Source organism: Colossoma macropomum, unplaced genomic scaffold, assembly GCF_904425465.1.
Source record: "Colossoma macropomum unplaced genomic scaffold, Colossoma_macropomum, whole genome shotgun sequence".
Lineage (NCBI taxonomy): Eukaryota > Metazoa > Chordata > Actinopteri > Characiformes > Serrasalmidae > Colossoma > Colossoma macropomum.
The window spans coordinates 24,390,871-24,967,586 of NW_023494810.1; the positions used below are offsets into that span (position 1 = coordinate 24,390,871).

The 576,716-nt window shown below is 39.2% G+C and overlaps 6 protein-coding genes, 2 long non-coding RNA genes and 4 other non-coding genes across 12 annotated transcripts in view; 7 read left to right on the plus strand and 5 right to left on the minus strand.

Annotated features, from left to right (window-relative positions):
- Nucleotides 1-118,667: 118,667 nt before the first annotated feature.
- On the plus strand, nucleotides 118,668-445,713 carry cdh4 (cadherin 4, type 1, R-cadherin (retinal)). The gene is made up of 17 exons (XM_036559624.1): nucleotides 118,668-118,932; nucleotides 121,345-121,453; nucleotides 235,955-235,978; nucleotides 315,155-315,381; nucleotides 334,116-334,310; nucleotides 366,214-366,369; nucleotides 376,948-377,092; nucleotides 388,174-388,346; nucleotides 404,768-404,905; nucleotides 424,662-424,847; nucleotides 426,319-426,572; nucleotides 435,525-435,667; nucleotides 439,471-439,707; nucleotides 440,569-440,802; nucleotides 441,025-441,164; nucleotides 442,223-442,387; nucleotides 443,769-445,713. The coding sequence occupies exons 1-17, from the start codon at nucleotides 118,876-118,878 to the stop codon at nucleotides 443,973-443,975; spliced, it is 2,790 nt and encodes a 929-aa protein (XP_036415517.1). The 5' UTR covers nucleotides 118,668-118,875; the 3' UTR covers nucleotides 443,976-445,713.
- A 24,059-nt stretch (nucleotides 445,714-469,772) lies between these two features.
- taf4a (TAF4A RNA polymerase II, TATA box binding protein (TBP)-associated factor) lies at nucleotides 469,773-488,202 on the minus strand. Its single transcript, XM_036559517.1, has 15 exons — nucleotides 486,849-488,202; nucleotides 485,066-485,205; nucleotides 484,005-484,115; nucleotides 483,328-483,420; nucleotides 482,715-482,837; nucleotides 480,991-481,080; nucleotides 479,585-479,899; nucleotides 479,164-479,308; nucleotides 476,903-477,011; nucleotides 476,245-476,414; nucleotides 475,674-475,804; nucleotides 473,635-473,760; nucleotides 472,583-472,639; nucleotides 472,334-472,453; nucleotides 469,773-470,754 (listed from the first exon to the last, which is right to left on the minus strand). The coding sequence occupies exons 1-15, from the start codon at nucleotides 487,588-487,590 to the stop codon at nucleotides 470,587-470,589; spliced, it is 2,640 nt and encodes an 879-aa protein (XP_036415410.1). The 5' UTR covers nucleotides 487,591-488,202; the 3' UTR covers nucleotides 469,773-470,586.
- An 8,382-nt stretch (nucleotides 488,203-496,584) lies between these two features.
- Nucleotides 496,585-523,516, minus strand: si:ch211-253b8.5 (dysbindin). The gene is made up of 4 exons (XM_036560116.1): nucleotides 523,166-523,516; nucleotides 499,470-499,619; nucleotides 498,603-498,746; nucleotides 496,585-497,385 (listed from the first exon to the last, which is right to left on the minus strand). Exons 1-4 carry the CDS (start codon nucleotides 523,206-523,208, stop codon nucleotides 497,120-497,122), a joined length of 603 nt encoding a protein of 200 aa, XP_036416009.1. The 5' UTR covers nucleotides 523,209-523,516; the 3' UTR covers nucleotides 496,585-497,119.
- Nucleotides 523,517-531,875: 8,359 nt separating this feature from the next.
- LOC118800029 lies at nucleotides 531,876-535,432 on the plus strand. Its single transcript, XM_036560177.1, has 2 exons — nucleotides 531,876-532,712; nucleotides 535,109-535,432. The coding sequence occupies exons 1-2, from the start codon at nucleotides 531,876-531,878 to the stop codon at nucleotides 535,430-535,432; spliced, it is 1,161 nt and encodes a 386-aa protein (XP_036416070.1).
- Nucleotides 535,433-537,072: 1,640 nt separating this feature from the next.
- LOC118799932 (bone morphogenetic protein 7-like) lies at nucleotides 537,073-560,147 on the minus strand. The gene is made up of 7 exons (XM_036560054.1): nucleotides 559,690-560,147; nucleotides 546,331-546,517; nucleotides 541,047-541,195; nucleotides 540,658-540,873; nucleotides 539,974-540,050; nucleotides 539,707-539,817; nucleotides 537,073-539,405 (listed from the first exon to the last, which is right to left on the minus strand). The coding sequence occupies exons 1-7, from the start codon at nucleotides 560,009-560,011 to the stop codon at nucleotides 539,256-539,258; spliced, it is 1,212 nt and encodes a 403-aa protein (XP_036415947.1). The 5' UTR covers nucleotides 560,012-560,147; the 3' UTR covers nucleotides 537,073-539,255.
- A 5,545-nt stretch (nucleotides 560,148-565,692) lies between these two features.
- Nucleotides 565,693-569,221, plus strand: LOC118799584. Its single transcript, XR_005006121.1, has 8 exons — nucleotides 565,693-565,732; nucleotides 566,369-566,445; nucleotides 566,690-566,750; nucleotides 567,043-567,113; nucleotides 568,035-568,111; nucleotides 568,377-568,437; nucleotides 568,731-568,801; nucleotides 568,892-569,221. It is a non-coding gene; the product is annotated as an uncharacterized LOC118799584 (long non-coding RNA).
- LOC118800077 lies at nucleotides 566,535-566,624 on the plus strand. The gene has a single exon (XR_005006163.1). It is a non-coding gene; the product is annotated as a small nucleolar SNORD12/SNORD106 (small nucleolar RNA).
- On the plus strand, nucleotides 566,885-566,976 carry LOC118800078. The gene has a single exon (XR_005006164.1). It is a non-coding gene; the product is annotated as a small nucleolar SNORD12/SNORD106 (small nucleolar RNA).
- LOC118800083 lies at nucleotides 568,223-568,310 on the plus strand. Its single transcript, XR_005006169.1, has one exon. It is a non-coding gene; the product is annotated as a small nucleolar SNORD12/SNORD106 (small nucleolar RNA).
- On the plus strand, nucleotides 568,576-568,667 carry LOC118800082. Its single transcript, XR_005006168.1, has one exon. It is a non-coding gene; the product is annotated as a small nucleolar SNORD12/SNORD106 (small nucleolar RNA).
- A 252-nt stretch (nucleotides 569,222-569,473) lies between the features above and the next one.
- LOC118799585 lies at nucleotides 569,474-570,781 on the minus strand. Its single transcript, XR_005006122.1, has 3 exons — nucleotides 570,713-570,781; nucleotides 570,181-570,531; nucleotides 569,474-570,062 (listed from the first exon to the last, which is right to left on the minus strand). It is a non-coding gene; the product is annotated as an uncharacterized LOC118799585 (long non-coding RNA).
- Nucleotides 570,782-574,810: 4,029 nt separating this feature from the next.
- Nucleotides 574,811-576,716, minus strand: part of LOC118799583 — an 8,828-nt gene continuing 6,922 nt past the window's right edge. Inside the window, exon 5 of the mRNA XM_036559537.1 lies at nucleotides 574,811-575,191. Within this exon, the coding sequence (XP_036415430.1) occupies nucleotides 575,031-575,191 (161 nt within the window). The 3' untranslated portion in view covers nucleotides 574,811-575,030. The remainder of the gene's footprint in view (nucleotides 575,192-576,716) is intronic.

Sequence of the window (576,716 nt, forward strand, 5' to 3'; positions counted from 1 at the left end):
GAGTTTCATCTTTCTCCTGCTACGTTAAACATAGCACTCTTGCTATTACACCTCTAAAAAAGCCGCTCTCACTCTTCAGATTGCAGCTGAGTCTAAACGGTGCAGGGCTCCCCCGCTTTGAAAGGTCAGAGGGAAGCCGTGGATCAATCGGCAGCTTATTGGAGAGTAACCGAGTCAGAGAGAGTGGTTCATTTGGCTCAAGGGGGGGACGGGTTAATGCATCTTCTAATGAGATTCTGCCTCGTGCTCCTTATCTCCAGCTAGCACCGGCATGCCAGAAACATACGTCCTCAGGTTAGAGTCTGCGAGTGGATTTGAGTTGATTTCCTGCCTCGCTTCCATTCGTACTTTTCTTCAGATGGTAAATACGAAGAGACGAGGATGGTGTGTTGTGACTTCCCACAGTTTGTTTTTTTAACACGTTGAGGAACGGAGCTGGAGTGTAAGACTAGGGTGTGTGTGTGTGTGTGTGTAATTAACACTTCCCGCTGAGAACTTCTTGGATTGGTGAAGAGTGGCGGGGGGGGGCAGATGGCAGGGTGTGAGTGGAGAGAGACAGAAAAGAGAGAAGTTTGCCAGGAAACATTAGTTACACTCATTTCTTGGTGACCCGTTCTGCTTGGCACTAGGGGTGCAGCAGACGTCTTCATACTGGGGTGGTTCATTAACAAATGGGCCTGGAAAAGGATGATGCTGGGGGGTGGGGTGAATGAAAAAGAGGGAGTTCAGTAATTGAGGCCTAATGCCACTCAAATGGGGATGGTTATTCAAACGTAACTCATAACTCATGATAGTATCTGTTTACGCAAGCAGATATTCAAATAAGGCATTAGTAGTTGGAATCTAAATTATGTTTTATTTCCAGTGTTGGGGTGGTTACTCAAAAAAATTTAAACCATTACAGACACGTTACACATCATTTAATGGAAAAAGCAATCACACTATTCCTTACTTGTTGATCTCTAAAACCTAAACATATCTGTACCAACTGAACAGTGCCAGCTCTACCTAATGAGCGACATAAGCAGGTGCTTAGGGCCACACGGCTACCACGGCGTCCCCAAACAACTTTTTGGTTGCTACACCATTATGTTGTCTAAGATGCTCAAATAAAGGGGAAAAAACAACTGGTTAATCATGTCTAAAAAAAAAGGATGCATAGGGAGTCAAAAAAAAAAGAAAATGAGATTCTTAAGATAAAGGTGTGCTTTTTTGTGATGTTAATGTTTCTGTTTGCTTTGGCTTGTAGATAAACAACAAGTTGTAGTCTTGTTTGTGGGTCCATTAGGTCTTAAATTTAACCTGCTCCGTTAAACAGATCCCATATCCCCAAAAAAATCCTGCCTAGGGCCCCCAAAAGGCTAGGGTCGGCCCTGCAACTGAGCAAGAGAAAACCCAATAGTCATTTACAGTAATTTATTCAGAAAGACATAGCCAGTCACAGTAAATATAATTTAAAAGACATGGCAGTAAATGTCATGTCTTTGAACAAGACATTCAGACATCTTTTATTCAAATTAAAGATGGCTGATGCTGTTTGAAAACATAGAAACTAGTTGAAATGGGTCAAGAACAGCTGCCTCAAAGTAATGTAAAGTTTATAGAGTTGTTGCTGAATTAAAATCAAGTCTGGTCTGTATAGTTTGGGGATTTCATTTTATCACGGGGATCTTCACCCAAAGTATCCTGTTATCATGATTAGACGCTTTGATGTACATAATTAATATTGCCTGGTTAGATACACCTGAGTAATGCACGTAACAGAATTCTTATTAAGTCTGTAACTGTAATGTGAGCTACACTACCTCATTACAGGAAAAAGTCATAACATTACTTTGTACCACATTACCCCAATACTGATTATCTCATAATCGTCGTAATAGAGACCTAACACTGCCGGAATGCAGTCAAAACTGGGGTTGGAAATGATATTGCAAGCTGATACAGTCTCACATTAGGCAAAATTACAACTACATCTACATCTATGCTGAGATATATACGGTCATACAAAGGGTAGGTCAAACTGCATGTTTTGTTGACTTAAATAAGTAAGTTAACACATCCTCAACAGAGAACACACTTCTGCACATTGTAATGAACAGTTATTGTTATTTTATATTTTCCAATATGATAAACACAGCAAATAAAAAATGCTCTAAAATCTGCAGAAAAATGTCATATTCAGGTTTGTTCCCTGCAGATGATGTGCTTGTTGTCGCTCAGAAAATCAACAAATTATGTAATTTGACAGGGGGTTGCAAACTTTTATATGAATATATTGGATAATAATAATAATAATAATAATAATAATAAAAATAATAATTTTAATGGAAAAGTGTTGTTAATCCCTTAAAATCCCTGGCTTATTACATACTAAGGCTTATTATTTAGTAACTACACAGACTTCAAAATAAACTGTCTGAGCTATTCTTAGGTTATAGAAGTAAGAAATAAAACTTTGGGCTCACCTTGTTAACCTGATCGTTTTGAAGTGTGACCATTTCTATACCATTTTTACTCACTATATGTTCAAAAATATCAAAACAGTCCTTCTAATTAGTGGAATCAGCTACTTTAAGGTGCACCAACTGACACAGAAATTCAGTTGTGCACACACAGCTTGTTTAATTTATAATATAAAAAAGCATCGATAATAGAATGGGAATGCTGGAGCAGCTACACTTGAGCCTTGAGTCACCGTGTTCAGCTGAGGGGTGTAAAGCCCCCCCGCACTGGGCTGTGGAGCAGTGGAACTGTGTTCTCTGTAGTGGTGGAACTCCATCCAATACCTTTAGGATGAGGTGGAGTGGTGTTTGTGATTCAGAGCTATAAACTAATCATATAGTAACTATAGTATCCACCTAGATATAGCAATGTTTTCATAATTAAAACAGTTTAAATGCCAATTGAAACCTTTTCTAAAACCACATGTCCAAACCAAGAACCATTTTACAAGCCTTAATTTTCAAGAGTGGAACTGTTTTTTGTTTTTTTTTTCCTCTCCAGTCTTTTTTTCCCTCCACAATCCTTTCACTTCTCCATTTTAATCTGTGGACAGCTCGTGTTTAAAGATCTTATCTACTCAACAGGCTCTACTTTAGAGGGCTCCACTTTTAATTTCCCCTTTAAGAAGCTGGTTAATGAAATCACAAACAGGCCGGCGCGCTGGGACAGCGGAACGAGTTCAGGAGATGGAAAGGGGAAAAAAAAACTTGAGGCCTAATTGGCAGCGGCCCGTGTTTCCAGTGTAATTGCGCATTATCTGGCGAGTCACCTTCCAGGGTCATTAAGACCAGAGGAGATTAATTGAGCACAGCTCGCTAGTTCAGGAGGAAAAGCTCTGGAGAGAGGTGAAGATATTTGTCCCATTACTCAAGTGGCAAAAAAAACTTCCCCATCACGCACTCCCTCTCTCTCTTACTCTTTCTCAGCCTGTCTGTCTCTCTCAAGCTTTGGCAGGCGCTGTAATTGTGACTGTGGGTGTCTGGCCTGTTTCTAAATCTGCTCCTCCACTCCAGCCTGGTTTTTGCCATTATTAGAACGCTCCTGACCTTATTTGTGAAGTGCTGAGCTCGAGTTGAGGTGTTTTTGGGTCCCCGTCAAGGGAGACAGGCAGAGTTCAGCAATTACAGCCTCAAAGCAATTAGGAACATTAATGACTGAGCAGCAAAACAGAAGAACAAGGAGCTTGTCTAAAACAGGACTCAATGATGTTGCATACTCTTCCCTCTTTTGCAGATCATTATATGCCTTTTTCCGGAATGCTAATTTGTTAGCAGCATTCTGCATGTTTCTTTACAAGCTGTATTTTAAAGTGAGTTGGGCCAGTAATTAAATTTGGACAGTTTTTCTCGTTATCCCTAATCTAGTTGATCAGCCAAGACGTGTTTAGTGTCTGAATTTGCTTCTTTAGTTTTTCTAATGTAGCTAATGAACACCTACAGTCACCAGTTAGCATTATGCAAGCTGAAAGCCTAAATCATTTTAAACTTGCTGCACATTGTATCAAGTCATCTGAAATAGACTTGCTTATGTAGTTTCTGACACTGTGTGACAAACTGTTGGCAAATTGGACAAAAGTACAAACCCAATTCCAAAAAATTTGGTCCAGTAGGTAAAATGGACATTGAAAGACACAGCAGTGATTTGCAATTTCACTTTAATCTTAATTTAAATGAAAACATCATAAAGACAAAATATTTAATGTTTTACTTTTTGAACATAATTATTTTTTGTAAATACATGCTCATTCTGGGTGAGTGAGCAAATCGCCTATATACAGGCGTACCTCCATGTATGTGTTTACAGGCTCACAGGCCTGTAACAAGTTCCAAGAAACTTGAGACGGGCAATTTAGGAATGGAAATGTTGTGAAATCTTCCAAAAACATCTTAAAAAGGTGATGCGATCATGCTTGGGTATAAAAGGACCATCCAGGAAAGGCCTGGTCCTTTATGAGCAAGGATGGATCGAGGCTCGCCACTTTGCCAAAACATGGGACAAGACACTGCACAATATCATCCAAAAATTCAGGGAATCCAGGAGAATCTGTGCATAAAGGGCAAGGATGAAAAACATTACTGAATGCCTGTGACCTTCGTTCCCTCAAATAGCACTGCATTAAAACTGGCATTCTTCTGTAATGAAAATAAGCAGTCAATCAAATTAAACAGTTTCAGGCTGAGTGAAGGTGGTTTAAGACTAAAAGTTTAAAATGTTCGTGTGACACCAGCGAGCAAAGCTTTAGAGTGTCCTGTAATGAATTCCAGCTCGCTGGTGCACTGTAGCTAAAAGCAGATTTTCCCAGTTCAGTAAAAGCTCTCGGCACCTGAAAGGTGATCCAATCAGTGGAATGAGTCTGATAAAGTGCATTATTTACACAGAGCATTTTTGTGATGTGTGATGGCATGTGGCCAGTAAGCGCTTTATAGATAAAAAGAAGACAGTGTGTCTCCTGACACACAGCCAGAGATGATCAGACAACCTTTTCATGCAGTATACAGTGACAGGTATTGTAGGAGTCACCAGTAATGAATCTTAAAGCAAAGTGGTATACAAACTATAAAGAATTGAGAGTAGTTGCAGGTGCATATCTGTAAGTCCCTTCACCATAATCCAGAATAGACGATGGCGTTGCTTCAACAATCTTTTCCTCATGTTTACTGGGGAAAAAAATTTGTTTCTATGGAGGAAGCCAAGTTTTTGCTTCAGTTTACATGCAAGCTTGTTAACATGGCATTTAAAAGGGCGTCTAGCCATATGCAGAGGTATTTCTATTCAACTCTTTCAATGTCAGATCCCTGAAAGTTGTGATTTTAAAAGTATTAAAATCAAGGTTAGAAGGTTTGGCATACAAACTTAGTTTTCTCCACATTTAAGGCTGGTTTATGATTGTAAAAAGCTGACTGTTGGGTATTAAAAGTATAATGCAGTTTTTCCATTGAACCACCATGGCATAAAAATGTGCTTTGCAATTGACAATGTAGGTAGCAGCACCATTAATATAGATATTAAATAATGCTGGTCCCAGGATCAAACCTTGAGGGACCCCCTTAGTTTAGCAGCAGTAGCTCTAATTTACTTTGTCCCAAGGCTACACATTGCTGTCTTTTGGAGAGATAATTTCTAATCCAGTTGGTAGCTCTATGGTCAAAAACTAATATTTTATAGACTTTTTTTTAAAAGTAGAGAAGGACCAACTGTATCAAAGGTCTTAGAGAGATCAATGAAAATGCCTGCACAATGTTTCTTTCTATCGATAGCACTGAGAAGACTGTCTAAGATGAGTGTAGCAGCAGAGATTTCCTCTGTTTTTCTCTAAAACCAGACATAGTCTGACAAAACAGAATTTCCATGGAGAAATGTTTGTGTTCCTTATTCACTAAGGATTCTAAGATTTTGACAATTTTAAGCATGACAATTTTGAGATGGGACTGTAGTAATTCAGATCTGAGGTATCACCTCCTTTGTGGAGTGGAATTACATGTGCTGTTTTCCAGATACTGGTAATTCTGCTCGATAAAATAGCTGGATTAAATATATATATGTAATGTGTTCTAAAATAATGGGGGTCATCGGCTTCAGAATAAAGGGGTCTAAACTTTCCTCTTCTGTACTTTTTTAGCGTTGATGGTGTTGTGGGCTTTAGCTACCATGTAAAGAGAGAAAGGGTGAATTGTAAAGAGACCATGTCTTACAGCAGAGGGTGTATCTGTTTCATTGAGAGGCGCTTCTATATTAGTATTATCAAATAAATGTCCAGGATCTGCAAAGTGAGTATTAAATGTTTGGCAGAGCTCTCTGATCTGAAGTCTGATGATCATTAGTTAAGATGTGATTTGGAATAGGTACCAATTTGTTTTTGAACAAATGGACTGTCTACCAGGATTTAAAGGAGTTTGAAGCTGAATTTGTAAATGACTGAAGGTAAAAGTCTGCTTTAGCTTTTCTGATGTCAGAAGCTCCCTTTAGCCACTGGTGGCTTTTAGGGAATCTCTATATTTCTTGCATTGAGCAAGGAAGATATTTCAGTGTTGAACCAGGGATTAGATCTAGCTCAGATTCCAACATTTTTACAAGGGGCATGCTTTTTTACCACCAGGAATGTTTTGCTAAAATAGGGTAATGCTAAATTGATATCTGGGCTTTCAGGAGTATAGTGTGTTCCAGATTGTTTAAAAAGATTTGGTCATTAAAATGTTTAAAGTTTCTTTTAACTACCATCCGAAAGCCTAAGTTTTTATGCTAGTGCTTCTAATAGGGCAGATAAAAATGACCTAGGATCAACATTTCTAAGTTGACGTATGGATTTAGCTAAATCATCGGCAGCATGAGAGGGCACGGAAGGAGGTCTGTAGATCCCAGCCACCCTAAAACTGTTATTGCATTCTGTGCACTCATTTTTGGCTAAAAATTCAAAATATTTTTCTTTGGATAATGCATTGAGTTTATGTAGATCGTAGATTTAATGTACATAGCCACACCACCATCTGTCTTGCTTTCCTATCAACTCTATATAGATTATAATCAGTTATCTATATAGAGAGTTCTTTCTGAGTTACTCACAGATTGTTTTAACCAAAATTCACATTTTCGCTTTATTCTCATGTCTGAGTGGCTGGTTGTAGGTCGATTGTAGGGATAGCTAAGTACTCATTTCTAGTTTCAGGTAGCCGTTTAAGGTTAAGAATAGAGTAAAAAATAATGCTTATTTCAGCCTGACAACATCAAGCCACTTTCTGAATGTTACAGTAGCATGGCTGTGTAATCAGACTGGTCTGCTGTGTGGCACGCTGTGAAGTGCAAAATACGACAGCCAAGGCCATGTATCGTTGCACAGCTGAAGACTCGTATGTATAACTGAAGAATGGCAAATATTTCAGCTATCAGAACTGGATCAATCAGTGTCTTAAGTCCCTGAAAGTGTATTAAGTGCTGTTAAAAGGTGATGTAACAGTGTGAACTAATCACTGCTTCTGTCACTGTTTTTAGTGGCATTTCACATACTATCCCAACTGTTTTGGAATTAGGTTTGTAGGACATTCAATTTAGGCACGTTGTATTGCATCAAGGCACATTTTGCTCTGTGCCTGAGCTGTGTGTGTGAGTGTGTACATCTGGCCCAGAGTATATAGAAATGCCCTAAAAAGCCAGAAGAATAGCAGTAAAGCTGGAAGTGATGACCCACACTCGTCAATGAAATGGTTCACTCAGTTATTTCCTCTTTTCACATCTCTAATGCTTCTCACATGAAGGTTCTGCAGTATCATAATTTTGAGATTGATGCCGATCATTTTTGCACCACACAAGTTATTCCACTGCACAGAACGCTGCTGACCAGAGAGAACGGTGTACAACCGTTCTGTGCAGTTTTCTCCTACAGCTTCTTCTCTTCCAAGATCTTTTTGCCTGTCTTTGACTCTGCTTGCCATCCTTTTCTCCCTGCCTACCTTTGTCATATGAGTTTTTATTTATTTGTTTGCTTGTTTTATTTATTTATTTGGCAGCAACAATAGACAGTACATCATTAGTTCCAGACCTTGCTGTGAGCTAAATTTCATCTGCTGTCTCTGGACAGGTGCTGTGGTTCCATCCTTCAAATTAACAGCGAGACAGAATAAATCTTATGTCCACTATAAAACAAAAGTAGCACAAGCAAGTGGTCACAGCTAAATTAAGTGAAAGTTCTGGACAGTCAGGTTCCAGAGGAATCCTAAGGCAGTAGGGTTGTACATCATGTCCTATAGAGTCATAACACAACAGCAGTTACACAACAGAAGACAGTAGTGAAAAAAAAACAAAAATTAAACATTGCCTTTGTGAGAACAGACAAAAACGTACAACACTGAAACTTTAAACTTTAGAAGTTGTAGTCATTACTAATAACAAAAGCATGGTATCATTTGATATTAATTATTTCTGACTCACTGATCATTGAAACAAGTGGAGAAATTGTGTCAAAATTGTGGGCTCCAAACTTTTGATTGATAATATTTGTGCTTGTAAGTAGAATATAGAATATTTTATTATTATTTAAATGTGATAAGTTATAGTTAGTTTGTACAGTTTTGTTTTGTCAGATGTGGAGGCATGAACATGTCAAGGGTTGTAAATGTGATTTCATTATGGAACTAGTGTAATTATGAGGTCTCTTGAATGACGCAGCCGTCTAGGCGTCTTATTGTTGGCAATAGCCAATATAACAAAAACAGTTAATACTGACAAAAAAAGGCACAAGATTGACGCAAGGCTAACGCTGAAAAAAGTTGACACTGTGCAAAACTTTATTGCATATTACTGTAGTTATGCCTTGCGTTTAGCCTGGCAACATACTAAGTATTTCACTCAGCTATTAGTAGGTGCACCAAATAAAACAGACAGTGAGTGCATGTACAAGGTACCTAATAAACTAGCAACTCATTGGTGTCTTACCAATATATATATATATTTTTATATGTTAATTTGTTAATTTGAGACATGGCATGCCAGACATGAAGTCTGAAGTAGTGCAGCTAGCCCAACCATGATAGCTGAAGATAGAAAAGGCAGTTCTCTGTTCTCAGCGTTATATTGACAAGTCAGCATGTTTGCATATCCTCCACTGAGCAGAAAATAATTTACCTTTTGTAGAAAATGACTACAGAGCCCTGCTGGTGACATCACATATAAACAAAAATAGTGCATGGTCACGACTTAGTAAGGTGTGAGAATGAGATAATTAAGTAAGCATTAGGATCTTGTTCCCACACTTTAATACAGCGTGGCCACGCATTATTTTTATTTATACTGGATATCACCAACAGGGCTCCATAGATGACAACTTCCTCTCATGTAAAGTTAAACTGTTAACTCTAGCATTAGCTCATGTGCTGATTTAGCCTACATTGGCCAACAGAATTCCCTTCACTTTTGAATGACTGAGGCACACAATTTTCCTATGTGCTTCTTATTTAGATAGATAGCTGACAAAGTCATTACAAAGTAATGTAATTTTGGTTCCATGTTTAGGTAGCTAATTTTATCCATAGAGTGAAGTCATCCTCCTCAGCCTAGGTAAATACAATATATTTGGCTGCACCAATACAGTCAAGCAGCAACTTTATTTTGCCAGATTAGTCGTATGCATTAATGCAGTAACTTTTGAGAGTGTCAGCTATATTTTTTGGGGTGCCAGAGGTAAAGACCCACCTAGGGCCCCAGTGAGCCAAGGGCCCCAAAACAGTACACATTAGATATACTGTATTGGTTGATGTTAAATAACTTATTCCAAAATATAGGTACATTTTAAAAATAGCTGTTATTTCATTTTTAGTAATGATTGTTTTTTTAGTAATTTCAGCACAGCCCCACCCCTCAGTCATGGTTATAATGTACAATTCCATGTTACATAAAGATATTGGCTGGCATTAACAAGACAATTAAACAAAGTTTCTCATTACTTTCTCAAAGCTAACTTTGTTTTTACAGTCAGAACAGAGTGCTGCACAGGCTCAGCAGACTGTACAGAATATTAATGTTAATATAGATAGTTCCAGTGTTGGGGTAATTACTTCAAAAATAGAATCCATTACAAGGTACTTCTCTCAGAATGTGATGGCATTATGTTACTTCTTACTTCCTGGAAAAGTGATCAGTAATATTGGCACACAGTTTCGCTTGTTTCAAGCATATTTCTTAAAATAAGTCAAATTATTCATCAGCATAGTGAGAATTTTCTCTTAATATATTTAGTTAAGAAAAAATGTCCAGAAATAAGTTAAATAATCTGATTATATTCTTGCAGCCATGTCAAAATGTGAAATATTGGATATATTGACTAGATTTAAGATGATTTCACATGCCAAAATGTTTTTGCAGTGTAGGTGAGACTTGAGAGCCTAGTCTCAGTTAGTTGCATCCAGGGGGTCCCATTCTCATCTTTTGCCTAGAGCCCTGGAATCACTAAATCAGTTCCTGGCGATAGTCCAGAACAGCATAATTGGCCTCACTCTTTCTTGGTAGCGTGGTCATCCCATATCAGAATTAGCAGTTATCATTCTCCTCCAAGCATGTTGAGCTGTCAAATGATGTTGCGTTAGTGGTAGTTTGAAAAAATTTGGTGGCTAGCTTCACAAGACTCTGCTGAGGAGGCACATCCTAGCTTGGTTGCATCATGTGATAAGGGGAGGTCTAGTATAGTGGGTATAACTGGACATGACAGTGGACAATAATAGCTATAGACAACAAATAAACATATACAACACAACACCACTAACCAAATTGTAACACTTCTAAACACACTGCGTTTCATGCAATAGAATTGCTCCAGGCCACTAGGGGCAATGCTTTTCAGCAGTAAGTACAGTGCTGTAAATTTCTGAAAAGATTTTTCCACAAATGCATTTTTGTGTTGGAATTGTCCCTTAGTGTAGGTGTCTTTGCTTTGCAGTTGCTGTTGTGTTATGACTCTGTGGGCTGCTGTAGTGTTGCGCTAGTGTGCTAAAGAGCGCTAGAACGCTGAGAGAAGCAAACGGCACATCCACTCGGCAAATGTCAACATGATAAATCCAGCCTTTACAAGCAGCTCTGCTGGGAGCCAGCCCGTGTCTCTGGATTAATAATCACATCTATCAAATTGTTTTTGGAATAATTAATGTCGACTGGGCTGTCGTATATATCCCCACGCGAGAGTCTATAAATCCACTCCTTAAAAACGAGTTATAGAAATTTATTGCTGCCTGTGTTTGTAAATCCTTGGCTGGTTAACTCCTTATTGTCTGGTGTTTTGCTGGATATGCCAGAAGAAGGGGCAGTGTAACGAAGTTTCACTCATGGAATTTGGCTGCAATGTAAAGGTGCCAGAAGAGTTCTTTGCCATACAAGAACACTAATGGTGAGTTTACGTTATGACAATAGACAGGCGACGGCAAACTGGATCTTCCACCTCTTTCAATATTGTAGCAACTGAAAATTCTCCCAGCACCAGCAGCAGCATAGTGGAAGTGTACAACTAAACCTGAACTTTGATGAAAACACACCCTTATCTGCATTAAGAAACTGAATAACCACTCATAAAATAATGTTGCTGGAATAGCAGGAAAAAAAAGAGCCTATGCAAAAGAAATGCAGTGTAATGTATATGGTCAAAACGGTCACTATGGGCTTTCCAGGTACAAACATTCAGATAAAGCAAATAGGTACTGAATAACCGCTGCTAAAAACAAACAACCAAGCTAGAATACTGGGAAACAGGAGCTGGCTCAAAAAGATGAAATGAAGTCTAATGTATGTGTCAATGACCACTGATGACCTTACAAGATATAAATGCTCAGAACATCAGAATAATGTTTTCTATTATCAATCTCATAACAATGTCTGATTAAAATATGCTTTAGTTTAATAAAAGTCAGAAATAGAATATATGGGGTATTTATTTTTATCTTTAAAATGTAAAATGGTCAAAATGATCATGTTGGCCTTTCTAGTGTTAAGATCCCTCCTATTAATGGTTCTTTGAAGGAATACTCCTGTGTTTTTTACCTAATGTCTATCTAGTGCATCAGTAGAAAATAGCTTGTACTGTTCTTAGAAAAGAACAGAATCCCGTTCATTCAAAATGCACTTCTATTATGAATGCGATTTGGGCTGCCAAGTGGCACAACCATGTAAGTGTTTGTCCTATCATTAGGAAATCGCAAGCTTGATCCCTGTCGATGCCACAGCCATCTGTCTCTAGGAGTCCAAGAGAGCATAATTGGCGCCACTCTCTCGGTGAGTAGGATGGCCCTACCTCCCCCATTACTCAGCACAATGCTAGTCAAGGTGGGCATCTGCTAGCTGATGCAACAAAATTAGTAGTTAGCGTTCTGCTCCAAGCGTGATGAGCTGTCCAATGATGTTGCGTTAGCAGCAGTTTGAAAAGAAGCGATGACTGGTTTCATGTGTCTTGGAAAAAGCTTGCACTAACCTTCATCCTCCCTGCTTGGTAGCAGTATGTGATTGCAAAATTGAAAAAAAAAATTATTAAATATTCCTGTTCTATTCTTTTACTAAGTGTTGTGCCCCACAGAACAGATTAGGTTCATGACATTGATGTACTCCTTTAAACAACGAGGCATTGAAAGGTTCGAAGGTGGTTCTTCTGTGGCATTGCTCAAAGAACCATTTTGGCATCTTTTAAAAGTGTTCTTACTGCATATTGTATGCAGCTATGTGGTTTTTGCTTATGTGTGAATCCACCAAAACCCCAACACGTTCAAATACATATTTGATACACTTAGGCTGTTTTCCCGTGAATTGACTGTGCGACTTCACACAGATGCGGTTTACATCCTGATGGTGCCAAAGCGAAACCCGCTGTGTAGGTTGATGCGGGCAAACAGCAGTTGACAGTTTTCATTACCGCTGACTCCCTGTCTGTGTGCGACGGGCAGATTGATGGCTCAGATAAAGGTAATCTTATTACACGCTCATTAATAAAACATATACTTCATTAAGTGTCCTATTAAGACTTCAATGAGGGCTGTTATCTGCTATATAACTGTCACCTCACCCTATTTAGTTACACTGTGTTTGTGCATCGTTTGCTGACTGTTTGAACGTTCTTGTCTACACATGATAAATGTGAATTTTCTGTAAGTTGAGCAGGTATTTTTAGACAAACGATTGTATAAAGTGCTGAAATTTGACATTCAGAGGAGTTCTTAAAAAAACAGTTCCAGAAGGCCTCATTTTGTTTCCAGCTTCAGTCTCAGCATCACTAATCAAAATCTCTGCTTTGGACAGTGTGAAGTCAAGAATTGGTCATTTTTATGTGGAAACTAATGTGCCATATAGGGTTGGTGCTCATGTACTAGCTTGCCATATTGCACAACGCTTCAGCCTATTGGTGACTCCACACTTTGGCCCATTAAACAAGTCACTACCTATTTCTGATATTAGCTAGACAATGAAAAATAGTCCTGTCTTAAAAATAAATGTACAGAGCCCTGGTGGTGACATCTTGAATAAATAAAAACATTGCGTGGCCACAACTTAGTAAGGCGTGGGAATGAGATCCTCATGCGTGGCTACGACTTAGTAAGGCATAGGAATGAGATGATTAAGCCTTGACCACAGTCTAATAAAGCACAATCTTGTTTCCATGCTAAGTCATGGCCACAAATTGATTATGTCATTCCCACACCTTACTAAGATGTGGCCACACATTAGGATCTCGTTCCCACATGTTGATATGCCATTGTTTTAATTTACACGGGATGTCGTCAGCAGGGCTCCGGATAAAGGTGCAAAAAAAACTTTTTGTGCAATGCCATAGAAGAACTACTTTTGGCTCCCTAAAGAACTTTTCAATGGACGGTTCTTTGTACAATGTAAAGAACCACCTCCACATAATATAAGTATTCTATAATAAGTACAGATTTTCCCTGATCTGTAAATCTGAGCCAGGAACCTTTATTCTTAATAGTATAGAGCCAAACTGAGCTAATGCTATGTGTTCTCATTAAACATGTAGCTGTTGTCAAGTTCAAGTTTGAGTTCAAGAGGCCTTATTGTCATTTCAGCTTTATAGAAGTACACAGTGAAACAAAACAACATTTCTCCAGGGCCATGATGCGAAACAGGAACACAAGTGCAAAACAGTACCATATACATAGTGCAGACAATGCAGTACAATAAATACAAAACAGAAGTACAGACAGTACATGGTACTCAAAACATGTAGACTGTGCAAAGCAGGATGTAACATACTATGACAGATAGCCTATCGTATATGAGCATAGCAGTCCCTGAGGTAGCAACCAGAACAACAGCAATGGAATACAGTATTTAGTTGATACAGTATTCTAGCAGCCGATATTATTAAAGAAACAAAATGTGCAAAAATGCAAGTTAGATATGAATTATATTAAGTGAAGTATTTCAGTGTGAAATGCAATAATTATATTTAAGTGCAGTGTCAAAGTCATAATCTGGAATTTCTGAGTAAGATGATGTCATATTGTTATGTATAAGTGTGTGTGTGTCTGTGTGGGTGTCTGTCAATTCAGTCCGTGGGAGTTGAGGAATCTGATGGCTTGTGGAAAGAAACTGTTGCACAGTCTGGCTGTCAAAGGTTCCTCTTATCTTTTATTTCATTCTTCAGTCTCCTTCTGCTTAACAGGGAGGCTCTGGTCCTTCCAAACATCAAACCACCTTTCAGCAGCACAAGAAAACACAAACCAGAAACAAACAAATGGACTAATAAGAATGATGCAGAGAAAGTTCTCATAACATCTTATTACACATCAATTTATATGTACATGGCATAAGCATAGGCGTATCTATACATATTACAAAGATGACTCATCCACACAACAACAATTTCAAGGTCTGAAGTTTCAAAGACAGCTGCCTCTCAAATTCCATGTGTTCTTTCTAAGTAGGTTAATCTTGTTTTTGGGGCAGACAGTATACAATGCACAAAGTACGCCCTGTGAATAACTTTACCATGTCCGCTAATTGGCTGATGTATTTTGCCATAATTTTCCTCTTTTTTCTTGAAGTGCTAATCTTGAGTGCTGCTTACTTAAACAGTACTCTGACCAATAACAAGTCTGATGTGGTTTGTCCTGCCCCCGCAGCAAGCATAACGGAGCCAGCACAGTAGCTCATCTGTCTGTCTTTCTGCCTCTGTTCAGCTGTCAGTCAAGCACACTCACTAGAATATTAGGTCATGCCCAGGCAGATCTCAGATAGGGCTAATCAAAGGTTTTAAAGCCATGTTTTATTATGTTTCTATGTTGTTGTTTTTTTTTTCATTCAAACTTGCTGCTGAATGTTTAATAGAATTTTTTGTATCATACAGACAATTTAAATATTCTATATTGTGATCCCCAGGACTTAATATTGCTGCTATAGAAACAGTATTCTGATGTGTTGTGGTAAAAATAATTAACTAGGCTGTCATTTTTAGATCAGAGGGCCTCATTTGCAAACCGTTCTTAAGTAGAAATTTCTTCTTAAAACCCACTTATGCGGTTTTCATGAAGATTCTGACATTCACCATTGTTTTCTTATTTGGGATTTGTCCTTAGGTAAGAACAGAATCTACACACACTCAAGAACACAAAGGCGTGAACAGTTCTGCAGTTTAAGAACACGTCATGAATCTGATGTAGGCTTTTTCTTTCAAATCAAATCAAGAAGAACTAAACCCCTTTTACCAAAACAGGTACCAACCCTGAACTCATCATAGGGCGATGTTACTGATTTCATCTCCTTGTTAAATTAACACAAACATAGGAAGTAAAGTAGGAATAAAGGCAGGAAATTAATGAGTTCTCTACATGCTTTTTGGATCTTTGTATCTTAATCCTGGGCCACCCAGTCCAGTGCTTAGGTTGTTGTACCCAGATGAACCCTCCTCTCCAGCTCCCCTGCCTCCCCAAACCAGTGTTTCTTCGAAAAGAGCTTTGTATTAAGAATAAACTATTCAGATCTACTTCATTGTTCACAAGCTCAAATAGCAGCGCAGTGTGGGTGAAGATGAGCTGATGTGAGAGGTTAGATGAGGAAGGCCTAGATACAAGTTCTGCTTTTCTCAACTTTCAAATAAGCTCATTCAGCTTTTTTAACCGCAGTAATGGGTGATTCATGTTTTTGTCTGACCGTATGAATATTTTAACATGCTTAAAAACTCAACAAAAAAGTGAATAACTGAAGTTCCGGTTGCCAGTCTAATTCTGGAAGATCCGGCTCTGACCCTCGCTCTTCTTCAACATGAAACAGTAGCTATCAGAAAGTGGTTAATTGCTCCATCTAAGATAATGCACTCAGTTGCTCTGGGAGAACAGGATTATTATCAAAGCGAAGTTGAGTTTTTTTTCCACCCGTCATACTATCGATCTTTCGAGGGTTATTTCCAGGGAAGAGGGAGCAAACTTTCTTTCACTTGTAGTTTAAAAACACCACAAGTTGAATTTGTTTTAACTGATCATTTGAATATTTCAATATCTTCACCTACCACTGGGAATGTTCCATTCTCAGAACTTCCCACAACATTACGTTTTTGCCAGAGGTTCTGACTTAATGTTCTTCTGAGCCATTTTTAAATGAGAGTTAGACTACATTGAGGTAGGTGCAGTTTTTAAAAGGAGAAGCTTCCTAGATGGTTCTTGGCTTGGGTGTACAGTTCTAGGAAAAGCGTTTAATTCATATGGAACCTTTGCAATTTATGGAGGTCTTTTGAACTTCTAAAAAGGTTCTTTATTTACGAAAGTGTAAGAATTATGTTAAAGAGCTATGTTAAAGTTAGTGTCATGTGCAAAAGTTTAGTGCTTTTCAGTACTATAGCATGGTAAATATTTGTATATGCATGTGTATGTATATATATAATATGTAAACATTGCTAAAGGTTCAAAACTCACTCTCCAGTCCATACAGTACATTTATTGAAAGTAAGCTGCAGAAACGGCTCATTTTGAATTCATTATTTTAGCAATGTCACAAAAACCAACACTGTCACATATCCCTCCGGCTCCGACTCACACATGAACTCCATTTCCCAGAATCCCGTGGGAGATCACATGAATGTTGAACTTCCTCAATCCTCCAACCACCATTTACAATCACCAGAATACTGATGTTTTCCACCTGCTCTATGTGCCATATGACAGTCTAGTTTAGTTTAAAAGCCCAGGCTTTAGATGAGGTTTGTTGCGAGGTATTGCTTCTCATAGAGCTACTGAGTGTTTCCTGTTTGCCATTGTTTGCCATTTTCGTTTATTTGACCCTGTTTCTGGATTTTCTGACTTTGCCTTTTTGTCTTTGCCCTATCGTGTGTGTATGTGTGTGTGTGTGTGTGTATGTATAAATCTATAAATATATATATGTGTGTGTGTGTATATATATATATATATATATATATATATATATATATATATATATATATATACTAAGGTAGATTGGAGAAAGGTTGTAGCTCATTTAATCATTTAACGGTTTATCATGCTAGTTCACTAGACAAGCTATGTGTAAAGAGGTTTCCAAGATGAAGGGATGGTTTTTCTTTCACTTTCAACTGTGTAAACTATAAAACACAAAGTGAGTTGTATGTTAAGCTGATTAACCAGTTGTATGCAGTTAGCTAGCTAATATGTATAATAAAACTGTAACAGGACAAGCTGCTGAAAGTTCACAAGCTTGCAGGCTTGCATGTTTACAAGCTTGACATTGTAACAATAGCAGAATCTATTTTGGTGCTATATAGAACCCTTTTTAAAAAGGTTCTATATAGAACCATCTAGAGCACATTCTCCATCAATCTGAAAAATCATTTCACCATGCAAAGAACCCTTTAATCATGCAGGTTCTTTGGGTGTTGTTTGAGTGTTCATGGTTCTATATAGAACCATTGTCTTTACTAAAGAATCCTTGAAGAACCATTTTTTTAAGAGTGTATTTAAACACACCCGCTAAACCTGGCAGTTAACAAAACAAAGGTAATTGGGTGTTTTTGAGCAGGTAAATTATCAAACTGTGTTGGACAGTGGCCGTGTACGACTGGAGCTGTGCACCCCTGCTCTAGATTCTGATTTGAAGGATCCAGTACATTTACTCAGCTGTCACATTAGTTCTATGAGGCTATGCCATGTAAGCAGTATACTGACTCATTCTTGTTTTCTTTGTCTCAACCCATGAACCATGCTGTGCTTATTCTTAAGACTAATACACATGGCATATTCGTTTATCATGGGCCCACAGAGCTGTGAAAAATACAGAAATTAAAGATGGTTATCACCTCCATTAAATTAGGTGTCAAGCAAAAAAGAAAAAAAAACGGTGCCCCTCATTTGACATTAGTATGTAAATTGGCTTATTGTGAACTCATCGTACTCTTAATATAACTCCCAGGCCTGTGCGATTTTAATATATTCACATAACCGAGCTACAAAACATTAATTTCTGTGGCGAGTTTTGACCCAATGTGGCATCGTGGCTGCGGTGTTGATGTTGCAGTTTGAACTTGGAGAGGGAGAGCTAATGAAGTGGGAGAATAATCTACATTTTTTCGTGCAAAACACCCACCAGAGTTCTCGGGACTTCTGAGGTCATGCTGCTTGAAACATACAGTATGGTGGGGGGTGGGGGGTTGCAAAGAACATGACAATTTTCATAATGGCTCCTCAATCCTGAATCCGTAATGGAGTTCAAGCAGACCCTGGAACAGTTTGTGCCAAATAACGAGAGTTCTTCAGCGCCCACACTTTGTCCTTTCCCCATTCCGACCATTTGGTTGCAAGGCTGCAGCACAGTGAGATCCATTTGGATCCATTAGTTGCACTAGGGTCTGCATAACCTGAAAGCTAAACCCAGTACCCCATTACCTCTCTCTCATCATTAGCTACAGAACTTCTCCCCACCCTACACTAGCGAAATGGAAGGGTAAAGATAGAAAGGAGAAAGGGCAGAGAAGAGATTGAGAGAGGTAGAGATGAAGAGGTGGAAGGGGAGGGGAACAACTAGAGTGTTGAGAGACATGGATAGATGAGCTAAGGCTGATTTCACCACTATCTGGTTAATGGAATCAGTGAAAGCTTCTGCTTTTGTTGGTGGGAGCCATAGGATACTGGGTGTGTCCACCCTGTGACAGACATGAGAACAATGAGTTACAATGAGCTTTCAAGAATTATAGTGTTTCACCCATATGCATTCTTTCATAGCTAACTGTTGGAAGGCTGCACAAGCTTTACAGAACTCCTGTTCAATCCCACAAGGAACTTTACTGGACAGTTTTTGTGTTTAAAGTGTGCTAAAACCTAATTTTCTCGCAAGCTTTAGTCATGTCCAGTTCCACCTGCCAGCTAGGTGTCCTCCATATCACACAGTGCTACCAAGCTGGGAGGGTAAAGACTAGCATGTGTTTCCTCCAAAATACATAAAGCACCACCTCATCTTTTTAAACCACTGCCAATGCAACGTCTTTGGACAGCTCAACAAGCTTGAAGGAGAATGCTAACTGATGATTCACACCAACAGACACCTACGTTGGCTAGCATTGCGCTGGGTGATAGACCGTGCTAACCTCCCCGAGAAAGTGAGGCCAATTATGTTTTCTTGGACTCTGGGTGGTTGTGGCGTTGACTCGAGCTCACAATCTTCCAGCAGATCAGTATTTTTTTCTTTTTCTTTCCTTTTTTTCTGTAACTGAGTTAGCATTAGCAGAGCAAGGATAAGTACCATTACATGCTTGTGTATTTTACAGTGTGTTCAAACGTTGTATCTCTGCCATTTAGATTTGAGAGCCGGATCTGTTTTATAAGAACAGTTTCTGCTTCTGGAATTTAATGAAATTGGAATCGGCCTCTAGTTGTCTTTCTGACACACCTCCTATTGACAGAGGTGGAAAGTAATGAATTACATTTACTCTTGTTATAGGATTTAAGCACATTTTCCGCTGAAGAGATGCATTTTTTTACTCTTTTACTGTTACACCTTTAATTATCTACTTTAATTTTAAATAACTGTTACAGAGTACAGTAAACATGCATTTCAGCTCGAAAGCTTGGTTACATTTAAAACATTCAGTTCTGAGAGCCAATCAAAACAGCTGCTGCCAAAAACACTTCACTTTAGCCCTGGTGAATTCAGGGACGTTAAGTTTAGTAGACACTGAAAGAGAGACAACTAAAGAAAAAGGGCATCATTGTCATCTGCTAAAGCTGCCGCTTTTCACAACTCAACTTCTACCTGGAATGAAGCATTCTCGCAGTCAGCTGACTGGCTAACTAATCCAAGCTAAACTGTGACTATTTTCTTCCTACTTCATTGTTTTAGATTAAGTATTTATGACACAAAAGCTGTAGCATATGTTTTATTGCCAGTGCCTGTTAGCAAGCTAAGCTAACGTTCAAGAAGCCAACAGGCAGTAGGACTGTCATTAAAAATGATATTAATTGAATAATCTACTAGTTATTTTGACTTAATCAAGTGATCTGCTTTGGTGAAATCAAGAATATAGACTTAATTAAGCAGTAACAAACTATGCAGAACCTTTCAGGGATTCTAAACTACTTCCTTGGAAATGGACAAACTATACACTCTTAAAAAAAGATGGTTTTTCAAGGGTTCTTTAGTAAAGAAAAAGGTTCTGTGTAGAACCATGAACACTCGAAGAACCCTTGGCATGATTAAAGGGTTCTTTTCATCATGAAAGGGTTCTTCAGACTGATGGAGAATGCGGGTTTTTCTGTTTTTACAAGCTTAACACCGTAACATTAGAAGAACCCTTTTGGGTGCTATATAGAACTATTTTCAGAAAGGTTCTATGTCGAACCATCTACAGCACATTCTCCATCAGTCTGAAGAACGCTTTCATGACGCGAAGAACCCTTTAATCATGCAAAGGATTCTTTGAATGTTCATGGTTCTATAAAGAACCATTTTCTTTACTAAAGAAGCATTGAAGAACCATCTTTTTTATGAGTGTACTTATTTGCTCTTATTGGAGTAATTGTATTTTTTAATGTGTTTATTACTTGTACTCAAGTATATTAGCACTACAGTATCAGTACTCACACTTTGGGAGTGGGGATTTTCAGCTATACCCTGGTTACTGGGCAAGTCTTCAGTGTACAGCATGAGGCAGACAGGAGGTCAGTTGCAGTGAATTTCAAAGAATTACAATACTTATAGTACTATTTATGAGCAATTTTATGACATTTGATTACCCCTTATAAAAATCTGATAATCTGTATTGCAGCACCACTAAAGAGATACAGAAGTTACACCAAAAAATGGTTGTGATGTTACTGATTTTGGCTCCGTGTTTTGAATTGATTTCCTTTTCTTGACACAAGAATATTCTGCATCGCCTCATAGGCCTACTAAGCCAAGATCAATCACGGTAGATACAGGCACATGCAAAAAAAAATAATAATAATAAAAGTATGATTAATCCGTAAGCTTAGATAAGAGAGATGAAAACTGTCCATCAAAAGCTGCCTTCATTGCCTCCGTCTGTGTTTCTCTTAATGTCACTGAGAATCAGACGGAGAATCAGACTGCAGAAGCGCAGCCCCAGCTGGCGCCACATCTTTCATGAACTATAAAAGGTAATTTGCACTGTCAGCCATCTTCCTGCCTGCACATTTCCTCAACATTAACTGCGCGATTAAAAACTCATTGGCGCTCTTAATTCCACACTTAAACACATTCTCCCTTCTCCTTCTCCGGCCGTGGGAAATTCTCTTAATCTGCGCCCGCTGACGTATGTGTCCACTTCGGCTAATCGCTCCGACTGCTGCCCACAATGGTTTAATTAAAGAAATGAATGGGGAGAGGAAAAGATCAGCGTGAGTTATGGAGCCTCTGTATCTGGAGTCTTCGTGCAGGTTGATGCTGATATTTGTTTGTGCAAATGATTCCATATATTAAATATTAATTAGGCTAGCTCAGTCATGCACATCAGTTTTATATTGGAGTACAGTTCTCTGTTGTAATTTGAGCTGGGAAATTCACACACACACAATCACATAGTCTTGTAAAACTCTCTTTGTGGGGTATTTCCATTGGCTTTCCATTGTGTAGCTAAATAATTCTGTGCCTAGTAACCTCATTTTAAAGAGATTTACACAATATTTACATATTTCCTGCTGACCCCAGTCAAGGGGATATATTTGGTGTCCAAATTTTAGTTCCTTAGTTTAGAGTTGGAGCTACAAGGCTAATGTTGCTAACAAACCCTAGAAGCAAGTAGTCACCCAAATCTTTTCCATAAATACATGCCCAAAACTTAGCTCAACCGGCTCAGACCACATCTAGGTCTTCATTAAGGTTGTGCAGACTTGTTAATGTGGTTTAGGACACAGTATGAGTGGCGGTATAAAAATGAACATAGCTGCACTGTGTAGCTAAATAGTACAGTCAGCCAGACTTTGCCAAATGTAATTGTTTTAGTTGTGACAATTCTTAATATTCAACACTGATTTTCAGACTTCGGGACACATTTACTTCAAAACAGTGGATCTAAGTGTGCGCCATGAGGCCATGAGGGACAGGGATGCAGTCTCACATTCTGCTCTAAAATGCAGGGGTGTGGCCAAAACAAGGCACCCATGGACTAAAACTCCTAGTGTTTAGGTAGTGACATGAAAATGTGCGACAGCATTTCTTGAACAAAGTTTGTTGATTAATCTAATTCTTTCAACTTTGCTTAAAAAATAAATCAAATAGACCATAAAAACATTGAAATAGGAAAAACAAATAAAAATAAAATTTGCGTTGAAATTTAGGGGTTAGCGTTTGGGACAGGGACCTATTAATAGAATGTACTCTATAAAAAATAATTTTGTATGTATTTAGTGTATTGCTATCTCAGTTAATGTATTGGATTTAAATATATCATAACATAATCATTTGGCCCACACTAGCAGCCATTTAGCAGCCCCGCTAAGAGCCACACCCACTTGGTCCCTACTAAGAACTAAATACACACACAAATGCACACAGAATAAAGTGGACCTCACTGTGGTCCCAAGTCCACTGTTGCTAAGCTCCTTCATCTTAAGCAGCACTAAAGCCTAAGTGAAGGTCAGAGATGTTGGATATCTCGCATGGCTGGGGAGTCCTCGTGCACCTCTCCTTTAATCATCGGCTTTAGCCAGACTGATGAGTGAGAGAGAGCCTTTCCCTTTAATTGCCCCTGACGGGGTTCATTTAAGTCTGTGGAACAGGGCCGGGAATTTCTCTTCTTTTGGGGCGAGCGGGCCCGTTTGCACAGCTGAGGACAGTCATTAATGAAGCGTACCTCGGCGCCCAATGACTCGGAAATCAAATATTAATGAAAATTGGTCTGCGCTTTCCACGCCGTTCTTGAAAACACTTTGCTTTGGAACAGACTGGCACCCCATTTTCTGGGGCTGTTTTATAATGCATAGGCTCTGGGCATAGGGCACTCGTAAAGTAACGAGGTGGACGGCGTAAGCAGAAAAAAAAACTTGCGGTCCTTCTGAAAGGGGGAAACGAAAGAGAAATATGAGCTTGCGGAGGCTGCCCACCAATCACATGTTGCCACAAGGTCTCAGGGGATCGACCTATCAAGGGTTGACTTCCCTTTCATTTGATGTGTTTATGATAAGGCTGAGGGTCAGCTGGAGCCAGGGACGTGTGTGTGTGTGTCTCTCTCTCTCTCTCTCTCTGATCATTTGTCTCTCTCTCGCTTTCCACACTGGACTGGATGAAGGGTTTGGTATCATGAGTGGCCATGAGGATGACCTTGAGTCTGCTTTGTATCATGTTTCTCCCACCCCCTGTTGAATTCAGAGCTTACTAGAGACAAATGCAGTATTGTGTGTGTGTGTGTTTGGGTTTGTTTTTGTACATTTTCAGGACAAAAATGTCTTGACTTTGTAGGACAGTCATGGTTGAGAAGGTCTGGTAAGCTCCAATGTGAGATCCACTAATTTTTTAAACAAAAAGGGCAAGACCCTTTTTTTAGTTACTGATGTTAATATTAGGTTTAGGATTGGGATTAGGCTTAGAGCATTCGTATTAGGTACAGAAAGCATTGCCAGCAGCAGGGGCAGTTACGGTAGATGGAAAACAAAGAATCTGTGCTGTTTTCCACATATGCAAATATGTTTTTCTATTATGGCAAAAAAAAAAAATGACATAGTTGCTAATAGGGCTGGGCAATATGAGAATATATATATATATCGTTATCATGATAAACTTATGTCACAACACAATACAGTATGCTTTTCTGAACATATGCATATCGTCAGTACTTGCAGAATGCTGATCAACTGCATGTTTCATTATAAAGAGAGTAAAATGAGTCCCATTTAACTGGATTTAGTGCAACACAGTATGCTAAATACTGAATCAAAACCATTGTATTTACAGTTGAAACAGTTTTTTTAAGAGTAGCACTGTTCTTTTTTCTCAGTTCCAAACAAAGTATCGTGGCACTGTGAAATTTCTTAAAGTATCACATTTTATTTTTGCCATCTCGCCCGTCTCTAGTTGCTAAAACATTCAGTTCAAGCAAGATAATGTTAAGTTTCTATTTTGTGTTGGATTAAAAATTTATTTACAGTATATAACAAACTTTCTTCATTTATTTCTTCATTGAAATTTGAAGTGTAAAGCACTCTTAAAAAATATTTAACTATCCTGCCCCCCAAAATGGTTGAGATGAGGCATTTGCATATACTGAACCTAATTTTTATTTATCTTGTGGAAGAAGTTCCACGCAGGACTCGTGAAGGCTACTGCACACGGGACGCATCAGGGGAATCCAAAACTTCCAAACCACTGTTTTTTATGAAACTGCCACCAACATTCTCTGTCTGACACACAGTGGCCTTCAGCACTATTTGTGAATACTATTAATAAAAAATGTATTAGATAGGTAAATTTTATGACAATCTGTTTTGTTGTTGTTTTACCTGCTTTGCATAACAGCCTGCCCAACAACACCCATTAACCATGGTAAATTTACTGTCATGTACAGCCTCCAGTCCCTTATTGATTACATATACAGTTACATATATATAATACTTATGGGACCTTACTTCCTAACATTGTAATAAAACAAACATGTATGTGTAAGTTTAGTGGTTTGTCCGGTAACAAGTTTTCAAATGACCTGAGTTGTGGGCAGAATTGAACATTGCCTCTTCATTCTTTTAATGTCCAGGAAATTTACGGCACGCAGGGGGGTTGGGAGGCATATCGATCCAGTGCTAGGACAAGCTTTCGCAGCCAGACGCCCATCTTTCAGCTCCGATGAATCACAGTGGTTAGTGGGAAATGGACAGTGGAAGTGTCACTTGTATCCTGTTGTCTGAGGTTCTTTTCTTCTTCTCTGGAGTGGCCCAAAGAAAAGGAGGTAATAGGCCAGTTGACCTAAAGATTATTGGGTGGGAAAAGCGGAAGTGTAAGCAACTGATGCTTCAGTAGAAAGCTTGCAGACTGCAATACGTAATGGGTTTAAATACATTTTGAATTCATGTAGCATATGCTAAATGCAGTATCCAACCACCTCAAAATCAGACAAGAAACTGCTGAAGTGTTCACTAGAAGAAATGGTGATTATTGGCTACTGAACATGCAGATGACTGAAAGTCTAAAAGCAGAAACTTATTACGATAGAAGGCTTGCAGAGAAAGCTGTGGTCAACTTCCAAACAAAAATAATATGGAAAAAAGTTTTCAGTGCATTACATAATTAACATAAATACGTTTATAATACGTTTTCAGTAATTTCCATTATCATCTTTGGAAATACTGTCCTGAAATGTAGCTATTGTCCTACTGCAAGAAGCCTTGTAGCGCTATTTTGTGATCAGTCATATATACCAAATGTCTTTAACCTACTGATATTCAGGTTCAGTTTCAGAAACTGAAAATATTGAGTATATATTTAAATATTGTGTATATATTTAAAAAATGTAATATTAAATATATTTATTTGCTCCAGAGCAGAACTAAGTATATCTATATGAAATAGAAATTTTCACAAAAATATACCAAATAATATCAAGTGGTTTGACAAATGATTACAGCTGATCAATGTTTCAACACATCTTACCACCAGAATTCACATATTTCATAATGAGGCTGCTGAAGTGAGCTCAAGCTTCAAGGGGAAACTCAGAGTGATGTACTGAGAAAATCATTACTGTAGTCATACTGTAAAATGTGTTAACCAGATTTAAATGAAGTTTTCATTTTAGATCAGTTGAATGTGAAAAAGGGAACAAGTTAACAAGGCTGAAGTTGGCTTATTCACCAGTTTCTTGTTTGAAATTTCAGTTCCACCTTAAATGATACAGCAGTTACTTTAAATGACATAAGGGCAAGAATGTAACTGCAGCATTGACTCCATGCACTTTGACTCTGAGTCATTAGCCAAGAGTCGACCGACTGCTAGACATGCTGTAGTCAAAGAATCGACTCTTTTGGAATCGACTCCCCCATCACTAGCTTTCATTCCAACACCAGTCACTCGACATTGCACTCTCAGAAATCCTCTAAATGGGTGCCATTTGGAACCAAGACTTTGCTGTAAAGCGTGTCATGTTTGGCCTGCTAACTCAGCTATCATTAGCTTAGCCAAAATGCTACAGTCCCAAACACCACAGAACACATTTGATCTGGGCTTCCTGTCGCTCTAACACCAGTCACTCCGCTTTGTGCTCTCAGACATTCGCTTTTATTATCTACACTTGTTTCAGAGGAGCACCAGTTAGTTAGAGTCAAACCTGTGCTGTGGTGTGCGGCACTGTTTGGATCTGTAGCCTATTTGCTAAGCTAGCATTATGTTAGCTGATCAGGCTACAGATCCAAACACCACAGGACAGGTTTAGTTTTGTTAGTTTAGTTTTCAGTTGCTGGACTTCACTCCGTCAGATTTGAATCTTTAACGTCTAAACTTGTGTTGATGCTTTAGTTAGCCAGAATCGAACATTAGTATGCTCGCTAAGCTAACGCTAACCAGCCCCTCTCTCTCCTTGTTAGCAGCACAGTTAATCAATTGTTAGATAGATGGTTTGAAATTTATTGAACGATGCCTTGTAAATAGTGCACTGCGTTCACGTATTTGGTGACAATATGAACCACATAACTTTTTTTGGAAATAATGCAGGACAAGATGGCCAAAAAAGCATCACGAATGCTTTTAGGTCACTTAGTGGGTTGTTGTCTCCTTCTGTGCAGTATTGTCCCAGTGGCAACAATTCCTCATTTGACCTTTAAGCAACATGGCATAATGTCATTTAAGTGATAGATGTGCTGTTTACTTTGTTCATCAAGGTCTCCATCAAGCTAATCAAGATAGGTATGTGAATGCAGCTCTAATTAAATACTTGAATATGATCAGGCTAATAAAACATAAGATAACAGCCTTTCAGCTAAACACAATCCAGTGCTGCTTGATGAAAGATGAAAAAGAGGAAGTATAGTCACCTTGCTGGTGTACAGTGTACAGTTAGAGACTCAGATCTCATTTTGTGATGCACAGTTTCTCAGTCATCCTCTAGTCCTTTGTCAGTAGCCAGTTTCTGACCAAAGAGCTGCTCTTGGCTGGATATTTTAGGGCGTTTGACCACGCTTAACCCAGCAATGACTCTGACTTGTGTCAAAATTCTGAGCAGAGAATGATCCACCAAGCAAAACAGTGCCTATTTAGCAGCAGTCCTGTGGTCAGAAAGTGACCAGTGATGAATGGGGTAGAGACTGGCTTACAAATTATGCATGACAACAGATGGGCTACAGTCTGTAAGTGCATAAAAACACAAAAATATTGGCACTCCTGGTACAAATGAACAAGAAGGGCTAAGAAGAAATGTCTGTTTTTATTTGCTTGATCTTAAACTCAAAATATAAGAGAAATTGAATCTTAGGCAAGATTATTTAACATGCTTAAAAATAAAAATGCCAAATGGTTTCTTTGGAAAGATACCATAGACAAACCACTTTTGGATTCTATCAGTAGATGATTATTTGAATTCAAGTTGGCAAGTTGGTTTTTCTACACTGAAAATCTCACATCAGACCAGTCTGGTTGATTTGTTAACATCTAAACAGTTGAATTATGTGGAAATTCAGCTTCAGGAATGAAATGAAACAAAAGCGCCATTTAGATAATCAGGATAGCGCGTGTCAAGCATTTTAGCGAAACCTTTTCTCAATTTTTTATAACCTAGATACTCTGATTCATTTACTGCCATTGCTGTTCTCACTGCAGGTTTGTTGTGGGGAGTTCTGTATGAGTTTCCTTTTTGCTTGACAGAGAATGTAGCATTTAGAGACAATTATGATGGACTGAGAGGCGTGTTAATCATACTTTTGCAAAGTGTTTCCTGGTTAAAAATTTAGGTAATAGACCAAGGAATTCTGAAGATTATTCGATGGAAAGAGAATGCAAGCTTCAGTAGACAAGCTTGTAGTATGCAGCATTGGTCAACTGTCCGTACAAAGTAGAATGGCAGTGAAGTGCATGAAAATAAGAAAATTAATCTCAATGCCATACATCCAAGCCAAGAACCATTTAGAAACCTTTATTTTTGAAGAGTGAGAGAATGTTTTAATTGGTACCTGTGCATTTATAACTCCTTCTGTTTGCCAAGATAACAGCACCAAGTCTACTCTTATAGTGCTAGATGAGGTGGTACATCATCAGGGCCATATTTGAGGGGGGTTCTCTATAGAGGGTGTGTTAACCTATGTTCTCTTAGAAAATCAAGAAAACATGTAACTTGACTGTGGTGTTAAAACCTTTGCCACAGCTGTAGGTGGACCTCATAAAGTGGCCAGTGAGTAAAAATACAGTGTAGGTGTTGGTGTACTGTACAGTGTAGCCCTCCAGCAGAGAAGCTGCAGACTCGAGGGAAAAACAATGGACTATAAGCAGCAGCCTGAGCAAAATTATTCTCCATAGGCCTGTGAAGAGACATGGAGATAAAATGCAAGGTGGGGATAAATAACTGACGAAGTAAATAAATAAATAACAGCCAGCAGATAAAGCTAATCAGAACGAGGAGAATAAATGAGCTTCTCTCTCCCAGCCTTTCTGCCACTCAGCTGAGTTATTAGTTATTAAAAACGCTTCTCTATCTCTATCCTCACCCCTTCTCTCTCTCTCTCTCTCTCTCTCTCTCTCTCGCTCTCTCTCTTTCTCTCTCTCTCTCCCCCTCTCCCTCTCTCTCTCTCTCTTGCGACTGTCAGCAACTTTCAAACGTTTCCTTCTATCTCCACAGAGCTTTGGTACAAACACCCTGCTTAATCTCTCTGTGATGTGCAAATTATTTGATTTTGTTTTTGATTTCTTCTGCTGTACTGTTTTTTTTTGGGGGGGGGGTGCAGGGGGACTTACATTTGGGGAGACTGATCAAAATGCAAACTTAAAAAAAGTTTATGATATCAAACTGTTTTGAAAGCCGCTTTACTTCTGTATTTTTTCTCTCTCGTCTGCCATAAGGGACGAGCTAGTACCTGTGAGATTTGCTGTTTTTTTAAACTGGAACATTTAAGAGCAGAAGAGGAAGAGAGGACAGCCCTAACCTATTGGAAATGAGAATTTGGCGCAGAACTCCTCTCTTTGATGTTGGAGGACGCTCCTTCTAGCTTGGCTCGTTTGCTGCAGGACGGCTCTTTTTGATCTGCGGAAACTTTTACAGGTTCTTCCGCTTCGTCAATTTAGCAGACAGCTGGAGATCATTTTGTTTTTAATGAAAAACAACGATCAGAGGCTGTGAAACAGTCCTATTGGGAAGTGAGTTATTAAAAGAAGTGGAACATAAACCTTGTTCAGTTAGTTCTGCTGGTGTGGCAGCACTGGTCAAGATGACGCTGCCCATGAAAAGTTTGGAAATACCCTGCTTTGTTTTGAAATTTGGACCTGTTAATTTTGAGGCCAATATACATACAATGTACAATGACCCTTATTATAACCTTGCTCTAAAATCAGATTGGCTGAGCCACGTACGAACGTGTTATGAAATTCTTGATGTACACACAACAGGCCTCAGAAATCAGCTAAATTCTGTATAAAGGTGTCAAGTTGTTCAGATGGAATGATCATTACAGTCATAGGCAAAAGTTTCAAATGACCTGTTTTATTGATTTTCTGCATGAAAATGAGTGAACACATCTTCTATAGAAAAAATACTTATGCACATTTTAATACCTGATTACTGTTTATTTGCTGAATTGAACGTATTTGGGAAAAAAATAAAACAAAAGTTGCAAAAGTTACGGCACATTTTTATAATTTTTCCTGAATGTCTACCTTATAAATAATAAATCATGCACTGAAATTTTCAGAAAAGTCATACTTAAGTGTGTTTCCTGTAGAGAATGTGTTAAAATCAACAAAGCATATAATTTAAAAGAAAGGTTTCAAGTTCTAAAACATTCTCTGTAGAGGACAAACTTATATGTAGCATTTTTCTGCATAGTACACAATTTCTAGTTATTTGCTGAGTTTAACATAAACAAAAAATGTAAACATAAAATAGAAAATGTGCCTTAACTTTTATATTTTGCCAAGGTCATATTTTATATTTTTCTCCCCAGCATTTTAAATTCAGCAAATGAACAGTAATTGTGCATTAAAATGTGCAGAAGTACGTTCACTTATTTTCATGTCAACAAAACATATCACGTGACCAGGGGTGCCCAAACTTTTGCATACAACTGTATATGACTGCAAAATAAACCTGGATTGACTTTAATACATTATCTTTTTGCAAACTGCCAAAGAAAACATGCTCACTTATTAAATGTGTTTAGAGAAGCTGTAATTTTTGATGGATGTTAGAATTTCAGCCTCCTTTAGTGTTGCAGTAGTTCGAACAATAGATCATTTGTCAGAGGCATGTTACATTTGTTTATCCTCTGCGATTTTGTGATTCGTGATTTGGGCATCAAAGCAACTGTATGAAACTGTTGAACAGTCTATGAAATGTCACACCTATGCTCACCTATTTTTACTAAACATCGTAATGTCTTGGCCCACGTGTCTACTTCAGTTTAAGCCCTGAATGATCATTTTGCTATTTGTACAACTTAAGATAATTAGTGTTATAGTGTAGTAGTACAGATCGTTTGAAAATGAGCTAAAACTTGGATCTGCATAAAGGGGTTAAATAACGGTCATGAATCATAGAATTCATGTTTTGATGTTTTTGTTCCTTTTTTTTTTTTCGATTCATTTTGTTGTCGTAGTTCATTGTATTTTGATGCGTGCTTAACGCTTCTTTTCTAAAAGTCGGACCACTTCTATTCCAGGTCTGGGATGGTCTGTTGCTCCTTTTGCACAGATGGTGTGAACGCTCTAACCCAGTGGTTCCCAAACTTTTATAATCTTGTACCCCTTTTCCCCTTCTTATACAAGCATGTGTATATATTGCCACGATGCATAAGACATTTAGCCTTTTTAGTCTCCTTAAAATACCAAACAAATTTATGATGCAGTGACACTTCACACCAGATGTATTGAATAATACTGAATAAATAATGTTATTTACAAGTGCATATTCATCTATGAGAGGGCACGATGCATGTGTAAGACAGTCTGCAGATAACAAATTATATTCATTAGCATGTGCCACAGATCACATTCAGCACAGTAACATCTGTTTAGTTTGAAAACCAGCTCTGCAAATTACAGCAGCTACAAGCTAACACCTCACTACAACTGTGAACTGAACCATGTCCGACAAAGTGAACTTGCATAACTAACAAGGATCATACAGGCCTTAACACCAGCTAGTAAATGATACTTCATTCGTGGCAACAACAGTGCAAGATAACCTAATGACTGGACTGTTAGTCAGTTAGTTTCTCTAGAATGCACAATGCAGAAGAGCAACACCTTCTTCTCCAGTGCAGCCTTTTGTACAAATATAAAATACTGATTATACCTATGACATCTATATTTAATAGTCTCTACATAAGTGGCCACTCTAGCAGTCAGGATTTTCTTTTATTACCAAAGGAGGAATCCCCGATGGTTGTGTGATGTTTCTGTGTAATGCATGCTGGCCATTGTAGTGAGAGAGCATTGCTGGGTGAAAGCACAAAAAGAATACAAAGCCATAAATTGTGTGAAACTGATGAGGCTAAGAGATGCAATGTTGCACCACGGAATATTACATAACATGGCAAATAATAATGAATAACTAGTTCATACCAAAATTTCCCTTTAAACCTTCCCGTTCGCCTGACTTTCCTGTAGTACAGATTAACACGATCAATTAATCAGATGAACTTTCCTGTACACAAAAATCCTGGTATAGTTTTAGAGTGGAGAGGTCTTTCTACAGTTGCGCCCTTTGATAATTCAGGCATTAGAGAAATTAAGGCTATTTAGACTGCTTAAATGATCAAAGAAGCTACAATCTGACTTCTCTTGCATACATTCTTGCAAAAGAGATTTGAAAAAAAAGGCTCTGAAGTGCTTTGAGTTACTAATTAAGAGCTGTTTTGGAACTTCTCTTTCTCCAAAGGATCTCTTCTGTGAGTTCAGTGCGGGTTCAGTGGTAATACAACCTGCTAAATTTCATAGTTAGAGGTAGTGTCGAGCAGGATGCAGAGGGAATTGAGTTTTGAGAGAGAGAGAGTGAGAGTAGAACAGTTTAAGCCACTTTTACACCTTGCCCTAAAAACCTGCTGTTCTCCCTGTAATTAAAAGGAGACGGAGGTGTGAGGATGCCTAAGCTGGCAGAAAGAACTGCAGTGGAAGAGAAAGAAAATGAACGTTTTGCCTCCCACTTTATTAACAGTTTTAATGCCTACACGAGAAAGCGGATTTTTTTGGCTTACTTTTCATCTCCTCTCATTGTGTGATGTCTCAGTGTGATGTCACATTTGTATATTCATTTTAATAGGTCTGCTGGCTCAAGGTGGCAGTTCATGACACTGCTGCTTTGAGCAAGCAGACCTATTAAAATTAATGTTGTTCACACTTCAGTTGCCTTTTACTGTTACTCTAACAAAAATGTGTTTCCATAATGATGTGAATAATGTTCTGTGTGTGAGCAAACTCACATAGGAACTCTCAGTGCATCCCCAAGTAAACGCAGCATGTACTTCTTTTATACAGTGATAGGAAACACGTCAGCACACAGAACGCTCCAATTCCACATCCTTAAATCTCATTTTGCTAACAATTTGGTCATTCAGTCATTTTGATACAGTTTTTCCATCCAGTTGTTGAGCATATTACCATCCACATCCCTCAGTCCCATTAAAACTCTCATTGATCTATTCTTGCTAGTTTATTTTGTAACACTTTACTGTAGGTCATGTTCATAAGGCTGCATGATAATTGCATAAGGCATATAAGGGCTTATTCCAATCAATGGCAGTTGTCATAAAGGCTGCTTATATCAGCTTCAGTGTCAAGTTGATGTAACACCTTTGTCAAGTGATGGGTTGTATCCAAACACTTTCTGGAGTGAAATGACCTAGCAGGTAAGAACAACTGACTTTCTAGTGGCATTGTGAGAATTGAATATTGTGTGCTGGAAAGCAATTTCTTGCTTCCCCACCACCAAGACAGAAAGGAAATGTGACTGCATTAAGCAAATGTGTCAGAACGATTGTACAAACTGTACATGACTTTCTTTTATGACATCTCATTCTAAATCCATGGGCATTAATATGGAGTTGCCCCCCCCCCTTTGCAGCTATAACAGCTTCCACTCTTCTGGGAAGCTCTCTTTAAGATTTTGGAGTGTGTTGGGAATTTTTGCCCATTAATCCAGAAGAGCATTTGTGAGATCAGACGCTAATGTTGGACGAGAGGGCCTGGCTCACAATCTCAATTCTAGTTCATCACAAAGGTGTTCAATGGGGTTGAGGTCAGGGGCTCTGTGTGGGCCAGTCAAGTTCTTCCACACCAAACTCACCCAACCATTCGGTTATGGACCTTGCTTTGTGCACTGGGGCTCAGTCATGTTGGAACAGAAAAGGGCCCCAAACTGTTCCCAATTTGGAAACATTCAGTTGTCCAAAATGTCTTGTTGTGCTGAAGCGTTTAGATTTCCCCTCACTGAGGAGCTGAGGCCAACCCCTGGAAAACAACCCCATATCATTATCCCTCCTCCACCAAACTTTACAGTTGGCACAACGCAATCAGGCAGGTAACGTTCTTCTGACATTGGCCAAACCCAGACTCGTCCATTATACTGCCAGATAGAGAAGTGTGATTCATCACTCCACAGAACACGATTCCACTGCTCCAGTCCAGTGGTGGTGTGCTTTATGCCACTCCATCCGACACTTGGCATTGTACTTGGTGATGCAAGGCTTGCATGCAGCTGCTCAGCCATAGAAACCCATTCCATGAAGCTCTCAGCACACAGTTTCTGTGCTAATGTTAATGCCAGAAGAGGTTTAGAACTCTGCAGTTACTGAGTCAGCAGAGGGTTGGTGACTTTTCTGCACTATGCACTTCGGCACTTGGTGACCCCGCTCTGTAACTTTACGTGGTCTGACACTTCATGGCTGAGTCACTGTGGTTCCTAAACGCTTCCACTTTTCAATAATACCACTTGCAGTTGATCAAGGAATATGTAGGCGGGAAGAAATTTGGCTGATTTACTGTTATGGTGGCAACCTTTTACAGTGCCACACTCAAATTCAGTGAGCTCTTTAGCTCTTTAGAATGACCTGTTCTTTCACAAATGTTTGTCAAGGCAGACTGCATGGCTAGGCGCTTGATGTTGTACACCTGTGGCAGTGGGACTGAATGAAACCCCGGAATTCAATGGTTAAGAGGTGTGTCCTAATACTTTTGTCCATATAGTGTAACTCTGTCATCACAGTGTCATGGCATTGCCATAGGGCTTCATAAAAATCTTATAAACATAAATATGGTACTCACTTAAGGACCAGAGAAAATGTAGCCTGTATCAGCACTAAAACCTTCACAATAAATTACAATGCAATAGATTTTCACTCCAGTGTTATCACAAATTGTCAAAGCATCTTTTTAGAAGTCCTCACCTTTGGTTTTGCTGCCAGCCTCACTTGTCATGTTGTGTAACATAATAATTGTGTTTGACATACCAAAAATACACTGAGCTACAAAGTCAGTTGTCATAATGTGGTATGTCATTTCACCCCTGAAAGTGTTATGACGCAACTTAATGTCAGCAAAAACCTGTCTTTGACATGGGATTTGACAGAAACTTCCTTAATGACAACTGCTGCCTTTTTAATAAACCTTTATAAGTGTTTATGTAGCATTATGTCAGCTGTCATGAAAAGTAATGTAGTTTTCATGTAAACCTATGAACATAATTCATTATTTGACTGTACTTTAAGTGATTTATTTTTGTGTAATTGTTGTGTAATTTTCTGTAATTCTTTGTTGTAACGTAGTAACATAAACCCCAGCCTTCTACATCTCTACTCCCGCTGCCATCAAGCAGCCAATTTATTTGGCAACATCAGTTAATTATCAGCTATCGAACACGTTCCAAGAATATTCACCTGCAGTAACGCGGTGTGAAGTTTGTAAATTCTTTAGCTTGAACTCATTTGTGGTTTGGGTTTGTTTGTGTCTGTGTTTTATCAGGTGCTCTCACAGAAACATCTGATTATCACCTCTAATTTAAGGACTATTATGAATAATAATTTCAACCCATTTCCCTGTACTCAGAAAAGAACTGTAAGCCTGTTGACTCGAAACTCACTTATAATAGAAGCCAATATGCAGTTGCTGAATTCTGTAATTAATATTTTTTAAATTTGTGCCTATATAATGAAAATTCAGTGATACAACTGTTGCTCGCTAAATGTACAGTTCTTAGGGTGAGACAGACATGAATTAATGTCTTAAAAAAGCTATTCGTATAAAGTTATGAAGTTGTGTTTTCTGTAAGGTTTCTGGAAGTCATGTGCGATCAGTCGGAGCCTATGGAAACGTCGCCCACACCAGTACGCCGGTGCCTATTCATGTGTTTTAGAGAGTGAATTATACAAAATTGCAGCTTTACAAGTACTTTTTATTGACGAATTTGAGTGTTCTTCAAAAATGTGTTAATAACTCAGTGAAGAGCAGATTGTAGCTAGTTTCAGGATGTGAGGAAAGGGATGCAAAAGGATGTGGAAGTACATACAGTTTGTCTTTATTCAGATGCACAGGAACCAGTTATGTGGATTAGGTGAGAAGGTGACTGTTTAAGGTAGAAAAGGGGAGAGGATAGACAGGGTGGATGGTTGTTTGTGGTTAATGCATCCAAATCTTGAACAACTACTACCATATAGCCACGTGGAGGTAAAGAAAATGGATTCTCTGGCCTTTTAACTCTAAATCTCTGCCTACTTCCCAAAACATTGAGAGTTTCACTCATACTATGGGAATTTTCAACAATGTGTTTTAAGTGTTTAATGATGGAATTTAGTAACTTATGTTACTTATGCATTTATTAAATTTAGTAACGTATGCTTGTGATATAGGCATGTTTTGACTTTAGGTTTTTATTTTTTCTAAATACAGGGAAATGTGTTGAAATGATTGGGAGGCACATTGTCCATTTGCCACAGATACAGCAGATAAAGATTAGGTTGAAAAATACTAAAGTATGTCTTCAAACTTTACAATTTAGAGAAAAGGCTGATGCCGTTTGTGAATATACACAAGAACGAAGGGGTTTTAAGATGAAACTTCAAACAGAAGAAAAGCAAAAGAGATTACAGAGCCATTGCACTTCTCAGGACACAGCCACAGGAGCATTGGATACAGCCAAGTCTTCACACACAGTGCCTGGGAGTCACATTGGAGATGGCATACACACGGCTAGGTGACAACACGTCCAGACGCTATTCAGCAAAAGTGGCAGTGTGGGGTGTAATTTGACCTCGCCGTGCTGTCCCATCGTTTACATCTCTCTCAACAGGCAAGTGTACTGCCAGGGTCAGCTAAACACTCAGTGGGGAGATGGGCCTGCTTACACTGCCCTTTGAAATTAAACATTGTCCCACACCCACACACTTGGTTTATCCCACATACCCTTTGGTGTTCCCTTTATTGTGCAAGGGCACGCACGTAATGGAGTGAACATTAAGGTGAGTGCACTTAAAAAGAATAGCAGCTTCCTGAATAACCTTTTTTGTGTAAGGGGAGGTCATACGTGCTGCTATTTGATAATAATGTATATAATGATAATAACACTGTCTTCACATAATCTTTTATTCACATTTTTGGCTTTAGCGTTGTGTGAACATGACTCATTGTCCATTGGAAATAGTCCAAAATTACTTCATATTTCGTTACGTTCATGGACATTGAAGATAAGAATATTTGTATAATTGATAACAGTAAAGACAGTGGGGTTAGTTGGCTCAGTTGTCTGTGGAGTTAGTTTTGTGCCAAAGGTTTCAAATAAACTAATAAAATCCACAAGTAAAATATTCAACTGTTCAAATTATGCTGCAAGTGCAAATACACGCACACACACACGTTTTCTAAGCCGCTTGTCCTTCTGGGTCGCGGAGGGAGCTGGAGCCTATCCCAGTGGTCAATAGGCAGAAACACCCTGGATAGGTCGCCAGCCCATCGCAGGGCAGACAGACATACACACACATTCACACACACACCTAGGGGCAGTTTAGCATGTCCAGTTGGCCTGACTGCATATCTTTGGACTGTGGGAGGAAACCGGAGTGCAAGTACAAATAATGAGAATTAAATGAAACTTAACTTTTCAAAAAGATTACTACTCACTTTCATTCATTCTGATATAAATGTATTGATCATTTTGCCCGTTTTTGCTTTGTTTTTTCTATTTGCTGATTTTGCTGATACATTTTTTTTGCTTCTAGAATCTCTCTTTTGTTTCTGAAATGTTTCTTTTGCCTCTGACTTTTGGCACTTTTTAACAGAGGGCAGGTCTTAGAAGAGCGTGTTCACCTGCACGCTCTTTTGCTCAACTGATTTGGAGTGACAAGTCTTCTGAACACGGAATGGAATTAAATTGCTTAAATATCTAAAGTTAGTTCACTGTATTAACGTGAAGACAGATGATTTGGAGCAGCAGCATTCTGTAAACTGGCATCATCCCCATCATCGTCTAAATCGCACCAAAAGGGTCTCATATGTTTGTGCTGTGTTTGTGCTGGTTTGTGCCGTTGAAAGAAACATTCGTGCTGTTTTAATTCTCCAGTTATAAAGCCATAAAGGTTGGAGGAGTGATGTCACGCAGCCCCCCATCAACATCCGAATCGCACCAAAGGGGTCTCATTCGTTTGTGCTGCGTTTGTGCTGGTGTGTGTTGTTTAAACATACATTTGTGCTCTTTTAATTATCAAGTTATAGGCTAAAAATGATTGTTAAATAACTGACGTTACTCAGCCCCACATCAACATCCAAATAGCGCCAAAATGCAAATAAATACAACAGTACAAACATTTCTTTAACGGCACAAATCTGCGCAAACAAATGAGACCATTTTGGTGCGATTTAGCTGCTTATGGGGGGCTGAGCGACGTCACACATCAAATCTTATTGCTTAATAACTTGAAAATTAAAATAAATGTTTATTTTAGCAGCACAAACCAGCACAAACATAGCACAAACAAATGAGACTGTTTTGGTAGGATTTGGACGTTGAAGAGGGGCTGAGTGACGTCACTTCTTAAAAAATTATTTGTAGCCTATAACTTGATAATTAAAACAGCACAAATGTTTCTTTTAATGGCACAAACCAGCACAAACAAATGAAACCCTTTTGGTGCAATTTGGACGTTGATGGGGGAGCTGAGTGACGTTACAGGCAATAAGATGTAATATTTAATTTCACAGGCAATAAGATGTAATATTTAATTTCTTAAAAACGGTGCCAGCACAAATGATGATTTCTACGGCACAAACCAACACAAATGCAGCACGAATGAATAGTAGCATTTTTATTATTTCTGACCACATGGCGGGCCAGCTTCACGGAGGTGCCTAGTTGACCCTTTAGCGGACACTGCTACACTAGAAAGCGCTAGCAGACAAATGCTACAAACAGCTAAGTTTACCTAATATACTTCAATTTCCAGTTTTACGCAGCTCAACACAGGACCTGAGCGTGTGCTACATTAACAAACATGACAAACATTTCTTATAAGGGCGGACATGTTAGCACAGTTCTCTTTGGCAATACGGCCATGTTTGAGGCAGAACATGGCTCTCAGGGTGGGCGCGGCTACGTGTTCAAAAGACGTCACTCCAAATCAGTTGACCCATAAAGTGTGCATGTGAACGCCCTCTTCTAAGACCCGCCCCCTGGTAAAAAGTGCAAAAAGTCAGAACCAATAGAAAAATTTCAGAAGCAAAAAAATGATTCCAGAAGCAAAAAGTATTAAAAAAAATGGCAAAATGAGTAATATATTCATATCAGAATGAGTGAATATGAGTAGTAATCTTTTTGAAAAGTTAAGTTTGTTTGAACTCTCATTATTTGTATTTGCAACATTTTTTGGACATTCTGATACTTAATATTTTGCTTGTGGATTTTGTTATTTTATTTGAAACTTTTGGCACAAAATTAACTCTGTGTTGTCACTCTCTTTCATATATTAGATTAGATTAGATTAAATTAGATTATTGCCCTCCAAAGAGGAAATTTGTTTTGCTATTCGTACACTGTGTTGGGACATACAGGAATTAGACATTACATACATTCATATAGACAGAAACTAAATCTAAGTACAGGCACCCCATCCATAAAGCACTAGCATAAAGCCTATGTGTCAGTTACCTCCTTTAAAAGCAGGCATTGTAGAACATCCATTTCACTGGATACCTTTTTAAGGCCTGATATAGCTGAAAATACAAAACGTTCTGCAGAATGGGCTTTTTTACATGCTGATGTCCTGTATCTCAGGGGTGGATGATCAGGGTCTTGTACGAAAAAAGAGCCCTTCTTAAAATAGTTGTTACTTACTGTTTAGGTTTAACAAGTTGTATGTGGAGAGGCCTGTGATGTTTGAGGCAGTATGTGTAAAGGGTGACAGTTTGTTAGTATTTGACACCTTTAACAGTGTGAAGAAACAAGTTGAACAGCATGATAGGCTCAATTGTGCTTCTGTTGAGGAGTAAGAGTAATAAAGGTGCTACATGTAGTGCCTTTAAATTTCTAATGACAGAAAATCTCTGCTGACATCTCTTGTAAAGGCCCATTACATGCTGGTCAAAGCTGATTTTACTGTCTAGATTGAGTTCAAGGTACTTCAAACAGTCTATCACCCCTACATCTTCCTCCCCGAAGGTAACTAGACTTTGAACAGTGCAGTGGGAGTTTGGCGAGCCGGTGATCATTTCCTTTGTCTTTCAGACAAGATATCCCAGCCACATAATGCATTAGCCTAACTCAATTAGCAGGAAAGGAAAGCTAAACATCTTAGATACTGTGGCATCCAGCATATCCTCCGAGTGTCAAGAGGAGCTCAGGAGGCGTGGTATGCAAAGCTGTGCCATGCATGTCCCCCTTCTCTGACGTTAAGGATGGTTATTGTTGTTTATCAGTTAGAGAGATGTGTTTGTGATAGTGTGTTGTTGTGACGGGCTGCAGTTTAGCTAGTATGGGTTGGGTGGTCACCACGGAGTAGAAGTAAAGGACACATGGTGTCCTCCCCCTGTTGGGTTAGCTGATGTATGTGTCTTTTCTGCTGGTGTAAATAAAAGAGGTACTTCTCATGGCAGAAAGAATGGCCTCTCCTGCATCTTGCTGTACACTGATGCCAAAATACCTTCAATGGTAGAAAATATTTCTTGGAATTAGTGCATTAATGGCTAAATTCTTGTTGTGCTCTTGTGCCATCCAGTCCCAACATGGGATTTTGGGGATGGTTGGCACATTGTTAATAGGCCATAGCGCCAAAGAATAAAGCAAGAAATCTGAAAAAATCAGAGCTTTTAATTAAAACCGCAAATGTAAACATTCAGTGGCAACCAAATAATGTTTCTGAATCAATTTAACATAAAAATGTTCTACAAAAATATGTTTTGCACTAATGTTTATAGATAGATTTTAGTATGTGTCCAATGGCTTCTGGCAAGTGTCTGTTGGCAAATTTTGAGTATATTTGCAGTTTCAATTAAAAGTTCAGATTTTTTCAGATATTTTCAGATTGCACAGATTGCACAACGTTAAAAGGCAGTAGTTTCACAGAATCAGAGCTTTTAATTTAAACCAAACCACATGTAAGCAACCAAATAACACATTTGAATCTCTCTCTCTCTCTCTCTCTCTCTCTCTCTCTCTCCCTCATATATATATATATATATATATATATATATATATATATATATATATATATATATATATATATATATGTATATAATGTGTGTGTGTGTGTGTGTACATATATATATATATATATATATATATACACACTATATTCCTAAAAGTATTCACTCACCCATCCAAATCATTGAACTCAGGTGTTCCAATCACTTCCATGGCCACAGGTATATAAAACCAAGCACCTAGGCATGCAGACTGCTTCTACAAAAATTTGTGAAAGAATGGGTCGCTCAGTGAATTCCAGCGGGGTACCGTGATAGGATGCCACCTGTGCAACAAGTCCAGTCGTGAAATTTCCTTGCTACTAAATATTGCACAGTCAACTGTCAGTGGTATTATAACAAACTGGGAACGACAGCAACTCAGCCACCAAGTGGTAGGCCATGTAAAATGACAGAGCGGGGTCATGCTGAGGCGCATAGTGCACAGAGGTTGCCAACTTTCTGCAGGGTCAGTCGCTACAGACCTCCAAACTTCATGTGGCCTTCAGATTAGCTCAAGAACAGTGCCTAGAGAGCTTCATGGAATGGGTTTCCATGGCCGAGCAGCTGCATCCAAGCCTTACATCACCAAGCGCACCGCAAAGCATTGAATGCAGTGATGTAAAGCGCCGCCACTGGACTCTAGAGCAGTGATGAATCACGCTTATCTGTCTGGCAATCCAATGGACGAGTCTGGGTTTGGCAGTTGCCAGGAGAATGGTACTTGTCTGACTGCACTGTGCCAAGTGTAAAGTTTGGTGGAGGGGGGATTATGGTGTGGGGTTGTTTTTCAGGAGTTGGGCTCGGCCCCTTAGTTCCAGTGAAAGGAACTCTTAATGCTTCAGCAGACCAAGAGATTTCGGACAATTTCATGCTCCCGACTTTGTGGGAACAGTTTGGGGATGGCCCCTTCCTGTTCCAACATGACTGCGTACCAGTGCACAAAGCAAGGTCCATAAAGACGTGGATGAGCAAAGAACTTGACTGGCCTGCACAGAGTCCTGACCTCAACCCAACAGTGAATTAGCGGAGACTGCGAGCCAGGCCTTCTCGTCCAACATCAGTGTCTGACCTCAAAAATGCGCTTCTGGAAGAATGGTCAAAAATTCCCATAAACACACTCCTAAACCTTGTGGAAAACCTTCCCAGAAGAGTTGAAGCTGTTATAGCTGCAAAGGGTGGGCCAACATCATATTAAACCCTATGGATTAAGAATGTGATGTCACTCAAGTTCATATACGTGTGAAGGCAGATGAGTGAATACCTTTGGCAATATAGTGTATATACAACCCCATTTCCAAAAAAGTTGGGACGCTGTGCAAAATGTAAATAAAAACTAAATGCAATTATGTGCAAATCACTTAAACCCTATATTTCATTAAAAATAGTACAAAGACAACATATCAAATGTTGAAACTGAGAAGTAAAGATGGGGAGGGGTTCACCACACTGTGAAAGACTGCACGATCAAATTGTGCAACAATTTAAGAATAACGTTTCTCAACATAAAATAGCAAAGAACTTTTGCTTTTCGTCATCTAAAGTACGTGATGACATTAAAAGCTTTAGAGAATCTGGAGAAATCTCTGTGTTCAAGGGACACAGCCAAAAACCAGTATCTGCTGGCCATGATCTTTTGGCCCTCACACGGCACTGCATTAAAAAAAAAAAAACAGACATGAATCTGTAGAGAAAATCACTGCATGGGCTCAGGAAAACTTCTGAAAACCACTGTCTGTGAAAACAGTTCATCGCTGCATACACAAATGCAAGTTAAAACTCTAAAATGCAAAGAAGAAACCATATATAAACAGGATCCAGAAATGCTTTCACCTTCTCTGGGCATGAGCTCATTTAAAATGGACTGAGGACATGTGGAAAAGTGTTCACTCAGCTTGTTATCAATGCACAGGTCAAAAGCCAGAATTAATGATGGTATAGGGGTGCATTAGTGTGCATGGCATGGGTTACGTGCACATCTGTGAAGGCACCATTAATGCTGAACGATATATACATGTTTTGGCAAAATATGCTGCCATCCAGACAACGTCTTTTTCAGGGAAGGTCTTGCTTATTTCAGCAAGACAATGCCAAACCACATTCTGCTTGTCTTACAACAGCATTGCTCTGTATTAAAAGAGTTTGGGCGCTAAACTGACCTGCCTGCAGTCCAGACCTGCCACCCACTGAAAGCTTTTGGAGGGTTATGAAATGAAAATTACGACAAAGGAGACCCAGAACTGATGAGCAGTTTAAATCCTATATCAAACAAGAATGGGAAAACATTTCACTTTCAAAACTACAGCAATTGGTCTCGTCAGTTCCCAAACGCGTACAGAGAGTTTGTTAAAAGAAGAGGTGATGAAACACAGTGGTAAGCATCCCCCCATCCCAACTTTTTTGGAACGTGTTGTATGCATCAAATTCAAAATGGGTATATATTTCTCCAAAAACAATAACATTTCTTGCATTCTATTTTTATTTGCATTCTGGACAGCGTCCCAACTTTTTTAGAAATGGGGTTTTGTGTGTGTGTGTGTGTGTGTGTGTGTGTGTGTGTGTGTGTGTGTGTGTGTGTACACATATATATGTATATATACACATATTTATACATATATAGACACATGCCAACCAACACCACTCACATCCATGCGGCATACACAATAAAACAACTAAAGAAAACACGGCCAAAAAATCTTTAATAGATCCAGAAGAGCCATGCATACAGGAAAGAATCAATAGAAAAGCCATATTTACAGCAAATTACCAATGGTTTGCCCATTTAGGCAATCTGCTAATTTATCTTCCTACAACATGCAGTACATCATATGACTGCAGCCAGTACAAAGTAATGAAAACTCTCCTGTGTTAAACGATGTAGCTTTTTACTCCGGGCACATGCTGCATGTCAACTTTAGTTTCACTTCAGTTGTTTTTTGCCACCTGCCACTATAGAAGCATGTACAAAAAGTAGAGGGTTTAGTGGAGCATGATGATTGTTTGGCGGGGCATTGCCACACTAAATGACCCCATGACGCTGGACCTAACTTGATTACGTAACAAAAAATTACACCCAGTCTATTATAAGAGTGTGACCTCTCACAAACATGCTGATTAATGTCATTTGAAATTAATACCAGACTCTAAATGCAGGTGTTTTGATTAAAAAAATGAATTATGTGCTACAATTTCTCATTACGTTGAATGAGACTTTTGCCAGCATTATGTAAAGCTTAAATTGCATGTTCTCTATATCGCTGTTTGAATAACAAACTAGTGCAGAAATACAATTATGAGTTACATTCCTCTAATAAAGCACAGTGCTGTTAGGCCATAGTATACTTTATGAGAAGGGCTGCACTGGATCATGTGTAGTATTTTAGTGAGAGCAATGTAACTGCAGCTAAGCTATGATATAACATGCAAGCCAGTTTTCAGTCACTGTAGTTGCACACTTGTGTTCATTGATTGGGAAAAGTAGCCACAGAGAGAAGCTGAAGGATTAGCCTATGCTGCGGGCCAACTCCTCCATTACCCAAGATTTTCCCCTGAAATCAATTAGAGGATGCTGGGGCAGCACATCTAACCATATAGCAAGATAAATGTCCACTAAATGTTCTACAGTCACTTAAAACAGTGTGGGACCTTTAATAATAATGATAATAATAATAATAATGATAATAATAGTAATAATAATAATAGGCCACAAAAGATAGATCATAAAACAAAAAAACGCTGGTTATGAATATAGTATTTGATAAAAATATGTTATAATATAAAAATAAGAGGCATTTTGCCACCAAGGAGGGTGGTGCTGTATTCATATCTCTAGTATAATTGCATAGTCTTGCCCTATTCATGCTGTGACACTGAAGTTCCACTCTTCTGTAGCACCCCTGCTGTTTTTTTCCTGCGATCATCCACAGCCTAGCTAAAGAAATGAATGTTCCTCAAATCATAAACGTAATTCTTTGCATAACTGTTATTAATGCAGCTTCCTCCATTCTAATGAGCACACAAAAGCAACGTAAGTGCTAATAGCACCCCTTATGGAGAGCTTTTAGCCTGCTAAGTGTAAGAGTGTGAGTGACAAGCCATGAGGTGCCTCACATGTAAAACTAAAGCACCAAATTTATTTATATGCACATGGATTTATAGATGTTATGCATTTAAAGTAATGGGCAATGTAGCAGACAGAATGGAGCACACTACAAAAACATGCAAAAACAGCAGGACAGCACAAATGACCAGCATCAAGCACCTCACCCTAGAGAAAAACAACACAAAACTGTTTGAACCCTATCGAGTCTGTTGAAAAACACGAACAGTGATTTTTTAATTTTTTTTTTTATTTTACATATTTAGTGATGCTCAACAAGTATCACTACATATGTAAAATCACCAAAATGAGACAATGGAAGACTAGACATACAACAGTTGTAAACCAGACTGGTAAGATCAAATAAGAGAGTTCTACACACTTGAAGGAGAATGCTAACTGTCAATTCTGTTACCTCATCTGATAGATGGAGGGCTATCCATCATGCCCACCCAAAGAGAGCAAGACAGTTTGGACTCCCTGCTACGGATGGCTGTTGCATCACCAGGAATTGAATCTCCCAACAATAGGACTAATGCATAGACCATTGCACCATAGGAAAGTTTGTTAAAGTATGTCTTTAGATGCATTGTGAAGTTTTGCTCTTTGCCTTTTTAATCCTCATTTGTAAATCATTCTATTTTTTGGTTTATACAAACAAAAAAGCTTTATTGACTGTTGGTACATTATGCAAGCCTGCAGTGCTGCATTGTACAGAACGACTTGGGGCATATAGAGACAGATAATGATGTATGATCGTGCTCGTGCTAATGCATTTAGTGCTTTAAAACCAATAACAGTGCTTTAAAATCCATCCTGAAGGAGACCTTTTAGGGATGCTTAAGCGCTGGCCCCCAGTTCCCACCCATGGAGGAATGACAGCGCTCTGTCTTTGGATTAACGGAGTTAAGGAACGGGCGGTCTAAAGGGATGAATAACACGCATCCATTACAACTCGGCAAGGAGGCCAAAGTGAAAGAGCCTCTCTCGCCTTTTTAATGCACTCCTTATAGCTAGACTTTATTCTGCTGGGTCTGAACCCTGTAATTAATATTTGGACGACTGCTTCAGGAAAATAATAACCCGAGATCTATCGCCGCTGTTGGATCCAAGCCCCTAATGGTGGACTGTTCCAGAATATTAATTAAAGAGGTAATAAAGTTTGCACTAGTACTTATTCTTTACTAAGGAGGCTGTAGAATACAATGAGGCCTTTTGCCAAAAACAAACTGCAAAATAAACATCCATGCTCTGCCCTTAAATGCAGTGTTCGTAGTAACTGCTGCCAGGTTGGACAAGCTTTATGGAACTTTGGCAAAAAAATATGTCGAACCTTATTAGAAATTGTAGCACACCTTTTTTAGAGTGAACACTTTGTGTAGAATTGACATAACATTGAGTGCCTGGTTTAAAAATGCTACACTACCAAAATGGATGCTACCAAACCAGATGTGGACTCCTGAAAAGATTAGTAGATTCACTACATAACATTGAGTCACCAGCAGAGTTCAAAATAAGGGGGCACTGGGGGGTCCCAAACAGCCCATGAGTGCAAAGGGACCTCCTATAAGAGAGACAATAATGAACTTGAGAGGTTTCCTATCAACACAAGATTCTTCCCCTTGGATAATGTGTTTTTTTGCGCAGCAGCCAAATAAATGACCAGCATTTTAACCATTTGTCTGGCAAACTGAAATCAATGAAAAGTGAAAGAATAATTAATATTCATACAGATATGAAGTTAAATAAATCCTGCCTAGTGATACTTATGAAAAACCTACAAGGGTAAACATTACAAAAATATATAGTGAAAATGTTATTCATCAATGTACAAGACACCTCATAGTCAGACCTTCTACCAATGCACTTACTACTTTACAATGCTACACTAATAAGCTGGACTGTATTGTTGTAGCTAATCAGAATTAGGTTGGAAAAAATAATGTTTAATTTGCCATCACGCTACCCTTAGCCTTATTACACAACAAAGAAAGCGTAAAAACACTTTTTAACATTATTACATTTTATTTAAAAATAAAGGACAGATTTCACCTTTATTTGTAGCTCATACTCATACCAAAAAAGGGTTCTTTGACTTGTAATAATAGAGAAACCCTTTTGGTGCTATCCAGAACCATTTCAAGGGTGTATTGTGGTAGTAGAAAGTGGCTGTCGCAATTTAGTAAATAGCCGCAATGGCCTTTAAGTGGCCATAATAAGATCAAAGGGGTGGTCACTGCCCATTTGCCTTCTGTTGCCACCTATTCTGATTTACCAAATCTGATAGTAAATACTGACTATGCACTATTTAATGCTTGTGAAAATCTTGTCTTGTTTTGAATAATAACTCTTATTTTTTGACTTAGTAAGTCAAAACCTTGAAAAAGTAACTAATTATTTCCACCTAACAATTCACAATGTGAAGCAGAAAGATAAACTGTTTTTCTTCGCATCTAGTGGAAACGGAAAGCAAGTGAGCCGACCATGTGGTTATGTTTATGTTGTATGCTAGTCATATGTTAATTATGAAATTGCACCAGTTTTAATTTGCATTGAAGTTCTTAGTACATAACGCGCTAAAACTGCCACCCCTACTGGTGCAAAGTACTGCTAGACTGTCGGTAATTAGCACCTCTTTTAGTAAATCTGTCCCAGAAAGTGTCTTAGTAAGGTGCTGGGCCACCACAAGCCGCCAACATCTTCAGTATGTCTCTGAAACTGCACTGGAAGGATGAAACACCTTTCTTCCAAAAGAGATTCCCTCAGTTGGTTGTTTTGATGATGGTGGTGGAGGGTGTTGTCTAAGACATCAGTCCTAAATAATCCAAAATCTTTTGAGATCTGGTGAGTATGAAGGACATGGCATAGCATGATTACATCATTTTCATACTCCCTGCCCTTTGCCCTGTGGATGGGGGTGATTGTTATCATGGAAGAGACCAATCCCATGAGCAAAGAAATGTCATCATAGGATAAAAGGCAGCAATCAGAATAACTTTGTATTGATTTTGTAGTGACCCTTCCCAACTAGGGGACAAGTGAACCCAAATCATACCTGCAAAATTACCCCCACAGCATAACAGAGCTACCGGAACCCCCCTTAATAATGGGACCAAGCACTGAGGCCTGTACTGTTCTCTTGGTGTACGTCATACATGCACTTACCCACTTGTGAAGAATAGTCACATGTTTTGTTGATTTTCTAACATAACAAAGTGTGGCCTGTGCAAAAGTTTGGTCTTTTTTTACATTTGATTGAGGCACAGTACAGGGCAGCCATACAGAACAAAGATCATTTACTTGTATGTCTTAAAATTACAGTTACAAAAACAGCCTGTTTAATTGTAAGAATCTTGTAAAAATTAATTACTACTGTTTTTGGTACCTGAATACACACAAATGTAACACGTGAACCTCAGGGGAAAAGATTTTGCATTCTTCTCTCATTTAATTTTAGTTTAATTTTCATCATAGCAATCTGATTGACAAATAGAATCTTTGGAATTTTAACGTGAATATTAAAATTTATATTAAAATTATAATTCTATTGGAAATAGAATAGCCTTTACACCAGCAGTGACATTTCGCCTCTTCTCGTCCAAACTGCTGGTTGCTCACCTCAACTTGAACTCAACTTGACCGTGGGTTGCCGTGGTTTCACTGATGCCGAGCGCAAATCAGATGCATTCCCGCTAAAAATAAAAATCCTGGAGAGAAATAGCTTGTCTATAAATGCTAATCTCGGCATAGTGCATCACTGTCTGTGCAGTCAGCGTGTGAAGAAAACAGTGTTTGGTGTTTGCGATGGCTGCTGTCTATTTGGGGTGAAAGCACCACCGCTGTTCCTCCATGTGTAGAAACAAATGTCTAGGAACTAAAAAAGTACCATTTACAATGGTGGAGATAAAACATGTACCACCCTGCTCAGTTCCATTGGTAATTACTGTGTCGCTTCGCTCCTAATTTGCGCAAAGTTAAACTTTGCTCAACTTGTCACTTTGCCAATGTTCGTGCTGCCTCCTGTCACTGGAAATCACTAGCTCTCATTGAAAATGAGTGAATTCTGGCCCCTTTGTCTTGTCGCGTCACGTCACTGCCAGTGTGAACGCAGGATAACTGATCAAATCTACCTGATGGTTGTCTGAACACCTGCTTTGGTATGTATTACTGTTGTTTATTTGCAGGATTAAATTAATAGATTTTCAAAGTGATCTCACACTTTTGGGCCCCTCTGTCTGTGTGTGTGTGTATATATATGTGTGTGTGTGTGTATATGTGTGCATGTGTGTGTGTGTGTGTATGTGTATAAATATATATATATATATATAGTGTTTTTATATAACATCATTAACTCTGCCCTTTTCGACTTCTGTAATAGTGCAGCAGGTGAAAGCAGTCAGGTGCTACATACATCTCACATTATCATAGCGCTATTAATGGTGCAATAGTCCAGAGTTGCACTCAGTGTGACAGCTGCTGCAAGACTAACCCTCACCTACACACCCTGTCTGTGGCCCGCACATATGACTCACATTGCCATGTCACATCAGAAAAGTATACATGTGCATTGAATTTAATGGAGAGAGCTGATAATGAAGTGAAAACAGGGCAGCCACATTCTCATCCTGTCTGGAAAAGAAATTATCACCTCTGGCTGTCTGCTATTCTGCTGTTTCTCTCACTTTCTCACACACTGTCTCTCCCTCAGCCTCACACACAGATTGTTAGCGGAGAGGTTGTTAGCGGAGGGGTCATTAGAGAGGGCTATCTGTTCCATGGCTATGGACTCTCTGAGACACGGCAGCTCTTTTGGAACACAATGCTCGACAGCACACAATTAAAGAAAGTCGCAGCGGAGGCCGCTTCACTTCGCTTCAGCTCTGGGCACCATGCCTCACCAGATGTGCTTATAATGATTCTGATCATCGCCACATATCTGAGCAAAATCCTTTCATGTGAGTGCATATGCCGCTGCAGCGCGCGACAGGGTGACCTCAAGGAGACTGACATTTGTTTATCAAATAGAACCCCTGTTTTCTGATGCAAACAGCATATGGTAATGGCATTCGGAAAAAAGTGAGATAGCTGCCCCTGCCTTCAAATCACAGTAACAGTAAATACAATAAGAGAAGCTTGCTCACTCACATCAGCATTGAATTTGCACATTCTGTAAAAGGCTCCTATCATAAAAAAGCACATTTTCCTCAAACATTGAAGGTTTTTGTTCATTCATCGGTCCCATTTTCTCTTTTAATCTTTTAATCATTTTTTTTTAAACTACAGTTTTTTCACCTATTTTTCTTTGACTTTCCCCTTCCTTATGCATGTGGATTGTTATGTCCCCCTCCTCAGAATATTACCTTATGCAAGTGGATTATCTTAGATTCTCTGCCTTTAACCTCAGAAATATCTCCAGTATAAAAACTAATGATTAATTACTAATTAAAACTGTAATTAATTGCAGTTTTGACTGGAAATGAATAATAAAATAAATAAAAACAACAAAAATCATAACAAAAACAACAGCGTTCCAGCACTAGGTGCTTGGACCCCTAACAGCCCGTAACTGTAGTCTAACGCAATGAGTCATTTTAGAAACACAGTGAATTTGGTAAATCTTAACACCCTTGTGAGATTCAACACACTGCATCGACCTGTCGCTCCAGCAGCTGTTTTGCACTCTTCTCTTCAAATCCTCAGCAGTTGGCATAGTAAATTGCTCCCAAATCCTTTCTCTCCATCATCCTTTTCTTTTTCTTTCTCGCTTAATTCCACCTTTAAAGCACTCCCCCCAAAGTGTGCAGTCCTGCACAGCAACATCTGCAGTTGATTTAACACCTACTGTGGGCATGTAAATCCAGTTGGACACAAATAAACACAGTTAGAATTCAATCAGCACTGGCCATTTTGCTGTGCAATTGGTTTTGTGTGGAAATTAAATTTTGCCTGATTATAAAAAGAAATAAATAAAAGATTACCTCCCAAAAAAAAAAATAAACGCCACAAGCCCAGCCATCCCTCATCCTCGCATCCAGAGTGGTGTGTGTAATAAAAGTTCTTGTGCCTGACCAACTGCTCATAAATTAACACGCACTGCTCTGTCGCTTACGGCGGCACAGGACGCTCCGCTGAGGCAGGTGGGGTGGTGGATAGTTGCCGTGGAAACGGTAAACGGTCCATGCAGCGCTGGGGAGCTCGAGAATAAAACCCTGTAGCTGAGGCAAACAGCTTGGAAATAGCTCCCAGAATCAAGAGCCTCACAGGAGAAAAACAAAGAGTGCGAGGCTTATAATGAATGGAACAACATACAGCACATTTCTTAAAGCCATAGCACGGAAGAAAGATATTTTCCTTGCTTTTATGAAATATATGAGTAGTAAAATAAAGTAAAGTTTCTAATCATCCATGCAGTCTGCATTGTCTGTATATTGAAACAAAGCTACAAAAACCATTTATAATTCATCATGGTTGTGCTGTAACAACCATAAATACATTTAAATATGACCACCCATTCAGCTTACAGCAGTTTAACCCCACATAGCAAGTCTGATATGACCCAAACCTGGGCCATACAGGGCATTTACTTGTGGCCAAACATACCACATGGAACGATGACACAGGAGAGGGCCGGATGCAGTTGCTAGAACCCAGTCGCTTCCGCTGTTTACTGTCATTAGAGGGCCACATCTCAACTGCTTATAAACCACCACTGCCAGAACTGAACCACCACTCAAAACCAGTAGTATGAAAAACAAGCTGTTACAGCTTCCCTGTTGCACATCTAGAATGCATTTCGCCAGATGCTGTGGCATTGATGGGATTTGAACTCCTGATGTCATGATGATGCAGTAACTGTTTAGCCCATTGCGCTCCTCAGGTACTCCTCATTGTAAACCAAAATAAGCCAACATGTCCAAAAATGTTTACCACACTGGTCACGTTTACATGCAGCCTGATCACCCGTTAATAATCCGACTCATAGCTCGATCGGAAAAGAATACGTCTAATACTAGTCCAATAGACGTCTTCCTCTCGCCCTTCTTTAATAAGTACATGCGAAGTGCGTTTTCCTGAGTCTGTCATCATTTTAAAGTAATTACAAACACAAGCACTGCTTACTGCTGCTCATCTCACTCTGACTGGACTCACATGATGCTCGTTGTCATGGCAATGTGGTTCTCTACGCAGGCGCGTAATTTTAGATTGGATTACTTGTAGTGTGCATGTAAACAGAGATTTTTCCATCAGATTGTTGAGTAGAGTGAGCATATAAACATCTCAGTCTTAATCTATAATCGGAATTGGCAAAAATCTTTGCTTGTAAACCCAGCCACTGTGAAAAAGATTTGTTGTCATTTAAAGTTACATGGCTGACATAAAAGTTTACGTTAATTGAACATCAGGTAAGTTTTATTGTTCTGTTAACTTACTGTTTGATGTTTAATGAACACAACATTTTAAGCAGCCACAAATCATCTTAAACCTAATCTGAATTAAACTGCAAACTGGGATGTGTAGTAGTGTTCCTAGTACTTAGGCAGGTTGTGTTGGACCAACTAAAATTAACATTTTAACCCAACATTATACTTCGTTCAAATAATAAACAAAGTATCACATAGGCCAAAACATTTGAAGTTGGGTTTTTTCAGTGTTACATGCCATATATGGCTGAGATCTGAATTTAAACAGTGCAGTCCTGTTAATCCCTGTTTAAAACATAAATAGTTGACACACAGCTCATGTCAGCGCTGGCAGTCTTTGCCAGAAGTGGCCCAGATCTATGTTTAGACGTGGGCCAAATAAGCATTTTTAATAAGTGGGCCAGTTTTGGCTCACATGCAGTTTGCCAGTGTCAGTGGTAGGCAGCACTGCCATATTTCCATCAGAATTGGCCCAGATCTTTTTTGGCACAAGTGGGCCAAATAAGCTTTTTAAATGTGGGCTGCTTTTGGCTCACATGCAGTTTGCCAGGGCCAACCATGGGCCAGCAGTGTCATATCTTTACCAGAAGTGGCCCACATGCTATCTGGGGTTGCTCATTCACACTGAAGTAATGCGGAGTGTTGTTCCTGCAGACAGTCTGGAGCAAAGATATTGTAGTGGACAATATGTGGTCACAAACGTTGTGTGGTTCCTGGCTGTTGAGAAGCAAATATAGCAAAGGATCTACACATCTGATAGGAATCCCTGAAGTATGTTGTTTTTAAGGACACTGAAGATTTTTTAACAGTTTGTTCCATAAATATCATCCTGGATTGTTTTTTGAATAAGTCACAATACAAGGCAAGCAATCAGAACAGAGATTCCTTACATATAGCAGTCTTAAAGGCCACCACACACCAGACGTGCAGTATAGCCTTGTGCAGCACCCAAAAAAATATTTTTGTAGAGCACTGTTCAATTTCTGAGCGGACCACTTATTAGTTTCCCATTACAGCATTGAATTAAAGCCATATTGAGACCATAGGAAGCCCCAGTAGATGACATGAACATTTAAACCTGAAATTTATGCAGAGAAAGGCAGTCAGTCTTTTAAACAGACAAATGCTAATGGTATGATTGCTAAGCTAACGTTACTAACCTATTCTTTTGTTAAGTACAGCGTGTTGGGAAGACACAGTAAACTGATGCCGAGCCTGATAAATTATGTTGAAATTTGTATTTCATTAAATTTGTACGAGTAGAGTGTAAAAATGAACTTTGCATTTATCACACTTTCATTGTGACACATTCCATAGCAGTGCTTTGTACTGTGTCTCCTACATGATCCTACACAACATTAGGCGAGATTGTAAAAGGTACAAAAATAAATGATGACTGTTTTTGATACATAAAACCAACTGAATGTCAAAAGTGGACATCAGGGGAAAAAGATAATATGCAAGAAAAATGTTGACTATAAATATGTTAGGACAATGATGCTTTATGATTGCATTTCCAAAATGGTAACCTTACAGGAGAAGGAAAAAACGTTCTAAATTTGTAAGGGAAGTCAGCGTAACAAGTAGTTTTGGATAATTTCCATCAGTTCATTCATTATATGAAATTTTAACACTATGCAAAGGTGAGCTGGAGTTTTCAAAAAAAAAAGCTGCAATCGAAGCTGTTATTTTGATCACCACCATGTGTTTTGAATGTTGATATGACCATGCTGGGTGACCAGCATAAACCAGCTTACATCTGCATGGAATTCACACTGGCCTATTTTGTTTGTTTCAGCAGGGAAGTCATGGGAGACCGTGCAGAGCTTTTGTACTGGGCCCCCTTAATCCAAGACCCAATGACCAGGTGAGTCCAGGAAGACCTGATATACTAGCATAATATACTATATATACTAGGCATATTGATAGAAAACATGGGTGTATTTCCGTTATATATAAGTGGAGGTTTCAGATTTAACATGAGCTATGCAAGTAAGCAGATAACTCACATCCAACACAACCTCACCTTGCTCACCATAGGGCCGAGAGCATTTTTAAAACTGAATAACTGCACATCAGGGGAAAAGAATCTTCAAACAAATGGCCCAATAACTCAAAACCAATTACATTTAATGAGAAGTTTAATTCAATTTAGTTCAGTTTCTTTTTTGTTCATTTCAATTAATCAAATATCTGATGAATTCACATGTCAAGTCATCATCTACTCTAGAGATTTAGCTAGATTGAGTCTAAGCTATTTTAGTGGGAGCCCGCCCATTTTCTGTTAATCCTAATATCCCAAAAGCATAACTGCAAAGGCTATTAACACAACCACAACAGTGCCAATATGACATACAGTATAAATGGCCTAAACCCTAATATAGTGCAAACTTTACAGAAACAATGAACGAAATGACTCATCTGTAATCAAACATAGATGTTTGGTTAAGGTGTGTGTATGTTTAGTTGATAGTGGTTTACCTCAAAGGCAAATGCAAAGCTGACCTCCTTTTTAGTATTTGTACTTTGCTTTGGAAATAGGTAGCAAACAACATCCTCTGCTCCCTCAAGGTTTTGGGTGTCTTCTTTAAGTCTCCCCATACACATCTTTTTGAAATATGTGACTTTAAATTCAGAATATTTTCACAGGAAAGGCTAAAATTTAATGTCAGATAGTGACTAAGTTAACCAATTGCTAAGTTAACTAATTGCAGGGCTCAGGAAATGAGGTGAGGCTTGGAATTTATTACTTATCCCTTGATAGAAGTGATTATGTATTAATTACACAAGAAGCACAGGCCCCCCAAAACACAGGCTCATGCCATGTGACACAACATAACATTTCTCATACAAAAGCAGGACTTGATTTGAAACAGTTATATCTTTAAAGACAGTGTCCAGCTGTGCTTGCCTGGAGACATCTTTTACAATGGAACAGATTTTTTTTTTCGATTTGATGTCTGAAACGGCCTTTGTCTGTCGTTAGGGAGATTCAAAATACTGGTTTCACTGCAGGCTGCAAACATCTGTTGGGGTGTTATGAGCTAATGACTACACTTTAGGTTCATCAGCCAATTTGTGCTTTAGTGCAGTTACTGGTAGTTGGACGTATTGGAGTGAATCCAATCAAATTAGCTAGGAAATGATGGCCTAGCATATTGTGGGTTTGTCTTGCTTGTGATTTTCCTGACACACTTCTTCCTGTGGCGACTGCTCCTGGTCTCCTCTACATTTCTGATCTCTTTAAAAAAAAATATTCTGTCTCTCAAGGTTTCCATTTCATTCCATATGTATAAATTCCATTGACCGGCCATGAAAAGTCTAGAAACGTAGTCTGACCGTGCATGAATCTGCAGCGGGTTCATTTGGCCTTGGATACATATGAAATATATTGCAAGTAAATAGGAGGGTTTGATTCTGCAGCTTACAAGCAAACATAATGTACATGAAATGAGGGCGTCTAGTAAAGATTAAATAACATAATGCTAAGAAGGCCTTAGCACTAGAAGATGCTACTAGAACTAGCAGTATGTGAAAAAGTCCATACAGCCCATGCATAGAAACTGAGCTGCCTGTTTTGGTTCCGCATACAGCAGTTTAGCCCCGCCCATTATTGCAGAAGTTATAACGTGTATTTCAACTTGGACAGCTTTTTGACCAAAGTGCAATACATGGTAGACTATCAGATTAAAGCTCATTTAAATATAGTATGGTGCAAAAGTCAGAGCCCACCTATTTGTTTATTTCATTACCAGTTAAAACAGCCATTAAGTCCAAGTTCATCATTTTTCAGCATCAGGAAACTGAGCAGAAAATATATATGTAACAGAAAATTACACAGAGGCATCCAATACTAAGTATATTGCCAAATCTATCAGTATTTCATTTGTCCACTCTTTGTTTTTGTGCACCTACTGTCACTTTAACTCTTCCATCCTTCCAGCCTTAAAACCAACCTCCCAACTACAGCTGTTCCCAAATCTCTCACTGACATTAGTGTACTTCAAATAGACACTTACATTCATACAAGCAACTACCCAAAGTCACCTTAGCTGCCTTAAATATTTCTTTCTCATGTGCTTCTAAAATGGCTAAAGGAGATATTTCTGAGAAGATTAGCTACAAGACAATTGACCTGCCTAAAGAAGGGGAAAGTCAAATGAAAATAAGTGAAAAAAGGTTCCAAAACTGAAAAGTCCAAAAATATATGGAGGAAATGAGAGTCTAACAACTGTGCAAGACCTGTTAGACCACCAAAAGTGTCCCTATCAGATAAAAAGCACTTTCATCGTCAGTGTAGCTGCCAAGAAGCTGTTACTGAGAAAAGAAAATAGATGAAAATGTGCTCTAGAACACCAACACTGGCCATCTCAGAGTAAGGTTTTATGGGCTGATCAGTCTACATTTGTAATTGATTACTTGGTAGATTACTTGGAATGTAAGAAGAAGAAAATGCAACCAACTTCTAAGACTGAACTTTGGAGGTGTAAAAAATACCCCTGGAGATTTCTTTGAAAAACTGTAGGCAAAACCTCAGAAAAGAATGGAAGCTCAAATAAAGACAAAGAGTGGACATGTATTTAATGGCCATTGTAAACAAAAAATGTTTAAAAGTTGTTCTTTGACTTCTGCAAAGTACTGTCGAGCCTTGAAGGCAAAAAAGCAAAAACAGCCTGTTATAAAGAGAGGTTGGAAAATGGCCATAGAAAAATGAATTATGACTGTTTTTTGATATGTAAAACCACACAAACAACATAAGATAACAAAGAAATGAAAAGAGAGGCCATCAATTGAAAATTTCTGTGGGTTCCTCAGGGAGCCGAAACCTTTGCCAACTTTATTTTTAAGAGTATAGTTTAGCTGTGTAGTCTGTCAGACCAGTCAAGGCCATATAATTGCAGATGAATATGTATTTATGTGCGTGTACGTGTGTAATTGTGTGTGCACTCATGCATATGTGCATTCCATTAGAATTTATAATTAATCTAATTACAGCAATTAAAACAGAGTTTGATTAGCTGTCCTGTAGATTGATTTAGCTGTCCCACAGACACAAAAGCCTACAGCATGTGTGTATTTATGTGCACGCTCATGCATAACATGCATTCCCATTAAACTGCAGTCTAGGCTGTAATTGTGCAGTTAAACTGTTGTGCTTTCGCACCAGCCCAAGGTCACCACTTGACCCCGTTTGCTCCTGTTCTCACGCAGAAGCAGCAGCGGCCAGAGCTTGGCCCGAGGGATCCCCGATTGTGCTCGTTATAACAGTTTATTTCAGTAGCCTCTGTTCCTCTGGCTTTTCCCTCTCTGTCTGTCCATCCATCTGTGCACATGCCCGGTAGAGATGGTCATTAAGGACAGGTCAGCGTCCAGCTCATAGATGGCTGCTGTCTCAAGACAGCGTGCCGGTAGGCCCCTCAATCTGCCAGAGGCGAAAGGCAGCTTGTCTTGTTTTCTAATGAGGTTTGAGCATGACTGTTTGGGCCAACTTTGATTATTCATGCAGCAGTGCTTCATAAACTTGTTGGACGGTGAGCTTCTGCGTGCCATCATTTATGAATTAAGGGCTTTGCTTTTTCGATGCATACTTGTGGTTCTGTAGAACTTCACTTCGAAGTCCCTTCATGGTCTACCAACAAAAAATTTGCAAGAGAACTCTACATTTCTACTCTCTTTCTTCTTTCATTGCACTCTATTATAGAATTAAGCAAGTTGTGTTGAAAAGATCTTCCTCTTGTTTTAATGCCAGTTTTAACAAGCAGTCTTCCACTTGGACTTGTCAATTCTCCGCATGAGAATCCCGAGCACCATCTTAGGGCTGTTCCATTACTTTATTAGCCGAAGCGAAGGGTGTTAGATGAGGGGGCTTGAACGAGCCAGTGTCGACTTCAGCAGCAGAACTTGCCCAGAAATCTTCGCAACCTGACGCATTTCCCTTTTCAAACCCCAAAACGGCAGACAAAGCAGTTTATAAGCCACAGCAATAAACGTCTTTAAAATACCGAATGTTTTAAAATCATAATATTCGATTTGCTGAACTTCGATTTGCTCTCCCCTTTTCCACTTGTGAGTTGGACGGTAAAGGCCAGTTGCACCACGATGAAGTCAACTAGAGCACAGCACAGCTACATCCTTCAACATGCAAACAAAACTCTCCTCTGCCCCTCTGCCCCCTAATCTCTCATGCAGTTGGTCTATTTCAAGCACATACGCATAATAACCAGTATTAGATCAGAGAGGTGTAGTTGAACTATCTGGTGAGCTAGCTTAGCCAGTCAGCTTCGCATGAAGAATAAAAAAAGAGCTGAGAAGAAAAGAGTGAGTCATTTATCTGGGCAGCAAGTGTTTATTTTTCCATAATCACTAACATTAGAATAAATACAAATGAACAATCCATGTATGATGTGTGTTTAACCATTGCCCAAAGCTCTCCTTGAGGATTTCCAGTATTTAGTTACTAACCAGTACCTATTCTATCTAATTAGTCCTTCATTAAATTAATACAGTTGATCCGCTGATGGAATTGAACCAATTCCTGCGATGACTGGAGTGTAGCGAGAAGTCAGGTACCAAACCTCTGTTTTTCTAACTGCATTCTTTTAAACTACATAATTATTAGCTTTACAGACAAATAATATTCAGCAATCCAGGTAGGTAGTCTAACAAATGTAGCATTAGGATAAACAGAATAAACATACAAATTACATTGTTTTTTTTTTTTATTAATTAAGAGTTCATATGGAGGGGCATGCATTTTTTTTGCACTGGGGACCATAAGATCTTAGTTATGCCACTTAAAGGGACCAATTAATTTATCCATGCTCCACACACAAATACATTGTTTCATGGCTACTGTTGCCACTTTGAGAAATTGTGAATTTCACAGTTTTGTTTTTTGATAATTGAAAGATTTCTACTGCTATTTGTCTCTTGGGCTTTTTCAATTCTAGTTCCAGGTGAAGGAAATTGATGAGTTGATTCCAAAGGTTGATTCCTCACAACGATTTTCTGAAAATCATAACAAAAGCCGCTTGAAACTTGGTGAAAAATTTACCCAGTCTTCACTTACTTCAAATATACCCGATTACCCAAAACGTGTCCAAATTTTGCTTCTTTAGTTTAGAACTGAAGCTAATGGGTTAATGTTGCTAACAAACACTAGAACTGAGTAGACACCCAAATAGCCCAAACTGTTACTTTACCAATAAATCAGTTCTAAAATAAAGAAGCAAAATTTTAACCACAAACATGTCTCACCTAATCAGCTACATCTGGGGTAAGTGGAAAAATGCATAAAGTACAGTTCCTGCAAAATTACTGAAAGGGATTATACAGCCAGAAGCCGATACATGCCCCTTGAGCAGACATGGCTGCTGCTGCGCAAATGCAGTTCAGCTTTACTAGCAAAACAGAATGTATCTGTCAGGCTTCTGTTTTTTACCTCTGATATACAAACATCCCAGCTAGCAGGGAACGTTCCCATATCTTTGGCTAATGTTACCTACAAGTTCCAATAATGTTTAAAGAAAACCTTTTAATCTAATGTTCAAAGAACATTTTAAGGATGTTTAGCATTTCAAATAAGGTTATAAGGTTATATGTTAACTAAGACATAACATTTCAACTGCAACATTCTGACGATGTTTTAATTGTGCTTTCAGGGCCACAGATTATGTTACATGATATTTTTAGGGAAAATCGTGTAATATTCACAGAACATTTTCAAACAAAACATTTCTAGCTGGGATATTGATTGTAAGACACTTTTTGTGGCATATTTTCAGTTTTACTTAGTTTTCCGTTACTAGTAAACTACAGCCAGTCTATTGAAGTTTGTGTTGTAGAACGATGCATTTTTCAGACAGGCTGTCCAGACAGTGACAGCAGAATATCTATGTGGAACTGAGTCCAAAGACTTGGAGTTCCCAAATGCCTGGAATCAGAGAATCAGATCGTTTTTGGATCGGCTCCCAGCCCTGTTTGTTTCTCTCCTTCACAAATCATTTACAGTGATTTCAGCCAGTGGGGTAGGGTACAACATTCAGTGAGCCAGATGGCAGTGTAAAAAAAAGTGAAGCAGGTGAACTTACTGCTGAGATATTTATCCTTAACGAACAAATTAACTGCACCCAAACTAGTGATTTTCACATGCATAGAAAACAGAAATTGGAGTAAGATGTGCACTACAATCTCTCATTAGCTTGAATGGGTTTTTTGCAAACATTCTGTAAAGTTTGTCCAACAGTAGCTGCAAAAGAAAGCATTTGTGAGCAGATGAATTGAAGAAATGATTGTGCTCAGAGCTGAAAGTGAAAGACCTGCATGCACAAGCTCAAGACTGAAGCTGTAGCTAGTATGTTCTGCCTTCAGAATAAAAAAGAAAAAGCTTCGTCTTCTCCCATTATACACCTGCTATAAATCTGTGTTATGTGTGTGTGTGTGTGTGGTTGTCTAAGAGAGAGAGCGAGAAAAAACAGCAGACAGCTGGGGTGATAATTTCTTTTTCAGACAGAATGTTTTCGCTTCATCATTATCAGCTCTCACTGTTAATTTCATTCCACATATATTTTTTTTCTGCATGCAACTCGAAAGGGAAAAGGCAATGTCATATTAAGAAGATTTGCTTCTGAAAAAATACTGTAAGCAATATAAGTTATCATTTCAGCCTACAGAAAACTCAGGTATTGCAACAAAACCATGTTATGATTTATGCTTCTTTCTAAACCTGTGGATATAGCATCATTTATCCTTGATCAGAGAGAGAGGTCCAGTCAAGATCTCAGCTGTACAAAACATAAAAGTTGCTTTTTCTTTCAAGGGTAAAGCACTTGGTAACCTGAGTCTTGAAATAGTGTTTTGAACAAATGTTAACCAGTCTAATTAATGACAGTTTCAGTAAATGGGAAATATGGTAAGTGTCATCTTTTGTAAATAGTGCCCATATCCCCCGTAAAGAAATATCTTCAACTTAACAGTGACAAATAGGAATATCAAAGGGGTGAGCTCTCTTGAGGAAAATGAGATTGATTTTCAAAGGGATGCATATATCAGTGCTTTAAAATCTGTTGACCAGGCCAGACATTACCTTTCATCTCAAGAGCTTCCCCTGGGAAGAACGAATGAGGAATACTTAGTTTCTAAATGCTTCAAAGCACTATGCAACATCACGATAAGAATATTAATACTCTCGCTCTTGGGATCCTGAAAAGCAGCAGTTACTTTTTAAGCTAGTGGACAACATCTTTGGCAACATTGACTGCATCTGTTTTTTGGGGGTACTGGCACTGGCAAACATTGACTTATATTTTTAAAGTTTAAGACTTTAAGTTTATTGATTTCCTCATGTTCATATCTTTTTCACAAAGCTGTTTAATCCAGCTCCCAGTGAATTCTGATCACTGCACTGTCAGAAAAACAGTACTGTCCAGCTAAATTTTAGTCCCCCAAGGTACAAACAATGGACATATTCGCAAAGCTACAAGATAGTCCTTAAAGGTGGGCTCCACTAATTTTTCAAAAAATTTGACAAAATTCTCTCCTTGAGATGTAACCAGTAATTCAGGGTAGTTTGATGTGAAGAGGTTCATTATAGTGAAACTTTCTGAAATTTCTTTACAAAGGTGATGATACGAACCATAGGCCACAACTGTAGCCATTTTATTTACTATCTAGAACCCATATGTCAAACACAAGGCCCGCGGGCCAGATCAGGCCTGTGAAATAATCCTATGCGGCCAGTAAAATTTTAATTTTCTATTAATATTAGCATGTTTCTCGACCCCGTGCACTACAATCCCCAGCATGCACTGCAGTGATATGTGCACACCTAATCCCCCTCCCAACAACTTACGGGACAGCAGTTACATCTCAATTCTACCACACCAGTCATATCACCAAACACACTAGCTGAGTTTTAAGCAGTTCAACCCATTTACACACTCAGCAGCTCAGAGGTTGATCCCAAGAAGGAAGGAACTTGCAGCAAAGAAAAGATACCAGGTGCCAAGTTTTTTCATGTAATATTTCATGGTCTACTATAAATGCCTATATTTTAAAGGTGATATCATTTAACAAGTGACGCCTAAAATAAATAAATGTAATTGAAATAAACAAATGCAATTTCCTTTTGTGGATATACATATCACTTCTTCAAATGTGTCAAATTGAGATCAGGTGCACCTGATCAGATGCTAATGATTAAAACACTGTTAGAGAATAACTTGGAGGAATATCTGGTTTGGTTTGCTCTTTGCTACTGGAATGTGTGGTATCATCATGCTTAGATCATAAGAGCTCTCTGAGGCCTTCAGAAAGCAGGTTGAAGATGTCTGTGAGTCTGGGAAGGGCTTTGAGAAGAGTTTCCAAAATATTAAAAATCAATCCTTCTACTTTCCAGAAGATCATCTACAAGTAGAGAAGATTTAAAACCACTGCAAACATGTCCAGACCAGGCTGCCTCAGCACATTTACCCCAAGAGCAGATCGTAAGATGCTACGAGAAGAACCCCGTAATTTCATCAAAAGATGTCAAGATGCATTCGCCTACTATTAGAACTAGATGGCACAAATTTGACCTGCATGAGAGGTGCACCAGGAGGAAGCATTTGCTGTCTAAAAAGAGCATGGACAGCGGACAGACGAGTCAAAGATAAAGCAGTTTGGCCACAGTACCAGAAGTCTGTATTTGCCTCATACCATCTGGAATGCATGGTGATGGAAATGTTACGGGTTTGGGGCTGCTTTGCTACATCAGAGCTTGGCCGACTTGCAAACATAGAATCGGCTATGAATTCTCTTTCACACCAGAGAGTGCTTGAGGAGAACGTGAGGCCATTTGCCAGAAAGTTGAAACTGATGAAGTGGACCTTCCAACAGGATAAAGATCCCAAACATACAGGTAGATCCACCAAGGAATGGCCTGTTCAAAGCCCAAACTTACTTGCAGAGTCAGAATTGTTTCCAGTGGTGTGGTTAGTAAACAGACATCAGTTTTTAAAGTCTCTAAAAGCTTGAGAAAGTTATGAATATGCTGTCCGATGCCTGAGATGATAGTTTTGAGATCAGATTTTGGCTTTAAACATACCTTTTTTGTAAATCAGTTCATTTTAGAGGGTACGTGCAGGCCATTGTGAGGCAGAATAGTCCCAAAAGAAAACCTGTTTTTTTTTCAGATTTACCACTATTTTAACATTTTTGGCATATAATTACAGAGGACATGTAGTTTCACTGGTCTAATTGGATCTTAAAGTGGAATATCACTGATTTTCAAAAAAATCTGTGTGCTTCAGTTGTTGAGATGTAAAATCATTCAGAGAGGTTTGATGTGAAATGGTTAATCGTAAGAAAATTATTTGCAGTCTTGGCTTTCTTTACTGTGACGGTGATGTGAACCAGGGCCCATGATAAAAGGCAAATATAGCCATTTGATTTACTATCCAAAACCACCAGTGAACATGCACGTTTTATGAGTTTTTCTATATATTATATTGATAGCGGCAAAATAATTTTCTTCACATTTATGAAAAAAAAAACAAAAACAAAAAAAGTGGTTCTACTGTGGCAGTTGGGTCACGAGGACGTTTGATTTGGCTTACCAGAAAGTTACCGTAACCCTACCCCCTCAGTCTCTGAGAGAATAAACATATTTTTATACATAAACATATTTTATACTGTTATGTATAACTCATTCCATGTTGGATCACACAGCTGTGTAAAGGAGAAGGTTTCAAGACTAGAGTACAGTTCCTGGTCTTGGGCTTTAGAATTGAGAGTGTAATTATTGTCAAAGAAGCAAACTATACTCACTTGAAGACTATTTGGAGCAAATCTTGGCCCAGAACAGATTGTTGTCTACGTTGTGAGAAAATCAGCCAACGCCCCGAGAAACCGCATCAGGGAACCAAATTTCATATGTCAAAACACCATATGGCTCCATGCATTGTGCATTGAGTTACCAAGCAACCTACATGTCTGACCTGCCCTGAGAGGACAGCTCAAGGACCACCTCAAGGCTTGTGTGAACCTCAGTGTGCTGTTTTGTCTACATCACAAAAGCATGTGTTGTATTATTCAACAGTCTGAAAACCTGTAGGAAACCTGCAAGTCCACCCTGACTTGTCTATGCTGTGATGTTATCCTTCACTGTGGAATAAAGAATGCTTTAGCTTTCTTCAAATTACCCAGGAGAGCAAGATACTTTGTAATAATGGAATGTAAAAGTGCAATAAGCATTTTTTAGATACTATTTTCTATCCTGCCCAAAGCTATTCTGTTCTTTGCTCCTTCTGTTATGAAGGAGTTTGGAGCAGCGTATTGTTCTGGCATGTAGCCTGAATAGGCCACAGCAACAATAATGATGAAAATGGAAATGATTGGAATTCCTTTTATGAATGGAAACTTGAATATGTTGAGTCAGAGCTCACAGAAGTGCTTTACCATTCCAGAAGCTCAAGGCTGAATCTTCCACTAGCCAAACAATTGCTAGATTCAATGGTTGATGTCAGAGAAAAAAATAGAAAATTTGCATAAAATACAAAAGCTCAGAATGTTCATTATGTGTTCTTAAAACACAAAAGGTACATTTTAACCCCCTCCCCTTTCTAAATTAATGGTAGAGGGGCTCTTCTAAAACCTTTCTCTGTCTCTCTCTCATTCCCTCACTTACTCTCTCTGTTTCTCACACATAACACACACATTCTCTCACTCTCTGTAAAGTGCTAAAACGAATAGTAGAGGGGCTCAGTTCTCTCTCTCTCTCTCTCTCTCTCTCTCTCTCTCTCTCTCTCTCTCTCTCTCTCTCTCTCTTTCGTTCTTTCTTTCCTCACTCTCTCTGTTCTCTCTCTAAAGTAAATAGTACAGGGGCTCTTCTTTAACCTTTCTCACTTACTCTCTCTCTCTCTCACTCACTTTACCTCTCTCTCTCTCACTTTGCCTCTCTAAAGTGAATGGTTGAGAAACTCTTAAACGTGTCTGTCTCTCACTGATTATCTCTCTCTCTCTCTCTCTCTCTCTTTCTTTCTCTTACAAGTTCATTCACTCTTTCTCTAATGTGCTAAATGAATGGTAGAGATGACTCAAACACATCTTTCTCTTGTTCTCTTTTCTATTTTTCTCTTTTACTCTTTCACTCTTTCCGTCTATCGCTCTCTTTCTCACTCTCTATCTCTCTAAAGTGAAAAAAGGGGGACTCTTAGACGTGTCTCTCTTTGTCTCTCACTCTCCCTTGTTTATTATCTCTTTCTCTGTCAATAATGTGTGAAAAACTAATGAATCTCTTGGACCTCCTGAATGTCTCAAAATCAAAATTCTGGGGGTTCCCTGAAAATAAACTTTTTATGACGTTATGCTGTCTGTTACGGAAGAATAGACACTCAAATATAAATTCAGGGAAAGTCATTGTTTAGCTGCTTCACCCACAATCAGCAAACCTCTGTCTTTGGTATTCTTAACTAAAGCTGCAGCACTGGTCTGCCTCAGGGTGGTGCTGTAGCAGATTGATTCACCCAGTTGGTCCTTCATAGCCTAGCATCTGTAACTATGTCTGGAAACTTTACAATAAGCCATAGCATATTTGTAAATCTAAAAACTTGCCCAATTTCCGTAGAGATTAATGGAAAGAGTGAATTTTTACTGATTTCTCAAACTGAAGACAAAAGAGGAGATGTGTAAGATCTCCACATCCACAGAAGGCTACATTACCAAACTAGAAAAGAGCATTTCCAAAACCAAACATTTTGTTGCCATTGAAGCATCAGCACCTCTATGGTTGAGTGAGTTAGCAGCCAGCTAGTGCTGGAGAAGCCAACCAATGTGCGACCCTCCACAAACCATGGGGTATTTCACACACTGGCTGTCACTGTTCACTTTAGAGGGAGCGGGAGAGAGGTTTAAAAAGAGTATGTTCACCATTTACTCTTGAGAGGAATGTTTGAGTCCCTTTACCATTGAGTTTAGAGAGAGACAGACAGAAAGACAGCAAGAATGGTAGAAGTACTCTTCTCTTCTTACTGCTTCCTACCATGTTTTTTGCCTTTTTCAGCCTAAGAGTATTTGCACCATACCTCCAGCCTCCCTCATCTATTAAACAGCCTCAAAATGAGAGATGATTGCAAAGGCCAGAATCATCCTGCTCTGGCCCCGCAGCAGTCCTCCAGCAAAAGGCCCTGAAGCAAGGTACCAGCAGATAAAGCTGTATCAACAGAAACTTCACAGACACCCCTTTGGCTCGACGAGGGTTGAGCTGAGTTTTCAAGCAGTAATCTTCTGCTCCAGAAATACAGTTAGACACATTAGTGATCATATTTTAATGTTTACAGTCCGAGATGTTTCTTTCAGTGTTTTAATCAAGCTTACATGACGGGCAGGGAAGGCATCGTTTGTATAGGCAGTGCCTGCTAGCAGTTGGATCTGTAAGCTGCCAACTACAGTCTGCTGCTCGATCCATCAGCCAGCCTTATAGGCCGGGGCCATTTTCACAACCGCTTGATAGATGCGAGGGACTGAAAGGAAATAAGTTAAAGTGGTCAAGCACACTTCCCGCTGTAAATGGAATTTCCTGTGCTGGCGAGTAAGAGGATCCTGTCTTCGTATTGGCTGGGTCAGGCATGAGCAAGTATCAGTTCAGTAATGTAAACCAATCAGAAAATGGAATATTGACACCATTAGCACATATTGAAGGTAGTGATGTATAAGTAACAACATTTACATGCACATCAGTGGTCAAGGTTTTTAGTCTGTTTAAGACCACTAATCTGACTGAGTTATGATCATGCCTTATCTAAGCTTAGTCCAGGCTGATATTGGCTGTACAAGATACTGGTTTTTACGTGTTGGCAGTAATAAAAGCAATTTTCTGTGACAGTACGTGACTGACTGCGGCATGCAGCCAGGTGAACATTGCCATATTACAGCAGCATTATGCAAGAATTGGTAGTATTGCTCTTGGGCTCCCCCTACAGTTGCAGAGTGCATTTCACTTTTACACCATTGGCATCGTGCTGTAAGCCCCCCTCACGTACACAATCATTTGTTGACAAACTGACGGATACAGAATCCGACTCCCCTTCGCTTTCACACAGGCATATGGATGCTACAGGTTATACTCACGATTTCGGTTGTTTCAAAGTGTAAATAACTGAAATGATGAGTGTAATCTGTGGCATCCATATGCCTGCATGATGGAATTCAGCATAACACCTGCAAAGACAACATCAGAAGAGAAAGAACCATGTCGATTTACAAGGCAGAGTAATATTGCGGGATTTTATTACAGGAGGTTGCAAACTTTCAAGGCGTATTTGGCTTGAGACTGACAAAGACTGAGTTTTTTGCCGTGAGATGAGTTTATTTCTTTGCATGCTAGCTTGAAATGAGACTGAGGTTAGATGACTTTTGGCATCTGGAAAAACTACAAAACTCCATGAAACAGAGATGACACAGATAAGGGATAAGGTTACAGCCTACGTCGCTATCTTTCATAAATAATATTGACAGGGATGAACACAGGGATTTTCGTTGTTTTCCCGTTAGCTGTGAGACTGTCTTGCATTTTTTTTTTGTATTTTTCAGCTCTCGTCAAAGAACAAAGTCCGAGATTTACTCTTGGCTAGTCTCTTGCTTTGTCCCTCTCTCTTTCTCTTCCTTGCTTCCTCTGACAACATCTTCTTCAGTCTCTTCACAGCCTCTGCCATGATGTCCATGCTGGGAATACTGAGCTACTTTTTATAGCTAGCTGAGGACGCTTAGCTGTTGTGTGACGTGGTGCTGTAAAGCGTTATGCAGTTCTCGTGAGAGGTTTCGTGCCTGCTCCTCCAAAGTTACATAGAGCTATAGCAGGTGTTCTAGGCCCGGAGTGGCAATGACAGAGACACCATTCTCCCTATAATATTTCAGTGTACTGTCATAATGATTTTGAAGCTGATATTTTGAGGTAAAAATGTTACATAATGTTGCTTTAATAGGATTAATGGAATAACAGTGGATGTTCCTGCTCAAGCATGGAGCGATTAAATCACTATTTTAACCAATGTTTTATCCAAAAAAGTGTTTTGAACACATACTGATATTTCTGGTGGTGTCTCCTCATTGAATTTTGGTTCTGTTATGCCTGGACCAGGATTTCCATTAGCGAGTAAAAGACTGGCAAATTAAAAACCCACTGGACACAGGTCCGGTAAAAAAAATAATCACAGTACAGTCAAAGTATATTTATTTAATTTTTTTTAATTATGCGATTTTAGGGAAAACATCCCAACAACTCTCCCCCCTAAAAGGCTACCGTCATGAACTGTGGAAAGCCCAATTTTAAGGAGTTTAAAGCTTCTGTTTGGTTTATTTTACTTTTAGCACTTCATCAGCGCTACATTAGCACAACTATAAAGGTACCTGAGTGCAGGACTATGTACTAATAGAATTAATGTTGTTGTTTAAATGTGAGTGTTTATTTATAGCCAACAGCTAGGCTAGCAGTGTAAGTTAACTGTCTGGGGTCCTTGAATGTGCCCACACATTAATATCAATGTTTCTATATATGTGAAACAGCACAGAAATATGGTTCAAACCTTTGCTGAATCTGTAGAGTCGCCCTTCCAAGTACATCTTATATACATGTCATTTGCCTCTCACCGTGTGTAATTGGTGGATTCGTGTCTCAGTCTACATTTTTTGTGAAGCTGACCAATGGACACAACATCAGAGAAATATGTGAAATGGCGTGCAGAGAGTTTACAGCGGCTGAAGTTGCTGCAGCAGTTTTGGAAAGTAGCAACAACAATAACAGAGCATTTTAATATGAAACATATGGGTATCATGTTATATGCAAGTGACTTTAAAGGCAAATTTAAGAAGATATGCAAAAATTGAGAAAATGCCTTCAGACCCCAGAGGGGTAAAAGTCACAGGAGGTTAGCCTGTATTCCCTCATTCAAAGAGGTAACAGATGAGCTCAGATTACTATATAAACATTATATTATAATTTATGAGTAACTCATGTTTATATCTATCTGATGGCCAATAAAGACCCTCTCCTTTGTGTGGTGGTAAATGTCCAGTCTTGACTGCAAATGGATGGACTCGGTTTTCGTCTTGTCTCGCCTCTAGCATCATTTGGACTTAGCCTTGTCCTGGTCTCGGGGTAAGGTGGACTCGGAAATTGTTTTCAGGACTAGCTGAGTGCAGTGCCTCTGTCTAAGGTCACTGGAAACTGAACTTTTTTTTGTCATTATTGAATATCAACAACACCTTCAATCAGAATAATACAGTCCTTTTTCTGCATGTTTAAATAAAATCTGTTCACTGCTGGTTGAGGATCTCATTGATCTCTTCATGGTGGCTTAACTTGGTATTATTTGTTTGTTGTTGTTCATTACTGTGTTTTCATTTAATAGTAAAAATGGCTGTATGTTGTTTGGTTTATATTCAGTTGACTTTGGGTGATGATTCTGAATAGGGTTTAGAGAGTGTAGAGACAGATAATAACCTCACCATCATTGGCCTCCAAAACATACAATGCAAAGTTGGACTAAGACAGTAATATAATTAATATTTTTAGCCTAAACATTTTTTAATATTTCAATTTTATTTTGCAAAATATATTATGGAATACTACAGTAATTATTAATATATGCAGTATATAATGTATGATAATGATTTTTTTTTCTAAGATTTTTATATTCTGAAAAAAATCTTGTCGCGGTCTCAGCCTCTCTTGGCCTCTTTCTTGACTCAGATTTGACTGCTACAAGGTCTTGACTCAGACTTGTTAAGTCCAGGTCTCAGTCTTGACTCAGACTCAGCTCTAATGGTCCTGACTACATCCTTATTTTTCTGATAAAGCACAGAAATGTAGACCAATAAATTCTCTCACTTTCGCAGTCCAAGGTGCTGTGCTCTGGTTTAAAACCATCTTTAGGGGTGCTAGAAGACAAACGGAGTCATTTTTGAGGTTAAAACTTGAGGTCATGTCAAAAAGCTGTGAAACCTTAGATACGTTTGACTGATAAGTGATAACACAGTGTAGGTAGAGTGTACAGCAAACTAAATTATTACTGGACACCATGTCCGGCACTAAATTTTTTCTAGCAGAAACTCTGACCTGGATATCACCTATGAGTGTTCAATGTCCATGTTTCCAAAAGAAGCAGCATCAGCCACTGGCAAAAACTGACCATGGTGTGCACTCTATTACATTTTGTGGTGGCAAAGTTTTCCTTCAGTGCTGTTCAAAAACACGGAATGTCTGCTTCACATGAAATTGTAAGACAGTCTGTACAAGAGCATCTACCAAATGCATGAATGCATTTACATTATGACCTTTTGTCAAAATGTAAACACAGCATCTGATCACCCCTTTGTCTCTTAGTGTTTATGACATTTAGCATAACTTTCTGCAATGCTAAAAGTGGGACAGCAACAAATTTGTTAAGTCAGACTTTTCTGATGTGCATTTAAACAGCACTATAAATGGGCTAGTCTTTTAGTCTCGGTTCGGTCCAGTTTCTATCTAGCTTAGAGTTTAGAGGATAGCGCTTCTTTGTCGGAATGTGCTTTCATCTTTCACACTGACTCGCACTAGTTTTTAGTAGATGAACCCATCTGCTTGTTTACTGAAATCCTAAATCGATACTGACTTTCATACTTGGCTTCATTGCTTTTGATGGTGAGCATTGGCGCTGTTCCGTTAGAGATGGAGTATGAGTCTAATGCACTTTGAATATAAGCTGTTAATGTTGGAATTAGGTCTCCTCTCCTCAGCTTGATTTCGTTTGAACTGGCTAAGACTAAACATTAATATCAATTCATGCCTTATTGATTTCTTTTCCTGCGAGCTCTGCGCTGGCCTTGGATATCCTGGGCGAGTGGCAGTGAGCTTTGATTGCAGGTTTGATCTAATCTCTGTTCCTCTCGCTGGCACGGCCTCAGAGGCTGATTCTGCCAAAGCCCGAGATCGATCTGCTTCCTCATCCGTGCGTCTCCTCCAGAGTTCTGTCTTTCCTCAGAAGACAGAGAGATGCCTCTGTGCTGCTGACCTCAGGGCGGGGCGGACAGGTTCACTCTGACCGCCTACAGCAATGCTTCTCCGTCATAGTCCTGGGGACATAACACACTGAACATATTTCTGCTTTCTGTTCTAATATGCCTGATTGAACTAATTACACGATTGTCAAGACCCTTATGAGCTGAATAAGATAAAGCAGGAACGGCACAAAAAGTGCAATAAGAAGATTCTCAAAGCTGTGACGGAGAACAACTTGAACACAGCATGGGAAATGGGAAGCTGATACCACAGAGGAATGTTTGTAGTATACATTTATTTTAGATTATTTATATTTTTAAATATATTTTATTTAAACCTGAATGTTGTCAGAAAACCTTGTCACATGAAAACAACCCAAAACAAACCAGAGTACCAAATTTTGCCTGACAAAATGTTGTCCCAACCAGACTGTAGCCCAATGCCATCCTGTCTAAATCCAGCTGTAGCCCAACAAAAAAGTCTTTACAATGCCCAACTGTGGCCCAACAGAATTCTGTTTGAACCTGACTACAGCCCAACAAAATTCTGATCTTGACTGTAGCCCAAAAAATTTCATCTGATCCTTACTGTAGCCCAAAAAATTCTGAACCTGACTGTAACCCAACAAAATTCTGAACCTGACTGTAGCCTAACAAAATTCTGAACCTGATTGTAGCCCAAAAAATTCTGAACCTGACTGTAGACCAAAAAACTCTGAACCTGACTGTAACCCAACAAAATTCTGAACCTGACTGTAGCCCAACAAAATTCTGTACCTGACTGTAGCCTAACAAAATTCTGAAGCTGATTGTAGCCCAAAAAATTCTGTCTAAACCTGACTACAGCCCAACAAAATTCTGAACCTGACTGTAACCTAACAAAATTCTGAACCTGACTGTAGCCCAAAAAATTCTGTCTGAACCTGACTACAGCCCAAGAGAATTCTGAACCTGACTGTAACCCAACAAAATTCTGAACCTGACTACAGCCCAAAAAATTCTGTCTGAACCTGACACAGCCCAACAAAATTTCATCTGAACCTGAATGTAGCCAAAAAATTCTGTCTGAACCTGACTACAGCCCAACAAAATTCTCAACCTGACTGTAGCCCAACAAAATTCTGATCCAGACTGTAGCCCAACAAAATTCTGAACCCAACTGTAGCCCAACAAAATTCAGTCTGACCAGACTATAGCCCAACAAATTTCTGAACCAGACTATAGCCCAACAAAATTCTGTAGGAACCTGACTGTAGCCAGACAATATTCTCTCTGAATTCAACTAGTCAGACAAAATTCTGTCTGAACCTGACTGTAGCTCAACAACATTCTGTCTGAACCCAACTATAGCCCAACAAAATTCAATCTGAACTCTGTAGCCTAATAAAACTATCTGAACATGACTGTAGCCTCACCCCCACCAACTACTCCTATTGTTGATGTCTTAGCCACAGCTGTCATCAGATCATCATTAAACAAAATGAAAAAAATGAATTTTCTAAATGCCACATACCAGCTGTATAAAACTTATATAAGTTTAAATTAAAAAATGATGAATGTATTCATCAATCAGTGCCTCCTAACAGCATTCCAAAACGTTAGTCTGGATAATCTTTAGTTTGGATACATCTTACTGGATAAACTTTAATACTGCCCTTGTGGATTTAGATGACCTAGTGCTGAGTTACTCTAGTGTGCCAGAAAAAAATGTAAGGTCATAAAAAATAGGGAGACAGCGTAAGTTAGGAGAGACAGTAGGTGTAAATGCAGGCCAAAATTTTAACATACTATGATAAAACATGAAGTAAAACTGAAACCTGAGCCAAAAATATCCCTAAAGATCTGAGAAATAATTTTTATCCTTAATGATGGCCTTTTTGTTTAGTAGGAGAGCTCTTACTGAAAAGCAGTGCTGCTGGTGTAGATGGTTGAAAATGAATATTTCTAGGCCCTGCAGCTTTCACTGAGTACAAGGAGTCTGACCCCTTTCCCTGACCACAGTCTCAACCACAAGTATGCACTCAGGATGTTGCTGGACATTAGCCCTCTTCTCTAGGTCACTGTAGCAGTTTAGTCACTATCACTTCCGACAGTGGTTTTCAGTCTTTAATGGCCTTGTTAAGTTTTTAACTTTGTCAATGCAATATTGTATTTCTGAAGCCAGATCCTTGCAGTTCAATATCCACCCAAACCTCTTCTAATAAACCCTACTTATAGCCTAATCACTACACCAAGTCGTATTCAATATGATTATTCAGTGTTAATCACACATTAGCGTAATTACATACTCAGGGGCTGCAGTTTCACAGCACTGCAATAAGATGTGCAGAGGCCTAATGGCACCTTTACTGTGGGCCCATGCACACTAAGTTAGTCCATTGAAGTGCCTGGACACGCAAAAGATAACAAAAAGATAACTGCACAGGTGTTTACTCTGCATAAGTCAATAATGGCAAAAATCTTCAATTACACCCCTTTGGGAACAAGCATGGAGCGCTCGTCTCAGACAATTGGCAGAATATTGAATTGATTACCTGATTATGAAGAGACAAGTTATTATTGCCATAACTCACTCCCCATTAGAGCTCCCCTGCTCGACAGACAGACCATAAACATCTTTATGGCTCGGCAATGCGGATGCAGGTTTGTTTACCACCTGCTCCGGCAATAATGGTCTGATTCAGATGCGGAATCTGCCATAATCACCTCGCTTCGTCATTGAGATGATTACGCCTTGTTTGCGAATGTTCTCTGTAGTGGTTTGAATTCGTGGTGGGGTTTGGACAGGGTGGACTGTGTTTAGTCAAACTTTTGTCCTAATATTAATATAAATAAACTAATATAAATTTTCAGAGGCTAAATTGTCATTATTTGCTCATTGTTTACTCTTAAGAGCCACCAGCTTCTTCAGGAAATGAAAACAATGTCAGCCACAGCCTTTGGCCAAAATTGCATTTCATATAAATGCCTTAATCAGATGAGTCATGTTTAACATACTTAAAATTGACAAAAGTATATTGTATCTCTAAAACTTTAATAGCGCTATCTTGATTTCTAAATTTTGTCTAAAATTTAGTGCATTAATGTGTGATGCTAAAACGTGCCCATAAGTTTTCATTACTTGTTAGCTTCTTAGCTCCAGTGCGAAAATAAAGAGGCAAACTTTGGACCCCAAACATGTCTGGCTGACGGACTATATTTGGACTAAGTTGGAAAATTGTGTTAATTTGATGTTTGGCTGAACCATCACTTACAGTGCAACCTTGAAGCTCACGTTCCTCAACATTAATATTATACCTACATGCATATTCCTTGGCCTGTGTTTCTTTCTCATTGCCCGTTTGTGTAGTTCAGGCTGTCAGGAGCGGTTTTCTGGCGTGGTTTACAGGCCTGAAAAGTGAGGAAGGAGGGCGGACGGCCCAGCTGTCAGCTGGAGGTTATGCGCTTCACACTGACAGCTCCTGCTTCTTTATCGCACTCTGTCTCGGGGTGTGGGCCTTGGACGAGCGATGATGGTAGGGTGTGTGAGGATAGAGGGAGGGAGGGCTGAATAGAAAGATGATGGGCGAAAGGAGAGGATGTAAAACCTAAAACGAGTCATATCATATCTTTTTTATATTTAATGTGACATCACAACTAACAAAATCCAAGTGAAAAACAACACATCTCAGTAAGTGCTAGGGTTCACGATAAAGCCACTTCTCAAGAACAAAAACAAAAAAGTGTTATGGTCTGATGAGCCCAACATTATAATCAAATACACAAACTAAATTATCAGAATGAGGAGAATGGCTTTGTTCACTGAGGCTAATAATTTAATTTAATTCAATTAATTTAATAATGTGAAAATGGTTGGTTGTTTACTGATGAGTACATGAAAGTAGAAGCGAATCCACTGACATTCACTGACCTAAAAGTCACAGAGCTCAGACCGCGTTCTATAAATAATTAATTATTGCACTTCATACGGATCTGAAAGCAAGGGAATCTGTGCAGATCGCTTTTAGGTTCAGTTGTTGTAAAAGTTCACTGATTAGAGCAAAAACACTGGCAAAATAAGAGCTCATTTCAGTATTCACATAAATTCATATCCACTTCACTTTTACACAGTGAACAAGATAATTTTTTTAATTTAATTAGCAGGTTAATTCTCTTCTCCTACCAGTCAGCAGGACAATCAAACCCCCGGACTTGACAACTAATAGCAAAACACTCTGTGTTGTACCCTATCGTTTGAAGCTATAGTCCACCCACTTGGAGTTTCGCCCCTCCCAGTAATACCCTACTCACATAGTCTGACTGGTTTAAAAGTGTTCTATCTGTGTTGTTATATCTGATAACAGCACGGTTTTGTCACCATAACTGTAACCCTGCTGATCTTTGCTTTCAAGTAACAAAAATGCTATATTTACATGTTGACATGGAAAAAAAACTGCATTTTTCAGCAGAATTGGTGTAATCAGTGATGATACATGGCCGATGACAGCATGCAGGCAAGTTGCTATGGTGATAACATTACTGGAATAGCAGTGGCATTGTTGCCCATATGTTGAGCGATGGTGTTAGCCACTGTTTTATCCTGAAAATGTTAACACATTTTTAACACATGCTAAAGTTTCTTATTGTGTTTCAAAAAGAAAACTTCTCTTTTAAAGAGAACTTGTCTTTTCAGATTTACAACTATTTCACCATTATCATTACATATAAAAACTTTAGTTTGTAGGTTGAGTGGCTGTTTAGGACAGTGGCTATATTTATGTAGTGTAACGGCTATATTTGTGTTGTAGACATTGCGACCCCTGGTTCCTATCAGCACCACTGTAAAGAAATCAGAGTCGATATGTTTTTATAAAATGCTCCAGTTCACAACAAACCACCTTGAATGGTTTTGTTTACATCTCAAAGATTAAATTGTGCAGAGGTTTTAAAAAATCAATGGAACTCCCCTTTAAGACTTATTATTTAGTAACTACTATAAATCATTTCATAACTCTATATCATTTGGTAAAACTAATGTTTAAGTATTAATGTTATGAGAGTAGGGAATGGTTAAGTCTCAGTGTTGTGGTCTGTGGGGACACATCTACAGTCAATTGAAGTAAACAATAAAAAGGCAACAATTAGGGTATAATTGAACATTTCTCCAAACCCAAAGGATAACAGCAAGCTAAAAAAGATATAACAAGCCCTCGGTAGGTCAGCAGAAAATGATCCAAACTGAAAAAGGTAGGATGTAGCTCTATGTGAAAGGTTTACATTACACAGCATTGACTGAGGCCTGTAAAGCTCATTGCTAGGTAATCCACATCATTCTCCTAAATGCTGCTGGAAGGGTAGGCCACCTTGCAGGACAAAATAGCATCCCAAAGCTGAAAGGCACAACATTCCAGGCCCTCAGCTTTTGCCTTTTCAAAGCACCCCACCGGAAGTGAGCTACTTAGGCACGAGAGGACCATTTGAGAGAAGTTCTCCATTCACTTTTATTCATTTCAGGCTGATTTCAGTCCAGAAATAAAGCCACACCTGAGCTGTTGTAGATCGCCTTGTGCTCCTGTCCTCTTCTAGACTGCGCTGTAATATTTGAAATAGAAGCTGCTAAATAATACAAAGCACAGAGCGGGTTCACTTATTACTGCTACTACAATAATGTTATAATACAGTATAAGAGTTACAAGAATGCATATCATGTTAAATTATTATTATTTATTTATTTGCTGGTTAATTTATAATGAGCAGTATTGTAATACATGTTTAGCTGAGGTTGTTTGTTTCCACATGTCTTTCCCTTGCTCTGCTGTTCTTATCTCTAGTCTACAGTATATTTTACACAAAAAGCTAATGATGGAGGAAATCATAACTAAAAAATAACTTTTAGTTTCATTATGTGTTGAAAGTAGACTCTTGTGCTCAGTGGTTGTGATGATTTATGTTCCATTAAACAAGTTCACAAAAATTTACTGGGCGGCTTCTATAAACGGTGTGCGTTCCCACTATCCACCACACAAGAAGCCAATCAGGAAGTGACATGATTGACCTCACCTGGTCCCCATCGAAAACAGTGGGATAACTTGGTCCTATTTATATATATATACTGTCAAAGCAATATTCCAATTGAGAGGACAGGAAGATAGGAAGAAAGAAGGAGAGAGGGGGAGAAAGAGAGAGAGGTGCCTTTCTTGTCAGGTTGTGGTTGTGTCACACTGTTGACCTTCTGCTTTCTGACAGGCTGCCCCCTGATTTACCTCCATTCCACAGACCCTCTGCTCCACTCCTCCTTATCTGACAGGAGATGTGTGTGTGTGTGTGTGTGTGTGTGTGTGTGTGTGTGTGTGTGTGTGTGTGTATTTTCAGGCCAAAAAATGACCGACTGAATATCCATTGTACTCTTCCAGACATACAGTCAACCACAATATATAATGTACAGTACTGTGCAAAAGTCACCCTTCATTTATTTAATTTCCACTCAAAGCCACCACTAAGTACAAGATATTCATTTTTCAGTGTCAGGAAAAAAAAACCCAGAAAACATGTTTTCTCAACAACTGTAATATCAAACTTTCACCATTTATCTTCATTTCAGCCTCTGTTCTTTTCAAGAGGCTTGCTTTCAATTTTTAAAAAAATCTGCAGGCATGTTTTTCCACAATTCCAAGTTCAGTCTTAGAAGTTGGTTGGATTTTCTGCTTCTAATGACCCAACTAATCCCAAACACGTGCAGTAGTGTTGAGGTCTGGACTCCCCATTGTTCAGAGAACACCAGGAGCTTACTCGTTTATTTTGCAGACTTTTTTTTTTGTTTGTTTATGTCTTTACTTCTTGACAGCTACACAGCGTTTCAGACAGTTTTGAGTTATCTTCTCACAGTGGAAGGATGGGCAGAAACACCTGTATATTTTTTCAGATCTGAAGTAAGAGTGGAGCTTGATTTTTCTCCTCTCTCTCAAAGGTGAAAGCTTTACTTGCTGTTTATCTGATGGTGGCAGTTTTGGTGGTCTGCTAGGTTTTACATGGTTGTTAGAAATCTCTTTTTCTTTATATCTTTTAATAGCTTTTGAACTCCAGTTCAAAACAGGTGGAAGCACCTGTTTTCTCGCTTCTTTTTCCTTATGCAAGTGGATTATCTTATATCTGATCTCTTCAGAAATATCTCCTGAAAAATGAATGTCCATTTAGACATTTCACTGGGAAATTAAATAAATGAAAGGTGGTCTCTAGTGGATATATAATACCCACAATGCCATTATGTCACCTGCAGTTGCTCTGTGAAGGCTCGCAAGACGACTCTCATAGTGCTACAACAACAGCGTATGTGTTTGTGATAGAATGTGGCTACTGTTGTAGTGTTGAGTAAACCTGTGTGATTTATATTAGCATACAGAATTCTCTTTTCTATAGGGGTTTTCCATACAGTGCTCCTGATTTTCCAGAGTAGGGAATAGTGATTAGGAGACCATTTTGAACACAGCCATTGTGATCACCATTGACATCATCTCCCATAATTCCATGTTATGTATTATAGCTATGCATGGGAGTGGCCAATCATTGTCTCTCCCTCTCTCTCTCTGCCTCTCTCTCTCGCCCTGCATCTCTCTGCCTGTCGAAGTAATTGGGTCTAGAGTAAATGGAGATTTGTGTGGAGATCAGCGCTTATTGAGAGGAGATGAGAGGGAGGAAATGTGCCATTCGCACCTTAACACACTCCAACACACACACATATACACCCGCACACAGACACAATGGCCAGCCATTAGAGATTAGCCTGTTGCCAGGGAAGGCTTTTAATGAGGGGTCGAGATAACAGAGCGGCGCGCGAGACAAAAATCTGCCGCTCCGACACACAGTCCGAGCAGCGGCCGCTCTGCCTTTTGTATGTCGGGGCCCGCGATTGTCCTGCTATCTGATTTAATTTGACTTTTTGATCAGTTTCACCCTGCAGTCCTGCCCCTTCCCAACCTGAGCTCTTTATTCTTCAGAGAATGATTAACTCCCCCACTCGACCCTGCTGATTCTTACTGGGGTGTGAAATATTATTTGCACTGCCTTCTGCAGGTCTTAGTACACACATTCATTAGTACACACATTTACTACCCTAAATTTAGTTTTTCTATTTTACTCAAATTATTTTGGATTACTTACTCTTTATGTATTTATTTTACTCATTTTAATTTAGATTAATTCTTTTATTCTCTTATCTTTTCATTTCCTATATGTCTTTCATGCTTATTTTATTATCTGTCAATTTCACTTTTACAATGATGCACAAATGTGCTATACAAATAAACTTCACTTCCCCTTCCTTTCTCTTTCTTCTTACCTGCAGGGTTTTACCTGTATAGAAGAGCCATATATATAATATGGATACTTCTACTGAATTGGTTTAAGTCAGAGTTCAAAATACATTTCGAATATTTAACTGACTGAGACTTTATACTAAAATCTTTATGCTTTGAGTGACCCCTTACCTCATTTATGTTTATTTTATTAAAATAAGTAATTGAATTTTGTACTTACCACTACCAAAACAAACACCCAAGCATTACTAAATAATTCAGTAGTGACAATTTTAGCTAATTTTAAGCTGAACTCCAAAACGCTAGTACATAAGTGGAAGAACCCATATTTGTACAGTTGTACAACAGTTGTACAAATAAAATGAAAATATTTTTGATTAAAACACAAAAAAGGTTCCACACTGATCTTCAGACTTTGAGACATATGTACTTTAAAACAGTGGGATCTAACTGCTTACAGTGAGGCACTGAGGGACAGGGATGCAGTCTCACTTGCTGTAAAATACAGGGGTGTGGCTAAAATAAGGCTCTGCCGATGGACTAAAACTTTGTGTTTTGATAGTGACGTGAAAACGTGGGACAGCATTTTTTGAAATAATTTTTTTTTAATCTTTCAGCTTCACTTTTATCATGCTATCCAACCACTACAAAGTAGAAAAAACATTTTATATTGAAACTGTCCTATTAAATTAAAGAACACATTTTGCTATAGCTTGCTATAGACTTGTTGTTGTTTGCAGGGCTGTTAGCCATCCACTGCTCCTGACTTCTCAACCAATCAGAGGCTGTGTTCCTGACTCCTCGACCAATCAGAGGCTATGTTCCTGACGCTTCAGTGGAACAATACTACCCTTCTGGGCAAAATTTAATTTGGTCTCGAGCATGCAGTGTACACAGAATATTTTAGCTGTTATCTACAACATCCTTTGATGTTGCACACAACATTGTCAACCTGAGAGGGTTCAGGTCCACTTATGCTGTTTGTGCTTTCACGTACCAAAAACAGCCATAATTGATTTGTTTTTTGCATGACTATTTCCCAACCACCTGTCCAGGGTGTTTCCTGCCTTCCATCTGATGACCGCAGGGATAGGCTCCAACTCCCCCGCGTTCCAGAAGGATAAGCGGCTTAGAAAATATGTGAGTGTGTATTTCCCAACCTTTCTTTAGCTATCAGAATTAAACAGGCTGGTTTTGTTTCTATGCCTTGAAGACTGATATATGTTAATGAACTCCTTATAACTTCATTGTGAATGGGCAGGGCTGAAGTGCTGTTAAATGAATAGGTGAATTTATAAATGTATTGGTTTTTGTGACTATTCAGCACAGGCAGTTTAGTTTCCATACATGGCCTGTATGGTCTGGAAAGTGGACAATGTTTACATAGTACATAAAACTCTTTTATTATAGAATAGCAAGAAAAATACAGTTTTCTATGACAAGGATCCTTTAATGAGGGATGAAGCTGTTGAGATGTTTTTTTGAGACCCCGGTTTTGGGGTCTTTGCCAGAGACCGAAATAAAGAGAAGAACGCTGAAGGGGTTAAAATTAGGAAACCCTCATGGCCTCTCTGTGCGCTTTGTAGCATTAAATTGTCTAATGTTAATTATGAGAGAAAGGAAGCGGCGCATTGCGGCTCATGGTGACGGACTCCGAGGATTAAATTGGACTCCAGGGACTTGGGGGCTTTAACGTTGTCTAATAAATAGCAGCAGAACGTTTCACATAGTGCTTCATTGTTAGAATCTATCACCCCTTTTCCATAATGATCATTACTTTCTCTGGGTAAACGGAGATGCTACTGTTTGCTCTCTCCAAACCCCTCCCCATTACCCCCCACTAAAGGGTCATTCTTCTTCATTATCCCTTGAGAAGCCCAACCATTATGGCATAAACCAATTTGCTGTATCATTTTCTACAAATCGCTGCACGTTCCTTCAGCTATAGCAGGAGCTTTCACCAGAGAATGCATTTCCCTCTTCCGTAGCTTAATACCTACCTGAGATGACATACATCCTTCTTGCCTGGCTTATTATTATCCATTTAAGTGCATGATAATGTAACATCATTATGCCTCTCTTCTTCTACTCTTTGTTTTAGACTGAGAAATGTTACTATTATTTTTTTGCTTCTAGAAAAGTAGCATTTTATTGTTAAAGCCTGGTTTTAATTGCCATGCTAAATCAAGACTCCAGGGATAGAGCTTGGCCTTGCTAATGGAGCCGCACATCAGTGCAGGTAAAGCAATTAGCCTTATTAAAGCAAGCTCGCAGCCAGAGGGTGACCTGTGGTGTCTCCACGGCACTTGCTGACCGAACGGGTCGTTAGTGCTGAGAGGCACAGATTGTTTTTCAGTGCACCTGGTTTGTCCTCAGATGCTGCTGGAATGGTCTTGTTGGTCGTAGATCACTAACCACACACAAGGAGGGAAACAGTCATCGTAGTTTCAGTTTTCAGATTTGTAAATCTGTTTCTCTCATGCTTAGATTTATTTTATTGCCAAGCCAATATCAATGAGGTACTTTACAAAACTACATTTCTGAATTAGCTTGAGTAATGCCTGCTAGAAAAACCAGCATAGATCAGCATGCCTAGTCGCAAGTAGAACCAGCATATGTTGTGTTTTGGAAGTTATCAAGACATCACCATCAAAACCATCATATACTGTGTTTTGGATGCTGGTATGCAGGTCAACCAGTATGACCATGCTGGGTGACTAGCTAAACCAGCACCAAAGCAGCACTAGACTAGCACAAACTTTTTAGTGGGTACATAAGCCAAAAGTTAAGAGATGTCCAATAAGAGCATCCCTTACTTGTCGATGTTTTGAATTGGAATTTAGGCTTATATGGATAGGCAAAAAATAAATGAACATTAAATAGTCTTTCTCTTAGGCCTAGATGGTTGGAGTCCAAAGTATCCTTCTTTAGTTTTGCATTAGAGCTATGCAGTTGATGTAGATAAGAAGTAGTGGAAGCTAATGCTACAGCAGTTAGCATTAATTATCACACACTTGCCTGAAACCATGTAAAGGCATTAAAAACAGACATGATTCTTTAGTGGAAATCACAGGATCACAGGAAGGGCTCAAGAACACCTCAAAAAAACAGTGTCTGTGAGCGCAGTTTTTTGCTTCATCCACAAATGCAAATTAAAAGTCTACCACGCAAAGAAGAACATATATATATGAGAGAGGGACCATTCGGCTTGTTATCAGTCACAGTTCAAAAGCCAGCATCCATGATGATATAAGGGTGCATTAGTGCACATGGCATGGGTGATGTGCACATCTGTGAAGACACCATTAATGCTGAACGATATATACAGGTTTAAGAGCAACAAATGCTGCCATCCAGACGTCTTTTTCAGGGAAGGTCTTGCTTGTTTCAGCAAAACAGTGTCAAACCACATTCTGCATATTACACATATTACAACAGCATGACCCTGTAGTAAAAGAGTCCAGGTACTAAACTGGCCTGCCTGCAGTCCAGACCTGTCACCCATTGAAAACATTTGGCACATTGTGAAATGAAAAATATGACAAAGAAGACCCTGAACTGTTTGAGCAGCTGAAATCCTACATCAAGCAAGAATGAGAGAACATTTCACTTTCTAAACTACAGCAATTGGTCTCCTCAGTCCCAACTTTTTTGAAACATGTTGCTGGTATCAAATTTAAAATGGGCGTATATTTTTTAAAAAACAATAAGTTCATATTATCTTTGTACTGTTTACAGCTAACATGGGGTTTAAATTGCACATCATTGCATTCTGTTTTTTTTTACATTTTGTATAGCATCCCAACATTTTTGGAAATGGGGCTGTATGTAAATGATACAAAATCAGAGAAATCCTGTCTGGTGAAAGGGTCAAAATGCTCAACAAAAAGGGTGTACATTGTTCACTTCATTCCTGCCATCCCTTTCACTCTCTCTTTCTATCTCTATCTCTCTCTCTTGTTCTTTGGCCGTGTTTAACCTTGGCGGTGAATGTGAGGCAGATGGCGGACCCTTATGTGTGTCCAGTGGAGCGGGCGTCTAATGAAGTGATGTCTCCATAAGCAGCAGACAGCGTGCGGCCCGGTGAGCTGCTGTGGGCCTGGAGAGGAGCAGCTCCTGCTGGGCCGGACACGTCTCCGGAGGGCCGCGTAATGAGCTGCTCTCTGCTTCCCACTAGCCTTCTTCCGCCAACACACCGTCCCAGGGGAGATGACCAAGATAGACTAAACTCTCACGAACCTATACACACAGCGACAGGCTCGAATAAATACATGTATAGGTGGACATTTAAAGGGACAGCACCAGCACTGTGAATTATCTATCCACCCTCACTGTCTAAATCTCACATGTACAATTGTGCTTCTTTAGCGGAATACATGTCATTTTTCTACCTCTCATACTTCATATCCTTCTTGCCTAGATTATTGTGATGTGATAATGTGATATTATTGCACCTATCAGAAGTGCAAAAGCAGCGTGGAAGACGTTTTCCACAAAAGGAACCCAAATTTTTCTCTCTGATGTTCAAACAGTATAACCTTTTTGTTCCTTAATTGTCTAGTGTCATCTCTCTCTCGCAGTCTTGACTACGTTAAAGGAAATTTCACTTGCAGTCGTGGTTGTGATTTCAGTAAAATCAGTTTCCTGTTTTAAGATGTACGCTCTGAGATTAAGGACTAGTTTTAAGTTAAATGTGGGTTTAAGTAAAACTTGGTTTAAATAACAGCATAATCATACTCCTCTAGTATTATGTCATTTCCACTTAAATTAGTGATTTGCTTTCTTGTTCCTTGGCCTTCGTTTTTTCAGTGTGCTAAAATTAAAAATGCAAAAAAAAAAAAAAAAATTAAGAATTATTTGCTCATATCTAGTGTATTTCACCTATTACTGTGTTGTAGCAAGTCTGATCTCAAATAATTTGATCTGCAAAACAACATTTTATGCTTTCAAACCTTTGAACACTTATCAGATTCTACTTATTTCTAGACTGGAACCAACTTGTTTCTTCTCAAATTTAGCGTTTGTGTCTTGTATTTTAGCAAACCTTTTTGCAGTGTAAATGATTGTGAATATACTGTCTGCATTGTTTTTTGATATTTTTGACTTCGGCCTAAAGCTTATTTTCTAAATTCATTCGTGGTGGAGGGATACATACAGGGCGTCATAAGGCAAAATAATCCTTAAGGATTTTTTTTTCTTTTTGAATTTCCACCAAGTTACCATAAATCAACATTACATATAAAAACTCAGAGGACACGTGAGTCACTGGGGGTTTCGGAAAGTACATAACGTGGCTTTTTTTGTTATTGGTGTTGTAGACATTGCAACCCCTATTACCACCACTGTAAAGAAATTCAGTAGGTTTCCCTAAAACTGAGCATTTCACATTAAACCACTCTGATTGATTCCAACATCTCAACAACTTAATTATGCCGAAATGGTGAAAAATGCTAATTTCAATTAAAGGGCCCATGTCATGGAAAACGGAATTTTCATCACTTTTTAGCATAAAATGTATAGAAAGATATAGAATGTAAATATTGTTTACCTGAGCTAATGTAATATTAGCTCCACCCACTTACATTGAAGTTTTAAGAAGTGTTTCAGCCCAGACTACTGTTTGTGCAGTAACAAAAACTAGCATAAAGAGAGGTTGAGAAGTGGTCATGTAAAATGAATTATGGCAGTTTCTCCCATATAAACGTACACAAACATCATAAGTGCACCTCAGGAAAAAAAATAAAATACAAGAAAAATGCAGGATATGGCCACTTAAATAATGTAATTATGAAAATTGCCTTGCCCTCTACACAACTGCAGGCATGCATGACGGATAAATAATTATGTTCTTCTGCAGCATCATTTACACTGTCCTGCACAGCTTGCCCCACTTTTTCAGTGTATGATCACTATACTGTGCATCATTGTTTTTTTTCCCACCCTCAATATCAGGCTTACAACTGTGGCCTGCTCTCTCCAGCAAGGCCATGGCCGATAAGCCTCCATGACTAATCATCAAGAGAGCGGCCTGGGATCTGAAGGACTGGCCATTAACAGTTACGAATGGACACCTAATGAAGAGGTTTGTTTAGGCGTGCTGCTCCATTTAAGCAAATGATGAAGTCTGGGCTGGAACAGTGTGCGGTTTGCTTGGTTTGCAAAGTGTTGGACGTAGTGCTCGGATGGACTGAAGGGCCCTTCACTAGGTAGCTAGTGCATTTTTGCCGCTCTTGTGCTGCTCTTGAGGCGTCCACTGGAGATAAAGCTTAATTTCTGGTAATGCTATGCTTATGGTACTTCAGGGCGAACATCTTAAAGCACGATGTGGAGACAATGCTCTGGGATATGTGAGTGCTGCTTTATTTAAGCCTTGGTTTTTGTTTGGATTACGAAATGGGTTTCCAGTTCCAGTTTGCTTTTGTTTGCTGTGCCTAGGGCCCAGTAGATACACTATATGGCCAAAAGTATGTGTGCACCCCTCCTAATTATTGAGTTCAGGTGTTTCAGCCACAGCCATTGCTGAGAGGTTTATAAAATCAAGCACCGTGTAATCTCCAGAGATAAACATTGGCAACAGAATGGGTCATACTGAAGAGCTCAGTGACTTTAAATGTGGCACTGCCATAGGTGGCCATCTTTGCCACAAGTCAGTTTGTGAAACTTCTGCCCTGCTAGATCTGCCCCGTTAACTGTAAGTGCTTTGTGAAATGGAAGCATCTAGGAGCAACAACAGCTCACAAAGCGGTTGAACAGGCAAACTCACACAGCAGGGCTTCTGGGTTCTGAGGTTCATAGCCCAGAAAAATCACCTATCCTCAGTTGTAGCACTCACTACAGCTGCCTCTGGAAGCAACCTCAGCACAAGAACTGTGCATCGGGAGCTTCATGAAATGGGTTTTAATGGCCGAGCAGCTGCATGTAAACCTAAACCCACGTGCAGTGCCAACTGGCAGTCTGATGGATGAATCTGAGTTTGTCGATTGCCAGGAAAATGCTGCCTACCAGAATGTGTAGTGCCATCAGTAAAGTTTGGTGGAGTAGGGATAATGGTCTGGGGCTGTTTTTCAGAGTTTGGACTCAGCACCTTATTTCCACTGAAGGGTAATGTTAATCCTACAGCATTCTAAGACATTTTAGACAATTATATGTTTTCAACTTTGTGGCAACAGTTTGGGGAAGACCCTTTCCTGTCCCAACATGAAGCAAGGTCATGATTTGACTAGTTGGTGTGGAGGAACTCATCTTCAGAATCAGTGCCTGACCTCAAAACTGCTCCTTTGACAAAATGGGCGCAAATTCACACTAAACAACGGGGTGGCCAACTCCATATTAATGCCAATACAGTAACTGTAATAGTCAGGTGTCTACATACTTTTGTATTGTTTTGTAGATGTTACAGTTCCATGGATTTGTCAGCATTGGCAAAAATATTTCTGATGAAGCACTGATCATTTCTCTGTAAATTTTATATAAGAAAATGATTGTGTTGGTGTTTTGAACAGCAAAACATACTTTGAGTCACTGACAGAACTCTTTAGATAGTTTAACAATGTGAGAATTCATGTACTTTACCTGTAAGCTTCAAGGTGGATTGTTTTATATTTATATCAGTTATTTAAGACTTTAAGACTTTGAGTTTGTGCTGTTATTTGAATTTAAGAAATTTCATAACTGGGAACTGACAGTTTTATTGGAGAGCTGACAATCTTATCAGTCACTTCAATCAAAATTATTGGAGTCAGTATTTCCCCAATTTTTTCTCCATATGAAATGATATTGGGTTATGTTATCGGTTATCAAAAATTTAAATTTGTATTTTGTATTGTAATAGTCACAAAAATGACAAAAGTTAGGCACTTGTTATGTGGGATGAAAAGCCATTGTCTTGAGAAAAGGAATCATCACTGCAAAGCCAAAGCAGCTTGTTTGAATAAATGATTAAATGGTTGAATAAATGAAGTGGGCGAATAATGACCAAATAACTGAAAACACATGAAGTGAATACGTTATGGATGAATGAGTTAGGGGGGGGGGTGATCAGTGGAAGTATGACTGTATGAGTGTGTGAACAAGTACTGAATGAGTGAATACTGACTAAATAAGTAAATGCATGAGTAGATGAGCTAGTGAAGGTGTGCAGAATGAATGAGTTGAAGTGAGATGGTAAAAGATGGACCTGCATGACTAATGAATGGGTGAGCGAATTAATTAATAGTGAATGAATGCATAATAATGAATGCAAGAATGAGTGAATAATGAATAAATAACTGAACATGAACTGAGTGAGTGAGTGACTGAGTGCATGAACAAGTGAAAGCATAATGTAAGAATGAGCTAGTGAGAAGGTGAACACTGAAAGCATGAATGAATTAATGTACGAGGAAATGAATGAATGCAAGATCAAGTGAATAATGACTGGATAATTGAATGCATCTGTGAACAAGTGAATGGATGAATGGATGAATAACAGTGATGGGGTGATTGAACAGTTGAAGTACGAATGAATGAATGAGTGAATATTGGATGAATGTAAGTGTGAATGAGTGAAAAATGTCTAGATAAGTGGTCACATGAGTAAGATTTACAACGTGAGCGAACAAGTGAATGCATAATGGGTGAATGAGTTAATTATGGGGTTAATGATCGCCCAGTGGAAGCATGAATGAAGGAATATATGAGTAAACGAATGAATGTTGAATGAATGTATGATAAATGAATGAATGCAAGAATGAGTAAATAATAGAATACATGATGGCATGACCCCCTGAGTGAACAAGTGAATGCATAATGGATTAATGAGTTAATGATGGAGTGAATGATCGCCCAGTAGAAACATGAATGAATGCATGAATGCATGAGTGAAAGAATGGATGTTTAATGAGTGCATTATAAATAAATGAATGCAAGAATGAGTGAATAACTGAATACATGATTGCATGACCACCTGAGTGAAAACGTGAATGCATAATAGATGAGCTGTGAATTATGTGTGAATGAATGAATATTGAATGAATGTATGTGTAAATAAGTGAATAATAACTAGAGAAGTGAACACATCAGTAAGTAAAGTGAATTCATACTGGATGATTTGGTGAATGATTGAGCAGTGGAAGCTCAAATGAATGAATGCATGAGTAAATGAATGAATATTAAATGAATAAATGTATGTTTAAGTGAATAATCACTGAATAAGTGAACGGATGAGTGATAACTAGGTAATAACTAGATATGCATGAGTAAGTGAGCAAATAAGTGAATGCATAATGAATGAGAGATCGATCAGCGAAAGCATGAATGAATGAGTGAAAGAATGAATGTTGAATAAGTCAATGGGTGGATGATGAGCGAATGAATGAATTGTTGCATGAATAAGTGAAGGCATCATAGATGAATGATCAACAGTGGAAGCATTTTGAATGGATTAGTGCATGATGAATGCTAAATGGTTTCATTGGTTTGTACGTTATCATTATCTTTCTCATCACGCCCTGTGGGCTAGTCTTCACCAGCCCGAGGAATGCATGCTGTTCTTTGGCAAGAGAGAGATATTTTTAACGAAGGCTCTTCAACTCTCAACACTCTTCATTCTCATGGGAGCAGATCTAATATAGGCCAGCAAATACACAGTGGTTTTTTTCTGTCTGGTACTAGTGATGAGTCAGCTATGGGTCAGGCCCACTGCTTCCTGTTTGTCCGTCTCCGTTTGCTTCATTTTCACCACATAAACGGTCGGTTTCACCACACACACATAGTCATGACCTATTCACAGATCCGTTGTGCCACCGCAGCACCGTGACACTATTTATTTCCCCTTGCCTCATTCACAGAAACCTTGATTCTCCCTCTTTTCTCACAGGCCTCAGATCCCTCTCCGATTCTACGCTGTTCTTTCATTCAACTTGCACTTTTGCTCTCCACGGCTTGGCTCAGAGTTTACCTCCCCCCTTCTCCTTCTCCTTCCCCCCATCCCTCTGCTGTGTTAGCACTTTGATAATGCTGGAGCTGTAGCTTTAGGGTGATCCACATTCTCAGAGGAGAGCAGTCAACATTTCATATTTATACCTGGAAGGAGGCACGGAGGGCGGATGCAATCCAAATAGGCTGAGATGTACGACACAGATGCTACAGACAGAGATTTAACTGTCTTGCCAACTCTCAAGCAGGAGGTTAAGGTCAAAAGCATAAGAGGCTCACCTGTCTACTTAGGCTGGTTTTGCAAGAACAGCTGCTGCGTGCACCATGGCACCTGCTCCCTTCGAATAAATACATTCTAAACAATCATTTGATAGAAAAGCAAGGTTGTCCTTAGGATTGCACGTATATGTATATATAAATACACTCAAGGGTGCTCCCGAGCAACTGGTGTACTGGCAGCACAGGAAGAGGGGACACCGTGCCAGTCAATACCATGAACCCAATCAGTGGGGAAACAGAAGCCAGCCATGAAGATTGGCTGCCGGCGTGAATTTTGGATCAACTGCAGCAAAGACGGAAAACGCCTAACTTCCATATCGTTGAAACTGGCTTGTCATTGTCACTGCTATGTACAAGCATTCTCCCTCGCCCTGAGAGTGCCATACTCGTCCATAGCCAGCAGCCGAGTCGACATGAGAGAGACGAGGTGGCTCTCAGGCATGGAGTGGGGCTTGAGCCGAGTGCAAGAGTTCTTGTGAATTGGTTTGGACTTACTCTTTGGCGGGCCAGGAAACGCTGGGCTTGGAGACAGAACAAGTGAAGATGGTCGCAGTGGCTCGAGGCAATGATGGGGCTCCCTGGCAGAGTGGCCTTCATTCCCCATGGGGGAAACCGGTGGCTTGTGAGAAGCTGAATACGTAGCATCAGAGCTGGTTGGATCTCCGGAGATGGGGCACGCTGTCAGGTCAAGGTCACCATGGCTTTTCACGGGTGCAGCCGCCAATGCTGGAGGAGCTGAACACTCTCTGGCAGCGCCAGGGGATGGATCCCAGAGGGCCGTGGGCAGCGGATACAAGCAACACCCTCTCCAGCGCCCCAGAGCGCCACAATCTTGGCATACAAAGAGACTGTTATTGTTGTTGTTTATGCTGTTGCTGGTGTTGGTGTGTAGTTGCGTTCATTAGAGTAATTGTGTCGAGGGGGGTGGGCAGTGGTTAGAATTGTCTATCTTCCTTGTATGTTGTGTCCTCCTGTGTTATCCCCTCCGTGTTTCATTTTGGAGGAGTGCAGGTTTGGGCATTTCGTGTTGCCTGTTGAAGTGCCTGTTCAATAAAAGAGAATTTGCCCCTATATGCTACAGTATATTGATATGCAGTCATGTTTATTACATATATCCACAGCTTGCTACATGCTAGAGATGTAAGAGGTGGAATTATGAAGCTATTATTAAGAGAACGATTATGAACATTTTGGCATTTTTAATGTTGCATCAGGTTCTGCTAAGGCAAATGAGGTAAGGGGCCTATGCATGAACTGATCATGGGGTCCAAAATGATCAGTTTTCAATATTTCCATGGCTGTTCAGAATTAGGTTTCTGTGTTAACACTATGTGTCAAAATTTCATGCACAATGGTAATTGGAGCCAAATGTGTACCATTGTGCATTTGTTTGTGGGTATATGCAAATCCTGGTGGTTTCCTAATAGATATGGCATATATCTACATATCATGTAGCCTATAGTACGCCTCTGTCTGTAACCGGAGTCTCAGAAATCTGAACATGACGTGTTTTGTTCTGCAACGCTATAGCCAAGGCCCCGAGAGACACAAGGTACTGCCTTCGTTTCTGTCAGCTTTTACCGGTGTCCCGTGCATGGGCGAGATTAAGGCTTTCCTATTGAATTCCGGTGCCCACAGAAGAGGCTGCAATCAGTTCACATTTCTCATGCTCTCCGCCTCTCCGCACTGCGCTCGCGCACTGCCTTTGAAAAGCGCTCGGCCTCCAAGATGAAGAGCAAGCGTGTGTTGGAGCTGAAAGCAGGGGCCGATGACTTAGAGAGATCCATTTTCGTCCCATAAATTGGAATGTGGTTTCGCATGCTGCCGAAGTTGTTAACAATGTCGCAGCTCCACTCCTGCCACAAAGTGCCGTACGTTATTTCTATGGTAATGCAGTTATTACTCTCATAAGTCATCGCTACTTTCGCCGTCATGCAGAAGCGGGAGTGGAAAGGAAACGCACTGCAAGCAGGCAGAACTTAGAACCCATATGCTGACCTATTCTAATGTCCACTGTGGGGTTGACCGAGCAAGTTGGGTATGGGTATGTTTTAGTAGTAGAAAATAAGCCCACTGTAGCCATAGTACACTGCTTTACACACACACACACACACACACACACATATATATATATATATATATATATAAAATTCACTAATTTATCACTAATTAATATATTCACTAATGTATATTTATCACTAATAATTTTAACAGTTGTCACACTAAGCAACAAACTTCATTATTTTGTTTAGGTCTTGAATGTACACTCCTGTGCAAAAAAAGTGGGCCACGCCCAAAATAATAATGGTTTTTACTGATGGTCAGAGTCCAGATTTAAACCTATAGAGAATATTTTGTCTCACACTGGACATGAACCAGCTTGGAAATGTTTTTCAACTGTTTGTAGCCATCAATGCTGAGTGGAACAATATTGACTCTTCTTTCGATAAAAGGCTGTCTGCGAGTTTATCCACAAGAATTTTAAAGATATCAAAGGGAAAAGCTCTTCTATACTCTATTTGTTTAATCCTTGCTAATATACCGACTAATAATTTGTTGCTAGGACCATTAAAAGCTTAATGTTATGCCATTTTCAGCTTGCCCCCCCTTTCCTTTGCATGGGAGTGTATGTCATATACCTGTATGTACAGTTGTATGCAAAAGTTTGGCCACCCCTGGTTAAATGACATTTTGTGGATTTTCTAAGTAAAAATAAGTTAACATATTCATACCACAGCACAAATGTAACAGAGCAGAAGTGTTTTCTTACAAATATACTCATGTAAGAGCATAAAATATCTTTTGTTAAAACAGAAATTAATGAAACAGGGTAAACATAGCATGTTCCACTACTGGATGGACCTACTTCAGTCACTTATTATGCTGAACTGGTGGCGTTTAGCCATATACTTTATGTTTCATCTCTTTGTAATACATAATGGCTTAAAATAACTAATATCCCATAAATCTAATTCATATTAAATGTCAACAGCCTCTGGGATCTGTGAACATTTGGTGGCATTTTGTTTGCTTATGTTATGTTTGGCTAGAGTGTGAATGAGGATGTGAGGGTGGTATTTTTATTCTTTCTTTTTATTGCTGTCATAATTAAACTTTTTTTTTATTGTTTAACACCATTTGAAAATGTCATGTGGTTTTTACATTGTGCAAACTTTTTATGATGAACGAACCAATACAAATCTGCTTAAGCTGGGTGTACACTACACACTCTTAGCACACATTCAAGCTCAATTTGCCCCCCCCCTCCAAAAACAAGTCAATCTTCAGCCTTCCAATTGAGCTCTGAGTGATCTGAGGCCTTCCAAAATTTTAATTTTAAAAAAGTTTAATTTTAATGACTATAAAACATTAACAAGTCCTGCAGTGTGATGTAACTGAACAAGTGATCAGATGGAAAAACAGCAATAAGGAGTATATGGGCATCTTTAGAAGAGCTGCTCATTGAATACTGGAAAATGTGTGAGTGCTGCTATAACTTCAGTGACTTTATAGTAACCAGTAAACTTCAAAATGCTCCTTTTACAGGGCTCTATCATCAGGAGAATCCTGGTGATGCCACAGCCATCCATGGCTGGGAGACCAAGAAAGCATAATTGGTCCTCCCTCTCTTCCCTTAACTCAGCTCAGTGCTGGCCAACGTGGGCGCCTGTTAACTGACGTAACATGGTAGTTAGCATTCCCCTCTAAGTGTGTGGAGCTGTCCAGTAATGTTGTGTTGAGAAGCATGTGCTAGGCTTCACCCTCCAAGCCTGGTAGCATCATGTGATGGAGAAACCTAACTTGCGGGTGGCAATGACTAAACTGGGGAGGAAAATGTTTTTTTTTTAAAAAAGGTAGTGAAGTGCAGTAGTCCTGTTATTGATGAAAAACAGAATAATGTGAGTGTTTATCAACCACATATTCATCTTCAGTTAGCATTTTTCTGTGATTCTTATATGAGCCTAAAAACCCAAACAAGTCTCCAGTTTAGCTTTGTTTGTGTCACTTTCAAGTAAAGGTGAGTGCACACTACATGACTTACAAAATCCAAACAGATGGCAAAAAGGGAGAGAACCTCTCTGTCAGTCTTAATGTCAGTATTTTAGAAAGTTGCCCACAAGACCGGGGGTTCCCAATTTTTTTCATGCCTGGACCCACATGTAGAGGTGGTGTTTGCCCAGCAACCCACCAGATAGTCTGTGAAGTGAAATAAGACATAAGTAAAAGTAACATTTGGAATTTTTTTTCATAAAAAATTTTTTTTTTTCTTTTTCATAGCCCAAGCTTGTAGTATGTGTGATACACATATGATTACTGCCTGATTGTCCAGTGCAATGATTTTTAAACCGTGGGTTGAGTTGCAGTGTGGGCTCAAAGCTTCTAATGGCAAAAATGTACAAAATTCTCTAAATACAATACACTTTGCTACCATCCTGCATCCAAAACAAGTTTGTTTTAGTCTAAATAATCAACATAGATCATAACCTAAATAATCAGAGATGCGAGAGGATTCTTATTTTATTTTTCTATCCCACAATCTCACCAGTTTATTCTTTTATCAGTGTTAATGCTGTTGCATTTGTTGATTGAAAGAACAGAATGAGTAAAAGTGGGCTGAAAGCTCAGCACATCTTTGGTGTGTACATCTTATTTTACAGACTGTTTGGTGGGTTGCAGGGCAAACACTACCCCTACATGTGGGTCCTGGCATGTAAAAATTTGGAAATCTTTGGTCTTCTGTGCGTGCTCACACGAGAAAAACAGGCAACTTTGTAAAAGACTGACGTTAAGACTGTTTTTGCCATCTGTTTGGGTTCTGTAAGTCATGTGGTGTACCCTTACCTTTACATTAAGGTTAGGAGTGCTTTATCCATACCCCATAAAGCTACCATTTCAAAGGTTTTCATATGATAGCATTTTTTTGTTTTACAGGTGGTCTGCTCCCTTAATAAGCTCTCCCTTTTGTTTATCATTTTTGCCTTGTTAGAGGTGAAAAAATACAGTGATAAGACTGTTATGCGACAGGTACTCTCAATAGAGCTTGAAAATCTATATGCAAATCAGGCTGTGGCTGGAACCATTCTGCTAGACCCTTTGCTTTCTAGCAGCGAGGCGTCAAGCGTGCACTTACAGTAAATCAAAACAGAACGGCCCCTTGACACTAGCACTGCTCCGCAGAGACACATTCAGAGTGGCTGCAAGCCTGCAGGACAGAATAGGTTGTACGGGCCGAGCTCCATTTGATCAGCATGTTAACCTCCTGTTGGCTTCGGTGCCAGACTTTGCCATTTGGGCACTGAATCGGCTCATTCCACTTGCCTGCGTTTGTTTGTTTAATGCCAAGCTTGGCTTTCGCGGCCGCATAATTAAATCAGCCTTAATCCACTATTTATGCATTCAGCCTTTGCATTATTCACACAACATTTTTATGCGTTATTGCATTTTTGTTGAGACAGTAAGAACTTGCGAGCTTGCCATTACTGAACAGCATTGCCCCCCCTTCCCCCTCCGATCACATCTATTATTAATACATTCCCCCACCTCACACACACTGAAAGGCAAGTTGTACACAATGCATTTCTGTAGAATGCTGCATTTGCATTTTGCTTAAAACGAGTCAATACATTTTTAATGTTTGAACATTGCATGTGAAATAACTCATTTGGCAAAAACTGCTGTGTACATTATTGGAGGGTGATGTATTCTACGGTTGTAGTAATAAACTGGCCACCTACTGATCTTTTCTTTGGATTCTGTGATAAACAAAACTCTTGCATCCATGCAACTTGCATTTTTACTGGCCACCTTATTAGAAACACTTTCAGTATGTTGCTGGTACACCAAGTATCCAGTTCGAGACTAGCTAAGCTTTGTATGCACAATTTGTGTTAGGTATCCTAGCCCAGTGTTCACCACCCCTGGTCCTGACGATCTACCTTAACCCCTTAAATGGCCAGGGCCCGTTGATGGGCCTGAAGTTTTTTACACACTTCTATAACCTAAGTATAGTTCAGTTTGCATTGAAGTCCCTGTATAGTCACTAAATAATAAGCCTTGGTATGTAATAGGCCTTGGACCCCTTGGAAGGGTTTAATGCAAAGTCTAGTTACAACCACAGTCTGCCACACTAATTCTTCTTCAGACATCCTTGACTGACTGGATCAGATGCATTAGGTAAATGGAGGGTAGCATGTTAGATATAGGCTTGAAATGAACTTTGCAAGAAAGTAGATCTCCAGAACAAGGATTGATGATCACTGCTGCAACCCTTTATCACAGGCCTACTGTTGGTTGGATATTTTTGATTGGTTGACTGGTCTCCAACCATTGGTGGGAGATCACAAGTTCAATTCTTCGTGATGCAACGGTCATCCGTGGCCAGGAGTCCAAGACAAAATAATTGGCCTCGCTCTCTCTGGGTGGGTAGGATGGCCCTCTCCCTCGTCCATCATAGCCAACACAGGCATCTGTTAACTGATGTAATAGAATTAACAGTTAGCGTTCTTCTATAGGCACATTGAGTTATCCAATAAAGTTGCATCAGTGACCCGGCTTCACCAGGCTTGGTGCCAGAACCTAGCCATGAATAGAGCGTCCAAAAACTGGGGGTACACAGTAGATACATATTGCTGTTGTCGGAAGAAAACCTCGTATCTCCACAATTGTAACTTTACAGGAAAAGGAAAAAAAACTACTTTACTTTTAATGTAAGTCAGTTGAACCAGATAATTAACCAAATAATTTTGGGCCATTTCTTTTGGTCTATTCATCATGAAATTTACACACAATGTAAAGGACAACAGGTATTTTCAAATTATGTCAAAAACTGAAAAATGACAAAAATTGATACACAAGGTTTTCTTCTGACAGCAGCGATATGGAACTACAAAATACAGCCAAGAAAAATATGGGGAGATAAATGTTCATAGGAGATGTAGATGTAGGTCTTTCCATAAAGAGAATCAACAGGAAAGCCACAAATACAGGAAATCAGCGAAGTTATATCCATTTAGGAAAGGTGCTAATTTATCTTCCCATAACATACAGCACGTCTCTAAAGTGGAGCCAATACAATGGAATGCATGCAAACGCTCCTATATTAATTGATGTAGTTTGTTTTTGTTCCCTTCCACTACAGAAGCCTGTGGAAAAAAATAGTAGGTTTAGTAGGGCATGAAGATTAGAAGGTTGCCCTCTGTGTGGGCCATGTGTGTTAAGAAGGAAGCTAGCCTTCACCCTTCCAGCTTGTTAGCATTGTGTGATAAGGGGAGATCTAAAGTGGGCAGGAATCGGCAATGACTACACTGGGGTAAAAATTAGGTTAAAACAGCAACATTGCTGTATCTGGTACACTCATACCAGAGCCACACACACTACCATGTCCCTACTATGTCAGTGTCAGTGCTGTGTTGAGAATGGCACACTAAATATTATCCTCTCAGTGGTGGTCCTTTGGTGGTTCCTTTGCACTGATGGAGGGGCTGACTAAGTGTGCAGCAACAAATAGGCTACAGTCAGTAACATACAAAGTTCACCAAAAATGGTCTGTGTTTCTGCTAAAATGACCAATGATTATAGGTACAAATCATTTCGCACAAACCGCCAAGTGAGTGTAATCTCCTTGAGTGTGATCACCTGTCTTCCCTCTCAGTCAGAAAATAGATGTGATGCAGTCCGGTCAGAATATTATAACATTCCTGTCATTTTTCACCATATAAGCAATTCACATCACAGCTTGAACCTGGAGTGCCTAGTTATGACAGTTTATTAAGGGAACCAGGAGAGAGAGCAGAGCAGGGACAGGCTGAGCGCTGGACTGCATACTGATCTATGACCTGTGCTCGTCGACAGCTAACTTTTATGGCAATGAATAGCAAATTATTATGAAAGCAGTTTCGGAAAGTTTGTCATGCTAATGCAGATAACGTTGGAATGGAAGTCAATGGGGATTATCAATTACAGCCCACAATGATGTGTGTGAGAAAAGGTTCTACAAAAGGTTAAGTGTGAATAATAAATCAAAGGTAGTCATGATAGAATTTTGTCTTTGAGTGATCGTGACAAAACAACTGAACAAAATGACCTGTTTATAGTGAACGGGATGTGGAAAATGGCCTCACAATGGCTATAAACATGAAGTAGTAAGAAAAAGTAGCTGATAGAAACATGAAGAAATGCATATGTATTTGCTGACCATATAATGGGTTCTTTAACACCTCCAGCATTCTAATTTGAGAAGGTCCCTGAGGTCATTTTAAATGGCGAGTTACATAATCAAACGTCCCCTCTGGCTAACAGGGTAAACTCACACATCTCAAAGGTGTTGATGGATATCAAAACAGGAGAGATATTTTTATGCACAATTATTTTTCCCTTCTCCCCCTGGCCGGAGGAGCTGTGTTGCATAACTGCTCTGTCCTCCATATGCTTGTGTAAAGACAGAGCATGTCATTTCTCATAGTAGAAAAGATCCTCTGATGCTTTGCCAGCCATCAGTAAACTGCATATCCTTTGTACGTAACATGTTATCCGTACCTAAAAATGGCAATCCAATGTAAGACTTGTCATTCAGAATAGGGTATATTTTAGTATTTGGGTGAAAATCCTGGTTATTAAACATACTCAAAATATGTACCCAGCATTAGCCATATCCACATGGCTGATTTCATTCATTGATTTGGCGTCATGGCACTATGATTTATGAAACGAGTTAGTTCTGACCTTGCAATGTGATTGGCTGAGAGACCTCTTTAAGTATCATTCACATGTCTTTATCTGTTGCCTAGTAACAGCTGATCGTCTAATAGAACTTTTTCTTCACAGAATGCAAATAAACTTTGTGTATTCATCATCTTAGAAGCTAATAATAAATGTCAGTAATGAAACTGTGGTATAATCGCAATAATACACTCGAGGTTGTGATATACTGTGAGATATTTGCCTTGTGCGCTGATCTGCTATAGCCACAAGAACTCACAGTGTAGCATGACCTCGATTGCATATCTGATTCATTAAGTCTTTTAAAGGGACCATATCAAGGAAAACCAAATCAAATAGAAATAATACAGTCTGGTCTGCTGCTATTTTTACAATATTTTAATATATCCTGTTCACTCCCAAGTCCATAAATGAAAACTAAGCTGCAAGGACAGCCCATTTTAACTCCAGTGTTTTCGTAATGTCACAAAAACCAATACATTTACATATACCTGCCTATTCAGCCTGCAGCAGTTTAGCCCCTCCCATTCATGTTGAAGTTGTAAGGAGTGTTTCAGCCTGGACTGCTTTTTGAATAAAGCACAATGCAAGGTAGCCAATAGACCCTTTTCACATTTCCGCATTTCTTCTGCTGGAAGTAGTCATTGCAGGGTAGCGCTGCTTTCGCTGAAGCAATTACAATAGCAATGGTGATGAGTAGAGTGTGTGCAGCTTACTAAATGTTCGAGCTTGCAGTGAAAACAGCCTCATCTTAATTTCAATTGTTTGTCCGCTGACCATTAGCAGAGGAAAAATGGGTTTGTGCAATTAATAAAGAAATAAAATTTGTCATACAGAGTAAAAGCAGGCATTTCACCGCTGCTGACTGACATTACACTGAATGCACTTTGTGCAAGTTGCTATTACAGCCACTTTCAGAGAAACAGTTTTCATTTTTGTCCCTCAAAAACTGTCAGCATCTGAGACAGCGAGTGTTTGGCAAGGAGTAGGTGTTCGTTTACTGGAGCCGGTGGTTGTGTAAAATGTCTACAGTGGTGCTATAGACCATGACGACCCGACACGCCCCCTGCTTGCATGTGTCCATGTTTAGCTTTTTGCCAACAGGATAGCTGTGGTTTAACGTGAAGTGGTTTATTGTAGAGAAACTTACTAACTCAGAATTCTTTAGAGTGGTGGTGAGGGGTTGTGATGTCTACAATGCAAATATAGCCATTTATTTACTATCTAAAGCAACTATTGAACCTACACGTCTTCTGAGCTTTTATTTGCCTTAAAACGCCCTGCATGTACCCCTCCACCATCTTCACCATGAAAGCATTTTTGAAAAACACAAAATCAGGCAGCGTATTCATAATCATTTCATGTAATAACTTTCTGTGAGGTCACTTTTTGAGATATTGCACCCTTCAGACATCTGATTCCTGTCATCACCACTGTGAACAATTCTGGTTCATTAGGTTTCTTCAGAATGGAGCATTTCAACAAACCACTGAATGACTCTCGAACTGTTGATCAGTTGCATAATTCCATACGTCACCTTTGTACGCACAGTGATTGCAAAATAATTGAGAATAGCACAGGTGTCAACTCAAACAATTTACCCATTTAAATCTCTTTTTTCCACCATTTTGGAAGCATATGGCCATATAAAGTGAAAAATGGCATAATTTGACTATTGGAATACACACCAGTGCAAATCCAAGAACACTGCAAGAGAAGAGCACAGTGACAAAGGCTGGAACAGCAGCAAACGGAATCAACTCAAGCTAGAATGAGGTTATTTTATCATCTGGTTGACTTTAAACTGGACACTGGACAACACAGCTCAAAACTGTCTGGTCCAAAACCTGACACCTGGTAACCTTAGTCATATAGGAAACTACACATGCGGAGCCATTCCCACTCTGGAAGATTTTTAGCCATGGCAAGATTTTTTGCCATACAGTGTTGGCAGGGAATAGTTTTCACACATGCTGCATTCTGTACTATGGGTCACCTAAAGTGACCCACAGACCACAGGTTCTCTGGATGGCTCCAGGACTTGAAAACAGTTTTCTCACTCAGCAAAACGTACAGAGAAAAATGGACATGTCCATTTAAAAACCTCAGGTGTGAAAACGCCTAAGACAGTCATGATGTTTGCAAAGCATTACAGAACCCAGAAAGTACCCAGTGAAAGGCCATAACAACAATGGCCACTAAAAACATGGGACATGTACTATATTTGGGGCATTGTAGGTATAGTCCTGCACAAAGGTTTGGGTGCCCCTGGACAAATTAAATGTTTTGTTGATTTTGTACGTAAAGATATGTTAACCCATCCTTTACAGTGAACAGTGCACATTTAAATGCACAATTACTGTTCATTTGCTGAATTTAAGTCAATTTAACAGGTGTGTCCAATTCTACCTGCTAGCTAGGTCTCCCCATCACACAATACTACCAGCGCTATGAGGGTAAAGGCTAGCACATGAGTCCTGCCACTAATGCAACATCTTTGGACATTCTGTTATGTTAGCTGAAGGACTGTCACACTGGCTAGCATCGTGCTGAGTGATAGAGGAGAGGGAGGGCCATCCTACCCACCCAATTGTGCTTTCTCAGACCAGCCAAAAATGTCTGTGGCATCACCTGGGATCCAGCTTGTGAACACCTGATGGTAGGGACAATGCTTATGGCACATTTAATATGAACATTTTTATGTTAAATTTTATGTTAAATATTTTAAACTATATAATAAAGCTGTGCATTAAAATGTGCAGAAAAAAATGCCATAGTTAAGTTTGTTCTTTGTTGAAGTTGTGTAAACGTTTTTCACTGGGAGCTAGCTGTATGTCTGAAGTACCTTGCATGCAGGTACCAGACACTTAGCCAGCCCGTAAAACAATGGACTGACGTAGTTTTATAGCTGGACTGAGGCCAAGACTCGGCCCAGCCTGTACATGACAAGTGACAGGTGTGACAGACCTGACCATGTAGAGATAAACAAAAATAGGCTGAATAGAATGTTTAAAATACCGTCACAGCACAGGCACACACAATACTGAATATACTGGCATATAACACAGCACTAAACACATTACAGAGCAGTACGTTCCTTCATCGCTTAGAAAGTCAACTTAATGTGTTATAGGCTGGGGGTGTTGAAACTTTTGCACACGACTGTACTTACATTAGAGAAAAGCATGGCTAAATTCTTGACCAAGAACACTGTACACCAAAGCCTGTTAATCTTGAAAGTGTAAAACGTGTTTGTTCAGCAGAGAGTATTTCCTCTCCTGCAGGAGCTCTACATGAAGTGGAAGCCCGCGGTGGGGGGCAGACAGAGAGGTTAATTAAGCAAAGTGTGTTCTGGCGTTATGGTTCAAGGGAAAACAAAATGACATCTACTGTCATTCGTCAGTGTCTGGGGCTGTGCGAGCCCATCAGGCAATCATTGCGTATTGAAGCTGCAGCCTAAAGGTCAGGCGGAGAGAGACTGCGCCCGGCACCCATTTGTCTCCCGTTAGATGAAATGCATAGCCCGCGTGACAGCTTTTTATTTATGGCCGTGTCTTGTGGGAGAGGAGCACAGGGCTGCCGAGATATCATTTGCTTATTCGCTTCGCATTTTCCTTTTTTCACCGTTGCAGTGGGCGCGAAAAAGCCCCCTGTCAGTGACTCTGGGACTCTGTTACTCTGCAGCATATTGCGGTGTGTCATGCGAGGTGAGTGCACACAAATACACGCCCGTATCGCTGCCTGTGATTCCAACAGATCCCTGCTCTTATTCATGGATGAAATTGCTTTTTCATTCATAATTCACGTATGCGGTTTTCGTCTCCCAGCAGTGAGACACTGGTAGATGTGGCTCTCCTTCTTTGTTGCGAGTGGGTAGCTACTGTGACCCAGGCACTTTGGTAAACTGCGGAGCTTAGCATGGTCCATTAATTCCAGCTGTGCTCTTCGCAATATGCAACCTATTAGCCCAGAGAACACTGACCCAGCGTTCTCCAACAAACACCAACACAACCCACAGATTGGGTTTGCGTGCCATACCTGTGTGTGACTGTTGGAAGTCTCCCAACATTGCTGGAGCACAAGGCCATTTCATGCAATAAGCAGCATAAGCAATCACTTAGGGCCCTGAGGCCACTAGGGGCCAAGCACATATATAGTTAGTGATACACCATCGTTATCTGAAAGGTATTTCATTCTTCTTCTTCTTCTTCTTTTTCTTCTTTTTCCTTATTTTTCTGGCAGATTTTTGTCCGGTAACTCGTTCCAACTCTGGAATGTTTGGTCTGATCAGGAATGTGTACAACTTGTTGATCCAACGTACGGTTTCTTACAATCGTCATTTAATTAAACAATTTTTTCCTATAGGAATGAATGGAGTGAAAAATGGTGTGCCCATCTATTGTACTTCTGCTTGACCAAAACACACTGTTTCATATATACTATCTCAGGGCATGCCCCCGAGCACGAATTCAATGTTGTTCTGACCCGCACTCATCTGTTTGTCATTTTTTTCCGAACCATAGCCACCAAACTGCATGTACTCATTCAGGGCAGGTGCCCAAGCTCTAATCCACCGCCATACTGACCTGCACTCCTCTGTGTCGTTTTCTCATCCCTCGTTCCTCCAATTTACGTCCATTAATTTTCACCCAAGAGCAAGCCGTATACTTTCCTTTGACTGATAGTCACCAAACCGCATGTTTATTAATATTGTTAATTATATTATGTTTATTAATATTTATTAATATGCATATTCATAAGAGCAGAGTCATTTTCCCATCTCTCTTTCCTCCTATAGAGTCCTGTTCATTTTCGCCTACACTCCAGCCCTGTTATCTCCTTTACACAACAGCCACAAAACTGCATGTACTCATTCAGGGCAGGGCAGGTCCCCATGCTCTAATCCACAGCCATACTGACCCACACTCTTTTATGTGTCATTTTTCATCCCCTGTTCCTCCCATAGACTCCCATTCATTTTTGCCCCTACGCAAGCCCTATTATTTCCATTGCCGGAGAACCACCAAACTGCGTGTACTCACTCAGGGCAGGTCCCCAAGCACTAATCCAAAGCAATACTGACCTGTACTCCGCCGTCATTTTTTTTTGTCATCCCTCATTTTTCCCACAGACTTCTAATTATTTTTATTAATACCTAGCCCTAACCCTACACTTTGCACCCCCAACAACCACTCAGTAAACACCCTGTACACCATGGCAAACATCTAGCAACACCTTAGCAACCAACCTTTATATCATAGCAACCACCTTTCAACACCTTAGCAACCACACAATCGTTCTGCATTTTCTTCAGGAAATGCAGTATTCTAGTTTTTTAACTGTCTGTTTTTTTTTTGTAATTACTCATATCAGTCATTAAATTTACATAATAATAATGTCTAATGAAGACATCACAGGTTTTGTTTATTTATTTATTTATTTGTATTTACAGCACCCCAGTTAAATTATGTTGAATTTAATAAGAAAATAAGTTTAAATAAGTTAACACATGATCTACAGAGAACACACTTTAACACACATATTAATGCAGAACTCCAACTATCATTGTTGGAGAAAAAAATAAAACATAAAATGTGCCTTGTGCAAATCCTATGGTACATTTCATATTTTAAGTTTTTTTTTCCAATATGATAAACTCGGCAAATAGAAATGAACCATGCACCAAAATTTGCAGAAAATGTCATATTTTTCCCTGCCAACTTTCTCTACTCTGTAGAGGACATGTTAACTCAATTAAACTTAGAAAATCAACAAAACATGTAATATGACTAAGGGTGGCCAAACTTTTGTATACACCCATATTTTTTAATTTATTTATTTTTGTTTAGTAGTTTTTCATAAGTTAAAAATCTCCCTTGTATATTGTTAATGATTGTTTTGTAATGGTTACTTTAACTATTTTTCCTGATTACAATTATTATGCTATTCTTTCTTTCTTTCTTTCGTCCAGAAATAGCCCTCCTGGAGCATGAGAAGACAGAATATGGCTAGTAGCTCAGTTTTTCTTTTGAAAAAAAAAATCCCTAATAATGATTTTCAAACTGCACAATGTATTGAAAAGTTTGCTTTATGAACTTATTCAATACTGTAACGTGGAAAACAATTCAATACTAAATTTGAATGCTTTTAGTTCTATATTTAAATAAAAAAAACAGACTGACATTGCATTTTGCCCCCATTCTTAAAAATATAGTTGCCAAAAAGGGTTTTTTGGAGCAATGCCAAGGGACCATCCTCTTAATGTAAAAGTTCTGTACAAATACACTCAAGTCAAGAACCATTTAGGAACCTATATTTTTAGGAGTGCAGAAGGTTTCCCCCATTCACACTGGTTCCATTGGCCTGTCCGTTCGCATTGTGGAACAGTACAGAGCCAGCTGTGAAGAGTAGATCAGTGGCATTTATTGGAGAATTATGGATGTGTGTCAACCACAAGACCTTTTTCTTGCAGCAGCTTTATTACTGACTGTCTCGCTGTGTCTCACCTGGAAAGCAATGATGAAATTAGCAGATAGCAAATCTCAGTTCTAAGAAGCAGCAGAGTAGCTCCTAGATGTTTTCAGGCTAGGAAATGGAAACCACTTTATAGCAGTGTTTAATGTAGAAACTTGTAGGAGTATTACAGGTTTTTGCCACCACTATAGTAATTCTGATTTCTACTAGGATCCCTATGAAATATAACATGTTATGTTAGCAGTGTTGGTTGCATTATGGACATTTAGTGAATGTAACTGGACATATTTTTTACTTTGTATGTTGCTTCTTTACAGTAAATGCTTCAGTATTTATTTAGCCTTCAAAGTCTTACTTACTAGCAATTAACTATCTATTAAAATAGTCTGTCTAGACAAGGGATGCCCAGTCCTGGTCCTGGCGATGTATCATTCTGGACTTTAGTTTCAGCACACCTGTCAGTAATATTCAGATGTTCCTGATGGCCTTAAATCCATTAATTGGATCCGGTGGGTTAGATTAGGATTGGAGTTAAACAGAGCAGTAGATCACCAGGACCTGGGTCCGGGCACTGCTGATCTCAACAAAAGGGTTTAAAAAACTTATTCTTAAATAGATACTCAGTTTGAAAGTGTGTGCAAAGTCACACATTGTGCTTAGCAGAGGTGGCAGAAGTACACAAGTCCCCTACTTAAGTAAAAGTACTAGTAATCCAGTAACAAATACTCAAGTAAAAGCTAAAGTACAACTTAGATTTTTTACTCCAGTAGAAGTATAAAAGTACATGCTTATAAATGTATTTAAAGTAAAAAAGTAAAAGTATTAATTCTAATTAAATGTTTTAAACAGGATATTGTTCTACTGAGAGTTAGAGGTACACATCCATCAAATGAGTGTACATAATGGTTTATACTAGAACTGCGGGCATCATCCAAAAAAATCCGCACATCTAGAGCATTCAAACAAGTTTCCTTTGCAAGAATTAGACATGGATATTGTTGAAATCTCTACTAAGAAAAACATTTTTATTTTTATTTCAGCAGTCAATACTGAACACCAGGCCAAATAAATCCTTTAAGTAAAGCCGAGACCGGAGTGGGACTTGTTTTCAGACCTGGAGTTACACACACAAACACACACAAAACATGTTAAAGTCCTGCAGTATCTTTACATGAGGCTATAGGCTATACCTAACAGCCGTGCAGTCATCACTCTAAATATTCCAACACTTCCCCCTGATTCAAAACAATAGCAACCAGTCAGAAAGCTGGATCACACAAACACAACCAACACTGCAGCATCTTCCCTATTAAATATGCTCACCACAGACACAACTTCTGCCCAGAGAACATGGAAAAAGTAGGTTAAAGTAAGGCAGCTGAGATGTACAAAGTTAACCTACGAAGTTAATGATGTACAAACTTAAAACCTAATAATTATTGAAGCCGAAAACACAGGTTACTGACACAGTGGGCAGACCCAAATGAAGACAACCTGAACATTAACTCAGACAGCTGTTGTGCAAAGATGAGGGAAAAACAACACAGCAATCTTATCTACCTAAACCTAATCATCACTGTAGGCAAAAGCATATTGCCACGGCGGACATGAAACATGTTTATGGTCTATTTATATCTATTTATGCCTTGTAATGACTCAGTGCGCCGAAGTAACGTCCATAGAGAATTCTGAATGTAACTGCTACATCATTTAAGATAAAACGGGAAACAAAGCTAACTTTAGCTTCATCTAATCTCTATCCACTGTATGAGTCTCAATTATAGTCCTGGGGCTGTATCACTTGAGATGAGGGCTGCCTACATTATTACAGATATACATTTGGGTGTAATATTTACAGTTTGAGTGTTCTTGTGCTGTGAGTTCATTCATTAACTTGCAGTAACTGACGCAAAACCCTACCAGCTTACCGGGAATTCTCCTGACTCTCCCAATATCCCACTTCAGGATTGAACCATGGATGCCAGATTTTTTTCGGACTTATCATTCGCATTAAGTGCTGGCTTGATGGTGTCGCTTTCTGCGGATTCTGTTTTCTCATCTGTTTATTTTTTTTCCTTTTCCCATGTCCTGACTGCTGGGGCCTGTAAGCCGTGAAAGTAGCCAATCACAGGTTCACTCCGTCCCTCTCCCCCCTTTTCACATCCAGTAGGATGCTGATTTGCCCTTCATTGTGTGCCTGAATACAATTGCCTCATAAATAGATTGTTTAAACTAAAGTAATAAGCCTATTTTGGAAATGTAGTGAGTAAAAAGTACAGATTTTTCCTTTGAAATGTACTGGGTAAAAGTAAAAAGTATAAAGTGACAAATACTCAAGTAAAACTACAGTTATACTGAAGTACTCATTTTTGTCTAATGCTGTTTCTCCTAAGGAATTTTAGAGCCATCAAAGATCAACATTTAAGTAATAAAATTTTCCTGTGGGTGATTTTTCAAGCAAATGGCAGCACAGTCACATTAGACAGATGCATTTAGGCTAAAGCAAAAGAATGGCTAGATGATCCTTAAAACAAACCCTAAAACAAACTCTCCGTGACGAAATATGCCTACTCTAAAATAATATTATGTAAGAAAACTAAGTCAAGAAATAGCCAAAGTAATGAGTCCTTTACATGTAGTATACACATTAGTACATTTTAAAGGTTAGTGTCTCATAACTGAACTTTCTCCAGTTTAAGGCACAGTGTAGACTTTTGGCCATAGCAAGCATCATTTTTCAAAGTATGCTTTCAGAAAAAAGGTGCTAACTGTCACTGGGTCTGTACCCCTCATGTCACTGGGATGGTACCCTCAAAGGTACGTCTTCAGTATCTTTAGTTAGAGAACATAATTGTACCATAATCCACTGCAGTTGTATTGACTCATACATGCTGTCTTGATTCCAGCCTTTTTAATTTATTGTTTCATTTAAAAACATTCAGTTATGAAAAGATGCAAATACATACCTGTCACCTGAGAAGAACTTATTAAAAGTACACAATTGGACCTTAAAAGCATTGTTGTACCTTTTAGAGTAAAGTTACATTGTTTGTACATCAAAGAATGGAAAATGTACCTTCACAGTACATTTGTTCTCTTGGTCTTAAACTGAAGCTGACCTTGGGAAGTTTTCTGAATTCAAATTCAAAAATGCTATTTATTATAAAGTACTAATAAATACTTAATTTTTATTAGAATTTCTCAAGCAAACAGTAATTTTATTGTCTTTTAGGGGATGCTGTGCGGTATATTATATAGGAAATGAATGATAGGCCCCTTGAATCATATTTTCCCACATTTCCCCTTTTTCAGGATACCTCCTTCCAGATTTCACACTGCTGTGACTTTTTATGCAATTTTAGTACCTCAGTAAATGAATTTACATAATTTTTCCCAAAAACGTGCTCCAAAAAAATGTTTTCGGGCCCCCCAAGCACAAACAGCCTCAAGTTGGTGTTGCTTATTATCAGCGTGTGATAGCTCAATATTGGCTTATAGGAAATAATATTAAAAAAGGTAGCATAAAACTGGCTCCCGGCCTATAATATTTTAATGTTGGGAATAGTCTTTAGAATGTTTTGAAAAAGCACTGATAAAACTGAATAAACCTGTGTGAATGGGGAAGAATATTCTAGAACAGAATGAGAGGGCTTTGTTGGAGATTAGACCAAAGATAGTGGGGGTTTAAGGTTGTTCTTGTTCTGAAGGCTGAAAAACGTGAGGCGCACTGCACAGCCTTTCTTTCTTAGGGGTTCACGATGCATTTTTCTGACAGCGCCTCTCTCTGTTGCAAAGCAGCAATAGCACTGTAACTGTCAAGCAGCTAGATAGCTATTGTAATTGTCAATCAATGATAGCTAGCTATTGTTTCAGTATGTATAGGCAGAAAGCTCTGGACACTAACCCTTTCACAAAGTAATCTATTAATTAGTTACTATTAACTAGCAAGCATGGTGCAAACTAACAAGCAAAATCAAGCTGAACTGAAAAAAGCTCCTTTTTGTTCATGCTATTATAATTTTGATCCCCTTTCCTTTTCATCTGACTAGTCAGCACAAAACGCTTATGACATGGGCTACTTGAGACACAAAAGATGTGAAATGTGAGGCACGCAGTGCAAAAGCAGTGAGTAACATGCATCTCTCATTGAAAACAATTAGAAAAAAGCAAATCTATTGACAAAACCATGCGCAGTGCCTTCATTTCCATGCAGCAGCATTGTCTGGCCAGACAAGCAACACTGCAGAAGCTCGTTTCAAATGCACATCAGTTCATTTTGTCCACCCAATCAAACAATCTCAGAAACATGATGAAGCGACTTCTTTATTGACTTCATCCAATCAGGCACGCCCCATTATATCCCACAGTGAAATAGTAACAAATCCAGACATCATTTCAGAGCTCATGAAGGCTTGGCTCATCAAGAGCAGCCTGAGGTTAATGATCAGTTGCATTGTGAGATATCTGGCACCCTTAAATATGCACCTGGACATCATCAGACTTGGACACAGTCAGCTTATGAGAAATGATGGTGTGTACAAATCATAAACACTGAGAATGATTCATATACTATGTTCAGCCTTGCAGATGGTTCATAAAAGTACCCATGATTCAATGCCACCGCTGCTAGGAAATCCATCTCCATCTGATGATGAAGAAACATAATCAGATTTATCAGTATCTAATGACTCGGTTTATATATCACATAATCCAAATATGGATGACAGCGAACACACAGATAGTTACATGCTGCGGACGGCTTATGACAACACGGCGTGTCTCTCTATTGTCAGGTCATAATGCAGCAATGGCAGATCAACTAAGAGAGAGCAGTAAGACCAGGCTTAGTGTCACCCAGACTAAACCATGTCGCTGTTATCTCCGAAAAGCAATTTAGATAAAACAGCTGAAGTCTGGCTTTTGCTTCTAAACAGAGCCAGTCTGAGAAATCTGTGGTGCAAAACTCATAACTCTTCCCTTCTATAAAAACGAGAACTGGGGCCCATTTTGTGAGATTTGTTTAATAATTTAACACAGCCTTAAACCAATTCCCTTCAAGTGCACAGATGGTATTTTTATTAGGCAAATGCTCAATACTCGAGTAGAATAATTTACGCACCTCCCAAAACTGGCAGACTACCCTCCGAGCCTCGCAAGCCACAGAGCGCAGAATTATTCACACTCCGCTCTGGGGTAGAAGCTCAGTGCAACAATAAAAACACAAAGGGAACAATCAAACATTTCAAGAATATTTTCTTTTCCTCTTTCGCAAGAAACTTATTAGTTGGAGATGGTTTTGTCGATAAAGTTCCTTCAGTAATTTGTTCATTTAAACGTTGCTATTGGCGGAGATAGCAGACGCTACAAAAAACAAAGGGGACTAAAAAGCAAAGTTTGACAGTGAACTTTAAAGCAGCTTAACTTGAACCTTTATGTTTTCTAAAGAACCCACTCCAAGTTCAATGTGAACATTCAAGATGAGCAACTTCTTTGAGCATTGAAGGCAGGTTTTGACACTTAACAGGCATATAAAAATCAATAACTGTCTTAAAGAGATGGTATTTATGAATGGTGATATATGGTTTATAGCTGAACCACTTGTAGCAGTTCAGAACACTTGAGTTTCAAAACACTGAAACTTGTAGGGCTGTGACTGAAAAGGTAGAGAAGTATTAGTCTTGATTTCATGGTGATAAATTTTCCTGGAGAAACAACTGGAATTCTATGGAATCAGCACCAAATGCGAGCCTGTCATTTTCTTCTGGAAAATCAAATAACCAGGAGGATTTACTGTCTTCTTCCTTTGTACAATCAGTGTTTGGTTCCCCTCACTTCCACAATGATAACTGTGTCCTGAGGCACTGATATGATAGTTAGGCTTAGCTGTATAGACAGAAAAAATGAATGAATATAATCTAAATCTTCCCTTTAGAAATAAATTGATACTATAAAATAATCACTTTTGAACCTTTCAATGGATGGTTACTAAAATACCTTCTAATTACTGAGTGTGAAGAACTTTTTAAAGTTCACAATAATGTAAAGGGTCTATACCAATTAAAAGTTTTTCCTTCAAGCGTAAGTCCAAGCCAAGAACCATTTAGAAAGCTTTGCTTTGAAAGGGAAATTCCACCAATTTCTGCATAACTTAATTGTAAGATTTAAACATTCAGTCATTCAGAGTGCTTTGTTGTGAAATGCTTCATTCTCAATATTGTTCACAGCAGTTGAATGTTATTGTATGAAATATACTATATTTCAAAAATATGGATGTGTTTTTTGTGGATATATTCCTAATTTTTTTAAATTCAGGTGTTTCAGTGACACCCATTGCTAACAGGTATAGAAAATCAAGCACATAGCCATGCAATAGAATGGATTTTACTGATGAGCACAGTAACTTTAAACATGGCACTGTCTTAGGTTGCTACCTTTACCACAGGTCAGTTCGTAAAATTTCTGCCCTGCTTGATCTGCCCCGGTCAACTGCAAGAGCTATTATTGTGAAATGGAAGTGTCTAGGAGCAACATCAGCTCAACCATGAAGTAGTAAACCACAGACACTCATAGGTCGGGGCAACTGAGTGCTGAAACGCAGTGTGTAAAAAATGCCTCTCCTCTGTTTTGTTGCTCACTGAGTTCCAAACTGCCTCTGGAATCAACATTTGCGCAAAAAATGTGCGTTTAAAGCTTCACGAAATGGGTTTCCATGGCCAAGCAGCAGCATACAAGCTAAGATCGTCATGTGCAATGCCAAACGTCTGTTGGAGTCGTGTAAATCACGCTTCCACTGAACTCTGAAGCAGTGGAACCAGTCTCACATCCCTCGGGCAGAGTTAGCAAGTTAGCATGCAAGCCATTAAAGTTCACTGTAAATCTATCACTGATTTAAGTCAGTTGTGTGCTAGCTGTGTTGCATTTATTTACAATTCTATTTAAGTTCACAAAGTTAGGCATACATATCCACCTGTGCCTTTTGAGGTTCATCCAGTAACATTGCAAAAATCGGAATGATTGGAAACCAGGGGAAGTAAGATCAGGTTAGGGATGTATGATTAGGCTCCACACTGGAATGCACGGTACCAACAGTAAAGTTTGGTAGAGGAGGGATAATGGTCTGGGGCTGCTTTTCAGGGTTTGGGCTTGGCCCCTTTGTTCCAGTGAGGGGAAATGTAAATGCTACTGCATACAAACACATTTTAGACAATGGTTTTCTTCCAACTTTGTGGCAACAGTTTGGGGAAGACCCTTTCCCGTTCACAAAGCGAGCTCCATAAAGACATGATTTGATGAGCCTGGTGTGGAGGAACTCCGACAGCCTGGTTCCAAGTGGAGGCTGTTATAGCTGAAAAGGGGGCAACTCTATATGAATGCCCAAAAATTTTGAAAATGTCTAATAAGCTCATATAGGTGTGATGGACAGGTATCCGCATACTTTTGGCCATACAGTGTAGTTCAAATACACTGCCTCATGCCTGTGTCATTGTTTTATGATAGTTTTGAGATAAACATTAGGCCTAAAAAGCATTTTTAAAAAGTCATTCTTGGCAGAAAGGGACACGCAGAGCATTATACGATGCATTGCAGACATCATGACTTCTGGTTCCTATCACCAGTGCTATAAAGAAATCAGAGTCTGTAAGTTTCTCTACAATGCATCATTTCACATCAAACCACTCTGAATGACTTCTACGTCTCAGAGATTGAATAATGCAACACAGTGGCCAAAACTGTTTTCAGCACTAGATGCAAAGAGATATGTGAAAATTTGTGGTGATTCAGATTTAAACCAGCCCTACTATTAGAACACCAAAACATCACTTATCCTTGATTTCCAGGCAGTTAAGTCTGTTAGATGGAGCAGGACGGAATTTAGAGAACAATCACAGTAACAAGTGAGTTATTTTATTCTAGTGAATCAAGTAATCAAGATGTGAAAAGGCCTCCTTCCTTTATGTGTGATGCTTGCATCCAATCAATCTCGCTCCACTGAACTGCATAGGGAAACTGCATCAAATGCAGGTGGTAGTGCAGAACTCATTAGAGCAGGTTCATGAAGACTACATCACTAAATGCAATATTATATTTATTTCCAAATAATTTTTCTTTAATAGCAATCACTAACTGCTACCTGGTACACAATGTCATAGTAATGTCATGAGTATTTAAGTCCAAATTTAAAATAGAAAGGTCTTAATAGAAAGGTCTTAATTTAAAATAGAAAGGTTGGAAAATGGGATTTTTTTTAAAACAACAATTACTCATAGCTGCGTATGTTTATTTTGTTCAAGTCTATCAAACATTTCACAGTAGAATAAACATTATACTATGCCTTTTATTATATTGTTCTATTTATATTATTATTCTTAACATATTATGAGGAGGCTTCTATATCTACAGGCCAAATTTTAGAGGATGCAAAAGCTTTTTTGTGCTTTACATCCCTTATTTTTGTTTTAATTTTTGCACCCCTGCTTTTAGGGAAAATGCTGTTAAACAGCATCGCTAACTCCTGCAGACCAGTAGTGAACATTTAGGTAGATAGAACAGCTCTGATTGTAGAGGATGAAGGCTATAATTAACCTAGACAGCAAGCATACATCCGCTAATGCCTTAAACATTTGTGTTATCACTGCAAACACAAAAAAGTATTGTTCTGCAGTTAGCATTGTCTGTGGTTAGCATGCTGGATGTCTGCTAATGTAAATGATGCAAGCACAGCTAGCAAGAAGGCTAAAAGGTGAATGGTTCTTCTGGGGTTTGTTAACATTTGTTAGGCATGACGTCTAAACAAAGTTCAGCATATTGTGCACTTGCTATTCTGATGTGTGCATCCTGATTTAGTTCTAATGCAGTGATTTTGTTCTTGGGCCAGAGCTAATCAGAACTAAGAGCCCATGTGTCAAACACAAGGCTCGCGGGCCAAGTCAGGCTCGTGGCACAATCCTATTAAGTCTGCAAAATTATTTTTAATTACCTATTAATATTAGGCCATTTAACTATGAACTGCACTATTGTTCCCAGCATACACTGCAACGTAAGCGCTCCCACGTCCTCCCCAGCAACGACCTATGGGACTGCACCACAAAAACAAAACAAAACAAAAAAAGATGCCAATTGTGTAGTTCAGGCGAAAGGGCAATTTTAAAAAACCTACTGTACAGTGCGGACAGTTATCTGCAGCTAATGTTGTCTGTTATTTTATAGAAAACAATTTGTTTATATTTAAAATTATTTTTAAATTGTTCAAGTATTCTGTGCCTGTTTTTGCCATTGTAGTTTTGGCATATTTCAAACAATGGCCAGTTTTGTCAGGGCAAATTGTTCAAACAGTGGCCAGTTGGGGTCATGGCAAAATGTTCAAACAGTGGCCAGTTGGGGTCATGGCAAAATGTTCAAACAGTGGCCAGTTGGGTTCATGGCAAATTTTAAGTAAAAATAAAATGAAAACACAGCTGGCCCACAAATTTGTTGAGATGTTTTTAATATGGCCCTTTTAGAGTTTGACACCCTTGATCTAGAGCATATTCTTTGTTAGGGAATCAATGATGCTGCTAAAAGAATTCTTTTTGGCACTTTTAAGAGTGTAGAGCTACAAAGTGGACAAAATCTTCGTTTCCTCTTCTTATTAAAAATAATTAGACAACTTTCCTTATAAGGTCACTAGTGTACATCATAATTCCTGCTGTGGACAGTCTGTGTTAACCCACAGGGCCTAATAAGCCAGTGATATGGCTTTATAGACATGATAAACAGGTTTAGTGGACACAGTAGTGATAGATGAAACAGCGTGATTTACAGATGCAGTTACTGGTTTCCATTCTTATAAGGGATATAAAGTTGTGCTTTTACTCATCCCAGGTGTACTTTGACTTGCATCATAACCATTCCTTGTACCAATACCTGCATGTAAGCATCAAGAAAAGTGACAGCACATTGACAGTAAAGATGAACTGCTACTTTTTCATGGGCTTAGGCTGGCTTCATCTTTCTCATATGGAAATTGAGCTGCCAATCAGAAAATGTCAGCATCATTAAAATGTCAACAGAAGCCTTTGGATTTTGTTTCTACTTTGAGAAAACTGGATAACTGAGCACACAGTGTTCTGAAATGGGCATTGGATAATCATAGGTCAGTTCACACCATCACAGTGGGCTAGAGGCTGACCCTTAGTGATAATCAATAGCCAACAAGTAAGTGAACTGTGAAATGGACTCTGGTAGCTATGGCGGACTGTCAACAAATCTAGCAGCACTTTCACTCTGTGGGTGACATGGTCAGCTGAGGCAGAAAAAACTCTAAGATATCTGAGGACGGCACATTTGGAACCACATGTAGACTTTTTATAAACCGAGTGTGTATTGCGATATTTTTGGAAAAGTAATCGACTGTCTTGAGGAGAAAATGGCAACAACTCCATTCTTTGCCGAAGTGTGACCCACTGAGTCATCAATAAACCCTGCCTTCCGCCAGAAAGACTGAATAGACGGAAAGAATGAATGAATAAATGCTAAATCTATGAGAGCTGAAGCTTGAATTCGAGCTTTGGTAGATGCAGCCTCAAAATTAGAACTAGGAACAGTTCAGCGGCATGTCTATACCAGTTTTGGGGGGTTGGGGGTTTCATCTATGAAGAATGTAAATTGATCTTGATCAATACCCAGGTGGGTATCATCTATTTCGTAAGGAACCATGTCATTCGTTCTTAGACATTGACTGACATTGGTCCATTGCACAAAGCAGTGCTGAGATGTACTCCAAGTTCTTATTACGTATGCTTATGACAGCGTGTTCAGCAGTAGTGTGATTTCGTTTAGTTCTTTCGTCATTTGAATTAGAATTATAAATGCTGGCATTAAGATGTCAGTTAAATGGGTGTTAGCTTGCATGTAGCAATATTTATATTTTGATTCATTAACCATCTTGTACTTCCGAAGATCCAGTTACACACAGAGGAAAATGTATATAAGAGGAATTGGAATGCACAACACAATAGACAAGATTCACAACGTAATAACCTGTAAACACAGTTTCAGTTTGGCCTTGTGAACATACAAATTACACCTTCTGTATGTGTTAATGTTAAGTAACCTATTCCAAAATACAATAAATTGCCAAAAGTATGTGGACACCTCTCCTTGCTATTGTGTTCAGGTGTTTCAGTCATACCCATTGCTTACAGTTGTATAAAATCAAGTGCATAGGCATGCAGTCTCCGTAGACAAACACTTGCAGTAGATTTGGTCGTACTGAAGAGCTCAGCGAATTTAAACCTGGGACTGTCATATGACGCCGTCTTTGCCACAAGTGAAATTTCTGCCCTGCCAGATCTGCCCCATCAACTGGAAGTGCAAATATTGTGAAATGAAAGCATCTGGGAGCAACAACAGCGCAGCCACAAAGCAGTGGACCATGCAAACACATACAGCGGGGCCCCGAAGTGCTGAAGCACATAGTGCATAAAATTGCCTTTACTTTGTTGCATCACTCACTACAGAGTCCCCAGCTGCCTCTGGAAGCAACACTAGCACAAGAACTGTGCGTCGGGAGCTTCATGAAGTGGGTTTCCATGGCTGGAACGCCAGCCTATGATCACTATACGCAATGCCAGGCATTGGCTGGAGTGGTGTAAAACATGCTGCCACTGGAATCTGGAGCAGTGGAATCATGTTCTCTGGAATGATGCTTCACTGTCTGAAAGTCTGATGTACAAATCTAGGTTTGGCGGATTCCAGGACAACGCTACCTACCAGAGTGCTTAGGGTGAACACCAAAGTTTGGTAGAGGAGGGGTAATGGTCTGGGGCTTATTTTCAGAAATGGGCTCAGCCCTTTAGGTCCAGTGAAGGGTAAAGTTAATGCTACAGCATACAAAGACATTTAAAATAATGATATTCTTCAAACTTTGTGGCAACAGTTTGGGGAAGGCCCTTTCCTGTTCCAGAAAGCGAGGCCCATAAAGACATGGTTTGACGAGTTTACTGTGAAGGAACTCCAATGACCTACACAGATCCCTGACCTCAAAGTCACTGAACACCTTTGGGATGAACTGGAACACTGATTATGAGTCTTGTGGAATGCCTTCTCTGAAGAGCCACAAAGGGGAGGCTAACTCCTTATTAATGCCCATAGCTTTGGAATGGGATGTCCAGCAAGCTCATGTGAGATGTGTGATGGTCAAGCATACACATACTTTTGGCCATTTAGTGTATGTATACATCAATGCGGCCCCACTCCTCGTCATGGTTAGAAATGACTATTCCCTGACACAATTTGTAAAGACAGAACAGTACAAACAAGGCAATTGATCATCGACATTATGGAGAGGAAGTTTTTTTGAGTGTTGAGAGGGAAAATAGAGCAGCAGAGAAATGCAAAGAGAGTGATGAAAGCAAAAAAAAAAATGCAAATGGGATTACTTTGTTTTTTCAGTCAGAACAGAGTGCTGCGCTGGCTCAGTCACATTATTTCTTGGAAAAAAAGTAATATTACTACTGGTTACTTAATTCTTATCAGACACTGTTCCATAATGATCTCACTGTTTTGGCAGATATAGCATATTTCTTAAAACCAGCAACATGATCTGCCAGTATATTGAGATAATTTCACTTAATAAATTTACTTAAAAAAAGTATAAAATGTCTAAAAGTAATAATCTTTTAACCATAATAACTAATAATATTCTTATAACCGTCTCAGAATCAGAAATATTATATATATAGACTACATGTAAGATTGTTTCACTTGCCCAGACATTTTTGCAGTGTAGACATTTGCACCACTGGGGAGCACAGAGCCAGAGCCCCCACTAATTTAGACGTTTTCATCCAGGGGGGTCCATTTCTGTCTTTTGCCAAGAGTCCCAGCATCACTAAATTCTAAAACACCACCCACACCTCACGGTGAAGTCTGTGAAGCTCACATTTTTAACGCCATTGATCCAAAGGAGCTAAGTCAGCTAAATGGATCGTAAAACAGTGGACTGCTTGGAAGTGTGAACTACTATCCAATCACAGCTCCGGGGGCAGGAGGCTGCCAACCAATCGGAGCGCCGGAGGAGAATAAGGGCGGGAAGGAACCGCAGCTCTTCAGCGGAGGGAGGGGCTTGTTCAGTGACGCGCCGAGCGGAGGAGTCGCGCGCGGTGCTGAGCTGAACAGCGCCGTTATCCTCCACCTGCCGGTTGGTCGCGAGACAAACCAGGACGAGGCTCTCTCTCTCCTTCTCTCTCTCTCTCTCTCTCTCTCTGTCTTGCTCTCTGTATTTCGCTCTCTCTCTTTCCCAACGGGCACTGGTCGTTCACTCACGGCTCTTGCTGACTGTGGTCTAAGGGGGAGAAACCGCCGGCAAATTAGCCAGCGAGGAACCAGCGGTCGGTCTCGACGCCAAAAAAGAAAATATAAAAACAAAAGAACCAAAATGACCCTGCTCCTCGTCGTTACTCTAGCGTGCGCTTTAGCCGTGGAAAGCTCACGGGTAAGTCTGAGCTAATTTCTTTCACCGAGTCCAAGTGTTGTCTAAATAACGTAAATTCACCAGCGCTGCTGTAGAACTAACAAGTTTTATTGTTTTCTATCTGCGTTTTCAGCGCTGCTCTTACTCGCTGGGAGGGACGGAGCGTTTAATGTTGTTTCAGTCTTTTTTAATGAAGCTAAAAGTGGGTTTAGGTTTAATGGACTGAGTGGCCGTTTTGGCGCTCGTGTGTAGTTTAAACAGGTTTGGAAAAGCAGTGAAAGCGCCTGTCTTCAGTCTGCTAACGTAGCTGCAGTAGTGGGGCTGTGTGTGATGCGCTCGCCTGCAGCTGCACTTTCCTCACAGCTACATTGCAGAGGATGCGGCGATGCTGCTGCTGCTGCTGGTTTGCCTGGATGCTGTTGGCTCAGTGAAGGAGAATGAACGCTGCAGCTGATTCCAGACTTGTAGACAAAAGTGTTGCATTGCAGATTAAGTGTTAACTGGTTGTAAAAGAGGCATATGAATCGGTTACGTTCTCCTCGTGTATCTGAGCAGTGGCTCTATACTTGCGGGGTGGTAGTTTTTTTTTTCCTTAGAACTGCATAGTTAGATCTTACGCTGCCCCCCCAAGAGATACATAAACACTTACATAGCAAAGCATGCATCTCACCCCATTGCTTCTTAAGGTGGTCGTTTTTTCTTAGAATTGCATCGAGTTTTTTTACAAAATACATTTTAAATACTTTATCATTAGTATGTAAAATAGAATATTTATAGCAAAATCCAAATGTTATTTTAGAGTCATTATGCAATTCAAGTCTATATTCACAGGTAACATATGTAAAAGCATCTTCAGATGTATAGGCTGTCTGTAACACACACACACGCACACACATCATAGCAGAGCACAAGCTTCCCCAGCCGTGTCCAGTAAATATTGAACGGATATGAATCACCCAGTGTTGGATATGACTGATTATTAATTCACGCGCTGATGAGCCAGTTGGAAATGAAATCCAGAGCAAAGATGCAGCAACAGAAGTATGTTCATCTGCATGGTGGGTGGCTATAATGGACTGTTTTATATTATATTTACATATCATTTTGTAACATTAACATAGGAGAAGGGGAAGACAAGGCGGAAGATTGATTGATAGATTTATAGATCTGCAGATAGACAGATCGGTCCCTTAAGGCAGCCACTTCCTCTTTTAAAAGTTAAAAAACTTGAGCTTGACCCTCGGACAATTACAGAGCCAATCAGTCTGGGAGTGGAATAACCTACATATGACCCGGCATCTAATTATGCTAAATCTCCACAGTGAGTGTTCTCCATTCAGACGCAGATGCAATTATACACATACGCACACACTGGGTCACTGTCCTAAAATAGATTCCCCTGTTCGAATGGACTCTTATCGGCCAACTGAATTGAATGTCGGAATAAGTCCAGGATGTGCGGATTCAGTTGATATTTTTGGGCCTCACCTTTTTAAAAGTAGGACCTTTTATCCGTCAAGCTGATACCTTACTTGACACCATGTGGCCATCTGTTTATTATCCCAAACAAAGGAACATCTGTTAATTTTCCTGAAGAAGGATTTTTGCCACCAACATGAATTGGCACTGCATGCTGCTGAGACAGGTGATTCATTCTCTTTTTGAACCCCTAAATGCCCAGGCAGGACCGGGCTTCCATTCCTGACTCCAGTAATTTAGGAATAACTCAGTTTGCATTGTTTTCAGGGTAATTACTGAGTAATAAGCCTTAGGATGACATAAGACTGGAATTTTAACGGGTTAATGAACCCATCCCACCCCAGTTAGGCTTATGCATTATGACAATAATAAGTTACATCATGATGAGGTTTCTGAGCATATCATGAGTATCGGCAGTACTTAAAGAATACTGACCAACTGCCTGTTTTATTGAAAAGAGATTTTTCCTCCCAAGTGTTGTAGCTGTCTAAGGTTCACCCTTTGTTGTCGGGAGATTGCAGTTTGAGTTCTGATGATGCCGGAAGTCCAAGAGAACATCTTTGGCCTTGTTTTACAGGATGTAGAGATGTGCAGTATGTGAAATGTTGTTAAAGAAATTAGGGATGAAATGTGACTTTTAGCACAGTAGCCCAACATTAACATCATCAAATATCAGTCTGAAATATTAATTCATATTCATATAGAGTCATCTGTCTAAAACGTGATACATTTTTAAACAAATATCTGCCGATACAGGCATCATTCCGATATTATCGTGCATCACTTAAAATATGTTGTACTTATAGTTATCTTCCAGAAACAGTGCTGTGGACCTACTACAGGCCAGTGTCTAAAGCCCTGGACAAGAACTAACACCCCTGTGCTCTCAAATCAGTTTTCCTGACTGCTACCCATCTTCAGCATTTCACAGCCAATAATGTCTGTCTTCCCCAGGGGAGTCCTGAAGGTCTGACTGTGGATCCGTGCAGACCTGGATTCTCCCAGAGCTTCTACACTGTCTTCGTCTCGCGGGAGATGCTGCGCGGCCAGAGCATTCTCAAAGGTAAGAGCCTGCAGTGCATTTAATAACTTGGGCGCGCTTGTGTATGTGCTTGTGTCTTCTTTGGCGCTCTTGACGGAGCTTCCAGCAACAGGTCTGTGTTTTTGCATATGATTTCTCTTTTGTCTCTCTGCCTTTCTGTTTCTCTCCCTCCCTCCTACACAGTGTGAATATGATGTTCCTAAATGGAACCATTGTTTCTCATAAGGTCTGTGAAATCACTGGTGATGATTCTGTGCGTTGCATATAAGATTTCCATGTGTATTTCAAGGCTAACAGAGAATCTTTTTGGCTGATAGAAAGCAAGAGAAAGCAAGTCTGGATGCGGTGGTACTAATGTGCAACATCAGTAAAGGCCTGCCTCTTCCACTGATCACAATGAATATGCATATAATTCTTCATTTATTCGATTATCAAGCAAAACGAGGCTGTATAAAAAACATAATCCATGTTAAATGAGCAGTTGAGCAGCACAGCTGGCTATAGTGGAGCAATTTAAATCTTTCGTTCGTCTCCTGCTGTGTATATTTGCTGGTGAATCCCCCCGTCTCCTCCCTCCCACATCCCCGGCGTCCTGCGTGTAATACAGTTGCTCTATTCTTCTCCCGTTCTTTTCAGTAAGATTCTAGCCTTCCATTTATTCGCCCAATCTCTTTTCAGTGCTGTGTTTCCATTGTGTGTGCTGGTGTGTTGTCCCAGTAACACTGGAATAAGCTTTATCTTGTGGATTTGCTATGCTGGTATGACTGAAAAGAGGCGGATGAATTAAAAAAGAAATGAAAAAAGAAAAAAAAAGAGAGGGAATTGTAATGGCATATACAAAACTGTCCAAGCTAATTACATGGTCTGCCTTCTGTGATGAAATCAGTTGATGGTTTGGTCATTTGAATAGGGTGTGCTCCAACTTTGAAAATAACTGTTATTACTGCAATCAAAAGATGCATGCTAGTTTCTGTAGTTGGGGTTATGTCTGAAAATATTTGCCTATTTTTGCTCTCTTACAGTAAGATTTTGTTAAGAAAGTGAAAACGTTTACTGTTTTGTTCTAAAACCAGGTTTAACATCGACAAATGCTGGTTTGGTCCAGTATCAGTAAGGACCAGCTTTCATTCCCTGTGTTGTTAGGTGACAAATGGTGCTATTGGTAATGTTCTGCAGGAAATACAAAAAATCAATTGTTTAGTGCCAAGAGATTTGTTCAGTGCACTGCCATTCTGATAAGGACAAGCCATCTGTATGAAGCAGTCTTTTCTGAGATGTTTCAAGGACAGATCTTGTCTTTTATGAGAACTTTGGCAGCAATTCTGCTGATTCCAGTCAATAGTTCTGTTGAAAGACAGTAAATGAGAGAGATGCAGGTATGTCAGCACTTTCTAGATATTCAGTTGTATGGTATCTGTACAGTAGACTTGTTGAGCTAGTGTACACAATGTTTAATACTTTATTCTCAGTGTACAGTAGTGACCTGTCCTCAAAACAGTGCAGTCCTTCCAGATGGCTACTCTTGGTTCTGTATTGTAATTTTAGGCTACAGTGCTGTAGAGTAGGCCCCTCAGGTCATTGTTTAATGTCTAGGAGCTCATCTGGGGGAAGGGTGATGTTTTCAGAGGAACACTGATAATACGGGAAGAGGGTCATCTTAGGGACTGTGATTATAGCAGCGCTGCATAACCCAGAACTGTCACATGGGAGAGTAATGGGCCTGATGGTGTACAGTGAAGAAACAGGCTGACATCTGTGAGCTGATGCAAAATTAATCTAGAATCAACAAGAATGGCATTCGAGAATGGTTGAACACAGGGATTCTCAGCCTCCATCCTAGGAACTCCAGCGCCATGTACTGCACATTGCTGCTTTCTTTGTTGTGACACACTTATTAGGTAGACACCTGCTCATCCAAAGTTTCTTCTGAAATCAATGCTATTAATAGGGAGTTTGTCCCTCTTTGCTGCAGTAACTGTTTCTACTCATCTAGGAAGGCTTTACACTAGATGTTGCAACATTGATGTGAGGATGTGAGTACGTTCAGTCACAAGAGCAACAGTGAGGTCAGGTACTGATGTTAGATGATTAGTTCTGGATCCCAAACACTACTCTGACTCATCCCAAAGGTATCAGGTGGTGCTAAATCATGCCAGAGAACGCAGTTCCACTGCTCCACAGCTCAGTGCTGGGAAGTTTGGGAATGGCGACCTCACACTCATGTGAGGGTCTAATTCTGTTAGCATTGCATTTCTATAGACATTATACAAGCTGTGTGCACACAAGTGAACACCTGTGTCAGCAGCAGATGTGTCTTAAAGTGGCTGAATTCACTAATTAAGTGTTTCGATACTGTAGATACAGTGTTTCCCATACATAGCCTACACTTGGGCACCCCATAGTGTATTGACGGCCACCCAAGTATATTTCCAGTCTTAACAATATGCAATTTCTATTTGGTCCAATTTGAACAGATTTCACAGAAAATATTTCTGATTTTTATGAGTAAACAGTAGCACACAGTGCTATTTGATGCAAAGCACTACTGTTTTTCCCTGGGATCTTTTTACTTTACTTTAGCCAAGCCTATGAGTTGCTTTACTTCTAAAAACATGGGCGGTTTACCATTTTTGAGGTAGTGCACATACAAATGCTATGATGAGGCAATTCAAATAACCTCTCCTCCAATAGTTCTCCCTGCAAGGTTTATTTCAGATCTGTGGGAAACACTGAGGTATATTGTGTATCAAGCATGTCGTACGTTGAGCAGGAATTTGCAGTGTGCACTGAGAATTGCTTAGCTGAATGATGTAGATTTACAGTTTCTAAATTCTTAACCTGCCTGTGATCAAAACTAACTTGATGTTCTAAAACATACTAAATGTATTTAGAACTGAGGAGCTGTGGTCGAGCTGATTCTTAAGTAGTTTGGTCAAGACTTCTGAGAAAAAGAGAGTTTCTTCTTGTTCTCGAGTGACTGCTGAGGAGGTGACGCTTAGCCAAGTCAAACCATGTGGACAGAATGGGAAATGACTGCTGCACTGCCACTAGCCTGGTCAGGGTCCTGTCAAGCTCTCGGACCTCATTTGCATAATATATTCAGGCTTTTCACTTGATTCATTATTCTATGTTCAAAAGACTAGACTGTGCCCATATAGCGCACATGTATACTGTATTCCTCTTTAGAGGTGGCTGTATGTGGGTATGGCAGATGCAAGAAGGAGCTTATTTTTTATTTAAGCTGTGCAAATTGAAAAAATGAAAAATGTCCCCCTGGTGTCCTCTATTCATGTCCTTTGTGAGCTTGCCTGAGGAGATTTTGCTTCTGGCTCTTAATTTCATTCTGAGCAGCCCAGCGCCACTCAGTGTACAGAGATCCTTCCGTAATAGTCGGATACATTTTAAAGTGTATGAACTGTCATCAAGAGATATACATGCGTCCAACTATTTTGCTGCTGGCCTTAACAACAAGGTAACAAGTTCCATCTTCTAAGTGATGAATTTTAACCACCGTAAGAAATTGTGTATCAAGGATTTGTATAAGATATAAGACATTAATTCTTTCATTCATGTATCGTGGAAACCGCTTATCCTAATCATCAAGTGTCTGTGCTGTTTATTGTTTTGGCCTCCCAGTTTCACTCAAAGACACCCTGTGATCTGATTCCTTTCGACACTAGCGCCTGCTATCATCATGATGACAGTTCTGCATGTAATGCATAGTATCTTTAACCTGGCATCACTTGTGTTGGGGTGGGGGGTTGTGGATGAGTAGTGGATCTGGCCAAGCACTGACGCGTGGGCCTCTTTCCGTGCTGAGCCCCGCTGGGGAGAGATAAGCCGTGAAAAAAAGGGATATTCCGCTGATTGCACATTGGGGTGTAAAGCATCACCTTCTACGAAGAGCTGGATCAGGCTCCTTGGAGTTCGATAGAGAGAGAGAGAGAGAGAGGGAGAGAGAGGCACACTGACAGTCACTTTGGGACAAATTGATTTGAGCTGCACTTCCTCTCTCCTGGATAGTGGCTTTTAAAGGCTGCTGTCAGAACACGTTCAGAAGAACATCAGTGATGCTTTTCTTTTCACCAATTAACCCTTCAATACCTGCTGTAGTGCTACTGGAGAATTGAGGTCAACAGTGCAGGCATCATTTTAAGGGGAGGCCGTTTGCAGCCCCAATTACTTGTACATATGTGATATGAATGTTTTGTTTTGGAGACATGGTATATGGTTGTTCACAACAGTTCTGAATTGTTGTTTCGGGCTTCCCTAGACATTCTCAACATCTCATTCTCTGTATTATTGTTTGATGTGACCCGACTGTTAAAGCAAAATCACTTGAGCACCACCAAAGAGCATTTCCTTTTCCATGTACAGCAGCAGCTCGAAAAGTTCCCACATGTAAGACGAAAAAGTCGGTTAGAAGAGCCTACTCTTATCTCTCGTTCTCTTTTTTTCCTCCGTTCTCAACCTCTTTCTCTCTTTGTCTCCACCCTCCATCCTGCTGTAGCTGCAACCGTGTCCTGAGAGCGGCCTCATTAGCCAGGTAACACATCTCTCTCCGTAGCTGAGCTCTGTGCTGTAGCTTCACATGGACTGAGCCTCTCAGAGATGCTCATTAGAATGACACTGCTGGTGCCCCTGTTTTCCCAGCATGTACAAACACAGCAGGGTTAAGGGCCTTTTTCACCTCAAGTGACTTGAGGAGGAGGAGTTGGTCTGTTTGTCTTCCCAAGCTTATTGTTGTTGTAGACTATCACTTTTGGAAGCGCTGGGTCTAAATACAGTGGAATGGGATACATTTTCAGTGCTTATTAGCTCATTGACTTCTTATGCAGTAGTAGAGTTTCATGTAGGCCATATTAATTGTGCCATAACGTACCGTTTATGCCAATGACATTGACTTGTGTAAGCGACTTATTGTCGTATGTATATCTACTAGTGCTGTATCATATATCATGTTTTTTATGTGTGCTGTGAGTGTCCTACCAATCACAAGTGTTCTTTGCCTGTTAGGATAGATTGGGGTTCACATGATCCATAAGTAATTTTGGTCAAAAATAATGCAAGCCAGCCTTCTACCGTGGTACATGGAGGGTTCACTAATGTGTTCTCAATACAGTAAACTGGTAGAAGTAGAAGTATGTTTGCCATTTGGTGTTTAGTCCATATTATACAGTTCTAAACAGAATATTGAACTTAGTGCCTTAATTCCTCTGCCTAAACACACACTTTCAGTTGCTAGAGCGGTACTTAACTCCACTTGAGTTTAGTTTATCTGCGTACATTTTAAATTTACTTTTCTTTTCCAGACATCGCAATTAGTGGTGTTTATATCTTTTCTTTATTCATCATTTAGGATTCCCCTTGATGTAATTACAATACAAATGAAAAATGAATCTATTGCACTGTTCAAAATCGTATTTTAATTGGTAATAATCCAACAAATTTATTAAGAAAACCTTGTTTAAACAAATACTTGTGATATTTGAACAAACTCACACATTGTAAAGATACTGAAGTTGACAAACAATACATGTGATATTGTTTGTCAACTTCAGTATCTTTACAATGTGTGAGTGGCTCAGGCAGTGTTCACAAGCTAAGCATGGACACAAAAGATGGAGATTTACAAACCACTGTTCAGGCCCTGCTGATCATAAACCAAACCTCGCTATCTATTTTACCGTTAATTTCTTGACAGGCCAAAGCCCTGTATGTGGAAGCACTTGCTTTAACTTCTGTGTTTGCGCCTTAACTCACCCACTAGTCACTCTGTTTTCACATAGGTAGCATTATATTGTAGAGATGACAGTGAAGAATAAAGGAGGTAAAGCTGCAAAAAGCCAAAAAACCTCTTTATTTAGAAAAATACATGGCGTCCAGGCTATGCCGAACTTCAGCTCGCAAAACACAACAGCTGACCTGTGGGCTGTAGCGCCTCATACTCTCCTCACGTGCAAAGCAGGAGAGGAGGCTCTTAACCGCAATATCAGTTTCTGAGAGTAACTAACTAAAATGTTATCCAAAATACGGGACTTTTTTTCCTTGACGACTACTTTGCCATACCCCCTTTTCTTACTTCTTAGTGAATTGCGAATTGAATCGATGTACTGTCAGCTCAAAGATTCACACCCCTAATCGTTATATATATCTTTATCTAAAACCTATTTCATTGTTCAGCCTTAAAATCTACCTGTCTACCAAGTCCATAAAGATCCCTTGGATGAATCATGATCATTCTGAAGTCTGTTCAGAATGTACGAATCAAAGATGGTGTCACTTCTGCAATTAAATATTTATCCAGCCTGCTATGAAAATTGTGAAAATCATCATTTCTCATGCAACCTTGCTCACCAGGATTCTGAGGTTGCTCCTAGAACCTGGCAAGCTTAGAATTTCAATCAGCAAGAAGGGTACCTCTTCTGGACAGGTAGTTATTTTTTGAACACTTTGACTGGCAGGCCTTGTGGATTAACGGCCCAGAAGTTCTGTGTGTTGTTCCAAACTAATTTTCAGTAACAGAGTAAATATCTTGGCCAGCACTAATTTTATATGGGCTGTATTAATTGAGAAAGTAGTATAGACTGATAGACATATTGAGAATACATAGACATTGAGTTTTGTGGAATGCTTTGGTTCAGTGAAATTGGCAGGATTTGTGATGTTTAAGTAAAGCTACCATATCTGACCATATTTCAAATGCAGTTCAGTCAAAATGTTGCCGGGGAGTCAGATGTCAGCATATAGCTATAACCTAATTTTTTCCAAAAAATCCACTCATAATAATTTTCAACAGAGCAGGATAACTAGAAGCCTAAAATGGTGAACTCAGAGAAAGCTTAATACAGGCGAGAAGGACACAGTATTTTCCATGGATAAAGTCAAGGCCAAAACAGAAATTGATATTCATGATAAGCTATTCAAAGGACTGCAGCAAGGTCTTCTGTATGCCCCAACTGGACCTACTGTTTAACAAGACGGTCTCTCTCTCTCTCTCTCTGTATCTCTCTCTCTCTCTCTATCTCTCTCTCTCTCTCTCTCTCTCTCTGTATCTCTCTCTCTCTCTGCATCTCTCTCACTCTTTTTTCTCTCTCTCTATGTTTTTTCCTCCCATCCTTCACACCACTTAGAAGACCATAATCGTGTTTGATCAAACCACAGCCTTATAATGTAGCTGAATTCATGTCAAATTGGATTTTCTTGTTGAAGCCAGACTTTTCACCTCTCTCTTTGTCTGTGTTTTCTATTAGCTCAGGCTGTTGAGGTGAACATCTCTGCCCTGGCGTCTCTGAGTAGGCATATATTAAAAGAGAACATTTTGCAGAGTAGAAGCTTTGGTTCTGTTTGTTCTTCTGGCCAAGGCCATGCTGGTCCGTCAGGTGCAGTTAGCTGCGCTATAGCACAGATATCTTTAAAAATATTCTCTTGAAATTATTTTCAGCTTCTTGCCTGACATATCAAATGACTGATAACATCAGCCGAAATTGAAGCACTTTAGATTTAGTGGTATCGGCAAAAATCACACAGACTCATATCGGTCAGTACACTGTTTAACTAGAACTACTGAAGTGTGTTTAATTTTTGATCATATAAATTTATGTTGGCTAATATGATTGCTTATCGAAATTTTTGATGATCAGTATCTGTCACAAAATTTTCATGTAAGTCAGGCCCCAATTTTGTTCTTTAGAGCCAAAAGGCATAAACATAAATTTGTTTACTTAAATGAAATAGCAAGGTAAAGTCTTTGTTCTTTATATTGATGAGTACGTTTCCTCCCACCTGCCTACACCCGCGGTGTCCTTTTTTCCACAGTCTGACCTGTCAGAATCCTCTCCTCTCTGAGCCCTGCGGCCCAAATTTAATTACTCCTTCCACCAACTCTGTGGCTCTGTTTAAAGGGCAGATCCATCCTAAATAGCCATCAGGGACGAGGCAGTGACTCAACCGAGTCTTCAGGTTTGGTTTGCTTTCCGAACAGTTGGAATGATATGTGGTATGCGAGGATGAAAGGGAGGTGAGCTGTTTTGTTTGTAACGTGTAAGCTTGGTTTAAACCTCTCTGTGTGCTGTTTCTTCTCACTGTCTGCTGCCTATTTCTCTCTCTCTGTCTCTCTCTCTCTGTCTCTGTCTCTCTCTCCCTACACTGTGATTTACTCCGCTTCATATCCACAGGCTGTGTCTTCAAAAGACTTTAGCAGAAGAGAAATGGCATGACATGAGAGTTCTGGCTGCTAGACATGCGTTTACTCTGCTTGTACGCTCAGTCTTTCAGAACACTCCCAAGTACACACACACAAACTCATTTCTGATATAGGTTTGGAGACTTGGCTTACCTCCAGAGTTTGCGGCACTTTGCACTGATTGACAGTAGCCACAGGAAGATGAGGCATCTCTCCATTCAGCGGGTGATTATCTTAAATGGAGAAATTAAAGGATTACAAAGGAGCCTAGTAATCCAGCTGCCAATCGCATGCCTCATTAGAGGGGGAGAGAGAGAGAGAGAGATTTGTATAGAGGAGTGGATTAGTTTTAGTATCTTCCTCAGTGACTTGTCTTCATGGTTAAGAAACTTTATCCCATGGCAATGCATTTTAACTGTTTGATGAAATGGGTCTGCATTCAGAGATAGGCGCGGCTGGCCTGATCACTCTCCACTGATAGTGCCTATTGCTCATGTCTCATTTTGGCTTATTGTAAGGAGACAGACAGATTTAGAACATCCGGAGTGTCTAAGAATGCTTTTCCTCTGGGAAAATGAAAGATTTAAATGGAGAGACATCTCATTATTGATTCACTCCAAACCAGACCAACGGTTACATTTCTCAAAATAGACATTTATTTGTTCTCTGTCTATGAGAAATGTCAAATCCTTGGGAACACGCTGGACTGTTCATATATCGTCTCCATCTGTTTCATTCTTTAATTTAGTTATTCATATTGGCTGTAAAAGGATGGCTCACAAATTTTAATGTAAACTCAAACAGACAGACACATCTAGGGTACGGAGGCTGCTTGGCTGCTTTGCTGTGCAAGACACTGAAGGCCAAATCGATAGAGCCAAGCTTCCATTCTCTTCTCTGAGCGCACTCCCACTTCGGAATAATCACAGTTCTCCTGTGCTTCAGTTCTCTACAGTTTCCCATATATTTTATCTTGCTCTCTGTGTGTGTGTATATATATACACACACACAGAGAGCAAGATAAAATATATGGGAAACTGTAGAGAATATATATCACTTGTCGGAAGAAAACCTTGTATCTCCGAAATGATACCTTTAAAAGAAAAAGAAAAAAACCTACTTCACTGTTAACGTAAGTCAGTGGAACCAAACTTTTTTCCAAGTCATTTTGGGCCGTTTCCTTTGATCCATTCTTCATGAAATTTACACAAAATGTAAAGGGCAACAGGCATTTTATGTTAAAAACCGAAAAACAACAAAAATGGTTTTCTTCCGACAGCAGCGATATATTTCTAAAGTGTAAAGGAGCGAGAGAGAGCAATTATTAGAATTTAAACGCATGGGCCCCTGAATGCCAGTGTGTAGTCATCACTAGCATTTTGTGCAAATATTCCAGCTCTGTGGGCAGCAGAGGAGTTTTCAAATCTTTGAGAATTGGTGAGTTTTCTCTGGATTGCAGTAGGTGAATGTCTGTAGAACGCAGCAGAAATCTGTCATTTAACTGCTTTCCTATTTGAAGAATATCCTGGTGAAAATTGTTTCTGGAAGGGACTATTCAGATCGTACCCCAGGCCTACCAGCAGCTTGATTCACAGTTCTGCACTTTTGTAAAAACCATATTATCGCCTTATGCAGCACTTCCATGTGAAAGGATGGAATTTGCAGACGGTCTCTGGTCTGCTTTTATTTATTTATATGTATGTGTATATTTATTTCTAAATCCTGAATGTGGTCAACAAAGGATAGTGCTGAGGTACAGTGCGACTTGAATATAAATTAAGTTAAATAGCGAGCTTGCAGAGATGATAAAAATTTGAATGTCCTGTGTTGCAGTCAGTCCTATTTTGCAACGCACAGTGCTTGTATATCCTTTATCAAAACGTTGAGCCAAATACCTCAGCACCGAACATTTTCAGTCCACTGGGCATTGACTGCACTGCATTTACTCATATCTGGTCACAGGATCAAATCTGCAAGGTTCCTTTGATGTCTGTGTGTGCTACAAAACTCTGGGAGCTGTAGGAGTGTGTACCTTGTCTGTACATGCTGTGAGCATCTTTAACCTCTTCACATTTTGGCCAAACGCTTGACATGTGGAACAGGACCATGGAGCAGTGCGAGCAACCCTGTCTTGTTTCAGAAACAACTGTTTTGTATCGATATTTGACCTGGAGTGGTTGATTCTGACAGTCTAGATGTGGATAGTTTCATTGACTGGGGTCTAGTTTTCTTGCTAGCCTCAAACAGCTCGTTTGATAAATGGTTTTAAGAGACTCAAAGGCATGCTTGTGGTGAAATGTATGCCATGCATAGAGCAAGAACAATATATATTGAACCTGAAGCTTCAGTAGCCTTCTGGTACGCTTTTTGAAAGGGATTTTTTGACCAATAAGTGATTAGTAACATCTTGTTGTGGCTGATTTTTTTACTAATAATCAATATTTTTTAATTTCTTGCATTTTAAAAGAAGTTCTCATCATAATCCATCGTGCAGTGAGGTTAAAATTACGGATGCACCAGTATGGGCTGTGTAGGTCAATGCTGAGTATATATATATATATATATATATATATATATATATATATAGGTTAATTTCTGTAAGACTACAAATGCAGTAAAATTTATAAAATAGGAAACAGATTTCTAAGCCACCAGGGAAGCCTTAGGATGCAGTTTCTGCATTTTAAGTTTCTGCATGATGGATGAAACCAAAGTGTTGTGTTCAAAGACTGAGGTGTCTCATGGTCAAGTAGATAGATTAACAGTGGATCCTGGGTTTTTTCTTTCTGCTGTTGAGACACACATTAAAAGGTTGCATGTTTGGTCTTTCAGCAGTACAGTCCTTGGACTGATGGGCATTTAATAAGACTGTAAAGATTGTAGAGCAGAGAGGCTTGTCAAATAAACATTCCCGCCTCCCTAGACTACAACATACATACAGTCCACAAATCAAGCAGGCAGTTAATGTTACTTTATGGGAAATAGGATGATAATGCACAAAGCCTGCTCAACACTGACACTTAAATGTTTGTTTTATTTCATTTCCTATATTTCACTGTCACAGTCAGGCTCAGGCAGGACCTAGTATGCCTGCCTCCTGCAGCCCCTATGGAGCAAGTCACATAAGCACACACATACACATACACAGAGAGCCCCTAAAGAGCTACATGGCTAAGCCTCTGTCATGGTACCTGAGAAGGCTGCGTTAAGGTTCTAGGAGAAAGCCTCTTCCTACTGTGCTTATGCGCTCTCTCTTCCCACACATCACTGCAGGAAAATACCTGAATTTTTCCTCCTACTCTGAGCTGGGGAGCTACAGTACTGGAGGTTTACCTCGCCGCTATGAAGCTGTGAGACCTACACAGACACACACATAAATGCACACAAACATGCACAAACATACATAAACACATCCAGCATACAAATGTGGACTTGGCATGTACACACAGGCATGCACACACTGACACAGGAAGCACATTTTGGCAAATATAGAAGAAGATTTCGTCAGGGGGAATAATGATACAGAGAGAGGCATCATCACGCTTAAGGGCACACGGATCAGCAGGTCTGCTGATGCTTTCTCAGTCCCTGGCCTCTAGCTTTATTTTCTCTCCTGGCCTTTTCTTAGGGGGCTTTAGGTCCAATTTGAAGTCTTCCTCTTTACCTCTTTTAACTCCTCTTTCTTGCTCCCACTGTATTTCTCTCTCTCTCTCTCTCTCTCTCTCTCTCTCTCTCTCTCTCTCACTTTCTCTCTCTCTCTCTCTCTCTCTCTTTCTCTTTCTCTCTCTCTCTCTCTCTCTCTCTCTATCTCTCTCTCTCTCTGTTCCCCCGTCTTTACTTTTTGACGTTAGTACCTTCTGTCTTTGGGTTTCTGTCTGCACCTGAACTCATTGTTGAGAAAATAATATTAAACTTGGGCTGTCAAAGTAAGAGTTGAGATTAGGTTTTGGCCTTAAACATACAAGAGGTGCAGGGTGTTTTAAGGTAAAATTATTCCCAGTTTTTTGGATTTGCCGCTGTTTTACTGTCATCAACATTACACATAAAACAAGACAATATATGTAGGTTCACTGCTTGTTCTGGATAATAAATAAAAGCCTGTATTTTGTTGTAGTCATAGCGTTTTGTATTACCACCATCCAAGTTTCTCTATAGTGAACCTTTGGACATCAAATTTTATTGAATTACATTGTTTACATCTCAATAATGAATTGAATGGAATTCTTCTTTAATTACGTGTTAATGCGATACAATATTAAAGCTACAATTTTTAATGAATTTTCTGAGTTTGGCCCATCGGATCATCCATACTGATGCAGGTTGAGGCTCAGCTGCTGTAGCGCTGTATTTTTGCTATGATAAAATTAGGCCTGATATCCAGAAATAATTTGTAGTTTCTCGTTAAAAAATTGCGATTATCGATAATATATTGCACACCACCCCCCCTTACAAAAAAGAATACATGCTGTCTGTGGCAGCTTTGACCTACTTTCTATTCTATTTTCGTCTATATGCTTTTGTTAATATTAACTGTTTAAATGAAAATCTTTAATAATTATTTATGAAATAATATGATACTAAGTAGCCCATCATCTTTTGAGAAGCACTTCATGTCATTTTAATAAATGTTAGCTTCTTCTGCTGCAGCTTCACAACGACTTGTGTGCTAATAGTGCTCTGTGCTGGAGGTGCTTCAAACTGATTTCCAAAACTGCACCCACGTGCTTTCTACGTTAAAACAAGGCGTTCTCTGTGGTTACAGCTCTGTTTTCATTATTCAGCTAACCACCAGGACACTTAAGCTGTACAGCAAATACTGCACACCGGCCGTAGACAAGGATCAGAGGAGCTTTCTCTTCAGGTTAGAGCCAACTTAGCTAATGCTAATTTTGTCATTTTAGCTTGTTTTTCAAGTCACTTTGAGGCAAACAGAAGATCAAAAGCATGTCAGCATTTATTTTCGATTCCATTCACATAAAGCAAATTAAGGCAAATCCGTGCGGTCAGGCTATCATTACGGTGTGTAGCACTGAACAGCAAACTAACAAACCAATAGCAGGGTGGAAAGCTACAGTTCCCCTCAATGGCCTTCACTATAACTAGAAGCCACAGGCTGTATATAAATGAGAGTGAGAGACCACACTTGAGGAGGAGCTGGAACCATTGATGTATCATATATGATATATATGATATATACACACATTGTTTGGAACGTGCAGCCATTGTTGATCTAACTGCACTCCAGTGATTAAAATTGGAAACTGCGTTTATCCTGTGGAATTCTACATTTTTCATGTTCAGGTTCATGTGAACCTTGCATTCACATGGTTAAATTAAAACAAATTCTTTCTTTAGGGTCAAATGTGAGCAAATAAACCAAATGCAGTTAATTGTGATTAACTACACAAAGGAATATGATTAAGCTTAGTTATTTATTTATTTAATAAACATTAAAATGCAGCACAAAGTACTTTACAAAGAAAGTAACAAATAAAAGAAAGTCCAAGAGTAGAGAAAGTAAGAAAATTAAGGTGTTAAATAAAGAAGGAAAAAACGTACTATTAAACATATTAATTACACTGAATATTTCAGTAATGGTTTTATATTTAGAAACAGTATTTGTCGATACCCTGATAGCTCTGTACTTGCCCTCGTGAAACCACCAGATGAGTTTTCTCATGCAGCAGGAATCGATACTCTGTTCATTAACGGAAGGTTTCTGATAACGTGGATGATTTGTGCCGTTCTGTGTTGCTGCGTTCAGCATGTACTCGTCTGATTGGTGGTGCGGCACACAAGACCACAGTGCAGAATCCTAATTTAGGAGAATGAAGGAAGCCGAGTGACCGAGACCCGTGCAGTTGTGGATTTTTAGCTGTCAGAGACAGTGTTGCGATTTCCGTGCTGACATTAGTATCGATGCCCTTTGACCTCAGGTGACAGGCAGAGGCTCTGATGTTGTGGCCCCCATGCCAGAACCGTTCCTCTGTCGCTGACGGCAACCCTCATCACAGCGACAGTGATGGCACTCAGGGTCTCTGCCTCAGTGACAGCTGATTGAGCAAGCTCTGTGAATAACAAACAGCCACGTTACCTCACTGTCTCTCTCTCTCTCACTGTATTTCTGTGTATCTGTCTCTCTGTTAGTTTCTGTTTCTATCTGTCTTTCTCTCTCTCTTTCTCTTATTTTGTTTCTCTCTCTCTCTGTCTCACTGTATTTCTCTGTATCTGTCTCTATGTCTCTTTCTGTTTTTATCTTTCTCTGTCTCTCTCTCTTTCTCTCTGTCTTTCTCTCTCTCTTTCTCTCTTTTTGTATCTCTCTTTCTCTCTCACTCTTTCTTCCTCTGTCTCTCTCCCTGCAGGAGCTGTGACATGTTACTAAACAGCAAAGAACTGTGTAAGAGCAAAAAAGCCAGCTGGACCATGTGGGTTCAGCCATGTTTGTTCCCCAGGAAATGTGCACATGTGGGTCACCAGCCCATTACAGCTCCCGAAGCTGTTTAGAGCTCTTCATTTTTTAACGCAATAAAATTTTGATAACAATTATGAACTTGAGGTGTTAAACTTCAGTGAACTTTATGCAAATAATGAAGCCTAATGCAATGAAGCCTAATGCAAATAATAATCAATAGTTTTCAATGTTGAAAGATGGTAAAATGGATCGTGGGAAGATTTTAGGCCACATCATCCAGTCCTAGTGCAGTTTTGCAATACTTGGTGGCTCTTTTTTAGTGTCTTTGGTGTTTGAATGGGCCCCAGGAAAGGGTGCTTTATTCTATCAAAACGACTGGATCCCTGAGGACTCTGAAGGAATTGTGCTGTTATAGGATACAATAGAAATGTTTTATAGACATATGCACATGAGCACTCACAGTTTTGCACAGTGCGGTGCATCACATAGACATGAACAGAGCTGACAAAGCTCAAGGAATCTCACTCGTATCTATCCTTTGATTAATACAGATTGTCTAGTGTGGAGGGGGCTCTACTACAGCTCTTTTTTTCATTTATGAGAGAAAGAATGGAACTGAATGATACAGTTTTGAAGGCACTGAAGAGGATGATTTGGCAGAGCCATTTTTTCCTCCATTCGCTGCAAATTTTCATCTGAGAGAAATTTGAAATTTATGATTAATGCGTGATCTACCCCACCCACTTCCAGGCTATTTTCTAACCTCATGAAGAAAAAGAGAGATCCCATGTTCTTACATGTTACATTCTGTCAGCTGGGCCCATCCTGCTGTGTTCAGTTGCATGTTCATGCTAGTAACTGCCGTGTTCTCATCAGCATTGGGGTAAATGCTCAAAAAAATAAATATATATCAAATGAGTAATTACTTTTGTGAAACTGTGACAGGATTACATCTTGGAAAATGTAACAAAGTTACTTACTACTCTGTAAAACCTCCAACTACAAAAGAACGGAGGGGTCACTGAGTTCACGTTGCCTTACAATCGTAGTCACGCCGTCAGCTGTTGAAAGTAGCACAACGCTACACTACTTCATCATAGGAAAATGAATTATGTTACTGTAACACGTTACCCCCAACACTGGTTCTCATGCCTCATCATGAGAGACATGTATTATTAGAGGAGTGGATCCCAACAGCATTTAACTGTGACTGTAGTATTACACTCAGTTTAGTAGTACTAGAAATACAATTTAGAAAATATTTGAAATGTTATTGTTGCTGTAAACATTTCAGTTTTTGATGATACCATTGATCATAAATAATAAGTGATGATAGATAAAGATCATTCTATGTATCTATCTATCTATCTATCTATCTATCTATCTATCTATCTATCTATCTATCATGTGCATGTACAGACGTGGTGAAACAGCAAATAGGTATTGATATGTTTGAATAGAATTACTATTACTATTTTTACATTTTGAATAGTGCAAATACATTTTGAGAGTACAGGTTTGACACAAATCATAAATGCTCAGAAGTAATTTAAATGCGTATTTCGTTTTACTTTTAACTGTGCAGCTACACTTATATGCCCACACACACACATGCTAACAGCTATAGTTCCAGAAGACAGACCAGGAAGAGTTCCAAGTGCAAAGTTTTTTTTCAGCAGAGTTCCCAATATGACCAGCAGAAAGAGAAAAGGGCAGAAATCGATGAGATGCACCAGCTGTACGTGCTCCGCTTAGCCAAACACAGAATAACAGGAAGCCAAAGGCCGTTATAGGAGTCATATCAAAGTCAAGCACCTTCTCTTTTCAGATCACAGCAGAAAAACACTTGGCTCTTGTGCTGTGAACTTTTCTCTAGGAAGACTCTTTAACTATGTGCCTTGATGATCTCTTGAGGAACAGTATATAATAGTGATTTTCCCCCCATATGGTCACAAATTGTGGTCTTAGTGACAGTCAAATGAGAAAATGAGTCCAACTCACCATTGAGTTTGGTTTTGTGTGGTGTATGTAGTTAGTAATTATGTGGAAATTATGTGGCGAGCAGTTGGAAAGCTCCTACAACCCCTCAGTCTAAACAACTAGGGTGTGTTAATGTGTGTTCCTCTTTTAGAATGGCTGTTTTACTGTGTGTAAACCCAAACCATCATCCGTAGTCTCCCTGGTGATGCCTGCTGCTTTGATTATTAATGATTTTAAAGATTTGATGTACCAGGGATCAATTGGTTTATGTGTAGTGCTAATGCCTATTCTGTGTGATTTCGTATGCATTGCAAGCCAGTGTCAGTGTCATTTGGGTGCTCAGAATATATATGCATCCATTTCCCTGGGGGACAGTCCCTTTAGAAAGCACATTCACTGCCAATTGAAATGTTTGTAATGGCTATTATAATGAGACATCATGGTTTACTGTTCATTTGCGGGTGGAATTAGACTAGCGTTGTGTGAAATGCCACGCGCACACATTGCACATAATTTAAGACTTTCAAAGTTAACAACTTCAAATAGCATAACAAACTCACATCTTGAAGTGTTACGTAAGCGTTTTGGTAAACATTTTCTAATCCTCTGGTTTTAAGAAGTGGTTTAGTATGATTGTTGAAAGGTTTCAGGGGTTGTGGGGAGGGAGGGGGGGTGTGTGACATTCCTCTAAGCGAGTCAAGGCTGTAGCAGTGTGTGTGACAGGCCCGTTCATCATGGTGCTGCACTACTGATAGATCTGAGATTGGCTCAGTTTGGCTTGTTTTAGCTTCAAGGAGGCTTAGGGACCCTAGAACACTCTCTCTCTCTCTCTCTCTCTCTCACACACACACACACACACACACACACACACACACACACACACACACACACAGTTACACAATTACAAACATATGCCCACGCATCTGCCCCCTCCCTCACACAAACATTCTGTTCACGTAGTTCTCTGTGTGTCTTCCTTTTGTCAACGGCTGAATTCGGCTGTTTACCAGTGAGTGAGCAAAGTGAATTGAGTTAGTGTTTATTTATTTATTTTCCAGTTAGGCCACCAGGGTTTTTGGCATGTCCACTTTGATGTGTTTTCGGCCGTGTTCATTTGCATTAGTATTAGTCAGCGCTACACTTTGGCCCTGGGTGGGGATTCATCGCAGTCATCCAGTGTTATCGTTCACACTGACAGCTACTGCTAGGTACAAGAGAATGTGTGGGCTGGAAAAGCATATGCTACTATCGCAAGGGCAATAAGGTAGGAAAAATAACACTATTCTTTAGTTTTGACCCATGGCTTTCCATTAATATTCATGAACACACTGCAGCATTCTCACATGGGACCATACTGTGACCTCAAATACTCCTGTTCATATGTGAAAAAAAAACAAGTGGTGCTTTTTTCCTAAATACTTAGCTCATATTTCTAGCCTTCCTTTTTTACGTTTTTTTGTCAGCTAGCATCTGTTGTGTCCATGATATTAAGGTGAGGATGGTTATATTTAATCATCCCATTTGCATATCACTTCAACAAATTTGTATTATGCAAAGCATTAGCATATGTTACATCTTGGGAGCTGCTGTCATGATCTTGTATCTGAAATTTATCAGAAAACAGTGCACTATTCTTTGTCTTCTGATAACCTTTTAATTTATGTGAACCTAATCTGGTAGCATTATGATGAAGCTTTGCTGATGTGATACTGGAATTGGTGTTATTACTACAGACGCATAGGTTGGTAAATTATTTTGACCAGTAACCAACCATCATTAGTGGGCAATTATTCATTAACAATAACACGTTTGCCAAACACACACGAGCAACATGAACAGAGGTGGTAAATTCAGGTCCAGAAAGTAAAAACCTTCCCCAGGATTTTGTTCCAACTGGCTGGCTTCTCTAATTAGACAAAACTAGCAGCAGAGGTCTCCATGTAGTTGGAACAAAATCCTGGGGAGTTTTAGTTTCTGTACCTGACTTTCCTACCTCTGAACATGTAACAGATATTCATTGCAAATTTGCAGAGCTTTTGTTTAATACTTTTTATTTATTGTATGTCTTTAAAGAAAGACATTTCCTTTTGGGAATTACCAAAATATAAATTAATGTGGAAGATAACCTAACCTTTACCCAGGGCATGAATGCACAAATGAAACTGATAATGCATTCAAATCTGTGAGCATAATATTTGCCTCCCATCACTTGACAAACCTGAGCTACAATAGTTAGGTTACGATTTTACTCTTTATTTATCACCTGTGTAAAAGGCTGCAAAAGTGTTCACTGCAGTGTCCTCAGCACATTGCATGTTCAAGACAAACCTGAGTGTCAGAGTAAATTTAATTCACTAGTTCATCACGTGCTGTATTCTTTAACTTATACTTGCTGCTAAGGCATATGTGCTATATATGCGGCAAGTTGCTGCCAGTATCCAGCCCTAATTATTACGCAAAAAAAATAGGGAAGAAAAGAGCTAAAATGGAGCATATTAATTATTTTTCACTGAGATTTCATGTTGGGAATTGGTTAATAGTCCAGTTACTCCAGTTTTCAATGTAACAAACAGATCCCGAGCAATTATCAGTGTTGAAATGTGGTTATGTGCCCAGCATGATTCCGTCACCCATGTTCCTTCGAGTCGCTTAAACACCGCTGTGTCTGGAATCTCAATTACTGCGTCCAAGGCTAGAACAAAGCGACGCCGTAAGAGAGAACTGCAATCATTGCTCTTTAATTGAGTTTGAGATGTAGCATTGCTCACTCCCTTTCACCAGAGCAGGCCCATCACGTCTCATCAGGCAGCCCGTGTCAGAGAGTGAATGAACAGAATGCCAGCGCCGCGCGCTCCTCTTGCCGAGACCTTAATGAACGAGCCGAATTCGCCTGTCACTCTAGAGCTGGAACGCGCGCACAAAGGCCTCCCTGCAGCATGCTGGAAAAACAGGAGGCCTTCAATCTACCTTGTTCCCCCCGGAGAACCTGGCCCCCAGCCATGCGTTACTCATTCAGCGAAGGCATTTAGGGCTCCACACAGCCATCTGGCCCAGCATTCCAGTCACAACAAAGACAATTATCAAGTTTATTGGCGTAAGCCTCAGCAAACATTCTCTAAAACGACGTAATAGGTCCTCAACTGGTGGATCATGACTGAGAAATTTCAGGTTGTTGATTATGGTCTTGGGATTCATTCGTTTTTTTTTTATTCTACAGGTGTGAAGATGAAGCAGTGTTTTTATGAAAAGTCATTAATGGTTTAAGCGAATATTTTCCAGTTATATTCTCATCATTAAACCCTTATATAAATACGAGTTACATACTTATGCCAGATTTGTACATGTGTGAAGGAAACTGAAGCACCTTTCTCAGCATTTATACTCACACTTGTTGATTGTTGCTATTCTGGTGAGGCATGCCAGATACTGTCAAACTAACGATTATATCCTGCAAGATTGGGGCTTATTCCCTCTGGGTGCTGTCACTAATTTTAGCATGGTTGTGACACAAGTTTAGTAATAGCAAGGGATCTGATTAGTTTTTTATTCTACTTTAAAACGGCTGCAGACACACGCCATCCTGCAGGAAAGCTGATTCCTATATTAAGAAATTGCTCTTTGTTAATCAGACGTATATATACACACTGACAAAAAAGGAAGAAAATCAGCTGAGGTGAGGTTATAAAGGTCCAGTGTGCTGCCTTTCTTCAAAGCAGTAAAGCTTTCTGTGTCATCAACATTAGGATGTAACCTCTGCTGAAACTCTTATCAGCCCAATCTCAAAACTGTCTCTCATTCTTTGTACTGAGCAGTGCTGGATTAACCAGTATAACGAATTTTACCATTACGAGCCCCTATTCAGTCAGACCGAAGCATAATGCTTCAAGAGAATGGTACAGAAACATAGAGAAAAGGATTTTCTCCTCAGTCAGTTATCTCAATGCCTGTTCTATTCATGTGGCTCAGTGCTGCCAGGAGGGATTGGACCTGGTCCTGAGACCAAACGGATGGCGGGATTTAAGTGTGAGTGAAAAGAGGGGAAAATGACCATCACCCCAGAGAAGAGGACTCGTCAGAGATAAGGACAGAAAAAATGAAGTACAATTTTTCTTAGTTTTTGCTAAGGATAAAGTCGGGGGGTAATTGCAAGGAGGGAGCTTGTTTCATGGAAAAGAGCCTATTAAATTTGAAGAGGTAGTTTTAAACTTTCATTCTGACTGTGCCTCGTTGAGTTAAAGACAGAGATTTTAAATTCTACAATAAATCTATGCAAATTAACTTTAGCAGAAGAGGAGGATGGGGGCGATTAATTATGTAATTCGAAAGGGGCAGCTTTGCTTGCTTTCAGTTAGAGGTGTGGACTCACGCCACATGACTTGGATTCAGACTCGAGTCACAAATTTGATGACATGGGACTTAACTCGTCAAAGGACTTGTGACTCAACTTTAACCTGAACACCAGTGACTTGGGCTTTGACTTGGATTTTAGCCCTATGACTTGGAAAGACAAGAGACAAAGTGGAGGAAGTGTGGAGAGGCATCTGGCTGCCGACAGCACACTCTACTGTGGGTTACTTTTCATGTAAGTGGATTTGTTTCCAGGCATTGACAGAACTGCATCAAGTGTATATTTGATGTGCAGCTCTAACAGCAACTTTGTCAATAAACACCTTGAATGTATTTTACAGGTGAGGGCAAGTGAGAGAATTTGAGTTGTCTTCCATGAGATGGAAACAAGTGAAATCCAAATGGTTATTCGCTCAGCTCTTAAACTCCAGTGTTACTGAAGTAGGCTAACTCACCATTTTTGCCTATTAAATGAAAACTGAGCTTCCTCTATTTGAACGACTTCTGCAGTTGAAACAAGCACAAAAATTCACCATCATTTTGCTCTCTTTTCAGAAACAGAACTGGTTTTGTTTGTTGTTTTGTATTGTTTGCCAGGGTGGGCAGCTCTGGGTAACACTAGCAAGATGCTAGCCATCTATCTTTATCATCGTCTAGCAACCAGAGGTTAAGTACGGGTACAGAGGGCTCAAAACATGCTCCCAAGAAATATCAAAATCATCATCTTCCACTTTTTTCCCAGTTTTTTCTTAACGATTGATAAGTTTGTTAGTAATTTGATAGTAGTTTGATAATCCTTTTTTTCATGTGTAATAGCACTTTGTGTATACCATTGTGTGTGTCACGGTTATCTATGTACTAATGGGGATTTTGAATTTTTATAAGGGTAATAAATAAAAAAAATTACTTCGATGTTAATTTACCATATACTACTAACATGCTATCATTATATATGCTATATTACTGTTACCATCTTTTTTGGTGTTTGGTACTGGCATAAAATTTTGTTGAAGAATGCACACTGAGATAACACAGCTTTATTTTTAATATGCTGAAAACAGCACCAAACACAGACGGGGAAAAACACAGCCTCTCTAGCGCTAACAGCTAAAAACACAGCCCTTTGCTCTACTCCAGAAAACCCACCACTCCACTTGTATTTAGACTCTTCAACATAGAAGTCTTTGTACAAATTAACCTAAAACAGACCAACATCAACATTTCTTCTCTTTAAAAAAACGGAACTACTTGCAACATGGCGTGGTGACACCCTTGGGGCAGTGCTACTACTTCATCCTCTCATGCACAGGTGATAGCACACTCAACGATACAGCGACTCACTATCACCTCTTGACGTACGAAGTGGTATTAGGAGACAGGACGTGCCAAGTTAGCATGCTAACTTCAGTAGATATCTCTGCAACAAGAAACACAGGTGTTAAAACTAATATTTCTTTACATTCTGTTGATAATTTTAGTTAATTTTGGAATGTTTTGAACTAAAAATTGCACCTTTAAAACTTGAGACCAAAGGCTGTTACACATGAAATGTGAGGTGAATAAAAAACACAAAATACTAAATATTCATACGTTTTTCCACATCAAATATGTACACACTGGACGCAGCACAGTTTCTTTGGAATTTAGTCATTGTGTGAAAATAAATGGGCAGAATATCCTTCAAGAACGTATCGCTGTTGTCGGAAGAAAACCTTGTGTGTGTGTGTGTGTGTATATATATATATATGTATATATATATATATATATATATATATATATATATATATATATATATACATATATTTTATAATTATAACTTCACAGGAGAAGGAGAGAACCTACTTTACTTTTAATGTATGTCAATGGAACCAGTGGTTTTTCGAAGTCATTTTGGGTCATGTCCTGTAATCCATTGTTCATGAAATTACAAACAATGTAAAGGGCAGCAGATATTTTCAAATTATGTCAAAAACTGAAAAACGTCAAAAATTTAGATACGAGGTTTTCTTCCGACAACAGCGATGTTTTGCTTCTCATGAAATGAAACACTGAACAGGATGCTTCTCACTTTAGAAAAGTGAGAGGGGAATTGGGGGGTTCTCCGCCACATTCAGGAGCTAAAACTTTGAATTGAGATCTCCGTGATTCATTCTGAAGTGCTTTTGGAGAAGCAGCTCCACACATGACAAAGCACAACGCAAACGGGTGGAATGTCTTTAAGTACAAAGAACCCTTTGCTCCTGACATAATGGGCAAATGGTAATATTAAACAGGCTACTTTCCTTTTTGAAAAACTGTAAGTATCATAGACAGCTTCACTGCTTCATTCAAAAGCTGAAACTTTGAGTGCTTCCACATATAACTCCCCATTTGAGCTGATTTTGGAGATTCGTTGTTACCATGCCAACGCCAGAGATGACCATGATTGGTCACAGAGTTCAGGCACAAAAGTTAAACACAGAGGAAAAAAACAAGTCAGTTGTGCAAGATATCAGGTGTGCATGTGTTCCAATTCATTTATTGTCATCGGAATAAATTGCACAAGTAAATCACAGTCGGTGTGTGAGGGCTTGTACTTGTTACTTACAACTCAATGACTTGCTCCCATTTCTGCTGTTAGTACTGTGGAGATCCTCTGCTTTGTGTATTTTTGCGTGCAAGATATTTGAACGTCTTTCATTTGTAACAGAACCATAACATGCATGCAGACATTATGCTTTATTTGCAGCAAATCCACGCCAACACTTTCATACAGCAAAGCCTATATGTTTGAGATTAAGGTTTTAGCGGGCGTTCCTGTCTTGTAAATTTTGTCCCATGATGGCAGCTTTGTGAGCTTTGAGACGGTTTCCCAATGATTTACATAGTTTTTCGTTGTTATTTATTCTTGGTATGAAATAAAGATGCTATCTTTATTTCTGGCACGATGGTTTGTTTGTTTCTGAGGGATTCTTCACCTCCCACACAAAACAGTGCCTGTCTGCATTTCAGTCTGTGCCACCACCACTCTCTTTCTCACTTTCTGGCTCTCTCTCTCTCACTCTCCTGCTCTCTGTCACTCTCTATCTCACTCTCTCTCTCGCTCTCTCCTGCTCAGACCCCTTGGCTGCCCTTCACAGAGTTGTGCTCCTCTGATGAAGTGTGGCATTGTGTGTGCGTGTGTGTGTGGGAGTCTGGCTCTCAAAGGGCTCTGTGATGCATGGCGACACCTTAATTTGATATTTTGGGGAGTGTGTGTGTGTGTGTGTTTGTGTGAATGAGTGAGTGGAAGAAGGAGAGGTGTGGAGAAGAGTACAGGGCTGCAGGTGAGTTCAGTTGAGTCAGCAGCATATGTCAAATGGGTAGAATAGGTTCTAAAGAAAGAGGCAGAGAGAGAGAGAGAGGGGGTGAAGTGTCATTATTACGTCCATTACTCACCCTGGCATCCATTAGATTCCTCTCTGACCTGTCTCTTTCTCTAGGCTCCACTCTGCCACATAATACAGCGACGTGATGAAGACTGCACTGAAGAAGAGGAGGATAATGACCAGGATTAGAATTGACTTGGTGTCATTTAGCTCTGGCCCAATGTACATAGACAGCATAGTTTTCCAATGGAGGTCAAAGGTCGTATGCGTAATAACCAAATGGAGCAATTAATGATGGTGTAATTTCAGCCACCTCCCCACCTCTCTCTCATATAATGGATTTTAAATGACAACCGGTTTGTCTCTACTGGGGGGAACATTCCATTAAACTCTTCAAGATGATGATGGTAATTCGTCGCCCTCTGGTTTCTTGCTTTTATCTTTCTTCAGGATAATTCTTGGAGATTACAACTGTGTTGACTGGAAATGACTTCTTCCGAGCACTGACCTTTACAATAAGCACCTCAGAGATGCTGTTCTACGCTATTTCAGTCAGTCTTCTTTAGAAATTTGTTCAGTCCACAAATATGTACCCAGTGCTCAAAACAAACCTAGCTAAGAGATCAGGAAATGTACCATGTAGGGCTGACCGATATGTTTGCTGCTAAAATCAGCTGATATTAATGCAACATATGTTTATCACTCTGTATGTAATGACAAGACAACCCTTTTGTGTTGATTTCTGAGGATTCTGTTTCAAGCACTTACGCCAGTCTCTTTAGAGACTGCTAAGCTGACAGTAATCTGTTGCTCACTTTTGTAATAGAAATACAGGCTGAACTGGCAAGCTTGAACACAAAAATCATGGTCCAAATAAAATGCATCCAAACCTTTTGTTTCTCTACACATATTATTTTGTAATAATATGTGTAGAGAAAAATAAGGCTGTCAAACAGTTAATTAATCCATTATTTTGTGTAGTTAATTGCAATTAATCGCATTTGTCTTACTCTAATATGGCTCTGCTGATTTTTTTTTCTTTTAAAAGCAGCGCATTTTGCTATACCTGGATAAGTAGACAAAGTAAGCTTCATTTAAGTATATCTATTACTTTTATTAATAAAATAACATTATTTTCATCATGTGAATACAGAGTTAATGTTAACCTAAACATGAAAATAACCAGGGTGAATACACTTTTGAATTTTCATGCATGTTCCAATCAATAACCAACAGGTATGTATATCGTATATAACATACACAACAACTGGCCACTTCATTAAGTAAACCTCCTTGTTTCTACATTTTTTGTCCATTTTCTCAGCTCCACTTACCATATAGTTATCTGTTTCTCTGCATAAACCCGCTTTCACCTTGTTATTTAGGACCTGGTGGTCCTTAATGGTCCTATAGGGGTCCTGACCACTGAAGAACAGGGTGAAAGGGGGCAAACAAATTATGCAGATAAACAGATGAACTACAGTCTGTAATTGTAGAATTGCATAGCGTGCCTATATGGTCAGTGGACCTAATAAAATTGTCAAAGAGTGTAGATACATGGAGGTGTACTTGATGAAGTGTCCAGTCGGTGTATATAGTCAGCGGTTCCTACATCTCCACAATTTTAGCTGCTCACTCTCATTCATAGAGCTTGTGGATTCTTGTTACAGGGTCTCAACGGTATTTATAGCTTTGCGCTTCGCAATTTCTTTTGTTTGCTGTTGGTTGATTTATAGGTGATTTATAGGTTATCTATAGGTGTTCCACGAGCACTGTCCATTGTAGTCTGCTGAAGGTTATGAAGGAATTGATTTCAGCGCCATTTAAAAGCTGTATTTGAGAAGGCTACAATCATGTATTTTGTCATAACAACATACAGCCTGGGAGAGCTGGGCTTTAGTCTACATTACTACTGGTGGTTCAAAGCGTCAAGCTATGTGTTAAATAGGAATTAAACATTATTTTTCAAACTTTCTGTATAATTAAATAAGGTAAATATAGGTTGTTGGAAGGCAAAACAGTTCCCAAAGATTGCTGTATTTCCACATTGTGACCCCTGGTTCCTATTACCTCCACTGTAAAGAAATATGGCTAGGTAAGTTTCTCTGCAATTAACCATTTCACACCAAACCAGTCTGAAGGACTTTGTTTACAACAATTGAATTATGTAGAAATCTTGAAAAATTGCTGAAATTCCCCTTTAAAAAGTAGCTGTGTTAAATACATAATACTTTTTTGCATTATTAATGTGATGATGACCTGAAGTAGAGCATTGTTTAACTAAAACTATTGTGGCTATTGTATCTACTCCTGGTGTCATGTAGTTAGTTTACTGGAGTACAGATTTAACGTTTGGCTGAGTGCTGAGTTCAGTTGGAAGTGGCTAAAGATACCTTTAATTTAACCTGCTGGTATACTCAGTGCTTCATCCTGCTTCATCGCGCACTCCTCTGAGCAGGTCTGGATCATAACACAGAGAATGAGGTCAGGAACAGAACAGTGGACCTACACTTTGTCCCTGTTGCATCGCCCACAGGCTGTGGCCAGTACTAATGCGATGCCGTGGGAGAGGAGCAGCTCTGTTGTCTTTCTGAAGAGTCCTCAGTCTGGAGCAGTTGACATGTTATGTGGTAGTGTTGTTTGGAGTATTTGGAGTATTTTTGGGGAGGGCTGAATTGAAAATTTCATGAAAGAGGCAAGTGCAGCCCCTCTTTGAACTTGGGGACAGGATTGTTCTGAAGGTTTGATGGGAGTAGGTGATGAGAGGTTGCCCTGGGAGTGTGTGTGTAGGAGGGTGATGAGTGTGTGGGTGTGTGTGTTTCTGATTTACCCCACAAAGCCTTCTTTATTTTTCTTCTGCCCTCTCAGGCAGGGGATGCTGAAAGAGGCTCTCCAGGGCCCAAACTCACTTATTCATTTATTAGAAACAGCTATTCATTTATGAGAATAAGAAGTGAGTGGGAGAGTAGAGAGGAGTGGGCATTGGGAAATTGGCTTTGTAAATTTATGGTGTTCTGTTGCGGAGGCCCAGGCAGAGCCAGCCAATAAAAACAGAAACACTGCTACACACACACACACACACAGATTATGGGACATTCATTTTATTCTAACTCCATCCACTTTTTATGTATACTAAAAATTTGGAATAATTTCATGTTGACCTTAAAACCATGCAGTATTCTTTTACATAAATCTTTGTTTACCTATTTTACTAGACATTGTAACCTGTAAATATTTGTATCTATATTTGGATCTTTATTTCTTTCTAAGTCAAACTAGCGATGCCTACCACAAGTTTGCTCAAGTTTTTGTTTCATATGTTGTGTCTCAATTACAGCAGCAACAAAGTACAAAGATACATGCCTAAATGATGCTAATAGAACCTGTGTTGACAGCTGTGGGTTATGACCTTTTATTGGTAACATATTTTGAAACATAAACTCATACATATTCACAGACTTGTTTCAAATGACAGTGTTTATTCCCATAAGGTTAGCTGGTGTGCAAAACATGAATTATTCTTTCAAAACCAAAGCATCAAAGACCATTTTTCCAATTAATTTTTCTATGGCTTCTGGACCTTTTTTTTTGTTTTTGTTTTTATAAATCCCAGATGGTATTCTCTTTGCTGTAATAAGGGGGGGTTGCACTGGGATTCACCACAGACATGGCATTAGCAGGGCCTGGCTAATACAAAAATGTATAACAATAATGATTTTAAAGGGCTAAAAATTTCAGCTGATAATATTGGCTGACAACATTTGTATACATTTTATATTTTATTTTACATTTTATGTAGTTTTTGTTATACTAGCTGTGATGGTATTTTGTGTTCAGATTCACCAGTTCATCCTAAATTTCTGTGATATACAGTCGGGTGCACAAGTTTTAATACCCCTGGTTTTGTCAATTGTCTTTACTGGGAACAAACTTAAAAATGGCATATTCTGCAAAGATTAGTGCATAATTCTTATTTATTTGCAGAGTTAAACATATTGGAAAAAATAAAACATAAAAATGTATCATAACATTTGCACTTGCCACAGTTTATGTGTTATTATTTTAAATTCAAATAAACCATAATTGTGCATTAAAATGTATAGACATTTGTTCCCTGTAGAGCAGTGGTCACCAAGCCTGTTACTGGATACCTGTAGACTTCACCTCCAACCCTAATCAACCTCACCTGAACCATCTACTTACTGCCTTCAGAAGTACTTAATTAACTGAAAGAAATGTGTTTTTTGGGTTGGAGGTGAAACCTGCATGAAATTAGATCTCCAAGAGGATGGTTGGTGTCCACAGCTGTAGAGGATGTGTTTATTTATTTTCACTCAGAAAATCAGCAACATGGAATTTGCATTTGACAGTATTTTATAAGAGATTAAGTTAGAATCCTGGTGATGCCATGAGCAAAAGATTTCTAATTTTTGGCACATCCCCACAAGGTGTGTTCTACATGAGTTTTGAGGCCTTTGCCATCAAGAGGATTGGCTGTTTTAATTGAAGGGCGAGACTTCCCGTAATACAAATGCCATGTGCTCTTCTGCCATACCTCTTCTGATAATATCTCTGGTTGTTGCCTTTCTCTAACTTTTGCGAACAAGATTAAATTTCCCATAGTAAACTGACGGAAATGTTAAAGTGGGCTTGTTTTCAGTGCCATGGCTAGCAGGCTGCCCAGATAAGATGCAGTGGCTGGTTTAAGCCTACCTGTGAACAGACAAGTGTGCTCACAGATGGAGGCTTGCCTTCCCTTGAGAAGCTCCTGCTCCATCGTTTGCATCTTAGCCTTATAAATCTTTCATAAAGGATGTCAGTTTTGCTTACACAGAGGGAAAGCAACAGCCCCACAGGACAGAGACGTGCAAAAGGCTTTTGCAACATGCACCCATGAATGTGTGAGTTTGTGTGTGTGTGTGTGTGTGTGTGTGTGTGTGTGTGTGTGTGCATGTGTGTGTGAGAGTGCCTACAAACTATTGTTTGTGCCAGTTTTTGCTCTAGTCTTCCTTTTTTCCACTGAAGAGCAATTTCTCATGCCTGGTTGCATCCACTATGCAGCCCACGCTACCTGCTACTGATATCTCTTATTGCCAATCTACAGTAGTCTATTCGTCAGGTATATTTCAACTGGTGTTCTCTTTACAAAACAGGTGTTCAAAGGGACTTATTCGCTCCATCTCTCTTCTAAGAGTACTGCTTATTTTTGGAGGATTCAAGACATCAATACCCTTGAAACCCCCTTCCCCTCCCCCCTTTCTCCCACTCCTTCTCTGTCTCTCCGGTGTAAAGTGCTGGATAAATGTAGACTTTGTTCTTGCTGGTGTTAAAGTGGCTGCACTCGCAGGGGTCTGATGCTGCAGAGAGCCAGAGAGGCTGAGGCACCGCTCCGAGTCCTTTCATCTCAGCATCTCCAGAAAACAGACGGCTAGAAAATGCAGCGCCCCAAAGTGTGCCCTGTCATTTCGTCTGCCCATTTTTACAATGATGTGATCACAAGTGCAATACGCCTTTGTAGTACCTGCACAAACATCACGTCTGCATGGTTTTTAGGGGTGTTTTTTTAATCAAGGTGTCATATTAAGCCTTTTTCATTGTTTCTACATCCCAGTTGCATGTTTCTGTTTGGGATGAGTGATCTGATGATGAGAGCCTAAACCTGAGAGCCTAAACCTAACAGTTATTTTCCCAGAGGAAATCTAGAACTTAACAGAATAATATGACAGTTCTAGAACTGTCACACAGAAGAGTGTGAGAATTTTAGGACTTTACAAATAATTGTGAGGTGTCTAGAACTTGGCAGAAGAGTATGGAACTCTAGAACTCTAGAACTTGTCAGTTAATTCAGGCTCGTTATTTAAAGCCGTGTTGAACATCACAGGTTTTAGTAAAGCTTACTTGTAAAATGCAATGCCTGCAACTAAGAAGGAGACTAAACTGAAATTCTCAGCTACAGATTTGAGACTAGACTCAAGACCTGACTCAGACTTGCATGAATTGACTTGTGAACATCTTTGGCATAATCATTATGTAGGATATATCACAATAATGTAAGATAAAATTCCTAATTAAATTTATACTGGAGTGTACTTTACTGGCGTGTTGCCTACAGGAAAAGACATTACAATTCATTCATATATTCTTTGCTTTCTTTGAAGTTCTGAAGAGATCGTCAGCTGCCCATTAACAGAGTCCCATTATTGATTTCTGCTATTTGTCTCATGATGTGCTCGCTTGTACCTTAATGCTGCAATTAACTGAACTAAATGCAATGCAGTCTTGATTTTGCTGGCCAGAAGCATGAATGCATTGATCATTGCACCTTTATGTTGGCTTCCTGTGCTGAGGACTCTGTTTTTACTGTTTACTGTCTGCAATGGTTTAACAAATCACATGACATTTTGGAAAGACAATAAAGTGAAAGAAATATTTGACTTAAAGTGTTAGTCATTGATTTGTAAATCCGCTGCATGCCAACTGCGGTAGATTAACCACTTGTTTGTGGCATTTATTTGTGAGAAAGAGTTGACTACGTTTCTCAGTTTTGATGAGAAAGCAGGGGAGCGGTCACTAATGTGTCTCGGCCTGAGTCGTGTCCCCGGACGCAGAGCCACAGTAAATGACTATTGATTGTGGAGTCTTGAGAGCGAGGGTCGTTGGCCTGCTAAATACTAACCCTATTTTAGGGCTATTTTTAGTGCTTGTCTCTGTCTTTGTTCATCTTTCTTTCTCTCACTTTTTGCCTTTCTCTCTCTCTTTCTCTCTGTATCTCTCAGTAGCTCTCTATCCATGTTTTTTCCTACTGTAGCTCTCTCTGTCTTTCTCTATCTCTTTGTCTGTACCCCTCTCTGTATTTTTCTCTCTCTCGCTTTCTGTCTCTATGCATTGTTCTCTTTTTCTCGCTCTCCTTTTCTCTCTCTCTCCTCATCTTTCTCTCTCTCTGTCTTTCTCCCCAGAGGCCATGAAGAAGGTAAGTGGTCTGCTCTGACAAATGCAGTTTGCCAAGGCAGTCCATTATCTAAAAAAGGCAAGCTGACCGCTGTGGCTAGACGCTAATACGCAACGAGATGCTTATCAGTTCAAATTAAGAGGAGAAATGCAGAGAGTTGCTGGCAGATAATTGTTTTTGACAATCCATGGCTGGCTATGATGAACTCTCCCAAGAGAGGGTAGATAGTGTTCTCTCCTCTCAGGGGGTGTACGTGTGTGTGTGTTTGTGTGTGTGCATGATCTGCGCAGGAGAGTGCAGAGAGTCTCATAGTCATCACTTATTGTTCATAAAGTATGAATAGTTTTATAGTATCACCAGCCAGACTTCTGACTATCCTCTGAGAGGTGCACAGTGCAGGCAACTCTCAGACAGAGCAAAACATGTGGATAGAAGTGCATACATAGAAATGTGCAGAGAGCCAAGGAGAATGGAGCTAACACAATCCTGATAGTTGTGCATACCATAAATTTCAGGCGGTCTGTGTGCCTTTACAACACTGACACTAAGTTTTACTGCTTTGAAACTTCACTTTTTGTGATTCTCCTTCTCCAAACCTAACTAGTACAAGAGAAAACACGGTATGCATTGTATTCTCCTCGTGTTTCTTATATAAAACGCTTGGTGGGAATAGGATTATGTTAATATTTCTGTGTCTCCTGTTTCACTTCACATACACACAATGGGCACCTTTAGTGAGTTGTTATTCTTTGTTGCAGCGTTGTCATACCAAAGAAAATTACTAAAGCAGGGAAAAGAAAGAAAGGCTGTTTCTCAGTCATAGCCCTCAGAGATCTGTCTTATAACACTGTATCTCAAAGCCCACATAATGGAAGCACTTGAGATACTGAAGGATACAGAGTACTTGATAGCAGGTGCTTCAACACAGGTGTGAACACTGAGATAGTGTTTTCCACCAGCTTTAGCAAAATTGGTGCTCTGAGAAATTCCATCATTTGGCATTCTTACTGATAGTGGTGTCGAACAATCACAGCGGCTGTTCTAGGTGTTGTGTCTATGTTGTGTTTTGTTAATAAGGCAAATCTTTTTCATGCTTAACCCTTTAATCCAGAGTCAGAAGCGCAGCTATTAGGAATATACTACATCCTTAGAAAGCTTTACGATTACTCTGGTAAAAAAGCTCATTCATAATCTGTTACAGAGCATCCAACAATAAAGGCAGCGTCATGCTTCTGTTATAGAGTGATAGAAGACATTCCACATGCTCGTCTATTTTACTATGACAAACATGGAGATGCATAAGGCCACACGAATCTATGGGAGAGAAGTTAAAAGGGACAAAAAATGATGTATGATGCATAAATTCTTTTTTATTATTATCATCAAATATTATTTTCATACTGGATACTACTGCAGTGGTACAGTTAATTCAGTAACAATACCAGTTTCTGTATTGTTTGTATCTGTGATCTTTTATACTGTTATCAGTGTTTGTTCTTGATTTTTTTCAGCAGCAGTGGCAGGCCAACCTTCAGCTTCTTTACTGTCCAGCCACTGAAGATCAGGCACAGGCTGCCAGTATTACCTGTTTCATTCAGTACATTTCCTCACTGTAAAGTTGTAAACACACAAGACATATTGTCCTCAACAGCAGCTTGCCCTTGTTGACTAGCTGGCTAGCATTAACACATTACAGTGACCAAGTAACCAGGTTTGTACAGAATAAAACAGATAAGCAGTTCCTTTTAACCCACTTTATTCATATTTCACCCCACCACTGTCCACAAAAGTCCAGAAAATGTAAAACTGAACTTAATAACATTGCAAAATTAGGTCAACCCAACCTCCTCACAGTGTGCTAAGTTAGCCTGAATAGTCCGGTCCACTGGCAACCTTTTCATTCAGCATTTTGGCTCAACTCAGCCCTGACTGTTTGTGCAATGTTCGTCTACTTTCTTTAACCGTTGTTTCAAATTAAAAGCCCACTGCAGAGTTTTGTAATTGCAACTTCATGGCATTTCAAAAAAAATTTAATCAGCAGCAACAATAATTTTATATATATATAGCAGAAACGCTGTGTTATGGTGGTGGAATCTCGAATTTCCTGAAAGGTTAAGTGAACATCAATGAGTGTTACATGACATAAAATAATTCATTTGTTGTGCATATGGCTGCCACGGGGCAATTGCGTAATGGGATGATGAAATTTGATGCTTGTTATGAAGTAGACGTTAGGGGAGTGCTCGTGCTACGCTTAGCCAGCTTCCTGTCTTCTCTCATTATGGATCTTTGGCCTAACGTGCAACGAGCTCACTCAGGATCTGAGTGTGAGTATATATGACACTAACACACACACACACAAATGGACACACGCAGAAAATGTGCAATGGAAACTGAAAATGTGCAATGGATAACATTGACTAGTGCACTGTTTTGGGGCTCCGAGAACATGATTTCATTAATTGTTAGTTGTTTTTTTTACTGGGCATTGTCTCATGTTATTTTCCATTCTGATTAAGGAGCAAGGGGGGCAGTGGAGTCTCAGATGAAAGACAGAGACAGAGGGAGGGGGTCATAACCAGAGGAACAGTAGGTGGCTTCTTATGTAAGCAAGTGTCATGGCAAATCAGAGTGCTGAGAGGTCACATTGAAAGTGAGTTGAACATTCATTCTGTTCCAAAGCCAACCATAATAAGGCAGAATTTTCCCCAGTTCCAAACGTTCTGCAATCCTCTATAATGAACCTGTGCTCAGCAAGACTGCTAGAATGGTCTAGGATGACTGTGTTCTAGAATTCTAGTCACACTTAGTTCTAGACTGTGTTCTGACTGATGCACTTGCATTCTGTATATTGATACCCTAACTAGTACATTGTAATTAGAACATTGGCTAAATTAAACCCACCAGCCCATTAACCGCTGTAACAGAAAAACTCACTTTGACAGCATTTTCCTTGTGGCAGATGCAGTTAGAAAGTCAGTCAAACATGAGGACAGGTGTGCATTGTTGCACACTAGAGTTTTTCTCCAGCATAGGCCTGTCACAATTATCACATGATCACCTGATCACAATTATTTCAAGGCTGCGACAAATATTCTGTAATCTTTAAAGATCTTGATAATTGAAATATTACAAATCATAAATGCTAATCTGCCTAGCTAGCTGTCCACTTATTCAGACTGTACTGGCTGTTAAAGAAGACATGGGAGTTTACCGTGTGCTCTGTTAAAATTCAGTTTCGAACAATTTCAAAACCTTCATTATTCCCCCGTTTGCTGGCAAGAATTTGCAACAAGTTGTTTTCATTATCAAGGTGATGGTTAAAAAGATACTGTTTCTGCTCTCCGCTGACACTCATTGCTGTTCAGAGCCAGATCGGGGTTGCCAGATTGGGTAGGATCAGTATTTTAATTCAACTTGCTGTGAAATATTTATTTCATGTATTCAGTACATTATTAGTATTTAAATTACAATTATCGAAGAGCAAGATAAATGTATGTAGTAGTGCAGATAATGTGAATAATAATTATATATTATGTACCCTGTTTATATTATGTATTATGTACCACAATATATTGTGTACCCTGCCTGGTAGAGGGTGACTGGGACCTACCTCTGGAGCCAGGCCTGGAGGTAGTGTTCCTTGGTCAGCACCTGGTGGCCGGGCAGCCCAAATAGCTCAGCTGGGCTCAGCCCCTTAAAAGGCAGCATGGAGGGACCATGTGGGCCCACCACCTGCAAGGTTCAGCATGGGGAAGCGGTGCAGTGCCTTATAGTCAGTGGGAGATAAAGGGGAGGTCCTTAGTGGTATGGACCCCTGTGGCGGAAACTGGCTCTTGGCATGTAGAACATAACCTCACTGTTGGGAAGGAGCCAGAGCTTGTGCAGGAGGTTAAGAGGTACCAACTAGATATAGTTGGGCTCACCTCCATTTCCAGTGTTGGCTCTGGAACAAACTCCTTGATAGGGGTTGGTCCCTCTCCTACTCAGGAGTTGCAAAGGATGTGAGGCGCCTTGCAGGTGTGGGGATACTCACAAGCCTCTGGCTGGCTGCCATGAAGTTGGAGTTCATCCCCACCTCACCTGTGGTCATGAGCTTTGGGTGATGACCGAAAGAATGAGATCGCAGACACAAGTGGCGGAAGTGAGCTTTCTTCACAGGGTGGCGGGCTACACTCTACTACTTAGGATGAGGAGCTCAGTCATCCAGGAGGAGCTCAAAGTAGAGCTGTTACTCCTCCACGTTGAGAGGAGCCAGTTGAGGTGGTTCGGGCATCTGATTAGGATGTCGCTTGGCTGCCTCCCGTTGGAGGTTTACCAGGCACGGCCGACTGGGACGAGACCCCAAGGTTGTCCTAGGACCTGCTGGAGCATATCCAAATTGGCCTGGGAGCGGCTCAGTATTCCCCAGAATGAGCTGGAGAAAGTTGCGGGGGACAGGGTCGACTAGGATTCTCTGCTTCCCTTATTGCTACCGCAACCATAGCTAGATCAAGTGGTTTAAGAAGATTAATAATAATAATAATAATAATAATAATAATATTGAAGCCAACAATAATAAGAAAAAAAAGATTTTTTCTTTTCAGTTATTAAAATTGAACGTCTTTTCTTTTTGTTATAGAATATTGCAGTGTTTGAGAGATGTTGTCAGTATTAAAAATGAAAATATTTGACAGGTGCAGCCCTAAATTATTTGATAAATAATTTTTGTTTAATTACTATTCTTTTATAACTCTCCTTTGGGTTAAGGTTAATGCATGTAAATAAAAGAAAGCAGAAAACATTTATTGAGACACATCATGGGGCTTAAAAATGATTTCTAACTTCTGACTGGTGCTATAACATGTTTAGAGAGCAGCGGTGAGTTTGAACTGTTTCTATCTTTAGTTGGGCACTATGAAGGTAGCAATGTAGCTCAGCTTTAGGCTTGTACTCTTAATAGTTGCATACAGTTACAAAAACGTTAGTTGTGTTATTGTGATCATGACAGGCCTACTTCAGCTATGACAAGCAAATTCCAACAGATTTGATGCTGGTGAACATTTTGCAACAAACTAGCAATTGTGAAATGTAAACTGTGATTTTTCCAGTCAAAGCTGTGGAACATTGGCTTTAGCTATTTTTTATGTGAAGCCGCTAACATTATTGTAAGGATACTAATAATACAAAATCCATTATTTCTGAAAGGGAAATTAATGAGAATGAAGTAGTGATCAGGTAATTAAAAATAACTATTACTTTCTGGAGTTTAAAGTCCACTGGCAGTTCATTAGACTGCAAATACCCCAAACCGGTTCATCCTAAAGGCTTATTGCTATTTTGGTCTATGGAGCTTTTTTATTATTAAAATTAATTTTATTTGATACTGCTTAGCCTACATCCAGAGGCTATAAAGACTGATCATAAAACTTATTCTTCTCTTATGTACCCCAGTTTATTATAAGTCTTCACCATTAGCCTATCATTTTATTGTTTTTCAAAATGCTTTTTTTGGGTCAAATGTATGTCCATACAATAGCTAGATAATAGATAGTGGCATTATGTGTTTTGAGTTGTGTTCAGAAATTGTTACCTTGCTATGCTCGGAAGTACAGGGAGGTAAACATTAACGCTCTTACTGTTAGTCAGATTTTATAGCTACTTTTGAACAACTTTATGACTCACTATTTATATTTCATTTGTCTCAGCTGCACACGAGCAGTAAGGCTACACATTAAGTATTGTGATGATGGTGTGTGTTAACGATATCTGATTTATCCATCCTGACGTTTCAGGAGTGGAAATCCACTCCCCTGTGCAAACCAAGCTGGAGCACAGGTTGTCAGCAATGGCGGTCTGTGACAAATTTAATGTCTGTCATGTTTGGATAATGATCAGAGTTAATTAAGGGCTCTAAAAAGCCTGTCGGTTTTAATTAGCATTGTGCTACACTGCTCTGCTCAGCCAGACAAGCGAGATAAGGCTTTCACAGATAAACGCTGGTCTACAATCTGCAACATGAAGATTCTAGGCTTTATCGCACGTCCTGCATAAAGTCAAAAAGGGGGGAGAAATGAAAAGAATAGAGCGTGTCTTTCAGGCGTATAAGACAAGCATAAATTGAAATTTCGCTGGAGTGCTGGAGGCGTTCATTTGAGAAGTCGCCAACGTGTGAAGTTGGCTCGCTGTATACTGTTTGACCACTTGTTTAAGCACACGGCATGCGGCAGTCTTTACCTTATCAAGTGGTGAGCTTTGTGATTAACAGTGTCATTAGCTGTTATATTCTCCCTTCAAAGAATGAGACAGAGGGAGAGGGAAGGGGTGAGAAAGCGAGAGATGGAAGGTTTGAGAGAGCACAAAGGAGAGAGCAAGAGAAGACGTAACAGTAATTTCTTCTTGTGCTAACGGACAGGAAGCGGAAGCTTGTACCTCGTATATTTGTGTCTTCTTGTTCTATAGACTGTGAATTGACAGGACTTCTGTAAGAATCAGCATTACAGCTAGCTATATCCAATGGTAAATCTGCTGGTGATGTTCTGGGGAGGAGGATTCTCTCCAAAAATGCCTAACTAACAGAAAGTTTTCAACACAGGAAGCTAATTTTGCAATTGAAACTCGACTTGAATTTCAAGCTCAAGTTAACTGTGAAGGCTACTGCACACTGGCTGTGTCGGGCGGACGACATCCAGCCATTGCCTTTTGAAATGTTGCTTTTTGGGCATTCATAGCTGATGCCAGTCACAAACTTTCAGCTCTGCACAGTGGCTTTGAGTGTTACACATCATCTTCCTGCTGCATTATGCTAAACCCAGAGTGAACAGATAGTTTCAAATTTATGTTATGAAAGATAATCAATCTAATAAGAGAAACAATTCATTTAGCAGGCTAGGGCCAACGGACAGTAGTATCTATTACGATGGCCATTAGGTTGGATGATTTAAATGTCAGGAAATGCAGCATCTGCGACTTTAAAAAAGCACAAATGTAAATCATATTTATCTCGTAATCTGTAGTCCATGCCCTATATCAGCTCTAATATGTTGTCTGTCTTCACAATTCTATAGCAGCATGAGGCAGCGCTTTCATTGTCTTCTTCTTTTTTTTTTTTAGGATAAGAGGGCTGGCTAAACAGCTTTGTTGTGCTGTAGCCCCCATGCACAGAACATCTTAATTTTTAGAACAGTAACATGGGCCTATGGGCTTACTTGGTTAAATGTTTTGATGCTGTGGTCACATCAAATATGTTAAAAATGCAATTTAATATAGCCCCACTTGATAGAATATTAACAGTAAAAGGCTATGTAACAGTAGCCTACAGTATAACTTAACATAATAAGACTTGTCCAAATTATTATTTTAGTATTTTATGTTAATATTTAAGTGATATATAGGCTGTAAGTGTGTGATTTATCAAAACTTTAGATCTACAATATCAAGAATTACCAAAATAGCAAGAAAAAAAGTTAGCTTTTAAGATTCTCAGCAGAAACGTGAGCATATTTATTTTCTCAGGTTTCAACTTGCTTCTCTAGTGTTACTACTTTACTATGCGGAAAGGGGTTATGGAAGAAATGTACCGCATAAATAAATTAGGTTAGAGGACTCCTTTTAGTCAATGTTTGTGATTTATTTGTAATATTTTTTAAGAAGCATGATCAGATGATGGTATATTGCACAATATTGTATAAGCCTGTCATTTAGTTTGAGAGCTATGTTACTAGCCTAGTTACATGGCAGCTTTTATTAGCCTAATTACATGATAATTATCTCTAGAAAAACAGTGAGATTATGAAGAGTTAGCTGACCAAGCAACATGCTGAAGTCAGTAACTCAAATAAATGTTTATTTCGTTACATCTATATGAGTAGAGTGTAAACTGAACTTGATGTGGGTTTAAACGTGCGTGTGGAGCTCTCACTCTAACGCTTCCTGTGTGCTTTGCAATGCTGCACAGCACTTCTCAATTGATGTGCAATAGCCATGAGTTTTTAAAGTCTAAGCAAGCTACATTAGGGCATTCTATCTAAACTTTTGGCAATATTTTGCTGTAATAATACAGTACTAGTATTTGTGGGATTGCATCGGATGTAAGATCAGTCTGTTATATTCTCAGCTTTCTTTCTTTCTCAGTCAGGGATCACACCGAGGCTTTGTTGGGTGGAAAGAGAAACCAGTGCAAATCTGGTATGGTCAGGTATAGGCAGTTGTTCTCTCTTGCCTAAAGGGACAGCTTTAGAAGGTCAGTGAATGTCAGGAGCACAGAGGCAGAAAAATGGACCTCTATGGCCCCACCTGAACCCTGCAGGCGGAGGAGAGGGACAGGTCAACGATGACAGACGTCTCCATGTCTGTTTGTGCCTTGCCAGAAATGGCCCATGGTGAAAAGCCTGACAGTAAATTCAAGCTGACATTCAATGGTAAGCAGATGTAACCAAATCTGTCCGTCTCCGGTGCTGCTCGGAATTACAGGCATACACTTTAATTCCTTGCCACCAAATGGTAAGTGAGGACTGTTTGAGTTATTTCTGTTGAGGAAGCGCAGGGAAGGACGTAACAAAAATATCAGGAAATTGCACCCTTATGAAAATACAATATCTTCTCTTCTACTTTTTGATGGAATTGCTTGTCTTAATGAGTTATGAGTTAGAAGAAATAACTGTCAAATTAAACCATGCTTTTATTATTGCTCGCAATAACGGTGGCTTCTGATTATTTATTTCTGATTTAAGATTAATAATTAACTGAATATCATTTCAGTTTGTTATAAAAATATGCTTTCTATTTAGTAAGGCTGCAAAATGTGGGTTTGTGTCTGCGTCATTTCTGACAGAAGATTCAATTAGTGCCATGTGGATGTATTCATGTTATTCATATCATTATGAAGTAATGAGAATCGGAAGCTCGTTATCGTTATCTGAGTGATTATAATTGGGGAAGCAGTGCTTTGTGACTGCATGATGATAGTCCAACCTGAGGCTGAAATGTCAATAGCATGACGTCTTCTGTACTTCACAGGGCTTCGCTCACACAGAGATCTGCAGACAGTGGTGCTCATTACCCTTTGGAGTGGAAGTCAAACTCTAATACACACATACCCACTCATAGACATGACAGTATTTCATCATTATCATAATAAATGGAAAATATAACAATATGTGATAATTCCTGTGAAAAATTATGTCATAGTATGCTTTTCTGAGTGTATCATGGATATTGTCAGTACATCTAGAACACTAGAACACAACTGTATCATAAAAAAGACAGATGTAGATCAATTAAAGAGAGCCTGTAAACAACAACCAGTACATAGAAGCTGCATAAACTGCACAGTAACAAATAGCTGATTGGTTGTAACCCCTTTATGCCATTATGTTATTTTATTTCTATTATTTCTACCAAATAGGGAATTCGGCAATTTTTTCACAATTTCTGAATAGTTCAGTCATTGAGATGCAAAGTCATTCAGAATGTTTGGATGTAAAATGGTGTGTTGCAAAGAATCTCACTCGGTTTTTCTTTACAGTGGTGGTGATCGCAACCAGCGGCCAGATTGCCTACAACATAAATGTAGCAAATTGTTTGCTATACAAAACAATCAATGAACCTTTGTGTGTTTTCTGAGTTTTTATTTGCAGTGCTGATAATGATAAAATAGTGGTAAATTCGGAAACAAAACGTTTTTCCTGGCTACTATTTTGCTGTACAGTGCCCTGCAGGTACCACTCTGTTGATTAAGAAATGCGTTTTAGGCCAAAACTTGATCCCAAAACTACCATAACAATGTCACGAGTAACAGATTTGTAACTATTTCATGCAATAACTTTCTGTGATGGAGCTGTTAGAAACATTTAACACTTTGGACGTATTATCACCACCATTGTGTAAGATCTTGCTCGGCAACGTAGAACGTAGCATTTCACATCAGACCACTCTCGATTACTTTGTTTATATCTTAACCGTTTAATTACACAGAAATTTAGAAAAATTGATGGAACTCATGCTTAAATGTTTTTTTGTAATGTGTATTTTACTCGTTTTTTCATATTGGGATGATACATATCGAAAAGAGTCTTGATGAATTATCATTGCCCAGCCTTATTCACTGGTGGACTCTTACACACAAGCACTCACGTTCTCTCTCATATATGTTGACACACACACACTTTATGGTCTGTGGAGTTGAGCATTGTGGTTTGGAGACACTGGGGACTGCAGATTGCAGTTCAGCTCCATTATGAGGCAGCTCTGAAAGCAGAGAGGAAAAAAATCAATTCAACCCTACAGCTCTCCTGTCCTCCATAACCATCTCTTCTCATACAGCTTTACAGGTGTAACCTCTCGCTCTCTGTCTCTCTCTCTCTTCATCTGTCTCTCTCTGTCTCTCTGGGTTCCTCTTTCTCTCTCTCACACACTCTCTTCCTGTGTCTCTCTCTGTCTCTCTCTCTCATACACACACTCTCTTCATGTTTCTTTCTCTCTCTATCTCTTTTTCTCTCTATTTCTCTCCTTTAGTTCAGCTGTCCTTTTTTGACATAACTAGAAATTAAGGTATTTACACATTTTGCACTGGTGTCCCTCAGGTTGTGACAGGTTGTTTCACAATGTAATCAGCCCACTCTTTTTTTCCTAATATGTAAGGCAGTCTCTCTGTTACTCTCTCTCTCTGTACTAAAATCTGATTATTGTGTGGGTGAACTTCCTCAACCCTCACTTGGCAGAAGTCACATACACGCACATTGCTGTTGTAATCGTGTCCATATCATCAAACACTGTGGAATGCTATTGTTTTACTTGATGCAAAGCGCAGTATATCATGTAACAGTGATTTTTTTTGTTGTCTCTAATAAAGTACTGCAGCATGACTGCTGGATCGAATTATACTTTTGTGTCTGCAGTTCTGTAAACTTTTATGCAGAAATTTGCTTATGTGTCTCCCAGCATACATACAAGTAATGTTAATCTGTGCACTTGGGGACAGTTTAGCATCTACCAAACCAGTATGTTCACAATACTGAGAAGAAGTGTTGAAATGACAGTCTTTCAAAGTCTCAAATAACATTCTCTGTTATTGTGATCTTTCTGTTTTTATAGTATTTTGAAGAGGGGTAAATCAGTACTTATAATGATGAGTCTCCTCTGCTAATCTGTTCTCAAACTGAGGCATATTTCTGTGCTCCTTGTATTCGGGCAGTCGCTTATGTAGTTTCCCAAATGCAACGATTCCCCGCTCAACTAATCAGCGGTTGCTTGACACTCAGCACTGCAAATTTGCATGACACATTGTTGATGGCAGTGCGTGTTGACTTCTGTGTGAACTATGGTTGTGCCTGTGCCCCTTCTCTGCGTCTCTAAATGTATACAGTAATGTGTAAAAGTCAATGGAGAAAATGACTTATTTAGCCATTTATCTGTGCAGTAAGCATTTCTTTGTTGAAAAAAAACAAATAAACAAATAAGTAATACTTTTTGTGTCTCAGACTGCATACTACCATACAAACAACTAATTTGATAGTCGAATAATCTATCTATTACTGAAATGATTATTCAGATTATGAATCACTGCATTTCCAAATAACACTTATGTAGCTATCAGCTTTTAAATGTTGCTTTTTTTGTTTTATGCGTTTACTAACTGACAATAAAGACAATGAAGATGAATAACTGTTTCAGTGAACTTTTCTGCTAATACTAAAGATAAATAAAACTCCAATATCTTTTTCCTGTCAAAATTTAAAATCAAGAATGTGCAGTTATTTAAATATAAACTGTGCTTTGTGCATTTTGCTGTCTGTCTACACTCTGTTGCAATTAAATTCTACAATCACAGTCTTTACTGAAACGGAGGAAAGTCAGCGTCTCTCCATGCTCCTGAAAGAGTCTCGCTCTCCTCTGAGAGCAAATATTTCCCGCTGCAAAGAAGATGCGCTCTGATGGAGCGGAGGGGAAAGTAGCGAATGTTTCTGGCAAACTTGTTCTCTATGAACAGTTAAATGAACGATTTTGTGTAAACATTTCATTTCAACGGTAACCCTTCATCCAGCTGTCTTGCATGTCCGGTGAGAACTACCTTGAGAAACTGTTTGCGAGTGTAGCCAAATATTCACTGAATTTGACACTGGTGGCCTCAATGTTAAGACAACGATGCAGTGTTTAAAAGTGTAAGCGTTATCTGGAGTGTGAACAGGGTCGCTGTGAATAATAGTTACTTGCTTCTCTGTTCCAACTCCATTAACGATTCCAGAGAGTGTGCATGTCAAAATAGAAAATGTTACAGCTCATAACATGAGGTAGGATGACTTTTCACATTAGCATTAGCTAACTAGCTCCCTAACTCAACTATCACCGTGGCCCAAACCACACACTTTTGTACTTCACACACTGCACTAATAAGTGCACTTCTAATGGTATATGCGCTATTTTTACACACTAGTTATTGTACTAGTATGCGACTTGGGACAAGGCATATCTTAACGAGATGAATCTTCTTCATCCGGTGAGCTGACGAGTTTCCTCTTCAGATGCTCTGGCATGGAGGATGTGCTCCCATGCCGGCTAAGATTGGCTTTACAAACAGCACAACTGACAAACTTTTTTGGGAGTTAAGCATGAAATGTTCCCACACTTTTAAAGGTTTTATTCTTGAGACTGACATCGTGCTTTTGTTAACTGTCCAGTAAGCGCTAATGTCAAAACATTCCTTTTGAGCGCGTGAAAGACACCACCACCTAATCAACTATTAAATTAGTTGCCAACTAATTTGGTCATCGATTTTAGTCGACTACGTCGAATAATCATCACACCCCTAATTTAATCCCAAGATAATTTTAAAGAATTTCCTTGGCTTCTAAGATATTGCACAGTACTGTTTGTTTACGTTTATATCTTTGTGGAAGTATACATCAACTTTTAGAGATGATTTGTGAGAAGTTCAGGCTTCTTTACAGCTTTTTCAGTGCCAAAAATGTTCCTTTCTCTTACAAGGTTGAGCCTTCCTTATTTATTCTCTTTGAAATGAAATTTGATAAATGAATAACATTAGGATGTCAGGTTGCATTTAGAGCATGTCTGTTCGTTGAGTCATGAGTTGACTCACAGATAAAAGCAGCTTAGTTTGAAATTGACAGCCAATGAATATGTCTTGGCTTGAAATTGACAACCAGTGAATACCTATTTAAAAGAGATGAAATTGTAGAGGAGTTAAAACAATTGCACAGTACAATGCATTTTACGTTATTTTTACTATAGTAACACATCAGACTGTGCTGTAAGTGTCTAGACGCCCCTTGTAATTCAGCTACTTTAAGGTGCACCCATTGCTGATACAGGAATGGTGCACGCATAGCTTTTAATTGAAACCACTGCTAATAGAATGGGTTGCCCTGGAGCAGCTGCACATGAGCCTAAGGTCACTATGCCCAATGCCAGTTGGCTAGAGGGAAATAAAGTCCCCCCAGCATTGAGCTAAGGAGCAGTGGACCTGTGTTCTCTGGAGTGATTGAGCTGCATCCAGTACTTTTGGGATGAGTTGTAGTGCCAGAACTAATCATACAACATCAGTACCAGTCAAATCCTAACAGCAACGTTGGAACAGTAATGTGTCTACAGGTGTCTACAAACTTCTGGACATACAGTGAACATGCAGTATATGTACAATTCAGTGTACAGCTGGTAACTGAGGCCTGACTCTTCTTTGAAATATAAACCTGTTATTGCAGCTAAATAACACTCTTGGCCCTACAGAGAGAACATCAATAATGACTGCTGCACTGCTGATTAGGTCATCAGGAGGAATAGACTATGCAAGATCAAAGCACAGCACAGCGCCATCAGACCGGACTAAACGATCAACAAGGGGTGCGGACGCTCACCCGCTCAGGATATTAGCAATGTAAAACCAAATTAAACGATCATCAAGGTGTGCGAGCACTCACCTGCTCAGGACATTAGTGCTGTTAGGCCAAAGTAAGCAATCATCATGATGTCTGAGCACTCCCCCTGCTCATGCTATTAGCACTCTCAGACCAAACTAAACGATCAGCACAGCATGAGCGCTTCAAGATAATGGTGACGTTAGTGCACTCACCTTAACTAGAGGTTTAATTATGGTCTGGTTGTAAACAACAAGGGCAGAGAGCAAACAGGACAGGGCAGAATGGAATCTGTGCGTCTGTTTGACACGGTTCTCCTGTTGCGCTGACTTATTTTATTAGGCAGTCTGGTACATTAGTGCAGTAAGTTTAATGTTAAGACTCTTCCTGCCTTTTAATCTCCTTTTCACTTCTAACAACATTTTTTGATGGTGTCATTGCATTTATTTTGATATAGCATTTGAAATGCTTGGCATTTTCATTTTCTTTGTGTCATGAACTTTCACTTTCAGCAGGCAAACAAATGCAAGGAAGTATTGTTGCTTTGATGAAATAAGACTGCAGTAATGTGAATTCCTTTCTGATTGTGCTTGTGCTCGCTCAGAAACTGCAGTGCATCCAACAAGGCAGCATGGAGCTTCTTTTGTACAGAGATAGAAAACACAGTAGCATACAGAAAGCTCCAATTCGACACGCTGATTTATTTTACTATGGCCAACAGGGAAATGCCTGCTAGCTACTGCTAGAGAAGATTATCTCCTCTGCAAATTGTACAACCTGCACACTTGATGCAATCCCCTCAAAATTACTCAAAGAAGTACTACCAGTTATCATTAATCCTCTTTTAACTATAGTAAACTCGTCCCTTAGCCTGGGCCATGTACCCAGAGCTTTTAAACTAGCAGTTATTAAGCCTCTGATCAAGAAACCAAACCTTGACGCTAGCGTATTGTCTAATTACAGGCCTATATCTAACCTGCCATTTATATCTAAGATCTTAGAAAAAGCCGTAGCCCAACAACTTAGTTCATATCTACATAAGAACTACATATTTGAGAAATTCCAATCTGGATTCAGGCCACATCACAGCACTGAGACAGCTCTAGTTAAGATAACAAATGATCTTCTTCTTGCCTCTGATCAAGGCTACGTATCCCTGTTAGTGCTACTTGACCTTAGTGCAGCTTTCGATACGATAGACCACAATATTCTCCTAGAAAGGTTAGAAAACATGGTTGGAATCACAGGGACCGCCCTATCGTGGTTCAACTCTTACTTAACAGAACGTTATCAGTTCGTAAAGGTAAATGACTTATCTTCCAATTATTCACAAGTAAGATCTGGAATTCCGCAAGGCTCTATTTTAGGACCATTATTATTTACATTATACATGTTACCGTTAGGCACAGTTATAAGTAGCCATGGCATTAACTTTCACTGTTACGCAGATGATACGCAACTGTACATATCAGCCAAGCCTGATGACAAATACAGGTTAAAGAAAATAGAGGACTGTGTAAAAGATGTGAAGGGTTGGATGTCGCGTAACTTCCTCCTCCTAAACAGTAACAAAACAGAGGTTCTCCTTCTGGGTCCAAAAGTGGCAAGAAATAAATTATCAGATTTAACTTTAAATCTCGCTGACTTTCCAGTTATACCAGGTTCAGCAGCAAAAAATCTTGGTGTAATACTCGATCCAGATTTATCATTTGATCAACACATAGGCAGTATCATTAGGACAGCTTTTTTACATCTTCGCAATATCGCCAGAATAAGAAATGCATTATCGCTGCACGATGCAGAAACATTAGTACATGCCTTTATTACCTCAAGGCTAGATTACTGTAACGCATTACTGTCAGGATGCACCAGCAGGAATTTAAGTAAACTTCAACTAGTTCAAAATGCTGCAGCCAGGGTTCTCACTAAAACTAGAAAATTTGATCATATCAGTCCAGTTCTATCATCACTCCATTGGCTGCCTGTTAAATTCCATATAGATTACAAAATTCTTTTATTGACGTATAAAGCCCTACATGGGCTCGCTCCTGAGTACCTGCAAGACCTTATTTCCCTTTACGAGCCACCACGATTACTCAGATCACAGAGTGCTGGCTTTTTAATAGTTCCCAGAATTCAGAAGGTTTCATCTGGGGGAAGAGCCTTTTCTTATAAAGCCCCCAAACTCTGGAATGATCTTCCAGAAAATGTTCGGGACTCAGACTCAGTCGCAATATTCAAATCTAGGCTGAAAACTCATTTGTTTAGTTTAGCTTTTGGTAGCTAATGTTTCCCCTTGGATAAAGGCAGCAGATCCAGGGGTCCATGGACGCAGGGAATTATAGTAAACTGAGACTGGTGCTGTCGTCCCGCCGCTCACACGCGATCACTCAGGTTTGTGGACGGTGGAGCGGAGGAATGCCAGATTGTTTCAGGGTGCTCCCGTGTCTGTGTGCCCTTTTGGTTCTCTCCTTTTAGTTAAGCTGTTATAGTCAGATCTGCCGGAGTCGTTAGCCACACTCTGGAAATGTTTTACATACTACTATACATACACCCATACAGAAATAAACTAACTCCATTTCCCTACCTTTCTTCCGAGAAAACGACTGCTCACCTGTCCGGCCGGACACTGCTGGATGATTGTTTGTAGAGCTCTCCGGCTACCCGCTTCAGACCAGTTACCCACAACCCAGTCACCGCCACCTGCCTTGGACTGGCTGCCCACTCTACACTGAAGTCTCCTAACTATTACTACTATTACTATTAATATTAGTAGAATAATAATTTTGTACGTAGTTTGACCAGAGGAGGATGGGTCCCCCCATGTGAGCCTTGGTTCCTCCCAAGGTTTCTTCCTCAACTGAGGGAGTTTTTCCTTGCCACTGTCGCCCCTGGCTTGCTCACCTGGAGGATTTACATTTCATGTTGAAACTTTGTTCTAAACGAATTTCTGTGAAGCTGCTTTGTGACAACATCAGTTGTAAAAAGCGCTATACAAATAAATTTGATTTGATTTGATTTACTCTGTGGGTAGACTTTAATGAGATAAAGGGTACAAAGACAAAATCTCTGGATTGATACTATAGGAAGTACTACTGTAGGTCAGACAGTGTTGATAATAATGTGGAGTTTTTGATGTTCAGTTATGTTCATGCTATGTGCTGGCCAAATATTAAAAGCATTTTACAGCAGGATGGAGTAAAATTTACCACTGCACATGCCTTTTTGTGGGTCAGTAAGTGGCCAGCTGAGTCTTTGGCCTCTTCTTTATGTTTTTGCTTGCACTGGAAAAAGGCATGTGGAGCTGCAGCTTTCCCTGTGTGTAGAGGATGAAGGTTGTGAGAGTGTCAGTCACTGGAGTTTACGGCCAGCCTGCTGACTCATAGCAGTTCACCATTGCTTTGATATGTATCGGCTCAGCCTGTCTGTTTCATAGTCAGACAGATGATACGATAGAGCTGTTGCACAGCAGAGTGTTAGACACATTCTAGGTGTACATTGTTTTGTCCGAGCCCCATTCTAGTTCCTCTTCTGTTGTAGAGGTATTATAGAGATCCACAGTATTTAAATGAAATTCCTGTTGTTTTTTTATGTAGTCATTGTTTTGGTATTGAGCAGTTCTACAGGTGTGTGATTTATGTAAGCGTGCATGATAGGTTAACAGACGATTAATGGATTAATGGGAACAGATTAATCGGAAAATGTTATTATTATGGGCCCAGTATTAGAATTACAGCCAGTAATTACACCAAATAACTTGGCACACAATTTTTGCTCATGCTTGTGCTGATGCATATGTAGTCAATTGAATTCTTTTTAGAGATCTTTTTACTAACTGATGACTCACTGAAGTGGTCAGCATACTATATAACATCATGGCCTAATAACCACAGAAGATCCCTGTCCTGGAAGGAACGCCACAATAAGAGTCCTTGTCTGATGTAGCTGTCATGATTGTATAAGTGTAATCAGTGATTCATGTGTTAACCTGTTTTATACTCACTGCACTTATTATATGGATTATGGTGTGAACTTGATTTAAATTAAAAAAAAAAATGTTGGTTATTAGAATTTGTATTGGTATCAGGTGCAACAAGGTTTCATTTAGCAGTTATTGTTATCAGAAATTCTATATCAGTGCATCCGTACGTTTGAATAGTATGCTGCAGTTCTAGAGTTATGTTTAGAAGCAGTGAGTTATAGTGATTGTTAAGCAGAGCATGCACAGCATAGTTTTACCCATCTCTTCCATCTGAGTTCTTACAGACATAGGCACAGTGTGCAGTCTTGTAGCAGGAGTGTGTGAGGTACTTGGAGGGTGGCACTTCTGGCTTCTCGACGTGACTAAGAAGCAGCGATTATTTTGTGACATGGCAGACATTTTTGTCAGGTGCTTCACAGCAGTGGGACCGGATCTCGGGCGAGATGTTGGACTGTCAAGGCAGGAGTAGTATTGTGGAATTGGACTGAGTGGTGTAAGCACCTGTGCCAACTCTAACACTGTAGGTGTATCCTAAGCCTTAGGGGATGAGGGGCTTTGAGGGATCTGAGTAGATCGCAAGACTGCTGTGTGTGTGTGTGTGTGTTTGTGTGTGTGTGTGTGAGAGAGAGAGTGAGAGAGAGAAAGAGAGAGAGAAAGTGTGCGAGTGACAAAATGAGTTTGAATCCTGACCCCTCCCCAATACTCAACATCATAGTCCATATAGGCCTGCCACGATTTTGACATTTTAGTTAACACTTTATTGTCATATAAATCATTGATATTCACTACATGTTCAGAAAACCATATTGTGCCATAATTTATCAAGATAATGATAAATATTGTCATATTGCCCTCCCTTATTGTTGGTATAAACATCACTGAAAGAGTAACGAATTAGTTAAATTGTGTTTCCATTGGCTTCAACTGGAAGAATTAACAAAGACGAAGCACAGATAAACAAACATAACTCACCACTGCTCCCTAAGGGTAATTAGAAATGAGGAATTGAGTGAATTGAGTGAATTTCTGCTTTTTTATTTGCCTCAACTGATGAAAACACACCCAACCCACATTGTGTTTGTTGTGAAATATATGATTGCAAAGTGTTTTTTTTCTATAGTGAACCATAAATTAATTATCTGTTTTGTAGTCAGACAGATGACATGATGGAGCTGTTACGCAGCAGTGTGCTAGATACATTCTAGGTATATAGTTTTGACCAGGACCCATTCTAGTTCCTCTTCTGTTGTAGAGGTATTCAGGAGGTCTACAGTATTTAAGTGTAATTCCTGTTGTTGTTTTTTTTGTAGTCATTGTTTTGGTATTCAGAAGTTCTAAAGTTCTACTCCTAGTAGCTACTCCTAGTTCTACCCTCCTACTTTCAGATATGCATACAGAGCATAAAGAACATCACTTTTTCTTTAATTGTTTTGCATTACGACAATGTTTAGATACTATGAAATTCAGTGATTCAACAATGGATATGTTCAACAGTGTTATGCTAAACTAATATACCATAAAATCTTTGGTACTCAACCATCTCATGGCCTTATTCAATCCTTTACTGGTTCATTGTCCTATGTTAACAATTTCCCAAGTAACCATTGATCATGATTCTGATTCCCAGGATGTTTCCTGCACATTATTATGTATGGACACGGTAAAATATAATGTCCTTTCAGTAGAAATATGAGATCTGGTAGTGTGACAGTGTTGTTATTAATTTTCATGGAGAAGGAAATGCATAGAACTCTGCCATGTCTCCCCTCTCTCTCTCCTTATAATGCCCTTTCTCATAATGATATTCAGCTGCATTCATCATGTTTTATTTACCAATTTCAACACCTTTTTGGAAGGAGGAAAGTTTTGCGGGAGTTCTTTACAACCTCTATGTGGCGGCATCATAAAGATGACCAAGTTCACCTCTCCTGTTGCATGGTCGTTGCACAATATAATAACTTAGCCCTGTAATCTCAAATGAATGCAGAACCACAAGCTAAGAAATAAGCAAGTTTAGCCACGAACAACTCTTATCTGTGAATTTAAGTGTATTTCGTTGAGAGCCGAGTTGATATTTGAATGTAATATTTGCTTACTGTGCAATGCTGAAGTGTTATCTCTCTGAAAGAGAGGGAGAGAGAGAGAAAGAGAGAGAGGAAGACTTAAGTATTCATGTCCTCATATAATTTGTTCTTGCCTGAGGCCTTTCATGTTCGCTTTTAAAATCACGTCCAACATTAAAATCAAAGACATATCATCAACCCCCTACAGTGACCTAGCAGTCTCTCTTGCTGGAGCGAACATGAGAGAAGTTCACGCACTCTCTCTCTCTCTGTCTCTCGCTTGCCCACCCCCCACCCCTTGCTGGGCTACTCATGGGTGTAATAAGGTGGGGGTAGTGGAGCAGACTGATAGCTGCTCCAGCCAAACTGAGATTGACAGTGTCCAAGACATAGTGTATGTGTATATGTGTGTTTGTGTGTGTGGTGAAGGGGTTTGAGGCACTCTGGGAGGATTATTTCCCTTGGGCTATTAAATGTTAGCCAGTAGGGTAGGGGGCAGTTCACTGGTGGTCCACAGGAGCAGTGCTGTGGAACCTTATCCTCCCAGGGCTGGTTTTCTTGCTTTCTGCCTAAGGTAGTTTTTATAGAAGTCACAGTTGTTGCCGGTGATAACAAAAGCATGGTGGAATGTAATTGTACTTGTTTCTCTTGTGGCTCATTTATACAAGCAGAGAAATTCAAAAGCACAAATTCTAAACTTGTAATTGATACCAAAGGAGAAATTTTAATTTGGTTTTATTTGGCAAAAAGCTTATATTGCCTACATTCATGTTTTGCAGAAAGAAAAGCATTTACATTTTTGTTGCGGTGGTGCAAGACCACTTTCGTTTTCGGAGGTAAGCAAGCTTGACAAGATCTATGTTAAAAGTGGGCACCTGTTGGCATTGGATGGTCGAGCGTTGTAAAGAATGTAAAAAGCTGTCCGTGAACAGAAGAGAGAATATGTGATATCTATAAATATGATAAAAACTGGTGGTGTTACCTTAATTATATAACATTAGATGGATGAGCCACTGAACTGTGTGCACTCTCTGCAGGATTCTGTGCAGCAGTTGTGTTAAGCAGTATGTTTTGACACTTTTATATAGTAATTAAACATCATCATGTTGGTTAGTATACAGAGGAACAGTGACCTGGTCGTTTACAACATTGGACACTGTACAGAACATAATTAATGTTAAACAAGGAAAAACATGAAGTTAAGTCACATAACAAGACCAAAAGACACTGAAGTGTAACTGAGTACATTAAAGCTGTGGGAGATTTTTTGTTAAAATTGAAAGAAGTAACATTGCTGAGTCAGGAGGATAAAAAAATGCTAAAATTGGGTATCCTTGTGCTTATGTGAGTCACCCTATAAAGCCTAAAAGATTAATTCAGATGTCAGAGCAGTCAGGTTCTTGGCGTGAGTTTTTTGGACCACGTCATATTTCTTTACATATTAACGTCACACACACAGGCTTAAAAAGAAGGTCGAGCTCGATGGGCTCGACCTTCTGATGAAGATATGATGACGAAAGTAGGTAATTCACTTACGTGGTTCTCTTTGAATGCTGTTTCTCCTTGAACATGCTCACAATCAACAGATTCATCCAATCATCTGATGTTACAAAATAGTCTTCCCCACATAGTGTGAGGTTTCAAAGTCTAAATTTTACATAGTGCAGCTTTGATTCACCTGCACAACATTGACTATATTCTAGTAAACATTAGACAGTTAATGTTAACCAAATTGCTTGGATAATTGTCATGAGATCTTTACCTTTGTAGTCATGCAGGCCATTTTCTAAGAAAAGCTTTGTAGTGTATGTCATGCTTTAAAACTCCACCCAACGTATGATGTCTTTTGTGGAAAAATTAGGACAAAAATGAGGAAACAAACTAAAAAAGTGTCAGAAGCACAGAGTTAAACTATATAAATATAAAAAATATAAATGGACATCACAAATCAGAAAGCAGCTTGAAAACCTTGAATTCAGAACCATAACAATTTTATAAATGTAATTATATTATAGTATAATCTGTTTTTCTCCTTCTAGTTTCTGGCCTTATAAGAGTCAAAGAAAAGGAAGCCATTCCCATGGCGTTAAAGATTCCCATGACAATCAAATTCCATAATGGAATGTTGCGGTGTACAGTGTGAAAATAGCAACCTTTTTTTAAAACATTGTAATTAGTGCTTTGTAAATTATAAACAGCAAGCCAGCCATCTGGGGCATCCGTGAGAAGCAACAGTATATTAGGCCTTCTCCCTGCCTTTTAAAGTGTGCATTTGTTTGTTAGCACTTGTGCTCTCCTTCACGTGTCAGGTGGAAAAGGGTAATTTTGCGTTTCAGCTTTACTTGTCCTCCCCATTCTGTTGCAGCTCTCGGTCCCGGGAGACGTCCCATGCTAGCCTGTTAGAGCAGCCGACATGAACAATGGCACCATCATCCCCAGCGAAGTGGAGGGAAGAACTCTAACAATTCAGTTTGATTGTTCTCAAATTGCCCGGTTGGCTGGGAGAAATAGTTTTTTTTCTCTCTCTCTGCGTTTTAAAGTACTTTTGATCCCAATGGGACGATAATCTTCTGGCAGACTCCCCCCTCTCCTCCGCCTCTTCCTCTTTCTATTTTTTGGTTTTGAAGAGGGTGGTGTTAGAAAAGCAGCACCACAGCTGAAGTAAAGATCTCCTTTTGTCATGCAAAATGCTGTTTTAAAGTCCTGTAGTCAGTTATTTTAAGTTCTGGGGTTCAACAGTATCCACTCTTTGCTGTTAGTAGGCTGTCTACTTTCAACTAGCTGAACTGAATCCTGGCTCAGGTCCTAACTTTAAACCTAGTCATAAACCTACCCCAAATCTTCCGTGTAATTGTGATAAATGTGACATATAGTGATATTATTATTACAATTGTGGCCACCTACAGAATGTTGTATGAGTATGTCAGATGCCATACATTAAAATCACATGATTTACATTAATGGGAAGTGTTACCAAAGCTGTGCTGTAATTAAAGGGTGTTTTCTGTTCTCTGAACAGAACCTGGCTCTTGTAGACCCTGAGCAGCAAACCTAGTGTTTAAGTGGGGGTTTCTGTTAAAGCTGAGTTTATCAAGGCTACTAGACTCTGACAGCCTGGTCATTACCTGCTGCATGATACGGCTCCATACATTTAGCAGCTATAATTAAATGCTGTCACGTGGAAAACTTGTGCGTTGTAGCATGGCTCCCTGTTTTTATTAGGAATAGGAAGATGTATGGAGATGAATTATGGAAGTAGAAGATGCATTGAGATGGCCTATTTCACCATAGCACTCAGCTCAGGCACCAGTGTCATAAACTACAGCAGTACTTCACATAGACCAGCTGCATAGTGCTGGCTAGGCGGGGGCAATATGATGATGTGGTGGCATTATCATGATAAATTACATCACATTATGCTTTTCTCAGTATATTATGGATACTGTCGGTACTTCTACTGACAATATCCAAGATATACTGAACACTGAAGTGCTACATGCATTATAAAGAGACAGATTTAGACCAATTGTATAGAGCCATTTAACAATAACTAGTGTATAGTATCTACATAAACTGCATTGTAACAAGTAACTGGCTGGATGTCATTCACACTATTCTGCAGTGTTCTCCCCCAGTTCACACAGTTCACAATATTCTTACACATTCACACTGTTCTAGACTGTTTCCCCAATTCACACAGCCCTAGAGTGTGCTTTCCTCATTCATACTGTTCTAGAATATTTCCCCCATTCAAGCTGTTCTAGGGTGGTCTCCCTCATTCACACTGTTTTAGAAAGTTCTGTAATATTCAGTGTGATTTTTTTTCTCCACTGTTTACATAGGTTCATTTGGCTTATTGGCTTTTTACTAAACATTCTAAAGACAACTACCACTTTAAAGTGTTGGTGTTTGTTGTGCTCTGGCCTTAACAGATAAACATTAAAGTAAACATTTTCCATTTGACCTTTCCGGCACCTTACAGCTCATTATCTGTGTGTCGCAGGGGACGTTTGCACCTTTCCCCCAGTGCTTATCATCTGTCTCCTATTCCCTGTCCTGTTCCTGCACAATGGACTGACAGTCGTATGCCCCCTTTGACCTTCTCTCTCTCTCTTTCTATCTGGTTCTCCCTCTAAGCTTCTATCTCTAACCCGTTCCCTTCTTTTCTCTCTCTCTCTCTCTCTCTCTCTGTCTCTATCTCTCTCTCTCTCTCTCTCTCTCTCTCTATATATATATATATATATATATATATATATATATATATATATATATACACACAGAATACACAATATGTATGGTTTGTCTCTCATGCTCTTTCTGTCTCTCTTGTTCTCTGTCTCTCTTTCTTTCTGACTCTGACGCCTTCTTCTTCTCGCTCCCCCTCTTTTTCCTCCCTCTCTTTCTCTCACACTCACTCTACCCACCTCCCCAATCCCCCACCCTCTCTTCCTCTCTCTCTCTATCTCTCTCTCTCTCTATGAGAAACCTGTCATATCTGCATTGATGTGTTTATCTGGCCGTGCAGGTTTGGAGTTGAAAGGAAAATAGAGATATGAAATTATAATGCAGCGGATCAATGTAGTGAATGCGAAGTTGAATAACTCTGGACATTTAACAAATTCTCAGCCTCCTGAATTTACACAACAGCAAGATTAGCTTGAAGATAGAGTTGATTGGCTTTTTCTTACATCACTTTACCTGAATATGCAGTCAACATGTTGCAATATGCACCATCCAACAACGCACCAGCATTTGCATCTTGCGTCAGATGCCTTAATCTCAAATAAATTTCTTTTTTGTCAGCCTTAATCTAAATGCTACCAAGTTAGAGTTGTTTTCTTATAGCATTGCTCGTGATAATATCTCATCTCTGTCTTGTTTTCCACTGAAATCTGCCCTCTAATTTCTGTTTGCAGAGATTTGAAGTAACCCAATAACTGCATATTACAACAGCTAATGTATATGGCAAGCGGAGATAATGCCGCTGTTTCCACACATGCTGACACTTTGAAACATACTGATGCATTTTGTTAATGCAGCAAATGTATTTGTGTAAAAGAGATTCTAGTGCATTCTTCTCTCTCTCACATGTAGCGCATATTCTGTGGTTTGCTGAGTTGTCAGGAAGGACCAGACAGTGTTGTCGGCCATGTCTTAATGGCTATTGTGTGCGTACGACAGAGGTCAGCCCTTTTTCAGACGAGCAAAATGGAACATAATAAGACACAAGATCTGTTTGCAGTGTTCAGTTACAGAGGCAGTTAAATGAACTGCTGATGAGGCTTTTGTTGAGCCCTGTCAGATTTAACAGCTTGGATCGTATTTGCCTGTGATTTTGCCGCAGCTCGGGGGTTGCAAACTTATTTTGTGAAACACGCAATGTCTCAAGTAAAGATAATTAATTCAGTGGTAATTGTAAAAAGGCAAGTTGTCTTTTCTCAGCCAACAGGACCTGTACTCATGTCAAAATAATCAACTCTTTAGTGCAACAAAGAGAAACAGAACAGCCTTTTAGAGGCTCCTCAGGGGGCTGTTGTCTCAAAATGGCTGCCGTGAATAGAACTCTTTGTGACACAGATTGTATTGATCTCCGGAAGTTGCCCTCATTCAGAATTTTCTAAAGTTTGAGTTTGATTTCTTTTCAGCACTCATCACTTCAGAAGTTAATTAAAACGACTCCACGCTGTGATTCTGTGCCTGGCTTTCTTTCTTCCTTTTTTTTTCCAGCAACAATGAAACGACTGCCCGCTTTGAATCCCTGCATTACTGCTGTTGTGTCACTCTCCTTCAGTCGCACAACTCGAGAAGGCATTTTCTCGAAACACCATCCATTGTTTTTGCTGTAATTGGCTCACTCTCATTCTGAATTGTTGTTTAGTGAGCACATTTGATTCTGCTTCTTCAAAGAAAGAGCTGCACAACTTTCCTTTAAACAATAGCAGACATCGCTGCTCCTTTGTTTGATGTAAGGATATTGAGGGAATTATCGACCTCCAAAGAATAGCTTAAGAGTCAGGATTCAGCAGATTTTTTTTGCCAGCAATTTGGTGAATAAGCATTTTGTTTGGAGTCTCAACAGATGGCTACGCCTTTTTTTCTAACAAACTAAAGGAGTTCTGTAGGTTTATAGGGTTATGAAGTTGGCTGTTTTTTCGCTTGCTTTCATGTTTGTCTGTTTTGACATATTCTCAATTCTCTTGTAGGACGGAAGGGCTGTATATTTTCATTCACAATCCCAGCATTCACTTTGTTTGGACACAGCAGGCCTATATTTTCCCTTATTTTTCTCACAGCATATATAGGAGCACCTTCTTCCGAATGACAGTACACTGTGTTAATTTGCTCCCAAACGCCAATAAGCCCAAGCACAGACACCGGCTCTGAATTAAACTGCGCATAGAGATCTTTTTTTTTCAGCCTGACTTGATGAATTGCAGGCCCCTGTAGCTTCCCTGTGCGGTTCCTTAATAAGGCCAGGGATAAGGTAAGAAGGAGAGAGTGGGGGCTGGTGCAAAGCCAGCTGAGAGAGCAAGAGCGCAGACTATGATTTACGATACAAGAGAGGTTCCTGGACTCTCATAGGTCCCCCTGCGCTAGCCCATCGTCCACTGGTACCGATGCATTAGAACAACGGCCCCAGTGCAGTGATTCCTCCATTCAGTCACATTTATGCTAGAATGCACTGTTATTTGTTGAGTTTCTGCACTGATTTTGCCAGCTACTCATTTGCCATTTATAGCATGATATGTAGTATCAAGAGACACATTAAAAACCTCTGTTAATCCTATGTTACCTAACTTGTTGCAGAGTACGTGCATGTGCATGTTGGCCATAGTAAAATGGATCAGTATGTGGAACTGGAGCTTTCTGTATGCTGTTGTTTTCTATCACTATGTGAAAGAAGTGCAGTGAATTTACATGGTCTGTAGAAATGCTTATTATTGATTGTTTCAACAGATTAATGATAAAAAACAACAGAATTGTTATGTATTTTCCTATGTGTATGTCTCCTGACTCTAAATGGCACCATGTGACAAAGAAAATGGCTTTGTAAGATCCTGTTCTTTACATATGTAAATAAATATGACAACAGCATTGAGAAATTAGATTATTAAAAGTGAAAAATAGAGCTGTCGCTGTTATCTCTTAATTATTTTGTTGGTTATTTGAGTTATTGAAGTGATAAATGGTAAACAATACAAAAATCTAACTAAGCTGGGCTTAACAGAACAAAACCTATCAGTGAAATTTGAATGTATTTGTATATATATATATATATATATATATACATAATGTAATTATATAGTATATTTCAGTGCAGAAACTTTCCCTTTATAAGTAGCTTTTGTTAATCCGATTACCACTGCTACGATACTGCTAATCTCTGCTCTGTGGGATTTGTAAAGTTATGTTTGTCATACAGCCTTTAAATGACTCATAGATACTCTATCATTCAAAATGCCAACTAATCATCACTGATTAATCGAGAAAGTATCTTTTAATCAAGTAATCGACATAAGTTAATTCTGCTGCTTTTTTGCCTCAGTGTTATTGATTATGATGATAGTTATTATGGTGTTTCTGCCTTTTCCCCAGTGAATCATGTAGAGTGAAAACAATGAATGCTAATGTAATTCCCCATTAAACCAAATTTAGTCGTTCTGTTTCCCAACATGCTCTGGGTGTGCTTTGTCAATTTAAAAGCACATCCAAATATTGATCTACAACCACAACATACCCTTCTAACATTTGTGTGCTGTGATGAACTCAGTAAGGGACCCAAATTACCCTGCTCCAGTGGCATCCCCAGCTCGTAGTCGTGTGTCGAGTAGCAGGATGTCAAACAGTAGGGGAGGCTCTCAGACATGAAGGGGCTGTATGAAAACGCTCTTTCGGAAAATGAATGTCTGCTGTCTTAAGCCGATTGAATGAAAATCCATCTCTCTTAACGCCAGAGCTGGTGGCAGTGGGGGTATTAAAGAGGGGTGGGACAGCAGGGGGCAGGGGTGGTGAGAGTGAGAGAGAGAGAGAGAGAGAGAGAGTGAGAAGCAAAAGACAAGAAAGACTTTGGTAGCTTAGTAGTTCAGCTGAGGTTTGAGTAGAAATTATTCTTAATGTAATTTCAAATAAAAAGTTTGGGCAGAGCGATTTCAGATGATCTCTAACCTTTGTTGCCAGTCAAATCAACAAAAGCGTACACAGCTCATGTTATTTTCCTTCAAAGCCTGTCCATCAGTTATAGTCAGGGCTTTTCACTGAGTGCTCTTTCAAAATAACTGTTTTGTTGCTTATATAATTTGTTGAGCATTTCAGTTATTTCTTGAAGAAGAAGAGAATTTAATTATGATATAATTGCAGTAAAGATATTATGCCTGCTGTAGCTAATTGTCTTGTATCCCAAGTGGGCTGTTTGTCCTTCTCTTTGCCTTTCTGAAGACTGTGTGCTATGAAGTAATGCATGCTGAGAGAAAAGCGTAATGTAATATCTTCACTGCGTTGATTGAAATGATTACAAAACATAATTTTCCTGTAAATTAAAGGGATGCACTGATTTGATAATTGTGGGCCAGTGCCGATATCCAATATTTTTCATTGACATACTTGCCAATGTTGATACTCATGCTGACACATAAACATGTGTAAAAGGTAGAAAATGGGAGTAAATCCTCTTGGATTAGAATTAAAGAATATTTATTTACATGGGTTACAAATTCTTAGTGCATTTGTGACCCATGTAAATTAATATTCTTTAATGAATAAAATGCTGATTTTTTTCACAGTTGCTTCAAGTAAACATTCTACCTTTCTGCAGTACAATAAATATATAATCAAATATTTCATTGAAATATTGGTGAAATATAAACATCTGGCTAATGGCAGTATTTGTTTTAAAGGAAATATCTATCTGTATCGATACTTATATGATTCTGATATCGTTGTGCAGCCGTAATAAATTATTCAACTAATATGGATGTTAAAGCTGGCAATCTGTACCTTAACCCCAGCACAGAGCAAGACACTTAAAACAACGTAACATCACTGTCGAAACACACACATACACTTTCTAAGCTGCTTATCACTCTGGGTCACGGAGGGAGCTGGAGCCTATCCCAGCAGTCACTGGGCAGGAAACACCCTGGACAGGTCGCCAGTCCATCGCAGGGCAGACAGACAGACATATACATTCACACACTCACTCACACCTAGTGGCAATTTAGCATGTCCAATTGGCCTGACTGCACGTCTTTGGACTGTTGGAGGAAACCGACGCAGACACGGGCAGAACATGCAAAGTCCACACAGAAAGCACCCTGGTCACCCGGCCAGGAATCGAACCCAGGCCCTTCTTGCTGTGAGGCGACAGCACTACACACTCCGCCACACTTAGAAAAGATAGAAAAGAAAAGATTTTCTTTTTTTTTCCTTTTTTTTTTAAAATCATAACCTGTGTATGGGTCATCATTGTTTGTTTAGAATGGACATTATGCTAGAAGTAGATACATTTTTGGAACATCAGATGCTCCAGACATGAATTTTTGCAGGTCAGTTTGGCTGTGCAGCACTTTCTAAAAGTGAAAGCAGTTTAATAATGTGCTCCAGACAAATTCCTTTGTGTGCATTTAAAGGCACTAAATCAGCGAATCAGCACATTCCTATAGGCAACTGTTAGCCCATTTAGAAATAGCCTATATCTGCCACTAATAACTGTGACCTCATATGAGTCCCCTGACATTCCTATGCAGTGTTAGTCTTTATGCTCCTGATCGTGCCTGGGGACAAGCCCCCAGCTTGGTACTAGTTGCATGAGTTGCTGTGTTACTGTTCTAGCCAACATCTTTGCTCTTTTGTTCTTTTCACATCTGCTGCAGGTTAATTGTGTGCTCATTGTTATAAATGTTTTTTCCCTTTGCATGCTGTACAAGAGCTTCCCACTTCTCACTATTTGGCACTTATCAGCTGTGTTAGCTCTTTATTCCCAAACTGATCTCATGAAGAAATTGTTTGAATTATAAATAGCGAGTGCAGTGTTTTTTCTTCTTAGTATGAGTGAACCAGTTTCTAGTGCTAACCTTAATAGTAACTTATTTCTCCTGCAGAAGACATGGCCTTTCATGCTACTTCACCTGTTAAGTTTCATGAAATGTCACTACCCTGAAACACTGCTGTTTCATTCTGGTCTATCACGTGTAGATCAGTGCCAGGGGAGTATTCTCCGTGTTTTTGGACGTTGTTCGCAGTCAGAGCCTGATGCGATGTCTGCCATGGGTTTGTTAAATCCACCCCTGAATGATTCTGTTTTGCATCGTTCTGTCCCGAGGCTACTCTAAATGACTTTTTGGCGGATCGCATTTCAGCACGCTGTGTTTCTTGTTGTGAATCCACTCCTTTCCTCCACCGTCCTCTCCCTGCCTGCTGTGACCAACAGCATCCGGCAGAGCGCAAGACGATTAGGAGAAATGTCAGTGCTTTCATTATTAAACTCAGCAAAAACAATGTTACTGGACATGCAGAGCCAGCCTCCTCTCTTAGGCTTTTGGCAGTCTTTTATTCTCCCCTTCTGTTTTATTCTTTTCACCCTATCCAGCAACAGCAAGGAGATGCATCCCTAATGGCCACTTCAAATATTTTGATATTTGCTGTGATCACTGATGTTGTCTCAACTGATGTTGTGACTTTCTTGCTCTGTTCCGTTCTCTTTATTTCTTTCTTTTTCTTTCTTTCTTTCTGCTATTTACTACTGTTTCTGCTAGGGTTGTGTGGTATAACAGTAATAAGGCATACTGTGATATTTACAAATTATGCCAATATTTAAAAACAATGCCGATATTTCGAAATTTTAACTGTCCCATGTCTGAATGGCCAAATTAACGGATAGCACCAATTTATATTTTAGAGGGGCTCACTGATTAGTGGTGTGGGAGTCCACCAATAGGTGGCGCTAATAGAAAGATGGGACAAATTAGAGCCAGGAAAAAGCTCAGAAAAACGTAAGCATGATTGTAGCTCAGCAAAGCCTAAGAGCTACACACATCACAGAACACGTTCAATTTCAGTTTTCATTCCAGCACCAGTCACTCAGCTTTGCACTCAGATGTCCTCGAAACAGGAACCAAGCCTATGCTGCTGTGTGTGGCACGTTTGGCCCACTAACTAAACTATTGCTTGCTAGGCCAAAGCACTACAGTCCCATACACTGCAAAGCAGGTTTGATTTCAGTTCAGACAACACCAGTCATTCAACTTGTGCTCTCTCAGACATAAGTCTTTATTATCTACACTTGTTTCAGCAGAGCACTAGTTAGTCAGAATCAAAACAGTACTATAGTGTGTGTGTCTGCAGCCTGTTCACTAAGCTAACGTTAACTTGCTAACTTGCTTTGGTTAGCTAGAATCAAACACGGTGAAAGCTGCTATCGTGTTAGCTAAGCTAATGTTATATCCAATAGTACCTAATTTAATTGAGATAATTAAATGTTTACATTTCTTCTTGCTTAACATCATGTGACTCCACCTGACTCATTCCTACTGGCTACTAACTTGGTGATGTCAGAGTATGATCTGGTGTTCATCAGGTTAACTCTGGTGAACTTTTTCAACCAACCATGTAACTTTGGTACATTGTTGTACATATTTTACAGATACCAAAATGTCCTTGTGAATGTGACCCAGTTCTTCATGCAAGTCATATATGCTTGCTTATTAGAGTAAGAGAGAGCTTAAGTTCTCTCTCTCTCCCTCTCTCTCTCTCTCTCTCTCTCTCTCTCTCTCTCTCTCTCTCTCTCTCTCCCTCCCTCTCTCTCTCTCTCTCTCTCTCTCTCTCTCTCTCTCTTTCTCTCTCTATTTCTCTCTCTCTCTCTCTCTCTCTCTACAAAGAGCTACAACTGGGAAGCTAGGTTGGAGAAATTATGTCCAAAGCTGATGAAAGAGAAAGAGAGATTGAGTAAAGTAACACTGCTTTAAGATGCAGTACTGCTTTAGACTTCACATTCTACGGATTGCTCAAGATTATATAGATTTTATCCACTTTAGTGATCTACATGTGCGCTTTCATACAGTACATATCAGATTCAGTTCCATTATAATTGGATACTCTTTGTGAGTCATTTAAGCTGCAGGCCGTCTGTACTACATCTCAAAACAATGGCAGCATTGCTGAATGTGTCGATGTGAGCTGTTCAGCCCCATTGACTGAAGTGAACTACAGCTTAATGCCGTGCTCAATAGAAAGTGCATTCATCCAAATAGCAGTGGTGGATTACAACTGTAAATACTAAATGCTAAAGGCATACAGTACTACCTTGGCTATGGACTGTAAAAAGGTTTGTTGAGTCAGTTACAGTATTTCAGATTGATAGAAGGGCTATTATGAAAATGTATAGAGTATGATGATGTAGAACAAAGCAACAACAAGAAGCTGTGATTTTACCATGGCTATTAGGCAAAGCAGAGTAAAACCCCCTTAATCATGGTAAAAGCACTATAACCATATCCTTGAGTGCCCTTTTGCTTGATATAATGGCAACAAAAGCAGCATGATAGAATACAGTCAGGTCCATAAGTATTTGGACAGTGACACAATTTTTTGCAATTTTGCCTCTGTGCTTGACCACAGTGGATTTCAAATGAAGCATTCAAGATATGATCGAAGTGTAGACTTGCAGTTTTAATGCAAGGGCTTTAACAAAAATATTGCATTAACCATTTAGAAATTACAGCCATTTTTTTACATAGTCCCTTCATTTTCACAGACTCAAAGGAAACTGAACAGTTCACTGATAAGCAGTTTCATGGCCAGGTGTGGCCTGTTCCCTCGTTAATTAATTACAAATTAACGTCATAAAAATTCTGGAGTCGATTCCAAATGTTGAATATTCATTTGGTAGCTGTTCATGCGAACTCATAATATGCTGTCTAAAAAGGTGTTGATGCAAGTGAAGTAAAAAATCAGAGAGATAGCAGATGCTTTAGGAGCGGCCAAGTCAACCGTTTGATCCATTTTTAAAAAGAAGGAATGCACTGGCGAGCTCAGCAACACCAAATAGCTTGGAAAACAATGGAAGACGACTAAAGAGTATGATCACAGAATTCATTCCATGGTGAAGAAAAACCCCTTCACAACATCTAGGCAAGTCAAGGACATTCCAGAGGAGGTTGACGTCTCATTGTCAAAGTACACAATCAAGAGACGCCTTTGTGAATGTAAATACATAAGGTTAACACTTAAGAACAGAAAGGCCAGATTAGGCTTTACTAGAAGACATCTAAAAAAGCCAGTTCAGTTCTGAAACAAGATTCTTTGGACAGATAAAATCAAGATCAGCTTGGTGGGAAGAGAAAAGTATGGAGAAGGAAAGGAAGGACTCTTGATCTGAAGCAGACCACATCATCTGTCAAACATGGCGGAGGCAGTGTAATGGCATGGGCATGTACGGTTGCAAATAGAACTGGGTCGCTGGTATTTATTGATGATGTGGCTCTTGATAGAAGTAGCAGGATGGATTCTGAATTGTATAGAGCTATACTTCCTGCTCAGATTCAGTCAAATGCTCCAAAACTGATAGGACAGCGCTGCACAGTACAGATGGATAATAACCCAAAACATACCACGAAAGCAACCCAAGAGCTTCTTAAGGCAAATAAATGACATGTTCTTAAATGGCCAAATCAGTCACCTGACCTCAACCCAACTGAGCACGCTTTCACTTACTGAAGACAAAACTGAATGCAGAAAGACCCACAAACAAGCAGCAACTGAAGGCAGCTTCAGTAAAGTCCTGTCAAAGCATCTCAAGGAAGGAAACTCAGCATTTAGTGATGTCTGTAGGTTTCAAACTTCAGGCAGTCATTGTCAGTCATTCATCCAAGTATTAAAAATAATCATTGTAATTGTGATTATGTTAGTAATTACTTTTGAGCCTGTGAAAATGGAGGGACTATGTAAAAAATGGCTGTAATTCCTAAATGGCTAATACCATATTTGTGTTAAAACCCTTAAATAAACCTGAAATTCTACACTTAAATCACATCTTGACTGCTTTATTTTAAATCCATTGCAGGTGTATAAAAATGCAAAATTGCAAAAAATTGTGTCACTGTCCAAATACTTAAGAACATGATGTTCAATAAATGGTTTATTTATAGGGATGCAGCACTCATGAAGTTTTATGGCTGATTCTCATTTTTTCATAGCCAAATGGGCCGATAGATGCATAAATGAAATATCAGTTGCGTTTTTAACAGCATGAATAAAATAAAGTGGAAAGTGGGGGCAAATGGCTGTTTAGCACAATAAGTGATGCATAATTAGGATATAGGTGTAGCAGTAGCGTTAAAATACAGTGCCAGTGTACTTATTTACATCATAAAACTGCAAAAAGATAAGCTGCTTCTCGACCCTGTGTTTGGGGAAAAAAAACCTGCTGATTCTGATCATGCATCTCTGTTCATTTTATTATTAATAATGATCACAAACGACTTTTCTTACAAACAGTGTATTTCATTAATAGTGATCTAGTCTTGCCAAACAGCGCAAGAGTCAAAGATTATGCTATGAACAGCACAATGGGTTTTAATAACTTGTCGCGCAGAGTTTAGTTGATTTGTGCAGCTGTTTGTGTGCATACTAAGTAAATTATAATGGCTTTGAACTTGGCTCAATCAGATTTTAGAACTAGAATAGTCCATTTTATAATAGACTGCTTTCATACTAATACTAGTCATGGTAAGGGCATGATGTCTCTTCTGTGGAGAGAGCTGTCTACACAGTGCCGAAAGGAAACCTATGAGCAGTATATTTATGTTCCAAAGCCATGCAAAAAGCTTGAGTCTGTTCACTATTACTGTTTTTTAAGAAACCAGGAAGTCCTTGGAGGGTGTGTGTGTGTGTGTGTGTGTGAGAAAGCTTGCCAAAGGCCTCTGTGAGAGCTCAGCAGTACACAAAAGCTCAGTAGTTCACCAGTTTGCTTCTGTTCTACTGTGTGTGTGCATGTGCGTATGTGCCTCGATTCCCCCTCCTGTCTCTCTCTGTCCCAGCTGGAATTCCATTTGTTCCTCACCGGAATGAAACACCATTGATTGTTGGCTCAGATGCTGGAGATAAAAACGAAGGGAAGAAACAATGGAGAGAAGGAGAGTGAGAGAGAGAGAGAGAGAGGGAGAGAGAGAAAGGGAAAGAGAGAGTGACAAATAGAGGGAAAGCTCTTGCCTGAACTCTGGCGGTCTGCTCCAGATCAATAGGGAGTTTTAAGAGTGAGAAATGGAAAAGGAGAGCGAGATTGAGGCAGGGGCGACAAAAGGCGCTAGGTTGTTTGCCTGTTCGCCATCAGTGCATGTCACTTATTCTCTCTCAATCGACAGCCTGACACAGTATCCACCTGCTTCCCATGAAAGATTAATAGACGTTAAAATAATGATTGCGGGAGTAATGTTGAATAAGGTGCTGAATTTGAATTCATGTGTCAGGCACTCAATGTGCATTTTAAGCATTAATACTCTCTGCTTTCTTTGAGCCTCTGTGAAAATCAGCTTGGACTCGTGGAGGATTTGTAGGAGTGCATTAGAAAAAGTGGAACTGGTTTGAAATTCGGACGAGTGCAACCTGGCAAAGCTCTGGCTGTAGTAGCCGCTCTCCAACACTTGCTCGTGTCTCTAGTGAGCCTGCGGCCAGGTCTTTTTGATGTACAGTTGAAGGTGTTGTCATTGGGAGGCAGACGCTGTAAGGACTTGCCTTGTGGAAAATGGTAGATATTCATGAGGAGAGGAATACATTAGCAGTTTAAATTCAGGGCATGCTGGGGCTATATCAGGAAGACACACACACAGACACACACAGACACACACTGGAAATATCTTCGCAATGGAAGTGCCTTCCTTCAAGTATGCTGTGGAAAAAACTCTCTAGGACAGCTATACGGATGTTAGAAGGTGTAGGGCAACATGTGCTTCCATGTGGTCTGTATAGTTTACTAAGACTAATCACAAAGGACTGCTTACTGACTGCTCTATGCTTGTAAAGTGCAGGGTTTAAAAGGCACAGTGAAGTAGTGGCAGCAAAAAGCTTGAGACAAAAGAGAAAAAGTTCAGTAATAAAGAGACTGTGGTAATAATAAATAAAGTGCTTTCTCACAAAACATTCTAAAAGGTTGTAATCTTATTCCTGCTCAGAAAACTTCGGAAAATAATAACATGCTTTGTGAACGCATATTATAAAGCATATTTTGTGCTGTGCTTTCTGATGTATATCCGGCTCTGAGAGTTGGAATAGTATTGTTTTGTTAAAATAGTGTCATTTTGTTGGCATATATTCTTTCAGCATGTTTTCGAGTCCCATGCCTCTGTCTAGTTGCTATGACTGTTAAAGGGAGTATCCCAACAATAAAGCTTTGAGACATTACTGCTACTTTACACTTGGTTTTAAGAGGTGTAGAAAACTCACACAATACTGGCCTCTGATTATTAGGCAGAACATGCAATCATCTGCACTGCCTTTATCCATTTTTTGTGCAATTCTCTCTCAAATGCATATGTATTTTGTGTTTTTCTGTGTATATTTGTGCATAATTTGTGTATTTGGGCTTGTTTGTCAGTTTTGCGCAGAACAGGCAGACAGAATGCTTTTTTATTTGTACCTGAAACTGCCACAAAAGGCTTAGTACATCTGCTTCTCAGTGTTTCTCCCTTTCTCTATCTCTTTCTTTCTCTCTCTCTTGTGCCTCTATTCTGGCTTTCTTCGTTCTCTCCATTGTCTGCCTACCACTGCTCTGTATCTCTGTTTCGAAATACACAATGATTTGGTGTGATGATGTGTTGTATGTAGTCACAGCGAGTGAAATAGTGCTATTCTGCTACCAAATGCAAGACAGACTTTCACAGTGGCTTAAAAAGCTGTAATTGATTAGTTGATATATGAAGGCTGATCTCCAGAGATGCTTTGCCGCATGGTGATTTGTAATACACGTTTTTTCTTGTCAACTAGGAAACAATAATGCAATTATTAAGGCTGCTGAACTGGAATATAATAAAGAACTGCGGCTGCTCTACCTCCCTATAAACACAGAGTTGAGTATTAGCTGGGCCTTGTTGTCCATGCCTTGGAACATTATTTACCGTTTCATAATTTACCTTCTACCCACAAATGTGTTCTTTCTTAACAGCTGTTGTGTGGTTGGACAAGCTTTAGAGAATGTTGATGAAGATGCCATTCAGTGTAATTGCAGAAATGTAAACATTGTAGAAATGTAGACATTTTAGCTCATAACTACTATAAATTATTCAATTTAGACCACTATAGTGTTTAGAGTCACTACATAACATTGAGTTTCCAGTTGAAAATGCTACACTACTGAGCTGGACTGTGTTGCGAAGCTGATTGAAACTAGGCAGTAGATTCTAGCTTGAGTACCATAAAATTACACCCACTCCGTCCTAACAGTGGGACATTTTATACAAAATAAATATCATTTGAAATTAATAATACACTCCAATTGTAGTTATTTTGACAAAAAAAAAAAATTGAGTTATGTGCTATATTTTCTCATTATTGTGAACAGGATTTTTACCAATGTTCTGTTAAGCTTGTCCAACCTGCCAACAGTTGCTATGAAAGAGGGCATTTATCGGTGGAGAATGGATAGGTCAATAACCGACCTGGTAGAAAGTGAGCATTTTTAAGAGAACGTCTTATATCTGTTATTTCAACATTGTCATTCCAGGTCTAAGTTCACTTATTTAAGGAAACGTAATGAACCACCGGTGTTATGAAGAGTTAATAGTGGTGTAATTTTGCCCTGCTCCCTCATTACTGCTGCCACCAAGTCCATTACTGTTGCAAAGACTTAGAATTGGATCATGCTTTATTACCTATTATCTGATACCTCAAGTTTTATGTTATGACATTAAACCGCTATTTCTCTTTTTACGATTCCTCATTTGGTAAAGTAGTGCTGTTGTCCAGATGGACTGTCGTATTGAGACCAGTGGCCAATACTGCTCATTTATTGTAGGTGGTAAAAAAAGGCACCAGATTTTGTCCTTTGAGCCCAGGAGATCTGTAATAGCCCCCATGGTCAGACTGGTCAAGCTCATTCAAGTGTTTTGTCCCCAGAGAAGAGAGTTGATAGGCTCTCAAATTAAATTTGCATGAGCCTGTGTGTGCATGTGCATGTGTGTGTGTGTGTGTGTGTGTGTTTTTACCTTCGGATTAGATCCATTCATGCTTCATTAAACTGCTGTCACTGTGGTCTGATTGCAGGAGATGTTATATTTAAATTAATTTGAGACCCAAACTGTGATGATAAAACGCACACACACGCACACACACGCACACACACGCACACACACGTAAGAGCATGCCGCACACGCTGACGGCGATTCAGCCACAGGGGATGAGATCAGAGGAAGGTAGGGCCACACAGCTAATTAAAGTAGAGCGATGTCCTGATAGCACCCCACTTTCACTGATGGTGGTTAGGGATTAGCAGTTAGCAGTTAGCACTTAGTCCACTTTGATAAAACGTAGAGAGATAAGAGATATCTTTTCTGGGTTTTTCCTTTTTTTTTTTTGCTTGATCATGAATATGATAGCCAATGCAGTGGACCAATCTAAATCATCTGCAGAGAGGAAAACAGAGACAGAGAAAGGGAGAGGGAGAGAGAGAGAGAGAGAGAGAGAGAGAGAGCGCGCAAATGTATATCTGGAGAGGCAAATGCCATTAAGCGTTATTCACAGCAGATCCATTAGTGCCCCATCCGCACAGAAGCAGCTTCCTCTGTGCCATTACCATCTGACTGACAGATAAACCACCAAGCACAACATTTAAGACACTGACAGAGTTAGTCAAGCTTTTAGACCACCTCCATTAATGTGTTCATAAGAAACAGAATAGAATAGAGTAGAACAGAATACAATAGAATAGAATAGAGCAGGAACAAATTGTTGCAAAATCACTGGCATGAATAAAGTAAACTCTCAGAAATGAATAGGGCAAAATCACTGACATTAATTGATCAAAGTCACTGATAAATAGAGCGAAATCACTGACATGGATAGAGCAAATCACTTACACAAATGGAGCAGAATCAGTTCTATGTTCTTTGCTGCAATGACTAGAATTTCCTGACACTTTGGAACTTATATAAAATAAAGTGCTTTCTCACAAAACATTCTAAAAGGTTGCAATCTTATTTCTGCTCAGAAAACTTTGGAAAATAATAAGATGCATATTATGAGTGCATATTATAAAGTATATTTTGCGCTGTGCTTTCTGATGTATGTCTGGCCCTGAGAGTTGGAATAGTATCGTTCTGTTTGTGTTATTTTGTTGGCATCTATTCTTTCAGCATGTTTTTGAGTCCTGTGCCTCTGTCTAGTTGCTATGACTGTTAAAGAGAGTATCCCAACGACAAAGTTTTGAGACATTACTGCTAATTTATGCTTGGTTTTAAGAGGTGTAAAAATCTCACGCAATACTGGCCTCTGATGGTTACCCAAATTAGACAGAACGTGTAATCAGCTGTACTGCCTTTATCCACTTCTTGTGCAGACATCAAACACAAATGGAGCAGAATCAGTTCTGTGTTCATTGCTGGAATGACTTGAATTTCCTGACACTTTGGAACTTAAAAATGTGACCTTTTTGGTCTTTTTGTGCTCTTTGTACAAATGTAGCTGTTCAGATATTCAAAACAGTGTTCATTAAAACATTTGAAAATTAAGATATTTGATGTTTCAGCCCTGTCATAAATTTCTCCAATAGAATAGCTCTATTCAGAATTACTCACAATCAACCAAATCAAATCTGAATGCGTTTCTGGATGATTTTCCCCCTGAGCATCTGCTAACAAACTAGCTAATGGCGTACATGAATCTCAGCTGGAGTAGCACTCTGTTTCATAACAGCTCTCTGCTTTTGATCGGCCCGGGCCGGGGAAAAAGCTAAGCGTTAGTGCACTTCACAAGGCGCCGACGACTACGTCTGGTGGCAGCTGAATCCAGTGAAAATGAATTAACACAAATCTACCACCTCTGAGTTCTCATCTGCAGCTTGGCTAGGGGTGCAGCATCCGCAAACGTCATGATTACAACCTATCACTCTGTCTGCTGGCCACTTCTCCCTCACAGTGATAGTGAGGGGGGCTGTTCAATTTGTAGCTATCACGCACACGTGCATACACTCACACACACATGCACACCTCTGCCTCTCTGTGTGTTACCACTGCTCTCCCACTGCGCAGTGCAGTCAGCACAGCAGCAACTCCAGGGAAATAAGCTGCTCTCCTATGACCAATTAGTCAATTAATTGCTTATCAGATCCAATTTATAATCCCTGTGAATGGAAAGACATGTCTTTTATGTTGTCTTTGTTCCTCCCTCTCTCGCTCTCCCTCTCTGTCTCTCTCTCCAAGACCCGTTCTCACCTGTCAGCTTTAATCAGGGAGACTGCGGCATTTAATTGTTCAGGCTGAACCCATTTCCCTCTTAAAACATCCTTTTGTCTATCACTTTAGCAGCCCTTCCCTTTTTTTCCATCCCTCTTTTATTTTTTGTGGGGGTGAAGCGGAGCAAACGAACTTAACCCCGCCTCAACCTAACCCCCATGGGGCTACGCTGGGAGGAAATTAATGCAGAACATTGCATATTCTATATCCTGCCATGCCTGAGCCTTACTGACATCTCCCTGATTGGATAAGACTCTAATAGAGCATTCAGCTCTGTGCTTTTTAATGAAACAGAGGAAAGTGAGGCTAATTCTGACCTTCTGCCCTGCATAAATAGAATAAGCCTACACTCTGTGTTCTGCTTGTGTGTATAAGTGCGTGTGTGTGTGTGTACGTGTCCGCATTATGACTGCATGATGCCATTTGCTTAATTGTTCTGCTTACCAACAGAAAGGCCACTCATTGTATAGAGCGCTTTTCATCCTCCTTTCCGAGTGCTTGCTGAATGTGGTGCCTGTCTTTTTTTATTACTATTATTATTGTTATTATTATTATTACTATTTAATAGAGCAACACTCTGCATGATCGATGAAAAGCATGCTTACAAAGACCTGGATAATACATTACTGCTACTGAATACATTTCATTGTACATCCAGCCCTACATAAAGCACATTCCTGAATATGACAAAAAATATCATTTTTATAAATAATCTTTCCTTTGGAGAGTATGCCGCCAAGAGGAATACACAATGACTATAATGTACAGCTACTGTGTTTTAGAGCATTTTGTTCCATTTGCTTCAGTATTGCACAGTTCTAGAGGACTACAATCAATAAATACTGAAGTGTCTGGCTATGATTTGTTGACAAACTCAGCCTAGAGTTAAACATAGGGACCTCAAATCCATCCTGCACCGACAGCATGGTAGTGTATTGTCCTCCAGAGGGCCATCAGTCAGTGTATGTATGTATACGTGCTAAAGTGTGGACTCAGCTGCACTGCAGGGGTATGCAGACAAAGCAGTAGCCAGCAGCTCTGTCAGTGTACTGCCCTTTCACTAAAATAAGGAATTCCACTGATTTTTCAGCATTTATGCATAATTTAGCTGTTGAGATAGAAACAAAGTCACTCAGTGGTTTGATGTGAAATGGTACATTGTAGAGAAACTTATCGACTCTTTATTCTTTATAATGATAGTGATAAGAACTCAGGGTGGTGATGTCTGCAATACAAAATAAACATTTTATTTACTGTCCAAAATTATCAGAACCTTCATGTGTTCTGTGTTTTACATGTAATTTTTAAGTAAGAAGTTGTAAATCTGAATAAATACATTTTCCTTAGGCCAAAGTCTTATTACAAACAACTGTCGTAAAATAACGTCTGAGACGTCATACATCGTATTCAGAAACATTTTGTGTAATCACATTTATAATGTTTACAGCTTTTAGCAGACTCTTATCCAAAGTGCTTCCACTTAGAGAAGGTATTGTAGGTTAGAGTCCAATATACCCTTCAGCTAAGATGCTGCCAGAAACAAGAGTCAGTGCTGATACCTAGAAAGAAAGATACACAGTACTGATATAAGACATTGCATAAGTGGGATACAACATATTTAAATAAGTGTGAGATTTAGTTGCTCTTTTTTAAGTGTTTAAATGTTGAAGTGCTTAACAAGAAGATGGGTCTTCGGTCATTTAAAGACAGTCATGGAAGTTTATTCTACTAGTACAGGGAATAGCGTTGATGCTTGTCTTTAATGAGTCTTGAAGGATGTTGAGTTAAGCCAAGCAGTACTTGAAGGGCTTTAGGTATGGATTGAGGTTTGTCCATTGTCATTAGGTAGAGAGGAGCAGGTCCATTTTTTGACATTAGGGTTTTAATTAAAGCTACATGAAACCTGTGAAGGGATCAATTGCAAGGGCCTGATGATCTGCATGGGAAGACCAGACAACACTAAGTTGCAATAGTCATGCCTTGAGATGACAGGAGACTGAACAAGCACTTGACTGGCCTCCCTAGAGAGAATGGGTCAGATCCACTGGATGACCAAGTCAGGTTTCCAACATGACACAAGAAAGATAACTGATCATGTAGAATTACACCAAGACTTTGAGCATTTTTAGATGGAGTGACCAAGATGTTCTCGAATGAGATGGCAAGATCATGGTGCAGACCTTTAGTTCCAAAGATGTATAGCAGCTCAGTGTTGCTGGGATTCAGCTCCAAGTGGTCAGCTATCTATGATGAGATGTCAGCTGGACATGCCTCGATGAAACTGGAAACCTGAGTGTCACAAAGTGCAAGGGAAAAGATTAGTTGAGTGTCATCAGCATAGCGGTTCTGGGAGCAGCCATGAGAGGTATTACATTGCCAAGACAGCAAGTGTACAGAGCGGTGGAGAGTCTGAATGGAGCATATGTATATGATCTCCATATCCCCTGTTAGCTTCCCTCTATTTCACATCAAATCACTCTTAATGACTTTGTTTACAACTTAATCATTTAATTAGGCAAAATTTAATCAAGTAAAATCAAAAATAGTAAGATTGTCATAATTGGCTGACCTCTAAATCATGTTTTTGTTACTATACCATTTATGCTTACAGCCTCTCTGTAATTGGTCTAAGGCTACGTTCACATATACCAGGTTGAAGTGGCACATATGCGATTTTTTGCCCTAATGTGACTTGGATCTGGTGTTTTCAGGGCTGTGTGGACACGCAAATCTGATCTTTTCAAATCCAACCCTAGCCACTTTCATATGTGGTCCTAGATCGGATACATGTCCGATTCGTGGCCATGCGACCTTAATGTGAACGCTCAGATCGGAATTCATGTGCTTTTTTTCCACTGCGAGTATGCCGTCATTCAGTGTTACCATGGCAGCAGCGCTAAACAGAAGTTAAAGCCTGTAAACGGTGGAAAAGCAACGCATCTCAGCTTTTTTGCCTGCGTCTCGCTCTAATATTAAACAGTTAATTATCTTCACAGTGAAGGCTCATTCTGCTCGTTAGTTTGTTTGCTGATGATGCACCTGATGCATGCGATTTATTTACATGACGTTACTGAGTAGGATGTGCACCTGCGGGTCATTTCAGGCCGCTGGTTCGTTCACATTAATGACAGATTTGAATCACTTACCTAAACGAGTGTGAATCATTGTGTCAGAGAGATCGGATTTGAGCAAAAAATCAGATTTGAGCAAAGAGGCTTGTAATGTGAACGTAGCCTAAATCTGTTTTTATGATACATGCTGTTGTTCAGTGTTCTGAAGCACTGATAGTACCCATGATACACTCAGTAAGGCATATTGTGATGAAATGTATCACTATAACATTTTCATAGGGAGCCCAACAAGATGGTGACAAGACTCCCTATTTTCACATGGAGTCCAACAAGAAACATTTTTGGCTGAAAGAGAAAAAACATTTTAGCTGAAAAAAGCAAAAGATTAAATAGGTCTACAGTAAAACATCCAAATCTAAAACTTGAATGATAATGAAAATGAGAAATCATGATTAAAAACACTGTTTGTCCTTCACTCTCCTGTAGCACATACACATTCAAACAGTTTGAATGGCAGCAGATCTACATTGAAGCACACAAATACAATCCACTGAAGCAGTGTTCTTTACTGTCTTTAGCTTACAAGCTTTTTAGCATTAACTGATTTAATGATGTTCTTTAATGGAAATCACAGAAATAATACTGAATAACTATCTTTTGACAGTAAATTTTTACCTTTCGCCTTGAAAGGTATGACTGCAGACAGGTACATTCTTCATTCATTACATCCTGCTGAGGTTTATTTTAAGAACGTTGATTCTTTGCTAAACAACAAACACTAAAGCAGCTAGCGTTGTAATAGCACCCCCTGCTGGAGAAACTGCAGACTTCTAAACAAGAGTTCTAAAGCCACATCCTCATGCTTTACATTAGGGCTGAGTAGGGCTGGGCGATAAAACGATAACAATAATTATCGCGATATAACTTCCTCGATAGAGTGATAAGAAATGTTCGATAAATTTTCGATATAATACACTATTCTCACACTTCCACGTTCTAGCGACAGCCGTGACGTTTTCTACTGCGAGGAAAGCGATACTACTCTGCTTTCGCCACGAGAGGGTGCACTTCCGAGTTTTTCAACATGATTGGGGGACGATGAGTAAAAGAAGTCGCCAAATATACTTTAGCAACTTCTAAAACTATATTATATATTATATATATTCCTCGTTTGAGTGGAGTGACCGGCGATCTGTTCTCCTGTGACCAAGTGTGAGTGATGTGATAAGTGGTGTAACTGTACTGTCCTACAGTGAACTCACCACTTTCCTAACATCCTAACAAGCTTTAGCAGCGTTAAATCACAGTTAACTACAGCGCTGAGTCACATTTTAGTGTTAGTGCATTCCCAAGCAACAAAGTGAAAGAAAGAAGTGGGTTCATGTAAATTACAGCCCTGATTTAAACGAAAGTAAACTAAGGAAGCTGTGAGGCATTGGAAAGCGGGAGAGCGCTATCTTTCTAGGGTAGCTGTTTTTAGCAGCTGGCTAACTTGCAGCAGCGCTCCATCACTCGCACAACACGGCGAATTAATGATACTGTAGATCAAACAAGACAAAAAAAACCCTGTTTTCAGTTTAAATATACCTAAAAGGAGGACTCTGTTTGTCTGGTGCAAGATTGATGCTGCAGTTAATGCTTTTACACAGCGAGCGTCAGATATTTTGCGGTTCTCCCCTCGAACTACTATGATAGAATAGAGAAATCCCGTCATCTGCTAGCTGGTGTTTGAATACTGTGGCGGTGTAATCCATCACTGACGTACTGAGCCAGCTAATGTTTGCTGTTCGTACTAAGTTGACATTGTTGAGAAACTAAATAGTTTAGCACTTGTAACCAGGTAGCCTAGCACTCGTCACCAGACAGCTAAAAACAATGTTTTCTTTCTTAAATTATGACTATTAGAAAAATTGCGGCCATGCTTTTCCAGCTGGTAAAAACAGCCAACCAGACACTTTCTCCCACTCTCCCAAGACAGATTTGTGAAATTTTTTTGTGAAATGTCAAAAGTATGAATACGATTATTATTAGGGATGCATCAATACCGATGCTGGTGTCAAGTATCATATGCTATTACACTAATGAACAAGCGCAGTGAAGTGTTGATCAGTTTAACCAATCTGCTCTGGCAGTTCCCACCAGGAATACACTGTGTGATTTGGAGACACTGCTACCAAAGTCTGTATATACCGACTTTATTCTGTTTGACTGAATAGAATAGCATGGTGTAAATATTAATGTGGAGGTCTTTTTGTAAAATAGGCTGTAGAGAGACAGTATTGTCCTGCCGTGTACATCAGCACCTGCTTTTAGCTTCAGTGCACAATATTAGCAGTGCTGCTCAGTTTCTCAGCGTGTTTGCTCAGTACTCGGCACGCAGCGTGTTATTATGAATGAAATCGCTTTATTTGAAATTGCTCATAGACAGAGCTGTAGCAGAGTCTGTACAGCTGTGTTTCACATAGCATATCAGTCGGACAGAGTGTTTTCTCACTGTGAGAATATAAATCATAGGCTTTGTCCATACATGGTGGTCTATTCAAACGTGCAGTGTGTGTCAAAGAAAAGGATTTCTAAAATCACACAATGTATGTCTGGCTTTAGAGGACATTCAATACCTCAACCAGCCAAACAAAACTTTCAGAGGCATAAAACTCCACAGATGAGCTCCTGAGATGCATTAGCGTCAGATAGGTTAGCCTTGGCTGTGATTCCTGCTGTCACTTACAGAGACTGTTGTTGAAAGAAACAGATGATGAGCAAAGTAAGCTTTACTTACAGCTGTACAGAAGTGCTTTTCTGACAAAAGCCCGCTCTTCTCCACTGCAGCATTCCTTGATCCAAGGTAACCAATGTAGCATAGCTAGCTACTGCACTTAATTTAAAAATGAGCTACATATTAAATTTTTCAATTTTTAAGGTACATTGCACTCATTTACACTAACAACTACTTAATTCTAAGTTGGTTATTCAGTACGGTTTCAGACACGGTATCAGCGAGAACTAAAAATATGTACTCGTATTCAGCCTGAAAAAAAGATTAATGCATCCCTAATGATAATAGTGATTTATACTCTTTGTGATGAAACATACAGTTGTCATATGCCTAGAAAAGCGTATTTTGACAACTTATCACAATAATGATGTCATCATACTGCCTACTTTACATATATAATGAACAAGGTATTTTCATTTGTTAAAGCTCTGGAATTCAGCTTTATGAAGTAATATATTTTCATAATTTTACAACTTAGCAAGCTCTTTTAAATTAAATTAGCCCTCTAGTGCTCTCTGTTCTCTTTCCTAACATGTCGAATATCATCATTGAAGAATCGTCAGCATTATTACATTAATCGAGATGAATAAATAAAACAGAAAATTAAATATAAAAGGTCCCTTTCTTTCAGTTTTGATTTTCGGAGGAGTGTGCCCAGGATTTCTGTTTCGGTCAAGAATTTTTCTTTTTGGTGCATCCATACACCTAATTTTACCTCTCATCAATGACACACTTACACAAACAGAGAAAGTGATATAACAGAAGAAGTGTAACACTACATGAACAAGTCTGAAGAAAGCAAAATGAAGAAGAAAGAAGCGAAGGTAATGAAGAGATGAAAAAGAGTGACAGAACAGAGAGAACAGGAGACAGGGAAATGGAGAGCGAGAGACTGAGCTGGGTGAAAAGCGAGGGAGAATACTCTTTTGTCCATTTGATAATGGCCTTGTGCATTAATAAGCACCTCCAGCGCAGACATGTGTAATTGCCTGGATGTTTCAATGACGGATCATATAATGACCCTGTGTTCCATCACAGTACGACAGCATCCGCCATTGTCCCTCACATACACACACACACACATTCACTCACGCACTTTATAAATGTCTCTCATCTCCTCTTACACCCCGTGATCATGTCTAGGTTTCCGCCCCGAGGGTTTTATTTAGATGAAATGTCAGTTTTAATGGAAAATGTGATAGAAGCAAAACAACACTGCAGAATATTGCCTGGGTAAGGAGGAAGCTGAGGGAGGTGGCCAGGTGCTGGCAGGTATGAGTGTGTGCATATGCCATGTGTGAATATTTTTTATATTTCACTTTTATATCATAAAGTATTTTACATATTTGAAAATACTGGCTTATAATTTAATATATACCAGTAGAAATATTCCAAAATTACTCTTAAATTTTATACATTTAGATACATTAAAGTCCTATAAAGTTACTATTTCAGACTATCTCAGCAACAGCCTGCACCGTGTATTTGTGTCCAACCTCTTTTCTTAAGAAATTACTGGAATGCCAACAAATGAAGTCGACTTTATTGAATATTAAGTCCTAAGAAAATGTATAGCTACTAAATCCTCCCTCATCTTACCTGTTTTTTTTTATTTTTATTGCACGTTAGCTTGTGCAAAAATGTTGCAGTTTATTAAAGATATGAAAGAGATGTTTAACAGTATTTTTTTTTTCTTTTCCAATTTGACATCAGTTTCTACCCCTGCCCCCCCCCCATGTATAATGATTAATCCATGTAATTTGTAATTGTATAATTTTAGGTGGTTGTTTGATTTTAAAACGTAAGTGGTTAATTTTAATTTGCATATTTGTCAATGTTATTAACTACACATCTTAGGAGCTGCAGATGCAAAACAAAATAGGTTAAATAAATAATCCCCCACTGTAATAAATAAATAAATAATCCCCCACTGGTTTAAGGTCAGAAGGGTCAGTGAGGATGCTTCTACATATGTGTAAATGTGTGTGGGCACACAGTACTGTACAAAAGTCAAAGACCTTCATTTATTCATTAATTTATTTAAATCCATTCCTAACAGCCAATAAGTGCAAGGAGGAGGATTAGGTATAAGATAATCCACTTGCAAAAGAAAGGAAAAAGCCAAAGGTGAAAAAGTGAAAAAACATGAGTTTTGGAAAAGGTTTCCAAAACTGGAGTTAAAAACATGTTAAAAGCTATGGAGAAAGGGCTCCTAACAACTGCGCAATGGACCACCAAAACTATCCCCATCAGATAAACAGTACTTAAAGCTTTCATCTTTGAGAAATAAAAGATCTTCAGATCTGAAGACATCCACAGGTGTTTCTGTCTGTTCTACTGTGAGAAGACAACTCAACACCATTGGTCTAAAAGGATGTCTAACTGTCAAGACACTGTTGCTGAGAAAAGGAAATAGACAAAAAAGATGATGCTGGTGTTCACAGAGTCCCCAGAGTCCAGACATCAACATCATTGAATGTGTTTGGGATTATTTGGATCATGAGAAACTGAAAATGCAACCAACTTCTAAGACTGAACTCTGGAAATATCCTTGCAGATTTCTTTAAAAAAAGAAAAGAATGAAAGCTGTGATGAAGGTGAAGAGTGGAGACAATAAAGACTGAAAAAATTGTTTAGTTGATGCTTCTGTGAATTTCTTTTTTTTTAAACTTGTATTTAATGACTTTCATTGGAAATTAAATAAACAAAGGGTGCTCTCTCACTAGTACTTGCGTGTGTTTATGTGTGTCCACACATGCTCTTGTCTCTTGTGTGTAAATATGCATTGTGTGTAGGAGAAGTTGTAGAAATTATAACAAGCAAGGGTCGTTTTACTGAATATTAATGGCTGCTAAAACACCCTCATCCATTTTCAACTTTTCATGCAAGTTGAAATTTGCAAGCTTGGTGCCATATTCTAGTGGTATTTAAGTGCAAATACATATACATATGTGCAAATGTGGGTGGACACATATGTGCCAGTGCTGTATGTATGTGTGCAAGTGTGTGTATGAATGTGTGGCAGGCTGCTCTTTTTGGCACCGCTTCTTCCTGTGTGCAAGTTAATTTGCCGCCCAGCCCCACTCCGCTCCTGCCTCTGTGGACGGAGAACAAGTTGAAGGTGACAGCAGCAGCTGATCTGGCTCTTCCCAGGAGTCCGCACAGACAGGAACAAGCAGGCCGGGAGGTTGGGGCCCTTGTTTCAACCTCTCTCTCTCCCTCCCTCTCTCGCTCTCTCTCTTTTTCTCTTTCTTCCTCCCTCGCTGTTTCGTCCTCTCTTTTTCCATCTGTTACTCCTTCCCACATGCACCCTTCACATTGCTCCTTGCCTGTTATCTGTGCTGTGCTTAGCCCCCTCTCTCTTTCCCTTTTGTCCCTGCATATACTCCTTGACCTTAGCCTCTGGTCTGAAGTCTGGTCTGAAGAGAGAGCAGTGGTGCTCAGGCTCAGTCCTGGGGGGCTTCACACACTAGACATGGTGGTGTGTTTGCCATGTATCATCATGTATCATCTCATTAGATGAATGGAAAGGAATGAAATGCTGTTTGTTGTCATGTACAAGTACAACAAAATTTCATTTTGCAATAGAGCCTGACCAATATAAACATCAAATTCTAAATGGGAATATATTTAAAAAAAAACAATTACATTTCTCATTTTCAATATTTGATATGTTGTCTTTGTACTAATTTCAATGAAATGTAAGGTTTAAATGATTTTGTTTTTATTTACATTTTGCACAGCATCCCAACTTTTTTGGAATTGGGGTTGTAATTAAAATATATACCATCATGTTTTAGAACATAAACAGACATTCTGTGATGTAAGTGGGTTCTAGGTCATTTAGAGCCTTAAAAACTGGTAGTGGAACTTTAAAGAACTTTAAAAGTTCTTTCACTGCACCAGCTACCTGTATCTTTTCTCTCTGAGAACGTTGATGAAAAAGTTGTGTCCTATCGCTTGAGGATGTTTGCTTTAGATGTGTTGCATCGTTGTAGTTAAAAAGAAATGGTCAGTCAGTCAAATGGAAATACAACAATACATCATATTATCTACGCTTAAAAAATCTTGAGCTGTAATAACCCCGGAAGGCACTTTGCAAAAGCAGTGATATTGACTGAAATGATTATAAATGAAAAATAAGGCATAATCAAGCACGGATTGTCTGATTAATTACCTAGCATTTCATGCCCCTTGATACTCAGTTCTGAATGGGAAACGGATATAAATTAGTAAAAAACTCAGTATTGGGCTTCTAAAGATAAACGGCTCTGCTATCAGCACCAGAGAGATGGGAATTCATAAAAACATTGCAGTCTGGCTGCTCTCTCTCTTTCTCTCTCTTTCTCTCTCTCTCTCTCTCTCAGTAGCTGTCGTTGCATGAGGGGCAGGGCTATACTTTACGTACACTCTCACAGAACAACTTGAGGGGTGTTCAGCTACACACAACACTCACTAATGGCAGAGAGAGAATTATGATACAATTTTAGTGTTTTAATTGAGCTGATGTAAAGAAATAACTGAAGAAAGAATGTTTTGTTAGTAATAAAGCAGTGAGAATTCTGTTCTTAAAGAATTCATTTTATGTTGTTTTTTTTTTTTCTGTGAAGTAATAGCAAAGAACCAGTAAGATTAGTGGTAAATTACCAAATCAATAAGAGGAGCAATAACTAAAAAATCCTATTGATAGCAACTACAGTTCTTTCCTATGCATAATTACCTGCCCAACTAAATCACCGTTCTTAACACAATAGACCATTTGTGCAACTGCAAAGTTACACCAAAAGGCATCAGTTAACGTTTTACCAAAGGGTTTTAAACAATATCAATGAATCTTTCTTGACATTTAACTATATATGCATAAACACTGACTGGCCACTTCATTAAGTACACTTCCTTGTTTTTACAGTCATTGTCCATTTTATGAGCTCCACTTACCATATAAGTGCACTTTGTAGTTCTACAATTACAGACTATAATCCATCTGTTTCTCTGCATACTTTGTTGGCCCACTTTTACCCTGTTCTTCAGTGGTCAGGACGCCCGCAGGACCACCACACGGGTATTTGGGTGGTGGATCATTCTCAGCTCTGCAGTGACACTGTCTATGTGATTTTTTTCACAAAGTTAATTTTGTAGTTGAAACGTTGTTTATAAGACTTCATCACTGAACTTTCATTTTGCCTTTTCTCTCAAGCTTGTTGAGTGTTCCATTATTTCACTGCACCTTCAAACCCTGCACATCACGGAATTGCGGTTAATAAGTGGTTCAGTGCGGTGTTTGCATCATTAGCTGCAGCTTAAGTAAATTGCTTGATAATTTTGGACACGAATACATATTGTGGTTGCCAAGGCATGTATTGTGCTGCAGCTGTACTTGTATGTATATCTTTCCCTTTTTTCTTATGCCTCTAGAAAACGTTGCATCTCAGGCACAGATTGTGTAATTAAAACTCGTCTTTGCGTTAATTTGAACGCACTGTCTGTGTTAAATAAGATAACACAGAGGTGGTGGTAAAGAAACACAAAGCGTAACACATTACATGTTAATTTTAACACATTTGTTTTGAAAGTGCAATAGACTTGATGCAAAACCACATGGATTTGCCACCTGGTTATCTTGCACTGGCCCTACAAAACTACTACAGTCATCTTCAAACAGAAGGAAGATATCATTTAAACTGCCTGTTCTGTGATGCTTTGAAGAAGCAGCATGCTTTAAAGCATTACTTTGGCAAGATTACCTGCATGGTGGAGATTGGAAATGAGGACGTTCTTGATTCATCTGAAACACAGCTGTTTTCTAGCTGCCCCTCCTGCCTCTTCCTCTTCGACCGGATGCAGCAGAGCCTCTTCTCCCTCTAAGTGTTTTCGCTTGAGCAGCTTTAGCTTGAAGGGGAGAGACAGAGGGAGAGAGCAGGAGAGAGAGAGAGAGAAATAGTAAGAGAGGCAGAGAGAAAGGCTGAGTCTGAGTCAAGGGTCCCAGTGGGCTCTCTAATAATTAATTCATCCTTATTGATCTGGAGGTTCCCTTCAGTCTCAGCGCACAGTAGGGTGAGAGGCAGTGGTGAGTTCAGGGCTGAATGCTGCTTTCTGTCTGCATGTGAAATCACACATCCACCACTGTGAGACTTGTGTTGAGACTGTATACCAGTCACACATCAATACTGCTTTTAAATTGTAGCAGTATTGGTGACATTAAAGGGCCATATGATACATTTTCTTGTGTTATATTGTTTCCCTTGACTTTGAGGTGTTTTATGCACCAGAACAGTCATAATTAGTTTTTACATAACCATTTTCCAACCTCTCTTTGTCCATTAGAATTAAACACACTGTTTTTGTTGCTGTGCAATTAAGACATATGACACATGTATATGATCTCTGTTCTGATTGGCTGCACTGTATTGTGCCTCTTTCAAAAATCAGTCTGAAACACCCCTTATAACTTCAGTGTGAATGGGCAGAGCTAAACTGCTGTGGGCTGAATAAGTGGATGCATGTACATTTGTTGTACAATGAACATAAACAGGCAGACAGTGAATTCAGAACAGGCTGTTTTTGCAGCTTAGTTTCCATATATATCATTCTCAGCACTGCAGTAACACTGACATGGTGGTGGTGTGTTGGTGTGTGTTGTGCTGGTACGAGTGGATCAGACACAGCAGTGTTGCTGGAGTTTTTAAATGCTGTGTCCACTCACTGTCCAGTCTATTAGACACTCCTACCTTGTCAGTCTACCTTGTAGATGTGAAGTCAGAGACGATAGCTCGTCTGCTGCTGCACAGTTTGTGTTGGTCATCCTCTAGTCCTTCATCAGTGGTCACAGGACGCTGCCCACAGGACGCTGTTGGCTGGATATTTTTGGTTGGTGGACTATTCTCAGTCCAGCAGTGACACTGAGGTGTTTAAAAACTCCAGCAGCACTGCTGTGTCTGATCCACTCAGACCAGCGCAACACTCACTAACACACTACCACCACATCAGTGTTACTGCAGTGCTGAGAACTCTGTTTTCTTAGCCAGAGTAGAATATCACACCTTCATTTAATGCCTTGGGAAAGAACTTCATCACTGATCTTTCATTTACTGTTTTGTCTCCAGCTTGCTGACAGCTCCATTATTTCACTGTGCCTTTTAAACACTGTGCCTCACGTGGGCAGTTAGTGGGCAGGGCTACACATAGTTTCCTCATAAGCTGCCTTCTATTAAATTTGAATGTTAAATTCAGGCACATTGTGTTGCATGTTGTGGTCACATCAAGGCACATTTTGCACTGCGCGTAAGCTAATACATACATCTTGCCCTCTGTGGGGTAAAGACAAGGAGTCATCAGCAGACAAACACTAAATGAAGGATTTGGTGTGGAGAGTTCTGATCCGCAGCATATTCGGTCCAAATTTGGCCATTTCCTAGTTTTTTAAAGTGGTTTGTGTTATTTGTTTTTTGTTTTTTTTTTTCAGTTACAGATGGCTCCCATTCTATCCCTCTGTCTCACTCTCTCTCTCCTGCACACAGAATCAACCCAACACACACACATGCTCACATCAAGAACATATTTTACATTGGACGCAGTTCATGGGGTGCAAGGAATTCTTGAGCATTCGCCAAAAACGTTTTAAAAGCTCCAGCAGTTTTGCAGATGAAAGAAGAAATTACTGTGCTTTAGAGAGAAATCGCCTCCGGTTGTACAGTTTATTTTCTCCAACCAATCCAGGTGCTTCATACGCCCTCACTGCTCTCGCAGGGAATTGGCGGCGCTAAGATCAAAGGAAAATATATGCATGTGTTTTTTATTTCTTTTTTTTTTTTCAAAAAGATATTTGGATGCGGCGCAGTCCACCATTGCTTTGTTGGAATGTTTGCATAATCTTAAGCTGCAACATATTCATTATAAGGTTAATAATTAATCAGAGAAGGCTTGTCTGTGAAATGCCTTTGAGAGCTTTCAGCAAATGTTTGCTGTGATGTTACAGCTCCACTCTTAGTGATGCTGTTTCTTTTAGCTTATCCTTCTTCCACATACGTTTACCATTAATTAAGCACTGGTTCAATGAAATGGAGGTAATGTATTTCAGCATTGTGTGGCAGTGCTTGATTAGTGTTTATGTTTTTACATTGAGCATGATTGTCTGATTAAAGTCATGCTAATTCCACAGCCTTCTACAGCCTTTGCCACAAGTGTTCTAATGATGCCAGTGTTAGCTAGAGCTAGTATAATGTTAGTTTTGGTGTCTCAGCTGGCATAAGTTCTGTCATAACATCTGGATTTGGTATGAATATTTTTCTGAATTACTAGCTATTTTTTCAGCTTTTTAATGTTAATTTTGACATATCGAGTCAAAATGGTTTGACAATAAAAAGCAATGCGACAAAATACAAGTGGAATTGCATTTGCTGAATAAATAATGAAAACACGAATAGAATAAACTCAGTAGACTGCTCATATGTTTCCACTGAGTCTGGCAGCAGCTACGAAACATGACAAAATGCAGCAGGTACCAGTTGACCAATGAAGAAAATAAAACTTACTTTTATTTTGTTTACGAGGGAAAGAGAGAGAGAAAGAGACTGAGGTTTGTTAAGAAGCTGCCTGTTAATGTTCTCTGCTTTGCACTGTAATGCTAGCTTTACCTACCCAACAGCATCCCCCTTATACTTATTTTACTTTTAAGTTAAGTTTATCTTGAGTGCATATAATGGAAAATAAATGCTGACAAGCTTTGGAACTTCTGCTTGCTTCAGTGTGACTCGATGCAGTCAAAGAACCAAGCTGAAGTGAAGTTTTACAGAGAAAGGTAACAAATAATATTAAATAATATGTACACATAATGCTTTATTTATCTTTACTATTTAAATGCTGAGTTATTATGGTAGAGTAAATTCCCCACTGTCTCTGCTATGGGTTTCGCAGGGTGTGATTGATCATGTCAGAAAAATTTGCAGTAATTTCCATACAGCCTGACTGTCCCGGTGATTTAGTTAAAGTATGTAAATTATTAAAATATCATACTACTTGGTTTTCTGAAGACCTCTATAGCTAAATTCTGGAGTGACTCCGCTATTGTTACGACCCCACAAGAAAGCGTAGGGGATAATGGGGTCAGTAACATATGGTTTAAATGTGATGGTTACAGCACGAACCAGGAAGGAGCAAGACACAAATAGGATAGCTTCTTTTCTTGTTTATTACACGCCAGGGGTAGAGGACAAAGCACACTCAGGCTATGACTCGATTGAGACCTCCAGTACTATGTATAATATTTACAGGAAAAAAAAAATGGCAAATATGCTTGCTGTCAAAAAGAGCGGGATTCTGGACCCGGACGGCGCTAAAGGAAAGAAATTAACAAAACAAACAAAACAAAAAAAAAAAACTACCCTAGCTCTTTAATTGAAATCCTCACCTAGTAGACAAAAAAAAACTATCTACTCTAGGCTTCCCTATGGCATAACACAAATACATGAGTTGGCGCCCGCCCCTTTCCTAAGGTGTCTATACAATGGGCAGCTACGTGATGTAAAATGTATGAGCGTGCCCATCTAACCTGTCCAGAACCCCAAGAAAGCAAAGCAGCGTATGAGAGAGAGAAAGGGAGAGAGAGAGAGCATAGACAGCCATTAACAGCAAGGCTAGCGTGATTAACAGTGCGAGGCACGAAAACACAAGCTCAAATGAACCGAACAAACACACAGACAAAGCTATCGCAGACATACACAAAACTGCACGAGCAGAAAGAATAGAAAGCTTTTGTGTCTGCGACAGCAACTACAACTAGGAGCACACCAAAACAGCTTGGAGCACAGGGGTAACGCCAGCCTCCTCTCGAGCTTTGCCGGGCTGCTTTTAAAGTTCAAGTCCCTCCTCCAGGGCCGGAACTCTGCATGATGATTTGCCGTCAAGTGGTATAGGTCAAGCCCCTAACGACGACCGACACCGCAGCCAACCTGTAGCAGAGATAGGGAGCAACCGAGGGAGGAGACATACGGAACAGAGAGGGAAAAAGAGAGAGAACGAACGGGCAACGAGAGAGAGAGAAACATACCGGCCAGACACCCCTTATCCAGGCCGGACACGTAACAGCTATAACAACAGAAAACATCTAGTTTTTAATGTAAGCCATGCCCATGAAAGTCTAACGTGTCTCCAGCAGGGAGCGCTCTTAATACAAAAGTCGCCATGAATCTACACCAGAAGGGGCTCATGATTGCAAGCGTTTTCAGTAACATCTGGAAATACAACAAGCGTTTTCAAAAGATGTTGGATTACTCAGTATTGTATTATATAATAGGTGATTTTAATTAAAAAAAAAAAAACATAAAGCAAAAATAGAATGGAAAGTGGGTCTAAGCTGCTGCGGACCATGTGTATTGGTTAGAGGTATGAGAGGGTGGCCGGTGGGCGATATAATTGTGATGTGTAACAAGAAAATATTGTGATAATTATTTTTTTATATCGCCCAGGCGTACTGTGGAGACTATGTTTCTCAGAAGTGTTTTATGAATGTGACATAGAGAGTTTTATTCTCTTATACAGAGCTGATGGAAACCCAGCCGTACTCACAGATTTTTTTGCAACATTTCAGTTAGTCAGTTAAATTAAATTCTGCTGCGGAGTGGAAACTAGGCTGATGAAATCTTTGATTCTCATAATGTGCAATCATTTTTAGTAGTCCAGTTTTTTCAGCCTGAAAAAACTGTAGGAAAGACATCGAGCTAAGATGATGATGTTGGATTTCGTATGAATGAAAAAAAATTATTAATTAAGGTATTAAGTTTTTCATCAGTCTACTGGTACCTGCCCCTTTTTGGCATATTTTGTAGCTGCAGACAGAAGTCATGTGAGACCCTCACACCCTCACACATTTATTTTTAAGCTCAAGCGAAGTGTATAAACATAAAAGCAAATTTGCTGCTTACATCAAGTCCACTGAAAGTATTTAAGTCGAATATGTAATAGCCAATGTTCTCATTAGAACAGGTAATGGGGTTCTCATTAGATTATTGAACCATTTGCCTTAAAAGTGAGAAGCAGAAACAGAGCAGTAATAAAAAGATGTTGAACTGTTGTGATAACAGGAAGCAGCCACTCTCACTTTCTGTTTGTGTGCGTGTCTGTGTGTGTGTGTGTGTGTGTGTGTGTTTATGAGTGTGTCGTAGTCTGACAGCAACCTTTTTGCTCACAGAGCAGTGGTGCTCACAGATAAAGATGAAGAAGTCATTTTAGAGGCAAAAATACCACAACTGGCACTTCAAAGAGCTCAGCAGCTGAAATGTCTACAGCTGCAGAGCTGGCTTGTTTTCCTCCTCCAGAGGATTTAAAAATGCATTTAAATCTTTCACATTCATCTCTAACTTCGTTACTTTGAACCTCCTCTTCTGCAGGTCCAAAAACAATGGAGCGGCAGCCAGGACTTATGAATGATTTAAAGCATGAGCAGCGCTTGTTTCCCTCCAACAAAGTTCACGACACGCAGGATTCATCTGCTTCTTAGAAAGCAAACACTCTTACCACCCTCTGCAAAAATATCACGCCTCGATTCCTCTTCAGCGTGTTCAGTTTCGGACGGAGAAATTTACTGTCTCTCAGGGCCAATTACAATCTGCTGTTTTATTCATACACAAGTAGAAAAATTTTAATTAGGCTATTTTTTTCTATTCCTGTTCTGAAGTTCCTGTTCTTAAGAGAGGCGTGAGAGAAGCGCTTTTCCACACTGCTTTGGTACTTGCATTCCATTAACCTCAGCATCATGAGGTGGACACGACCGCTCGAGAGATTATCTTCATATCAGAGTAAACACACGAGCAGAGCTCGAGGGGAACAGCTGCTTTTCTTCCTTCCTCCTACCAGCCATGATCTGTTGCTTTTACAGACAAACTCTGTCTCCATCTCTCCATCTTTCCATCTCCTTCTCTCTCTCTCTCTCTCTCTCTCTCTCTCTCTCTCATGTCTGTGTAAACAGAGGAGCCTTTGAACCTTTCTCAGTTCTCTTTTTGTTCTCTCTCTCTTTCAATTCCCTCACTCTCTTTTTTCTTTCTTTCTCTTTCATGACTGTATTGCAAAGGAACAGCCTTTCTGCTGTCTCTTATTCTTCTTTCTTTTTTCCTCTTTCTTTCTTACCTTTCTTTCTTTCTTTCTTTCTTTCTATCTTTCTTTCTTTCTTTCCTTTTTTCTTTCTTCTTTGTTTCCTTCTTTCTTTTTCTTTGTTTCTTTGTTTCTTCCTTTCTGTCTTTCTGTTTCCTTTTTCTTTCTTCTTTGTTTCCTTCTTTCTTTTTCTGTCTTTGTTTGTTTGTTTGTTTGTTTGTTTGTTTCTTTCTTTCTCCCAGTTCTCATGTCTGATAATGCAGAGGACACTTTCTTCTTTCTTAGTTTTCTTTTTGTTCTTTCTGCTTTCTTTCCTCTATTTTTCTGTTCTGTCTCACTCTCATTGTTTCCTTCTTTCTGTCTTCTCTCTCTCTACTTATCTCTTGCTTTCTGTTCTCAGCTCTGTTGTCTACACTTACTGTCTTTCTTCTTTCTGTGTTCTCTCTCACTCTCTCTCACTCTCTCTCTCTCGCACTCTCTCTCTCTTTCTCTGTCTCTAAGCTATAATCTTGACCTGTCACATCCTCAGCAGACACACACACACATCTATTTTGAAGTCACCAATGTTTAATTGTCCTGTCAAAGCTGAGGAAAATGAGAGTCAGCACAGTTACAGATAACGCAGGCCAGCATTATTATAAGAATCACCATTCTCCACTTTCCTCTTCTCCAATTATCGCCCCAGGTTTATTCATTAAAACACTGTTTATTGGAGAACTAACGGTGCTCACCTGCTGCTTAGAAAATTGTTGACTTCTCAACATCTCAGCATCTCCTTCTTTCTTTTTCGGGTTCTTTTGTGTCGTACAACACAAAAGTCTTCTTGTTGAGCTGCTGCTTCTCATTACCAGTGATCATCTGGGGCTGTAAGTGCAGTGGCTTTCAGCAGTGCTGGTCAATGTTCACATCACAGATAGAGTTCTGCACTGTTTATATTGGGATGGAGCAATTCCCCATTATGTCTATTGGCAGACATAATTCATCTTAGAGATATTACTGTAATGCAATGAATATTGGAGTAAATTAGTAGAGTAGAATGTACACACACACACATTATCTAAGCCGCTTATCCTTCTGGGCCACGGGGGGAGCTGGAGCCTATCCCAGCGGTCATTGGTTGATGCATCAACAGAGAAACCGAGAGCGATGCACTAACATTAGCCAGAAAGTTCTATTTATAACTACTCAAATACCACTTTAAACTAGACACATTACTTTTCAGTAGGAATGCACAATGAAAACAGGATCAGATTGGTATCATCAGATATTTGCTTAAAAAATTATCAACATAGGACAGATGTTCAGATTTGACTTCTATTTCAAATATTTGATGACATATTTATTGTACTCCAAAAGAGCAGAACATTTAGGTGACACTGGGCTACTGTGCTAAAATGTCTGCGTTTTATTAATTTTAATTAATAAAATGTGTAACCTCTAGAAATAATTGTTTCATTTCTCAGTAATGTTAATACAGGTGAATTTAGTCCTGATTTCTACATTTTATAGTTGTTCATGTACTGCCATCTGTATTGGCAGATAATGTAAATAGAAAATGCCAGATGTCAGCATCAGCCCACAATTCCCATATCAGTGCATCCCTGTTTATAGTTTCTAAACTGATATTGTATATTGATGTGTGTCACTATGAATGTGTTGAAGTAAGTCATTATGTATAACAGAAAGTAATCAGAAGTAAAGTTACATATTTCGTTTTGAAAGAAAAGTTTTTGACAAAATGTGATGTTCTGTTGTGGTTGTGGTTGTTGGGGAGGATTGCATTTAAACTGTTACTGATAGAAGATTTCTGGTTTTGCTGAATCTGAGTTTAAGGGTCTTTAATTGTAAATAAGGAGATGTGTGTATTTTTGGTACTAGAAAATATTTGTTGTATCTTTTTGTATACTTGGTAAGATGGGACGCAATGAACTTCACACTCTTTCGCTGCAGTCTGGGACACCTACACTGTAAATTGCAAGGTTGAAATTTATTTATGCTCAGTAAAAAGTAAACATCTTAAGTGTGTTTAACGATTTCTGTAAGTTTATGAAACTAGTAACGTTTGACTTGAGTTTTGATTTGGTGAAGTGGGTAGAGTTTCCAACTATTTGAAAATTTGTTTTATGTCTTCTAGGAGTTTTTTGATTGACTGGTTGAGCTGTAGCTGAATGTCCTCTAAAGCCAGACATACCCTGTGCGATCTTAGATATCTTATTATCTGGTGACAACAAACACTGTATGTTTCAGTAGACCATCATGTATGAAAAAAGCCAACAATTTTACGCTAACATCGAACAAAAATACTTGATCCGATTGACATGCTAAAACTCTTTACAGCCTATTTTAAAAAGACAACTTAAAAATCTACATATTAATGTTTATACCTTGCAGTTCTATTCAGTCAAACAGTCCAGCACATCCAGACTTTAGTATGTTGACTTCTTTGCCACTGTTTTGTTAGCCGACGTGTTCACCCGTGTAAGGGAAGTGGGTGTGATTGTGTTGGTGTGTGCTTTACAATGGCCTAAAATCACAGTGCATGCCTTGCAGGAATATGCCAGAACACAATGTTTAAAGTGATCACTGACTTTCTGTCTGACTCCGGCATCAGCAACACTTCACTGTGCAAGCAGACCCTTGTTCACTGCCATTTGTTCATTATTGCATCAGTTTAGGCGTACGTCACATGGTGTCAGGTGGTGCCATGTGGTGTTGGTATCAGTGCATTTTTCACAAGTATAAGTAAATGAGCATCGGACTCCTAGCTATAATATTATGTTGACATAAAACAAGTGGTGAGCAATTTGAGTAGGCCGTAAATAGAACCTTAATGGTTTACTTTAGCATATCTCTCTCAGATGTTTCTCTGTAGACATATAGATGACAAACATTGACCGACATGCTTTCCAGCAATAAAGATTATAAACCTTTGCCAAATTAAATTCTATGATATTCTATGATATTACTCCACAGAATCCTTATTGGCTCCTTTATTTTTTAACAGTGAACTGTTTTCATTTCGGCTCGGGCTGCCACAGTAATGCTCTGAACAGACTTGATGGTGTGAGGGAAGGAAATGCCTTTTTGCAGATTTAATGGTCGGAGTGGACAGCGCTCACCTGCACCCTCCACTGCCTTAGAGAAGATCTGTTGGACAGATCAGGGAAGTGATGGATATCGCTGGAGCCCAGGCGAGCTCATGGTCAGAGAACATGGCGACTGCGCTGAGACCAGCCAAGCATTCTGCTGTCTGGACTTTTCACACAGCTCAGCACACACTGACCTTGAGCTGTACATTGCATACACTCGATGTGGTTCACACTGCTCTCTGCAAGGCCAAGCTACATGCTGTAGGCCAGCTGGTTCCCAGCTCTAGTCCTTAGAGCCCTGTCCTGCATATTTTCAAAATCCTTCTCATCATAATCATGTGTTGAGTGAGGAAGAAAATACAGTTCTTTAGGAACATGGTGCTACATTTAACACAGAGCAGAACAGAAGCAAGTAAGAGGATAAGGTGACAACAGTACAAAGTCAATACATACAATAAACAGACAAAAAAACGTACACTGTAAACTAAACCAGTGTTTATCAGTCTGTGGTCCGCAGACGCACCCTGTAGTAGTCCATGGGCCTAAATTCTGGGGAGGCAGCTGTTTGAAGTGGCTGGTAATATCACCAATATACGTACAAATAAAAACATCGCAGGAGTAGGCGAGCCAGAGGTGGGGAAGTTTCTCAAGGCGCTTTTCTTTAGTTCGCTTCTTTTTGACATCTGTGAATACGCCACCCGTATTCGGGTCTGCAACAGACAGCTAAACTGTGGTCCAGCAACAACTGTGAATATCAGTCCGCTTCCAAATGAACTCTGGTTCACTGCTGGTGGAAATACATTCTATGATGTAACAAGGGAATTCATCAGTAGAGCTGGCTTTCCTCTTATTCTAGTAGCACGCCGGCTGTACTGTCAGCATAATTTCCCTGTTTTAACGTCTCATTCTTAACAGACCCTCATTTGCTCTCATTTCTGCACCATGAGCTGCTGTACAATAATAATGAAGATATGGGTTTGATTTTAGCTCATGGATAAGAACGTGATTTTGGGGCGAGCATCGGCAATATAAGTGGTTAAACTCAAATTGATAAACCAATCCTGAAGAAGCAGATATCAAATAAGGTTTATTGTTATTGTTGATCGTGGCGATGCTAATCCAGAAGCCTGGTGAGTGAGTCTCAAGAACAAAGCCAGTGGAGTATTTTCAGTGAAAACATAATGTACTGCAGCTCCAAATCGCAGTTCACTTCTACCTCATTACATGTCTATTCTTTTTGCTTTTTTGCTTTTTCAACATCGCTGCAAATATATATATTTTTAACATGTTATGTTTTTGCAAATTTTGGTTTCTGTGATTGAACCAAAATGGACAATCTGATCTTTTTCAGGTCTTGACTCTCAGGTTTTCAGTGTCAGCATTTAAGAAAATTGTATTTAAAATGTTGATTTTAGATTTAGTGGGCTGCTATGCTTTGTAGTTATACATGGGTGGACTTTGGGGTGGAAAAGGTTGAGAAACCTTCACTAAGCTATGCCAAAAGTAAGTACAAAAACAACAGACACTAAGAAAAGTGACTTCATATTATTTAGTGGTGTAGACTGTAAACTTACTAGTAGCAGCACATCAGAATGAAGACAATGGTACAAAGTCAAAAGTGTCTTGTGCATATGAATTGAAATAAAGGGATTGAGTACAGTGTGGAGTACCATAGATTAAGGCTGAAAAGAGAAGGGCTGAGCTGCAAGTCCAGTCTGAAAGGGCCCTCAGGCAGATTTGTTAAGTAATCTGACAGATTATTAGGTTTTCCTGTTGTAACGTGTCTAATCCAACTAATCAGATAATTAACAAGCCCTTCCTTGAAGTTCATGTATTACAGCAGGAAAACACTAAAATTTGCAGGACAAGGGTACATTATAGGCTTGAAGTAGCACAAATCAGGTTTTTTGCATAAATGTGACATGCACCTGAATTTTTCATAACAATGTGAACACAAAAAGCAGATTTTTTTCAAAGCATATATTTTGCCACTTTCAAACCATAATGAGAATAGTCACTTCAGTGTGCATGCACGTATCACTGTGGTCATCATCCAATGTGGACTCCATGTCAGCATCAGCTATTTAGACGATAAAATGGGTCCTTTCCAAATAGAAATGTATTCTAAGGCCTGACCATTATGCAGGATGGTAAATCTGAACACAAAACATGATCATGGTTAAAATTTGATTAACCAAAACTACAAAGAAATGAATAGCTCCAAACCTAGTGCACACACACACACACACACACACATATATATATATATATATATATATATATATATATATATATATATATATATATATTAGACTGTGAGTTTCAGGAACTTATTTCCATTTAAAATATGTGAGAACTGATAATCATATCTATCAGTAAAGTGCAGTTTAACTAAAACTATGGGAATATACAAATTTAAATTTACAATTTAAAAATTTACATTTTTGGGTCATCTGTATCCTATCTGTTACAAAATGTTCATAATGATTGAGCCTTAGTTCACACTAATGACACATATGAGAGAATTAAAAACAGGTCTGAGCAAAAATTTTGAAAAATAAGATTTGTTAATGTGACCGTAGAATTAGTTTTCTTCAAAGATTCATTTTCACTTCAGCCGACAGCCTGGATCAGAGTGTGTGTTCTGCACATTCCTACTTTGTTAAACTAATGGCCCCTCATCTCGGCCCGCGAATAAAAACTCACGCTCGGTTTGGAGCTGAGGAGGCCTCTTTTAAAAACATGAACTCCTGCCCTCCCCAAAAGGCGCCCTCTAGCCTCCGGCTCCAATCCGCTTTTGTTTTTCAACCTGTGTTCTCCAAATTCCTCTTTGTATTACACGCTGCTGCTTCTCTTTCATCATGACCAGCTCCAGCCTCAGAGAGAGGGAGAGTGAGAGAGTGATGGAGAGAGAGAAATGGGGGGAGTTTTCAGAAGGGAGGCCTGGGTCTCAGAGCAGAGCTCAAAGTTCTAACGATCTGTCTGCAGCCTCTAGCTCTCTTTTCCTTCTTCACTCCCTGTCTGTATCTCCCTCTCTGCCCATCCCTTGAACCCTCCATTCACGCTCTCTCTCTCAAGCCCCCCTCCCTCACCTGTCTCTCTTGGCCTTTCAATCCACCACATCCCATTCATTAAAATCAGAGAACCTGGGACAGGCCCCCGGCCCGACCCATGGATTTCTTGCCGTTTAAGGAGGCACTAAGTGATGGCAGGCAGAAGCTGCAGAAAAGAAAGTCTTTATGCACTCTGTTTGGTTATGAGTGATGAGAAGAAGAATTAAATCAGCACTTTGGACACTTTCATTGTTTTGTGTGCCTGTTTGTGTTAGGGCTGGACAGTATGACAAGATATCATTATTGTGATAAATTACACCACAATACATTGTTCTGAGTATATCATCAGTACTACCAGAACACTGATGTAGTTAGACTTAAGTATGAAAACTATATAAACTCTATAGAAATAACATTGACTGGATGTGCTTAATCATTTCAATACAGTATCACAAAATCAAAAATATTGAGTACTTGAAACAGTATATTGAAATGTAACCGTATCACAAGTAGACTTCTAATGTGAATTGTCTTCCTGGACACCCTTGTCAATGATCAAAACTAGAGCAGAGTAAAGGGACCTGGAAAAGGGGCACAGCTTATGCCATGTACACACCCACACTCAAATGTAACTCTTACGATCCCACGTTTTGTCCAGGGTAAAGGTGGGGCCAGTAACATGTGGCATCAAAATATTGAATGAGTAAAGTTGGGGAAAAGAAGCAAGGAACAGACCAGAGCTTTTTGAAACTATTTTTGTTAAAACAAACCACAAGAAAAAGCTGTGCTGTGTTGTCTAGTACCACTCTGGGAGAGTCAAACTGTGGACGGCACCAAAGAAAAAGAACAAAAACATAGCCACGCTTAGCTACTCTGAAACAAATGTACTTGGCTGCATTAACAAAATGAAACAAACGCTAACTACCTGACACTTCCCTGGCCAGTTATTAAAAATTACATGGGACAGTGCCCACCCTCTGACCTAGGGAACTGAACACAGTAGACTCCGTGATGTATGGATAAGTAACGGCAGTCCTCTCTTCCCATCCATCTTGAAAGCTTGTTTCTAAAGCTAAGGCTTCTTCCCCCGAATTACACCAGCAAAGGCTCTGATTAGTTAGCAGCACATGATTATTGCTGGTTAAGCATATACGCCTGTGAAGGGAGAAACAGTGAAAGACAGGCAAACACACAAACACAAAACAAAATATGTGCTTACACCTAACAGTAACCAAATGATGTAATTCGCTCATTCATGCACATTTTGAAGGCTGTAAATTCTGAACAAGTTCACATAACTTCTGTCTGCATAAATGACAGAGAGGAAACCCACACCAGCAGGATCCCACTAACACAGGTTTTCAGTCAGTTTCTTATTAATTTTGGGCATGTTTGAAGTAAAAAACCTGGTACATTTGCTGTTGCTGCTGCTTTTATGTTAGCTACAATTTTTGATTACTGTGATGTAATTGATGTACTCTCAGTATTGCAAGGTTCTGACTTTTATCTGACTTATAAACAAGGCTGTATGCACAACAGTAGCTTTTCATCAAATTCAAATCAAAGTAATATTTAGGCCTGTCACAATCATGAAATGCCAAGTGACAATTACAATACATATAATTGTGAATAACAATTTAACTGTATTTTACACAACTACTGAGGTACAAGCAAATGTGTTTTCTTTTTTTTTATGTACATACATGTGCCTCACCCCAATGGAAAATCATAAATCAGTAATGAATAATTAAATTTAAATTAGCTCAAATAACTGTGATCAGGCGAGAACAGAATAATTGTGACAGGATAGGTAGAATTTGTCTTTGACTTACAAGCAAATCTGGCATTGATCGAAAGTTTAAAATATGCACTTTCAACTGAATTTGTCTGTGTTTTTAATGAGTTATGAGTGAGAAATAAATATCAAAGTACATCATGCTCTTATTATCATAGACAATAAGTACAAATGCTCAGAGTCAACTGAAACCTCCATTAGAGCCTTTGATATGCTTTCTAAGCCTTATTCAGCACAGCACTATGTGGTAGCCATCTGCTTTCTTCTGGTCCATGTTTGTTTACAGTTCCCCAGTGCATTTCCTCTGCTTACCTGGAGAAGTATCTGAAAAAAAAGATAAAGATGGATGGTGGTGGCTGGTGATTACAGTGTGAAATGGTAGCTCTACATTTCTTCTTGTATTTGCTTTTCATAAGCCTTGATCTCAGCTTTGCAACTGAAAGCAAAGGCAGAGTTTCTCTCTCTGAAACTCCGTGACTGAACACTGAGAGAGGAAGCAGTTTGAGCTTGGTGCCCATAAAATCCTTAAAGCGTTATCAAGCATGCTCTCCACTGGGTGCCGGTGGGGTCTAATAGTGCGGACAGAAGCAGAGAAGATGGACGCTGCCACATTATGTCAGCCCTCTCCCCTCCCCATGGAGACTGATACACACCATTTCAGTCTGAATGGGCCCCAGGGGACCTAAATGTCCATACTGAGATATGGAATATAAACTCCAGTGGGATTGATAATGTCCCCGCACTGGCAATAAATAGACTCCAGGTGAATGTGAATTGATAATACGCTCTCTCTTTCTCTCTCCTTCCCTCACTCTCCCTCTCTCTCTCTCTCTCTCTCTCTCCTTCCCTCACTCGCTCTCATTATCTCTTTTTCCTCTCACTCTCTCTCTCTCTCGTTATCTCTTTCTCCTCTCACTCTCTCTCGCTCTCACTCTCTGTCTCTTTCTCTCTCTTTTTCTCTCTATCTTTCTCTCGTTCTCTTTCTTTAATATGTACATGTTGCCTATCATTCTCCATCTCTCTCTCTCTCTTTCTCTCTCTCTCTCTGTCTCTCTCTCTCTCTCTCTCTCTCTCTCTCTCCCCTGGGGTGCAGACCCCTCCTCCACCATGTCAGAGGGAGGAATACAGAATAACTAATTTCTTCACGTGCCTGTAGCATGGGCAAGCGTGCTTGGTGTTGAGGACAGGTAGCGAGGGATGATGTGATGAAAGAGTGCTGTCTGTTATCTGCTGATGCGGGCGTAAAGAGGATGCTGACGCTTTTGCTTAGGGATGGAGTGCTTTCTGTCATCCCTGCAGCAACACCCCCCCCTCCCCCCCAGCAGCCACCTCTCAGTGCAGTCTGTCTCGTGTGTGTGTATGTAAGGAAAGTTGAAGGCAATACTGTGAGTGTGTTCAGAGATTGAAAGAATGGACCAGGTGCGTCTTCTGTCCACTTATTCTGGTGCCTGTGTCTCCACTGATTACTTTCTTCCCTTTCTGTCTTTCTAACACTTCATTTGGTTCAGTTTTTCTTTCTGTTTATTTCTTTCCCCTTCTGTGTATTCTTCTCTTTCTTCTCTCTCTGTCGGTGTGTTTTTGTGTGTGTGTGTGTGTGTGTGTGTGTGTGTGTGTGTGTGTGTGTGTGTGTGTGTTTCAAAGCTGCTATCTGCTCTTTGCTATATTTGCACCAGTTCTGTGTCTTATCAGTAGTATAAAGAGGATCTGTACAAACCGGCAAAACAAACAGTGTTCCAGGTTTTTATATGCAAATGAGTATCACAGCATGCACAGTAGAAAATATAATAGAATAAATGTTGTTAAATATATATTCAGTTTCTCCCTCTACCTCCTTCACTCTTAATCTGTCTCTCTCTCTCTCTCTTTCTCTCTCCCTATACATTCTGTGCCCTCTACTAATATAAAATATTAAATACAAGGCACCCCTGGTAATCATGAGCAAAATGAGTTGTAAAAGATATTATTAATTACTTATTCTTTTGATCTTTCATTCAAAATATTAGCAAAAGTCTAACTCTTATTTAAGGTATAATGATTAAAAAATTAAATCATGTCATGAAATAAATATTGTTCTTGAATCTATGTGTGCCACAATTGTTGGCACCACTAGAAATTCTTAAGCGTGAAATGTAACTAAAGTATATTCCAATCCATATTTTATGTTTTTTAAGTTCACTGAAGCGATTTGGAACACTTAAATGGTCAGCCATGACTTTCTGTTTCACTGGGGAATATATATGACATGAAACACAGGCCAAATTCCCTTAGTCATCCATCACGAAGACCAGAGAATACAGCAGTGCTATATGACAGAAGGTTCTTAAGCTGCTCAAACCAGGAAATGGCTACAACAAAATAGCTAAAGAGTTGAAAATGCCCTTTTCCACTGTCAGGTCAGTAATCAAGAAGTGCAAAACAAATGGAGATGTTAAAAATCTGCTGGAAAGAGGATGCATGTCTGTATAAATTATTTAGTTCTTGGGGTCTGAATGTCTCCCAAACCCCAATCAGACACCACCTATATAACCACAAGTTGTTTGGGAGGGGTTGCCAGAAGAAAACCTCTGTTGTCGAAGACCAACAAACTCAAGCACCTACAGTTTGCCAGACATTACTGAAACTTTCAGTGAGATTGTGTTCTCTGGTCAGATGAGACCAAAATAGAGGTTTTTGGCAACAAAGACAAGAGGTGAGTTTGGTGTTGGGACAAAGACAGCCATACAGAAAAGTTCCTCAACCCAACTGTGAAGTACGGTGGTCCTGTGATGCTGTGGGACTTCCGAAGTCCCTGGACAATTTATTCGCTTAAATGGTATCACAAACTCCATCAAGTACCGACAGAAATAAAATCTAAACCTGACTGCCTCAGCCAAGAAGCTTAAACTGGGGCATACTTTAGATCTTATAGCAGGACAGTGATCCAGAGCACCTCAAAATCAACACAAAAATGATTCACTGACCACAGAATTAAGGTTTTGCCATTGACACCCCAGTGCCCTGACCTAAACGCCAAAGAAGACCTGTGGGATGAGCTGAAGAGGAGAGTCCACAGTGTGAACTTAATAATCTGAAGGATCTGAAGAGATTCTGTATGGATGAATGGCTTAAGATCTTTTGCCGTGTGCTCTCCATTCTCACTAAGCATTATAGAAGAAGACTCAGAGCTGGTAACTTAAAGGGCGGCTGCACCAAGTATAAAATGAATGCGTGCCATCAATTGTGGCACACACAGATTTGAGAAAAAATATTTGTTTCCTGGTAAGATTTAGGGTTTATTTTTTTCAATCATTGTACTTCTAAAAAGATTCGATTTTTGATAATATTTTGAATGAAAGATCAAAAGGATAAGCAATAAAGAATGGTTTTACAGCCTGGTTTGCTTTTGATCTTTCATTCAAAATATTAGCAAAAGCCTAGCCTTTATTTAAGGTACCGGGGGTGCCAATATGTTTACTAGGATTGCCAATATTTGTGGATAGCACTGTGTATATATATATATATATATATATATATATATATATATATATATATATATACACACATATATATGTATATGTATAAAGACGTGATTGGCCTGTGACATGCCAAGCCCACATTTAAGAACTAGTTCCAGCTATGTCCTACTGATGATCGCCTTTTGTCAGCTCACCATTGCCTCTTGTCTTGTGTGAAAATTTGCACTTAAACATACTGCTGAGACAACAGCTGATAGTCAGTACGCTTGTAGTTAAAGTGTGGAAGCAAGCAACACTCTATAGCAGGAGTTGGCCGAAGTCTAAAGCTGAAACTGCGGTGTACAAGTGAAGAATGTACTGTTTGAATGTATTAAAAACCATCATTAGCGCTGGGTGGGTAAAAAGGCAACTACAAAAAGAACAATTGTACATTACACAGTGAAGTAAAATGCATAGTTGAATGTTCATAATTATATGTAATTAATGTTGTAAAATTGTATGACAAAAAAGTACATAAGTATTGAATTGAGTGAGTATCTCATGCTTTACTTTGTTAGTGTGTTCTCATGTGTCTTTGTTTATTCATAACAATGTAAAGTTTTTTCTCACTGAGAATGCAATAATCACATTATTTGTTTAAATATTTGGACATTTAAATAGCAAAAATAGATAAAATGCCCATTCCTAGTGCTAAAACTTACACCGACTGCTTACACTGGCATTGAAAAATGAGGCTGTTCTCTGCGTGTGTCCTCTTGAGAGTGCCATTTTCTTGCATTGCTGTCTTTTTTTGCTTTCGTATCACCCTCTCTCATGGCCAACCGCAGACGCCGATTCAACATGCTCAATTGGCCAAAAAAGCCCTGACGAGGACCGACTAGCGCCAACATACACACCCCACTCTCTACAGGAGACGGTCTGCCATCAACAGCCTGACGGCATCCTATTGCTGACAGTTGGCTTCATGTGACCCAGGCTCAGAAAATTACACAGAAGTCTCAACAACTAGCCTAGATATTAAATCATTTTTTTTTCCCGTATTTAGCATGTTTGTCTTTGTTGCAGCTTTCAATCTATTTAGGTAGGCTTGCTTTCAGTTTTCTGCAGTGATATTTTTTAAATGCTACCTGTAAACAACGCAAAAGCTCAGTCTTAGAAATTAGTTGCATTTTGTACTTTTCATGATTCAAGTAATCCTAATTAGACATTTACACTCCGCAGTCCATAAAGCCTTACTCCACATCTTTCTCTTTCCTTAGGCAAAGTGGGTTATTTTGTATTTAACCTCTTCAGAAATATCTCCTATAGCCATTTTAGAGGGACATGAGAAATAAATTGCAAGGTTGATGAGGTGAGTTTGGGTAGTTGCTTGTGTGAATGCAAGTGTCTGTTTGAAGTGTAATAATGTCAGTAACTCCTTTAGGAGCAGCTTTAGTTGGGAGGACACAGCTGTAACTGGTTGGTTTGAAAGAGATTTAAGGTTGAAAGACTTAAAATGACAGTAGACAAAAAACAAAGAGTGAACAAATATGGATTGATTTGATGTTATGTTTAGTGTTGGAGGCATCTGTGCGATTGTCATTTAAATATATGATTCCTGCTTTTTTTCTGAGACTGAAAGGGTGGCCTTCAGCAGAGTACTGTGTTTATATATATGATGTGTGTATCTATCTAACTGTATATACAAATGTAATGAAATTTATTCAACAAGAACCTATACAGTGTAGATTGAAATGCTATAAGCTAGACAACAGAAGCTATTTTATTCAATATTTCAAAATTGTTGAGAAAACTAAATATACATCTACAGTATCTGTAGTAATGTTGTTATCTGCCTGAGAATTCATCATCACATTTCAAATACAATGCATTATGGGGGCTTTTTTTTAAATTCTAATTAGTTGAAATCTGCACGTCATAATGGAATCATTCTATACATTATTCAGCAACATTATTTTTAATTTGCTGGTAACAGTGATTCCAAACTTCTGAACACTGGTATATGTGTGTGCAGGCATGTATATTTCTGAAGTATGAGTATGCAAGTGCTTGTGTGTTTTGTGTTTGTGTGTGTGTGTGTGTGTGTGTGTGTGTGTGTGTGTGTGTGGATGCAGTGGATGTAGTGTTTACCTCTTTCCCCCTGGGCCCACTCTCTCCTGACACGTTCGCTAAGAAACAGCGGACTGACTGAAGCCTGGAAGCATTTTGCCTTTTATCTTTTTTTCCATCCCTCCGTTCCTGAGCAGTGCCGGGGCCCTGCATTTTAAAAAAACATCTGCCTCTGTCAAGACTGCTTAATCACTGTAGGGGATTTTCACCCGTGCATACCACACACATTAAAATGAGAGAGAGAAAGAGATAGAGTGAGAGTGGGTGGGAGAGCGAGTGAGAGGGAAGGAGAGAGAGAGAGAGATGCTGTTCTCTAACAAACAGTTGTTGATTACTGAGTCATTTTGAAACAGTTTGTAAATGCATCCTCATGAGCATGAACACTGTGTACACTCTCTGGAAAACATTTGATTGCTCACAAGAGCAGCGGCACTACAATACATTATACGCTATGCATTTTTATAGAAGCTGGAATTCATGAATAGACAGACATGCAAAAATATAGGTTTTGCTTAGTGTATGTGGGTGTGGAAAAAATAGCTTGGGACTGGGTACATATGTCCCTCTATTTGTGGAAAATTAGCACACTTACCTAACTACGTTTCTTAGAAAACTTCTCCAGAGAGTGCTGGTCAGCAGCCTTAGACCTTTGAGGCTTTGTGTCATTTCGTAGTCAGCAGTATGCCCAAATAAGTAACCCTGGGCCTAAGCTGTTCACGCCTGTGGACAAAAAAAAAAATTAAGATTTAAAATTAAACAAAAATGTTCCTGAGTTTATACATTTTGTCTTAAGCACATTTCCCCCCAAATGTCACTGGGTCCTCTGAATTTCCAGGTCAATATATAAACATTGCTGCTTACCCAAGGCAAGCAGTGACTTTTAGAGCAAAACTGGTCAAAATGTCGAAAATTGAAAAAAAAAAAATTCTCCACGATAATGTCCATCTCTCCTGCTGTCTCTATGGGGTTTCTGACAGTGTGTTAGCACTACGCTAAAACTTATTCACATCAACATTTTTGGCCATACTAAGTTAAACATATACATTGTAATCTTGGAAAGACCATATGTTTTATTTAAATGTTGTAACAGACATTAACACATATTTCATGTTGTAGTTTTGCCGTGACTTTTTCAGGCATAGGGATGCTGCCGTTTCCATTATTAAGGCCTGCCACGCAGAGATAGTATGTGTAAAACGGACCGAACAATTGACTGAAACCTGGTTAAACTACCGCTCATATTTGCGGTCATTGATGTATCTAGAAAGACTTAGAAAGCCGTTTTTTCTCACAAAGATGGTCCCTCCTTTTGTGCATCAAAACATGATTGGTTGATTCCACTATCACTGAGTGTGTTTACATGCACTTAATAATCCGACAACTGCAGATGTTCAGATTTTGTCATTAATCTGATCAACACTTTTACATATGAACATACATCATCTCAAAGATGAAGAACATTAAAATTCGTAATTTGGTCAAGCATGTAGTTAGTATCAGCGTGGCTCTAAACATGTTTTATTGCCATCCCGCAGGTGCCTGCTTATTTTCAGTACCGTGGTCTGTTTTCGAAAGAAATCTGAGTAAGAGTATACATGTGCTGAGAAATCCAATTACGGAGCTAAAATCCAGCTCATTTTATCAATTTTTTTAATCGGATTTCTAGGCCTTACTCCAATCTAAGAATTTGAAGTATGCTGTTTACATGATCATTTGAATAATCAGATAACTGCAGAAATCAATTTGATTGGACTATTAAGTACATTTAATCACACTCACTGTGTATTAATGTTGGTAGTCTAACATGTAGGTAAGGATAAGTCAACACTTTGACATGTAACATCAACGCTAAGCTTCTTGACTACCGTATTTGATAAAGTTTGCTAGTTTACATGGGGCTTTTTGGTGAGGTTGCCATTCTTATAATATCACATAAGTCTGTTAAATGTGCAAGAATGCTAGCATGCATGTTTGATCCTGTATATGCAGTAGTTTTCCTATTTTGCCTACTCTGTTGACTTCAAATGATACAGTGATAAATGTATGTGTGACAAAAGGTATTGGCTAATCAGATCGTCCAGATGCTATTGGCTAACAACAAAATGACACCATTAGTTCATAATCAGAACAAGAGCAAGCTTCACTGATGACTTCATGGAGCTGTTTGACTACAGCGGCTGTTGATACATATGCTTTGTTAGTCAGAGGCTGATAGACTCATCGCCAGCGTAAGATGTCCCTGACTCATATCCAGAAAGATGAGATAGGGGTGACAATGGTGATGATGGCGTTGTGTATTTTGGTCACCAGCCACAGGTCACTGGAGTAACTAACTTGCTATAATTAATGACAGAATGTCCCTATGCTCACAATTAAAATCTTACACCATAAGGCCGAGAATTCATTTCTTGCGTTTCAGCGCTAATTTTAATTTGGACGATGGATGTGTTAATCTGGCCCTTTACTAAAGCAAGCAATTTCTGGCCATCTTAGGCTCGCAGAAATTTGTGCTTACTTTGATACAAACTCAGGACACCATATGGTCAAATGTCCACATTCTGCTAATGTACAGTTGCTATTGAGTCCCAAGCCTGTGCTCAGCATTATGCTAGTGTCTAGCTGGTCCCTTTTTATGCCTTGTGGGTTTGTATAAATGCAGAGAAGGAAGAATTTTCTTTATGTGAGAGTGTTTTGAAAGTGTAACTTGCTTATGTTAGCAGTAGATTGCAGTGTCTAATGCAATACTTTTATTACTGTTCATTTTTAAAGCCCCGATTAAGAATTGCAAAATTCCAGAACAGCCTCATCCGTTACAGAAGGGACTGCTGCGGTATTTTACATCTGGGGTATCAAACTTGGGTCCTGGAGGGCAACAGCACCGCAGACTTTAATGTTTTCTGCTTTGACACAGCCAGTTCAATTCACAGTGGGCTTGGTAATTAGCTGATAAGTAAGAAAACTGTAAGTTCTGCAGTGCCGTGGCCCCCCAGGATTGCAGATTGGCACTTTCACAACATAGCAGTGTCAAAGTGACACAGGGCATGGACAAGCATAGTTTCTGGGACCTATAACAAGTAAATAAACCATAATCAGTTTCAACAATACTTTATGTGGTGTTGCTGGAGCCCTGTTACCGCTGGTGCTATTGCTGGACAATCGATTGTTTATATCAGTATACTGATTTTGAGGTCACACAGCAAGATTTTGGTTTCAATGTAAACAAAACATAGTTAACCGCAGTAACCGTGTGACATTTGCAAGGTGCTTAGGATTGATATTAAAAAAAGTTTAAAATAGATAAAGACTAAATAAAGTAGGAGTTCATTAACTTTAGTAATATCATCTGATACCATGATAAATTTGGTAAATATTGTGATATTGAATTTTATTAGTACTGCCCAGTGCTACAGCGACATTAAAAAGACCAAGATCAGTTTCAGCTAAGGATTCAACAATACAAAGTATCAAGTCATAGGATATATATAAATATAAATATATATATATATATATATATATATATATATATATATATATATATATATATATATATAAATATTTTGCTTTCATAATGTTGACTTCTCTAATGGTTCTCAAACCGATCCTCAGGGACCCCCAGATGGTCTCCAATTTTGTGTTGCAAGTTAGGTTGGAGAAAAAATCTGGATCATCTAATACTCTCTGAGAACCGCATGGAGAATCATGGATCTAACAAACAAAAAAATGGAAACAGTAACATTTTCAGCCAGTTCTTATTTTTCCTGTATTGAAAAATGCATTGAACTCAGATGCCACTGTGAAGTATCAACTAGAATACCAAATTTTGTGAATCGTTATACTCCCATTGGTCTGTTGGTGAATGTGTGTAACACGTGATAGATGTGGTGGTAGATGTTTGTGTTTCTGTTGATAGTATGTTGTTAGAAGAGCTCTGCACTTCCACTGTTGATAGAGTAGCTCTGCAATTTGCATTGTCCCTGATGTACTACATAATTACTAGGTAGTTGAGGCACAGGTATGAGGTTTCAGCTGGTTCTGATGCGCCGTGAATGAAGGCACTGTGATTGCATGGCAGTGGCCTGACTTGATCATTTTAGACTGTTCTGTGTTTGCTTTCATGATTTTTTTGAATACTGTTTTATGCTTTTTTATGGGATTACAGCCTCTAAAATCTTTCAGATTAAAACTATATTATGCTTTGACCTAAAGCCTTGACGTTTTTACTTTGTCATTTTTACAGATCTGGTTCCAAGAGCTGTATTCTTCATGGGTGGCTTTGGAGGTGCCTTATTACTAATTAAGGCTGTCATGATTACTTGATTAAACCCAATTACTCTTTTTTTAAAAATCATAACAATGGGTAAATTTCACTTTCTTGATGAATCAGCAATGATTTTTATCTCACATAGTGGGATCCAAAAGTCTGAGACCACGTTAAAAGTCATGAAAAATGTTTTTTGGACATAAACAACAGAAAATTTTAGAATTTCAAAAAAACTGAGCAACGAAAAGTTATGAAGAAGAAATATTCACTTATATGCACTTTTTTCAGGTCACTATTCAAATTTGAATGTATTTCAAATTAATAAAATGCTAAGGCCTTTGCACAAACAGATCAGATTTTTTTAACCTTATTGCTTCCATTGAAACTTGTGTTCAGATGACTCTACTTTTCCTTCAAATTGTTATGCTGATAATATAATTTGTAATGAAAAGCTTTGTATTAAATTAGAAAAGAATGAAAATCAGATGCATTTTCTTTAGTGATGTCAGATGTTTGGACCCCACTGTGTATTAGCTTTTAAATTGATTTTGTTGTTTATTGATAATTGATCTGAAGTTTTAGTTTTCCAGTCCATCTTTTTCCAATACAGTAGCCTGAAATCTTTCTGTGGTTTATTACAAAACTGAGTGAATTATTTGGCATTTTTTAAGCCTTTGATTTCTCAATTAATCATAAGTTGTATTTGATTGCTAATGTAATTGATAGTGACAGCTCTCGTGCTAATTCTTGCTGTCAGAGTTCCCTTTCACTATTGTTTTCCCCCTTTAACTGCGACCGCTGTAACTAATTCAGTAGCATGATCCTGCAGTGTTTACTGCAGTGTTTTAACACCTGCACTGTTTTGTAGTGGTGTTCCTCTCTCTCTCTCTCTCTCTCACTCTCTGTATCTCTCTCTCACTCCCTGCAGTGCTCCGTGAGCGGGCGTGAAAGCCCAGCTGGGGAAATCACAGAATCAGCGGCTGATTGTGCCACTGATGGAGACCATTTGGACTCCAGCTCTGCAGCAGGAAATTGAATTACCTTCACAATCTGTTTGCACACTGTATTGTGTGTGTGCGCATATGTGTGTGTTTTTGTTGAAATGGAGATGATCGTGCCTCCTCATTCCCACTGTTTCAAGTATGTGTGAGTGTGTGTGTGAGTGTGTCTTGCTGAAATTGCTCTGATTGTACTTTCCTATTCCCCTGCCCACAGTGTGAAATCCTTCCTGTACGCTTCATGCTGCTGTGTGCTTGAGTGTATCCATGTTAAGCCTATAGAATATTAGCCCTGTCACGCCCTGTTACAGGTCCACACCTGATGCCAAAGAGCAGAGGGAGATGAAATAGGAAGCACACAGCTTCACTTTTCTGCCTTTGTCTGCTGACTACAGGCTATTTTAACCCCTGAAACTATCAGGACCCATTGGCGGGACCAAACTTTTCTGAAGGGTAGCGTTCGTGAGGCTACATGACACCTACATAGACCTTTCATGACAGTTGACATAAACCTACATTGAGATTTATGAAGGTCTGTTCCAAAAGAAAATGCGCCATCAAGGCTGCTTTACCCCACAGAATGTTATGGCAACTGATGCTTATGCGCTTCCTTACAGTGAAGTGTTACCAATACTTTTATAACTTAAGAAAAGTTTGTATTGTAGTTCATGTTTTTACTGAATAGTATGGCTTTTAATGAAGGAACGCTGGTATTTTAACCCCTAAAAGTCACACTTATCGCTGGGAATGAGAAAGTAGTTGTATACAAATTATTCTTCACTCATAGCTTTATGAAACTTGAAGTTCAGAAATTATGTCAAAAGTGTGCATTCAGAATTTTCAGTCGATACCACATTTGTGTTTGTAAGTAGAGCAGGAGACTTTTCTCTGGATTTTTAGGCTAAGTGATAGACCCTTCAAAGCTACCTGTGTTGACATGCGTATCAAAGAATAATTTGCTTATATCATTACAGAAATGTATAAGAATAGTCTTAATAGTTCCTTAAAGCAAAACACTAAATATGACTGTGAAGTCTACAGAAAACCCAAACAGATTTGCTTTTGACTATTAAGGCTTTAAGAATGCTGTATAAATTTGAATACTTGTGCCTGCAAACTTCCAGAAGGGGGCGCTCTTGCTGGTTTAACTTGCAGATTAAATGGCAAAGATGAAACATCACGCCTGAGTTTCACAGTCTTTATTACCCTTTATAGGACGCCATATTTCAGTAAACCCACCCCAAATTAATATTTCAGTTTGCAAAAAAACATGAGGGCCAAGAAATTTGGTAAGTAAAGCCTAATGATTGGATCTGCACCACAGCGCATCTTTACTTTTGAAAATAGATAATAACGTAGGTAATTCGTAAATCAGTAATCAGTAAAATCAATAATAATCATTACTTCGGCCAAAAAAAGAGTGCATACCACAACCAACCATTACAGTACAAACCAAAGCCAGTTTCATCCTGTCATCTGGGCCCGGCAGTATAAGAGTTACTTGCTGTGTTGTTCTCATTTCTTAAAAACCAAACAGAAAAAACTTGGAAATGTAGAGCTTGAACTGTCAGTATCCTTTAGTTAAGTAGTATCCTTTCCACATACTTAAACACATCACTTACCCACAAATTAAACTACTGTTTTTATACTAAGACTGTTTCCTGAGATTTTATGTAGGGCAGAATGCATTTACATACTTACAGTGACAGCAGTAACTGGACTTTTAGGGGTTAAAATCAGTGTGGCACCTTGGAGAAGTGGAATATCACAGGAATATTACAGTCATGCATGGAATGGATTAAGAGTAGAGTTAGGAGGTCAAAGAGCAGGAGTTGAGGCTTCTTTAAAGGCTTCATTTTACAGCTGTTATTGGATCTGCGTGTTACACGGTCTGCAGGTTATAACTACATCAGTCACGACTGACCTCATAAGGCACTTCCTGCAACAGGCTAATGACCAGCCTGCATTTAGATTGCAGATTTTACTGAAGTAATGTACAGATTATATGTTTGAAGCCGGGAACCGAAGGCAAAATCAAAGCCTTAAGCATGAAATAAGAAACGATGTGGCTGAACCGTTTTTGTTTCTTCTTTTATCTTTATGGAAGCAGTTGTTGCTTGTGACAGCATGTACTCTCTCAGTAGTGCACTTCCGCTTATTAAAGCAAATAATATTTTGTTGTAGTTCCATTCACCCGCATTAGTAATAATTAATCAAAACAAACATTCAGCATGGCATAATAAAGCCTGCAATTGTTTTTCGTAATCAGACAACTAATTAGTTCGTAACAAGACAACATGTTCCTGCATTTTCTCAAAGGGGGAGAAAGATACGGAACAGCACAGAATTCTCTTTTCCTTTTCTACTCCCATCCCTGTTAATGTGGAATTCCACACGGACAGGAAATATTGTTGTGCCGTTCGTGCTATGAATAATGGATTTTCTCTATTACGGTGACTTCAATTGCAAATTAAACTTGTTTTTTTGGTAGCTTGTTTTTTTTTTTCAAAAACATGTTGATCAGAAGTGTTTTTGTATATCTGTATGCAGACCTTGTATTGTTCAGAATGCATATATATAGTGCTGTTCCATTCGTAGATTCCACTCTAGATGTCCAAAAGTTTGTAGACACCTGCTCATCCAAGATTTCACCTGAAATCGAGGGTATCAATAGGGAGTTTGTCCCTCTTTGCTGCAGTCACAGCCTCTACTCTTCTGGGAAGACCCTGGGAAGGTCCACTGACTCACAGTCCAATACTAGGAGCTTTATTCCCCTCCAGCTAATTTTGAATTGGGCATGTTGACCTTCATTAAAATAGACAGGCTATTTGTTGTACAATATAGAGTTCCAGTTGATCTACTAAATTGTATGAATATTGTTTATCTGCAGGATGATTATGATGCTCATATATTTATGGAGATATTTTGAGCCAGTTGAAGAGAATGGCCCACTTGTGTCAGCAATTGGGCTCCTTAAAGTAGCTTAATTAACCAATTAGAAGGGGTGTCTTTGGATCTATAATGTATGTTGACACTGCTTTTAAGTAATAAACCTGGCTCTTGCCTGTTTGTTGTCTTTACAATGAATTATCCCAGCAAGGCAAATAATACTCAACGGCAGAACATACCAACAGAAACTATGTTGTTTTTTATTGAATCAAAGTTTATCTTCTCAGACAAGCCAAAAACAGCTAATTCATGCAGTCATGCCGTTTGCTTTGCACACCCATATGGTTGTGTAATTCTTAATAAAGTAATATCTGTAAAATTGTTAGAGGTCTTCTCTGGATGCAGCACCCTACAGGCATTAACCACAAATTAAACTACAGTTTTCATACTAAGATTTAATGCAGGGCAGAAGGAAGCTTGGGGATTTGTTTCAATTTCAGCTTTTGGTCTGCATTAGTACGAGTTAGTCCAATGCATGCTGGGAGAGCAGCATGTGTTAGTCATCTCCTGGTAAGCGCATTGAGGTTGAAGCAATAGTGGGTGTCTGGGGTGAGTGTGAGGGTCCAGAACAGCCAGAGTGGGTGCCAGAATGCCTGCAGGAGCCGGAGCCGAGACAGAAAAACGGGATAAAACACAAGCAGTAGTGACCCGGCTGCTGAATACATGGAGTATTGATGTTTGTGCTGCAAAGAAAAGACAGGCATGACATTGTTTCGAGGAGGCAGAGTATTTTGGGGTTTCTTTTCTTGTCTATATGTGTGTGCGTGAATTCTGGATTCTTACATTCCAGTCTGTAGACAAATGACAGCGATATCTCCTTTGCTTTGAAAAGCAAGTGGGACAGGCGAGGGATGGCGTGAAATCTCTGACAAAACGATTTTTTGAAGGAAAGAATAGACAACATGGCCTCTCAGATGAGCTGACTTGGAGGAAATTGGACTGCTTCCTCCCTCTAAGCTTAAATGCAGACTGAAGAATGGTCCTCAAAAAAACAACAAGAAACAGAGCATGTATAAAAGAGAGCAGAAGAAAAAGAAGAAGGCTGATGGCTTTGTTTTTAAGAGCATTGCTCTCAGATTCCAAAGTCGTTCTGGATCTCGCTTACTCATTTGCCGCCATTGTGCTTCCACTGCGATTGAGCAGCAATTTGGCGGCCACGTTGGTGATGGAGGTGGAATGGTGGGGTAGCTGGGTTGTCTTCCTGGGGTGCTTCTTTAAATGAGCCCCATGAATGTGAAGCGATGGCTTAGAAACTGACTGCTCAACCCCATCTTTCTCTCCAAAGGGGTTAAGGGGGGCATTTTGGGAAACAAGGCCCATAAACCTAACAGCTGCCTCTCTGCGTGAATCCAGCTGTGCTGTTCCTGCTTCTGAGTAAAACGGAAGCTGTAGCTACAAATTCAGTATTGTCAGCATACCTACATGACCATACCACTTGTGTTGCAAATGAGAGGGACTGCATGTGTACATAAAGACAAAATAAGCTCTGATCTGTTACAGCTCATTTTACTCTGGAATACATACGCATACACATTCACTGGAAATAAATTGCATTCAGTGTAGGGATTATAATGAATAACCAGTTAACTGTCCAGTACATAAAAGTTTGACTAATGTTTTTAGATAAAATGTTAATTTCTGAGAAAAAAATATTATTTAAATAGTTGAATTTTCATTCAACTCGAGAACCATTTTTGAACTGTACACATGAGTAAGTGCAGCTTGTTCCTCTCATTGATGCACAACTCTGGGTTTTCTGGAGTTGAAGTTGTCTCTTGGACATTGTGTTGACTCCTTAAGTCCACTTGATTTTAACCACTGAGAAAACATATAACGGAGATTAAACTATCCTAAATGTAGTTCACACATTTTTTAAGCAACAGATCACAGTGAGATGATGAAATTTGATGCTTTTTGACTCTTAGAGTCATTGGCTGAGTTGACCCCTATGCTCAGGTGTGTTAAAGACTGGCCCTGCTCATGTGGATATGTCAGTATTTCTCAAAAAAAAATGTATTACCACATAACCACATGACACAGTGCTAAGATAGGTTGCAACTGATTCTTTTTTTAAATGTGGTGTTGCTTTTATTAAGTAGAGCCATAAGCTATAACCTGTAATGTGTTTGTTAGCTAACGTTCCGCCTGTGGAGTTAGTCCTATGACAAAAAAGCTTAAAAGCTGCAAGCTACTGACTTCATGTTGATAGTTGTTTAAACTATGCATATGTACTTCAAGTAGCCCCAGTCAGGCTATGCATGTTTTTTAAGGTGGGCTCATGTGTGGTAAATGTGAGTAAATTGTCTACATTACATTAGTCATATCTGTTATATTAGGCGTGTGTTTTTTTCATTCAAAAAACCTAAAGCCTTGTTTTTATAAAATGCACTACTGTGTTTGATGTTTTCATGTTTGATTTTTGTGATTTTAGGTTTTTCCATTTACAATTAATCACTCAGGAAGTTAAACAATACTTTACTGAGATGACTGTCAGTTTTCAAAAATGGTTGATAATTCTCAACTTTTAAAATTCCCCTGCCCTCCATTTTATGACTGCTGTCATAAAATTGCAAAAGCCCAGTTTCTGCTTGCTTTGGAGGTTCTTCACATTGGAGCTATGCATTTTTCTTCAGTAACGCTGACAGAATATATTTCAGTGGATGATTTAGAAAACTGGAAGCAAACTGTTTGTAGTTAAGCAAGAAAGTCAACATTTATAAAATATTACTGTGTTTGAATGATGTTTATTGTGTCAGTTGTACACGATTTTTGATATCGAAAAACTGCAGCTATGCTATCAGTTTCATCTAGGCCTGATGCTGATAAATCTGTGGAACTGTAATAGTGGCTGATTTTATTGGCCAAATAATGTATCAGCCAGGCCCTAGTTCACATATATTTACGAAACACAAAATAAGAACAACTGGGAAGCAGATCAACAGTTACTGGCTGCAGTGACTTGGAAAGAGGAACTGAAAAGACTTTAATTTAGAATTCTGCTTGGAATGCCAAAATTGTGCCTGTGTTCTGGGTTTCCTTCTGAATGGCCTGGTTTTTGTTGTACCTTATCAATTCTCGCTCTTCTGGCTCTTTTGTTTAATGCTTTGAAATACACTTTACCAGATTCTATGTTTGTGATGTTTTTACACAGAGATGTGTTGAATGTCAACATAATTGCTCTGAAATTTAAGTACTTTCATTACTTACATGCTCCTGAGACGCTGGTGTATTTATTTTTTTGTTAGGTATTGATTGAAAATCCTTGCTGATGTTTGCCTGTATGATAATTAACTGCAATACTGAGAGTCTCTTTCTCCTTCTCTGTCCTACAGATACTCTGCTGTCCTCAGGTCGAGGTAAGTGTTATAGTAATACTATAAAACTGCGTGATTTGCATTGTTCCAGAAGGTGTGGCTGATTATTTTGGTGGCTGGTGTGGCTGAATGTGTGTATTAACACTCATGAGAGCCATTACAGGAGCAGCTGGATGTGGCTGTATTTTTCTAAAATGGCTTTGCATGCTGTTGGGTGCTGTGCATTATGTGTAAGTGATGGTAGAAGACCGATTTCCAGAGTTCAGGTAAACATGGGCATTTTCCCCCAGCATGGCCGTTCATTTATACTCAGCGTGATTTGGCCTGCAGCCCTCATGATTCAGTGGTGCTGTTCTGTTCACACATGTATTGTCTGAATCAGAGAGGGCAGCTTTTTATACTTGAATTTGCCATTAGGGGAATAGTTTTGAAGGTGTGTGTGTGTTTGTGTGTGTGTGTGTGACTGTGTATCTGTATTAGGGCTGACACTATAGATTATATTAGAAATTAGGTAATCTACTGGTTATTTTGAGAAGTAATTGAGTAGTCAATTTTTACAAAAGGTCAAACAGTACAAGAAATAAAAAGATAATACTACAAAAAGATAAACTGGGAACGTTTTAAAATACCTCATTACAAAAATGCATTTTCCGTTTTATCAAGTCTACTTATACCATAAATGTGCACTTTGTTTAATTATCTATTTCTCTGCATAATTTACCTGCTTTAGCCTCTCTTTACCCTGTTCATCAGTGGTCAGGACCCCTGTCACTACCCAATTTGACCCGGAAACCTGATTTGGACCACGCATGCGCAGCAAAGGCATGTCAACATGCATTGTGTAAGGCTATGTCTGAAACTGAAGGCAGCTGTTGAACGTACCTGCAACCGAATTACGTTTAAGACGCGATTCAAAGACAGTAATAGATCACGCTATCATCAAGATACACACTGCACTGCTAGCTGTTAGTGTTAGCATCTTTTTTCCAGACTTTTAAGACATCTAGGATATATCTATGCTGCCTTCAAAAAAGCAACCAAACTGAGGAACCTCAGGCAGCGCTTTACCTAAACATTTAATTCGGACATGACTGGCTACCTTAGTGCCTCAGAATACTGTGTGAGTAGGCAGCATTTATTACGTCTCAGACATGGAAATGATGGAAATACATTTTCACACATGCGTGGTCTAACTCTGATTCAAATCAGGTAGTGACAAACCCCACAGGACTACCAGCGAGCAGATATTATTTGGGTGGTTGATCATTTTTAGCACTGCAGTGACTAACTGACATGGTAGCACCATGTTACAATGTGTTGCGCCGGTACACTTGGATCAGACACACTCAGGGACTGTCTGCCAGGGGCGTCATAGGGCCTCAGAATACAAGACTCGTGGTACCTGGGATAGTTTAATGCAGATGTAAACGTTAGCTGAATTAAAACCCCTTGAATATGTATAAATGACTAAATAAATAAATAAATGAGGAAATCTGTTCTTTGGCCCCGCACATTGTCTTGTATGCATGAATTATAACATATTTTATTATTAATATTTAAATTGACAAGTTATAGCGTAATGTTTTTGCCATTCAAATATGACATTTCAGATCATGTGTGTTATAGTGATGTTAGCATTAACCCTTCAGTGTGTGTAGGACTGTATCTATTATAACTTGTTTCAGCTTGAAAGGAAAAGAGAAGAATTTTTGACTCAGATCCTTAAATGTTATAAGATGATCATCAAATCTTACAAGAAAGCACAAACTGTTATGATGTTAATAAAAAAGGATCTTGCTAATAAGGCTAATTTTAAAACAAAAACAAACAACTTCCCAGCATTGCTTAAAGTGGATACAAATATGAACATAAAATTTTGTTTAATCTGACTTTTCAGGTCTTATTGATGTATTCCTTTCAAGGGCATCCACCTCTTAGACTTCTGACCATGAAGAGCTTTGTCCAAGTCCGAATGAAAGTAGTTTTTAAAGTAAAGTCTTTAAGTAGTGCTTAAAGCCTTAGGTACACTACACGAATTTTAAAGTCTTAACAGATTATAAAAAGACTGAGCATCTCACACTATTCGACTGATTTTTGCAGGTTTTTTGGGGCGACTGAAATATTGGGGATCACATACTAAGTGATAAGGGATCACACACTATTCAACTGCTGCTGAAGCGAACAGACCTTACTGAACTCGCACAAACTCACGCATTCTCCTGTTATTAGGAGACTCAAATAAAGGTGGAGCTGCTCGCTGCTGCTGTTTTCTCTGCTGTTTGCACTGACACAGTAAAGAAGCAGCAAGTAAACATGTTTAAGTGAGGATCATTGATTTAAAAATGTGGTCAGTGAGGTATTTATTAGAGTTTTAAATGTACATAAACTCGATTTTGCTCATGCCCTAAACTAAGCCCAATAAAAAGCTTCACTCCACAGGTGAGAGACTTTTCGCTTTTTTTCTTTGTTTACTTGCTGTATTTTCTTCTTTCACGCTCTCAGTTTTCATTGACTGTTGCAGGAACCCATTCAGATTGAGTCGTTGACCAGTTTACACTACTAGATCACGCACAGAGTCGGGTCAAAGAAATGTTTGATAAACTCTGACTGGTCTGAAACACGATCAGGAGGCCAAAAATCTGCAGACTAGAGCCATCTATCACAGACTCGACCAGACTGAGAATCAGGGCTAAAATCAGGGTAAAAGTTGTGTAGTGTAACCCTGGCTTAAGTCAGTCCACAAGATGTCATTGGTTTGAATCCCTGTGATGCCTCAAGCTCTTAATGGTTGGAAGTCTGAGAAAGAGGAGCACCCAAATCACCCACCCCAAATTGGGGGCACAGTGGGAGTGGTCATGGCCTGTGGAAGGCACTGACAATGGCTAAATTTAAGGAAGGAACTGAGTAAATTTTTGCATATAAAGAGGCAACTACAATCAGTAGTTGAGATCTCATTGGTTCACATTTTTTTCTGAGTAAGCTACTAAAGTGCTAAAGTACTAAAATGTAAGTTAGGACGACTTTTGACAATTTTTTTTTCATATTTTTTTACAGTGCCAATAATTATCCGCAAAAATTTGCGATCAAGTTTTTTTACTGAGTAAAAGAGTTAATTAAAGTAATGGTGACAGCCCTGCTTTGTGGATCTGTTTGGGAACAGGCCTTTGATGTGTCTATTTGTGCTCTTGGCATGTTTGTAACCTCAAACGGTAAGTGATGACAGCCCCCCGGTTTGGGCTGTTTGTCTATTAAGATTTATTCTGAGAGACACACTGTCTGGTCTGTGCTTGGGTATGTGTGTGCGCATGTGTGTGTGTTTTCTTTCGTCCATGTGTCCAGGACACAATAGGCTGCACCAAGGCGGAAATTTATTTTTGCTTTGATTGTTGCTGGACAAGCATATGATCCACCTGCAGAGCCCCAGGGCTTCTGGTGAAAAAAAAAAAAACACCTGCACTGACTGTGTGACATGCTACATCTGCTTAGAGAGAGAGAGAGAGAGAGAGAGAGAGAGATGATGTTAGATGGGCAGAGAAAGAATAAAGGAGAGAGCATGAAATAGGTAGAAACAGACAGAAAGAAATAGTGAGTGAGTGTATAAGTGAGTGAGCCCAGCGTATTGTACTGTGTGCACTGGTATCCTCTGGAAAGGCAGAAACGTTTTTAAAGGGCAGGCTTGTCTGTTTCTATCTGCTTTCTTTCTTCTTTTTTTGGCTCTGTTTGAATGGAATGACATTCCACACAGTTTTTAATTCATTCTGCACATTCCGAAAGAATAGAAGGTGTATAATGAATTTTCTAGATCAGCAAATTCACATGTCCAGAACAGCTTCTAAAAATGTACTGATGCTCCTTACGGCCTAACAAAACATCAATAGGAGGCAAGAAATTGCAGCAGAAAGCATTTGTGTGCAGACTAGGGCTGCACAATTAATTGTATTCATATCATCATTTCAGTATTTTCTTTCATTCTAAATGCATTGCAAAGAGCTTTGAAAACAGAATGGATTAATTTGCATATATACAAAATTAGAGTGATGCAATACTGGGATGGATTTAGATGAAAGAGTGTTGCCTAGCACAACAACAGTGGAGTCACCTGCCTATGGGGTCATTATCTGCTGCCCTATCCAACTGCTTACAAGGCGGAGGGATATGAACAGCTGTCATTAACTACTAGCCTTTGAGAACACTTTAAACAAAATGACTGTTCTCAGTCTTTCATGTGAAATATGTGATGACTGGTGTCACAGGGAATAGAACAGCCTGGAATCACTATAAGCTTTTTAAAGAACTGTTGATGTATTGATGATTGTATTGATCTTTGTACAGCTATATAGAAAAAAGGCAATTTTGGCAAAGTTTGATATGTTTGAAAAGATATATTTTAGCTTAATTACACATTGATTCCATTTGTTCAGACCATGTTTGCATACTTTTTTTTTGATACTTGCTGATAACTTACTTAGAGATTAGTTGTTAGTGTAAATGAGTGCAGCGTAACTTAACAGTTAAATCGTTAAAATCTAGCTCATTACCTGGCTATTATTTTAGCTACCTTTTATCAAGTTGCATTGCGCTGGGTTTTGTTCCATGTCAGAAAAGCATTTCTGTAGAGCTGTAAGTAAAGTAGGTTTCATAGTTTTGATCCCTGCTCCTCATGTGTCTCTTTCAGCAACAATCTCTGTAGCATAGTGACAGCAAGAATCATATTCTTGTGCTGATACTTCCAGAGAGCTCACTTGTGGAGTTTTACATCTTGTTGGAGTTTTTTGAGTGGCTGGTTCAGCTGTAGCCAAAATCTTCTTCTTTTTTTTCTTTTTTTTAAAGAAAGTTTTTTTTTTCAGAAGCTATGTAATTTTTTTCTTTGGTGACTCACACTTTATGTTTAAATAAACCAGTATGCCTGGACAAAGCCTATGATTTACATGCCCACACTGAACGACAACACTCGGTCCCATTCAACATGGGTGCTCAAACGCAACCCCAGTAGACATTGAATTTATCCATGGACAATTTCCAAAAAGCTGTTTCGTTCAAAACAACACGCTGCACATCCGAGTGTTGAGAGACTGTGCTACAGTTTGTGCCTTGCTGTGCACTGAAACTAAAGCAAGTGATAATGTACACAGGTACAACAACATGGTCTCTCTACAGCCTATTTTACAAAGACAGTTTAAAAAATCAGTATATTAACGTTTATACCTTGCAGTTCTATTAAGTCAAACATAATACAGTCAGCAAATACAGATTTTAGTTCCACAGTCACAGTGTCATTGACACTTCACTGTGCAAGCAGCCCCTCATTCACTGCCAGCTTGAGTCGCTTGTTCAGTAGGGTGGTAGTGTACACAGGACTTGCATCACATGGTATCAGGTGGTATTGGATGTTAGTTTTAGTGCATTTTGATGGGTACGAGTAAGAGTAAAATCGGACCAATGCTCAATATCAGTATCAGTATCAATGCATCTCTACTTACACATCAAAAAATCGGGGTCTGTATTTGCTAAATACCCAGCCAAAGACAGACAAAAATTATACATTCTAGTCAAAATTTACGCCTTTTTATGTTGTTGTTGCGATATCCAACTTTCTTGTACATCATATTTTATGTCTTGCAGTCCTAATGCATAGATTTAATAGTGATCATCAGCAATCACCAGCATCTTCAGTGCTATAAAATGCTGTGATATGGTACACAGAATGATAAAATTAGCTTTGTAGAAGAGCAGTTTAAGTGTTGATGGTGAAAACATGTTGATTTCATGCAGAGCAAGGAACACACATGCTGGTGCCATTATACTTATAAAAGAAACTGGATGAGCTATGTTTGGACATCTAGTAATGCTGCCCGCTTAGCTGTCTCTGTGGTCTGCCAACACACACACACAAAAGCATACACCCTTGCTGCCCAGTGAGATGTGATTCAAGCTGGTCAATCTACTGTGCCAGGACATGGTGACATGTTTTCTTTCTCTCTGTTTCTTTCCCTTCTCTCCAGAAACACACATACGCATATATACTGGCTTTATCTCAGAATGTAGGGTCATACATATGTTCTAGAGGTGTGCTGGTTCACAGTTCGGTGTCTTTGCGGTTCAGCTTGCATCGCAGTTCAGCGTTGAAAAATGTAGCATAATGAGTACTAATGCTTAGACAAGTATACTGATTGATACAGTTAACTTGCTAGTCTTACCATGCTCTGCGGCCTGTATAAAAATCCCATTGGACCTGTCCTTCACCCCTTTTTTCACTAGTGGGTTAGTATATATGTGGCATACACCAAGAGAGCAGTAATGGCCTGAATACTTGACCCCCTTAATGTGGAGATCAGGTGACTCTGTCATGCTTTGGGGAGGGGGGTAATTGCTGGAATATGTTTTGGAACAATGGTGTTTCATCCCAGAGACCTGCACAACCTATGCCAAGGTGTGCTGAAGCTGTTCTGGCAGCCCAACACCTTACTGACACAGTTAGGCCCAGTCCCATTTCTTTTTTTGTACCCCTACCCCGAGTTTCACCCTAACCCCTTGGAACTGAGTTACTATGGGTGGTGGTTGAAATCTTGCCCTACGAAATGGGACAACCCTCAAATTAAAAAAAAAAAAAAAACATTGCTTCATTAACCGGCTACTAGCTGTGCTCTGTAGGTGACCAGGCCTGTCTTCAGTGATAGCAGAGAAGGGGCTTCACTGTTGTTCAGCAACCTCATTGCTGGGCTTTGGTTGCATTTAGGGCATCACATGCTTTCAAAGAGGGGGTATAAGACAATTACTTATTATCGCCCACCGCTAATTCTTTGGTGATACGAAGCTGAAGTCAGCTATTCGCCAGCTTCTTGTTTGAATTTTCCCGTTCCACCTCAAATGGTGCAGTAGTTACATTCTGGAGCTTCAGGCATAAGTACTGCTGGACTATTTAAGGTGGAACGGGAAAGTTAGCTAGCTAGCTACCGAGACATTAGCATGCTATTAGCGATGTTTTATGCTTGTTATGAAGAAAAGGACCATAATTCATTGAAACGACATTAAACTAAGATAATACAATGGTTATTGTAATTTTTTAACTGAGAAAATTTTCACATTTGTGCATTTCTTTGGGTGCTTGTGCAGCCATCTTGCCAGTTTTTCTTTTTTCTCCTAACACTCCGTTTGAGACCATGTAGCCCTTACACTCCGCCCAACCCCTTTATCTCAACAAAAATTGGGACACCCTAACCCTAGACATGAACACGCAAAACAGAGGGCTAAGGGCTAAGTGGTAGGGGCAAGGGGTGAAATAGGATTGGGCCTTAATGTCATTTTTTTCTTTGTGACCTGTCTGTAATCTCTCCAACATGTCAAATACACAGGCCCACTCAGTCCATTCAGAACAAGTTAAAGTCATTATGTATCATTTCTCTTCCTCACCTACCTCCACCTCCCAAACAGTACCTGTTGAGAGACTTGAGAGAGAGGGACAGTGGGAGACGCATGACTGTGTCCTTGACCTTGGTGCTGAGTTTGGCAGAGTTTATATGAAGTACCTGAATAGTGACAGACTGCAGAAGGCTTCAGCGCTGTAAGGGAGATCTCAGAGCAGCCTGGGGCCACTCAGGGCTAAACTCAGGTTCACTGAACACTGTTTTCTTTCCTTTCCATCCCCTCTTTTCCCCTCTTCCCCTCCCCATCTCTATTCTTATTTTTTCTTTTACATCTCCTTATTTTTAGTGCTACGCCCAGAGGTATTGTGGGTAGGAAATAAAGGGGCTAATGCTGGCATTTTACCCTCATCTATTCCCAAGTGAGCTTCTGTCAGCCTAACATGATGCTCATGCTTAAACCATCAAACACCTTCATTATCAAACAGAAAGAATCTCTCTCTCTCTCTCTCTCTCTCTCTCTCTCTGTCTCTCTGTCCTCTCTCTGGCTTTAATTGGCCTTACCTGAGGCAGGGAGAGGTGTAATTGTTGGAAGGGGAAAGTGCAATGCTTGGCTAGTTTTAGAGCCCTTATCTGTAATCTCCGGATTGATTTATGTTATTTTTTTCCCCAGCCGAACAAATTGTTCAGCCACATCAAGCACCCAAAAAAAAAACCCTCATAAGCTTAACTCTGCCACAGCCGCATGAAAGCACACTAGCAGTTATTTTTTTAATTTATAGAAGTTATAAGCCCCAGGGTCATTCTCTATAACATGCCAATATGTGACAATGAGTGCATGTGCTTCATTTTAAATCCTGCAAAAAGAAATTAAATTAATTTTCTGAAACAGGAAATTAACAGATTTTTGCATTCTTATTATGGAGTGCAAATGGTATGCCATAAAACTTCCTCAAAGCTTCTCTGGATGCACTACTGAGTTTTAGTTAACAGTCTATGCAGCCATGCAGTGCCAGATGGTCATTCTTGTATTTCGAAATTCAGATCATGCAGGCTTGTCAGAAAATCAAACACATAGGACATGATCGTAAAATGTGCCTCTTTAAAACTACTAAGCTCTTGTCTTTTTCAAGCCTTTCAGCCCAGCCGCTGAAGCTCGGGGCAGGACTGTCATTAGAGGTTTTCAGCTGAACACCTTCCTCCCTCCCATTTTCACTGATCAAACACTATTTGTCCAAAGTGCAGAGGTGCATTAGCTTTGAGTACGGGATATTTTTTACTTTAACACAGCAGTCAGCGGGGGCCGTATAGAGCCATGGGAGAGATAACAGGTTAGATAACAGGATAAAGTTTGCACTCTGCAGGGAAGAGCACTGAAGGCGGCAGATTGAGGGAACGCGCCCAGCTTCGGCCCATGTGTCAGCAGAGCTATATCCGTCCAACTAATTGCGCCACCGCCGCTCCCAGCTGTCTGCTGAAAATGCCCACAATGCCCGGCCGATTGGGCCATGTCCAGACAGCCGGTGTCGCATTGGCATAACAACGCGGAAATGCAGTTGAACACTGGCTGCAAGAGCAGAGGAGAAATCTGCCTCCGGGCAGTTTGGAAAGGAGTGTGTGTGTATGTGCATGTCACTTTTTGTCTGTCTGGGCATCTTCGTGTCCAGGTGTGGGCAATGAAGTATAATGTAACAAATTCCAACTTCTACATGAACCTTCAATCCACAGAGCACAGCAATAGACTTTGTTTCCCTGGTTGCCCCTGTGAACTTCACTACAGCTGAAGTTTAACTTTTGACAAAGAGCAAAAAGCCACCACACATCACGTTGAGCTGTGGAGTACCAGATGGGTTTGGTGCTAATTGCAATCAGTAGCATCTGCATTCACAGGATCATCAAACAGGTGGCTTGTGCGTCCGTGTGTGAGTGGTTCTATGGTGTATATATATATGTGGCTCTCTGTCTTACACCCACGAACCAATTAAAAGTATTTTTCTGTCCTTTTGCACTGATGGCTTTTAAAGGAAATTTCTGCGCGCTGGAGGAGCGGCAGATGGTTCAGCATAGAGTTGCTACTAGTCAACTCTCTCTCCCCAACATGGCAAATCACAGCCTGGTAATAACCACGATAATGAAACGACATTCTGTCGACTCACGGAATATTCTTCCTCAACGTCTTTCCGCACGCTACGGTAAATGAGTTTAGAAAGGGCTTTATCTTAAGAAAACGAGAGATGTGCGTTTGCAGTGTTTGACATTCTACCATGAGTCAGCTCTGCAGAAGTGGAGGCTTAAAGTCCCAATGTATAGCGTTAAAAATGTTCGTATGTTACTGAAATTTGAGTGTTATATTAAACATCCAGTTTGGATGAAAACAATCAAGATAGAAATATAATAAGGCAGGCTGATCAGACCTGTCTGCCAACTGTCTGGGAATGGATCTAATATTCTAATGAGTCTAATGAGTTGATTGGCACCCCTTAGTCCAAGACTATCAGGCTGCTACACTACTCATGCTGAACTAAACACAAAAGCAGGGAGAAGTGAGTCGAACAGGTGCTACTTGTGCAGGTGGTGTTGCAGACCCCATTGTGTCCATGACTCACAAAAAATGTTATCCAGCTTTTATGCAATAATGACTTAAAGCTGGTAAGGTTCCTCACTTTACTATTGGATGTGCATCTAGGAAATGCACACACATGATGCTGGCATAGTTGTTGACAAACAGGTGGACAGAATAAGAGATGGACAGATCAGCTAGTTTTTGGTTATGATTGCTAGGTTGGCTTTAACTTGCTAGTTAGCGTTTGCTTACTAAGTCTCTCTGACTCAAACACAGGGAAACACTGGAGTAGTAATTTATGGTATATCATGTCTCCGGTTCATCAGGTGTATACCGGCTGAATTCTTCCTCAGGCATATCATCTATAGTAGTCCATTTTATTTTCATGGAGGTAGACGTAAAGGAATGGCTGGTCTTTAGAGGCTAGCCAATGCCTAACATGGACACCAGAGCGATTGCCATGCTTCCTCATCGTGACTGAAATACGTTCCAAATACTAGTGTCTGACAGTACGGAGGTACGAGTACGTGCGGCAAACACTTATCAGGTCATTTGTATGAGACAAATTACTTGATAAATTCAGTGAAGCTGAAGGTGGCTTCTTATTTGTATTTCCCGTTCCTCCGTAGAAGGTGTGACTATATGGTTGCCAGAATGTAACTGCTGCTCTCTTAAAGGTAGAATGGAAAATTCAAACAAAAAGCTGCTAAATAAGCCTTGTGGATCACAGCCTTGTAGAAATTCAGACTTTTAAACAGCGTTTCTCTCAGGCCCATGGGGCCAGTGTTAGAATAAAATATACTTTCACTAACGGCTAGTTTTCTATCGATGATTTCACCAATTAGTTGATTAATCTAAATGATTAATTTTATTCAAAAAAATGAAATGGCCATTTCAATAAATGCATAAATCCATACACAAAGAAATGTGCTTAAAAATAATAGCATAAATAAAATAATTAGATAAGGTACATGTCCTATCAAGCCCATTGCACACGAACAAACACACTGGCACCGTCACTCAACATAGAATAAGCCCAGATCATAGCCTAAACATTTTCTCAAACACTTATTCAATGGAAATACTACGATATCAGGTAGGTGACTTTATGGCTCTAATTATGAGAGTATTTACCAGCTACAAGGACAACAGATTTCACAAGGCTCTCCTTAATAATGATATTTTAATAAACATGAATAGACAACACTTACGGTGGTTTAGACTGTTGCCTCTGATCCAGCTCCCCCTTAAATTCATGTTCCCTTTACAAATAAAGTCCTCTTGGAGGCACATTCACTGAACAGAAATCAGCACCAAGCAACTGTGGAACAACTGAAGGTGAAGAAAGGTTAGCGTTACATGGCCATTTATCATTTATTCTGTCGGTTGCTTTTCATAGTTTGTGTGGTTTAAAACAAGGATTTAAGTTCCCTGACCAGGAACATCTAAATGCATCATTGACTAATAGCTGCAGTTGGCATGGAGTGCTTTAATGGTAGTTGTGCTTAGTCCTGCCCTGGACCACAACATTCTGGTCTTTTCTCACTCAAAAGCTCACTTACCCTGAGACCTGCATACGACTAGCAGTACCTTCCAGCCTCCTTTTGGTTTCTTCTGACTTTTCAGTGATACCAGGAGGGTACCATCAGAGCCTTGTGGATATGGGCTTTGGATGTCTGAGCTGCAAGTATGATGGATTAATCCAGTTCCTTTATGACTTCTCTGAACAACTCCATGCAAGCTCAAGCAGGGAAGATGAGGTCGTTTCCACATATACCTGTTTGGTCTGTGCCTTAGAACATTTGAGATGCATATAAATCCTTGTACCTACCTGAAGCGTGGGCCCAGATTTGTGAGCATTCTGATAGAGAAGTTTGATGTGCATGGATCATTTGTCTGCTGAATACAATGAAAACAAGCTAGCATTTTATGAAACTGAGAACAGACAACTTGATGTGCACAATGGCATTCTGTAGAACACTTGCAAGCACTTCGGGGAACAAGGTCAGGGAGCTGAGTTTCATGCATGAAAGTGGCCTTAATCGTTCCTACGCTTACCCAATTAGCATGTACACACTGCCAGTCAAACGTTTGTTGAAATGTTGCTTTCTTATGATATTTTACATTCCTGCTGTTGTTTTTCAGTTATGTAAGAAGGTTTTGCTGTGAGAAAAGCCATTTACTAATACTTTTTATCTTTTGCCACATTCAGCTTAATGTTGATAACAGTATCTTTGGTAAAAAAGTATGTTCCATCGAGATAATAGTTTAACAGTTTACTTTAAACTGTTGTTAAACTCTCATACTAGTCGCGTCTCAAAGTGAATGCTGCAGCTGAAGTAGGACCTTGCTAGCACTCATGTCCAAAGGCTTCTCTTCAGTGTTCGGCCATGAGCAAAGAGACGGCTCTTATAGGCTGCACCAACACATTTACACCTTACACATTTAAATATTAAATTACAATTTACATTTCATTACAAACTCTGCTGCTGCATCTCTCAGCAGATTCCACATTTTTTAGATATTTTTGCGTTGCATATGATAGATTGTAATTGAATACCAGCTGAGTCCTTCAAAGAGTGCATTTCTCCGCCACATTTGAAGAATCCTACAAAGTTGGACAGCCTTTAGTGGCATAACGAACAAGAAGTGCAGCCTTCCTCAGCTTTGAGAGACGTTAATTAAAACTCTGTTGCCTCAAAGATGGTCTAAACACCTGAAAGGTTTGAGTGCTGGTGAGTGACTTTGGCATTATTCGTTGTGGCAATAGTGCTGTTCCAAATATTGTCTAGAATATTTACACGTGATATTGTTTTCCTCAAACTAAACCTGGTTAGTTGTCAACCATTTAAGAGCTAACCGTGGAAGTGTCGGTCTAGCGGTATATGTAGTGATTCAGTATCCACAGTATTCACTGTCTGCAAGTGTTTTATATCAACTGATTCAACACAAACTTTTTTGTAATATCAGTTAATGAACACAAATATTAAATGTTAAAGACAAAAATAGCATGTAAAGGAAAAAAAAACAAAAACAACAAAACCACACAGAATGAAGCAATTTAAATTAATAATCTTAATCTTAAAATTAATAACATGAATATTCTAAACCTATTTATGAAGAAAAGTCACTTGAGGTTTGTACATTTTTTATACATACTTTTATACATAGTTTATATACACTTTTCAGTAACTGTGTAGGGCTTCATTACACTCCTGACATTTCTCCTGTGTCTTCAGCCTCATCATTGGTTCCCTCTAAAAGCATTTGTAGTTTTTTCAGCATTGATCTTAAAGAAAATCATGTTTTTTGAAAGTCTAAAGTTTGAAAATAAATGTCTGAAATCTTTCAGAAGTTGCGCTGGACCCGCCAGCGCACTACAACACGCTGACTCTATATTGGCAGTCATGTTTTAAAACGTGGTACTGGAGGGTCTCTAAAGCTAAATCCTTGCTTTGATTGGATGTGTTAGGCGTTAGATTTGTACCTATGACTGGGTGGCATGTGATGACAAAACAAAATAAAAAAATAACACACACATGGCAGATGAACATCAATCTGTGTACACTGATCTAATTGACAGGCAAGCAATACAGACGACTCTGCAGATGTAGTACAAATCTGTCCTGGAATTTCACAAGGATATATGACACAGTACACACATATGTCATTTGGTTGAAAAGCTCCTTTTCTGTATTATCTGAGGTCTTTCCAAACTTTTAATGAGCAGATTGCCTCTGCGTGAAGTAGAAATTCTTTCTACTTCTTCTGCTCCTGTGCTTGAGTTTTCACCACCTTTTCTTCATTGCCCCTTCTATCGCCACCATGAGTTGAGGCCTGACATGGCAGGTGGGATTTATCACAGTCATCCTCTACCTGTCATCACCTTCATGCTCTTACAGTTCTATGTCCATTGAAACTTCACTAAATGTAAATTCAGTTCTTGTAGGTGCAGTTCCACCTTACTTTCTGATTCATTCTCAGAAAGTTTTGTTTTTATTCTTTGTTCTCATTTTGCCTGCATATCTGCCATCTGCCGTATGACGCAATAGAAATATCAAATAGCAATATCCTATCCATGCAGTTTGAACAGCCCTTAAAAGGGAGATTTTCCAAAACCTCCTGACAGATTCCTTAAGCCCGGATGTGACAGAGTCCTGTTCAAAGAAGAGGAAGGGCAGAAAGGCTCGCCTGCTCTGGTCGAGCGTTTCTCACATCTGAGCAGGCATTAACGAAACAAGCAGAGTAAAAGGACACGGCCGCTGCTTTCCACAGAGCGAGTAACCTTCTTTCTGATTCTCCAGACAGCCAGTCTGGGGAACTGAAGGCTCTGAGCCATGTGGAATCAGGCTGGAGTTCAAAGCGTATAGAGTAGAGGGGCAGAACACACACACACACACACACACACACACACACACACACACACACACACACACAGACAGACAGAAGCCACAGCATAGTCGCTCTGGAGCAGCTATATTAGCTTTGTATACTGTACTAATATAGAACTTGGTCTTGACACAGTCAGACGGCTGTTCCATCTCTATATTTCATTGTTCTCTTCCAGAAATGAGGCCTCAGACATGTATTGATGTTTGGCTCAAAGTCAGAAGCTTTTGGGTCATGCTAGGAAAAAAGACACAAACTTTCACGATTAAGACTTCTGCTGTTAACATTTGAGTGCTCCATTACAAACCCGTAAGCATCAGACACTGCAGGAAGACCAGAAGCTGACCTTTTGTTGACCTTTTCTGAATTAGAATTTCAGTCAAGCTGCAAATGCAGTTGTCCATGGCAGTGCATTAATTGCCTGAGAGCAGGTAACAGTAGCATTAATGGATTGTTACTCGCTCACTCACTCAACCATGTCATTTCTCAGTCAGTTTTCTTTTTTTCACTCTATTCTGTCATAACCAAGCCCACACACTCTCTTTCCCTCTATATCTCTCTTCCTTTTTACCTCTCTCTCCCTCTCTTCTTTTTTCCCCTCTCCGTCTCTCCTAATTGTTTTCTTTCTTTCTTTCTTTCTTTCTTTCTTTCCATGTCTCTCCATCTCTCTCTTTGTCTCTCTCTCTTTCTCTCTCTCTTTGTCTCTCTCTCTTTCTCTCTCACCCTCTCTCTATTTTTTCTTCCTTTCTCTTTGTCTTTTTCTCTTTCTCTCTCTGTCCCTCTCCCCTCTCTCATACTTTTTCTCTCCTTCTTTCTCGTCTTCTGTCTTCCTCCCTTTTTCTTATGCTTCTTTTTTCTCTTTCTCTCCTTTTCTCTCTCCAATTTTCTCTCCTCTCAATATCTGTTCTCCCTCTCTCTCTTTCTCTCTTTTCTCTCTTTTTCTCTCTCTCCACATTTCTCTACGTCCCTCTCTTTCTCTCTCCCTCTCCATCTCTTTCTCTCCACCTCTTTTTCTCCACTCTCTTTCCTTTTATGTCTCACTTTTTCTCTCTCTCTACATTTCCCTCTCTCTCCCTGTCTCTCTCACTCTCTCTCTCTCCCTGTCTTTCTCTCTCTCTCTGTGATTGGTGTGGAGGTGGTGTAGCAGTAAGGCCTATGGAGATGGACCGTGACCAGGCAAATCCCCGCACAAATTAGAGAGCAGAAGCCATTATTACAGCCAATGGCTGACTGCAACTCCCAACAGTTAAATTACAACCTTTCTGCTCCTCGGCACATCCCAAGAACAAAAAGAAACCATTTTTATTACGCCCCTTACACCCCCCCTCAGAGGAGCAGGAATGTCTAAAGCTGACACGTTTCTGTAGATTGCCTACAGTATTATGGGATGTTCAGGGGATGTCGCTTGTGAAAGTGAGACCATGGGAAAGATTGACTGAGGGAGAGAGAGAGGGATGGGGCAACAGAGTGAAGGAGACAGTGAGCGAGATCAAGAGAGATCCGTATCGCTCCACTAACTCCGAACGCATTAAAACCGCTCATCTTAAACGCATATTCTCACACCACAGGCCGCCTGCCTGTCACACACACACATACACACCTCTAACCGAGCTTATACTTTCATGTTGAATCTTCTGAGGCGATTCATTCCTCAGCTTCCAACTTCTGCTCGGCTGATTCTGTATTATTAGAGAACATCTCAGCGGAAACGAAGTGTCTGTCACTCAAAGCAGACGTAAAGCTCTGGCACTGTAGATTACCAAATCGAGTGGAGATGCCGTGTCACACCGTACCGCTCTGTAAAAAAACCTTTAAAGATATTTGAGGACCCTGTCACTTAGTGCATGAGACTCCTACCCTAGAAACATGAACTAGAGCACTCAGTTACTTTGATCAAACTTTAAACTTTTTTCATCACCTGTTACTTTTTAGAGTTTTTAAATATTATACATATCCTTGAACAATTGTAATATATGATGCCTTCAATATTTTACATACCCTAGCTTAGGGCCCAGCTTACATGAACATCCTTTAACCAGTATAGTACTGGTTAAATACTGGTAACATCACCTAATTTAGTGTAAGCTGTCCATGCCATAGGCACTAATGCAGCCTCATACCATCAGAGATGCAGGCTTTTGTGCACTGATAACAAGCTGGATGGTCCCTCTCCTCTTGAGTCCGCAATTTTAAAAGAATTTAAAATTATTAAATTTTGCCACAGTCCATTTTAAATGAGCTTTGGCCCAGAGAAGACGGCAGCATTTCTGGATCATGTTGACGTATGGCTTCTTCTTTGCATGATACAGCTTTAAGTTGCATTTGTTAATTGCACGGCAAGCTGTGTTCAGTGATTTTCTGGAAGTGTTCCTGAGCCCATGCAATGATATCCAGTACAGAATCATGCCTGTTTTTAATGCAGTGCCATCTGAGGGCCCGAAAATCATGAGCATCCAATATTGACTGTCGGCCTTGTCCTTTGCGTACAGGGATTTTTTCAGATTCTCTGAATCTTTGGATAATATTATGTACTGTAGATGATGGGATATTCAAATTCTTCGCAATTTTACATTGAGGAATATTTTTCTGAAATTGTTCCACAATTTTCAGACTCTTGGTGAACCTCTGCCAATCTTTGCTTCTGAGAGACTCTACCTCTCTAAAATGCTCTTTTGATACCCAGTCATGTGAGTTAGTTGCAAATTGCTCTTTCAGCTATTTTTTGAGATGCGTTGCTGCCATCAAGTTCTAAATGAGTTAATGTTTTTCTTGAAATGGTATAATTTCTCACTTTCAACATCTGATATTTGTTCTGTGTGAATAAAATATGGGTCTTTGAGATTTGCAAATCATTGCATTCTGTTTTATTTACATTTATTTACATTTTACACAGCGTTCCAACTTTTTTGGAATTGGGGTTGTATTTTCATCTATTTAAGCTGTAACTTCAGTATATCTATAACATGTTGCCATTTTTTAAGCTCTGATCTTTTGGAGGTGGATGGATGTGTTTGCCTTTGCATTTCAGCAGGCCTTGTTAGGGTGAGTTTCACAGATGCTGATGTTGTGCCTGCCAGGAGATGGAAATCTCTCACCTCGCCTGTCGCGCTCCTCTCTCCTCCGTCACGCAAGGCGCTTCAATCACACCATTCTGTCATCTGGCATCGCCATCATCCCTGGTTCTGTTCCATCATTTTCAGCTGGAGAGTAGTTAATATGCGGCTTTGCGTATGCGCCGGTATCTGCCTCAATATGGCAATATAATTGAATTGTTTATCTGAGAAAACAGCCCATGGTCATAAAGCTGAATAAATAAATGAACTCAGCTCTGGCTCTCTGACCCCTCGGTTGACAAATAAACAAACAGATTTCGGCTTCCCTGAGCGAGCACCATGAACCTTTCTTTGGCTCTTGCCAGCGCTTTCTTTCTAATGTGGTAACACTGGGCATTAAATTAGTCAAATCCATTTTCACAAAAAGCTCACGTTCAATAATAAACAGTTGATGCTCATAGATGAGAGGTTAAAGAAAGCAACCTCTCTTTTATTCTCCCTTCTTTTTTCTCTTGTTTCTCTCTTGCTGTCTCTCATTCCCTTCATCTTTTTATTTCGCTCTTATCTCCGTTGCTTGTTTTTTCTTTCTGTCCCTTGGTCAGTCTTTGTTGATAATTCCACCAGTCTCTTTTTTCTCTCTGTTGCTCTTTCTCTCTCTAACCGTGCCTGTGCGGATACTTCCTCCACCCCGCGTCCAAAGCAGTGTGTGCTCCCGTGCCCTGCTGTTTCCATGGTTGTGATGGCACCATTACTCATAGCTGCATGCTGTTGGCACGGTTACGGTGGTCAGGGTGAGGGACTGGCAGTGGCAGGGAAGGTCAGCACAGGAGGCTCTGACCCCTTAAAGAGGGGCACACACAGGGCAAGGCCACTGCTGTCTGAACAACAACACTACTCCATCACGTCCATTTCGCTAAAACAGGCCTAGCCTGCTAAACTGGAAAATGGCTCACACGCAGTCACACTGTAATGTTGTAGTAGCTTTTTTAACCAATTAATGAAATTCTCTAGCATTTTTCAACCTAATCAAATTCTGCGTATTCAGCATATGGTTGGTTTATGTATTGAATGTATACGTGTTTCCAGTACCGAAACCCTATTTAGTGGAAACACATTTCTGTCAATAAATGTTTGTTGAGAACACATATTTCTGAAGACAATTTTCATGAATTAGTTAGGGGTGGGCAATATGATGATATTTTATCATGATCGTGATAAATTAAGTCACAACATCCTTTTCTCAGCATATCATGGATATCGTCAGTATTTAAAGAACTCTCACTAACTACATGTTTAACTACAAAGTAAGAGTAATTAGGCCTGTTTAACTGGATTTAGTGCAGTGCCGTTTGTAAAACATGGAATAAAAAAATTGTAATTGTAGATTCTTTTATATGTGGGACTACAAGTTCTATTCTGTCTTGTTATCAAATCTTAGATAAATGAAATATTGTGATGCATGTTGTGTAGTGTGAAAATGTCTTGAAGTATCATAATACAATATTTTTGTCATATTGCCCACCCCCAGAATTGGTTAGTCAGACGGGGTTGACGGGGCTGTAAATTTGTGTCATTCATTCTTTCGGAGATGGGGCTAACATTCCAGAAGGAAGTCATTTTTAGTCATTTGTTAGCAGTGTAGTGGAGTTTTCACAGGTTCTTGCCTGATCGGGCATGGATACCAGAAAACATTAGGGCCCAGACACATCAACCCAAAGAACAAGAACTTGCACCGACTAAGGCAAACTGATGGTCACCTCCCAGCAGTTCACAGTCACCTCGTGTCTGCTGTTAATATTCGCACTCGAACACGCTTCAAAGACTACAGCTGATGGTCGACATGAACTTAATGTGCCTGTGTGAAGGGATATAACACTCCATAGCATAGTTGGCTGTAAAAGTGTACGTTTATTAGTCAGGCTGTAGTCTGACATTAGTCAGTACAACTGTGAACTACCAAAACATTCAGTGTAAAGAAAAATATTGTTTGAATGTCTATCAAGCTTCAAATGTCCATGTTAAAACTAAACACAGAGTGTGAAAGGTAAAGGACAACACCGTTAGCTTTACTGGATGGATTGAAAAAGCTTACTTAAAAGTGAATGCCTGTACTGTGGCGGTGAAGCGGTGGCACTTCTGTCCAAGCCCCAGGATACGCAAGTAGGGCTTCTCCCCTAACAAGGGACAGCTGCACTGAATCAGGGCAGGAGCCAGGACAATTTAAAACTGAGGCTTTCCAAGCCCAACGGAAGATGGCTTGACTGGAGAGAGAAGCAGAGCTGAATAGCCAGAGATATAGGCAATGTTTGTGAGTGAGCGGGAGTAGGTGATCTTTGATCTTTTGTGTTGAGTTAGGTGTAAATGAAAGCTCCGCTTTGTACATGCGTTTGGTCTCTGTACGTTTTCCTTAGGTTCTCCTTAGCTGGTCAGTGTGGATCAGTGTGGGTCAGCCCCACTTCAACGTCACAGTACGTTCGCCTAAGTTCGTAATTATGTGACCTTAGACCTTAAAATATCCAGGAATGACTGAGTATCTTATGAGTATCTGAGTATCCTTTATTTTTCGTGACAGTTTTAACTCTCATTGGGAATACGACATTCACATTCTGCTCATGTACAATTCAGACATTTGAATAGCAGAAACATTTAAAATTGTCATCCCTAGTGATAAACTTTGCTGCTTGCACTGGCGTTGAAAAATTAGGCTCCTCTGCGTGTGCCCTCCCATGAGGGTTATTTGTTGCTTTGCTTTCTTTCAGCCCTCACGGCTGACTGCTGACAAAAATTCAACATGCTCAACTGGCCAAAACAGCACTGACATGAGCCGACTAGAATTAATGGTGTGGGACACACCGCATAGACAAACGGTCCCCAACAGCATGATGGCTTGGTGTGCCTGGGTCCGAAAGTAACCGAAACTACTTTCTCACTGTATCGCTCCAATGTTTGAAAGTTTGAAAACTATATTGTTAGAGCTTAATGGTTGTAGTTTCAGATTTGCATTTATTTTATGAACAAACCTTTTATTCACAGATTTATTCATAGAATTTAGCAACTGCCCAAAAGCTTCTGGATGTTTCTGTTTATAAGTGAGTTTTGAATCAATACTTGAGTTTTGATCTGCAGCAGTTACCAAATAATTCACAGTAGTAACTGAATAACAAGTCCAGGGTTTAATGTCTTCACCTTATAATTCAACTTCTAACATGATATCAGTTTCAGAATTTCAGTAGGGTTTCTTTTTTCTTTTACACAGTCCACAACATTTAGTATCTTTTTACAGAGACATAACATAGTGATTATCAGTGAGCAGGTTTGTAATTCAGGGCTAACTTTAGAGCATGAGAGCATGTACTTTAATAACCATATCATGGTGTGCGTATTAGATGTTAAACTGTTTTGCTTCTGCAAATTATAGTGGACGAGAATGGGGCTGAAAAATCATCTGTCTGTGCACAGGCATTACTGAGCTGTTTTATTCCATGTTTTTGACTTTTAAGGTGAGAGTTCAGTTTTGAAACCTCAAAGAACAGGGCTTAAATATCAAAAGGCAGCTGCTTCACAGGCTCTTTTTTCAAACACATAAGCATCCACATGTATATGCATGCACCTGCAAAAAAGCACACACATCAGCCAATGTAAGTGCTTCAACATTCTTTATAGGTGGTTGCATTCTCTGGCGTGGCTCTTAAGGTTCCCAGGCGTTCCTCTCTTCTTTTCCGGCTTGCTTGAAAAACGTCCTTCAGACACATTGATGAGCACGAATAGCTGGAGACATACTACACTTTCAACGTCACTCTGTTCTTCTGGAGTGAGGGAGGAGAAGAAGGGGGTTCACTTAGAGATCTTGTCCGTTCCCCTGCTGTCCTTGGTTGAGGTGAGAGGCTCTAGACTGACGCTGCTTTGTGAAAACCCGTTCATCAGGAATCAATAGCCATTTTCTGCCCTTTTGCTCCGCGGCCTTTGTGAATGGCTTTTTTATCTGTAGACAGAGATAGAGAAAGAAAGCAAGGGAGAAAGAGGGAGAGGAGAGGTGTGTCCTGGTCTGTGTTGCTGCTCAGGGGGAATGGGGTGTTAGTGAGAGATTAAGGTGCTCCTCGTCGTTACGCAGAGCGGAGCTGGAGCGAAAGGTCAGGACAGCGCATTGACCGGTGTCTGTTTTCTGACATCTGCCTTCTGTGTGTCTATACACCAACTGGCCACTTCATTAAGTACACATACTTGTTTATACACTCATTTTCCATTTCGTCAGCTCCACTTACCATATAGGTGGACTTTATAGTTCTACAATTACAGACTGTAGTCCATCTGTTTCTCTGCATACTTTGTTAGCCCCCTTTAACCCGTTGTTCATTGTTGAGGACCCCCACAGGACCAACAGAGAGCAGATATTATTTAGGTGGTGGATCATTCACAGCACTGCAGTGACACTGAAGTGGTGTTAGTATGTTCAGGCACTGCAGAGCTGTTGGAGTTTTTAAACACCTTAGTGTTACTGCTGGACTGAGAGTAGTCCACCAACCAAAAATACCCAATCAGCAGTGTCGTGTGGGCAGCGTCCTGTGACCACTGATGAAGGGCTAGAGGATGATCAACACAAACTGTGCAGCGACACTCTGACTTTACATCCACAAGGTCGACAAACAGTGAGTAGACACAGTGTTTAAAAACTCCAGCAACACTGCTGTGTCTGATCCACTCAGACCACATTAACACACTAACATGCCAAGACCACTTCAGTGTCACTGCAATGCTGAGAATCAGATGAAAGGGGATAACAAAGTATACAGAGAAACAGATGGACTACGGTCTGTAATTGTAGAACCACAAAGTGCTTCTATATGGGAAATGAAGTCGATAAAATGGACAAGTGTAGATACAACGTAGGTGTACTTACTGTGAAGTGGCCTGTCAGTGTATATGTGTGTTAGAAATGGTGCAGTACTACTTTGTCTTTTACGATACTGATTTTGAAACTTTGTGGATTGGCTGATACCAATTTGGTTTTTCTCCTTTAAACACTACTGTGCTTTAAAATGAGCCATATTTAATTGAAACACTTCTCTTAAGATGTGGATCTAAAAGTAGGCCATCGTGCTCAAACCACTCAGACACTCTACCACCCCACGGGAAGAAATGTACAACTAACAGCACATCAGCAAAGTGAGTTTGGCTAGATTTGTTAAAAGATTGGATCAGATTCACTCTAGCAGTTACTGCTAACGTCAGTGCGATGCAGTCAGATCAGAGCCATCTCAAGCATGTATGTACAGTGTTTCCTTAGAGCTTAGAGGTCTGCACTAGTGTGAACCTGACCCCTGCCTGTGACTTTGAGAACCTCCCTGACCAGGCCTGGCTGGTACTGCAAAATTTAAAGCCTGAACCTGATCCAAACCTGCTCACAAAGCGATGGATTATCACAGACAGTTTTACAGTGCATTGCTTTGTTACTGTGTGCTTGAGTGACAGAAAATGTCATGATGGGATAAACTGGTATTTTACACATCTGTATTACACTAACAGTATTTATTATCAGTATATTTTTGTGGAATTGCTGATTGTACGTGGCAGAGAACAGCATCCATCCTCCTCTGATCGCCTGTTAACCGCCCGTGCTACAGTTCCTCTGTCTACTGCTGTTATTTGCACAAATGCTTATGATCATCCATAGTGTGGCTGCAACTGATGCACTGTTGAACTTCATCCTCAGTTCCATTCAGGGGCACAATCACCCACTCCTTAACCTCTGGAGCTTTTCCTAAAGCTACCTGAGTCTAACGTTATTGGGGGGTTATTACATGAGAGTGTGTAAAAATTATGTCGGCATAATCCTTCAAATACATAATCACCCGTTAGAAAACAACCCCCAGCAGACCCCTAGTTTGGCCAGATGAGCTGCTCAGCCTGTTTTATGGTAGGGGAACTGTTCTAGTTCAGAGTAAGACATGGGAAGGCCATGATTTCCACCACAAAAAGTGCTCTTTATGAAACACCAGGGCCAAACAGAGACATACAAAGCACTGACCTCGCGGGGAAGGTCACCACTAGCCATGCACTTTACCCTGATGGCAGACTGACACTCAACACAAAATACACTAACAACCCACATCCCCTGACACAAAATGACACAATAAACACATGCCATGTACCTTTAGTTGACGAACAACAACAAAAACAGCATTTGAGTCCCTTTTCCAGAGAGCTCACACCTCCCATGATCCTTCTGGCATGGCTGTCAGCATGGCCATGACTCACAAGCATCTAGAGGCCAGAGTTGCTACAGTATGTATGTGTGTATACGGGTATTTGAGTATGCTGTGTATATGTACATGTGCATGTTTATGTGTATGTGTTTCTGTATGTGTGTTTATGTGTATTTATGTACATGTGTGTTGTTTTGTATGTATGCTTATGCCTGTGAATGCATGGTGTTTTTGTGTACAGTACTGTGCAAAAGTCAGAGACCACCCTTCATTTATTTATTTTTTCCTGTCAAGATGGTCATTATGTAAGTTACTTGTTTTTCTATGTCCAAAAAAAAAACAGAAAACATATATTTAACAGGAAATGTAAGCAATATTTAGTGTGTCCACAAAATACAACTTCCATTCTTTCCAGATGCCTTGCTTTCAGTTTTTCAAAGAATTCTGCAGGGATATTTTTCCACACGCCCACAGTTCACTCTTAGAAGTTGGCTGCGTTTTCAGCTTCTCACAGTCCAACTAATCCCAAACACATTCAGTTATATTGTGGTTTGGACTCTAGGGCGGTCAGACCATTGTTATGGGAAGACCAGTATAAGCTTTCTGACAGCTACACATCCTTTCAGATCAATAGTGTTGAGTTGTCTTCTCACAGTGGAAGGAAGGACAGAAACACCTGTGGATTTTTTCAGATCTGAAGCAGCTTGATTTTCTCCTCTCTGTCAAAGATGAAAGCTTCAAGTGCTGTTTATCTGATGGTGACAGTTTTGGTGGTCTATCAGGCCTTGCTTCTTAATCTAATTTTTGAACTTCAGTTTTGGACTTTCCACTTCGTTGTGCAGACATATCTCCAGAAAAATGAATAACTTATACTAAATTGCTGTTTTGACTGGAAATTAAATAAATTAAAGGTTGTCTTTGATTTTTGTGCTGTACTGCATGTGTGTGGCTGGTAATGTGTTTATGTGTGAATTTGAGTGTACATATGCAAGCTTATGATAATCTGTATGTATATATGGTTATGTGTGTGTGGCTTGACTCGCATCTCATTGTCCTTTATGCTGATAGTGGGTTGACTGTGTGGAGCGTTCCCTGCTGAATAGCTCTCTAACTTGAACTCTGCAAACACGCTAATCTCTCTCACCTTGCTGCATCGGGATCTGCACTTTGCTTTTTTGAGCCATGCTTTGAATCACACTAATGCCAAGAATTTTAAAAAACAGATAATGAGCCTTCCAGGCTGTGATGTGGCAGAAAAAGACTTAACAATATTGAAAACCCCTCACCCAGAATGAAGAGAAACAGGGCCGTGCATCCACCCTTGACTAAAAAAGTGAAAGAGCACACTGTGGGGACCTAGGTGGACTTTACCGAGGCCCTGCTTGCTTTTCTGTCTTATTGAAAACACAGCACGTCAGCAGTGCTTTTAACTGCCACTTATCATCGGCCATATTAATCAATTAGTGCTTGCTCATCACTTATTCATATCACGCGCTTTCGGTGGCAGTGTTGCGTATTTGAAGGGCTTTTTTACGCATCCTTCAATTTTCCCTGCTTCCACAAGCATTATGCCTGTGGATATTCACATACATGTGCCAGAACATTGCTTCAGCCATACATAATCACTGAACACTTCAAATACCGGCATTCTGTGATTTATGCATGCAAGGTGTTGGCACAGTATTAAAAAAGGGAAATTAGGTCCTTTTTGGTTTTTAAAGAGGCTGAATAAAGGATTGTAGACACAGACTGTCATTTGTTTTGCGCTTCATTATCTTTCATGTAAGGCAAAAAAGAGCTCTGTATCAAGTTAGCTATGATGATACAAACACAATGTCTCCATCAGCCTTGGCCTTGACCCTGGAAAATGACTACAGCATGTGCTCTTGGCACATGAAATTTAACGTAAAGAAAAATTCGGACGCGTTACACATTACAATTAGGGCTGGAAGATCAATCGTTTTTATATCAAAATTGCAATTTGAAAAAGTGTAATTTTCAAGTTTCGTAAGCTAGTTTTATTATGGAATACATTATCAACAATGTTCTCTTAACGAGTTTTAAATGTGGAAATTGAATGTAATAACACAGAGCTTGTGAGCTGCCAACTGAAGTTGTAATATTTTGAAAATAAAGTCGTAATATTTCAAGAAAAAAGTAATAGAATTACGTTAAAGTGGCATTAATACCAGGAATAGTCGCAATATTATGGCCAAAGGTATTGCAAATGGAAGGTAGCAACCTCCTCATGTAAAAATGAGGGGCGTTGAGGAGTTGGTAGAGTTGTACATTCATATCGATTTCACCCCTAAAGAAATTCTGAGTCTCACTGCCTCTCCTGACACATCAGCACCAGATTGTTATAGTATAAGAACACTGAAACGGCTGTGCAGGAAACTGTGTTTATTTAGAAAAAAGAACCAGATGGACTCGGAGGAAATTGTGTATTTTGTTGAAAGGAGAACTCGCAGGCAGTCGTTATCGGTTGTTACACCTCCGTGCCATTCAGAGAGGGCATGTAGTTTCACAGGAGACGACGAGAAAGATAATCAAAATGATAGATCCTGAAGGAGTGGAACTCCAGCGCCCTCTGTGTCTTTGTCGTCACCAGTACAGCAACCGAGGCCCCAGCGCGTTATGGCAGCCCCCCTACAATTAGCCCACTTTATCGTCGAAATATCGCAAATTTATTCTTATAACTTTACAACTTTATTATCGAAATGTTACAACTTTATTCTCGATATATTTCGACTTTATTCTTGAAATATTACAATTTTCCTCAAAAAAAAATATGACTTTATTCTCTAAATATATTATTTTTATTTTTTTTAACAGTGCTTTTTCAATACTGCATTGTCATAAACAATTCAACATTTTCAGTACCGATAATTCTTTATTCATGTAGGTTAAGGGAGCGTTTGGATGACTGCGAAACAGGCTTCGGGTTTATAAGTCGTCAACTTTTGTGCTGAGTGCCAACAAAGAGCACCATACATCATCCCCAGCTGACCAGTTAATATCCTTCTCTCTAGTCACTCACTGAACATGGCTGTTGACTAAGCTCTCACAGTCTCAACATGAAAAAAATGTTTTCTATTTGTTATATTTGTCAATCTTTCGTGTTCTCTCAAATCTCTTTCATTTTTCACCTACAAATCACTCTCATGTGTTAACCCACACTCTATGAAGTGCATCCTGCTTCTTTTAAAGTGCAAAACACAGCCCACCTCTCATTAAAAAAAGGCATCAGCTGAACGCCTGCTAGCATTAGATTGAAGTTGAAAAATCAAATTGGGCGTGCTAATTGGACTTGGATAGGCGCAGGAATTTATTTGTGTGAATTGTGAAGATTAAGTGACCTATCTAGCTTGGCTTCAACAAAAAGAAATGGAGTTCTCAGTCATGGTTCTGAGCACTTTTGGTGCTTTTGTTCTTTTCCTCCTGAAAGGAGCATGTTTTGGTATGGTATCCACACTGCACTGTGCCACTGCCGCTGACAGATTACTCCTGTATTATCAGTTTGGCCTTTCATACAATCCACACACAGTTTAGTGCCTGGTTTGTGCTTCCCACTCTGAGTGAATGATGATGGAAGGGTCTTACTCTCATGCGCGCAAAATTGTCACTCCAACTGAGCCACATCGTATCTGGTATGAAACAACTTACTTACATACTTTCTTTCTTCTTTCTTTTTTTCTTTTTCTTTTTTCTCTCTTTTTTTCTCTCTCTCCCCTCACTCTGTTCCTCTCTGTCTTTCTCTTTTTTTTCTCTCTTTTTTCTCGTTTTTTTTCTCTTTTTCTTGCTTTGTCTCTCTTTCCTTCTTTCATTCTCTTGCTCTCTTTCTCCCTTTCTTTCTTTTTCTCAGTCTTTCTCTCTCTCTCTCTCTCTCTCTCTCTCTCTCTCTCTCTCCCTCTCTCTGCTTTTCCTCAAATCGCACAAAATCTCTTACACACACAGTCTGAGCTGTCTCTGTGTGTCTCCTGCTTACAGATAAAACAGGGACAGGTGTCTTTACCTGAGAGCAGCTGATGAATGAGCCTGCTCTGCTCGCTAGGCCAAACAAAACGAAAATAAACAGCAATGGCAGCCTGAGAAACACAACAACAAACTGCAGATCCTCCACACCGCCATGCCAACCCTGAAAACACAATGGCAAACTGCACAGCTTACGCTTAAAAATAATATAAACATCGATATATGTGTCCTCTGAAATAGATGTATGGCAGGAATATTATAAGTTTAACCTCACAGACCTTTACACCAGTGCATATCACAGCAGATGCCTCATCTTGTCCATAGAACGCAATTAAATGTCAGCTCTTAATAATTTCCTCAGATACAGCAGCACGATTTGACATTTGCTGTGGAAAAGCTTCCCTATGGTTTGAGTATGATTGTGATTAGTGTTGTTAATGAGTAAGGTAATGATGCTGAGAGAGAGAGCAGACCGCAGGGTCGTGTAGAACGATCCCAGCAAGCTGGAGACATCTCCACAGAGGCTCATTACCCAAACATGATACAATTAATCAGAGACAACCTGAGCACTACGCCATAACACGCCAGGGACAAATAGCTGCGCTGCTTTACTCACAAACATACACACACACAACATTCTGACCTCAAAATGATATGATTCAATTCATTAAGAGATAACTGTAATAGTAAATTCCACAATACTCTTACATTTGGTTATTTTGGTGTTTTTTTTAATAATCTGAATACACAAATGTGACCGGAGGGATTATATAAACAGTAGCAGGGATGCAGCGTTTCAATTTCTTCTCTCATTACACTGATTCTGATATCTCATTTGGCCGGTAACAATCCAATACTAGTCCTCTGCAAAGTGCATAAACTTAACACAAATATACAGTACCGGCTAAAATACCATAGTAGTCATTAATTCTTCTTTTTTTTTATTGAACTGAGTATCTCACTGGCAGTTCATTCTAAGAATGCATGTCAACGTTGACCATCTCAGTTTTCTGTGTTCTACCATGTTGTCTATGACTGTATAAAAGATGCTCAAGGCTTTCTTTTATTACTGGATGCACTGTGATTTTTTTTACACGTCAGCATGCAGGCTCATTCAGAGTGCAATTATGAGTAATATGAGTAATGAGTAATGACAGTAAAATATTATAATTAATATGTTTAATCAGAGAAATGATAAAGTGTGACTGATGTGTCACAAATTCCTAATTATGTTTTTTCTTGTTCAAAAAGGGACAAACTAAATAAAAAGTGAAACATTTTCAACTTTGTTAGATCACATTTTTCATATACAAACACTGAAATAGCATTAATGGAAAGGGCATTTTAAACAACAAAAATAGCCAAGTTTTAGTTTTATTTTAAATGTATTGGTTTATTTTTGCATTAGCCTAATCACACTGTTCTAGAAAGGTTATAAAACTGCGTTGTTTTAGTTTATGTCAACCATAGGATAAATACAGTACGTCTGACCGTTATCTTATACATTTAAAAACGTCAATATTTGTGCTGATAACGATCTGGTTTATGGGACTGATCTGGCTGGTGTGTCCCAGATGTTTAATCTCTAGTGTCTGTTGTAATGACTGGTACCAAATTTAAGTATTATTACGTTTTCGACTTGACCCATTATATTGCCTTTATATTCTGAGTGGCTACCACAACTGATGAGAAACAGTGGCTAGCTGCGTAGCAACACCCATACTGTAAACAGTGTTACTAAATGTCTGGATGCATGTAAATGTATTATTTTTTATTCACTGCTCTGAATGGGGCCCACGTGATCGTGCCCCACAGCTGGTTATTGAAAGTGCGTTGAACATGCGCAGCAACTTCTGTTGAGTTCAGGCCCCTCTGGCCTCTAATGTAGAGACGCCACTGGCCACTGGAAAACAAAGAAGACAAAAGAAGAAAATTTGCAAATGTAACAAAGAAGCTGCCGGTGTTCTCGAAACATTGGACTGGCTGCACCAAAAGTCCAGACCTCAACGTCAGTGAATGTGTTTGGGATTGCTTGGATTGTGGGAAGTAGTAAATGCAATAAACTTGTGAAATTTGGAGGTGTGGGAAAATACCCAGTTCAAAGTTCTTTGAAAAATTGAAAACAGGTGGAAACTCATGAAGGAAACTCATAAAGATCAAGGATGGAGACACTAAATACTGGGAAAAAAGTATATGTCCAGTTGTTTAAGGCTTGTATGTGTACTTTTCTGTTAAATATATGTATTCTGCTTTTTTCCTGATGCTCAAAATTGAATAACCTGTACTTATTGGCTATTTTGACTGGAAATTAAAGACATTAAAGGGACGTATCTGATTCTCTGCAATACTATATGTTTGAAAATAATGTGAGAATTATACTTTGGACAAAAGATTAGTGCATATGTCACTGAATATTATCCACTTCAATTGATTGTAACGTGCACATTCGTATCAGTGCATCACTACATTTTTACACCTCTACTAATTACACACAAAGACATGCAGAATGCAGTACTAGACTACACAGACTTGCAAATGAGTTACGGCTCTGTAATAATGCACAATTTCTGTCGCCCACACACACTCAGAGACGCACGCAAACCAAAGCTTGTAAGCAGCACACACACATTTCACACTTTAGCAGCTAGGACAGGGAGCTAGCATAACCTTAACCTTCTAGCATAGTTAGAATATCTGCTACTGTAACATGGCCTCAGCTTTCCAGTAGAAATATCTGCAAATGCATGAGATGCTGGTTCACCTTTGGCAGTGTGTTTGTAAGGGTGAGTATATTTTCTCTTTTTCAGGCATTTAGCAGCGGAACTTTCAAAATGTGCAACATACAGTTAAATAAAACAAACACTTCTAATTCTTGTGATGCAGCCTTAGCATGCAAATGGGTGCATTTGCATCATGTGCTTATTAACAGCCATACTGTTTGGCTGGCCTCCAGATTGCTGGAGCGGTACGCTAGAGAGAGAGACAGAGAGAGAGAGAGACAGAGTGCAGGACGTAGGAGATGAAGAGCATATGCCATACGTTCAGTGGTGTGCAGCAGAGAGTGCTAATGACTCTAACTGCTCCGCTGAGATACACACTCAAAGGGAGCTGTGTGGGTGTGGTTATGTGTGTGTGGGAGAGTGATCTGAGCTGAAGTAAGAGTGTGTGTATGCGCACTCCTTTGTGTTGCTAAATGTGAATGCTTGTGCAGTTCTGTGTGCAGAGAATCGAGACCATTTGTAATGTAGGGTTGAATGATTTGGGGGGAATTCATAACAGTATTTTTTTTACCAGTATTGTGACACAATTTAAATTGCAGTTATTTTCTATAAATTAAGGTCCACCGGTTGCTTGTTTAAAACATCTATGTGATTTTTTTTTTTTGAGTTGCATAAAATCTCTTCAGAGAAATGTTTAAGTGGATTGAGGAAAAAAAAACACTAATTGTAAATTGATTTTAGACCCTGTGTTCGAGTTTCAGCTCTTCAGTTTTTGACAGCTGCAGAATTTAAATTTTGAGCTTTAAATTTATCCCTTAAGCTTTTACCTTCAGATAAATCCTTCAGATGTTTTATGCAAGTGGCCACAGGCCTGTTATTTTGGCAGTTAAAGCAGCGCTATGTAATATTTGTTTGCTAAAATTGAAAGAAGTAGCATTACTGAGTCAGGAGAAAAAAACATGCTGAAATATTCATTCAGATTTATCCACAATTGTGTTACTGATATAAAAACTAATGATGTTCAAATGGATATTAGAATATCTATAATGTAATATTGGTCAAATCGCAAAATAGGCCAAAGATTAAGATTTTAGACTAAGTATGTTGTATATGAAGTGCATAAATATAACAAATCATTTCACTGATAATGAAAGTTTTTCTTTTGTTCTTCTTTGTCCTTTGCTCTTCTGCACATTTGTTCACTTTCATCTTTAATTCTCTGGTACTTTTTCGTAGCAGTTGTTGTGAGGTTGTACCGATTAAAACTAAAGAGAAACTGTAGCACAATTCAAAAGAACTAAATTTAGAATGTGTTGTTGATTTCAGATGATATTTATTTTGTATGCATGTGAAGAATCAGACTTATAGAATAAATCAGGTATAGTTTTTTTCTTGTGTAATCAAGCTAATGTTAGCATGAGGGCAAATTCGTTGTTGTTTCTTAACTGCATAGTTTTAGTTAGCTACAGCAACAGTAGTGGTCCAGCTCATTATCGTAGCATTTTCAGCTAAAAACTCAATGTTATGTAGAAACTCTACAGAGATTGCCACAATTTCTCATTAGTTTAAATAAGATTTTAGCTAGGATTCTGTAAAGAGTTATGTTTTCAGTGCATCGCTAGTCTCTTGCTGTGTTTCTCTCCACAGTTTAAGCACTGCTTCTAAATCCAAAGAACAAGGCCTTTGCTTTTTCATACAGATATGTGAGCAAATTCACATTTCTGAGTTTCATTGAGTTTCTGTAGTTCATAGCAACTTTTTTCAAGTTTTGACCAGTGTAGGCCCTGCATGTGTGTCCTTGGAGATGCCAATGCACCCTTGACATTTGGGTGTAAGTACATTTTTCTGTTTTGGGCTTTTAAGTCGAACTGCATTGTGTTTGCCCTCCATGCTGAGGCTAGGGGTGCGAGAGACTGCCTTTATTTTTCACGAAGCCATTTCAAATGTCGACCTTTGGGGCCGACACTGCCTTGTGTCAGTTTCTCGTTTAAAGCGAGAGAGTTTTAAGGTCAAATCTTCACGTCCCTCCTTTGTCTCTTTTTTCCAGGCCTGTACCTGTCTCTCTTATTTTGCTCCTTTTTATTCAGTCATGTTTTTTTCCTTTCTTTCTCTGTTCCATCATCCATCGCTCATGCTGCACGTCACTGCTGGCTTTCCCTCATTAGCCCATTTCTCATTCACTTTCGCCGTCGTCTGCAGCTTTTTCTGAGCTATTTCTGTTCTTCTCTCATCCGCTTTATCTCCCTCTCTTTCATGTCGTCCTCTCATCTTGCTCTGTTTCCTACAGTATCTCCCCTCTGCACTCTCCAGCAACCTGCTTGGACTTGTGTGCCATACACAGTCTTACATATATATACACTGCACACAGAATACATGCACAGTGACATATGCACGTGACCTTGCATATACATTTCCATGTGAATGCACACAGACACTGTAAGTCACACAAAAACAGGAAGAACAGTTTCTCACATTATTAACTGACCTATTAGCTAGAGGTTTGTGTATTGCTGGAATAACATTTGTCTGTAAACTGACCTGTCCATGCTCATTTCATGTCCTCCCACGTTATTCCGCAATACCCTTAGATAGATACATATTGAGTGCATCAAAAATAAAATTTATTTTAGGCATTTAGACCTTTCAAAGTCTAAAAAGTGTGACTGTTCAACCATACATTCAAGCTGTTAAAAAGGGCAATGCAGTAATATAAAATTCTATATAACATAGCATGACTCTACGTTAGAAACCTTTAAGATCTTAACGTTGCAAAATAGAGCAGCCGTAAATTCTGATTTCCTCAAATGTCAACCAACAACAAAGGACTTTTATTCTGACATGTTCTTAAGAAAGAGTGGGCAGGGTACTGTATTCAAAAGAAGAACTGTATTAAAAAAGAACTTCATGGTGCAACGCTAATATCAGAACCTTTTTCACAAATATTGAAAAAAGTGTCATTTCTGAGTCATGGCTAAGCAGTTTAAGAAGTCAGGAAGACCATAAAAATATGTTATTATTAGAATAATGTTTACTTATTTGAAAATGACAAAGGTTTATGTGAACATCCCTATACAAAAAATTGTTTAAACATGTCTTCAATAGTTGTAAATAAATTTTAAATGTAACAATTTTAATTGATGTTTGCCACCTGATATTTTCTGGGTGGTAAAATTGATTATCTTGTTTAAAAATGAAATTACATTAATGAATTTAAATGAAAATACACTGAATAGACTCTTACAGATACAAATTTAGACATTATTTCTTGTTTAATAAGATTTTTTTAAATTATCACTTTGAATGCCGTGTTTATCATTGACCTGTATATCATCGAAACCAAGCAGGTTAGGAACAGCAACGATTTTGCCATCATGCTAATGTTAGCTGAAATACATGACAAAAAACTGCACCCAGTCTATCCTAACAGTGTGATCTTTCACACAAATTCAAAATAAATATCATTTAAAATGAATAATTCTAAATGTAGCCATTTTTACAAGAACTGACTTCAGCGCTACAATTTCTCCTTAGGTCGAATATGATTTTTGCCAGAATTCTGTAAAGCTTGTCTAGACTAGCAGTGGCTGCCATGAAAGTACGCATTTGTGGGCGGAGCATGAATAGCGTGGGGACGTATGTACATTCTTTATGTCAGAGAGACCCTCCGACAGAACATCAGACAACTCTCTCCTTCTCTTTCTCTCTGTGTCGTTCTCTTTTCGCTCTCTCTCCATTTCTTTCTTACTCTCTCTTTCTCTCGTACTTCCTCACTCCATTCTTAAGGTCACGTTATTACATTTTTTAAAAGGTTACGCCGGAGATAGAGAGAGCGTGAGAGGAAAAAAACACTGACATTTGTACACATTAGAGGAACATTCTTGCTAGCCGGGAAAAGCTCTGTGCCCTCGGCTAGGCCCTGTCAAGCTTCCAGCAACTAAAGGCCCGCTTCACTACCCCTTAAAAAAGTCCGATTTTTAAAAGCAGGCTTTTCCCAGATTGCCTGTAATAACTATGGTTAATCTTGACAACAGCAAACAAGCTCTCTGGAACTGTCTGTCAAATTGAATAGGGAAACATGCTAGTGCGTGTTCTTATTGTGTTCTTCTAGATGCTCAGTGAGCAAACAATACAAGCAGCAAGAGCATTAACTAGACTCATTCCCCCAGGCTCTCTGTGCTTCATGCTGCCCTTAGGTGAATGAATCTTGGCGACTTCCGCACGCTTTTGTGCATGATGGCTGCAGTACTTGTTACATGTACGTATAGGTAGGGGTAGGTAATATGATGATATATTACTATTATTGATAAAATATATTGCGATATGCTTTTCTGAGTATGAGTCTCATCAAGACTTCTAGAAGCCTGAACAACTGCTTGTATCATAGAACAATGTATCATAAAAAGTCAGATTCAGATCTTCTATAGAGATCGACCAGTGTATAGTAACGACATAAGCTGCATAGGAACAAGTAGCTTATTGGGTGTCTGCCCATTATAACATTACCTTTATTCATTTATTTTTGTGAATTAATTTTTTTCCTACTGGTTGAACCCGGCACCACTCCTTTTAATCTGCCATGCCGCAGATTCAGCGTGTGGAACCGAAGTTATCAGTGTACAATAAAGCGTGACTGATGTGTGACTTAAATTCCTATGCATGTGTTTTCTTGTTCAAAATACTAATGTGTAAGTTTCTGCAAATGCTGAGTAAAAAAGTCATTGTCTTTGTAATTTTTCAAAGCTTTTTTCTTTTTTTAATGAGATGCTTTTTTGCTGGTGAATTTTGTCTGTTAAAACTTGTTTGCAAATTTTAGAGAGATTTATTCTGTGAAGAGCAGTATTCTAAATACGCTGTATGGCCAAAAGTATGTGGACATGTCTCCTGTTTATTGAGTTAAGGAGTTTTTGTCACAGCTATTGTTCAACAGGTGTAAAAAACATGGGCAGTAGAATAAGTCATACTGAAGAGCTCTGTGACGACAAACGTGACACTGTCATAAGACAACGGCTTTAACACGAGTCGGTCTTTGAAATTGTGCCCTTCTAGATCTGCCCCAGTCAACTATAAGTGCTGTTATCATGAAATGGAAGCAACTAAAAGTGACAACAGCTAAGCCTCAGTGGTAAACTGCGCAAAAAACTCTCAGAGCAGGGGTTTCACGTCTTGGAATGAGCGCTCATGTAAGTGTGATGGTCAGATGTCTACATACTTTTGGCTGTGTAGTTTAAGTTCAGATTCAAGCCCTTTATTACCAAATGCACTAAGAAATAAGTTTCACTTCACAATGATATTCTTAGTTGTGGATTCTTCTTAGTGCAGTTGGCAAAAAAATGAAAATGAATAAACAACAAAATGCAAATGTAAAAAACACAAAATCAAATATACAGCATTGTGCAATATATGCAGGCAAGCCACAAACCACATGCACATACCTAACAGAAAGATACATTATAAACTCAAATGGAAGATCCTTCTGGATTTACAGCCATAACCTGAGATGTCCCAGGTATTGGCTTTTCCCCAAGATTTCACACTGTCAAGAAGGAACTGGGGTATAAGAAGAATGAGAGAGAGAGAGAGAGAGAGAGAGAGAGAGAGACATGCCAGCAACATGACAGTAGATTATTTTCTCAAATCCTTTGCTGCCTGTTGTATCACTGGAACAGGATGCTATTCATATGGGAATTACGCTGTTTGCCAAAGCCGGTGGTATGCTGGAGAGAAGTCAATTACTCAGGAGAAGAACATGTTGGGTCTTTTCAAGCTCTTGGGTTAAACAAGGCTGAGGGTACCAATAACATTGGTTAGGATTGGCAGTCGTCCATTCAGACAAAGAAAAGAAATATCACGTTTACATTCATTCATTAAGCCACAGTGTAACACTGTCAGACCTAACGTCTTGCTGACGATACATTTAGATATTTTAAACTTGTCTCCTTTAATTCAGTAAATCTGCTGTGAGAGTAATAGTTATGATCGCATGTCCACATTGTCATAGAGAAATGTATCAAGCTGTGGAATTAGAGCTTTCTGTATGCTACCATGTTTTCTATCACTCCATACGGCTTTTATTGTTTATTTTATTGCTGAGATTTCCAAGACAGCATGCTCACACATTCAGAACTCATTTCATATTAGGCTTATTATTGTGAAAGGAATTCATATTTTTAAAAATGAATTTGTTACACGAACATTAAAAATCCATGAATTTTTAGATTGGCAAGATCACATTCTTTGCATATCAAAAGAGATAGCAGTTTTTTGTGTCGACATTATGGGTGAAAAGGTGGTCACAGTAGACGGCATAATTATACAAGTAAAAACAGTGGATCTATATGCTAATCACCGGAATTTTAAAGGGGCAGTTCAGGCAAAAATGCTAATGTTGCTAACTGTGAATGAAAGCAAATAGCCATCAGTGAGAAATTAGCATTATGCAAATTGGTCAAGCTTTTGCTTTAATAAAGCGCAAGTGTACTTTCAGTACTAGCTAGATAAATGAGCCAAAGCAATGGCAAAAAGAAGAACAGCAACTTAGCATATTAATCAGACAAGTGCAACACATTTTGGAAGAAGCATTTTCACAAAATAGAAACCTATAGAAGATGCATATTAGTCTAAATACTGTTTGAAGAGATATGAGATTAGCATATTGTAGTCACTTATGAGGCTGATTTTGACTCTCACGCATGTGCTGTTTTTAATTTGGAATGCGTGTACTAATGAAAGTCACATTAAAATAACATTAACTTTGAGATTACCTCCAACTCATGACAACAAAATGGATTTTTTAAAGAGATTTACATAATGGTGGTCATAACACGTCTTATTGCTTTTTTAATTTAATTTAGTAACAACTTAGTTTTTAAGCAGTGTAGTGTTGTATTATAGCAAATTTGTAATTTATGCATTATATTGTCAAATAATAGAAGATGCGATTGGCCTACAACTAATAGTACTATGCAAAAGTCAGAGACCACCCTGTCTTAATATAATTTCCAGTCAGAATGGACATTAAGTACAAGGTATTTTCCTGTTTCCTTTTTAAGTAATAGCATATTAATAGCTCAACATCTTTTCAGACTCATAGTCTTGAGTTTCTTCTCCCAGTGGAAGGATGGACAGAAACACCTGTGGATTTCATCAGATCTGAAGCAAGAGTGGAGCTTGATTTTCTCTTCTCTCTCAAAAATGGAAGCTTTAGGTGCTGTTTATCTGATGGTGAAAGATGGTGGTCTATCAGGCCTTCACGATTGTTAGGGGTCTCATTTTTTCCATTTTATGAACTACAGTTTTATAAACTCACCATATTTTCTTTTAGCTTTTCCCTTCCTGATGCACATGGATTATCTTACATTTACTCTGTTCAGAAATATCTCTTGACAAATGAATAATTTGTACTTAATGGCCATTTTGACTGAAAATTAAATAACTGAAGGGTGGTCTCTGGCTTTTGCACTGTAGTGGATGTTGTAAGGTTCAGTGTGAGGGGATAGTATGTGTGTATTGTACTGATTGATATGGAAATTATGATGAGAAAGGGATTGACAGAGGGAGTGAGTGAGTTTGTGAGAGTGCGATAGAGAAAGAGAGAGCTGTGCTTGTATGATAATGCGAGATAAAGTGAGTGAGTGCGTGTGTGAGAGAGAGAGTGGAAGGTGGGTGTGTGGGTGTTCTGTAGGTGATTCAGCCATGGTGTCAGTGTGTGTCAGTGTGTCTCACCTGTGCAGGAATGCTGCACTCGTCCCCTCTTTTGATCAGACCGAAATGCATTTTTAATGACTCAGTGTCTCTCCTGAATGCTTAAGTGCAGAACACGCCATGCTCGCTGAATTCCTGTCCAATTTTACACATTTCTCTCTCTCTGCCCTCCGCTGTACTCCTTATCTGTGTAGCGTTTTTTTTCTTCGCCTCTCTCCCCTTTTTTCACTCTCATTTCTCCTCTGTCTATCTATAAGCCTCACACTCCTTCTTCTGCTTCTTCCAGTATCCAAATAACCTGTGATAACCTGAGGTACCGCCATTGTCATTCATTTTACTCTCCAAATTTAGTTTCCTGCATTTAGTTTTTTCTATTCTACTCCAGAATACACAGCACTGAATTTCGGAAGGTAGACATAATATTGTATCCAATTGTGTAGCAAATTTAGCCTGAAATATCATGGAATTGTTTGTAATGCAACACTACATTAAGCATTTCAGTCACTACATGTAGACTAACACAGTAGTCTAATGTTAACATAAGGATGCGTAGCAAGGTCAGCAAGATACATGCCCTTATGTCAGCTGTGTACAGTTCCTATATTACAAGTACAAGTGGAATTCCGGTCCTTTTTTCTGAGCTAAATAAAAAAGCTGTGATTTTTGATGTCTTTTTGGGTAGTAGAGTGTTGGAGCAGTTTTAGCCTGGTGTGTTTAATACTTTGAGTGAAAGCATTCAGTAAAAGATGGTTTAAAAATAGTATTTTTTAATATCAAACTGGATAGTCAAAGTTTTAGTTTCAGTATTGGAAAAAGTACGATTTTGCAGTCACTACTGAAAATTAATACTGGGCTACATTGATAAAATCCAGTAGAAGTTTTTTTTTTTTCCAATACAAAGTTCAGACTCAGAAGTTGGCCATATGCTCTGCATGTGATCCAAGTAATTCAAAATACATTTAGGGATGTTCATATCTGGCCAGTCTGTTGTTCTAAGAAAACCAGCAGATTCTTTGTTTGATTCACAAATGTTCTTCTTTTTTATCTATTTACTTTTCTTAATTAGGGCATTTTGACAGCTGCACATCCTTTCAGGCACATAGTACTGGGTTGTCTTCTCACAGTGGATGGTTGGAAAGAAACACCTGTGTATTTTTCAGATCTGAAAGGAGAGTAGATTTTGATCCCTCAAAGATTAAAGCTTTAAGTACTGTCTGTCTGATGGTGGACAGTTTTGTGGTCTGCCAGGTCTTGCAAGCTATTTTCTTTATATATTTTTATAATTTGTGAATCTCTTCCTTATGCAAGTGTTTTTTTCCTACATCTAATCTCCTCAGAAATATCAGCTGAAAATGAATACTTGTAATTTTCTTGTACTTACTGGCCATTTTGACTAGGAATAAATTAATTATGGTCTCTGACTTTTGCAAAGTTCTGTATGTTCCCGTATCAGGTCAAATTTAAGTTTGCCTTAAAAAATAATGAGCACATGCTTCCTGCAGGCTATATTGTGTTTTTTGTTGTCATACTGTGTCCTAAACCACTTCAACAGGTCTGCACAACCTTAGTGAAAACCTGGATGTGGTTTTGGAGATTTTGGAGTATTTATGGTAAATGTTTGGATGTCTGTTTACCTCTAGTGTTAGCAAGATTAGCCTCATAGCGCTAAACTAAAGAAGCAAACACCAAATTTCTTTGCTGATTGACTACACTGGGATACGTGGAAAACTCTGTAAATTAGACTTTTTTTTAAAACCGTTCCTTGAAAGTTATTGGATTGGTAATTGCCACAGCTAGGTGTTAATTATCGATTTTCGTTATTTGTCCGGAATTCCTGTATCGGGACATCCCTACTGAAAAGTATCTACTGTGTCTAACCACACAGTGTATGAGCAGCATTTTAAGCATTCTGTGTCTCTCAGCGGCTGATGGATATATCTGATATGTATCCATAGAGTAAAAATGACACCCTGAGTGTCACTCATGTGCCAAGCAGGTGCGCTACCAATGGAACTAAAGGCCCTATCGCTGTCAGCCTGAAGGCTTGTCCCTCTTACAAGGTTTTATCACTAAGCCTTCACATACAAGCTAACTTGGAAGCAATAGACACATACACGTACACACAAGAGGTTCTGTTATCCCTTCCTGTTGTGTGTAATACCTTATCTAACTTAGTGTGTGTGTGTGTGCGTGTGTGCATGTGTGTAAAGCACCCCACGGGCAGTATATTTGAGGAAGATGCTTCGGACCACTATATCTTTATTATTCTCTCCCTCTCTGCTAATCTGAGTCCACAGCCTCTCAGACATCTGCAGTTTATCTCCACACGCTTTTGGTAAGAGGGGGGAAAAAACAGCCCAGAGGAGGCCAGTGAGACAGACACTTCTCGTCCAAACTCAAACTGAGTTTGACTTGCCTTGGAGAACCAGGGAGACATGCTGTGCATAATACAACTTACAAGGAATTTGCTTGTTGACGGTGGTAAAAAAAAAAAAAGGAAGCGGGTCAGAATTATTTCTTTATTTCATGTAGAGAACTCTAGATAATACCAGATGAGCAGCTCAAGAACCTGATGAGTCAAGGTTGTTTGTTGACAGCTTGTGTGTTGGAAAACACTTATCCGGGCTGTAAAAGGGCTCTTAGAGGATGGTGTCTTTGATATCTTTGACAACACTTGGCCAAAAGGTTTTAGCTTGATAGCCAGTTGATTGCATTACAAGTGGTGTTAACTCCATTTAACACTTGTAGGCCCCCCATGGCATATAAGCCTTGAAATTAATTATTTCTCATTTATGGCTTATTAAAACAAACGAGGAAATTCTGTCCAAAGCGAAGATTCAAAGCTTTCATCCAGTATACATTTGTGTTTGTATAACTGTGTGCCAAATTTAGGAATACCCCCATTAAAACAAACAAAAAAACGAGTGAACAATCCTCTACAGAGAACAAACTGAAATATGGCATTTTTCAGCAAAATTAGCATTTACTGTGCATTAAAATGTACAGAAGTGTGTTCTTTGTAGAGGATGTGTGAACTCATTTTCACTTAGAAAATCAACAAAACGTCATCACCAGACCAACTTTTGCATATGATTGTAATTAGAAAAAGAGATATTGTATTATATGATTTGAATTTTTGCTTTTTGTCTTGTTTTTAGGCCAATTTGAAATAAAAAAAACAGGGTCAGAGGGGGTCAGAACTTACAGAATGTAAATCAAATGGAAATGTCATTCATTATGTAGCTATGTAATTAATTATGTGCATTTAAATATTGTTGTGCCCTCTGATAAACAAAAATGTTCCAAAGCTGAAAAGTGCACGTTTTCCACCTAAGTGTCGATGGATCCTCTGAATTATGATGTCGTTTGGTAGTCAAAGTATGGATTTTGCTGCACATATGCTATAAGCAAGTTAACAGTTGAAATGATGTCACATGAAAGAAAGCCTACTGTCAAACTTCTGTTAAACTAAACACTGTATATATCAACACCAGCTTCTCAAACCAAAGGCTATGTTGCAACTTAACCACCTGATTTGACAAAACTTACTGGTTTGGTGGGTGTTTTGGTGATTTTGCCTTTTGATCTTATGATGTCAGTTCAGTGTGCCGCAGTTCTAGCTTGCAAGTATCAGTAATTGTATTTAACAAACAATAGGTGGTTCTAAATGGCCTCGTAAATCAGATGTTCTGTTGATGTTTGGAGGAAAAAATTCTGTATTGCAAAGCGTGTCGTCTTTGTTTATCTTCTTTGTTTTTTATGGATTTAACACAGTGAAATCTGCACGTCAATCCAGTGGGTTTTTTTGAGAATGCAGGAAGAAGACAAAAAAGAAGAAATCAATTCATTAAGAATCAAGCCCATTCTGCTTATTAGCATGAGTTCCACCGCAGCACTGTGTGTGTGTGTGTGTGTGTGTAACATCAGAAATGATGGAACAAGCTTCAATAGCAACCTTGATTCCTGATGTGAAAGACGTTAGTGTTCATGTGTACGTTTTTAAAACTAACACTCAGGCCTCGTCCACCCACATATTTTAATATTTTTAAAAATGCATTTTTTTCTTCTAAAAATTTTTTTTTTAGATAAAACCTTCTTCCACACCAGCTGTGTTTTTGGAGATGTCTATGTCCGCAAGAATGGAAAGTGACTTAAAAAACGCTTGCATGAGCATTCCAGTAGAGGGGATATATAATTTGATGTCATACATCTCAAGAAGAACATTGTGAGCATGCACACTGTGCAAAATAAAGAGCATGCCACAAAGCTAAAGCAGAGATTTTCAAACAAAGTGACAGCAGCACATTACAAACACTGTAGACTTGCAGGCTGTCAGACCTCCATAATTCAGTATTTCCCACAGATTCAAAGTCATAATAATTTTAAAAATAAAAAATAAAACCACCATCTCTACTATGTTCTCACAGTCCTGATCAAGGATTTGTTGATAGCTTTTCACCCTATTTGAATTCTGGAGTTGGATTTTTTTTCATGTGACTTTGGTTAGTGATCATCAGTATCTTTAGAATCAGTGAGATATTTTTTAGCATTTGCAGTCAAAATGACACCCCATTTACAAGAACTGAGGGAAATATATTCTGCTGCCTCCTCAATATGGTTTAATAAAAAGATACAGCCAAATTCAATTGTAAACATGATTATAACTCCTAAATCACCCCCAAATAGAAACAACCCAGTTGTCAGTCGTATTTTATATAGAGTTCTGCACACTGTAAATGGCTGCAGACATGCACAAGGCAACGGTGTGACGTCAGCATTTTCATCAAGCTGCGTTTTGCCTGTCCACATGAAAATGTCACCCTGAAAAGTGGTTTTCTGTGAAAAAACCGCCATGTTCATGTGGTAGGAAAGCCAAAACTCGGAGAAAAAGCTACCTTTTTTAAAAATATCAGGATATGTGTGGGACTCAGTCTGAGAAGGCTTTGGAAACTGTCCTAGGTATAATGAATGTGTAACTACAAATTCATTGAATTTTCTAAACTGCTTGTTGTCCCAGCCCTATTATTTATTATGTACATTTAAACTGAATGTATAGCAAAATTATGGTAATCTTTGTAACCAAGAAAGAACATTCTGACAGCTGCCTCTGACATACAAATAGAGATGCACTGATACCACTTTTTCCCTTCCAATACTGATACCTGATCCTTTAGTACTGGCCAATACCAAGTACCGATACTGATACTAACTGTATATACCTTACTCACATAGAAGTCCATATATATATATACGGTTATATTTTTAAAATATTTTATTTTGGTAAAATCCCTAGTGGACGCACAGGCCCGCTAGCAGGCTGCTGTGCTAAAGGCTAAATCGAGGCTAAATGCTATCATTACACCAAGAGTCAGAAATTGCTTCAGGTATCAGTCATATATAATGGTTTCCCCATCACTGATGCGTTTAAGTGCCAGCATCAGCGCCAGTACCTATACAGTATGATACATCGGTGCAACACTACATACAAATGCATCAAACTCTCACATTCTCAAATATGAATCAGCAATACAACAAGAAGCAAACAAGCATTATCAGTTACAAAATTTCTGTGTTTGAGTCTTGACTCCCACTAAATTATCGCTCTGTGCGATTTCTGGATCAGTGATACCAACCATTGACTCATATTACTGTGATCATTAGATCTTTGGAGGGGTTTGTTCGGTCAGAGATGCAAGATGCTGAATGGCCTCAGTGGATTAGAGCATGCAAAGCAGAAAGTCGTGTGGGTTTGTTTGTTTGTGGAATTATGCATTCATGATAGCGTCCCTCGACCAACCTCTTTGTGATAGAGGCATTATAATCCTTGGCAGGTCCAAATCCCAGCTTAACATTTAGGCTCTGAGCATCTCACAGTTTCTACTTTTATACCAATACGCCTCCGAAATACCTGTGACCTGCGATTTCCTACCTGCGTCTCTCTCTCTCCAAGCCATGAGCCCAAGGACAGGCGACATGGAGCTGGACTGAACTGCGTTGAATAGCTTATTTCTCTTTTTCTCCCTCCCTCTTTCCCTTTCGTCCCAGCATGCCTATCTGACCAAGGCCCATTGAGAGTAGACAAGAAGGGATCTATTGTTTCCTTTATTCAGTAAAGTCAAAGAGTAATGGATTTAATCAGTCTTTCTCCCTGTGCGTGTAAAAATGACATAAATTATTTTTTAAATTTTAGACTTAAAGACACAATAAAAATGTCACTTGTGTCTTTCGCCGACAGGCGTCTTGACATTTCAAACCAGTTCCTTTGTATGAAATACCCTTCAGTAACTGCATTTCATGGATAAATGATGGCTGAAAATGGGTCTCCATTGTGTAAGAAGAGTGAATTCACCATAAATACTGCATTAATGTATACGGAACCCAGGCTAGTAGTTAAAATGAGCTGAAATCATTAAAAAGGGTTTTAGCCCCTGCTTTGAAAGCATTGTGGGCTTTTGTACGGGATAAAAATATGATTCGATATGAATAGAATTTTGGTCTTCACTAATGTTCAGTGTTTAAATGAACGGTTTCACACTGTGATTCAGAGAGAGTGGGGAAAAGTAAGGCAAAAATTAGATTGGCGCGGTATTGTGGTTGTGGAAGGCATTAAGTGTGTCAGGTATTATGTCGCCCTTTTCAGTTCTGACAACCTTAGCAAATTTCAATCTCATCCAAACAGGATTTCGCTTAGCTTGCCCTAACGGCGCCCGTGCCAACGCAGCAATCACGGCTAATGGATTTTCCCGCTCCATGGCGGCTGAACACACAGAAAAGTTCCGGCAGGACTAAGCGAGTTGTAGTGCACGCGGGAATGACATTCAAGCGGTTTTATTTTGCCTCAATCTGGGATTACTCAAAGGAGCCTAAGAGGCCACGCATAGCCTTCTACCGCCTATACAGCTTGAAGTCCAAGACTTGCAGATGCGCCGGCATCTTTGTCCCTTTGAGCACACGAGGCTGCCAGTCGGATTGAGATAAACTGCTGACCAAATACAGATACTTTTCTGCTCTCATAAGATGGATATACAAATTGGTATAGGGACTGCAGAAGCCTAGCAAGATTTCCTCTTTGTCAAATGCTTAGATGGAATAACTGCTAGGTTTTCTCGTGACACTTTAGTTGAAGGTTTCTACATCATAAAACATTTATAAGAGCATCTTGCTTATGAAGCATATACATGCAGCTATTTATATGTGCGTGTTTTGAATATTTTATGATATTCTTTAAGTAGGGACCATAGTAGGGTTTTATAAGGTTTAATAGATGACTAGAGGACTATTTTTCCAGCCTGTATACTGTAGCAGACGTCTAAACTGCCAACAGTGGCTTAAATATCTGATTCTTTGAATCTAAGAGAATTTTCATGTATGAGTTGGTTCTCTCAAGCATTTATGAATATTCTATGAAATGCATTTGTATTTCACAATACATAATATGAGTAGTTTCAGGACATGGCTGGTCAACAACCACAACACAAATTATATTTTTATTCATTGGCTTTGAAAGGCTGTAGTTAGTTGTACTGGATCCACTGGGCCCACTGTTTTGCCAGGATTCCAGGATTCATTTGACCCACAGTATCTTTGACGTAAGATTTTAAGTAGGATTGGGTCAAAATCTTTGAATATTTGAATACCCATGAAATATAAGTATAAAAAATATATGTATAAAATATATGTATAAAAAATTGCATCAGAGATGTCTGAAATCTGTTCACCACCAGAGGGCAGTGTGGAACCTGCATGTTGTGTTTTGGCCAGTGTTTCTTAACTGTTTAGTGCAAAGAAGGAAGCGTAGAAATATTACTGCAGCCGGCTAAAGGCTACTGCACACCGGATGAGAAGGTGCTGGTGCAAAGCACAGCTGTAGCACATAGGAAACACAAATAAACAAGCTCAAGTTGATCTCTATTTGAACACGAGTAGTGAAATAAAACTTTTAACATTATTTTGTCAGTACTTACACAAACTCAGCGTTTTCGAGCTAAAAGGTATAAGGTGAGATACAGTGTTGCTAGGCTTGTAACTGACGTGGAAACAGACGATTAGCATGTGTCTGTTTATCTTACAGATTGACACCTCTCTCTGGGTATATATCATACGTCACCTAACTTACTATGAATTTGGGGTCTACAACAAACATGGCAAGGCCATATATTGTCGCTGTCCAAAGAAAAACAGGTATCTCCAACATAGTAACTTTACAGGAGAGGGCAAAAACGTTCTTTACTTTCAATGTAAGTTAATGGAAAGATATTTTATTCTGAGCAATTTTGGAGCATTTCTGTTTCTCCAATTATCATGAAATTTTCACACAATGAAAAGGATATCTGCTGTTCTCAAATGATGCAAAAAAGTAAAAATCGCAAAAAACAAAGATATATTTTTTTCATTGGACAGCGTCGATATAACCAAATAACATGCTGACTCTTGGCTAAGCTTTCCAGTCCACTGTATACACTCCTACAATTAAGGGCACAAAGAAATGTTTTTTTGGTACAAGGCTATAGAAGATCCAATTTTGGTTCCATAAAACTTTCGAATGGGTGCTTCTTTAAACAACATTTTTAGTAAATAAGATGTGTAAGTGTGAAAACGATTTGTAAGTGTAAAGAACCAAGAACCACTGAGGAACCTTTATTTTTATAAGCATAGAATTCTAGACTGGTTAATCTCTTCCTTCCACCAGATCCACTACATTAGCTTTTAAGAGATGCCATGAAACAGAGAGAGCAAATCTTTAGAACGCCAAGAGCAGTTACGTCCTTCCTGAGGTCAGCTTCATGATCGATGAGCAAAAGAGAGAAGAAAGAAAACAAAGACGAAGGGGAGGAGGCGAGCACACAAAGACGTGAATGTTTGACCTTTGCGAGGTTTTGTTCCAAGCTGTATCAGAAAGCAGAAAAGAATAATACTTTGGTCGTGAGTGGCCAGGAGGGAGATGAGGACGAGCCGGGAGAAGTCTCACCTATCGTGCTTTTACACTTCAAGAAAACAATGAACCTCCCAGAGGAACGGAGAACGCATCAGCACCTGCTACCACATGCCAGTGAAGAAGATTAGTTTTGATAGTAACCTGTAGAGAGAATGACCTTGTGCGGCTGTGTGTGCGTATACATGCATGCTGGACGTTAAAAGGTCAAAACTGCAGTTTGAAACCCCCACATTTCTTTGCGTATAGCGAAGTGTGTAATGCTCAAAAGGCTCATACCTGCTCACATCTCTTTTCTAACTTACGCTGGTGTAGCCTGTCCTTTTCGCTACCTTTGCTTCTTCTGAAAGGCGGTATTTAAAAGGGCCATGTAGCATTAATTTGATCCCTGCGTTTTTCTTTCATTTCTTTCTTTATTTATTTTTCGCCTTTAATTTCAGGTTACAGCTTCACTTGAGACACACAATGAATTTAATAAGAGGGTCTCGTCTAGATTTCTCTCTCATTAGCTCTCTGATCTTTTTCTTTCTGGCGCAAAACATCTTCATGTTGGTTGGAGAGAGAGAGAGATCAAACGCTCTAAAGAGGAGATGGGAAAGAAAGATGTCGCGGATGAATTAGGTTCCGGATTAATAGATATTTCTGGAATGGCCCACCGCCACTTCAAAGAGTAACTCTGGGGCGAGAGATATGGATTCATTTTTTGAAAGGTGCGTCATTGACCGTTTCTGTGTCACATCTCTGTAGAAGGAAATATTGATTTTCTCTCACTATTTTCTAAGCTGTGCTATTGAATATTTCAAGATAAAGGACAGTCTTGTTAAATCGCCTTTGGAGGGGTATTTTCGCCTGCTTTTATGCCTAAACAATGTGAATTTAACTTCAGAATGACTGGATGAGGGCAGGTACTATTGAGCAGAGAATGATGCAGTGCCTTGAATCATCAAGACCTGAATAACACCTACCAGCACTTTGTAGCTGTGATTCTCTTTGTATACGGAAGTTCAATGAATGAATTTTAATTTATTTGATTCATAGAAAAGTGTAAGGGTAAAGTTTTGATACAGCAAATCTTCAATCCGCAAGTGCTACAATTTGCAAGTTAGGACTGCAGAAACCTAAAGCTAGCAAATATGAAACAGCGTTTTAACAGGGCTCTAAAGTGCAGTTTTGCTTATATTTACAATTAAGTAGGTATATTATATTACTCTGTGAAACATGAGAGTCCTAACACAAGTCTGTTGTCATGGACTTGTTGTTAAGGACACGTCTAACTACTTCAGCTGCTGTTGGATAGAACTACAACCAGTGAAAAGATATTTCTCTGTTTTCAGTGTGACCTCAACAAACTAATATGTTAGCTCTTTAACCACTAAGGAGAAGAATTGTGTAGAAGATGACACATCATCACCATCTACCATTGCACCAATCAGCTCCTGTGTCAGCGTTAGCTCATTTAAGGCAGTTACTCAAGCCCAGTGGCCAAAACTTTTCCCTTGGCTATTTTTAATTAATGAAACATGTTTTTAAATGTACATTGCTGTGAGCTTTATTAGCCTGCTAGCACAAGTGTTCCAGTTTACTGTGTGGTTAATTACACATTAAAATGAAGAGAAAAGCTTTTTTTCCCCTTTACCACAGTTAACGGAATTACCACCTATTAACTACTCAGATAATACTAATACTCAGATGTATGTCAGAATGTGCATCCCTGTTTCTGATGGACAGACGTATGTTATAGCTGAACGATGAAAGCAGCTATCTTGAGCCTTGAATTTTGTCCATACTTTCTCTCTCTGTTCAGTTCCATTAATCGGTGCTTTCTTTGCATGGATTTTACACAGTGCATTACTACCGAAGTAAATAAGACTGTTAATGACAGAACAAGGTTATTAATAACTTTGAAAACATAAGCAAAGAGCATCATAAGAAGAAAAAAAGGAGCAATTATTTACAGCTTTGATGACTTGCTTCGCTGGTTGTCCCTCAGGCTGTGACAGGATGCCACAAATCTGGCTGCTGGCAGAATTATTTGACGCCTCTCTCCAAAATGTTTGGCAGTTTATTGCTATCAGTATGCTCCTGAATCTCTCTCTCTCTTTCTCTCTCTCTCTCTCTCTCTCTCTCTCTTTCTCTCTCTTTCTCTCTCTCTCTCTCTCTCTCTCTCCCTCTCTCTCTTTCTCTTCTTGCCCATAACTACAGGTATGTTTGAGTGACATTTTCTTGGTCAGTAACATAAAACTGTATGAATAATTTACAGCATTTGGTCACATTGCCCTCTTTACTAGCTCCCGTTGCATTGTGGTTTCAGCTCGGTGTCAGTGCGAAGGGCCTGTCGATCAACAGTCATGCCTTTTTCGCAGGCCTCTCCAAAGAATAATAAAGGAAGGACATGTTGACACCTTTTCTGCTTCTGCACCCAGTGGAGACTGCTGGGAAATATTCAGATGATCTGAAATGAAGCGACTGGATTGGCCATGTGCTGGGTCTTGCTGGAGTCTCAAGGCAATGGGTCATATCCGTAATTCCATTAAACGGACAGATTGAGGCTGTGACAGGAACGATAATGAATATATTGAAGTTATAAATCTGAAGAATGAACATAATTGTCAGTGTGGAGGAGGATTGTATAGAACAGTAACAGATGAACCATCATTGTGTTATGAATCTTAACTATTTTCATGGAAATCTCAGTTCTAGTCATGCGTGTTCCGCAGCGATGTTTGTGTCTGTGTGGTCCAGTTTTGGTGTGAACTTGGCTGTATTTCTCTGGACTTGCACTCTCCTAGTGCACACTCATGAGTACACAAGTACGGAAAACAAGCCCTTGAGCAGATGCTGTGGGCAGATTCACAATACTGAAATCTTTCACCTTAACTTCAGAAGTAAGAAACATTTTTTTTTCCTTTTCAGAATCAGAATACTTTATTGATCCCAGAGGGAAATTGCAGTTGTTACAGTTGCAACCATTAATGTAAAAGAATAAACACTTAAGAATTTAAAACAACAATTTAAAACAAGAGAGAAATTTGCAATATGTACACCTTTAAATTCTTACAAATACAGTAAAATGACAGTGGCTGTGATAAGAAAGAAAAAGGTAACAGTTCAGAGAACTACTAAAAACTATAGGTGGTAGTGTTAAAAATTGTATTTAATCTTATTTGTCTCATTTGTACAAAATAGTTGACCAGTTGACTTGTATGAAAGAGTTGACCAGCCTAGAGTAAAGCCGTAGCTTAACTTCTCTAAACTATTTAGTAGAGGTGTCACAAAACACGTTAGTACATACTTTTGCTCGATATGAGGTTGTTAACTCACTTTGTAGGAATGTTTATAGCTTCCTATTTGCACCTCAACTCAGTTGTAGAGAGTCCTGGATCCCACAGTTTTATAAGTGTGATTGAGCCATGTTAGGAAATCCTTTATGGCATTCATTTTAACCAGAAGGCAAAAGACACGGTTTATAAAGAAACACACAATCTGATTGTAATTTAACTTGTAACGCTCAGTTAGGTAAAAGTAACATTGATCTTGAACTTGTGTTATTATTTTTTAAGTATGATATGTTTTATAAGAATATTACTTATCCATTCAACAAGAACTGTTGTCCTCCCAGTAGTGGGAGTTACGAAAAATAGAAAATTGCCAAAAAAAAAAAAAATTGTAAAAGTTATATTGCCTTTTTTTCCAATTCTGTGAAGTATTACGTTGTGAATCAAAAACAACATATACATAATGTATCATAAAATGTGCATATCGTTACTATTTAGGCAATGCATTCTATGGTGTCCCTGGCAGCATTAACTTGAAAGCTGCGGAAGCAGATAGGCTATCTAGCTAGCTAACAAAGTTGTATTTATGTTACGTTCTCCGCATCCATAGTTAATGTTGTCACCATTTTATAGAAGGTGACAACTTTGACTGGGACCTTGATGGGAATTTCAGTGCACTTCCAAAGACAATGAAACAACCCACTTGTATAAACAAAAGAAAACTGTGCAAATTTTTGTGACATCATTTGCAGTGGTTAAAAAAAAAGCATAGCTACCCAGTTTGCCCCACCCCCAGAGACCTTACCACACATAGTAGTAATATCCAGAATGAAGGTAGAAAGTAATAAGTGAAAGAACAAAAACAGATAATTGTGAACCACTATATGTTACTTTCTTTAAAATAATTTAATATAATAAACTAAAATCGAGTATACACTGTTTTAAGGTATAAACTGGCTCCAGCAGAAGGTTAAACTCACAGTATTAAGTCCTGCCTCATCAAGCTTCTTGTTAATTTGAATCGCTAGGAGCGAATGACTGACTTGTGTGTAACACGCACACTCGCTATTCCCTGAAATGCGAGGACTGTTCCAGTTCTCTGGAGCAGCACGTCCAGGTGGCTGGAAACGAGGCCATTTGCACGGTGGTGTGGAACACAGACAGGAGGGGGAATGGATGGTGTTTATGGAGCAACATGCTGGCCTTAATATAGTAAGGGAGCATTCATTAAAGGAATCGCCAATTAATTAACTTACAGGGAGACACTGTTACTGCTTGCATCTCTGGATGAAGGTTTGCTGAGATTGCTGGGTCTGTATTGATGAAACTCTCACAATGTCTGATGATAATTACGTTAGCATTAATACAATTTTAATGAACTCATGCTTTCTGTGTGCTGTGACCCTATGGTCTTACTAAGAAAGTCTTACTAACCTGACATAGTTTGTTTTGATTGGACTGTTTTCTTCACTTAAAACTGCACCAAAGGGAATCTGACACAGTATCAAACAGAAAGTAGGTTCTTAGAATAGGAAACTTACACTGTATTTAGTTTTTATATCTTTAAATTGGTCTTTCAAAACAATGTGAAGCACTCAGCAAATGACTACATTGCAGTTAATATTACAGATACAATGTTTGTCTCTAGGTACTGCTAAAACTGAAATAATTCAACCTATATCACAGTGTGACAACAGCATAGCAGTATTGACGATATGTTATCCAGCACTACTTGTGGAACCCTTTATTATGTTTTCACTAGACACTTGCAACATAATTTCTATAAACATACAACAAAAGACCCGGAATGATAGAGAATTAAAAATGAAAACATTTACACGACCACGAGGGACATCTGGAAGCATTATGCAAATAATAGCAGACGAAAAGAGCCTGTGCTGTGTTCAGCAGAAGGGTTTGGTCTGGCTGGCTGAAAATAATACAGAGGAGCAGATAAAACGTTAGAGGGAGATAAAGCGAGGTGGAGAGGTAGGCAAATTAAAAGCTGATTATCCTCCAAAAAACACTCTCCGCTCTATCCGGAGGGAGCCATTCGGCATGGCAGAGTGTTTATCAAAACTGCCTCCCGCTGAGATCCCCACCATGTCTGAAAGTGTTCAGTCCAGAGGAACAATAGCCCAGTGGACAGCGCCTTCCTCAAGATGACATTTCTATTTGTGTCTTCTCCTCAACTGTCATTTTCGCAGCCATTTTCAAGGCCAATCCACACATCTCCAGTAACGTTTTTTTTTTTTGTTTTGTTACTTTCTAAGGTGCCTCCTTTAAACTCCATTTGATAAAGTATGGGCTTCTTTTTTCTCTCTCTCCCACTCTCTCGCAGACACACTGCAATCTTGCACAATGCATCAATACCAGGGCTGTCATTACTGGTTACATTGTTTTAGAGTAGTCTACCAATTATGAGGAGAAATATTTGAAGAATCATAATTTAAAAAGGGGCCATCATAATATCATTAAAAAGGGCCGTCATGATATCGGACTGAACTGAACAGCAGCAAACCATGCATAGCTTTTAAAGATGTCAAAATACTAGCCTTTAAAAAGATTTCAAAAATTGGCCTTGCATAATTGGCCTCGCTCTCTCTGGCTGGATCAGATTGGATGGTCCTCCCTCTCCCCATCACTTAGCATGAGGCTAGCCAACATGATATTTATTTGTCAGCTAAAGAAACAGTATTTATTAGCAGTTAGTATTCTCCTCCACCACGTTGAGCTGTCCAATGGTGTTGTCTTCACTCTCCCAGCTTGGTAGCATCGTGTGATTTGAAGGAGACCTAGCTAGTCAGAGTTGTCCACAACTAAACAAGAAAAAACTGGGTAAAAATCTAAAAAGGTAAATGCATGTAAATGGGTATGTCCATTAGGCTCTGTTTCTTATTGTAAATACAGTAGGCAAGAACTTTGTTTATCATCGTGCAAACTGCCATGTGATCATTTCAGATTCATTACACACAAATACAGCATTTCCTTGACTGGCAGGACAAAGGCCATTTGCATCTACTTGCCTTTATGCTGTGTATCACAAACATCCCCCAGAAGAAGTGCTGTATCTTAAGGGAGTGCGAACTTATTACATTGTGCTGTAAGATAACAGCTAACACCGCCTCCAGGCCTGTCTCTTCTTCTCTTTAAAAACAAGATTATTTGGATGAACCGTGGCTTTTTTGTAACACAGGAATCCATATAACAGCCTTGGAGGCTGAGAGGAGATTTGTCTTTCAACACAAGTTTTACTTATTTCCAATTGTCTCTTTCTTGTTAGAATTATCTTCAGTAATAACAGCATCCAATTTTTTGGCAGCAGTTTGTATTTACAGTTATATATAAATATATGTGTTCAGAAACTGTGCATGCATATATTGTGTCCTTTCTTTGTGGTATAAACAGCAGAGTGACTTTAGTTAAACTATTTTTTCTATTGTGATTCAGTACGCATCCACAGCATGCTCAGCAAATGGTCACACATGGCTAGATTCTCTAAACACAATTTCAGTCATGAAGCAAAAGCAAATATGATTTGAGTATTACAAGCTGTTGGCTAAACAAAGCCTAAGTGGTTGCTTATGGTTTTTGGAAAGGAGAATGTGACTTTTAATTTCTTTAGTGATACCTAAACACATACACAGGTTTGCTGTGATGTCCCATATTTGAGATATGCTGTGATGTCCCTTATTTATATATATATAAAGTTGGGACACTGTATAAACTGTAAAGAGATGTAAATAAAAACAGAATGCAATGATATTTTTTCACAGTAGAACATAGAACACATATCAGATGTTGAAAGTGAGACATTTTACCATTTCATGAAAAATATGAACTCCATTTAGAACTTGATGGCAGCAACACATCTCAAAAAAGTTGGGGCAGGGCCATGTCTACCATTGTGTATCATCCCCTCTTCTTTTAACAACAGTCTGTAAAAGTCTGGGAAGTGAGGAGACCAATTGTTGGAGTGTTGGGAGAGGAATGTCTCATTCTCGTCTGATGTAGGATTCTAGCTGCTCAACAGTCCTGGGTCTTCTTTGCCTGATTTTTCGTTTCATGATGCGCCAAATGTTTTCTATTGGTGACGGTCTGGATTGCAGGCAGGCCAGTTCAGCACCCAAACTCTTCTGCAAAATCATGTTGTTATGATGAATGCAATATGGATAATGTGGTTAATAATAATAATAATAATAATAAAAATAATAATAATAATAATAATAATAATAATGCAGTGTGTTTTAGCATTGTCTTGCTGAAATATGCAAGGCCTTCCCTGAAAAAGACTGTCTGGATGGAAGCATATGTTGCCAAAACCTGTATATTTCATTAACATTAATGGTACCTTCACAGATGTGCAAGACACCCATGCCATGCACACTAATGTTTTCCCATACCATCTTGGATGCTGGCTTTTGATCTGTGTGCTAATAACAAGTTGTGAGGTCTTTAGCCTGGAGGATGCAGTGTCCATTATTTCCAAAAAGAATTTCAAGTTTTGATTCATTGGACCACAGGACACTTCCACTTTGCCTCTGTTCATCTTAAATTAGGTTTGGCCCAGAGAAGTTGGCGGCGTTTCTGGATCATGTTTAAATATGGTTTCTTCTTTGCATGATATAGCTTTAACTTGCGCATATATATACATATATATATATATATATATATATATATATATATATATGTGTGTGTGTGTGTATAATATGTATATCAGCAAATGAAAAAAAACAACCATTTAAAAATAAATAGTAAAACTATTTATCTGGGCATTAAGTGCCAATAGAGACACCATATAACATTAGAATAAACACAAATAAGAATTGGTACAGTACAGTCAAAAGTAATTTTCTTCAAAAAAATAATAGGTATCTTGTAAGCTAGTTTGAAGAATACAAATATGATAATATAAAGGCAACATGAGTAAACACAAAATGTAGTTAAAACCTGAGTAGTGCTGTCACCTCACAGCAAGGCAACCAGGGTCCTTCCTCTGTGGAGTTTGCATATTCTCCCCATGACTGCATGGGTTTCCTCCCACAGTCCAAAGACATGCAGTCAAGCCAGTTGGAGATACTAAATTGTCCCTAGGTGTGAGTGCGTGTGTGACTGTGTTTGTCTGTGTGTCTGCCCTGTGATGGACTGGCGACCTGTCCAGGGTGTTTCCTGCCTTCTGTCCATTGAGTGCTGGGATAGGCTCCAGCTCTCCCTGCGACCCAAGAGGATAAGCGGCTTAGATGATGAGCAAATCAGTGAGTTTATCACCCATGTGAAAAGTAATTGTGCTCCTAAACCTAATAACTGGTTGTGCCACACTGGGTAGTAATAACTGCAGTCAAAAATTGCTATAATTTGTCTTCAGCATTGCTGTGGACAAATTTTGGCCCACTCTTCTTAGCAGAATTGTTTTAATTTGGCTTTTTTAATTTAATTCGTTGGAGGGTTTTCCAGCATGAACTGCCTGTTTAAGGTCTTGCACAGCATGGGATTCAAGTCAGGACTTTGATTTGGCCACTCCAAAAATGTTCTTTCTTTTGAGCCATTCAGGGGTGGACTTGCTTGTGTGCTTTGGATCACTCTCCTACTGCGTAACTGCTCTTGAGCTTTAGGTCAGGAACAGACGGACAGACATTCTCCTCTAAGATTTTCTCTCCAATGGATGTCATTTTTGTCCAGTGTCTTTCTTGTTATGGAAACGCATACATTGACCTTAACTGAGGCAAGTGAGGCCTTTAGATGTTCGTGTGGGTTCTTTTACTTCCTGAATGAGTCATCAATGCAGTCTTGGTGAACTTTTGGTAGGCTGGCCACTGCTGGGAAGGTTCACCACTGTTTCAAGTTTTCTCTATTTGTAGATAGTGGCTCTCACTGTAGTTCACTGGAGTCCCAGAGCTAGAGCTGGGCGATATGGCCAAAAATGTTATCACGATAAACAAAATTCATATCGTTCGATATCGATACATACTGCGATAAATGTAAATCATTATTTCTTTCAAGGTTGAAGGCTGATTTTTGCTCCTGGGTGGTTAATTGCTGTTTTAAACTATCCTTTATGGTCGGAACACGACAAACACTCACCAAACAGTGGAACATTTCACAAATCTGTCATGGGAGAGTGGGAGAAAGTGTTTTTACCAGCTGGAAAAGCATGGCTATTTTTGTAATAGTCATAATTTAAGAAAGAAAACAGATAATATTTAGCTGGTGACGAGCGCTCGGCTACCCCGTTATAAATGACATCACAGTATTCAGACACCAGCTAGCGACGACTGGATTTCTCTATTCAATTGTAGTAGTTTAAGTGGTGAACCGCAATATATCTAACACCAGACAAACAGAGTCCTCCTTTTAGGTACGTTTAAACTGAAAGCAGTTCTTTTGTGTCTTGTCTGATTTACAGTATCATCAATTCGCCGTGCTGTGCGAGTGACGGAGCGCTGCTTCAAGTTAGCCAGCTGCAGAAACAGCTACCCTAGAAAGATGGCGCTCTACCGCTCTCCAATGCCTCACAGCTTCCTTAGTTTACTTTCGTTTAAATCAGGGCTGTAATTTACATGAACCCACTTCTTTCTTTCACTTTCGTTGCTTGGGAATGCACTAATACTAAAATATGACTGTCTGAGCGCTGTAACAGCGCTGTAGTTGTGAGGATTGTGATTGTGATTTAATGCTGCTAAAGCTGGTTAGGATGTACAGAAAGAGGTGAGTTCGCTGTAGGACAGTAGAGTTACACCACTGACCTCATCACTCAAACTCGGTCACAGGAGAACAGATCGCCGGTCGCTCCGCTGAAACAGGGAATGTATAACTCCACGTTTCAGCTGTTGCTAAAGACTCATCTTACTCGTGGCCCCCTCCCTCTCTAATCATGTAGAAAAACTCGGAAGTGCGCCCTCTCCTGGCGACAGCAGAGTAGTGTCGCTTTCCTTGCAGTAGAAAACGCCACTAAGGCTTTTGCTAAAACGTGGAAGTGTGAGAATGGTGTATTATATCAAACATTTATCGAACAGGTCGTATCGCTCTATCGAGGAAAGGTTATATCGCGATAATTATTGTTATCGTTTTATCACCCAGCCCTACCCAGAGCATTAACAATGGCTTTTTAACCTTTTCCAGACTGGTAGATTTCAGTGTTTCACCTCTGTATTTGAATCTCTTTAGAAAGTGGCATCATATGCTGCTTTTTGAGACCTTCTAGTCTGCTTCACATTGCCAGACAGGTTGTATTTAAGTGATGTTTAGATTAAACAGGTCTGGCAGTAATCATTCAGGGTATGACTAGTGAAGTTGAACCCAGTAGTCAATTGAAGGAGGTTAACTGGTTAATTTAGTAGCTAAGGGGTTTACTTTTTCACATAGGGCTAGATAGGGCTAAACAGCATTTTTCCTTCAAATTAAATTACCATTTAAAATTAAATGACCATTTAAAAACAGCAGTTTGTGTTTATTTGGGTTATTTTTGTTGAATATTAAAAGTAGTTTAATGAACTGAAACATTCAAGTGTGACAAATAGCAAAAATAGAAGAAATTGGGAAGAGGCCTTTTCACAGCACTGTAAACACTAGTGCATGTACTAAGAATTTCCTAAGCCTAGTATCAAACCTAACTAACTTCAGTAATAAAAACGTTTTTTCTCTATCAGTTAAAAAAGTAAAACACCTTTTTTATTGGACCTGTAGGTTAATCCTGTTTTTCTCTGGTTGTCCTACAAAGTCAGAATGTTTTTGTCCTGAAAATGTATGAAGATGGACAGTCATTTTTTTTTTTTAATGATTTTTGAGTTGACACAGACAACACATTTCTCATGTTTTTCATAGAGGGCTGAAGTAATATATAGAAGAGGCCCTAGTGGAGATAATGATACTTGTTTTGTTTCATAGTGGTATATCAGTTTAATATGATCTGCCATATATTTTACCCTTTTCTTCTGTTAGCATCAGCATAACTCATAATGTTGCAGGGTGTAGAGTAAAGACTCTCTCTCTCAGTCTCTCTCACTTTCTCTCTCTCTCTACTTCTCTCTCTATCTCTCTGTCTCTCTGTAGCTCTCACATTAATTTCAATCACCTCCTACTCAATTTCAGTGTATTTTTTTGGATGAGGGCAGCTGCCCTTTACATCTTGGGAACGTTTCACAGCCTACAAGTGAATAGAAATGATCCAGAATTATGTGCAATAAAGGCTTAGTACATTAACTTACATTAAAAGTTTTGAACATTTTTCCTCCTATAATAAAGTTATCATTTTAGTAATGCAAGGTATAGTTACAACAGTGATGATATTGTAAAAAGGTCAAAGACAGAGAGTGCTACTGGTGGAGGTATAAACATTTATGTTGAAGGTGCTCTATTGTACGGGGTTCAAAAGCATGATAAAGGGTGAATCTCCAAAGTATCTTCATTGAATTAAAAAGCCTATGTTATACCATGGTCCAAAAGCCAAAAGACATACCTGCCTGGGCTCAGTTTATGATGTACCCTGTGTTGACTCCAGAATGAGCTGAATGAAAAAGCAGTGCACACAGGTGGTTTTGGTTTTTGTGGCTGATAAAATTCGGCTTGTTTAACATACTGTGTTCTTTAAATAACACAACCAGAGTCCGCTCTGCCTGACATAGCCATGATGCCTGCCCTGATCAGCTGTGTTCTAAGTCCAAATTAATTGCCTTCTTTCTGGTGCCAGTTTGTCAGGATGGCGCTGAGCTAAGTAAACACATCTGAGCACATGGCATTGCTGACTGATGGATCATCCAATAAACACAGGATCGTGCATGACTTTACATGAGGCTGCTTTGATTCAGACATCATTTCTGTGACATCGGTTACATGTGGCATCACATTAATCCACAAACTGACTAGTGACTGATCTCACATATGCAGTCATTCTCTGAAATGATGTAGCTCATTATCAGAAACAGGGAACGGCTGATGTTTTGACTCACATCAGTATGGCACAATGCAAATGTTATATGGTGAAATCTGCCACACTGACACTATTGCTCTTTCACCAGGTGTATTCCTTAACGTACTAGGTCTGTCAGATGGATCAGAAGTCAAATTTTAGTTTCCCGTTGTTTGTCTATCAAATATTTGAATATATTAAAATTGTAAGTAATTTTTTAAAAAATTTAATTACATTATTTGCAAGGATAATAAGTAGAATACATAACTGCAGTAAGTCTCAAATTTCTAAATCACTGTCATGTCCCCTTAATCCACATGGAGGCGCTCAGCATAAATGATCAAGCATACCCAAAAACACATGGTGTTAAATCCAGTTCTCAACCTAGGAGCCTTGACTTGTGAGGTCATCAACAAAGTAGAGGCCTACAATATAATCTGCCATCTGATAGAGCGATGCTAGCCGACATAAGCCTCTATTGTCTGATGTAACAAAAATAGCAAATAAACATGTTCCAAGCATTTTGAGCTGTCCAGTGGCGTTGTAGCATTTTCATCCAAGCATGTATAGCTGTATAATGATGTTGTAGCATTCTCTTTCATGTATATTGAGCTGTCCATTGATGTTGTAGTGCTCTCCTCCAAGCATGTTGAGCTGTCTAATGACGTTGTATCATTTGCCTCCAAGTGTGTTAAGCTGTCTAATGACGTTGCTTTAGTGGCAGTTTAAAAAGATGTAGTGATGCTTCACATGTCTGGAGAAAGCGCATGTTAGCCTTCATGCTCCCAGCTTGGTAGCGTTCTGACCTAGCTAGCAAGTGGGAATTTGCCACGACTAAATTGAAGAGAAAAATTGAGTCAAAAAAAAGAGAAAAAACTTGCCAGACCTGTCATTGTAAGTGAAAGAGTGTGGCCATGGTTGGCTGCTGTAGCTGTGTAGCAGCTTAGTCACATAGCTAATCTCGCAGCAGACATGTGAAGATCATTACCTCACACAATAAAGTATTTCTGCCCATTAGCGCTGATCGGGTCCTAGAGTAAACCTATACATTTTTTCAGAATGACTGGGTTGCATAAAAGGTTGTTCGATTCAGATATTCTCATGCAAATTAAAACTCCAACGAAAGCCGAAATAAATTGTTTTTCTTTATTTACCATCAGAAATTTCATATTCTTCCCTTTGTTTATGATGATATTACTTACTAATTTTTTAGTTAGCATACTAGGAGCTGCCACAGGGGTAGTTTTAAACAAATCAAATGAGCATTTTCTACGTTTGAATATGCGTTTTTTCATTGGATATAGAATACTCAAATGTTTGTAGTGTCACCTACAATGTGATCTTCCGTTCTTGTGATAGCAGAACTTGTACTGCTGTGTTAATATGACATCCCTAAAAAAGCCTGTTTTTGTTTTGGTATGTTTTGATGTGCTTGACGAGATCTGTATCTTTTCTTTTCACTTCAAGAAAGAAAAAAAAATTGATATGCCAAAAAGACATTGCAAGATGCCACTCGTTAAGTGAGGGAGTGGTTTGAGGAGGAGGAAATTAAAAAAGCTTTATAAATGGTTCTAGCATGTGTGTTCCAAGAAAAACTTTTAAGACCTTTACATTACAGGAGGTTCTTTATTTTTTTTGTTAAAACGTATTTAAAGGTTCTTCACATTCACACGTCTAATATATATAAAGATACTTCTTAAAAAATCAATTTAAAGGTCTTTTGGAAACCAAAAGTGGTTCTTCTGTGGCATCTCTCCAAATAACCCCTTTTGGGTACCTTTATTTTTAGAAGAGTACTGCAGATCACGGCCATTATTCGTGAAGCTTCTCATAGTAGGAGTGCTGATCTAGGATGGACAGATTCAGGTAAATAAAGAGGAGTCTGATCCCAAATCAGCACATTGCTACTCTGAGAAGCTTTGTGAACACGTGTCCTGGATTTAGGTCCTGCTATGTCTGAGAGCATGTTATGAATTCTGTCTAGAAGGAAAATCCAGCCACGAGGGATGGTCTGTGAACAGCAGTGAAGACTGGGTGGGAGCGTTTCCTTTGAAAAAAAAAAAAACGAACTTCATGAAGAGTGCCAAAGCAGAGGTGGCCACCAAGACTAGAAGAGGGCCTTCAAAATAATGCTATATGTGTTCCTAGTTGTCCGTTTCCTATACTTTCATTCATGTTTTGATGTATATCAATGATTATTCCAAAAAATGTCTGAGCATTTCTGTTTGACTGACAGTCTGTCGTTGATTGGCGTACACAAACACATGCCTGTTTTACAGCCCTCCATCTCACCTTCATCTTCTAGCATTGAGCCATACAACTACAGCCACCATGATCCCAAAACACTCTGGACATCTTTGTTCTGCTCAGAGGAGGAGAGAGAGAAAGAGTGCTTTTGGCTCTCTCTCATTTATTACTCAACACTCTAAGCCGGCACATGGTGAGGAGAAGAGAAAAAACAGGGTTTCAATTTGATTAAAGTAATTAGCGGGCGTTTCGGGTGGTTCAGTAAGGAGCTTTGGAGCGAAGTGCTCCAGCTCAGCGGTGCCTCGTGTTTGTAACTGCTTTTAACCTGCACACCTCTCAGCAGCAACCTTTAAACGCAGGCTGAGAGCTCATTTTCTGAATTGCTGTTGTGGTCCCCTGTGTCTCAGGTGGACACAGCAAGACTAGTGAGCAATTCTTGTTCGTGATTTGTAATGGATTACCTTCTTGTTGTTTTCCGAACCGCAAGGGTGTTGTTTATTGCCCACACAGCAGTACTTTTACAATCCTAACTGATGTTAAAAACTTGGAAGACCCTATTTATAATGACAGATTCCTCTGATTTTTTGTCTTTAGTCGTCCTTTAGTCATCACAGCCCACTCACTACAATGGAACTTTAGATTGACAGCACATGTTACTGTGTGAGTTATGTGTGAATTAAGCAGCATAAAAGTGAAAGAAAATATATATAGTCTTTTTACAATAGAGATTAGGAAAATTATTTCCATTCAGCTGGGCTCTCTATTTAGCTCAGGTATATTGGTCTTTTATGCATGGTGTCAGTACAGTGTTGCATATAAGAGAGTCTGCATTCTCTACGGGATATTCATTCATTCATTCATTCATCATCATTACCGCTTAATCCAGACAGGGTCGCGGTAGCAGTTGAGAGAGCAGAGAACCCCAGATTACCCTGTCCCCCGCAACTTCCTCTGGCTTATTCTGGGGGACCTCAAGCCGCTCCCAGGCCAACTTGGAGATATAATCCCTCCAGCGGGTCCTAGGACGACCCTGGGGTCTCGTCCCAGTAGGCTGTGCCTGGTACACCCTCACTGGGAGGCGTCCAGGGGGCATCCGGATCAGATGCCCGAGCCACCTCAACTGGCTCCAATGTGGAGGAGTAGCGGCTCTACTCTGAGCTACTCCCGGATGACCAAGCTCCTCACCCTATCAAGTGGAGTGTAGCCCACCACCCTGCAAAGAAAGCTCATTTCCGCCGCTTGTGTCCGTGATCTCATTCTTTCGGTCATTACCCACAGCTCATGACCATAGGTGAGGGTGGGGATGTAGACAGACCGGTAAACAGAGAGCTTTGCTTTATGGCTCAGCTCCCTCTTCACCACTACAGTCCGGTACAGTGACCGCATTACTGCTTCCACCTGTCCCAGCCTGCGGCCAATCTCACGATCTCTCTTCCCATCACTCGTGAACAAGACCCCAAAAAATCCTCCATGACAAAGGAACGCAGAAAATCGCGTGCCCTGCCCGGGAGAGGGTTACCGGGACCTACCCCTGGAGCCAGGCCTGGGGGTAGTGTTCCTTGATGAGCGCCTGGTGGCCGGGCAGCCCACGTAACCCGGCCGGGTTCAGCCCGAAAAGGCAACGTGGGGGACCATATGGGCCCAACCACCCACAAGATCCAGCATGGGGGACCTGTGCAGTGCCGTATAGGCAGTGGGAGATGGCAGGGAGTCACAACTGGTCCGTGAGTATTATATATTATTTGAGAAGATACTTGTTTTAGACATTCCTGACATCAGAACTCCTTTTGCGATTGTCGGGAGATACAAATCGGCCTGAAAATTGAATTGGTCCAATGGCCAAGCATAATGTTGAGAATCACAACACAATATTGTATGGTTCTTGAACCAGGATATGATTCTGTTACTTTTGTTAAAAGATCTTTGATATGCTAAGTATTGCATATATCTCAGAAAGTTCACGCTTTGTCTATCTTATTTAAGTATATATTTTTTGATAAAGGCTTTGACCTCATCTGAAAAGGAAGAAAAAAGACTTCTCCATGACAGCTGGCTTAATTTTGAACATATTAATAATTAAATAATAAAAAAGCCCCCACTAGGTGCAACAGTCTAAGCGATAGCTTGATGGGAGACCGCATGTTTGAGCCTCAGTGATGCCAAAACCATCCATGACCAGGTGCCGGATTCAAGAAAGTGTCTTAAGAAATGTTCTTAAATGTGTGTTTTTTCTCAACTTCATTAAGAGAAAAGTATTGAATAATTGTTATTCTTCACAAAACTTCTTAAGAATTATTTTCTTTTCGGAACTATTTTCTTAAGAAAAATTCTAAGTACAAGCGGTATTCTTGAAAACATTATGTTCTTAAACTTTACGACAGCCTTACACTTGTCTTAGGCTGTAAAAGTTGACGAGATGAGTATCTGAATTTATCAAACATGGACGCTGCCTCTGCTGCTGTTTCTTTCACCATAACATCTGGCTCTTGTTTGCTTAATTTTTTAAATGCTTGTTTTGATGTTTTTCCCCTATTTTGCAATTCTGAGTGGGTTAAACTAATAACAGAAATATGTATCTAGCGTCATTTATGGTACATTGTAAAATGCAACTTACATAAGAAAACAGTGAAGATTTTCTTTAAAAAATCTTAAGAAAATAATTAAATTATCTTTTTAAGAACTTCTTAAGGTTTTTTTTTTTTTTGAGAATTGCATTTAAGAACATTCTTATGAACCTCTTAGTGTTTCTCTTGAGAACCTTCACAAGTTTTTTCTTAAGAAATCTTTCGTGAATCCGGCCCCAGGACTTTAAGACAGTATAAAAACAGCCTCACTCTCTCTGGGTGAGTAGAATGGCCCTCATTGTCCCTCCATCACTAACTAATGAGAGCGTCTGTTGGCCGACATAAAATGCAATGGCCTCCAGCCTATAAAAAGCCTATAAAAGACTTCAGTTAAAAAAATGTCAAACTTTATGTGGCTCCTATATTCAGGAGATCACAAGTTTGATCCCTGGTGATGCCATAGTCCTCCGTGGCTGGATGTCTAAGAGAACATAATTGTTTTGTTTTTTTTGTTTTTTTTTCTATTTTAGCCAGCAGGTTTTTTTTTTCTAGCTGGGACACTTTCCATTACATAGTCCCACCAGGCATGTCTTTCTGGCTGTGGCATCACTGGGGTTCAGACTCACAGTCTCCTGATGTTGGAGTGAATGCTTAGACTGTTGCGCCACACTTGAGTCCCTGAGGTAATTCATCTTTCTGTGTCCATAAATATTTCATATCTCCAAACATGTTGAGCTATCTTATCCTTCACTCTCCCCCTAGCATCGTGAACTAGGTGGAAACCTAACTAGCAGTTGTAATTGGCCATGACTAAAGTGGGGGAGAAAAAAAAACACATTTTATTATATATTTATATATATATATATATATATATATATATATGTATACAGCTTCCACCAAAAACGCGATACTGTATCAATTATTTTTGTTAGCGGTGATGATGTGTTAAGTATAACAAAGATGGATGGACTCGGAAAAGGTAGTAAAATAACAGAATGATAACTGACACACAAATTTGCATGCAGTGTATGCTCTGATTAAGTACAGGTCACCTTCCTGACACAGAAAGAGGGCAGCACAGAGCAGCGAGTCACAGAGCTGTTCGCTTCGCCGAGCATGACGGCCATTGTCAGAAGTGACAGAACGGCTGGTTCATGAGGGACGTGAGTGTGGGTGTGTGTGCGTGACCATGCACATGTGTGTGTTAGGATTCTCTCTATCCTCCTGTCTTTGTCTTGTGTTGGTCGGCTGGCTGAACAGAGTGTTCACTGCTTCTACCAGCGTTGCGGGGCAAGCCGAGCGGAACAGCAGGGCCCTCGGGTTCCAGACCTGAGGACCCTGCCAGGCATTCGCCGTGTGTGTGTGGCACTGGCACTGGCATGCCAGGTGGACTCGGTCAGGCATGGGGAATGTGGAGATAGAAGGCGATGGACAGTGCTTGCCTTTGGGCCAGCAGGAGCCTGTAGAGAGGCTCTTACCAGAAGCCCAGCTTTAGAAAAAGAGAGTCCTAGATCTACATGCCAGGAAAGTACATTACATTCATTTTTAAAATCCTAGCTCTACATGCCAGAGAACTACATCAAATTCATTTTTAAAACCTTAGCTCCACATGCCAGACAGTTACATTATATTCATTTTTTAAAACCCTAGCATGCCGGGGAACTATATACATTTATTTGCAAGTGCACGAGCATGCCTTCAGTCTGTGGTTGAAATATTAGAAGCAATTGTGCAGACAGGGCAGGGGAACTCTGGAACTGAGGCTGGAGTTCTGTGTGACGGCTGCTTTATACAAGAAGTCCTAACCATGGAGGTTTTATAAGACCGGTTCCTTTCAATGGGACATGCTCAGTAGCGCACCTGCACCTGGAGATATGTGTCTTAGATCCCGGCATCTTTACTTCACAGGAACTTTGTTCCAGCACCAAAATTTAAGCCAACAGCCAATAATTTGTTATTTTCACAAGGCTGATCACAATAGAAACAAAGAACTGATATGTCAACAAAGTTAATTGCCTGTTGGCATCATCTTCAGCTTGGTGGTCTTGACAACAGCCAAGCTGTGTTACTTGGAACTTGTGCATGACTAAAGATGTAAAGGTCAAGAGACAAGGAAAATAATCACTAGACAGTAAAACAGAGACTGAAATTACGTATTTAATGAGAAAAGCACTCTCAAGGAGAGGCCAGTAAACAGGATTTATACTGTTTGGCCACTAGGGCTAGCCAGATACATTCAACTGGCCCCAGTCAATCCAGAATTTTTGAGAGTACAGTTGTTCTTCTTGGTTGAAAGAACATATAAATATACATACATATCCTCTTCCTGTTAACACAGTCTGCCAGAGGTGAGTTTTTGCAACATTATTTAAATACAGTTATGCAATTACATAGACAGTTACATAGTTACTTATATAATTAATTGCATTTATATTCAGTTTATGTTTTCTATGAACAAGCTTAAGTCTTGCACTCCAACTTACCTTTGTTTTTCCAATGTCAAAGACTTTAAAATATCTCCTCTACTACATTGGCAGTCGAAAAAGATGCACATATGTCATACACTGATGTTAGTAACTGTTTTAAATGTGTTTGAAGGAATCAGATCTCGTCTAGCCACTAAAAAGAGGAACAAACGACTAGATATTGTAACAAAATAAGAAGCCATATTACTCAATAAGTGAGGGACTGGTTTCAGAAAGAGAAGTTCTGGTGATGATATGGCAGCGCGGTCAGCACGTTTAAATCCTGCTGAGCAGTTCCTTTAAATCAGACTGTGCCAAGTGAGGTGGGCTTCAAGGCTGCAGGAGGACCCATAAAATAATGATCAGTGCTTTTAGTTGTCTCATGTTTTAGTGATCAATGATGTATACCCGAACACCAATGCATCGTCGATTAAAAGTTTTGAATCTGCTCTTTTTTGATTTGATGACAAAACATCAAATTAAAAGATGTGTTGCTATTGCTGGCAGTAACTGTAACCTCGATGGGTTAATGTTGAGCACTGTATTGCATACACCAATCTTGTAATCGGATCACAAAGCTATGATTACTGTATGAATTGTTCATGGTATTATTTGTTGGCCTGTCGATTACTACTAATTGCCTGATCACAATTATTTAAGCTAACTGCAGTTATTTTTTCACGGTGGTTAGGTTTCACAGTCATACATTTTCTTCACAACAAACAGAATGTGATTCTGTGGATTTATTTCATCAATTGGGTGTTAGGCCAATATAAAGTGCAAAATAAAATAAGGCAGAAAACATATTTATTGGGATGACATAGGTCTTCTGAAAATGGCAGAAGTTCTGACTGGTGCTTTAACACTTTAAGACATCAGCAGTGAGTGGTGTTTGTTTCTTGCTATTTGTTATTAACCCTTTTAGAGGGCAGTGTTGAGTGATTTTTGCTTATTTTTTGTTTGTTAAAAACACCTTTAGAAGGCAGCTGTGAGTAATGTTTGTTTCTTATTGTTTGTTAATAACATCTTTAAAGGGCAGCAGTGTGTAGTGTTTGTTTTTTGCTGTTTGTACCTTTAGAGGGCAGCATTGAGTAATGTTTATTTAATGTTTGTTAAAAACACCTTCAGAGGGCAGCATTGAGTAATGTTTGTTTATTTGATGTTTGTTCACACTTTTAGGCTGACTTTACATAGTAAAACCTTTCATGCAACTTTATTTGCTTGAAACCTGCATGAAACTAAATTGTACTTGAGTTGCTTAATGTATAGTGTCCTGAAACTCATTTGCAACTCGGCCACAACAGTTGAAAGCATTTCCCCTTTTTCCTGAGCCATGACAACAAATGTTTCTGTTACCAGCTTTGTTAACTAGCCAGCTACCTGTAACAGCTGTTTAAAAGGCTTCTTGTGCCACTGTTCATTTTTCTTTATTAGCCTGCTGTTATCATAATCTACATAGTTAGATTCATTTTCTGTTCTCTTGACAGCCCCTAATTTTACACAGAGCTCAGATTCATTTGGGAATTAATCTAATGTGTTGCGTGCAACTTTGTTTCTTTGTCTTGCTTTGTGTAACTGCATGGAAGTTATGTTGCATACAACCCACAACATGTGCTTAGTTGCATAAAAGTTTCACAGTGTAAAGCTATCCTTAGAGAACAGCATGGAATAATGTTTGGTTATTTAATGTTTGTTAATTACACCTTTAGTGGTCAGCAGTGAGTATAGTTAGTTAAGTATCATAAGGTAGGAAGCACGACAGCCAGTCAGCCAATTAGATCACTTTAGACTTGTACTTTAATAAGTGCATACAAAACCGAAAAACAACGATTCAGTTGTTATTTGCAATTATTCATAATGCAATGAATCCTCAGCTAAAATTTCATGATTGTCATAGGCCTAATTGTTACGTAGTATTATCTGGTCCCTGAAGCTCAATATTGTTATCATCTGAGAACAAAAAATGGTTTGAGTTGGAGGCTCTTACAGCTCCTCGGCTCTGGCCCAGTGAGAGAAGGACAGTAGAATGAGCAGAGAGGCTGAGAGAGAAAGACACACAGGCGTGTTTTTGAGCCGCTCTGTGACCTTCAGCTCCTGTGGAGAAAACAAATCGCTGGCGACCTCCTCCTGCCTTAATTCATCGTGCAGGTACTCGCAGCAGCACGGCAGGAGAGAGAGAGAGAAAGAGAGAGAAAGAACACAACTGGCACCAACTCCACTCACACTCAGCTGGATGTGCTCCTGGCACGCTTGTGCTCTTTGCTCTCTTTCTCTCTCTTTTTCTCTGTCTCTCTCTCTCTCTCTTTCTCTCTCCCTGGCTGGCTGGCACCTCTCTCACAGTGCCCCAGCAGAAAATGTCAGATTTTGAAATATCTGTAAAAGCCTCATCAGTTTAAATTCTCAGTCCATCCACGGTGCTTACTGCACTTCAGTGCTGCAGTGTAATATTGTTTAATAAATGTGAAAGGTTTTATGTTTAATCATATACACAGGATGGCCAAAGTTTCAGTTCAGTTGAACTGTTTGAACTAAGTGACCCTAATACAAAGACATAAGAATATTAATATTTTTTCTTTATTTAGGGATTTTGACCCCAAATTTTCTCCCCAATTTAGTCATATCCAATTCCACCCACTAGTTAGGACTCCACCAATCACACGACACTACCAGCGCTAGGAGGGCGAGGCTAGCACAGGCTTTCTCCGAGACCTGTGAAGCGCCACCGCCAGATCTGATACATCAGCTAACAGACACCTGCACTGGCTATCATTGTGAGTGATGGGGGAGAGGCGGAATATTCATTTTTAATGTTGTTAGTAATAAACACTGTATTAAACAAATACTCTAAATTTGTCCTACAATCCTTGTATCACATATCGCATTGGTAAGGCACTCAAACATCACAATTAAAGTAAAAGCTGGATAGCCTACTAATCTAACTGACAGCATGGATCAAAACTCATTTAGGTAAGATATATAACAGCTGAATGGATTATATTAAAATAAAGAACTCATTATTTTTCTGTTGCTCGGTTTCACTCTTATCTATGTAGTATTGTAGGCCTATGCATGATTCATTCTTTATCATGCTCAGTATTGATTTGCTAAATAAAGGAACAGTATGTTGAGTAAAAAATGATTTTTTTTCATGAGATTGTGTCTTATTTTAACTTCACAACATAATTAGTGAGCAATGGGTCAAACATTACCTCTACATGAAGGTCCTGGCAGGAAAATAAGTTTGGGAGCCCCTTGATATATACAATTAAAAGAATTTAAAGAGTGTTTGGAGGTGTTGGCTAATAGTATAAGTAGTAATTGGTGCTAAATGGTATAAATTGTAGAGCAGATTTTTGGTTATTTAGTCTGTAAGGCTTAACTCCTAACAGTTTGTTCTATTTATATAGCACCTTACTCAAGTCACTTTGTGATTACAATTCATTTAAAAAAATAGAATGGAAAAAAAAGGAAGAAGAGATGTCAGAGTAATGAGTGACAAAGTATGTTTTCAGATAGTCTTAAAGATTAACTACACCCCACTATTTTCAGCTAACTCCACCACTGGCTCAACTTTGAAAAATACTCAAAAATGGGAGGGGCATGCTGGGAGGGGCACTGCAGTGGTGTACAGGTTTGGCGGTGGGGCCGAGGAAAACCGAGTGGGCTGGGCTCGTCCATATTCAATATAACCCAAGACTTGATTTCTTAGATGCCCTGAATTCTGAATGAATAAAGTGGATTTCTTTGAACACTGTCTAAGTTTCATTCAGTTTGGCAGACTGTTTCACCGGTCAGCCAGGGTTTGCTGCAGTGGCCCTAAATCCTTACTTTCTGCAAGCTGTTCGTGGCACTTAGCGGTGTTACTTCCGATTCAGTTCCCACTCAAATTTACGTTCCCCTGTATAAACAGAACCCTCAGCGCGCGCACTCACTGAACAGAAATCAACGGCAAGCAACATTGGAACTATGGAAAGCAAGAAAAAAGTTCGAGAAAGGCTGTACAGACTGACACAGTCAGTAACGAAGGCCATTTAACGTTAACCTTTCCTGAACCGTTTCGCTTTCCGTAGTTCCACTGTTGCTTGCTGTTGATGTCTGCTGAGCGAGGGCGTGCGCCCGAAGGTCGGAGTTGTAAAGGGAAACGTAAATTGCACGCAAGAACTGCAGCTTTATAGAGACTCACAAGAATCCTCACTTAATCGGTCCAACATCTTTATTACAAACTAAGCTTAGATTAATTGGGTTATTTACAGTTGGTACAGACAGCTGGCATATCACAGTCTTCTGAGGTGGTGCTGGGGGTATTTAGCTCAGTGCGTGAGTGTGGTTACCTCCTCGCTCGAGGCTCTTATGCTTTTATATTTATGAGCACAGCACAAGTAGGGCATCTACAGGGGACAGTAACACTGGTTGACTGATTTGCATACTGTGACGTTTCATAGTACTTCGGTACCAAGACATGTCATCAGAGTTGAACCAGAGGGGCGCTGCAGAGGCGGAACTGACTATGATAAAAATGATATTTTTACAGTTTGGAAAGACGTGTTCACATTTTAAGCAAGGCTGGTATATTTTATTACTACAGAGCAGTGCATTTCAGCTGTTAATGAAAAAAAGGTCTTAGGGTGTAGTTACTCTTTAAACAGAAAGAAGGTATGGTTAAAGCGATAGTTCAGCCAGTAGCTCCAGTGCAAAACGAAAGAAACAAGTTTAAGACCCCAAACTTGTCTTTGCTGATCTACTACATTTGGGGTAAATTTGATTTTTCTCTGTACTGTTGCTTTAATACAAAGAGTCAACAGTGTCATGTGATTGTACCAGTTCCACATGAGAACGACCATCCTCCCACCATGCTGTGTGTTAGTCTGTAGGGAGCATTTAAGGAGAGAGAGACAGACAGAGTGAGAGAGGGAGAGCATTTTGGCTACATGCCCTGATAGGAATCAAAGCGTGTCTGTCCGAACAAAATGCTTCAGCGCTGGCCGCGTTCCTCTGTTGCCATGCCAACACTCCACCCCTCGGCAGCAGCGTCCAGGGCATGGGGACTGTTCACTCTTTTCACACGCTGCCTAAGCCCTTTAGCTCTTTGCGAGAGAACAAGGCTTCAGTGGACATGATTAGCTCATTCCATTACAGCAAATTAGGGCATGTTCACGTTAACAAGCCTTAATGCTCAATTCCAATTTTTTACTCAGATCTGTTCTGCCTTGATGGTTCACATTCATGTTTGTAAGTGACTTTGCCAGTGAGCGCCACTATTGTGCAATTAGTACATTATATCAAAACACAGAAATTCATAGTAGATGATGTGGCTTGAAATTTACATCATGCAAGGCAATCAATCTAATCATCTAATCATAGTCTTTGATGTGCTGTGTACCACAGATGTTTTTACAAGTCTGAGTCAAGTCTCAAATCTCTGAGGTACTAGTCCAAGGGTGGGTTTCGAGGCTCTGAGGAGTGAATCCAAGACACATCTTAATTCTCTAAGTTGTAGGTCCAAGTGAAGAGCTGATTTGCACTGAGGTGCAAGTCTGAGTCAAGCCCGACTCTCTGAACTGAAAATCCAAATCAAGTTTTGAGTCTGTAAGGAACAAGTCAGAGTCAAGTCACGAGTCTCTGAGGTGCAGGTTTGAGTTAAGTCCCAAGTGTCTGAGGTGTAAGTCTCATTCAAGTCCCGAATCTTTGAGGTGAAAATCCAAGTCGAGTCTCAAGTCTCAGGCTTGCTCTTCAGAGACAAGTCCTGAGTCTCTGAGGTGCAAATCCAAGTTGAGTCTCGAGTCAAGTCTCAAGTCTCTGGGGTGTGAGTCTTTGCCAGGTATCGAGTCTCTGAGGTGCGAGTCTGATTCAAGTCCAGAGTCTCTGAGGTGAAAATCCAAGTCAAATCTCAAGTCTTTGACTTGCTCCTCAGAGTCAAGTCTCAAGTCTCTGCGGTGTGAGTCAGAGTCATGTTTCAAGTCTCTGAGGTGTGAGTCCAAGTCAATTCCTGAGTCTCTGAGGTGAAAATCCAAGTCAAGTCTCAGATCTCTCTGACTTGCTCCTCAGAGCCAAGTCTCTGGGGTGTGAGTCCGAGTCAAGTCCTGAGTCTCTGAGGTGAAAATCCAAGTCATGTCACAAGATGACTTGCTCCTCAGAGTCAAGTTTCGTGTCAAGTCTCGAGTCCTCTCGTCTCAAGTCTTCAGTCTTCGGTCGTGAACTGTAGGTAAATTATTCTGAGCAATGAAGTTGATCAGGTTAGTCATCGGTTAGATAGCTTATATCGATACTGTGGTCTAGCCAGCCTTTTTACCAGTTCCTTTAAAAGGCACATTTATCACATGTAGTGCATTAGTTATGCTTATCAAATTGAAGGTGTTTCTAACCAAGGGTTTTACTGAAATGCTCATTATTTGAAGCCATACCAAACATGACGAGATTGTGAGAGAATCAGTCGCAAACTTAACTTGAAGGCAAAGGTACAAAGGCACAAGGTCCAAAAACAAAAGGTTTCAAGTTTTGCGCAGACTTTTTCTCAGGCTGAAGTTTCATACGTCTTTAGTTTTGTGTCCATGGTGAGTTGCAAGCCTGAGTTGGTAACTCAGTGTGCTATTGCTAAAGCTTCTCAAGCAATGTGCGTTTGCCTGTAGTCTCATTTGCAGGGCCAACATCTACCTTCAGTTGTTCAAAAGAACCTTGAAAAGAACAGCATACATTTAGTCAGAGTTCTTCATTGTTTTCTTCAGACAGATGTTGGTGCTGATCTTCTGTGAAAGTAGGGTTTCCACATTTAGATTAGTCTGACAAACAACAACTCTGCAGTGAAACTGCTGGAATGTTTGAATCCTTCTCTGGCTTATAAAACCAAAGCATTGCTTGAACAACAAAGTCATTCATCTAGTGAGAAATGAATATGGTGCCCACCGATGTTTGAAATCTTTCACGCTGGATTAGTGAAATGTTGAGAACATTTCTGCGTGATAGGGGCTGTCTCAGAGCTCTGTTTATTAAGCTTATATGTGCTTGGAGGCTGATGCTTTCATCAAGCGAGCTGTTTTTTTCTTTTTTTTATACATGCAATTACTCCCAAGACAAAACTCTGAAGTAAGTGAGTATCTAGTTGATTAATAGATTATGTGCCTGTTGTTCTGACAGGAAGCTGAGCGGTAAATTGGATCGATGGCTTGATAAAAATTTCGTTGTGCCGGAATCCAGAATCCTCCGCCCGCTCGTGCAGGACTTTTGAAAAACAGCTCCTCTCGCTCATAACAAGCGATTTGTTCCCTGGGTGATTTATGAAATCAATTTGTCTTTTCATCAGCAGGAGGGTGGAGGAGAGATAAAATCGGTAAGACACGCTCTTTTTCCCCTTCTTCCTTTAAGCCAGGGAAGAGAGAGAACAGGAGGAAGCTGGAAATTATTCGGGCCGCGCTTGGCCTCTAGCATAAATTGCACGTAACGCAATGTGCACAGCTATGCATTCTCCACTCTTAGACTGAAGCATGAGATGCTCTAACGCATGCTTCATGCTTTCAGTCTCATAAGTTCTTCTCTATTCTTTATATCCAAGGACATTCTTCATGAATCTAAGCTCTGTTGACTTGTGTGATGCAGACACCAACCATATGCTATAAGCAGTTACAGTTAGATGGAGAAGTTAATTAATGCATACAGTTGACCAGTTGGTTAACAGCTGTATATCGCTGTTGTCAGAAGAAAACCTCGTATTTCCAAAATGGTAACTTTACAGGAAAAGGAAAAAACCTACTTTACTTTTAATGTAAGTCAGTGGAACCGCACTTCTTTCCAAGTCATTTTGGGTCATTTCTTTTGGTCCATTCATCATGAAATTTACTCACAATGTAAAAGGCAACAGGTATTTTCAAATTATGTCAAAAACTGAAATACGACAAAAATGGAGATACAAGGTTTTCTTGTGACAGCAGCGATATACAAATGATGTATATACACATGGTCAGTGAGTAGCTTTCCAGTGCCAAAATTCTCCACATTCAATGTAAATAGGGCAGTCCTAATCTTGGGTTATGCATATATAAACAGGATCCTCACCAACCACAAGGCTAATGTTGCTTGTCCCACCCACTCAGCTTTAACAGAACTACGTCCCTCTGCGATCTCTCCGTGTTTGAGCCAGTGAAACTTACTGAGAGAAAACGAATGACCAAGCAAAAGCTAACCTAGCAAAACATTACTGAGCTATCAAGCTAGCTAATCTGTCTACCTGTCGTCTGTCTGTGTTTAGTTCTTCTTCAGTGGTGTTGCAGGCTGGAATTGTTGGACTGAGAGCCTCAATCACAGGTGCTCATTAGAATATTAGGACTACACCCACACAGTTCTCAGACAGGTCTGATAAGTGATTTTTAAGCCATGTTATGTTATATTTCTGTATGTTTTTTGTCTGTTCCCCATGTGTCAAACACAAGGCCCACAACCCCATCCAGCCCACAGAAGTATTTTAATTTTCTATTAATATTAGCTCATTTCACAATGCGCTGCACTACAGTCCCCAGCAAGCATTGCAACGTAAGGTGCACTCTGACTCTCCTACCCCAACAACAATCTGTGGGGCAGGGGTTACACCTCAATTCTATGCAATTCCACACCAGTCATATCACCAAAACACTAGCTGCATTTCAGCTGCAGTTCAACCAATAAGAACACTTAACATTAGCTCAGCAGCTCAGAAACTGAGCCTATTAATGCACTGGCAGCAGTGAAAGGATGTCAGGTGTCTAATTCAAGCATATAGGTAGGTTTAAATGACCTAGCTAGTAGGGACATTCAAATTTTGCATATTTCAAAATATATTCATGTAATATTTCAAGGTCTGTTACAAGTGCCTATATTTTTATTATTATTTTTTTTTTTTTGAATAAACAGTAGCCAGTTTGGGTTGTGGAACAACATTAATTAAAAATGAAATAAAAACTCTTTTTATTCTCTGGCCCATATATTTTTGAGATTTTTTGATATGGCCCCTTTAGTGGTTCAGTTTGACACACCTGGTCTATTCAGACTTTGCTGGATTCTTCATTTAACACTGAATTTGGTAGATTATTAAACACACATTTATTAATTGCATTAAAATCGTAATTGTGAAAAGAAATGTGAGCAAAACAAGAAAAAAGTGTAAACATTGATATTGGGAGCACAGGTTTCACCACGTCTTTCGGGAGACTGAAGCTTTTACAGAATGCATGATACCACTTTTTTTTCCACTACCAGTGTTGAAGGTTTGAGTATGGGCCCTTTTCACAAGATTTGTGATAACGTCCGGTTTAAGCGTTAGCGGGGTAAAGCTCACTTCCTCTCCGTATAACTACTGCAGAAGCGATGAGAATAGTAGTGTACTGTAATGCTCAAACACTGAGCTGCAACAGACATATTTTAGTTTTCCTGCACTGTCGTGACAAACAGCGAGAATAAGAAGTGAATGGAAGCACTGATTTAACTTTAAACAGAGCTAAAATGCTGTGTATGTGATGTAGCCCTGCTTACTGCTGCTGCAGCTGCTTCACATAAAGCGGTCTGTGTCTTTGTACAACATGCCAGCGATTTCTGTAATATTTCTGTTTTCAAAAGAAATAAGAACTTTTGTATGCAGCATGAATTTGATGGGTTTATATTAAGATAGCTACGCTGACTAGAAGCTATTGCTAACCAAACTAGATTGCCTGGCTAACATAAAGCAGCTTTCTGGTTTTTCAAATGTCACCGATGCTACGATACAAGTTAGCTAGTATTAGATTGCGCAGTGTAAGATGGATGTTATCTGAAGTACTTCTTCAAAAATTGCCATGAAACTAAAAGAATAAAGCTGTTTGGCAGATCGCTAACAAAGCTAGCCAGCTAGCTTTAAAGTTTGCTTCTCATATGAAGCTGGTGTTCCTTAAACTGCTAATGGTAAGCTAGCTAATTAGCGCCTGTGGCCTGCTAGCGTACCATAAGCTAAAACAGAGTTTAAGCGATGTCTGTCAAATGGACTTTAACATTACATATAAAAGTTCTGGATTGCGTTTATGTTACAGAAGTCACTGGCATGCTGTAAATGTGTTACAGAACTTGGTCCACGTTAGCCAGCTGGTGCCAGCAGCTAATGAAAAGTAGCTTCCTTGTTTGGGAATACAGCTACAATTAGCAATGGCTTCTCGCATAGCTAATAAGCTACATCTATACAACGTCTACCAAATTCATGCTACATATAAAAGATCTTCTTTCTTTTGAAAACAGAACTATTACAGAAATCGCTGGCATGTTGTACAGAGAGACTGCTTGATGTGAGCGGCTGCAGCAGCAGTAAGCAGGGCTACATCACATACACAGCATTTTAGCTCTGTTTAAAGTTAAATCAGTGCTTCCATCCACTTCCTTTTCTCACTTTTTGTCATGATAGTGCACGAAAACTAACAAGCCTGTTGTAGCTCAGCATTTGAGCATTATAGTTCACTACTACAACATTTTGTCATCACTTCTGCAGTAGCTGTATGGAGCAGAAGTTAGTTTTACCCTGCTAACGCTTAAACCGGAAGTAATCGCGAATCTTTGTGAAAGGGACCCATTGGCTGATAAAGTACCAATCTTTTAAGAACTGGTGCTCTTTAAAAAGAGATATTTCTAATTTAAGCACTTCACTTAAGATGAGCATCTGAAAGTAGGCTGTCATGCTCAACCTATTCAAACATTCTACTACCCCACAGGAAGAAATACACAGCTAACAACATCACATCACACAGTGCGAGTGTGGCTGTGTCAGACTTTGTTGCAGGATTAGATCAAATTCATTCTTTTTTCCCTCTGAAATTCAATCTAGCATTTTCTGCTGATATCGGCCCGATCTCTGTCTCTGTCATCTCTATCTGTAAAACAGTTTGAGTTGCTTTTGGAGAGGCTGGCATCACGCATGACGAAGCAGAGAGCAAACTAATCCTTTCGACGTTTGTCAAAAAGTATGGGTTGCTCCGTCAGCTTGGTTTGTTGCTGAGCCAGCAGCAGAGACAACAGTAATTGGCTGAGTGAGTTCATGTTGCCTGTGGAAGTTGGCAGAAATTAAGTAGAGAGCATAAAATGTTGTATTTCCGCTTAAAAAAAACATGTTCAGTGTGCAAAATATCATCAGTTATATATGAATAAATGTATTGATATTTAAGTAAATCACACAAATAAATCACGTTTGATGTATAAAGACTGAGAAGTTTGGGCCGTGTTAATAGTAGTTCCCAAAAAGGGCCTTTGGTAGAATAACCAGAAGACTGCAAATTCTCAAACTAGGTTTAGGGTTTGGATTAATATGCTTGTGTTGCCTCTTTCTGTCTCTCTCTTTCACTCTCTCTGGGTGTGCTAAGTAGACCTGTAGTAGTTTCCCCTCAGGTGTTTGTGAGAGGACCATCTGCTCTTGTTAACGAGAATAATCTCAGGGCTCGGCAGCCATGCAGTGCAGCCAAACACCCATGACTCATATCCATGCACGCAGACTGTCAGGCACAACATGACCTAAATGAGACTTCCTCAAGAACATGGCGCTCCTGCGCTGCCAGACGTGGGCCCGGCTCACGCATGAAAATGCAGTCGGTGATACGGTGCGTGATAAAAGTGCAGGAGATTCTGTTTTTTCCACTCAGAGGCAGCAAAGCAGTGAATCGGAACAGGGCAGAGTGTGTGTCAGCCCTGTTCTGCTCTTTCACTGTTTGCTTAGCCAGCACTGGACCCACACTGAATCTTTTATATAAGACAGCTCCGCCTTCTGATTCCTTTTTTTTTAACATTTGATGTGGTTTAGGGGATAGGGTGATGCCCTTGTCATGACAGCTTTCAGAGCAAAGTTTTTCATTTTTTTCCTACTCTCTCTCGCTTCCCCTGTCTCTGCCTCTCTTTCTCCTCTCTCTCTCTTTCTCCCTCCCACTTTCTCTCTACTCCTCTGACTCTCTCCTCTCACTCTTTTTCTCCCTTTATCTCCATCTCTTTCATTTTTTCTCCTCTATTTTCCTTTCTCTTTCTCTCCTCTTTCTCCCTCTTTCTTCTTTCTTTCCCCTCTTTCTCTCTCCCACTTTCTCTCTATGTCTCTCCTCTCGCTTTCTTTTTCTCCCTTTATCTCCATCTCTCTCACTTTTTTCTCTCTGCTCTATTTCCCTCTTTCCTCTCTCTCCTTTTTTCCTCTCGTTCTCTCTTTCTTTCCCACTCTTCTGTCTCTGTCTCACTCTTCTGTTTGTTGATTTCTCTTCATCTCTTTCTTCTCTCTCCTCTTTATTTTCTTTCTCTTTCTTCTCTTTTTCTCTCTGTCTCTGTCTTTTACTCTATCTCTTTCTCTCTCTCACTCTTTTCTTTCTCTCATTCCTTTCTTTCCCTCACTTTCTTTCTCAATCTCCCTCTCTCTCTCTGTCACTTTCTCTCCGTCTCTCCCTTCTCGCTCTTCTTTTTCTCTTTCTCTCGTTCTCTCTTTCTTCTCTTTTTCTTTCCTCTTTTTTTCTCTCTCAGTCTCTTGCTCTGTCTCTCTCTCTTTCTCTCTTCTAGACAAATACACATGCAGTAATTGTTTTCAGACTGGATAAAGATCTTAGTTAACAGATGTGTCTTGCAAGGAACTGCCAAATGAAATGCATGAAGTTCTGTTTTAAGTGAAAGTTGTGAACAGGAAGTTTAGTCTAGCATGTTTTTTGTATAGTATGTAGGGCTGACTCATCGGCAAGTTGTTCATTTGAACAGACAAAGCTGTCATACTGTGTGTTCTAAATGTATTACAGAAGCAGAGTAGACCAAATGTTCCAGCTATATATCGCTCAGATGGCCAGCTGCCGTTGTATATCTCAGTGATATAAGCATAACGTCTAAATATTCATCATTCCCGCTCTGTTCTTCTCTTCCCCCTGTGCAGTGAAGTTCGAGGCTTGCCATCTGAATGAGAGAATCAGCTTTGAGAGCAGTGACCCAAAGTTTGCCGTCCGACCAGACGGCTCTCTGTACGCACAGCGAGAGGTGGCTAACCTGTCAGAGCCCATCCAGTTCATGGTAACGGCCAGACGAAGCAAGGACACACATATTTGGGAGACTACAGTCAAACTGGCCCTCGCTGGACACACTCTTCCTCCCCCCATCAACCAGGTAATGTATGAGCAGTGTAACTGAGATAATATGAACATTGTTAGTATTATAAGTATGACTTACAAAAATGTATTAGCATTCTAATGGCACTATGGCCAGTGCAGGAGCCCGTTTTAAATCCCACACTTTAGTTTCTATTCATAGATAGCTTGTATTTGTACTTTTCAGAATACTTATGTCTGTAGTAGTTACTTAATTACGGATGTTGTTTGTAGTTCCTTAAGTCTGAAGATGAATAGTTGACTAATAAGCCTTTAGTTTAAGGGCTTAACCTTGTATTAGTAAACATAACCTGCTATTGCAAAATGGTTGTTTATTTTAATGTGCAAATTAAGTACCAAAGCCTGACCTCGCCTGAAAATGTTTACCTGACCTCAGCGCTTCAGGTGCTTTTCCCCTGAATATCACCTGGCTTATTATTCAGTATCTGCATGTAGAAATGCAAAAGTTGGAAATGTGTTTTATGAGTGTAATAATAATTCCACATTCTTACGTTTTACTGCTAAATGCCAAAACTTGTGTTTCAACATTTGAGCATTTTACAGAATAATGTATATATCTCTTAACCCTGAGAATCTGCCCTTTTATTTGATGTATGATTTGTGTACCTTGGCTGAAATTAAGTTCATAAACATATTTCATATCTCTGAGCTGTAGTAATGAGCACATGGCTTGAAGCAAAGTATTCATTAGCTATTTCAAAATCTGCATGAATGATCTGGTTGAATGGAAAGAAGAAGGTAGGAGCTCTCGTAAGATATTTCCTCTTCTGTGTTTCTTGTGAAATATGGAAGTTGTTATGTAAAGTACATGAGGAATACAAGTCTGTAACTGCTGGCAGTGGGTTCTTTTGCAAACTGTGAAGGTTCATGTCACGCTTAGAATTATTAATAATGGTTACTGAACAGGTCTAAAAGTTAATACCAGATGAATAAGCCTGCAGTTTAAGGAGTTAATTGTATATGGTACTCAAGGAAGGCCAGATTTGCTCCTGGACATATATTAAGCACAATCATTTAGGTTCTTAGGAATCAAAGAATTAAGGATGTTCCAACTGTTTTTTTTGTATTCGTGCATAAGAGTTCATGAACGGATATCCATTTAACCACAGGGAAGGGAAAAACAACAGCAAAAAAAGACTTTGGCCAAGAACAGTGTAGTACTGTAGGCCTACCTTTTCAGGTGTCTGCACAGGTGTGTTTATAATTAAAAACAGCCAAATGAAAATTGTTAAGCTTTTGCGCTGGATGAGTAATGGAGGCTGCGTATTCAAATGAGCTGATGAGCCAACAGAGCTAACAGTTGTCACATTGGATGCTGATGAGGACTCGTCCTCTATATATGGTATTTTTTCTCCTTGGTGGACAATGTTCCAACATGGTAGTTGTCAGACAAATATATTTTCACTGTTTCTGGACGTAGCTAGCAACTGCTAACATAGTTACCTAGTTAGTGGTGCTATCTCTGCCTGCTCAGCCACGTACTTAACAACATGTCCTTGGCAACGCACTCACATTCAGCCACTCATGTTTCAGTGTAGCAAAGTATAACATTACATACTTTCTCAGAAATATAAGGAAAGCCATTATGTTTCAATGAACTGAATTGGCTTGTGTATTTTCTCTGTCTTCTTGTGATGAAACTGTACCGAATACCCAATAGTAATTTCAATATTTGAATACTGGCACGTCGAATGGTTGACCGAGTACTCGAGTACCCATACACATCCCTAATCTAAATATTAGAGTTAGATTTTACTTGAAACTAATCTTCTCATAACACTAGATCACCAACATCAGAAGAAGCTTCAGCCTTAAATACTTAAGTACTTTAAACAGAAACCTGACTGTATAGTCACCTGTTGATCAGTCAAGGTCTCCTCAAACACCACTAAACGACAAGTGTAGGACCAAGCCACCACCCACTTGTCTTTCTGTCCTCGTGGAACCTCTCAAGCATTAAATTCCGAGACATATCCTTCATATTCAACCTCAAATTCGATTACGGAAACCATGGCTGGGAGAGAGAGGGGAAAAAAGTTCAGCTACCATTTATATTTCATACCTTGTAAAGCATGGTTTTGTCCCCAGGCAGTTTAAAAATACGAAGTAATATATGCGACGTGGGTGTCTGGAATGTAGCGGTGGCGTTTTAATCAGAGCAGGAGCGGATTTGCGTGAAGGAAGCGCCGAGTCTGGATTAAAATTCTGCTGGCACCACGCACAGCAATAATGGAGTGCATGGAATAATTGACATTGATTGAGTTAATGTTGCGGCCCGGCTGAAGCCGAACAGGTGATGTAGTGGGTGCAGCGCTGTCACTCTGGAATTATTCACCCCCCCACCCCCCCAAACAGCACCCGAGAGATTCAATAATAGAACAAGAAGTAATTGTGTTTTAGCAATCATTAGAATTTGAAAAACAGTTGCTGCTTTTTACAACTGATTATTTCTTTTCTTTCTTTCCCCAGCACACACACTCTCATGCACACAGACACCCACACCCAGACAAACTCACTCTCAGCGTTTCTCACCATACAGAGCTCTAATTTAAATTGAGTGCTGTTAGCATACTTTTAACTCTTGGCAAAATACCAAATTGCATAATGTCATTTTAATATGCAAATGTGCAAATTGACTTTTCAAAGAACAGTCAGTCCTAGACACGTTACTTTTGTTTATTGGGGTAAATCAACAGGAATGGATATCCTAACGTTCATGTGTTCATCATTTATAGCTGCTGTAGTGCTGTTGGACGGCTTTTTTAGATGCCTTTGAAGGGAGTATATTGTTCATTTTTCTTGTATTTTAACTATTTTCCCGCTAGATCCTTGTTTCTGTAGACGTATGAACCAAACACACACACACTTTCTAAATCGCTTATCCTTCTGGGTCCCGGGGGGTCCTGGAGCCTATCCCAGCGTTCACTGGGCAGAAGGCAGGACACACCCTGGACAGGTCGCCTGTCCATCACAGGGCAGACAGACAGACATATACGTTCATACCTAGGGGCATGTCCTGTTGGCCTGACTGCATGTTTTTGGACTGTGGGAGGAAACTGGAGTACACTGGGAGAATATGCAAACTTCACACGTGGCCTGGTCGCCCAGCTGGGAATCGAACCCAGGCCCTTCTTGCTTTTATTTATTATATTTCCTTTATTTTTACATGACCGTGGTCCGATGTTTATTAAATCCTTATGAATGAAACAGACTGTTTGTCTGTAAATGCCCTATACTGATTGTATGTTGTGTGCTGTGCCTTGTTAAAAAACAGTGTGGGCTGAAACACTCAGGGTTTGGACTATATCATTTTTTATCTCTGCATGTTCAAGCTAGTGGGGACAAAAGCTCTAAAAAGTTCTATGTTGTATTTACTTTACATTTACATTTATTGCATTTTGCAGACGCACTTATCCAGAGCGACTTACAAAAGTACTTTGTTGTCCACTCAGAGAATGTATCCTAGCTAGTACAAATAGCCCAAACAATCCTTGAGCTCGGACACTGCCTGTGACAACAAAAACCAGTGCTCATACCTAGAAAGAAAGATACATAGTCAAGCATGAGTGCAATACAATACATTTTAATAAGTACTTAGATAAGTGCTCGCTTAAGTGCTGTCCAAAGAGACGTGTCTTCAGTCTGTGAGAGAGTCAGTTGTTCAGACAGCCATTGAAAGTTCGTTTCACTACCTGGGTGCCAGAACAGAGAGTCTTGAAGGATGGCAGGTCGAGCCAAACTGTACTTGAAGCTCGAAGGGCTCGAGGCACCAACCGAGTTTTGACCATTGCCATAAGTTATAGGCAAGCATCAGGGTTTTAAATCTGAATCTGTAACCCTCACTGAACAGGATTGCTGTGCCAGATGTGTTGTCATTTCGTGGTTTCTTGGCACCATTACAGTTGTTTTGCTTGGTCGAGAAACAAGGAGATGATTGTTTTTTTTAACAGGCTACAGATTCTGACCAAAACAGAAGTTTTGCAGTGCACTCTGCAAGCATATCAACCTTTATGACAAATGATGCCTATTAGAAGAAGTGTTTATAAATATTAATGCCGGTCTATGTTAGTTGTCATGAAGAACTTATGTGGGAGTCTTGTAGCCCTATGAACACTGCCCTGCAGTATGTGTTACCAAAAAAAGTGCAAAGAAAGGTGCAGAGTTAAGCATGAGTGCAATACAATATATTTTAATAAGTACTTAGATTAATGCTCGCTTAAGTGCTGTCCAAAGAGATGTGTCTTCAGTCTGTGTTTGAAGGCTGTGAGAGAGTCAGTTGTTCAGGCAGCCACTGGAAGTTCGTTCCACTACCTGGGTGCCAGAACAGAGAGTCTTGAAGGATGGCAGGTCGAGCCAAGCTGTACTTGAAGCTCGAAGGGCTCGAGGCACCGACCGAGTTTTGACCATTGCCATAAGTTATAGGCAAGCATCAGGGTTTTAAATCTGATGCGAGCAGCTACAGGAAGCCAGTAAAGGATACACAGCAGTGGGGTGACGAGAGTATACTTAGGAAGCTTGAAGACAAGCTGTGCTGCTGCTTTCTGGATGAGTTGCAAGGGCCTGCATAGGAAGATCAGCCAAGAGCGAGTTGCAGTAGTCTTGAGATGAGAAGAGACTGAACTAGCACCTGGGTAGCCTCTTGAGAGAGAAGGGGTTGAATCCAGATGTTGTAGAGGAGAAACCTGCATGACCGAGTCAGTTTCACATCATGACTCGGGAACAACAACTGGTCATCCAAAATCACACCAAGACTTCCTGCATCTTCAGATGGAACAATTAAAACTTAAAACAGTGAACTTTATGGTCAGTATTACAAATTTAACGGGCAGCTGCGTCTGTATATTGATTGAACAAAAGCAAATGTTAATTTAATCACATTTAGAATTAGAGAAGTGGTGCTTTATCACTGTTGTCAAGGTAAGCCTGTGGCATAGCCAGAATTTTATTTTAGAGGGGCCTGGTTACAGGTCAAGGGGGCCAGCTAGCAAGATTTAAGGCCCTGAAACATCATTATAGTAAAGTACATTAACTGACCAGCATTATTAAGTACAATGACAGTTTTGTCACTTTTTCACAGTATTGAACCTGATTTACTTAAATAAGTAGCCTATATGAACTAGCCACAAATTTAGCCAGAGCTTTGTAAGTCTCATTTACTTAAGGTAGAAAAAGGTCATGGACACGTTGTCAAGATGTAAGGATGCTCCTGCCCATGACTTACATTGTGTAAAATTCTCATTGGCATCAGAGAACATTTTTTCTAATGGTCAGCCCCATAGCAACACTCTTAGTGTGAGCAACCGTGTTGATATGATCTCATAAGCTGTACTGAGATTTGAAGACACATTCCCATTTGTGGTTTTCTTTGTTTTTGCCTAGTCGGAAATTGAGTAGAGTGGGTCATGACCTAGTCAAGTAATGAACTTTAGTTGTTCAGTTGATTTTTATGACATCACAAGAAGAACTATTTCAAAATGATCTGTTTTTGCAGTTAAATTTCCATATATACACCATATAGACTGGGGAACAGTGCATTTTGAAACATTTAACAATGATTGCATACTGTAAAAGTTTTATTTAAAAAAAGTCAGGAAAATTCAGTTTTCCATGAAACAGGCCCATTAAAGCAGATCATTTGTCTGTCATTACTTCCATTTTTAAGCCATTCCCAGTTTGGGCTGATGTGTTTCTCTGAAGGTTTGAGTTTCTGTGTACCTGCGGTTTGCAAGCGTCCTTCCCACTGGCACGGGCCTATTCCTGCATCCAAAGTGACCCAGAAATGACAAACAGAGCGGCAGGATCTCCAGGGAGCCACGGGGGCTCGGTCTGAAGAGCCCCTCTCGCCATGTCCCAAAACCCCTCACATGTCGCTGCCTTCTGTACAGCCATTTAGAGGAGCTCTCCCATGCCAGTTAACACAGACTGCTAAAGGACACACTTACACACTAACACACAGACAAATGCTCTAAATGGGTTTTGGGATAACAAAGGGTCTATCAGTGTGAATGACCACCCACAGCTACCCAACCCAGATTGCTCTGTTGGATGAGCGGTTGGTCCCATGATTCCTAATAGAGCTCCTATTTATGTATTCACTCGGAGGCCTGCTTTATACTGCTGTATATGTTCATAACTCTTTACTAACAGGACACTGCCTCAAAGTCACCGTGGACGAAGCAATCCCTTCTAAGCAATTCGTGGTCAGAGTTTGGAGGACGTATACCACACAAAGGAGGATGATGCCTTAGAGGATGAAGCCTGGCCTGTGTGTGTGTGTGTGTGTGTCTGTGTGTGTGTCTGTGTTTTTGAGCCTCTCTGAGAAGTGGGAAGCAAAAGCTTCTGGACAAAGAACTTCGATCTGCAGTCTACACAGTTTTTGCAGTCGACACAACCTGAATCTCGTCCTTGTCTTTTTTATCATTTACTTTATAATAGATAAATTGATAAACTACCTGTAATTATTTTGTAACGTTGCAGTCAGACTAATTTTTTCCAACAAATGTTTTTATGTGTCCTTCATTTCTGTTTACAAAAGCACAGAAGTTTGGAACATGTTTTCTTCATTTTTCCCTTCGCCTTTCTTTCCCTTTCAATTTTTTTTAATTTGCCATTTGAAACGGAGCAGTAACCTAAACCGTAAGAATTAGGGGAAACATAACACTACAGTAGTTATGCTACCTAAACAGAACATGGACATTCACATTACTGTAGTCTGTGTCCTGTATACTCCACTAGTCTATGGCTCTGGGTTTCTATTAAGAAATGAACATGCCAACGTGCTCTGGGTCAAAGCGAGAATGAAACCGGTTGAGGATGAGCCCTGTGCGGAAAACACTCTCTGACGGCATACACGTAGCTGGCATGTACAAGTAGGCTTATCCTAGCTGTGGCAACCATAGATATTTGTTCTCATTCACTTTCCACCAATTCAGGGATTCCATGTGAAGCGGTACAGACATGTCCTCACAGTAGTTCTACTTGAGTGGATTCTGTTGTTTGTGTGTTGTAACCCTCACTGAACAGGATTGCTGTGCCAGATGTGTTGTCATTTCGTGGTTTCTTGGCACCATTACAGTTGTTTTGCTCGGCCGAGAAACAAGGAGATGATTGTTTTTTAACAGACTACAGATTCTGACTAAAATGGAAGTTTTGCAGTGCACTCTGTTGGAGTATAGAGTTCAGATGTCTTTGCAAGCATATCAACCTTTATGACAAATGATGCCTATTAGAAGAAGTGCTTATGAATATTAATATGGTTCTATGTTAGTTGTCATGAAGAACTTATGTGGGAGTCTTGTAGCCCTATGAACACTGCCCTGCAGTATGTGTTACCAAAAAAAGTGCAAAATTCAGCTACTCCACTGTGACAGAGTAATGATAAGGTGCTTTTATTTAGCACTTTCACATAGACCAGCTTGACTGTTTTCTTTTTTGAGAAACTTTTTTATTCCATTTTGTCACCTTCAGTTTAACCCGCAAGTTAGGTCTCTTCTGTTAGAAGATGCTACAAGGCTGAGAGAGTGATAGCTAGCCCAAGCTTTCTGTGAGACACAGGAAGCACCATCAAATCCTTTCGAACCTTTTTGAAAATGGTTTTATATAGAACCAAAAAGAGTTCTTCTATTGTTGCGATGTCAAGCTTGTAACAATAGAGGAACCCTTTTTGGTGTTATGCTGAAATATTTTCAAAAAGGTTCTGCATAGAACCATATACAACACATTCTCCATCAGTCTGGAGAACAATTTTGCCATGCAAAGAACCATTTAAGCATGAAATGATTCTGTCTAGAACTCATGGTTCTAGAGCCCTTGAAGAAGCTTCTTTTTTAAGTGTGTAGCTAACACTAAAGCTTCAGCCTTGAGGCTCTCAAGGACACCATTCTTAAAAGGGTGAGACTTGTCAAGGCAAATCTAGTCAAATTTTGATTTATGTATTTTGTTTTCACTTAAAACATAAACACAGCATCGGTTCATTTTGATAACAGCTGAATTTAAGAAAACTTAATATTTTGTTTTGACCAAATTCCACAGGTATGAAAAACATGTTGTACATGCATAGACCACTAGTTTAGATCAATCAGGATTTTTCTCCCACCAAAACACAGAGTGTCATTGTATGCACACTCATACAGTTCATGCTGTTGTGTTTTTGTGTTCAGGTCCATTAAGAGACATTAAAGCTGGTGGAATCATTATTATATCTCATTATGTCGTTATATCAGTGACTATTATAGAGCCTATGTACTTTCCTAACGCTTCATGCTTCATGTTTAATGCTACAGTGATGATAGGAAATTAGGCCCAAATGAACGTACTGCGGCATACACTATATATCCAGAGGTATACAGACAGCTCTTCTAATTAGTGTATTCAGCTACTTTAAGGTGCACCCATTGCTGACAAAGGCATTCACTTGCACTAACACTAGCAGCTAGTATAATGTCCATAGAAAAACATTGTTGATAAAATGGGACACTCAGGAGCATCCGCACATGAGCCTAGGGTCATCATGTCCAATGTCAGTCATCAGCTTGAGGGATTTAAAGTGGAACCGCATTCTGTGGAGTGATGGAGCACCATCCAACACCTTTGGGATGAATTCAGGTTGGATTTGTGATCCAGAACAAATCATCCAGCATCAGTACCTGATCTCACTGGGAACGCAGTCAAATCCTCACTTCAGTGTTCCAGCATGTACTGTAAAACCTTTGTAGAACGGTAGAGGTTGCTACTGCAGGAAAGGGGGGAGAACTTCCTATTAACACCCTTGATTTCTAAAGAAACAGTGGATGAGCAGGTGCCTACAAACTGTTGGTACATTAGCTAAGAATCTTAATACTGCATGTTACACGGCACTTCCATGGTTTGCCACAGAGGTGCTTAAAATCAAGATGGCTCAGTCTCTGTGGTTGTTTTTAGCTTCGGTCTCGTAGAAATGGTCACAAACTCTATATGACGTGCCACAGAAGATTCTCTAATGTGTATCAATTGACACGACCCTTACTATTGCTGTCCTGCTGCCAAAAACCGAACATCACCATATTATGAAATTATTCAGCATCGGTTTGCATGCTTTAGTGATTTGTATCACAGTTTCTAGTCTAAAGTCACGGTTGTCTGTTCTGCATCATGTCTCGGTACAAAGCCGACAACATTTTGCTCTCAGTTGAGTAGGTGAAGTAGCAATAGAGCAGAAATTTCTTCCCCCTTTGGACCTGCAACATGTTTTATTAAGTCTGCTTACACAGCTCTCAGTTTGGGGTCCAAAAATACCCATCCGTGACTGCTCCCTCTGCACTGACTTGCATTTTTGTTCGGTCTCTGCCCTGGACATGTGTTTGTGTAGTCAGAATGCCTGCTCACCATTCAGTCAGTATTGCACCATTTTGGATGGCAGCCATTTCATAACGGGCAATTTGATTCCAAGTCGATTCACTAAATATGAACCACAGCGCACTGTAACTTAGGGTACAATAAGTATTTTAGCGGACGTGCCAGAGGCCACTGCCAAATGTTAAATGTGTTTTATGAACATAAGTGCACAGACCTTTTTTGGGTCTTGTTAGAAGCATGTTAATGTTACCTGTCAGGAATCAGGATTTTGGTGCTGTATGATGTAATATGTACACAGTGTTAAAGTTTCAAAATGTACTGGTCACACTATGGTCCATATACATTCATGAAAACTAAGGTGCAAAAAACAGCTCATTCTGTATTCACTGTTTTTGTGATATCTTGAGAACGAGCAGCAGTTTAGGCTGTAGGCCGAACGGATAGTGAGAGTTCAAATGTAGTAAGCCTTCAGGAGGAACACACTGGAATCATTAAGGATGCCTGTCAATTCAAAACATAAGCAAACACAGCCCTGTCGGTCAATAGCTCAAGATTTCAGCTGCAAATTGGATAGATATGAATGTATGTAAATCTATTTTCTTAAGATTAGAATACTTTTATTTATCTGTCTTGCAATTATTTAACAAATTGGAATGCAATATTAATAGCATATTGTAACATAGCATAGATGAAGGGTTATTTGACTTTTAACAAACTGACCTTTGTTGGCCAACGTTACTGACATGATCAACCTGGCTATCTAATATAGTTAAACATACCATTCCTGTTGCTTGTAACATTATAACATTGTTCTGGACAGGTTTCCAGTCCATCACAGGGCTATTTTGACATAGTAAGTCAAAATTTTGAGAAAGTTAGTCATTATTTCGAGATACTAAGTGAATATTTTGAGAACTCAAGTCGTTATTTTAAGATGCTTAATCAAATATTTGCCATGCTGCTGCCAGAAACAGTGATCACTTACAATTTGGGATATGGGGATGGGCTTCCATAAACATCAGCATGACATGCCATGTCAAAACAAAAACAAGGTCACATCAGTTTCTGATGCTCTGATGCAGTTGGTGATGACAGCTTTGATTATAATGCAGTAATTCCCAAACTCTTTTCTGTCGGTAATGTCCTGTTGGACACTAAACGTCCTACTGCATAACACCTCTAGCTCCATACATATATACATGGATAGTGCGTATGTAATAAACATAGACTGATGTAGCAAAATCAGTCCCTCTTAATATTAAGCATGTTATTTGTACATGAGGGGCGAGAACTTGCAAAGGTACGCTTTTGCAAAAGGCATTAACATCTTAACAGTATGGTTTGCCAAGATGGGACACTGCATGCAATGCTATCCATAAATCTGCAGTGAATTTGATTAAACTCAATTTTCAAAGACCCACTAATTCAGTAAGGCTCTCTCGCTCAGGAGTTGGTAAGTGGAGTGCAGGGGCAGGGTTGCTTGTGCCGTCTGTCTCAGGGAAGTGCCTGTGTAATTGCATGGCCAGCTAATAAATTAAATTAAATAAAATGGAAATCTTAACTTTTTTTGGCATATCCCAGATGGCGAACAAATGTTGTAAGTGGATTTCAAGGGGAAAAACAAAACAAAATACGGCAATAAGTAGGATATGTTATATTTATTTTACCTATTTGTTTATTTTCTCTGATACTAGACTTCATATTCTAGAGGTCCACCATTCTAGGACTGGATTAGTCCCATCAGGCAAGACAGCAAAGAACTGCATGGCTGATGCTAACTACCAGAAAGAGGGACTGAGGTAGCTAAAGCAGCTGCGCTGTGGGAGTGTTGCATTGTGTTCATTGGCCATCAGTATTGTCCCCTCTGTATGAGAGATGAAATGGACTAGGTGCTCTTCCTGTCCCTCTCTCATCCTTCTATATCACTTTCAGTGTCATGGGGCCTTTTTAAAGAAATGCTAATATAGCTAAATGTGAAAAGCTGTAGGGACCAGTTAGCATGATATAATTTGCATAATGCTAACTGGCTACCATTTATAATTCATGATGTAATTATAAATGAATGGTCAGTTGTAATCTTGATGATAATTGTGTCCGGTGCCTAGAATGTAAAAACTCTTAAAGGAATGGTTCAATCTATAATACTACTGTTACTGTTAATGAATAAAGGTCAATCGATTTATTGTCAGCAACATGAATGTATGGATGAATTTAGGGCTGTCATTGTCAATAACTACAGTAATCAAATAATCTAGCAATTATTTTGATAGTCGAGTAATCAGAGTTTTTAAAAAAGTTCAGATAATAAAATTGGACCAAACAGTAGGCTTTCATTGATTCCAAAGTACATGGCACAAAATGCATGGAAATGGGTCAAGGTCGGTCATTTTGGTTGATGTCATGCCAACACCAACAGTAATTGGTAGTGTGAAATGTCCTCTGTTTTGTGTAATTTTTGCATAATTTAATTGATAAGATCTAAACAAAGTCATTCAGAGTGGTTTGATGTGAATGAAAAATTCACTACGTCACAATTGTTCACATTGGTGGTGATGGGAACCACACGTCTGAAGCCTTTAATACCTCTAAAAACTACATTACATGAATTAGTAATTACATGAATTAGTTAACGTTTTGCCCTGAAATGTATTTAATCTGTATATTTTGATCTATTCATGGCAGAGAGGTACATGCATGGCTTCACGAGTCAAGATATTCCCCAAAAGACCTTTACCACTACCTTGATCACTTACTACTATTTAATATTTTTACTATTTCACTGTTAGCAGCATTACATATAAGAACTCAGAAGACGTGTAAGCACTACATTTGTGCCGTACATTTGTGACATTGCAATTCTGGGTTCCTATCACCACCACTGTGAAGAAATCCAAGGTTCTTTACAATGAACCATTTTACATTGAGCCACTCTGAATTACTTTGTTTACAGTTCAACCACTGAATTTTACAGAAAATTTGAAAAAAACTGTGGAGTTCCCTTTTAAGAGAGAGCAGTAGAATAATTAAAATATGCATTATCATCATGCAAAGGGCCAACTGATAAGGATCAAGAAGGTACACTTTAATGAAGTTTAATCATAGTCAAAATACTAAACCATTCCTTAAAGCAGGAACTCATTGGTAGTGGTCCATTATTTAGAGACAGTTAAAAATGGCGATGCTTCAAAGGGATGCCTTCATGTGAGGCCTGAAACGTCAGTCGGAAAGAGAATGAACATGCTCCGCTGGTGTGTAATAGGAAAGCTCCTGACAGTGTTGCATGTGGAATAATTCCGCCCGGTGGAACAATAAGCTCCAGATGTGTGCGGCAGGGCTGCGGGCTGACTGATGCCCAGACGGGCCTCTCCTTGGCTGGGGAGAGGAGGGGGAGCCAGCTGGCTGGGCTGGTGCTTCTGGAACACTGGAGCTGGGGGGAGCTCAGGGCAATCCAGGCAGCCATTTCACACTCACTGACTCCTGAATGTGTGTGCGTGTGTCTCCATGGGCTTCACAAACACACATACATACACACACTCACACACATACACACACATATGCACATTTCCTCGCTGTCAGCTGTGGCATCTCACAGCACAACGGGCCTGTTCTGGTTTATTTTTCCTCGCTCTCCTTTGTAATCGTGGTGCCGTTTGTTGGCCTGCCAGCAGAATAAGTCTTTTCATTAGGCATGCTGTTGTAAGTCGCCGTCTCGTGCTGGCTTTGCCATGATACGATGCATTAGCCCGCTCTGAAGCCCGGCTAGGCCCCTTTTGGCAAAGACGCTCGCAGGAATGCAGGGGGACGAGCCAGGGCGAGAGATGATTGGGTGAACACGGCCTATTATCGGAGTTGTCCCTGTTTGTCAGCTGAGACTGCTGCTGCTGCTGCTTCTGCTATCTGCTGTGGAGGGAAAGAGAGGTAGAGCCAGAGAGAGGGAGGAAGAGAGAGGGAGAGGACAAATGCTCAGTGTTAATGAACAGATCTGGGTGGAGAGAGATAAGAGTTTTATCAGTGTTGGAACACATTGGGCCGGGGCTGCATGGCTGTGTACACATGATGGAACGCTGGAGCATCACTGTGACACTCCTGCAGAGTGGACCGTGGCCTTAGGAAGGTCACACCAGTGGCCAGCCACGATGAAGCCTCGCTTCCATATGGCAACCATGATTGCAGCAGTTCTGCGATCAAACCTATATAGTACCTTATTAGTCTTCAGATAGTACTTTGAAATCTACTTCGTAGCAAAAATATAATAGGTACTGCAGCCTTAAATACCAATAGAATGACCTAGGAAGAGTCATTTAAAGTGCATGAATAGTTGCTAGGTTAGAGGGGTTTCTGAATAGTGCACTGAGGGGCTCGTCTTAAGGAGCCAGACGTGATCTCATGATGAGAATGTTGTTAAACTTGTTAAACTTTTGGTGCTAGATTGCAGCAAAATCCGCCACTAACAAGAGTATACCCCCTAAAGCCCACCCCCAAATTCCTCTAGTCCAGAGTATGCCCAGAGTACAATTGAGTACAATTGATTGACAACTGACACATGCAAAAAAAGCTAGCTAGCGAAGTGCTATGCAGTGTGCTATGTAATGTGTTCTCTGCAGACATCTGCATACATGCTTAATTAATAAATTAATTTTTGTGGGGGGGGCTTTCCAACAATAATAAATTAGGTTACATCTATGGGCTAATGACAGGCCTGAACAGTGTTGATGAGCACACCATCGCCCCCTGCTGTATACTCTGCTTTCACAAGGCATTGGATTCGTTTAGAAGTGTCACATTCAGTTTGTTCCAACCCCAATATGCCTACGCTCTCACCCACTTTAGCTTAAAATTTCTTATGGTTGTACCCAGACGTTTTCTTTACAAGATCATATTTGACTCCTGAGTGGCCAGAGGGTGCTAGCTAGAAGGTGCTAGCTTAAAGGGCCCTTTTTGGTCACGTAACACTGAGTGAACCACCTTATGTTTTACTATAAACATGTTCCTAGTGATTAGGGCCTGGCGCATATATCAGTTACCTGACAACATTGGCCGAAATCAAGGTGCCCGTGTTTTTCAATGAGCAGACACTTACGTGAAGAAAAGCGTCACTTTATAGAGACTGCTAATCTGACAGCCATGAGTTGGTCGCTTCTATTACGCGCATACAGTCTGAACTGGACATTTTAAAAACAGATGGTTAAAATAGCAAAAACAGAAAGTGCATTCAGATCTAACCTTTAGCCTGAGGACAAATAAAGCATAATGTGTGCGTGTGCACACACACACACACACACACACACACACACACACACACACACACACACAAAGCGATTTTTATAGAGAATAAATAAAAAATAATAAAATAAGAGCTACCACTAAGAATTCTGTGAAGCTCTGCTTCATCACTGTTGCAGTATTTATATTACGTAAGATTGTGAGTTTGCTGTTTGAGTTTAAACAGAAAGAAATGCAAAGTTATATTTGACACTGCGCAGTTGACAACAGACAGTCATATCAGCACTGTTTAACTACATCAGTCTTTTTCATTGTTAACCGTATTAAAATGTTGGTTAAAATCATCACTGCCCAAAGCAACATATATATTAGTCAGCTTCTGTTTGTTATTCATGCGTTTTTAGTCGCAAAAACTGATGTTGCAGATTCTTGTGATTCTTTGTGAGAAGCTGTACTTTCTTCTTAATGGTATTGTCCAGTACAATGAACGCTCATGTCTAAATGTGACCCAGACACAAAGTAGCAAAACATACAAAAGGTTTTTTGTGCCAGTTAAAAGAAGGCAGTTCCCCAATAGCAAACCGTCCTGGCAAACAACTTTTTCTTAGAATCAGTCTTAGTCAAGGTCTGAGGGTAGCTTTTTACCTGGTGTGCAAGTGCATAATGTCAAGAGTAATATCTCACCCTCACAAGTCAACTTGATCTCTAGCTGTCTTTTTCTTTCTGCTCCATCGTTCTTCTCTCTCCCTCTCCCGCTTTCTTTCCATTTCACCCCTTTCACACAATTATTCCACCTGCCACCCATGAAAAGCTTGCCTGCAGCCCATCTCTCTTCCTCTGCTCTGTGACACCACCCCTTCTTACTCTCTCTCTCTCTCTCTCACTCTCTCTCTCTCTCTCTCTCTCTCTCTCTCACACACACTCTCTCACACACTCTCTCCTCCAACAGCAGATACCAGCAAATGTTGTTGATGAGCCGAGGTGAAGCGGAAGAGATTTTATCAGCGTTTCACATCTGCCCTCCTCCTCCATCATCCCTCGTTCTCTCCCGCCCTCCCTCTGCCGTAATCATCCAGCCTTCTATCCCCTGAGCCTGCCCCCAGCCCCTGCACTCAAATCCAGCACACCATGAAGAATTAAAATAAAAGAGAGGAGGGAGAAAATACAATATGTTTGCTCAGATTTGGCTCATGTATTGTGAGGCACTCCTGCTGACAAACTCAGTTTTTCTGGCATCGATAGGCTGACCTGATTGCTGATACTTGAGCTGACAGCCAGGGACAGAGAGTGCGAGAGAGAGAAAGAGAGAGAGAGAATACTTGTCCCTCTTTGAGCATCTGACTTGTGCAAGTGACCTGAGAACTGATTTACCTTTGATTCTGAATTACTTTGTATTTAAATAGCATCACAATCATAACAAAACCTCTAGCTATGTTTTGTTTTTTTGTTTCAATTTCTGTTAATGTAAGCCGCCCTTAATGTTGTGTCAACATTTGGTCTAAACTTACTTGGGATAAAATCTTGATATGTTAACATTAGGGTCTGACCAATACACCAGTTTACTGATAATATCAGCTAATACTGACATCCCGTGGTTTTATTGGTGTCAGCAATAACATGCCATCTTGGCAAACAGTTGCTATAAACAGAGAAGCTCATTGCCCCCATTGTTACAACATTTGTTATTTAATACTGTTTCAGCTGAGAAAATTGAGAGGAAAAATTGAGTCATATCTGTCAGCAAAGCAATGTTTACAGGGGAATTGCACCAGTTTTTCAAAACTTCTCATAATTCAATGGCTAAGATGTAGACAAAGTCATTCAGATTAGTTTGATGTGAAACGTTCTGTTCTGGAGAAACTTGCCCAGTCAGATTGTTCATGGTGATGGTGAGAGGAACCAGATGTCTGAAGAGTTTAGTGCTTCTAAAATGCACTTTTTAACACTCATTCGTAGCAGAGAGGTACATGCAGGACATTATAAGGCAAAATAGTCCCCAAAACAAAATGTATTTTTCCAGACGACACATGTAGGTTCCATGGTGGTCTTGGATAGTAAATAAAATGGTTATATTTAAGCTGTAGGAACCTCTGGTTCCTATCACCACCACTGTAAAAGAATAGGTTTTTAACTTCAAACCACTCTGAATGACTTGGAATATAAAATAAAAATCTGAAATATAAATATATTATCAGTTATCTAACTTTTTAGCCCCCTAAAATTGCTATCAGTATCGGTCACAAAATGTTCATATTGGTTGGTACCTGTTTAATGCACGTTAAAGTTAATTTAACATTTTCCTTGTCCTATAAAGTTACTATTTGGAAGATAGAATAGTGTTACAACACCAGGTTTTGATCTGATGCAATATGAGGTTTTGTTATTATAGTGACCATTATCATTATGAAAATATTTAACACCGAAAAACACTGAACCCCACTGAACACTGAACCCCATAAAGAATCCCAAAAGTCACTGCCGTACTTGGCCATATCATAGCTGATGGGACAAAACCTTGTATCTCCATTTTTTTGTTGTTGTTGTTATTCATTTGCCCTTTGCATTGTGTGAAAGTTTCATGATGAATGGAGTATTATAAATGGTACTTGGAAAAAATAATTTCTCCATTAACTTCAATCAAAAGTTAAGGACATTTTTTCCTTCTCCTGTAAAGTTACCTTTTTGGAGATACAAGCTTTTGTTCCAGCAGCAACAACATGCTAAAAGTTACGGTGTCTGAAACAAGACAGTGAAGCATCAGCCTGTTCAACTGGTCATCTCAGCCCTCTCATTGGCCTTAGGATCACGTCAGGGTCACCACCGGCTGCACTGTTTTCCTCTCGCTGTTATTGAGGTGGCATTTTATCAGTCTTCTTCTGTTTGGTACATGGCCATGCACTTGGGGAAAATGTCATAGCATGCGTCACTGTTGAATTGCTCTGTCATATCAGCTGGCTAGCAAGAGCTCGGTTGCGATTTGTCACGCTGATTGGCCCTTTGAGTGGGAACCCCATGGCTGCCTTAATAATCCTTCTCTTGGACACAGGTGTTCTCGTACCGAGCATAGATTGTTTTGTAGTCTCGACCCTGACAAGGGCAGTTACAGATGACAAGAATGACCATGTGATGGTTATAGAAGAAAAAATATGCGTTTGTTCTGGGTCTCACGTTTCATCTGGTGTTTTAGAGCAGCGCCGACACCCTTGTTTGTAATGGTGATATCTGTTTTCTCCTTTTGATGGGTTGCAGTTGTCTTGATTTTCCTGCCAATTTAGTCAGTCAGTTCCCAGTGTAGTGCATCCCTTGTGCAACAATATCACCCATCCACAAAACTCACAGATGCTTTCTTCCAGAACATCTGAAGCATGCAAATGCATCTTTTGAACTACAGGCATTGTCTACAGTTGCCTTAACACACTGGGAGGAGAACATTAAGCGCATGTCACAGAGAGCATTTAACCCTGAAGGTTGTGCCTGATTGGCTGGTTTATTGCTTAGCAACAGTGAAAACGGACCCTGCTGTTTTCCTTCCCCATGAAAAGGCAGCTCTCGCCACTTGTGTGTTTGAGGATCCTTATCCACAGATGCACATGGTTGCACTGCGGGGATTCAAAGAGACGTTATTGATAAAATTTAATAACATACTGGTTTTGCATTAATAAAGTTAATAAAACCATAAGTACTGCTACTTTATGCTAAAAGAATGTCCTAAAAAAACAATGTACGCTTGATTTCGACTTTTTTTGCTATTTATCAATACTGGTAAATGTTCCATTGTGGAATACCATAGATATGTTGCTCAGTATTAAGTCTAAATAAGGTATTCATTGTGCATTAAGGCACAACAATATACGTACAGTATATTTGCATATTGAAATGCTCAGAGCTGTATTGCTGATACGCCATTCAATCTCTTCGGAGCATCTCTAATTTAACGCCTTTTATGGAAACCACTCAGTGATTAGTACTAGGTAAATGTGGGGGGTGAGGAGAGGGCTTATGCTTTGCACCCATCCAAGCTCAAATGACTGGGCTTTTTTCTTAAGTTGCTTATAAAATCTAGGGATTTTGAATTTTGGAGCGTATTTTGTTTAATTATAACCTCAGGGTCAAAAATCAAACGTACATATTTATGCAATTAGATGTATAGTTACATCCCTAATTGTGTTTTCACAGATTGGCAGTGATGCTGCTTTCCACCTGAGATCCCACCACAACCACTACCCCAATCCCAGAGTCATCACATTCCCACGACGACACCAGCGAGGCTCCTCCACCAATGGGCTGCGCCGTCAGAAAAGAGACTGGGTCATTCCACCAATCAACGTGCCTGAAAACTCCAGAGGGCCCTTCCCCCAAATGCTTGTCAGGGTGAGTGACAGCTGCGTAGAGTGGCAACTTATGTAGCAACTTATGTAGCAACTATAAAGCAGCATCAGAAATCTTGCAGTATCTCCCTGAGTGGATTGATCTAAAAACTTTGGATGGAGCTCATAAAATCTTTACTTCTCTGGCTTCTGTTTCAGCACTCACAATTACTTTGTTACCATCTCAAGCTCAGTCATTTATGGAAGAGTTTTCACAGCGACTGTTCATTTATTAATCAGTCACAGAAATCAATCAAATAAAAGCTACATTAATAATTTCATGCTGAACTGCAAAATACCCTTTATACTTTGTCAAATTTTGAAAAAAAGGATTCTCAAAACAGGCTACTCAGCTCAACAAAATTCACATAGTCTGCCTCTGTGAATTATCATTAAAAGAACACACCCCAGGCTTTCAAGACTTCCTTGCCTCAGACTTAGACACACACTTGAGAGCAGTGGACCCTCTGGACCCTCATTCTGGTGAAGTAGCAGGGGATTGGAGAGGTTTAAAAGCACGGCATCACAGGTGAATGTTGTCAAGAGCTTCCATCCAGACAGAACTCCAGCGTCTGCCATGGAGAGCTCTCCACAGGTAAAGAGAGGCCTTACATCTATGTACCGGAGTGAAGCCTTGACATGGAGGAATAATCATTGATGGGGTTCAGCACAGGATACTCATCAATCTGCTGCTCAGGCAGCGATACAGCTTGGTTTTCTTGAGAATCAAGACAAATGTGGGTGGGTTGAGTTATTGAATGTGGATTATACACTCTATATATTCTTTACTCTAAGGTTGGAATCATTTATCATATTGTTGTTAATTTATTCAGTAAGTTATTTAGTGTTGATTTAATAAAAAATAGAAGGTATTTTCAATATTGTTCCATAATGTTCAATATTATATCATTTCTAGGAACATCTAGACATTAGTAATGGATACATAATGCACTGCAGGTATTGTAATTTCTTGTAAAGTCATCTGTCTCAAGATTTGGTCATCACTTTACAAATACAAGTAATTATGGATGTTTACTGTATTACAGTATAACAAGCCAGACTTCAGCCTGTTGTAATATGGCAAAGAACTGCCTGCTTGGACAGTAAAGGGCTTTTGGCTGACATGGAAAATAGTCAACCACAAAAATAACTGCAGCATTTTTGTGTGACGTGTAGGGGCAGCCAATTTTCAGAACAAGGCAACATCAAAACTTATATAAGGGATATGAAGGGGTAGCTTCTAAATGCTACAAAACTGTATTCAGTTTGGATTAGTTTATCAGGAGGACAGCTAATCAGTGATAGTGAGAGAGTTTTTAACGGGTTGTATTTTCTGCGAACACAGATTTCTGTGTCATGCATGGTCATATGATCACAGAAAATTAAAAAAATTGATGATAATGTGAATAAAAAGTAATGTTTTGCAACTGTAGCTGCCATTACAATCACCCCTTTTTATAAGCCTTTTCTGGTTGACTTTATTTTCATTCTCCAGCCGCTAATGCTTTCCTAATGTAGAGAGGAAGAATTCAGAGTTCTACCAAGTAATGGTTGAAAGACTCTTCCAGTCCATCCATCATTTTGTGATTCATGAGATGTTTTATGTGGATCTGTGCACTAGGAGCCTAAATTTGGTGAGAAGCAATGGTCAAAAACCGTTTTTCCTGAAGCGAGGTGACATTTGCCTGGAAAATCAAGGAGATGTGTATCCGAATGGGACTAGCATTATCAGACCACTGCTGAGTTCGGTGAAAAATTGTAGGTAATTTGGCCTGTAATTTTTTCAGGGGAGGCAGGAGAAAAACACAGGCATGGCAGAGACAGAAATAAAATCACAGAATAACACCTGTAAAAGAGGACATTACTCCAAGACCCCATGCAAATTGAATCCCTTCCCAGTCAGGCTAGAGAAAAACTGAATAATGCTAAAAAAAAAAAAGTGGTGCTGTGAACTTCACAGTTTTTCAATCCAGTGGCTACATTCTACTCCAGAAATCCATCATGGCACCCAGAGCGGGTTTACTTAACTGTTTCCCATTGGACAAATGAAAAACACTTACGAGGAAGGACAAAGATAGCCAGTCGGAACTGACAAAATCATGATAGTTGTGTCGAGATTAATGAACAATAGCAATCAGCTGACCCATACCTCTGTGTGAGATGCATCTCAGGCTGACACTGATTTTATTAGTTTTTATTTCTTGATGTTACACAGCTTTTCCAATTATTATGGAATTACCTACAGGTCTGTTCATCATTCTGAACACATCTAAAATGATGTAAAGTTTAACAGCTTCCTATAAATGATTGGGAAAAAAGTATATAGAGTATTAGAAGTATTATACATGTATCTGCAACAAAATTGGTTTCATATTATTAAGAAAAACAGTAATTTTAGGTGTTTTAATGTGAGGATATGTTCTGTTGGTGATAAATATAGCAGAATTGATTTGGGTTGTGGATTCAAGCCCCCTGCCAATTTCTTTCCCTTGCTCTCATTCTCTCACTGTGATCTGCAAAATATGCTGCCCTGGATTCAGTTTTAGAAAAGGTTCAGTCTTTTTTGTTAATAATCAATAAATAAAACATCAGTAAGGAAATACAATTGAACCGAACACCCAGATGTGCAGTTGGTTGGAGTGTGTTATATATAGAGTGTGTGGAGGCACAGCTCTGTCTTATCTGTCCTTCAGGCTCTCAGTCTGAGCTGAGCCGTCCATGGGCAGTCTTCATCCTCACCTACTCCCTCCTGCCCATTTGTACCTCTCAGATTACACGCGGGGATTACAGCAGTCTCTTTACACACACATACACAAACCCAAAGAGGCCAGATTAACCACTAAAGCTCAAGCCACCCACAATGATGAAGCTTGTGAGGGTGAAAGGAGTCTGGAATCGGCTGGAGAAATGTTTTTCGATAACCTCGTCCTCACCTTTGCCATTTAAGATGTTTGGGCTTAGTAGACCTCTCTTCGTGGCTGTTTACTTGTAGCAGGTCTTTTAAGACCCTGTTTTTGGTGGCCATTTTGCAGCTGGATTGGACAGGATTTGGGCTGTAAGATACAACATCCAGCTACCGGAGAGAAACACATTAAAAGCACATGATTATATTTTCAAGCAGAGGTTTTACACATAATAATATACAAAGCTAAATGTACTGTAATTAACTTAGTCACTTCATCAAAACAAATAATATAAGCAACGTTCTTATCTTCCTTCCTTAAAGGCAATGTGGAAAACAATATAGAAAACTATGGAACATGGAATTTTCCTCGACTTAATTAAAAAAGTTTGATGTAGTTTGTCATAATTTTTTCAAAACATACCATTCATACAGTCCATTTATTTTTGCTATTGGAAGAAGAACTTCTTAGAAATAGAAAATACCTCTACGCTGTGTGAGAAGTTCATGATAAATGAAAATGGTCCAAAATTACTTGGAAAATAGTCATTTTACATTATCTTTCATCATAACTTTTATATGAAATATTTTCCTTCTCCTATTAAGTTACAAAGTTTTGTCCCAACAGCAACAACATGGAAAATGAGTTACAAAAACCCATTTAAAAATTATTTTTGTAATGTCACAAATGAGTGTTTCAGCTTTTTTTGAATGAGGCATAATACAGGGCAGCCAATTAGAACAGAATTCATTTATCAGTCTTAAAGGCACAGTAACAAAATACCTGTTTAACTCATGTTAAAAGTGGAACAGAGCAGAATTCATTTTTTTTGTGTTTTTGAAGTCTGAATTGATGTGAACTATTGCTCTGTATTGTTTCATTGTATTAAAGTATTAAGTTGAATAAAACCAGTTTAATTGCTAGTTATCAGGTAACATAAAGCACTTTTACAGTGTAAAGGATAAACAAAATTACAACTCTTTTTGGTACAGAATTGCATATAAACATACAACACTTCAGGGGAAAAATGGAATACATAAAAATGTGGGAAATGGGGCCTTTATGCATAATTATCACAACATAATACAAAAAAGAAACGCCACACAGTGCCTCACTGGAACATATCACATCAGTGTCCAAACTAGTATTAGACTGCAGAAGTTCAAAATCAGAAGCCGCTGCACTTCAGACGAAATCCACATCCCTTAAAAACCAGTAGTACCCTCTTTGGCAACTGATCAAAATGCATTTACCTCCATTGCAGATCAACTTTGGAAGATACAACTGTGGAAAAATCAGAACAAGAGATCTGAGTAAGGATGGATAACAACCACCAGAAGCTCAAACAGAAATTCATATACATCCAAGAGTGGGCAGAGAATTTTTCATTAAGCTTGAGAAACCATGGCACCAACATTACATAGAGCCTTTCAATTTCAATTTTGAAGCTTCTGTATTGGCCCCCGCAACTCTTGACATCTTTTTTCCTCTTGCTCCAGCAAGAGCCTCATGTAGTGAAGTTCACTGCAGTCCAATTTAGCAATTAACCTTTGGAGTGTAATTACTTCTTTTCATCAGTGCAATGAAGCATCTTGCTTCCCCGGTATGAGGCACGCACACACTCCTCTCTTCTCCCTAATCGGATAGAGCGGGGAGAGAAAATATACAGCTCTGTCGACTAATCTAATAAACAGTGCGACGTGCATTTATCATTGTTTGCACTTTGTTTATCCCCAATTACCTCCAAAATAGAATTCCAATAAAAGCCCCCCCAACGCCCCTCCCAAAATGAAAGCGGCGAATTCATAATTTACTGCCTACTTCCAATCAATCTGCACTGTTCCCCCCACCTCCCCCACCCAGATAGTCCATTAGCTTGGAGATGAGCTAGCGAACACAGTGCGCCGCGCCAAAATCAGCCAGCTTTTCACTTTGGTGAATACGGTGGGTCCTTGTAGAATGAATAGGAGGGTGATGCCGCAGATGGGGACAGCCGCTTTAAGGAGTGAAAAAGTCTGAAAAGTCGAGCATGGAGCTGGGTCTGCACAGTATGGGCAAAACACTGTATTGCAATTACTTTGCTTTTGCCATTCTTATAAGCCAATGATAAATTAAAACAGACTGAGGAACTCTTGGTGTGGCATGCAACATCTAAAACCGAACAGCTGTCTTGATTTCATTGCTTAGAGGCGTACCTGCTGCAATATCAGTATTGAAAAACAGTGTTGCGATAACATTTAACAAACAATTTATTATGCAGCTCTAGATGGAATGGATGGGAAGAGTGGTCTAGAGGAAGTGATACTTATTGCATGGCTTTTGGCTCCCTAAGCTTAAGTAGCCAGCTCCCGTGGCAGACAACAATTATTGGATAGCCTATAGCATAACACAGACAAAATGTTTTGTTTTTAATGGTCAGACATTAAAATGTGTTCATGGTTAAAGGTACAGTACTGTGCAAAAGAGACCACCTTTCATTTCTTTCGATTTTAAATTGACAAATCGACCATTATTTTTCACCGTCAAGGAAAGAAACAAGAAGTATGTATTTAACAGAAAATTACACAGGAGCCACAGCAACAAAAGTATTTCAGTATTTAGTGTGTCCACCTTTAGCCTTTATTACAGCTTCCATTCTTTTCCGAAGATTTGCTTTGTTTTTCAAGGAAGTCTGCAGGGATATTTTTACACACTTTCGAAGTTCAGTCTTAAAAGTTGGTGGCATTTTCTGCCTCTCATAATCCAAGTAATCCCATTCAGTGATGTTGAGGTCTGGACTCTGGGGTGGACAGTTCATTGTTCTGAAAGCACCAGTAGATTCTTTTATTTGATTTGCAATTTTTCTTTTTGTCTAACTCACTTTCTCTTTTCTCACTAACTCACATTGGTAGCAATAGAGAGGTTGCTTGTCCACAAATAAAAAATGGATTGATATGTATTTTAGCAAAGATGCAAACCAAATGAAGAAGCAGAAAGCAGTGTAATTGAAAGTTAATGAAAACTCAATATAAAACACTGCAGTGTCAAATCAGTGTCAAGAACAAATATATAACGAATTCATGGACAAAGTACTTGAATCAAGCAGAATTATCTGCTAATATAGTGAAAAGATTTTACTTAATAGAATGTCTCAAATGAACACTGTAATGCTAAACAATAAGATAACATTCCTGAAATTGCTTCTCAAAAGAAGGCATGAAATATTATAAAAGCGTCACATATGATAATGAAATGTTTTATCTCTTAGTCCAAAGAGATGATCACATTGGCTTAAAACAAAGACAAGACTAGGCTAGATTGTATGTATGAGATTAATCAGCTAACTTGAAAAGTTTTGAAGCTCTTTTAAGACAACTTAATTAAAGAATGCAATGTTTTGGATGTTTTTTAAGACTATAAATTCTTAAAAGAACTAAAGTTGTCTTGAATGTTTTTCTTTCACAGTGGACAGCTTCTAAACTTTTCTGTTCTCTTAAGAAACTTTCTTATTTCTTTTTTTAGACATCTGTATGTTGAGCTAATTTGTGTAAATGAGATCTTTGTAGACAAAAGCTAGCTGATTATTCTTATATATACAAATCTAGTCTAGTCAGTTAATCTTGAAATAAAACAGCGAGATCTGATTGTTCATTTTTAAGATTTTTCTGGCTTGTTAAGATTTCAGTTTTTGCAGTGAATGATGTAGAGGCAGCCGGTGGACAAATTGATGCATGTAGTCATGCTCTAACAAAAGAGAAAAGTATAAGCTATACAGGATTAATTTTAAATGTCGCTCCCCAGTTAAATCTCTCTTGAATGTGAGGAATGTGAAACTGTCTTTGGGAAAAAAAAGTAAGACCCACTGGTTGAGAGAGAGAGAGAGAGAAAGAGGCTACAGGGAAAGATGAAGAGTCACAGTTCCCGGTGGGTTTGAGAGGTGAGAGGAAAGCGTTAGTTTCAGGTCGTTTGACAGACCTGTGTGACTGCCACCCCCCTCCACTCCTCCACACAGTTTCTCCATCCTCGCTCCCGGCAACAAGAGCTGCATCCACTGAGACTGAAACGCTATGAGAAAATGATGGAAAGAGGCAACAAAATCACCCCTGCTTTTTCTTATTATTAGGCTGCACATGCTACGCATACAGCATACGTAAATTGAAAACCACACTCAGTGCCTCCACATCCGAAGTCTAAACGCAGATAATTGCAGTGCAGAATAAAGACCAGAATATGGAACATGAGCAGTCCTTGGGCATCACTACCAGAGAGCAGACAAGAGTGCTTTGGGTTTCATGTGAACTCATGCTATCTGAAGGCTAAACACCCACACAAGGACGAAATCCAATTATAATCGAAGCAATGTGCCGCGTGATTACAGTTCCAGACCTCAAGCGGCATTTCAAGCGGCAGACATAATCAGATCACGCTCGTTCTCTGACTAAAGCCATAGGTAACCCACAGCATTAGCACATTAGCACTTTAGCGCTGGTGTAGGTGTCCAGCTGGAGCTCTCACATCAGCCTCCTAACATAATTAGAGTCAACAAAAACAACAGTTACAGGGTCAGCTATCCACAGGCTTTCTGTACATTTCAAAAAGGACGTGCAAGTGACTATAATTCATCAGCCTGCCTGGAATATCCATATGACGTTACCAAGTGTGGGAGCTAGCCTCCATGTAATTACAGTAATATGTAACTTGTCTGAAGAGACTGAAAGTTCATTCTCTTTGAATATGTAAGTGATGTAGAGCCCTATAGGCACATAATCACAAGGTAAAGAACTTGAATTGAGTTAATGCATCACTCCGCAGCTGCCACTGCCGAGCACATGAGAGTATGTGTGGGTGGGTGGGAGGCGTAAGTTCTGGGCCTTTCTAAATGACATTCTAATAAGGATGCTGACCGTACTTGGCCACATCTATTATGCCAAGATTTTGCTTAAACAGGAAGAAAGTTTATTTTACCGAGACTTCCTGGCGACCTTATTTAAAGTAGCCCATTAGCAAGTTCTATTCTGATCACACCCACGCGCACTGCGTATCAGCAGATATACAGAAGATATATTTATACACATGCAGCATGTCTGTAGGCAAGTGCTGATGTATGGACTTAAGCTGTTCAGTTTACTTGAAGTTGGCTAGGTACTGTGATATAATCAAAGGTGCTGGTAGGAGTTTTAGGCCTCACCTGATTTCCATTAGCAGAAACTGTCACAACATTAAAATGTGCCAGAATTTTCATAACCCTCCTTTATTATTAGCTTTATAATTTCAGCTCGTACTGAGCGTGCAGCATGCTGTGAATATGAATGCAAGCAACTTGACCGTAGGCCTATCACGATCATGAAATTTTTGCTGATGATTAATTGCCAAATAAAGAATCCTGAAGTGGACAATTAAAAAGTTAGAACTTTGGTTGCTTTTTTTTTGACCCATGATGTGTCTATTAAACGTGTTCCCTGCCCTGTTTTATTCAAAAGCTTGTCCATGAACACCACAAAAAAATATCAGATTCACATGCCATCAGTTGTAAGTTTCTGTGCTGCTGTGTTAACAAATGTGATTAAGCGATTATGCAAAAATTGTGACGAGCCTACCTGACTGCACATCAAAAACTGTGTGGTTGTTATTGTAACATTTGTTGCTTATCAAAAGCAAAGCAAAGCTATATAATAAACTGATTTTGACTAGTATAGGGTAGATACATTATTCCAAGGGCACTAAAATCTCCACAAACACACTCGTTTATTCACCTATAGATTATGACATTCAGTTGTGGAATAATGGAGATATTCTGGTTTTATTTTTGCTTCACTTTTTACTTTTAATTTTTGCATTTCTTCTGTTTTGAACTGCTTTCGCAGTTAAAAGGGAATTCTACCAATGTTTGAAAATTTTCTACATAAATCAGTCTTTGAGATGTCAACAAAGTCATTCAGAGAGTTTGATATGAAATGTTGCACTGTAGAGAAACTTACAGATTTCTATACAATGTTTGGTAAGAATCCATGGTCACAATGAGTGTGTTTACATGCACTTAATAATCTGATAACTGCAGAAAATCAGATTTTGTCAGTAATCCGATCAATGCGTTTACATGCATTTGAGTAACCAGATAATGGGAAAACTCCGGGTCTACATGAGTCAGACAGTAATTGGATTTCTGCTTTGCAACCGGCTAATGAACTCACAGAAAACATGACTTAAACCTAATGTAAAACTCAAACTCAAACCACTGTCTGTTTAGCACATGCACAGACTGAGAAACCCGAAAGAAATTTGTGTTAGAGTTTACATGTACTGAGAAATCTGATTACTGAGCTAAAATCCAGCTCTCTATCAGATTTCTAGACCTTACTCCGATCTAAGAAATTGGAGTATACTGTTTACATGACCATTTGAATAATCAGATAACTGCAGAAATCTGAATATGATTGGATTATTGAGTGCATGTAAACCCACAATACAAATATAGTAATTTTATTTACTAACCAAAACAAGAAACTACACAAGTTGTCTGGGTTTTTATGTGTAATGTTGAAAATTAGCTAAATAATCCATACAAAATATTTTTGGGGAGGGACTGTTTTGCCTTCTAAGTACCAAGTTCCATGTATCTCTCTGCTGTGAATGGATTTTAAAAAAACATTTAATCTAATAACCATCTGTGAGGCAGCTTTTAGAGGCATTGATGGCAGCTTTCACCAATTTTTCAAACTTACGCATATTTCAATGGCTCGGATGTCAAATAATGTGAAATGGTTCATTGTAGAGAAACTTACAGACACAGATTTCTTAACGACTGCAGTTTCTTTATAATAGTAGTGATAGGAACCAGGAGTGGCAATGTCTACAACACAAATATAGTCATTGTAATTTCTGTCTAAAACCACCAATGAACTTACACAAGTCTCCAGAGTTTTTATATGTAATGTTGATGTTGCTGAAATAGTAGTAAATCTGAAGAAATAAGTTTTCTCTGGAGACTCTTTAGTCTTCTCTTAGTCCTGCTGTATGTTTGGGTTTCTTGTAATTGGTATGTATTCAATTAGCAATGCCTTTCCACATCCCCCTGCTGTCTGAAAGTGGTACTGCGTGCCTGACAGGCTTCTGCCTCATTGTGAATATGTGAGCTAATGTGTGTGTGTACTGTAAGCTAGAGAGAGGGAGGAGATGGGTGGTGGCAACTAACAGAGTAGGAAAAGTGCACAACCAGCACAAACGTGCCTTCTCTCTCTCTCTCTCTTTTTGTATCACTCTCTCTGTCTCTCTCTCTTTCTCTCGCTCTCTCTCTCCTGCAGTCATCTTCTGCTTCTTTGCTCTAATTACATGTATTGCTCTTCCCCTGCCGGCACGGCCCTGGGGATTTGTCCATTGTCCTCATGCAGACACACAGTGGGATAGAACTGAAAGCAGTCATTAGACTGCACCAGAGTCTCCAGGGTCGCCTGCTTTTTTAAAAAGAGGAGGGAAAAAGAGCGCCGGCCTCTACCTCTCCCATACACTCTCATGATATGTGAGCGTAGGAGGCTTTTCCACACCGCATATAATGGCTTTATTTGCACTATTGTAAAGACAGAAGGGAATTAAAATCATTGTGAATGTCTAGAGGAGGCTGTTTTAATACCATAAAGTGAACCACATTCAGCGCCTGGCTTTTTTTTTAATTGCTTGGCTAATGCTATAATTGGGTTTGTGATTCAGTTCTTAACTTCCATTAATATTAATTCTTTTTCTAATTATCTCATTTCAACACCGCTCTATTCCCCCTTCATCCAGTGGGGGAATGGTCGGGGATTGTAGTATGTTTGAAGACCGTACTGAGTGTCTGTGAGTGTGTGTGTGTGTGTGTGTGTGATGTCTGTTTGTGGGCATGTGTGTGCTCTTGCAGTATCGAATGCTGATCAATTATGCAATATTCTATTCAATAATAACTGAATGACTGCATGATTTATTACCAATGGCATACTCAATGCATCAAGAAGCCTTTGATATTCACATAGATTTTGTGGACGTGTTTTTATTGTTTTTCGAAAGCAGTGTGATCACAATCAAAGGTCATAACAGTACATACTTTAATGCAGTGGCCACCAACTGCAACCACCTGAAGACTTTTGCTCCAGCCTCAGTCGGCCCCATCTGAACCATTTAATTACTGTCTTCAGAAGTCCTTTATTAGCTGAAAGAGTTGTTTTAGATTTGGATTGGAGGTGAATATATATATATATATATATATATATATATATATATATATTGACCCACTTCCATCGTCTTCAGGCTTTGACCAATAGGCCCTGGTTTTGTTTGCATTTGAACAATTATGCTTTCTAAATGTGTTACTCCCAGTAAAGAGTGAACTTGTGGTATCTACCTGTTGTGGAAATTGACAACATGCTTAACAGAAGAAATTGTCAAAAGATAAAAAAGTAGCAAAAAAATGGCCACTTAGTCCACTGGCTCTGCATTTTTATCGGCCAAAATATGAACAGGCATTAGAAGCCCCTTGCTCGTTGATCTTAGTTGTGTGCACTTTTTGCATGTTTGATTATTCACAAAAAGCTGAGGGAAATCTATAGTTTTTGTGTTTCTGTGTTTTGTGTTTTATGTATCTAGACCTAGCTAACAGCAGCTAGGACAGTTTGCCTAGCTCGCAATAAAACAACGCTATCTCTGCCTTCTCAATCACGCCCTTAACAACATAGCAACAAGTAGGGCTCGTTTCTCTGTTCAGGTGAAAATAAGGCAAGACTAATAATGATACATTCGTCCACCATATTATGTGCTCTAGATAAGAGTCATTTAAAAATGTAGATGTACAGAGAGAGAGGAGGATGAAAACCACCCCCAGCAGTACCAAACAAAGATGACTGTAAACCATTCAGCCTTGTGTGCATTTATGATTACTATATTTTATTGATTATTAGATTATTACTGTCATCTCCAAAAAACTAAAATATTGAGAGATGCATTTTTGACCAAAGCATGGTTTTCTTTTTTCTTGCTATTACTGCATATAAAGATCTGTAGTTTTATTTAAAAAGGTATCGGTAATACTTTCTATGAGTCACCTTTGTAAGCATCTATAAACACATTCATAACATGTTATAATGCATTCATAAGGCATTATAAATATGGCTATAAATATTTATAAAAATGCATTACACGTTATAGCCATGCTTATTATGCATTATGAATTGTTAACATAATACATTATAAGTATTGATCATAACAAATTATAAGAGCTCATAAGTTGTATTTGTCCGCTCTAAGTAAAGTGAAGCATACTGTACTAAAGCCTCTTCCAGTGTTATGAGTGAGGCTTCAAGTTGAGTTATTTACTGAAGAATTTACTGAAACTCTAAAACGTACATAATAAAGCACATTACAGGCTTCAAATGTCAGAGTTTAAACTAGTGCTGCCATCAGTGTTTTACCCAATGTGGGAAAGTTAATGTACACCACCGTTAGCTTGGTATTTGTCATTACTTTGCACTCTCCAAGCTGGGACTGACTTCTTTGGCACTGACAGTATAACATGTGAACAACACTACTTATAATGCATTATATTAACAATTCATAATGTATAATAAACATGGCTATAAAGTGTAATCCAGTGTAATTCATTTTTATAAATGTTTATAATCATGTTTATAATGCCGTATGAAGGCATTATAACATGTTATAAATGTGTTTATAGATGCTTACAAACGTGACATTCATAGAAAGTGTTACCAAGGTATCAACTGACCTTTACATAGTCCAAATATGTTTTCTTCTAAGCAAGTTTTGCCAGGTTGGACAGGTTTTACAGAACACTGGCAAATCCACATTCAACTTTGTAGCATACTTTGTTTGGAGTTGCTACATAACGTTGACTTTAGATTTAAAAAGCTACACCACAGCGTTACAAAGTGCTGGTGCAACTAAGCAAGACTAGGAAGCCAAGTTTGAAATGACTGACATTTGCCGCCACGCAAACATTAGTTTGACAAAAAATGGTCTATTCTATCATAATACTGTGATCTTTCAAAATAAAGAGAAATTTGAAATAAATTGAAGTCTTTAAATATAGGTTATTTTACAAAAAATGTATGTGTACTACAGTTTCTCATAGGTGAGAATGGGATTTGGTCAACATTCTGTAAAGCTTGTCCAGCCTCACCACAGTTGCTACTAAAGAATGCATTGGACAGAGCATGGAATGATGGTGAATTGATTAAAATAAGGTCTTTGAATCAGTCTGCCTTGATTACATTGAAATGCTAGGTTTCTGGGAGTCAGATGCTGCCCCAAACTGAAGCCTCTATGAAGGTGTAAAATATTGGCTTACGATAATGCTTTTTTATATACTTCTTTTTATTTATTGGAAAGAGTATTCCCTGAAGTTGTAGACGTTGTATTTACTTTGCACCTCAATTTTTCTTCTGAGGCGTATACTCACAAAACAGAGGCACTGGTTAAGATTATGTGGTTTGTTTTATGTGCCTCTGTGAAATAGGGCCCTGTTTTTGTGGTTTGTGGTTAAACAAAGACTGCTGCTACATCATATTGGTAGCACTATGAGAAATTGGCATTTTCTTTCAAAGAGCATTTGTTTTCACCTCCTTACATTTCACATAATGCATCGTTGGGAGGGTTGGCACAATCAAATAGGAAGTATATGTAAATGAGATGAGGTTTTGGGTTTTAGTGAAAATTCAAACCAAATATAAACAATATTAGTCTTTTTAAACTTTGATTCCAATAACAGGAACAAACAAAATATGTCAAAATGCGTGGCAGTGACAATATTAATTATGGTACTGTATATTATACCAGTGGTTCTCAAACCACTCCTCAGGAAACCCCAAATGGTCCAGATTTTTGCTCCAGCCTAACTTGGAACACATAGGAATAGAACAAGAACATAGACTGTCTGGGGGTCCTGAGGACCACATTAACAACCACTGGTTATACAACAGTTAGTCCTGACCACAGTCAGATTGGTTGAAGAGTGATCTACCCATGTTATGTCTGTTAACTGTGTTTTCACCATACCTGTATCATTCTCCGTATCAAGGTAAAATGTCAGTTTTATATTGATAGTTTCTTCCACCAAAAAAGAAGTTCCGGCAGCAGAGTAGAGCAACCTTTGTAGTTACTGTTAACAGGTTGTGTTTTTGGAGCTAACTGTTCTATAATATTTTATAATATAATAATACATTATAAAATCTGTTGTAAAATACTAACACACACACACACACACCTATGACGACCTCACAACAACTGAATCCTTGTACTGTTAATGGAATACTCTTCGACTCTAATGCTGCTTGCATGGACAACCGAGTGTACTGATGAAGTAAGAACCCTTTTTTGTTTAAACTGACGGGCTGACAACTTATTCTCTTAACTAAAACTAGGCTGGTCGGCTAACTATCAAGCTAAAAGGTAGCAAACATGCTAAACAACTCTGTCAGTTCTTTCTCAGGCTGGAATTAAAGTACTTGCTATATGATTTACTGTAAAACGGCAATATAAAAGACTAAAGAATGTTACTTGAATCGCTTACATGTTTTAAATGTCTGTGTTTTAATCAGATCTGCATGAAGTAGTATCAAACCCAGGCTGAATCTCAAACTGCTCTGTACTCCCTAAATAATGTGTTGTAATAAAATAAATGCAACCATTGCCACCATTGCCACCATTCAGATGATCAGGATAGTTGCTTCTAGATGCTTCTTTCCACTAGGCTTGAGTGATATCTAAAAATTAGAATAGTATTTTCTAGTTAAACAAATCATGATTATCGATCACATCGCTCCCAACATATTCTTAGAATGTAATAATAATTTTGAAAACTACTTAACCTGTTGCTTTAATAGCTGTTACTGCAAACATGCATTTGTGAGCTTCTTCTGTTGTATATTTATGGCAACTTCCAAATAGTGCTCTCTGCTGGAGAAACCTCAGACTGCAAGCAAGTTCCAAACCTGTGCTTTGCATTAAAAAACAAGGTGATTTCCGATTATAGTGGAGTTTTCATAATTTAGCAAGCCACCAGGACGCTTAGGCTGTACAGAAAATACTGAAAATTTTACTCAGACAGTAAATCACATGCAGCCGAGACAGTGTAATTTACCGTGGAATTTACTCTACCGTTATTATGGATAACCCATTTTTTTTAACAGTAAAAGTGAGGCAGGTTGAAGTTATAAAGCTCGTCTGCGTTCATTTGCAAGCTATGAAGAAGAAGAAGAAGACCTGTGCGGTAGGTAAAACTAGCATTACTGACAGTAGCAGAGACAACTAACAGACAGCTTCTCTTTCTCTCTCTGAAGAAAAAAATATTGGGGCACGGTCCCACACTCTCCTTAAAGGAACGTGAACCCCTATTATTCCTCTCTAGTTCTCTCTCAGTGTCCCAACAAAGCAAAGATTGCTGTGATTTTTTATGCATTACTGTCAGATTTCTTGTTGATTATCAACACTATTAGATTACAGTGCTCTATCGCCCAGGCCTACTTTCCACCATTTCTTGTCCTGATCATTCAGACTATGCTGTTCACACTGCAGGTTTGTTTTGAGGAGTTTAGTCAGAGCTTTTCTTTCGCTTGATGGAGGGAGTATGTTTGTGTTTCTGAGGTGTGTCAATCATAATTTTGCAAACAAAAATTTGCTGTTTTCATCTTCTATTGTATAACATTAACATGATTACTATCAGTTACAGAACTGGCATCCTTTGTGACACAACTTAATTAAAGGCTGTATGCAATGGAATGAGAGCAGTGTAAACTTCACAATACACCTGATGCTCCATAGCACATGTGAAATAACCTCAGACAAAGATGTGCCATTTCCATTGTCTTTTATTGCTCTGCACACACTATTTTGACTGCTAATTTGTGGTGAACAGTCTGTCTGCGCCTAATTTGCTGTGGAGTAATGACTAATGGAATACATTATTGGGAGTAATGGAATACATTATTGGGATGAGAATTATTCGTTCATGTCTGGCTTGCGTCTCTCCTCAGTCTCCTCTGCTGTGAAGCCTTCTTGGCACTGCTTCCTTAAGCGATCCATTTTTGTGATGCACCATTGTGCTTAGCTCAGCTGATAGAATGTGTAAGAGGAGTAATACGATTGGCTGAGACTATCTGTATTAATCACTACACCCTGCTATTTCTTTTCCACTTCATCCAGCCATATATGAATGAAAACACCATGCACTTTTTTGGATGCAGCTGTTGACCAAGGTCATTTCTTCGTTGAATAGAAATTAAGTTCGATAAAGCCTCAGAAGTGTCCAATTTTTTTTGCCTCACGCTTCAAGGTCATTAGTTGATGTGTAAAGTTGCTTCCAATATGCTTTTCCTCTGTATGTATATATACCTCACTGTCTTTCTCTCTCTTTTTCACTTCTCTCTTTCCCTCTCTCTTTTTCCTTCTCTCTCTTCTCTCTCTCTCTGCCTCTCTTTTTCTGTCTCCCTCTCTTCCCTGTTTTTCACTTTCTCTCATTTGTTCTTTCTTTTTTCTCCTTTTCTCATTCTCTCTGTCTTTGCACCTTTCTCTTTCTCACCACTCCTCTGTTTCTGTCTACCTCTTTCTTTTTTGTCACCTTCTCTTCTTTCTGTTTCTGTCTTTCTCTCACTCTCATTCCTTTTCTCTTTCTTGCTCTCACAGTCTCTCTCTCACTCTCACTCCCTCTCTTTCTCTCTTTCCATTCCTCATTCTCTCTTTTTCTCTCCCTTTCTCCTTTCTCTTTCTGCCGCTCTCTATACATCACTGCTCTTTCTCCTTTCCTCATTCTCTCTCTCTACCTCACTCCCTCTCATTTTTTTATTTCTCTTCATCTCCTTTCATCATTCTGCCTCTCTTTCTCTCTTCCTCTCTGCGTATCTCTGTCTCTCTCTCACTCTTTGTCTCTCTCTACCTCCATTTCTTTTTCCTTCTCTCTTTCTGTCTCTGTTTCTGTTTTCTCTTTCTTTCTTTCTTTCTTTCTTTCTTTCTTTCTGTCTCTGTCTCTTCTCTCTCTGTTTCTCTCTCACTTACTCCTTTACTCTTTTTCTCGCTCTCACTTCCTATCTCTTTCTCTCTCTCCTCTCTCTCATTCTCTTTCTGCCTCTCTCCCTTTCCCCACTATCTCTCTCTCTCTCTGTCTTTTTCTGTCTCTCTGTCTTTCTCTCTGCTTTTGTCATTATCTTCATCTCTCCCTCTCCCTATGTCTCTTTCTGTCTCTCTCTCGCTCTCTCTTTCTTTTTCCTTCTTTCTTTCTGTTTCTCTCTCTTCTTTCTTTCTTTATTTCTTTCTCTGTCTCCCTCTCTTCTCTTTCTGGTTCTCTCCTCTTTCTGTTTCTCTCTCTCTCACTCTCACTCCATTACTCTTTTTCTTGCTCTCACTCCCTCTCTCTCTCTTTCCATTCCTCATTCTCTTTCTGCCTCTCTCCCCTTTCCCTACTATCTCTCTCTCCCTTTCTCTCCCCTCTCTTTCTCTTTTTCTTCTCTGCTTCCATCTTCCATCATCAGCCTTAAGCCTGGAGAAATAAAATGTTGTATTAGTGTTTGATTTGTTACCTAGATTTCTCTGGGTTCTTTGTTCTCTGTTATTAGTCATTTTAGTTGCCTAATCATTTATCTGCCTTTTTATTCCCTGTTTTTATCTTCTACCTTTTAGCAAGTGTAGAGGAAATTCTCCATGTGTGCAAGATCTGTGTGTCAAGATATGATAAAATAATTGATCACAAAACCTGCCACACCCATTTTTACCCTGTTGATGCAGTCTGCAGATACTTTGTTCTTCAGTCTGACGCTGTCGTCGGCTTACTCCATCTTTTTTCCTTCCACATCCGCATGGTCTTCCTCTGAGGATGCAGTGGTGAATTCATGCGATTTTTGATTTGATTTGCTCTGTGTCTGTGCAGATGGCTGTCTCTCTTCATCCTTCTCTTTTCTCTCCCCCCCTCCTTTTTTTCCTTTTTTATCAGCATACATTCCCTTCTCTTCAGCTCACACACTGGATCAAAACAACTTTCAGGGGAGAGACAGAAATCGATCACGTTGACAAAAGATCCGCATGGCTGCAGTCTCGTCCTTCACACATTTTCTTCTGGCCGCGTTTTCTTCCAAGGATAAAAGCCTCGCCGTCCTCTTCACTCTGCGGACTTTGCACTTCTGTACTTAATTTAAACAACTTGTTTTGCTACGTTGAAAAGCGGCAGTGCTTTTCCCATCATTGTGTATGCAATAGCTATCAGCCTTGTCTTTTTCTGATGGCTCCGGTGCACAGTAGCCATTTCCAATCTGTCCTAAGTGTCTCCGAGTGCACACAAAGTTGTAAAGAAAATAGCACTAAGAGCCTTTAGGCTACATTTAGACAGCCAGTCAGATATGATGTTTTTTCGCACATCTCATATTTCACTGATCTTCTTCTTGAAGTCAAAACACATCAAAAGTGATCTTTACATTTCTAGTTTGGACCACATTCACAGGCTCAGCCTTTTCAGCAAGCAAATACAAGCATGTTTGACCCAATCAGTCTGTAAAAGACAGAAAAGAATGGAATCTTAGAGTCAACCTTTAGAAATCAAAATTGACCTTTTACGTTTGTCGTTCATGTTCCTGGTCATATTAAGTAAGATGTATCATGACATACCATTTAAAAGACAGTTTTCTTGTTATCTTCTATTAAAAAATAATAACTTTCGCCTCTAAAACGCTTTCTGAGTTTTGATCGTGTCAGTGTGCACCAGCAGACAGGGAAAAACTGTTAAAACCTTTCGAAAAATCAGTGGAATTCCCTCTTAATGACACTACACCCATTTTCATGGTTACAATACACCCATTTTCATGGTTAAACTACACCCATTTCCATGGTTACGCTACACCCATTTCCATGCTTATGCTACACCCATTTCCATGGTTAAACTACACCCATTTCCATGGTTAAATTACACCTGTTTTCCTCATTACACTACACCCATTTCCATGTTTACGCTACACCCATTTCCATGGTTACACTACACCCATCTCCATGATTAAACTATACCCATTTTCATGGTTACACTACACCTATTTTTATGGTTACGCTACGCCCATTTCCATGATTAAGCTATACCCATTTTCATGGTTACACTACACCCATTTTATTGTTACACTACACCCATTTTTATGGTTACACTACACCTATTTCCGTCATTACATTACACCCATTTCCATGGTTATGCTACACCCATTTCCATGGTTAAACTACGCCCATTTCCATGGTTCCGCTACACCCATTTCCATGTTTATTCTACACCTGTTTCCATGGTTAAACTACACCCATTTCCATGGTTACGCTACACAGATTTCCGTGGTTACACTACACCTATTTCCAGTGTCATATTTCACAGCTAAAAATTTAAACAATCAGGTGAAAAAAATCTAAGTAATACAACAAATCTGTATCATCTGCTGGAAAAAAATTGGGTTTGGGTCACTTTTACCTGCAATGTGAATGTAGCCTGAATACATAGTCAGTGCTGCAGATGTAGCAAGTCACATTAAACCCTGTTCATTAATTTTAGCACAGGACCACAGTCAGAATGGTCCAGGCTTTCAGCTTTTGGCCTATTGAGAGACATTTCAGTGCACAGGAATAGACCCGGGTTTAAATTCTGATATCAGCTCTCCTCAATCTCTCCCTCATGTACCATCAGCTTCTCATTTATACTGATGACACTCTTCTTCGAGCAATCCGTCCTCATCGGGAGAAAGAAAGAGGCAAGAGGCAAGATGAAGAGGAGGAGGAAGGAAAAAAAAGAGTAGCGAAGAAGAAAATCCATATTTCAGAGTCCTGTCACTGCACTCTATTCATTTCCCATTCAGACTGAGATCCATAATGGAGTAGCCTGTGTGGCAGGGAGCGGCTCAGTCGCATCTGTTCTCTGTGGACTCAGGGATAAGCGCGCGCGACTGCCGCTGTCACCGCCTCTCACTTGAGATGTATTAAACTTGAGCTCCTCTCAGCACTGCGGGCTGTTTAAAAAACCACCACTCCGACTTGCTTTTCTGATGGGACAGTTTTAGCTTTTACTCTGCTGGAAGATCTAGTATTCTGCTTTATTCAGGATAATTATTGATAATGGCCTTGGAATTAATTGGTAAAAAGTGGTTGTTTTAGTGCTGTCAAAGTTAATGGATTAATAACACATTAGTGTGATAAATTAATAATTAACACATTTCCTAGATTCACCCTTCCCATCCATAGTAGTCCATACTAAAGCCCAGTTGCTGACAGAAACCACGACTATAGCCTTCTTGTTCGAATACAGCTTTTAAATGGCTTTTTAAGCATTAACTTCAGCACATTCAGAAGACAGTATTCGCAGGAGAAATCAATGAGAAGCAAACTAACAAATGCACAGCAAAGTGGACAGCTACAGTTCCCCACAAGAGCATCCGCTGTAAGAATCTATTTGCTGAATGAGCTGGCTACAATCACAGAGGTGTTGGAACCGTTGACTGTGTATGGACCATTCTACAAAATTAGTTCAAACTTCAGTCCCACAGTGTTAAGTGTTTAGACCTAAGATATTTTCGAGGATTATGCTGTGGTCTGTTTAAACCCAGAGCATTAATTGAGATAGTAATAAGCTAAACATATACAAAATCATCATTTGTAGGGTACTTTTTATTGAGAGGTGGCTGTCCCAAACCCTAACCCCTAAATTTACACTTGTGAACATAATACATTATATATTTAAAATGATCATTAGTGTAATTCTCAAATAAAAAAATAATAAAAAATAACTAGAATAAAAAAAAAATTCTGTCCTACATTTTCATGTCATGCATTTTAGAGCAGGGAGTGAGACTGCATCCCTGTCCCTCTTGGCCACAAGTAAATGTGTCCCAAAGTCTGAAAATCAGTGTGAAACATTAAGAATTGTTACTACCAAAACACATATTTTCTGCAATTAAGTAAACTTCTTTGTGTTTTAATGAAAAAATTCTGATTATTATTTCTTGTGTGTACAACTGTTCAAAGCTGAGTTTGCTAGTCAAGCACTGGCTAGCATTTTCTGCTCAAAATTGGCTAAAATTGTCACTACCGAAACAGTCACTACTGAAATGTTTGGTGAAGTTTCGGTAGGGTTATGATTTTGTTAGTGTCAAAATGGTAAGTTCATTAATTTTAGTAAATTACACTGTAATTAAGGTATACTCAAAGCAAAGGGATTTTGGTCTAAAGTCCAAGTCAGTCAAAAGTCCGGAATAGATTTTGAACATGCAGCCTCTGTTGCTCTCACTGAATGTCATAAATGAAAATTGGAGACTGTTTACTCTATGGAAAGATTTTCATAAGTAGATACATGTGATCCCTGTGTTCATGTAATGAGTTAATATTATTGAATTGTTTAAAGTAATAAATACATCCTGTTGAAGCTTATATAGCTAGAACGAATATAGCTAGTCCACTCATGTAGCTATAACAAAATGCACTTCTGCATTTCTGTGGGGTCAAATTTGAGCAAATAAGACATGCAATTAATTGCTATTAATGAAACAAAATAGTGCAAGTAATGATTATTATTGAAATTGTTTGACTGCCCTGATTAATTTCCTTGCTTATTTTGCATCCAGATGCAGTCCAAAGAATATGTATATAGTTCTTTGTCTGAGCAAAAGCAAAGTGTCTTAGACATGGGTGTAATGATGATGTTTGCTTTTTTTGCTTTTTAAGCAAAGTTTCTTACACTAAGAAACCAAGTCTGCTGAGTTTGCTTATTACAGGCACAAATGACGAGAAGTTTCACCTTGAGCTAGCTCTGTTTACTCTGTAAAGACTTGATTATGTTCAAGTACCAGTTTTACTTGATTGCAGTTACTGCCAAAGTGAATTGTTCTCTTAGAGTTAACAAGTCTAAATATATGTTGCTTATTGTGTGTACATTTAAAAATATTTCTTGAATTAGTTAACTGTTTGGTCATCATGACTAAGATTTTGTCGCCCCCTGTGGCACAAAAGTGAACTGCCCTAGACATACTATACTGAACTGTAAAATACCTGAGGTTTGGTTAGGACTTTTCAAATTGCTTGCTCCACACACACACCTATAGACACATGTAGGCCTCACAGAGACAAAAGTAGACAAACCAAACTAATGTGCCCTCCTTGTAATGCCTTGTGATGGGCATTCTTCAAACAGCCCAACATGTTATCATGCTAATACTGTAAAGTAGTTACTGTTGTCTTTAATAATATCTAACTTTAGAACTTTCTTCACATTACTGTGATATCATTTGCTCTCTTCCAGCTCAGTGCTCCCCTGCCCTCTCTATCTCTCTGTTTGAAATGCCTAGGTAAGCATTTGAATTTTCCCATCAGTAAGACAAAAGAGCTATCACCGCTGACAGCACTTTGTTGATCTACAACGCAAAGGATCAAAGACAGGCAAACCACCTTGCGAATGAGGACTAAGACAGCTGCTCGGGTTGCCCTGCTCTTGATGTTATATTTATACAGATTTGAGATTTGACTCAGAAGGATATGCCACAACAAAAAAAGCGTTGTCAAACTTAAGAGATAAAAAAGATGGTAGAGCCTATCTGTGTCTAGCTTATCAATAAAAGTGCTGGATATCATTACATATGTTGTCAAAGAACTTGAAGATTATCCACAGTAGATCCCAGTTGAGCAATTCGAAGCTATTCTGTTCATGTTTTGAGTTTTGTACCTGGGCTTGTACTCTTTTATTTCTTATGCATCTTGTTTGTTACCGATTTGCAGGCAATTGCCTTACTGCTCTGCCTGTTGCCCTGACTTCAGGCTATTTGCGCTAACACTTTGCAGGCATTTAGAGCCCAACATAACCTCTATCCTCTATCCTGGCCCCTCATTATATCTGTGTATGCTTCGTCGCTTGCCATTTTGCCTGCTGGCTAGATGCAGACTGACTCTGTGGAATATGCTGCATTTGTTTGAGAGGTGTTACATCTACAGACAGAATCAACGATGCTTATTAGAGTCAGACAGAGGTTTACAGATTGAATTCGATTAAGAGTGGCAGGGCTGGCAGCCTAGCCAAACAGAGTGCATCCCAGTGGAGACAAATACATGCCCTCCTTCTCTCTCTCTCTCTTTGTCACGCACACACACTGGAATGACTAGGTGGCATCCTTCCATTACACAAACAATGCAAACCTTGGAAGAGCTTGACTGAAGATTGCTAGAAACCCAAGATCAGTCTGCCTAATCAAATGTCACTTGCTTCTGATCGGCATAAATTGTCTTTACAGCTATATGGGCTTCAGGAGGCGTTACAAATTTTTTCTGATACGTTGGTTTGGTACTGGATTGTTTACATTGAAAGAAGCTCAATAAATAAACTCAAGCATCTCAGTGGTCTTTGGTCCAAATCCTGCCCTGTTCAAAAAAGATATGTTGTGAAAACATAGGGAATGTAGGCAACACATGTAATAGTTCTTATTGTCAGATTACTGTATGTTTATAAGATTATTCAACCTGTTTATTGACATGTTCACATACTAGTAGTTGGAGTTATCACTGGCAATAATAACTGCACAGTGTAACTTATTAATGACTATTCGTCACTCATATCTCATTGAAACAAACACACAGATTCTACTTTGAGTCAATACCAGATTTGTATTCCAAATTATTATATTTAAATTTGATTTGAATTTGCAGACAAACTGTAGTTGTGTATCTTCTTGTGCAGAAAGAAAAACATTCTTTACATTAATTGAAAACAGAAGGATAAAGCATTGGACTGTGTGACAGAAACAAATGGACAAAATCAGATGAGAATTTAAAATGGAAAAAACAGCTGAATGCAAATATGAATCCTGGCATAACTAACTTGCACCCCTAATTTGTTGGGGAGAACACAGTATACTTCGTTAATCTTTCCAGCTGCCCATATTCAAGTACCAAGATTACTATTCAGGTATTCATTATGCTGAATCACAGAACGCCAGGGAAAAAATACAAGCCAACAAATCAGTGAAGTGCAGTAAGTATATTATATGACGCTCATATGTATTGCATTGTACCATGTAAGTGATAGGGGTGGCGCTATAGGCTGTAGCAACTCTAGCTGGATTTGGATAGAACCAAAAACACTGAAAAGGTAATTCTCTGTTCTCATTGTTACTTCAGTAAACTAACGAAGTTAGTTACGTATGAAAACCCATGAATCATTGCCTTATACCATCGCACTGGTTATCTCTAGTGTTTGCATTAGCTTATTGCCTCATTTGAAGGGGCAGCCTTCCTTATTCAAGCTATCTCCAACATGAACTTCTAGTTGTTTAAAAAACAGTGACCAAAAGGTTTCCTTTGGCTATTTTTGATTAATAAAACGTGCTTCATTCTCCTGATTTAATATACTGCTAGCACCAGCGTACTAGATTATGTTTTATGAGAAACAAGGACACACTGATGCAAAACACTTATTGCTCTTATGGAACAATAATAAAGCAATTTGACAACTAGTAGCACCTATTGTGGATAATGTTCTTTTTTCTTTTTCTACTTCCTCATGACTAACCGAGTACCTGTTCATTTACTCTTACAGAAACTCAAATAACAAAATTTGTCAGAATGCACATCCCTAGTAATCAATCATCTAATTACATTATTACATTTAAATTGTATAAGTGTAGTCCTCTAAGGGTTAGGTAATTGTATCAAACGAAAGCATCTTACTGCATTGGCAGATAATTGTATTTCCTTCCAGCAGAAGGAAGAAGTAAATTTACCTGCCAGTGCGATTAGATAATTTCACTTGATAATATTACTTAGACTGAAGAATAATACCTAGATTTATGTAGAATAATCGTATAATACCTATCATAATGAGGAATATTACACATATTCAGGATATTTTCACTTGCCAAGATGTCATTTCTTACCATGTGGACTGGACAATGCACTGGAAATATGCACAACTCACCAGTTAATTACAAAGCCCTTTATGAACTAAATAAAGTGTCTCAGAGGAACCACACAATTGCACTCCCGGATCGGATGGCAATCTACAATGCAGGGGATTCAGAGATGGATGAAACATTGGAAGATAATTGGACAAAAATCAAAAAAGAAAGACAGAAAAGAAATGTGTAGTGCAGTAAGGCTCCAATACTTCGATTGACTTCTACAGTTCTAACCTTTTGTTCTCCATTACCCTGTGTGGTAGTGCTTCAGACTGCACTCTAAAATAACTATAGAGATTGTAGCCATGGCGTCAAGGTACAAGAACCCCACTCTCAGAATGTAATGGACGCTCGTGTCACTGATCACATCACGAACATGACCCAAAACACACACGACTCATCAGTGGCCTCTCTCAGCACTTGACTCTTGACTCTGTTAGCTGGGTGAGGTCCTGAGCCGCAGACAGAGAAAACTGATGGCAGCAATAAAATGTCATAAAAACGATGAAGTCCAGAAATGAAGCCATTCCTGCTGGGCTGAGAGATAAAGCAGAGGCATTAAAAACCAAGGTTTGTGTCTTGACCTCATACATTTTTATCAGTGCATTTTAAATGAGAAAAGCATTATGCTATATTTTAAGCCTATGATTATGTGGTAGTTATGCTTTTTGTCATCTGCCATAGCTAGCTGGCTTTCATATTAACCAAAAGCGATGACATTGATTTATTATTTACAGTTCATAAGTAGCTTAGCGTGATTCGTTTTTTTTATGTCAGCATACAGGCAACTTCATTCGGAGTGTAATGGTGGGATGAGAGAAACAGCATTGCTGAGGCGAGTTAATTAGCAACTCACTTGCTGGTTTGAAATGAATTTAAATGCAAACCTTTCCAGTAGATTAGTTCCAGTAGATAGTTTACGAGTTTATTTGCATTGCCTGGCACAGTGGTTAAAATCCTGGTCCTGGAGTACCCCTGCCTGGCATAGTTCAGTGCAGGGCACTGTTATATCAGGACTAGAACTAAGAACCACTTGCTAAGCACCTCCTTGTTAGTACTGGAGGAACACTCTGATCTAAGGACACTTTAGATTAAAGCAATAAGCCATTCAAGACCAGATAGTAAAGCATTAATATCACACTTCACTTGGTGAACCATGGTAAAATCACTGTAACACACCACATCAAAACGCTATGTGCACTAATGCCCCCCATACCATCACAGATACTGGCTTTTGAACTGTGTGCTGATAAAAAGCCAGATGGTCCCTCTTCTCTTTAGCCCATCTGTGATTTCCGGAATGAATTTCACATTTTGATCCGTCGGACCACAGGACACTTTTCCATTTTGCCTCAGTCCATCTTAAATGAGCTTGGGCCCAGAGAAGGTGCCTGCGTTTCTGGATACTGTTTATCTATGGTTTCTTCTTTGCGTGGTAGAGTTTTAACTTGCATTTGTGGATGCAGCAATGACTGTGTTCACAGACATTAATTTTTGGAAGCGTTCATGAGCCCATGCAGTGATTTCCACTAGAAAATCATACCTTATTGTGCAAAAGGTTTAGGCACTAAAAAGCTAGTAAGCGTTTATTTGCTCAGAACAAACACTAATAAATAGTAAAATAAATACAAATAATATTAACCCCTTAAATGGTCTTTAAAGTTCTGTTACACAATTCTATAACCCAAGAATAGCTCAACCAGTTTGCATTAAAGTCCCTGTAGAAAAATAAGCCTAGAGCTTAGCATGTAATAAAGCAGGGATTTTTGGAGGTTAATACATTAAATAGCAATTTTATGTTGGTCAGCATGTTGGGTATCCATTTCCAAACGTCTCCTCATGGCAGCCTTGTATTAATTGTGGTTATCCTTGGTTTGGGTAAATAAATATTTTATTATGTTTAATGAAATGTGCCAGTGAAGGAATTGAACAAATACATGTGATGGCTGGGGGTGTCCATTTGAGATCAAGCTCTGTTTTTAACCTTTATTCTAATGATATATATTGATTTTACAAGCAAAAACACACTTATTGCCAACAGAAATAGCTTTAAATAATGTGCTTAGGTGCTTTTTGCACACACATATATGTGTGTGTATTAAGTATTTTATAGCAGCTTTCATTGTGATAGAGATTAAAAGATTATATATGTAAACCATAACTGTTCATTCTAGAAATTTGTATTACAAAGATGAACTTGCTTGTCGTATAATACTGCAAAATGACTTGCCACAGAAGCTTCCTGTTGGACTACAAAACTGTTCTGATCCATCATCTGGTTCGGTTTATGCTTTTGATGACTTTGTGAGTAGTGTGAGTGCAGATAGCTGTCAGACAGAGGCCCAAATCAGCATGAACCTGTGCTACAAACGGATCATTTATCTGCTCTGTGTGAATCAGTCCCACATCCTTCTCGTGCTAGCTATTTTCCTCCCTCTCTCTCCATTCTTCACTAATGAGGAGAGGGAGACAGAAGCAGACGTTTATCATTAGCACTCAATTCCAATGGCTCAGTCCTGCCCCGCTGCACCCAGGGGACTCCGAGGGACTATAGGAGGATGAGCATGTCTTCGTTTATTCAATTTTATCGGTATAAAGAGTGTTCATTAAACGGCTAGCGCTAATGTGACTTATCCTCCCAGGTGGCCCTCCCGGCGTGGTTTTATAAATGTGCCAGAGACGTCGAGCTCATCCCCTGAGGCTATTGAAACTGAAGCGCTATCTGCATGATGACTGGTGATGAGCGCGTCACACAGAGGATGCCGTTTGTCTAGATCTGAGAAAGTGGATACTCCTTATGTGTGTGTTTCTCAAGGTGTGTGTGTGTGTTCTCAAGGTGCTGAGACTACTGAATTATTGAGCGAAAAGAAACTCTTTGATCCTCCCTCTCCTGCATGCATGCCACTCCGTTGCAACATAGAAACACATTCATTTTTCAAACGATACATAAATACATGCATCGCTGGTGATTTATGTTGCCAGGTGATAAAAAATCCAATGCCCTCTGGTGGTTTAAATTAGCATGTAGCATCCTGCTTGCCAAATGGGGCTTGGAAAGTGTTAAGGGTGGATGATGCTGGATGCAGGAAAGGCCTGCATTTGTTGAATGTCAATCACTGTGTTCACAATGTGAATGACGAAAAGCACCAATATGAAATAGAAGCATGTGTGAAATTGCTTTATATGTTTGAGTTATTGCATATCAGCTCTGATTATTTAAGGGCAACCAATCTGCTATTCTAATCTGAGATTTAAGGGGCCCATACAGTGGAAAACTGATTTTTGTTGTTGTTGTTTTGAAATAAAAGACATTTGATAGTATGTAAACATTGTTAAAGGAATAGTTTCTGTAAAATGTAATGTATACAATGTTCCACTCCACCCAGATGTAATCAGTCGGCCAAGACATGTTCAGAGTTAAAATTTTGCATCAATAACTCTCAACCCACTCAGATCACATCCAGGTCTTCATTAAGGTCATACAGACTTGTCAATGTGGTTTAGGGCACAGTGTGATTAAAATGAACAGAACCTTGCCATGTATGCACAAACCACCTCAGGAATCTCTCCCTAGTTCGTACCGTCCACATATGGAAATTGAGCTGCAAAAACGTTTTAATTAATTCATATCACATATCTTTATATATCCACCTGATTCAGCCTACAGTAGTTTTATGCTAAAGTTGTAAGGAGTGTTTCTGCCTGGACCACTTTTTAAATAAGGAAAAATACAAGGCGTGAAATCAGAACACAGGTCGTTTACATATATATCAGTTTTAAAAATAGAGTAACAAAGACATCCTGTTTAATTCTAAGGGACAAAATTGGCCTGTTAAAATACATTATAATTGGCTTTGATAAACCAGTTATACACAAAACCACACAGATCTCACAAGTGAATCTCAAGAACAAGAAAAATGTAATATATGGCTGCATTAAAAGAAAGGAGTGGTTTTTCAGCTAAGAGACACAGAGAATGCGGCTCAGGTCATGTGTAGGGGTGGGACGTCTCTGTGAAATTAAGAGAAGAGTATCATGCTCAAACAGCAGAATGGTTTATGCAAAACAGGCTGTTGCCTGCTCAACAGACACCATAATTTCATTTTCACGCATGATTTCCAGACCCGCAACCCACAAAATTTGCAAAGGATGAAAGGAAAGGGTTGGGGTGTTTTTTTTAGAGGTGCGTCATTGGAGTGTGAGGTTTATTCCCTGCATCTTTAACCCGGAGAGGTTTGCATGTTATTTCCTTTGCTCTAAATCCCCTCGCCTCCCTTAAGTCTCTCCTCCAAGCAAAAACCCCACAGAAACGCTGCCAGAGCCGTAAACCTGGGAAACGTCTGGTGAAGCGCTTGCCGCGCTCGAGAGAGCAGATTGAGTGATTTTTAGAGATGCGCTTAAGCATATCATCTCCACCGATACACATACCACTCAGCTGTCAACAGCTATCATCATACAGGCCGCTATCGCCAAATGGGCTACTTTGTGCAGCTGCGCAAACTAGAATCAAAAACACTATTTAACATTTCAAATAGCACTTCCATTCCTGCGAAAGCCGCATTCAGAGTGAAGTTATCCATTCATCTGTAATTCCCTCCTTCGAAAGGTGTTCATCCTTTCACCAGGCATATCACCTTCAGGCAGAGATTAGTGAGCATTGTTAATATACATTGTTTTTCATGAATATGGTAATAAGTATACGTGAGAAAGGAATAGGTGAAGCAGAATATCCATCATTTGAATGAAAGCCTACCCTCCTTCCAAAGTTTTGAATACCCCGGTCAAGTGAAAATAAATTAACGTATCCTCTACAGGGAATAAACTTTGCATTAAATATGGCATTTTTCTGCAAATTTTTGTGTACAAATTCTATTCATGTGCTGAGTTCAACGTATTGGGGGAAAAAAAAAAAACTATATACTATAGTTTTATACTATATACTATACTAAATATAAAAAATATACTAAACACTGGTTGTGCAGAATTGTGTTGTCTGTAGAATATTTGTTAACTTATTTTATTTAGAACAACCAACATGTCATATGACCAGGGGCACCCAAAGTTTTGCATAGGACTGTATAATAGTGAGTATAAGTTACATTCTACTCTAATATAATTCTTAGAAATCATGTTTTAATTGACTGTTCATGCTCCACTCACAAAGGGGCGAAATTGTTTCTTAGCTTTTGTCATGAGGTTGGACAAGTTTTATAAACGTGAATGGCAAAAATCCCATTCAACCTAATAAGAAACTGTAGCACACAACTTAGTTTTTGTCAAATGACCTACATTTTGAGGGTTATTCATTTCAAGTAATATTTATTTTCAAAGCACGTGAGGTCACACTGGATTAGATGTTGTATAATCGTGCTAATGTTGCTATGGTGGCAACCTAGGGCATTTTTCCACTGGTCATCGGTTCAGTACTGAAGGTTCCAGTTTTATGTTTTTTGGTACTTGATTGATACCCACAGGGCTGTCTTCTGAAACACTTGCGGCTGATGCTAACAACAATTTAGCAAATTCTTTACTCTTCCATGTGAAGATAAAGTGACTAATCACTATTGCATCACCAATAAGTACAATAATGTAAGCCAGAGTGGTGTGTTGAGGTGTCATTTGCTATTTTTAGAACTATTACTTTATAAAGAGTTTGCTAAGACTACATAAGCTAGCTAGGAAGCTAACACTATTAGCATTTATGCTAGCTTCCACAAAACAAGTGTTTTTGTTCATATTTTCAACAGAAAAAATATAAGCTGTTTGATTCTGCACATGATTTTGTGTATGCATTTGAGTGTGTGAGCGCAGGACACAGCACTGTATTAGTTTGTGTTGGCAGAACTAGCTCTTAGTGCTAAGTGTGTGAGTATAGGACAGTGCAGTGTATAATTTCATATCAGACATTAAGCTAACTAGCAAGCAAGATAGCTAATTAGCCAAATTAGAAGCTTTAAAGTGGTGACGGCGGTTCCAGCTGTCTCTCAAGCAAGTGGAAAATGAACTAGAACTACTGTAAGTTCTATTGGTGCTTATTTGGGCTAGTTCCCATTTCTGATTGTGCAGTGGAAAAAAGCCACAGAAACTCAATGCTTTTTAACAATACGATGTAAACAAACATTGTAAGGGTCTGACATGAATGTATGTATTTTGAAATTAATACCACACTCTAAACTTAGATATTTTATATACATATGACTGAAAAGAGCTTATTTGTAAAAAGAGCACGGATAGATCAATTGGAAAGACGAACTGTTCCAAGATAGATGTTAAGAGTAAGAGTAAGAGTAAATCCACCACCAGTCCATTGATTTTAAGTTTTAAGTTAAGTTGTTGTACAGTCTTGAAATGTTCAGATAGTAAGAAGTCGATGTTTCTACTTGTGGCCATGAAGTGTTTGAATGGTTTATGCTCAATAATAGTGTGTACTGACATTCTTCTACTAGATCATCAGGTTAATTCAGATTATTTTCACTGTTTGTGTTATCATTAGTGAAGATGTTATGGAAAGTAACCTCACTGATGTATGCATTGACAATAAAAAAAATTGTATTAACACATACATTTATGATTAAAATAACAGCTTAGTTCTCAAGTTGCTTTAGTGAAAGCATAAAGTACTAGAATGAGCACGATCAAATCATAGAATACAGTGGAAATAGACCTATGTCTGTGTTTGTTTTTTTATGTGGACAAAATATTAGTATTACAGTTATATTGCTACCTACTGTAACATGCCTTACAATATATTAAAAATGCATTGGTGAATCAATAATGCATCATAGTTAAACAATGACTTTTATTATTTTAAGAAAGATAATTTACTCTTTTCCTTGTAAAGCTGCTTTGTGACAACACCTGTTGTAAAAAGTGCTCTATACATAATAAACTTTGCTTGCTTGCTTTTATCAGATTACATGATCGGGATGTTTACAGCACACAGTAAAAACCTTTGTGATTGGTTAGAACGTTCATTTGCATATTGCAGTCCTATGTGATATCATCTGAAAAAGTGACTATCATGATAACAATTAACAAATGATATATTGTTCAGCCCCTTATTTCTTCATTCCAGTCACATTCTGATTACTTGTACTTCTGTCCACAGATCCGGTCGGACCAGGATAAGGAGATTGAGATCCGGTACAGTATAACAGGAGCCGGTGCTGACCAGCCCCCCGGCGATGTCTACATCATCGACCCCGTTACTGGGAAAATGTCTGTCACCAAGCCCCTGGACAGAGAAGACCGAGCTTCTTACCATGTAAGTTTGCTGTAACATCTACAAGAAAACTGTAAAGTGTTGCATTAAACAATCTGGACTCTAGGGGTGTGAGGTAGACCGCTTACTGTGAAACCAAGACCGCTATTGGTATTGCATGTTTTGCTAATTTTCTAAGTGACAATACGTTGACACATTGTCTGTGTGGAACACGCTCCTGCACATTTTAATGCACAATCACTGTTTATTTGAAAAATGGATTACAGAATTGGATAAACGAAAAATTTGGATAAAAAAAATTGGGTTTGGTGGGAAGTGTGGTATTATTTCCTGTGCTTTAACTTTCATTTGACGAAGATTAAGCTTCGGTTCACACAATATTACCGTGTTTACTAAAAGTGTTGCTATAATAATTGTTATTATTATTATTATTATTATTGTTGTTGTTGTTGTTGTTATTCTTTCTGTAAGTACTGATGATTGACACTGATGTGTCCAGAAGCATATAATAATAGAAACACTTCTTACAGTAATATTGAAATGGTTCCAACTCTAGAGTGGGAGCAAACACAGTGATATTTTTAATTTCACCCTTAATTAGGTCACATGAACTTTACCGTTCAAGGCTGTGATGTCTGTGGTCACTTAGCTTAACTTGTATGAGAGCTAAAACATGATGCCTTCCACTGAGATTCACAAATAAATATTATATTATTATATAAATATTATTTTAAAAAACTTTTTTTACTTAAATATACACTTCATAACATTTTATTACAAACTCTGGCGCTGCAGCATCTCGCTACGTGTGGCTGTTTCCGCTGTTTTTCAAATTCTTTTGAGCTGTGTGTGAAGGATTGTGGGAGACTGATGGTCTCGAAGGACACACCAGCTGCATCCTTCGATTTCTCACAAATGAAGGGTGCATTCTTGGCCGCATTTAAAGGATCCTGCAAAACGGAACAGACTTCAGTGACAGCCAAGAAATGCAGTCTTTCTCTGCTGCATCCTTAACTTTGAGACACTGCTGATATCTGCCTGGCACAACAGCACAAAGTGCCCACCACATAGTGCAGCTGAACAGTTGGGTTAGGGTAGAATAGATAGAATAACACGTGAGAATACTAGTGTCTTGACATAGTTTGCATGAAATAAATCAATAAATAAACAATATTTTTTTAAACTGGTGGTAAATGAGTTTTTATCATCACTAGTGTCTGTTACCATGGTGACTTAGTTAACTGTCAAGCCTGTTCTTGTAAAGATAGCAGAAAATACTGTGATATTAATTTTACCCTGACTCAATAGCCGTTTTAGAGTTCTGTATTTTCAGAAATCCAGTTTCTTCACTCTTTCAAGGGGCCACTCGCAACCACTTCAACAATCAGTCACTTTGTGATTTGAGTCTAGAAAGTTCTTAGCCTCCATGCTGCACGTTCTTTTCGCTTGACAGTTCTTTTGCCGAACAAAAGGCAAACTCATTTTGTTGCTTGTGAAGCAGAATTGGTGCAATAAAGGGTAGAGAATGCCAAGCTATACACAACACAAAGAAAAAGCAAGTCTGAGACTTTGCTGAGTGTTTTTTCTTGTTATGAGCCCTGCCACATTCTTTATTTCAAAACTTTTCTGTTTACATGTGTGTTTTCCTCTTGAATAATGCTGCACAAAGGCAAGAAAAGCAGCGGAGAATTGCTTTGGCAAAGCAGGTTTTTACGCAGTTAGTCAATTAGATGGAAGTTTGGTGACAGTGTGCAGATGAGAGCGAGAGAGAGAGCGAGAGAGATAGCGAGAGAGAGAGAGAGAGAGAGAGAGAGAGATTACTCTTGTTGGCTTGTCAGGAATAATGAGTATGCATGTCAGTCTGTTCTGACTCGACCAGGGAAACAAATAACAGCTCGACCCTGCCCTTCACATCTTTCTGTCTGTCTCTACTCCTGCAACACAAAACACACAGAGACAGAACCCTCACTTACCTCTCTGTTCTCACACACACACACACACACACACATACACATACATACATACAGTACCAGGCAACAGTTTAGGCACACCTGTCTTGATTGTGCACTATATCTCCAAATATTTCCCTTCACCCCTTCTAATTAGTGAATTCCCAGTGCCATGCTTTGGCTAGAGGAGTATAAAGCTAATCATCATCAAGCTAATCATCCAGCATCAGTACGGGACTTCACTAATCCTCTCATGGCTGAAAGGAATCAAATCCTTGCAGCAATGTTCCAACATCTAGTGTTAAGTCTTCTCAAATGAGCAGAAGCTGTTACTGCAGCAAAAGGAAAACAAACTCCCTATTAATACCTTTGATTGTAGAACGCTGGTTGAGCAGGTCTACAAACCTTTAACACACCTCAGCAGGCCTCAGATTGCTCAGAGTTACTGTTGAAGTCTGTCTCTTGGTGAAGCTTAGTGGCTTATTTTAGATTATGGAGCATTTTTGCTCACTGATTGACTGACTGACTGACTGAGTCACTTTGAAACCCGCACGTGCTAGAAAGTGTAGCTAGCCATATTTCAGTCTAGCTAACGTCAGCTAGTAAGCAGTGTACCAAGGACAGTTGTGGAGATGAGAGACAGGTTAGCTAAAGTTGTGCTGTTTTATGTGGATGCGCGTCATGAGGTATTACAACATTTTGGTTTTGTGTTTGCTGCAGATTCTGATACACAATCCATTATTAAAATTATTCATTATATGTCAAAAGCCTGATTTTGGTAGGAATTTGTTTTACTTTTTTGACATGTAGGCGAAACACCAGTTACTGGGTTAACAGCGCATATACTAGCAGATGTTTGAGCAGTGTCGCACGTTATTATGAACTGACGCAACTGATTAGTGATTATTTTAGGAGGTCTGCAGCAAGCTAACCATTATAACTCTGCTATAGCTGTTATTATAACTTTTAAAAATGACATGTATAAGTAGAGCTGAAATTTATGTGAGACAATGTCTATAGGTGTTAAAAATACAATTTTCATAAATACAAAAAAACTACTTAAAATCTCTTGAATTTGTGATTTTGTCAGTTGTGGATTCTAAGTTGTCTTTATCTCTGATTGAGGTATCTTAAAAAATTAAAAAAAGAAACATTTGTAAGATTTCATTTTCTTGATAAACATTCAGATTCCAAAAAAATTACCATGTGTAGAGTTTCTTCAGGCCACCACACATAAGTAATAGGTTAAAAGAAGGGGTGAGAGGATGTACTGTGGCATGTATGTGTTTGGAGCTATATAGCTACTAGCTGTATACTTATATACTATATAGCTATATACTAGCTATATTTTAACTTTTATATTGTTTATTACATAAATGCATGTTTTGAGCTTAGCTAGCCACATTTCAATCTAGCTAACGTTAGACCAGGAACGGTTGCAGAAACAGGTGGAGGACTTCTGATCAGAAGGTAAAGTTATATGTTTGGACCCTACATGAATGACTGGTTCCCTCTTGTTAAAATGCACTTGAGTGGCAAATACTATGTAGCCAGCGGTGGTCCAGCAAAACTACGCTTGCCTAGTCTTGTTCGTAGTCTATTTCAATCAAAGGCTTATGCATAAATGCTTGAAATTCCCTTCCTTTACATGGTGAAACTTCCATGTTGTATAATACATACATTTGTTTCAGTTACACAAACAAATTAAAAATGAATCAAAGTAACATGCAACAAATTATTCCACTAGTCAGCAAGACTCTCTGCTAGTATTTTTCATAAATAACATCATTCTGCCTATATACATAGTCTCCAGTGTATGTTTAGGCCCATAATTGCATCTTTGTATGATCCTTATGTCATCAGAGTAGAATAACTTAGCTAACAAAGGACAACAAACACGGGCAGCCATTCACTCAACTGTCATGTTAACATGAGCTAGCCAGCTAACATGCTAATTAAGCTAACTGGTTACCAACAAATAAGCAGCATTATTCCAAGAGACCATCTCTCTCTGATTTATTTTCCTGTACATTATGTGTTGAGTGGAATCAGTGGGTTGATTGTTTGATGTGATCACATGGTGTATCTATTACACATTTTTGTTTTAGTTTTATAAGACTTGTTCCACAAAGTTGAGATGGATGCAGCGGTTGCATCAGAGTATCAAACAAGTTTCAAGTGAGCTGCATGAGGCTAGTGAAATTAAGTTTCATTTAGTTTTAGGTTTCTCACGTAAAGTTGAGTGACAGTTTCACCTTATACAGCCAACTTTGGACAAATATAAATAGGGATGCGTATGTATGAATTTATTTCCAAAACAAAAAAAAATTAGAGATTAAAAATGTTTTTTTTAATTCCCTTTTAACTGGCAGTTTTTTGCTTAGCATGTGTATCTTTTTCAGCCCTGCTGGAAAAACATCCCAGGTGGCTCCACATGAAGCTGATTGAGAGAATGCCAAGAGTGTATAAAGCTGCATCAAAGCAAAGTGGGGCTATTTTCTAAGAGAATCTAAGATAAATTATATTTTGATTTGTTTAATACTCTTTTGGTCACTGCATGATGTTATTTCACGGTTTTGTTTTCTTCACTATTATTCTAAGATGTATAAAATAGTAAAAACAAGGGAGAAATACAATGAATAATGTGTTCAAACTATACCCATATAACCGTTCCTGTATTTGCACCAAAGCAAAAACTGCAATATTTTTTGGTGATTTGGCCTTCCAGTACGCCTGAACTTTGTCAAGAAAGCTTGAGAACTCCATGGCCATGTAAGGGGTTAACAGAACAGGGCTTCAAACTTAACCCTGGAACAAGTCTTGAAAATGGGATAGTCCAGTGTATCTCACTCTGAAAGGCTCGTTGCTAATTTGTGTGCAGCACTGAAAATTGCCTGCAACTTGCATTTAGCTTGATAAACAATCACTTGTCTCCTGTTGGATTGATAAAACAAGTGCACGGAAGAGTGGATTGGCCGATAGTTGATATTATCAAATATCGCAGTCATTTAAATGAGCAGTGGTTTTACGCAAATTGTTGTTCTTTTGTTCTCTTTCGCATGTGATTTGTTTTTTTTACAAGACAAAAGTCTTTTATTAAACTCTTTTATTTGTTCAATCATTCTAGTCTATGGCTCATTCAAAAATGTATACAGTAAAAAAGACTTCACATAATTATAGCTTATATATGTACATATACAAACTTTGAATGCTGCTCGGAAACTATAATGTAAAAGTGGATAAAAATGTAACAAATAAAATAGATGAGCTTGTCCAGAAGTGCCATTGTGCCAGCTTGGCAGTATTTTGGTTTCCAACCAAACAAGCATGGAGAATCACTGGGTATTAACAATGTTACATGCCATCTGTGCCAAATATTGTTATGATCATAAATTAAGTATATTATTATATTCTAATATAATATTAGAAGCTAGCCCAGTTGGTAATTAAATGGTAATTATTTTGACATCAGGGAAAATGCAAGCTATAGGATAAGACACTGTAATACTCACATCTGGTCCCTGAATTTGGATCACAGTATCATTTATTGCTATAATTCTGCAGGTGATAATTGTTTGTCGCAGATTACATTATCATCCAAGCTTGTTGCAGACAGCCAAGAGAGGCTGTTCTTAGCCTGCAGTAGGCTGATATGTCAGATGCAGGCAAATACGTCAGCTGCTTTTTGTTGATCAACACTCTTTTTTAATGACTGTGAAGTAATGATGACTAGTTAACTTACTTGCTAAATGACTAGGCAGCTGGTAAACATAAATAGCTCATTGAACAAACACGCTAAGCACGCACACAGTCCCTTTGATGCTCATGGGCACTACTTAAAATGACCAGCACTGCTTCTTCCTGCCTGCTAAAGTGCTGGAAGCATTTTGGTGGCCTGCGTGTAAATTTAGCTCTCTAGTGGAATGAAGTCTGTATCTGACTTCAGAGTTTGACTCATGCAGTTTTCTCTCTCTCTTTCACACACACACTCACATATACACACACAACACTCTCTCTCCCTCCCTCCCTCCCTCCCTCTCTCTCCCTTCTTCTCCCTCTGTCTCTTCTTTTCTCTTATTTCCAGTCCATTGAGCGCTAGATGATGTGTCCACCCTTCAGTCTAAATTATAGCTGCTCCTGTGTCACTGCAGAGCGTAGGCTTATGTGTATGTGTTTTCAGGACATCTGTGCCGAGACAGACAGTTGTCAGCAGAGTGTGGGTCAGGTAGCAAGGAAGTTTGAATGTTTTTGTGTTTTGAAGTTGACTTGACAAAGCCAACTGACTGTTTTTCATTTTAAACTTATTATTATTCTACACAGAAAACGTTTCTCCTTCTATAGCTTTCAAGATAGAACTACCAAACTTTCTGCGATTTGTTCAAATTCTTTTTTTCCCCTGTAGGAAATGAATGTTTGAATGTTCAGATAATTCAAATCTGCTAGCAAACACATTGGGTACCGTTGCAACCACCTAACAATACCCTAGTGGCCACCTGGAAAACCATAGCAACCACTTACCGACCCCCTTGCAACTATAAGAGAAACTGTAGCAACCACCTAACAGCACTCTAGTAGTCTCCTCCAATGCCATAGCAACCAGTAACTCTACCACAGCAACCACCTGGAATAAACATCCAAGACCATAGCAACAACCTAGCAGTTTATTTTCAGGGTGCACTGATCATTAATTTTTAGAGCTAATTCCAGTTCTCGTTTCTTTATAGCCAAGTTGGCCAGTTGTCAATTATTTTGGGCCAGTGTTTATTCCTCCGAGTTGTATTTCAAAGTATTTCAAAGCAGAGTTGTTTTTTAACAGCATTTAGCTGGTGTGCATGTACTTGGCTGACTCACTATGTCCATCAGTAAATCATAACATAGCTCTACCACAGTAAAAAACTTTACGTTAGAAGTGAATACAAAGCAGCCCTAGTTTTCGTTTATACAGTATTGTGCAAAAGTCAGAGACCACCCTTCATTTATTTCATTTCCAGTCTAAAGGACTATTAAGTACAAATTATTCATTTTTCAGGAGAGATTTATGAGGAGATTAAATCTAAGATAATCCACTTGTGTACGGAAGTGAAAAGTCAAAAAAGCTTCCAAAACCGAAGTTTTATAAAGATACAGAGAAAATGGACTTCTAAACTGTGGAAGACCTGGTTTACCACAAAAACTGTGGTAAACATTGCTTAAAGCTTTCATCTTTGAGAGAGAGGAGAAATCAAGGTACACTCTTGCTTCAGAACTAGAAAAATCCACAGGTGTTTCTGGGTCTGAAAGGATGTGTAGCTGCCAAGAAGCTCTTACTGAGAAAAGGAAGTAGATAAATCAAACAAGTTGCAGGTCTTCTCAGAACAGTGGACTGGCCGCCGCAAAGTCCAGACCTCACTGAATGTGTATAGGGTTACTCGGATTGTGGGAAACAGAAAATGCAAACAAATTCTAAAACTGAATTTTGGAGGTGTGGAAAAATATGCTTGCTGATTTCTGAAAGCAAGTCTCCTGAAAAGAATGGAGGCTATTAAATGATATTATATTTAGTTGTTGAGGCTTCTGCATTTTTTCTGTCAAATATATGTTTTCTGCTTTTTTTTCTGATGCTGAAAAATGAATAACTTATTCTAAATGGCTGTTTTGACTGGAAGTTGTCTCTGATGTTGCACAGTACTGTGTAACAGGGACAATGCACATTAATGCAAAAGTAAATGTACCTATATTAGACTTATAAGCTCACTTTCATCTCTAGTCCTTGAGGCCTTATGTTATTAGCCACAAACAATAAAAATAAAACACAGTTTACACATGGACAAACTAACTGTATAAAAAGGATAAAGCACACAAAATAGAGGTACATAGAAAGTAGCAGTTTATGTACTGGTGAGTGAGCATAGCAGTATACAACACTGCGAAAGGTTACAGGTCATGTTCATACTCTTGAATGGCAATAAGGAATTCCTTTAAAAAGTATGTTTAAGTCTTTAATGTCGAGTGACAAAAGCATCTTTTTCTCATTTATTTTGATATGTAAAGTATGTGAAAGTCTGTTGATTTTCGTTTTGTTTATCACAGACCATTTTGAGCCAACATACAAATAGGATTATACATCACACTATCTTTAATTCTTTTATCCACATTTACGTTCTTACTCTGATTAAACAAATCAGTAACAAATGTTTCCATAATAATGTAATTGCATTATGAATGTGTGCATCTAACAATAAAGGCAGCATGTGTTTCTTTTATACAGTGATGGAACGCATAGAGAACTCCCATTCCACATACTGATTCATTTTACTTTGGACATGCACACATAACAGTAACTCTGGAGTTAAAGGAGACAAACACAAAGACTCAGAATGTGTCACTTACTTTGGGTAAGAGAGGGATAAATAAAATACGCAAGCCTCAGTATCCGTCTAAGCCATTAGGGCTGATATCTGTTCCCAACATTTATCACAGATATAATACAGAATTGTTTTTTAAGGCTAGCCGGTATCAGTATAGAATGTGAGTAATTGAATATTGTCAGAAAGAAACTCATTACGAAGCCTCATTTCAGCTCCTCAGTGTCACTGAGATAAATTAGGAGAGCGGTCGGAGGAACTGCACTGTTTAATTTTTTTCTTCAACGTTGTTTTGGAGTGTCAGTTCCTTGAGGCTCTTCTGGAGGCTGTTCCACCAGCTGAGTTTATTTTAACACTCGCTAAAGCTCTGCCAATATTTTGACAGTAGCAGGAAATGAGAATAAATATAAGAGAACTCTCTCTCTCTCTCTCTCTTTCTCTCTCTCTCTCTCTCTCTATTTCTCTTTCACTGAATCTCTCTCTCTCTTTCTTTCTCTCACACTCACACTCTATCTCTCTCTTTCATTGTTTCTCTTGCTTTCTCTGTCTGTTTCTCGTTCTCTTTCTCACTCTCCCCTCTTTCTTTTTTTTCTTTTTTTCTTACTCTTGCTCTCCTCTTTCTCTCTCACTCTCTTTGTCTTTCTTTCTTTCTTTCTTTCTTTCTCTCTCATTTCTTTTTCACTGACTCTCTGTCTCTCTCGTTCTCTCTCTTGCTTTCTGTCTCTCTCTCACTCCTGTTTCTCTTTTTCTTTCTTTTATATTTATTTCTCTCTCTTGCTCTCTCTATCTCCTTCTCTTTCTTTTTCTCTGCCCTACTCTCTTTCTCTCTTTCTTTCTCTCTCACTCTTTGTCTGTCTTTCTTTCTTTTCTTCTTACTTGCTTGCTTTCTTGCTTTCTCTCTCCCTCTCTCTCTCCCTTGCACGCTCTCTCTTTATTTCTCTTTCACTGCCTCTGTCTTTTTTCTCTCACTCTCACACTCTCTCTCTCTTGTTCTTTCTGTCTGTTTCTCTTTCTCTCTGTCACTCTCCTCTGTTTCTTTCTCTCTCTCTCTCTCTCTCTCTCTCTCTCTCTCTCTCTCTTTCTCTTTCTGTCTCTCTCTCTCTCTCTATCTATCTATGTTCCAGACCTACTTTCTAGAATACTAATGGTGGCGTAAAGCCACACATTTGCAGTCCACACACCGGTGGTCTACAGATCAAAGATGTAGTGCCTCAGACACCAACAAGACACAAACAAACACACAGGCACACACACACACTCTGTCCACCCTCTTTACTCCCTCTGCAGTAAATTCGTGTTGTGATTCTTATTTATTTATCTAGTTGCTGATTTGTCATGCTATGGCCAGTGGAAATGTGCACCCTTGGTGTATGTGCATGCAATAATGTTCACACATACACCTGCCCTGCACTTGGCAATGGTTAACCAAGTTACCACGGTAACAGCCTCCAGTGAGGGTCAAAACATCATTCATTTATTGATTATACATGAACGAAACTGATCTTTTTACCATGTTGGGTGATGTGATATGTTATCAACTGATTAATAACACATTTATTGTACCTAGAATAGATTAAATTGTCATCTTATCATACCTGTACTAAAAACCAACTATTGTCCCTAAATACAGTGGACAATTCAGGACATCCTTATCTGCTGATGCTTCTGGGCGCATCATCTGTGATGTACTAACAGAATCAGCAGATGTACTAACAGAATAAGAGGATTCTGTTAACTTTGTGTTGACTGTTATGTTCTGTACAAACCCACAAAGGTATCTGTAAACAAATGTGTTGTATTTATATACAGTACTCTTAGAGGTGGCTCATACTGCATATTCCGTATTACAAAAAGTCACTCATAAAATGCTTTTATTATTGCTTTCTCTCGTCCTCTACTCTCTCTCTTCATTTATCTCCCTTCAGTCACTTCTCAGAGCGCTTTCTCTGAAACACAATGATTGGTTTACGGGGTTGTCCACTGTACCATAAGCCACTTTTCAGGAAGCTAACCAGAATGGGCTTCTTTTTTTCTCTGTGAAGTGAAAAATGCTCACAACAAAACTGCGAATAGAAGGACTTCCATACAAAAGCATCATATAAGCAGTCTGAAGTACACAGTGGTTTTAATACAGTTTTATTCATAGTAAGTGAGTGAGTGCAAACATTCACTTCATTCATTTATCAGGCTTTTCTAAAGGAAGATTTTCTTCAAAATTGTAAAAAAGGTTTATTTCATAGTTGTATCTTAAAGATGTTAAAACAAACAGATGTACTGGTGTGTAATAGATGTTTAAATGTGTAACAAATTGCTGTTTCATTCAACAGCTGAGGGCTCATGCAGTGGATGTCAATGGAAATCAAATGGAGCCTCCCATCGATTTGTATATCTACGTTATTGACATGAACGACAACAGACCAGAGTTCAAAAACCAGGTCTACAACGGATCGGTTCCGGAAGGATCCAAACCAGGTATGCATCAGGCATGACGATGATAATGTCAATAAGGTTACAATAAAAAATAAGCTGTATTTTTCATAGAAAATGTTTTATTTGTATTATACGGAGATGAACAAGCCAAGCTTTGAAGGAAATGCTCTGCTGGTGTTCATGGTACAGTAAAGTTAGCTTCACTGTTGTTTTTATTTGAGCATTTAGCTTCAAATTGCAAACTTTAAGCTTGTTACACAAGTGGCCCGACATGGCCAACAATGTGGTGTCACTTTGTAGAAAAGTATACATAAAATGGCAAGGCTAGTGATATCAGTGGCTATGTTTACATTACATTGGTTGGATATATTTATTTTTTTGATCAAAGCAGTGAGGAAATGATCATTCAGCCTGTCAGGATCTTGTACTTTTATCTCGTCTAATTGACATATAAATAATTGACGTTAACAATGCAGTTGCATTTTTTGTTCAATGTGCAGTCATATGCAAAAATTTGAACACACCAAATTGCATGTTTTCTCTAAAGTAAACACATCCAAACTACAGCTGGAGCTCAAATACAGTGCTGTGAAAAAGCTTTTGCTTTTTCACTGCATATTTGTCACAATGAATGCTTCACCTTTACATGGGTTGTAACTTCAGGCAAAGAGAGTCTTATCAAACACAACAAACACAAACGACATTTTTTGAATTGTTTTCTTTTATTTAAGGAGCCAATATATCCAGCATGTGAATCACCCTTGTGAAAAAGTAATTGCCCCCTTAAATAACTTGTTTTGTGACCTTTTTGGCAGCAATAACTGCATCCAACATTTCCTGTAATTTAATATCATCCTTTCACATTGTTGTGAAGGCACTTAAGCCTCTCTTTGCAGAACTGCTTTAATTCAGATATATTGGTAGGTTGGAAAGGCCACTGTGAGTTTGCTTTCCTGTTTTGGATTATGTTTCAGACAGAGGAACAGACACTCTCAAATACAGAACAGAAATCGTGGTTCCTTCAGTAATAGCAAGTTTTTAGGACCTAAAGCAGCAGAATATCCTCACACCTTCCCAACATCATCACCATGTTTTAATGTCGGTATTATGTTCCTGTTTTGAAAAGCAGAACTTGCTCTGTAGCAGATATAAAAGAGGCCGGTGTTGTCCAGAAAGTTATGCTTTGAACTGGTTTGTCCATGGAACGTTATCTCAAAGGCATAGGGATTGTCCAGCTGCTTTTTAGCAAATGTGGGACGAGCTTTGAAAGCAAGTTAAACGTTCTGTCATTTTGTGAAGATAGAATGAAAAAACAGACACTATTATTTTCTAACAGAGGAAACTCAGGGGTTGTGTGGCTGAGTCATTAAAGATATGCTTCATATTGCAGTTAAAGCAGGCTATGCTAGCGTGCATGTAAAAGGGACAGTGAATAGACTAGTTTTTTAAACATCTAATATAAAAACTCATGATGACGACAATGATAATGTCTCTGGCAAGATGATGGGAATTGTGGTGATGACAGTAACATCATTAATGATAATGATAATGATGATGATGTCAGTGTCAAAGTCCATTAATTGCCCTCTATCTACTTTGCCCTCTCTGCAGTAAAGCCAAATAGCTCCACAGCAGTGCCTTGAGCTGTACTCCCTGTACTGTCAACCCTGCTCAGTATGATCAAAGTTCAGTGCAGTTTTTCTCCTTTACTTTTTTTTTCCCACATGCTGTGTGGTTCTGCGGTCACAGCGGAGCGGCTATCAGGCGAGGACAGCCGAGCGCTCATCAGCTGTCCGTTCTAAACCAAGTGTTGTGTTGGGTCACGCCTCAGAGAAGTGGGCTCTCAAAAGAAGCATTCAGTCTTTACAGTTTGGAGTGTTTTCTTACAGAAAACTTTGTCCTCCTGGGGATTCATAAACAACAAAAGAGAGCGAGAAAGAAAGAGAGGTTTTGTTTCTCTTCAGTAGAGCGTGGGTCTGCAGCATGCTGACCAACCGCTGCTAATTAGCCTAGAAAAGCACACACACTGCAGCCTGTTTTTTCCCCTCCCAGCACCCTTTCCTGTTGTTTCCTGTTTTTTTTTTTAATCTAAAACATAAATTCTTACTGACAAGTGTTAACTTAAGCCGACTCTGAGCTCTTCCCTGAGATGAAAGTTGCCAGGGAGCTGAAAACGACAGCATGTTCCATGTTCTGTTGATGTTCAATGATTATGAAGTTTTAATCAAACAAGTCGCTCTCTTTTATATACATTTCTTGACATGAGTCTCAAAAGAGTGTTATTATCTGTTAAAGGCATTGAAAAAGAGGCTTACACCCAACAGACAAACCATATCAAAGTCTTTCCGAAGGTGTTGTGGCAGATTTCCCACCTGCTAGTGTGGTACAGGCGACAGTCAAAGAGGAGCATGCTGGGCCTAAGCCTTATCGCTCTCACCACATGTATCTCCACTTATCATTTCAATCTATCAGTGGAATTCAGCTCTAAATGCCACGTTTTGGGTTGTTGTTTTTTTTTTTCTTTTTCTCTAGAAAGGCCCCCATTGGGAGACGCACGTAGGCACATTAATTGAATCTCGTCTTTTGTAGCCCACACATAAGCAATCGTTCCAATTACTGTATACTTAATAACAGCTAATCCAATTTAAGTTCAGTTCACTTCTGGTCATGATTCAGATTTGGCACAAATTAAACTGGGGTTTTTGTGAATCAGCCACTTTTATCTGTGTGCATGTGATACTGGATGATGCTGTACACCCACAAGGCATTAACTGTGCCACAAATGTCTACAGCGTTCTTGTCTTTTTGGCAACCAGGTCCGCTCACACTAAATATGGATTATTTTATGGATACACTCATTGTTGTATGTTTAATTGAACTTTTATATTGTGCAAAGGGTCTTGCCAAGCCATTAAACATATACAAACAAATGACACAGGTAGTGTAAGTAATTAAACAGTAGCACAACCGTTGTCTATGTAGCTTAATGTAATCCCCTGTCTTAGCTCTGCTTCTGTGTGTATCTGACCCTTTTTTCCTACCTCAGTCTCATTCTTCAACCATGTGCTCGTTTTTGTTTTGGTTTTGTGGCCTTCTTCTAATGCCCCTCGCCTCTGTTATGTCTGTAACCCCTCCTTGTAATCATTTGTCTAAGCTGTTTCTTGTTCTGTTAAGTGTATTACCTGCCCCCTTGTTCAGCCTTGTCCTTCGTTGTGCATTGTGTTTGTTTTTGTCCTACTGCGCTGTCTTGGATACTTCTGATTATTTCCGTTTCTGTCTTCTTCCTCCCATTTTGTTGTCAGTGTAAGTCATTTATTTTTCAATTTAGTTCAGTTTACAGTATTAGTTTGTCTAGTCATTTTGGTTCCTGTTACCACTATGGATGTCACCACACCCCACTATTAACCAATTCTTTGACCATTTCAACCCCAACTCTAATAAAAGACACATCCTGCCTCCATGTTTCCTCCATTACTTATGTCCAGTTTTTTTCACTCTGCCATCTCATGCATATACCTTAATGCTGAGTACCCCGGCCAATACTGATATATGCAACTGTAGGGATATTCGTAGGGATGCAACAATACCACTTTTTGTTTCTTATCTTGATAAATGATCCTTATGTCTTGGCTGTTATTGTTAGTATTTACTATTATTTGACTAGTAATAGGACCAATATTGAACAGCTTAAATAAAAATATTTTTATTGTGCAATATAGCAAAAAACATGACTGAACAATATATAGATGAACCTATGGTGTGTACTCATGAGCTCACAGCAGCATCTCTGGCTTAGCAGCAAAAGCAATACTAGATGTTGTTTTAGTCCTGAACTTCATTTGTCTTTTACATTGTCTCAGACTCTGCTGTAGTTCAGTAAATAGTCATTCATGCTGTCTGTAGCACCTGTCTTAAGCAGATTTCTTGGCATGGAGCAACAGGCCGCGAGACTTTGTAATGTAGCTGACCAACAGAGGTGCATCACTGGCTGGGCTAGAGGGCAGTCCCACTAACAGGCTGCTGTGCTAAAGACTAAACCAAGGCAAAAGGCTATAACCCCAAGAGGCTGGCAGTTTCTTTCATATGTCTCTCTAACGTTCGCTAACTAATATTAACTCAGACTCAAACTGACTACACAGAGGGAGATGAATGATTACTGAAAGAAGCCTGACTCAGCCATTGAGGTAAAGGGCTACCGTTTTGTGTTTTGTACTGTATGTATGGTGCATTATCTGGCTTATTCGTGGCATACTACTCATGCTAGTACCTTAGGAAGAATTACATGCATTACAGATTTGTAAGGGTATTACATGCATTACATCATTTTTACTGCTATTTGTAAACCCACACCGTCACCATGTTGTTAAGCTTCATCTACTGGTGCACATGCACGTGTCACTCAGCAACAATAATATTTACATGTATTACATAACATTTAAAGTACACTAAAGAAATGTGTACATATCTGGGTGTCTGAGTACAGCTATGTGAGAATGAACATATAATAATATACAGAAATTATATAAGCAGTGCTATTGTATGTTCTGAGATTTCTGAACATTTTACTGGACCTCCCTGTTCTTTCCGCCGAGTCCTGTTTACTGACTCATGAGTCAGACTCGTCATCTGTTCTCGCATTCTCCTAAATGGCCCTCGACGCAGGGATCCTCTTAGTGCTGGAGTTAAAAAGGCAGGCGGACTGCCTGCGACGAGAGCGGAGCCTCAGAAATTCCAGCTGAGTGCACTCACACACCCAATTTGTCCTCTGGCGAGTGGAGCGGGGGGAAAGTTTGCTAACAGTGTGAGCGGAGGTTTAAGCATTTTTTTTTTCCCCCCAGGGCAGCAGGGCCACGGGGTTCATTAGGCTCTGACGTCTTCTCTCCGGAGAGAAGAAAAACGTAGGGCTGAAGATGGATGAGAAAGAGAGAGAAACAGTGAGAGAGAGTGGGAGAGAGACAAAGACGTTTCAATTGGCTTAATGGACGCGGAGCAAGAGTTGGCCCCGGCTCCTTTGCAAAAAAGCCGATTTGCCTTCTGATGGTCCTCAAAGGACCCACGCTGCTAGCAGAGAAATCCACACTGAAAGCTTTGTAGAGGTTCAGGGTAAGGGCTGAGCACTACCACCTCTGATGCTGTGCTCATAGCTGCTAGCTTTAAGGAACGCTTAAGTGGTTTTGCAGCTCATCAAATTCAGCCATTCGACTGTAGAGTGCTGATATAGGTTATTTTTCCCAATGAAACCATATGCATGTATGGAAATGAGGACTCTCAGTAGCAACCTTTACCTTACATTTGCTGTGGCAAAAAAAATGATGATCGTAAAGAGCTCTTACAATGTTATGTAGCAAAGAAAGCTTGTTGTTGAATTAGATAACAAGAAACAGCCACAAAGATCAACAGCGTGGGAATGGTGGTGAAGTTCACGTAGGTCCCTCTCTAGCTAATGCAATCTTAAACACTGACAAAACTAAATTGTGTTGTGCCAACTTAATAAAAAAAGAGTCAACGTTCTGCTTTTGCACTTCTAAACAAACTCACCTTTTGTGTTAACTGAACAGTAATGTTGAGATGGGACTGTTTGCTTCCGGCTAGTTGGGAACTCAACATTTGGAGGTAAGACAGATGTGCAAACCCAAAAACGTTCAGCCTGCATGCAAAATGCCAAAAAACAGAACGCAGTGTTTAGTCAATTCTGTTTGACCTGTTTTAAATTGAAAACACAATATTTGATGGTTTACATTACAGACTTGTTTTTTTGTAAATATATGCTCATTCCAAATTTGATGGTTACAACACGTTCCAAATAAGTTGGGAAAGAAGTAAAAGAGCATTTAACAGCACTTATTAAGTTTGATGACATCAGCTGATCCAATTTACACCGTGTTATTTTTATAGCTCACAGTAAGTTGTACTGTGTCCTAAATGACATTAACAAATCTGCATATGACGCTAATGATGACCTGAATATGGTTGGAATGGCTTGAGAGAAGTTTATTTACAGAAAATATTTGGGTGATTGTTGACTTCTAGTGTTTATTAGCAGTGTTAGCCTTGTAGTTCCAGGGCTGAATGTAAACTAGAAAATTTGGACGCCAAAAATATGATTTACTGTTCCTTGGGTAAGTGGAAAATTGTGCAAATTTGATTTTTCACTTCTTTTAAGGTATTTTTCGTTTGAGTAGTAGATTTTTGTGCAGCTTCATTTGTATGAAATGCTGTAAAATCGCACTTGCCAAATATAATTTGTACAAATTCTTCAAGAGACTGTGTTTTAATCATGTCTGAGCATTTAACTCTCCTTCATTCACTCTCACTGCTAAATTAAATAGTTTCTGTCCATTCTCAGTCTGAATTTAGTGTTAAATTAATGGGTTTGTGTCCATTTTCAGCCTGGTGATGTTCAACTTGTGCAAGCTAATGATTCCCCAACTACAAGTCTGGCAGAGACAGAGTGAGAGAGAGAGAGAGAGAGAGATAGCTGTCCAACCTGCATGTCCACAATGAAAGGAAGAATGTTGAGCTCTGCTGATTTAAGTCGAAAAGCAATTACAGCTCTGAATTAGTTTTTGAATTAAAGAGCAATTGTAAAAGCTCAGAGGTTAACTGTTTCCTGTATGTTCATCTTTCTCACTTTTACCCACTAAGAGCAAATAATCCTGTTACAGAATTCGACTCATTGAAAATTGAAGGTGACATTTGACATGCAATTCAGTGTTCTCTGTCTCTCTCTCTCTCTCTCTCTCTCTCTTTCTCTCTTTTTCTCTCTCTCTCTCTCACTCTCTCTTTCTTTCACAAATTTGACAGGTAATCAGGCAATTCTTTGCTCCCCCCTTCCCTTTCCCTTTCTCTTTTCCTTTGGTTCTTCAAATATTGATGTAGCCCTATCAGGAGAGGGCGTAATTGTTTTTCGTCTCACTTCATGTTTCTTCATGCTCCGTCTTCGCTCTCCCTCCTTGTTCACCTCAGACTTGGTGACAGATCCCACTCCTAAACTTAATGAAGTTTGAAATAGAACCCTTAGCCACAATTATCCCTTCATAGGTGTTGTTGTCATGGAAATGATGGCACTATCTTCTGGCAATTACAACAGAGCCAGTGTCTCCTGTGAAAATGTAGTTCAATCAGGATCAGCCAAAACTGTCGTGGCCAACTAAGGACTAAATGAACAACATCTCACAAAGAATATCTGCGTTATTTCCACATGAATAAAATATATATTACATTAACACAATTTTGCCCTTCACTGGCCATAATCTCTTTGCAAAACAGATTGACACGCCTCTCTGCCAATCACAACTGTCTCAAAGTGCTACTTACTCCATCTTGTGAAGGAGAAACTTCTCACAACAAACGGCAGTGGCAGTAAATGAATCAGAATTATTAGACTACGAGAAGTGCAAAAAGTGCTATTGGGAAGCTAGCAAGTCAGACATGCACTGTTTCTCCTTAATTCCCAGCTGGAAAAGTTTCGGATTAAACTATGTTGTGGACCACACTCACAGTTCAGTGTCAGAACTAGCAACATGTGGACTGATTTTATTTTAATAAGATGTCTCACAATAAATAATGTTGTATAACAATGTTAAGAACAATGTTAAGTAAGTTTTTCATAACCTAGCTGCCGACAGTTAGCTTGATGAATCAGTCAGAATGAATAGGACTGTACAGTACACACATTTGTGATTAAATTATTTTGTGTAAAGATAAGTTAATGCCATCATTCATATTGTTTCACTAAAGTTTGCCAGAAGTTTTTGTGCATGAGATGACAAGTCCTCCTTAGCATGTAATGCTGCACAGTATAACTCCAGGGTTAGCTTTAGTGTTAGCTTTGGCATTAGGTATCATCTCTTTATTAGACATGAAAGCCTAATGCTGTTACATTCATTCGCTAAAAGATTTCCCTAGTTTGATTCATGTAAACATGATTTCCAGAATTGCTTTTTGCTTTTTATTTAAATTGTCAGGTCATAATTTTGCTTCTCAATATTTATGTCTGCACTGAACATCTTGTAAATCTGCTCTATCTGTGTGCTTCTGTCATTTCCTTTGTGCTGCAGACGTTTTTGTGTGCTACAGACGCTACAAGGTAGCATGAGCTAAAAGTTTTACGGACATAGCAACAGCAACCTAGGGAGGCGAGACTTATAACTTGTTTTGCAAAGAGTCAGTTGACCTGTCCATGCTCTGCCCACAAATGCATTCTTTCGTAGCTTTTCGTAACTTTACGGAATGTAAACAAAATTCCTATTCAACATAAAAAGAAATTGTAGTGCACTTTGTTTAGATAATGTAGTTCATAGTGCTACGCTAACAAGCTGGACTGTGTTGTTGTAGTTAACATTGCTATGGTAACATTAGCTCGAGTACACAACAACAAACATCCAATCTTGAAACACATTTGAAATTAATAACACATTGTCATTTCTCAATGTGGATAGGATTTTTTTTCAGTGTTTTGTAAAGATTGTCCAACACATTTGTGGGTGGAGCATGGATAGTTTAGTTGTGTGGTAATATACTTTATTCATGTGGAAATTCAGTGCATTGCTCTTTTCATTGTAGGCATCATTACAGGCTTGGAAGATTTCATGAGATTTCTTAGAAATTAAATCGTTAAAAAATAAAAAACAATGCCTGCTGAGCTGACCTTAACTCTAACTCTTGGAAACTGTTTGGAACTTTTATACCAGTTGGCTGATGCAAATTCCAGCTAATTTGCAATTGAAAATGTATTTATTTATTCTGGCTCTTGGTCTGCCAACAAAAAAAACTGTAAACAACATTGCTATTGTTTGGAAAGTCTGTTGCTGAGTGCCTTTCTTTTACCTACCACTTGCAGAAATTGATGGTGTTTTTGTTTTTTTGGTTATTTTTTCTGAGGTAACTGCAGTTTTTATCCCTGTGCCTCAGAGGCCAATGATACAGAACGACACAGAGGCTTAAACATAAGAACGACAGAATGACATTAACAAAGAGCGACAGAGTGACATTTCACCCGCGACGGGGGAAAAAATGGGTTTATCTCTCATTTTGTGCACGCGGAGGGACTGTAATTGCTCGCTCACATTTGAGACCGTGGGTGACAAGCTTGTTGAAATCGATAATCGTGTTTTTAGGGGTAAAGGCCAAGAAGGCTCCTACTCCTCCACACACGTAAGCACAGTCATGCTCAAATGACTGTGTTCATGATGGCGAAAACAACAATGGAGCGTGTTGTGTCATTAAGTCTGGTATATACAGCAGGGCCTTTGGGATAACAAAGGGAGGTGATGCAGAGAGAGACTTACTCATAGCTCTAACTAAAGAAACCCCATGAGCACTACTGCACCTGGGGATTTGCTGTGTTGCTGAAGTGATTGGTTAGCATGTTAACTGGTTCAATTTAAGGTGGTTTTGAAAAGAATCCAGCGTGCTGGCTGGCACAAAGGAGCACGCAGCTAAGAATCTACATTGAGGAGAGTTGTTAGATGTTTGCAACTTAATTTGCAGGCAATGACAGTTACGCAAAGCAATTAAAAAACTATCAAAGTTGCACACATCACATTCAGTTACTCCACTACTAAGCCAAATTAGCAGCTTGTATTTCCTCAAATACCATATTGTCTCACTATATACAGTCATCATTTACATATTTACAGTATTGTTATAATACTGTATATGTAGGTACTGTATACCTCTTACTAATTTTTTATCACTGCCATTCTTTTACTTAGTTGTATATCTGTCCTTTATATGTGATTCTTTACTAGATATTTGACTTTTAAATCTGTTTATGTTAAGCCTTTTAAAATTGATGTTTAGGTAGCTGTTATGCTTGTCTGTCTTAGAAGTGCATCAGCATCTAGATAATTCATTTTCTCGCTGCGTAGATAATGATGACAGCAGACTAGAGAAGAATAAATACTTACACAAGCAGCTGTTTAAACAGCTGTTGTTATTAGCTGGCTAGTTAAACCAACTTTGAAACATTAGCTTCGGGAAGCTCGTTTGTTGGTTTGTCAAGGCTTAGGAAATTGATAAAATGCAAACTAATAAACTTTGATAAAGGTGATCAGGATCTTATTTTACAAACACGCAATAAACCAACTTCTGTTTCATTTTCTTGTGCATTGACCCATTAAAATTAGTCATTTGAAATGATGTTGTTGAATATTATAACATGGCACGTTACAAGGCTTTTGATCAGCTGTTTCACAAAACTTGTTTCATGGAGTTGAGACACTTGGAACTGTTGCAGCTAAGTTTCAAATGAGTTGCAGCAAGCTTTACATTATGCAACTGAAATTTAGTTTCCTGTAAGTTTCAACCAATTAAAGTTCATGAACGTCTCACAGTGTAAAGCTAGCCATAGTGCTTCATATAGTGTATTGGGTAACATCTTTGTCTTCCATTTGGCATTATAAGGTTTTTGATTGGCTGTTTCATGAAACAGGTTCCATGAAGTTCAAACACCTCCAGCTGTTGCAGCTGAGTTTCAAAGGAGTTGCAGGAAGCTTTACATTATGCAATTTAAGTGAAATTAAATTTGTTTCAAGTAAGTTTTAAGCAAGTTAAGCTGCAGTAACATCTCATAGAGTAAAGCTTGGATATAGTGCAGTGGGTAACACCTTTATCTTACATGTGGCAGACCAGGGTTCAGTTCCTTGCTTGGGCAAGAGCATCACACTATACCAGTAAGAGTCCTTCAGCAAGACTCCTAATACTACATTTGCCTACCTCTGTAACTTTACAGAGATAACGGTAAATTAAATGGGAAGTTGCTCTGGATACGTGTGTCTGCAAAATACCATAAAATATTGAATTAGTGCTATAAATACAGCACAACATAAAAGTAATTTCTGTTACTTATTTTCATTTTTAATGTTAAACAACTCAACCACAAAATTAATTGAAACATCCATCAACATCCATCACAACTGACTGTTGTTCAGAATCGTGGGCTGTTACTTTTAGTTCATGATAAAATGAGTTGCTTGTGTGCTGTTATTCATTGTGTGTGTGTCTGTGTTTATAATTAGTCATTTCCACATAAAGTAATAAAAGACTACAAAAGGGAGTGAGTCATTGAGTTAGTGATTCATTCAAAAGCATAACAGTGTGTTCACACACTCTTTCTGCAGGTACATCCGTGATGCGCGTGACTGCGTTCGATGCTGATGACAGCACCATGCCCAACGGCCTGGTACACTACCGCATCCTGAACCAAAGCCCACACATCCCTATCCCCAACATGTTCACCATTAATGGAGCTACAGGAGAGATCAGTACCATCGCAGCGGGCCTGGACAGAGAGGTCAGTCTCAACACTGCTCCTGCACCACTCTAGCACTCTGAAACTGAAGTGATTTTGGCAACGTGATTGTTTTCTGACATTGTGTGGTCTGTATGTATGTACACTGCTGATGACAATTTTTGGAATTTGGCAGGCAAGTGTATAAATTGACTAACATTTTAGTCCTCAGTTCTCAAATAATTAGTAGAAAGCTTGGAAACTGTAAAAAAAAAAAAGATGTGTCCAGAATGAAGGACAGAGCTGTAGATGATTCTGTAATGATTGAGAAAGTTGTTAAAGAGTTAAAATCCAAATTGTCTTGCAAAAGTAGTGATCAAATCTCAAGACAGATAATGTGACAGATGTTGAAAATTATTAATACATTGCATAATTGCCAAGGAAATTTGCACTTAATTACAGTATACTATTTATATTTTATTAACTTAAATTTAATAACATAATAAAGAAAATCTGTGACAGAAAAAAACAGTAGTGAACCATAAGACAGTCCAGAAAGCAGTTTTTCTGCTAAACACTGAAATACAGTCTCATGGACTGTATAGGTTTCGAGAATGCTTTATCAGAAAGGGGTGATTTGACAGACACGAAATGTGTGCCAATGGTGTAGCCAAAATTTCATTTCAGTGGGGCCTAGTTACAGGTTGAGGGGGCCAGATAGCAAGCATTAAAGCTCAGAGACATCACCAAAGGGAATATGATGACCACCACCTAGCCAACTTTGTTACATCTAAATTGTTAGAAAATTGCTCACCCATTGCCATAATGAAAGGGAAAAAACATTCAAATATTAAACACACAACACACGATTGCTCACCTTGCATGTACCTGCCCATATTAGTAACTATAACAACCGACAGCCTATCACAGTGGGTAAAGGCTGATTGACCAGAATCTTACCTTTTACAGTACTAGGCATAGACATCTAGGGTGAATGCTTGAATGTTCTCTGCGCATTTTCACAGTGTTGAACTTTGTTTTCTTTACCTTGTTTAAGTAATACTTGTTAGCCAGGTAAGTAGCCTATAGTAAAGCTTGCTATGGTGATAGCATCTGCTAAAAATTTGCGATAACCAAGGATAGAGCTTTATTAGTCTCTTTTATTTATTCAAGGTAGAAAAATGTCTTCTGAACTCAGCGCCTTTGCCCATGACAACTTTCCATTTTGTAATACTTTCATTGGCATCTGGCATTTTTTTACGGTCAGAAATCTGGGTTAGTGGGTGTAGCTATGCCCCAGATGCATGCACAACAAAAGCACACTTGCCAGAAATAAAGTGGTACATTTTTCCGCAAACACACAAGAAGATCTCATTAGCTACTACTTGGCTTCAGCAAAAATTCTCGAATAGTTTTTAAAAATAACACTCCATGAACTTTTTTCAGTTCAGTGACTTTGTCCTTCTTCTTCATGTATTGTGGTCATGGTGTGCAAAGATGCTTTTTACTAGCTAACGTAGTTGTTTCTTTCCCATTGGATTGATTAAAACCAGTGCATGGCAGTACGGATAGACGTGAGAGGCAAGATTCTGATATCTGTGGTTATTTTAGCGGGCAGTTTACATCAGAGATAGTCAGAGACAGTACATGTACTCTGCACATTTACTCGGCAGGCAGACTGTATGAGCCTACTAACTAAAATGCCACAAAAAAATGTTCTGCAGTCTACCTCAAAATACCTTAAAATGCAGCATCTGCCACCAGCCCCTCCTAGCAAGCTAGTAAAAAAGTACTTTTCATTTATGAATTTTCATATCAAAATTTTTCCTTTGGTTATTGGCAAATAGTCAGCTATGTTTTAGAATGGCTGGTCAACTATATGAATTGAATAGTCATATAAACCCCTGTTGTACAACTAAACCCTACAGAGCTGAGCTGATTAGTACAGTTCAGAAATGAAACTTTGTCCTCTAATGCACAAGCAAAGCCAAATCTATGAGATACTAAGAGCTTGTCGTATTCTTCTTTGCCTTGAGTGCTCCACTCGGATATAACCAACTGTAGCCGCCAAGCAAGCTTGATCAATGTTACGCTCAAACACACGTTAGGGGTCATGGAGTGAACCCAGCTTCTACATCCCTCCAGCTCTTACCTCCTTGCTGGTTAGCATACTTCTTTAATCTCTCTCCCTCACTCACCCTCTCTTTCTGTGTCTCACACACACATACACAGACTTGCAAGGCTTCCCTTAACCTCTCTTTGCTGCGCTAATGAGTGAGGTCACACAGAGGTCAACACAAGCCATGCCAGAGTACATCAGCAGACCTGCGGCAGAGTCTTCCAGTTTTTCCTTCATCTTTCTGTGCTTTTCTTCATCTTTCCGGGCTGCTTCATCCCTCATTTTCCCTCTGCAGAGACTACATCTCTCTCTCTCTTGCTTTCTCTCTTTCTTTCTCTCTCTAGGTCAATAACTGCATATTGATGATAGCCGAGGGTTATAATCCAGGTTGAAAATATTGATTTAATATCAGCAATAGAAAGGAGGTAGTGAAAGTGTTATTGTTTTGTGCTTTGGTTTTATTTATTTAATATAGGCTATTGACTAAACCCATAATGGCTTTGTTAATTCCTTTTTAATCAACAGAGCAGAAAAGCAGCAAATAGAGACATAGGGTGCAGGTGAATGAAGCATCACTGAGGCATGTGCTACAACAAAGCTACCAGCTGAGCAAATCTTGTCATGTTTTTCATGTGTGTAGGTCTATGTGCTGTAGCAGGGATCTGTTGGTCTGCAGTACAAAGGTCTATGTGCTGGTGGCTATTGATCTATATTATGTAGGTCTGTGTGCTGTAGCAGTGGCTATTGATCTACGGTATGTAGGTCTAAGTGTTGGAGGCTGTTGGTCTGCTGTAAGTAGGTGTATGTTTTGTAGCAAATATCTAATGGTCTGCAGTATGTAGGTCTACGTGCTATAGCAGATATCTGTTAGACTGCAATATGTACATAGGTCTGTGTGCTTTAACAGTTCTAGTGCTAGTGGCTATCAGTCTGCAGCATGCAGGTCTATGTGCTAGTGGCTATTGGTCTGCAGTATGTAGGTCTATGTACTGGTGGCTATCAGTCTGCAGCATGCAGGTCTATGTGCTAGTGGCTATCGGTCTGCAGCATGCAGGTCTATGTGCTAGTGGCTATCGGTCTGCAGTATGTAGGTCTGTGTGCTAGTGGCTATCAGTGTGCAGTATGTAGGTCTATGTGCTAGTGGCTATCAGTCTGCAGCATGCAGGTCTATGTGCTAGTGGCTATTGGTCTACAGTATGTAGGTCTATGTGCTGGTGGCAGCGGTCTGCATTATGTTGGTCTATGTGCTACGGCCATTGGTCTACAGTATATAGATCTGTGTGCTGGTGACCATTGGTGTCCAATATGTAGGTCTGTGTGCTGTAGCAGATATCTGTTGATCTGTATTAAGTTAGTCTATGTTTTGTATCTATTGGTCTGCAGTATGTAGGTTTGTGTCCTGTTGGCTGTTTCTCTGCAGTGTGTAGGCCTACACAGATGAGTCAAAACATTATGACCACAGATGAAGTGAGTAATGTTGATTATCTTAAAACAGCAGTGCATGTCAAAGTCTGGGGTAAATTAGATGGTCAGTGAAGAGTCAGTTCTTGTAGTTGACATGGATCCCGAAGAAATGGGCAAGCGTGAAGACCTGATTGACTTTGACAAGGATCAAATTGTTATGGCCAGACGACTGGGTCGAAACATCTCTGAAACAGCAAAGCGTGTAGGGGTGCTCACAGTGGTGAGTACAGCCCGACAGTGATCTGAGTAGGGACAAACCATGAATTGGTGACACAGTGTTGGGCGAGTGTGATGAACGCTTTCCTGTTTGGTCTTAACCAACAGAAGGTCTACTGTGGCATTAGTCAAAGATATTTTTAAATGAAGGTTACAGGAGACAACAGGTCACAACACACAGTGCATGGCACCCTATCAGAGGCACACAGAGGACCAGCAGCATACCAGGCAAGTAGTCATAATGTTTTGGTTCATCAGTGTATGTCCTGGTGGCTGCTGGTCTGCAGTATGTAGGTCCATGTCCTGGTGGCTATTGGTTTGCAGTATGTAGGTCCATGTCCTGGTGGCTATTGGTCTGCAGTAAGTAGGTCCATGTGCTGGTGGCTATTGGTCTTCAGTATGTAGGTCTGTGTGCTGTAGCAGGCTGGTGCTCTGTGCTCATGATGCAGGTGAGGTAACACCCATTAATCACTCTGCCTCCCACCTGTGCTCAGTAACACCCTCTGCCTGCCACCTGTGCTCTACCGCCAGAACTAGGGCACACCTGTGGGTTTACATACCTTCCATCAGAGATAATAACAGACACACACAGGTTGCAAAATGAATCATCCTCTTTATTTTGTTTGAAAAATAAATAACTGAACTAAAGTACCATAATTATGACAATAACCACATGTGGGCATAAGGTAGAAGGCCTGCTTGCTGTATTGGGGCTGCTGCAAGGCAGTGTTGTAGTCATTTAAAGGCCAGATTTCACAGAGCAGAATTTCTCTGCTTAGCTGGATAACTTGGCCACAAATCAAGACTGACTGATAGGAATATAGTCATGTGAAAAAAATAGGACACCACATTAAATATTTTGCACTGTATTAAGAAATGTGGACATACTAATATTTGATCTTCTTTCAAACAGTTAAAAAACTATTAAAAAAAGATTCCAATTCCTACTTAAGAAAAACTTAGGACACCCTATGCCCTAATAGCAACTGTTTACCCCTGAAATAACGTCAATTACAGGTTATAGTTTCCTATAACCGTCTATCGGTCTCTGATGTCGACTGGGAGAAGGTTTTTCCCACTCTTTCATGCAGAGTATTTTTAGTACTGTGATGTTTGAGGGTTTTCTTGCATACACAGCTCATTTCAAATCACACCACAGCATCTCAATATGATTAAGATCTGGGCTTTGACCTGGCCGTTCCAGAACTCTCCATTTCTTTCTTTTGATCCGTTCCTTGGTGGATTTACTGGAATGTTTTGGGTCATTGTCATGTTGCATGGTCTACCTCCACTTCAGCTTCAGTTTTTGGTGTCAAATTTTCCTCAAGCATCCCCGGTACAATAAAGAATTCATAGTGGATTCTGTGATAGAGAGCTTGCCTGGCCCTGCTGCAGCGAAGCAGCTTCATAACATGACATTTCCATGTCCATGCTTCACAGTTGGTATTAGGTCCTTGTGCTCAAATGCTATGTTTGGCTTGCGCCAAACATGTCTTCTGTTACTATGCCCAAATAATTCAGTGGATTAATCTGTCTTTGTATTTGTCTAGGTGTTTACTGGCAGACTTGACCTGATGTACAGCAAGAGTTTTCTTCTTGCACACCTCCCGTGAAACTCAAACTTGTGCAGTCTCTTTCTGATGTTAGATGCATGTACTTTGAAACAACTGTGGCACAAACTACCTGTAGGTCCTGCAATGACATTTTAGGATTGTTGGAGACTTTTTTAGACATTGTACGGTCTGTTCTTGGGCTGAACTTGCCTGACCTGGCCATGTTGGCAGTTGTTTTAAATGTTCTCCACTTGTAAATTTTTTCTGGACCGTGGAATTGCTGATTCCTAATTGTTTTGAGATCTTTTTTAAGTCCTTTCCCAGACTCATATGCATCTACAACCTTCTTTCTGAAGGCCTTTGTGAGCTCTTTAGATCTCACCATGGTGATACCACTCACTTCAACAATCAAGAGCAAATCAAACTAAATGTCAGAGGTTTAAATAAGACAGGCTCCTCCAAAATCCTCTCTAGTGATGTTCTAATAATTTGCAGCCGTTTTAATTTTAGGCATTTTAAGTAGTAATAAATGTGGGGGTGTCCTAATGTCTTCCTCACAAGAAAATTGCAGTTCTGTTAATTACATTTTACAAATAGACATTTCTTCAGTTTTATTTGTTATGTTACCTTAATTTCTCAATATTGCTAAAATGGAGATCAAATGCCCTTATGTTTAAATATGTTTAAAAAGACAAAGATTTTCATGGGGTGTTCTCATTTTTTCACATGACTGTATCTCTGACCTCCTATAGGACAGGCTTGACCTTTGACCTAAATTATCTGGTTTACCCATAGAAGTTAATGTTACTGTAATTTTCCTATACTATTTAAAAGTAAAACGGTAAAACACAACTACATTAGTAATTACATTATTTTTCCATTTGTTTCATGTCTACAAATGACAAATAAATGGCAAAAACATAAAGGATGTTTTTGCTTCTGCAAAACAAGACTCTACACACAACAATAACTTTTCATCAAATTCAGATCAAAATTACATATCTCCTCTTCCATTTACACACACAAACATGGCTTTAGTTTAATGTTTAGGATTTGACTCACATCAAAAAGCTGAGTGAGAATGAATTAATATCACATTACACCATGGTTTTGTTATCTAAATTATAAACTATAGTAAATTTCAAGGCAGAGGCCTTCAAAATCTGAATCCACTCTTAATTCTTACTCGCTGGTAGGTATGACACTATGTGGCCTATTAGTTACATTAACTGTTCAGTTGACTACAAATGATTACAAAATCCAGGAATGGAAACTAGATTTAGTTTCCTGAGTTGAGACCTAAGACCAAAGGGTTCTGAGGGTTAACTGAGAAATCCTGCTTTGTGCAATACCTCGCAAGCCAACAGTTCTGAAGTTCAAGTCATCTCACCTTCAGATTCAAGTCAAGTCCTTGTCTAGGTCTTATCCTGATCATAATCTGGAAGTCTCAAATCAAAGAACACTGATTACAAGTTGCAAATTATAGAAATCACAACTAGAATCCAAGTCGAATTCTACATCACTGGCTGACTACATCACTAAAGTGCTTCAAATTTGGATTACATTCTCATTTCTATGCTAAGGTGGCACAAATATAACGCATTTGACCCTTTATTCACCTTCGTCTTCCTTCGTCAGCCGACAACTTCTCAGACCAAATTATCTTCACGAAGGTGGCTTGTTCTGATAGTTTGTTGTTCATGACACTCATGATTCATCCACATGACGTTATTGATTATGATGTGCACATGTGGGTCGTTTCAGAGCGCAGGTATACATCACTGACAGATGTGAGTCACCTACCCACGCAAATGTAAACTATCAAATTAGATGAGGAAAAATCAGAATTGAGTAATGAGGCTTGTACTGTGAATGCAGCCTGTGGTCCTAGATCAGATACACACAGCCGATGGGAATTGATGATGGTGGGAGTGAGGGTGTGACCAAGCAAAGACAAGGAAGCAGCTTCATGGAGTCAAAATGGTGAGTTTAATGACTCACCAAAAGGAACAAACTATTTACAAATCAGTTCTCTGCCTTGTGCAGAGATCTCCCCAACAGCATTCTCATCAACACCAACATATGAACAATCAAGGCAGGTAAGACTGGAATTGGAATTGAGCAAAAAAATCTGAATTAGGCTTGTAATGTGAATGTAGACTTACATGATTTAATAGACTTACATGGTTGCACATGAGCAAACACAATTGCTGTCTTTCAGTTTACTTCTTTTGACAGAAATTATGTTGATGTAGCATATTTTATGCATGTGCAATGGACTGACACATTTGAATCATGTAAATTCAAAGCCCCATTTTTTTTCAGTGTACTGTTACCCAGTGCTGTATCCGTGCTGAATGCCTGCATTTGCTTAATGGGCTCGCCGACAGCCCAGAAGAGCCAGTTCTCCACTAGAGCAGCATTTAATCAAACGCTGTGGAAATGTCAGCATCCTCACCACAGGACGTAGCGTCAGATGGAGCTACGGCAGGATACTGAGGAGAGATGAACAGTTTATCACAGACTCACACACACATACTCGCACGTCCTCATCAGGAGGGCAGAGCTCTTTCATCAGTAGCAGTAGCCTAATTGGAATATTTATGCAGTAATTAGTGGGGTGAAGAAGCCTTGTGCAGTAGCATTGCGCTGCTGGGACTAGAGGTTCACTCTGGTGTCATAGTGAACTGGTCAGAGCAGCATACCAATTAACCCTCTCCACCAGAGAGTAGCTGACCTCTGCTCTCATCTCACAGACACATGACCATACACACACGTTAACACACATACACATACAAACATACAGACACATACACAATGCACTTCTTACTAGAAATACAGTCAGAAATCTCTCTGTTTATTTTTTTTCCAGCATCATTCTTCAGTGTTTACGGGTTTGATTCCTAACTGATCACACTTAGATTAAATGTTGTGTGACAAATGTTGTTATAACTGAGAATGGCCCAAATTATACTTGGAGTATTCGTTCATTAAGTTGGTATCCATTTTTCTATTTAATATTCAAAAGTTTTCTCTTTTTTCAGCCACAAAAATTGTAGCAATTTCATCTGCAAAGGCCTTTAAAGAGAACAGTGTTTGTTAAAACAGTCATTTGCAAAAGTTTGTGCAACACTGGTCAAAGTACGTTTTGTTGATTTTCTAAGTGAAAACAAGTTAACACATTCTCTACAGGGAACATATTTAATTTGGCATTTTCTGCACATTTTAGTCATTTTCTTAACATATTGGGAAAAATAAAACAGGCCACATTTTATGTTTTTATTTTCCCCAGTGTGTTAAATTCAGCAGATGAACTGTAATTTGTTGAAGTGTGTTCTCTGTAGAGGATGTGTTAACTTACTTTTTCTTAGAAAATCAACAAAATGTCATTTGACCGGGGTGCCCAAACTTCTCCATACAACTGTATGTTAAATGTTAAAAATAAATAAAGCATCGCTGGTTTAGTTTAGAGCGCATCATAAAACCATGCCAGGCATGCACGTCCTCTCGCCTTACAATGCGTTACTTTCCACGGTTTCCACAGTTATCCATTCATTAACCCCTACAGAAACTCAAATATCAAAATTAGTCAGAATACCCATTCCTATTTTGAAGTGCTGTTCAAGGAAGCCCTATTTATAACAAATTTGTTTTATTATTTAGTTATTTATTATTTAGTTGCAGGTTTATTACATACACTTACCTTGTATCTACACTCATTGACCATTTTATCAGAAACACCTACCATATTGTTGCACTTTGTAGGTTACAATTACTGACTGTAGCCCATCTGTTGCTGCACAGTTTATTAAGCCCCCTCCTTTTCACCCATCGATGGAAATGAACCGCCACAGCAACAGTTTGTAAAGAATTTGTGATGTTGCAAATGATGTCCACACTGGCCGTTGTAGAACAAATCAGAGCTCTGTGAACTACTGTGCTTTCTAACACTATATAAAAGATACATGACGTATGTGTTACTTATACTCTTGTTTATGGTTTTTCTTGTTCAAAAAGGAAGTTGGTGACACAAACTTAAAAAAATTCCTGGATTTTTGACCTGGTGAGATCACATTCTTAAATGCAGCAACTGTGTTGAGAAGTTATGCTATTAACTGATAAGAGCAAATTCAACAGCAGAATAGCCCCTTTTTGTGTCAGCCTTAAAGTAGGCCTAATAGTGTTTATAGTAGATTCTAGGCTTTACTTTAGGGCTAATTCCTCACCCATCAAGCATTGCTCTGAATAAATGCCAGTACCACTGGTACAGATTTCTCTTCCTTTGCCGCTGGAGGGCTATCTCTTTATGCAGGTCTCTCCACCTTTATCTCCAACCCCAATTAAACTTGCCTAATCCAGCTAATCAGAGTCTTCAAGACCATCTGGCCATTAGAGCCAGGTGTGTTCAATTAGGAATTGAGGAGGGTAGCTGTCCAGCAGCAAGATTAGAAATATTAGCACTGGTGTTTATTCACCACACTGGTGTTTATTCACCACAAGCATTTCTCTGGTCTAAGATACCAGCACTTGCTTTTTCACTCTAGGAGCATTTCTCAGGTCTGGGAATACCAGCGCTTGCTTTTCTTCTTTAGGAACGTTTCTCTGGTTTGAGATACCAGCACTTGCTTTGTTCTTGTGGAACATTTCTCAGGTCTAAGAGTACCAACACTTGCTTTCTTCTTGAGGAGTATTTCTCTGGTATGCTATACCAGAATTGGCCTTCCCGCTCCACTAGCATTTACTTGATCTGAGATACCAACGCTGACTCTGATTTTCCTTCTGCAGCAGCATTTCTTTGTATCAGATACCAGCACTGGCTTTTCTTCTCACAGAGCATTTCTCTGGTCTGAGATACCAGCACTGGCCTTTCTTCTCCGAATTGACATTAGCGCCAGCAGCTTGACGGCTAGCAGGCTAAATAGCGGAGTGATGGACGTGAAGCTGCAAAATTATGATCAACTTGAGTCATCCCAGCATAAGGCTGTTATTATGGGTTGTGAATAATTGCTCTGAATGGGCATATGTTATGAGCCAGCTTGCTCTTTTATCGAGCTCTTAGTGGAAGATAAAGCGGCATGCTCTCGCTGGGCTCCTAATGAGCCTCTGGCAATATTCCGTCTGCATTGTTTTGCTCCCTCCTCCAGAGTGCACGTCTGTTAAGGGCCCTAACTGTGGCTCTCAGAGCAGTGGGAGTCCGCACAGGCCAGATTGTCCAGGCTGTTGCTTTTCTTCACCTGTACCTGCCCAAGGCTCTGTGTGTGTGTGCGTGCATGTGTGTGTATGCGTGGCTGTTGGTGTCAAGTCTGGGTTAGAATGTGTCCGCTCTGCTACGCCTGATTAAGGAATCGATCGGCGCTGTGTGTGTGCATGTGTGTGTGACTGCCTCTGTGTGTGAACAGAGGAAAATCAGAAATCTGTAGTGGCTCGCTCTTCCTATTTCTCCCTCTCTCTCTTTCTTCTCTCTCTTCTCTCTCTCTCTCTCTCTCTCTCTCTCTCTCTCTCTTGCTCTCCATCCTTTCCCTTTCTCTCTCTCGCCCAGCCCACTCTTCTTTCCTATTTGCGGACTGAGAGGTGTGCAGAAGTAGACAGGTCAGGGTCCACTGGGCTGTGAAATGTTCTTCATAACAGTTGACTCATGTGCATGTGGAGGGAGGTAGGCGGGGGGCATTCAATGGTGTATATGTTCATATTTTTGTGTACTCTATGTATGCTGAGTTGCCACTTTGCTCCTGCATTCTTGTGATCATTGTCTATTGTGCGGTAGCCAGTTTCACATTTTGGCCACTAAAAGTTGCCTTGGAAATTTTTTTGCGTTTTGCTTAACTGCATCAAATCTGATTTTGTGAGAATTTGGCAACTGTAACCGCTGTGACTTTAGCACGCATGACAACAAGTGTTTTTATTAATGGAAAACTTTAATAAATTTTGCCTTTTACAAAACAACATCTGACTGATTTACTGAAGTATGCTTGTTTATTGTAAATGCAATGTGTATACAATAAACATTTATAATTTTGGTCACAAATTCTTAATTTTAGTCACTAGATTGAGTGGCTTGAGTTTCCAGTGCAAATTTTATATCTGTCAGAAACACCTACCATGTAGGTGCACTTTGTAGGTTTACAGTTACTAACTGTAGCCGAGCTGTTGCTGCAGTGTATCAGTCCTCCTCTGCATATTCCATCAGTGGAGAGGGACCACCACAGAATCACCACTGTCCAGATATAATTTATCTAGTAATATTTTTCTGAACCTGTTTCAGGTTTAGATTTCACATTTGTGTTCTTACAGACTTTACCCTGTGTTCTCCCACTTTAGTTTTTCTGCTTGCTTTATTCCTCATCTTTAGATTCATCACCTTAAAATAGCTTTTAATCTGGCATGCTTGAGTGCTGTTGACAGAGGTCTTCGCTTGTGAGAAAATGTAAGTAAAAAAAAAAAAAGTGAATCGTGTCAGGAGAGACAAGACAGTTCAGTGCAGCCAGAAGGACATTTATATTTAATTTTGCCCAAATATTTTTATATGTAATATTTTATATGCATTGAAATAGAGCTTTAAGATTAAGTCAGCAACAGTGAAGGTTAACACTCTGCAATATCAGCACTGCAGCGCAGTATGGAAAGCTTATCCAGACTAGAACACGTTTGGGAAGTTGTTTGGAAGCATTGTGTGAAGGATAAACTTGTTCAAGTGGAATTTAAACTTAATTTTAGACAGTTGATTATTTTGAGATATTATTATTTTAGCTTTTTTTATTTTATTAGTCTGTTAACTAATGATAGGTATTGATGTATTGGGTATTGGTGATGATGTGGTGATTTGGGTCAGTTTTGGACAGAACCTTATTATACTTGGGTCATTTTCAGACTTTGATGTGGTTCGGGTCGGGTCAGGATTTTATCTCCAGTGCTGACTATAAATATTGCACATGTACCCTGCCATTGAAAATGGCTTTTAGAATATATGTTTATGGCATTAAAGATATTTTGTAAATGTCATTTTTTATGTAATATCATAATAATGTAAACTGTGATGCATTTTTTATACTGGAACATGCTTATTTCAGTTTCACTGGTGAATTGAGAAAAGTCAGCCAACCAAAATATCTAGCCAACAGTGGTCCTGTGGTCAGGACTAGATGATGATTAGCCTAACTGTGCATCAACAGATGTGTTTCTGTCTCTAACTGTGCATCTGCAAAGTAAAATAACAGTGTTGGTGTGGCTAGTAAATGTATGTATATATGTGCATGTGGGATTGATGGTCAGTTTGAGATTTTTCCCCTGTCTCACTCTGCAAGCTGAACAAGGCTGAATGAATGAATTTAGACTGACCCTGTGTGTTCTCTTTAATCATTCTAGCTTGCCCACCATTGGCCTTCATCACTCCCGCTGTCTCTGTTTGAAAACGGTGATTGTGGATTAATTACACTGTGATTTGTTTCACCTTCTCGCTGCAGTGCATAAGGGAGTTGCTATCGATATTTCATTATGTGTGCATAATAAAAGGCCGCTGGCCACTGTTGAGCTGTGGATCTGGCCACTGCAGTAACATGCACATGCTGCTTTAATGAGCGGTCAGGCCGGGCCAAAGTGTTCCGCTGGAGGTTAAGTGCTTTGGAGCGGCCCCTCTAAAGAGCCTCGGACCTGCCTGCCTCTTAAATACACTGACCACATCAGAGGGAAAGAGGGAGTTTGTGTGTAAGGGGTGTTGAAATGTACAATGTGAAGGTGGCAGTTCAGCTACATTGATTTTGGAAAGTTAGAATCAGCTAAAATATTTAATAAGGTATGTGCTCATTTTTCACCATTGATCTGCATGTGTAACAGAATATATACATTTTATATTTATATAAATAATGTTTATAGAAATAAATACAGATTTTATGTATTAAAGATTATGAGAGTGTACGTGTAGTGTGTTCATTGTACTATGCAAAAGTCAGAGACTACCATTTTATTTATTTAATTTCCAGTCATTTAAGAACAACTTATTCATTTTTCAGCATCAGAAAAGAAAGCAGAAAACATGTAATCAACAGAAAATTGCATGTAAGTCTCAACAACTACATTTTTCAATAGATGCAAGAGTGGAGCTTGATTTTCTCCTCTCTCAAAGATAAAAGCTTTAAGTGCTGTTCAAGTGATGGTTACAGGGTACTGCTTTGAAAAGTATTCAAAGCATGAAATTAGTTTATTATATTTGATTATTAATTAAATTCATTAATAAGCAGTTATAACAAGCAAATAAACAGAGCAACAGTGACCTGTTGTTTGCCTAATAGTAAACCCACATTCATACTGTTTAACCTCAGATTTTGATGTTTACTGAACAGCTCACTTTTGCCCTTTTTATTAGTATAACTGCTTATTAATGCTTTGTAAAGTGTTATGACCTAACTAATAACCACTAATAAAATAATTTCAAACCATTCATACATTCTTATTCTAAAGTGGTCACGGTGACAGATTTGGTGGTCTACTAGGTCCTGCATCGTTGTTAGGAGTTAAATTTTCTTTTAACCTTTATTGTTGTTTTTGAACTAGAGTTTTGGAAACTCCTGTTCACACTTTTCCACTTCACTTTCTCCTTCCTTGTGCAAGTGGATTATTTTATATCTAATCTCATCAGAAATATCTCCTTCAGTCGTTTCAGATGTACATGAGAAATTTGCAAAGCAAATGAGGTGTGTTTAGGTAGTTGCTTTCGTGAATGTTAGGGTTGTTTATATTTGTAGTTTGGTTCCGTTGGTCCATACCAAAGCAGAAAATTACATGTCGCATTTTTCAACATATTTCACATCAAAAGAAAGTAAACAAAAGTAATATGGGTAAAGGGTCACAACTGATTGGACAGATTTTCTGATGTACAATAGCTGTGATGATGTCCACTGAACTTTCTGAATCAGGCTGTTCTCTGTTCTATCTGGGCTCGTTGTTTTTATTTATCTTGTTTTAACTGTCGTGTGATATTAAAGCAATAAGCCATGAAACTCCCTGCGCTGCTGCGCTTTTGCACATTGCAAAGCAGGGTGAGATTCATGTAACCGCCTCGAGTGGCTTACTGCTTTTACAAAGCAAAGAAACCTTGGTGCCTTAATATAATGTAATTTATGTGTGCAGTCATATATGTATATCGAGTGTTTTATAATGACTTTAAACTTGCCTCAGCCTCATTTAAAAACTGAAACTATCTGTTTTATGATTGCCGATTCAGAGCTTATGAAGAGATGATGAAACATGCATCAAAACAGCATCAGAAACTCGTCTTTTCAACATACCAAAAAAGTTCTGCTGAGAGGAGACGACAGTTCATTCTGACTTTGGTCAAGTCTGGTTTAGATGTCTTTGCCGTTTGGCATTCATAGATCAAATGAACTGTACCAGAGTTTGTTACAAAGTGAACCAAGACCAACCTGCTTATTAGGTGTGCACCAGAGTTCTGATGGCAACATTCTCACTTGCTCTAACGAACTGCATTAACAAAGCAGTCGCACCAGGTTCGCTTTAATCGAACCAAACCTGCCAAGTCTGAATGCACCATTAGTGTCACAATTAAAGGGAACATAATGTCAGTGATCTTTTGGTAACAGTTTTGTTGGGAGGACACAGCTGTAACTGGTTGGGTTTAATGCTGGAAGAATGGAAGAGTAAAAGTGGCAGTAGAGTGCACAAAAGGAAAAAGTGGACAAATTAAATACTGACAGATTTGATATGTAGTGTTGGAGGCTTTTGTACTGTATATGAGCAGGTTAGTGTGAACGGTCAGCAGGATCCCCATGACTGTACTCACTCCTGTCCTTGACATGCTTGCCTGCTTTTCATGCAAAGGCAGCCTTTAGTCAATAGGATTAATGAGGCAGGAGCTGAGAGACACTTTGGCAGTTCTCTGCTTCTTTCCGGTGTGGAATCACTTGAATCAGACAGAGAAAGAATTTCAGCACCATGGACAGCAAACAGCTTTGGCCTAGATGTCGGAGAGGATTTTTTTTCACTGCATTCAGGGCCATAAATACGGTGAATTATGCCAAATGTTCATTTTTGAGTCGTGGGTGCCGACTGCTAGACTGCATTTAACTCAACAAATCATTTTTATTCATCTTTGAAGGGCAGAAATGTGTTTCACTGCTGCAGGTTAAAATGGACAAAACACTATTAATAACATGCAGTTTAATTAAAATGCTGAATAAGGCCACAATATGTCTTAATGTAGTAATGTTATAGAAACCAGCAGGGATATTCTTGTGGGTATCCAAACTGTTCTTAGAATTTGTTTACTTAATTACATATTTGAATAAGGCATGTGCAGTTTCAAATAAAAAAATAAAATAGTGTATTGTGTATTTAACAAAAATGATTATAGTCTTTAACTACAGAGAGCTGTAGGTCATGCAAGGCAATGAATTTTCTCATTTTTCAGTTATACTTTGCACTTTGGCTCTGTTGTTTGTCAATTTTTTCATCATTTCTATAACTGTGGCTACAGATGGCGTCAGAAGTCTAGTGGGGACTTTCCTTTCTGCTTCTGTTGTTTTACCGTGTTCTGCGTATTGAGCAGAATGTTGTATTTTCAAGTGGAATCAAATCAGTAGTAGAGAAGTCTACCACCTCTCGATACTTAGCAAGAACACTGGTTACAAATTACTTGTGCAATATCCCTCATAGAAACTGTGAAATGGCTCCACATATTCAACATCTCTACTGTTGATCTGCTGCTCAAACTGTTTGAACACATCTATGCTGATTGGTGTTGCAGAACGAAGGAATAACAACGTTTTCAATCACTGTTTCTCATCTTCATTAGCATTCAAGGTATTTGTAAAGTCTGTACTGATAATTGACAAACTTTGACATTTTGTTGTAGGCCTACTTGTTTCCTAAAAACTGACATTGCCATTTTTGACAATTTTTTTGGCCGAAAATGTTCAGTGGGCATAATTTCAGTGCATCCTTAACTTTTTTTTATTTATTAATTTATTTATAATATGTTTTTTATTATGAAATTATAAAGTTATAAAGTATAAATTTGGGATATTCTAATACTATATGTTTATAAAAATGCGTGTGTGTGTGTAAGTGTGTGCTTTGCTGTACTCTGTGTTATAGTTCTTTTTCCCCTTTGTTGTTTGCAGAAAGTGTCTCAGTACACACTGATAGTACAGGCCACAGACATGGAGGGCAGTCTGAGTTTCGGCCTGTCCAACACAGCAACTGCGCTAATCACCGTCACTGACATCAACGACAACCCTCCAGAGTTCGACTCCAAAACGGTGAGTAGCTTCATTTCCAAACTGCTCCCTGCTGTTTGCGCACTGTCCAGCCTGCAGGTGTTGAAAGACTACAGAAACTCCTTACTTCAGTAAGAATATCACAACTGTAATGGTAATTCACTAGAATATAGATAATATAGATAACATGGAAATTTGAGAAAGTGAAAGGTGAGAAACTACACAAGTAATTACTTGAAGTTACTTTAGGTTAATATTTGTCTTACAGAAAGCAGGTCCAATCTTGGCTAGGGTTCTCTAAGTTTATTGGCTACTTAAAAGTAAACAGATTAAGGCTTATTACAGAGCTGTCATGTTATTCTTGTTATTCTGAAAAATCAAAGAACAAGAATATGCAAGCTCAATTTTGCTGGACCACCATCAGCTGCATGTTATTTGTGTAACACAAATGTCTAGGGTAGAGGATACAAAAACTTTTTAGTCCACCAGCCTATAGTGTCTGATGGATGTCCACTTAGATTTTTTACAATTTTTTGACACTTTTTGTCAATACATATTCATGCTACTACCACTAATAATAATCTGAAATAATAAAGCAAAAAGACAAAATGTGTAATAATAATTCTGACATGCTCTATCCACTGCTATTTTATGAAGAAATCCATGAAGACTGTTTTAGTTAGCTCTCTAGCTAGGTCTAAATTAGCAGACTCAAGGACTGTCATTAGCATGATAATACCTCCACTTGCAGAAATGTCTAAACTTAACTACAGTTGCACAGGATCATGTATCAAGTCAAGCAAATGTACCTTTCTCTTAAGAGTGTATAAATAATAAAATAAAATATGAGCAAAAACCACATGTTCTCTAGCCATTTGTATATAGGCTAATAGTGTTAGCACTAGAGCTTTTAAGCTAGCTATTGTTACATTGGCAAACTTATTACAAAATGCTAATTATAAAAATAGTGATCAACACATCAAAATACTATTAAAGCTTACATTCTAGTGCATGTAGAGGTCGTGTGCTAGTGCTCGATAAGTTTATCCTCACCTGAAAGAGTTAAAAATTGCTATATACTGAAGGCGAGAATATCCAACTTTAGTCAGACACAGCCCAAGCTCAGATAAACTCTGTACTCACAGCTGTGTTACTGCTCTATCAGAAACAGCTTTTGTGTTTTTTGTCTGACCCATGACATATTCCAATGAATGTCTTCTGCTGTCTTTTATTATGTGTATATTAGCCCTACATTTAATGTATGAATATGAGGACAATGACATGGCTTTATTTAATTGTAGTGTATAGCACCACTTTTTGTTTGTCTTGGGCAGTGCCTGCACATGTGCCTTTCAACAATAGCTATTGGTCGGTCAGTCAGTCAGTAAGAGACTTTCATAAGAGATTTTCATAGGCTGGCAGTCTGGAAAAAGAAAATAGTAAAAGAACACAGTATCTACTTAGATTAGTTAGCCAGCTTTCTGATTGCTTTCTTGGGTTGGAAGCTGTGAAAAGCAGAATCTTTAACCAAACTCAGGTAAAAGTGAATTGACTCTAATTTAGTTATACTTAATAAAATACTATTACTCATGAGGTAGGGGTTTTGAGTTTTAGAACTGATCATAATAATATTCAGTGAAGTGTGTGCTTATGTTTGACCCAAAATGAAATTCTCAGGCTATTTAAATCTATAAAAAAGACTTTTTCTTCCAATCATGTTTGTGCATTTTTTTAAAAATAACCACACCAAAAAAATGCATGTCCTAAAGAACTGTAATTGAATCAAATAGTGAGGTCAGTGATCTTCATGTCCTGGAGAAAGCTTGTGAGCTAGCTAGCGAAACACTTTGGTTGGCTAATGGTTTTTGGTTTCTGCATGTAAAATGTTGCAGAAAACACACATCTTTTTGCTTAATTGGAGTTTTTTTTTTTTTATGCAGGGCTTTTTTGCCATGCTAACTTAATGGTTCAGTGGTACTAACTTAATGGTACATCGGTGGACTAATGACAAGTCTGTTGGACAATGTTAACAAGCACAGTATTGCCCCCTACTTTGAGCTCAGTCCTCATTAAGCAGTGGATTGGTTTAGAAGTTTCACACTCAGATTGTTTCCACCCTAAAAAGTGAACGTTCCCACCCACATTTAGCCTATGATCTCTCATGGTTGTCGCCAGATGTTCTCGTTACCAGATCATGTCTGGCCCTGTGAGACTGCTCTGTAACAGGATGTACGTTTTACCACCTCTGCCAGTCTGTCAAGGAGACGCACACGTTCAACTTGTGGCCTCTGAGCTGTGCGTGAAATTCTCAGCGTTCACACAATATGCATGTAGGAGGCAAAATAGGACAGACAGAGAGAGAGAGAGAGAGAGAGAGCGCAAGAGCTTGTAACTGAGAGAGCTAACAGATCAGACACACTCTTTGTTGTCTCTCTCTCTTTCTCACCCCATTCTCTCTGTTTTGTGCTGGTGCCAGTATAGCCTCAGGTGGCTGTGGTTTGTCTGCAGGCATCTGGCTCCTACCCTTCTCACACACACACACACACACACACACACGCACACACACACACACACATTGCTCCTAGCCCTGCTTTTCACGATGTTTGTTTCTGTCAGCCTTCATCTCCCTCTCTCTCCTTCTCTCTCACTCTCGCTTTTACCATCCATCTCTCTCTCTCCCACTTGCGCTTTTTCTCTCATTCTCTGTGCCTATCCATCTCTCCTATGCCATTTATCTCTCTCTCTCTTTCTTTCTTTCTCTCTCTCTCTCTCTCTCTCTCTCTCTCTTCTCTCTGCCCCTTCCCTCCCATCTCTCTCAACATCCATCTCTTCTGCTCTTGCTTTTGCACTCATTCACTAATAGCCTCAGGCTTGTAACATAGCATTTGGCATTGTATGATTTTAAATTATTTCTACCTTATTTCTCTTTCCTTCCATTTTAGCACAAAGTTTTTATCGTCAACAAGGACAGTTTCCGAACAGGTACTGCAGTTGACTCATGTATTTTAACATGGTCACAGATCAGCTAAAATACAACTGAAATATAATTATAAAGACACAGTTTTTGTTTTCTTTTTTTACAACTGCATAGTTTTCATAGTTCAAATATTCAGGAAGAGAATTAACCTATTCATGCTCCGCCCACAAATGCATTCTTTGACATAAATGGTTTGTGAGGTTGAACAAATAATATCACCATAATGAAAAAATTGACCACACATTGTTTAGTGTCGTCACTACATAATGTTGAATTTTCTGTTTTAATGCTATGCCAAGCTTAACCGTGTTGTTGTAGCTAATTACAGGGACTTCTATGCAAACTGGCTGAGCTATTAGGTTATAGAAGTGTGTAATAAAACGTTGGGCCTGCAGGTGGGCCCATGTAAGGGGTTAATTTTGGTGCTAGAAATACACCACAAACAAGGGTACATCCCCTCTAAATCCCACCCACAAATTTCTCTAGTTCATGCTCTTTTAACATCTGGAGTTATCAGTAACAAAGTAACAGAGTAAAAAAAGCTAGCGAGTGAAATGCTATCACTGGCTAATGGAACTGTTTTTCCCTAATCAGAATTAGAATCACTTTATTTCATCAAGTATGTTACACATACAAAGGATCTGTTTTGGTTGTTGCATGCATGTATGATATGTAACATTCTGAATAGACCAGATAAGCACATAGACTGTTAATAAATATTTAACTAAGGGACAATAAGTCTACATTCCCACTCATATTTCAATCTTAACTGTTATCATTTTAGCTATTTATTTTGTATATGTGAAAGGTTACACTGTAACTGTAGATTAGGTGTAGTATTTTGTCATGTATTCAAGCTAACATTAGCATGCTGGCAAATTTGTTGTTGTTTCAAGCTAGTCTCCTGGGGGCAGACATGATTTTGTATCGACAATGTCCAAGGACAACCATACGAACTTTCATGAGATCAAAAATGGCCCTGAGAGACTAGTTGGAAACAACAATGAATTTGCCAGCATGTTAACTTTAGCTTGAATACATGACAATAAATTATACCTGATCTGTCATTACAGTGTAACCTTTCATGCATTCAAAATAAGTATCATTTGAAAAAGATAACACACTCCTCTAGACAAAACTGAACATGTGTTCACTGGGAGACTAAAACCCCTCGTAAGTGAGGTACAGCTCAGAGTACTAAAAGTGTATGGGTCTTTCAGAGCCCTTTACATGGACAGTAAGGTTGATGGCTCTTGAAGATGCTGTAGCAGGTGGGCATCTTAGAGGGACCTTTGTTTTGAATTTGAATTTGACCTTTGAATTGATTCCATTTAAATAACAGATAAATCAAATGACATCTTCTATCTGTTCCTCTCCACATGTTGCTCTCACTAGCTCTCTACATGGTTCTGGTCCACTAATGTAGCTCTTTTTAGCTGTGCTTTAACTTTGCCCCCGCTCAGCTCTACCTGTCTAGCAGTGCAGTAGCATTTGAACTGTCTGCCTCTGTTCTGTTTTAAATCAATGTTTGCTGGGATGAGGGAGCAATAAAACTAATACATTTTTTCTAGCTTTTGCCATAGCTTTGGTATTTCTCTAATTCGGGGCTGCCTAAAGCCAGAAAGATGCCCTGTTCCTAGTGCTACTACATACAATATTTTTTTACAACTTATATACATATTTTTTAGGATTTTAAGTACTTGTAGAAATAAAACATATAGTGTAATGTTCAGAATGTATATTTGCTTTAATCTATGTTCATTAACACCATGCATCACTGTGGCTCCTATGTAAGTTTCTCCATGGATACATGGCAATGTATGGAAAAAATAAGGCAAAGTAGTTACTAGCCAGCCGTCATGCTTGACATGGCACTCTCCTCAGGACTTCCACAAAAATATAAAATGTATCATTCTGTAAAACTCGCTGTACCAAAGGAAATGATGTAGGTCTTACATTCATTATAGAAAACCTATAAATAAATATGGCACCTCTGCTCAAGCCCTTAGGTCCAATCCCATTTCTTATTTTTACCCCTACCCCTTGTTTTCAAGTGTCACCTTGCCCCTTGGAATTGAGTTACAAGAGGGAGTGGTTGAAATGTTCCTCTATGAAATGGGAGCCTTAAGTAAAAAATAACATTACTTCATTAACAGGCTACTAGCGCTGCTCTGTAGGCGACCCTGCCAGTCTGCAGTGATAGCAGAGAAGGGTATTGTTAAAGTTCAGCAACCTTACTGTTGGGCTTTAGTTAAATTTAGAGGATCAGAAGCTTTCAAAAAGGGGGACGCGATCAGTATGTATTGTCGCCCATCCCTAATTTTTTGGTGATATGAAGCTGAAGTCAGCTATTCGCCAGCTTTTTGTTCAAATTTTCCCGTTCCACCTTAAATGGTGCTGCAGTTCTGACGCTGTTGGACACCTAAGGTGCCAGAATGTAACCACTGCACCATTTAAGATGGAACTTAGTTAGCTAGCTACTGAGACATCAGCATACTACTAGCGATTTTTTTATGCTTGTTATAAAGAACTGGACCAAAATACATTGAAACGACATTAAACTAATATAATACAATGGTTATTGTAATTTTTAATGGAGTAAATGCTCACATTTGCGGGTTTCTGTGGTCTCTCGTGCAGCCATCTTGCTGGTTGTTCTTTTTTTTCTCATAACACTCCGTTTGGAGTGTGTCTTTGAAAAACCTCTGTTTGGAGGAGCATGCAGCCCTAACACTCTGCCCTACCCCTCTATCTCAACAAGAATCGGGACACCCTACCCCTAGGCGTGAATGAGCAAAATGGAGGGGTAAAGGCTAAGTGGTAGGGGCTAGGGGTGAAATGGGTTTGGGCCATAGTTCTGTTTTCTTGTAGTTCTGTTGTTGTGCTCCACTATAGCTCTGTCTTGCCTCTTGGTCTAGTTCATCTTAGCTCAGTTTTGATTTATGTAGTGCCTTTCTGACAGTCATGGTTGCTTTACAATATTTTGAATAAGCTGGAATCTGTTTAGGCTTCCCAAAAATAGAACTCTAAGTGTGAGGAGAGTGTGAACCAAGGTTTCAGCGTTTCTCTCACCAGGTCAGGGTGAAAGAGGAGCAACATTGTGAAGCTAATGAAAAGGGCTTTTAGTAAATACTTCATATGAGGGTCAAAGGTGTGGGAACACAAACTGTGCCAAGATTGTGAGCATTAGCAGGGGGTTTAAACAGTTCAAAAGCCAATTTTGAGAGCAACAAGCAAAATTTTGTCTGGAATTAATTTAAGACAGTTGCAGTTTGTCCTACATATTAAATCATAGATACATTCAGGGGTGTATAAAATATAAATAACAATATACAATAACACAACACAATAATAATATAAAAATTGTGTTCTATGTAACAGTTGAGGCTAAGACTGAATCACCAAATAAATCTGGCCAAGGGGAAACATATATGATGAAAAGAAGAGGGCCTAGGACTAATCCTTAAGGCACACCTCTGTCTCTAATGTTGTAGCAGTTCTGCCCTCTCTAGCTGTAGTGTCCTAACTCTCTACCTATGCAGAGTCTCTGACTCTCCTCAACTCTTGTTGCCTTGGCTTCAGTGCAGGAGTGTTTCAGAGTGTTGGCTGGTGCTGTCAGGTGTGTGTGTGTGTGTGTGTGTCTCTGTGCTTTGTCTCTGTGTGACAGAAGCAGTGAACAGGACAGAGCACAGAGCAGGGAGAGCACTTTGTGAGGATGAAAGCAGAGGTGTCCAGGCAGCATCTTTAAAACATACCAGCCTAAACACACCCCCCCCACACACACACACAGGTTATTATTAACATTATTACTATCCAATACATCCATCCATCCATTATCTAAACCGCTTATCCTTCTGGGTCGCGGTGGGGTGCTGGAGCCTATCCCAGCTGTCATTGGGCGGAAGGCAGGATACACCCTGGACAGGTCGCCAGTCCATCGCAGGGCAGACAGACATACACATTCACACACTCACTCACACCTAGGGGCAATTTAGCGTGTCTGCATGTTTTTGGACTGTGGGAGGAAACCGGAGTACCCGGAGGAAACCCACGCAGACACGGGGAGAACAGGCAAACTCCACACAGAAATGACCCTGGTCACCCAGCCGGGAATCAAACCCAGGTCCTTCTTGCTGTGAGGCAACAGCGCTACCCACTGCGCCACCGTGCCGCCCCTATCCCATACAGTAACTGAAAATTAACATCTTATTGTGACCAATACCTATATCATAAACCAGTAATTGAAAATAAATATTTAAATGTTTTACATTACTTAATGTTGATATTTTACATTATTAAGCTGACACTAAAAGTGTCTAAAGCCTTTCATAACAGCAGGTGATTAAAAATTCCTTAAAAAAATTAAGAAGATAGATAGATAGACAGACAGACAGACAGACAGATACTTTATTGATCCCGAAGGAAATTTACATGGATGAATGTATTGCTCACCTTTTAGCACACATAGGAGTTCAGCTGATGATGAGACTCGCAGGCAGACATACACAAAGCTAATGTTCTTTTTGCTTGGTTTTGCTGCAAACTAGAAGCTTGACAAAAGTAACGGTGGACAGCAATAATTGCAAAGCAGTGATTTGAGGGCATACCGGACGAAAAGTTCCACCATGCAGAGTCGCAGAAAAATGTCAATAAACATCAAGCTCAAACTCATTTTGCACTCTATTGGCATATATTTAAAGAAATAAAACATCAACATAATTTGGTGAGTAAATCATATCATATTATCTAACTTGACTCTCTGTTTATTAAGCTTACGGTACAAGGTGAAATAAGTTACTGGGCCACGTCACCTACTACAGCTTTTTGTGGGTTTAATTCTGAGTTTAATTTAATGCAGTAGCAGCTGAGGGGTGCGCATTACAGGGCAGTGCTGTGTGTATAACCTTAAAAAAATGTGGTGGGTCTTCTTCTGCAGATGTATTGATAACAGATAAGCAGAGACGATTCACGAGCCCCAAGAACACAGGCCTGTAGGCAACCACATACCCTGCATACATAGACGCTATGTCACTGATTGGCCATCAGCACATTGCCCATTCCTAATTACTACCATTAGACCTCTCATTATTACCTGTATTGTTACCTCATCCCTTGAAACACTGCTTTAAAAAAGGGTAAACAAGACTAAATTAACTAAAATTAAAAGAGACAGAAAGACAGAAAAGGAGAGGAAGAAAAAAATAGAGAGAGAAAGCACCTGTCTCCTTACAGCCCATCTTTTCTCAGAGAAAATCACGCAATCATGCACTCAAGCCCACTTTGCCCTCTATCTCAGAGGCTGAGAAAGAAGGGGGAAGGAGAGAAAGGGAAAGGGAGGGTGAGAATGACAGGCAAAAGTCAGGTGTGTTTGTATGTGTCAAGAGGAAAATAGCTCTTTAATGTTAAAGAAACATTTCACTCAAAAAAGCTGATATGGCTAATGACAAATGAACACGAATAGAAAACAGTTAGCATAATCTCATTTTCAGGAAGCTAATTGACCTTTCCTTGCTTCCATTAATTTCTAACAACAGTAGCACTGTCACAACATTTCTTTCTCTTTGTAGGTAAAGTACTGAAATGTCAGGTTTTTGCAGCGACTGCACATTTTGTTCCTAAGACAAGGATTCTAGGTTAAAAACCGATTAAAAATTCCAAAACGCTGCTCTGTGTCAGTCTAAACTCTCTGTATGTTTTTTCTCCTTACCCTCTCACTCCCATTTGCATGGGTAGATTGAGCACTGTGGCAATGATCAGTGAGTATTTGCATATGACAGCAGCCTGAAAGACTGAACATCTTTCCGCAGGAGACGCAGAGAAACGTGAGCAAGCTAATTAAGGCAGATTGCTGGAGGGGATGTAAACCATGCAGATATATTAGTTCCGATTTTAAAGACACCAGTATGTTTTATTCATTTCAGATGGGGAGGAAGCTGCTTGAAGGTAGAATTCACCAGCTGTGGTAGAAACACAAATACAGCAGCACTTTCCACATCTTGTTAAGGCACACAACAGTAATGATGGTAATGATATGATGATGATGATGATGATGATGATGATGATGATGATTCATAACCTTCCATATGTAAATTTCGGCAGATTTGCTGTCATGAGATTCTGGTTTTAGACTGCGGAAAGAAATGAGATCTAAACATGGCTATTATAAACTACATACTGTCTTCTCATGTTACATGTATTCTGTCAAAAGTGGATTTTCAAGCATGTATCGACCAAAAGAACCAAAATTAAGGTACACTGATAATAACTCCAACTGCATTTTTACTGCAGCTAAGTGTCATATAAAAAGCAATAAGCCACAGGAGGCCATCATCAGAGCAATTGTAAGAGGTATTTTTTAGACATAACACCAAGGAGCCTTAAGTGCCTTAATTGCTTTTATAAAACAGTAACAAAACACAGTGATAAAATACACCAGTGTTCAATAAACAATAATAAGTATTATTAGTTATAATTGCAATTAACAGTTCTTCCCACTGTTAGTTCATTAACAGTGGGCTATGGTTGCTAAGCAACATAATGGTTAAAGGTTGCTTCATAAACAAGTGACATGACTGATGTGTTTTTAGTACAGCAAGGTGTTTCAAGTTGGGGGTGATGACATTTTAAAAAGCATGTACGTGATGTGACATCACACAAAATGATTTGCCATTTTCATTTGACTTTTTAAAATAATTTACATCAAACAGAACATGTTCTACAATGTGGCGAGAGACGACAGTACATACATATAGCTGAAACATCAAACCACTGATGCACCCTGCTCTCACACTTTATGCAAATGTGCTGAACAGCGACCAACCAGATTCTTGATATGTCATGCCGTTATTATGAAGTGCAGATTACTATTAGTAATTATTATTATATTTTTAGCAGCACCCCCAATTCCTGTTTCCCTGTAACTTACAGGGTATATTAATACAAATGTGCAGAAAGAATGTGCAGGTTTTACAATCCCATGTAGCACTGACTCTTATCATTATCTGCCTCTTATCTACTCACTACTTTATATTGAAAAATAGATTTTAAACAAAGTTGCTTCTTTCTTCTTTCTCTTCTTACAAATCCAGCTGCATTTTAACAACAACTCTATATTTCGTGGCATACTAAATAATGACATATTGACATACTGCTGATGTCATCTTGTAAGACATTGACAAACACCACCGGATCAATATACTACAAGTAGTTTTTGCAAATTGGCTTCTTTGATAACGGCAATGAAGCAATACACTCATACTAATGTGGTTGCACTGAGCCGGGCTGCACCTTGTATTTGTGTGTTTGCAGAGTTAATATCAGTAGTAGTTTTGTCACCCGGTTTGCCATTAATAATTTCTACTAGTAAAACATTCTTACATCCATGAGTTAATCCTGACACCACAATGTTTTTGAGAGTGTTACTTGAATCCAAAAGTATTTACTGAATGGCTTTTTGTCAGTGGTAGCTTACAGAAAACATAACCTGTTTAACTTTACCAAATTCAGTGAAACCTCAGTAAGTGGTTCTTTAATTCTTTCAATCATCATTCTTTTTTAGTGTATCATCAAACTTGCATATGAAAAGAATTATCAGATATTTGTATTTAATTACTACTTAATTAAGGAATAATCCATGACATTTTACTCATGTAGGTAGAAAATAAATGAAAATTAATGGTTCCTCCTGAAGGAAAGAAACAGAGGTAAAAGAAAAAAAAGAAAGGGCAGCAGGAGAGAGAGAGAGATAGAGGTGATGGAATAGTGATGTGACACGTTGCTTGCTTGCTTGGCTTTGATTGGTGGTTTTCAGTCCAGGGAAATTGAATGTGATAACTATCAGCAATGAGAAAGAACATCCTCTCTCTCTTGCTCTCTCTTTCTTACTCTCTTCTCTCTCACATAGGTTTTTTTGTACAATGCAAGGACACGCGTTCATTCATGTGCCCCATGTGTATTATATATGTATAGGTACCTATATGTATCTCCATCATATATAAAGTCAGAGACCAGCCTTCATTTATTGAATTTCCTGTCAAAACAGCCATTAACTTCAAGTTATTCATTTTCAGGAGGTTTTTCTGAGGAGGTTAGATATAAGATACTCCACTTATTTAAAGAAGGAGAAAGTCAAAGGAAAATGGGTGAAAAAACAGGAGTTTACAAACCTGGAGTTTAAAAAATGATTAAAAGTTATAGAGAAAATGGGACTCCAAACCACCGTGCAAGCCCTGGTAGACCATCAAAACTGTCACCATCAGATAAACAGCACTCTCATCTTTGTGAGAGAGGAGAAAATCAAGCTCCACTCTTGCTTCAGATCTAAAAAAATTCACAAGTGTTTCTGTCCATCCTTCTGTGGTGAGACGACAGTTTAGCACTGTGGGTCTGAAAGAATGTGTAGCTGTCAAGAAGCCTATTAATATTATAATAAGGTAAAAAAGAAAATATGCAAACCAAACAAGAAAGCTGCTGGTGTGCTCAGATCAATGAACTGACCAGCCCAGAGTCCAGACCTCAATATCATTTAATGTGTTTGGGATTACTTGAATCATGAGACGCAGAAAATGCAACAAACATCTAAAGACTAAACCGAAGATGTTCCTGTTAAATGTGTTTTCTGCTTTTTTTAATGCTGAATTAATGAATAACTTGCACTTAATAGCTGCTTTGACTAGAAATAAAATAAATGAAGGGTGGTTTCTAACTTTTGTATAGTACTGTATGTGCAGCCTAATCCTAAACCTAACCCTAATCTTACCTTATTAACCAAAAAGAAGTGATGTTGCTCTTTCAATTTAAAAAGTGAAACTGAGCTTTTCTGAAAAAGTATTCTACAAAAATTCAGGACATTGTTTTTACTCCTGACATTGTAGATGAACATCACCATATACAAATTCTCTTTAAAAATCAACTTAGCACTTCTTTTGCATAACTAATGAGTTATTTATAACATTTGTGAACCATGTTCAGACATCAGCGTCTGGCAGTAGACCATAATGCATCTCTCTCTTTAGCAGCAGATCAGTCAGTAGTTCATTTTCAATCTACAAATCATCTGTGCTACAGTTGTATGTGCTCTTTAGTAAAAGAGCATTGCAGCCTCTGTGTGTGCATGTGTGTGTGTGTGTGAGAGAGCGCTTATCAGTAAATGCACCTGGTCTGTTCAGACAGCATGCAGCACCACGGACAGCGCACAGTCCTCTGATGGGCTCATCATTAAGGCCAGTCAGCATCACATCTCTCCCCTTTCTCTGTCTCTGTCTCTCTTCCTCCCTCTCTCTCTCTCTCTCTCTCCACCATCTCTTTCTCTCTCTCATGTCAGCCCTCTCTCTCATTCCCTTTTGCTTTCCTCCTCTTTTTATCTCTGCCTCCTTCATCGTTGACAAATAAGCCCTAAAAAGTTCTTTCCTTCCTAAAAAGTTCCTTTTTATCATGTTTGTGCCTCTGATGTGAAAATGGGCTGTTCTGGCTTCTGTTGCTGCTCTATGGACAAGTAAGTGCATCAGTTGGTGAGAGTCTGAGTAATAAGGCTGATCACTGAAATCATTTCAAGGAGTATCATTACAGTTTTTTACATTTGCTAAAAATTCTTTTTTTCTCCAAAAGAAAACAGTATGTACAACACATTGTGTTGATCTGGATGAGAGTACATGGCCATATATATGTATATATATATATATATATATATATATATATATATATATATATATATATATATATATATATGTATGTATATAATTACGGACAATACTGGGCAGCCTTGAAAAGGAGTTTGGAAATAGTTAAACAAACACATTAATATACACAAACTCACTACTTGTTATTTATATTTATTCTAACAATATTGTTTTCTGAGAAAATAAATGCTTACTGATAAGTAGATTAATTTAATTAATTAGAATCATATTTATATATATATATATATATATATATATGTGTGTGTGTGTGTGTGTGTGTGTGTGTGTATACCTAAAAGGTGAACTATGCTGAACTACACAAGAATTCTCTTTGAATACTCCCTCAGCACGTTAGCAATCATTTCTTTCACTCAGGAAAGGGATCAGTAGTACAACTGATATTACAACGTCATATGTGCAGTTATGCATTTCCACCAGAGAGGTCTCCCAAGTCCCCAAAACTTACATAGTGTTGTTTTAATGTCAGTAGTTGTTAGTGTTAGGTGATTGTGCTGTGATCAACAAAGTATTGTTTTTGTAAGGCAACTAGTGTTGGTGTTTTGATAGAATGAGGTTATTTTAAGACATTTATGCTGTGTAGCTGTAGAGCATTTTGGGTATAAAATGTATTTTGCATACAAATTGTTGTGCCAGGTTGCATTTTTCTGCAGAGACATGTGTGAAGAGTTTTGAAACTTGGTAATGAGAAATGCTTTTTTGTATGATTGTAAAAACTAATATAATTATGCAGTTATTAATGTATGTAAATCACAGCAGGATCACTTAAATGCCTATGGTTTGTGAGACTGTGAAGTCAGAAACTTTGATGGAAATATTTGAGACGACCCTGTGGACTCCAAATATTGCTGTGATTCACTCATTTAATGAATTGTGTTGTTTTTGTGTTGGAATCCTTGGTTATGCTATAATGGACACGTGAACTGCATGGAATTCCAACTTGTATTGCATCACATTTTTGTTTCTGGTCTCTTTATAACTGTGATGGTTTTTAAAGACAGTTCACCTCAGATAGTTTTAGTGCATCACACTGAATAGGTAGATAATGGATCTGCTGAACAGCATTGAGTCTCATGAGTGAAATCTAGCATTCTCTATTCACTTCACTGCCATGAACTGATCTATTCAAATGCATTCTTTCTGTTGCAACCTGGGACAAGCCAAAGTCCTTATAGGAAAGTCTGTCCACTTGACAGCCATCTTGGCAATGCCCCCAGGCAGTAATTTGTACTGCTTGGCTCAAATAATGCTCTTTCAGCTTGTTCTGGCACATATTGCCACAGTGAGCAGGAGGTTTTCCCACTTTCGGCGTAACCAGCCGCCGATAGGCTCATTTTATTGAAGAGCGGGACTTTCCCCATAAACAAACGCCATGTTGAGTGTTACAAGCTTTCTGATTCATTGCCCAACCAGTAAACTAATGTCTCTGGACAAGCTTTACAGAACGCTGACCCATTCAATTTAAGGGCCCATATCTTGAATTTTTCTTGCATTTATGTTTTTTCATTTAAGCACAGTCTGATTGGCTGTACTCATTCAAAAAGCAGACCAGACTGAAACACTCCTTGTAACCTCAGTGTGAATGGACAGAGCTGAACTGCTGTAGGCTGAACAGGTGGTTATATGGAAATGTGTTGCTTTTTTGTGACATTACAGAAACAGCTTATTTTTTATATATGGTCTGGAGAGTTAACAGTATGATTTGGAACTTCAGCAGTGTTTATATTGTTTCTTTCAGAGCATCTTTTGAAAATGCCTGATACTCTTTAAACATTTTGACATTTCATGACAAATCGACCAATAGAAATGGTCCAAAACTACTTAGAATAAAATCTTACTGCTTTAACGCACATTGAAAATTAAGGTTTTGTTCATTGTCTGGTAGAGTTACTTTTCTTGGAAATATATGTTTTCTTCTGACATTAACAGTAAACTTTAAAGGTTTTTTTTAAATTTTATTTTAAAAAGTAAGAAAAAATTTCCAAGATATGGTCCGTTTAATGAGAAATTGTACCAGTGTTTAGATTTGCCACATAATGTTAAGTTGAAAATGCTACACTGATGAGGAATGTGTTTTAGCTGACAGAAACCAGACAGATTGAAAAAAAGACCACAAATTTGCCACCTTGCTAAGGTTAGCTTAACTGCATTAAAAATACCTAATCTGTTCCAGCAGTGTGACCTGTCATATGCATAAAAATAAATATAATTTGATATTAGTAACACAAAATCTTCTTCTTATTAGATTGAATGTGATTTTTGCAATGCAAAAGTAGAGACAAAAGAACACATTTGTGGGCAGAGCATAGATAGTTCTGCATGTGTAGCACTGGCAATATATAAAGACTAAACTTGTTTTTATACTAGTACAAGAATGTAGTAACTTCTTGGACACTGGTCACTGCGTGGTCACCTACTGTACTGAGAATGACCTTTAGCTTAACACATTTAACAGATTATTACAAAAGAAAAAAGAAAAAATAAACTAAACTAATATCTGTAGCAGATTCTTTCAAACTTCTGAGAACTAAATACTGAAAATCGATACCAACCACGTTATTTAAAGAAGTACAACCTGAAACGCTGTCTTCTGATTCAGTTCTGTTCATCTGTTTCTGAGAGCATTCTCAGCCTGTCTATTATGGGCTGGTGCAGAAATACAGATATTCAAACTTGGCATAAGTTTCAAAGAATTGTTTCTAAAGCTCTAAATATAATTGGAACATTTCTCCCCTCAGTCGATTCTGTATTTATACAGCACATTCTTAAGCATGCACATCATTTCTGATTCTTCTCATCCAGCTTTCCATCTTTTTCTCTCCTTTCCTCTGGGAGATGCTACTGGTTTTTAAAAACTAAGACATCCCTTTTCAGAAATAAGTTTCTTCCTAGTGCTATGAGGACTTTAAACTCTTTCTATTACTGTCTAAATTAAGATAACATTTTATTAATCCCTAACGGGAAATCAGTGTTCCAGCACTGTGGTTTGAATATTCCATGTAATGTATGTAATGTAGAGACAATGATACAGTTGCTATAGGAAATACAGCTGTCAGCAGTAATGTCAGCTATCTGATTTCTGAGGTGTCCTTAACATAAGACACATTTTCAGCCAAAAATATATATGAGACACCACAACATTGTACTGAACCAAATTATGAATTTTGTGATTTATTACACTCCTATTATTTTACAGCCTTAGCAGTTTTGAGAAATTTTGAGAAACCCACTACGCCAGTGATGTACTGAATTAACTCATTACAAATGTATGTAGAGAAAGATGTCTTTAAGTTTTACATATGAAATAAAATCCAGTGTTGTGACTCAAGCAAACTATATTTGTGATACCAAAATAGGTAGTCATATAATTTGTTCTTCAGTGGGAACATCGCATATAATTTTACAACACAACTAGTTGCAGAATAAGAGAGAGAGAGAGTTTTAACAATGCTGTAGGGAGTGCTTGGCTGCTATTACAGTAAACAGCATCTGGCAGACACACATGGTAAACTCTTCAAGCTCGGGAAAAGACCTCCAGATTGCAGAGGCTTCATTAGATAGCCCACATAAGCACCTAAAGCTGTGAACACTGACTGTAGATTCTGTGTGCATGTGTGTGGAGGCGTGTTAGTTTGTACGTATATGCATCTTGACATGTTTCATGCAAAGTTTGAAGCGTGCTTTCACACGTGTCTGTATGTGTTAGAACACTGAGCTTCTAAGACGAGATAGAGTCTGAAGGCAAGCATGCAGAAATTTGAACACAGGGCACTTACCTTTTCTAAAAATAAGACTTTACCACAGATTCTTCTCACGGTCTACAATAAAAGCAGCAGATATCAGTATGTAAACTGCAATGCAGAGTAGTACAATTTCAGGCAAATTCTATATATCACTTGAGATTGATGATAACAGTAATAAAAGTAATATTAATAATAATAATACAGTTATTTAAATAACACCTTTCATAAAAAAAATCTTAAAAGCTTAAAGTGGTTTGGTGTGAAATGCTCCATTCTAGACAAATATATATCGAGTCAGTATTTCATGGCGGTGGTGATAGGAACAGATGTCTGAAGTGTTTCATCCTCCCTCACAGAAAGTTATTACATGAAATTGCTACAAATATGTTGCTGGGTGTCTTACAATGGTTTTGAGAGAAAGTTTTTTTTTTTGCCTAAAATGTATTTTTAAAAGACATTCAAGATGGAGGATGGTACATGCAGAGCATCATTAGACAAAACAGTCCGGAAAGATTTATTTTTTTATTTACTGTTTTGCCATAACATGTTCATCTTTAACATCTTTAACCTCTCTGGACATCTTTAACCTCTCTCTCTCACTCTCAGTGGTGCCTGCATGCTTCAGACTGGCCACTACTGTGCCAGTTCCAAAGTCAGCCAAGGTTACTACTTTAAATGAATGGTGCCCGGATGCTTTGACCTCCATCACAAGGAAGTGCTTTGAGAAGCAGGTCAGAGACTTTATCTGCTCCTCACTACTGGCCACTCTGGACCCTTTGCAGTTCGCCTACAGACAGAACAAATCCACTGATGACGCAATAGCCCTGACTCTACACACTGCCCTCTCCCATATGGACAAAAAGAACACATATGTGAGAATGCTGTTTGTGGACTACAGCTCAGCATTCAACACCATCATGCCCTCTAGGCTTGACATTGAGCTTTGGGGTCTGACTCTGAACAGTTCTCTGTGCAGCTGGATCCTGAACTTCCTGACGGGTGGGCGCCAGGTGGTAAGGATGGGTAACATCACCTCCTCCTTACTGACCCTTAACACTGGAGCCCCTCAGGGCTGTGTGCTCCACCCTCTCTTGTACTCTCTGTACACCCACAGTTGTTCAGCCAGACACAGCTCCAATTAGGGGCGGGGGAAAAATTGCTTCTTAGATGCATCGCGTTTGGGTCGCAACCCAAACGTTAATAAGAGTCATTTTGTCTTTTCAACAAAAATCAAACCACCTTGGGAGCCACAACATTTTGAGTCCATTTTACCATCTTGGCTGTACATGTGTCTCAGTACGTGCTAATGTACTAGTGTAAAAATATAATACAAACAAAAACGCAGACTTACTTTGCTCTGCATTAAGCTATAGCTCAGCTGTAGCCGCTTTTCTTGCATCACCAGCTGGAATCTTTACCACAAAAGTAGAACAGTTTCTTGTAAAATGTCTCTCAATGTTCTGCTTTTTACGAGGCTAAAGTCAGATTTTCGTTCTCCAGCTTCTCGTTCAAATTTTCCCGTTCCACCTTTAATGGTGCCTGAGGCGCCAGAATATAACTGCTGCACCATTTAAGGTGGAACGGGAAAATTCGAACAAAAAGCTGGAGAACAAGAACCTGACTTCAGTTTGAAGTGTAGTGTTTGTCAGTTTCTTGTTGCAGAATAAACATATCAGGAAACCAGCTGGTGTGATTTATAAATGCAAATAAGTCTATTCGTCTCCAATTATCAGTATTCGTCTTTGTCTTTGCCTTTTCGTTAGCTACTAGCTGAACTGGGTGAACTAGCAGTTATAGGCTACATTAATTCCAGCGTTTAAGATCATTATGGTTAAAACTGTCTTGAACGATCAGCAGAGCTTTATTTTACTGCAAAGGAGGATTATTTTATTTTTACCTAGAAATCTAACTCTGATGTGGAGCCACATCAGGCCAGTAAAAGAGCCACAGATTGCCGACCCTTGAGCTAGCGTATGGATGCACTTTGGCTTCTATGGAGTAGAGGAGGAAACCATATTACGTTTCCACCCATTTTCTGTCCGGTTGTAGTTGCTGCCAACCAGAGGACCATCGATCAAGCAATGTTAAAGCTTCCACCCAACTCAGAAAGGACGAAGTGAACAACAAACTATATCGCAACTTTTGTTGCCAAGGATTTGCATCCATACTCAGTCTTTGAGAACCAGGGCTTTCGCGCTATGTTACACACATTGGAGCCGAGATACAGCATCCCGTCTCGAAGATATTTTACTGACACAGCGACCCCCCACTCTCTACAACGAGACCAAAACCGAAGTTATGGAATCACTGAAGAAAATGGGTAGAATAGCTGTAATCTGCTGCGCGGACATCAATTACCATAGGATCTTATTTCACCGTAACTGCGAATTTTATCACAGATAAGTGGCAGCCTGCGTCTCATGTGCTCCAAACAAGAGCAGTGAATGAGAGCCTTCCAGTTCATTTGCCACATGACTATTAATAAACTTTAATTAATAGACTTTATTAATAAACGGTATTGGAAGTAAATTCATTATAGATCATTAGAAATACTTGGCTTTAAAAGTTCCATAATCATTTCATAATCGCATCACAGCCTCTGAATCGTAATCGAATCATAACCTGGAATATGTACATATCAGTATTCTATCCCCCGTGTACGCTGCATCTCATTTATCTACCACGGACTCACAAATTGCATACATTGAAATGTGTAAAACTGTACATATCATAGCTTTTTATTTCTATATATATATATATATATATATATATGTTTATATTTGTTTTTTATAATAATTTTTTGTATGTAAGTTCTACAAAGGGGCTATGCACCTAAGATTTTTACTCACCTTTGCATCTGTGTAAATGTGATGCGACAATAAATGTAATTTCATTTGATTTGATGTAAAAACTCATGTAGTTTCACTGGTCATTTGGATGGTAAATAAAATATATTTGCATTGTAGATGCACAACCCCTGGAATCTATCACGACCACTGTAAAGAAAAAAAGTTTTCTCTACAATGAACCATTTCACATCAAAGCACTCTGAATGACTCTGCTTCTTTGAATTATGAGTTGAATTATCGCCAGAATTCGACTTTAAAGCCCTTCGCTATACATTTAAATAAAACAGCAGAACAGTGTAAATAAAACAGTGCATGGCAAAACGTAGCATACGATTAAAAGAGCATGGTGTCTGAAAGATTTACCGCGTAAACACACCACCCCTCTGTTTTGTTGGTATAAATGTATTTTGTTAGTTTTTTTTTGCTCTTTTATTTTCTGTTTAACTGGGCTGATCTTAAGGATCTTCACTGACTGCTCCACCTGAGTGACTAAATAATTGTAAAATTATTTTCTCTTCTCTTTCTCCCTCTTAGTTCCTGGGAGAGGTGCCAGAGAACGCAGTGGGTGTGGTTGTGGCTAATCTGACGGTGCGGGACAGGGACCAACCTCACACACCCAACTGGAACGCTGTGTACAGGATAGTGGGCGGAGACTCTATGGGTCATTTCACCATCCGCACTGACGAGATCACCAACGATGGCAGAGTTACTGTGGTCAAGGTGCATGAGCATATGTGTATATTTGAGTGTGTGTGAGGAGCTTAAACAGTACTGTGCAAAAGTCAAGAGATCACCTTTCATTTTTTCAATTTCCAGTCAGAACAGCATTAAATACAAGTTATTCATTTTTCAGTAGATGTTTCTGTGGAGTTTAGATATAAGGAAGAGAACAAGTCAAGAGAAAAATAAGTGAAAAACAGGAGTTTCCAAAACTGAGGTTCACAAATTTCTTAAAAGATACAGAGAAAATAGGATTCTTAAAACCCGGGCATCACCATCAGATAAACTGCACTTAATGCTTTCATATTTGAGAGAGAGGAGTAAATCAAGATCCACTCTTGCTTCAGACCACAAGTGTTTCTGTCCATCCTTCCACTGTGAGAAGACAACTCAACACTGCGAGTCTGAAAGGATGTGTAGCTGTCAAGAACCCCTTACTGAGAAAAGGAAAAGGCCAAAAAAGGCAAAAATAGTCAAAGAATTTGCAAATCAAACAAAAGAAGCTGGTTTTCTCAGAACAATGGCCTGACCACCCCAGACTCCAGACCTCAACATGGTTGAATGTGTTTGAGATTACTTGGATTGTGAGAAGCAGAAAATGCAACCAACTTTTTTTTCCAGTCTGAAAATATGAAAATATCCCTGCAGATTTCTTTGAAAAACTGAAAGCAAGTTTCAACAAAAAAGAATGGGAGCTGTAATGAAGTTAAAGGGTGGACACACTAAATACACCTGTAAAGCGTCTGGATAATTTTCTAATAAACTGTTTTTTTGTGTCTTGATGCTGAAAAATGAGTGTACTAAATATCTCTTTTGATTGGAAATTAAATAAATGGGTGTATGTGTTGTTTGGTTGTTACAGGAAAAGATGAAAATCTTTACTTTTTTGCTAGTCCACAAACCTAAAACTTAAATTATCTATTGATCACAATGTGTCTGAATAAGATTTGATTAAGATATTGGCAGAGTATTTATTTATAATTAGGCATAGCTCCATTAAAACTGTTATTTCTTTTAGTCTTCTCATTATTCCCCTATGACAGAGCAGACTGAGATAAACCATGTGTGTATTTTACAGAGAGTGAGTGACAGAAGCACATGAAAAATTGATTTCACCCTCTCATGAAGTGTTACATGGTTCTTAGGATTGAATTCGATGCGCTGTGTGGAGTAGCACTGCACCCTGACACACGAGCTGATCAGCTATTGCAGATACAGTGTGCTCCAATCCACTACGTTCATACAGTACTCTACTCACTAATGTACTACACATAGTTCAGCTTATCCCTGGAACTGAAGTGTTACTAAATCATTACTGCTTTAAGATCATTAAAGGAGTGTATCTTTTGAGGTTTTTATAGTCACTGTTAAGAAAGCATTCTCATGTCTTTTTTTCCTTTTAATGCTGCGGTCTCACTTTCTCTTTTTGTCTTTCTTTGTTGCTCTCCCTTACCTGTGTGTACGCATGCAGCCGGTGGACTATGAGAGGAATGGTGCGTTTATGTTGACAGTGGTGGTCTCTAACCAAGCCCATCTAGCCAGCGGCATCCCGTCGTCTCTCTCGTCCACTGCGGGGGTCACCATCTCGGTGCTGGATGTGAACGAGGCTCCTGTCTTTCCCTCCAACCCCAAAATGATCCGCTTCGAGGAGGGGGTCCCTGCTGATACCACCCTCACCATATTTGCCGCCCTGGATCCAGATCGCTTCATCCAACAGACTGTCAGGTACTGTGTTTCTAACTCTATGTTTGTCTTTTATTTTTTATATAATTTATTTGTCAGGGATAGTTAAAAGTGCTAATTAACACTATTATAAAACATTTCAAATATAACAGAATACACATTATAATGCTAGTAAAAATGTACATCTAGCGGAGTACATAGATAAACATAAAAAAGAAGTGGCTTGGTGTGGTTTTGCCAATTAAGAGGCAGTGCTGTATTCATCACTCTAATACAGTGGCACAGTCGTTTACTGACTACCTTACCCTATTCACATTTTGTCACTGATGCTCTTCCATAGTTCCACTCTTCCATAGCACCCTTTCTGCTTTTGGTGACTGCCTGTGGTAATGAAATGAATGTTCATCATATCATAAATATAATTTTTTCCATAACCATTGCAAGTTCCTCCATTCCAGTGATGCACACAAAAGCTACCTGAGTCCTAAAGGTTCCCCCTTGAGAACTTAAAACAGCATGCGTTACAAGCCTAGTGCCTTGCATGTGAAACTAAAACACTACATTTATTTATATGCACATGGTTTTATAGATGTTACACCTTTGAATTGACAGACAAAGTAGCAGGCAGAATTGAGTGATTGTTGAAAACACATGACTGCACAGCACATATTATCAGCCTCAAGCACATCAAACCAGATAAACACTTGTTTGAACTCTATCACAACCAGCCTGTTCAAAAACACAACTCATTACTTGCATTCAACAAGTAACACATATATGAAATCAGCAAAATGAGATGCAAGAAATCTAGCAAATTGACAAGTCTGTGTGTGTATGTATATATTGCTGTAGTGCATTAGCTGTATTAGCAAGCTGTGTTATTTCAGTCATGTGTACTAAACCTGGAGCCTGAAGCTTTGGAATCCACAGGAAGCTGTGACTGGCACGCCTTGGCCCGCACAGACACCACGTCGACAGCTTCTAGTTATTGTCAATATGATTAATAAACTGGCATTCATTTTTTTCACCCTCCAGCCAGTGTCACAAATATAGACTATGTGTGCAAAAGGCACCTGAAAAAATGCAAGTTAAAGTGTTTTTGGTTGACCATTTCTAATCTTCTCCTCATAGAGGCCTTGTATTATTTGTAGTTATCATCCTTAGTCTGGCTAATCAGTCCTTCATTAAATTAAATCAGGTGTGCTTGGTGCAATGTATTCTTTTTTTGCACGTGATAATCAGTGGGATGGTGCCCCAGCGAACATTATGGGCAAAACACCCCTGTGCATAAGATAAAACAGCATCCAGTGTTACTAGAAATATAAATATATTTATCCTTCATAATTTTTTCACATCCATCATATCATTATTTTTTTGATTGATGTGAAAGGCTAAAGTCATAGGCTAAAGATTCTACTCTCTGAGGGCCATGTACTTAATGAGCAGTTGCATCAAACTTAAGACATTTCCCTAAATATTCCAACATCTGAGCTGCATTGTTTGTCTTTGGGAGACTGCTGTTGTGTGCTATTCGTGACTAGAGTAGAGCGAGGTTGCCGTGACCTCGCCTTGACCTCTCAGAGTGACAGACAGAAGTGCAGCGCCACGACAGATTGCTGCTCGGCCTCAGGCTCCACTGAAGTGTGAGAGCAGCACAGCCAGCAATCAACACACACACGCTCACACTCAAGCTTTACCGTGGCAAGGACGGGAGAGATACTCTGAGCCTTTTCACCAGACAGAGAGAATCTGTAAATCAAACTGAGTTCCAGAGCTGTCGGCCAAACCAGAGCCAAGTTTCAGAACTGACTTCCTGAGCCGGTTACACTAGCTGTACGTACATTCAGACACAGGCAAGTTATAAGGTACTAACTTAAGGTTATACATTATGTTGAAGTTAAGTTAGTAGTTGTTAAATATTTACATCTCTCATTATCCATGTCCCTCAGAGTCAAACCAAGAGCAAAATCATGACCCATATAGAAATTATATAAATGCTACGGCTACACTTCCTATAAGGTAATTCAAAATAAGCAACACTACCAGTGTGCTTTGGTTTAATATACAGTCTCACCCCCTTGTCTGATAACATAAAGCTGCTCTAACATTGGTTAATAACACACAATGCTGACACCAAAACTTTAATTCTGCCATTGTGTCTGTTTGCCATAAAACTATCACTTAAGACGTGTGTCACGTTTGGTTTCAAGCCAAGGGAAGTACATTTGTATAGCAAATTTCATACACAAAGGCAATTCAAAGTGCTCTACATTAATAAAAGCAAAATTGAACAGTATAAACATTTAAAAAGAAGTGAAGACAAAAATTTAAATAATAGATCACAATTAAATAAAAAAGATTTAATGAGGAAGTAATAAATAGAATTGAAACAATGGTTAGTGAATTTTCAAAATGCTAAAAAGATCCAACATCCAACAAATAGGCAATCAAACAAACTCAAAGTATTAAAGTATTACATTTTCTTTAATAAAAAATAAAAAATTAAATAAAATAAAAATAAAACTCAGTAGTGTACTTTGAATGTTTTTTTCATATTACCCTTCAGGACTTCCACTCCTGCCAGACAACAGAAATCATTATGATTGTAAAACATCTGTTTTCTTGTCATCTCACAGAATTCACATTACTACTGCTGTGTCAGATGCTCTCAGGAGTGTTGTTTGGTGAAATACATGAAAAAAGCACTGCCCTCCAAGAACATTGATAGATTCAGCTGTAACAGCGTACATATGCATTGGAGCGTTTTGCCCTCCAATGTTAAGCTGTTGCATAAACATAATTTGACCTTGAACATCTCAGTGCTTGGCTATGAACCTCAGAATATTGATCATAAAAATGAATATTCTTCTATGCCTTCATTTTCCGGTCTCTGTGGACTTCTTTGTTTCTCTGTTATTTTAAAATACTTCAGTACTTGTTGTCTAGATGTATTTGGTCAGTCCTTGTATCCGTCTCTTCTTGTTAAAGGAAATAAATAGGTTTAGTATACTAATTAAACTTTCAGATGTGACCTACATTATGCACGTCTGGCCACTGTGGAATCCAGAGTGGTCTGCCAGAAGAATGCTGGGCAAAATGACTGGTTTGTGCTTATTAAAATTTTGTCCACTTTCTTTTTCTGAGGTTATTCCCAGCTTATTCCAAGTTAAACGTCCTCTCGAAGCTCCCTTACCTTAACAGTACTTGTAGTACACTGAGTTTTAGTCTCTGATGTTTATGTGTATCTCATAGATAACCTCCCTTTTTATATTTTGTCCATGTTCATATTTTCAATACTATATTGATTTTAAAAATACATTATGAGAGAAGAACATGACAAACCTTACATTCCTTACATTAGATTTAGCACACAAATATTACTGGATGCATTTCTGATGCCTGTTTTATTGTCTGAAAATGGTCACATTAGTGTGAAATTACATGTCAAAAGAATTCTCAGTCAAATGATTCAAAGGTAATAAAACATGATGCTGTAATATAAAGTGACCTGTGGCTTTTGAGAAAAGATAGCGGTTAACATGGGTTTGTGTTTGTCTGTCTTAAGGAGAACATAACATAACTCCATGCTGTTGTGAGAAAAGCCTTATAGTTGCAGGTGTAATTCTGGCTCACTTATTGTATGGTGATGGAAGGAGGCTTGTGGGTGGTTTAGTGCCGAATCCTGCAGATCCACAGCAAAACTTTTTTGGGTAATGTGATATAGGGGAGCTCAGTGCAGGAGGTGACAGTTTTATAGTGTTTTCACACTTGATGTGATTTCTGGACCTCAAAACCAAAAAATCTCTGGTTCTAAAAAGTAAGAAAGGCATGTCATTCACAGGTGCTCTTGCATGTGACATGCCACACACCCAGCAGTAACCACTGTTCACCTTACTTCCCACATGACGTGACTTTACTACATTTCTTCACTGGCCACTCCAGGTTCCTGGAGACATGAGCAGGTTCAGATAGAGCTCCTGACTTCAAGCTGCAGTTCATTCAAATTAACTATAAACGTTCTGTAGTATTCTAGCATTATACTCTTAAATTCTATAACAAGCAAAATTGAACTTAGGACCTTTGTGTTCTGGTACTATGCTATGAAGCACTACAGAGATAAGGATGAGCTACTCTTGTGTTCTGAAGTCTTGACCTTGGCTTTGACTTCTGGCCTAATCAGCTTACTGGTCTGAATCGAACAAAAAGATAAATCCTCCATGAAGCTAGTAGTGGTTCAGTAAATGATGTGTTCCTTTGGTCTCCCAAATTCCAAGGGTTCAGGTCACACTTTGTACACTTCAGTCTAAAGGGACAACCAGTCAGTCTATTGTGCTAAGCCTTTCTGGTATCCGAGTGACCAGTTGGGTCATAGTGTACTTTCTGAAATCTTTTCTAATACTTCAAACCTGTCTTTTGCCACTAAAGTTTCAGAAGCCAGTATGGTTCAAAGTAGTATCCAGTAGGTCAAGGTAAAAATCCTCTAGATGCTTCTTCTGAAGTGTAGTGATTACTGCTATGGCACATGAAGCTGAAGGTTATAGCTTCACTTTTACCATACAGATTTAATGTTTTAAAAAAGCTCAAGCTTATGAGATTGTGTGACTCAACAGAATAAACTATGCTTCAAGATCAGGAGGTTTGTAGGTCATGCCCCACAAAAGAATTGCATAACCAATGTGCTGTTCTGAAAGAGGGCCTGAAACATCACTGGATGGGACCAAAAGAGCAGCAGTACACTTAAGGTTTTAAATTCCCTTTTCCAACTCTACCACTCCTCTTTCTTCACTTGGCTGCTCTCATGTACCCTCAGTAATGTCCCTCTCATTCATTCTAAGTACTGCTACATTGCAATTTGCTGTGTTTCTCACAATCCAAATAACCCCAAACACATTAAATGATGTTGAGGTCTGGGCTGCAGTTTACTGTTCTGAGAACACCAGCAGCCTCTTTGTTTGATTTGCAAATTTTCTTCTTTTTTGTCTATTTTCTTTTCTTCTACCCCATGGCTTTGAGTTGTCTTCTCACAGTGGAAAGATGGAAAGAACAAGGTCTGGACTTATCGTCCGCTTATTGTCCTGAGAACATCAGCAGCTTCTTTCTTTGTTTACAAATCTTTTGTCTATTTAATTTCCTCATTAAGAGCTTCTTGACAGCTACATGTCCTTTCAGACCCACATTGTTGAGTTTTTTCTCACAGTGGAAGGATGGACAGAAACACCTGTGGATTTTTTTTACATCTGAAGCAAAGGTGGAGCTTAATTTTCTCTCAAAGATGGAGGTCTCTGACTGTTGCACAGTACTATATGATTAGCCAGAATTAATCAAGAACATCAATCATCTTATGAACAAGGCATAGTCATATAACTTTATTTACAGTGCCAATCATTTTTAGATCTACTTGTTCATGAAGGTTGCTACTGAGTGAACACTCAAGACTCTCTAAGTGCTCCTTCTGAGTTAGTGCTTGGTGAAGCTGCTCTACAGGTAAAGCCTCAAGCAGTGATTTCTAAAATTGACTTGTATTTCATTGCAGACAGTATGAACACAAGGTATTTCATGTTTTGTCTGGTCAACTTAATTTAATCTGTAAATATTCATTCATTCCTGCTATTCAGGCATGCAACACATTCCAAAAGAAGTTGGGACAGGGCAATTTAGGACTAATAATTAGGTAAAATAATTAAATAATCATGATTTGGTATAAAAGCAGCATCCAAGAATCATCATTCATCTATAAATCATATAACTACATGAGCTCAGGATTACTTTGGCAAACCTTTGTTAAGCACTAAAGTACATAGTTACATCCACAAATGCCAGTTAAAACTTTACTGTGCCAAAAGGAAAACGTATGTTAACCATGTCCAGAAGCACTGCTGACTTCTCTGGGCTCAGAGGCATCTGGGTTCAACCATCACACAGTGAAAATACGTACTGGGGTCAGACAAATTTCAGGTCCTTTTTGGAAAAAATGGGCACCATGTGCTGTGGACCATCCAGACTGTTACCAGCAACAAGTTCAAAAGTCAGCATATGTTGCGGTACGGGGTTGTGTCAGGGCCCTTGGCAAAGGTAACTTGCACTTCTGTGAGGGCACCATTAACACCAGAAAGTACATAGAGATTTTAGGGTCAACCTAAGCTGCCTTCAAGTTGACATATTTTCCAGAGACACCCATACATATTTCAACAAGACAATGCAAAACCACCTTTTGCACACCTTACAAAGGACTAGCCTGCCTGCAGTCCTGATCTGTCACCAAGAGAGAATGTGTGGCACATTTTAAAACACAAAATTTGACAACAGAGACCCTTAAAACTTGTTTGCAGGAAGACTGGGACCAAATTACACCTGAAAAGCTTAGCCACTCGGTGTCTTCAGTCCCTAAATGTCTTTTAAGTGTTGTGAAAAGGAATGGGAACATTACAAAGTTTTTTTTTTAAATATGTTGCAAGAAGCACAACTGAAGTGTGTTTAATTTGGAAACAAAAAAGTTGTGTACTGTTATTTTTTAATGTAATACAGGTCAAAAATAATTAACAAATCACTGTTTTCAGATTTAATGTTAATTTAACATGCCAGTGCAGCTATTTCTGATTTGGGTTGTATTTTGCAGCAACTTTACACAATAACCTTTATCTGAGGCCAAATATTCTGCTGGCTCTCCAAGGTCAGCAAGTGTTGCAGTCTTCACCTGACCAGGCTTAACAATTTTTCACATTTGGTTTAATGTCAGCCAAAAGTAAACTTCCATTTCTCAAAAAACAGTCAATACAAAAATAACCACTCCTGCAGTACTTCTTTAAAGCACAAAACAGAACTGCTCACCTGCTCTTCCCGTCTTTAAGGCTCTTTAGTCCTAAATATTCCCAATGCATGCTGAATCCCTTTAGCGTGGCATGACACACACTGCACTGCAGCAGACATCCCTCATGCCAGCTGCACTTGGGAGACAAGCTAAATGCTTTTAACTGACTTTCTCCTGGTCCCAGTGTCCGGTGCTGCCTCGGTTGTCAGGCAACGGGGTGTAGAGGTCATTGAGTAATGAGCTAGACCAGTCCCCAGCCCCACTCTCTCTGTCTGTCTGTCTCTCCACTTCATCGATCGAGTTCTCTGCCTGGGCCGAAGCTGTTCGACAGGCAATGTGCCATCTTTGTGGTATTGATCTAGAACTAGGCCCACTCCAACACACAGTTCACCAGTTTGGCCCACAACACAAAAATAAAGGTTTCAGACTAGATCTTGCTTTGATGTACAGTTCTAGCAAATACTTTTAACCTTTTTCCCCACAGTAAGCAAAACATGGCATTTCCACCTGTTTTGGAGGTCCCTCAATTTTTGCACATGTAGTTTTTGCACTATGCACTTTTTTTCCTTCAGCAACGTTAGTGGAATATATTTTAATATATATGTCTATTGTTTACAATCTTTGTGAGTGCGCAAATCAATGTTTATAAGCGTTTTCATTGTGTTTTAATGCTTTTTTGGGGCCGTTCTGCATCATGTTTTGCTAATAAGAAAGCTGCAGGTCATGCTGTCTGTTTTATCTTGGCATAGCCATCTGTGAAGAGGTGTGATTTTTTTTTTCGGAGGGCTCTTACTTCTCCCCTTTTCACCCCTCATTGCTCACTAACAGCACTACACAGACCCACAGCATTCCACACATACAGAGCCAACAGTGTTCTAGTTAATCTGATAACAGAGTCATGGGGAAAACATTTTATTTGAATACATTAAAAGATTCCAGTGTATTTCTGTCAGTGAAATGGCCACTAGCGGGCCATCAGAAAGAAGTTACTTGGTAAGGAACCTTGACATTATGTGGAGATTCTTTAAACATTTTAAAGGTTCCTCACACTTGCACATCTTATTTGCAAAATTCCATCTACTGAAAGCTTCCTTAGGGAACCAAAACAGTTCTTCCATAACACTGTTCTTCTGTGACACTGCTCTGAAGAACTCTTTTTCCTTACCATGTTTTTTAACACACACTTCTTGTTGTTAACCGTGCTGCGCTCTTGCAACTGTAAATGGAAACAGCACAACTGAAAATATAAACCTCTGTATACCGAAACCTATTTGTTTGCTAGCAGAGTGCAGGTGCCATTTAGCACTTCAAATGCACTTTGCAAGTACAAAGTAATGCAGCCAAGCTGTCACACTGGCCACCTTTTCACTTTATCTTTGCAAATCATGTTCAGGGACAAAGATGTTTTCACAGATCTAAGATCTTTTCTCATTTTGTTCCCATTACTTAAGCAATGGAAGATGGTCTTAAAACCAGCTTGCAGTGGCAGGCTGTAAAATGAACAAATGACAACACATTTTCTGAACTGCTTATAAACCCTGCTTTACTAGGCTAATTATTTGGCCATTCATCAGAGGAGCAGACACCACCCGCTCAGTGATTCTGGAAGCGTCTGTCTGACCTTGGTCGCTATATCAATAGCAAGGCAGCCAGCACCAAAGCCACATCAATTATTCAGTATTCTGTAAAATAATAATTGTGTGTCAGCTCAGATATTTGATTGAGTATGAATAATTCTGCTTTGCACTGTGCCATGGATCAAGATTCAGTCTTTATATTAAACCATATACTGCTGTTATTTTACTGCCTCTGAAGATCTGCTGTGAAAACTACAGTTTTGAGAGCGTGTTTCAAACTCTTATGAGTACAAATGCAGACAAGATCTCATCAGTAGATGCTAATAATAGTGCTGATTATTGTTTGATTGTGCCACTTACCTTTAAAAAGCAATGGTCCAAAACCCAGTTTCAGTGTCAGGCTGCTACTAGCAGAAATGCTGGGTCAGATATCAAAGGAATAAAGAACAAATTCGATTAAAATCTGTAACAAATCTAACATGAAATATTGCTTGCAACATAATGTAAAGCAAAGCAAAGTAGCTTACATCGTTGTCTAATTGAGAGGGTATCATCAGCCTGTATCAGAGACTGTTTTTAAAGTATGGCTCATTTATGTTTGATTTATAGATACTCCAAGCTGTCCGATCCAGGAAACTGGCTCCGAATCAACAGGACAAATGGTCAGATAACCACTACAGCCATACTGGACCGTGAGTCACCTTATGTGAAGAATAACGTGTATGAAGCGACCTTTCTGGCTGTAGACAATGGTAAGTATCACCAAAGATTAGGGAAATCAGGTGAAAATGTGTGTGTATGTATGTATAAATGTATATGTAGATCAGAGCTTTCATGATTACTTGATTAAATTCGATTACAAAATTAAAATGTACATCCTCTTTGAATCAGCAGTTATTAGTAGGCTCTTTGCTAATTTGATAATGCATATTTTAAAGTCTCCTAATGATCTCTCTCACAGAAAGAAACAGCCTGATGTACACACCTATTTACAGTCATGCGCAAAAGTTTGGGCACCCCTGTCAAATTACATTTTGTTGACTTGCAGTGAAAATAAGTTACTACATCCTCTACAGAGAACACAGTTCTACACATTTTAATGCACAATTACTGTTTATTTGCTGAATCTACTGGAAAGGTATATTTCCGCCTGTGTAAAAGTTATGGCAGATTTTATATTTTGTGTTTCATTTTGTCCAGTAAACTCAGCAAATAAATAGAAATTGTGCACTAAAATTGTGCTCAAACTTTTGCAAATGACTGAATATGCATTTTTTGGCACACAGGGCTAGATTTATGTTTTATGACAAAACGTTTGTGGTGGCATTTTGTGCATGCACAGCAGGTCGTCACTGAGTGCCTTGGTAAGTTTTAGCAAACCTGATGAATTCATGAATATGCATTTCAGGGAGTGGTACTCCTGAGGCACATAGGAGAGGGGACTATGCAAATTAAAAAACTGGAACAGTTTACTGATGTGAACTGACCAGACAAATCACGTTTCTTAACAGCAAGGAGAAGGAGGCACCATTACTTTTAACATGGTTGCCACACTGAAGGCATGTGAGAAGACAGGTGTGTTATTAAAAGCAAGCTTTTCTTATACAAAATATATATAGTTCTGTCCATTTCTTTTTGTTCAGCATTTTTATGTTGTTTCTTTACCTTTGGGCTGAGCATCAGCTCTTCCCATATGAGAAACATGCAGTGTATTTATAAAATGCATTTGAAAATGTGTGAAAATGGCCAAAAAAATTAGTGCTCTTTTGCAAAATAAAAAACATGCACATATATTTTTCTCCCTCTTCCCTCACACGTTTCCTTAATGACGGCATGTTTTTTGAGTGAGTCTGATCATTAGAGCAAGGCATTATAGAAACTACTATGTAAATTTTAGACATATTTAAAATTATTAAGTTTTGATCTAAAAAGATGTAAAAAGAAACATACAAAAAAATTCACAAAAATTCTATTTTAGGTTTTTCCCCACGATTGAAACACAGGACTGTTTTGTTTTAGCACAATGCAAGAGAAACCTTGAGATTGTCCTATGAAATGCAGGGTGTCTGGTCTTTTTTTTCCCCATTCACATCTTTTGGTAGTACAGATACTTGGTAACAGATTTTGTCTGCTCCTTAGTACATCTGGCCCATAGTGTTTATTTTTTTTTTTTTAGACTTCCTAGTTTCATAGTTTATCTTTATCTACTTAGGCTTAGGTATTTTGGAATCTTTTAAAGGCTAGGCATGGTTTATTATTGTTCAGTTAAGTTTATTTTTATTGTTTGGCCTTTTTAAAAAACTGATTACTCAACTGAAGGATCCATTTAGAGGTCCACTTATGACATTTTTTTGTTTAATGTAACTAAAACAGTCATAATTTATTTTTACATGTTGCACTGTATTCCAGCCTCTTTAAAATTAGAATCAGAGATTTTGTTTTAGAAATAAACCAGCTGTTTTCATTAAAGATTGAAATCCAGACAGTCCAGCCTGAAACACTCCTTGTAACTTCAGCATGAATGGATGAGGTTAAACTGCTGTCATTTCAGTAGTTGGATATATGGAAACATGTTTGGTTTTTTGTGACATTACAGTAACAAATTCAAATGGGCTGTTTTTGGAGCGTAGTTTTCTTTATATAGATTGTGTGGACTGTGGAGTGAAAAGTACGATTTGACATTTTAACAATGTAGGGAAAATTTGAAATTCTGTGATATGGGATCAAAACTGTTGGTAGATTACATGATTACTAAAATAATCATTAATAATAGTGCTAATGTATTTAATATGTGTTTGTCTTTATGCTGGTAAAGGGCAAATTATAGAGGGCAGCATTGGCTAAAACAGCCGTTTACCTTCACAGTGCATGAGTGAGGCTTCACCAAGTTTTTCATGCCCAATCGATCGAACCCCCGCTCAACAATCACAAGCGCATTGCTCCTCTGATTGGATTTCACTTTATTTGCTCCACTCATCCACAAAGGAGCTTCGACGCAATCACAGCAGACCCACCAGTCCATTTTGCCTGCAGCTACCAGCCGGAGGGCCGCTGCCTTTTTTTTTTTAATTCGGCATCCGACTCCAAGCTCAAAGAAAGACTAAAGTGAAATGTAGCTTGCTGACCAGGGAGGAACGCTGTTACTCTACTAGCTTTGCACACTTAAGAGTGAAACTGCATGATGAACAAATTGGCCAATCGGTACAAACCAGCTCTGTTTTTCCTCCCACAAGTCTTCAAAGGTGTCTTAAGTGGCCTGCCTTGTTAACTGGGCTGATAGAAAACCACACAGCAGTGAATTTCGCACAGGCTACCTCCCAGTTGGATATAAAGGACTTAAGGTTTTTTTTTACCCCATTTGTTCTTCCAAGAGTCCATAGTGCCAGACAGCGTTTTGCATCATATCTGCACAACAGCATTTCTCCGAATCGATCTGTATCTAATATGTGTTTCCCTGAAGTCGGCAGAAGTGGGTTTGGGAGCGTGCAGCAGGCTTCTATAAAGCTCTGCATTTGTTTGTCTGCATCAGACTCAGCCGCAGGGAACAGATGCGCTTGTTTTTTCTAGGAAAGTCATTTCACAAAGACGTTCTCCAAGAGAGCACAACTCCATTAAAGACAAAAGAGGCGTGTGAAGTATTTATGCATCGTTTCATTTGTCATATCTGTCACCATGGGGAGTTTTTAAGAGGAATAACAGGGTGTAAACCTCTCCATCAGACCTCCGTCATCTCCTTCCTCTCAGCCCCGCTCCCCAATTTCTCTTTCATTTTCCCTGTCACCCTCCACTTCTCTCTTTCTGCTCTTTAAGGGTTTGTTTCCTCTACCTATTTCCCATCCATCTATCTTTATGCAGGCTTTGGTCTGCACTCCAGCAGTTTCAGTATGAAGTGGAATCTCACAGGCTCTGACCACCCAAAAGTCAGCATTTCAATAATGCAGAATGTTTAGTATTCAAAACAACAAGACAGGGTTGAACATTACTTTGCAGCAGGGCTCAGAAATAAAATTAAAAAATGAATCGGTTTGCTCAGCGTTTCATTTTTGCCTTCCAACTCTTAAGTTTCCTGAACTGGTTAGAACCAAATTAAAAACAGTTTAGATAGGCTGCGTTCAGGCCTAATATAATTAAACAGTTGGTCTGCTAAGCTAGTAAACACAGCAGTTATGTTTGTATTGATAAGAACATTCATACACGAACATCAACTATGGAATATTTCTGTTTTATAGGTTATTAACAAGTAACAGAGTTTCAAATTAGTGATTCAGTTCCAGCTAATAATGATGCCGTTTTATATTACTCATTATTTCATTTTCATTCTCAATACTGGAGTTATCAAAACTACTTGAGTCTCAAAGGCAACGATAGCCACATTCAGGTAAAAGAAAAAAAAATATATTCTTTCAAGAAAAAATATTTGTTCTGCTTTAGCAATGCTTTCCTCAAAAGGGACACTATCTCCTGGAAATTACATGCTACTCCACCTCTAACCCTCTCTTTCAGCTTATCTCTAAATCTGGCTATCACCTACTTTCTCTCTGTGCATCTCTTGCAGGGTCTCCTCCTGCAACAGGAACAGGCACTCTACAGATCTATCTGATAGATGTAAATGATAACGTGCCAGTGCTGGTGCCCAAAGAGGCTCAGCTGTGCGAGAGGTCGCGGCCCAGCTCCAGGATCAACATCACTGCCTCCGACGCAGACTCTGAACCCAACGCAGGGCCATATGTCTTTGAGCTGCCCTCTTTCCCGCCCTCAGTCCGCCGCAACTGGACCATCTCACGGCTAAATGGTGAGTCACTCCTTTTTAATACACTACTAGTATGTGCAGTACTGTTGCTTAGTACAATAAAACCACCATGCTGTCATAACTTTTTTTCATTAAGATGCTGAGGGTGCAGGAAGAAAAATCAAACTTTGGTAAGGATGAATGAATAAAATAAGATACCTACTAGGGCTGTCAAAGGTAATGCTTTAATAATGCATTGTAGTTTGACCCTAAGAACCATTCTTAGTAGTAGTAGTAGCTCATGTGCTGTATATTTTTTGCTATGATATAATCCGCGACAGTTTCAAATGCTGCTTTTAAACAGTTTTTAAAGCAATAGCTTTAAAAAAGCGCCAGCACTTTCAGTAGACTACAACGGACAGTATTTGTGTGAGAATTACGGATAAATCAAAGAGCAACAAAATAACAAATGCAAAAGTGGAAAGCTCCAGTTCTACTCGAGCCTCTCCACAAGCAGAAATAAACTGGAAACTGCATTCACGCTACGGAATTGACAGGATTTTCATGCTCAGGTGAGAGTGAACTGTTCGGGGTTCAAGAAGTACTAAAGATACTCAGCGTGTTCGGAAATGAATATTGTGCTGCAATTTATCACAAGAATGATAACAAATCATCATATTGTCCACCCCTACCATGCCCTAAAAGTCAGAAGTAAAGGATATCATATGCTGTGGTTGTTTTATGCTGTGTGCTTGTCGACTTCTGTTTCCGAGCTGAGGAAACGCTACGTCCAGATACGCAATCTTTCACCTCCAGCACGAGCACCAGCATCTTGTTTCAGAAAAAGAAATATTATCCTTGGTACTTAAAGGATCACAAAGAATCATCCCAAAGCTCTAAAATGTACCTTTATGTCTCCTCCAGGTGAGTATGCCCAGCTGAGGTTGCGGATTCCCTACCTAGAGGCCGGTATGTATCGAGTGCCCATCCTGGTGTCGGACTCGGGAAACCCTCCCCTGACCAACCGCTCCATGATCAGGGTGAAAGTGTGTCCCTGTGACGAGCACGGAGACTGCACTGCGGTCGGAGCCGTGGCTTCAGCCAGCCTGGGCACAGGAGCCATTATAGCCATCCTCATCTGCATCATCATACTGCTTAGTAAGTGCAGGAACGAGTGGGTGGACAACTGAATACTTTATCTGATGATCATTTACCCAAGGAAAAAAGTACATCGAAACAGAGTGAAAGAAAATAGCCTTTGTGTAAAACCAGCAATGCAGCAAACAAGGTTTAAATAATCTTTTCACTGTTAAAGCCTCTGGTTTAGCTTGTTCTTGGTAGCTGATCTCATGCTTTATTTATGTATGTGTGCACGCTCAGGCATGGTGCTGCTCTTTGTGGTTTGGATGAAGCGTAGAGAGAAAGAGCGTCAGACCAAGCCTCTGCTGATCGATCCAGAGGATGACGTGAGGGACAATATACTGAAATATGATGAGGAGGGAGGAGGAGAGGAGGACCAGGTTAGCAATGCACACTTTTCTCACACACACACAAAGACACAGGTATGATCTCAGATACACACAGTGCTGTTTAAAAGTCAGAGACCGCCCTTCATTTGTTTGATTTCCAGTCTAAAGAGATTAGCTAAAGCGATAATCTACTTTCAGGGGAAGGTCAAAGCAAAATTTCCAAAACTGGAGGTCAAAAAATTAATTAAAAGATACAGAGAAAAAAAACTCATAACCATGCAAGACCTGGGTTGATTTGCATGGTAATAAAGGATGGACATAATAAATGCTGAAAAAAATATATATTTAGTTGTTGAGGCTTCTGTGTAATTGTCTGTTAATGTTCCTGATACTGAAAAATTCAATAACTTAATCATTCTGACTGGAAATAAAAGAAGGGGGGTCTCTGACTTTTGCACAGGACTATACTGTCACTAATAACATTATTCAGTTTTTTATTTAATAGATTTGACATTGGGCTATTACGTCATTAACTAGTTGTTAAATAATAAAGAGAACTGACTAATGAAGTAGTAATGATAGAGTTTTGTGTGGGATCCATGAGTGTTTTAGTTGGCTATAATGTCATGCAGTCTGCCTTTACAAACATTTGTGAAAGAGTGGGTTGTTCTAAAGATCTTACTGAATTTGAGCATGGTGCTGTAATAGGATGCCACTGTTGCAACAAATCAGTTCACAAAATTTCTTCCCTTCTGGATATTCCACGATCAACAGTGAGTGGTATTATTTAAAAGCTTCCCAGATGAGTGGAAGAGCTGTTAAGGGGGCACCAACTCCATATTAATGCCTATGGGTTTAGAATGGGATGTCATAAGAGCTTCTATAGGTGTAACATGTAGGTGTCCCAATACTTTTGTCCATATCTCAGTAACAATCACTGTAATGCACTGTAGTTCTGCTATGGGAGCAGAGTCTTGGCTTGCTACTTCACCCATCACATGCCACTAGCAAAAAGATAAGCCATGTAGCCTAGCAGGAGGTCCATAATATCAGCCCTACAGGTGAAACATGAAACCATTACTTATCACACTTTTAACTCCCCCTTCCAGGACTATGACCTGAGCCAGCTGCAGCAACCCGAGACCCTGGACCACATGATGAGTAAGCCAGCGGGAGTGAGGAGAGTGGACGAAAGACCCATCATCCCTGAGTCTCAGTACCCCGTACGACCCACTCTACCTCACCCTGGAGACATTGGAGAGTTTATTATTGATGTAGGTCCATTGCAGTCCCTCTACTTTAAACCATCAGCTTAAGCTCATTTCACACTAGATGCAATGACACTTATTTCACACCGGATGTGATGCAGTTTCTCTTTGCATGTATTACATTTTCATGTAATATAAGTCTCTATATTGTCAGTTTTTTGCTTAAATAAACTTAATGTACATGATATAAAAAGATCAGCAACAAAAAACCTGACTTCCCTTGATGTTGCTACCTTTCTCACTGTGTGATGTACAAAAAGATGCATGTGTATTCACAACATTGTGATTACTATCACCTTGTTCAAAAAATTAAAACTACATTTGCTGATTTGTTTATTAGCCTAGAGTGTATATTATAGCATAAATACTGCATTTTATTACTGTTTCTGCCTAGCAAATGCCAGCATGCGTCAAAGAGACGCAAAGCGTAGTTTTGTGCTTCACATACGTTACCACTGCAGGACCAAATAGGAGCAAAGGACCAACTGTGCCGCACATCATGCAGCTCTTTTACCGTGTCTAGTGTGAAATGGGCTTTAGGGCTAAAGCTACAGAACACAGTAATTTGTAGGACAAAAAGAAAGAATGGAGATGCTTTGCAAACATTTGCTGTTCACTGTATTTTTATACTGGGATGGGAAATTGTTCATACAGACCATAGAAGGGTATTCGGTTCTGGTCCTGGAGGCGTCCAGTACAGTTTGGCGAGTTCCCTGCTGATTCGACATAGATTTAGTAAGTGTGTTAGAACAGAGAAAACATCAAAAACATCCAGGACTAATGCTGCCTACCTCATCCTCTGTAGAAAGAACAGAGGTTCATTTGGAAGACATCCGCTCCTCGGTGTAATATGAAGTATTCACTTCAGTGGAATATGACAATAATATTATATACTTAATATACTTTAGTACAGTATTATTGTATAATATACAGCAGAATTTCAAAGCACATACAGTACTGGGCAAAAGTCAGAGACCACCCTTCATTTATTTATTTTCCAGTCAAAATGGCCATTTCTTAGTTTTTCATATTTTTGTACACTTCCAAAGTTCAGTCTTAGATGTTGGTTGCACTTTTTTCCCCACAATCCAAGTAATCCTACACATTCAATGATGATGAGGTCTGTACAGTGTATTGTTGCTGTCAGAACAAAACTTTGTATCCGGAACTGTATCTTTACAGGAAAAGAAAAAACTCTCTTTTAACATAACAAAATTTTATTCCAAGCAGTTTTGTAACATTTCTGTTGGTCATGAGATGTTCACATAAAAACTTTGGAGGTTTGGAATTATTGACAACACGTAATTAGAAGGCAAGGCAAAGACTGGTAACACGGCAGTAAAGTTTTTCATGGCCAATACGCTTAAATCTGCCTCTGTCTCTGCAGGGTCTGCGGGCAGCAGATAATGACCCGACGGCTCCCCCATATGATTCCCTGCTGGTGTTCGACTACGAAGGCAGCGGCTCCACAGCTGGCTCAGTCAGCTCACTGGACTCATCCAGCTCTGGAGAGCAGGACTACGACTACCTCAATGACTGGGGGCCACGCTTCAAAAAACTGGCCGACCTCTACGGGGGTGGGGAGGAAGACTGAGGGCGGAGCACCGAGGAGAGGGGCGGGGGCTAAACGAGCAGTGAGAAGAGTGCTCGGTTCGAACATTACACTGAAGAGCCATAGGAACCGAGTCAAGGACCACATTGAGCATCCCTGTGGAAGACTATCTGCAAACCATAGGGAGTCAGAGAAATTTACAGCCTGCTCCAGACCCTTACTGCAGTCTGCCAGTGTGTTTTTCCTCCGACATTTCAGTTCTCCGCTAGGGCAAGTTTATCTCTGTAAGGGTTATTTTTTTTCCCCACTCTTCAGGCTGTTTGGAGAGTTGAGACAGCGCTGGTACGAGAGACTAAGTACTCCATGTGCTCTGGAAACAGAAAACAATGACTGCTCTCTCTCTCTTTCTCTCTCTCTCTCTGTCTGTCTCTTTGCTCTATCACTTAAGAGTGGTATAAAATCACCAACTCTTGTTTCATTCTCTCGACTTGAATTTCGTTAGAAACAGAAGCACTGTCGTTGATCAAGTGCCTTTCGTGGTGTGTTTTTGTACTGGACTCCTCCTCAGGGTCAGTTGCCATTTTAAATTCCTTTCTCGTCGCGCAGCACGCTCCCTCGTTCCCTCTGCCCCTCTCCTTCCACATTCAGTTTTCTTTCATCTCCCATTATTGGTGCAGAAGAAAAAATATCTACAACAAAGAAGAAGAAAGAACAGGAGGATCGTTTGGCAGACATTTGTGATAAAAAAAAAACAAAAAAGAGGAGAGTCTGATTCTTTGGAAGCTGACGTACAAGTATGAGTGGTGAAGAAGTCTAAACCTGTGGTCTAAATTACAAGACCAACCAATTCCCCAAGCGACAACCACACCTAATGAAGTGCGACAGCTTTTGAAAATTTTTTAAAGAATGAAAAACGAAACAAAAAACAAATGGAGAATGCCTTTTTACTCAGACACTTGCCTGCCTTGTTTTGTGTTGCTTTCCGATTTGTAGAGGTAATCTCTGCATGGTGGAGCAGACAGAGAGAGACCTGCTGAAGCACTGGCTGAACAAATATGGGACTGAAAGGACCGCGTCACGGAGGAACGCTTTTATTTCGTCTCGAACATTCCCCTTTTCTAGGTTTATAGGTTGATTAGACTATTATACATGCATGATTTCTCTCAAAGCAGTGTCTCGAATCAATCGCACTTGTTCCTTGTGGTCAGAATGTGAAAAAAGTAGTTGGCAAAGAATATACAATATACAGTTCAAGTATAACCTGTAAAGAACAACAAAAAAAAAAGACTCGGAAAATGAGAAAATGCTGTAAAATACATATTTTTTTTAAGTATAACCTGAAACATTTGCTGCTCTCAAGGTCCTTACTGGGCTGAATGACACTGTATTTGGCCCAGTGGTTTTAAGTGCGTCCGTATGCGCGTGTGCATATGCACATGCGCATGTGTGTTTGCAAGTATGTATGTTGTCTGTCTGTTCTGTAGGATTTTTAAATTCTCTTTTCTATGTTTTTTGGTTTCAGATTTTTCTTGATTAGTTTCTAAGTTTTAGTCTAAGCTTTGATACGTGTTCTTTTGATATGAGCAGTGTGTGCTCAGTTCTGTCTTGCTGAGAAAAGCCTGTTTTCTGTGTCCTGTCCCAGAGTCTGGGAACAAATGGCGACTGGAGGACTACCACCATGCCTGCTTCAAACGTTCAGTGTTTCTCAGTTACCCTTTCATTCATCTAAACGACTACTGGATTTGTGCTTTAGAAAATAAACAAGAACTGTTTTGCAGAAGTGGAGTAGTTTAGTGTCATACTCCACAAATATGACCCTCCTGTCTTTACCCTTTTACAGTTAGTGCTGAGCACAATCACACACACACACACACACACACACACACACACACACACACACAAACAAACAACCAAACAACTGATGATCTGGACTGATTCATTTTAAAACTAGGGATGCACAATATATCAGCAACAATAAAATGGAAAATTTAATTTAATCATTATCGGTCCAATAATGGAAACAGCCTGTAATTACAACCAATAATTTAGCACCTTATTTTTAGTTCTCCCATACAGTGACGCACATGGAGTCAATACTGCTGGGAATTTATATTCCTTTCAGCTCATTCAATTGGATAAAAGGTACATACACATAGTACAGAGAGGGTTCTATTCCCTCACCAGACAGGAGTAGTACTGCTGCACCAATAAGGGTTTTTTCCACCGCACATTCAAAAACAACAACAGAACCAAACAGGAACCAACAGAACTTAAGATTCTGTAGTTTATGTTTCACCTGCTTGAGACAGCTGGAACCATCACAAAACCATGTAACTGTTAAGTGTCTAATTTACAGTGTAATTGTAAAAGTTTCTAATTTGGCTAATTAGCTACATTACTAGCTAGTGTAAATACTAATAGTGTTAGCACTACCTTCCTAACTAGTTTATGTCACCTCTGTGGACTCTTTACAAAAATTTAAATTCTAAAAATAGCAAACAATAATTTTGGTAACGTAATAGTTCTTAGTGGTAGGTCTTAGTCTTAGCACAGTTCCAGGTTTCTGCTGTTGAAGTTGTGGTACTTTGTGCAGTGGAAAAAAGAGTCCCTGGGAAAAACCTCTACCGCTACATCTACCTACCGAGTGGCTGCTAATAATGTGAAATATTTACACACAATAATGTAGATGTAATTGCAGTAACTGTCAGACTTGATTTAGTTATGACCATGTAAAATTAATCCATGAATTTCATGAATTTGACAATATGAGAATTTTAACAGTTATCATTATCAGCCCAGAAATGGAGACAATTACAGAGTATTTTCTACATTTTCACAATGGTATTAACATTGTACAAACTCAGCTGCACCTTTCAGGTATGTGTGCTGAAAACCTGTAAGAAAAAGCTGTAAAGTGGCCACCCACTCATTCACTCTCTCCACCAGTGACATATCTTTAACTTCCTGCTGCAGAATATTTCCTGACTTATCAGCATGTATTTAAAATGAGCCGTGAGAGACTAGGCCAGTGACCTGACCAAGTGAAAGCTCAGTCCTCTCCGAGGGCATTCATCATCATTAAAGCAGCAGGCCTGCCACTGATGATGAAGGCCCTGCAGAGGGACTGCGAGCTGGAGACCAGAATAACTAGGAAATCAAAGGGGAGGAAAGAAGAAAAGGGGACGGAGCCGTAAGTGTTCCCTGCAGGAACTGCAGCAGGGAGCTTAACTGGTTCCATTCGTTTAGCAAATCAAGAGAAAAATGGGGCTTTTTGCTGTCAAAAATTTCAGGTGGCAGGGCATCTTGTAATCTTGTTTTCTTTCCTAATTTCTGCTCTTTCTGTAGAGATTCATTTGCATTTTTAATTACAGTCATAACTTGGTAGACCTTAGTTATGTAGAGGAGACTTTATCAACATGCCTCTCTCTCTTAGACTAATGGAAGAAACCTGGGAGGACCAACAATGTCAATTGTGCTTCATCTCCACACTTCAAGGTAACGGTAGAGAGTGAGTGTGTGTGGATGTGCGAGACCGAGAGCGATGTGGGAGAACGGCGCTCTCTGTGGTCGTGTCTATCAATTAGTTCTTTGATTAATCCCTTGCTTTAATCTCATCAAGTGGAACACTGCTAATTACCCACAGACGAGAGGAGAGAGTGAGGTAGGAAGTTAAAATGTGGCCTGAGACTTGCTAAGGTGTATGTATGTGTGAGCCAGGCTTGCAGTTTTCCCGCCACATTGGGCTGGTTTGTAAAAGCCATCGCAAGTGAAAATTATTCGTTTGCAGGGTATTTTTTGGGCTACTTCCTAATTTTACCACTGGCCACTAAAAAGCCTGATACACTTCAGAGAGTAAAAAAATGAAAATTCATCATATGAATTTTCATTCATAGGTGTTGTGAATAGCTGGCACCCTAAGAGCAGATAGGCATGTGCAGGAGAGAAGCGGCAGAAGAATGAGCGGCATGTTTGGTGGAGCGTACATCAACAGCCAGACTACATCCTGACCAATATAAATTTACAAAGCTCATTATAAAGGTGGACACGCATGCAATATAGCAAAAGAGATCTTGGTAAATCGACATTGCTAACTGTTAATCAAACGAATGCTTTTACAAGCATTCATGAGTAATACAAGTTGATAAGAGAATTTTTTTTAATTACACTTTTTTAGACCTTTATAATTAGTAGGTTTTTTTTTCCTGTTTCTTCAAACATTTACATTTGGACAATTTTTGGGCTAGCGTAAGCTTCTGGTGGGCAGGTTTTAAACTAATTTTGGAAATTTTTGCTGGTACCACTGTGTTGGAGTGGGTGTGTGTCAGGGACAGACAACAACAACAAAGAAGGAGAACAAGAAAAAGAGGGCAAGACAGAAGAAACAAAAGAAAAGAAGGAAAAGTCATTAAACTTACACAAAAAAAAAAAAAATGGAGAGGTCCTTTATAGATTAAACAAGCACTCAACAGACTCTCAGTAACACGTCAAAAACATATGAGGGTTAGGGTTAGGATTAGGGCCAGGGTTAGGGTCGGGTTCTGGGTAAGGTTGGGTAAGGTTTTGCGTAATGAAAGTAACATTACTTAAATTAAGTAGATGTATTGTTAATGTATAAACAGCACATCTACAAGATATTTAATGTATTCAGATGCTTCACTATTGCTACATCACTGATATGTTGTTGATGTGTAACTGATAATCTGTTAAGGGTTTATTAATCATCTACAAACAACCACCCCAAATAAAGTTACCAAAAACACTAAAAAACATGAGCTGTAAGTGACGCAGTTGTGAAAATGGTACTTGTTAAAGGTGCTTTAGGATCATCACTATCAGTCAGCTTTAATCTAAAAGAGCAGAGCCGTTTCTACCTGTAAGCCATATATGGAGATGCTTTGGACCCTTGAATATGTATTTTTAAAATGTAATTATTTGTAAGGGGGGGGGGGAAAACAGTGAATCCAGAGATCCTCCAACATTGTTACTTTATCCAAACTGATAATTCCTTCTTCCACCTTTAGGGCCCCCTAATATTTTATAATATTATTTATAGAGTTTATTCCAGGCATCTCAGCCTGTCCTGGGGAAAAAAAACAAAAAACAAACAAACAAAAACAAAAAAACATGGAGGCCTGCTGACGACTCGCTTTTTGTAAATAAGTGCTTAATGCGTGCCTGAAAATAGACAGCATGTACATTATAAATAAAGTTTGCCTTTTCAAGTACACAGCCATGGTCTTTTTCATTTCCCCATAAATAAGGGACCAAATCTCTGGGGCCATCAGACAGAACAATCTGAGAAAGACTCGGACAGCGTGTGCGTGTGGGGGCTAATTGAGTGCTCGCAGTTTAGTGCTGATAGAGCTGGCGTGCTGAAACAGCTTCCGTTTGTGCTAGGTCTGAGCTTTGCTGACGCAGCACCATGCGCGGGCTATTTTGGGTCTTTTGTGGATTATAATGGAGATCAACGCAGTAGAGAGAGGACAAGAGAGTGCGGCTGCTTGACCACAAACCTCTCTGTTTTTGCCCAGGAGAGAAAAAAGAACAGCAACTAATTTCCAGTTGAATAATGCTGGGCTGATAATTCACTAAAAGAAATAACAGAAGCAGGTTGAAACTTTGTTAAAATGTTTGTTTAAAATTATTTTTAAAATGATGGACTTTTTCCATTTGATTTTTTGCTAATTTACATCAAACAGGACATGTTAATGTGTTACAATAAGGCGAGAGATGGCAGTATAGACATATGGCTGACATGTCAAACCACAGACACACCATCTCTCTGCTCTCTCGTTCTAGATGCAAATCAGTTTAGTGACAACTAATCATTCTGTTGAAATGTGTGGGATTCAACGATTGTGTCATGTCACATGGTGAGATTCAACAGTGGAACGCACACCAAGTGCGAGATAACAAGTGTGTTAGTAGGAATTTGTGCACACTCAGTCAAAAGAGCATTTGTAAGGTCAGGCACTGAGGTTGGATGAGAAGGCCTGGCTCGCAATCAACGTTCCAATTCATCCCAAAGGTGCTCAGTGGGGTTGAGGTCAGGACTCTGTGCAGGCCACTGGAGTTCCTACACACTAAACTCGTCAAACCATGTCTATGGAGCTTTATGGCACTATGCATTCTGTTGGTTAGCGTTCTCCTGTCACCCGCCAAACCCAGCTTTGTCCATCAGACTACCATATAGTGAAGCAAGATTCATCTCTCCAGAGAACATCTTTTCACTGCTCTAGAGTCCAGTGGTGGCATTCTTTACACAGCTCCAGCTCTGCATTGCGCATAGTGATCTTAGTGTGCAGCTGCTCAGCCATAGAAACTCAATACACCCGTGAAGCTCCTCCTGCACAGCTGTTGTGCTGGTGTTGCTTCTAGAGACAGTTTGGAACTCTGTACTGAATGGTGGGTGATTTTTTCCACACTATGCACTTCAGCACTCTGTGGCTTCGCTCTGTGACTTTGCATAGTGAACTGCTTCGTGGCTGAGCTGTTGTTACTCCTAGAGGCTTCCATTTAAAAAATAATAGCACTTACAGTTCACCAGGGCAGAAATTTCACAAACTGGCAAAGGTGGCAGTGCCATGCTTAAAGTCAATGAGCTCTTCTTTACGATCCATTCAACTGCCAGGGTTTGTCTATGGAGACTGCATGCCTATGTGCTTGATTTTGTATGTCTGTTAGCAGAGGGTGTGGCTGAAACACCTGAAAGCAATGATTTTACATTATATGGCCACATACTTTTGGCCTTATAATGCATATATTTAAATATAAAAATATAAACTCTGCTCACAATATAAACTAATCACACATGGGTCTTCATTACATTTAAATTATTATAGAGTTCAGAACATTTTATTATTATGAGTATTCTTGTGTTTTAAACAGTTGCAATTCTGAGATCTGGGAGTGCTGCAGCCACCTCAGCAACCCCACTTCCTGCATCCCTGCTTGCTTTAAAACAAGTTAGAGTCTATGGTGTTTTCTGCTCATTTACTGAATACAAGCAACATATCAAAGCTGATGTAAATAGGGAAAGATTTAGTGTTAGCATTCCTTTAAGCATAAGGCAGTATGCATTTTCCAGCATGATGCATTCTAGCCACTATCTTTTCTGCTAAATATGAAGTAAAAATAACGTCTGTTTTTTCCACTGATGATAATAATAGAAGTAGTATTTTGTTTCATTTATAAAGTGCCTTTTGAGGGTGTAAACAAATGTGAAAGAGACTAGGAGGAAATGAAAGTGTTGGAGTAAAAAGATACGTTTTACAGGGGAATTCTGACCTAAAAACATTTAATATGTTATTTGTCATGTTATATAATATTCTATTGCGCAGCACTACATCTCATCCTCCTCAGTTTGACAGAATTCATAATCCTTTTTGCGTTGTCATGCATCAGTGTTCTCTCACTGCAATACCCAAATTATGGCAACACAGCATGCATTACACAAATATTTCAAACACTTATAGACAACAATCAAGAAATCCTGCTAGCATAGCCACTGACGTAGAGGATAATAAATACAGACGTGATGTTTGGTTTCCTCCCACCTTCAAGATACATCATTAGAAGGGGGTTTTCTATTCATTAAACCACGAAATCTCACTCTGGGTACTGCAGCACCACAGCAGGAGGCGCGTAAGCATGTTTACAACATGCATTTTAATTCTGCTGTGAGTGCTCCTTTAAAATAAGTAGGGAAAACTCTGAGGGGATGGCACTCTGAGGCCACTGCACTAAATGATCAGCCCCCATATTGATGTCAGTGTGGTGGACCTGAGACAGCTAGATGGGGTGATAGTGATAATCACTTTTCCAGGAACACAAGTTGTAGTAAGCCACACAAAACACAAACAAGGGTTTCAGCATTTTTCAGACAAAGAACAGGTTGAGGCTGGGACCTAAAATGTGGTCCTTAAGAAACTGTTGCCATGAATTATGCCAAGATTGCAAACACTTTCAGAGGATCTGACAGTGATGCTATCTATGTCAAATGAAAATTCAAGAAATTTCAGGACAAGCAAAATACATCATGAATTCTTCACAAATGAAGCTTCTAAACTGCTACGTAATGTACTGCATATCAGTATGAGACACTGTGGTTTGCTTGTCAGTACCAGATGTCGTGAGTAGCTGTGCTTAATTTTAACACCATTCACTAAGCTGCATGTGCATTAGGTTAATTAGTAGTAATGCATCTTGATTAAGAAAGTTTAAGCAGTAAGATAATTTGCAGTATAAATATTTCACAATTTGTTTGCGTTAATCAGACGATTAAACTGCCAAGTCACGCAGGCTAAATCAAATTCTATCTGCGTTCAGCAGTGTTTATTTAAGGCAGCATCTTATTAAATGCCATTCTTAAATAGTTAATGTTAGATTCAGCAAGAGGACATCCTGACACAAAACACAGATATTCTGCTTAGAGCAGGAGGGTCACACTAAGGTCCTGGAAGGTCCTGGCCCTGCAGATGAGAGTCATGAGCTGATTTTCCCCCTCTCCCGCCCAACTGACCACACTCCATGTTCTTTCATAGTTACTGTTAGGAGTTTGAATGGTTTTTACAGAAAGTCACAGTGCCAATTTGTGCCGCGTCTTGATCGAGCGACTGGAAACTACAAGTTTGATGCCAACCAATCATCATTTACATTCTTGCGTGAGTTTATAGATCCTCAGGGGAAGCAAGTCAATCAGAAGTGCTATGTGTGATGGTGGCGGTTTTGTGTTCTAAAAAGAATTTTTTTTTCTTTTCTTTTTTCGCAGTCAACAACTGAATGTCAAATCAAATAAAGTACAATTCAGGATTAAATCAGCCACAACTTCCTTATTACTCAACCGATTTTCACCAAATTTGTTTTGTTATAATCCTCAGACATACATTAATCTTGATCTGCACGGACTGCTCTCGGTAGCTTTTACTTCTTTAAGAACTGATCGTGCTAATTAGCCGTTCTGGACCAGCAGGAAAGTATTCAGTCTGCACCGTTAAAAACCAAGTTCAGCGTGAGCTCAGGTAGAAACATAATCTCATCTCAAATCCATCAATGTGTGATTCACTTCTAATCTTAATACAATAAAAAATAAAATAAATCCTCCAAAACACAGTAAGAAGGACTTGTTTGAGTTTTCCCGTTCCACCTTAAATGGTGCAGCAGTTGCTTTCTGGTGCCTGAAGCTGCAGCATTTAAAGTGGAATGGGAAAATTCGAATAAGACGCTGGCAAATAAGAAGCTGACTTCAGCTTCGTGTAAGAAGGTGCTAATGTTAATCTATTATGAATATCTACACGGATTAAGGAATGCAGCGATGTTGACTGCCCTAAAATGACAGCGCCATTGACATACCTGGAGGGACCCAACCCACCATCCAGGTATGTATATCTATGGTCCCTCCCCTGTGTGTGCATCACTCACTCCAGTCTCTGCTCATTGTAATGCACAGATCTGAATGGCTGAGTAGCGTCACGTGTGATACTCACAACACGTGAATGGTCTGTGAGTTTCCCGGGCCGCTAAAGTGGAACCGTAAAAGCTAGAAAAGCTATGCCAATTAAAATAGGTCCACCCCATCGAAATTGAATAATTCTCCATTATTTTTTCGGTTATAGGTCCAGGTCCACATAGGACAGCGTCTGGGTCCGGACTCAGACGGCGGTCCGCCTATCAGTGACCTCTGGCATAGGAGATGTCTAGGTGGAAAAATACAATACAAAAAAATCTGACATGCTAGACTTTTCGTTGGGGTGTCGTCGGCCGTCCTAGACAGCACATCTCTGTTCTTATATTATGTCAAACTACAAGACACATTCATCGTTCCCAATGCTCCTATTTGGGCCAGACGTTGGAAATTCAACAGATGTGACAAATTCATTTGTGTAGTCTGATCTCACAAAACGAGAAACTGTAACAAACAACTCAGTGTTTGTCAAAATATTCAGACCATTAGAACAAATGTAGTTAGCATGGCAAATACAGTCATTCAGTAGCTCAGCAGCTTTAAACTGTAAGCTCAATGTTATGTAGAGACTCTGGATGCCTACAGTTTTTTATTAGGTAAAATGAGGTTTCTACCAGCGTTCGGTAAAGCTTGGCCAACACTGCAATATTTGCCACAAAAGAAAGCATTTATGGGAGGAGCATGGATAGGTCAATTCAACTCCCGAAGACCTCGTCCACTGTGTTAGGCAGCAGCGCTCTGACCCTCCAGAATTCAGAGCTTAACATTGGCAGAGTTCAGATCTCCAGGCTCCTGCTGCTGGTTCTTTCCTTTCTAACGTAGTTGTGTCTCAAAGGAGGAAGTTTAATTGGCGAAAGGCAAAATGAACATTCCCTCCCTCTGGATTCAAACCATGTTGCGTTCAGCAGAAAGTTACTCCGGCACCTCTGATGGCGTTATCTTGCTGAATGGCTTGTCAACATTTTTAAAATGTGGAGCTCAGTTTGTTCATGTTAAGCCAACAGAAAACCAAATCCCTGGTGTTTCATCAGACATGCACTGCAAGAACTAAATGCAGCTCACAGAGGCTGGAAAAATTGAGGCTGAACAGTCATGTGCTTCCCATGCAGACTACACTCAACACCTTTGTGTGAACTGCCAACAACAACAACAGCATTTAGCAGCATCAGCTTTTACTTGAGTGACAAAGCTGAATGTCTGTTAGAGCTCAATTCAGTGTAAATGAATGTTCTAAAGTGGGTTTACTAATGTGTTTAAGGTGTTTGACAGTTGATGCCAATCTTAAAGGAGTACTACCTGCTGATTCTTCCGGTAATTAACATAGACACCAAGTTCTTTACTCTAGAAAAAAGCCAATTGGCTTCTATTACAAGTGTGTTTCAAGTTGATGTTACAATTGTTAAGATGTAAACAAAGTAATTCAGAGTAGCCTGATGTAAATAATTCTGACTGGGTGCCTTTGACAACAGTGGTGACTGGAACCACACGTTCAGTGAAAAATCAAATTTAAATAATTTTCCACTTACCCCAAATGCAGTTGATCAGCCAAGCCATGTTTGGTGTCCAAGTTGTGTTTGTTTTGTTTCAAACTGGAGCTGCTAGGCTAATGGTCCTAACAAACACAGTAAACAGTCACCAAAACCGCTTCCACAAATACCATCCAAAATCTCAATATACTTGCTTCAGATTAGATTGATGTAGTAAATGACATAAATAGCCCACATTTACACATGTAAACTCAAATTAGAACTACGTTATCATCCACATAACATCCCACATTCTAGTACTATTGTGCCTTTACCAGACTGTGCTCAGAAAAGAAGTGATTCTGTCTGGTTGTCCTGAATGGTGGCCCCTTCTTTTAACTACAGCTTGTGTTTTTATAGTCATACTGTGTTCTAAACCACATCTGCCCAATCTTTATTAAGACCTGGATGAGGATTGTATTTGGGCATGTATTTACAGAAACAGTTGGCCATTGACTTCCAGTTTTTGTTTGCAACATTCACCTTGTAGCTCTACACAGAAGAAGCAAAATTCTGACACCAAACACATCAACAATGCTGATCAACAGAATTTAGGGTAAAGGCCTCAGTATACTTCTTGCGGAGACGACGTTCGCCTTGCTTCAGCAAACAATATGATGTAATTGCAGAGAAAACGAACAACCGCATTTGTAGCGCGAAGGCTTGGTGACAGCATTCTGGACTTGCACGTTGCCACAGCAGAGCCGGTTTATCTAGAAATTCACTGGCCATAACTAGAACTGTGATAGAATCGTTTTCCACTAGTCATGGAACTTATCATAAAACGTCATAGCGTCACCTGCAGTTGTGGAGCGTACGAAAACGAAACCGCAGAGAGTATGTGAGCTTGTGCCCTGCTGTATCTAAACATCACTTAAACAGAACCTGTCTGGCAATGCTAATCAAGCTAGAAGGTCTGAAAAAGTAGCACATGATACGTTCTAAAAGAGACTCAAATACAGATGCGAAACAAAGTTATTGAAATCTACCAAACTGGAAAGGGTTACAAAGCCATTGCTAAAGCTCTTGGACTCCAGCAAACCACAGTGAGAGCCACTATTTACAAATGGAGAAAAACATGTGAAGGTTCACCACTGTTCCAGGAGTGGCCTACCAAAATGTCAGCAAGAGCACATCGACGAGTCATCCAGGAAGTCATAAAAGAACCAGATGAGCATCTAAAGAACTGCGGGCCTCACTTGCCTCAATGCACACAATTCCACAATGAGAAAGTCACTGTGCAAAAATGGCATTCATGGGACAGTTGCAAGGCACAAACTACTGCTGACCAAAAACAACACAAACGCTCGTCTCACATTTGCCAAAAAACATCCAGATGACCCCCAAGACTTTTGAGATAAAATTTTGTGGACTGATGAGTCAAAGTTGGAACTTTTTGGAAGACATGGGTCCTGTTACATCTGATGTGAAGCTAACACCGCATTACACCATATGAACATCATACCAACAGTCAAACATGGTGGTGGAGTGTGATAGTCTGGGGCAGGACCTGGACGACTTGTCATAATTGATGGAACCATGAATTCTGCTCTCCATCAGAAATCCTGAAGGAGAATGTCCCTCCATCAGGTTGTGACCTAATGCTCAAGCACAGTTGGGTTATGCAGCAGGACAATGATCTGAAGAACACAAGCAAGGCTACCTCAGAAGGTTTGAGTGGATGAGTCTAAGTCCTTACTTGAACCCCATTGAGAAGTTCATGCTTGAAAACCCTTCAATGTGGCTGAATTAAAACAATTCTGCAAAAAAAGTGGGCCTAAATTCCTCCACTGTGATATAAAAGACCCATCGCAAGTTATCGCAAACAGCTGATTGCAGTTGTTACTGCACAGTGTGGTTTAGAGGGGCGATTACTTTTTCACGAGTGAAACAGGTTTTGTATAAATCTTGATCTTTAATTAATGGAATGATCATTTAAAAGCTGCATTTTGTGTTTACTCATGTTGTCTTTATCTCATATTAAAATCAGCTGGATGATCTGAAACATTTCAATATGACAAATAAGCAAAAACAGAAGAAATCAGATGAGGGGCAAATACTTTTTCACAGCACTGTAAAAACTTAGATGTCACGTGTAGATTCACTGGACGTTTTGGATAGCAAATTAAATGTCCCTGGTTTCCATCACCACCACAATAAAAAATCTGTAAGTTTAAAGTCTGTAAGTTTCTGTACAATACAGTTTCATATTAAACCACTCTGAATGACTTTGTTTACATCTAAAGGATTGAACTATGCAGAAACCGGTGGAATTCCCCTTTAAGACAGACCTAACCCACAATCCAAAACCCTGAGTGTGAATAGCTTTACTGGCACAGCTATGGCTTTCCTCATTAGAGAGGATATAAAGGACCTGGTACCGTTATGCACCTTATCAACAGGCCTCCATCAATTACTGACAGAAACACGGAGCATCTACTCATTTATCACCACTGCTTTTGATCTCATACACACAGATCCACATCACGAGGGGCGTACTTTCTCTATTTGAAGTATGAATGAAAATAAAACGAATACCAGAGACCAATTTATTTTCTGTGCGTGTGTGTGCAGGCTGCTAATGTTTCCTCGCTCACAGAGGGCAGTATGTTCCATTAGACGAGACCAAAATAACAGCCGTGGCACATCACGCATTTTGTACACACGGTGTGTGTGTGATTACACCTTTCCCTCTGTTCCTGCTTTCTGACAGAGAAACGAAACGGAGGCTGGCGCGTTAACTATCAGCTTTCAGCCCGCTACTCCCCATTATGATTGGCAGAAGGTTAAAAATCTCAAAGAATAGCCATGAATTCAATTCTTGAAGAAATAATGAGATGTAGAATATTAGCGCTCAGATAAGCATCCTTGCTTATTTCCATCAATTAACACCAATCATGTTTGAGGCAGCAAATGGCAACAGACAGACTAATGCATGCATCATGTCTTGGCAACAGTAACTGAAGGCATCTGGAAAGTTCGGAAAGTTGGTTTGGTATAACAGTGCTCCGAAGTTCATGTTTTAAAATTCACTATTTTACTAACGGAAGAACACTCACCATCCGGTAGGATTTACTCACAGCTTGGCTCTTTCTGTTTAGCTGTGGCCCACCAGAGCAGAATTTGGCTCGAGTTGCTTTAGCAACATTTGAGAGATGAAACTTCAATATTTGACTATGTCTTTGGCTCCCCTCATAGCAGGACCCAAAATCTGTCCCTTTCAGATGACATTTACAACATGCACTCAGTGCATATTACACATAAGCTAATGCTAATACAGTGCGGATATGCTAATCTACTTCATTATCATTACTGACTGTTCTGTATGAAGGAAAACAGACCACATCCATCACAAACATGACATTTTATCTGATCATTCACTGCCATATACAGAGCTGCAATAAACAATGTCTTTTTTTATTATATGTATCTATTAAAGGGCCCATATCATGGAAACTTTTTAAATACAATAGCTTGCTGTAGTATGTAAACACTGTTAAAATTTCACTGTTCACGCCCCACTTTATACGGTTCATCAATAGAAATGAACCTGCCATTGCTTTTGTGATGTCACAAAAACCAATCTATATCCACCTATTCAGCCTACAGCAGTTTAGCTCCGCCCATTAACTCTGAAGAGTGTTTCAGCCCGGACTACTTTTTGAATGAGGTGCAATACAGGCCAATCAGACCTCATTTACATATATTAGATGTAAAAGCAAAGTAACAGAAACTGCTAGCTAAACAGAGAAGGCTAGGCACCACTTTTTCTATCCTGATACTGATACCGATACAGATACAATATTTTTATTTATTTATTTTTTAACTGTGGAGGTTGGTTGGTACTCATTTTATTCATAAGACTACAGCGTTTAAAATTTTTTTTCACATCCACTGTCAGACTATGTGTATCTTAGTGAGATGCTGATATTTACTGCCTTAGTCATCACCTGCATTGTCCCCAACTGTACTGAACTCACCGCCTGAACCCTCTGCTCCACTGCTCTGGGTCTTGTCTCAGCTCCAGCACTCTCAGCTCCAGTTAGCAGCTGTAAATGTAAATCCACTTCAAATTAATACTGACATAACAATGTATCCTTTCTAACTAATAGTAAAACATTAAACAGGAAACTGATAGCTAACATCACGTGAGTTCACTGGCTCTTCAGCTGTTTTCCAGCCTTTTCTATGGTGACTAGGGATGGGTATCATTAGGATTTTATGGACACTGATATGTTTTGATACTCATTGAAATTAATCTCCATAACTTGCAAAAAAAAAAAGACATAGGCTAGTTTAGGCTATTAAATTTATACTAATTATTCTTATAATGCTGGAAACATTTTCTAAGGACAGTTAGACTGTCAAACTACGCTACCTGTAGTTTTAACACAAGGCTCGAGTTGGCTTCCTAGCCACTAGCTTCTTGTTCGAATTTTCTCGTTCAATCTTAAATGGTGCAGCAATTACTATGACGTCTGAGGCCCCTGCACGTAACTGCTGAACCATTTAAGATTGAGCGGGAAAATTCGAACAAGAAGCTAGCGAACAAGAAGGAGCTGGTGAATAAGAAGCTGACCTCAGCTTTGTGGTTTAATGCTGATAGGATTTTTGGATAAGGTGATTTAAGCTATCTGACTATCCTACCTAGAGTTTTAGGTAGGGAACAACCTTTAACTGTCTACAAACGTGCTATGGTACACTGGCTATGTTTACTTGCAAAGATTTTTGCCAATCCGATTGAATACAATCGGATTACAGACTCAGACTGAGGTGTTTATATGCATACTCTATTCAACAATTTGATGGAAAATCTTCGTTTACATGCTCACTACAAGTAATCTGATGCAAAATGACGCGCATGCGTGGAGCAGCGCTTAGACTAAACGTTACCATGACAGCGAACATCACGTGAGGTCCAGTCCGAGTGAGATGAGTTTCCAGTTGGCGCGCTCGTGTTTTTAATTCCTTTAAAATGGTGTCAGACTCAGGAAAACGTGCTTCACATGTCCTTATTAAAGAAGGGCGAGAGGAAGACGTCGTGCTCTGAGACTCATAAGCTGGATGTCCATCCCACCGCCGTCTTTTAAAGCTCAGAGCATAAACATCGTCTCCTCTGCAGACCAGTTTCTGCTCCGCCATGCTGAACGGTATAAACCGTCGCCATGACGTGACGCGCATGCGCAGAACGTACTTAAACGTTCCGATTGGAGTGTAATCGGATTCAAGCATTTACATGGATATTATTCTCTTTATTTAACGGATTATTTAGAGGTTTACCCACCTCGTTCAATCGGATAGAAATTGTATTCTGAATGGCCTCAATTGGACTAGTCTATTCCGATTGAGGTGTTTACATGGACGTATTCTATTCCGATTGAGCTATTAGTCGGATTATTAACGGATTATCAGGCTGCATGTAAACGTGGCTACTGTTAGGTACAGTGCAGGTACTGTACATTTTCATTTATCATAGTACAAACAATGTAAATGTCCCCTCAAAAGGTACAACAATGGTTTTAAGGTCCATTTGTGCACTTTAACAAGTTTTTCCCAGTGGAAAAGTGCATATCTGTATCTTTTCACAACCTTATGTTTTAAAACAGAACAATAAAATAAAAACCTTGGAGACGAGACGGGTGTGTGAAGTCAACACAAGTTAGAAAATATGATTTTAATGGATTATGGTACAATTATGTTCCCTGACAGTTTACTACCTTTTTACGTTTCTGCTGGTTTATAGTGTGCTCTCTCTGAACCCCAAACTTTATTTGCGTTACAGCCAAAATGGAAACAAGCCACGTTATTTGTGTTATAATAAAAGTATTACTGAACAAAGTGTGAACAATCATTACAATAAGTCGAAATATTCTTGGGCAACCATCCCTGTTGTGCAGATGTACGTCCAGAACAGTGCGGCAAATTAGAATATATAAGTGTCTCTTGTTGCAGTGCTCTGACTAAAGAGCAGACAACACCCCACCCCCCACTCACTGGTTTAATGAAACACTTAATCTTAATCAGAAAATGTTTTTTTCGCAAATGCAAGCAAAACTGTTGCGCTGTGCCTCCTTGCATATATGTATATTCTATGCTCAAGCTACTCACTTGAGCTACTTATGTTATCAATGGGACATTATCATGCGGTAACTGATATTATGCATTTTGTTTTGCAGCACTACAAGCTATCTTCAGGCAAGGCTAATGACGGAGTTATTCTTTGAAAATGGTCATGTAAAAATGATCACCGTAATGTTGTAAGTGGACCTCAAAGAAAACAATAAAACACAAGAAAAACGTATAATATTGGTCCTTTAAAGTACAAGCCTAAAGCGGCCAAATTGTCTGGCTATCTTGCTTCCTTGTTGTCGACATAGCTCCTGATTGACAACACAGCTCAAGCTCAAACATCACTCATTACTGAGGTGTCTGACTAAGCCTGTCACAATGTTTACATAATCGCAATCAGCTGAGATGATTGCATTTACTTAAGTTGACTGTATTCATTTTCCATAGTTGTTAGATTTCAGTCATATTTTGCCACGACAAGCAAAATGTGAACTGGGTGAGCTTAAATGAGGGAAACAAATGGAAATAAAAAATGAACATGAAAAAGTTACTTCTAACTTGATACTCTAACATGTTAGAGCAGCATAAGTAAGGTTTGTTTTTAGCTATACAGAAAATTCTAACATTTTTAGCATGAGTGCCCAAAGATTTTTTTTTCTTGTATTTTCACACTCAAGAAAAAAAAAAACATAACTGTACACATGATTCTGTGTAACTAGACATTTGTTTGAGTACACAGCAAGCAAGATGACTAATCGGCTCATTTGGTCACTTCAGGCTTATGTTTTAATAGCTGCATGCATATACTGTTAATCGCAATCATTTATGTAGCAATTGTCAGCTGCAATCTCCCGACTGTAACTGTGCTACTCATGACATGTCTAAAAAGCGTGTTTCCATTTTCTTTCAATTTAATGTCTCCGCCTCAACCCATCTGATGAAAACACACCCAGTTCACATTGTTACACCATAAACATATGATTGTGAAAGATCACAACTGTGGAAAATAACTGCGATTAGCTCAAATAATTGTAACCAGGCGATTACGTAATAATTGTGACAGGCCTAAAACAGACCTCTGAAATGCTGTGCATGCTTCAGTGACTGGCACAGACATGCATTTGTCCTGAATCAGATGCGTCATTTGTAACAGAGGCAGTGAGCAAAAGCATATCCGAGTGACAGTGGGAAAAAAGGGAGGAAAAGAGAGAGAGAGAGAGAAACGAAAAGAGACAGTAAGAAAATGTCATCAGAAATCGCAGCCAGTGCTATGACAGACCGTTAAGAAGCAAAACTGACTTGGATTTCGTAAATTGGAGTTGACGTTGCTCAAACAAACTCATGCACTAAGAGAATGGATCATAATTGCTTTGAGCACCGGTCCAGCACTCCTCCCAGCTCCAAACTCACTGCTGACACAAGCAAGCTCACTGTTAGCCAGCCAGCCACTCGCTAAAAGCACAGCCTGAAAGAAAGAGCTCACCAACCTAATTGAACAGGTGATGAATACATTTCTAGTCAGCTATTAAAACCTTACTTTGTGTTATGTGTTTCCAGAAGGTTAAAGCAATGGTTCAGCCAAATATCCAGGTGATGATATCCAGGGTAGTAGGTACATTTTTTGAGCATTTAGCACTGATGCTACAAAAGTGTGATGTAGCACAAATTGCACTTTTTAGCACTGTGATTAAAATGACAAAAATGAATTTAAAAAGAATTAAGCTCAATACGTGTAACAGATTGTCATTTTAACAGGTGAAAAAAGAAAAGCATGTAAAAGGTTCATGTTATGAAATACACAGATAATTCATTTTAAACTCCATAAGTCAGATTTGCCACAAAGGAGCCCTATTAGTGTTTTTTGGCATCTTTTAGAGTGAAGATACCCACACCAGCATTAATGCATGTATGGTTGGAGTCAAATTTCAGGTTTCCTGTTTAGAAATGGCAATGCTAAGGCAATGCTAAGGGTATTCTGATGTATTTTTGATTCAATCAATTAATTCTACTAAAGTTACACCTAAAACAGGTTAAAGATTTTTGGGCATTTTGTAAATTATGAGGCCCTTTGTTTACCATCAACAGTAGAACTAAACATGCATCGCAGCTAGCATGACTATGCTTCAGCAGATGGCTTGGTCAGAAGGGAAACGTTTGATACTGTACAAACCAAACTGTTATACTGTATAGTCCTGATGTCAAATGATCAAATGATCAGCAATGACAGAGTTGACATTAGAGAGTCTACTTAAATCTGCTTTCCTACTGCATGGCATGGCTCAACTTGCCTCTACTCGTATTTTGTACCAGCTACTTTGTTTCGTTACCGCAGATATAGTACCAGAAACTGGTATAGTACAAGAAACTGGCAAGACATGAAGGAGACAATTTTTTTGTTCAGAAGAGGCAGCAAGACAAAATACCGCTGGAAAAAAAAAACAGAAGAGTTTGGGAAATACTACATCAGAGTGCAGACGACGAGATGATTCTCGTTGCTCAAAGGCCACACAAGAGGATATACTAACCTGGTAGGTAGCATTAGCGTAGATGTTTAGCGATTCTCTCTGACCAATCAGTAGTCTGTTGTGTTTTACATCACCTTTTTGTATCGGCTCAGCTCACTTGGAACCCCGGCGGACATTTTACTAAAAACAGTACCAGGTACCAGATTTGCCTAGTGGAAAACCAAAAAAAGCAAACAGAGTCGAGTTAAGTCGAGACGGTATCATGCAGTGGAAAAGCGGCTTAAGATTTCATAACAACGCAGTCTGAGGGAGGTATGATGATTTAGGAATGCAGTTTGGACAATGCTAACCTGTCGCATGTACATTTTCCTTACGTGCAAGTTACATTAACTTCATAGCTCCACTGCAATTCTAGGCAAACATCAAGCACCAATCATCTTGGCAGATCAAGTACATTTGGGCTAAAGCGGGAAAAAAAATGGTGTAAAAGTGACCAAACCATTGCTTTAAGCTGATCATAAAGACTACAGCAAAGACATAAAGGCCATTTTAAGTTTAATGAGACTGCACTAAACAGCTCAATCATCTCACCTGGTCAAAGACCTGTATTCGCTACAATCCTAAACATTATCCACAACCTATAGCTCATTTATAGTCACTCACAAAGTTCAATCAAACAAAGGCTGTTAAAGACCACAGCTGAACTGCAGCTTTAACAATAAAAGGTAGGTTCATTCAGTTAAGCCTCAAATCCAAGCGACTTTACAAACAGATTATGTTTACCTAGACCATTCTGACAGATGTAACTAGGCAACCAGGCAGCCCCTGCTGTCTCCTTTCCATCTCTTCTCAAGAGGAGGCCAAGAAGGTTTAACTCTGGCAGAACAGAGGGGTTTCCAACAGGAGAGAGATTACCACAAAACGGGTCTGAAAGCACATAAAAAGGCTAGAGTGGATAGACATTACAGAGAGGAGGAGGAGGAACAAAAGATAATGTGCTTTAGACGGGAACTTTGAGCAATGAGATAAAATTAAGTGCGCTACTCTGGAAGTGTGGCATCTGTCAATAGTCCCGCTTGGTTCTGTTATGTGCTTGTATGTTTACTGAGATTAACATTTCCATGTTGCAATCTAGGCTGCATTATAGATTTGATTACCATGGACAGCAAGTTTGACAAATTTGCCTAAACGTCTTTAAAGAACACAAAATCTATTGACTGAAAACGGTTAAAATAGAAGTCAATGGCCTGTTGCTTCTATTATATTTGCATTTCAAGGCAATGCGCTATGACTACTGCAGTTAGGCCTTCAATTCAGACCAGAAATTATTTAGTCAAAACCAACAAACAATCCCTCTTTCTACAATAATGCTATTTTCTGCTAATCCCCTATGAGAATTTGAATAGTATGTTAGTGCTAACACTGGTGCACATGGATATTTCTGACCATTCTAGATTAGGCACAGACATTGGAAGCTTGTAAAAGACATTTCAGAAGTTATATATGACACTGGTAATGGACTTTAACATACTGTCTACACTGTAGCAGTTTTACAGTGACTCTGTTGGTAATAAGAGCTCTGCCATAAAGCTACCGTCCATTTGTAAGTGATCTCTGGTTATTTCACCACTCATATACACTAGCCATGTCAGTGACACAACTGGTCCTACACATTAGAAATCTAAATGTGGTTGATTCCATTCTCACTTCGTTATATTGTTATTCTAATGCTGAAGGCCTTCTGTCCGGATCCTTTGAGGCCTAACCAATGAGAGGGCTAGCATCCACCTCGATATTAGGGATGAAACAATGCATTGTGATGCTGTGATATCGCAAGGAAAACTGTGACAATGTGCATTGTGGAAAATGGTCATTCAAATATTTATAAAATCTAATGCATGTTAGATAACGCATTCCTCCTGCCTCCCAGCTCGAACATTATTAGCAAGTTGCACAACAACGTGATTATAGACGAGTTTCTAAAATACTGTGTGAATGCCAAATCATGAACCCAGTATTGTAAATTACCTATTCCACCTATTTTTCTAAATTTGTACATAATTCAGTGGTTGAGATGTAAACAAAGTCATTCAGAGTGGTTTGATGTGAAATGGTTCATTTGTAGAGAATGACTGTTCTTTACAGTGAAAGTGACAGGAACCACGAGTCCTGATGTCTACAACACAAATATAGCCATTTTATTTACTACCCAAAAAACACCAGCAAACCTACATAGTCCTCTAAGCTTTTATATGTCATGCTGTCGATGGTAAAATAGTGGTCAATCTGAAGAAATAAGGTTTGCTGGGGGACTATCGTGACCAGTCGTGTCCAAAGTCTGGCCCCAGGGCCAAATGCGGCCTGCGGACACATTATAAATGGTCCATGGCTTCTGTTTTAGGCTCAATCCCATTTCACCCCTTGCCCCTACCACTTAGCCCTTAGCCCTCTGTTTTGCACGTTCACACCTAGAGGCTGCGCAAGCGACCAAGGAAACCCACAAATGTGAATATTTTCTCAGTTAAAAATTACAATAACTGGGAAAATTCGAACGAGAAGCTAACGAATAGCTGAATTCAGCTGCATATCACCAAAGAATTAGGGGTGGGCAATAATAAATAATTATCACATCCCCCCTTTTTGAAAGCATATGATGCCCTAAATGTAACTAAAGCCCAGCAGTGAGGTTGCTGAACTTTACCCTCCTTTACCCTCACTGCAGACTGGCAGGGTCGCCTACAGACCAGCGCTAGTAGCCTGTTAATGTTTCATTTGAGAGTTGTTCCATTTCATAGGGAAAGATTTTCACCACTACCCCTTGTAACTCAGTTCTGAAGGGGCAAGCTGACATAAAGCTGGGATAAAAATAAGAAAGGGGATTGGGAGTTAAGAGTTTGTTATAAGTGGCCAGCCAGCAGAACCATTGCAGTTCTACCTTTCACCTGAAGGGGGCAGCAGAATCGTAAAATTACAGCGTAACGTGCTGCACTGTGACAATGAAGTTAGCTAAAGATTAAGAGCCTTTCTTCTCTGCTTAGACCTGCAGCTTAATTTACTGAACGATTTTAATCAAGGCTACAGCCATAAAGCTCAAACTTGACACTGTGAACTGGTGTTTTTAACCAGATGGAAATTTGAATACTTTTTCATTGAGAGCCACAGCAAATGTGAGTTCCTCACATGTCAAAAGACTGTAATGAATTTAATATCAATAGAGAATAAACAAACCATAGACCTTAAAATAAATAAATATTTAATATTCTTCAACTTCTCATCAGAGCAAATTTAGCAGTTCAGTAAATATTAACCCTTTAAGGCTGAACAGTAACATGGCTATTTATGCTGTTTAATCTGCTTTTCTCATATAATGAAGGGATTTCTAAACACGGCTGCTGCATTTTTCTGATATGTAAAGATATTATCTAACAAAAATAAAAATGTGCAGATTTTTGTTTAGTTTGTTTCACAAATATTTTTGAACAAGCAAATACTTAAATATCAATATAAGTGATACATTAGACATGTTTTATTGTTACTCTTAAATAATTTATTTATTTGCTATAAGAGCTTAACAATCCAAATTGCTCTGAGCAATTCAGCAATAAAAGAAGCCTCGTGCATCTTTTATACAGTGATAGGAGGAAAAACTGCAGCACACAGACAGCTCCAATTCTGTGAGCTGAAATTTTGAAAAGTTAATAATTTGAATAATTTGTGAATAATATTTCGGCCCTCGGGTATTCTGACACAAACCGATCTGGTTCTTTTAGGAACAAGTCGGGAAACTCCTGCCTTAGACCACCCTTCTTACATCCTTCCGATGTCAACTGATTAAAAACGTTTAAGACCAAAAATTTTACAGACTCATACACCGGGCAGTGTCTTCATAACCATTTCAAGTAATAATTTTCTGTGAGGGAGCTGTTACAGGTTATAGAGGTTAACCCCCTCAGACGTCTGGTTCCTATCACCACCACTGTGAACGGTTCTGACTCTGTAAGCGTCTCTAGAACAGAGCATTTCACACCAAACCGCTCTGAATGACACTGATGACCGTTAACCGTTTAATTAATTATGTAGAAATGCTGAAAACTCGATATAATTCCCCTTTATCAATAAACTGAGTATTACTACAACACCTGCAGAGTTTAAAAGCTCAGCAAAAAATCTAATGTATGTGATTTTCCACTTACCCCGAATGCAGTCAGTCAGTCAGTCAGTCAGGCAGTCAGTCAGCCAAGACGCGTCCGGCGTCAAAATGACGCTTTAGTTCAGAACTGGAGCTACCAAGCTAATGTTGCTAACAAACCCTGGAAGTAACGTTAAACAGTCTCCCAAACTGTTTATAGCTATAATAACATTACTTCTCTCAACCGCCAACCAGTTTTTAAATTAAGGTCGTGCAGAAAAGTCGAAGTGGTTTACAAAGCGTGACTTACTACGAACTATAACACATAAATACTCTCCGTGTTGCTACATGGAAGAGCCGCCATGAAAAATAACCGGAATCACTTCTTTCCTGAGCACAAATTGGTATCAATCCGCGTAAGACAGTGCAGACAGGAGGCTCGCGTATTTAGAGCAGCTGAGCGAGTCACAAAATCAACACACACAAAAATCACACATACAAATTTCTAAAACCACATTTTCTGCACAAACAATCTTCAACTGGATGTTTGAACCTGAGTGTACACATTTAAAATGCGTCAATTGGAGGCTTGACCCACCACTGACTTCCCGTATACATAAAAATGAACGGCCGCGCCATATTAACGCGTCGGAACGAGATCCTAATGTGTGGCCATGGCTTCGCAAGGCGTGGGAATGAGATAATTATGACCTGACCACAGCTTAATAAGGCATGATCTTACGAAGGCCTGCTGGTGACATCCTGTATAAATAAAAATAATGAGTGGCCACGACTTAGTAAAGCATAGGAACTAGATCCTAATGCATGGCCACGACTTAGTAAGGCGTGGAAATGAGATGATTAAGTCGTGGCCATGACTTAGTAAGCTGTGGGAACGAGATCATGGCCTACTAAGTTATGGCCGCGCATTAGGATCTTTTTCCCACGCTTTACTAAGTCATAGCCACGACTTAATCATCCCATTCCCACGCCTTACTAAGTCGTGGCCACACATTATTTTTCATTTATACAGGATGTCACCAGCGGGGCTCCATATGATCTCGTGTCCACACCTTACGAAGTCATGGCCACACATGAGGATCTCACGGAGCCCCGCTGGTGACATCCTGTACAAATAAAAATAATGCGTGGCCACGGCTTAGTAAAGCGTGGGAACGAGATCTTAATGCGTGACCACAACTTAGTAAGCCGCGATCTCGTTCCCACGCCTTACCAAGTCGTGCCCACGCATTAAGATTTCGTTTCTACACGTTAATAAGGCGTGACCACGCATTATTTTTATTTATTCAGGATGTCACCAGCAGGACTAACTCTCTTACAGTGAGTAAGCTTAAAGCTTTATAGCTAACGCTGCAATGAAATGTTACCACGCTCCCCTGCACTGCAGCCTCCCAGAGTTCAAAGGCGCATTAGTACCATAAAGTGGGACGTTATGCGGATGATGTAGTTCCAATTTTAGCTTAAAAGTAAATATGATCTGACCACGATATTTTACTAGATTCATGTTTTTTTGTAAACGAGTATACATGGCTTATCGGCGTAATTTTAAGTAAACATATTTAGATTTTAGCTCGTATTTGTGGAAACAGCAGCTCCAGTCATAAAGAAGCAAAATGTGGACCCCATTCATGTCTTGGCTGATCGACTGCATTTGGGTTAAGTACAAAACCATGTAAATTATATTTTTCGCCCAGCTGTTCCTTTAAATAAAACAAGCATGATGATTATATTAAATAAAAACAAACAAAAAAAATTACTTTCCCCCACAAAACTCATTCGGCCTTTTTGAAGGCCTAGAATGCCCCGAGGCCTGCCCACTGGGGTTTGTTCTTCTTGATCCAAGTTATGAGGATGAGCCTGCCCGCCTTGACTGCTGTACAACAGATAACTGTGCTAAGTAGTCTCCCAAACCTATCGGTAATGCTGTGACCTGGAAACATTTAACGTCCAATTTAATACGCACCCTATTTACACTCACCTTGACGTAGTCAATCTCTTACTGAAGACGCTTCTCACACTCCTCATTAAGCTGTACTGAAGGTATAGAACACTGTTATACTGCAGGTGTATGTCGCCATCTGGTGGTCATCTTATCAACTGTGCGTGATTCACCAAAGGCTGCTGTAAATAATTTGCTTACATTGCAGTAACAGCAACACGAGAGTGTTTTATAGAAACTTTCTCCATTTTATTTCTTAAAACCTCTTTTATAAAAACACAAATACAAAATGAATGGGCAGTTTCATTGTGTATTGTCCTTTTTTACATTGGTAATTTGCACATTACAAAGCCACCCTCTATGAAAAACATTGGATATATAACTGCAAATTTCTTCAGACACATTTAAAATCAAAAGTGGAAGGAAGCTAAAAACAATGCAAAACGGAGAGCTGGGAAACAAAGGGAGACAAGAGAGAAAGAGACCATGAGAAAGAGGTGTGTGTATGTTTAAGTTAGTGAGTGTGCAGAGGAAACAAAAGATGAGACTTAAAGGGAGACAAACATGAGATGAACGAGAAAGACATAGAAATGAGGGACTCACAGAGAAAAGGGACAGACAAAGGTGGAAGAGAGAGCAAGAGAGGGGAAACAGCTGGATCAGAGCTGGCATGGTAGAGCAAGGCTGCTATTTGAGCAGTGCTCCATATAGTTTACACTACTTGAGCAATGCTCAGTAGCGCAGGAGCTGTAGGAGCAACACTTGGTAGAGCAGCACCCAGTAAAGGAGCGGCTAACAGAGCAGCATCCATTGTTTGGACAACACTCAGTAGTGCAGCTGCAATCTGAGCACTCAGGCTCTGTATTTGAGTATATCTCAGCAGAGCAGCTACTACTTGAGCACTGCTCTGCAGTCGAGCAGCTACGTGAGCACTTCTCTGTAGATAAAGAGCTATTTGAGTACTGCTCTGTAGTTCAGCTGCTATTTGAGCACTGCTCTGTAACCGAGCTGCTGTGGTAGCACGGCTCTGTAGTCAAGCTGCTATTTGAGCAGCGCTCTGTAGAGAAGCTGTGAGCGACTGCTTGCTCTCTCGTTCTCCAGGCAGAAGAGCAGATCCCTGAGGTTTACACGTGTGATGCGCTGACGGGTGAACTGTCTCGACACTCCGCTACTCAACCCCGCAGTCGTGCTCGCCGACGACCCAGAACCCTGTGAAAACGCACACAAACAGAAACAAATGTGACTAAAGCCCTGTTCAGACAAAATTACTTTTATCTGGGGTAACTTCCTCTTTTACAGGTGCTACTATATATGTTTGCTTTTGGTAGATGTTCCAAGTAGATGTCGGACTGCACTAGAAAAAAAGTTTATGATTGCTACTACTCTATGTATTTAGTCTATTAGCGTGTATATCATAGTAAACATTTTCCAAATCACAAAATGGTGGATACTTTGGAAGTCTTTCAAGATTTACTTGGTCTAGATGGTAGAACTTCATCTCCATCCTCTCAGTCAAAATAAAGTCTACCAGACAAATGAGATCTTACAGGCTGAATATAATGACAGCTACATATAGAAAGTGCTTTATATTTGCACACAGCTACACTGCTAGCAAGGTATTACTCTATATGCACAACATTGTCAACTGTTCATGGGAATAGATTGTAATTGCATATCAAGTGAGGCACAAACATTCAGGTTTGTAGAATGACCTTAGTTTTATCTCTAAGGTGACAGACAAGGAATAACAGACAATTGTTGATATGATACATTTTTTCATTTTAGTTGTAGTTCACTTAGGGTTCACACTGACATTTCATGTCAGATCAAACAGATGTAAACAGATATCATATGGGCAGATTTCATGACATTTATATACATTTGGAAACAATAACTGGGACAACCACTCTTGCCTAACTGATGCTGTGGGTTTTATGTAGGTCTTTTTTCATTCATGTCGTGATAATGTAAAGCAATTCGGCATGAAAGGATGAAATCACCGTAGCACACAACCTAGACTGGCTTACTGCTTTTATAAAATGGCAAAATTGGCACAATAAAACATATTATTAATGTTGGCGGTCATTAGTGTTGTGCGGAGTATGTGGAATATTTTACAACGGCTTCAAAAGTGCCTTTTTATTTACTTATTTATTTATTACATTTATTTATTTATTATTTTACCCAAATTTCCAGTTGTCATTTCACTGAACAACTTAGAAACTGGCAGATACAGCATGTGCATCAATAATGAACTGTGTAGGTTAAATACATTAAGATGTTACACACTTGTAATGAACCTCACTCAACCTCACTTTACGACTCTCCAATGAGAAGCTGTGAACCAGAAAATGCTGTAAAGTACTTTAAACAGTCATTAGTAAGGATTTCTTTTTTTTCAGCAGCCCTCTGCTGTTCTCACTGGTCTTCATTAGCACTTCCTCTCTTAGCATTCCATACATATATTCGTTAGAAGTCACCAAGTCAAGTGCTATCAACACACAATGTAAATAAGATGTTCTGCCAAACATGCTGAATATCTTCTAGCTTGGTAGTTGGCTAAATTTTTCAACTTACAAACATTAAACGCAATATAGTTTATTTCTTTTACAATGTTTATATTAAGAGCCTTTTTTTCACTATAGAGAGTTTAATGCCATTGTTTAAAAACACAGCACACAGGTCTCTCCTAGGCTCCAATCCAGCAAGTCAAACAAAAGCACAGTTTCAAAGGCAAATGCTTACTAAACTTGTACATAGTAACAAAGCAATGGGGGGGATTTTGTACCTCTGCATCAGTGCCAAGAGCAGGAGAATCGAGTTTCCTTTTCTTTCTGGGTCCAATGGCAGCCAGCGCCGTCAGGTTGGCATCTCTCTGTCTTATCTGAGCTAGCTCCTGTTGCTGCATCTGTTACATGCAAGTACAGACACACAGAATAGTTCATGTACAGTCATTAGGCTGATATCATACCAGAATTTTCAGACAAACTAGTGATTTTAAACTAGTCGGCAAGCGTGGGACTGGAAAACGCTGTACCTCTTTGGCCTTCTGTTTCAACCGCAACTGCTCCGGGTCTTCCTGCCGAGACCGAGACTGCACAACAGCATCAGAGCAACAAAAAAGACCCATCAGTAGGAGTGGAATAACAAAATTATTCATACACACCGCCTCCTGAGAGATCAATTAAACCACGTGAACCACAACTTCCTCTGCAATGTAAATGAGATAAAAACACCCACACATTCACCACTAGATGGTGCTACAGACCAATTAACTAGCAAGGAAAGATTCATGAAGTTCTTCATGAACATACTTTTGTTTTTTCTCTATATTTAAAAAATATTTGAGCAAGATTATTTTTATGTAGGCAACCTACACTCTGCTACAAACGAACATAAACTCTGTTTCCAGCACCTACCTTTTGTCAATTTTGACAAAAGCACTGTGAGCGCAAATGGCAACCTATGTTGTTTGAAGTAGAGTTAATTTTTTAAGTGACTGAGAGGCTAGTTGCAACAGTTGCTACAAAGTCTTGTAAACTGATGCAAAACACAATCAATTCACTACTATTCCATGTTGTCTGAACCACTTGATTCCAACAGTTAAATAAGTTAAATAAAATTTAAATATGATTAGTGAAAAGAAGCTGTGTCAAACATGGCACATTTATTTTTAACCACAAAGTCAAAAATAGGCAATATCAACACAAAATTTAAACATATTGACGTGCATACACTGTGTAATATAGATACAGAATGGAACAGACGATACAGAATTGAATGCTGTGACTTATTCACACAAACCAGTAATTAAAAAAAATTAAAAAGTTACTTTAATGGTACAAAAACAGTCTTCAAGGTCAATCTTGAGAAATATCTGTCTTTACTGTCAGAACTCACAGAGGTTGCTATGGGAATAGGAGGTGATAACCAAAAGCATGTTCTACTTAAACATGTTTAACTACATTAAAAAAAAAAAAATACATGTTACATCTTGCCCTGCTCTCCGCAACTGGTATAAATGTATGTATTGTCTGTGGTTAATGAGTCATAGAACGTATATAAAGTGCTAGTGTGCATGTGCATTACCTTGGCTGCCTTCATAAGTATTTCCCTTTCCTGCTCTTCTTTCTTCTGCTTCTCCAGCTGATCAAGCTGCTCAAAGAATTTCAACTGTGCACGTACGTCAGTCACCTGCTCGAACCGCCCATCCTCCTGCACAACACACAAATTAATGTGGGAATGCTCTTTCATACTGTGAACACAAACAGAAACTACACCTAATATACACTGACAACAGATATATCCACAGAAACCATTATCTTGTACTTTGTATGACCCCCAGAGCAAAATACACATCACACAAGTGGATCATGGATATGATTTAGAAGAGGAGAAACACACACACACACAAACACCGCCTATTAATGGATACCATATGATCTATGAAAGGAATCACAGCTCACTGCCTTACAAAAATTACAGAATATGCCTGCTAGGCCTGTGCTAGTAAAGAATCCTCTTAATTGGAAAACTATGTTATGTTTTTTCTTTGCTTTACCTTTTGTTTGAAAAACATTAAGCTTCAACTCACACATCATCACTTTTCTCCCACAGCTGCTTCAGGGTTAGGAATGGTTTTAAAATTACTGGAAGAATTATTATTAATTACTATAACAATTACTGTTATCTCAGTAAGTACATCTGCTGATGCCTCCAAGAACACTGCAGACGATGTGTCCAGAAGCATCAGCAGACGTTCTTACAGACCTACTACTAGGGGTGGGAATCTCTTGGCACCTCACGATTCGATTCGATGACGATTCAGAGGGCGATTATAAACGATTATAAACGATTATCGATGCATCTCGATGCATCTTTTTTTTCTATATAGCATTTATATTTTCTCACTGTGTGAGCTCAAGTTTCGAGTTCAAGTTTCAAGTTTATTTGTCATTTGCACAACATGTCAGGACATTTATGCATTGAAATGCTTGTGGTGAGGCTCAGCTAATCACTCTACAGAAAGTAAATAAGTAAAAATAAAAATACAAGAAAAACCAACTGAAATATGTTAAATATACACAAAATACAGAGACAATATATATTTGAAAGTGACTAAGTGACTCAGTGTTGTTATTTAAAGTGACTTGGTACTTTTAAAGCAAAGTATTTGTAATGATCCATAATGAATTTACTTCCAATATCTTTTATTAATAAATCAAATGGAAGTGATGTGGCAAGTGAACTAGAAGGCTCTCATTCAGAGACGCTGCTGCTACTCATCTGCGATAAAATGCGCAGTTACGGTGAAATAAGATCCAGTGGTAATGGATGTTCACGCAGCACGTTACAGCTATTCTACCAGTTTTCTTTAGTGATTTTATAACTTCGGTTTTGGTCTCGTTGTAGAGACGGGGGGGATCGCTGTGTCAGTAAAGTATCTTTGAGACGGGTCGTGTGCAACATAGCGCGAAAGCCCTGTTTCGCAATGACTGAGAACTGCCGTGCGGACTGCAGGTCACCTAGCAACGATGCGTTATTCGCATTTATAAGCAGCGCAGTTGGTTTCCTGGTACATTAAATCTGCAACGAGAGACTGTCACACACTAAAAAGTGGTGAAGCTGAAGTCAGCTTCTCTTTCGAATTCTCCCGTTCCACCTTAAATGGTGCCGCTTTTTCATTCGGCGCCTCAGTTAGAATTTAAGGTGGAAGAATTTAACGTTTCCACGACAATCTCATCTACTCTCGGTAGTACAACAAATGTGGTGTCAATGTCGGGCATCGCATCAACCAACATGTTTAAAAGTTCAGTTTTATATAGCATGTGGGAATTCTGTTGTCTTTCTATGGTTTGCATGAAACAAATCGATCAATGAAAGTTTTGTAAACCAGCTGTAAATGAGTTTTCCATCACCGAAGGCTGTCACCACAGTAATTCTGTTAACCCTCACTGAACACAGGCTTAATGCGTGTTGTTGCATACATGCAAACAAACATACAAACAGTCTGTGTCAAAATACTGTAAAGCAGCCCTGAAGGCGCTTTACAACAATGCACTCAAACAGATGTGCACACACAGGCAGAGTATGTTTCCCCGACAGGAACACCATTCCAAGTTCCTTACCTTATAGGTCATGTTCTTTTGCTGAGCTATGACAGAGACTTTCTCCATAAGGTTCTGTAGTCTCTGCTTAGTGGCATGGGAGACCAGGTTCACCACGTCTGGTGCCAGATCTGTCACCCCAAAGCGTTTACCTGTAGGTCAGATGAGCAGTCAGCATGACAGAAATGCATTATTCATTCACAACAAGACTATCTGAAGAGTAGCATCAGAACTGTTCACACAATCACATCACATTTAGATCATTCTAATACTTCATGCAGACTTTGGCTCCTGATTTGAAGGTGACATTTTTTTCCTAGTTGAAAAGGCACTGACTGGGGGCTGTGGTTAATACCAAATATTCAAATATCCCAACCTCTAAAGCTCAGACTATGTGAATAGTTCTCAGGTTGTTAGAGGTGGGTGACATGATGTTTGATGATGTCTTGTTAGCAAACCTCAGAAAAAAAACAAATATTGTGAAATGTACTGAGTATCATGTTGAGGTCTTCAATATTACATTTGCCACATCGCCCACACCTATTGGCTGTCATATGTTGCAAGACTGAAAGCTTGGGCATTACTGCCAGACCTATGTCCAGTATTCTACGCTGCAACAAGGCAGAGGAAAGGAAGGCCTCATCCTGGCAGGAGCGAGTCACAGCCCCCACCACGTCTGAGTTGGTGGCCAGGATACGAGCACTCTCCTCTGACAGGTTCACCCCAGCCATGGAGGCCACATCGTTGATGTCATCATCGTCCCTACATACACACACAAAATGAAACCTTTTATGATTTTATTCCACATGTTCAACTTATTAGCTCATGCATGTGCTTTTATTTCTGGAGAACTATGCTTGTGTTTTGGCTATTTATTACATACTTGACAGGCCTAACTCACCCTAAGTGTTCTCTTGTGTAAAATCTAACATACACAAAGAGGTAAACATAATAACGATGTACTGATATGATAAATATTGTCATAATAAAATTTTCTGACTATATTGTAACATCAGTGCTAAGAGAACACAGACCATGTTTCTTTAAAAAGATTAAGATGCAGCTTCCATGTGGCTGTCTAAGGTTTTGACCTATTGTTGAGATATTTAACAGTGGCCCTGCGTAACTGGTGTAATGATGCGCCTTGGACACATAATTCTGATACCTAAAAAAAACCAAAATATCGGAGAATGCATATCACGAAAAATTAAGATTACTTTATACGTTTGCCACAATGTCCACATACTAACCTGAATGTCCCACCAGCAGCATCCTTTAGCTTGCTCTTCTGAGCTGCGATAAGAGTCACTGGGCTGGGAGAAAGTTTAGCCCCAGGCACTGCGCCTGGCTTTACTGTCACTGAGATAAAGAGAGAGAACGATTGGAGGATGCATTTCTGAGCAATTCAACAAACCACACATGGCTATAATGTTGCATTTACGTTATAACGGTAGACAGATGATAACAAACTGAACATTCCATGTTTTTTTTTGTTTTTTTTTTAACAGAGTAGCAATGGAAAATTCTGTCACCATAACTGCAGCACAACACAGCAGTCAAAAGTCAGCAGAAAGCTCCATCAAGACTTTTCACTAACTTTTGTGGTCATGCGCAGCAGATTAAACCGGATGTAATTTTTTTTCAGAAACACAGGCAATAAATAACAGGCAAGTATAATAACTGTTCACTGACAACTTCAACAAAAATACATCCTTAAGGCCAATTCACAGTTTTTTGTCCTGTAAAATGCATAACATGAGAGTGTCAGTTTAGAACACTATTTAGGATAAAATTGTCGTTAATTCAATTGACAAGAACAGCAATGTTATTCCAGTAATACCATCACCATGACAATATTTAAGTGGCGGCAGTACACCGTCAGTCATATATGGTTGCCAGTTACACCAATTCTGCTAAGGCTATAATTTTTTTAATGCCAACATGCATTAAAAAAAACACAGCATAACACCTACTACTGTACTATGCTAATCTCATAGGGCAGTGGTTTCCAATGTTGGGAACGTATTACAGAAACGTCCTGTCTTTGGTCCCAAGTTAAGATTTGACAAGGGTAAGATAAGATTTTTCACAAGTTCGTATTATAGAAGAGAATCTTGTATTAATTTAGGAATTATATCTCATTTTACTGCATCTTATCCTTAATCCTTAGCTACTCAATTGAGGTTGACAATCAGTTATGCCTGTTACTGAGCAACTGACAATACATGCACATCTGGTTGAAATGTTTAAAAACAAAAAAATTGATGAAAAAAAAAATGTAAAAACAAAACTAAAGTGTGATGAACTGAAAGTTAAAAAAGGTTAAGCATATTTTGACTGTGCCACAAGCCATTTTAACACAATCCATCATAATCCACTAAGGTCATAAAACTGATAATGAGCACAAAAACTTCACTATTTTGCTCTCGTAGCTGGGAAAAAAGTTTGGTTAGTCTACCTTAAATAGTTGATAAGCCAAGCTTTTGAAATGGCGAAGAATGGTAGACAGAATGGTGACAGTGTGCCGATATTGCTTAACGCGAGGATCAAATTCCTGTGTTAATACCTCAAAAATGTTAACTCATTTGTGAGGACATCACCGAAACTGAAGTCAGCCAGCTTTTTATTCAAACTTTCTGTTCCACCTTAAATGGAGCAGCAAGTACATTGTTACAGTGGAAAATGCAAATAAATTTTGCATTTCTTTTCTAATACTGTCTCAAAAATCTATATTACTGTGCTACGAAAAGAATATATGATGCGTAATCTTGTGAAAACTGCATATCGTTACTCTACAATAGCTACTGTCCTACATTCAATCCGACCTTAAGTGGTCATGATGAATATACAGATAAGATTTCAGAGTAAGGATGTTCCTGTAACACGGCCCTCCTCTGTAATCCTAGATGCTCCCACTGTCCTGTACACTATAGTGTTTTACTGCTTCAGTACACCTACTTCAACTCAGGAAGGGCTTGTTAATTTGTAGAATTTAGCCTCATTGACCACAAACTCTCCTCTGTGCTCTTTAACGCTCAGAGTACAGTCGACAATATAAGCAAAACAAGCTAGTTAGCAAAATGCTACTGTTAGATAACAGAACTGTTCTTCCTTTGCAAGAAGTACTGTTTATTTTTAACATGGGCAAATGACATGCTTGTTGTCCACTGAACAGTGTTGATGAGTCCACCATCACCCCATATATTGAGCTCCACCTTCACAAGATGTTGGACTGGTTTAGAAATTTCATATTCATTTGGTTCCCATCCTAATAAATCCACATTCTTACCCACATTTAACACTAAATTACTCATGGGTGTCCCCAGACATTTTTGTTACATCACATCTTGGCCTGTGAGACTAAGGGGGTTTCTGAGCAGGATAAACACTAAAATTCACAGGACAGTAGAACTCCAAGACCAGGGTTGGAAACACTGTCATTGGCAAAACAATCACAAATTTATACATAAAAGCCCACTGAGAAACTTTAGTAATGGAAAAACAGACACACCTGTTTGTAGCTGTTTGACTTGCATGTGAGGCTGTCCAACTACAATGCGGCTATGAGGCTGACCCCTGAGTGTTACCATGGGAGTAGTCGTCAAGGTAACCTGGGGGGTCTTTACTATCGCCCCTTGCTGCGGAGACTGCAAAACCTGCACATGGTTGTGGTCGTGTTAGCACGAAAGCAGAGCAGCACACAACAACTCAATAGCATACACTTGAAAACGCTTAGCAGAAATGTCCTGAATATTGCCTAGAACATAATTTAAACTAATGCTATTGCTCCACTGACTCCGCATTCTTTGAAAATTTCCTTAGTAATGACTGTAGCACTGCAACTGTACTATGACATAGATCCAACTTGTACTGAGCATCCGAGCTGAGCTTAATTCAGTGGACTCATGCTGAACTGAATTTCACCGTATTACCAATGAGGCAGGCTGGTTGGCTTTGCTGAGAGCGGGTTGGATAAGCGTCCGTGGGGCCGCGACAGCAGCAGACGCAGCAGTAGCCACGGTATTTGCAGTTGCTGTGGTGGCTGCAGTGGTTGCAGTGCCTGGGGTGGCTGAGGTCACTGCAGCGGCCACAGTGGCCGCTGGAGGTGCGGTGGCCGCAGGAGCCGTGTTAGCTGCTGTAGAGCTGGTCAGCGCTACAGTAGCTGCAGGTTTGGCCTGGAGGCCTTGGCTCTGCTGGATGAAGGCAAGGGAGTCCGGAGTGAGTTGCCTCAGAGCAGGAAGACTCCTCTGGAGAAACACAAAACACAGTCAATGCTAGACAACGACCTAATTTTCCAGACACAGATAGCCAATAATCTTGGACTAAAAGAATTTCAATAGATAATCATCTTATGGGTTTCACACAGTTCATGATAGTTGATGACTGAATAATTTATAGTTTCACATAGTCTTTCATAAATTAGTTTTTCCCTCTTCTCTGTAAAGAATTAATAGGAGTCAGAGGCTATGTTCACATTAACAAACTTAATGGCACAGCTTCAGTTTTTTGCTATATGATATTTGTACTGAAGGTTCACATTTGTGTTTGTAAGTGGTCTGAATCTGTCAGTGTAAAGATACCTCTGCTCTGAAAGAACCACAAATTAACATGTTTTATCACTGTTAGCCACAATCATTAAAAGAGGTGTTTTTTATTTAAAAAAAATTATAGTCGCATGTGGATGTGCCTGGTATACAACTGCTTATCCAGCATTTCTGCTGAAATAAATGGTATCGATAGAGATTTTGTCCCCCTCTTTTTCTGCACCAACAGCCACTGCTCTTCTGATAAGGCCTAACACTAGATGTTAGAACACTGCTGTGAGGATTTAGCCAGTAAGGACAGGTACTGATCTTAGATGATTACTTCTGGATCACAAACATCACCCTAACTCATCCCAAAGTAAAGCTCTATTTCTCTGCAGAGAAAACAGTTCCACTGCTCCACAGCCCAATGCGAGGGGCCTTTATATTTTTTTAGCCTGTGCATAGCACTAGGCATGGTAACCTCAGGCTCATGTGCTGCTGCTCCAGTGCATCACATTTATTTGGCAATATTATATATAACTGTGCATACATAATTGAACACCTGTATCAGCAAAAAGTGCACCTTAAAGTAGCAGAATTCTCTAATTACAAAGGGTGTCTGGATACTTTTGGACATACAGTGTATATCTGGTCTAGGATCATATATAAAAGTAGCTAAAATGCTCAAATCTGATTTGAAAAGATCAGATGTGTGTGTTCACACAACTATGGAAAAAATAGATCTGTGTCATTTATGCACAAATTTTTGCCACTTGAAACCTGTAAAGGGAACATGAGAGTTTTTCCATTACCTTCAGGAAAGGCACGAGATAAGGCTGGGGTGAGGAGTTGAGCTCCTTGTATAACCTGCTGGTGAAGTCCTCCGCCTCGATCATTCCCTCCTGCAAACACAGTTAATCAGGGTTCCTGACTAAGTTTCAGCTTCACAAAACCTAACAAATGCAGTCGTGTTTAACTTGTTTTACAGGCGCAGTTAACAACTTTCTCTGTTAATCCAGATACTCAAGCAACGATTAATCCCTGTGTGGAGCACATGAAAGTATAACACTTGTGACGAAAAGCTAATCGTGTGAAACAGCTAATCATTTTGCAGAGTAATATGAAATCATGTAATACGAATCTACGTAAATATGAAGCTATCACAATGGCAAAAAGCAACACTTGCCACTGTTGCCACTGTGTTAGCACTGTTGTTTGAATATGTTGCCAAATGTGGTATAATTTTGCATATTTATGCAAATTTTAAAGCAATATTTTTCATGCAATTGACATTAACTTCACAAAGGGGTACCTACTAGGGCCCAACTGATATGAAGATTTTGTGGCTGATACCGAATATTTTATAACCATTAGTTTTAGTTAAACAGTGCCTCCATTGTGGATAGTCAGGCAATTGTAACACTCCTTAAACTTAAATAAACAGCAGAAACTCAAAGTCTTAAATAATATAAAATGTTGCAACACATATTATTAACTGCGCACTTTCAATACGGCTGATATTATTGGCTTACCAATGTTGAACTGGTTGTACTGTCAATACAACTGATATTATTGGCCTACCAATGTTGAAATGGTTGGACTGTCAATACAGCTGATATTATTGGCCTACCAATGTTGAGTTGGTTGGACTGTCAATACGACTGATATTATTGGCCTACCAATGTTGAAATGGTTCGACTGTCAATACAACTGATATTATTGGCCTACCAATGTTGAAATGGTTCGACTGTCAATACAACTGATATTATTGGCTTACCAATGTTGAAATGGTTGGACTGTCAATACAGCGGATAATTATTGGCCTACCAATGTTGAATCGGATGGACTGTCAATACAACTGATATTATTGGCCTACCAATGTTGAATCGGATGGACTGTCAATGCGGCTAATATTATTGCCCTACCAATGTTGAATTGGTTGGACTATAATGTCTAAGTAGCCCCTGTGACATTCTAACCCTGAACAGATGAAGCAAATGTAATCAGTCAAGAAATACTTTTTTTTTTCAGTTGGTACAGCTGTATCTAAAATTGGTTTGGACTGACATATAAACTGAAGGTTTATATGTCAGTCCTGCTGAGTTCTCATCATTTTGCTGAGATAATATCAAATAATCTCATAATCAATTTATAAAAGAGATTCTCAAAGTGAGACTACACAGAGAGAACACTTCTGATAGAAAACACACAGCACCTCCCACACACAAACCAGCAACACATGCAGTATGTTTCCTACGCTTTCTCTCACACAAACAGACTTCCGTCCACACTCATCTTGCTGAGATTCTTGATACCCAATAATCTTTTAATCACTCTGTAAATGTTGCGGCTTACTCAAAGTGAGACGACATACAGAAAATACTTTTGATCTAAACACTACCCACACATGTACACACACCAAAATACCAGCATGCACACTATCTCTCAGACCTTTTTCACACTCGCAGTCACACGCACATTCAGACCCAGCTAAACACGCAGACAGTCACACACAGTCCTCCGTCTGCACACTTACCAGCAAGTTCTTGACCAGTTCTTTGACATTGGCAGCTGTTTGTGACGACTGCTTCGCACTGGTGGCCAGCTTGATCAGCGTGGACAGGAAGTTCTTACACTTCTTCACATTCTCCATCGTCTCCTGCAGTCAGAAACAACGCTTCATTTAAGCCATGGAGAACATATGCCTAATGAAACAATCAGTCATAACACAGATCAGCACAGGCCTAATGAATCAATCCCTCAAGAGATTAAAAGTAGGTAACATCAGGGTTAAAACTATTTTTAGGATCGATATTAGTCCTGTATTTCTGAGATTTTAAGGTGCTTTCCAGAAGGGGATATTTCAGAGAGGAATATAAGTCATTTCATCAATATCCTCCACCAAAAGCATTTTGGAAAGCACCTTACATTCACTAATTCCACTGGGCCTGTCACACAAGAGAGTGCAAAACAGCAACAAAATTCCAGTTGCGGAGGTACAAAAAGACAAAAAGAATGACAGCATTTCTTTTGGTAGAGGACTTAATCCTTCATGCTGAGGACATATCCAGTTATGAACATGCTTGTCTGTGATAATACTCATGACACTGTTGGAGTGTTTAGGGCCCCTTTCAACCCAACCTTCTCACCGTTGCCAAAGTGACGCTGGTCCCTGTAGCAGGAGTCACCACCCTCGAGGCGGCCCCCGGCTGTACTGCCAGCACAGAGCCCACAGAGGGCAGCTGAAAAGGCCCAACACCATAAGGAAAAAAAGAAGAGAGAAGGAAGTAATTAACTAAGTATTCTTCAGCTCGTCTTCTTTACACTCAGCTACAAAGACAATGAAATTAAAAATTCTTGATTAAGCTTTTTCCTTATGCGAGAGTTCATCAGTACGAGGTGTAAACCTCAGCTTAGCGTACTAGATAGAGACTAAGTGGTCTCTGGAGTATTGACCTGACAGTGTTGTGTGTTTCTGAAAGTGATTTTGAGTGTGTATATCTTTGTGAATATCACAAGGGCAGGTGGGCAGGTGGTCTCTTGAGTACAGTGTGTGTAAGCCCCCCTTTTCAAATTCTGGGATGTTTGTGTGTATCTGTGTGGGTGTTTTATGGTCTGCAGAGTGTTGTAGTCCCCATAGGTGTGTCTGCTTTAAGGTGCAGAGTGTGAGTGTGGGGGGGTTCATTCATTCAAGGGTGTGTCACTTGCTAAGGTATTCTCTCGGGTGCTGCTGGGAAAGTGGTTAGTATACCATTAGCATGTACTCTCTAGAGTGCAATGATGCAAGTACTTCTGGTTGAAGATGAGCACTGCTTTATGATGCTACCTGCACAGGAGGTCTCTGGAGTGTGGTGGTAGCAGTGCTGCTAGCTGTGGGTGAGCCCTGCTTGATGATGGTAGGAGCCACCTGCCTGGTCATGATCGGAGCACCAGGGGTCTGAAGGGAGCACACAGTGGAGAGAAATGATGGTGTTTGGTGAGCAGACCCTGGATTAAACTACACAATCAATTTTAGTGGCATTACATTCATAACCATCAATTCCAAAAAGTTGGAATAGTATGTGAAATGCTAATAAATTCAGAATGCAGCGATTAGTAAATTCTGTTAGACCTGCGTTCAATGAAAATGTTACAAAAAACATGACATTTTTAACTTATGAACATTACTGAAATGAGACTGGTAATATTAGTGTTATATCTCAGCTGTTTGAATATAAGCTCTTATTTAGGATTTTTAAAGTTGATTTACCGTTTTTACAAAGCAAAAACAACATTATGGAGATGCTGATTCTACACCTGTTAATTTTCAAAGTGTTGTATACAGAGTAAGTTGGTTAGAACAGAGGCTGAGCAATATGACAATGTGTATTGTTACTGTGATAAATTATGCCACAATATGCTTTTCTCAACAACTTCATGTTTCACTACAATGAAAAACATAATTAGGCCACTGTAATTGGATTTATTTCAGCACAGTGAATAAAAATCACTGTAATCAATGTAAATGTGGCTCTGCTGGTTCTTTTTTGTCTGTTCCAACTTATTAGATGACAGAAAAAATAAATATTGGCACATATCATGTATTACAAAAGCTTTTTGTTTGTGATATTTTATATTTGCCATATTGCCCAGCTCTACTGATACCTTTACATGCAATTTCTCTTTAGGAAAGTCCTGGCTATACTGTGCACATAATAAAACACCTTTTTCAACACAGACAATAGATAACGTAGTCACTCAAAGAATAATACTGGTGTTGATTTCTGCTGTGAACACCAAGATAAACAGAACTGAAGGCATCCTGCTGACTAGATGGGTACAAGACTTCTATTCATCAGAATACACATTCAACACATGTGTACAAAATGCAGTGGGGATGTACACTACCTGTGCAGAAGTGATCTGTCCGGGCGTTGTGCTGGCAGGAGTGGCAGCACGCGTGGCCTGCATCTGAGCCTGCATCTGGGCCAACACTTGCTGAGGGATCATCAGCAACTGACCAGTCTCGCTACGCACAAGCACCATACCTGGACAGTTAAACAGACAAAGATGAAGGAAGACATAGATTTGTTGGAGGGACATCTGAGGCTCATACGCAGGCTAAGGCCTGACTGACACCAATACCAAAATTTTAAGAAGCTAAATATTTCAGGATTAACAACTTATAATGCTGGTTGATATAACTGACTATAGTCATTAAACAGCTTTACTAACCAGACTATACACGATTTATTTGAACAGTGCTTTAATGAATAAAATGCCCTAAATATTACTGCTTTATCAGCAGGATTTGAGGTGATACATGATCAACAAATCCACAGGATCTTAATATCAGTCAGCTTTTATTTTGGTCAAGTACTACATCAGTCAGGTTATTTTTCAACACTGCAGTAGTTTCTCAGTTTATGCTGAATAAATCCAGCAGTTCTCTAACAGCTTCTGATCAATGAATTAAGCAGTAGCTCTTTGTACTCTTCCTGAAAAGTGACAACGGAAACCGGCATGCCATTCAATCTGGCCATAGTGCCATGCCGGCAGGCAAGGCAGAACAAGCTGCCCCCGCACAGTGCGCAGTTGGTGGCCTATATTTCCACAGTACTGAGAGAGCTCATTCACCCAGAGCCCGTCACTCTGCGCAAACCAGCTCAGCTCTGGGTGTTGGACAGAAGCCGCTGGGTAGAGCATCCAGATGGCCCTGCGCAAAAATCTGTCAAGATTTTCGCCTAACTGAAACCCGCCAGACAACAGATCTGTCACAATGGCCGCTGCATAAGTCAGTCAACAGGTTAGTGTACAAGTGCACAGAAATACAAATGGCAGATCTGAACACAGCACTACCTTATTAAAGGTTCTGTAAACTAGCAGGTTTTCTAACTTTTTCAAGAGAAAGAGTGTGGGGTTTTTTGACTGGACAAAAAGCTCACAACAGAGTATGAGATTCAACCAAAATAGCCATGGAAAATGTACTTTTTTCTATTCAAAACTCCTTTGTGTACAATAAATATGCTCAAATATTTCTCTTCAACTCTGTCAGGGCCTACAGCTATTGAGCACACAGTAACTTGTAATATAGCCTACTCAGGACAAGAGGGGGTGCTTGACATGTCACTTGTGCAACACTGGCACAGTTCTTATTGAGGAGTGAAATTACTGAAGAACTGAAGACTTCAGCAACTGCTTGTACTCAAAAAGGGGAAGGAGTGTGCTTGTGCTAAAGTGTAGCAAATTGACAACAGATTTGGGTGTTAAAAAAAAGTCGAACATAAGACTGGTGTACTTCTTGGTGAACAGTGAACTCAGTGAAACACCTTGGTGCCAGTGCCTGGGCCACTGCAACAACAGTTAAACAATGACTTGTACTCAAGATAAGAGGGTGTGCTTTACATGCCACACTAGAGCAAAATAAACAGGACAGGTTTGGATGTTAAGAATAAAAAGGCCACAGAACATCGGTGCGGTTCTATCTGGTTCATTGCAAGAACAGTTGAGCGACTGCTTGTCCTCAAGATAAGGTGGTCTGCTTTTGCATGTCACAAGAACAGAATTTAACGGACAGACTTAGGTGTTTAAAAGGGTACTGGTGCGGTTTTCGGTGAACAGTGTCTGGCTCATTGCAACAACAGTTCTCTGAAAATAAGTAAGGCAACAACAAGACCACATGGGAAAGTACCTGGAGGTAGCTGGATGTTCTGGATGCTGGGCTGTCCCGGGCTACTCTGTGGGAGCCGTGGCGCCAGCACCTGTTGCGGTGCTATGGCCCTGACCCCCGCGGGGCTGGGGGCTGGAGCGGCGCTCCGTGCGACGCCCTGCTGCAGCACCGCCCCCTTGGCCGGCCCGGGAGACACGTGCAGCTGTGGCTGCAGCTGCTGCGTGAGAGTGACGGTTGTGGTGTGCCCCGCTGCGCTCTGGATGATGCTCTTGGCCGGCTCGGGCTTGGTTGTCACCACCCCTGGAGCGGGAGCCTGGCCCGAAGTCTGCGGAGTTAACGTCAACGTGACTCCCGTGGCTGGCGCTGCTGCTGCGGGTGCCTGCTGAGCTACATTCAGAACCGCGGTGCTGTTAACGTTACTCCCGTTCACGGCGTGAGCCATAGCGTTAGCCGTTGTTTGCATAGCCGGCCTCACGACGGTCACGGTGGCTCCAGTGGCTGTGCTCGTCTGGATGATAACCGTGCCGGACGTGGAAGGCGCGCCGCCGCTACCGTTCGCCGGTCCTTTCGCTACTACTACTCCAGGCCCGTTGTTCAGCACCATGCCCGCCGAAGCGTCCGCTGCTGGGCTGCTGTTCGACACGGGCGTGCCCGGGAGAGCGGCGCCGCTTTCTGCCCGCGCATCCATGGCATCGCCTCCGCTAAAAGTTTGCGCCGTCGACGTCCCGGTCTTCACTTCGTGGCTGGGCAATGTAGTTACCATAGCATGTTAGGAAGCAGGAGAATAAAAGGGGGCACCGGGTAGCGCTTAGCCGTGCTCGGCTCAAGTCTATAAACAGTTAGTTAATGTAAATCCGTGTTGTTGTTGATACTGATGTTATTTGTTTTGGTGCCTCCACTCGGGACTCAAAACATCCCCCCCCCCTCCCCAACGCTTTCGAAGTAGGAACAAACGTGTGAAGTGAAGGTGGAGGGGGATAAAATCGCCAAATGAAGCCCTTGACAGGCGCCCTTGTCACTTTAACTCGTCTGGGTGAAGATACTGAGGGGAGAGGCGACCATTTTGCCACACTGCGAGTTTTACCTGCTGTTTTCCCCCCTAAACAAGTCCCGTAGCCCTGCAGCTCCTCTCCCTACTCACACTAACGTAACGCTAGCTAACACTTCGCACTGCCTCCAACATTGTCACTTCCAACTGCCCGGGCTCTTTCCTCCTTCTCGGAGTTTAATTACGGTGAAGCTCGGCCGAGGTAGTTTCTGACACGACCTGCGACAGCGCTCAAAAGTTTCTCGCCCGCTCTTTTAATCACAAAATCCACCGCCAGCGGGTCGAAGCCCGCCGCCATCTTCGATGTGAACACCGAGGAGCTCGGGGCGAAAATGACACTGCGCCTGCGCGGCGGAGCAACAACGTCATGACGTACGGGTCCATCGGGCGTGTGATTTGCTGGTTCGTGTGCGTAAGAGGCGGGACGAGCGGCAGACCGTTGATTCTTGTAGTGAAGAGAAGATCGATTCAGTTTCGCCGAACTGTTTTACTGTTGATTCACTGTTTCAGTGGATCAAATATGTGATTCACCGATTCATTTTGCGAATCAGCGAGTATTCTTGTCAGCTTTCTTTAAGTCCCCTCATGTAAACTTTATTCTTGTCTTCTCAATGATTAGTGAAGTCAACTTTATTCTCATATCCACGGAGATCAGTGAAGTAAAGGACCGGACGCGCATAACAGAAAGAGGAAGCTGGCTACAGAAATATGGTCCACAGACATAAAATATGAGCACATTCAGATACATAGTTAACGTGTTTAACAATGTGAAAGATCATTACCCGAATTTTATTTGGATACTACTTGTGTGGACGCTACAAGAAAAGTTCGAGTTAGTTGGACTTGTGAATCGGTTCGATCGATTTGTCAAAAGGAACCGGTTCACAGAGATGACTCGCTCACGAGTCGGTCGTCGCTACCGCGCTGTCAAAGACAAACGGGCCGTGTAGAAGTGGAAAAATAAGCTAAAAGTGAGCCCAGAGTTCGCTCTTCGGTACATTCTCGGCGGTTCGTGGTAGTTACGCCTTCGTCTCAGTGTGTGTGTTGAGTGTTGTGCTGAGTTCAGACTGAGGTGCCTTTTTGACAAGATGGCCCCGTGTTTTGGAGGCGCTGACCGACTCTCAGAGAAGTGTGAAAAAGGCGCCACAGCTCTGTCGCTGTGACAGGCTCCGGAGGGTAGAGAGCTTTCCCACCGGCTAAAAGTGATGGTTGCGACTGCAAAACGAGGTGGCAGAAACGTTCACTTACAACAGATGCTGCATTTTTAAAAATGCTATTCAAATCACTGACCTAGTGCTGTTATTCGCAGTCCAGCTGTAGCTAGTGCTTCTTTATAGAGGAATCATGTTTGGCAGAGGACACTGAACATAAGAACTTTAACCCTCCTATTGTGTTATGGTTCAAAATTGACGCCTTTCAGGCTTCAGTGTCTCTAAAATACCTTGACACTTTGAACTTAATGACTTCCTCAACAGTGATGATATGGACGTGAAAAAAATGAAGATGACCAATTTGATAGTTGTGTACTCTCTACACCATTAAGATACTGTTCAGGGTCAAATTTGACCCTGTAGTTCAGAATGGCCGTTGAGACTGGGGAAACAGTGCAGATAAAGTTTATAATTTGTGAGGTTTTACACACACACACACACACACAGAGTTCATGCCTCTTGTGTGTGTGTGTGTGTGGGTGTGGGTGTGTGTGTGTGTGTGTGTGTGTGTGTGCATTGTTTCTCTTTCACACACACACACACACACACACACTCAGCAACTAAGTATTTCTTGCGGGAAAGTATAATCCAGCGCTGTCGGGGGGCAATGTGAGAATGCAGATCAAGTTCATGATAACAATAAGATTTTGCGTGCACACACACACTCACACACACACACACACACACACACACACACACACACACACACACACACTGTTCACAGGAACTAAATATTTCTTGCTGGAAAGTTTAATCCAGGCATACTGGGGAAAGGGTGAAACTGTTATAAGGGTCCTGTGCAGAACAGAGCCCACATTTCTCTCTGCATGTTTCAATCTGCTAACACCATAATGGCTAAAAGGACGTTCACAGTCTATGAAGACTGCCATGATTTACAAGTGAAATAGAAGACGAGGCATCTGAACCAGAGGACAGTGTCCTGATAAGGAAACTAATGTGTAGCAAAATGCTGAATGGGAGGTATTCATGTCAAAAATGTCCAGATAGCATGGTCCCCACCCCCCTCTGCAACTTGGGGTAGAATGTTACCTCGAAATATGATCAGATTGACCCCAGTGCTCACAAGATCTCTAGGAAAAATAAATAAAACGTAGGTTTCATTTGTAACATAAGGGTAGTTTTTTGACCCATGACATAAAAGTTGGGAATTTATTCATAATGTGTCATCATCAACATAAAATATCTGTGAAGTACACACTGAGATGTGGGTGTGTGGAGTCAATACAACTTAGAAAATATAATGTCAATGGATTATGGTACAGTTATGTTCCCTGACTAAAGGTAAAGGTCACCACCCTAGTGACAGTTTTATACTTTTTTTCTGATGTGTATAAAGAGATAATCCTGTAGATGATATGGCTCCTACACCCAAAATAGCTATTTAAGCCTATAAAATGCTATAGAAATTGTTTTGTAATGAAAAAAATGCCCTGTTTTAAGGTAAATAAGGTCATTATGAACAATAAAATACACTAAAATAAGTTAATCTCAAAGTTGTTGATGGGTAAATAATTGGCAAGTAGGGTCAAATGAAAGTGTAGAGTAACATGTCCTAGGACTGTTTCAAGCTGATTTAGTCATATAGGGTCAGAATTGACCGTAAACATCAATGATTAAAACCAATTTGTGAACATAATAGGAGGGTTAACGCAACATCAGTGAAAAAGGAACACCAACACCAACTATCTGCTCACTCACCAGCACTGATCAATTAATACTCTTAAAGGGCCCGTTATGTACTAAAAATAGGTATGACATTGTACTACATGACCATTTTCCAACCCAGGGCTGACTCTTGTCTTTTTGGCAGGCCCTTATCTTGCTAGTTAATCTGCTGTAAAATTGAAGGCTTGGGGTTGTTGTTTGGGTTCTGATCAATTACAATTTAAATTACAGATAACCTTCTCAGCATTTTTGATACAGAGGTCTGCCTCATGAGGCAATATTTTTTGCTTGCTCAGTTAACTTTAAGTCGTTTTTTTAAGGTAGATCTAATTCTAGACGGCAGTAGTGACAGTGTCACCTTTTTATTATAAATTTACATTCTACATATTTAAGGTGGTTAATTTTTTCCCTTCTTTGACAACCCCTACTCATGCTTCCCACGATTGGCTGTTCATCATAAATGTCATGTTCTCATGTGCCCACATATGATGATTAATTAATTAAGAAAGTTGTTAACCGCTGTTGTAAAACGAGTTAACCGCATCTATGTTTATTAACTTTTGTGAATCTGAAACCTGCTCCAACACCACAAAAAAACAAACATACTTTTTGTAATCATGCTCTCTTTTTCTTTTCGATTTTTTGGCTCCAGATGCATGCATTCTGTTTTGAGACATGATGAACCAGTTGCTTTTTCCCTTCACTCAAGCATCTTAGACAACATAATGGTGCTGTAATAACCAGAAGTGAATGGTGGGGGTTGGGGGTTGGCCTGGTGGTCATAGGGCCCTAAGCAGCTGCTTATGTCGTTTATTAGATCCAACTTCTCTTTATCCCTTGGAATTCAGCTGTTTTCTATTACTGTGCCTTTAAGACTAATATATGTAAATGCAATCTGCTCTGATTGGCTGCCCTGTACTGCACCTCATTTAAAAAACAGTCCAGGCTTAAACACTCCTTATAACATCACTGTGGTGAGAGGGCTGAATGGGTGGATGTATGTAAATGTGTTGGTTTTCATGACATCACCAAAACAATTAATTCAAAACAGGCTGTTTTTGCAGCTTCAGTTCCATAAGCTGGAGAGTGAATGAAACATTGAAAATGTAACAATGTTTACATACTATAATCAAAAAAAAAATCCAGTGTTAATTATAAAAGAAAAATAATAATAATTTAATTAATAGGACTTGGTCATAAACTACCAGTGGCAGAGCCAGTGGGTACTGAAAAGTAGCTGAGCATATAAGGTTGGACATGACTGAATCCAGACTAATGAAAACTTTTTTCTCTCAGAGTGTTTATTGACATATTATGTGAAAAACAACACTGATTTACATTCAAGGAGAGTGAGTCAATGTGAAGGCACACCTGTGCCTGGATCAGTCAGATAGTTCGAACAATGCACGTTACGTTTATCACTCAATCAGATTCTCCAGCTCCGAGCTCGTGAAACAGGTTTTGGTGGAGTTTGTGTCCGACTTTGTTTTGTTTTTTTAGTTTTCTCACTTTCCTGACCCCCACCTCTGTTTGAAAGGAAAAAGCACTGTTGTATTAAAGATGACAAAGCAAAATATTCAGTTTTTGACTCATGAAGCACAAAGATATCAGTTTTCTTATTACTCAATAACACTTTCTTTTTCAGAAAGTAGCAACTAATTGAGTCACTATTCATTTTTTTGTACTAGACCGTTTAAAGGGACACTCCTACCAAAATGAAAAATGTAACCATTGCTGCATCTGTTTTAAACATGTTTTCTCACACCCTACAGCGAGTCACAGTAGTCTCTAGAGTGAGATTTTTCGGTTTAAAGATTAGGAAAGCCCCCTACTGATGACATCTGTTGAAGGTAGGGGAAAGTTTAGAAAACTACAACTGCTTTGGGGTGGATTTTTGGAGTCCGGCTGTTTTGAATGTTTTTTTCCATTCGCTGATGAATGCTGGTGAAGCCAAATAGCTCACATTACTGCTAGAAAGCTGTATATTTTATTGCGGCCTGTAACTATCTTCAAACCATCATTAGTCAAATGACAGAAATGACTTTTCAGATGAGGAGGACAAGCTAAAAGCTAAAGTTAGAAAAAGTAGCTACCTGGCTATCCAGGGGAGAGCGGGGCACAACCTAACACGTTTTGTTTTTTGTGAAAAAATGTAAAAAATATTTAAGTTGGAATAATCATGTTTTTATATGAGTAACACATGTGTCTCTGCAACAAACAAACACTTGACCTTTGTTTCTAGTACCTACTGTTCATGTACAATTCCACCAAAATTGACGGGAAGTGCAATGTTACAATTCACCCATTAGTGGGGTTAATTGTAACAGAGGGTTAGTTGTAACGCTTGCTAAAAAAGTCTCATGCATTAGTGCAAACAAAGGTAAGTCTGTATAATTCTGTGTTGTAATACACAAATATATTTTTCCCACCATACTGCATTATATATTATATAGATATTATATATCTATAAGACAGACAGCTCAGTTGATAGATAGACACACACACATTAAATTATATACGAGAACTGACATGAGACTGTGTGTCAAATAATGACAAATTATTTTTGTCCAGATCAGCAAATAAAAGATCAGCAAGTAAAAACCACACACATCAGTAAAATATGGAACATTGTTTCTGAATAACTACAGCTTTACCAGCTGTTAATGTCAATTTCATTAATATACTTATTTACAACCAAAATACTAACAACTGAAAGATACCAATAAAGTAGAAGAAAATCCCTGTTTTTTTAGATGGTTTCTTTTTTTCATTTTAAGATCTGTGAAAACGTATTGAACAAAAAGACAAAGTTTACTTTATTTGTCTTTGTTTACTAAAGGTGTCTTAGTTGTAACATGGTGTCACAACTAACCTCGCAGGTCGGAGGCTGTACTTAAGCCTAACTAGCACTTGCTGTAAACATGCTTCAAAACGGTGCTACATTGTAGGCAACAAGATGGTGATTAAAGTAATATAAGGTTGGATTTTGTGATTTACACAAACAGCTCAGTAACTAAAAAAACATTACTTTACATTATAGTAACAAAAAAATTACTTACTTGCCCTGAGAACACTCTTTGGCACAGATCTCTTAAAACGCTGACAAATTACTCTGAATTTTGGCGCGAGTCTGTGGCTAGGAAATGTGGTAATGTGGCCAGACGCATATGCTGTCTGACCTTGTATAACAACATGAAATGTCAGTGTTAAATTGTGCCCTGCGTTAGGTTGTTGCCTGTGCTCCCCTACATACCTTACCTCAGTTTGTCTTACTTTCTCTGGCTGAAAGGGTGTAAAACTCTAGCATTCATTTGTGATGAGTGAAGACAGACTAGCTGTTAAACTTTAACTGCTGTTAACTGCTGTTTCGTGATGACTGAGGTGAGAATGCCACTTGGTTTGCTAGCTTGGTTGTACTTATTTGCCAATAGATAAGTAGCTAGGCTAAAGGTCAGAATCAGTTGGCACCACAGGGATTCTCAATGGTTATATTATGTATTTTGTATGCCGTGGACATCAGTGCTCCTCCTGGAGATCTACCCTCCTGCAGGTTTCACCTTTAACCCAAATCTAATATACCTCCTTCAGCTAATCAAGGATTTCTGAAGGAAGTAGTTACATGTATCAAGTGGGGAGGATTAGGGTTGAAGCTGAGGTGTGCAGAAAGTTACATTTCCAAGAGCAGAGTTGGTGACCACAGGTGCAATGCATATTGGGTGAAGTAGTGTCACACATTTGTCAAACTGATGAGGCTACAGGACATACTGCATAACACAACACAGAACAAATTAAACTAGTTTTAGGCTGGAATGGCCCAGTCGTACTTCAAGTGTAGTCAGGCTTACACTTCGTATAGGCTACAGATTGTTACATCTACAAACTAAAACATGGATTTTTTCCCTTAGCATTGTGAGTAATGTCCACTAAACTGCTAAGAGCATCTAGCTAGCATCTTCATTCAAATACTTGTTTTCTTTTGTGTGTATATATATATATATATATATATATATATATATTTATACATATATACACATATATACACAAGTACATATATATATATACATATATATATATATAAACAGTGGTGTGAAAAAGTGTTTGCCCCCTTCCTGATTTCTTATTCTTTTGCATGTTTGTCACACTTAAATGTTTCAGATCACCAAACAAATTTAAATATTAGACAAAGATAAATTGCAGTTTATAAATGAAGGTCTTTATTATTAAGGGAAAAAGAAATCCAAACCTAGGGTTTTTCACTTCAATTTCTCTAGCCACACCCAGGCCTGATTACTTCAACACCTGTTCTCAATCAAGAAATCAATTGAATAGGACCTGCCTGACAAAGTGAAGTAGACCAAAAGATCCTCAAAAGCTAGACATCATGCTACGATCCAAAGAAATTCAGGAACAAATGAGAAACAAAGTAATTGAGAGCTATCAGTCTCTTTTTCACACAGGGCCCTGTAGGTTTGGATTTCTTTTTCCCTTAATAATAAAGATCTTCATTTAGAAACTGCATTTTGTGTTTACTTGTGTTATCTTTGTCTAATATTTAAATTTGTTTGGTGATCTGAAACATTTAAGTGTGACAAACATGCAAAAGAATAAGAAATCAGGAAGGGGGCAAACACTTTTTCACACCACTATATATATATATATATATATATATATGTGTGTGTGTGTGTATGTACATATATACAAATATATGTTTTATGTATGTTTTCTCTTGTATATAATGTGACTGAAAGCTTCCATTAATAGGTAGGTATGGGCCTATATCTAGTCACACACACACACACACACACACACACACACACACACACACACATTTTTAAGCCGCTTATCCTCCTGGGTCCCGGGGGTGCTGCAGCCTATCCCTGCACTCATTGGGCAGAAGGCAGGAAACACCCTGGACATGTCAGCAGTCCATCACAGGGCAGCTATATCTATTTACCATCAATTCCACAAGTGGTATCTTTCCAAGCCCATTATTGAGAGATTGCTGGTTGGAACCCTAGTGATGCCACAGCTACTCTGAACTAGGAGCCTAGTGCCTATACTAAAACGTTTGAGTTGGGCGATCTCTAGTGCCCTAAGTCAAAAACATAGTGTGAAAATTTGAAAAGTTGTGCTTTTTCCTTTTTTTCAGAGCATGTGGGTAATATTCACACTAGCCCGTTGCATCATGCGATAACACGTGGTTTTGCACAACAACCAATATATTACCAGAATTTTACTTCGTCCAGCAAACTGAATCATAACTTGGCTTTACCTCCATGGGACCCACAAAACCTGCCTGCTGACAAGTAAATCAAGTTGTTGTTTTACTTAAATAATACATTTTAATACATTTATTGAGAAAAGTTAAGCTAATAGACCCACTTGCCGGGGTGTCTCCTTGTCAGCTTCTAAGTCATAAAGGACTTTCATCTTCTTTTTTGTTTACAAGGAGAACCCGATAGTCATAACATTAAACATTTTGACTCAATAAAAAAGATGACAAAAATAGCCATATCTGTATATTCATAAAGATAAGAGATGCCAACTCATAGTGAGACCTTTCACCAGGGAAGCCCCCCCACACCCTCACTCACCCCCCCCCCTCACTCACCCCCCCCCACACCAACACCCTCACCAACACCCTCACTCATCCCCACCCACTCCCCGCCTGGGAACTCTGCCACAGATGGGTCTCTTACTGTACACCAACAATGTGGAACTAGCTATCTCCACATCTCCTGTGTTGTCTCACAATAACTCAGTAACAACATAAGGGATTACAGGCTTCATATGCATTTTTATTAAACATGAATATCCCAAGTTTGGCTTTATTTTGATAGCAAAATATAAGGTATTGCGGAGATCAGAGGGAAGACATCTTCAAGACACAAAAAAGACTGTGAGAAAGACTACAACATAGAAAGTTAGACTGTGGACAATCACATATGCTTAATGACTAGCACTCCAAACCGCAGAGCTCTAAGCTTGCTCTTACCTGAGCAGCACTGATCTGCAGAATAGTACACTTTAAACATTGGCAACGTTAATCATAAATGAGGCGTTAAATCATACGTTTCTCTATTTGACATCTAATCAACACGTAGTCATTAATGAAGCAACACAAATCCAAGACGTAAAGAAGGAACATGCCATACGCAAACCTCTATGAGCATTATTATCTACAGCAGCAGTTCAGGTGAAGGACAGTTCTTTAAGAAGAAGAATCATGTGCATACAAGAGTCCATTAAAGTCTTTGGTAGATCGGTACAACCGGTCAACCCAGCAGAAAACGTCTATCACTAGAGAGACATTATGTTAGGAGATCAGTAGAAATTGATGAGTCTCTTTATATTGTCAGCTCAGACTGGGCTTCACCTTCACCTTCAGCTGAGGGAGTTCCCGATATCAAAAGGTCATCATCTTGAACATCCTCATCATCATCATCTGATTGGACGACAGGGGTTTCAGCTCCGTCCTCATTAGTGGCTTGGCTGTCAGATGTGGAGTTTGAGGAGGTGGAGGACATCCGCGATTTGATCTCGCAGCTGTCTGGAACTCTCAGGGAGATTTCTTCTCTCAGTGGATCCTCACTGTCATTACTGCAGGCAAGAACTAGAGAGGAACATTCACAGTTTACCAGAAGAACAATGTTAACAGCGAGAATATCAGACATCAACCCAACTTCTGATATGGTAACTGCAATTTAATTACAGGAATTTATACAGTAATGTGTTACACTAATTTGTTACAGCAAAAAGTAATCAAATTACTGTAACACATTACCCCCAGCACTGACCCACGTATTCTAATTCATATTAGACTTTGGAATCCAAATCCAGTCCAGTTTTCTCTGGTAACTGGTATATAAAGAAATAGTACATTGAAAAATCAAATTCACACTATATTCCTCTTATCCCAGATGAACTCAGTTATGCATGTCATACTTGGTTTAGATGAAAGCAGGAAAAAATATTCATTTTTTTTACTTGTATGACTGGGATCATTATCCTGTGTGGAAGGTCCACTTCTTTAGCTTCAATTGGATAGATAGCCTCACATTCTCCTCAAGCACTCTCTCGTATGAAAAGGAATTCATAGTCGATTCTACTATTGCAAGTTGGCCAGGCCCTGAGGCAGCAAAGGGGCCCCAAACCATAATATTTCCACCATGATGCTTTACAGTTAGTATGAGGTTCTTCTGATCAACTGCTGTCTTTGGTATTCAGCAAACATGGCTTCTGGTACTGTGGCCCAACAACTTTGGGCCACATCTTTGACTTGTCATCTGAGGTTTAAACAAGACAAGTTTCTCCAAGATATTCTGATATGTGTAGGGGCGTACTTACTTTTTCCATATAGGAAAACTGCATTTCTGTTTTTTTTTCCTATCAGCATTGTTTAAATGAAGATCAGATATCTGTATGTCAAAATATGGTAAAAAGTCTAAACTTTTCATGGAATGTACTTATTTTTTCATATGACTGTAGATAATAGCATGTCATACAGTGTCAGAAACCACATAAGTCTATTTGACAATACCTAATAATGCAATTCAAAGTGTGCAACTTTCACAATGCTAATGGATAATAATTCTATCATTTGTTAGCTACTCTAGCCTTGTAGCTCCAAAAGTAACAAACTTTGGTCACTAAGTATGCCTTGGCTAATCAACTACACTTGGATTAAGGGAGAAAACTGTCTAAATATTCTTTTAAATGAGTACTTGGTGCTGTTGAAAAACTTGGCCATCACACATCACTCCTAGTTGTAGTACTTGGCCACAAATGTCTGTGAACTGAGAAACCCAGTCATAATCTGTACAGTGCTACCTGGTAGTGGAGAAGGGATTGCGTCGTCCTCTCCACTCGTGCCCAGGAACACGTCCAAAGCCTCCTGATCTGAGATGTCCATCAGTTCCATCTGCTCTAGCATGTCGACATTCACCTCCATGGAGGAGATACTGCCCATGGGAGCTAAGGAGCATGGGAAAAATATACACAAATAAGAAACAGTTTCCTAAAAGTGCATGCTAAGGGGCCAATATTCTACAATTTCCTTGGGATCACTCTGAAAAAACTTTTTTTAGCACATTTATTTTATAAGGGGCTAGGTCCTACATTTTCTTGCATTTTATTTTTCCTCAGTGGCCCACTTATTACATCTGTGTGGGTCCAAAAATGGTCATATTTCATTTTCACATGACCATTTTCCAACCTCACTTTATTTCTCAAAACTGAACAGGCTGTTTTTGTTACTGTGCCTTTAAGACTGATAGATGTAAATGACCTTTGTTCTGATTGGCAGCCTTATACTGTGCAGAATGGAACAACTATTAATCTTATTTTGGGGAAAAATTAAACTTCAACCACTCCTTTCAGATGTCTAGATCCTACAGACTCCTACAGAATACCAGCAGTAGCAACACTCCTTATCACTTAAATTCCTATAGGCCGAATGGGTGGTCCAATGTGGATGGCATCACAACCATGATGGATTAAAATCAGGTTGTTTTTATGCTTTCTATGTATAGACTGGAAAGTGAACAGTGTATTTTAACAGTGATTCCATTCATTCATTCAACATTCATTGTACATACAGTGATTACTTAGTATATCAAATACCTATATTTGAAAAAAAGCAAGAAAAATGTATGTATATACATGATATAGGCCACATGTAATACACGCTTTACTCACGTCTCTTGTAATCTATTTGCAGATGTGCTGAGGAGAGGTAAACATCCACATCGTGTTGGAAGACTTCCTCAAAGAAGCGCTGTCTCTCTCTCAGCTTCAGCTGTTGGGCCGCATCCATGTCCGGAACTCTCTGAGCGTGCTCCGTTTCCGCTGGTGTTAGAAACAGCACACACATATTTCCCAGACAGTTATTCATTAGGAACCCCTAGTGCTCACTTCTGTGTGGTTGTGTGGTTTCAATTTGCAGTCTGTTGCACATGAATAGCAAATGTGTGGTACAGCAAATATACAAATCACCACCAGGGAGCAACAGTTAACCACTGCTTTATTACTCAGTTGAGCACGCTTTCGGGCCTGGGGCTCCATTTATCATTTGCAACCCTATTTGACAAAGAGAACTGCACTCTCTTCCTCTGTCACTATCCTCTTCTCTATCTAAGGTCGTGCACCATTTTGTGAGGTAAAAACCGTCTGAACAGAGGCAGAACACACAGGTATTTAGCAGCTCCTCCCAGTCCACCCTTAATGCTTTCAGTCATCTCATATTGCCGTAAATCTGTCAGAGCCTGCAGTTCAATCACAGCATCTGTCAATTCTCCCTCAGCTAATCTTATTGGGCTCGGAGGGCAATCACATTTACTCTACACATCAGGGGCACTGTAATAGCCTAAAGAGGAGAGTTGCAAAAGGAAAGAAAAATGAGCAGAGGAGCTGAGAGAGAACTCAAAAACCTCTACATCAATTTTGTCCAGCTGCTGTACGTACAGTCATATGCAAGAGGCTGAATACCTCTGGTCAAACGGTTTTGTTGAGGAGAAAATAAGTTAACACATCCTCTACAGGGAACAAAGGTAAATATGATTGCAAATTTCTGTTTATTTCTGGGGTTTAACATATTGGAAAAAAATAAAACATAAAATATAAAATGTGCCATAACTTTTGCACAGGCCATTTTTTTTTTTGCTTTTATTTTTTTGTTAACTTCAGCAAATAAACAGCAATTATGCATTAAAATGTGTTCTCTGTAGTGGATGTTCTAACTTTTTTTCACTTTAAATAAATCAATCAATCAATCAAAACATAATTTGACCGGGGTGCCAAAACTTTTGCATGTGACTGTTCATCCTTTTGAAGTCATAGTGTGTTGCTCTAAAATATGTGCATATATCTTAGTTTTAAAGTTTCCCATGCCATGGGCCATAATACAACCCCACATAATGACAGACTCTGGCTTTTGAACTTTACACTGGTAACAATCTGGATGGTCCTTTTCTTTTCTGGCCCATTGTTGAACATCCATTGTTTCCATAAACAAACTGAACAGTTGGCTCATTAGATGACATTACACCTTTCCACTGTGCATCGGTCCATTTCAAATGAGCTTGAGCCCAGAGCCGGCATCGTTTCTGGATGTTGTTGACCTATGACTTCCACTGTCCACAGTACAGTCTTAACTTATATTTGTGGGTGCAGCGGCAAACAGTGTGTATACATATATTTTCAGTTTTTGACATAATTTTAAAATGCCTGTTGCCCTTTACATTGAGTGTACATTTCATGATAAATAGACCAAAAAAAAACAAGCCCAAATTACTTGGAAAATAGTCTGGTTCCATTGACTTACATTAAAAGTAAAGTATGTTTTTTCCTTCTCCTGTAAAGTTACATATATCTCCTGTAAAGTTATATATATACACTTTACAGGAGATATATGTAACTTTACAGGAGAAGGAAAAAACATACTTTACACACACATAATATATACATAAGTGCTGTCCGAGGTTTTGAAGTTCATGGCATTGTACTGTTCTAGGTCAAATACATATTTCATCTTCTGTCCCAGCTGTTTGGAATTGGAGGTTTACAGTTAGAAAAGAAGAGAAAAATCAAAATGCGCTTATAACAGAGGCCAATGGGCAGATGCTTCAAGTCAAAGGGTTCTCTGTTCTGTAATTCACTACAGGGAAACATGTCAAAATTATCATCTGTGGTAATCAACCATATGCTACAGATGTGGTAGAATGAGATTAGGTTGAAAAACACTGAACTACTCCTTTAAGCCCATTCGTACAGGTCTGTTAATGTTGTACAGTATGTCCGTCCGGGTATATGTCACATATGTACTCATCAGTTAATGCATTAAAGCTTTTAAGTAGAGCAGAGAATTAAGTACATAATATAACGTGTGGGTGTGCGCTGGTGTGCGTGCACATGCATGCGTGCATATCTTTGTGCATGCCTATGTGTGTGCGCGCACATTTGCATATCAATGTATGTGTCAGTATATCTCTTATACAGCATTGCAGAAGAATGCACTTCACTACTGAAGCGATAGCCACTTGTCTGCTTGTCTATGTGCCATCCATTAGTCAGATGAGCGGTCTGACCCTCTGCCTGAGCACATGAGACCTTGGCCACTCAGCTATTTCTGGAGGCCGTTAAAAGTGCAACAGCACATGAGACAAAGCCTGTAGATTAGGAGTATATGACTCATCTTTCATCATAACTGTCTGAAAATCCCTACCCCAAAAAGAGAAACAGCAGTCATCATTCAGAGGAACACTTACAGTCATCAAGAAGGTATCTAACCATACTTCATTGTAATGGCAAAGGGGGGATGATTTCGTCACCCACCCGCTTATGTAATAGTTGTGAACTATTATAAGGTCAACTACTTGTTTTCTTCTTATCACAAAAATAACTTAACTTATTTGAAAAAGGAACAATGATTAATCTTCTATAGCGCAATGTTGCCTCAGGGTAACAAACCCATTCTCCTCACATTACCCATTCCCATACAGATTTAGTGATGGTGAAATGGTTTATAATGGACAGAAGAGTTTGAATAAATCAATACAAGCCTTGTGCATGGTGCAGCTTGTGGTTGAACCCTGTTATTGCACCAGAAAATTTCACTCATAAAAGCAAGTATATATAATTTTTCGTCCACCTAAGAATATGATTCACATCTGTTAAAATGTGAAGTTCATTTTTTGACATTTCACTTTATGAGAAATTGAAGAAATAAGTTTTTTGCCTACAAGCAACACTGTGCAGCAGTGGAATAAATTTAGCCTGCAGCAAGTGAGGTGTTACTTAGGAAGTCTAACTGACAGAAATATTTAATGTGTATGCAGAGGCTACTTTAGAGGCTAGATACCTCTTAATTCTGTCACGTAGTATTCAGCGTGATCAAATGTTTTTTAGAAAACGAGCACCAAGTCTGATTATTTGAAAATTACCTTTTGTTTTAGGATAGTTTTAACTCTTTTTTGTGATTTAAAATGGCATTTTAAAAAATGTAATTAAATGGTATTTAAGAAATCGAAACATTAGTTTAAAATTTCTTTAAAAATAGCATGAATTAGAATTGTTCTCTGTTTTGGTTTTGCATTATTTGAAGATAAACACATTAATCAGTTTATTGTAAATATTTAGATTAAATATTTAGTCCAGTTTCTTATAGGATGCTCTGATTTTTTCCCCGTTGTTGCACAATGTTGCCTCCAGGCAACATACCTCAAAAGATGATTTTAGTTGTCAGGTCTATTTTATGCAAGAACGGTGAATCAAACTTTTTTTCTAAACAATGGGCCTCATTTCACAATATCTAAGAAAAAGGTCTACATCAGATTCATGATGTGTTTTTAAACTGAGGATTGTTCACAGCTTTGTGCTCTGAGTGTGTGTAGATTCCGTTCTTACCTAAGAACAGATCCCAAATAAGAAAACATTGGTGAACGTCAGAATCTTCTTAGTGAAAACTGAGTAAGTGCGTTTTAAGAAGACATTTCTTCTTAAGAACAGCTGGAGAGTGAGGCCCGTTGCTCTCATAAAGTGTGCAATAGAGGGCTAAGGAATGTTAAAGGCAAATTCCAATAAATTTCCAAACAAAATCCAAAATTTCCACATAACTAAAGTGTAAAATGTAAACAAAGTTATTCAGAGTGGTTTGATGTGAAATGCTCCATTCTACACAAACCTACAGAGTCAGAATTGTTCACAGTGGTGCTGATAAGAACCGGATGTCTGAAGCCTATAAAAGCTTCCTCACAGAAAGTTATTGCACAAAATGGTTATCAACATGCTGCCGGATGATTGAGACATTGTTTTATAATAGTTTTTAAATAAAGCTTTGGCCTAAAATGTATTTTGTAAAATCCATTCATGGTGGAGAGATGCATGCAGGCCGGTGTAAGTCTGCATAGAAAATTTCTTGAAATTCAAGTTTTCATGTTCTTCTGATTTGACACTTTATCATTATGTTATGTTATATGTAATATGTATATGTAAAATCCCAGAAGATGGCTTTTCCGGTCACTTTGACAGTAAATAAAGCGGCTGTTATGGCATTGCAGACAGTGAGGTTCCTATCACTACCACTGTAAAGAAGTTGGTAAATGTCTCTACAATTAACCATTTCCCACCAAACCACTCTGAATTACTTTGTTTACCACTCAATGATCAAGTTATGCATTCCAATACTAGGGGGAATAAGGACTACTTCAGGATTTTTCAGCCTAATCTCTTTTTGCCGTATTTGTAGCATATGATAGGTTACCACAGATAATAATTTCAATACGTTTCCCTGTACGTAGAAAAGAACAGAAAACCTGTTGACTCCCACTACACTTAGAATAGAAACCAGCAGCTGCTGAATACTTTCAGTAAATGTAAATGTACACTTGCCCACTGTCTTCCATTATAAGTGTGTTTTAAGTCAGGTTTTCTTTTTTTTTCTTTGCTTGGTAAAGTGTACTAAAGTATACATTGAATGTAATTTAAGAAACGTTTTAAATTTAATAAAAAAAATAAAAATAGGGAAAATGTAGAACAGCCATCAGAGAGTGGAACAGTGCCACTATTGTCTGTATCCAGGGTGTCCTGCTTTTTTGCAATGAAAACATGCAAACAAACTGTCCTTTTACAGGCCCTTTATATGGATATCCCTGCTCTATATGTACAGGGCTTCAGTGCCCTTGAGCAGAGCCATATAGGGATCCTGCTACAACAGGCCATCCCAACTGTGAAAACAGTGCTCTAAAGCGTTACAGAATACTACGCCCTGCCTTTTAGAGCCTGTCAATACATCGAACCGCACACAAACGGCATCCTGGGAATAAGCTACAATTAGAACGCAGAGGCAGAGATTTGGTTAATTGGATTGGGCTTCTAAGCTGATGTCTAAATTAGGAATAATGTAAAGATTATCTAGCAAGTGCTGGATCATGCACAGATACACACAGACTTATTACCAATGCAAATTCCAACAGAATATAGAATGTGAAGCCAACATCTCCCAACGCACACACAATACATTGTAACATTAGCTGCAGTCTTTAAATAGTTTTAGTTAAAGAAGCAGCTCATCCAAATACTGCATGCTAACATGGCCAACAATGAATGGAAGCTAGTAACTACCAACTCACTTTCAGTCAGTCATTGTTAGCAACATTAACGTTTGTGACTCAACTTTTCCTTCAAATGTCCCATAGCCACTTCAGGCTGAATAAACATTTGAGATAATGTTGCAGTTGTTTTATTCCTAGAATGTTTTTGTCTGCCTGGCACTCTGACGTGGAGAGGCTTTAGATCTTTTCAGCCACTCTTTTGGAAATGAGCCATACAGTATACAAACAATGTCATGCAGACCAACTAGTTTAATTAAAAGGTCACAACTGTGAATAATAATTGACAATAGTATAGATTGCTTATATATTTCCACAGAGTTATGTATACTGCACAAATATTTTGAAGAAGAGGAAATACATTAACATATATTTTCCTCAAACCCACTGCATTTTGGTGGGATTAGTAGAGGCCTAATGAAAATATGGTGACTAAAACAGTGACCTGATGAATATGTGATGACTAAAGTTGCAGAAATCCTGCCTTTTTGTTTCACTTTTCTGCAAAGCATGACTTGTCCATTTGGCAAGCAGGCCTGTACAACAGTGTGTTGTGTGTACTCTCTAAGGCAGGTCAGGAATGGTCAGTGACTCGTCTGGTGTTTCAAGACTGCGAGGCAGCCAGAGGCCGGTGCTGTCGCTGTGACTCACTCTCCAGCTATACACTGACTGCAGGCCTCAGGAGGACTAACAGCCTGGCTATGTGACAGCTGTCTCTATGAGCATGTTTGTTTTTGTACATTTTCAGGACACAAATGAAAAAACAAAACTAAAAGACCTAATCTACAATATCAGGACAAATAAGGTTTTTCAAGCCAATTCAAACTGAAATTTTTTTTTGTTACTGAGGTTAAGGTTAGGGTTAGGTTTAGGGTAAGACTGAGAAAACTGTTGCGACATATATGGGCCATATGTCACTGCATAAAAGCAAGTGTGTGTGTGTGGGTGTGTGCACGTGAGTGTTGGTGACAGGAGTACTGAGGGATCCGAGACTTTGAGCTGCTAAAATGCTGTCTCGTGAGGAAACGTCTGCCCTGCTGACTCATCACATGCTAATACTAAGAAAAAAAAAGCTAGTCAGTGTTACCGTTAGCTTGGGCCTGCTTACTGCATTGTTTCGAAAAGAAGAAAACTAAATCAATCATATTTTCTCATATTTTCACTTAAATGATATTGAGGACCAGTTAGCATATATACACAGTATAATGATGACCGGAGTTGCTAGCTTTAGCATTATTTGTGAAGTACAGGCCCTAGCAGTTCATGGCACAAATCGTTTTTGGACAGTACTGGGCAGAATCTTTAGGTGTGATGACTGAATACTAAGTACAAGTCTTATATTCAATAACATGTTCTGTTGTAGTAAAGGTCATACATTCAGAATACATTTAGCATACATACTGATAAGGCATATGGGGTAAAACTGTGCTGTTGTAATTTTTACTTAATTCACACAGTTCCTTGCTGGTACTGGTTGGCAGTGTTCTCGATATAATTCTTCTGTAAATATTTCATAATACATTTGCTTATCATTTGAATGAAATTCCAAAATTCTTAACATTCTCAACATTTTTGTTCTTGCTCTCATCACCTGCAGTCTACGGCTGCTCCTGCTCATGATGGCTTTAGCATTTTTAAGGGACGTATGCTTCAAATAGGACTCTAGGACTCCATGGCACATAGTTTAAAGACACATGTCCCAGTGTACACAGCATACCACCATTTTTACTTTGAGTGGTATGCTATTTCTAGGCACTATTCAATAAAGCTAAGGTTGTCTCAACAAGCACACATACTGAATTCTTTTAGATGTCATGTGGGAGAGCTACTAATAGTATTCTAGTATGGGTTGCCAAAAAAGCCAGGCCTGGTGTTTTCAGTCCATATTTAGTAAGCCTTTCAGAGTAAGAATGCTGATACAGGATCAACTCACTCCTGTCTGTAATGGAACAACATTTTTGTTGAGAGATGTTTAACAGGGCGCAAAATGTGATATCACCAATTTCCAGTCTGACCTTTTCAGGGACCTCCACCCAACACTGACCATCTCCAACATGATATATTAAAGGAGTCATCTCCAGGCAGTAAATGTTTTACGTAAGAGGGCGAGCGAAAAGGGGCAAGGCACTTAAAACAGTCCAGAGCGGAGGACATGATACGACCAAGAGCTCAAGGTTGCATAACAGAAAAGGCTGGGTGCACTCGGTTCTGCAAGTGTGTATGTACTGTTCCTTTCTTCCTTCACCATCACTGAGTGACACACTGCTCAGTCAGGGACCGCAGCAGAGCACCAAGACCTCGTAGCCCGCCTGCTGCTTTTCACCCTTCATCCTTTTCAGTGTTTTACGCTGGCTCTGGCACCCTGTTCAATGTGCTTAACAGCTCTTGTGGCTGCGCAGCAGGCCAGGAAGGGGAAGCAGGGTCAGGGCTTTCTACCTTTGAAATAATTCAGGGTTAAGTGCCTCACTCCAGGGACACGTACAAGTGCTTTTGCAGCAGATTCTCTCCTGTTCTCAGCCCTCAAAATATAAACACAAGAAAGCGTTTGGCTAAAAATTACATTTGCACAACTTTTCCCTCACTTACATTCAGTCCACCAAAACAAGCTGTTGGATCAGTTTCAGTTCAGCTTATGTGAAGAATTGTATTCAGTAAAATGTGGCTCACAAAAACCAACGCTGTTGTTTCTTTACGTTTGCCCTGAAGCTATGAGGCTAACGTATACGACAAGTGATGACAGCTTATAGCTACCAATTTAGCATTGTTCAAACGTTCTCACGGCCTCCAAGCCTTTCCGACTGTTAAAGGAATAATTTCAAAATTTACACAATTTTCCACTTACCTCAGATGTAGCTGGTCACCCAAGATATATTTGGTGCCAAAATTTTGCTTTAGTTTAGCGCTGGAGTTACAAGGCTAATGCCGCTAACAAACACTAGAAGTCAACAGTCACCCAAATCTTTTCTGATGTTGTGCCAAATTCCTCTTTGTTTCCCTTGAAGCTGTGAAGCTAATGTAGCTAACTAGTAATGAAAGCTTTCCAATTACTATTAAAATGGGTTGTCAAAACACATTTGCACCATTCTCCACTTACCAGAGATGTAGCATGTTTGACATGTTTGCTGTCTAAATTTTGCTTCGTTAATTTAGCTACCATTGCTAACAAACAATAGAAGTCAATAGTCACCTAAATTTCTGTTGTACCAAATTCCCTTTGCTTGCATGCAGGCATATGGATTTCACAATTTCTGGTGTTTCTATTTATAAATAACTGTTAATCTTAAATTTCCAAACTGAAGAAATACAGGAGTCTGATTCATTCTTTAAAATGGCTGCTTCCAGTGTTCAGCTACACAGTGAAGATTCATTTTAATAGTTCACTATTGCTCACTAATGCTAAATTAAAGAAGGATAATTTGGACACCATCCAAGTCTTAGCTTAGAAAATTGTGTACATTTTTTTTTTTCTAAACCATTCTATTAAGTAATCCCAAATATACTTGCTTGCATGGTTTCAAACTTTTATTTATTTCAATCTTTTATTTACAGCAAAGATTTGGATGCCTTTTGACTTCTAGTGTTTATTAGCAATGCTAAACAATTTGGCTAATCGTCTAATCCCGAATAATCTTGCTTATATGGTTTCTGACACATTGCATGTGCATATCTAAAAAAAACAACCCAAAAGGTAGCTAAAAAAAGAGACTTTGAAACCTTGAGTTTGACCAGTTTTGTTCATTTTTTTAGATAACAGTGTGTCGTATCGTGTCAGAAACCACACTAGAAAGACTATTTGAGATTACTTGACACAGTTTAAGACAATTATGACGATGCATGCAGACTGCACAGTGCTAACGGGTGCGGTATTAGCTTTCATCACTTGATAGCTATATAGGCTTTTAGCTCCAGCGCTAAACTAAAGAAGAAAACTTTGGATACCGAACATCACGGTCATTCCTTCATTTTAGGCTGTGCTAGCGCTGCACTAAAGCATGAAGCCACTGAAGCTCAGCCACCCGCTGCTGTGGCATTTGCCCAGGTCGGAGGCTCTCGCCCACGTGTTGTAAGCTGGCAGGGTTGGCATGTCTGATGCCCTGCTCCTGTCCACAGATTATGTAAGAAAGAACGGTGTCCCTCACCTCTGGGCGGCCTTACAGACAGCGGGGATCTGATTAATGATGACATCGAGTCACTTACATCACACATCAAGGCTGTTGATGTTCATTTCTAGGACGCATACATGCACAACACTACTAGACTGCATTTCTGGTGGCTTTCACTAAAGAGCCAGTCAGAATGGGCAGAGTCAGATTGACAGAATGGATTTTTGAGGGTCTACTTTTAGGGGTCCTGAGATAGGGTCTTACTGTAAGCAATATGATAATGTACTCTCTTATTGATCTGTTGCTTTCTAACCAGTCTGATGGATTGATCCATTGATCAATTGGGTTACAGTTCGATGACCTCACTACTCCTTCCCTCCTCAACAGATTATTTACTGATAGTAGGCAAGCACATGAGGATGAGATCAGATTTCTTCTTTCTCTCTCACATTCACTCATTCTGTTGCTCTCACAAACACACCATACTTTATTTGGCACAGAACCCTAAAGGGTTCTATCCATTTAGATGTTCTTAAAGCAAACTAAAAGAGATTCTTTAGTTGTGCAATCTTAAAACAGATGTGTTAAAAAGTAACACATTCTGCCTCTAACATGACACATCAGTGTGTTCAGTTGGACACGACACGGTTTGTGTTACTTTTAACACAAAATATGTTGAAATATTTCTGTGCCGAGTTATGGAGAACACATTTCATGGTACTTTTAACACAGAATGTGTTGAATAAGAAAACGATATGAAACAAAAAGGGTTAATACTGGTAACACAAGTAAGTGTGTTGTTGTTTAACATATTTTTGATCACTTCTAAGAACTTCTAAACTTTCCAGCACTGTTTTTAAAGTCCATTATGTAAAATGTTACATTTACGTTAAAAAAAGTAATTGTATTTTATTTTTTCACTTCATTCATGAAAATGATTATGGAAAATGATTGTAATTCATGTTTGTATGGCCATTTTACAACCTCTCTTGATCCCTTTATATAAAACAGGCCATTTTCAAAGCCATTAAAAAAATGACAAATGTAATTTTTCTGTTTATTCACTGCTGCTAAGTCGCTATTCTAATGTAGGCTAACGGCATATTACAGGGCACATATCATGAAAAAACTAATTTTTCATCTTTAATAAAGGAGTTTAGTGCATTATCTTTTTAAAACATCACATTCCTTCTTCAGTTCATACAGTCCATATATGGAAATTAACCTGCAAATAACCCCATTTTAAATTCTTTGTTTTTGTGAGGTCACTAAAACCAATGTGTGTTTATATATGTCTGCCTATTCAGCCAGCAGGAATTTAGCTCCGCCCATTCACATATTTTGCTTTTCCCACTCATCCTTTCACCCTTCAGGACAGGCATGTCAAACTGGGGACCTTCCGGGCCAAAGTACTGTGGATATTAGCATTTACCCTCATCTAACGCTCTGAATATGGTTCATGACGGCCTTGCTAATCAGCTGATGAGCTGAATCAGGTGTGTTTAATGAGGCAGCGTGCTGAAGTCAGTGTTTTGGCCCACAAGCACTGGGGCCTGACACGTGCTTTAGGAGGTGACAAACTGCTATGTAAATTAATGCTGAGCTGATTGGATGCCCTGTATTGTAGTCTAGGCTGAAACACCCTATAGAACTTGAATCCATGAATGGCAGAGCAACTGGCATAGGCTAAATAGGTCGATATGTAAATGTGTGAGTTTTTTTTATAGCACAAAAACAGGGCTGTTTTTGCAGCTTCTTTTCCATATATGGACACTATGAACTGCGAAACAAATAGCATATTTTGTAACATGTTAACTTCATCCTACAGTTATTTAAAAAAGTGAGGAAAATGCAATAATAGCCATAATATGAGCCCTTTAAAAGTGTATAGCTCTAGTGTTCACTTTCTCACACTCCCTCCCTTTCCTGCTCTCATTGGGATGTGACAAACAACAGATCAGCATTGTCTTTCTCTCATTAAGTCACAGCGCATTCATTCAGTCTAAAGAGGATGAGGAGGGAGTGAGTAAGACTGAAAGTCTGAATGCGGCGGAAGAAAAGCAGATTGTCCAGGAGGCTCGACTTGACAAATCCAGTGGAGAGGGCAATGCTCTCTTTCTCTTCCTTTTCCTTCCTTTTTTTCCTCCCTCAGTGGGACTGGCATCAGACTAGAAGACGGATCAGTTTGAGCCAGACTGCCGGACATGGCACTACACCCATGCACGCCCACCCTAACAAAACCAAACCCACAGCTCCAGCTTACAAAATACTAGCAGGACCGGTTTAAAGACTCACAAAAGGTCAACAGTACTGAGGTGATCATATTCAATCTTGGCTCTTACTGGGCCTTCCAAGGGCCTCTCATTATACCTTAGTATTAAACAGGCTTTTAACTGTGCCTTTAAGACTGATGTGTACTGTTCTGATTGGCTGCCTTGTATTATGCCCCAAAAAGAAGCCCAGGCTAAAGCAAAGGGAACAAACTTTTCAATTTGGGCTGAAATCCTTAGGACGTCTGAACATTACAGCATTTAATCTTCTACTACAAAGAATTCACAGTACTATAAAATGACTGTTACAGACTTCCTATCACTGCACTGTGACTGGGTGAGCTAAACTACTGTAAGCTGCCCGGGAGGTCGTATTCATGGTTGTGATGTCACGACCATGAATACATGTAGTTTCCATATACAGATTGTATAAACAGGGAAGTGAACAGTCATTCTTGGAACAATGTTTACTTTCCATCCAGGGCAATGAAAACATCTCACTTTAATTTAGTAACGCAGTGATGGACGCTATAAAGTTACGTGTCAAGAGGCAAACAGACTGCAGCCCTAGTGACAGTACCTTGGTAACCTATTTGCTTTTCCCACTCATCCTTTCACATTTGCCTTTTTTCCAGTCCCACATAACCTCTCAGGCATGACATTCTCCAGAGGCCAGGAAACTTAGAAAAGGAAAAAAAAAAAAACTCCAATAGAGATATATTTCTGAAGCTGCTCCTCTACCTCCCTCTCAGAATAAACACTGACGTTCGCAGCACAGCCGTTTGGGAGCAGCACACAGGAAACGAGCGTTCCAGGCCAGTGAGAAGATTCGAACACAGCTTTAAACCTCAGGGGCCACAGAGCTCATCTGAGGCCTCCTCCTACATGCTGATTGGCCAAAACTGGGTGACCATGGGTCACTGAAAGACCAAAGGCTGGTTTCCTTTGCTGATGAGCCACAATAAAAACACTCCCACAGGCTCTTCCTGACCAGTTTGGGTCAGTGTTGGTGGGAGCAAAATCAGGTGGTACTGAGAAAATTGCCATTCCAGAGGCTTTTAAAGGAATGCAGTTTCTCTGACGATGTAAACAAACACAGGGATGGTCTCCGGTCCACAGAAGAATGGTGCAAATCTAATGTTTACACAGAATTTATAAGAATCTGGTTTGATTACAGAAACATTTGGCCCACATACACTCTCCAAATTCAAAACTGGTGAAACTTGTAGTTAGCAGTGGGCGACATACCAGTTCAACCAGTACACCAGTTGAAATTCTTCCTCCGGTATGACTTTTCTTTTAACTGTTATACCGGTATGCCACAAATACACGAAGATAAAGGGACATATAAACAGCGCAAACTAAGCCGTTGTCTAGTCCGCTGCATCTGAAGAAATTTACTTTGTTTTCGAGGCAGTGGACATATAGAAGCGACCGGCCTTTTGGGGTTAGCCTTAGCCTAACATGGACCAACTGCCACACTTTTTGCCACACTGACTTGTTCTGCTGCATCAGACAATGCCGCAGTCGGGCTAAACAAGCCATGGACCAGCTCGTACTGAAGCGTTAAGGACTGTAATATTTTTGCAATTCCAGCAGTGTCTGATGGTCAGAAGAAACAAGTGTATAGGACGCACGTAGAAGACAAATGACTTGAGAAACTGGTGCAGATTTAGCCTGTACAGGTTCCACAATGTAACAGAAGCTCCATTTAAGGTAGAACAGAAAATTCAATTAGCACAGTTTGTGTCAGGCCTAGAAAGCAATATTGTAGTGTCGGCGTGAGAGTAAGACATAGGGAGGCCATGATTCCACCATGAGAAATGCTTCCTACGACTCTCCGGGTGTGTGTGTGTGTGTGTGTGTGTGTATATATATATATATATATACACACACACATACGCACACACACACACACACACACACACACACACACATATACGCACACACACACACACACACATTGTGATCTATACCAAAACTGTCAGAAAGTCTACTCATACCATGATAATTTTTAAACCATTGGTCCCACTGCTACTTTTAGTGTCTATATTTCAAACTAATGTGACTTTCACAGTTGATTTCTTTTGTGAAAAAGTTTACCCTCATAAGCACTGTACAATTTTACAACTATTACATAAGAATGAACCAGCTGAGATTAAATCTGACTGGACTGCTCATCGCTAGCTTCCCAGCCCAGTTGTGTCATCAGTGTTTTGTCATTATCAGTCTCTATCCAGTGATGTCAGAGGGCTCAGGCCCAAAAGGTTGCAACTCAGCGCTTCATCTCCAGCCAATCAGACTGACTGGCCAGCACTGACACTCAACTGTCACACTGCATCAAGGTGGCCTCTTTCTGTTTCTCTGCAGAAATGGAATGACATCAGTTGTTCCTTCAATCCAAACCCTTTAAGGTGAAAATCGCAAATGTAGTCAGTCAGCAGAGATGTGTTCAGTGTCTGAAATTTGCTTTTTTTTGTTCTGCTAAGGCTAATATAGCTAATAAGTAATAGCAGCTAATACCCCTTCAATTAGTTCCAAATCACACAAATCATACCTCTAACTGCATTGAGTTAAGTAACCTCAAACAGACTTGCTTATTATCTATTAAAATGGACAAAATATGTTGTATAGCTATTTCTAAGCAGCTAACATGCTTCTACTTAGCAAACTGCATGCCACATCTACCTCAAAACTTGAGAGTTGTTAAGTAACCTCAACTGGACTTGCTTATGTGGTTTCTGACAATGTTTTCTGTAAAAATGTACAAAAGTGCATTGCATAGCTAACAACAACAGCAGCAGCCACTTTCAGGCCTCATTTTTGTCAGTACTTTTGTGCATTTAAAAAATAAAAAAAAAACTACATCAGAAGCCACACTTGAGAAATAACAGCTCGACACGGTTTGAAAATATAAGAAATTTGCACAATGCTAATAGGTGGGTTTAAGCTTCATTCGCTAGCTATAGTTGCCTTGTAGCTGAAGTGCAAAGCTAAAGAAGAACTCCAGACACCAAAAATGTCTAATTGACTACATTTAGGTTAAGGAAGAGATTGTATAAATTTGATTTTTTGTCAGACCACAGCTGTGTCTGAAACTGTGCCCTATTCACTACATAGTGCACTATCCAGATGTTCTCATGTAGGGTTTAGTGATTAGGGGACCATTTCAGACATAGCACATCACTTAAAGGAGAAAGCACACAAACTCCTCTCAGATCAATACAGTACAATGCAGAGACGCAAGCCCAGTCCTGAGGAACCACAGAATTACACAGTTCACTATTTTCCCAGCACTAGCTCACCCGTTCCTGCCAATGCTAATTAAGCAATTGAGTATAATAAAGAATGCTATATCCAGGACTGTAAGTGAATAGTATAGTATATCTAGTATTACAGGTAAAGAAGGCTCCACGTTCATTACGCTTCCCAGGAGTTCTTTCCCTCCGTCTGATTGTTGCCACTGACAGACTGCCATACATATTTCATGAGTGCTAGAGAACATGCTCAATAGCCAAACGAAGAGGCGGTATGAGGGTGAGCAACACACAAAGGTCATTTTCCTCTAGTCTTTTCCTGCCAGACCCACAACAGCACAGCATCCGTCCCACAACCACAACATCAGGGCAAATATATATATATATATATATATATATATATATATATATATATATATATATATATATATATATATATGTATATATATATATATATATACATACACACATATATATACACACATATATATACATATATATACATATACATACATATATACATATATATATATATATATATATATACACACATACACACACACACATACATATATACATATATATATATACACATACATACATACATACATATATATATATATATATATATATATATATATAGATATATATAGAGAGAGAGAGAGAGAGAGAGAGAGAGCGCTCTGTTTTTCCTCTCAACACCAACACTTCACTCTTTACAGCAACTGCGATCCACAAACCAATTCCCACAGTTAAAAGGCAGGCTAAAGTGAAGTGTTCCCAGTAACTGAATACAAGGAGGCCTAGGACTACACTGGCTTACAGGAAAGGGTGCAGGAGGTGGAGGACAACACCAGATGCTGAAAGGGGAGAGTATAACTTTGCCATGATGTCATCTAATTCTGGTGAGCATTAGAAGAGGTGTGTGCGTTTACACATGATTAGTGGGAGAGATAAAAAGAAACGCAGAAGACTGGGTGTAGCCTGACTCTAGAAGGTCAAAGTGAAAGTGTCTGTGTGGATCATGCAAACTGCAAGCCTAAATCATTTGCCTGAAAAAGTTAAATGACCTCAAATAGATTTGCATATATGGTTTCTGACACTGTATGACACATTGTTATCTATATAAATGGACAAAAGTACATTATATAGCTAAAAACAGTAGCAGCAACCATCTTGAAACCTAAATTTTGTTTAAACGTTTATACATAATAGTATATTGTACAGTGTTGGAAAAACATAAGGAAGTCTATTTGACATTACTAAGTCAATGTGGAGTGCAGGATATCGGTCCCTACTGAAAACAGCACAGACCAGCATGAATTCCATGCTGATCTAAGCTGGTCTGTGCTGCTCACCCAGCGTAGTCATGCTGGTTGACCAGCATACCAGCACCCAAAACACTATTTATTCGCACCGTCGTAACAAAATCTTGTATCTCCACTTTTATTTTTATTTTTTACCAAAATTTGCCATTGCTAACTACACCTTACATTGAGTACGTTTACATGCACTGAATAATCCGATCAAAATTTCTGCAGTTATCTGATTATTCAAATGGTCATGTAAACAGCACATTCCGATTTCTTAGATCAGAGTAAGGCCTAGAAATTCGATTAAGAAATCCAATAAAGAGAGCTGGATTTTAGCTCAGTAATCAGATTTCTCAGTGCATGTGTACACTTACTCTAATTTCTTTTGGATTTCTCAGTCTGCGCATGTGCAAAAAAAGATCGCAGTACCAAAATAAGCGAGCGGCATTGCTGAGAGATGGCAGCAAATCACTTGTGGAGCGACACTGAAACTAACTACACGCTTGACGAAATGAAGGATTTAACTTTTCCTTAACTTCTAGATGAAAAAGGAAAAAAAAAAAAAGCTGTGGCATGAGGTTTGAGTTTTACATTACATTTACGTCACGTCTTCCGTGAGTTTATTGGCAGGTTGCAAAGCAGAAATCCAATTACTGTCTGAAACATGTAGATGCAGATTTTTCACATTATCTGATTACTCAAGTGCATGTAAACACATTGATCGGATTACTAACAAAAACTGATTTTCTGCAGTTATCGGATTATTAAGTGAATGTAAACACACTCATTTTGTCATTTCATGATGGACCAGTAGAAATCCAAAATTAGCTGGAATAAATAATTTCTCCACTGACACGCATTACAAGCAAGAATGTAAATTATGTAAAGTTACTTTTTTGGAGATACGTTTTGTTCGGAAAGCAATGATGCTGGTTTTGCTGGTGACCTATCCTGGTTTTTCTAGCAGGGCACCATGAGAAACCTCATAAGCAAGTCTATTTGAGATTACCTAACAGCTTGATGTGGTTTGAGTGAAGTGTGTGAAGATTTAGCCATGCAGTTTTGCTAGTTATTTTCTATATGTTTTTTGCAATATTAGCCTCATAGCTCCACTGCAAAACTCCAAAGGCAAATTTCAAACAAAACATTTCATGGCTGATCATCACGATTACAAGTGTCAGAGGAAAACTGTGTAACTCCGATTTTTTGGCAAACTACCACTGTTAGCAGCAAAGGGGAATACCCGACGATTAGCATTGTGCAAACTCTGCATGCCTAAACCGTTTGCCTCAAACCACATCAAGTGTTGTCAAAAAGACTTGCTTGTATGATTTCTGGGACTGTATGACATACTGTTATCTACAAAAATGAACTAAAGTACGTAAAATAGATAAAAACAGTGATAGCAGCCACCTGCTACTCTTTCCTTTACAACCCACCTTAAACCTGAACTGCTGAAACGATCAGATTTGGGCTTGGCTCCAGCAGTGAATTATTAATGATGGCGGTATGTGATCTAGTGTATCTGTGAGCGTGTGTATTTATGTCTGTATTGGAAACAGGGTGAACTTCAGCCTGGCATCATCAGAGCCTTTCACTATTCGCCACAATAACTTCATTGTTAACCCTCTCATCATCCTCAATAGAGCCCTTTAATGTGAAGCCATTAATAGGTCATCCCCTATTCAGCTGGCCTATAAGTCGGACAGATGATGGGAAGCTGAGAAACGCGAACAGTTAGAGCAAACAATTAGGGCTCAGAAACCTATTTTACATAGGAATGTGAGAATGAGGCTTCAGAGGTTTGAGAATAAGATGATGCTGGGAAAATAAATGTAGGTAGTTAGTATTAAGGAAATATTACACTTTATGATTTTTACCAATTAAAAAAATTCTTGGGCTGTGAGTTAAGTTAAAAGTAAAGTTGTTAGTATGCTTAATATGGCATGCTCACAAGAGGCCATTTAGTGCCTTTCTGACCAAAGACAGCCAACAAATTTTTTACAGAATGTGACTGCTAAATACAGGAGAACGTCATGAAATGATGCTCATGGCCAGCTTGAACTATGAGGAGATGATGGATAACCCAAGCAGGATGTCATTATCTTTTTGCATTGTGTATCATCAGAAAATCTTCATCATACAGTTTTGTCTTTCAGCACATAATAATGTAAATGATACAGCACAGTCTGGCACTGAATTTAGCCAAGAATTTACTGGCATCATCTTTTACAGTGTAGCATGCAATAAACTTATTAGGTGGCTGTTATCACAGTTTGCAGAGCACTTTAGTGTGATAGCACTTCTGAGAATTTCACTATAAAAGTAGAGAGAGAGAGAGAGAGAGAGAGAGAGAGAGAGAAAGAGAAAGAGAGACTTTGCTCCACTTATTACAGACCACGGAACGAGGTCGGGGGGCCACGCGTGCCGATTTTTAGTTTCACTGTATAAAACCAGATCCATCCCACAGGTATATTCTCGGTATGACTTACTGTCCAACCCACTTTGTTGCATGAAAATAAAGATGCTTAATGTCACTTATGGGCCATTCTCTGCAACATAGTCTACAATCAGTAAATATTTCAAACCAAAAGAATGAAGCGCTGAAATAATTCAATCAAACCAAAGCAAGTTCGAAAGGTGACTGTGACACCAAGCACTTTACTACAACCATCTACTACAGTATAGATTGAGTCACTTTGCAATTTTGGTGATACACACACACACACACACACACACACACACACACACACATATTGTGTATACAATAATGCTCGTTACATTGTGTGACAATTTCATGATGAATGGATCTCACACACACACACACACACACACACACACACACACACATATATACACATACATACATAATATATATATATATATATATATATATATATATATATATATATATATATATATATATATATATATTTTATTATTTATTTATTTTCCCCCCACAGCAACCAGTTATCAACCACCTGAAATTGCTGAAGCTGAGCAGTCCCTTTGCATTTTCTCTGGATAGGTTAGAGTTACAGGTGAAGAAAAATTAATCTGCAGCACACCATCAAAATGAAGTCATTGAAAATGACTAAAACACCTCCTACTAGCTAACAATGACAGTGTCTATTCCTGCCTCTTTGGTCTTTTGAATTGTGAGTGTTGTTGAGTTTCAGGGTCTTCCAGAGTGAGTCTGATTCTCTGCTCAGTTCCTCAGGGATCTCCATCAGAGAGATTTATCACCGCATAAGAAGACAAGAGCAGCTTACCGGCCACTTCCTCAGCCTGCCTTATTTAGAGCTGGCACACAGATCTGCAGCAGCAAAGAGCAGGCCGACACTCCTGAGCAAAGAGAGCCACTATTTACAGTTGTGACGGCAGACAAAGAGACTGGAGGCTGCAGTAAGCAATCCAGAACTCATAAATTTACAAACAGATACTTTACTGGGGAACATTTTGGGTGCTGGCCAGTTCATGGAATACAAGCACAAGAAATAAGGACAGACAAGACCTGCATCAGTTCCTTGTATTAACTATAAGAGGGTAAAACTTACAAGCTTATTAATTCACCATTAAAAAACTGAATTTTCCTTGCTTTCTCAAAGAGTTTCTTGAGTTTTGTTAATATTGTTTAAGACTTAACGTTTTCTTCTGATCTGCAAAAACAGGCTGTTTTGAATTATCATGGTTGTGATCCACATCTACATATTACCATTCAGCATTCCTCAAGATTTCAAGCCAAACAGCAACATTTCAACCCAGTCTGCTTTTCGAATGAGGTACAATACAAGGCCAATCAGAACAGAGGTTATTTACATATATCAACATCATCATAAAGAGGGGCTGGAGAATGGTTATGTAAAAAAGAAATATGTTTTTGTAAAACCACACACACAGAAAAACTAAAAGGACAAGAAAAAATGTAGAACATGAGCCCTTTGAAGAAAATTCCATAAACATGAAGGCTCTCCGTAAAACAGTCCAGATAGTGTGATATTGCCCACGCCAAGTGAAACACCGCCATTCCCTGCAGGATAAACATTTCTAAGGCGAATGACCATACCGCCAGGCCATGGCAGATTGTTCCCCGGGCAGCTGGTGAATGGAACCGTCCAGGCAGACACGGTTCTTATTAAATTTAGATTACAATGAGTCTTTGGCCCAAAAACATGAAAAATGTGTGATTTGTCATCCTGTGACCAATCTGATTTCTAGACTCATTACTCAACACAAGTGTGTGCATCTGTGGGTGAGAGAGAGGGAGAGAGAGAGAGAGAGAGAGAGAGAGAGAGAGAGAGAGAGAAGCAACGAAGTGTGGGAACTAGACAATCACTGCAGCCTCACAGTTAGTCTCCCTGGACTGACTGCACAGTCGCATTCATAGACTCCACTCTTCATTACAGATTTCACTCTAAAATGTTCTTATTTATGGGTAGCTCTGGTTCTAAAATCTGATTGGCTGAGCGACATTCAAAATTTGTAATTTTTTGTTTACTCACTATTGCTAGATCTCTGTCAAACTGTTATTCTAAAGTAGGCTAATGCAGCATATTAAAGGGCCATCCATTTTGAATTCTTTGTTTTTGTGATGTCACAAAATACAACACGTGTATATATACATACATATACGTTTATATATATATATATATATATATATATATATATATATATATAAAAATCTAATGCAATACAGGTACAATACAGGACAGCCAACCAGAACAGAGCTCTTATTTACATATATCAGCCTTAAAGGTACAGTACCAAAAACTGCCTGTTCATTTATAAGCGATAAAGAGACGTTGGAAGATGATCATGTAAAAATGAATTATGGCAAATTTGGACCTCATGGAAAAAAATGAAAAGCAAGAAAAAGGTGAATGTGGGTCCTTTAAGTTACAGTAGCTACCCATGAGTAATGAACATGAAAGTAGAAATATAGGGAGTCCAATGAAGACCTTGGGATTGTCACACCTGTACTGCCAGCAGTTACACCACTCATGTGAATTCTGTATGAAAGCAACAAGTACATGTGAAAAAATCTATGATTGTTATGTAGCCACATAACAACAAAGCCTAATGTTAATAAACTACAGTGCTGGGCAGGAGAAATGTATATTGTGATAGTTATTTATCATCATGTATTTTGCTTGCTATTTCAGATTGAGCAATCAAGACTTGAGTCAAACAGGGTGGTAGAATTAACTGGACAGACATTCTAGAACCCTGCTTGTTCCATGCCAAGGTTTGTTTAGCTGATCGGGTGCAGCAGCTTTGCAGCTTGACTCAGACTCAGTCTCAGCAAATCCTTAGAGGCCATCATAAGGAAAGTTCCCAGCCGAATATGGTGATACCCTTGTGTATGAAACCCTCAGAAACAACACCACCAAACAAGCACTGACTTGATTCACAGTATCTGTTACCTTCAGATAACGTCAAGTCCTAAAAACTGCTACTTACAACATTCTGAAACAGACTGAGGAGACACAGCTCCAAATAAGGAAAGGAATTAAGAGCCCTTGGAAAGAGTAGTTGATGCTATATCACCATTAAAGGTACAATAAGAGATTTGCAAAGCAACCAAAAATGTATGACATATTGCTAAGGTTTTTACACTCTGCACTGGGTGACATTTTTATTATGTTGTTTACAAATGGTACAAAGTCAACATATAATAAATATAATGAGTTTACCGATTAACAGTCTTTAACTGCTGAATTGTAGCATCTAAACATGTTTTTTGTATCTGAGATCATGTCTATGTATTCTCCAACATTCCCCATAAAGTTCATTGGCCCTGAAATCACTGACTGTAACTTTAATGTAAAACCTCTAATTGTACCTTTAAAACAGCCTCTCCAAGTTTCTTTTGATTAAAAAACAGTGCAATTCGTCTTTAATTTCTCCAAGTTCAATTGATTTTAAGTTAATTGAACTGACCTGAGCTGGATTTACTTGTGTTTTTAATAAAAAGAACAGTTAATTATGTATGTAACAATGAGTTCAAACAATTAGCAGAGCCTGGAAGTGGCATGCTTAAATTTAGATCAATGCACATATGATATACAGTATGCATATTATGTTACAGCAACAACAAATTAAGTATGTATTTCAGGCTGTTGAATATTTAACAACTCTGTACAGGCCAAAGCTGTTGAATGTTAAATATTCATAACAAAACATTATCCTTCAGTAAAATTAACATTCGATGCATGTGAAATACAATATGTAGTATAATGTGATACTTTATGATTGTATAAACAGCCTCTAATGCGACAAACAGTGGTTGAAGAAAGTGTCTAATGGCAGTGTAGCCACAGTGTACTCAATGTGTGTATTGCATATGGCTATGTATAGTATTTAAAGAGGAAATAGGAGTTGGAGGAGTGTTTGGTATATTTAGTATATGGTTTGATTCCTCTAGACAACTGCATGATCTAATTTGACTCTTTAATAATAACATGAATAATCTCTAATTATATAACACTTTATTTGCAAAAAGTCAGCAAACTTTACACAGGAGGGTCAGCAAAACTCTGGAAATTTAAAACATTAAGACTAAAAATGAGGAATGCTAATTCTGATTTCGAGGATCTAATTGCTAGAGAATCTTAATGGTATTGATGTGTACATAATTAAATTGTTTAAAATATAAAATAAAAACACAAAACCACTTTGAATTACTTTGTTTAAATGTAGACAAGGTCACTCTAAATGGTTTGATATAAAATGCAACTTTCTAAGAAAATGGTCAGAATTATTCACAGTGGTGGAACCAGACATCCAAAGTGATTAACACCTCTTAAAGCCACTTCACAAAAAGTTATGATATGAAATAGTTACAAATACATCTAATACTGCCTGATTACATTGTTCACAGTTTTGAGATAAGGTTTTGGCCTCAAACATTTTAAAAGCCATTCAGAGTGGAGGAATACATGAAGGGTATTGAAAGGCAAAGTAGTCCTCAAAAAAAAACCTTTTTTTCCCCCAGATTTACTACCATTTTACTATATTTCCATTATCAGCATTACATACAAAACACGTGTAGGTACACTGTTGGTTTTAGATAGTAAATAAAATGGCTAGATTTGTGTTGGAGATCATCACGGCCTCTGGTTCCCATCACCACTACTGTTAATGTAAAGAATCTGAGTTGATAAGTTTCTCTACAATGACCCATTTCACATCAAACCACGCTGGTTTTGTTTACATCTCAACGAAAGAATTATGCAGAAATTTTGAAAAATCATTGGCATTCCCCTTTAAGCACTTGTTGCAAATGAACAGTAAAGATACTGAATGCTGAAAGGTAAGAAGGTAAATTGTGCAGCATTGTACTCACATGGCAGCCGTTTGTTGTGCAGGTTCGTCCCCTTTGAGCTCATGATTCCAATGGCTCTGGAAACACAAACTCACATACACACAGCCACGGCCAACAAGATGGTCAAGAAACCTCACACTGGACTGGACCCTCTGTTACACACTCTCCACAGCATCAGTAGCAAGTCCAGCACAACACATTCTCTCTCTCTCTCTCTCTCTCTTCTTATTTCTTTCTTTCCTTCTTTCCCCTCTCCCTCTCTCTCTCTCTCTCAGTGTGATACTAACTTCACTCTCAGGATATTGTAATATATTCACTTTAGCACAGCACTAGCCCTCCCCTCAGTGTCAGACACACTCTAACTTGAGCAGACTGAGGACTGAGGGTTTAGGCCAGTGGGTCATACCATCTGATTACTTGAGGGGGGGGGGACTCACTCACTGGCTGGACACTACCATATGAGACAGAGGGGGAAGGAATTGTGCAACAAGGAAGGAGAGTCTGAGTTTGTTAACCAAAGCATGCTTTCTGACTCCCTGTCACTCACACACACTCACACGCAGGAGGAGCTTCTTGGGCGTCTGAGCTCTGACAGGAAACAAGCTCAGTTTTCCTTTAACAGAAATAGTGCTGACGTAGAATGAATTAAAATGTGTGTAATGTTCAGTGCAGCTACCCTGATAGCAAAACTAGCATAGGTCAGTATGACTATGCTGGGTGAGCAGCTAAACCATCGCCACACCAGCATAATCCGGCTGAGACCAGCTTAGACCATGGAATTCATGTTGGTCTGTGCTGTTTTTCAGCAGGGTATATACAGTGGGGTCCAAATTAAACAAGAAGTTTTAAAATCTTGAAAAAATTATATATATATATATTATTTTTATATTATATTATATATATATTATACTTCTGCATTTTATATATATATTATACTTCTGCATTTTAATCGCCACAACTTTCCTTTACTTAAATTTTTTCAAGATTTTAAAACTCTTTGTTTAATTTATATATATATATATATATATATATATATATATATATATATATATATATATATATATATATATATATATATATATATATACTTCTTCATTTTAATTGCCACAACTTTCCTACACACACACACACACACACACACATATATATATATATATATATATATATATATATATATATATATATATATATATATATATACATACCTAAACTATGTGGATGCCTAACCATCACACTCATATGAGGTTGTTGGACATCCCATTCCAAAACTATGGTTATTAATATGGAGCCCCCCTTTGTGACTATAACAGTGTCCACTGTTCCGGGATGCTTTCCTCAAGATTTTGAAGAGTGTCTTAGGACTTTGTGCCCATTCATCCAGAAGAGCATTTGTGTGGTCAGGCACTGTTGTTGGATGAGAAGGCCTAATTCATAATTGACATTCCAGTTCATTCCAAAGGTGTTCAGTGAGACCAAGATCAGGACTCTGTGCAGGTCTCTGGAGTTCCTCCACATCAAACTCATCAAACCATGTCTTTATGAAGCTCATCTTATGCACAGGGGCACAGTCATGCTGGAACAAGAAAGGGCTTTCCCCAAACTGTTCTCACAAAGTTGTCAGCATAGTCTAAAATGTCTTCGTATGCTGTAGGGTTAATGTTACCCTTCACTGGGCCTAAGGGGCCGAGCCCAACCCCCCAAAAACAGCCCCAGACCATTATCTCTCCTCCCCCAAACTTTACTGTAGGTAGGATTCTCCTGGCATCTGCCAAACCCAGATTTGTCCATCAGAAAGTCAGATAGTGAAGCGTGATTAATTACTCCAGAGAACACATTTCCACTGCTCCAGAGTCCAGTTGTGAAGTGATTTACACCTCTCCAGCCAACGCTTGGCATTGCGTACAGTGATCTTAGGCCTGTGTGCTGCTGCTCAGCTATAGAAACCCATTTCATGGAGCTCCTGACAGACAGTTATTGTGCTGATGTTGCTTCCAGAAGCAGTTTGGAGCTCTGTAGTTAGTGCTACAACAGACGATAAATGATTTTTCTCTGCTACACAGTTTAGCACTCTGTGGCTGCAAAAGTTTAAACATCCCCAGTCAAATGACATGTTTTGTTGATTTTCTAAGTAAAAATAAGTTAACACAGCATCTACAGGGAACAAATGTAAATATGACATTTTCTGTAAATTTGAGTGCACAGTTTCTATTTATTTGCTGAATTTAACACATTGAAAAAATAGAAAATTTAAATTTACTGTAACATTTGCACAGTCCATGTTTTGTTTATGTTTTTCCCCAGTAAGTTACATGAAATTCAATGAATAAACAATAATTGTGCATTAAATGTGCAGAAGTGTGTTCTCTGTAGCGAATGTGAAACTTTACAGCAGAATGCAAAAACCTTCTTTACTTTTAATATAAGTTAAAATAAAGAGATTTTATTCCAAGCAAGCATTTTCAAGCATTTGGAACATTTCTATTGGCTCAATCATTATAAAATTTTCACACAGTGTAAAGAGCTTTTGTGCTCGAATTATGTAGAAAACTAAAAAAAAAACTGGATGGTGACTAAATTCTGATGTTCAGAACCAAAATTACATTTTTTATATTTCTAAGTAACATTTGCTTGAAATGTGTTAGTCTTTGATACTAATATTTTATTAATATTTGTGTAAAATATCAGTTTGCTTGAAAAAAGTAAACATAAAACAAAGTACAAAGTACACTATGATAATTTTCTCTTACATATGTATAAAACACTGTGCAAAAGTCAGAGACTGCCTTTTTTTTCCAGTCAAAATGCAGAGATACTTCTGAGGAGATTAAAAATAAGCCTTGAAAAAGAAAGTGAAAAAAAACAGACGCCTTTGAGAGAGAGGAGAAAATCAAACTCTACTTTCGCTTCAGATTTGATAAAATCCACAGGTGTTTCTGTTCATCCTTCTACTGTAAGAAGACAACTCAACACTGTGAGCCTGAAAGGATGTGTAGCTGTCCAGAAGCCCTGACTGACAAAAGGAAACAAAAGCAGAAAATGTGACCAACTTCTAAGACTGAACTTTGGAGACTTTGGAAAAATATCCTTACAGATTTATTTGAAAAACCGAAAGCAAGCATAGAAAAAGAATAGCAGAGTCCAAAATGTGGGCACAAAAATATGTATATAATATATTTAGCTTCATGTGTAGTTTTCTGTGAAATATGTTTTCTGCTTTTTTTCCTGCTGCTGTAAAATGTGTAACTTGTATTTCATGGCTTTACATGATCGTGATTATTCGACAAGGTTGAAGATGTGTCAGATATTCACAAAGCTGTTGTATTTGAGAAACAAATATGGATCACTTAAGCATAAGGCTGTCTTTAAGATTATGAAAAATGTAGCCATTTCTTTGCAGTTCTCACCGTTCCAGGCTGCTGTTTATATCGCCATCTTGTGGTCAGTAAGTGTCATTATCGTTCCTTCCTTGTGTGAGTACTATTTCAATTTTTTACAAAAAATAAATTACAGCTATGTATGCATTGCTGAACATTCTTTGATCTAAACTAGTTCTATTGAACAACGTCAACTTTTTTTTCATAGAAAATGAATTTGCAGGTGAAGATGAATTAGAAACACCCAGGCACACTTTTTGAAAGGTCTGGTAGTTCTGTGTAAAATATAACAGCGATGTCAAAGGAAGAAAGCTCAAAGGGACTTTTTATGTTTATTTATTTGTTTATTTCTTTATTTACTCACTTACTTACTAATTTGCATTTTATTGTTTTCCCTGATACCATTTGCGTGGATTTATTTATTTTCATCACCGTTTTCCAGCCTCTTTTTAACATTTTAATTAAACAGACTGCTTTTGTTACTGTGCATGTAAGACTTTAAGACTATAAACAATCTCTGCTCTGATTGGCTGTACTGTATTGTGCCTCATAAAGCAGTCCAGACTGCTCCCTAGCATCTAAGTGTTTGCTCTCCTGTCAGGAGATTGCAAGTTTGATCCCTGGGTGATGCCACAGCTATCCATGGCTGACAGGTCAAAAGAGCATAACTGGCGTCTCCCTTTGGGTGGGCTGGGTGGTCCTCCCTTTCCCCCATCAGCAGCAAAATGCTAGCCAACATGGGTGTCTGATGTAACAGAACTGGCAGTTAGTATCAGAACAGGCAGTATTCCCTTTCAAATGTGTTGAACTGTCCAATCATGTTGCTTAGGGGCAGTCTAAAAAGATGCGGTGGTGCTTCACGTGTCTCAGAGAAAGCATGTGCTAGCCTTCACCCTCTTGGCAGCATCATGTGATAGGGGGATCCCTAGCTAATGCGTGGCTATGACGATGACTAAATTGGGGTGAAAATTATAATACATTTTTTTAAAAAGCAGCCCAGGCTGAAACACTCCTTACAACTTCAGCACAAATGGGCGGGGCTAAACTGCTATAGGCTGAAGAGGTGGATATATGGAAACGCATTCGGTTTTCATTTATTCACAAAAAAAAGGAGCAAAATAGGGTGTTTTTGCAGTTTGGTTTCCATATATTGACTGTATGTGCCACTTTTTGAAATTTCATGTCAACATCACATTTTTATTTTAGTAGAAAAGCAAAGAAAACTTTTCGTGATATGGGCCCTTTAAAATCTAGGCTACTCTACTGGCGTAACATATACTGCTTCGCTCTCTCACACCCACACGCACAGAAAAAAAAAGCATACATACACTTCACTGGTCCACTGACGCTAGTAATCATGGTCCCTTATTGATGTGCTTTTTTCATTGTGAAAATATTGAGAGGCTTACAGATGTGGTTTGATTCTGATTGTAGTTCCCTTTCTTGCTTCATTTGTGTTCAAAATAAAGTTCTGAAAACTTCGCTTTTGAGGTCAGACTCTGCTTTTTGGGGCCAGACAGACAGTTTACCACAGCTGTTAGGAGTGTGTGGGGAGTGTGAAAAACACAACTCTATCAGCATTAGGTTTAAATGTCACTCACACACACACATACACGCACACACACACACACACACACTGGAGATGCCTTTACATTGAACGTGTTGTACTGTGTGCTTGTGTGTGTGTGTGTGTGTGTGTGTGTGTGTGTGGGCAGACGATCTGCGATATGACTCAAACAGAGAATCCCTCTTCATGTCTGTGTGTGTGGGGGCTTTACTTCAGTCAGACAAACTAAATTGCATAATCTAAAGTTAGCAAAGTCTCTGTATAATAACAAGTATTATACAACCACTGCCAGCAATGTTATAGCATGTGAGCTTCATAGCTGCCCATCATTTCCAGACACATTACAATAGTCAAGCAATGACAAGATCATTGATGTCCAGTTACTCAAAAGAAATCCTCATATTGCACCTCGGGAATCAGATTTTAGTGTATTGTAATTGAAATGGGAATGTATTGTGACATCATAATGCATGTGTAATGAATATGCATGAATACACTGTTACATCACAACACCTATGTAATGACTATGTATGAATGTATTGTTGAATCACAAGCATACAGAATACCAATTTGTTGACATGCATGAAAATGAAGTGCCTTTTAAGTGGGATAATTCAATTCAATGCAATTCAATTCAATTCAATTTGTGGCAATTCAATGCAAAACTCCCACTTTCCAAATGAACCAACAAGAATCGTCAGACGACCTTACGCCTACTGCTAGTGAAATTCTGCATTAATGTCTATTAATATATGGCTCACATTGGTAGAGAGAGCTTGATGGAGGGAGGGAGAGAGAGAGAGAGAGAGAGAGAGAGAGAGAGAGAGAGAGAGAGAGAGAGAGTGCACAAGCTGAGAGGAGTTGGATAGCGTGAGCTGAGAGGAGAGTGGGAGAGAGTGAGAGAGAGAGAAAAAGAGAAAGAGAGCGGGAGAGAGAGAGAGAGAGAGAGAGAGAGAGAGAGAGAGAGAGAGAGAGAAAGAGTAGGAGGAATGAAAGATAACAGTTTGTGTGCACGTCTGCATCAAAACTGAATGCACTTCCTTCCAGTTCGCTGCATCAAGACCAGACCGTTATGTTGAATTGGGGACCAACAAGGTAAGAGAAGCTGCCTAGAACCCTGTTGTAAGTGTTTGTGTGTCTACACTGTTCTGCAGATGTGTCTTCAGGCTTCAGACTGTATTGCTGAGACTGTACGGGCATCTCAGTCATCCTACCTTTTTAAAGTGCTTATAATTAGGGGCTAATTTAGAGTATTAATGTACAATGGCAGTAGTGTTACATACACTGGGGAAAGTGCTATCGAATGGACTTGATTTAAATGTGTACAGATGAATGTAATCTATCACATCAGTACAGTTTTGTCTTTCAGTTTACTTACTTTCAGCAGTAACTGTGTTTATGTGGGATTTATGTACAAATGTCATTAGTTTCTGGTGTTTCACTTCCATTAGTTTGTTTATAGACAACACAAAAAACATTCACAATTTTTAAATGTAAAACTAATCTTTTTTATCAATAAGGATTTAAGAGTTATATGGCTAAATGTGTGTGAATATACTTTTTATTGTACTGTATGTTCATAATATGGCAAAATGTATACGTATATATGTTTATGAAATGTGAAATTTGTCAAATGTCAAAATTTATTTTATTCTTGCACTAGATTTGAATGTCACTTCATGCTTTAATGCCCCGTGCAACTTTTCAATACATGCTGTAGAAGCGTTTTATGAGACCGCCCATTGACTTACACAGTGACTAGACTGTAGGCCTTTTTAAATGGGATTTGCATAGAACACACTATAAACACACTATTTTGCCATTAGCAGGAGAGCTGAGTACGTATTGCAGCATTAATCTTCTGTTTGTTTAGAGGCTTGCCGTCCCGCTCATCTGAACTGTGGTCACAGCGTCGTGATAAGTGGCTGCCTTGTTCCTTGTGCTGTAAATGAGAGATGGCGGCAGTTTTCAGCTTGTTCTATAGAATCCTACAACCTAACTGCATTTTTCATTTATTTGTTTGCTTGTTTGTTTGTTTATTTTTGCTGTGGCTCACACTTATCCTACAATCAGCTCTAGACAGTTCAGCTGATGTCCACATTATGGACGTAGACAGCGTGGATGGTGTAGACATTTATGAAATGCGGCCTTTTCTGTCCATAGAAAAAATGAGTGTACTGGAAAAGACAATATTCTATTCATACATTGGAGTATATCTTTAATGCCATTTTCACAAGTTTGTATTTGGCAAGCCTTACTACTACATGAAGTTTCCAACAACCTTCACATTACATCACACTGATAGAAAAGCCTCGATATCTAAAAGTGACCACTGAGGTCATAAGGGCCATTTGAATGGATGATGTGCAAATTTGAATGAATAAGCTGCTTTAATAAATGAGGACTGTAAAATTCTTCTGAAGTGCAGTAATAAAACGAGGGCTGTGGTAATCCAATGGTAATTGTGAGGTTAGTTTAGCCACTATAGCATAGCAAACAGCAAGTTTTAAGCAGCCATAAATGGAGGCTGTAAATTTCATTACCATGCAAAGACGAGGCGGCGTGTTTCGGCTCACGGACAGCCACGGCTGAATAAACAGGCACACTGTTGCCATTCTCTTCAAATATTCAATCTGTTTTTAACCTGCCAGCGCGTGCTGTGGCCATTTCACTCTTAACCTTCTATAGACTCCAACATGCACTTTGTTTCTATGGTAACGCTCTTATACAAGAGAAAAGGTTGAAGTTTGCAGACTTCAATCAAGTACCATGTCGTTATAGTTTGTCTGGGACTAAAAGCTCTCAATGAAAGCATTATAAAAGCACTCATTTGGAGCTATTTTCCTGAGAGCACACTTGCTAGCTCTTTGACTAGATGAATACGAGAGCGGGCAGGAAAATCTGTCGTATGGCGCAAGCAGCTACGATTGAGGAGGTTCTGTTTGAACAGAGACGGGGAGGGGTTTAACAAGCAAAGACGTCTCCCACTTTCAATTTCAGGACTCTTGAATGACTCTACTGCCACACTTCAACAAAATTCTAGCTTTCGTGTGCCGTTTGCACTTCTAGATATGTCAAAATGTATGTTAAACCAAAGTCAAGTTAAAGTCGTATGTTGTTTGTTTATAGGTCCGTTTAAAAAACTTGCAATAATACATTTGTCCTCTAACAGGTTGACTGACGCAGGCCTTGGTCTCCATTGAGGATAAATCACAGTCCTTCCATCTGTCAGCCTGAAAATTCGAAACCTTCATTCGATCCAGCACACTGAAGAAAACTCCCCATTCAGTAGGCAACTCTTTGACACTTTGGTCCATTAGCATTGTTAGCTACATTGAACCAATTGAACCAAATGGAACACTGTCTAAATGGAGATGCTGCCATTTAGGTGTCATCCATTGTCATGAAGTAGAGAAGAAGACATGTTAGAAAGTATTTGAGTAGAATACCTGGCGTCTCCATGGCGACTAATGGCCTGAAAAGTTCCCTTTCTATTCCCGAGACCCTCCCACCCAAGAAGAGGAACGCACGAGTGAACTCCAACCTTGAACCTCCATCCGAGCATGTTTTTAAGACCCCTTCACCTTTCTGGAATCAGAATGGCTTCAAGAGGATAAGGAGGTCCCGGGAACCCGCTGTGGTTTCTCACATAGACCCTCATTTAGCATCTGCGTATCACCCACAGTGGCCTGATGCGGCCTCCGTCCTGAACCCAGCCCTTTCACATGCATTAGCGGACAATGGTGCGTTCCCTTCTTGGGGTCAGCATTTCGCAAGCAGCGAACGGCTAATGAGTGTGGCAAACTCAGATAACAGTGATTCCATGAGGTTGCACAATCTCTATGGTTCCCCTTACTACTGGAGCTACATCCCTACAGAACCAAGAGAGGTGTTCCTGAAAAGCTACCACAGAAGGCTCCGTGGTCAATACGGGCCGCCAATCGTAAAGCCTGTCCCTCAGTCTTTCGCGTGCCATTACAGCAGAGGGATTCTCAGCAAAGATTGCCTAAGTGGGGAAGAAGCAAGGCAGCGGTTTGAAGGCGAGAGAGTGACTCATTGGCACGAAAGACTGCAGAACCAGAGAGCTCTACAAGACTGGAGAATGAGGAAGAGGGACTACACAAGAGACAGTGTGAAGTGGGATTCTGTGCAGTTTGCTGAGTCAGGTGCTGACTTTTCCAGGCACAAACATTATTCTGAGTTGAAGGATTTATCCCCGGATGGAAGGACAGAGGATCTATCAAGTGACGCCAGGTCAGAAGATCTCCACAATCAGCAGCTTCCTGTGACTCAGCCTACATGTTCCAACACTGAGCAGTCGAAGTGGGGCAGTGAGGAACAAACAAGAGAGGAGCTCCCCCTGCTGGCCAGGAGTGAAGGTGCAGAGGCCCAAAAGCAGCAGGCTTCTACCTGGTTGCTGTCTCGCTTTGTGGAGGGCTCTCTGATAGAGCTGGTTGGGGGTAAGCTGAAGCGAGTGGAGGACTTAAAGATGGAGGATTTCGAGATCTGCACCCAGTCATGCCCAGAGCTGAGTCTGAGGAGATTTACTGTGCAGAAGATCACACACTCACCCACACCTGGGCTGACATGTTTAGAGGTGGAGTTGGAGGATGAGCTCCACTCTAAGGTACACACATTCTCACACACACACTAATTAGAATAAAAAGCCATTTCATAAATGTTTGGGTATGGACAGGTTGTTTATTATTATGATGAAGTTGTTCATTAGTATGATGTACACGTGTGAATGTATGTGTACATGTGGCGCTGGGCTTTACTGATAAAAATCAGCATTGTGACATTTTCTGAATGCATCATGGTATTACGCATAATCATATGATATATTAAAAGAGCATGAACAAAGTTAATAAATTAACATTTATAAAGTGAATGAACTTATGCACCCTAAAACCTAGGGCCTGTTGTTGGTCCCTGGCCATTTGAGAAGTTAAACATATTCAAATGATGTTATTTAGTTTAGTTGTTATTTGTTTTATATATCACTGCTGTTGGGACAAAACCTTGTATTTCCATTTTTGGCATTTTTCAGTTTTTGACATGATTTGAAAATGCCTGTTGCCCTTTACATTGTGTATAAATTACATGATAAATGGACAAAAGAAATGGCCTAAAATGACTTGGAAAAATGTCTGGTTCCATTGAGTTACATTAAAAGTAAAGAAGGTTTTTTTTCTTCTCCTGTAAAGTATCATTTTGGAGATACAAGGTTTTGTTCTGACAACAGCAATATGTTTATTAGCTTTAAACTGTTCTTTTTGAAAGTCTGATGCATCCAGTTTCTGTGAATGTTGCAGTTAACTGTCAGGGCCTGGATGCCAGAAGTTAAGTGTACAAAATAGAATCAAAATGACTAAAAAACAAATAGTTTGGCAACAGGAACACGGCAGTTTTATGGGAATTACATCGTGGATATAAATCTTATTATCTGTCATACTAAGCACATTATGATTTGTCGATATCACAGTATATTGGTATAGATGATGTACTACCCAGCACCACAAACATGTCCATTTAACTCCTTACATCCCACAATTATTACATACTAAGGCTTATTATTCAGTAAGTACAGGGATTTCAATGCAAACTGGCTGAGATATCCTTAGGTTATAAGAATGTGTAATAAAACTTTGGGAACTTTGTCAAGAAAGCTTGAGAACCCTCAATGTAGACACACATACAAGGCACATATTTGAATTGGCATGATGGTATATTGAAAAGGAGTCTTGTATGTTTATCTTTATTTATTATTTCCTATGTTGAGTGTGGGTATGGCTGTTACCATAAGGAATGGATGACAGGACTGATTTTACAAAGGCTAGTATGCAGAAATGGATTGTGGCCTTGCGAGGCCCCTAAGCACTCCAAGTCTTTGGAGGCCGCTCCAAAAATAATGTGCTAACATTGCATTGGTGTGGCAACACTTTCCCGTGAGTCGATGAGCAGAAAATGTAAAACATTTCTTTGTTTATTTAATTTATTTAGTCATTTGTACATATACAAGGGCTACTTGTTCATCTAATGTTTACATCTGTATTGGATTGCCACTTTGAGCCTATTGGTCTGAGATCTCTCGAGGCCTCTGGCTGCAATAGCTTGTCCAGTCATTCATCCCTGCTAGTATCCCAACACCAACACTAATACAGATACTTTTTAAAGTCTCTGTGCACAAAAAAAGGGTCAGTCTTTGTGATTCTCTGAATAAAATTTGGCAAATGCAGACAGTAATGATGTATACTTTTTTGAAATGTCTTAATCTTACTTAAACTGTCCAATCTAAGCCTGTATGTGCCTACTTATCAACTATTACTGCAAAATTTAGATAATTGAAAGATTTATTCATTGAAAGATAATGTGCCTTGCGAAAGTTCAATGGTTCAAATAACCTAAATATTAATTGTTAGTTGTACCTTCAGAGATATAGTCATCCTAGTTATTGGCACTAATACCATGACAGGATTTTGAACTTTACACTGGTAACAATCTGGACGGTCCTTTTCTTTTTTGGCCCAGAGAACAAGCTGATCCTTATTTCCACAAGCAACCGGAAAGGTTGACTTATCAGACCACAGTACAGGTTTCCACTGTGCATCAGTCGATTTCAGATGAGCTCGAGCTCAGAGAAGTCAGCTGCATTTCTGAATGTTGTTGACATATGGCTTCTGCTGTGAATAGCAGCTTCAACTCGTCCTTGTTCACAGCTAGGCCATTCCTGAATGTTTGTTTATACAGGAGCATGATTAACTGTTTACATTTCACAACATTCCCTGTCCCAGATTTTCTGGAATGTGTTGCATCAAGTTCATAATAAAGGTAAAATTTACAGATAAGTTGACAAAGTAAAAAGATGAATATCTTTTATTTGCTGGTTCTGTTTTGAAGTCGCAGTCAAAGTGGGTTCCCTTGTTAGTTGCATTTCACACACTGTACCCTTTTTTGAAACTGAAGTTTGTAAAAATAGCTAATTTTTAAGTTACTGACACGCTGGTTGTGTTTGTCTCTCAGTTGTCTTTGGAGGTGTGTGAGGAGTACCCATTCTTCGTGTGTGGCCGCGGCTGGTCTTCTTGCAGCCCTGAGAGGACGGCCCACGTGTGCTGCCTCCGCTGCCACCAGCTGCACTTGGGAGACGTCTGCCTGGCTCTAGCACCTGTGCGCACCCCAGCTGCCACGCCCACCCAGCCCGGCACAGACGAGGGTGATGGCGGACACCTGGATCAGGTGAATGGTACAGAAAAGTCGGCAGAGGTAGCAAGAGCAGGGAAACGGCGAAAGAGACACCGCTCAGCCCCCGAACTCAGGAATATACTACAACATGAAATGAGATCATAGGGTTGCTTATTTTTTAACAGAACTGCATATAATCTCTTATATATGGTCCCTGTCTTAAGAAAACCTCATAATTCATAACCTTTCATTTTTAGCATCAAACACCAGCTAAACTTTTTGTCAAAACAGAAAATTTAATAAGCAAACCTTTCACAATACATTAATAAATAAAAAGAATGTTTTTCTGTTTCCTATATTGTTTCTGTTTTGGATATATAAGGTTTTCTTATGGTACTGTGCAAAAGTCAGTTTTTATTATTTCCATTCAAATTAGCTATTAAGTGCAATTTATTAATTTAGAAGATATTTCTGGGATGATTAGATATAAGATAATCCCCTATAAGACCACCAAAACTGTTCCCATCATACAAACAGTACTTAAAGGTTTCATCTTTGATAGAGGAGAAAATCAAGCTCCACTCTTGCTTCAAATCTGAACAAGTCAACAGGTGTTTCTGTCCATCCTTCCACTGTGAGAAGACAACTCAGCGCTACAGGTCTTAAATGGATATGGAGCTGTCAAGGAGCCCTTTCTAAGAAAAGTAAACAGACAAAAAGAAGAAAATTGGAAATCAAACAATGAGTGCATTTACATGCACTTAATAATCCGATAACTGCAAATAATCAGATTGCGTCAGAAATCCGATCAATGCGTTTACATTCACTTGAGTATTCAGATAATGGAAACTCTCTCCTGGGTCTACATGAGTCAGGCAGCAATCGGATTTCTGCTTTGCTTCCAGCCAATAAACTCACAGACGTGATGTCAAACATAATCTAAACTCGAACTTCATGCAACGACTTTTTTTAAACGTTGCGCCACCATTTTACCTGAAAATATGACCATACATCATCTAGAAGATAAAGAATATTTAAATCTTTCACTTTGTTAAGCATGTAGTTGGTTTCAGCGTCGCTCCAAAAGTGCTTTGCTGCGTCTCGCACCAACACTGTTTGCTTATTTCTGGTACCACGGTCTGTTTCGCACACGCGCAGACTGAGAAATCCGAAAGAAATCAGAGTAAGAGTTCACAGGCACTGAGAAATTTGATTACTGAGCTAAAATCCAGCTCTCTTTATCGGATTTCTTAATTGGATTTCTGGACCTTACTCTGATCTGAGAAATCGGAGTATGCCGTTTACATGACCATTTGAATAATCAGATAACTGCAGAAATTTGATTAAGATCAGATTGTCGAGTGCATGCAAACAACTCAAAGAAGCTGATGGTGTTTTCAGAACAATGGACTGACCTCATCACTGAATGTGTTTGAGTTTATTTGGATCGTAAGAAGCAGAAAATGCAACCAAATTCTAAGACTGAACTTTGGAGGTGTTAATATTAATATACTGTTTTGACAGGAAATTGTTTGCTCAGTACTGTATGACAGCTACAATATTCAAAAAGATGGTTGTATATTGCCTTGTTGAAACCAATGATATTTTTTCTATTTTGATTTGTATCACTTATGTATAAAATCATAAATGTGTATACGTTTTCTTTTCTAGTTCATATGACAAGAATATTTGTTGGATATGTGCAATAAATGATTCAGTGAGTTCAACTGATTGATGAGTTTGTTCCAAAAAGCTGATCAACTTAAAAAACAGGATTATGAATTACACAAATATTTCTCCAAACATCTGGACTCGAAGGTCATCTCTTCCATTTATTGCAAGTCTCCATAAGCTCTCTGGTATAATATTGCTTTCGCATGACCAAAACCAGCTGTTAAATTCCTCCGAAAGATGAATAAACTGCACCTGCTCCTTTCCAGACAGTTCTATTTAGTTCACTTTATCTTGTGGCCTATTGAGGGAACTCAGATGAGAACCAAATGCTGCGGCCTCTTCGCCCCACCTGCAGCTTTGGACACCCATCAGAGGAGAGCCCAGAGTAAGTGATGGTCCTGCTGCCGCCGGCCGACACATGCCGAACAATGGGCCATGTGAACAGTGGAGTGTGTGGGATGGGCTTTTTTTGGCCACAGGAGGGTCAGAAAAACATACACACACACACAAATAGAGCGGATGTCCATCTGGGTTGTAAATCACAGTCTTATAAAACAGTTTGAAGTGACAATGTACAAAGAACAGCGAACTCTCATCTGGCTTTTTATTCCTAAACGCCAAATTCAGTACATGAAGGGCCTTTTTAGTGACTGTGATCATTAATTATAACAATAAAATGTGTTGTTTGATGCATGTGACCCACCATAGGCAAGACCAAATCAAAAGCCCACCAATGTGCAGTCTCAGTCCACATTCATAAAACAGGGAAGCATTTTTGGCACTTTTACTGAAGAATTCTGCAGATTTTTCATACTTTCTGTATAATTAAATGAAAAAGATGCAAACAAAGTAATTCGGAGTGGATTGATGTGAAATGCTCTGTTGTATACGTTCACCTCTAAAAGCTCCCTCACACAAAGTTATTATGAATTATTGAGAGGTTATGAATACTCTGCCTTACGCCTGAAACTTTTTAAAATAGTTTTCAGATAATCTTTTGGCCCGAAAAATATTGTTCTACAACAGATTTATGGTGAAGAGGTACCTGCAAGGAATTAGAAGGCAAAATGGTATCTAAAGAAAACTCTTTTTTAGACTTATTACCATAAAATCCATTGTAAAACTCAGAAGATGTGTAGGTTAACTGGTCATTTTGAATAATAAAACTTATTTGCATTGTAGACACAATGACCCCTGGTTCTTATCACGTTAAGTTTCTCTCTAATGAACCATTTCACATGAAACCAGTCTGAATGACTCTGTTTACATGACTAAACTATGGAGAAATTCTGAAAAATCAGTGGAATGCCCAAATAACACAATGGCTCAGCCAAATAAAATAAATCCACACAATATTTCTCCCCCTTACCCCAAAAGTAATAATTTAGCCAAGACATTTTTGGTGTCTGAAGTGCTTCTTTAGTTCTGCACTGGACCTTTGAGGCTAATGCTAACCAATTACGGAAGCTTACAGCCAACCGCTTATAGCCAACAGTGCATTTCTAAATCACCCAACCCACGGCTCAATGTTGTTAAGTAAGCTTAAATCACCTTTTTTATGTGGTTTCTGATACTGTTTGACACAATGCATCTGTAAAAATGGAAAGAGTATAAATACATAGCTAAAAACAGAACTAGCAGCCATCTTGAATCCTGAATTTTGTCTATCCATTTTTATAAATAGCAGTATGTCAGAGAACACATAAGCAAATCTAATTAAGATTACTCATCAATTTGATGCCATTTTGGGCAAATGTGTGATTATTTAGGCATCCAGTTTGTACAATGCTAACTATAAGCTGTTAGCTATAAGCTTCTGTCGTTCTGTTAGCTACATTAGCCCTTATAGCTCCAGCCCAAAACCACTGAAGCAAATTTCAGACACCAACTATGTCTTCCCTCATCGATGACATTTAAGGTAAGACGAAATTTGTACATTTGTCTTATCCCCTTAGCTCTGCGTCCAGAGGCGCTAGCAAGGAAACAGATACATCTTGGATGGGAAACCACAGAAAAGTGTCCTTAACACCCATCTCCTCATATTTGTCTGTGCCCCTGGACTGAAACATGCCGTTTCCAGCCTGTACAGCATATAATAAGACCACTCCCCACTCTTGTCCACTTGGCTGGGGGTGCACAGTTGCCACAACAGCTCTGTATGGCACAGTTTTTTGAGCAAGTGGTGGTAGCACAGTGGTCCAGATTTGCTCCAGTTAATGAGTCCTATTAATTGCATGGCTCCTTGGAGGCATAACTGGCCTTTATTTTATCTTCCTCATTCCTTCCCTCAGTCTCTGGCTGGTAGAACATGTGGTCAGTGGCACCCACAGGCTCTGACCACCATGTTACGGTACTTCTTCAGGATGACATTAGAGCTGTCGTCGAAGTAGAGCACAGAGATGCCGTGGAGCTGAGTGGGGGCGCAGCAGGGCTTCGGAACAGAGTCCGGGTTTATGAAGTGCACCTGGAGGAAAAATCTGGATTAATGATCTGTGAGGTTCAGTGTCTGTGCTTTATTATACTATCTTCTCTATAGACACACTAAGGAAATCTCCAACAACAACGCTGGTATAATAATGGTTGTCAATTTAACAAAATTAACACTTAGATATTACAGAAATCGCTGGTGGTAAAAATAGCATTTTATAAACTTTGATATAATATTGATATGCTAATTTCTCATTGAAACAAGTGGAGAAATTCTACTAAAACTACATAATGCTAAAGTATGTTCATGTGAAGCTATGCTGTTCTGCACCACTTACCAGTGTCTGTACGATGGCGTGGTTAGTGGCATTCATGTAGGAGTTTAAAGGGAAAGCACATTCTCCCTCACAGTAATATGCAGCATAGCCTTCTGGAGCTATAATCCAGTCCTACAAACACATGGAGGTTTAGAAAGATTAGAGGAGGAATACAGACATGAAGGGGCTTGAGTGTATGTGTGTGTGTGTGAGAGAGAGAGAGAGAGAGAGAGAGAACATGTGTTGTTCCGGAGTTCAGAGAGAGATTATTTATGTGTTTCATCATACCTGCCACCCCAGGTCTCTGAAGCTGACGTAGAGCTCATGTTTCTTGCAGCCCTGTTTTGGGTCCACACTGACATTCTCTATTAAGAAGAGGGGAGGTTTGTCAGTTGCATTCAGAAGGAGAATAACCAGTAAATCAGTTTAAAGGAACAGTCGAATTTACAGTTTTCCCCCTTAACCCAAATGTGGTTGGGTAATGCTGTAGTTGGCTAAAAGTCTGTACACAGTTGTCACTGTTAATTTGGGTTATGAGGAGAAAGCAAAGCATTACATCCCTGCTAAAAACAGCATCGATCAACAACCTCCTTAACTTGTTATAAAAGTTAATGTAACAAGATTGTCAAAGTCATTTTGGACTTCTATTTCTCTGTTCATTGTGAAATTTTAAGATCATGCAAAGGGTAATAGGTTTTCAATTACACAAAAAAAGTTAAAAATGAGACAAACAGAGAAACAGGTTTTTTGCGTGACAGTGATGATATGTTGTGTTTCGGATGTTGATATGCTGGTCAGCATCAGTGGAAACTGTTATACTAATCACCACCAAAATCAACATATGTTGTGTTTTGGGTGATGATATGCTGGTCAACCAGCATGACCATGCTGGGTGAAAAGTTAAATCAGCACCAGACCAGCATACACCTCTTGCATGCGGTTCTACAATCAGATTGAGATAAGAAGGATTACCTGCTGCCTCTGCCAGTTTCAGAGCCTCCTGGCTAGAAGGTGCTGCATGTTTCGGGGTTTTGGAACGGTTCTGTGTCCTCTGCTTGTGTCCCGGGGCTGAGCGGACACTGCGGAGACGGACTCCGGTAGCTTTAAAGAATGCTACGACAAATGGCCGCTTGTTCTGAGGCCCTCTGCTGCCTATCAGCCCCGCTGCCCTGGGATTCACTCGCTCACCTGTTGGGGGCGACCACGAGTCACAACAGTTCAGTTAATATTATGTAGCAAAAACATATTGAAAACATAAAGTACTGCTGTGTTATTTTAGCAGCGCTGTGCTAGCTTTGAGTCACGTGACTCTGAAAAGTTGGTTAAAGCTATTTAGGTGATTCCAATGAGTTTTAACCCACCATCTTGACTCTCTAGAGCGAGCAGCAGGCCAAGGTTTTGACTCGGATGTAGTAGCCAGTGGTTACTGGTGGCAGTGAGGTCAAACACCAGCCAGCCTTCTTCAGCTGCCCACACAACCCTGGAGTCCAGCAGGAAGAGATCTGAGTCTCTGGAAGTGAAAACAAACAGTATGTGAACACAAATGCATATTTACACTGAGTTGAAAGCCCTACTTTGTACTTTCACTCTTTGGACATTTTATTAGAAACATCTACCTTATAGGTCCACTGCATAGATTTATGATTACAGACTGGAGCCAAGCACAATTTATCAGCTCCTTTTACTCCACTCATTGTTGGTCAGTTTCTGACCACAGGACACCTGTTGTCCAGATATTATTTGGTAGGGGGAACATTCTCAGCGCAGCAGTGATTCTGACATGCGGTGGTATTAATGTCACTGCTTGGTTGAAAGTGCCCCCCCCCCGAAATATCCAGCCAGGAGCAACTCCGTTGTCAGTTTCTGACATGGCTAGTGGAGCATGACTGTGTATCAACAGAGGGGCCATGGTCTCTAACTGTACACCAGCAAGGTGGATGTACAAGGTAGATGTTTCTAATATAGTGACCACTAAGTAAAAATTTTACACATATGGAACACTTATTATTTGAAATATATAAAACATACACTCACCGAGCATTTTATTAGGAACATCTTGTTTCTACACTCCATTTTATCAGCTCCACTTACCATACTGGTGCTATTTGTAGTTCTACAATTACAGATTGCCCCTTTTCTACCCTGTTACAGTTAGCCCCATTTCACCCTGTTCTTCAGTGGTCAGGACTATTCTCAGTCCAGCAGTAAGACTGAGGTGTTTAAAAGCTCCAGCAGCACTGCTGTGTCTGATCCACTTGTACCAACGCCACACACACCACCACCACATCAGGGTCACTGCAGTGCTGAGAATGATCCACCAGCCAAATACTACTTGCTCTACGGTGGTCCTGACCACTGAAGAACAGGGTAAAAGCGGGATAACAAAGTATGCAGAGAAACAGATGGACTACAGTCTGTAATTGTAAGTGCACCTATATAGTAAGTGGAGCTGATAAAATGGACAATGAGTGTATAATGTGTTCCTAATAAAGAGCTTGGTGAGTATATAACATACATACAAATCGTAAATCATATATATATATGTGTGTGTGTGTGTGTGTGTGTGTGTGTGTATATACACAATTTAATATATGTAATTTCAATTGCCCTTTTACCCTTTATTATTTGTTATAGGATTTCATTCCAAAATGCCAATATCTATATGTAACAATTCTGGGTATAACTAGTTTTGAAAAGAAAAACAGCTGACTTGTATGAGAAAATACTTCGAATAAAAAAAAAAAACTCTATTAAAGGCTGTTTTAATCTTTATATAGCACTGATATTTTTGTACATGTAAAGTCCACATCCAACAATGTATATCATGAAATATACATATTTTTAAACAAAACAATATTCAATATTCTGAGGAGTTATTAAATGACAGGTAACATACTATAATTTTCTATTTATATCAAATATTAATACATTTATTTCTGTTAGAGATATCTGTCTTGAGATGTGATCACCATTTCTGAGATCTGATGTGTTCTGGACATTAATTTTATTCTAATTTAATTTTCAATGCTATACAGCTTTCTCAGTCATTTTAGAATCTTCTATGTCATAATTCATAATGCTGGACAGATAAAATATCTTAATTTTCTTAATGCCCTACTAATTATTTGAAGCCCAGGGTGAGCATATTACAATCATTTTACACATATATCTACAACCGAATTGGTTCATGTTACTGAAAACATTACCTTTTATGATGTATATGACGTATATTGAGGTTTATAAGATGCACAAAAAACATCTATAACATCAGTTCCTACACTGATTATGAAGAGGTGGGCTATACTTCAACTTCATGCTATTTTTTTTCCACACAACTGCGGAAACAAAGCGCACTGTTCTTTACACACAACCCATATGCCAGTTCAGAATAACACACTGAATGAGTCAAATCACCACCACCATTCGTGACCTCTTTATGACTCGTTTGTGGAGACGTACAAAGCAGAGATATGACACACGCGAGAGATGACGCCGATTAGCCTACGTGTGTGGTAGGTGAACTGAACAACCTTCTTGTCATCAACAAGAAAGAATAAAGCAGAGAGAGCGCCGCAAAAGTCAAAGTCGACAGGCAACAGCTTGCCCTGGAAATCACGTCACAGTTCTCCCTCCGTAAACGTATCACAGATTAAAATTCCTGTCTGATCCAGGGAAGATAGCGCAGGAACAATGGCTGGGTTTACGGTTTGGGTTACAGACCCTTGGGGGTGTTTGTTGTGTTCTGCTGCCGTCGCCTCACTGTCTGTCTGTGGGATGCGTCTGCATCACAATAGGAGTAACAGGGATGATTCACAACTGGGGGGCTTCGCTGCTGGTCAAAAAGGACACCTTACCTTCTTTTTAAATTTTGTGTGAGTAATGTTTAGGAGTGTGAGTTTCTGACCTCTCACAGTGATTTGATTATGATTCCTTAGAAAAAGATTAAAATTTCAAATAATTCAATCTAATCTGGTTTGATTTGTGTGATTCAGAATTATTAAAGAAAGAAAAAAACAACAAAAATAATACCATTTTTTTTTAATCTGAGATCTGACAATCTGAAAAATTTTATTTTGGACAAAAAATGAGGACATACTTTATCACATATTATTATAATTGATTATGACATTTCAAAATCAATGCAGTTCAATCACCACATTCAGATCAATGCATTTGTACATGTTTATTAATTGCCCGTTACTTTGATTACATAAATCGGCTATGTGCTAATACATATATATACATAAGTATTACTTATGTGTATATTTTGCAACACTCGACTTCCTTTATCAAAATGTCTATCTCGGTACATGGTCAGAAAAAAGGGTTCTGTGCAGGCACATTTTTCATTTGTCAAGGTACAAACAATGTAAATGTTCCCTCAAAGGTACAACAGTGGTCTTAAGGTCCATATGTGCACCTTAAATCAGGACAAGGGTACTTATTTTTACTTTTTTATAACCTAATGGTTTAAAACAGAACAGTAAAATGAAAAGCCTGGAGACGAGACGGGGCGTGTGGAGCAATATGATACAATTATGATCCCTGACTAAAGGCACCTAAAAAGTACCCTTCAGGGTTCCACGCAAGTGACAAGAGTGGTACTGTGCCAGAGACAGTTTGGTGCCTTTTTCTGAGAGTGAATGAAGAGCAGGTTTTGCCTAAATAATGTTTTGATATTTTTCTTTGTCAAATTATTATTAGAAGGCTTGAGTGCTGTTGAATGTTGACATCACAACAAGGGGCTAAAATGTGTGGCTTTTATCAGCTATTCCTTCAGTTTAATGGCAAGATCTAAACATCAAGGCTTTCCTATTTAAAATGATAAGTTACTGCAAACCGATACAAAATCACCCTCACTTATTTAAAAGAGTTTGAAGTCTACGTGCCCCTAAACCTATACGGGTAGCTGACGATAAAGACAGGCCAAAAACAACACTGAAAGATAGAGAGAGAGCAAAGGAGAAAGAGAGAGAAAGATAGAAAAAGAGAGAGAGAGACAGAGAGAGATAAGACAGGGAAAGAGAGAGAGAGAGAGAGAGAGAGAGAGAGGAGAAAAGAGAGAGAGAAAAGGGAGAGAGAAAAGGGAGAAAGAGGTTGAAGAAATAAAGACAGCAGACAGAAAAAGAAAGAGAATGAGAAAGTGAGAAACAAAAAGAGAAAGAGAGAGAGAAAAGGGAGAAAGACATAGAAGGGAGAGATAGAGAGAGGGAGAAGGGAGAGAAAGGGAGAGAAGAGAGAAAGAGAGAGAGAGAAAGAAAGAGAGAAAGACAGACAAAGATTGAGAGAGACTAAGAGCAAGCGAAATAAAGAGAGAGGTTGAGAGGAGAGAAAAAAAGAGAAAGAGAGGCGAAAGAGATAAAGAGAGGAACAGAGGAGAGAGAAAGAGTGAGAAAAAGACAGTGGAAAAAGGAGAGAGGAAAAAGACAAGATAGAGAGAAAATAGAGAGAGAAACAGAAAGAGACAGACACAGAGGCCAAAAGAGCAAGAGAAAGGGAAATATAGAGTGAGAGCAAGAGAAAGCTAGAACAAGAAAGAGACAGACAGTGTGAGAAAGACACAGACAGACACACAGACAGACAGTGAGAAAGCAGTGCAGACAGAGAGAGCAAGACAAAGAGTGCCATACAGGGCAAAAGAGCAAAAGAGAGAGAGAGAGAGAGAGAGAGAGAGAGAGAGCGTGAGAGAGAGAGATGTGATTTTGAGCGTTTGGTGAACATGAACTCTCTGAAAGAATTGTTCTGAAGAATAGAAGGATCAGACAGAGATATGGCCGTAGATGAAAAGACAGAGTCTACAGGCTGAAGTAGTGAAGAGGAGCGATTGATGTCAGGCTGGAGGAGGGTGGAGGTGGACGATGGTGGAGATGGTGGAGCTCTTTTTCTCCTGAAGCCTCTCCGCCTCACTAGCTGACAGTAATGGCTTTGTAATGGCCGTTGCACTCATAGTCTGCTAACAGCCATGCTGTAAATCAGCGGCAGGAATTCAGTGGGAGAACTGGCACTGGACACCTACCACCGGGCAGGACCGCCAGTGTGTATGTGTGTGTGTGTGTGTGTGTGTGTGTGTATGTGTACATCCCTCCCACATTCAGAACCAGACTGAGTGGGCGGTAGCATATGTTTCATCTCATACAATTCACCCGACGGCTTTCTGTAAGGCTTTCATATTAAACTCCAATAAACTCTTACACGGCACAGCTGGAGGCAGACTTTACACACTGACACATAGTGCTGCACAAACGCATCACCTGCACTGATTTAAGAATGCTGTCATCAGTTATAGTGTATTATAGTAATATTTAATAAAATACAGTACAGTGCAGAAATCAGAGACTACCTTTCATTTATTCTATTTCTGAGTTACTAAGTTGAATTTTCTAAAGAATTCCAGATTGCACCAAAGAATTGAATCCAATCATGGTGAAATTTGAGATTTCATGATGTACTAAATAAATTCCTACAAAATCACAATCAAATAAAATCACATCCACTGGGAGTTCTGAAATTTACACTCCAATCATCTCTAACTGGAAAAAAATAACACCAAGGCTTCTGTCTCATCACAAATACAGTAAAAAAGACTGGACGCTTAATTGTGTCGGGCCTACGTCCTGCAGAGTGAGCTGGATGAGTTATGCTTACCTGCCATCCTGCTCCCGCAGCACCTGATACACACTGACGTGAAACGTCTCGTTTTCGTATCGCTCGTGCACAAAGTCCTTGTAAACGCGGAACTCTGCAGCGGTGACCGTTTCCCCGTCTGGAATGCGAGAGAGGTCGAAGCGGTGGTACTGATGGAACACACTGGGGTCCTCCTCAGGATCTACAACTAACAGAGGAAAATAGACAAATTAACACAATGTTTACATTCACAGGTGCAAAGAAGTGTCCTTCTATTCTGCTGTGGACACAAGTATTTGCAGTAAACTGTAGGGCTGTATGGATGTGGGGCCGACACCAATATCCAGTACTTTTCATGTAAATATGCATTGATATGCAACAATATGCGTGTTGATGCAAATGGTGATGCTGTTACATACAAAATAAATACACCCGGATAAGCATTAGGAAGAAATGTAGCACATTTCCTGCTCTTCTTCCAGAGCACCATAAATGCATCATTATAGACTGGTTTAAAATATCAGTCAAATCTAAACACCACTGTGTTCTAAGCAACTATTTGCTGATACTGATATTATTCTGATGTCATCGAGCATCCCAAGCAAACTTTGCCAGAGCAAAGCCCTCTCAGTAAACTTCTGACTATCCTATACAGTTTGGCTAAACAGAGGATCACCTTTACAGTTGCACTGTGCCAGTGAGTGCAGTTTCCTTCAGGACTAATAAAGCAAGTGTCTATCTGTCTCTCTGTCTGTCTGTCTGTCTGTCTAAGCAAAAGAAGCAAGGTCCAGAAAGTCATACAAACTAATACCTTTTCCTTTCTCTCACCACCTTCTCAGCCTGTTATCTGGAGCCATAAAGAAGAATTCTAGGCTGTAAAGGACTTTTGAGAATCTGATTAAAACCGAGGCTCAATCACTGACAATAAACTAGCAATCCAACTTCACAAATGTCTGAGTTTTGTACAGTCTTATTGTTGAGACTCACTCTTGTCTGAGATAGAAAGAACTAGCAAATACAGCTTTAAACAGTTGAACACACACAAAATCATAATATGCTTCATTAAAACACAAAAAAGTTTTTCTTAATTGCAGCAAATAATTTCGGTAAGGACAATCCTTAATGTTACACACTGATTTTCAGACTTCGGGGACTTCAAAACAATGAGATCTTAATTTGGCCATGAGGGACAGGGATGCAGGTTCACTTTCTGCTGTAAAATGCAGGAGTGGGGCTAAAATAGGTCTCCACCCACATACTAAAACTCTTTGTGTTTTGGTAGTGACATGAAAATTTAGGACAGTATTTTTTAATTTACAATTACGTTTTTTTTTTTATTTAAAACTTAAACTAATAAAAAATATAAATATTTCAACTTCATTTTAAAATAAATCAAAACGATCTTTAAAAAACATGCAAAAAAATTAAGTATAATTTTCACAAGTTGAAATTTAGGGGTTAGGGTTTGGGACAGACACCTCCCAATAGAAAGTGCACTATAAATTATGATTTTGTAAATATTTCACTTATTACTAACTCAATTAATATCAGGTTTAAACGGATTATAACATAATCCCTGTAAATATCTAGGATCTAAATACCTTTTTTTATTCAGTTTAAACTAATTAAACTAATTGAATGGTTCATTTATCACTTTTTAAATTCTTATTTTCCTTAAAAATGTATTTTTTAAGTAATTTAGTGACAAAATACTGTGTAATGTTTTTTAAACACATTTTAATACTGCATTTGAAATCACTGAAACCTACTTACCTTCTTTATTTCTATATTGCCTGGTCTTTTTGACCCTTAGCGAGGTCACTGAAACTCAGTCTCAGTCCAACAGAATTCCAATAATAAAAGTTCGTGTATATTTAACTCTAAATGTTCTTAAAGTCTTATTTGCCTAAATCCACACAGTCACGCCACACCAGTCATGACTCAAACACTCACATACACACACACACACACTCTTACACCGCAGCTCTACTCATCTCGTAAAAGCCGCACTGTCAGAATGGCTGCGGAATCAAACACAGAGCTAACGCTTGATTGGCTCACCCACATCAGTGTGTCCAAAAAAGAAATGTTTGCTTCCAGAAGCCAGAGCCTGATCTGACTGCCTGCGACTCTGGTCCACATGAATTATGGGTGCACACTGTGTGTGTGTACGTGTGTGTGTGTGTGTGCGCCTGTGTGTGTATATGTGCGCTCCTACTGGCTACAGACCCAAATCACACACATGTGCCGACCACAAGAAAAGCTCTGTAAAAGGCTTGGCCCGGAAACCAGCGGTGCCCCACACACATACACACACGCATATGGACACATACACACACACACACACACACAAAGACACACACAAAAACCCAGATTAATGCGCACACACACACACACATACAATGTACACATACCGAAATGTTGCTAAGCAGTAGGAGTCCAAAGACATATGTGGTGCATTATAGACTTTATAGGCCTTGTTAAGCCTCTGGTGACCTCAGCTGCACTCCACACCATTTTTGGGCCTGCTCCTGTTCTAACTCGTGAAAATATATGTTCCCAGATCAGCTAAATTCCCACTGGCATCATAGGCCAGGGTCCATATAACTCAAGTGTCTTCCATTAAGAAAAATTGATCTAAGATTTCCTCCGACCCCCATCACCCAGCTGTTCTGTATCTGAATAACAGCCCTGATTTCCAGATGATAGTAAGAGAGGGAATCACTACAGGGCCCACAGTATAATGTTATCACGCTACATAAACCACAGTACAACTGACCTATTCATGCTCTGCCCACAAACACATTTCTTTGTAGTAACTGTTGTCAGTTGCTTTACAGAACGATGGCACGAATCTGATTCTTATTCAACTCAATAGGAAACTTCGACATGTTTTACAGTCGAAAGTTTTTTGACGAAAAACGTAATTATTTCATGCTATTAATTTCAAATTATATTCATTATTGAAATTTATTTTGTATAGATGTGTAAGGTCACACTGTTGGGTTAGATCAGGTTTAGTTTTTGTTTAACCCCTTAAAATTCCAGGCTTATTACATACTAAGGCTTATTATTCAGTAACTACAGAGACTCCAATGCAAACTGGCTGAGCTATTTATTAGGTTGTAGAAGTGTGTAATAAAACTTTGGGCCCACCGCTGGGACTTGGGTTAATAATCACATGATTGAGCTAACATTAGCGTTAGCATGGTGGCAAATTCAATGATGACCTATTCAACCTGCCTAATTTCAGTTAGCTCGAGCAACACAGTGCAGGTTGGTAGCATAACATTTTAGCCTTTAAACTTTAGACTTAATGGAGCGACTCTTAGCAAACATTTTGGGTTGTTAAATTAGATGCTTGACAAAACATTGCTAAAATTTCTTGTCAATGTTCTGTAATGCTTTTCCAACATATCCATCAATGGATTCATGAGTATTGTGATATCGTGTGATTTATTACATTTTAACAAAATTTTGCCTCGCTCTGTTCTTCATAACAGGCTTTACACTTTATTTACCTTACTTTAGTCTTAACTGCCGAAAAATACCATTAGAAACATCAGTATTAAGATGTAATGCTTTTTCTTTCCAATGAGAGTTGGCTTAATGGTTATTTAAAGAAAATGTCCAAATAAATAGGCAAGAAGGAACCTACTGCCCTCAGTAATGCATTAGCATTAAACATGAACCATTCCACCAGTCAGATTCATTTGGTTCCACAGCAACATCAGATTCAGATCTAAAAACTGAGAATTTGGGCTAAACTATAAAATGCACAGGTCAATCCTGGATCAACACTCTCAACCCCCGGGGGAACTTTCATACATGTGAGCGCAGCTGCAGAAAGACATCACAAGTTTGTCAGATTTGGTCAACAGTATGACATTTATGAGCATGTTCATCCACACACCCTATAAAACCCAGCACAAACTACTCGACAAAGGAAAAACAGCATCCAGCGTGTATGTGAGTAAGGGAATTTGCGGAGGAAAATCCATGAGTTCAGAGCAAAACCTTGGCAGATGTTGAAGTCAACCCCCCTCCAATTGTTGTCCCCACCCCAGCTGAAAGCCACTCAGAGTTTCCAGCCTGTGGCAGAAGCTTAAGCGATTCCTGGAGGTTTCTAGGACACTGTTTTCACGGTGCTACCCAAATCCGTTTGGACTTGAGAAAAGCAAGGCGTCAGTACACCTAAGGGGTGTGCGGTGTAGGGGGGTTAGACTCTGCAAAAACACATTAATGATAATAAATAATAAACATTTAAATCATTTCTATACGGTGATTATGCTACACTGTTTCTCAATCTGATCAAAGCAGAACTTTGAACAATTGCTAATTCAGTTCACTAGACAGCACCTTTTATTTGTTAGACAACAGGACAGTTAGAAGAGCTAGCTAGCTAATTTTTAGGCCCCACTTCAGTACTTTTTTAAGATGCTTTAGCCAACTTCGAATTATCACACAAATATATGTCATACCTGCATAATACAAGTGGTCAATCAAAACATGGTGGGATGAGAGGACAACAAGAAGTGGAGTTTTCAGTCAAAGAGCACTTGCCCTGAGCTAGGCTAGCCTTTATTGAGCTAATTAGTTAGCTATGCAAACTTTGTAAACTTTTTTGGAGAAATCTAACCACAATGTATATTCATTTTGTGAATACTTCATCTGGCTATAAGCTTTGCCTTAGAACAGCGGTGTACTGCCTTTATTTTTGTTGTTGCTAGCTGTTTTTTGCTAGCTGTTGCTTTTTGCTAACTAGCAAGCTAGCAGAGTAAAGTAACGAAGCTGTAACAGGAGTCAAATATAATGGACGGGAATGTTTATTACCTAAAACCCAGTCTAAACATAGCAAATCGAATGCTCTGGTTTTGAAACATAAAGCATTTTTGCTATGGCTTATAAACAGCTCATAACAGATAGTAAACAGATTTTAGCAACCCATTTTTTAGGTTTGAAAAGGGAATACAATGATTTCTGGGCAAGTTCTACTGCCGAAGGTCCCTCCGAAGACTTGTTTAAGAAAAATGTAGTTGTTATTCAGTATCATATGAACTCGTTTTCTGTTCTGTCTTCATAATAAATAATTCTAATATAAGACTTTAGTTTTCTTACGGATTCAAAACACCATTCAAATACTATGTCAAACAGTTGAAAATGCTTATAATACCACTATTGAACGATAGGAAAAATAATATCATGATCAGATTTTTACCCATACTGCCCAGCCCTAAGGGTGAGGTTTGGTGGGGGAGGGATCAGTCATTGGTCATTGATGATGACAGCAATGATTACTGTTCTTTTTACACACATCCTGCCCACAAGCTTCAATACATGACATCATCGCCTACGGAACAGCCACAGTGCATGCGTCCCCAATTGTTTCCATCAGCATGCTATAATGAACACACAAGGCCAGCAAAGAGCGAGAGAGTAAGAGTAGGAGAGAGAGAGAGAGAGAGAGAGAGAGAGAGAGAGAGAGAGAGAGAGAGAAAGAGTGAGTAAACTCGAAGCAGAGCGCATACTGCAGGCAGCTAGTCATTTGTTTGACCGCAATTAAACACTGGAAAGAAAAGCAGGAGCATTTTATGGAGGCAATAATTGCTTGTAAGGGTTTTGTGTGTTTACGTTGAAGACCATTAGCTGCAAAAGATCAGCGCTCAGATATGCAAACTGCTCCCTGCGCATGCATTTCAACACTTTGCTTTTAGCTCCAAGCCACATATGCCAAGATACAGCGCAAGGCAAACATTTCTAATTGATATCGTCTCGTATAATTATAACAATGGGTTTTTTTTAGCACTCTCTGCAGCTGGAGTCTAAATTGGTTCCAGCGTTTGTTACGATAAGAGTCGTGCCCGTGGACAGAATCTACTTTGGCCAGAAAAGCAGGTCAAAAGTCCTCCATTCAACTTGTATGCAATGTAATACAAGCTTAGCGTGCAAAATTAGCTTTATTTAATAGGTGGATCGATTGACCCATCTGTACTTTGCCACAAATCCCGTTCTACGTAATGAGAAATCTTAGCTTAGAGTTGAGTGGAAATTTAGAGTTTAGTTTAAGTTAAAATAATATTAATTTGAATATGAAAGCTCACACTGTTATGACAGAGAGCGAGACATGTAATTAAGCTAACATTAGCACTGTGGCAAATTTATCATTGCTGCTTCTAATCTGCCTAGTTTCAATTAGCAAAACGACATATCCAGTTTGCTAGCATAGCATTTTCAGCTGGAAACTCAACGTTATATAGGAACTCTAAACTAGAGTAAAATGGGATTTCTGCCAGTGTTTTGTAAAGCTTGTCCAACCTCGCAACAGTTGCTATGAATGAGCACATCTGCAGGAAGGGCACAGATAGATCAGCTGAATGAGTAAAATGGAAATCCACAAAGTAGCCTTTAGCCGCAGGACCATGTGGTTCTTATCCAGTTTTTTCCTAGATACAATTATTCAAGCTCTTAACCACCCAACTTTATAGCTTGAAGCTCAACTGCACTTCCTGTGGTTAAAATCCCAAAACTCGCCCAGAATGTTCCTGTTTAGAACTGGCAACTATAGACTATACTTCAGAAGAGGACGAATGAGTTTTCAGAGAAAATCATTTAGGGAATAATCAATGATCTGCTTGCTTTCCCCTAGTTGGCTTATCAACATAAACAGGTGGATTTTGAGCCTGTTTGCTTGCACTGCAGGCCACTCCAATGAGAAAAGCTCAGCTGGTGGGAATCACTACGTTCAACAAACAAATTCTGGGATTTAGCAATCGCAACAGGTACTTATTACTTCCTGCTCATTCTGTCACACTGCTGCTCTTTTCAGTCATACTTTAATACTACATGTTGAATAAGACTGTTTTCATTTATTTATTATAAGTCAGATGTAGACCAGAATATTTTAGTAGCCATTAACAAAGAAACGTTTTATCAATATTATGGCAGTCCATCTTTAATTTGATTGTCCACTTACCCTTACACATCTAATTATTATTGTCATTATTGCTATTTAAAGGTAACTGCATAATTACTTACATTGTTAGTTACATAACCAGGTACATTTTCGTCTAGTCTACTTTTTCCATTTGTTTTGATGCCAAAAATGACAAAAACAACAAAAACGTGATGAATGTTTTTTGTTCCTTCTTAATAAAACAAAAACTTTTCTACTAACAAACACAAATGTGGTATTGACTGAAAGTTTTGAGGCCCTGCTTATTTCAAAGAGCTACGAATGAAAAATAAAAAACCTATTTTTCATACACCTGACAACAGCAAAACCTTCAGTTTCTGCAGAGCGGCTGGCCAATGTGTCACTGCTATCATCGCTCAAAATGTTGTCATAAGCTCTGCACTGTACGTGACCAGTGTGCTTTTGTGTGATTTGATGTAAGGACCAGGTGAATAATGTTTCCAGAGTGAAGACGTCCCGGACTCTCTTGGGATTTTAAGCAGCGTTCTTTTCGTCCTTTTCGTCGACTGTTAGCTAGGCTTTGTTGTTCAGATTACACACAGAAAATAAACCTGACTTTAGCCCAATGTTGCACGTGAAAAACTGGCCCACACCTGTCTGAAAATGTGTTATTTTGTCGTTGGACTTGGCTCGGGTAACAGACCTCTAACGTCTATCAAAAGGGAAGAGGCCACGGTGCGCTGAGGTAGGAAGGAAAAGATCGCAGACAGAACAGCTGGTTCCTTCTGCAAAGAGCAAAACCTCTCAGACACATCTGTATCAGTCCATGGCAGGTTCCCAGGTAAAACACAAGCTGGGGGAAAAAATGAAAACTGAATGATTCCAAGCAGCAGCTTCACCATCAGGCTGCAGCTGGCCTCCTGGATGGCTCTCTGAGTTTATGCCATGACCGTGAGGTAATTTCAGCCTGAACTGCAGTTTATTTCTTTTCACTGCAATAGCTTTGGGGAACTATCACTTATAGCGACTAATCAATTGCCTGAGATATACAAAGGAATGTAATGACTTCAATAGTGCTGAAAGTATCTCTTAAAAACATACAGGACTGGTTATTGCCACTGAGAATATAAAGGTTTAAGTTAAAGGAAACAAAAATTGAAACAGTTTTCCTCTGTACCCCAAATAAAGTTGATCAGCCAAGATGTGTTTGGTGTTTGCTTCCTTAGCTTTGCCCTGGAGCCACAAGGCTAATGTAACCCACAAGTAATGGAAACTTCTGTGTGCAAATTAGCAAACTGCATGTCTAAATCACCAACTTGTTGGGTAGTAAAGTCTCAAATAGACTTTATGTGGTTTATGTGGTATCACATACTGCTATAAAATGGACAAAAGTATACCACATAGCCAAAAACATTAGCAGCAGCCATCCTGAAGCCTGAAGTCTGCCCTTTTGGTTATTTGTATAGATAACAGTTTGTTATGTAGTGACAGAAACAAGCTCATCTGTTTGAGATTACTTAACATGACGTAGTTTAAAAATTTAGGCATGTAAGCTGCACAGTGCTAATTCCTAATACGGTATAATCCTCTACTACCTGTTAGCTTGTTAGCTACATTAGCCTTGTAGCTCCAGTGCAAAGCTAAACTTCAGACACCAAACATGCCTTTGCTGACTGACCACATTTGCGGTAAGAGAAAAAACCATTTAGTGGCTCCATCTTCTCTTTTCCACAGCACAGTTTAATTTATCTCAGGAAAAATGTTTTTCTGACGATCTTATGCTACAAAAAGAGAAGTGCAGACCCATTCTTCACACTCTTTACACTCTTTCTTTGAAAGCTGTGGTTCATTGCAGGGGTATGAGGGTGGAATACCTTAATTCAGTCATTCGGTGTGGTCCTGGATTTTCACCGACCTGCCTGCCAGCCCCGACACACAACTCAACAAGAGGAGGAAATTATCCTGTCAATCACCAGCAAGACAGAAACAGGGAAAAAACAATCCTGAACGAGGGCCGGGCCCGTTTTACAGACTTCTCCCCCTGCAGATTCCTCATAAGCTCACATCATATCCCTCTCTCGCCCGTAAAACGTTTTTACTGAATACCCAAGAGGGGATTACACATCAACGGCTGGCTCCGCTAACAATGCTGAGTGTTCAGGGGCCACTGTGTACCATGGAAGGAGACTGAGGGGCTAGAAGGCCCTGTTGGCCCTTCAGTGTGTTCCCATTGAATAATAACAGTGGGTGAAAGTGAGGGAGAGAAGGACTGGGGCTGGAAGCAGATCCCCATCCGGCACAGGACTGCTCTTTCAGCACAGTGCAACACAGCCTGCGGTACCATTTCCAAGGGAAACAAAGACAGGATTTGGGTTTAATAAACGCAATAATGGCCGAGGAAGTCCCCTGTCCTGCTTGCAGCTCTCTAGACGCGCACAAATACACTGACAAAGCATGCATAAACATGGACTTTCACCCACACATGCATCTTTATGCACATATAAATCTTTGAGTCATATACTATTACTGTTACCACCACCACTACCACTACCACTACAATAGTTCTACTATTACTTACACTACTGCTATTATTACCAGCACAAGTGATGCATAAAATTAGTTTTACTGGTACTGTTTTATATATGCATACCAGTAATATTACTATGACCACTGCTATTAATCCTAATAGCCTACTACTACTGGTCTAACACTGTTATGACTGCTACTCTTTCTATACTACTACTGTTACTACTATTGTTTATACTGCTACTTCTAACATTGCTGTTATAACAGTTCCACTGCTACTGCTAATAGTATTTTTACTATTGCTATTATTACTATTGTCTCTAACATTGCTACTACTACATGTAATTCTTCTACTATTACCACTACTATTGCTACTATCACTATTACTACTCCAAGTACTTCTAATACTTGTCTACTACTACCAGCACTACAGCTACTACTACAATTATATCTACTGCTACTATTCTCACTGTTGCTAAACTCTACCACTACCATTAGTATTCTTACTATTTGTTTCTATTCTAAACATTACCATAACTTTACTATTGCTCCCAATACTACTATAATCTGTACTATTACAGCATTACAACTGCTACTAATAATATTTTAACTACTACTGTTTTCATTACTGCTACAGTTGCCATTAACACTGCTACTTCTAATGCCATTAACCCCTTAAATTCCCAGGCTTACTACATAGAAAATACATGGACTATTACAGCGCAGACTGACTGAGTTATTCTTAGCTTATAAAGTGTGTAGTGAAACTTTGGACCCACTGCTGAGTACTGACCATGTTACTACTGCTACTATTACTATTTCTGCTCCTATTATTGCCACTGCTATTGCTAATAATAGACTTGCTGTTTCAGCTATTTCTAACACTAGTTTACTGCTACCGATACCACTACTATAGTTATGGCCACTATTATACCTACTGCTATTACTTCAACTACTAACACTGCTACCCCTACTAGTACAGCTCCTATTATTATTGTTACTTTTACTATTATTTCCAATACTACTCTTATTACTATTGCTTTTACCACTTGTATTATTACTGTACCACAGCTACTAATAGTGCTTTTACTACTGTTACTACTATTATCATTACTACCACAGTTGCCGTCAAATGCTACTAGTACTATAACATTAATAGTACTATTACTACTAGTACTAATACTGCTACTATTACCACAAATATTGCTACTACTCTAATTACTAACTTCTAATATTAGGTTACCACCACCAGTTTATTATAATAATGTCTACTGTATTATTATTACTATTGCTTTCCTTTCTACTACTACCATTACCACTCCTACTAATTACTACTATTATTACTAGTATTAACTCTACTATTATCACTGCTATTACTATAGCTACTTATATTACTACTATCACCACTACTACAGTTCTCATTTATATTGCTGCTACTATTCCCATTAATGCTACTATTACTACTGCTATCAATACTATTGCTACTACTAAAATTACCACTACAACTACTTCTAATACTTGGCTACTACTGCCAGTACTACTATACAGGATGACTATATATAGTATACAATTATGTGTACTGCTGCAAACTATTACTATTGCTATTATTTCAACTAGTGCTATTACTACTCTTACTAATACTATTACTTTTACCAGTACTTCTCTTACTACTACCGTTATTATTACTTTTAGTATAATGACCAAGTATAATATAGTATTTTATTATCACTGCTGTTACTTCTACTATTGCATCTACCATTTCCACTATTATTTCTAATAGTTTTACTCCAAACAGCAGTATTACTACTATCACATTAACTTCCTGTACCTTCCTGTACCTTGCACTTTACTAAATACTCTGCCACCTACTGTACCATCTTCTACCTCCACACCTAGTGTGATTATTTGCACATCCACATAGCATTGTAATATCCATTACTATATATAGTATATAGTTGATTACACCCACCCTACATTCCCAGTGCAATATTATATGTCTCGGTGCAATATTATTATTTTTAAGTTATGGTGTAAGATTATATGTATATATTTTAGTTAAATTGGTTTTATCTATTCTTCTATCCTATCTATAGTTTTGTTTATCTATGTGTAAATACTGTTCTCTGCATAATTTGTGGAACTCGCACTCAAGTTTTTCACTCACCTGTGTCCCTGTACTCTTGTGATGTGACAATAAATCTGATTTGATTTGATTTGACATTACTATTATTACTAAGGGTATTATTATATAGTACTATTAAACTACTGGTATTATTACCACCATTATTATTGTCTAGTACCACTACTTCTACTACAAATACCAACAATTTTTATCATTATTTATCAGACAGGATTTCTCTTGCTGTCTCTCTTACAGTAGAGTATCTGACCCTCTATCTCCTGGTGAACTTTGTGAAATGAAATGAAACTTCAGAAAATACCTCCTCAAATCCTAGTCATGCGAAACAAAGCCTACTCAAACCCTCCACACCGCTTTGAAGGAGCTTGCTGGAAATCGGATATGCAGATGGTTTCCTAACGTTTTATCTATATGCATAGCAAGCAAGTTCATTTAGAGAAAAAACAAAGGAAGCAAAAAAAAATATTCTTATTTTAAGTGCCTACCAAAAAGGCCCTAAAAGAGATCACAAGCCTGGCAAAACTCTCCCACTATACTGACATATCGAAATGCCTGTAGGAATCCAAACAGAGATATCATCTAATCAGATAGCTGCTGGAGACATTGCTGTGTTGTAATATCCTCTTCTCGCCGCTGATGTTCTTATGAAACTCAAACTCAAGCCATAAGGTACAGATGCATCTCAATCTGCAGAGGCTTTTTAATGCAAATCGTTAGCTTTTAATCCATGCCAGCAGTGGACGCATTACACTAACTAACTACTAAGATGGATTCTCTGAACCTGTAGGCTACTCATATCCATCCATCAAAGCCTTAAGAAGACATGAGAATTTGATTACAGAAAAACTAAGCTGTTAGGCAAACCACTCTGCATTTGTTCCTCAAAGGTTTGACTGTAATTTGGTCTTGGAGAAGAGGAATCACACTCAGCCTTGGAGAATAAATGTTCCAAAACAAATTATAGACCACTTTCAAGAAATGTCAATGCTAGGATATGATTAATATCACCTTCATTAGAGAAATAAAAATGTGTTTTTCATTATACGACAGCTGTTATTCTTTTGAAAAGTTTGTTATTATTTGTTATGTTATGTTTATCTTATAAAGGATCTAGGAATGTTTTCACAGCCTACATGATTGTCAGAAAAGTCCAAGTGAAACTAAAGAAAAGCTGCACTAATGCTGCAACACATAAACTGCACCTGATATGTTCAGATCAGGCACATGAGTTTGAACCCCTCTCACGGAAAGCCTTCATCACAAAACATTAAACTGTGTCCACTCACTGTCCACTCTATTAGACACACCTACCTTGTTGGTCCACTTTGTAGAAAGTCAGAGACAGTAGCTCATCTGTTGCTGCAGTTTGTGTTGGTCATGTTGGTCCTTCATCAAGACGCTGACCACAGGACACTGTTGGCTGGATATTTTTGGTTGGTGGACTATTCTCAGTCCAGCAGTGACACTGAGGTGTTTAAAAACTCCAGCAGCACTGCTGTGTCTGATCCACTCATACCAGCACAACACACACTAGCATGCCACCACCTTGTCAGTGTCACTGTAGTGCTGAGAATGATCCAACACCCAAATAATACCTGCCCTGTGGTGGTCCTGGGTAAAAGGGGGCTAGTAAAGTATGCAGAGAAACAGATGGACTACAGTCTGTAATGGTAGAACTACAAATTGCTCCTATATGGTCAGTGGAGCTGATAAAATGGACAGTGAGTGTAGAAACATTGGCTGATCAGTGTAAGAGCTGTGTTTATGTCCAGACAGAGCGCTGGTGGTCAGTGTTACTCACCCAGGTTGGCGAAGCTCATCACCATGTCCGCGTCGCTCAGGAGCCGCTCCTCCTCGTGCTCTGTAGGCGGGAGAGGCACGCGCGGTTCCGGTCCGTCCGCGAGCACGGCGCGGTACAGGTCCAGCATGTAGAGCGGTGCTGCGGTGCGCTTGAGAGGGGAAGGCGGCCGGGGCCGGTGCGGCAGTCCGAGCAGCGCGAGGATCTCCCTCTGCACCGCGCGCCGCTCCGCAGCAGCTGCGGGAAACGGACTGTCCGGTGCGCGCGCCGCCACCGCCAGCACGCCGCAGCTCCAGGCGAGAAACAGCAAGAGCGCAGAGTGCATACTGCTGAGGAAGAGGAGGAGGAAGAGGAGGAAGAGGAGGAGGTTTTGAAAGAGTCGGTTACTCCGTATTGATGATGCAGGCTGATGCAGAAGAGCGCGCGCTCGAGCAGCTACTACAGCAGAGTCGTCCCCTCGCGTTTACTACAGGACCGGAGCTCGCGCTGGAGTTTAAGTAGCGCGCGGAACGAGGGAGGAGGAGCACGCGCACATCCGGGAGCTTGTCGACTAGGAATGGGTGGGGTAAAAGCTGAAGGTGAGGGGTGGGGGTTAGGGGGAGGCATTGATAGATATGCATGGATGCATGGATGGATGGATGGATGGATGGAGGAATGGTTAGATAAATGGATGGTTCGAAAAGTGGATAGTTGGATGAATGGATGGATGGATGGATGGATGGATGGATGTTTAGATAAGTGGATAGTTGGATGAATGGAAGGATGGATAGTTGGATGGATGTATGGATGGATGGATGGAGGAATGTTGGATAAATGGATGGTTGAATAGGTAGATAGTTGGATGAACAGATGGTCAGTTGGATAGATTCCACAGATTTTTCAAAAACTAATTCAGTGTTTAAGATGTAAACAAAGTCAATCAGAGTGGTTTGATGTGAAACAGTTCATTGTAGAGAAACGTACTGGCTAGGATTTCTTCACAGTGATTGTAATAGAAACCAGGGGTTGCAATGTCTGCAAAGCAATTGTAGCTATTAAATTTATTATCCAAAATCATCAGTGGATCTGCATGCTTCTTCTGGGTTTTCTTCTGAGTATGTAATGTTGATGATGCTAAAATAGTGGTAAATCTGGGAAAAAAAATCTTTAGAAACTATTTTGCCTGACAACACCCTGCATGTATCTCTCTGCCATGAATGGACTTTAAGAAATAGGTTTTAGGTCAAAAGTGTCTCAAAACTATGGTAAAACAATGTCTCAGGCATCAGATAGCATATTTATAACAATTTCCTGTAATAGCTTTCTACGAGGGAGCTTTTAGAGCACATAAACTCTTCAGAAGTCTGGTTCCCATCACCACTGCTGTGATCAAATCTGACTCTGAAACTGCATCAAACCACTCTACATGACATTTACATCTTAACCTTTAAATTATGCAGAAATTTTGAAAAATAGGTGGAATTCCCCCTTATTTGAACTCTTCTCTAATCATAAACCTAAAACTCACTCTAATACTAGCCTAAACCTAATCCTAACCTTAACCTTAACTGAAAACCTAATCCTAACCTTAACCTTAACCCAAAACCTAAACCTAATCCTAACCTTAACCTTAACCGAAAACCTAATCGTAATCCTAACCCTAACCTTAACCCAAAACCTAAACCTAATCCTAATCCTAACCATAATACCAGTGTGGATGATCTCAGCAAACTAATTTTCACCATAATTTCTTAACAGGTTAGATAAGTTATATACGAGTGTCACTGAAAATTACTTTTATGTATAATAAGCCAAAATCATTCACTCCCTTTCAGACTGACCACATCGACGCTGAGGTTTTTCCACCCAACTAGTTGTGTAGCTGGGGCCTTAATTGTATTTTGCTTGACCCTTATTCACCTGAGTGGATATAACTCCCAGAGGACCAATGAAAACCAAGATCAGATTGGTTATCCTCACTTTAATGCAGCACTGACCGGGATTAACCCCTGACTGATTAAGACCTAAACGTCAGACGTGTGATGACAAGTCCCCAGTTGTCTTCTGTGCCATTACAAGGACACTGCAGAGATCACGGGTGACAGCTCCAGCGTTCTACTAGGGCCTGCTGCTTACCACCTGCTGTGCCCATGCGCTGCCCCCTCACACTTTCCCACTGCTATAGTGACGGTAGCCTGGAGACGCCGGCCTGGCAGGGCCTGGCTGCTCCATACTGGGCCCAAAGGTCAAAATCGTCCCACACCCTGGTTAGCTCATACACACGGTGATCTCACCATCATCTTTCTGCGTCCACCTCAATTAGCCCCTCCCAGACGTTGGGCCTCTAGGGCCGCAGATGAATGTCTTGCATTGCAGAGCGTGCTTTCTCACAGCCGTTTTCCTCTTTAGGAGTTGATGCCACCTGCTTTGTTACAAGAATAAGCAGGAAGATTTAGCACCTATACAAACATCTCAACCCTTGATCAGAAGAACGGCCAGCCCTTCTGAGGAAGTGAAAACTGATTGACCAGCTTTGTATCAGCTGAGTGAATCTACCTCCTGATGCATAACTAATCTAATCATTTCAGTGGATTACTGAAGTAAAATGGGCTTTCCCCCACCAACACTTTAACACATTAAAAACATCTAAACCACCACAAACCACACTCTTCAGCATAAAGATGTCAAAAAGGGTTCTTTAGGGCAAAAAAATACAGAGGAGCTGCTTTGGTTGTATAAAGAACCTAAAAAACAATGAAAGGTTTTTTTTCTGAAAACCATATATTAAAGCAAAGAACCATTAAAGAACCTGTATTTGAAGGAGTGCAGCTCATACTTTTATCTGGTCAAGTGTACGCAAATCCCCCTTTCTTAACATATCTCTAAACTCATACGCTCGTTAAAAAGAAGGCTCAGTAGCCACCTTTATTAGAAACCCCTTTCTGATGAGTAGCTGTTCTATATGATTGTTCATAACCATCTTCTAGGCCTGGTCACTTTCCAACCGTAGAGCTGCCCTTGGCTGGATATTTGGAATAAAGGGGATATTTTCTAATGAAGTGGCCAGTAAGTGAATGTACAAGGTTGGGGTTTTCTAATAAAGTGGATCCAACCGATTGTAGTAAAACATACATATTCACCATCTGTACCAACATCAAGCCTGCATACTGTAATTTACTGTAGAATTAAAGGTCTATGTAAGCATACAGTGTTAAAATACGTCCAATTGTTCTATTTTAGGTTCTTCAGAGTACCCCCCCCCCTCCCTTTAATGCAGCTTTACATGCTCTTGCAGTTCTCTAATGCAACTTCATGTGGAGCAAGATGCTTCCTCAGATGCTTTTCTAACAGGCTTGAAGAAGATACCCGTATACTGAGACCTTAAAAATGTTGAGTATGTTTAATCCAAGTCAATATATCCTAATCTAGATGCTTAGATCATGCAATTACATGTTTTCAAATGTAGATATACTCATCAAATGTTCAGAATATCAGAATATTTACTCTGGTCTGGGCCCTTGTGTTAAGTTAAAATGAAATAGATGGGCATTTGCAATTTCTCATGTTTGAGTGACTCCACTTTGCATTGGAGAGACGAAGGTGGAGGGGGGGGTTAAGGGATCTTCGTCTGTTTTATCAAAGGCTAATGGGGGATAATCCCTCATTCACACCAGGACATTCTGAGCTGAAACAAAGAGCTGGGGCCCACCCTGGCTGTGCTCACGTCACCTCAAAACACCTGAGAGAGATCAAGACAGGTGTTAATGTTCACACAAATAGGTGCTAATTGCTCTATAGGGAGTGGGAATGGTGTGTGTGTGTGTTTGTGCATGTCTCGTTTTAACAAGGAATATGACTCTTGGAAGATACAGTAACATTTTAGAATGTATTTGATGTTTTAAAAGCAGAGCATCAGAAAAAATATGTAAAGTTTTGGGGGGGTTATTTCAGTCATTTCTGCAAAAAATGTTGAGTATATTCAATCCAAGTGCTTAAATCCTAATCTAGAGGCTTTAAAACAACTCAACACACTTTGCTTCGGTACAGAATAACGATAACATTATAACACTGTATATGTAAAAAAAAATGTAAAAAGTGAAAGTGCCAAACTCTTTCTGCGTGGCCTACACTGTCACCTAGTGGTCAAACCAATAAAACCCTTTTCTTCCTTGATTTTTGTTTAAAGGCTGTTATCATGGACCTGACTACAAAAGGTGGCATTGTAAAGACATTAGGTTACTGGAGATGGTGCCCCTAAAAAGATGGTTCTTGTGCTTTAGTCAAGGTTCTGTATAGAACCATGTCAAGCTTAAATTGTTCTTTGCATGGTGAAATGGTTCTTCAGATATGGTTTTATATAGAACTTGTTTGAAAGTGCTTCTATATAGAACCAAAAAGGATTCTGCCATGTTACAAGCTTGACATCGTAACAATAGAAGAACCGTGTTTGGTGCTATATAGAGCCATTTTCAAAAAGGTTCTATATGGAACCATCTTCATCACATTCTCCATCAATCTGAAAAACCCTTTCACAATGCAAAGAACCCTTTAATCACGCAAAGGGTTCTTTGAGTGTCCATGGTTCTATATATAACCATTTTCTTTACTAAAGAGCCCTTAAAGAATCATCTTTTTTAAGAGTGTATGTTAGAAGCTTGACATCGTAACAGTAGAAGAACACTTCTCAGTGCTATGTAGAACCCTTTTCAAAAAGGTTCTATATAGAACCATATCACCATTTCATCATGCAAAGAATCATCTAAGCATGCCGACGGTTCTGTACAGAACTCATGACTCTAAATAGAGCCCTTCCCTTTACTAAGAACCCTTAAGGAACACATTTTCTTTAAGAGTTTAAATTTCTATAAATAATTTTTAAATATGATACAAATAACTTTTTATCTGACAAAAGAGCAGTGAGACCGTGCTATTGTAACTAAACGTTATTATTCAAAAGCCTACATTGTCGATTTTCCATGCTGATGACTATTCAGTGTAAATGAAAGCATTTTGTCTTAAGGCATTTAAAGGGGAATTTCGCTGATTTTTCAAAATTTTTGCATAATGAAATGGTTAACATGTCAACATAATCCTTTGGAGAGGTTTTGTGCCAAATGCACTGTTCTAGAGAAACTTACAGAGTCAGAATTGTTCACAGTGATGGTGATAGGAACCAGATGTCTGCCTCTAAAAGCTCCCTCACAGAAGGTTATGTTAAGTTGGCTAAGAATACTCAGCCTGAGGTCTGAGACAATGTTTTATAACAGTTTTGTGACAATGTTTTGGCCTAAAATGTGTTTAATCAATTTATTATAATCCATTCATAGTGGAGGCATGCATAAAAGATGTTCTAAGGCAAAATAGACCCCAAAGAAAACTTATTTTTGTCGGATTTATACCTATTATACCATCATCATCATAACATGCAAAAACTCAGAAGACACGCGTAGGTTCACTAGTAGTTTTAGATAATAAATAAACTGGCTACACTTGCACTGTAGACGTGGTGACTCCTGGTTCCTATCATCACCACTGTAAAAAAGAGGTCACAATGTCACAAAGTCACAATGAACCATTTCACATGAAACCAGTCTGGAATGACTTGACTGGTTTATTCAGAAATTTTGGAAAAAAAAAATGGGTGGAAATACCCTTTAAGTCTATTATGTAGGCTAACTGCCATTAAATGAGTGCTGTGTTGGTGCTGCACTGTCCTGTCTGTTTACTGTGTCTAATGTCTGTTTAATTTATCGTAGTTGTTGTATTGTTTCTTACAATACAATAAAATTGTTGTAGCTTAATTTTTTGTTTGCACACTTATGTCTGCACGTTCGCACTGTGTACTTTTTGTTTCTTGTTGCACCTTGTTGTTCCTGGAGGAACGTAATTTCACTCCACTGTGTACTTGTACATAGATGGAATGACAATAAAAGCCTCTTGACTTGACTCTTGAATCAAAAACTACACTAACCATAAGCGAACAGCGTTCACAGTGCGCATGTGCAACCATTCACATGCTTTAAAACTGTTCGGAGCACGCGCGGCTGTCTCTGTGTGCCGCAGTGAGGTGAGTTGGCAGTTTCCTCTGCACATTGTTTCTTTTTAAACTTATCAGCTCTTAGTGAACTCGACAAGAACACGTATTGAACAGAAGTTCTGCTGACCACACATCTTATTTGCGCAGTTTTGGTTGTATTTCCTGAACACGATAGGTAGCTACTGTATTTGGTGTATTTCTTTATTGCGATTTGGCTCATTTCATATGTTTAATCGTTGAAAGTTACGACGCTTTGTAGGTGTGAACATTATCAGTTCCACTTTAAGTATTTTTCTGCTGAAACGTCTATTTGGCTGCAAGGCAGAAGTTTTTCTTTCCTACAGATTGTTAGAATTTTCCCGTTCCACCTTAAATGGAGCAGCAGTTACATTCTGGCGCCCAGAACATTTGCCTCAGGCGCATGAATGTAACTGTTAACTGGAACTCCATTTAAGGTGGAACGGAAAAATTCGAACAAGCCGGCTTCAGCTTCGTTCTTTGGCTTAAGTTAATCCAAGGTTGGCAGTCGCCTTCTGATTCTATCTTAAGCTATAGCTGATGTGGTTAATATCATTTATAAATATACTATTAGCTTTTTATTTTACAGTTCTAAATACAGTAAAGTATTGAGAGTTTAGGTTATGACTGGTTGTGTGTCTTGTCCAGGCAACACGTGGTCTGCTCTCTCGCTCATAATGGCCGCCGTCCATTGTGAAGAACCTCCTTTAAGATCAGGCTTGCTGGTGAGTTAAACCTCTACTTGGTGAAGCTTTAAAGGGTTCCAGCACTGTTAAACCAGTTTTCTCTGCTGAATGCCTGTGTTGAATTTTAGACTGGCGCTGATGACTGAACTTTTTTCCCCAGCAGATCGACTCTGTTGACTTTTCAGAAAAAACTAAGCCAAAGTGTCTGAGCCATCAGTAGTGTTAACTGTGCACCAGATTGCTTTTCTATTGGAGATCCTCAAACTCTTTTTCTTAACTCTAGATTTTGAGGCCACATGGATGATGGTCCAAAAAAGCAAAGGCTTTTTGAGATAATCAAAGGGGTGAGTACAGTCTCGATCACTGGTTATATTAGAGTAGGGGTAACTGGTTCAGCCTTTGAAGGGCCTCCATACTGCCTGGTTTAGTTTTTGTGCACTGACCTTTTAATGACTGCTGTTCCACCCCTGCATTAAACTATGGTGTAAAGGATGACCAGACTTTTTTCCCCAGCAGATCGACCCTGTTGACTGCTTTGTATTCTTAAGCCAAATTTTCTGACGCACCTATTATAACTTGTTTAAAAAAAACAAGTGTGCGTTTGTGGTCCTAACTTTTTGTCTGTGCTTTCACTAGGCTGCACCGTGCTCTGATCTGAACAATCTGGTGTGAACATGCCAATGGGCATCATATGGACACATGCAGAGGTATTTTTCTGCCCAAGCTACAAGCTTTTTAAACTGTTTGGGGAGTTAAGTGTTCAGTACTGAGCTTTAACTTGTTTTTGTTCCACTTTGTATAAGACTTCTCATTTGAAGCCACCAGATACTGGTGGTCAAATTTATGATCTGGATGGTTTGAGGAGTGGGTGACCCTATAGATGTTTAGAGGACAGTAATACATCATATGTAACGGTCTAAACTATTTTTAAATCATTTGCAATTCATGCTCAGTGTAGTCAAAGGTTGTACAGCCAATTCTTGCAGACTTCAGAGTTGGATTGTTAACTTGAGTACAGTAGAACTTCATTTACTTTTCTAGTCTCAAAGTTGTACAGTACAAGATGTAAACGTGACCTCTTTTGTAAAAGAATGAAACCACTGTGAACAGCCTTTTTCTTTAATGATGCTTTAATTCAGGTTTAGATAAAATTTGTTTGAGGTACATGTGCTGTTAAGGGTGGGATACTTGCCTGGTCTTGCATGTCAGCATGTGCCAAATAAAACAAACTTGAGCCCAGTGGTCAAACTGTCACATGTCAAAATTACTTTAATCATGTTAGAGATATTGAAATGTTGCTTGAATCTTAAGAGATCTGTCTTGTTTTTTGCTATTCAGACTGCAGGAAATTTCCTGCTCAAACATTCTAGAAAGTGGATTTGAGATGGTGTGTACAAAATTTGGGTAGATTGTAGGCTTGAAATATGAAAACACTTTGTAATGATTTTTTGATATGAAGCAGCAGAAGTGAGCAAAGGTGGCAGCTGCCTACTTATTTTCTCTTAAGCTGTAGCTAGTTTGGTTAATAGCATTTATAAAGGTAGTATTAGCTCTATTTTATAGATTTTATAAATACAGCAAATGTTTTGAGAGTTTAGATTATGACTGTGGTTGTATGTCTTTTCCAGGCAACACACGGTCTGCTCTCTCGCTCATAATGGCGGCCCTCATTTGTGTAGAACCTCCTTTAGGATCAGGCATGCCGGTGAGTTATACTTGTACTTGGTGAAGCTTTAAAGGACTCTAGCACTGTTAAACCAGGCAAGGATTACTGAAGGATCAGTTTCCTCTGCTGAATGCCTGTGTTGAATTTTAGACTGGCGCTGATGACTGAACTTTTTTCCCCAGCAGATCGACTCTGTTGACGTTTTAGAAAACTAAGCCAAAATGTCTGAGCCATCAGTAGTGTTAACTGTGCACCAAATTGCTTTTCTGTTGATCCTCATACTGTTTCTTTTTCTTGACTCTAGATTTTGAGGCCACATGGATGAGTCTTGGAAGACCAAAGGCTTTTTCATATAATCAAATTGGGTGAGTATTTTATCACATACTTCAGGTTGCTTCTATTTGGATAGGGGTGACTGGTTCAGCCTTTGAAGGGACACTACACTGCATGGTCTAGTTTTGGTGCAGTGACCCTTGATGGCTGTTGTTCCACCCCTGCGTTAAACTGGTGTAAAGGATGACCAGACTTTTTTCCCCAGCAGATCGACCCTGTTGACTGCTTTGTATTCTTAAGCCAAATTTTCTGATGCACCAATTATCATGCTTCTTAGAAACAAATGTGCTATTGTGTCCCTAACTGTTGTCCCAACTCTCATTAGGCTGCTGCATGCTCTGAGCTGAAGAATGTAGCTGGAACACACCGGTGGACTTAATATGGAGACATGCAAAGGTATCTTTCTGATTAAGCTCTATAACCAGTATCAGTGTTTTGAAAGTTCAATGTCCAGTCGGGAGCTCTAACCCTTGTTCCTTGTTCTAGGACCACTCTGGATATAACGTCCCAACTGAAGTCACCAGATGCCGTGTTGTGCAAATGAACTTGTTTTGATGGTTTAGTAACTGTCGATCATGTAGAGGAAAGCAACAAGTCATACCTGGTTCATGTCTTGCATGGTGTGGATTACTAACAACTGCAGTTCACTTCTGTTCAGTCAAAGGTGCTGTGTAAAGACCTGCAGAGTTCAGTTAAGAACTAAATTTAAATTGTAAAATTTACAAACTTCAGTTTCTCCAAGCTGAAGTGTGTTTATTGTAAATGCTCATGGAAACGTCTTATTTGCTCTGTGAAAGAATAAAACACTCTGAAGGATTTGGTTCTTTAATTGTCGTTTTTACTTTGTTTTTAATAATGGAGGATATTTACATAAAATTTGAACTGCAGCAAAGAAATGTATCTAGGTAAAACTAGTTTTGTAACAGCAAGAATGACAATTTAAGTGACGAAAAAAAAAATAGAAGCATTCACAGCTGGCTTAAAAATTCCATAATTTGTAGTAAAAAGTCCATTAAAACCCTAAATGGAATAGGAATGTGGACTAGAACGGCAGGCTTGCTGCTTTACTACACTTGTCCACAATGTTTAATGAGTTTGAATATAGAGATGACAGTACTAAGGATTTGTTTCTACAGCAAGAACAAAGTCAGCACATAATTTTTGACCAAAGCCAGTTTGTATCTTGAGACATTTGTTCATTTATAAATGTCATGGTTACAGTGCAGGGGAGTATATCCTTACTGAAGTGGGGCATGTACCAAATGACAAGCACATTAAAAGCTGACTGCTCAGTTTTGTCTGTCCAGAGATCAGATATGAATTGGGTTGCAAAGCAAATATAAATGTTGGTTGAACAAATCTGACCTGGAGAAACAAGTTGTATCCTAGATTGTGTGTGTAAAACGTTTTTAGAGATGTTCTTAGAAAGGCCGGGTGGAAGAGTTCTTGGGGTCCATAGTTTGACGTGAATCGTAGGCTGTATTATGTATTAGGTGGCTTTGCTCCTGAACAGGTTGAGAAGGATTGGTGACTGCTGTCCCATCAGGAGCACTGCTGTTCCTGGTCTTCAAGCACAAATAAATGGTGAGGAAAATGACCAACACTAGGCCTACAGCCAGTGCTATGACCACTCCAAGGCACCAACATTGACTGCTCTCTGCAGGGGAAAACAGAAACAAGCTGTTCACGAATGCATAGTTGTAAGCAATGAGAATGAATAGGCAACTGTCTGAAATGGCTAGTTCAAATTGTTTTCCAAGAATTGGTTTAATTACCCCCACATAAAGGTTTACATCGTTCCCTTGATTTACCTTCGACTTTCAGCAGGACAGCACGTGGTTGTGCTTCACGGAATTCCTCATGGATGCTGCACAGATACAATCCTGCATTTGAGTGGCGAACCGAAGCAATGTGGAGGGAGAGATCACCATCTGGAAAGGCTTCTTTTGACAGAACAAATCTGTCTTCAAAGCCTTCACCAGTAGCCATGGTCCCTTTCCAGCGATTGTACAGCAGAACCTTTTGGCCATCTTTCTTCCACTGTACATCTTTGGCATCCCGCCGAGTGTCTCCATAGCATGGGAGGGTTATGTTCTCCAGTGCAAGAGCCGTCACGACTGTAGGAACTGAGGGACAAAGAAACTTATGATTTCATATTATTCCTGTAGTAAATGCTACACTTCCCAAGTGGCAACTGGCCTGTTCTAGCTTCTGCTGTATTGACTTCGTTTATAGTAGGTAACTACTATAAGGCATTTTTCTTCTTGCTGAAAATAGATTAAAAGTCCTAATGGAAGGAGAACTTACCGAAAACCTTCAGTTTTACTTTCAGCTATTCTTCCATCACAGCTGCACCTGTAGTAGCCAATGTCATTGTAGACGACGGACCTGATCAGCAGGGAGATGTTTCTTCTTGTTGTGTTTCCTTGGAAAGCAAATCTTTTCTGAAAGCGATTTTCAATCACGCATGTTCCATTGTGACAGTGAGCAACGTCGGCTTTAGTAGGGATGAAGATGGTCCGCTTGGCATCACCAGGGCACACAATTCCACATGGGAGAGTCACAGGATCATCGACTACTGCGTCAATGGCAGTGAAAGCGTGAGACTTGAATACCAAGAGGAAAACTGCAACAGTACAAATGCAGAAAAAAAACAGTGATTGCTATTATTTCACTTTATCATTTAAAAGGTCTAAGAGGATAGATTTAATATGCATTAAAGACAAAAAAGAGTAGACTTACTGATTAAGAGAACTCCTACTCGCAAACAGACCTTCATTGTGTTATATTAAAACAGTGAACCTACAAAGATGAAATCTGTGTTATTACAAGTTTATTATATGTTGTATCTGAATAGAACAACAAAAGGTAACACTTTACTGTAGGGTACTGTTTCTAAGGCTATGTGTCATCTACATAAGCCTGTCATGACAACTGACATAATCCTACATAAATGTTTAGAAATGCCTATTCCAATAGGTGTCATCTGTCATAAAGGCTACTTTGGCTAACTTTGATCAAAGTTGGCAAATGTAACCTTTATAGCAATTGACGTCTATTGAAGTAAGCATTTATGTAGGGTTATGTCAGTTGTCATGACAAAGAGACATGTAGCCTCATGAACAGTACCCTACAATAAAGTGTTACCCAAAAAACCTGACTCTGGAGAACTTCCAGAGGTGGAATTCCATTGTGACTCTTTTTCTATAAGTTTCACAAATTACACTGGTACCTTTTCTAATTAACATTGTTGTGCCCCAGGAAAATGTAAAATGTTTCCATGTTGCACTACAGTCATGGGAAAAAACACTGTTGATAGGTGCACAAGGAGTTCAGTTTGATTGGCCCCTGTGACTCAAAGAGCATTGCACCAGTTTTGACTGTTGAGTTAACTCACACCACACAAACATCATGACTGCAGTGACAGTAGCACAAAGCCGCTGCATTTCTTTAGTGCCCAGGAGTTTCAGGTATCTTTTCAAGCTAGCCTGAATGCTGTCCTTGAACACACGAAGTTGGTGAATAGACTCCAGAAAAAGAGCTTTGTGTGTTTTTTTTTCCTTTCCACCCTGCCTGCATCATTCTGTAAGCTTGTGTTATTATTTTGCTGGCATTTTTAATTTGCCTTACTTAAATTTTCACATGCTGTACACAAATTAACAACTTTTCATTTAAAAAAAAGCAGAAAATCAAGGCTCAAAATCTCAAATCTGCTGAATTATAGCATGAAAAAAGGGAAGGGGGTGTTATTACCCTGTTTATTGTTTTGTTAAATGTTCTTTGTCTGTCCTGTTTTGTCCAGTTTGACAAAAGCATACAGTCAGCAGACCGATATATGCTTGCTATCTGGGAATGCTATCATCAAATAATATTGGGATCAGCAAATAACTGCTATGTAATAATTGCTATATAATAAAATTTGTATTTTTTTTTTAGATTTGGCCAATATTTCAAACCAATATTTGATGACATTTCTGTGCTCTGGAAGAGCCGAATGTTTGTGATGCTGGGCTACTTGTGCTAAAATGCCTACATTTTCTTCACCTTATAGCATTTGCAATCATACAGAATGCTATATTTCTCTGTAATGCTTATCCAGGTAGCTCTGTTCTCAGTTTTTACATTTTATAAATGTAATCGGCTTCTGCAGATATCTGCCTACATGAAAAATATCGGATATTGGCATCGGCCCACAATTCCCATATCGGTGCATCCATACATCATTTAAAACACTTAGTTTCATGTTTACTTATAATGATGTTTTAATGCTATGGGAGAATATAACGTTATACAAAATGAACTTCCTCCAGACACAGGATTTCTGTGTGAGACTGTGTTTTATGCATTACATGTTTACAGCAGCAGCGTCTCTTCTACAGCAATCAGTCAGTGAAATGGTTTTAAAGACTTACCTGCAGTAAGTCCACTTAAGTGCAGAGTTGTTTAAGCAACAGGTTTCAAAAGTTCTCGAAGTCCAAGTCTTCTTGCCAAAGTTTTCAGTTTTAGGTGAAAAAAAGTATGTCCATTGGGAAAGAGTTGGTAACTCTGCGTTTGTGGGCGGATGCAGTAAAAGCGCATACTCAAGCACCTACTACAGTTGGGTCGTCCTCATATATATTATTTATGTGTGTGTATATAAACGTAAGTTTGATGTTTGCACTGGTATGTACTGTATTAAGTCCACCTACCTTGCACGTGCACTTGCACGACCTTTTATCAGAAACACCTACCAACATTTCACAAATGTCTTAACTGGAAAATGCTACACTAATATAAATAATCATTATTGTATTTGGAAAGAATTTGATATTAATACTTCTAAACACGTGAGAACCTATTTTTTTTTTCTACCCCTCAACAAAAGGAAGTTTACTTTAAGATCCTCATTTCAAGTGGTCAGAATATATTCAAATGTTTACCCTCATTATTTCCCATGTTTTTCATTGATCTCACCACACACAATGATAATGTCTATTCAAAATCACATGAAAACACTCAATAGTCTTATGTAGTTTTTAAATGTACAACAATGTTACATTACCAAAAACAGTAATTATAAGGACTCTATACAAACCTCTGTCTTTGTAAAAAAAAAACAAAAAAAAAACACTCTAGAACCACTAGAACCAATATACAACAAATCACCTGCTTTAAATATAAAGATCTGGTAATGACAGACATAAGGGACCAACAAATCCGTGAGTGAAAAAATAACGTATAAATTAATATTATTTCTTCAATTGTTTATCAACATATAAAATACAGTCTGAAACAAAAGCTCAGGCAGTGTGCGCACTGCGGTCCAGTGTCCGTACCTCAGGCAGTCCATGGCAAGGGGCACTGTGTAATGAGCTTCTGCTCATCAAGAGAGGCTTGCAAAAATAGCTCCATACCCTCTCTGTATTCAAAAATAAAGGATTCTCTGGCCTCTGGGCCATCTCCTTTCAAGACTTCACTAAGGGCTTTCTGGCAGTCTTCCTCTGTCATAGACAAAAATCTTGGCTCAGTCACACGCCCACGGAACAGCGTCCGATTTCTGACTTTCTGTTGGAGTGGGCTGTGGAAGGTTTCCCTGATCTTGAACTGAGGAATGCTGGGCCAGGATTGCCTGTGTCAGGTCCTCCCATTCTTTGACTGGTGTAGATTGTTGCAAGTCCTTCTGTTCTTGATGCATTTTCTCATGTTTAAGGATGTGTTTTGCAAAGTCTGTTCTTCCTATAACTGTTTGGCCACAGCTACGACAATGATAATGTGGCTTTTCACGGCCGGCAAGGTGACATTTGAATATTCTGAATTCTAAAATGAGTAACACAGAAAGTGTCAACAATCATACAATTTTCTAATGTAAGCATTTAACTAGAAAACAAACAATCTATGTTAAATATTTCAGACAACTGAATAATCATTTAGTTGTGTTATATAAATGTTTAAATCTGTAATTCGCACAAATAAGTAATTTGCTTATGCCCATGTAAAACCAGATGACCAGTAGCCTTTTGGACACAGAGGACAGTGGAAGTTGCTGCACTTAGTGCACTGGTATGCCACTTGTGTCAGACAAGAATTTCACAGAGCCATGAACCTGAAAATGACAATTAAAGAGTATACCTAGAGCTAAAATCTTACACTGGGGTGCAGCCAGCAATATGTATCATCATGTTGACTAATATGGTCACTGTTCTGAGACATTACAAGCTTTTATTTAGTGGTTATGCAGCTTAAGTATTAATAATTGGTATGATGTTTTACACCCGCCATTAAAACTCGTCTATAATGGGGTCTGTGACAACTAATGCGCATTTACACAGGGCATGGAGGCATGCTGTTAAAAGTCAATGATTTATTTACATACAAGACAGGATCACGTCTACTTTGTTTTTTGTTAGTACACAGACAGCTTAAATGGCTATTTAATAGGCTCAACATGGAACTTGCTTTACCACATTTAGATAAATGAGCAAATGGCTATGTTCTGCTGAGAGTGAATGAATTAAAGACTTTGCTGCACCATTAACAAATTTCCTCCACTTAAAGACACTTTGGCAGGTGTTTGGAGCAGCTTCTTTTTGTCTCCTCTGTTACGTCCCAATTAGCAAGATGGGCGCCACGGAAATTCATTTCCAGGTCATATAGGAGAGGAGCTGGTGGACAAGGAAGCAGCAGTGTCTTTTGGGGTATCTGTATGTACTTTATGTAAATTACTAAAAATGACCAACAAAAAAATGACCAATCCAAGAACTATAACCAGTATGATGATGGCATCAAGGTACCTTTGTCGACTGCCCCCTGGGGAAGAAGGAAGAAAAGTACATCAATAACTAACCATTATGTTTCTACTTTAGCACATATAAAAACAGAAAATGACTACAGTTGATAACTTGTGTGAGATAATATTTGACCTGCAGCTCATTTATGAGATTCTGAAGAAGAAAGTGACAGCAGACCTATATCAGATTCCAAACCTTGCCCCTTAGCAAGCTTTTCGGTTGACAGCTGTGACAGCCAAAGAACTAAACAAATTGGAATTAGCCAGAAACTAACAGTACAATTTGACTGAAAAGTTAAATGTCTGTATCAGTAACACAGCAGGTACTACGTTTTTTGCAGGAAGGAAATGCAAATGTTCAGCACAGTCAGTATAAAATTTGGGGCTTTACTTTTTTCTTTATTTTGCAGAAGTGTTGAATAAATGCAATAGAACACTTAAGGTCAAGTATTATTAAGTGAACTAAGAGGCAACATAAGCAACAGAAGATGAGGAGAAGTGTCATCACAAATAACATCACAGCTGCGATTCGTGATTATTCACGCTCTCCTCTTCTACTGATTAATGACTTTGCCTTTTAGTTCACTTAACTACAGGCCTAATAAGACACACATCAACATCATTTTTTTCGATAATGGAAACAGCACTTACTGAAAATCTCTAGTTTTACTTCTGATGTTCTTTTGGACATATATTGGTTGTACTTTACAACAAGACTGCCCTTTTTTACAATGGCTAACAAGAGTTCAAACGTCTTAACAGTTTGAACAGCAATACTCCATTTGGACCAAACCATGAACAATGTTTTCCTTGCTTGAATACAATAAGCATTTAGAGAACACAGTTTACAAAGTCATTTCATTCACTGCTCACTCGGTCCCAACTCCAGCGAATTTTTATTTATTCATTTATTTATAGAGCTCAAATTGCAACTCAGTTTGCTAAGTCACAAATACTATATTTGTCAGCAATTAAAGCCCAAAATAATAATGGTTATTGAAACAAACTGAATGTATATAAATACACCAAATCAAAGCTGATTACCATCTGAGCTGAAGTTCTGCCCAGGAGTTGAGCATCTATAAAAAGAGGTCAGATTTCTAAAAAACTAATGGTTAATAATTAGGTAATAAACACATAAATGCAGGTATAACACAAATAAAAGGGCAGCAGTGACCTGTTGTTTGCCAAATAAATATTTATGCAGTTTAATCTCTTATTGGTTATTTATCTTACTTTGTCTTCTCCATCCATCAACATTATAACTGTCAGCTTCATCAGACATTCATATTCATCAGATATAAGAGCTCACTATTCCCTTTTTTATTTATGTGTTATAACACCTTTTAAGGTATTTATGACCAAATTAATAGCTATTGATAAACTATTTTTAAACCACTCATAAAGCCTTGATAAAAGTCTTATTGTAATGCGGTACCTATATGATGTATGATTGCCAGACAGCCACAGCACACTGCTTTAGCAAATGCTAACAGTGTTTGCATTTTGGGTTGGATGTATTCTTACTGGCATTAGCTACTAACA

Excerpts from the sequence above, each read along its gene's own strand:
- LOC118800029 (XM_036560177.1), top strand. The coding sequence starts at position 531,876 with ATGAGTGTGGCAAACTCAGATAACAGTGATTCCATGAGGTTGCACAAT. Across the intron at positions 532,713-535,108 it reads AGGATGAGCTCCACTCTAAG|TTGTCTTTGGAGGTGTGTGA; the intron begins GTACACACATTC and ends TTTGTCTCTCAG.
- cdh4 (XM_036559624.1), top strand. The coding sequence starts at position 118,876 with ATGACCCTGCTCCTCGTCGTTACTCTAGCGTGCGCTTTAGCCGTGGAA. Across the intron at positions 388,347-404,767 it reads CAGCGGGCCTGGACAGAGAG|AAAGTGTCTCAGTACACACT; the intron begins GTCAGTCTCAAC and ends TGTTGTTTGCAG. Across the intron at positions 441,165-442,222 it reads GAGGAGGAGAGGAGGACCAG|GACTATGACCTGAGCCAGCT; the intron begins GTTAGCAATGCA and ends TCCCCCTTCCAG.
- LOC118799932 (XM_036560054.1), bottom strand. The coding sequence starts at position 560,011 with ATGCACTCTGCGCTCTTGCTGTTTCTCGCCTGGAGCTGCGGCGTGCTG. Across the intron at positions 540,874-541,046 it reads CGCTCTAGAGAGTCAAGATG|GTGAGCGAGTGAATCCCAGG; the intron begins GTGGGTTAAAAC and ends CGCCCCCAACAG. Across the intron at positions 539,406-539,706 it reads ACGCCATCGTACAGACACTG|GTGCACTTCATAAACCCGGA; the intron begins GTAAGTGGTGCA and ends TTTTTCCTCCAG.
- si:ch211-253b8.5 (XM_036560116.1), bottom strand. The coding sequence starts at position 523,208 with ATGAGCTCAAAGGGGACGAACCTGCACAACAAACGGCTGCCAT. Across the intron at positions 498,747-499,469 it reads GCAAATAGATTACAAGAGAC|CTCCCATGGGCAGTATCTCC; the intron begins GTGAGTAAAGCG and ends CATGCTCCTTAG. Across the intron at positions 497,386-498,602 it reads AATCCCTTCTCCACTACCAG|TTCTTGCCTGCAGTAATGAC; the intron begins GTAGCACTGTAC and ends GTTCCTCTCTAG.
- taf4a (XM_036559517.1), bottom strand. The coding sequence starts at position 487,590 with ATGGTAACTACATTGCCCAGCCACGAAGTGAAGACCGGGACGTCGACG. Across the intron at positions 483,421-484,004 it reads TCCAGAGACCTCCTGTGCAG|CTGCCCTCTGTGGGCTCTGT; the intron begins GTAGCATCATAA and ends GGGCCTTTTCAG. Across the intron at positions 482,838-483,327 it reads CCAGCGTCACTTTGGCAACG|GAGACGATGGAGAATGTGAA; the intron begins GTGAGAAGGTTG and ends TTCTGACTGCAG.